The sequence below is a fragment of the Sciurus vulgaris genome (assembly GCF_902686455.1).
Source record: "Sciurus vulgaris genome assembly, chromosome: 1".
Classification (NCBI taxonomy): Eukaryota; Metazoa; Chordata; class Mammalia; order Rodentia; family Sciuridae; genus Sciurus; species Sciurus vulgaris.
In genome coordinates, this window is record NC_136461.1 from 268,600 (window position 1) to 709,442 (window position 440,843).

At 58.5% G+C, this 440,843-nt stretch overlaps 29 protein-coding genes and 2 long non-coding RNA genes across 70 annotated transcripts; 11 read left to right on the forward strand and 20 right to left on the reverse strand.

Moving 5' to 3' along the window:
• Positions 1–10,684: 10,684 nt before the first annotated feature.
• HES4 (hes family bHLH transcription factor 4) lies at positions 10,685–15,517 on the reverse strand. Of its 5 annotated transcripts, XM_079118606.1 has the most exons (5): positions 15,176–15,517; positions 14,999–15,094; positions 14,819–14,906; positions 13,349–14,731; positions 10,734–12,052 (listed from the first exon to the last, which is right to left on the reverse strand). In XM_079118606.1, exons 1-4 carry the CDS (start codon positions 15,290–15,292, stop codon positions 14,346–14,348), a joined length of 687 nt encoding a protein of 228 aa, XP_078974732.1. In that variant the 5' UTR covers positions 15,293–15,517; the 3' UTR covers positions 10,734–12,052; positions 13,349–14,345. The 5 variants fall into 5 exon arrangements, with proteins under 5 accessions (XP_078974731.1, XP_078974728.1, XP_078974730.1 ...); XM_079118605.1 differs by having other exon boundaries at positions 10,685–12,052; positions 13,349–14,686; positions 14,999–15,517; XM_079118604.1 differs by having other exon boundaries at positions 10,721–12,052; positions 14,999–15,517.
• A 10,543-nt stretch (positions 15,518–26,060) lies between these two features.
• Positions 26,061–27,691, forward strand: ISG15 (ISG15 ubiquitin like modifier). Its single transcript, XM_079119260.1, has 2 exons — positions 26,061–26,861; positions 27,152–27,691. The coding sequence occupies exons 1-2, from the start codon at positions 26,859–26,861 to the stop codon at positions 27,641–27,643; spliced, it is 495 nt and encodes a 164-aa protein (XP_078975386.1). The 5' UTR covers positions 26,061–26,858; the 3' UTR covers positions 27,644–27,691.
• Positions 27,692–28,833: 1,142 nt separating this feature from the next.
• On the forward strand, positions 28,834–61,611 carry AGRN (agrin). 3 transcript variants are annotated; one of them, XM_079118988.1, is made up of 37 exons: positions 28,834–29,883; positions 31,870–32,131; positions 42,125–42,172; positions 47,439–47,654; positions 47,732–47,956; positions 48,031–48,255; positions 48,428–48,634; positions 49,559–49,777; positions 49,848–50,042; positions 50,131–50,331; positions 50,412–50,560; positions 50,639–50,744; positions 51,800–51,916; positions 51,991–52,155; positions 52,313–52,456; positions 52,537–52,661; positions 52,739–52,844; positions 52,930–53,262; positions 53,445–53,582; positions 53,989–54,116; positions 54,236–54,350; positions 54,440–54,559; positions 54,654–55,004; positions 55,150–55,348; positions 55,480–55,695; positions 56,102–56,331; positions 56,418–56,552; positions 56,732–56,831; positions 56,913–57,077; positions 57,244–57,355; positions 57,544–57,555; positions 57,773–57,889; positions 58,009–58,201; positions 58,436–58,523; positions 59,701–59,925; positions 60,169–60,272; positions 60,504–61,611. In XM_079118988.1, exons 1-37 carry the CDS (start codon positions 28,849–28,851, stop codon positions 60,659–60,661), a joined length of 6,984 nt encoding a protein of 2,327 aa, XP_078975114.1. In that variant the 5' UTR covers positions 28,834–28,848; the 3' UTR covers positions 60,662–61,611. The 3 variants fall into 3 exon arrangements, with proteins under 3 accessions (XP_078975114.1, XP_078975115.1, XP_078975116.1); XM_079118989.1 differs by lacking the exon at positions 57,544–57,555; XM_079118990.1 differs by lacking the exons at positions 59,701–59,925; positions 60,169–60,272; positions 60,504–61,611 and adding an exon at positions 59,387–59,438.
• Positions 61,612–75,041: 13,430 nt separating this feature from the next.
• On the reverse strand, positions 75,042–78,614 carry RNF223 (ring finger protein 223). Its single transcript, XM_079137855.1, has 2 exons — positions 77,186–78,614; positions 75,042–75,946 (listed from the first exon to the last, which is right to left on the reverse strand). The coding sequence occupies exon 2, from the start codon at positions 75,935–75,937 to the stop codon at positions 75,209–75,211; it is 729 nt and encodes a 242-aa protein (XP_078993981.1). The 5' UTR covers positions 75,938–75,946; positions 77,186–78,614; the 3' UTR covers positions 75,042–75,208.
• A 4,407-nt stretch (positions 78,615–83,021) lies between these two features.
• LOC306641414 (uncharacterized protein C1orf159) lies at positions 83,022–98,957 on the reverse strand. Of its 10 annotated transcripts, none has more exons than XM_079106475.1 (12): positions 98,858–98,954; positions 92,653–92,796; positions 91,831–91,955; positions 91,482–91,578; positions 89,413–89,488; positions 87,584–87,679; positions 87,226–87,291; positions 85,751–85,885; positions 85,023–85,048; positions 84,899–84,929; positions 84,590–84,693; positions 83,022–83,616 (listed from the first exon to the last, which is right to left on the reverse strand). In XM_079106475.1, exons 4-12 carry the CDS (start codon positions 91,551–91,553, stop codon positions 83,458–83,460), a joined length of 765 nt encoding a protein of 254 aa, XP_078962601.1. In that variant the 5' UTR covers positions 91,554–91,578; positions 91,831–91,955; positions 92,653–92,796; positions 98,858–98,954; the 3' UTR covers positions 83,022–83,457. The 10 variants fall into 10 exon arrangements, with proteins under 10 accessions (XP_078962601.1, XP_078962605.1, XP_078962596.1 ...); XM_079106479.1 differs by having other exon boundaries at positions 84,603–84,693; positions 91,482–91,608; XM_079106470.1 differs by having other exon boundaries at positions 91,482–91,608.
• An 8,737-nt stretch (positions 98,958–107,694) lies between these two features.
• On the reverse strand, positions 107,695–113,847 carry LOC306652955. Of its 2 annotated transcripts, none has more exons than XR_013761589.1 (4): positions 113,751–113,847; positions 110,710–110,795; positions 109,561–110,418; positions 107,695–109,457 (listed from the first exon to the last, which is right to left on the reverse strand). It is a non-coding gene; the product is annotated as an uncharacterized lncRNA (long non-coding RNA). The 2 variants fall into 2 exon arrangements; XR_013761590.1 differs by having other exon boundaries at positions 109,561–110,536.
• A 66,944-nt stretch (positions 113,848–180,791) lies between these two features.
• Positions 180,792–201,024, forward strand: TTLL10 (tubulin tyrosine ligase like 10). The gene is given in 16 exon segments (XM_079149313.1): positions 180,792–180,860; positions 181,166–181,247; positions 181,850–182,005; positions 182,168–182,271; positions 182,927–183,009; positions 183,011–183,225; positions 183,358–183,476; positions 183,555–183,684; positions 184,315–184,386; positions 184,660–184,745; positions 185,078–185,249; positions 185,979–186,150; positions 186,503–186,643; positions 199,728–199,844; positions 200,158–200,251; positions 200,534–201,024. Coding segments are annotated over 14 exon segments (2,013 nt in total). The 5' UTR covers positions 180,792–180,860; positions 181,166–181,247; positions 181,850–181,928; the 3' UTR covers positions 200,965–201,024.
• Positions 201,025–205,531: 4,507 nt separating this feature from the next.
• On the reverse strand, positions 205,532–207,908 carry TNFRSF18 (TNF receptor superfamily member 18). Of its 2 annotated transcripts, none has more exons than XM_079154731.1 (5): positions 207,701–207,908; positions 206,908–207,021; positions 206,380–206,467; positions 206,054–206,256; positions 205,532–205,982 (listed from the first exon to the last, which is right to left on the reverse strand). In XM_079154731.1, the coding sequence occupies exons 1-5, from the start codon at positions 207,846–207,848 to the stop codon at positions 205,867–205,869; spliced, it is 669 nt and encodes a 222-aa protein (XP_079010857.1). In that variant the 5' UTR covers positions 207,849–207,908; the 3' UTR covers positions 205,532–205,866. The 2 variants fall into 2 exon arrangements, with proteins under 2 accessions (XP_079010857.1, XP_079010856.1); XM_079154730.1 differs by having other exon boundaries at positions 206,908–207,133; positions 207,692–207,818.
• A 2,513-nt stretch (positions 207,909–210,421) lies between these two features.
• TNFRSF4 (TNF receptor superfamily member 4) lies at positions 210,422–213,712 on the reverse strand. 5 transcript variants are annotated; one of them, XM_079112732.1, is made up of 7 exons: positions 212,950–213,712; positions 212,591–212,842; positions 211,983–212,084; positions 211,560–211,626; positions 210,902–211,098; positions 210,706–210,825; positions 210,422–210,623 (listed from the first exon to the last, which is right to left on the reverse strand). In XM_079112732.1, exons 1-7 carry the CDS (start codon positions 213,221–213,223, stop codon positions 210,553–210,555), a joined length of 1,083 nt encoding a protein of 360 aa, XP_078968858.1. In that variant the 5' UTR covers positions 213,224–213,712; the 3' UTR covers positions 210,422–210,552. The 5 variants fall into 5 exon arrangements, with proteins under 5 accessions (XP_078968858.1, XP_078968854.1, XP_078968857.1 ...); XM_079112728.1 differs by having other exon boundaries at positions 211,560–211,653; XM_079112731.1 differs by lacking the exon at positions 210,902–211,098 and having other exon boundaries at positions 210,422–210,613.
• A 2,331-nt stretch (positions 213,713–216,043) lies between these two features.
• SDF4 (stromal cell derived factor 4) lies at positions 216,044–222,417 on the reverse strand. Its single transcript, XM_079150929.1, has 6 exons — positions 221,998–222,417; positions 221,007–221,143; positions 220,378–220,491; positions 217,854–218,012; positions 217,498–217,673; positions 216,044–216,414 (listed from the first exon to the last, which is right to left on the reverse strand). Exons 1-6 carry the CDS (start codon positions 222,300–222,302, stop codon positions 216,238–216,240), a joined length of 1,068 nt encoding a protein of 355 aa, XP_079007055.1. The 5' UTR covers positions 222,303–222,417; the 3' UTR covers positions 216,044–216,237.
• A 4,585-nt stretch (positions 222,418–227,002) lies between these two features.
• On the forward strand, positions 227,003–228,517 carry B3GALT6 (beta-1,3-galactosyltransferase 6). Its single transcript, XM_079150939.1, has one exon. It carries the CDS (start codon positions 227,055–227,057, stop codon positions 228,024–228,026), a length of 972 nt encoding a protein of 323 aa, XP_079007065.1. The 5' UTR covers positions 227,003–227,054; the 3' UTR covers positions 228,027–228,517.
• Positions 228,518–237,257: 8,740 nt separating this feature from the next.
• C1QTNF12 (C1q and TNF related 12) lies at positions 237,258–241,273 on the reverse strand. The gene is made up of 8 exons (XM_079110464.1): positions 240,972–241,273; positions 239,405–239,521; positions 239,206–239,290; positions 238,965–239,116; positions 238,329–238,437; positions 237,998–238,088; positions 237,816–237,894; positions 237,258–237,568 (listed from the first exon to the last, which is right to left on the reverse strand). Exons 1-8 carry the CDS (start codon positions 241,140–241,142, stop codon positions 237,470–237,472), a joined length of 903 nt encoding a protein of 300 aa, XP_078966590.1. The 5' UTR covers positions 241,143–241,273; the 3' UTR covers positions 237,258–237,469.
• Positions 241,274–244,829: 3,556 nt separating this feature from the next.
• On the reverse strand, positions 244,830–258,761 carry UBE2J2 (ubiquitin conjugating enzyme E2 J2). Of its 2 annotated transcripts, none has more exons than XM_079148311.1 (7): positions 258,584–258,761; positions 254,461–254,591; positions 252,237–252,277; positions 247,093–247,195; positions 246,877–247,015; positions 246,259–246,339; positions 244,830–245,464 (listed from the first exon to the last, which is right to left on the reverse strand). In XM_079148311.1, exons 2-7 carry the CDS (start codon positions 254,589–254,591, stop codon positions 245,180–245,182), a joined length of 780 nt encoding a protein of 259 aa, XP_079004437.1. In that variant the 5' UTR covers positions 258,584–258,761; the 3' UTR covers positions 244,830–245,179. The 2 variants fall into 2 exon arrangements, with proteins under 2 accessions (XP_079004437.1, XP_079004436.1); XM_079148310.1 differs by lacking the exon at positions 258,584–258,761 and adding an exon at positions 258,413–258,573.
• Positions 258,762–263,667: 4,906 nt separating this feature from the next.
• Positions 263,668–268,484, forward strand: SCNN1D (sodium channel epithelial 1 subunit delta). Its single transcript, XM_079128237.1, is given in 14 exon segments — positions 263,668–264,681; positions 264,685–264,775; positions 265,504–265,640; positions 265,682–265,982; positions 266,066–266,122; positions 266,125–266,201; positions 266,277–266,375; positions 266,459–266,524; positions 266,527–266,584; positions 266,675–266,716; positions 266,719–266,752; positions 266,836–267,078; positions 267,161–267,236; positions 267,356–268,484. Coding segments are annotated over 14 exon segments (1,764 nt in total). The 5' UTR covers positions 263,668–264,522; the 3' UTR covers positions 267,680–268,484.
• A 130-nt stretch (positions 268,485–268,614) lies between these two features.
• On the reverse strand, positions 268,615–282,807 carry ACAP3 (ArfGAP with coiled-coil, ankyrin repeat and PH domains 3). Of its 3 annotated transcripts, none has more exons than XM_079149249.1 (23): positions 282,715–282,807; positions 278,462–278,519; positions 277,661–277,780; positions 277,383–277,436; positions 276,283–276,341; positions 275,709–275,892; positions 275,347–275,391; positions 275,175–275,270; positions 275,020–275,094; positions 273,815–273,927; positions 273,663–273,714; positions 273,336–273,436; positions 273,155–273,266; positions 272,746–272,954; positions 272,589–272,658; positions 272,398–272,492; positions 272,118–272,320; positions 271,783–271,890; positions 270,976–271,074; positions 270,661–270,887; positions 270,397–270,506; positions 270,196–270,306; positions 268,615–270,077 (listed from the first exon to the last, which is right to left on the reverse strand). In XM_079149249.1, exons 3-23 carry the CDS (start codon positions 277,757–277,759, stop codon positions 269,930–269,932), a joined length of 2,370 nt encoding a protein of 789 aa, XP_079005375.1. In that variant the 5' UTR covers positions 277,760–277,780; positions 278,462–278,519; positions 282,715–282,807; the 3' UTR covers positions 268,615–269,929. The 3 variants fall into 3 exon arrangements, with proteins under 3 accessions (XP_079005375.1, XP_079005376.1, XP_079005374.1); XM_079149250.1 differs by lacking the exon at positions 282,715–282,807 and adding an exon at positions 282,430–282,684; XM_079149248.1 differs by lacking the exon at positions 282,715–282,807 and adding an exon at positions 282,166–282,321.
• Positions 282,765–285,630, forward strand: PUSL1 (pseudouridine synthase like 1). Of its 3 annotated transcripts, none has more exons than XM_079149354.1 (8): positions 282,765–283,025; positions 283,238–283,295; positions 283,416–283,603; positions 283,750–283,899; positions 283,990–284,160; positions 284,745–284,799; positions 284,870–285,048; positions 285,302–285,630. In XM_079149354.1, exons 1-8 carry the CDS (start codon positions 282,907–282,909, stop codon positions 285,600–285,602), a joined length of 1,221 nt encoding a protein of 406 aa, XP_079005480.1. In that variant the 5' UTR covers positions 282,765–282,906; the 3' UTR covers positions 285,603–285,630. The 3 variants fall into 3 exon arrangements, with proteins under 3 accessions (XP_079005480.1, XP_079005482.1, XP_079005481.1); XM_079149356.1 differs by having other exon boundaries at positions 284,870–284,963; XM_079149355.1 differs by having other exon boundaries at positions 284,745–284,963.
• On the reverse strand, positions 285,612–297,532 carry INTS11 (integrator complex subunit 11). Of its 2 annotated transcripts, none has more exons than XM_079149325.1 (17): positions 297,376–297,532; positions 294,923–295,020; positions 294,452–294,525; positions 293,102–293,330; positions 289,327–289,425; positions 289,216–289,250; positions 288,773–288,911; positions 288,278–288,342; positions 287,667–287,856; positions 287,457–287,540; positions 287,018–287,104; positions 286,772–286,934; positions 286,548–286,655; positions 286,397–286,458; positions 286,182–286,324; positions 285,987–286,116; positions 285,612–285,881 (listed from the first exon to the last, which is right to left on the reverse strand). In XM_079149325.1, exons 1-17 carry the CDS (start codon positions 297,401–297,403, stop codon positions 285,816–285,818), a joined length of 1,800 nt encoding a protein of 599 aa, XP_079005451.1. In that variant the 5' UTR covers positions 297,404–297,532; the 3' UTR covers positions 285,612–285,815. The 2 variants fall into 2 exon arrangements, with proteins under 2 accessions (XP_079005451.1, XP_079005450.1); XM_079149324.1 differs by having other exon boundaries at positions 287,015–287,104.
• A 128-nt stretch (positions 297,533–297,660) lies between these two features.
• On the forward strand, positions 297,661–301,513 carry CPTP (ceramide-1-phosphate transfer protein). Of its 4 annotated transcripts, XM_079149381.1 has the most exons (4): positions 297,714–297,885; positions 298,493–298,660; positions 299,653–299,787; positions 300,013–301,513. In XM_079149381.1, the coding sequence occupies exons 3-4, from the start codon at positions 299,666–299,668 to the stop codon at positions 300,533–300,535; spliced, it is 645 nt and encodes a 214-aa protein (XP_079005507.1). In that variant the 5' UTR covers positions 297,714–297,885; positions 298,493–298,660; positions 299,653–299,665; the 3' UTR covers positions 300,536–301,513. The 4 variants fall into 4 exon arrangements, with proteins under 4 accessions (XP_079005506.1, XP_079005505.1, XP_079005507.1 ...); XM_079149380.1 differs by lacking the exon at positions 298,493–298,660 and having other exon boundaries at positions 297,661–297,885; positions 299,588–299,787; XM_079149379.1 differs by lacking the exon at positions 298,493–298,660 and having other exon boundaries at positions 297,661–297,885.
• A 149-nt stretch (positions 301,514–301,662) lies between these two features.
• Positions 301,663–307,287, forward strand: TAS1R3 (taste 1 receptor member 3). The gene is made up of 6 exons (XM_079149435.1): positions 301,663–303,166; positions 303,267–303,567; positions 303,646–304,449; positions 304,577–304,780; positions 304,904–305,024; positions 305,143–307,287. The coding sequence occupies exons 1-6, from the start codon at positions 302,976–302,978 to the stop codon at positions 306,132–306,134; spliced, it is 2,613 nt and encodes an 870-aa protein (XP_079005561.1). The 5' UTR covers positions 301,663–302,975; the 3' UTR covers positions 306,135–307,287.
• On the reverse strand, positions 306,886–318,259 carry DVL1 (dishevelled segment polarity protein 1). 4 transcript variants are annotated; one of them, XM_079149270.1, is made up of 16 exons: positions 317,812–318,259; positions 312,343–312,412; positions 311,979–312,100; positions 311,662–311,765; positions 311,394–311,532; positions 311,167–311,260; positions 311,033–311,102; positions 310,828–310,967; positions 310,682–310,758; positions 310,536–310,603; positions 310,253–310,405; positions 309,764–309,895; positions 309,483–309,650; positions 309,204–309,410; positions 308,479–308,517; positions 307,839–307,979 (listed from the first exon to the last, which is right to left on the reverse strand). In XM_079149270.1, exons 1-15 carry the CDS (start codon positions 317,979–317,981, stop codon positions 308,507–308,509), a joined length of 1,725 nt encoding a protein of 574 aa, XP_079005396.1. In that variant the 5' UTR covers positions 317,982–318,259; the 3' UTR covers positions 307,839–307,979; positions 308,479–308,506. The 4 variants fall into 4 exon arrangements, with proteins under 4 accessions (XP_079005394.1, XP_079005393.1, XP_079005395.1 ...); XM_079149268.1 differs by lacking the exon at positions 308,479–308,517 and having other exon boundaries at positions 306,886–307,979; positions 310,328–310,405; positions 317,812–318,257; XM_079149267.1 differs by lacking the exon at positions 308,479–308,517 and having other exon boundaries at positions 306,886–307,979; positions 317,812–318,257.
• Positions 318,260–320,677: 2,418 nt separating this feature from the next.
• MXRA8 (matrix remodeling associated 8) lies at positions 320,678–324,757 on the reverse strand. The gene is made up of 9 exons (XM_079149343.1): positions 324,609–324,757; positions 323,557–323,580; positions 323,162–323,464; positions 322,951–323,052; positions 322,411–322,881; positions 321,981–322,308; positions 321,837–321,913; positions 321,684–321,764; positions 320,678–321,480 (listed from the first exon to the last, which is right to left on the reverse strand). Exons 1-9 carry the CDS (start codon positions 324,754–324,756, stop codon positions 321,455–321,457), a joined length of 1,560 nt encoding a protein of 519 aa, XP_079005469.1. The 5' UTR covers position 324,757; the 3' UTR covers positions 320,678–321,454.
• Positions 324,758–336,180: 11,423 nt separating this feature from the next.
• Positions 336,181–337,678, reverse strand: AURKAIP1 (aurora kinase A interacting protein 1). Of its 2 annotated transcripts, XM_079109607.1 has the most exons (4): positions 337,620–337,678; positions 337,145–337,234; positions 336,475–336,920; positions 336,181–336,375 (listed from the first exon to the last, which is right to left on the reverse strand). In XM_079109607.1, the coding sequence occupies exons 2-4, from the start codon at positions 337,194–337,196 to the stop codon at positions 336,274–336,276; spliced, it is 600 nt and encodes a 199-aa protein (XP_078965733.1). In that variant the 5' UTR covers positions 337,197–337,234; positions 337,620–337,678; the 3' UTR covers positions 336,181–336,273. The 2 variants fall into 2 exon arrangements, with proteins under 2 accessions (XP_078965733.1, XP_078965734.1); XM_079109608.1 differs by having other exon boundaries at positions 337,145–337,668.
• A 3,352-nt stretch (positions 337,679–341,030) lies between these two features.
• On the reverse strand, positions 341,031–349,171 carry CCNL2 (cyclin L2). 3 transcript variants are annotated; one of them, XM_079109580.1, is made up of 11 exons: positions 348,850–349,171; positions 348,476–348,550; positions 348,269–348,378; positions 347,434–347,554; positions 346,159–346,223; positions 343,704–343,803; positions 343,411–343,515; positions 343,185–343,326; positions 342,562–342,670; positions 342,391–342,477; positions 341,031–342,262 (listed from the first exon to the last, which is right to left on the reverse strand). In XM_079109580.1, the coding sequence occupies exons 1-11, from the start codon at positions 349,138–349,140 to the stop codon at positions 341,815–341,817; spliced, it is 1,653 nt and encodes a 550-aa protein (XP_078965706.1). In that variant the 5' UTR covers positions 349,141–349,171; the 3' UTR covers positions 341,031–341,814. The 3 variants fall into 3 exon arrangements, with proteins under 3 accessions (XP_078965706.1, XP_078965707.1, XP_078965708.1); XM_079109581.1 differs by having other exon boundaries at positions 341,031–342,169; positions 348,850–349,170; XM_079109582.1 differs by lacking the exons at positions 341,031–342,262; positions 342,391–342,477; positions 342,562–342,670; ... (1 more) ...; positions 343,411–343,515; positions 343,704–343,803 and adding an exon at positions 344,124–345,644.
• Positions 349,172–351,908: 2,737 nt separating this feature from the next.
• MRPL20 (mitochondrial ribosomal protein L20) lies at positions 351,909–358,538 on the reverse strand. Its single transcript, XM_079109634.1, has 4 exons — positions 357,950–358,538; positions 357,765–357,875; positions 353,291–353,368; positions 351,909–352,286 (listed from the first exon to the last, which is right to left on the reverse strand). Exons 1-4 carry the CDS (start codon positions 358,034–358,036, stop codon positions 352,113–352,115), a joined length of 450 nt encoding a protein of 149 aa, XP_078965760.1. The 5' UTR covers positions 358,037–358,538; the 3' UTR covers positions 351,909–352,112.
• Positions 358,539–360,391: 1,853 nt separating this feature from the next.
• Positions 360,392–364,978, reverse strand: ANKRD65 (ankyrin repeat domain 65). Of its 2 annotated transcripts, XM_079141738.1 has the most exons (5): positions 364,514–364,978; positions 364,156–364,370; positions 363,522–364,056; positions 362,864–362,995; positions 360,392–362,605 (listed from the first exon to the last, which is right to left on the reverse strand). In XM_079141738.1, the coding sequence occupies exons 1-5, from the start codon at positions 364,565–364,567 to the stop codon at positions 362,549–362,551; spliced, it is 993 nt and encodes a 330-aa protein (XP_078997864.1). In that variant the 5' UTR covers positions 364,568–364,978; the 3' UTR covers positions 360,392–362,548. The 2 variants fall into 2 exon arrangements, with proteins under 2 accessions (XP_078997864.1, XP_078997863.1); XM_079141737.1 differs by having other exon boundaries at positions 360,392–362,995; positions 364,514–364,962.
• Positions 364,979–366,817: 1,839 nt separating this feature from the next.
• On the forward strand, positions 366,818–370,057 carry TMEM278 (transmembrane protein 278). Its single transcript, XM_079141745.1, has 2 exons — positions 366,818–368,804; positions 369,637–370,057. Exons 1-2 carry the CDS (start codon positions 368,529–368,531, stop codon positions 369,865–369,867), a joined length of 507 nt encoding a protein of 168 aa, XP_078997871.1. The 5' UTR covers positions 366,818–368,528; the 3' UTR covers positions 369,868–370,057.
• A 6,471-nt stretch (positions 370,058–376,528) lies between these two features.
• VWA1 (von Willebrand factor A domain containing 1) lies at positions 376,529–381,190 on the forward strand. Its single transcript, XM_079109820.1, has 4 exons — positions 376,529–376,735; positions 377,816–378,373; positions 379,831–380,109; positions 380,185–381,190. Exons 1-4 carry the CDS (start codon positions 376,663–376,665, stop codon positions 380,520–380,522), a joined length of 1,248 nt encoding a protein of 415 aa, XP_078965946.1. The 5' UTR covers positions 376,529–376,662; the 3' UTR covers positions 380,523–381,190.
• A 3,859-nt stretch (positions 381,191–385,049) lies between these two features.
• Positions 385,050–403,865, forward strand: LOC306643618 (ATPase family AAA domain-containing protein 3A). Of its 3 annotated transcripts, none has more exons than XR_013759013.1 (16): positions 385,050–385,365; positions 388,861–388,937; positions 389,535–389,636; positions 389,946–390,005; positions 390,493–390,562; positions 391,395–391,560; positions 391,809–391,878; positions 393,602–393,757; positions 394,219–394,275; positions 394,487–394,612; positions 394,817–394,941; positions 395,572–395,623; positions 395,916–395,986; positions 397,011–397,125; positions 398,404–398,512; positions 403,347–403,472. XR_013759013.1 is itself a non-coding variant. In XM_079109830.1 (16 exons), the coding sequence occupies exons 1-16, from the start codon at positions 385,161–385,163 to the stop codon at positions 403,512–403,514; spliced, it is 1,782 nt and encodes a 593-aa protein (XP_078965956.1). In that variant the 5' UTR covers positions 385,051–385,160; the 3' UTR covers positions 403,515–403,865. The 3 variants fall into 3 exon arrangements, 2 of the variants coding, with proteins under 2 accessions (XP_078965956.1, XP_078965957.1); XM_079109830.1 differs by having other exon boundaries at positions 385,051–385,365; positions 397,011–397,178; positions 403,347–403,865; XM_079109831.1 differs by lacking the exon at positions 385,050–385,365 and adding an exon at positions 385,468–387,317 and having other exon boundaries at positions 397,011–397,178; positions 403,347–403,865.
• Positions 403,866–404,313: 448 nt separating this feature from the next.
• TMEM240 (transmembrane protein 240) lies at positions 404,314–409,303 on the reverse strand. The gene is made up of 4 exons (XM_079148735.1): positions 409,000–409,303; positions 408,695–408,801; positions 404,728–404,936; positions 404,314–404,656 (listed from the first exon to the last, which is right to left on the reverse strand). Exons 1-4 carry the CDS (start codon positions 409,054–409,056, stop codon positions 404,508–404,510), a joined length of 522 nt encoding a protein of 173 aa, XP_079004861.1. The 5' UTR covers positions 409,057–409,303; the 3' UTR covers positions 404,314–404,507.
• Positions 409,304–410,074: 771 nt separating this feature from the next.
• SSU72 (SSU72 homolog, RNA polymerase II CTD phosphatase) lies at positions 410,075–438,157 on the reverse strand. Its single transcript, XM_079149420.1, has 5 exons — positions 437,800–438,157; positions 429,944–430,087; positions 412,592–412,731; positions 411,826–411,944; positions 410,075–410,491 (listed from the first exon to the last, which is right to left on the reverse strand). The coding sequence occupies exons 1-5, from the start codon at positions 437,877–437,879 to the stop codon at positions 410,390–410,392; spliced, it is 585 nt and encodes a 194-aa protein (XP_079005546.1). The 5' UTR covers positions 437,880–438,157; the 3' UTR covers positions 410,075–410,389.
• A 1,311-nt stretch (positions 438,158–439,468) lies between these two features.
• LOC306638311 lies at positions 439,469–440,317 on the reverse strand. The gene is made up of 2 exons (XR_013757469.1): positions 440,239–440,317; positions 439,469–440,206 (listed from the first exon to the last, which is right to left on the reverse strand). It is a non-coding gene; the product is annotated as an uncharacterized lncRNA (long non-coding RNA).
• Between the last annotated feature and the right edge of the window lie 526 nt (positions 440,318–440,843).

Genomic DNA, 440,843 nt, shown 5'->3' on the forward strand with positions numbered 1-440,843 from the left:
TCTATCTACTGAGCGCATGTGTGTGGGGGTCTGTCTTCTCCCCTGTCCAATGTCAACTGAGCGCATGTGTGTGGGGGTCTGTCTTCTCCCCTGTCCAATGTCAACTGAGCGCATGTGTGTGGGGGTCTGTCTTCTCCCCTGTCCAATGTCAACTGAGCGCATGTGTGTGTGGGGGTCTGTCTTCTCCCCTGTCCAATGTCAACTGAGCGCATGTGTGTGGGGGTCTGTCTTCTCCCCTGTCCAATGTCAACTGAGCGCATGTGTGTGGGGGTCTGTCTTCTCCCCTGTCCAATGTCAACTGAGCGCATGTGTGTGTGGGGGTCTGTCTTCTCCCCTGTCCAATGTCAACTGAGCGCATGTGTGTGGGGGTCTGTCTTCTCCCCTGTCCAATGTCAACTGAGCGCATGTGTGTGGGGGTCTGTCTTCTCCCCTGTCCAATGTCAACTGAGCGCATGTGTGTGGGGGTCTGTCTTCTCCCCTGTCCAATGTCAACTGAGCGCATGTGTGTGGGGGTCTGTCTTCTCCCCTGTCCAATGTCAACTGAGCGCATGTGTGTGGGGGTCTGTCTTCTCCCCTGTCCAATGTCAACTGAGCGCATGTGTGTGGGGGTCTGTCTTCTCCCCTGTCCAATGTCAACTGAGCGCATGTGTGTGGGGGTCTGTCTCTCCCCTGTCCAATGTCAACTGAGCGCATGTGTGTGTGGGGGGTCTGTCTTCTCCCCTGTCCAATGTCAACTGAGCGCATGTGTGTGGGGGTCTGTCTTCTCCCCTGTCCAATGTCAACTGAGCGCATGTGTGTGGGGGTCTGTCTTCTCCCCTGTCCAATGTCAACTGAGCGCATGTGTGTGGGGGTCTGTCTTCTCCCCTGTCCAATGTCAACTGAGCGCATGTGTGTGGGGGTCTGTCTTCTCCCCTGTCCAATGTCAACTGAGCGCATGTGTGTGGGGGTCTGTCTTCCTCCCCTGTCCATGTCAACTGAGCGCATGTGTGTGGGGGTCTGTCTTCTCCCCTGTCCAATGTCAACTGAGCGCATGTGTGTGGGGGTCTGTCTTCTCCCCTGTCCAATGTCAACTGAGCGCATGTGTGTGTGGGGGTCTGTCTCCTCCCCTGTCCAATGTCAACTGAGCGCATGTGTGTGGGGGTCTGTCTTCTCCCCTGTCCAATGTCAACTGAGCGCATGTGTGTGGGGGTCTGTCTCCTCCCCTGTCCAATGTCAACTGAGCGCATGTGTGTGGGGGTCTGTCTTCTCCCCTGTCCAATGTCAACTGAGCGCATGTGTGTGGGGGTCTGTCTCTCCCCTGTCCAATGTCAACTGAGCGCATTTGTGTGTGGGGGTCTGTCTTCTCCCCTGTCCAATGTCAACTGAGCGCATGTGTGTGGGGGTCTGTCTTCTCCCCTGTCCAATGTCAACTGAGCGCATGTGTGTGTGGGGTCTGTCTTCTCCCCTGTCCAATGTCAACTGAGCGCATGTGTGTGGGGGTCTGTCTTCTCCCCTGTCCATGTCAACTGAGCGCATGTGTGTGGGGGTCTGTCTTCTCCCCTGTCCAATGTCAACTGAGCGCATGTGTGTGGGGGTCTGTCTTCTCCCCTGTCCAATGTCAACTGAGCGCATGTGTGTGGGGGTCTGTCTTCTCCCCTGTCCAATGTCAACTGAGCGCATGTGTGTGTGGGGGTCTGTCTTCTCCCCTGTCCAATGTCAACTGAGCGCATGTGTGTGGGGGTCTGTCTTCTCCCCTGTCCATTGTCAACTGAGCGCATGTGTGTGGGGGTCTGTCTTCTCCCCTGTCCAATGTCAACTGAGCGCATGTGTGTGGGGGTCTGTCTTCCTCCCCTGTCCAATGTCAACTGAGCGCATGTGTGTGGGGGTCTGTCTTCTCCCCTGTCCATTGTCAACTGAGCGCATGTGTGTGGGGGTCTGTCTTCTCCCCTGTCCAATGTCAACTGAGCGCATGTGTGTGGGGGTCTGTCTTCTCCCCTGTCCAATGTCAACTGAGCGCATGTGTGTGGGGGTCTGTCTTCTCCCCTGTCCATTGTCAACTGAGCGCATGTGTGTGGGGGTCTGTCTTCTCCCCTGTCCAATGTCAACTGAGCGCATGTGTGTGGGGGTCTGTCTTCTCCCCTGTCCAATGTCAACTGAGCGCATGTGTGTGGGGGTCTGTCTTCTCCCCTGTCCAATGTCAACTGAGCGCATGTGTGTGTGGGGGTCTGTCTTCTCCCCTGTCCAATGTCAACTGAGCGCATGTGTGTGGGGGTCTGTCTTCTCCCCTGTCCAATGTCAACTGAGCGCATGTGTGTGGGGGTCTGTCTTCTCCCCTGTCCAATGTCAACTGAGCGCATGTGTGTGGGGGTCTGTCTTCTCCCCTGTCAATGTCAACTGAGCGCATGTGTGTGGGGGTCTGTCTTCTCCCCTGTCCAATGTCAACTGAGCGCATGTGTGTGGGGGTCTGTCTTCTCCCCTGTCCAATGTCAACTGAGCGCATGTGTGTGGGGGTCTGTCTTCTCCCCTGTCCAATGTCAACTGAGCGCATGTGTGTGGGGGTCTGTCTTCTCCCCTGTCCAATGTCAACTGAGCGCATGTGTGTGGGGGTCTGTCTTCTCCCCTGTCCAATGTCAACTGAGCGCATGTGTGTGGGGGTCTGTCTTCTCCCTGTCCAATGTCAACTGAGCGCATGTGTGTGGGGGTCTGTCTTCTCCCCTGTCCAATGTCAACTGAGCGCATGTGTGTGGGGGTCTGTCTTCTCCCCTGTCCAATGTCAACTGAGCGCATGTGTGTGGGGGTCTGTCTTCTCCCCTGTCCAATGTCAACTGAGCGCATGTGTGTGGGGGTCTGTCTTCTCCCCTGTCCAATGTCAACTGAGCGCATGTGTGTGGGGGTCTGTCTTCTCCCCTGTCCAATGTCAACTGAGCGCATGTGTGTGGGGGTCTGTCTTCTCCCCTGTCCAATGTCAACTGAGCGCATGTGTGTGGGGGTCTGTCTTCTCCCCTGTCCAATGTCAACTGAGCGCATGTGTGTGGGGGTCTGTCTTCTCCCCTGTCCAATGTCAACTGAGCGCATGTGTGTGGGGGTCTGTCTTCTCCCCTGTCCAATGTCAACTGAGCGCATGTGTGTGGGGGTCTGTCTTCTCCCCTGTCCAATGTCAACTGAGCGCATGTGTGTGGGGGTCTGTCTTCTCCCCTGTCCAATGTCAACTGAGCACATGTGTGTGGGGGTCTGTCTTCTCCCCTGTCCAATGTCAACTGAGCGCATGTGTGTGTGGGGGTCTGTCTTCTCCCCTGTCCAATGTCAACTGAGCGCATGTGTGTGGGGGTCTGTCTTCTCCCCTGTCCAATGTCAACTGAGCGCATGTGTGTGGGGGTCTGTCTTCTCCCCTGTCCAATGTCAACTGAGCGCATGTGTGTGGGGGTCTGTCTTCTCCCCTGTCCATTGTCAACTGAGCACATGTGTGTGGGGGGTCTGTCTTCTCCCCTGTCCAATGTCAACTGAGCGCATGTGTGTGTGGGGTCTGTCTTCTCCCCTGTCCAATGTCAACTGAGCGCATGTGTGTGGGGGTCTGTCTTCTCCCCTGTCCAATGTCAACTGAGCGCATGTGTGTGGGGGGTCTGTCTTCTCCCCTGTCCAATGTCAACTGAGCGCATGTGTGTGGGGGTCTGTCTTCTCCCCTGTCCAATGTCAACTGAGCGCATGTGTGTGTGGGGGTCTGTCTTCTCCCCTGTCCAATGTCAACTGAGCGCATGTGTGTGGGGGGTCTGTCTTCTCCCCTGTCCAATGTCAACTGAGCGCATGTGTGTGGGGGTCTGTCTTCTCCCCTGTCCAATGTCAACTGAGCGCATGTGTGTGGGGGTCTGTCTTCTCCCCTGTCCATTGTCAACTGAGCGCATGTGTGTGGGGGTCTGTCTTCCTCCCCTGTCCAATGTCAACTGAGCACATGTGTGTGGGGGTCTGTCTTCTCCCCTGTCCAATGTCAACTGAGCGCATGTGTGTGGGGGTCTGTCTTCTCCCCTGTCCAATGTCAACTGAGCGCATGTGTGTGGGGGTCTGTCTTCTCCCCTGTCCAATGTCAACTGAGCGCATGTGTGTGGGGGTCTGTCTTCTCCCCTGTCCAATGTCAACTGAGCGCATGTGTGTGGGGGTCTGTCTTCTCCCCTGTCCAATGTCAACTGAGCACATGTGTGTGGGGGTCTGTCTTCTCCCCTGTCCAATGTCAACTGAGCGCATGTGTGTGTGGGGGTCTGTCTTCTCCCCTGTCCAATGTCAACTGAGCGCATGTGTGTGGGGGTCTGTCTTCTCCCCTGTCCATTGTCAACTGAGCACATGTGTGTGTGGGGTCTGTCTTCTCCCCTGTCCAATGTCAACTGAGCGCATGTGTGTGGGGGTCTGTCTTCTCCCCTGTCCATTGTCAACTGAGCGCATGTGTGTGTGGGGGTCTGTCTTCTCCCCTGTCCAATTGTCAACTGAGCACATGTGTGTGGGGGTCTGTCTTCTCCCCTGTTCCATGTCAACTGAGCGCATGTGTGTGGGGGTCTGTCTTCTCCCCTGTCCATGTCAACTGAGCACATGTGTGTGGGGGTCTGTCTTCTCCCCTGTCCATTGTCAACTGAGCGCATGTGTGTGGGGGTCTGTCTTCTCCCCTGTCCAATGTCAACTGAGCGCATGTGTGTGTGGGGGTCTGTCTTCTCCCCTGTCCATGTCAACTGAGCGCATGTGTGTGGGGGTCTGTCTTCTCCCCTGTCCAATGTCAACTGAGCGCATGTGTGTGTGGGGGTCTGTCTTCTCCCCTGTCCATTGTCAACTGAGCGCATGTGTGTGTGGGGGTCTGTCTTCTCCCCTGTCCATTGTCAACTGAGCGCATGTGTGTGGGGGTCTGTCTTCTCCCCTGTCCAATGTCAACTGAGCGCATGTGTGTGGGGGTCTGTCTTCTCCCCTGTCCAATGTCAACTGAGCGCATGTGTGTGGGGGGTCTGTCTTCTCCCCTGTCCAATGTCAACTGAGCGCATGTGTGTGTGGGGGTCTGTCTTCTCCCCTGTCAATGTCAACTGAGCGCATGTGTGTGGGGGTCTGTCTTCTCCCCTGTTCCAATGTCAACTGAGCACATGTGTGTGGGGGTCTGTCTTCTCCCCTGTCCAATGTCAACTGAGCGCATGTGTGTGGGGGTCTGTCTTCTCCCCTGTCCAATGTCAACTGAGCGCATGTGTGTGGGGGTCTGTCTTCTCCCCTGTCCAATGTCAACTGAGCGCATGTGTGTGGGGGTCTGTCTTCTCCCCTGTCCAATGTCAACTGAGCGCATGTGTGTGGGGGTCTGTCTTCTCCCCTGTTCAATGTCAACTGAGCGCATGTGTGTGGGGGTCTGTCTTCTCCCCTGTCCAATGTCAACTGAGCGCATGTGTGTGGGGGTCTGTCTTCTCCCCTGTCCAATGTCAACTGAGCGCATGTGTGTGGGGGTCTGTCTTCTCCCCTGTCCAATGTCAAATGAGCGCATGTGTGTGGGGGTCTGTCTTCTCCCCTGTCCAATGTCAACTGAGCGCATGTGTGTGGGGGTCTGTCTTCTCCCCTGTCCAATGTCAACTGAGCACATGTGTGTGGGGTCTGTCTCCTCCCCTGTCCAATGTCAACTGAGCACATGTGTGTGTGGGGTCTGTCTTCTCCCCTGTCCAATGTCAACTGAGCGCATGTGTGTGGGGGTCTGTCTTCTCCCCTGTCCAATGTCAACTGAGCGCATGTGTGTGGGGGTCTGTCTTCTCCCCTGTCCAATGTCAACTGAGCGCATTTGTGTGTGGGGGTCTGTCTTCTCCCCTGTCCAATGTCAACTGAGCGCATGTGTGTGGGGGTCTGTCTTCTCCCCTGTCAATGTCTACTGAGCACATGTGTGTGGGGGTCTGTCTTCTCCCCTGTTCAATGTCAACTGAGCACATGTGTGTGTGGGGGTCTGTCTTCTCCCCTGTCCAATGTCAACTGAGCGCATGTGTGTGGGGGTCTGTCTTCTCCCCTGTCCAATGTCAACTGAGCGCATGTGTGTGGGGGTCTGTCTTCTCCCCTGTCCAATGTCAACTGAGCGCATGTGTGTGGGGGTCTGTCTTCTCCCCTGTCCAATGTCAACTGAGCGCATGTGTGTGTGGGGGTCTGTCTTCTCCCCTGTCCAATGTCAACTGAGCGCATGTGTGTGGGGGTCTGTCTTCTCCCCTGTCCATGTCAACTGAGCGCATGTGTGTGGGGGTCTGTCTTCTCCCCTGTCCAATGTCAACTGAGCGCATGTGTGTGTGGGGGTCTGTCTTCTCCCCTGTCCAATGTCAACTGAGCGCATGTGTGTGGGGGTCTGTCTTCTCCCCTGTCCAATGTCAACTGAGCGCATGTGTGTGGGGGTCTGTCTTCTCCCCTGTCCAATGTCAACTGAGCGCATGTGTGTGGGGGTCTGTCTTCTCCCCTGTCCAATGTCAACTGAGCGCATGTGTGTGGGGGTCTGTCTTCTCCCCTGTCCAATGTCAACTGAGCGCATGTGTGTGGGGGTCTGTCTTCTCCCCTGTCCAATGTCAACTGAGCGCATGTGTGTGGGGGTCTGTCTTCTCCCCTGTCCAATGTCAACTGAGCGCATGTGTGTGTGGGGGTCTGTCTCTCCCCTGTCCAATGTCACTGAGCACATGTGTGTGGGGGTCTGTCTTCTCCCCTGTCCAATGTCAACTGAGCACATGTGTGTGGGGGTCTGTCTTCTCCCCTGTCCAATGTCTACTGAGCACATGTGTGTGGGGGTCTGTCTTCTCCCCTGTCCAATGTCAACTGAGCGCATGTGTGTGGGGGTCTGTCTCTCCCCTGTTCCAATGTCAACTGAGCGCATGTGTGTGGGGGGTCTGTCTCTCCCCTGTCCAATGTCAACTGAGCGCATGTGTGTGGGGGTCTGTCTTCTCCCCTGTCCAATGTCAACTGAGCACATGTGTGTGGGGGGTCTGTCTCCTCCCCTGTCCAATGTCAACTGAGCGCATGTGTGTGGGGGGTCTGTCTTCTCCCCTGTCCATTGTCAACTGAGCGCATGTGTGTGGGGGGGTCTGTCTTCTCCCCTGTCCATTGTCAACTGAGCGCATGTGGTGGGGGTCTGTCTTCTCCCCTGTCCATTGTCTACTGAGCGCATGTGTGTGGGGGTCTGTCTCCTCCCCTGTCCATTGTCAACTGAGCGCATGTGTGTGTGGGGGTCTGTCTTCTCCCCTGTCCATTGTCAACTGAGCGCATGTGTGTGTGGGGGTCTGTCTTCTCCCCTGTCCATTGTCAACTGAGCACATGTGTGTGTGGGGGTCTGTCTTCTCCCCTGTCCATTGTCACTGAGCACATGTGTGTGGGGGGTCTGTCTTCTCCCCTGTCCATTGTCAACTGAGCGCATGTGTGTGGGGGTCTGTCTTCTCCCCTGTCCATTGTCAACTGAGCACATGTGTGTGGGGGGTCTGTCTTCTCCCCTGTCCATTGTCAACTGAGCACATGTGTGTGTGGGGGTCTGTCTTCTCCCCTGTCCAATGTCAACTGAGCGCATGTGTGTGGGGGGTCTGTCTTCTCCCCTGTCCAATGTCAACTGAGCGCATGTGTGTGGGGGTCTGTCTTCTCCCCTGTCCATTGTCAACTGAGCGCATGTGTGTGGGGGTCTGTCTTCTCCCCTGTCCAATGTCAACTGAGCGCATGTGTGTGGGGGTCTGTCTTCTCCCCTGTCCAATGTCAACTGAGCGCATGTGTGTGGGGGGTCTGTCTTCTCCCCTGTCCAATGTCAACTGAGCGCATGTGTGTGGGGGTCTGTCTTCTCCCCTGTCCAATGTCAACTGAGCGCATGTGTGTGGGGGTCTGTCTTCTCCCCTGTCCAATGTCAACTGAGCGCATGTGTGTGGGGGTCTGTCTTCTCCCCTGTCCAATGTCAACTGAGCGCATGTGTGTGGGGGTCTGTCTTCTCCCCTGTCCAATGTCAACTGAGCGCATGTGTGTGGGGGTCTGTCTTCTCCCCTGTCCAATGTCAACTGAGCGCATGTGTGTGGGGGTCTGTCTTCTCCCCTGTCCAATGTCAACTGAGCGCATGTGTGTGGGGGTCTGTCTTCTCCCCTGTCCAATGTCAACTGAGCACATGTGTGTGGGGGTCTGTCTCCTCCCCTGTCCAATGTCAACTGAGCGCATGTGTGTGGGGGTCTGTCTTCTCCCCTGTCCATTGTCAACTGAGCGCATGTGTGTGGGGGTCTGTCTTCTCCCCTGTCCAATGTCAACTGAGCAGCATGTGTGTGGGGGTCTGTCTTCTCCCCTGTCCAATGTCAACTGAGCGCATGTGTGTGGGGGTCTGTCTTCTCCCCTGTCCAATGTCAACTGAGCGCATGTGTGTGGGGGTCTGTCTTCTCCCCTGTCCAATGTCAACTGAGCGCATGTGTGTGGGGGTCTGTCTTCTCCCCTGTCCAATGTCAACTGAGCACATGTGTGTGGGGGTCTGTCTTCTCCCCTGTCCAATGTCAACTGAGCGCATGTGTGTGGGGGTCTGTCTCCTCCCCTGTCCAATGTCAACTGAGCGCATGTGTGTGGGGTCTGTCTCCTCCCCTGTCCAATGTCAACTGAGCACATGTGTGTGGGGGTCTGTCTTCTCCCCTGTCCAATGTCAACTGAGCACATGTGTGTGGGGGTCTGTCTTCTCCCCTGTCCATTGTCAACTGAGTGCATGTGTGTGTGGGGGTCTGTCTTCTCCCCTGTCCAATGTCAACTGAGCGCATGTGTGTGGGGGTGTCTGTCTCCTCCCCTGTCCAAGGTCTACTGAGCGCATGTGCGTGGCGAGGTCTGCCTCCATCTCTCTTCAATGTCAGCTGAGCACATATATCTGGTCGGGTCTATTTCCACCTCTGTCCAATGTTAGCTCAGCGCATGGCTAAGGATGTCTTTCTGGAGGGGAGGCTTCTGCTCTGAGTGCTCTGAAGCGTTTGCTGTCTTCTCTTTTCATTGTTCCTAGGAGAAATCTGATGTCATGTTTCCTTGTTCCTCTGGAGCATGCTTTCTTCTCTAGTTGCCCTTTGTCTTTATTGCTTTTAGTGGGGTGAAGTGAACATTGTTGACGCACATGATACATCTCCTCCACTTAAACTCATTCAGACCGGTCAGAGTTGTGCAGCTCCATCTTGTTGGGTTTCACAGGGGTCCCCTGGCCCAGTTCTAGCCAGCACAGATCCACTTTCCACTGCTGGCAGATCCTAGAGCAGCCATGGAAGTGTGCAAGCACCATGTGGCCTTCATGTGCAGCACCTTCCCTGGCACATTCTCAGGTTCACCCATGCTGCCACGGTGCCAGTGCCTCACTTTTTGATTGTCATGTACTATTCCATGGGAGGAACAGACCATGTTTTATTTATCCATTTGTCAGGCAATTAACATTTGAAAGTCCAAGGTCCTCAGCCCTCCCTACCACCTTGCCCTCTGTCAACCATGTGTTGGTCCAGGTGGAGTCCCCTGCGTGTGTCCATCTGGGGAAGGTTCCCTGTGTGCATCTGGGGAAGGTCCCCTGTGTGTGTCTATATGGGGAAGTCTCCTGTTTGTGCCATCTGGGGAAAGTCCCCTGTGTGTGTCCATCCAGGGAATGTCCCCTGTGTGTCCATCTGAAGAAGGTCCCCTGAATGCCCATCTAGGGAAGGTTCGCTGTGTGCTCATCTGGGGAAGGTCCCCTCTGTGTGTGTCTATCTGAGGAAGGTCCCCTGTGTGCCAGCTGGGCAGGGTCCCCTGTGCATAAGTGCCAGGGCACAGCCACATGCAGTGTCAGCTCTAACATCAGAAACCTCGCTTCTGGCCCTGGTTGAGGAAGACACTTGTCCAGTGAGCTCTGTGGACATCCTCCCACCCGCTGCTTGATAACATCAAACCTTGGCCTGTCAGGAAGTGTCTGACCAGAGCACCAACTCCAAGGGCAGGAAAGTCAGCCAGCTTCTGGGATACTCCTCCACTGGTACCTGGGACAGTCCATGGACCTTCTCCTCCTAAGGCTGAACTAGAGACAGGTGCTGACACTCAACCAGAGGACACCCAGAAGTCCTCCAGGAATTTCCATTCTCCATCAGTTCTTCCTTGTCCACCTCAAGGAAAAGGCTCGGTCTGACCCTGGGAGAGCCAAGGCCAGGGATCCACTGGACCTGGGGCCTTGAGAGAGCATGGGAAGCAGGTCAGGAATTGAGGGTGCTCAGGCCAGTACTGGGTCAGCCCCTGCCCTTGGGTATGTTTGGGACAAGCCACAGTCTGTCAGCTGGGAAGCTGGGAAGCTGGGAGGTCAAGGAAGGACAGTGACTGCAGAGCCCTCCCTCACCATGCCAGACATGGCGCCATGTGGAGGTGATCCAGGCAAGGAACCCCTGGAGAGGGGGAAGCTTTCCTCTCTGCCAGCCTCTGGCTGGGATGCCAGCTGAGGGCAGGATCCCATGTGGCAGTAGGAGGCTGCTGCTGTCTAGGTGCGCCCTCTCTTCCTGTGAGTGTCCAACACTGACCTTTTCCCACCCCTCCACAAAGGCCTCTGGCCCTTAGCTCACATGGGGTCCAGCAAGTGAGCCTGAAGTCACCAGGTAGATGCTGGGATCAGGCAGGATGTCAGAGACATCTCTGAGGTGACCATGGACATGGTCAGCTTTTAAGTTTTTTTTTTTTTAGTTGTCAGTGAATCTTTTATGTATTCATTTATTTATATGCGGTGCTGAGGATCCAACCCAGGGCCTTACACATGCCAGGCAAGCGCTCTACCACTGAGCCACGACCCCAGCCCTGGGCATGATGTTTTAATGATTCTGTCACTGTGGCCCCCATACCCAACTTGGGCAGGACAGTGTAGCCCAATGTGGCACACAGTGCCTGTGCAGAGGGATAGCAGGACCACCCGAGGGGTCAGCTACTCGGGGTAGTGAACACAGTGATCCCAGCAACTAACGTTCGTGCACGCGGGTCACAGGCTCACCTTCATCTGGGGGCCTGTGAGTCCCACCCTCATGCTCTCATTCAGGATGCCCCTTCAGTTATAGCCAGACAGGACCCCCAGTGCTGGCAGGGGCTGGGTCAGCAGGGTGCTGGGCTGTTCTGGCCGGGGTGGGAGTGGGCAGTAGCACCACCTGCGTTCGGCACATCACTATGGCCACAAGGGCTGCTTCTGTTTCATTCCCAGCAACCTCCTCCTCATTCCCAGGACATCTGGAAGCCCTCGGCGGGTTATCCAATCTTTGGGGTCTGTACTGCCCATGCTACTTACGTGTATTCAGTAAATTACATACAATTTATCAGTATTGTTATTTATCACAGAGTAACAAAAATTTAGCAGCACAAAACAACAAAAGCTATGCTCTCACAGCTTCTGTGCACAGAAGCCCAGGTGGCTTGTCACTGTCAAGGTCCTGTCAAAGGATCCATGTCTAAACTCACGTCATTGCTGTTGGCGGGAAGCCACTGGCCCACTGTGGATCTCTGCATGGAACAGACAGCTGGTTTCCCAGAGCAGAGGCAGGAAGGAGCCTGCAGCCTTGTCTTGAGTGAATGCCCCTCCAGGACCCCACACAGGTCAACCTTGGTGCACTGAGGTGTGGCCCATGGAGGCTGCCAACCCGGGGGTTCCAAGGAGCAGAGGGAGATTATCCAGGCACAAGTAGGACTGCGGAACCAGGCAGTCTAGGAGCAGGGATGCTGAGTGAGGGGAGAAGGGGGCTGGCGCTTAGTGGGTCTCATCTCTCCTAAGCCAGACCCGGCCTGGCCCCTGCCCCAACTTCCCATTGCATGGAGTTTAGTGGGCCTGGTCACTAACTTCTGTCACCATGGGGACCAGTTCTTCTCCAGATTTCAAACACCTATGATCTGTTGTCACCGTTCAGTCCCCAAGCCCTGGCACCACAGCAGACAGAGGACCCAGTCAGACAAGGCTGGACACCACACAGGCACACTGCCTGCCGACGGTGCATGTGAATTCAGTGTTTATTGACCCTTGGTCCGCTCCAGGCGCAGGGCTGGAAGGGGGCTGCTGGAGATGAACTGGGGAGGCTGTAACCAGTGCCCCTCCACCCAGAAGAGGGGACTCCATCTATCATTCAGCAGGAAGCCTCTGCAAGACAAGAGCAAGATGCGAATAGCTGGGGGCGGGGAGGGACAAGGAGAGACCCAGGGGCCTCTTCTGAGGCAGGAAATATATGGAAGAGTCAGGAGGACAGGAAGAGACCGCTTGAGAGCAGGAGCACTCTGCATTTTGGGGCCACAGCTTCCACCATGAGGGCAGCCCTGCAGAAAAGCACTTGGTGGGGGGGGCGGTCTACACACAGTGGCAGTAGGAAGCAGGTTTGAGCAATACCCTGGCTAGTGTGCAGAGAGGCTGAGACTCAGAGGGAGGAGACTCGCTGCTCCTGAGCCCCAGCCACCCACAGTTGCCAGGAAGAGGGCAGCCTGGGAGGGCCCAGAACTACACCTCTGGTGTGTCCTGTTGGCGACTCAGCTTCAGTTCAGGCTGTGCTTCCTAGGACCTCCCTGCTGACCCAAGAGGGACCCCAACTCCCACTCTGCCCGCTGTTCACATCGACTGAGGGACTCAGCGTGGGTTGAGGTTGAGCCCACAGCTTCAAGCAGATGCTGAGCAAAAGGGCACAAGTGCGGTTGCAGGAGCACCATGCCCAGACAGCATACTGGAGGAGCCTGCGGCAGGGGGTGGTCTGAGGTACATAGGGAGTGTGAGAGAATTCAGGAAGGGGCTGAGTACAAGGGATAGAGAATAGGAGGGGCTGCCCATCTGGAGTCAGAGAGGTCCCCAAGGGCTAAGTGATCCCCACCACAAAGATTTTTGGCAACAGTGCCCATAACAGACCCAAGAATCAGTAAGGGGCAGGGGTGGCTGCTGCTCCTGCTTCTGGGGAAAGGGGCATAAGAAGCCTCACCTCCCAGGTGGCATCCTGGTTGGCCTTCTCCATCTGGCCACCCCGGTGGGGAGTCCATCCTCTCCCCGCAGTGTGTGGGACCCAGGTCTGAGCAAGCCCTGGCCTTCCCTACCCACACACCTAATCTCACTTCCCAGGAGGGGCCCTGCCCTCCCTGAGCAGCGCCCCCTCCTCCAGTCACCCCTCTGCAGACTCCCCCCAACCTTCCTGCCAGGAGGGCCTCCTTCTCCCTCCACCCAGTTCTGAAAGGAGCAGGGCCCTTGTCCATACACCCAAGGGTGCAGCAGCTGGCCCACATGGTGACCCACTGTTCAGGGACACTGCCCCAGCTCCAGGAAGGCGGGGAGGCAGTCAGAGAGTAGGGGAATGGCTTGGTGGAGACTTGGAGGCTTTTGACAGGTTGCATGGTCCTGTCCAGGGGGCCCATGTGAAACCCGTAGGAAGAGGCAGGATCAACCTGTGGTAGAGAGACTCACCTTCCTGATGGCCCATCCCAGCAGGTGCCAGGCAAATGTCTGATGAATTCAGCCACACTGGGAAGTGGGTCTTGGTGCAGCCTTGCACAGGGCTCTGGAAGACTCTGCAGACCGAGCTTGTGCCGCAGACCCTTCCTCAGGCACCTGGAGCACAGCCCTCAGCGTCAGCTCTGGGGGCAGCAGGACTGTGACTTCAGGAGGTGCACAGGGTGGGTGCCCAGTGTGGCCTGCATTGCTGCCTGGTGTCCTTAGTTGCATCCAAAGGCATATGCTCATGGATTCATGGAAGGAGGGACCCCGTTAGCTCCCATGGGTATGCAGCAAGGCCCAGATTTCCCCAGGAAAGTGCCTCCTGAGTCCAGGCACCAGGTACCCTCTGGGAGCGTCTCCCACACACCCTCTCCTGCTGGGACCCCTATCAGTGCAGGTATGAGGGTGGGCCCGGATGGACGGAGGCGGCTTTTGTGCTGAACCATGTGCTGAAAGGCAGAAGATAGTCACCCCTCACCCTAGCGCAGCCCAAACGGCAGGAAAAAACAGTGTGAAAAGGTGGATCTCTACCTCCCAGGGTCTGGGGAGGAGTTGGGATAAATACCCTTAAAACGTGTCCATTGATGCTGTGCGGCTGCCTTCCAGTACTGATACATTCTGGGAAGCGCCTCCTGGGCACCCTTCAGACTCTGGCCCGAAGGCGGATCGTGGGCTCTAGCACTGACCAAGGCAAACCCAAGGCTCCAGAGACACAGAGGCCACCCACTGGAGGCCCAGGCTGGGGCTGGGGCCAGGAAGGGTCGGAGTCTACAAAAGGGCGCAATCTGGGAATGGGCTGGGCCTAGGAGTGTAGGGGCCTGCAGCTGGGTCTTCCCAGAGGTGGCAGCGAGCCACCAGCAGACAGCCAACCTGGGCGCACTGCTGGACCGAACCAGACTGTTCACAGACAACAAAACAATCCCAAGCCTCTGGAAATAATCTCTGGCACAGTCTGGGCCAAGGCAGCTCATTGCAGCCACGGTCTCCAGGGTCCGTTCCTGCCTTGAGGCCCCACCCTGGGGACGACTGGAGGCGCGGGGGTCAGCCCTGGCGCCAACAACGGTGTGAACGAGGCCCCAGGGCGCAGAAGGGGAAAGGGGCCGTCCAACGACCGCAGCAGTGGGCGGCCAGCGTAAACCTCCGACGCCGGGTCCTCTGCGGCAGCGGGCAGCGAGGCAGGGCGGCGTGAAGACCCCAGCTGGAGCAGGCAGGCCGCCAGGTGGCCGAGCAAGCGGGAGCGCACTTCGGCCCGGACGCCCTCGCAGCCGGCCAGAAAGCGGGTCACCTCGACCAGGCACTCGTTGAAGCCTGCGCGGTACTTGCCCAAGACAGCAGGGTCCGAGCTGAGTGCCGCTGCGGGAGCAGCAGAACGAGCGGTCGCGTCTAGGGCGGTGGCCCTGCGCGCCTCCCGCCCCCAAGGCCCTGCCACCCGCGCCTCACCTGTCACCTGCTGGCGACGCAGGTTTTGCAGATGTGTCACTGTCATCTCCAGGATGTCGGCCTTTTCCAGCTTCGAATGGCGGGAGCTCTGGGGACAGGGACGGGGCGGTGGTCTGCAGCTCGGCCATGGCCCCTTCTGCGGCCGCAGGCCTTGGACTCCCCCTGCCCGCCCCGACTTACATCCTTCCTAACTGCGTCCAGGATGAGCGTCTTGAGCTGAGCTAGGCTCTCGTTGATACGCGCTCGGCGCCGCTTCTCCACGACTGGCTTGGAGGACTGCGGGTCCGACAGCGACTGAGTCCCGCGTTCGGTCGCCCCTCCCCACCACCCGGCCGCCCGCGCCTGGCCGGAACCCACCTTGCGGTGCTCGGCCGCGCTGCGGGGTTTGTCGGGTCTGTCGGGGGTCCGGCTGGCGCTGGCGGGCGCTCCTGCCAGCGGCGAGGCGCTCGGCTTCCCGGGGGCGTCTGCCGGCATCCTGCACCCCGCGCTCCGGGGCCGGGCAGAGCGTTCGCGCCCCCTGGCGGGTTCCGGTCGCGAGCCCGCGAAGCCGGACAGTCGCCGGCTATTTAAGGCAGCGCCGCCGCGGGGCGTGTGAACCGGGTAAGGCGTCCTTTCCCACACCAGCGCCGGCCAATGGGCAAAGCGCCGGCCAGCTCGACCCGGCTGGCGCGCCGCCCCGCCTCCCCAGCTGTCAGTCAAGCGCCGCCAGCCCGGACCCGGGGCAGTGACCAGCCCGCGCTCTGCTGCGGCTGCAGGCTCACCTTCCCGCCGCGCCCTGGCCGCGCAGAAGTCTGAGAGGAAGCTTCACAAGCCCCTCAGCAGGGGAAGCCCGGCCTGCACAACTCCTCCGTCTCCGAATCCGCCTGTGTGCAGCATGAAGTTCCGGCCTGGGACCCGAGGGACGCGGACCGAGCTTCGCGGGGATGAAGAATCAGCGCCAGCCTCTGGGCTGGAGAGGTGACTGGCTGAGGTCGGCAGGCAGACAGGCAGGTGGTGGCATTGGGTGACACCATAAGGCAGTCGGATGTCACCAGTCAGGCAGGACAACATCATGGGACAGGTCCATGGGTAGGCTGGCGGGGTCGTGGGGTCACAGGGTGGTGGCAGAAGCCAGGTGGAACGATGTAATGGTGATGTGCCATTCTTCGGAGGGCAGCGGTTGAAACGTTTGTTGCTTGCTGTTGTTTCATCTTGAATCACTCCGTCTAGGACTCAGGGTCCCCAGCATGCCGTGGCCTGGTAGAGGTCCTGCCTCCATCAGTGGAGGTTCTGAAGTCACTGGAGCCCTGAGGCTGGAGACTCTCCACGTGCTCCCAGTCCAGTGGAGGAGGTCTCCTGCACACCAACAGAATCAAACACACTTTTGGAGAGACAGGAAGTGAGGGGTAGTCTGTGGTAGAGAAGCCCCTCCTTTCACTGCGTAGTCCTAACACCTTCAGGGTGGGGGTCTTCAGAGGAAGGCAGCTCTGCAAGGTCCCAGGTGGAGGGAGTGGCATTCCCGGAGTGTGAAGGGGGCCACGGGAACCAAGCTAAGAGAGCAAGAGTTAGGCAGGGTCAGCAGGGTCCTGGGGGCGCTGGCCCCAGGAGGGGCTGGGGAGCCCGTCCTGGGGACTTAGGCTGAAGCTATCCCTCTGAGGTCAGTCTTAGTCTGTCCCTAGTCTAGACCATGCACCGTCCCTGGCTTCACCCTGAGGAAGCCCTATGGAATCCCAGCACTGAGCAATGGAATCCCAGCACTGAGCACCCTCAGGTCCTTATGGGCACTGAGGTGGGGTAGGAGAGGGTGGGAGGAGAGTGAGCCTATACCCTGTCTACACCCTCTGCACCCTCTGACTGGTTGTCAGTCTCTGAGGTGAGACTGCCCACTCTGCCCTCTGGCCTCAGAGAGGACATGCATATGGGGAGTGGGAGACCTTGGGAAGGGGATCAGCTGGGCCGAAGTCTAAGAAGGTAACCTGCCAAGTCCGGAGAACCTTGGAGTGCTCTTACAATCTTCCTTGCCTACCTGGACCCTCAATTTGGGCTTTGGTACTGGGGAAGACAGTCCTGCTGTTGGAGAGTTGCCAGAATCCAGCCCACTCCCACTCTGGAAAGCACTCCATGGTGACCCCCTCCTCCTGCAGGCAATTTCCCCTGAGGGCCTGAGCTCATTCCATCTTGGGAAGGTGTCTGGTGGGCTCTGGACCTCCCCAACCTGCCATGGAGACCAGGCAGGCAGGCAGGGGACACAGAGTGAAGGAGAGCCCTGAGCGTGAGGTTCTCCCTGGTTGCTCCACACTTCATAACCTCCACTATAAGTTTCCTTTGAACCTTTGGTTTGTCTTCTTTTACCCTAGAGTCCTGGGAAAGGCAAATGAGATCTTACCTCCAAAGCACATTGAGTGTGCCCAGCACACAGTGAGCACTGGATTCTCATCAGCTGCAGCCCTGTTCCTACCCCAGGGAAACCAGCAGGGGGTACGCTGGCCACCCAGCTGAACAGAGGGGGCACTGTGCCTGTACTCACCTCTGCCACGTGCACCACAGTGCCTCTGCCCTGCAGGAGTGCCCCCTCCTTCTGGAGAAGGGGATAACCCTAGGAAGCCCCCTGAGGACTCAGGGGCCTGTGCAAGCAGCCTCTAGGCAAGAGTGCATGAGCACAGCTTTATCACATTCTGTGCCTGCTGTTCATGTGGCTGCTTCTCTCTGAGACTCTGCCCTTGTCCCTCTACTGTCCCCTCACTGCCTCTCAAATCTGGACTTGACCTCTGTGGGATTTTTAGGGTTCCTGGGGCACTGAGCCCCCTGTGAGTAGGGAGGGAGGGTCCTGGGCTGCACAGGATTGTGGTGGTGACTCCCTGGTGTGGCAGACTGGGCTTTCCAAAAGTGCCACTGACCTCTTGCCCCACATACCTTGCAATGTGTCCTGGATGAGACTTCAACGGCCTCCCAGTGAGGACAGGGGCTATGATCCGATGTGACATGTAAGACAGAGGTTTTTGTAAAATATATTTTTAATTGTAGATGGACCTTTGTTTGTTTATATGTGGAGCTGAGAACTTAACCCAGTGCCTCACACATGCTAGGCAAGCACCCTACCACTGAGCCACAAACCCAGCCACTAAGGCTGAATTTTAAAGATGCTGCACACACCCACCTTGCTGCCTTGGGACATTTGCTCTTGGGATCTGGTTGCCATGAGGAAGCCTTCCCTGGCCCCGGGGGGTGTGGTGGGCTTGTGTGTGTTGCAACTGGCCCCCTGTCAGGGGTGTGATGATACAGAAAAAAAATCATTGTGTCCTATACTCTTATTCAAGAATGGACAGCTGTGTCCTGAAGTGCAGTCAGCTCTGTTTGCCTGAAGATCTCATCAGGCCCCACACATGGTTGAGGACTTGGCTCCATTTTGGATGCCAGTCACCAGTCCCAGTGGTCTTACCTGTGCTTCTGACCAGTGGCAATAAGTCAGGGTTCCCACAACCTCCTCCTTGGTTCAATTAATTTGTTCCAGTGTATCGCAGAATGCAGGGAAACACATTCACTGGTTTGTCATAAAGTACATTATAAGCAATGCAAATGAAGAGACAGGAGAAGAAGGTGGAGAAGGGTCTTAGAGATTCCGCCCTTTCCCTGGTCACTGTCCTTGGGAACCTCCAAGTGTTCAGCCATCTGGAAGCTCTCAGAACCCTGTCCTTCGGAGTTTGTTTTGTTTTGTTTGTTTGTTGTGGTATCAGGGACTGAACCCAGGAGCACTTAACCACTGAGCCACATCCCCCAGCCCATTTTTCTGGCACGGGACAAGTTTCACTAAGTTGCTTAGGGCCTCACTAAGTTGCTGAAGCTGGCCTTGAACTTGCGATCCTGCTGCCTCAGCCTCCTCAGTCACTGGGTTTATAGGTGTGCAGCACCATGCACAGCTGTCCTTTGGGTTTCAATGGAGGCTTCTAATGGAAGCAAAATGGTTAAGATTATTGGCCATTGGTGATCAACTCGACCATCATCTGCTCCTCAGAGCCCCATCCTGAAGATGCCCAGGGAGTTACCAGCCAGCACTTGACATACGAAGAGACATCACTTTGAAGTTGCAAGTGTTCTATGACTGGTCTGCCAGGAGACAGCGAAGATCAAGTGTGTACTTCACAGTATCCTAAAGACCTAGCTGACCGCCAAGAGTCATGTGTCTCCACAGGACGCCAGGTGGCCCCAGCTGCAGCTGTGAGTGACCAGCTCACCTCTACTGAGCCAGGCCCCATGCCTGGCAGAGCGAAGGCCCTGCATGCCCATTCCAGTGTCAACTCACAGAACAAGACAGTATTTGGGGGTCATTGGTTATGCAGCATTGGTTATTGGGACAGTGGGGATGGACTGAGTCCTGGATGCAGGAACAGTGATCCTTCCCTCCCTACTTCCTGTTCCAGCAGAGAGCAAATAGGATGCAGAGTCATGGTAGGTGGTCAGACTGTGAACCAGCCAAATAGCTTGCTCAGGGCACAGAGCTGTCAGCGCGGGCACTTAGTCTAGACAGCATCCTGACAGTGGTGATTCAGTCACCTGGATAGCAACTTGAGATGTCAGCTTGGAGGGGACAGTGTGGGCGTCATGGGCAGAAGAAACTGCAGTGTGCTAACTCTGGAGCACAGACATTTGGAGGTTCCTTGCTGTGGTGATTTTCCTGGGCAAGGCTCGTGACAAGTGACCAGGTGACAGGCCAGGTGCCCTCGTGTCCAGTCTCAGGGTGCCCCTCTTAATGGGCCTCGAGTGAGGGCGCTATGTCATTTGGTGGTCTGGAGCATTTGGTTAGCTCGTGGGCCTGGTTTCCCTGACATGAGTTTGACACGCCCATGCACACCTGCGCTTCTGATCAATTTGGTAAGTTCACGGTGGTCATTCTTACGAGCACAATTAACACTTATCAGCTTGGGCGTGATGGCTGTGCTGGGCAGAGGTGGCCGTTTACTTACAGAGACAAGGTGTGCAGTCGTCCACCTCAGCCTCTGTTCTCGAAACGGAGCAGCCTATGGCGCTGCTGCTTTGTTACACCGAGTACTCAGGGTTGGGCACAACCGGCCTGCTGTCCCCACATTGTGGGGACTTGAGCAGGCAGCCTTCCCTCCGTGGTGCAGTCCCCACTCTTGCTGGGCCGCTGCACCTGGCACGGGCAGGTGGGCATCGCCACGTCCTGACAAGGCCCTGCATGGAAGTGGCCCAGTGCAGACCCTGTGCTGTACTGTCGGTCCCCCTTTCCTGCAGACTCTACTCCCAGCTCCCTCTGCTCTCCCAGCCACACCAGTCGCCCTCGGGACTGCACAGCCTTCATGGTGACCCTCTTCCTTGAGGCCCATTGCTCACTTCATGCTGGCCAAGGTCCAACCAGCCTCAGGGTTGGGATCCCCAGTCTCCTCCAGCCTGCGGCCCCTCCTGTCCCCTCCAGTCTGCAAGGTGAGGTCCTAGCAGAGGCTCCAGTTCAGGGAGTTCATGCTGGGCCCTTCTCTCCTGTGAAGCGCACTTGTCTGCAGCCCTGTGGCTGCTGCTGTGGTCCTGCCCGTCTGCTCCACCATGCTCCACACCACCCGCATCAGGCCCAAGCATCACCTAGCTTAACAACTGCCTGCCCATTTTCCTCACACCGGGGGTGGGGGTCTGGGGGAGCCAAAGCTGCCTGAGGCCTCACTCATGAAGTTGCTGGTTGAGGGTCAACTGGACTGAGAAGGTGCCGTGCTGGATGCTCAGGGCTGCATCACTGATGCTCTCCGCCAGCTGCCTGGAATGCGCCCAACCTATCCTGCCTCCCTGGGAGGCTCGGCCTGTAGAGCCATGCTTACAGCTCTTTGAGGAAGAGACCGCGCGCCTGCTGGCGCACGATGCCTCCTCCCCCGCCCTTATGCGGGCTTGGTCCCCGGCGGCGCTTGCGCTGCCGTCCCAGCAATCTCCCGCATGAGGCATTGGACGACGGAGCTCGCGGGAACCACGGGCACCTGGGGGCACCTGGGGGCACCGCTCTACGCCTGCCGCTCTCGCCTCGCTTCCACTCCTAGCGGCGGTGGCTTGCTGTTTTCTCTCTTCTCACGGTGTCAGGCGGAGCTGGTGTTGGCACCAAGGCGTCTACTTGGGGAGAGAGGCAAGCAAGGAAGCAAGCAAGGAAGCACCCTGAGAAAAATAAAGAAGTTGTTCGTTCCCAGTCCGCCTCCGATTCTTTCCCGCGGTCTCGTTGCTGCAGGCGGCAACATCATCCAACATACCAGGAGGATAAAGTGGAGGCCTGGGTTCTAAACCCAATAGTGAAACTTCCAGCACATTCCACTGGTCAAGGCAGGTCAGACCAGATTCAAGGGACCTGCAAAGTGCCGAGCCGTGTCTTTCCACCACTCTGGCTGCAGCTGCGCATGGCAGGAGAGGTGCTACGTGTCGCTCTGGCTTTGGTCGCCCCCACAGCTGTGCCTCAGGGGGCCCTGATCTGCCCAGGCATTACGCCAGTCCTGGCCCACTCCTCCCCTGCTCCTGGTTCACCCTTCAAAGCCTCTGTCTCTCTCCTCCACACCCTATCAAGCTCTCAGCAGATGCGATCCAGGATGTGGGGTCCTAGGTCAGAAGGACGTGGCACCTCCCTTGCCTGGCGCCTGCTCAGACACCCTGGGTGCTGCCTGACACTCTGCTGTGGCTCCCAGAGCCACGAGTCTCCCTGAGCATCTGCTCCTCTCTGCTGGGCGTCCTGGGGCTGAGCCTCTGAGGCTGAGGCCGCTGCACCTCCTTGTGCCACTTGTGCCTCTGCCAAGCCTGGCCCTTGCTGAGGTCCTCCTCCAGGCCTCCTGGTGTCTCCTCTCCTGCCCACCTTGGAACTCACAACCCCCCCTCCCCAGTGTGTCCTGATCAGTGTGTGTGCTGTACATGTAAGTGGTGGACACATCCTCAAGGTCTATCTGCCTGGTTGCACCACCTTTCCCCAAATCTGGTGGTGAAAGCACCTGTCAACACTCGGGCAGCCATCTGATGTCAAATGTGACTTTTAGGGTCAAAGAGAGACCTTCATATAGAGTGAGCACCTGTCCGTTAAGTGTCTTGCTCGTAGACCAGGAAACCAGCAGATTGGAGGCCCCTGAGGACCATCTTCACAGGCCCTGAGCAGGCAGGGCTGCAGGAGTGGGATTGTCCAGGCCTTTTGGGGCAGGAAGACCAGCATTTCCCTAGGACAGAACCCCGTGTGTGGTTCCCACAGCCACCTCACAGGCTCGGTGCGGCGTGGGAGCAGGGACTCCTGCTCAGCACAGCATCAGTGAAGTCCCTCGGGGGCGTCTGGGGATGGAACAGGAGGCCCTGCCCTGCCCTCGAGCTCTGGAACGATGCGCTCACCCTGTAGGCTGTGGACTTCACTGGCATCGCATCCTGGGCAAGGGCTCCTGCTGGGGAGAGCTCTGGCCCCAGGGGAGGGAGAGCCTGATTCTCCTGGTCACCTCCCATCTCGGCACTCCCCATCTGCTGGGTATCCGAGAGCCAGAGGCCAGACTTGTTATTCCATGGCGGGACCTTCAGAGGGCCTGTTTGGCCATAGCCCAAGCCCAGGCTGCCTGTGGCAGTGCCCCCAGTTCTGGGTCTGCATGTGGGTCTGGATTTAGAAGACGGCTGACCTCCTGTCAAGCCACACAGTGCAGGCAGGCAAGTGTCCAGCTCAGGCCCCTGCTCCCGTCAGACCTGCGGCTCCTCCTCCTCTTCCTCCTCCGCCCCCTGGCCTGGTGGGTCTGAACTGCCCCATACCTGTTCCTGACGCTGCTTTTCCCAGATTAGAACAATGGCCCGCTGGTCACAGACCCTGTGTCCACCTCCAGGCTTCTCAACAGACGTCACCCACCTGCCCTAAGGGCCATATCCCCAGCCCAGGTCTTTTACCAAGAACCAGATTCCAGGTGGTTCTGAAGGGCCCACTGTGCCTGCTGCACAGTGTAGACAGAGGTCCCCTTCTTGCCCTGTACTGGGTCCTGCTTTCCCAAGAGGCCCATTGCCATGGCTGCCTCTGGGAGGGGCTGTGGCAGCCCAGGCCTCTGCTCCATGAGGAACCAGGGCTCTGCTCTGGCTGCAGCCACTCAGCATTCCCGGTCTGGTGGAGGGTCTGGTGGGTCTCCTAGAGAGACTGGAAAGGCAGGGCTGCCGTTTAATCGGCCCAACCTGGGAGCCCGACCCTGGTCTTGGCTGACTCATTCCCTGGTCACTGACCACTGGCCCAAAAGAAAGCTCAGTGCTCCTGCCCTGTAGTCCCTGGATCAGGAGGCCTGTGCGGAAGGCCCAGTCCATCCACCCAGAGGCTTTGGGACGAGCTTTGAGCTGTAACTAAAGGCCATGAAGGGATACAGGGTCAGGTGCCTTGAGTCAGCCAGACGTGCTCCAGTATGATGGCCTTGGGTGGTGACTGGTCCGCTGGGGAGGTAGGGAAAAGGGTCTGGATCTGAGGCTGTCAGACTTGCCCTGGATGGGAGAATCTGGTCCCTTGTGCTTCTAGACTGACCCCTCAGTGAGGGCGGGTCCCTGCACTGTCACGAGGAAGGCTCTGTCCCCACTGGAGTGCAGGGACACAGTCTGCATCAGGAACCAGCCCCAGCCCTGGCAAGGCTCACCCCAAGAGGCACGGCAGCATCTCGGCAGAACTGTTCTTAACAGGCGTGAGACCAGCCAGGATCAGGTAGACAAAGAAGCAAAAGCAGACGGGCCAGCCCCACCGTGGCCAGGTCCCCTCGCCTGCTGCACAGACGTGCTTTGCCAAGTGCTTTCCCCACTGCCATGACAGGAACACCTTGGGATGCCAGATCAGATGAGCCTTGAGGGTCTAAGAGCTCATTTGCGGTCAATAAAATACTTCGGTTCATGCTTTCAGACAGGCAGTCGGGAGGGTGCGCTCACACGCGTGTCAAGTCAGAATGGTCTTGAGAACCTCAGATCCAGCACGTTTTTTTTTTTTTATTTATTTTTATTGTAAACAAATGGGACACATGTTGTTTCTGTTTGTACGTGAAGTAACGGCCTATCATTTGCATATTCATACATCTACATAGGTGATGGTGTTTGATTCATTCCATTATTTTTTCCTTCCCCCCACCCCTCCCACCCCCTTTTCCCTCTATACAGTCCCTCCTACCTCCATTCTTGCCCCCCTCCCACCCCCCATTATGTGTCATCATCCGCTTATCAGTGAGATCATTCGTCCTTTGGATTTTTGAGATTGGCTCATCTCACTTAGCATGATATTCTCCAATTTCATCCATTTGCCTGCAAATGCCATAATTTTATCATTCTTTCTGGCTGAGTAATATTCCATTGTGTATATATATATATATACACCACAGTTTCTTTATCCATTCGTCAATTGAAGGACATCTAGGTTGGTTGCACAGTCAGGCTATTGTGAATTGAGCAGCTATGAACATTGATGTGGCTGTATCTCTGTAGTATGCTGGTTTTAAATCCTTTGGGTATAGGCTGAGGAGTGGGACAGGTGGGTCAAATGGTGGGTCCATTCCAAGCTTTCTGAGGAATCTCCACACTGCTTTCCAGAGTGGCTGCACTAATTTGCAGTCCCACCAGCAATGTATGAGTGTACCTTTTTCCCCACATCCTCTCCAACACCTATTGTTGCTTGTATTCTTGATAATCGCCATTCTAATTGGGGTGAGATGGAATCTTAGGGTAGTTTTGATTTGCATTTCTCTTATTACTAAAGATGGCAAACATTTTTTCATATGTTTGTTGATTGCTTGTAGATCTTCTTGAAGTGTCTGTTCATATCCTTGGCCCATTTTGTTGATTGGGTTATTTGTATTCTTGGTGTAGAGTTTTTTGAGTTCTTTATATATTCTGGAAATTAGTCCAGCACATTTTTATAGGTGACAAAATTGGATGGATGAGCTTTCAGTCCTTCACACAGCACCCTCTGCATCGCTGGGGGCAGGTGCAGCACTGAGCAAGCTATAGAGGGAGGAGGGCCGAGCAACAAAATGAGTTGCAGGGCTGCTGAAGGCCACACACGTGGGCAGGAGAAGTACAGGAGGGGCAGCCAGGGAAGACTGCACCCAAGACGTAGGGCTGAGGAAAGACCTGAGCCCCACAACCACTTCCCTATGGACGCCCCTGTGGTCCTCAGCTTTGCATCACTGTGACAAAATACCCGACACAGGCAACTTAAAAAGAGGAAAGGTTTATTTTGGCTCAAGGTTCGGAGGTTTCAGTCCATGACCACTTGGCTCTGCAGCCTTTTAGAAAGCACATCATGGCATAGGTGGAGGAAGCTGCTCACTTCTTGGTGGTCCAGAAGCAGAGAGCAGAGGGGCCAGGTTACCAGTGCCCTTCCAAGGCAGCCCTGTGTCCTACTTCCTCCCACCAGGCCCCACCTCCTAAAGGCTCTACTACCTCCCAGTAGTGCCATGGGCTGGGGACTGAGCCACCAACACATGGCCTTTGGGCCCACTCAAAGTCCAAACCCTGCAGCCTTGTCCTGGACTTTCAATATCCCTCCTCTCACAGTAGGTGGGCTTTTGTGCCTGGTTGTCAGAGCCTGGTTCCTTGTCCTAGTTGAGTAATATTCCACATGTGTACACACCACATTTTCTTTGCCCATTTATCTGTTGACAGACACTTGAGTTGTTACCTGCTATAAATAATGCTGGTGTTCAATTCTTTTGGATATATATATATATTCCCAGGAGTGGAATTGCTGGGTCGTGTGATAGTTGCCTGACGTCTTGAGGACAACTGGCCTGCTCTCCACAGCAGCTTTCATACTCCCAGCAGCAGTGCCAGGACTCCCAGCCCTCCAGGTCCTTGCCAAGGCTCACCACTGTCTGTTCCTGTTGTTCTGCAGGCACTGTACCACTGAGCCACGTCCCCATTTTATTTTTTATTTTGGGCAGGGTCTTGCTAAATTTCCCTGGCTGACCTCCAACTTGCAATCCTCCTGCTTCAGCCTCCTGGATAGCCAAGATTACAGGTGTGCGCACTACCACGTCTGGCTCAGGGTGGTTATGGTTTGCATTTCCCTAAAGACTAATGATTTTGTGTATGTGTGTGTGTGTTGCTGGGGATGGAGCCCAGGGCCTTTTGTATACTAGGTGAGCACTCTGCCACTGAGCTACACCTCCATCAGCCGTTTGCTAGCCGGGAAATTGAGTTGAGCTGTTTGTTCTTCTGTTGAGTTGTAAGAGGTTTTTTTTTGTACCAGGAATTGAACCCAGAGGCACTTCACCACTGAGCCATACTCCCTCTAAATACTTCATTTAGAGACAGGGTCTTGCTGAGTTGTTTGGTTGCTGAGGTTGGCTTTGAACTCATGATCCTCCTACCTCAGCCTCCTGAGCCACTGGGATTATAGGTGTGTGCCACTGCACCTGGCTACAGTAAGAGCTCTTTATATATCCTGGATCCTAGACTCTTATCAGATAAATGACCTGAAATATTTTATCCCAGTTTGTGTGTTGTCTTTTAATTTTCTTGATAGTGTCCAGTAAGTCGTTTTTGTACAAAATGAAATACATCTCTTTCACTAAGAAATAATGTGAACAAACATTGTCCTAAACAAATGGTTACCTCTGGGTAATTTGGATTGTCCCTATCTTAGGGTTTTTTCCATATTAATCAGGGTGAAAATTTCCAAGCTAACTAACTTGCAAACTGATAAATGGAAAGTGAAAGTTTTCGGTCATTACTTCATGTTATTATGACTTTTATGCATCTGGTAGGAAGACTGAAGTGCTGGATATTTAGGGTTTCTGCATGCACACCCATGGTGGAGCCTTGGGAGGCAGGGATGGGGTCCTGGCACATGTCCCCATGTGAACCAGACCCTCCCCGAGCATTTACCTACTCTTCTGTCATTCTGTTTTGTTTCTTCCACTGGTGCTGGGGCACGCATGGGGAAATAGAAACTGAAACTGAAGGCCACCAGCCATTGGTGCAGGCTGTGGGAGGCACTGCCCCCTGACGTCTGAGGCTTGGACTCATAAATGGACCATGGAGCAGCTGGAGGTGAGCAGCAGCAACTCAGGACGGTGCACCTGCGGAGGACCGAGCACTGGAGCCCGCAGCCATGGTGAGACAGATGGGGCTACTCCATCCCACCTCCCTCCCTCCCCTTGCTGGGCTCTCCCAGCAGCAGAGCACTCACTGCCAAGCCCGAGCTCAGCTGGGTTCCCCAATGTGAGGAGAGAAGGGCTCCAGGGTCCCCTGTGTAGGGCTCACAGGCACCCCAGGGCGGAGGGAGGAACGTGGAGGCTGCGGGAGGCTGGCCCTCCTGTGCCTGTTGGGTGGAGGGGGCAGGGCAGTGAGCAGCACCAGGGCCTGTGGCTGGTGTAGAGGTCTAAGCCCGTGTGATGCCTGCAGGGCTGGGACCTGAAGGTGAAGATGCTGGGGGGCGAGGAGTTCCTGGTGCCCCTGAGTGACCCCATGATGCTGGTGGACCTGAAGCAGAAGATTTTCCAGAAGATCGGGGTGCCTGCCTTCCAACAGCACCTGGCCCTGCCCAGTGGCACAGAGCTGCAGGACAGGGTCTCTCTGGTGGGCCAGGGCTTGGGCTCCAGCAGCACAGTCCTACTGATGGTGCAGAACTGTGACGGCCCGGTGAGCATCCTGGTGAGGAACGACAAGGGCCGCAGCAGACCCTACACCGTCCGGCTGACACAGAAGGTGGTGGAGCTCAAGCGCCAGGTGTGCCAGCAGGAGCACGTCCAGGAGGATATGTTCTGGCTGAGCTTCGAGGGGAGGTCCATGGAGGATCAGCAGCCTCTGGGGGAGTATGGCCTCACCTCCCAGTGCACAGTGTTCATGAACCTGCGGCTGCGAGGCGGCAGGGCAGGGCCTGGAGGGCGGAGCTGAGACCCCACCAGGATCAAGTGCTAGGAATAAACGATGACATAAGGAGTGAACTGCCTTCTGCTCTGTCTGCTTGCCCTCCCCTCCCCGTTGATGAGTTGGGGTCGGAGAGGTCTGAGAGAGAGCCAGGTCCACCGTGGTGACCAGGCCTGGGTTGGAAGCCAGGGGACCAGGGTGTCAGAGCCTAGTGGATCTCCACTGTGACTCTTCTCCCAGAAACTGAAGGGAGACATGCCTCTACACCTGCTGGGGGAGGGGGGTCACATCAAGAGAATGACAAAGAGACACATCTGTCAGGGCTGCCTGGCCAGATTCACAATGGCTCCACTTTTACCTCTAGGTGGCCAGACTTAGGGAGGAACAGGCCAGGTCAGGTCAGGTTCCACAGGCCACAGTCCCTTCAGAAGGGGCTCCACAGGACCAGCCCCTCCCAAAGCCCTGGAAGCAGTGAGGGTGGGTCCTAGGACCTGGGTGGGAGGACAAGGGAGCCTCTTACACACCACTGGGGGCTGGATCTGTCCACCTGCACTGTCCTGCCTGCAGTGGGGTGGAGCAAGGGGTGAACAGAGCATGTGCATCCTCTAGGGCCATGCCTAGTGGAGAGGCCAAGTTCAGCAGGTCGTGAGCACCTGGAATTGGTGGTTTACCTGTCCACCAGGAAAGCATGTCCCAGACAGTCCCAGATGGACCAAACTTCACCCCCTTCCTCTGGGAATGCTTCCGTCAGTCTTTTCCTTCTGTACCAACTTACCCAGTGAGTTCCACAGAAGCCAGGATGGGCACCCAGGATCCAGGTATGGTGGGTAGAATGTGCACCTCTCTGGTCCCTGGACCACTACCCTGGTGGCACTCAGACCTCAGCTTTCAAATGCCTCAGGAGGATATGGCTGGAGACCCTGAAGTCCCCTTTTGGGTGCATGGGATGCAGATCCAGGACCCCCCAGGTCCCCCTTTTGCCATGCTGCAACACAGCAAGTGTAAGCACAGACCCTTGAAGCCACCTTTTCCCTGAATCCCCCACCAGGATCAGAGTAGGCTGGAGTCCTCCTTTGGGGGCGTGTCTGCCACCCACCCTCAGTGCCTCTGGCTCAGAAACCTGTGGCTCACACACCCAGTTTTGAGAAGACATAATGGTGTCCTCTCTCTCCATCTTCGGCTAGGCCGGGCTCTAGCTTGGATCCTCTGGGCCTCAGCTTACTCCTGGATCTATGCAGGCTAAACTTAGAGTGGCCCAGGAGTGGCGAGGGGCGAGTCTGGCTCCCGGGTGGGACCACCAGCAGAAGGACAGCAGGGGGCGCCCTGCCCCCTCGCGGCAGGTCGCGAAACGCGGGCGGGAGGTGGGCGGGTCTGCGCGCCGCTTCCGCCAGTCACCGCCCGCACCGGTCCGCCGTTGGGGGGCGCGGCCTTCTGGGGACGCCCCCGCGCGCGAGCGAGCTGGAGTCGGGACCCTGAGAGCGCAGTCCCAGATCCCAGCTGGAGGGACCGCTCCTCCGCCAGAGGAGGGGCAGGCCGCAGGACCGAGGGGCGGCGGGTTCGGGCTCCCGCAGCCCCTCTGGCGGCCCCGTCGTCGCCGCGAGCCCCTTGGGAGTCCCGTCACGTCTCCTTTAGATTATGCATTAACCCGACTTCAGCCGCATTTCCTTGGGGGGACGTCCGCGCGGGCGGGGGGAGGGGCGTCCGCAGGGGCGAGGCACAGCAGAGATCCCCGGGCCCGCCCGCCCCCGGCCTGCTCAAGTCCCCGGCCGGTCCCACAGCCACCCGGCGCGACGCAGCGCTCCCACCCCCGGCCTCCGCCCGGCGCCGCCGTCCCGGTGCTTTGTTCGCGGCCGGCGCGGGTCGCAGGGCGCCGGGCGGGCGGGGCGGGCCCCGTGGGGGAGGGGCAGCGCCGCCCGGCCCCGCCCCCGCCCCGCCCCCGCGCCGCCCGCGCTCCTGCCGCCTCCCGGGGCTGCGTCCCGTCCTGTCCAGTCCGGTCCCCGGCGCGGCGCGGCCCGGCCCGCGCGCTCTCCCGGCCGCCTTCCGCCGTCTTCGGCTGCGCCATGGCCAGCCTGCGGCCGTCTGGCCCGGCTCCGTTGCGGCCACTGCTGCTGCTCCTGGTGGTGGCCGCGCACACCCTGCCCAGCGCCGGCGGGACGTGCCCGGAGCGCGCGCTGGAGCGGCGCGAGGAGGAGGCGAACGTGGTGCTCACCGGCACGGTGGAGGAGATCCTCAACGTGGACCCGGTGCAGCACACGTACTCCTGCAAGGTGGGCCCCGCTGGGACCCCAGCCCCCGGGAGGCCGGGGCCAGGGCCTCTTCCCCGCGATGCCGCCCCGAGGCCCTCCCCTCGCGTGCGGGCCGCCCTGCTGGGACCCCCCTACCCCAGGCCGTGGGAACGAACCCAGACGCACCGCAGCCCCTGCTCGCGCTCCCTTGGCGACCGCCAAGCCTCCGGGTGGGGCGCCAGGTCCCGGAAAACTCTGGAGCGACAGGGAAAGTTCCTGCGGTGTTGCTGCGGTACCGCCCGTGGTGCCCAGGCCCGGTACCGGGTGGTGGCTTCCCCTCCACCCAGAGCCTTCTCCCTTGTCGGAAACAAGTGCACCTCCCCCCAGGGAGGATGTGGGCTGCCGCACCCCCTCCCCACCAGCCAAAGAAAAGGGGTAGAGACGGGGGAGGTGACGCTTTTTGCCGGGAGTGGGGACAAGGGCTCGACCTGCTGTTCCCTGCTCCCCAGAGGCGGATACCAGGGCTAAAGGGGGTTGGAGAGAGAGAGAGGAAGGAGAGAAGAGAGGTGTGCACAGCCTGATTTCCTAACGTAGGGAGCCGGCTGAGGGGTGCTGCGGCCTCGGGTTGTGGGGTGCAGAAGCAGGGAGTGGGCGGGGCCGCCGCTGAACCTCGCGTGCCTGGGCGGGGAGGGGGGCTGGGACAGGTGCTCTGTCCTGCTCCCGGGAATACTGGAACTGCCCTGGCCACAGGGCGGGGAATCTTGTCCCGCTTCTCAGCTGGACCTCAGCTGGGAGCTCCTGGAGTAGGTATGGTGGATTTCCTCCACAAACGGCTAGGGAGGGCTCTGGGAACCCAAGGTTGGTCCTCCCTCGGACCCCCCAAACTACTCTCTGGATCAGAAATCGAATCATTCCTGATTCATGGAGATGGGGAGGGTTGCGGCTTCAGAGTGGCCTGTGCGGGCTACAGCCGGGGTCCCCCCACCCGCCGGGCCCCTCCCCTCACCACTGGGCGCTTTGCCAAGCCCCTGCAGGATTTTCCCGACTTCCTCCCCTGCTCTCGGGTGTGGCTGGGTGGGGGGAGGCGATGAAAGCCCACAGGCCCTCCCCGGCCTGGGTTATCTCCTGCCGGGCCCTCCTGGATGTGTGGAGGTTAGATGAGGCTGTTCCTGGGATTCTGCGGTCCCAAGCTGGCAGGTGGAAAGGCCACCCATTGTCTCACTCCCGTTCCAAGAGCCCTGGCCCCGACAGCTCTGAAAGAAGAGGCCTCTTCCCAGAACTCCTTTCACAGGGAGTACAGGGGTCTGGGGACCTGTTGTGCGGGGCTGCCTTGGGTGGCGGCTGCAGCTGTCCTTCACCCAAGTGTGTCAGAGTGGATGCCCTCAGGGCCCTGGGAGGAGGTGTAGGGTGGGGCTGCCCAATGCTGCCCAAACTTGACTTTGTGGTTCACACGCCTTGGCTTCATTGACTGTGGAGCTGGAGGAGGGGGCTTTCACTTCCTGGGGGGAAAGCGGCAGCCCACCCACAGGGCTGCAAAGTTCCAGGCTGGCCGCTTGCCCTGAAACCGCCCTCCACCCTGGTGGCTGGTCCTGGCTTTGCCCAGAGTGCGTGCAAGTGGGGTAGGCATTGGGGGAGAAGACAAGAGGAAGGATGGGAGGCCAGCACTCTGGGCCGGGTGGGCCCCTTCCCAATTCCAGCTTGAGCTTGGGTGGACGTTTTGGAGTTGGGTATTGACCTTGGTTAGACCTGGGGTAGGAGCTGATTCCTGGGGTGGGCATGGGGCATCTTTTCACAGATGAGGAGTTCCTGTGTCCTGTGTGCCATGGGGGGCAGCACCCACCCAGCACCATGTATACTTCCTGCAGCCTCTGCCCAGGAGCAGTCCGGAGGTCTTTGCCCAGGGCTGGGGTCTACTGTGGATATTCGGCCTAAGCAACTGAGGACAGAGAGGGGGAAGGGCCAGGCCACTGTCTGGCACCCTTCCCCAGTAGGAAGAGACCATTAACGCCTGCCCCTGTGTCTACCCAGGTTCGAGTCTGGAGGTACTTGAAGGGCAAAGATGTGGTGTCCCAGGAGAGCCTGCTGGACGGCGGCAACAAGGTAGTCATTGGCGGCTTTGGAGACCCCCTCATCTGTGACAACCAGGTGTCCACCGGGGACACCAGGATCTTCTTTGTGAACCCAGCACCCCCCTACCTGTGGCCAGCCCATAAGAATGAGCTAATGCTCAACTCTAGCCTCATGCGGATCACCCTGCGGAACCTGGAGGAGGTGGAGTTTTGTGTAGAAGGTGCGTGGGGGGGGGTCCATGTAGGGGTCCCGTTGGAGGGGCAGAGGGGTGACAGGTGTGAGCAGAGGGGCAGGCTTGGTGGGGAGTGGCAGAGCTGCGGCCACTTGTCCTCTGGTGGTGGCCAAGGGAGGGTGGCCAAGAGGGGTTTACTGCGGCTGGAGCACACAGCGTCTTGCTGTCTGGCTGTGTTCCCACCTCATTCCTACTTCCCTGCTCCCTGGCTGCATCTCCAACCATCCAGCTGCCAGAGCCCCAGATCAGAAGCAAGCCCCAGCCCTGCAAAGGGGCCAGCTTCCTCTCCCCTGCCTCCCCTTGGAGGGCTCTCTCCTGGGCCTGGGTGAATGGACACCAGCTATCATGCTCTGGCAGAAGCCCCATGTCTGCCTAGACTGTGCCCCACGTTTGAGCAAAGAGCCCTGTGGCCAGGCTTAGGGGTCGGAGGTCGGGGTCCTATACTGTGTCCCAGAGGCCCACAGTTTCTGGGAAGAGCCTCTCTGTGGGGCAAGTACTTCTGGGGACTGGACAGGTTAGTGCCTGAGCTCCTCCCCACCTGGCCTCTGGGAAATGACCCGTCACATGATGGGCCAGGGAATGTGGTGGGAGAATGTAAGAGCTCCTCGCCTCCACTTCCTGTCTGTTCCCTCTTGGCTGTCTGGAATGGGATATGGGGTGGGGGACACAGAAAAACTTCCTCCCCAGGGCAGTGGCAGGGGTCATGACTTCCAGTCTTCTGAGGTGCTCTGTTGGCTAGTGGGGAAGTCCTACCTCTTGTCTGTCTTTCTGCTTTGATGCTGACTTGGTTCCTGATGGGGGATCTTTGGGACCCTTCCCCCATGCTGTCTTGCCAGGGGCACTGTGAAGGAGGAGGGACTCAGCCCAGAATGGGCAGCCTTGTCTCTCCCCCAGCTGTGATCAGCTGCTCCTGGGCTGCCTCCAGGTCCCCTGGGCTTAGCTGAGAGGTCCAGCCAAGCCGTCCCACTAGGCAAGGACCAGAGAACCTGGTCCTGCCCTGGAAGCCTGTGGGCTGGGCATGGCATTGAAGCAAAGGGGGATGAGTGTGACTGAGGAAGGCCTAGAGAAGGAGGATCCAGGTTTGGGCCACACTTGTCCCCGAGAGATCAACAGAGCAGACCATTAACTCTGTAACTGGGTGGTTCCGGCCTGAGGGTCCATGACTCAGGAACTGAGGACTTGCTGAGGGCTCAGAGGTCGCACAGAGGAAGGGTCCCCGGGCAGAACAGGTTCGGCTTCTGAAGCCTACTTTGCCCATGCCAGATTTTGGTGTTGGGAATGCCCAGGTTGAGCAGAGGGACAGCTGTGAAGGAGGGTCCCCAGGGAGATCCCACCCCACCCCACCCCCTGGGCAGGTGTGGCTTGACCTACAGTGGACCACAGGACTGGCACTCAGGGATCAGTGTAGGACCTAAAATCCAGGTGGGGGCTTACAGATCGGGTCAAGGGGCCAGGGGAGGCCCCAGGGAGAGAAGACAAAATCTGGGTTCCACTGTAAGGTTTTGGGGAGTTTAGAGACCTTGAGCAGGGCTGAGTGCCATAAATCTCTATTTTGGAAGCAGACCACGGTGCCATGGCTGCTGGGACAGGGACCATCCCTCAGTGACCCAGGGTACGACAACGGGGCTCGGCCTCTTCCAGGTTCCCTTCAGGCCCGAGAGACCAGGTTGAAGAGCGTGTCTTGCCCAGCCCTCCCAAGCTGGGTCCATCTGCTGTGCTTCAGGAGATGAGCACCTCAGCCCCTCCCCGCCCTCCTGGAGACAGGGCTACAACCACGCCGACCCCTCCCCACACTGCCCTACCCACACAGGGCACAGGTGGTCTACGTGGCCCCTAGTCTTCAGTAGTCACCCCAGATCTCCAGGGCCCTCTTTGTGTGGGAATTCAGTCCTGGAACATGCCCTCCCCGACCCTGCCTAGACATCGCCCTGAGGGGTCCTGCCGCTAGAGGCTTCCCTTCCTCAGTTTCTCCCCTGGGCCAGCTGGGGACTTCCTGGCCTTGTCCATTCAGCCCCTCCCCCAGCTGCAGCCCCCAGGAAATCTCCTCCTCCCTCCTCTGCCTGGGGAGCCACATTCCTGGCATAGCTGAGACAGGTATGTGCCCCTCCCCCTGTACCACCTTTGGGGGCCCCTCCTGCTCCTTCCGGAAGGTGACCCCACCCCCTGCTTTGTCAGGAAAATGGCTTAGCCTCTCTTGGTGCCAGCTGCCACTTGGGAATCTGCTCAGGGCAGCCCTCTGCCACCTTGTGCTAGCCTGGACACTCCACCACCTCCCACTTCACCTCAGGAAGGGCCTCCTGCTTATTCCTACACACTCAGAGATCCCAGAAGGGACACAGGCCTGACTGGGGGCTGGCAGGGCAGCCTGAGGCCTTCCCTCCCCATTCAAAGCCAGGAGCAGAGAAAGGGAGTGTTGTCTGCCCCTGCCGGGGCCTGGCACAGGGACAGGGCAGGGGGCCAGGGTCGGAGTGAGCCTGGCACCTGCCCAGCCCGGCTCTGCCCAGCCCTGAAGCTGGGGGTCCTGGCAGCCATGTTCCCAGGCCTGGCCTAGCCAGCAGTGTTCCGGCCAAGCCCTTCCTGCCAGGCCAACTGTCCAGGGCCCGCAGGAGGGCAGTCCCAGGGCAGTGGGTGGGGGCATCCTGACCCCCAGGCCGTGTTCCTCTCACTGATCCCCGAGTCTGTGGGGACGCCAGGACCAGCGGCTCTCTCTGCTGGGTATTCCGCTATGTGCCATGTGCTCCCCCACCACATTCCTCTGCTGATGTGGGAGGCAGCTTCTCCCTGCCCCTGCTTCCCTCTTCTAGAATCCAGGTTCTCAGCCTACCCCTTGGCCCCACCTAGTGCCCTCAAGGCCCCTCCCCCAGGCAGGTCCAGGCTGGAGGCCGCTGGCACTGGCAACTGCCTGCCACCCGCAGCCTGCCCTGTGTGGCTGGGGGAGGGGCCGTCTCCTCCCCACCTGGGGTGCTGCTGGTGCTGCCAGTGCATTTCAGTGAGTGGGTCTGTCTTGTCTTTGGCTTCCCTGAGCTTCTGGGGCAGTTCTGGGATGGGTGGAGTATGCCATGGATTCTGTGGGGGTGACCTACCTTACGCAGGGAAAGGAGGGCAGGACTGAGCTGGTGGAAACAGCTCTTGGCTTTTTCCAGACCCACCCCACTTCCTCAATCCCCACCCAGAGAAGAGCCCCCGCCTCCATTCTCCGCAGACTAGAAATGGAAGAGGCTGCTTTGAAGCCACCCTCCCTTTCTCTCCTGGGCTGCCCCAGTGGAGGCTGGAGGGAGTTGGTTCTGTTGGGGCCTGCCTGCACCTTTGTGGGTGAGAGACCTGGGAGGGGGCTGCATTCAAGGTCAGAGGTCACCTGCTCAGGGCACTGGCCCAGGTCAGAGGCCATGTTCCCAGGCCAGGTTGATGTCTGCCCCCCAGCCCCAGAGGCAGAGGAGAGACTGCAGAGGTCAGGATGGGGCTGTTCCCACACTGAAAGGCAAGGGGTCCAGCCACAGGTTGCTCCTGCCAGCTCCCTGCCTCTTCCCACCTGGCTGTTCTCCCTTCAGAAGAGCTGATCCCCCAGCAGATCAAAGCCTACCCCCTTCACCACAGGAGGGTGGGAAACTGCTGTTGAAGCTTGGGGGGGCAACCCCACCCCTGTCTCCACTGTGGGACCCATGCCAGCTGTTCACATCAGAGGTGGGGGTAAGGCCTGGATGGGGTAGGGAGCTGCCCTCCTGGCTCCTCAGCTTCTTCCAGAGGCCCTGCTGGGCTGGGGGTTGCTGCAGTCACCACAGTAGCCCTGCCCCCCAGGCACTTGATTCCCCCCAGGGATGTTTACCTGCAGGAAGGGGGCTGTGCCCCCTGTGTGTCCTGCTCCTGGGCCCCAGGCTGTGGCAGTCTGTGCCTGGGAGCTGGGGAAGGTCTCGGAGGAGCCTCCAGTGGAGAGGGACCCTCCCCTCTTTGGGGCCCCCTCCCTCCAGCACAGATCCTGAGAACTTCCTCTGAGGAAGGCCCCCTGCAGGGGCTGCTAACAGCTGGACCTGGGAAAGGGGAGCTGGCCCCTCCCAGACTTCTTGCACCCCCCATGGAGTAGAGGCGTGGGAGAGGGCGCTGTGTCCACCAGCAGGCTGTTTCCAGCTGTGCCTGTGTGCTGTGTGTGCCTGGGGCCCTTAGCCGCCACGTTCCAAGCTGAGTGCAGTCATTCTGTACACTGTCAGAGCCTGGTTGGCAGTGGTGGTTCCTGATGCCACAGTGTCCCTGGGCTCAGCCTGGGAGGACAGCACTCAAGTGTTGGCCAGTGGGCACCCTCTGCCTGTGTTGAGCAGCCTCTCTTCTCATGCACATGTATCACCTCTGCTTGCTGCTGATTGTTCAGTCTGCCTCTGCCGCGACAAGCTGGGCCTTGTGCCTGTCAGCTGCCCAGCACTTTATCCTGTGGGCTCTGCCCCTGGGAGTAGCTGAGGTGGCCAGATGAAGGGCATGCTTGGTGGGCTGCAGTGAGGACAGTGCCTGACCCTGAGGCTGATGCAGACACGCTCCCTCCCCTGAGGCAGGCCTGAGCTCCCTGTGCTCCCCTTGCCACCCAGGCTGGGCCCTAGGAGAAGCAGTCTGGCCAGTGGGGCATCCTGCCCACAGCATGAGGTCCCAGTGCACTTGGGAGTGAGTGAGCGCTGACACCCAGGGAAAGCAGGGGACAGCAGCTGCCCCCTGTGGCTTGGGTGAGGTGGGAGAAAGGTGCCATGCAGGAAGGGGACAGGGCCAAAAGCCAGCCACCCTGCCAGGACCCCTGGCTGGGAGAGCAAGCCGACCCTCTCCTCCTCCCTGCCCACCTCCTCCACAGCACTGCCCTCCAGAGCCTGTCTCTGCTCTCTGCTTCCTGCACCTTTGGTCCTTTGACCTTCTCCCTGTCCTGCACATCCCAGTGCCCACCTTTTCAGCACCTCCAGGAAAGCCCCTGGAACTCGGCCCTTGGCAGGAGTGGTACCCACCCCCCGTGTCTGGTGCCTCTAGCCCAGCTCAGCACAACTGAACTCTCAAAAGGCATTGATCACATCTGGGTTCCACCTATCTCCACAGTCCCTTTCCTCCTGGAAATGGACAGGGCCTGACTGAATTGGGTTTTGAGCTGCCTGGCAGGGAAGAGGCATGTTTTACAGTACCTGCTCACCTGACACCCCTTAGTTGTTGTGGCAGGGGCGCAGGGTGGGGCTCCCCCTTAGATCTGTGCCTGAGAAGCTGTCCTGACCGTGCCTATTGCTGCTCCCACTGTCCCTGTCCCCCAGACTGCACCACACTAGCCTCCTCCCCTGCAGCTTCTTGAGCAAGTTCCCATCCAGGGCCTTGGCAACTGCCTCTGTCTGAGGCTCTTCTCTGAATCTGTGCAAAAGCCCCCTTCCCATCACTGGTCTGTGTGCAAATACCACCCCTAGAGGCCACGTTACCAGTCTGGGCTTAGTTAGAAACTGCCATGATATAGCTTCCTTGAGGCTGTGCTGGGGACACTGAGCCCTGCCCAGGGACGCAGACTGGCTGGTTAGGGCGGGTTAATGACCAGGTGTGATCAGCTGAGGAGTGAGGGGTGGGGTCCAGCCTGCAGGCTTCCAGGAGTGTCCGCTGACCTGTGAGCCAGCTCTCGATGCCTCTGTCCTTAATTCTCACTCACTCTCACCACCTGAAGAGCACCATGTGTCTGGGGAGGCAAAGGGCACAGACACTTCCTGGCCTCACCTGAGGTTGGCAAGAGGAGCCACTAAAGGCCGGCCTGGGCCCAGCAGCGACATCCTGCTGTGACGTGTCAGTGCCTGCCAAGGGGCAGGGGAGGATGTGGTACAGCCTGAAACACCCCGAGGAGACTGCAGGCTGTGGAGGCACTGCCCGCCCCCGCCAACATAGCCACACACCTGTGCGGTTGGCTGGGCGAAGTTTCCCTTCTGAGCACACAGCCCCAGGAGCCCAGCGGGCAAGGGAGCAAAGGCCTGGCCCTCGTCTGACTGGAGGGCGGACGGTGTGTCCGCAGGTGGCACCTGCACACAGGAGCCGGGTACAGGTCTGACCCACAGCTAGGTTCTGTGGGCTCCCGGCCATCCCACCCCACCTGATCTTTTCCAAAGGAGCCCCACCCACTCCAGAGCAGAGAGAGGGGTCATCTGCATGAGAATAGGCCAGTGAGTTGCCAGTGGGCCGGACTGCCACCCTTTCCAGGGCCCATAGAAATACCTGGAAGTTCCCAGCTAGATCTTAAAAGTGTGCACACCGTGTACCTGGATGAGGGGTGAGGAGGTGTGCTCAGCTAGTATGGGGGGGCCCAGTGTGTGCATGCAGGTGAGGGCGTGTGACCCCAATGCTGCAGACTTGGAGTGTGCCTGCACCCCCAGAGGAATGCTAGTGTGTGCTGCTGTTGCTAGGGTGTGAGCCCAGAGTCTGGGGGGCTGTTTCCTGGCTCAGTATCCTGTTCATTCCCGGGGCATGGGCCTGCGTGGGCTGCTCCGGCTGAATGATTTTGTCTGAAGATCCCAAAATAGCTTCAGTAGCCTGAGCTCCCCTCCCCCGCGGGCCTGGAGCCTCAATGGCTCTTTGTCTCTTGAAGACATTGCACCCCTGCAGGGGGCGCAGACACTGACTGGGACTTAGTGGGGCCCCGGCTGCCGGCCTTGTTCCCCTTCCCACTGGCTGAGCCCAGAGGACCCTGAGCCCCATTCCTGGCCATCTCAGGCCCCCATGTAAGCATCCAGGCCAGGCTGCTGGCATCCCTTCAGTAGCAGATCCCAGGGTCTCTGGGGGAGCCAGACTTTGCCAAGGGCTCCCATTACCACTCAGACCCCCCTGCCCCCAACTCCTCCACCCCATTCCCAGCTTCTTTCCGTGGAACACACCTGGAACATCCTCAGTGTCCCTGGGGCTGGGCCATGGCACTTTCCGGGGGTCCTCCCCAACCCAGCCGTGAGAGGCAAATAGGAAAGCCTGCATGAGGCACCCCGCACCAAGTCTGGGCTCGGCCTTCTGGCTCTGGGCCAAGCCCTGCCCTGGGAGATAAAAAGTCAGACCCTGCCCTGGGCACGGAGTTGACAGCACTGCCTGGACACTATCAGTGTGTCATGGGCAGCGTGAGGGATCCAGAGGTGGTTGGGGCAGGAGCTCCCAGAAGACAGGTGAGGCTGGCCAGGGACTGGAACTTCCTGCCAAGTGTCATAACAACAATGGGTTTCAGGGCCACAAGAGGTGGGAAGGTCCCTAACAGGTGATGAAGCAGGGTGACTCCCGTGTGGGATGTGGCAGTGGAAGGAGTGGGAACAGAGGGACAGGGCAGAAAGTTAAGTGCCAAGAGGCTGCCTAGACTGAGGCCGGCTTCAGGGGCAGCCTGGCCAGGAAACAGTTGGCAGGATGGGGGCTCCACGGGATACTTTTGGGATAGAGGGACCTCCGGGAGGGTCCACATGGAGGCCATGTGGAGGTGGGGCCAGGGGGCAGTGAAGGCAGGGCCCTAGGGCCCAGGAAGGACTCATTCAAGGGCAAGACAGAGGGAGCCCTACAGACAGACCAGGAACCCACAGGAGGTGGGGGTGGTCACTCTTTCTTTCCCAAGGTGGACTGAGATGAGTCAGGGTGAACACAGGTGGCACTGGTAGCTGTGGTAGCAGCAGTTTGTCTGGAAAGAGGACCTGCTGAGGGAACTTAGACCTGCCCGCAGAGCCCGTGGGTATGACTGGGTGGTGCTAAGGGGTGGGGTCACCAGGTTCTGGCAGGGTGCAGTCTGGCCTAGAGGAGGAGGACCCTAGTGCAGAAGGGACATGGCACCGTGAAAACTCGCATGGGGGGTTGTGAGCAGGACCAGTGAAGAGTGAGGGGTGGGTGTGCAGAGATCTTTCCAGGATAGTGAAGGTGTTATTCATGAAGGTGGTCACCCTGGCCTCGGGAGGGTAGACGTGACTGGTCAGGATTGCGTGGGGATCCGGGCTGTGGGACCTCTCTGACACGTGGTGCCCCCAAATTTGGAGGGAGCAGCAGTCGGGGATCCCAGACTGCACCACCAGCCCCTCCTTTCTGGCTCGGAATTCCCAGGGAGGCCGCTGGGGGCGCTCCAGGCCCGCGGGACCGCGCTGGGGGTTCCGACAGCTATTTGCATACGGCTTATTTGCCTGGGGCTCATTTGCATTTTTTTCTCTTCACACTGAAGAGAGTTGGGGTTGCACTGGTGATTTGAGGTGTTTGCTGCCAATTCCTAGGGGAGGGGTGGGCAAGGAGACTTCTGGACACCTCACATCCACCCTGCCTCCACCTTGCACCCTACCTGGGGACCCTTCCCCACAGACACCAGGGTGGAGCTGTCAGAAGGCACATTTGCAGGCACACACAGGCCGAATGCCCGAACCCTAGAACGGGATCCTGCGGGGACTGTCCCCCTACAGATACGTTACACCTTACTGCACCGCTGGGCACCAGCCCAGCCTCTGCCCGCGACTCAGCCCCTGCTCCTACCACGCCCCTGGTCCGTGCCCTTCCCCGAAGAGCTTCCATTCTTATCTCCCTCGCTTCACTCCCCATCCCCCGGCCAGCACCAGCCTCCACACCAGCACCTGGCCTGCCTCAGTTCCTCTTCCGGCCCCTCCCCTGGCCTCGGCCCCTACCTCCTGCCCCTTGCCACCCCTCCCGCGGCCCCTGCCCCCTTTATAGCACCGTCCTGCCCCTGCCTTTACCCCCCACGTCAACGCTGTCCCTTCATCCCTTTTGTGAGTCGCGTCCGCCCATCCTCTGCCCGGAGCTGCGACTCCCTGCGGACGCCGGGGTCCCCCGAGGCATCTTCCTTTGTCTCTGCTCCCCGCCCTCCCTCCGCGGCGCCCCTCGCCCCTCACTCACCGCCCCAGCCTCGGCGAGGGTGAGGGCAGCCGCTGTTGCTGGAGGCGGGCGGGCGCCTCCGCGGCCGGCTCTTTATTCTCTCCGACGCTGTCGCTCCTCCCGCTGCTGCCATCGCGCTCCCGCCTCTGCCAGGCGCGAGCAGCAGGCCCCGCGCCCGCGCCCTGCGCCCGCGGTCCCGCCGGCCTCTGCCTCTCCAGCGGCGCCCGCTCGGCGGACAGCGCCGGCTGGCGGGCGGAAGGGTTGCGGCCGGCAAGGGTGGCCCTGGCCTTCCTCCATCCTTCGTCAGCTTCTGAGTGCACATTTGGGATTTCTACTCCTGGAGAATTCTGCACACATCCAATTATGAGTCTGGAGGACTGGGCAGGGTCTGGCGCGCCCCAGGCTGTGAGTGGGGCTGAACTTTGAGAGCACAGCAGATGCCCACTGCCCCAGGGGACCTAGAATGGGGGCAATAGCCCCGAAGAGGCCTAAGGGCGCTCCGTGAGGACCCACGCCCCAAGAGAGAGGCCAAGCCCCAGGCCATGCCTCCATTGCCGCTGGAGCGGGCCGCTGGGCAGCAGCCTGGCGCCTCACTGGTGGTGCGGTACTTCATGATCCCCTGCAACGTCTGTTTGATCCTGCTGGCCACCTCCACGCTGGGCTTCGCGGTGCTGCTCTTCCTCAACAACTGTACGTGGCGGCTGGGTGGGGCCCAAGTGGCCCTGCTTCTGCTGACCAAATCCTGCTTCCCAGTTGGCAAGGGTACAGGGCAGGCAGGGTCACAATGAGACCAGGGGCCACAACAGCTTAGGTGGGCCACTCTTGGCCTCTTGAGACCTGTCCTTGGGCTTCTGGCCAGCTGACCCCATCCTGAGGAGCAGAAACAACTTTCTGTGGGAGTTAGAAAGAGGCATCTGCACTGGGAATGAGGGCTTGGACTGATTGGTGAATCTGATGACTGGCTGGTTCCCTTTACTGGGGACCCACTTGACAGGTGAAGGGTGTCAGGCCCTGACCATGCAGCTGGAGAGACAGAGGAAGATAAAGGCCTCTGCCTTCTTCCCCAGAGTCGAGCCAGCCTGCAGGGGAAGGGCAGAGTGGGCATGGTGGGCTGTGAGAGGCCCTGCTCAGAGGGCCTTAACTTGGAGATTTGTTTTTTTCCAGACAAACCTGGGACCCACTTCACACCAGCACCTCCCATGCCTCCTGACGGTGAGTGAGCAGTCTGGGTGACTGGAGAAGCTCAGGGTGGCAAGTGGACTGGGCATCCTGGGGTTGGGGCCATTCTGGGTGTTTATACCACGGGTGTCAGATGTCTGGAGAGAGAGGAAGCTGGGCAGGGGAGCCTGGGTTCCTTCTGGGGTGCTCACTGAGTCCAAGACCGAGGGTCTCTGCTCCTGACCAGTGCACAGGCAAGACTAATTTCTCTGGGACTTAGCCTCAAGTTTGGGAGCAAGTCCTGGAACCCCAGGAAGTGAGATGCTGGCAGGTGGTGTGGGCAGGGTGGGGATGGGCAGTGGAGTAGGCCCGTTGCGGGGGCTTCCTCCTTTGTCCTCCCTTCTCCCTCTTCAGGAAGGGGTGGGGCCTGGCAGGGGTTGAGACAGACAGAAGTGCAAAAGGGGAGACTGAGCTGGGGGATGGGGAGGGTCTCAGCATGATTCGGGACGTGAGGAGGGGCCTGAAAGCCTACATCTGTCCCTGGGAGGGACAGTGATGGAGGGCTGGCCGACCTTTTGACCTCCTTGTGGGTTGGGAAGTCCTCCCACAGGGCTGCTGGAGTATGGGCCTCTGTAATTAGGTTAATGTCAGAGGGGAAGAGGAGGCGCTAGTGCTGCAGAGGAACAAGGACCAGGGGTAGCCATGGCTCTGCCCGCCCTGCCTGAGTCTTTAGCAGGCTGCTGTCAGTCCTGCCCCGTCACTGGGTTCTCTGTCCAGGTGCGCAGAGTCACGTGTCCAGAGCTGTCTGACCTGAGCAGGACATGGGTAGGGAGGACAACTAGGAAGAGCCCTGAATGGCCTGGGGTGGAGGTGGGCCCTGGGCTTTCTTCTCAGGATGCACCCCTGGGTTGCGTGAGGCAGGGTTGCCTCCTGAGTCTTGGGCATGGGAAACAGTGGCTAGAGGAGATGGCTTCCCTCCCTCTACCTGCAGCCCTGTGCTGGGAGGTGAGGGCAAGGGGAGTGGAGAGCTTGGGTACCCAGAAGCAGGAGCTGGATTCACGGGTACAGGATGGAGGGCTCTGCTGTCCTTTAGTGGCCATCTGGACCAGGGTCACCTGTGACCAACTTTCCTTTATTCCTGGAGGCTACAGTGTGCTTTCGTGTGTGTGTGTGTGTGTGTGTGTGTGTGTGTGTGTGTGTGTGTGTGTTCCTCTGTGGTGCTGGGGATCAAAGCCAGAGCCTACCATGGAGCCCCAGCCCCAGCTCCACCCTCTTTTTACTTTTCGTTTTGAGACAGGGTATCACTACGTTTCTGAAACTGGCTTTGAACTTGCAGTCCTCCTGCCTTAGCTTCCCGAGTAGCTAGGATTTCAGGCATGACCATCTGTGCTTCCTAATGTGCTGGGCTCCCTGGACTGGGCAGCATTTGTAGTGGGGCAGTAGGAATGGGTGATGGTGGCTGTGGGGTCCCCTTCCTGGCCCTGGGCTCTGCTTGTGTCCCTGACAGCAGTACCCCTCCTCAGAATGCTCCAACCAGACCTGAAGGCCCCTCAGAGCTCCAAGCCCCACCTGGGCTGTGGGAGGGGAGCCTGTGGCCTCTGAGGTGCCTCTTCCTGGAGGATTATAGTCCTTCTCCTGAGACACAGGAACCTTGGGGTTGGGGAAGTGCATTGATATGTGACCTGGTATTTGCAGGAATCGTGGGGTAAGTGGATGTGGGAGCAGTCCATTTGTCTCAGACCACTGTCCCCCTCCTGACCTAGGGCAGGAGGTCGTGACCCAGTCAAGTCCTACCTCTTCCATGAAGGGGCCCATGTCCTTCAGTGGGGTGACTGTGAGGAGGAGGCTGATCTGCACTGGGCTGGGATTGGGCACTGAGTGTCCACAGCCCCTCTCCTGAGTCCCTCCACATAGCTGCCCGCGTGGGTCCCTTGTGCACACCCCAGCCATCACAACACACCTGTGGCCACAAGCAGGGCTCTGGATGTCCGTTCCATCCCCCAAACCCCTGAGACCAGGAGGAGAGTTAAGTATACCAGCTGCATCTGTGGCTATAAAAAGCCCCTTCCACCTCCGCACAGCAGTGAGAGATTGCTCTGGTGGGAAGCTCAGTGGCCAGGGAGAGGCTTCCACTGGGAACTGAGCAGGGCGGGCATGGTGGGGCCCCCAGAGGTGACCCACAAGGGAACCATGTCACCTGCATTTATGAGGGGCAGCAGATTTCTGCGTCCAGCTCTGCCACTACTTAGTAGTGACTTTGTCAGGAGGCCTCTCTGCCTCAGTTTTCTCTTCTGCTGAGTGGGTTTGAGGTGGGTTATTGTGTATGATGACGGAGTATGCCTGGCACACAGGGGGCATGGCTGCTGCGATAGACTCTGCCTGCACCTGTGTGCAGGTATGCCTGTGTGGGTGGGTTGACTCTTAAGTTCTTGAGCCCTTCAGATCTCCTGGTCCCACGGCCAGAGAGACACATAAAGGGCCGTCATGCTGTAGGTATCCACAGGGTGCTAGGGAGCAGCCCCTCGCTCAGCCTAAGGGCTTGAGCATGGGAGGAAGCAGGGCCCATCCTGAAGATGGGGATTCCTGAACTAACTTGAGAAGTTACTTCGCTCTGGCCAGCCAGTGACCACATGTGTGATTCAGCTGCTAGGGGGGCTTTGGTAGGGTCACAAGTTCAAGGCCAGCCTGGAGTCCGCACCAAGACTCTCTCAAAATAAGAAATGTAAAAAGGACTGGGGATCCCAGTCCTCAAAAAAAAAAAGAGAAGTTAACTTTGTCCTGGCAGGGACAGAAATAAGGACCAGCACTGTGTGCTCTGTAGTGTGGCTTCACTGCAAAAACCTTGGTGGGCTGTGGACTGAGGACCAGGCAGGGCTGCCCCCCAGGAACGGCTCTTTCTGGCTGTGAGGTCAGGACCTTGGAGAGATCTGGCTAGACGGGGTACCTGATCCGTAGAAAGGCTAAACCCAGAGCACAGACAGCAGCTGGCTGAGAAACCCAGGGGAAGGGAGGTGACTCAGCCCTTGACCCTGGGGTTCGCCTGTAGACCTTGATCAGCAGGTCCAGCTGAAGCCCAGGCATTATTAGCAAGTGCCTGTTGAAGTCGGCCTGGGAGTCCCAAGGGCCCTGCATTCGAGAGAAGCTCCACCAGGAGGCAGAGGGGATGGGAGCCTGTGGCCTGGCCTGCAGAGGGGCCACCGGGAAGCAGGTCCTATAGTCCCGTTCACAGAAAGGGATACCAAGGCACAGCGAGCTGGGGGCAGGGAAGGCAGGCCAAAGCCCTGTTCTTTCAGCCTTGCAGGGTTGGGTCAGGCAGGGGGAGACTGGGGTGGGCTGTTACCATAGCAGCAGCTGGCTCCAGCTCCCCACCCCTCCTAGGAGATGGGGAGGGGACTTCTGCTTCATTTCTGCAACCTGCCAGGAGGTGACAAGGCCCTGCCACCCATGACTTATTAACGATAATTGAACCAAATTAAACATTTATTAGACAGCTTCAGCCCCTAATGGACCCGCCTCACCCCTGGGTACACTTGCCTGCAGAGCCAGCCTATCCCCAGCCCTAGCAGCGGTCGGGGGTCCTAGGTGGATGGGAGGTGTCGGCATGGTGGAGAAACAGCACACAGAGACACCAGGTGTTTTGAGGCTGAATCCGAATCTTTATTATTCACAAAATCTTTTTGTATGTTTTTTCTTTGGTATTGATTACATTGTTTCATGGTTAATACAATGAAATGTTAAGTAAAAAAAATCTTTAAGAGTATAATTAACTATCTTTTTCAAGAAACATGTTCTTACTGAAAGATGGCTTAAATTAAAAAAAAAAAAAAAAAAAAATTTTTAAGCCCGGTTCCCAGCAAGGTAGAAGGTACCATGCTACATTTAGTTTTCATTTCCTTGAAAGAATACATCATTAAGGATCTATAGAAGTTACCCTTTCCAAGAACTCTAATGTTAGTTATTAACAGTGGAAAGTTTTTGTTATTACTGACAGAAAGTAGAGGATTCAGCTTATAGTTAATGTTTATTCTATTTCATGTACTCAATGGAGGACTAAAACTCTATTTTGATCTTTAAAGAACTAGACATAGGAAGAATGAATACAAATTATACTTATGATTAACCTATGTATTTTTTTATTAAGTGGGAAAAATATCCTTAAACTTAATCATAAACACAAAGAAAGCAATGAAGACCAAAAACCACATCAAAGCTCAGAGGAATATACTCTCATATACCTAAATATAACTTTTAGAGAATTTGTATACTAAAGAAATCACAGGCTCTTTACAAATTTGAGCAAATCATAATTGCCTATTTATGGTTTCATCTAAGTATTAATATTAAACTTTATTGTATGTTATTTTGTGTCCCAGCACCATGAAATCTCCCTAGTGTTCTCTATAATCTGAATCTAAGGATATATTGATTATTAGTAGCAACTGCACATGGAGACATGCCACGCCTATGGCCCCCAAGAGGGAGGATGATCTCTCAACAGAACCGTGTCAAGTGTTGGAGTGGTAGGAAATAGATGCAGCCCAGTCCCAGTGCTGAGCTCAGGGTGGCTGCCTGGAGAGGCCCTAGTGGCTCTGGGTTCAAATGTCCCGTGCTCCCTTCATTTGTACACTCTGGTACAGGGCCTGCCTCTCCCTGGGCCCGCCTGGTGGGCTGCATTGGAGGCTTAGTGGTAGGGTGTGTGCTGGACCCTCTATCTGCAGAACCAGGGCTGCAGCGTCAGTCGAGTGACAGGCCCCGCTGAGCTGAGCGGCGCCTGGGGCTGTGTGGAGCAGCTGCACGGGGGGGGGTGGGGGAGGGCTGGGACCTGGTTCTCCTCAGGGGCGGAGGTGGCAGGGCTCCAGCGTGGGTGACACCCAGGCAGCTCCCAGAAACTCATGGCCTGGGTTGGGGTGACCCTGGGCTGAGAGGTAACAAGAGGGGCTCTGGGGCTGCCGTGGGAGGGGGCTCTGGGCAGTGCGGAGCCTCAGCTGCTTGCTTCAGAGTTGGCCGGGGGCCCTTTCCTGCTGTGTGCTGCAGATCTGCTGAGGTGGAGTGGGAGTGGGTGGCTTGTCCTGTTGTGGGGACAGGAGGCCCCTCTCCCTATCAGAGGCTGTGGAGAATGTTCTCCAAGAGGAAAGGCCCCTGGGCTGGCTGGGGAGCCCTCCAGGGGTTAGGCCCTGTGAACACGCACAGGAGTGTCCGACTCGTAGCCACGCATGGACTTGAACACATTGGACCCACGTGTGGGACGTGCCTGGAGGGCTGCAGCAGTGCCCCAGCCTCGGGCCCTGGCTCCAACCACCCCTCTGGTGCCCAACCCCAGCGTGCAGGGGAATGCTGTGTGGCTTTGGCGCCGTGTGTGAGCCCAGTGCCGAGGATCCAGGCCGGGCCTCCTGCGTGTGCAAGAAGAGCGCCTGCCCTGCTGTCGTGGCGCCAGTGTGTGGTTCCGACGCCTCCACCTACAGCAGTGAGTGCGAGCTGCAGCGTGCCCAGTGCCACCTGCAGCGGCGCATCCGTCTGCTGCGACGGGGGCCCTGTGGTGAGTGAGTGCGCGGGGGGGGTGGGCAGTGCAGGGGCGGCTGGACGGCCAGTGTGACCCCACTCCGCCCTCCACAGGGTCCCGGGACCCCTGCTCCAACGTGACCTGCAGCTTTGGCAGCACCTGCGCACCCTCCGCCGACGGGCAGACCGCCTCCTGCCTGTGTCCCACGACCTGCCGCGGGGCCCCGGAGGGCACCGTGTGTGGCAGCGATGGTGTGGACTATCCCGGGGAGTGCCAGCTGCTGCGCCGGGCATGCGCACGCCAGGAGAACATCTTTAAGAAGTTTGACGGCCCCTGTGGTGAGTGCCTGCCCACATCCGCTCCTCCCCTGGCATGTAGGCAATACCCCTGACTCCTGCCCTTGCACCCCCAGACCCCTGCCAGGGAGCCCTTGCTGACTTGAGCCGCATCTGCCGCGTGAACCCGCGCACTCGGCGCCCCGAGATGCTCCTGCGCCCAGAGAGCTGCCCTCCCCGGGGCTCACCTGTGTGCGGGGACGACGGGGTCACCTATGCAAACGACTGCATCATGGGCCACTCCGGGGCTGCCCGTGGCCTGCTCCTGCAGAGAGTGCGCTCTGGCCAGTGCCAGCCTCAAGGTGGGCTGCTTCCCAGGAGGGTGCCCGGCCACTGTGGCCTGTGAGGCACACCCGTGTTGCCCACCCCCACACGTGTTCCCCCGCATGGGGTCCCCGCGCACTGCTCGTGTCCACGGGGTCCTGCATGAGGGCTCTGGTGTGGGTCTGGCCTCACCTCCTTGCCCACCCCCAGACCAGTGCCCCGAGGCCTGCCAGTTCGGTGCCGTGTGCCTGTCCCGCCGTGGCCGCCCCCGCTGCTCCTGCGACCGCGTCACCTGTGAGGGGGCCTACAGACCTGTGTGCGCCCAGGACGGGCACACGTACGACAATGACTGCTGGCGCCAGCAGGCCGAGTGCCAGCAGCAGCGAGCCATCCCTGCCAGGCACCAGGGCCCGTGTGGTGAGCACCTGCTCGCGGCCGGCGGCCTTGCCCATCGTCACATGCCATCTTCATCCCTGGGCACACACCTCCGGGGCTTGGGCCAGGGTGGGTGCCCTGGGAGGGGGCAGGGGTGGAGGGTGCCTGGAACCCTGGTGTCGGTGGTCAGAGGTGGACCCACTTCTGGCCACGGGAGTCCAGCCCTCGGGGCCTCTCATCTGTCTGTCCCTCCATCTCTGTTCTGCCTCAGGGTGTAGACGGCCTGGGCGGGCAGGAGTGGACACAACAGTGGGGTCCCACACTCTTGGAACATACTGTCACTAGCTCCTTTGGAGGCAGAGTCTTAATTGAGCTTTGAGGGGCAGTGGAGGGTGGAGGCAGCTGGGCCTCCGCCTGCCTCCGTGTTCATCTGGGTCAGTCCTCTGTCCATCTTTCTGGTCTGTCTTTCTGCGTCTGTCTCTTCTCCTTGGTCCTTCCCTCTCGGCTCCTCCTCTTGTGTCTTCCAGCCTGACCTGCTGGCAGGATGAGGTGCCGCGCCTGCCCACCAGGAGCCCACAGCCCGAGGTCTGCCCCTGGCGCGGCTGGGGGGGGGGTGGCTCGCTGCTGCCTGGCCTTGTGGTCCTCAGAGCAAGTGGACAGACACCTCCTCCCCGTGCAGCCCTGGGTGTGACTCTGGGGTGCAGATTCCTCCCAGCCTGGAGAGAGCCCCATGTGCATGGGTGTCCCAGGGCTGCTGGTGGTCGGGGTCAGTGGCCTGCTGTGGGCAGTCCGGAGGCTCCTGTGTCCCCATCTGCCTCTGTCGTGTGTCTGTCCCTTTCTCTGCTACGTCCTGCGCATTCAGCTCTTCCTCGACCACCCCACCCTGGGAGAGGGCCTGCTGCGTGGGGCTGGGGGCTTTGCCCACCTGGGGTGCGGCAGGCGGGCTGAGCGCCCTGTCCTCCCCAGACCAGGCTCCCTCCCCATGCCGCGGGGTGCAGTGTGCATTCGGGGCAGCATGCACCGTGAAGAATGGGGCGGCTGTGTGCGAGTGCCGGCAGGCCTGCTCTGGCGTCTATGACCCTGTGTGTGGCAGCGACGGCATCACCTACGGCAGCACGTGCGCACTGGAGGCCATGGCCTGTGCCCTTGGGCGAGATATCCAGGTGGCCCGCAAAGGACCGTGTGGTCAGTAGTGGACGAGCGGGTCTGGGGGGGTGGGCTTCTTGACACTGTGGTGACAGAACTCCCTCCCCAGACCGATGCGGGCAGTGCCGTTTCGGAGCCCTGTGCGAGGCCGAGACCGGGCGCTGCGTGTGCCCCTCTGAGTGCGTGGCCTCAGCCCAACCCGTGTGTGGTTCTGATGGGCACACATATGCCAGTGAGTGTGAGCTGCACGTCCACGCCTGCACACACCAGATCAGCCTGCATGTGGCGTCAGCCGGACACTGCCGTGAGTGGGGCCGTGGGGGCCAGCAGGCCAGGGTATCATGACGCTCTGGCCAGGGTCTCCTGACCCCTGCTTGGCTCTTGTGCTGCAGAGACCTGTGGAGATGCAGTGTGTGCCTTTGGGGCTGTGTGCTCGGCCGGGCGGTGCGTGTGTCCTCGGTGTGAGCGCCCTCCACTCGGCCCCGTGTGCGGCAGTGACGGTGTCACCTACCGCAGTGCCTGTGAGCTACGGGAGGCCGCCTGCCACCAGCAGAGACAGATCGAGGAGGCCCGGGCCGGGCCCTGTGAGCAGGGTAGGCTCGGGCAGCTGGCGCAGCAGTGGGGTGCCAGCCTCCAGCCAGGTCCCTGTGGGTGACTTGCCCCTGCCCCACAGCTGAGTGTGGCTCAGGAGACTCAGGCTCCGGGGAGGACGGCGAGTGTGAGCAGGAGCGGTGCAGGCAGCGCGGCGGGGTGTGGGACGAGGACTCTGAGGACGGGCCATGCGTCTGCGACTCCAGCTGCCAGGGTGTCCTCAGGAGCCCGGTGAGCCCCTCCCTCCCTCCGCTGTAGGTGGGCAGTGAGGAAGGGGCCAAGGCTGCCACACTGACCCCATCCCTCCAGGTGTGCGGCTCAGATGGGGTCACCTACGACAGTGAGTGTGACCTGAAGAGGGCCAGGTGCGAGTCACGGGAAGAGCTGTACATCGCAGCTCAGGGACCCTGCCGTGGTGAGTGCCCTGCACAGTATGCCACGGCTCGTCCTTGTGGGGCTGTGTGGGTGTGTACGCGTGTTTGAAGGCGTGTGTGGGCACTGGTGTGAGGCACACAGGCATCCACATGTGCCATGGAATGCTTGTGGAACAGGGGTGTTGTTTCAAGGATACGGTGCTGGCATGTCCACGTTTGTGCCCTGTGGGCACGTGTCCAGGTGCTGGCGTGTCCACGTTTGTGCCCTGTGGGCACGTGTCCAGGTGCTGGCGTGTCCACGTTTGTGCCCTGTGGGCACGTGTCCAGGTGCTGACGTGTCCACGTTTGTGCCCTGTGGGCACGTGTCCAGGTGCTGGCGTGTCCACGTTTGTGCCCTGTGGGCACGTGTCCAGGTGCTGGCGTGTCCACGTTTGCACTGTGGGCATATGTCCATCAGTCATCATGTGTGTGCCACACTTGGGAGGCTGCGGCAGGAAGAATATGAGTTTGAGGCCAGCCTGAGTCATGCAGTGAGATCTTGCCTCACAAAAGCAAGGGTGCTCTGAGCACCTACTGCATGTCAGGCCAGGCTTCCATGCAGGAGACAGCAGGGAACCACAGGGCACCCTCTGGGCCCTTTTGCTTTTGTGGGCAGGGACTGACAGTGATCCGTAAACATCACGTCATAAGTTTATGCACATCTGAGCACTCATGGTATGCTCATGCGTGTTCACAGATGTGTGTGCACAGGTGTATGTCATTGTGCATGGTTTTGGAGGAATGTGAGTGTCTTCACATTTGTGTGCTGCGCAGACACGCGTATCTGTATGTTCGCAGCTCTGGTGTGTGTACACGGGGCTGTGTCCATGATTTTTGGGTGCTCTGTTGTGTATGTGGCCCCATGTGTTTCCTGTGTTCTGGGTCCTACATTTTAGGCATGTCCTTGTATTATTATGGTGGCCTCGCCTATGACCTCAACCCCAGATTCCAGGCCCCAGGGGCCTGGTGTCAGGCTGAGTGGTGGTGTGGGGAGGTCGAGGCAGAGGGGCGGGCATATAGCACTGCATCAAGTCTGACCCCAGGCCCTTCCCTGCAGGCCTCACCTTGGCCCCACTGCTGCCTGCAGCCCCTCCTCACTGTGCCCAGGCCCCCTACGGATGCTGCCAGGATAATGTCACTGCTGCCCGGGGCGTGGGCCTGGCCGGCTGCCCTAGTGAGTACCTGGGTACCCTCACCCTTAGTCTGGCACAGCGCTGTGGCTGCACTGACCTGGGCCCTTCCTTGCAGGCACTTGCCAGTGCAACCCGCATGGTTCCTACGGAGGCACCTGTGACCCAGCCACAGGCCAGTGTTCTTGCCGGCCAGGTGTGGGTGGCCTCAAGTGTGACCGATGTGAGCCTGGTTTCTGGAACTTCCGTGGCATTGTGACTGACAGCCGGAGCGGCTGCACTCGTGAGTGACAGGGCCCCAGGGCCCAGGGCTGGCTGACAGTCAAGTACTCCTGCCCGCCCGCCCCCATCACCGTGCTCAGGCCCTGCCTGAGCCGCACCTGGCAGGGCTCCACAGCAGGTAGGACCCTCCAGGTACAGACTCAGGCTCCCCTCCCTAGCCTGCAGCTGTGACCCCTGGGGCGCCGTGCGGGACGACTGTGAGCAGATGACTGGGCTGTGCTCCTGTAAGCCAGGCGTTGCTGGTCCTAAGTGTGGGCAGTGTCCTGATGGCCGTGCCCTGGGCCCCACTGGCTGTGAAGCAGGTAAGGACAAGCTCCAGTGCTGGCCTGGGGTTTGCTGTGCAGGGGGACAGCCTGAGCTGGTGGGTCTCTGCGTCCACCAGCTCCTTCGGCACCAGTGACCTGTGCAGAGATGCGCTGTGAGTTTGGTGCTTCCTGTATAGAAGAGGCAGGTTCTGCCCGCTGCGTCTGCCCAGCCCTCACCTGCCCGGAGGCCAATGCAACCAAGGTGAGCAAGGCGAGGGGTGGAGAGCGTGAGGGGCAGTGGGGGGGGAGCCTGCCTGAGTCTCCCTGCCCGTGCCCCAGGTCTGCGGGTCAGATGGCATCACCTACGGCAGTGAGTGCCAGCTGAAGACCATCGCCTGCCGCCAGGGCTTGGACATCTCCACCCAGAGCCTCGGCCCGTGCCCGGGTAGGGTCTGGGAGCCACCACCCAGCACTGACCAGGAGGGCCTGGCCCTGCCCGACTCCAGCCCCAAGCCTCCCTCTCCTTGCAGAGGCTGTTGCTCCTGGCGCTCGCCCGACATCCAGGTCCACCACAGCCACGGGGCACTTGCCAAGCAAGCCTCTGCTGCCCCCACCCAGCGTCCTCCCTGTGGCTCCCAGCAGCACCCCCCAAAGCCAGCCCACCCCTCCAGCCATGTTACGACCTCGGACTACCGCCAGCATCCCCAAGACCGGCTCTCGGCCCGCGCTGACCATGCCACCCACGGCGTCCTCCACTGCAGCCAGCCTTGCCACGTCTGCCTTCGGGGAGTCCGGCAGCACTGACGGGAGTGGTGATGAGGAACTAAGCGGGGACCAGGAGGCCAGTGGGGGAGGTTCTGGGGGTGAGCAGGGGCTCAGGGACGTAGGTGGGCTTGGGGGTGATCAGGGGCTCGGCGACATGGGTGGGCCTGTGGTGAGCAGAGGCTCTGGGACATGGGGCAGGACTTGGGGTGGGCAGGGGCTTGTTGGGGCAGGGCCCAGAGAGGCTCCCACCTGGGGCTGGACTCAGACTATGCATCCCCAGGACTGGAACTCCCCGTGGACAGCAGTGTGGTGACACATGGGCCACCCATCGAGAGGGCTTCCTGCTACAACTCTCCTTTGGGCTGCTGTTCAGATGGCAAGACACCCTCACTGGATGCAGAGGGCTCCAACTGTCCTGGTGAGTGGGTGGCAGGGCAAGTGGAGCTTGAGGAGCAGCCTGGACGCATCGTGGGTACTGCCCCTACCCACTGGCAGCAGGTCGGTACCAGGGTTCACGGTCTTTGACCTCAACTCGTGTGTACGAGATCTTGGGGATTCAGCACACATGTGCACACGTGTGGTCTCAGCCCTAACACGGGCATGCCCAGGACCCTGTACCTAATCCGTCTCTCTCCTTGCAAGCCAGCCTGGGGCAACTGCTCTGAGGAGTCTGCCTGGTAACTGACGCCAGCCCTGCCCTGGGGTTCCCACTAACCTCATGACCATCTGACTAACACCCACCTGCCCCTGCATCCTGCGTGGCTTGCTACAGGGGCCTGCGCCAGGTGGATGTCAGGCAGGGCCTCACTGCCCCTTCCCCACAGCCACCAAGGCATACCAGGGCGTGCTGGAGCTGGAGGGGGTCGAGGGGCAGGAGCTGTTCTACACACCTGAAATGGCCGACCCCAAGTCAGAGCTGTTTGGGGAGACCGCCAGGAGCATCGAGAGCGCCGTAAGTGGAAGGCATCCTCCCAGGGCAGGCCCAGAGACCAGGGCGGGACCCCACAGTGCAGGGGACCTGTTCAGCGGGTTAAGGCTGTGCCCGTATCCTCACCCACTCCCTGCCCACAGCTGGACGACCTGTTTCGGAACTCAGACGTCAAAAAGGACTTCCGGAGTGTCCACCTGCGGGACCTGGGGCCTGGCAGATCTGTCCGTGCCATTGTGGATGTGCACTTTGATCCCAGTGAGACCCCCCACCCTGAGTCTCTCCCAGGAGGTGATGGGTAGGAGCTGCACAGGGCCAGGCCATGCTCAATACCCACTCCTCCCCAGCCACAGCCTTCAGGGCACCGGATGTGGGCCGGGCCCTGCTCCGCCAGATCCAGGTGTCCAGGCGCCGGGCCCTGGTGGTAAGGAGGCCTCTGCAGGAACACGTGCGATTCATGGACTTCGGTGAGCAGCAGGCCAGGCCTCGGCTTGTCTTTCCCCTCCTCAGCTGCCGCACCCTGCGCTTCTTGCAGGCCCTGATGGCTCCTTATCCCCACAGACTGGTTTCCTGCATTCATGGGGGCCACAACAGGAGCCACCGCTGCTGTGGCCACAGCCAGAGCTACCACTGTGGGCCGACCACCTTCCTCAGTGACCCCTCGGGCCTACCCCAGTCACACGAGCAGGCCCATTGGAAGGACCACAGCACCTCCCCACACACACCGGCCTCCCACCACAGCTCCTGGCCATGTTGCTGGACACTGGCCTTTGTTCCTCAGTCCCCAGCAGCACCCAAGGTCCTGTGACTCTCAGCCCTGCCTGCATGGGGGGACCTGTCAGGACCAGGACTCTGGCAGGGGCTTCACCTGCAGCTGCCCAGCAGGCAGGGGAGGCACCTTCTGTGAGGATGGTAGGCGTCTTTATCCACTTCTCTGGAAGGCCAGGGAGGTTGATGGGAGCAAAGATGGTGGGCGGGGCTAAGCCACCAGCAGGAGGTGGAAGGGGCAGGCAGGGTCCGGGGCACTCTTCCAGCTGGCCCTCCCTGTCCCCTGCAGTGCTACACTCCTCTGTCTCTGTGCCCGCCTTTGGGGGCAGCTCCTTCCTGGCCTTCCCCACTCTCCGTGCATACCACACGCTGCGCCTGGCACTGGAATTCCGGGCGCTGGAGCCTCAGGGTCTGCTGCTTTACAATGGCAACGCGCGGGGCAAGGACTTCCTGGCGCTGGCGCTGCTGGGTGGGCGTGTGCAGCTCAGGTGCGCAGAGGACCGGCCTCCTGCATCTCTGGTGGGCGGGGCCGGGGCATGGGGGAGGAGTTGGTGGGTGGTCCCTAGCCAGCTTGCGTGTGGGGCCTGGCTCCGCTCTGAGCACCTGCTCGGATCTCCAGGTTTGACACAGGCTCTGGACCAGCGGTGCTGACCAGCTCAGTACCTGTGGAACCAGGCCGGTGGCACCGCCTTGAGCTATCACGGCACTGGCGCCAAGGCACGCTCTCTGTGGACGGCGAGGCCCCTGTTCTGGGGGAGAGCCCCAGTGGAACGGATGGCCTCAACCTGGATACCGACCTCTTTGTGGGCGGAGTCCCAGAGGACCAGGCTGACGTGTGAGCAGGAGGATGGGCATCAGACTGGTTCTCTGACCTTGATCTTGACCTTGGACTCCACTCGACCCTTGCTGCTAGTAGATAGCAAATGGGGCGGAAGAATGGGTGTGGATGTGGCCAGGACCCTGAGCTGAGCCCTGCTCCTGGCGGTCCCCTGTCCTTCTGGGTGGTTTCCCTTTGGTACAAGAGTGAGGAGGGCCTGGGCCAGCCCTTATCTCCAGTCCTAACCCTTAACCTCAACCCCACCCTTTGGTCTGTCCCGTTTGTGGGACTGGCTGTTTTGTCAGCATCAGAAAGGTCACGGGATGGAGCAGCTCTGGCCCCTGACCCCAGCTGTGCCCATGTGACCCTGGCCATGAGAGGGAGGCCTCTGCCTGAGCTTGCTCCTGACCCCTCCTGATGGCAGGGCCCGTGAGCGGACCTCTGTTGGCATGGGTCTGAAGGGCTGCATTCGCCTGCTGGATGTCAACAACCAGCGCCTGGAGCTCGGCCTCTGGCAGGGGGTTGTGTCCCGAAGTTCCAGCGTGGGAGAGTGCGGAGAGCACCCCTGCCTGCCCAGCCCCTGCCATGGTGGGGCGCCATGCCAGGCCCTGGAAGCTGGCATGTTCCACTGCCAGTGTCCACCTGGCCGCTTTGGTGAGGGCAGGCGGGGGCCGGGGTGAGGGCTGGGGCCGGCTGTTGGGGCCCTGTGCTTCTTGGGACTCACCTCCATCTCCCTCCAGGCCCAACCTGTGCAGAAGAGAAGAGCCCCTGCCAGCCAAACCCCTGCCACAGTACGGCCTCCTGCCGCGTGCTGCCCACAGGAGGAGCCCAGTGCCAGTGTCCCCCAGGGCGTGGAGGCACCCTCTGCCAGACAGGTAGGAGCACAGGACTGACAGGCAGGGACAGGGACAAGTCAGGGTCAAATGTTCAGCTTCAGCTGTGGCCCAAGCTTGGGGTCCAGTTAGAGTTGGGGTTCAGGGTCATGTGGGTTTGAATTGGGTTACACCAGGCAGTGGGGTTCACAGACTGAGTGAGCCCTGTCCTCCCTCCGCAGTGTCTGAGAGGGATGGTAGTGCCCAGCCCTTCCTGGTGGACTTCAGTGGCTTTTCCTACCTGGAGCTGAGAGGCTTACACACCTTCGAAAGAGACCTGGGGTCAGTAGGGTGGGTGGGGCGGAGGAGGAGAGCCAGCCTATTGCGAAGGGGCAGTGAGACACCCCGGCCCACGTGACCCAGGGAGAAGATGGCTCTGGAGGTGGTGTTCCTGGCCCGAGGCCCCAGCGGCTTGCTCCTGTACAACGGGCAAAAGACAGATGGCAAAGGGGACTTTGTGTCATTGGCCCTGCATGACCAGCACCTGGAATTCCGCTATGACCTGGGCAAAGGGGCTGCGGTCATCAGGTGGGCAAGCATGAGGGCTGTGGGCCCTGCCCTGAACTGCCCATGCTGCCCACAGGGAGGACCTGGAGGCTTGCACTGGATGGGGACAAGGCTGGGGCACATGGCATTGTCACTTGAGCCCTGGGAGGGGGGCCCAGAGCCTGCTCACCCAGCTTCCTCCTCACAGGAGCAAGGAGCCCATAGCCCTAGGCACCTGGACCAGGGTCTTGGTGGAGAGAAATGGCCGCAAGGGTGCCCTGCGTGTGGGTGATGGGCCTCGCGTGCTGGGGGAGTCCCCGGTGAGTATCTGGGGTGTGAGGAGGTGGGTGTCCCCCCACCCTGCCCTGCTGCTCCTCCTCCTTGGCAGCCCCCATGCCAGCTCTTACAAAGCTGTTTTCTCTCATCTGTCCTGTGCCTGGTCTGTCTCCTCTCTGCCCCTGCTCTCTGGCTCTTACTCTGCACCCCCCACCCGCTCTCCGGATGTCAGAAATCCCGCAAGGTATTGTCTGCTGCCCACATGCTCACCGTCTGCACCACCCTAGAGTAGCTGCTCCCACTAAGGCCCACTGTCCACCATCTCTGTGTGATTAACCCTGCCTGCTAGTTAGCTGGGGGCTGGGATGTGGGCGTCAGGCAGTTGGGCAACCTGGTCTGGACTCAGGCCTGCCCCTGCCTCGTGGGCAGGCCATGCCCCCCTCACCCAGTACCCTCTGCAGGTGCCACACACCATGCTCAACCTGAAGGAGCCACTCTACGTCGGGGGTGCCCCCGACTTCAGCAAGCTTGCGCGGGCAGCTGCAGCATACTCTGGCTTCGACGGTGCCATTCAGCTGGTGCGAGGCGTGGGGTGGGGTCCTCCCACCAGGGCTCTCCACGGTGGGGAGGGTGCCTCGTGCTGGCCGCAGGGCCAGGAGCAGGGCCCGGGAAAGGCTCTCACCCCTGTGCCCTGCAGGTCTCCTTGGGAGGCCGCCAGCTGCTGGCCCAGGAGCACGTGCTGCGGTCGGTGGACGTCTCACCCTTTGCAGACCACCCTTGTACCCAGGCCTCAGGCCACCCCTGCCTCCATGGCGCTGCATGTCTCCCGAAGGAAGCTGCCTACACGTGCCTGTGCCCCGCGGGGTTCTCGGGGCTGCACTGCGAGCAGGGTGAGTGAGCACTGGCCTGTGCCCCGCGGGCTTCTCGGGGCTGCACTGCGGGCAGGGTGAGTGAGCGCTGGCCTGTGCCCTGTGGGCTTCTCGGGGCTGCACTGCGGGCAGGGTGAGTGAGCGCTGGCCTGTGCCCCGCGGGCTTCTTGAGGCTGCACTGCGGGCAGGGTGAGCGCCGGCAGCCCAGGGGCTGTGGTCCTGCACCACAGCCCCCCTCACCCTGCCTGTCTCCAGGGCTGGTCGAGAAGGCCGCAGGGGACCTGGAGGCACTGGCCTTCGATGGGAGGACCTACATCGAGTACCTCAACGCTGTAACTGAGAGGTAACGGGCTGCGTGGAGCCCCGCACAAGGGGCACCCTCCACTGTCTGTCTGGTCCTGTCTGCACACACCACACAGGGCAGGACACGGTGCTCTGGCCAGGAGGGAAGCCCCAGTGTCCACCCCTCCTCCCCCCTCCTTCCTTCTCACCTCTTTGTCTCTTTGTTTCCAAGCGAACTGACCAATGAGATCCCAGTGTAAGTAGCCCCTCAGCCCCACCTGCACCTTCCACTCATCCATGCCCCTCTGTGCCCTGACCACTGCCCCGGCACCTGACCCCTGCCCCAGCACAGTCCCAAGCCTCTTCAAGGGCAGAACATCGCTCCATCCAGGAGGGGTCAGGGCCTAGGATGTTGTATGAGGGTCAGCTTCTTCCCTGGGAAATGGGACCCCCTCCCCAGAGGTGTGCCAGGGGCTGGCCTCACCCACCCTGCAGCCGCTGCCCCACTGAGGCCGGCCTGAGTGTGTGCTTGTGTCTGCGTGTGTGTGCAAGCACAGGTTTTTCCATGTGTGCACATGTCTGCGTGCAGAAGTGTAGGGTGTGTTTGTGTGCCTGCCTTGAGTGCACGTGTGTGTGAGCGTGTCTCGTGTGTCCTTGTTTCTGTGCTTGGGTGCTGGGGCACCCGGGCCACTCCAGGCAAGTGGGCCCTGCTTGTCCATCTGTCATCTGCTCTCCTGCCTTGGGCTCTGCATGTGTGTGTTGCACACATGCCACTTCCATGGCCCTCTGGTGGGTACTCAGTGGGCCTAGGCCCAGGGGTGTCCATCACCATGCTTGCTTCTCCCCGTGCTGGAAATGGGACTGGGGCCTGTGGCTGGCCTGTCTGTCCCTGGCTTACTGCTTCCCTCTCTTCCTGCTTCTAAGCCCCGAAACTCCGGATTCCGGGGCCCTAAGCAGGTGAGCTCGTGGCAGTGCCTGAGCGGCAGAGTGGCTGTCACCCTGCGGTGTGCCTACCTGTCATCCTCCGTCTCTGGCCGCCCCTCCCAGTCCTCCATCTGTCTGTCTGTCCTCCCACCATTGGTGTTTTCCTCACCCAGCCAGCTGCCCCCAGGCCCCATCACCAGCCCCCGGCCTCTGCAGTCCAGACTCTGCCCTCCCACCTTCCTCGTTTACCCTGCCACCTTCCTCGTCCACCCTGCCACCTTCCTGGAGGTCTAACCTGCCCCTTTACCCTCCAGCGAAAAAGCACTGCAGACCAACCACTTCGAACTGAGCCTGCGCACGGAGGCCACGCAGGGGCTGGTGCTATGGAGTGGCAAGGCCACTGAGCGGGCAGACTACATGGCACTAGCCATCGTGGATGGACACCTGCAGCTGGCCTATGACCTGGGCTCTCAGCCTGTGGTCCTGCGCTCCACCGTGAGGGTCAACACCAACCGCTGGTTGCGAGTCAGGGCTCACAGGTCAGTGGGGCCCACTGGGAACAGCGGGCAGTGCCTGGGCTGCCTGGCCCAGGTCTCTGCTGGTGGGAGGAGAGGCAGAAGGGACGAGAAGAGGCAGGAGAAGCAGCGTGGCATGGGGCTTACTGCCACCATCCGGTCTCCAGCGTGACTGGGTTGGGCTCAGCCTGTGGCAGCTGTAAGGTGGAGGGATCTGGGGGAGGTGGGGAGGGACCCCTGATAATCTTGGCCCACCTGCATCCTCAGGGAGCAGAGAGAAGGGTCTCTTCAGGTGGGCAATGAGGCCCCTGTGACTGGCTCCTCCCCACTGGGTGCCACACAACTGGACACAGATGGAGCCCTTTGGCTCGGTGAGTGCTTGGGAGAGGCCAGGACAGAGGGCATCAAGGGCCTCAGACTCCATCTGTCTATCTGAGAGCTCTCCTACCTTGGCCCTTGCAGTTCCCAGGCATAGGGCGAGAAGACAAGGTCCTCTGGGTGGAGATGCCCACTGTCCACCTGTTCCCCTGGGCGGTGGTGGCCCTCTGCCCATCAGCATTACCTAGCTACAGCTGTTTGACCTCCTGCTGTCTGTCCTGTAGGGGGCCTGCAGAAGCTGCCTGTGGGCCAGGCCCTGCCAAAGGCCTACGGAACAGGTTTTGTGGGCTGCCTACGGGATGTGGTGGTGGGCCGGCGTCCGCTGCACTTGCTGGAGGATGCCCTTGCCAAGCCAGAGCTGCGGCCCTGTCTGACCTCCTAAACTGACACCAGAGACTCCCACCCACCCTACTGTAATTATTTTCTATTTTTGTAAACGTGTTGGTTTTTGATATGATTTTCTTGCCTGCGTGTTGGCCAGAGAAACCACTGGCCTATCCTCCCTTCCGTCCAGGCAGCTGGACTGCAGAGACAAACTGGTGCCAGTGGGCTTCTGGGGCGGTGTGCAGCTCTGGACATGCCCCTCTCTTGAGGCACCACACCAACCTCTGCACTGTGTCCCTGCGTGTCTGCCCCCCTGGTCCCTTCTGTTCCCTGGTCCACTGGCAGCCCCTACTGCCCCATGTCACCCCTGCCACATTGGACAAAGCCTGTGTCCCAGAGCAAGAGGGGGCTGCTGAGACCTGAGGGGCCCTTCCACTGAGCACACCCTGTGGGACCCTCCTAGGTCCTTCCTAAGCTGCTGTCCTTCCTGTGTGCTTTGGGTGGCCTCACCCAGGCTAGCCTAGACCCCAGGGCCCCCGTGCCAATACTGTGACTTAGAAATGATGTCGCCATTGGTGTCCTACTCGGCCACAGACATGGCCATCCCTCCCCAACTTCAGGCCCCGTGAGCAGCCCCTGAGAGGGAATGGACCACTGTACGTGATGTGGTTGACCTCCATTGCCTGTGTCTTCCTGTAGGGTGATGGATGTCTAGGTCTGGCCACCAAATATGTTCTTGGAGCATTGGTTTTATTTGGTGCCCAAAGCAGAAGAGCTGTTTTTTCTTTCCTGTCCTGACCCCAGAGCATTTAAGGGCTACTCCCAGCTGCCCTCATCAGTGCCAGTGTGAGAAGTGGTCATATTTATCTGAGAATGACCAGGGACTGGCCAGTGTCTGAGCAAGGCCAAAGTGCAGGTGCAGGAGCAGAGGTGGCCACAGAGCCAGAAATGCCTTAAACTGCAACGTCCTGTCCCCTGCTCCCTGCCTGGATGCCCTTCCCAGTCCTCTTGGGAGCAAGACCAGATAACAGTGGTGGGGTAGCAGCCTGGCCATCCCCTGCTGGGGGGGTGCGGGGGCAGCACTGGTGTACCCTTACTAACTCCAGTATGTGTTCATGTCAAGCACCGTGAAATAAAGTCTGGAAACAAAAGAAGGGCCGTGTCTGTCCTCACCAGCTGCCAGCCCCACAGCTCGGCAGCTCCCGGTTTGGTTTCCTGGTGGAGCACAGGCTTGGAACTCCCTTAGGTGGCCCTGCACTGGGAACTGGGACTCCAGGCTCCTTTTGGTCAGAGCCCAGTGTGTGGGTGACAGCTCTGTGGATGGGAGGGCCGCAGACAGCAGTCCAGGAGGCCCCGTGAGGTGGGGCTGGGCAGGGTCACAGGGACTAGTCCAGGTGACCTGGGGGTGTGGGGTGGGGCCGTGGACTTAGTCCAGTGCACATCTGCACACACACCAGCCTCCCTCCATCAGCATAGGACGGGAGGGGCCGAGGGGCCAAGGGGCCTGCTGCCTGCACTGGGTGCAGGTCTTGCTTGGGGAGGCCAGAACCCGAGTGAGTGGGCACAGGAAGGCCTTGGTGAGGGTGTGGTGAGTTGCGTGGCAGGGAGCCATTCAGCTGGCTCAGGTGTGCAGGGCCACCCTTTGGCACTTCTGGGAGACACCGACTGGTGGCCCGAGGAGGGGTTCCTGGCTGATCAGTAGCACCCCTGTATGGTAGGAGCTCCTGCAGAAGTGTAGCAGTCAGCTTCTTGGAGGAAAGAAGGAAGGAGGGGACCATGAGGCCAGATAGGTGGCCCCTCTCAAAGTCATGACTAATTGAAGATAAAAAGTGTACCTTTTTAATCTTGTGTTAATGAGCACACCCTCCCAAACAAAAAGACCTCAACCTCAGACCCAGGGGACCTAGGGAGGCCTCAGGCCTCCTCACTGTCCCCTCACTAACTGGTTCCTTCTGGAATGTTGGCTGCTGCACACCAGGCAGGTCAGATGCTGGGTTGGGGAAGGCAGGTGCTAGGGGTCAGCAAGAGGCAGGGGTGCAGGTGGGGGCTGCCCTAGTTTGGGCTTCAGGGAGGTTGGGAGCATCTGACCTGCTGAAGATATCCACCCTGCTGCAGCACAAGGAGTGGGAGGCACCTGTCTGCCAGGAGTGGCATGTGTAAGTGTCCTGCGGCTGGACAGAAGAACTTGGGGCAGAAAGGAAGCACAGGAGCAGCCAGAGGCCAGGGCGGAGAGGCCTTGGGGGTGGAGCTGTTCGGGCTCCTGGAGGTCTTTAGGCAGGAAATGTTCGGACTAGATGAGGAGGCCTTTCCTGTGACACGGGGTGTTTGGCAGAACCCCACCGCCTGGCCGGGTAGGGTTTGGGTCGTTTGGGGTAGGAAAGACAGGCACTGGTTGGCAGCACTGGCCAGGACCCCTGGTGGTCGCAGGGGCTGCCGCGGGGAGCTCAGGGCCCCTGCGTGGATCAGGAGATGCATTGCCTGCTGCGGCGTGTGCCAAGGTGGAGAGGAGACAGGAAGGGAGGGTGAGGAGCCCAGAAAGGAAGACCAAGAGAGGGAGAGGCTACTGGGAGCACCCTCCAGAGACTGAGGACCCTGTCCTTAAAGGAGTCCCTGAGGGTGACCTGCCCTTCTGAGACCAGGGGTGAGTCAGAGAGGAAGATGTGGCAGCGCTGACCCTGCTTCCTGGGGCAACGGCAGGTGGCACGTGGGAGCAAAGGTTGAAAGCTGGGGTCTGAGAAGTCAAAGACCCCAAGGGAGATGATGTCAGGCCACAATGGAACACTCCTGAAAGGCAGGATGACCCTGCAGCGTGGCGACCAGGCACCCCAGGACACAAGAGGGCCTGAATCCGCCGCTGAGGGTGGTCCTGGGGGGCCAGGAAGTGAGACTGCTGCAGGGGTGCCCAGCAAGGAGGGGAACGACATGGCTGTCCACCTCCCACCTCTGCCCGGGCAGCAGTGACCAGGAAGGGGTGTGGGGTGGGGAGTCTGCTCTGCCCTCCTCTGGCCTCAAGCCTACTCCGAGCAGGAGATTCTTAGACGGAGCAGCTTCCAGCCCCAGCCTGAGCCATAGTAATCATGTTTGCTGAGTGACAAGGCAGCAGGCAGGCCGCGGGCCACTTGGGCACGGAACCTGATGCACCTTCACTCTCTGAGCCTGAAGCCTGTGCGCGACCTCTAAAGTTGGGATACCCTGGGGTACCCTGGGAAACTGGAGTGACTTTATCCGGAGTTCCTGGCCTCCAAGACGGATGGGGCCCTTGGGGACGGGGGCATTTTAATGCAGCCAGGCAGGGCGGTGCCTCTGTCTGCGGACTGGTTAGCCCAAGGGCAAGGTGCCTAGTGCCTTGGGTGGGGCAAGAGTAGTGCAGACCTGACCTTCAGAAGGTGAGCTGCGTCCCGAAACCTCCATGCCAGGAGATGGGCTTCAGCTCCGACCAGCCCTGACCAGGGGGTGCAGGATTCTTGGGACCCAGGACCTCTCTGCTTTCCCAGCCTATCACCCCCAGGCCAGAGGTTGTGACACCTGCCCTCCTTCAGAGCCAAGGCTGTAGGGACACCTGGGTCCTGTCCCCAGGCCTGGCCTTCCCAAGGTTGTGGAAGGAACAGTCTCGCTCCAGGGCTGGCTTGGGTGGAGGTCAGCTGCTCCCTCACCCTGGGGAAGTTGCCCTGCCAGTAACCCAGGTGTGGGGAGCAGCCGTGGCAGGACAGTGGCAGCCTCTTCCTACCTAGTGCAGCAAGCTCTTCTCCGGCTCCTTTATGGTCACCAGAGATGCAGCCTGTTAAGGGGCACCCCCTTTCCTAGGCCTGAAGGCAGGCCTGGAGGTCCATCACCAGCAGCCTGTTCACGACCAGCCCTCCCTCAGGAGACCTTTCGCTCCTCCAGCCTTCCAAGAAGCCCAGCTCTTTGGGGGTGGGGCTCCCTGACCCGCTGGGGGTTCTGAATTGAAGCTCAGGGCTGAACCTGCATGAGAGGTGGACAGGCCACAGGTGGGGCCAGCTTCCTGCCTCCAGCAAAGGGAGGTGGAAGTGTCACTCCTGCACTTGCTGCGGGACCCTGCTCCGGGTGTGCGCACCCTGTAAGTGCAGACCGTAGCTTGCATGTGGGCAGGGCGGGACCTGCAGGCGCAGGTCCACATAGCCCGTTTCCTGGCATCGGCATATCACCCCTGGAGCTGACGCTTGGCGAGGCTCGAGTTCACAGGAGACCTAAGCAACCATCCTCAGATCCGGGTCCTGGGATCTCTGGGTGGGAGCGAGGTATGGGGTGCAGGGAGGACAGGCCTGGCACAGTGATCTCTCTCTGACAGTCTTGGACCCTCGTAGGCAGAGGATACCAGAAGACAGAGCTACCCATGTACCACCCATCTCAGGGCTGGTTGGAATGAGCCTGGGCCCCCGGCCTCATTCCTACTTGTCCTCTGAATACAGGGCTGGTGCTCACAGAAGCCGTGTCAGTCCCATCCGCTGTAACCCAGGTTGGCCTCTGCGCCACCTGCCTCCCCCCACCCCACCTTGTGATGACCATCTGGACTTGCCCTCCTCCGGGCCTGGGCCCCTGCTCACATTCCTCTCAAGCCTGGCAGGCCCCACCAAATCGCAGAGCCAAGCCCGCCCCCTGCCGGCTCCCACCCTACCATTTGTGGGTCAACAGGAACCACTTACCCCCGGCTCAGCACAGCAAGGAAGAACTGGGACAGGCCTGGTTCTGTGTCTATACTGGAATCTGGGAGGGTCTGCACCCCATGAGGACAAGTCTGCCACACCTCCATGAGATCCCCTCCTACCAGTGGCTGAAGAGGAAGCACATCTCGGTTCACTTTGTGCTATGTAGTCAGGACAGATCCTGGCTGGATTTGTCTGAGATCAGGAATGGCTGGGGCCAGGGCAGGGTTGGGATAAAGACCTCCAGGTTCGAGCCAGGAACTGACCCTCATCCCTGGAGCTCTGGCCTGGAACACTTATGCTGGCCTATGTCCCCCACAATCATGGGCAGGCCTGTCTGGGCCCCTGTGTGGTGTATGCAGGTGTGTTAATGAGCTGGGGTGTGTCCCCTGACCCATATTCTTAGAGGGAAACGTCCCAGCGTCTACACCCATGAGGGACATCAAGGCCAAGGCTGTGAAAGGATCCGGACCCACCACGGCCAGTCTGGGTTCGGGCTGGCCTCTTGAGTGTTATTGACTGTCCTTGGGCTCCTGAGCAGCACTGGGCTCTGCTCCGGGCCCCTCGGCAGGCCTGGTGTTGCCGGGTTAGAGCTGAGCCTGTGCCGCACCATGGAGTTGGCCAGCCCCTGAGCAGCACCGAGGGTGAGAAGGCTGAGAGGTGGCACCTGTGGCCTCCCTCCCTCCTCTCCTGCTGGCCTCTGCCCCCTGGCCTGCTGGGCACCCACTCCACAACCAGACCCTGAGCCAGCCTGGGGGTGATGGGGATACTGGAGGGAGCCGCAGGAGCCAGGAGGCCCCGCTGGAGGTTTCCACCTGATCGACTCGTGGCAGCCGGGTGGGAGGACGGGGAACTAAAAGTAGGAGCGAGAGTCCCCAGAAGAAGCAGCAAGGGCCCATCTCCACACTCTGCTGTTGCCCATCTGGGCTGGAGGCCCCGGCTGTGGAGCTCTTGGAGGGCACCTGGGTGCAGGATGTGGTTCGGCATTGGGCAGCCCAAGTGGGGCAGGAAGGCTCCTCTGGTCAGCCCCTCTGCAGTATAGGTGCCGGCGGGCATGTGGGGCCTCCCCCTGCCTTTCTCCTGGTGCCTTGCCTGCAGTCCTGGACTGGCTGCAGAGGTCACCATATGGCATCTCCTCCTGCAGAAAGTCCTCCTTGGTACCCACCCACCGGCCCCCTTGGTAGGAATCACCCCAGGTCTGCCAGCGTGGGAGGGAGGTCAGGCACCAAGCCCAAACTAAGCCCAGGAACCCTTCTTCCATGGGGAGGGTGGCACAGGAATGTGCTCCCTGCTGGACGGCCCGGAACCACCCGCTGAGCTCTTGATCCCTTTGAACCAGGTGTGGGCCTTGGCCATCTGGGTCAGAACAGAGCTGCCTGCCGTGGGCTGACGACTGGGAAGACGCGGGGCCGCAGGTCAGCACGAAGTGTGCAGGCCATCTGTTTCCCACACACGCCACATGCTCCCGGTACTTGCAGAGGGGGTGGTCCCGGAGGCACAGGGGCCGCGGGCGGGCCTCTCGGGCCACCTGGCTGCCCATACCCATGGGGCAGGCCCGCTGGCTGAGGGGCTGCTTTGCAGGACTCTGGGTGCTTCCCAACAGCCCTAGAGGCCAAGGACCATCAGTAAGCAGGTTCCGCTGATGTCCTGAGAACCCAGCCATCTGCTGTGGCTTGGCTGTGGGGTCAGGAGTCGGGCAGTGGCTGGGCTCTGGGCCCCAGGTGGGGAAAGTGAGTGACTGGACACGTTGCGAAGTTGAGGCCAGAGGGTGCTGATGGGTCAGTGCTGGGTTGAGGCCAGGCAGTGGGCATCCCGTGGCACTCTTGACTGAGAGGGGAGGTGGAGAACAGGTCTAGTGCATTATCAGGAGCCGAGTCCTGCTTGGGACGGCTGCGCTGTCTTTCCACATGGAGATGTGGAGGTTCTGTGAGCTTGTAGCTCTGTGCAGAGCTGGGGCTGGAGGATTAGTGGCACGTGGTCAGCTGGGGCCCCACAGTGAGGGGCAGAGCACACAGCGCATGGGCAGGGCCCCAGGAGGAGGGAGGGAAGGGAAGTGTGGACTCCTGGGGAAGAGGCAGGACCTGGGGCCGGAGCTGGGAGGAGCCTGGAAGGAGATCCCAGTAGGGCTATGGAGCAAGCCCAAGGACACTCTGGAGGGAGAGCATGACCAGAGGGTCTGCAGAAGAGGCCTCCCTGCCTTTGCTCTCCTGGTGGATTCTCCTGGTGGTTCACGTTCAGTGGACCAGGCTCTGACCAAGTCTTCACCCCTTTCCAGGAGTCCTGTCCAGAGGGGAGCAGAGGCCTGGGATGTCTAGGCCTACTGCCGTTGGTGGGAGTTTGGGCTCCTCCCTCAGGGAGATGGGAAACCATGATCCGATTTCCTCATAGAAAGATCTGTATAGTCGGGCACAGTGGTGCACACCTGTGATCCCAGTGGCTTGGGAGGCTGAGGTAGGAGGATCGTGAGTTCAAAGCCAGCCTCGGCAATGGTGAGGCACTAAGCAACTCAGTGAGACCCTGTCTCTAAATAAAATACAAAATAGGGCTGGAGGTGTGGCTCAGTGGTTGAGTATCCCTGAGTTCAAGCCCCTGTACAGAAAGAAGGAAGGAAGGAAGGAAGGAAGGAGGGAGGGAGGGAGGGAGGGAGGCCTCTACAGCCGCCCTGAGGAGGGCAGGACTCCCATCTCTGCAGTCCATGGTGGGTGGGCGGGCATGGTCCTCCCACTTTATGCACAGGTCAGGGTTCCCTAACAGGCCACAGGGCTGGAGGTGCTTTGTTGGGGGTCCACTATGGAACTGCAGAGGCAGGAGGAGGCCAGCCTTGCCGCTGCCCGTGGGGCCCTGGGTGTGTCAGGGCCCTGCGCCATCTGTTGGGGGCAGCGCGTGTCCTGGAGCCTTTCTGTGGGGCCAGCTCACAAGGTCAGTGCTGCCGTCACTTTTGCTTTTGAGAGGCCCAGGTGTGGGTGCCAGTTGTGCACTTTCTGAGGCAGCCACGGGACACCGTTGACCCCAGGCCCAGGAACCCTGCCCTTGTGGGGAGACTGGGACTGTCACCCGAGAGAAGGTCAGGGTCTCCTCAGGCCCGTCCTCCTGCAGCTGGGGCTGCAGAAGGGGACGTCCCAGGGAGGCAGGACTGGGGTGGGCAGGCAGGTCTGCTCAGGGAGGGGGTCCATCCCGGAGCCCGGCTCCTCCTTCCTCCATCCTGCTGGCCCTGCTGTCAGTGGCGCCCAGGCGGGGCGCCTCCGCAGGGCCCTCCGGCCTTCTCAACGGCTTCTGCCAGCTGCAGGGCTTTCCGTCCGTCATCCCTGCGGCCCTCTGCCGTCCAGCCGCCTGCCACTGCCAGTCACTGATGTCTTCTCCTTCTCCTGCCCTCACAGTTACACAAGACCATCCATGCACGGAATTCAACCTCAGTTCCCGATCCCCCTTCCCCTCCCATCCTCCTGCCCTCTCCTTCCTCTTCGCTACTGGACTTCCTTCCTCTGCCTACTAATTTGTATTTGGTCCTTTGTGTTATCCTCTCCTTCCCTCCCCCTTTCCTTTATTTTACTCTAGCCTCCATATATGAGAGAAAACATTCAACCTTTGAGTTTCCGAGTTTAGTTAATTTCACTTAGTGTAATATTCTCCATTTCCATCCATTTACTGGCAAATGACATAATTTCATTCTTTTTTATGACTAAGTAGAACTTCATGGTGTGTGTGTGTGTGTATCTCACAATTTCTTAATTCATCCGTCTATTGACAGGCATCTGGGCCAATTTCATAATTCAGCTGTTGTGAGTTGTGCTGCTATAAACATTGATGATCATTCACCTCTTAATTCAGATATGTTTATTTTCTGATCCCAGGCACTTTCAGCCTTGGGACACAGCAGCACACAGAACAGCGCTGTGGAGCTTAATTCTTGAGTAGGAGACATTCAGCAGGCTAATACGTGAGGGCTGAGCCCTGGGCACACACGCCAGGGCAGGGCAGAAGGGCACAGCAGCTGCTGGACCTGTATCAGTCAGGGTGGACACATCCCAGAGCTGGGGCAAAGCTTCCTTCCTACCGCCAGGAAGTGAAGTCCTCCAAGTCCAAGGGGCCGGTGGATGGGGCTGTGCTCTTGCTCGGGGAGTCTGTGGAAGGATGCTTCTGATGGCTTCCCTGCAGATGTGCTGGGCGGGATGCCTCACTCACCCTGTCCCTGCCTCCTTCCTGGTCATGGCCCATCACAAGCTCGGAGCCCAGGGAGGCCCATCGGCATCCGTGGCATTACCTGCAGAGATGAAGCAGAGGTTGGGGCAGGACTGGTCTGCAGCCTCCAACTTGCTGTCCCTATTCCAGGTGGTCTCACCCCAAACCAGTTGGGTGAAGGCAGAGACGCTGCTTCGGTCTCAAGGCCGGCACAGGAGCTTCCTGTGGAGGTCCAGCAAGAAAAGCCTGGGGCTTCACGCTGTCAGGTGGGTGTGCCCAGCCAGCAAGGGCTCTGAACACCCTCAGACCCTCCCAGAGGGCAGTGGTCAGTAGCTGAGGGAAACTGGGCTCTGTGGGGCAGCTGCTATGCCTCTGGGTATGAGGGACACTTAACCAGGCTGATGGGGTGGGCTCAGGAAGGTGAGGCAATGCTGGTCCCTCTGCCTGCCCTCTGGGGGCTGGGTTTTGCTCTCCAGCTCCTGGGCATTGTGTGGGGAGAAGGGACAGGAGAGGAGTTGTGACCAGCAGAGTGGACAGCTGGACCCATGTCTGCCTGAACTGGGAGGGATGGGTCTATGAGGAGGAGTGACAACTGGGGACTCGTTCCCTCCTAAGCCTGAGGCAGCAGGCTCACTTCAGAAAGAAAATGTATTTCCTAGAGCTCCCCAGCTGTAGGTGGCACCTGGGACACTGACCCACGCTCACAGTGGATGGACAGGGACCTGAGTCTGGTTAGGGAGCTCCTGGCTAAGACCATTAGTGGTGGGCTGCCCAGCCTTGGCTCCAGGTCAAGGAACTCGGGCTTGGGGTCCCAAAGCTGGTCCTGGCCAGGGGGTGGGAGGAGGCGGGGACACTGACTGGACAGGAGCTGCGGAGGGGAGGGTCCCAGCCCTGCCTGACTGCTTCCGGCAGGGGGCCAGGACCTCAGTGCAGGAAAAGCCCAGGGACTGTCCTGGAAGCTGCAGGTGGTGATGGGGGTGGGGGTAGTGGGAGCCCGGCCACCCCCGTCACTGCCCTTGCCCCTGCCCTTCCAGGCAGCATGAGGAGGTGGCCCCATCAGGGCCCAGAACCTGTGTGTGATGGCAGCATCCGGCCTGGCTGTGAAGTGAGATCACCAAAATACATGGGAAGAGCCCAGCGCCCGGGAAGGGTCAGTGCCCTCGCTCCCTGCCTTTCTCCAGGAGGCCTGAATGACCACGGCCCCACCTTCTGGCTTGTCAGTAACTGCCCCGAGAGTCTGACTACTCCCTCCTGAAATGGAAGAGCTGCCTGTGTTCTGTGAGCAGCCCTGTTAGAGATGCTGCACAGGCCTTCAGCCGCAGAGGTTAGGAAGGCTTTTAAAAAAGAGGAAAAAGCCCCAACGATAGGATGGGTCCAAGATGACGTCAGACAACCTACGGATGCTGTGAGAAACGGGCTCGGGGCTCAGAACTTGGAGTTCTGTTTTCCGCTGGACCCCAGTTTGGAGTTCTCTCCAAGTGCTGCTGGCTGCGTCTCCACCAGTGTTTCCTGCAGCGTAGGGAGTGGAGAAGTTGGCCGGGCTGGCTGAGCCAGGGTGTCTGCACAAGCCAGCGTGGGGACTGCTTCATGATCACAGCAGGGCCCCAGTGGGGCTCCCCACCCACTGGGCCGCCAGGACCCCACGTCAGCAGAGCAGTGAGCCGTGGCTGGCTGGGTTTGCAAGTGTATGGAAGCGTGAGTCTGCTGAGCGTGGGCTCTCCGCGATGCTGCCCCTGGTCACCCAGGTGCAGTGGCATCCAAACTAAGGGTTTCTACAGCCCTGCCACGCCCCCCCCACCCCGTCTCCAGGGCCCATGGGTGCCCCCCAGGTCCAAGGCACCAGTGCCAGCTGATCTGGGAGGCCTCTCTGCCCCTTCTGGCTGAGGGCAAGACTGCCACCTGGTGGCCACCCTGCACCCTGCTCAGCACACTGTCTTGCCTCCCGGCACTCCTGGGGAGGAGGGGGTCAGAGGGGTTGGCTGGGCTATAGTCCCAGGGCTGCCTGGGCCTGAGGTCTGATGCACGTCTGTCTCAGTCTCCATGTCTGTCTCTGATGTGTTAGCTTCATATGGGTCTCTGCCAGGCCGTGGCTTCCACCCTCACCTATATTTCGCCCCTGGGCCTGGTGGTACCACGGGCACCTGTCTAGTAAGGAGGCTGACAAGCTGCTGATGGAGAGGGGGCATCGGGCAGCTTCCCTGGGGACTGCATGCTCACAGCCCTGACTCAGGAGTCCAACAAGCCACAGGGTACCAACTGCCAGCCACGCATCCCCAGATCGTGATCTGCTTCCAGGAGGGAGGCGGCACGGGTGGGGTGCAACTAGGAAGGGTGGGCTTCACTGCCACCCCCAGACAGATGGGAAATATGTGTGGGAGGTGGGGAGCCGTTCCACGCCTGGGAGACCTGGTGGCCATGGCAGGAAGAGCCCTTAGGTGGAGGTCCAGGCCACCCTGCGGCTGAAGCCCAGGATGCCAGCATGAGTCCTGCAGGACAGAGGGGAGGGGTGAGGCTTCCTGCAACTGCCCTGGGATCTGAATGGCAAAGAGGAAGGAGGGCTCCACAAGGTCCCTCGCACACGGCCCCAGCATCCTCTCCGGGATGAGGGTGCGGGTCCTGGGCAGGCAGGTGCCACCTTGGTGAAGGGTGCTGGGGGCTCTGCTGAGCTCAGCTCGGCCTCTGCCCGGCAGCCCTCAAGGCCTCAAGACTCAGTGCCAAGAGCATGGGGAGTTGCATGCACGTGCCAGGCCTCCGGTGCCCGTGGGAAGACCAGGCGGGTTCTGGGGGGAGTGGAGGTGGTCCCTGCCCACTGCCTACCTCAGACCCCATCCTCCGGGGCTGGGGTGGGGGCCTGAGGGCAGAGGGTTGGGTGGTGGGCATCGAGGGCTCTGCAGAGGGACAGGGCCGCGGCCGAAGCCTGGGTTCTCCCAGACGCTGCAGCAGCAGGCATGCCGGTTCCTGTAGCCCCAGGGAGGGACAGAGGGCAGAGCACAGCCCCAGAACTGCTGCAAGGACACCCCTCCCTAGGCAGGGCTCCACTGTCACAGGCACACAGGGACCACTGGGCAGGGGCACCGGGGGAGGCTGCCATCAGATGTGGCACCCTCTTGCACACCCAGGCCCCGGTCTTGCCCACTTCCTCTCACCACAGGGTCAGCAGGCGAAGAGGCAGGATGGTGCCCTTTGAGCTTCCCACCTCCCCAGGAGACCTGCGTGGCCTCTTTCCCTTCCCAGCCAAAAACACCAGTGTTACCCTGCATGACATGCACGCCAGCAAGCCCGCAGCCAACTGCATCAGTCACCTACATCAGCGTGTGTGGGAGGGAGCAGGCGTGTGACGTCCTGCCCATGAGGCCTGACTGGACACAGGACATCCCAAACCGCATCTGCCTGGTCACTCCAGCTCCATCTTAGGAGCCAGAGCCCTTGCTGGGAGGTCCAGGAAGAGCCGGGTCCAAGGGATGGAGGGCAGAGTGTGAACCCTGGCAGGGTCATCGGAGCAAGGTGGACTGAGCGTGGCTCCTGAGCCCTCCCCTGGCCGTCAGCCTGAGGAACCCTGAGCTACCTGGGCTCTTTTGCACCCTTGCATAAACTTAGGTCTATCCTCTCAAACTTCAGTTGTGACATTCACCCCTTTCAGAGCAACCTAGAGAAGCTAGGCTTGGGAGTGGGCAGAGTACAGTGCCACACGGGGCTGCCTGCCGACCATGGCAGCTGCCTGCTGGGCCCTGGTGCACCAGGAGAACACGCATGTCACTGCCATGACCACCTGAAAGGTGGAGCAAGGCCAGGTAGGGACCCTGAGTCCTACCTGTTCTGTGGGGGCCCGGGCTTGCTTCTTCCACTGGTCAGGGAAACGACTCCTCCTGACTGGGACAGGAAGCTGAGGACACTGGGGCAGAGGCAGGCGAAGGGCCCTGGGACTGCCCACACGCGTGTGCTTGCAGGGCGAGGGTGCGGGGGTCTGTCCCTGGCTGGTGCGGAGAACCTCCTTCAGAACCAGTCTCCTGGCACTGGGCAGAGCCCGGGTGCTGGGGCTCTGCACCCTCCACCCATGCCGCCCTGTCCCGCCTGTGCCCTGGGGTGGGCTAGAAGCCCTGAACCCTCAGAGGACTGCTCAGAGCCTGAGGTAGGCGAGTGCTGGCGGGGGCCTGGAGTCTGCCCCTCAGACTTGCATGCCAGGCCTGGACTCAAGTCATAGGACGGCTTGGAGATCCCAATGTCCTTGGCCTTGTGAGGACTGCAGAGCTGACCGTGAGCACGTGTGGACCTGCGTGTGCCTCAAGTCCAGCCACCCCATGTTGGCCTGTGTGAGCAACAGGGACAGTCCATGCATGACCTGACCGCAACCACCAGTTTAGTGTCCCGCTTACCTGTGTGCCCTGCCACCCCAGGGTGCCAGGCCAGCCCCGTCACCGCCTGGCCCGTGGAGTAAGGCCTGTGGAATGAGAGTCTGCTCATGGGGTCACTGGCACAGCCTCACGTGCCCGCTCTGCCGGGGGTGGGGTGTGGCACCACGTGCGCATGACTGGGTGACAGGGTGTGGCATCTGGCCTGTGTCCGTGGAGGCACCCTCCCTCCTCCCAGCTACCCGTGGCTTCCTGGCACCGTCAGTAATGCTGTTTTTAGTTCTGTCTCTGCTGCGTCTGGGCCAGGGGTGTGTGTGGTCCCCACGGCTGGACCCAGATTTCCCCAGGTCTCCCTGGGCTCTCTGCTCCCATCAGACTCAGAGTCAGACTGAGAACTGCCCAAGCTGGAACAGGCCTGGGCCCTCCTGGTCTCGCTCACCTTGTGGTACAGGATTCCTGCGGCCATGGCAGAGCTGGGTGGGGTGAGGTGGCAGGATGCCCAGCCCCCACGAGGCTCATGGATCAGCTCCAGCAGGCAGGCTGGCTCAGGAGGGCTGAGGACCTGCCAGAGGGACTCAAGTCCGGTCTGCAGGCCACCACTGCTTGCCACCACCTCTGCTTCAGGACACTTGGTTCCCACAGGGGTCCTGGGTTCTGTGACTCTAAACAGCTCTCCTGGTGGGGCTGGGGGGGTGCAGGGTTGGCCATGGTGGGAGATGGGGAAGAGAAGCCTCCTTAGAGCCCCTGGGCTCTGGGCCAGCCTGAGGCTTCCCCCTGATGCCCAGGTGCACCCAGGTGCCCCAGGACTCACCCTATTTCCCTAGGGGAGCCTCAGGTACTGGGACTGGGCCCTAGACCTCAGTCCCACCCATGATCCAGTGGGGAACTGGGACAGAGGCTAGGCTGGGTGGACCGGGGCTTCCTGGAGGGAGAGCTGGCTCAGGGAAGACGCACAGGGTCAGACATCCTGCAAACATGGATACAAAACAGTTTATTTAAAAATGTACCATTAGCAAGCGCAGGAGGGACATCTGGGCAGTTTCCGCAATGGCCTGGGCACAGGGGCTGCCCTGCCTCTGCATTGACCCCCCAACCGGGGGGCCAGCGCTGCCTGGAGAGCACCCTGGGAAAGCTGGTGAACCGGCACCAGGGACAGCGAGCCCTCCATGTGCTGCAGAGTGTGCAGGAGGGCCGGGGGCTGGCCAGCAACGCCTAGGCCCCGTCCATCACCTGTGTGACAGGGGCAGGGGTAGTGTCTGGGGCCTGCAGAGCCTTTGGGCACATTTTGTCCATCCCATGGGGACCTCAGTAGGGTCCTAAGGGACTAATCCCCAGCAGCTGCTGTGTGCCTGACCCCAGTGGGTCAAGGACCTGCCCACGGGGCTGGGATGGCCTGGCCACAGGCGGGTGACCCTAGCTGTTGGCCAGGGGCTCGAGGGAGAAGGCGGCGGCGGCAGTGCTGGAGGCCGTGGGCCGTGGGGGGAGGCAGCGCAGGTTCCCAGTCTTGAGCGCACACTGCACAGGCCAGAGCACCAGACAGAACAGCACCAGCAGCAGGATGGAGACCAAGGCCAGGCGCCGCCAGTCCCTGCAGCGTGTCCAGCAGCGGGCCAGGCGGCTCCATCGTGGGGCCTGGTCGGGGGCAGGCGCAGGTGGGGCAGGTTCAGCGGGCTTGCTCAGGCCCACGTCCACACACACAAAGCTGGGTGCCTCACGGCCGGGCGTGGCCGACAGCGGGCGGCAGCACAGCTTGGTGCCCTCCAGCCACACCGGCTCCTCTCGCTGCAGGTGTGCGGGCATCCTGGCCTGCAGCTGGTGGCTGGTACGCAGTGCAGGGGCCCCAGCGGCGGGCACGGCTGTGGGCTTCCGGCAGAATGGGCAAGGCACGGCCTCACTGCCGGAGCCTGTGGGCTGGGCAGCCGCCAGCCGGGCCAGGCACTCCAGGCAGAAGACGTGGGTGCAGGACAGTTCCTTGGGGGTCTTGAAGACGTTGTCGTAACCCGAGAAGCAGATGGAGCACTCCAGCGGGGAGGCCACCTTCTCTGAGCCAGGCGTGCTGGGCGACCTGGGCGTCGAGGCTGTGGAACCGCGCCGGCAGGGGGCTGGCACCACCGAGCGCCATCCCTGCTGGCCTGTCGACATGGCGCTGGGCTGCGGAACAGAGACCCTGTGAGTGGCTCCTGTTGTCCCCATCCTATAAGGTCAGCCTTGCCCATTACCAGCCCCCAGATTCCAGGGAGGACACTGTCCCCCTGCAGGCACCTCCAAAGTTTCTGTTCCCCCTGGGCTCTTCCACCCAAGCTGCCACCTGCCCTCGCCCACGAGTCACAGGGCTGGGTGTCCAGTGGTTCCCAGGCTGGGTGGGCCAGAGGGGTGCTGGGAGGGAAGCCACGTGTGCATCTCGCAGCTCAGTGGACGCCTCCTGCCCTTGGTCTCTGCAGTTCCTGCAACACCCCAGCTTTGAGGGAGGGGCCCTGGTGGTCAACCCCACCCGGAGCCTGCAGGATGGGCCTGGGCCTTGTGTGCTGCCTGTGGTCAGCTGAATGATGTGAACCTGCGTGCAGGGGGAGCCTGGGTTGGCGGGCACGTGCGGGAGTTGTAGGCGGCCATGTGAGTGGCTTTGGGGTCTCTGGGTATGAGGGCCGCTGAGCGTCTGGTGGGAAGACAGGGAAGGCCTGAGCTCCTGAGGAAGGGCTTTCCTAGCTGCACCCTGGACCTTTTGGGGCCCACTTGTCTGGCTGGTGACGAGGGTCTTGTACCAATGACCAGCCATGACCAGGAAGCTGGGGTGCGACAGGCTTCAGCCACCCTCTCTGTGCCCTGAATGTCAGGTCCCAGCTGCCCTTTGAAGAGGAAGTAGGATGTCAAAGGATCCATGGCCGTTCTCTTCCATGGTCATCTCCACTTCCCTGATGGGCCCAAGAGACCCTGCTGATCAGAGGCCTGCCCCGGAGGCCTGCTTCACCCTGCCTGCTACCCTCCCCAGCCACAGGTCCTGCCTGGAGGACAGGAAAGAGGCAGTGCCTTTCACCTCAAAGGCCGATCCCAGGAGGCCTCACCAGAGGTGGCCCCTAGCCTTCCTGGACCTGACCTAGGCTTCCTGGCCAGTCCCAGGGGTAGGTGGGTGGTGCAGGTGTTGCTAAATTGTCACTGTGATCCTGTGAGTCACCTGACATCACTATGATGTCACGAGGGCCCCAGGATCCTGGCATGTGATGTCACCACATCTCAGGGACAGCAGTGGCCCTGGCAGGGCCTAGAGGACCTCAAAACTGCCCTCCCCTCCCCTTCTCCCACAGAACTGGCTCCTTGGCACCAAGACAACACTCACAGAGGTGCTCTGCCTGGGCCTGTTCAGGTGAAGGGTGAGGACCGGCCAAGCGGCCTTACCTGGCAGCCCGGGGTCAGCGGCTCCTGGACATGGTCTTCTCCACCAACCACAGTGGGGTTCAGAGCCTCTGGGCTCCCCAGCTCCAGCAGTCCTGGCCAGCAGCTCTCCTCCAGTCCTGGCCTGGCCTCTGCTCCACCTGGCAGCTGCTCTTCCTGGGGCCAATGTCCGGCAGCTGTCCTGCGGCACTGGCAGGCACGCCTCAGCTGTCAGGAGTGGGTGATGCGTGTGCTCGTCCCAGCAGGTGGTGTGAGTTCTCAGGCGTGAGCTGTGGGCAGGTGCCTTTATACCTCCAGGGTGGCTGGGGGTGTGGCCCGGGCTTCAGGATTGGCTGGCCTCCCTCTTTACCTGGCAGGACAGGCACAGCCACATGGGGGTCAGAGGTGCTGGGCCTGGGGGTCTGGACTGAGGTGGGTGCAGAAGCAGATCTGTCCACTCTCTTCCAGGTCCTGCTCCTATGGCCTCTGGGTGACCCAAGGCAGGGCCCTCCACGGAACCCGCGAACACCTCCCAGTTGTAGCCGCCTGGCACCCCGGCTGCCACCTGCTCCTCAAAGCCCCACCCACTCGCACCTGTCCCTAGGAGCCTCACACTTAGTGCTCTTCAGCTGCTGACAAGTGTCCCACCCCAGTCCAGCCTCCTGTGTTGGGGTCCAGGAGTGGGGTGAGAGGTCAAGGCCAAGCAGGGCCTGAGCAGCAACCTTGAGAATGGGGTCAGGGCAAGGACGTTAGTGACCAGGCTGGTCACAATAGCTTGTGGGCAAGCACCTATCAGGAGCCCCCCACTGTATACTGTGGGGGGAACCTGGGGCTGAGGGAGCCCCGTGTCCAGCAGGGGAACCCAGAAGATTTCCTGGCTTTGGCCAGTCAGCATGGGGCCCTAGCTAACCACAGGGCAAAGGCCAGGGCTGGTGCCAGTGTGCGCCTGGGGCTGAGGCCAGGGTGGAGGGTGAGGGGACTGCAACAGAGTGGGATGGGTCAAGCAGAGTGGCAGTGACAGACAGCGCCCTTGCCCGCTCGCCAGAGGGCTCACTGTGAGCTGAAGCGTACTGCCCTCCCCCTCCAGCTGACCAGCCTTGGCTCCCTCCAATGGATGTCGGCCCCTCCCCACCCCCTTGGGTTGTGGTCAGGCTCTCCTCCCTGCCCTGAGGCTTCCCTGCCTTCTTGCCAAGCACAGTGGTCAGTTCACCAGTGATCCTGAACTGGCGAGGTGGACCCTGCTACTAGCAGGAGCTCAGGTCCTGAGGTGGGAGCCCACGTACGGGCCTGTGGAGAGGGTACACTGTGAAAGGGCCCCATCCTGCGGGAGGGATGCCCCTGCTCCTCAGGGGCCACTCACCTGCAGGCATCGCTGACCACCTCAGTGGACTGGGCCTCGGAAGCCTTGGCAGTATTGCTCCCAAGAGTCCTGGTTCTAAAGGGCAAGACCCCCAGGGCCGGAGGGAGAGCTGGGGGTGACACCCTATCAGAGGACGGGAATCTGAGCTCAGGAAGAGACCCAAGCTTCCCCACCTACTCCATGAGCAAAGAGAAACCTCAGGGCCAGAGAGGAGGGGGGTCCCAGGAAGGAGGTGGGGTCCAGGGGGCAGGTAGGAGACTAGAGAGGAGGTGGGGTCCCAGAGAGGAGGGGTTCCAGGGAGAAGGTGAGGTCCCAGAGAGGAGGTGGGAGACCAGAGAGGAGGTGGGGTCCCAGGGAGGAGGGAGGAGACCAGAGAGGAGGTGGGGTCCCAGGGAGGAGGGAGGAGACCAGAGAAGAGGTGGGGTCCCAGAGAGGAGGGGTCCCAGGGAGAAGGTGAGGTCCTAGGGAGGAGGTGGGAGACCAGGGAGGAGGTGGGAGACCAGAGAGGAGGTTGGGGTTCCAGGGAGGAGGTGGGAGACCAGAGAAGAGGTGGGGGTCCCAGGGAGGAGGGAGGAGACCAGAGAGGAGGTGGGGTCCCAGGGAGGAGGTTGAGGTCCCAGAGTGGAGGTGGGGTCCCAGGGAGGAGGTGGGAGACCAGAGAGGAGGTGAGGTCCCAGGGAGGAGGTTGGGGTTCCAGGGAGGAGGTGGGAGACCAGAGAGGTGGTGAGGTCCCAGGGAGGAGGTTGGGGTCCCAGGGAGAAGGTGGGAGACCAGAACGGGGTGGGGTCCCAGGGAGGAGGTAGGAGACCAGAGAGGAGGTGGGGTCCCAGGGAGGAGGTGGGAGACCAGGGAGGAGGTGGGAGACCAGAGAGGAGGTGAGGTCCAGAGAGGAGGTTGGGGTTCCAGGGAGGAGGTGGGAGACCAGAGAGGAGGTGAGGTCCCAGGGAGGAGGTTGGGGTTCCAGGGAGGAGGTGGGAGACCAGAGAGGTGGTGAGGTCCCAGGGAGGAGGTTGGGGTCCCAGGGAGAAGGTGGGAGACCAGAACGGGGTGGGGTCCCAGGGAGGAGGTAGGAGACCAGAGAGGAGGTGGGGTCCCAGGGAGGAGGTGGGAGACCAGAGAGGAGGTGAGGTCCAGAGAGGAGGTTGGGGTTCCAGGGAGGAGGTGGGAGACCAGAGAGGAGGTGAGGTCCCAGGGAGGAGGCTGGGGTTCCAGGGAGGAGGTGGGAGACCAGAGAGGTGGTGAGGTCCCAGGGAGGAGGTTGGGGTCCCAGGGAGGAGGTGGGGACCAGAAGGAGGTGGTGACTGGAAAGGGGTTGGCTCCCTGAGGGTCCAGGCTTATGCGGGGATGGGAACTCCTGGGGGCACTGCTGTGGGGCCACTGGAGCCAGTCCTGTGAGCCAGGTGACTCAACATCACATGCCCTCCAGGAAGCAGGCTCCTGTGAATATTGCAACTGAGGTCACCAGGGTCCTCAGGGGACAGTCAGTGCCCAGAGGCGAGTGTGACATCGAGCACCAAGGAATGTGCCAGGCCTCACTTCAGGAAGTGGGGCCAGAGCCCCCATCTTCCCTGCCCAGGCCTGGGGGCGCCCCACCCAGAGCTGACCAGGAGGTTAGGTCCTAGGAGGCTCCCAGTCAGCAGCGAGGGGCCTTGGTGGGCTGTGTGCAGGGCAGTGGGTGGGGGCTCCAGTCCCCCATCAGGAGAAGGCGAACTAGCCAGGGTGGGACGTGTGCACCGGCACCCCGACAGGCTGAGTAAGCAGCAGGAGGCGCGTGGGTACGTGTCGCACACAGGCCTACTTCATTCCTTCTGTCTCCTCTCATCTACTCGCACCCTGGGGGGCTCCCTGGCCAAGACTCTCGCTCATTCTTCCCCATCCTGATGTGGATGGTGGACACAGGAGCTGTCCTCGAGCAGCTGAACCCAGGAGCACCGAGGCCCACCGTCCAGGGCTCTTCTACTTCCAGGGCCGTGGGTGAGGCTGGCCGCCCATTCCTGACATGCTGCTTGGGACCGAGTGGGGAGGCTTTCCAAGCCAGGGCCCACCGGGTGCTGGGCACTCCACTGGCTGCCCACCCTCCCTGAGGCTGTCCCACATGCAAACAGTGGGCTCTGCTGGCTCCAGGGCTGCGGTGCTTTCCTGCAGGCCCAGGTGCATGGACAGAGGCAGAAGCTGGCAAGGGCAGGTAGGCTCTGGGGTGGGAGGTGTACTAGGGTCTACTTTCCCCCACCTTCTGGGGCTGGCCTGAGGCCTGGTCCCCAACGCTCTGGGCAGGAGGCCTGGCCAGCCTTGTCCTTTTTGTACCCTGAAGTGCAAGTGCAGTCCCCAAAGGCCACTTGACGGTACCTGCTCAGAACCCCCATCTGCTGGGCCTGTCTGGTGCCCACTCCTCTGGGGTTCAGAGCCTAGGCCCCAGCTGGCTGTGCACCCGCCACCCTGATGTCGCTCTCCGGTCTGCCTGCTGAGTTCTTGCCCAGCTGATCCTTCCTCGGTCAGTCTGGGCACCCCTCCCCGTGCTGCCCAGTGAACACTGGGTGAGCAGGTAAGGGGATGGGGGTTGCAGGGAAGAATGTGCAGGGCATGGGGCAGAGGAGAGGGCGAGGCCCGGAGAGCACAAGAAGGCCCTGGGCAGGGCTGCTCCAGGTGACCAGGGAGGGAGATGCCCCCGGTGTCCCTTCCTGCCTTCCACCAGAAATCATGTGTGGCTGAGGCTGGGGCTCAGGGGTGAGCCCCTGCCTGGTATGCGAGGCCCTGGGTTCGATCCTCAGCACCACATAAAAATAAAGGTATTGTGTCCAACTACAACTAAAAAACAACAAACTTACAAAAAAAAAACACCCGAAATGAAGAAATCACTTTGAGGTCCCTCCATCTGGCCAGAGCACCTGCCCCCTGCAGGTGCCTCAGGATGGCCTGGTCCTGGGTGCAGAGAGGTGCAGAGGCCGGGCTCCCTCCTGAGGTCCCTGCTGCTCCCCACACTGCCTCCAGGGCAGGATCCCTGGTCCCCAGAACAAAAGGATGGGGGTGAGCCTGGTGGGAGCCTTGTTCCCACGCACTTCTCAGGTGGAGGGGCCTCAGCTGGGCCTTCCTGAGGCCGGGTGGCAGCAGTATGAGGACACAGCCCCCGGTCACGGTCTGTGCAGAGGGGCTGGGGCAGGGCCAGGACTCCTGGCATTCCAAGTGCTGGGGGCTTTGCCCTCCTCTGGGCACTCAGTGCCCAGGGAAGGGGCAGTGGCTGCCGTGCTCCAGCTCAGCTCCTCAGTCAGTCCTGCTGCCAGTCAGCAAATGCCTCTATGCCCACCAGCCCCTCCAAAGAGCCACTGGCCACGGGCTTGAGGAGGGACTGTTGCACTGGGCTCAAGGGGCCAGGACACAGGGGTTTCCCCAAGGGTGAGTTTGGCCCCCAGAATGCTATTTGTAGCCTCATCCTGGGGTCTCTGGGGGTGTGAATGGGGTCTGGCAATGCCCTACCAGGTCTCCTTGGCCCTGTCTGTGTGCCCCTTGCCAGGCCTGGCCGTTCTCTAGAACAGCCTGGAAGAGATGCCCACATCTTCCCATCTTGGGTCCTAAGAAGCCTTGGGTGGGCCTCTCCAACAGGGGACTTTGGAGCAAGCTGTGTCCTGGGGGTACCCTGAAAGCTGACGGGCTGAATTCAGTGGATGGGCCCTTGGCAGAGGCCACACATGGTCCATGATTTGAGGCCCCTGACCAGGAACCAGGTGGTAGCACTCCAGGACCCTGCTGTCTCCCTGTCCCCTGCATATGGCAGCAGGGTGGGTGGCACCAGCCTGGGAGGGGCTGGCACCCACACACATTTAAAAGAACAGATGACCCTTGGACCCTGAGGAGGCATGGAAGGAGAAGCTCTGAATGGTTTACTTGACTCAGCTTCAGATCAGCTCCCCACTTCTGCTGCTAGGCCAGTGGCTGGCCAGCCTCAGGGAGTGAGTCCACCACTCACAGATGAGGAGATGCATCACAGTGCCAAGAGCATGGTTGGGTCCCCCGAAGTGGGCCAGACGTGAGCAGGACACCTGAGGCCTGTGAGAGACCACTAAGTATTGAGCCCAGTACGCAGGAGGTGGTCACCATCAAGCCTCCTCTATAAGAAGATCTGGCTAGTGCCCCCAGCCAGGTTGGCCATGTGCAGGCAGTGTCTGGTGGCCTGGGGCAGCTGGGACAGGACCACCAGGCAAGTACTGCTGGCCATCATGCCCTCCACAGGCCCAGCAAACCTGTGGGGTTTAGATGTAGAGGCCCTGTGGATGGACACTTCACTGTGGGTGCCCAGCCTGGGTATCTGCTGGCCAGTCTGTCATGCCCAGGGGTCAAGGCCTGGGATTGGGATAGCAGTGCCTCAGGGCCTTTTCCACCTGATGAATTTCTGCTTAAAAACAGCAAGACATCAGCAGGCACCAGGGCGTAGCTCTGCAGCTCCTGGGGATGTGGCTGTGGCCTCCCAGCTACCACAGGAGCAGGACAACCTGGAGGCCTGTCCACAGCCACATGCTGCTGCAGCCGTGCTCCTCTTAGAGGGCTGTGTGGGGTCCACTGGGCCTGGTGGTATCGCAGGGGGTCCTGCTGCCATGGACTCTAGAGGGCAGAGCGTCCCCTGGTTTTTCAAGGTGCAGAGCAGTCTAGGGGCCCCCACAGGCCCTAAAAGTTTTGGCTACGTGGATCAAGCTGGGGCCACTAGGACTTTGCTATGTCTCCTGCAGGGCCTGAACCCCACACCTTGCTCCTGAGCCCCCAGTCTCACATCTGCCTGCTCCTGGTTGGTCAAACCAAGCAGTGTGGGTGGAGCAAGAGGACCTCCAGGAACCAGTGGGTGGGTTCCCACTCAGCCTGTCACTCACTGGGAGCCAGGTCCGGCCTGTCCCAAACCCCAGGTGACATGGCCCTTTGTGTGCAGGGCTCATCAAGGGGGCTGCTGGGCTCATTGAAGGGTCCTCTGGCCTCCACTGATGCAGGTGGTGGAGTCTTGGTCAGCTTCCAGGTCAGACATTGCTGACACGGGCCTCCGCTGTGGAGAAGGTAGAAGGGTCCATGGCCCTGTCCAGAGGCCGCTCACGCCTGACGTATCTTGGCTTTCGCACTGAAACGGGGTCAGAGATGAGCTGCGTCAGAGCCAGAGACACAGGTTCGGAGGAGGCAGGGGATGCAGCTGAAGATATGGGGCAGCACGGGGCCTGTTGACCATGACCAGGGAGGAGACAAGACAGTCCTGCCCCTAGAGCTCCCACAGGCTCCCACTTGTGCAAAGAGGCAGTTCCTCCTGCCAGGTACTCCTGGGAGCCCAGTTCAGCTGTTTCCCGTTAGACCTGACTAGCACACCCAGTCCTGGATCAGGGCCCAGCTATCCCTTAAGACTGAGATGCAGACATTATGCAGTTCCAGGGGCTGGATGGTGTCCTGAAAGACAGGACCATGTCCGAAGCCACAGAGCCTGCAAATGTGACCTCAATCAGGAAACAGGTCTGTGCAGACGTGACTCAGACCTCGGATGAGGCTGTCCTGAATCAACCAGGCAGGCCCTGAATCCAATGGCCTGTGTCCTCCCCAGGGGTAGGCAGAGAAAAGAGAGACGTGACATGGCAAAGACAGAGGTGATGCGGCCACAAACTCAGAGACACCTGAGCCCCAGGAGCTGAGGAGGCAGGAGGTCCCTTGATTTCTAACTCCGAGATGCCAGAGCTGTCAGAGGAAAAGCTCCTGCTGTGCAGGCTGCTGGGGTGTGCTCTGCCATGGGGGCAGCCACCGGAAGCACCTGTGTTGTTGCAGATGCTGTGGATGAGGCTGCTTCAGACCTGAGCCAAGTGCTGCTCCAAACAGGGTAGGCTGAGCCTTAGCTAGGACCTGCTCTGCCCCAGAGGAGAGGAAGGCGCCTGTCCCACAAGACCTCTGCTCGGTGGGAAGAATGTGGCCTGGGGAGGGAGGCTGGGTGATTCTGCTGCGGGCTCATGGCTATGACTGTGGGCCAGGGGTGGTTTCTCTGGGCACGTGACCTCTTCTAACAGTGGGTCACAACTGCTTGGGGGTGCCTGGCAGGGCAAGGCCCAGGGGCTGACCTGCTCCCTGTACCTTTCAAGCAGAGCTGGCCTTGAGCAGGGCTGGAGGGGGTACAGGGGAAGGTCAGGCTCTGTGCTGGGTTCTCCTCTCTCAGTCTCAATACCTGAGGAGGAAGGTGGACAGCATACAGCCACAGAGATCGATGGGGACCAGGGATGCCTGCTGAGCGCCTGTCCCTGCCTCATGCAGTGGTCTCCTCAGGACCCCAAGAGGTGTGCATGTGTGTCTAAGGACAAACCTGTAGAGGGTCTGGCATTTGGAAACTGGCCCAGAGATGAGAAACCCCAGGTGATGTCACCTGCCTTTACCTGAGGACTGTGGTGCGGGGATCATCGCAGCCTTGAAAGGAGAGGAAGGCAGAGTGAGATCTCGGGAGCCTGGCATGGGACACGCAGCCCAGGACGCTCAGCTGGGAGGGTGCAGGTTACTTACGACTTCGCCAGGCTGCAGGGCTGGGGCTGCAGGAGAAGACAGCAGCATGTCACCCTGTGGTCAAGCAGCTGCCTGCATCCCCTGAGGTCCAGGGGCAGGCAGAGTCTTCCCAGGATCCAGGATGGGTCTGGTCCCACCTCCAAATCTGCCCAGCAGTGCCCCCAGGCAGTCGCCAGCCTGCTACATTCACGGCCTGCACCTGGTGTAGGCTGCCCAAGCGTCCCCGAAGGAGCCACCTCCCAGACTCCTCCCTCCCACTTTCCCAGAGAACACACAAGCCACACTCCTTGGGTGGCTTCTCTGGCTCCAAAGAGAACAGAATGTGGGGGGCAGAGACCCCTCCATCCTCTGGGTTCCCACAGGTGCCGCAGGTGAGGCAGTGGCCATCAGCCCAAGGTGAGTCCTAGGACCATGCGTGCCTCCACTGGGGTTCCCTGGGCCACCTGGGATGGTCACGCCCAGGGTTCGCTCTGCTTCAGGGGTGGCCTGGAAGGCAGAAATGCTGGGAGGGCAGGAGCGGGAGCTGGGACCCCACAGAGCCGACTCCAAGCCACCTGTCTTGACTAGAGGCCCAAAGACCCTAAGCAGCAGAGGCCCAGCCTTGGACTCTCAGGAACTGAAGCTACAGTAGCCCCCAGAAGGTACCCAAGTGTTGGTGGAGGGTAGGCAGGGAGGGGTCCTTCAGGAACCACCTAGGCCCCTGAGTGCGAGCAGGAGGAGCGAAGTACCTTTGTCTCTCCTGGAGAAGACCCTGGGGAGCTTACTGGAGCGCTTGAGGTAGAAGAACCCAGCCACAGAGAGGATGAGTCCCGCGCTGATGAAGAACGTCCCCAGGAAGAGGGAAGCTGCCACGTGGGGACCCCCTGCAGGCAAACCAGTGGCTCCAGTGGCCAGCCTGAGCTGTGGCATGCCCGGTGCCCAGGGTCCTTGCCCAACCCCAGGCCAATATTCCTGAACACACCTGAGCCCTCACAGAGGCAGCCAGAGCCAGGGAGCAAGGGCTATGTACAGGGGCCCAGCCTTCCCGGGGAGGTGGGAGGTGCTCCAGAAGTCCCAGACCCTGGGTCCCCCTAAACTGTGCAGGGTCAGAGCTTCAACCTCAGGGGTGCTTCTGCCGTGCTTTACCTCTCAGGAGCTGGCAGCTGCTCCTCGCCCACTATGCCTGCTCAGGGCCAAGGACTGTGGACTATCTGTGACCGTGGAATGGAGGACATGCTTTAGGTGCCTGGGGAAGCTACTTTTTCACTGAGGCACAGGTGCCCTTGCCATCCAGCTGGTCCTGTGCTATAGGAGGCCATGAGCTGTCTGAACTGGCCCTTCCCTAAGGGTCACTGCTCTGTGCTGCTGGCTTCCACAGTCTGGGTCAGTGCTGGACCTGAGGCCACCCTGGAGCTCATACATACTTTCCAGCGAGGGGAGGGCCAGGCTCAAATCTCTGGGAAGGGCTGAGTCTCTCAGAACAGAACTCTGAGCCTAGGATCTAGGACCCCGGTGCAGCCCAGGGCTGCCGGATAAGGGTCTGAGATGATGTTCCCTCACAGCAACTCAGTTACCTCAAGCAAAGGAGGAACCTTGCTCTGGAGCTGGGTCCCCTCCCTGACTGTGGTGCCCTTTTGCTGGGTGCTGGGCCCTCTCCCAGCTCCAGCCTGTCCAGGTCATTCCCTCTCACCTGGTTCCACCCTCCTCGGCTGTGCCCGGGCACGCTCCCACTGGCCTGACCGGGTCCTCAACTCCAGTGGACTGCAGGACTGGGAGAGGTGACTACCTAGAGACAGGGGCAGGAACTCCCTGGGGACATTCAGGTGCAGTGGCAGGCATTTCTGGGTGGCCAGTGTGCCTGTAGTCTTAGACGCCTACACCCTGGAAAAGCTGCTTGGGATGGGCAGTCCCCACTCCCCAGGGGAACTGCTGGGGTCTGAGACCACAGGGGCCACGGCAGCCATGGACTGAGGCAAGGACCAGCGAGAATGTGCAGCAGCGAAGGCGTCCACTAACAACAGCCCTGGAGACGGTGGGGACCGTGGCACCCCCTCCACCAACCTATCTCATGGTCAGGTTCCTGCCACAGAGCGCACGGCCATGGCCTGACCTGACCTCCGAGGTACGCTGCTGTGGCCCCTCAGCAGTCAGGGTCTGTGCTTCAATGGCTCTGAGGAGACCCCACCCCCAGGCCTGCTCTGGCCAGGTGAGTGGACAGACTTACCAAAATGCGGCCGTCCAGGCAGCCCTGTGCTCCTGTTCACGGGGAACTGCCCACTCCATGCGGCAACTGTGAAGAGAAGAGAGAGGAGCCCTGCGCCAGGCCCGGGGCCCCAGCAAGGACCCTACAAGCCGGAAGGGGAATCCCAGACCAGACGCCAGAAAGCCTCGCCCCACAGCTGTCCCCGTGGACAGAGCACTCAGGAGAGAGGACTCCGAGGAGCTGTTTGCCAGTGGATATTGGCTCTGGGGCAAGGGGGGGCCCACTCTGTGGGGACGAGGACAGCAACTTGTCCTTGAGTGTCCCCATGTGAGAAGTCCAGGAGCTGGGAGGGCACGGAGGGGGCAGTCTGGAGACATACGGCTTCTGCACTCAGAGCTGTTAGAGCCCGGCAACGTCCCATTCCTGCACCGGATGCAACTGGTGGTCCCGTCCGCGTTCCAGCGCCTGTAGCAGCCTGCTCAGAGGATGGGCATTTCTCAACCAGGCAGAACCCAGGCCGGCTCACCGTCTCCTGGAGCCTTTCTGTATCTCTGACTTTATAAACCAACTGTCACTCAAAAACATGCACAGGAAGTTTGGGCGGAACAAAAGGCTCTGACTCCACAGGAAGTACGTCACTCCCTCTCACCCCAGGTTCCCATGGAGGCTGCATCCTGTCCTCAGCAGACAGTTCAGAGGCTGGTGATGGGAATCTGAGATAAACAGTGCAGTGGCCTCATGCTCTGGAGAACTGGAGGCCAGCCTCCACCCCCTGCCACCACGCTGCTGCCTCAGGCATTGCACACACCCTGGGCCCCACCCTTGCACCCCCCAGGATCTCCCCACAGGATCAAATTTCCATTTCAGACTGTCACCACCTGAAGTCCCACCCTCTCACTGCCCAGGTGCTGGCGCAGCTTAGCTGCCTCCCCGCTGGTCAACGGCATGTGGGCGGCTGTCCTCCAGCTTCCTGTAAGGGCAGCGACTGGGTCTTACCCCTGTACTTCTTCCCAGCATCTGACTCACACTAGGGCTGGAGAGACAGAGGGTCCATAAAGACTGACTGAAAGCTTGCACTGAGCATGGAGCTGTATCTGGGGCTAAACCACAAGCCATTCATCATGAATGCCTCGGTGAGATGACAGAGACACATCACCACCGTGGACAGGCTAACAGCACAGGGCAGCTCCAGTGACTCTGGTCAACACACTGTGCAGGACCCGAGACCAACTGCTTAGTTCTACCTGGGTGGAGGCCACCTGCCCTGATGTGGAATCACAAAACAGGCCTCTGCTTCCTGCAGGAACAGGTCCCTCATGGAGGTGTACTGTGGAGGACCAAGGCCCTTGGTCACTTTCTCTTCTCATGCTCAGAAGCCACACCCTGCCCCCAAGTCTCAGGTGGACCCTACACCAGCCTCAGCCCTCAACCCCAGCCTCCGTATCTTGGCCATGCCCTTCTTCTATGGCATCTGACAGGGTCCTGGGGTGCCTGTGAGCAGCATTTTTCTTTTGTGGGTACCATGGACCCCAGGACAGGGGTGCCAAGGCCTATCCCTTGAAATGAGGGACAGCACTGAGCCACCCCAGCCCCAAGCCCACCACAGCCAGCACCAGCACCTACCCCAACCAGCTGCCTCTCCCATGAAGACCTGCCACAGGATGGACAAGAGAGGTGCTGGCCCAGCATCTTCTCATCTGTGTCCTCCCCTTCTGCTGACTTTCCCACCAGCCCTGATCTCCAGCTTCCAGCTGCCTCCGGACAGTCCCTCCTCTGGCCTCCAGGGCCTTCTGTGGTGCAGGTGCTCACCCAGCGTTCTGACACTGGGCTGCAGTGCCTGTGGTGTTGAGGGGCAGCCTGGCCTCCACTTCCAGATGACAGGGCAGACCGCCTCCTGGGAGGCCAAGAACCTCCAGACATTGCCAGGTGTCCTGGATCATTTGGTAAGGGCAGCTGAGTCCCACTCCCCGACCTGGCCTCCTTGCAGTGCACTCAGCCCTCTGCAGAACAGTTCCCTGCAAGAATTCCCTGCCCCAGCCATGACCACAGGAAGAGGGCTCAGATGGCCCCTTCCACCCCTTGCTGTGGCTCTGCAGCACACAGGCACTCTGTCCTCACTGCTGAGGAGGGGCAGGCAGGGACACATGCCGACCATGGGCTGGTGGCTCGGCTGCTGGTCAGGGGCCTGCTTGCAACAAAGCAGCTCACCTGGGCCACACAGGCCTGTGCCTGGGCATGTGGTGTTGGCGTCCATCACGTCCACACAGCACTCAGGCTGCTGGGCCTGGAGGGGAGACAAGCAGGCAGGTTCTGCAGAGGGTAGCACTGTCGGTCCAGTCCCGTGAGCACGAGATGCCCACAGCTCTGCCTCTTCTAGAGACAGCATTAGGTGCCCACCTTGCCCTCCTGGCCAGAAGCAGGTGAGGACTCACACCTGCCCCTGCAGGAGCCCCACTATGGGCAGCCCCCGGGGAAAACATCAGTGCAGGGCAGAATGAGCCAAAGCCCAAGGAGGCCCAATGCAGCAGGGTGGGGACGGAACTACTGACCAGGCACATCTCAAGAGTGCCCCGTTCTCCCCCATGGCCCTCAAAGGCACTGTCTGAGCTGTGCAGGGCATGTGGTCAGTAAACACTTGATGACCACATGAACTGCTCGGGGCCCCAGCCTATCCAGACATGTTCCATAGTTGTCTCCTCACCCCAAGGGCCAGGCAGGAAGGGCCCTGGGGGCCTCATCTGCATAGCAGCCTGGGGGTGATTGGGCTCAAGACTCACTGTGCATTGGAGAAAGCGCAAAAGCAGGTCTCTCTGACCTCTTCCTGCCCTCTGTCCCTCAGGCAGACCATGAGGTCCCCAAGGGAGAAGTGCCTTACCCATGCCCGAGGAAAGGCAGATACACAAAAAATCTCAACCAACCGGCCTGGCTAGGTCCCGGTTCATGGCCATCAGATCACACCCTCCGTCCAAGCACACTTGGTCAGGGCCATCCCTCTTCCTCAGGCCTGAGCATAATCACACGGACTCTGCCCCATTTCCTTGGGACTCCATTTCCTTAACAAAGGCTCTGTGTAACTAAAACGCACATTTAAATGCTTTCTCTATCCATCTGTCCCTTGTGGTAGGACACATGTCTCAGCCGCAAACCTCGTCTACCAGGGGCAGGAGGGTGTCCAGCCTCACCTAGGGAGACGTCCAGGGCTGTGGGTGTGCGTTCCTGGGACCTCCACTCCCCAGCCCTCAAGACCTCCCTAGGGAGGCTGTCCCTCCTCTGCAGTGTCTCCCTGGTGGGGCAGGGCTGTCCCAGCCTCGCCCTCTCACCTTCGGGGCCACAGGGACATGCCGGGCAGGCACTCCATTGGTATCAGTCACCCCGCAAACTGCAGGGCCAGTTCTACTGACACTGGTATGAGAAAAGAGAGCACCCCTCTAGACGGCAACGGGACAGGTGCTGGGGGCTGGCGCCCAGGGCCTGCCCTGCGTCCTGCTGGAGCTTGGCACCACCAGTGTATACCCACGGGGCGGATGCTTCACTGATGCCCACCTCGATTCCACCCATGCCCCTGGAGTTTGCAGCTCAGTCCCAGAGGCCAGCGGTCCAGGGGAAATGCACTCACGCCCCACCCTGGCGCCCACTCACAGCACACATGCTGAGTGCGGTCTTCACTGACAGACCTCGGGTAGGCGTTTCCCAAGGTGTGACTCTACTGCACTGTTGGGTCTTTGTTTCCTGTGACTCGAGCTTGGTGAATAGTGAGGGGCATCTGAGGTGCATGAGGGTCACAGGGCAGCATCAAGGCCACACAGGAGAGCTGTACCCTCACACTAGCTTTGGCTGGGTCAGCGATGGATGCCCCACCCTCTTGCCACCTGGCCCTGGCTCAGCCCTTCCAGACACCAAAACTCAGCACACTGGAGGGCCACCAGCTTGGGAGAGCCACAATGCCCCGCCTGCCACTGCCCCTCTCCTGAGCAAGCAGCACGTGGGCAGGCAGCTCCAGGCTGCATCTGCAGAGACCCTGTGCTGGCTAAGAAACAAGTAGGTCTGGCAGACGTCCAGAAGGTAGAACAGAAGACAGAACAGCCACCACAGGGGGGCATGTCTGCAGCCCTCTGCAAGGCACAAGACCCTTGGACCTCATCAAGGAGCTCCATCAGCGTCCCTAGGGCTGAGTGCCAAGACCCCTAAGGTCAAAGGGTGAGACCCCATTTAGGGAAGGGGCCCACTGCTTCCCTAGAGGATGGCAAGCCACCTGGACCCGTGACAGGAACACCAACCTCGCTTTCTGTGGATTTGCTGGCAACTCCCACCAGAAGGCCAGCCAGGAGCGTAAAGCGCTGCAGCGCCATGCCAGGAGCCAGAGCACAGAGGGGCCTGGAGAGAGGGCAGTGCGGGGGCGACAAGCTGGAAAAGAGAGGAACATGGCAGGGAGGCGGGGCCGTGGCGGGAAGGGGTGGGGCTGTGGAAGGAGCGGGTCTGAAGGGGGAAGGGCTTCGACACCAGTGGGCGTGGCCGCAGCGTGGAGAAAGGGGCGGGCCCGGCGGCCTGGGTGGGCTGTGGCAGGCAGGGGCAATGCACAGGTCCCTGCCTTTTGAGGCCCGTGGGTGCGGTCCAGGGCACCCTTACCTGCCCCTCCAGAATAAGAGCTGCAGACATCCGCTCCTCACCCAGGTGGTCAGTAGAAAGCTTGGCCAGGGGGCTCAGAGTTCATGGGCCTGACCGTTGTGCTCTGCAGGCCCAGGGTCCAAGGCCTGTGAATCAAGACTAGCAGGTGAGACCTGCTGTTGGTCACAGTAAAGACCACCTCCCAACTTCCCCAGCAAGGTGCGTCCAGAGCTGGTCGGAGGGGTGACCTGATCTCTCTGCAGTGGGTTCACTGGGTTGGTGTCTTGCGAGGTCACCACACCTCTGGTCTCAGGGACCAAATGACCTCTCAAGTCACCCAGATGTTTTCCCTGTGGGCAGCCAGGTACCTGGGGCAGGCAGACTTGGTAGAGTTCAAAAACTTTTAGTCCTAGGTGGAGGGATCCAGGGGCCAAACACATCGCAGACTTCGCCCTAACACTGGGCCCTAACACTTGACACCTGACCACCATGTGGCTTAGTACTCACACCACGTTTGCTTGTTCTGCTTTTTGGTATTGTTGACTGAATATACATGCTTTGCTACTGGGCTGCACCCCCAGGCCTTTCTATTTTTTATTTTAAGACTGAGACTCACTCAGTTGCTGAGGCTGGCCTGGAACTTGGGATTCCCCCTGCCTCAGCCTCCCCAGGTGCTGGGATCCCAGGTCAGCAGGCCTGGCTTCACTTCACATTTCTAACACGAGAGAACAAGGTGGGATCATCACACAGCCTCGAGTGATGTCATCTGTACTACTTAACAAATTTACATCGCAGGGTGATTCTGCCCAGACGCTGCTGGATATGTTTTCACAGGTAAGTCACCTCCAGGAAGACTGTACACTTGCTAAATGCAGCTGCAGGGTGGGAGCAGCATGCCGCAGGGGCACCTCGGCGCCACGGACATCTTTTCACAGCACTTCCTTTCCACGGTCCTCAGGAAGAATGCAAAGATGTTCCCGCTTGAGGCTGCAGAATGAGGGACGACGCTTTCTGACTGGCCCAGAGTGGTGGGTGAGTTCTCCCTTGGGGGTCCTGGGGAGAGGACTGGGGTCCACACAGCCCAGGAAGGGGCTTGTGTCTGACCTACAATTTGCTTTATCCCACATTCATCCAGGTCTGTTGGCAAAGTAACCACACGGCATGGGTGAGAGGCAGCAGTCAGGCCTACAGGACAGTTTACTATGAAGCCAGGTCCAGAGCCCCTCCTGCCTACAGTGATGCTTGCCTTCTAGAAGAGTCCCAGCAATCCCACCATAAAAACACACACTTCATGGTGAGTTTTTTGTCCGTTTAATGTGTGCTCCACAGAGACCATCTCCCCCTGCCCTGCGGAAAACTGGTGTCGGGGAACCTTATGCTCACTCTCTGGGAAAGGTAGCCAGGGTCAGGTCGTCACAAAAGGAACCAGTCAAGACTTCAGTCACACCTGCATCTGCTTAGTCAACTTTATTGGGGTTCAACTGGCACACAACCATGAACACTCACACCAGACTACCTGGGGCATTGGCGACTGACCTGTGTGTGTGGTGCCACACACCAGCAGAGCACCTGGGTCACAGCCCTCCAGGCCCCTCCTCCTGCACACCTTGGCCCAGGTGCCCACTGACAGGCTGTCACTACAAATCCGTTTTCTAGAACTTCTCACAAAGGGATCACAGGCACATAAGCTTTGTGTCTAGCTGCGGTCACATGGCACAAGGGCTTGGAAGCGTCCTGTTGTTCTGCGGTGTCTGTGCCTTTGGGTGGCTAAGTGGTGCTGGACCCCCTCTCCTTCACTGCCCCTGCTCTCCAGGTTGCCTCTCTCTGCCTCCTGTCTTTCCCTGGCCTTGCAGTAAACCCGTTCTAACCACCCCCCTTGCCGTCCTGGACTCTGTGCTGGGGCAACTGCCCTCCCTTTAGGCATCATAACACTGCACAGCCCACCCCTGGCTGAAGCTGCGGGAGGTCAGGCCACACGAACCTGCTTTTGGCAACAGTGTGGGCAGCTCTAGGTCACATGCATATCCAAGCCTGAGAATCAGCTTGTCAGTTTACAGAACAGGCTTGCAGGAGCTCTGACAGGGAGGACGATCGAGCCACGTCCAGCCGTCCACGCCAAACGTGCTCTCCCCATGTCAAGTCACCTCAGCTTCCCACAGCAGGAGTCCACGGTTTTCAGTGAAGAGATTTTCCATACCTTCTATTAGACTTATTAGTAAATATTGTATTTCTTGGTATAATTGTAAACAGAAAAGAATTTCTGAATTCATTTTCCAATAGTTTGCTAATATATAACAGAACAGTTAATTCTACACATGAACTTTTATTTCCAAGATCTTCCTGATTTTATTTACTATTCTCAGCAATTTTTTTAAAAGTATTTCTTAGGGCCTCTATATAACCACATCACTCACAAATGCAGTTTTACTTGTCCTCTATGATCTGATGAAACAACCGTTTTTTACCTTTCTGACCTTACTGCTTGATTCGAGGGATACATCTTTCACTGTGAGAGCAACACCAGTTAGGTCTCCACAGAAGCTCTCACCACACACAAGGCTCCCCTCTATTCCGAGTTTGCTAAGAGGTTTTTTCTTCATCATGAAAGGGTTTTAGACATTCTCAGATGCTTTTTCAACATTCACTGGAGTGCTCATATGCTTTTTCTCCTTTATTAATATGGTCATTACATGATTTATCACTGTCCGATGGTTTCAGCCAACACAATAAGAAATAAATAAAAGCCATAAATATTAGAAAGGCTCAGAAACTTAGTGAGGCCCTGTCTCAAAATAGAAAACAAAAACCGGCTGGGGACATGGTTTAGTGGTTAAGGGCCCTTCAGTTCAATCCCTGGTAAAATAAATAAATAAGTAAGTAAGTAAAGATCTGAAAGGAGAAGTAAAACTGTCCCAATGCAGATGACACAATTGTTCACGTGTGAGCCTAAGGAAATCCCCACTGTAACTCACACCACTCTGTGCTCTAGTTGGTGATTTGTTTCCTACAGAGCTGGAGGGATATGTGAACAATTTCCAGGAGCTCTGCACTTGTATGCTGGGGTTGAACAAAGGAGGAAATGGGTGGCAGCCGGTAGGCACCAGGGTCTCACCCTAGAGCAGCAAGTGCGGAACGGCAGGTTCAAGGTTAGAGGTCAGACATGCACCCAATCAGATCTGTCAGCAAGTTCTGTCCATGGAGGTCCTAGAAGCAAAAGGAGCACCTGGATCCGCCTCTACTTCCTAAGATGAAGGCTCCCTGGAGGAGTGGCTGACCCCAGGGCTGGGGTAGGAAGCACATAAGCATGAGCCCAGAGTGCCTTACAGCACAGGAAGAAAGTGCTCAGAAATAAAAACAGAGCCACAGCAGCCAAACGAAGATGCTCCAACACCAACACTGAGACCACACAGCAGAAGTACATGGCAGGGCCCTGCACCACAGCCAGGCCAGTAACCAGTCAGCGCGTGGTGCGTCCACACTGGCAACAGGGCGTGAACCAGGGCACGGTGCGTCCACACTGGCAACAGTGCGTGAACCAGTCAGCGCGTGGTACGTCCACACTGGCAACAGTGCGTGAACCAGTCAGCGCGCGGTGCGCCCACACTGGCAACAGTGCGTGAACCAGTCAGCGCGCGGTGCGCCCACACTGGCAACAGTGCGTGAACCAGTCAGCGCGCGGTGCGTCCACACTGGCAACAGTGCGTGAACCAGTCAGCGCGCGGTGCGTCCACACTGGCAACAGTGCGTGAACCAGTCAGCGCGTGGTACGTCCACACTGGGAACAGTGCGTGAACCAGGGCACAGTGCGTCCACACTGGCAACAGTGCGTGAACCAGTCAGCGCGTGGTGCGTCCACACTGGCAACAGTGCGTGAACCAGTCAGCGCGCGGTGCGTCCACACTGGCAACAGTGCGTGAACCAGTCAGCGCGCGGTGCGTCCACACTGGCAACAGTGCGTGAACCAGTCAGCGCGGTGTGTCCACACTGGCAACAGTGCGTGAACCAGTCAGCGCGTGGTGCGTCCACACTGGCAACGATGCATGACTGATGGACAAACACGTGAGGAAAGAGATGTGCTTTACAGAGGAACCCCAGACAGCATCCCCAGCTTGGGCTGGACAGGAACTCAGACTCTGAGACTTCAGGGACAGGGGAAAGAAGCAACTGTGCAGCAGATAGCTGCAGACACTGCCTCCACCAGGCCAGGGGTGTTCTGTGGACGTCAGAGATGCCCTGAAGCAACGTGATGCACCTCACCTGATCACCTGTGGTGCTCCTTCAGTCACCACGAGTGACCGGACAGTTCACCATGTCAGTCCACCTGACAAACCCAAACTACGGATGTCCTATGAACACCCCACCAAGCCTCCTCAGAACATAAAAGAGTTCCCCACACAGCGAATGAGACACAGCCAAGCGCGGAGCAGACACAACCAAATGCAAGGTGGGGACGGGACAGCTTGGCAGTGAGGTCAGGTAAGCCTTTATCTCAGGGCAAGTGGGTCTGTTCCAAAATAAAGTCTAAATCTGTCCCCAAATAAAAAAGTAAATATACCATTGATAACATGAATAGGCAGTTCAAAGAATGGGACTCCAGAGGCCAAGGCAGGAGGATCACAAGTTTGAGGCCAGCCTTGGCAATTTAGTAAGGCTCTGCCTCAAAATGTTAAAAATAACTGGAGCACAGCTCAGTGGTAAAGCACCTCTGGGTTCAATCCCCAGCACCAACAAAAAAGGGGAGGGGGGATATTTGCAAGACAAATATGACCTGACAAAAGCCCCGTATATAGAATAGATAAGGGACTGTTACAACTCAGTAATAAGAAATAGGGCCGCGATTCGAATCCCAGGTGCCTCAGAGGAGAAAAAAAAAAAAAAAAAAAAAAAACAGGCTGAAGACTCATCAGACACTTTAGAACAGACATCTGTGCAGGTAATACACGGAAGGAAAATGCAAGCCCCCATCACACCAGGGGAGGTGAATGATGGCCACCAGACTCAGACAGTGGGGACACAGGGCAGCAGGACTGCATCCCCGTCATGGCGCAGCACGCCTGGGCATCTTCCAAGAGAAACAAAAACACATGCCACAAAAATGTGTCCAGAATCACACACATTTTCAGTCACACCAGAAATGCACGCATGCGGCTGGGGGGGGGGGGGGGGGCAGCAGCAGTGGGGTGTGGCTTCATCACACTACAGAAGTGGTCAGGTCGCAAAGGCTTGCTGAGGCAAGGTCCTGGAAGGCCCGGAAGGCACCCCGAGGGATGACAGACAGGTTCTACATCTGACAGCAGTGTGGGTAAGTGAGTAGATGTGCTTGTCAGAACAGATGGAACTGGACACAAGATCTGTGCATCTCGCTGGACATAAATTACAACTGAACGACTAAGTGCAGTTCACTTTCTACTCTGAAAATCTCATTATTGCCAAAAAGCTGAATCTCTACAAGGTGATGAAAGATTTGGTGAGAATTTAAATTGTACCATGTGTCTTTCCCCAAACCTTACTTTCCTTAGAACTGGCTTCAATGAAGCAATCCCTCAGGCCACCATGACTTTAAATAAGTAACACGGGAAGCTAACTGTGTGGATCAAATTAGTTTGGGTCAATTAGTAAGGGACTGGGAATTGGCAGGACAACTCTGTAAACTGGGATCATACAGAGTAAGTGCAGTTCCAGACAGCTCTAGCTGAAAAGGGCATGGGACAGGTGGCCGTCAGCTTGGTTCTCACAGTGCTGACCATGCTGAATGCAGCACAGGTGATCGGTCCCCAGGGCAACCACTTGGGTACTGCTGTCATCTTCACAGCAAGCAAAGAAGCCACGTGAAAGAAGTGCCCAGAACCAAAGAACTTACCCTCCAGATCTGAAATCCTATCTTATGATCTGACAGAAAACAGATGCTGCAAGTCATCTGATGGGCTGTAAGGGAACATTCTGGTTCACTGAGGTGCCTGCGCTTGCAGGGCTGGACCATCTGGGGCCTACCCACACGGCTCCACCCTAAGGATGCCAAGACCTCAACGATATGATTGCGAGAGGTCGTTCTTTAACCAAGCTACCTGATAAATCCAAGTTAGCATGGAGAACCACCATGATGCAGGGAGAGGGGCTGGGAGGTGCCTTTGGCATGAAAGGATGCTTCCTGTGGACCAGATGGCTCAGGTGACAAGCAAGACATTTGCTTACTTGGCTTTCAGGAAGAATATTGGGAACTGGATGTGTGTGTGTCAGGAAAAGACAATCCAGATCTCATTTCCTTCTACGAGCTCCTAAAAATAAAGTAGTCATTAACCCCGGCCCAACACTACAGGTCAGCGGCCCTTAAAGAAATAAAGCGGGAAAATGAGGTGCACTGTGAAACGTCCTCCCCAGCCTGCGCCGCCGCGGCCGGGCCTTCGGGCCGGCACCGGCTGCCAGGTTTCCCCAGCTCAAACCTGGAAGAGCCGGGGCTGGGCGGCAGGGCAGGTGCTTCGCACGTGGGGCCAGGGTTCAACCTCAGCACCACGAAGCCCTACAACACCAACAAAACCGAGAAGCCGCGTCTCCCGCTTCGGCCTTGCCTGTTTACTGCGTCCAGCACTAAGAGACGGCGGGAACCACGAGGCCGAGTCGGACGCCTTCAGATTCGGCAGGACTCTGCAGTTCAGAGTTCAGCCAAAAGATTTTGGGGGCATTTGCCGACACGCGGTAAGAGACGCATCCACACCACTCGGCCCAAGCTGCACGGTGAACGCCGCTCCGGCGCCGTGGCCGCCTCTGCTGGAGACCCGAGTCGCTGACCGCATTCTGGGCGGCCCCGGGACCGAGGGCCACTCCCGCCTCCCCCGAACCCGCGCCCTGCCGGTTCCAGGGCGCCTCCGCGCAGCCCTCCGGCCCTGCGTTCGTCCGCGCGCCCACCGCGCTCCCTCCCGGTTCCCGGGCGAGGCGGAGGCGGACCGCCGGACAGGGGGTCGGTCCGCTGAGCCTCAGGCGACCCGCAACAACCCCCACGTCCCGGCCTTTGTCCATCCAGCCGCCCCTCTGGCCCCTGTCCCTCACTCACCCAGCGCCCCCGAGTTCCTCTTTCGTACCCCCCGCCCTGCGGACAGCAGCGCCGCGCCCCCTGGGACTTGTAGTCTCTCCTCCAACCCGGCCCCGGCGCTGGCGGTTGCGGCTTCCCGTAGAAGACTACAACTCCCGGCGGCCCACGCGAGACCGCCTGCCGGGTGGAGCGGGCTAGAATTCTCGCGAGGCTGAGGGAATGAGCGCGAAGTACCGTGGGAAATGTAGTCCGGACGACTGTGTCGGGAGTTGGAGGAGGACTACAATTCCCCGGGATCCTCGGGTGGCCGTCGTGGGTGTTGCTAGGAGACTTGCCCCCAGCGGCCGTCGCCTCCTGCCTCCGCCTCTGGGGTCCGCCCGCTCTCCGATTCCTGGAGGAAGCCCCGTGGAATCGTGAAGCCAAGGCGGCCAGCCGAGGCGCCACATCCTTGGGACCTTTTCCTGGCTCCGGCGGGCCACCGAGCCGAGCTCCGGGGCACGCAACGGGGCGTGCCGAGGTCCGCGCGTGCAGGCTTTGACTGAACCCTGCCACCTTGCCGCCCACCCCCGCCACGGTGGAGACCTCGGCGGCTTGGCCGCGGCTGCCCGGCGCGCTCCGGCTCCCCGGGGCGGGGTTGTCCCAGCGGGCAGCTCCAGGGAAGGACACGCAGGCCGGGAGTGCCCGAGGGGGTGGAGGACGCGGGCCTGGGCGTGGAGCTGCCGCGCGCGCACGTGCCTCCGCCGCGCTCCCGCACCCCTGCCTTGCGGGAATAGACGGGGTCTCTGAGCTGCTGCCGCGGGTCCTGCGGGCGGGAATTCTCAGCCCACTTGTATTCACTTCCCTGGACGCTACCCAATCCCAGTGGCGCCGGAGACTGGAGACTCCGGGATGGGGGCGCAGTGGTGCCTCCCCTGGCCAGCCCTGACCGCCCCTGACCACGGGGCTCTGGGGCGCAGGACAGTCTGGCCTCCCCGTAGGATGGGAGCGCTGCTGTGAGGTCTCTGACGGCGCCTCACGGGTGCAAATGCTCGCGAAGGCTCTCCCTGCGAAGAATGTGTGTGTGTGCTAGTCGCAGGCCTGGATCACTGTCCCTGCGATGCCCAGGAGAGAGGGACCCTTTCCTAACCTGGGATGGGGAGACGGGTGTTCCAGTGAACCGCGGCTCAGGGGCCACGGGAGGCTGTGCCTGCCCCTCCCAGCTCTCTCAGCCTGCGCCCTCTGTCCCAGCAACCTTTGCCCAGTGGCTGTTCCCTTTGTGGAGGCCACAGCAGGACCTTTATCCCAAGTTTAAATATCTAGATTTTTTAAAAATCTAGATATTTCTGTGGAAATAGAGCTGAGAGGATGTTTTCTAAGCAGGAGTATCGGGCACCAGAGGGACAGTCGTGTTGGTGTCCTCTTTGGACTCCCAGGGTGCCCCTCGGGGCCTGTGTTGCAGCTGTTGACGTCATCTGTCTCCAACTATGATCCTGGAAGCGGCTGCAAGTTCTTTTGGCCCCCGGGCTTGGGCAAGTGTGCCAGAATCACGGGATTCTTTGAGGACTATGGGTTTCAGAACATGCAGCTGCTGATGGTGACAGTGAGACCTGCCTGGGAACAGGGTGGCTCACGTGCACGGCTTGGTTAAGCAGGACTGTCCGGCCAGGCACTGTGGCACATGCCTGTAATCCCAGTGGCTCCCAAGGCTGAGGCAGGAGGATCACGAATTCAAAGCCAGCTTCAGCAATGGTGAGGCGCTAAGCAACTCAGTGAGACCCTGTATCAAAATAAAATACAAAATAGGGCTGGAGGTGTGGCTCAGTGGTTGAGTGCCCCTGAGTTCAATCCCCAGCACCCAAAAAAAAAAAAAAAAAAAAAAAAAAAATGGGGGCGGGGACTGTCCTGGAAAACTGTAGCATTGGTGGATCATGGGAACAACACAGCCCGCAGCCGCAGAAGCCAGGCTACCACAGGGCCTTTGCTGTCTGCAGGGGTTTCTTTGGGCCCTGCGCTTGTCCTGCTGTTTTTTGAGGACCAGAGGACACGAAGCTGCATTTCAGAGATGTGGGTTCTTTTTTTGTTCAATCCCTCCCACCCTGGTTCTCCCATTCCTCCTTGTGACCTTTTGATTATTCATATTTGGTGCTTTCTGCATATGCATAAAGGTGGAATTCTCTGTGGTGTATCTGTATGTGTAATGTACCTCCTGCCACATTCCCTCCCCCTCCCCTCCCTCCTGTCTTCTACTCCACCCATCTTCCCTTTATGGTTTCTAATGCCCCTCCCCTTTCTTTCCCTATTTTGCTCTAGCTTCCACTTGTGAGAGAAAACATCAACCCCAGGGTAGAGCACCCCTGGGTTCAACCCCCCCACACCACTAGAGTTCTTGCTGAGTGTGCGTGTATGGGCAGGGAAGGGCCACATCAGGACGTCTGGGAGGCTAGCTGAACATTGGCAAGGCCAGGTGGACATAAAGTCAGCTATACCTTCTGTCTTGATGTCTCCAATACCCAGCGTCCCTGCAGCCTCTACTTGGGTGCCTAGTTGGTGCCCCACGCTGCACACATCCAAATGGAGCCCCAGTCCTTCGGCTGAGAGTTTTGTTTGTGTTTTCAGTCAAGATGTTGGATTTTATGAAATGCTTTTCCTCCATCTGTTGAAATATGTTATTTCTTTTCCAGTTTGTTCTTCTGGTGAGTTTGTTGATTTTTCCAATGTGACGCTAACATCAGATTCCTAGGGAGAGCCCCATCTGGGCGTGATGTGTTGTCCTTTTGATGTATCGCTTATGCACTTTCCAAAAACTTTCTAAGTAATAATTATTTTGTTAAGAATTTTTGTATCCAGCCAGGTACAGTGGCACATAACCTGTAATCCCAGTACCTCAAGAGGCTGAGGCAGGAGAATGGCAAGTTCAGGCCAGCCTGGGCAACTTAGCAAGACCCTGTCTCAAATTTAAAAAGGGCTGGTTTTATAGCTCAGAGGTGGAGTTCTCCTGGGTTCAATCTTAAGTACTACAAAAAAAGAAAAAGAATTTTAGTGTCTGTCTTCAAGAGTTATTGTTCTAATTTTCTTTTCTCATGATGTCCTTGTCCGGTTCGTTACTAGGGCGATAATGGCTTTGAGGAGTGAACCGCGCAGCCCACCCTCCTCTGCGTCCGAGCCTTCTGGGTGCCTGGCTTTCCTGGTGTCCTGAAGCAGGCTCTCTAGGTTTGCTGCTCCTCCACCACACAAAGCCCTTCTGAGTTCTCTACCGATTCCCACAAGTTCTGGGGCTTTCCTGTCTGCCAGTGGGGACGGCACCTCCCAGCAGGTGTGAGCCGCAGGCCTGGTCCTTTCCTGCGTCTGGCTCTGCTGCGCTCTGGAAGGCCCTGCCGACTCCAGGCCCTCTGTGCTGCTCTCCTCTCTGCTCTGTCCAGTGAACTTTGGCCCCAGTGTTCTCCAGGACCCTCAGCTCCATGCACCTGGGGGTCCTCGCTGCACCCTGGTGGCAGTGAGCAGGTGGTGGGAGGACTGCACTGGCGGTTTTACAGCAGCCGTCCAGCTCCTCGAGGGTGGTGCCTCTGCCTCTAGGTTGGGTCTAGGCGCCTGAGGTGGAGGTCAGCTCTGGCCCCCGTGATGGCATCTTGGCCAGAAGCTGAAGTGTACTCCCACACGCATCCTCCACCACCTCCCAGCCCCAGGCCAGTTCCCGGGGGGAGTACCCTGCAGTGGGTAGTGGTCGCCTCCATTTCCGAGAACACCATGGCTGCACTGGCTCTTTTTCAGTCTCCGGTTTAGCTATTAAATCTTGGTTTACTGCTGTGTGGAACCATGTGGGCTCGCTGTCCTCAAGCCCCTGCCAGGACACCTGGCCTGGTACCAGGGTGCATCATTAGGAGCATGAGTCATGCCTGTGCTGAGCTCAGCGGCCATGCTTGCTCCCTGCTGATGAAGATCCACGTGCTGTGTCTTCACGCCTGGGCTTGGTCTTGGGCACATGTATGTCCTTCCCACCTCTCTGGGTTCCCTCTGGGCGGGGAACTTTAGTTATCCTCCAGGGGTACAAGTCTGTGTCCTCGGGCCAGGTCTTTGGCTTTGCTCCCTCCTAAAGGACTCCAGAGAAAGGGGTGCCAGCCCACCTGGACACGGAGTCTCTGCGCCTGCCCTCTCCAGGGGGTGGGAGGCCACTGAGTGTCCCAGGCCCTGTGCGTGGCCTTCATCTCTGCTGAAGCCTTCAGACCCCAGCCCCACCTGAGGGCTCACTGCGGCCACCTGCCTGGCTGGGGGCCTTTTCTGTCTTTCATTCTGGGAATGGTCTGTCTTCTCCAGCTTTCCGAGGTCACCTCGCTGTGGCTCAGATGCTGGGCCTCTTGAATGACTCATAACGTCCTGTGTCCTTCCTTCGGCCTTCTTGTTATTACGTGTCCTGTGTGACAGTGCTACGTGGTTGGTCCAGGAGAGCCTCTTGCCTGGGCGGGAGAGCTGGCAGTGTGCCTGCCTCCTGCCCACGTGTCCTCAGTTGCTGTGCAGAGCAGGAGCCTGAGGCCAGGGCCAAGTGGCTTGGTGGGGAGCAGGCAGGGCCCAGGCTGGCAGACAGGGCTGGGGTGCCTCGGGCCTCTTTGGGGACCAGGCCACAGCACACTTTTGAGTTCTATTCTGCCTTCTGTGTTTCCTGTGCATGTCGCTCTACCTTTCTAGAACCAGGCAGGAAATTAATAGTGCAATGGCTGCACCAGTAAAGCCGAGTGGACACCTCCCCCACTGCCCTCCCTGTCAGGGTTGGGGACAGGTGCAGGCAGCAACTGTGCCAGGGCTGTGTATCTGGGGCAGTGTACCCACCACCGGGACCACTGGCCACGGCATCTCAGTGTGGGAGGCATGAGACCTAGCCAGGTGCACAGGGCCCATGCCTGGCACCTGGCTGACTGCAGTTGGGGCAGCCAGACCCAGACCAGGGGCCCACTGAGCTGAACCAGAGAAACAAGTTACTGGTGTATGCAGCTGGGTTGAATCGATGCAGCTGCCTCTCTAAACACGCTGACCACAGGACCCGAGGCCAAACCCCTGGGCACTTATCCCTGAGGAACAAAGACTTTCTCCACACAAAGCCCGCTGACTGCTCACAGCAGCTCTGTGCAGGCCAAGCTGCAAGCTGTCACATCACTCTGGCTGGTGCAGCCGCCCTGGGGACAGCACAGCCATCAAAGGGACCACACGGATCAGCACCCTTCAAGTGGGGGACTGTCGTGAGCAGCAAGATGTTTGGCTCCGACAAGTGGATTTTATTCATGCAATGCACACTCAACATCCTTCATAATAGCAAGACTCACTCCCGTGTTCACCTAGAGTCCATCCCCATGGACTTACTCAGTGCAACATCTCCTAGCCAAGAAGTCAGTCAGCAAGACCAGGGGACTCTTCTCAGCCGTAGCCTCTCTCAGCTCCTCGATGTCTTTGGATGTCCCCGGGTGTCCCATAAACTGGAGGCTGGGTGGCAGTCGTCTGGCCTTGGTGACAACGGTCGATCAGCAATTAGTGATGGAGTGGACAGCAGCCAGGCAGTCAAAAGACAGTGAGGCATGGAGTCCTCTGGTCACGTGCTGCTGACAGTTTGCTCCAAAAGTCCAGGATTTTAAGTAGTGATTTCCACCCAGTCGTGCTCTGGTCTTCGTTGGTAAAGACCAGAACACAACTGTGCTAGGAGCCCCCCTCAAACCGTAGGTAAAGGTTCATGTCGGCGTTGTTCAGGAGCGTCATCGTGCCATGCAGCAAGTTTGTCACCAGGCGCCTTTGTTCTAGTTTTACAAGTCCAGGCAAATACCAAATGCAGCTCATTATTACTACATAACACAACTAAAGCAATTCCTAGTATTTCCTTGTCTCGTTACAGTGACAGGTGGAGAAGACATGGTGCTGTTGGTCAGGGATGGAGCCGCAGAGGGAGACCGTCAGGACCAACAGTTGGGGTGGGGACCTGCTGCACATGGTGATGAGAGAATGTGGGCCCTCACTGAACCACAGCAGTGTCCTGGGGCTTGGGTGGGGCCCCAGACTCCCAGACACCTCCACAGGGTCCCTGAGACTGTCACTGGAACTGGCTCGACCTTGGGTCTTTGACTTCTGTCCTTCCTCCTGGGTCAAGGCTGTCTGGACAGAGTTTATAGGCCCTGTAAGACCCTGCATCAGGAGGAAGGGAACACAGCAGAGCTCCCAAGAGCCCCAGGGCCAGTCCAGCACCAGGGCGCCACCCCAGCGGCCCTCTGGGCTCCTTGGAGAGGGCTGCAGAGCTCTGCAGCATCACCTGAGCACTGTGGGCCCCAGGGGCGGGCGTGCCCAGGCCTGCGGCTTCCTGCACACACAGGGACACAATCGCCTGAACTCTGCTCCCGGAGGGTTGTTCTTCCCAGCAGCCTCTGCTCCTTGGCTCCAGGACAGGGCTCTGCCCCTGGGAAGGCACCTCAGGGCCGACCCAGCTGGGCAGAGGCTCTGCAGAGCTCAGTGCCCCACAGGGCACAGGGGCCCTTGCCACTCTACAGCCCAAGTTGCTCCTGGTCAGGCCCTTGTCCACCCCACCTGGAGTGTCCTGCATCTCCCTGCCCACCTCCCTGGGGCAGGTGGAAGTCCTCAGCTCTTCCCAGACGGTTGCAGAGGGGGAAGTTCAGTTACCAGCACAGCATTAACTGCGGTCATTAGAAGGAGGCCTGATGGTTCTGTTTACCTCCCCACCTCCTCCCAGACAGGCCTGCCTCCCTAGGCTTCAAGATGCAGGTCTCAGCATCCTTTGTGCAGCTCCCCTCCAGGGAGGACACAGAGGGAAGCAGGTGGGGATTGTAACCACAGGTCCTCCTGCTGGTCCCCCAGACTCACCCTGTAGGGGACTGTGTCCATCTCTGGTGAGGCCCACAGTCCCAGGGTGGGGCCAGGCCATCTCCAGATGACATCTGCTCTGCAGTGGAGCCAGGGAGCCCCAGAGTCCCAGAGCCCTGGGCACAGGGCGACCTGGCCAGGAGACTTGTTTGTGGGGGGAGGAGTCATGTGGGGTGAAGACCACCTCACAGCTGCCTTTGGGGATGGGGTACTGTCTGTCACCTCAGTCCTCAGCTGGCAAGTGTTGTGGGCCTTAGCCCAGCCCTGCCCTCCTCTGTGGCCTCATTGAGCTTCAAACCCAAGCTAGAGACTCTCGGGGATTTAGGGCCATGGGTCAGCTGTTGGGAAACTGGGCAGATGTGGGTCTCTAGGGGTGATAGATTCCTGAACTTGCCTGCAGATGGCACCCCTCTCTAGCAGGCCTCTGGCAGGACCCAGCCACTTATTCTAAGTGGGTCCCTGCCCCAGGTGGTCAGTGGACCAAGGGAGGATGTGGGACAGAGTGGCCCCAGCCCTTTTCAGTGGGTGCCCTAGGTGCAGCCTAAGGCAGCCTCTTCCCTGGATCACGCTGGGTGGGGGTGTGAGGAAGAGACGCCACCTCAAACCCACCAGGAGCTTCCCTCCCAGAGCCCAACCCAGGAGGGGCCCATACCACCAGCTCTCCAGCCAGACCACGGTTTCCTGGGGTCCTATAACCTCACTGGCACCCCACAGTGCAGGGCCCCCTGATGCCTCCAGTCCACAGCTCAGTGCCAACCCCTTTCTGTTAGTGGTGTGGCAGAGAGGGCCCTTCCCAGATGGCACTGGCTGTGCCCCTCCTGAGCCACCAGCACAGGGCACACCCAGCACCACAGCAGCTCTGCTGTCCTCTGACCTGACCGGGAGCCCCACACGGCCTGCCCTCACCTCCTGCCCTAGGTGAGTGCAGGGCACAGGGCTGTACGCTGGCTCTCCAAGGCAGGTCAGCACCACTGAGCTTTAGTGTTGTGAGGACCTTGTTCAGTGCAATAAGCCACGGACGGACCAAGTGGGTGCAAACTGGAGCTATTTCATGGAAGTCAAGTCAGACACTGAAAAGACCAGTTGAGAATGTCAAGGCTGTTGCCCAGTGAGTCCTGGGCAGGGGCAGGTGTGTGGGAGTGTATCTTCCCTGGAGACTTTTCTCCGCTGTGTACTGTGCACTTCTTTTCTTTTTTGGGGGGGGCAGTTTGCTGGGGATTGAACTCAGGGGCACTCGGCCACTGAGCCACATCCTAGCCCTATTTTGTATTTTATTTAGAGATAGGGCCTCACTGAGTTGCTTAGTGCCTCACCATTACTGAGGCTGGCTTTGAACTCTGGATTCTCCCGCCTCAGCCTCCCAAGCCGCTGGGAATATAGGTGTGCCCCACTGTGCTTGACTTGTACTGTGCATTTCTATGAATTAAGGGAAAACAAAACACATATCTGGTTTTGTACTATTACCCAACCGATCACCAGCTATCAGCAAAAACCGACAGATCCCAAGTGGAACAGTGGCTTCCAGGACTGACCAGAGCAAACAGAATAAGGGGTGAGGACCTGCCCCAGGCGCTGGTGGTCCCCTCCCCATGCCCACAGGGGCCCCAAAGGACAAGCAGGAAAGTGGTGGGCAGTAAGTCATTCAATATGGGGGCCTCTCTCTCTGAGTTCCGCCTGGGGCCAGCTCCAGGGCAGCCAGCAAAGGCCTGTGGGAGAGTGGGGAGGCAGCCTCCCACCAACAGTGTCAGTCAGGCCTGCAGGGCTGTGGCCTCCCACACCTCGCCCACTCCCTATGCAGCTAAGGCAGGGGCACAGGGCGCCACGTGAACTGGGGTGGGGTGACGGATGTGGCTGCTGTTCAGGGCCTTTCCCTGCGTCCTTCACCTGCTGGCGGGACTTCCCTCAGCCCATCCTTCCCATGGGGAATTCAGCTCTGCTTGTGTGGCTGTTCTCAGAGAGGGGCAGCTCCGCCTCTGGAGTCTTTGGGCCTAAGTGCTGGAGCCCAGCCCCAGTGCAGTCGGAGAGTGCCCCTGCCTGTGGCTCAGCCACCAGGTCGCTGTGCACTGTCATAGGATCCTCTGACTTTAGGCCCGGTTAGGACCAACCTGAGCGCTAAGCCCCACCCTGGTCAAATATCTATTGGCAAACAAGGGCTTGCCGGGCGAAGGCCAGGAGGTGCTCACAGCTCAGAGGCAGCCTGCAGCCGTCAATGGGCCCCCAGGGTGTGTGAGTGTGGGAAAGAGGGAGGACCAAGCCAGGAAGCAGGGCGGTGGGTCAGAGGGCTGCAGGAAGGGAACGGGGGTGCTGCAGGCTTGAGAGGACACCGAATGCTGGTGCTGGGGCTGGGCAGGGCAAGGCCTGATGTTCTTACAGGCCGCCAGCCCGGTCTCTGTTTTGAGGGGTGACTGGGGAGCACCTGAGCACAAGCAGCCCTGTTCTGGAAAGATGCTCAAGATGCCAAGGGCAGGACTCCATGAGGCCGAGATGGGGCAGCCTCCAGGCCAGCTGGGCAGAAGTTTCGGCTGCCAGCAGCTCCCCCACCCTTTGGTCATCCCCATGGTGCAGCATGGACATCTCTGCCCAGACGAGCCTGGGAAGCCTGGGTGCCGTGGGCCCAGCAGGCATGTCTGCCCCTCAGGGCTGTGGGGCTGTGTGTGTTGCCCGGGCTCCCCTGGCAGCCCTCCTCTCAGGCCTCACCTACCTGGAGGCCTCAGTGGTCAAGGTGCATCCCACAGAGGCCCAAGCCACAGAGTCTGAGGCTGGAAAGGGACTGCCCAGATCGCATGCAAGCTCTCCCTGTCCCCTCCCCAGGCCTTTGTGTGTCCTAGGGCAAGGGGTCAGCCCAGGCCTGTGGGGGTGTACCCTTGGTCCAGCCTCTGTCCTCCAGCCTTGGGAGTCCATGGCAAGAACACAGGTCCCAAGGTGGGGCCTGGAGTCCAGTGACGTGGGGGTGGAGGGCCGGCAGCACCAGGAAGGATGGGGTCCTGTCCTTTCTAAGGCCAAGCGGGAGCAGCTCCAGCAGAGGTCCGTTTCTAGGGAGGCTGCCCTGTGGGGTCCTGGAGGCTCCCAGAGCAGCATGAAGCACTGGCTTCCATACCCAGAGGCCATAGGCAGCCTAGAGCCACTCTTCAATCACCTGCTGTCAGTCTGGGGCTCATGGGAAGACTGAAGCAGGCCAGGAGCCGGGAGACCCCAGGGAGACATGACTGGGGACCCTCACAGCTCCAGCTGGCAGCAGAGTCTGCTGGCTGTCCTGGAGTGCTGGTCAGCCCATCACTGTCCATGTCCTGCAAGTGCAACTCCCCAGGTTCCAAGGGCTGCTTCTGGCCCGACATGGGCCCAACCTCAGGGCTACCTGTGAGGCAGAGGTGACCGCTGGCCCTGCTCCCCCAGAAGCCAACATGAGCACCCTGTGGCGGCCACATCACATCACATCACACCTGCTAGCCGTTAAGCCATCAGTGAACAGGCGTGACCGGGCAGGAGAAGGCTCCCAGCACAAGGCCTACGTGCAAAGCACACCCTGCACTCACTCTGCCAATGCACAGAACGAGGTCTGCAAGGAGGCAGCGGTGTGTGTCCTCCATGCCAGGGAAGGAGGCTCACAGCCTGCCCGTGGGCGGTGCCGTCTGCTGAGGTCACAGGGATGCGGGCGCCGGACACGGCGCTTCTCCATCCTGACAGCTGCTCCCCTGCATCTGGGGCCCCCTCACTATGCGGCCCCTGCACTTACAGGCAGGTCACCCCACCTGGCTGTCTTGGACCTTTGGACTCTGCCGATCCTGGCCTGACCCTGGTGGCTGCCCCTCAGGCAGATTGGTGGGTGTGTGAGACACACTGTGCACACATACCCATGTGAATGTACACACACACCCGTGTCCCCTGCTGCCACACACCCTGTGGACATGGGCAAGTCCATCCCTGGAGTCTGGACCTTCTCTGCAGCTAAAGGCCTCCAGCTGATGCAGTCCTTCCATCTCCTGGGCTTCTGAAGTCACTGCAAGAAGAGGAGCTGACTCAGCTGGTGGGATGGAGAGCTGGACACAGCTGAGGGCTACCAGGCCTCAGCCCCAAATCAGTCTGTCCAGGGAGCAGCTCCACCTCCGCCCCAGCAGCGGGATCCCCTGCTTGGGGACAGGTCTACACCTCCACACATGATCCCCTCCAGCCTTCTCTGACCTGGCCCTGCTGGCCATTTCACCCTCAGACTCTTCCTGGGCAGCAAGGCTTCTCCAGGCCCTGGCCCTTGGCCCAACTGCTCATTTCTCCCAGGGTGGGGCATCTCACCTGCCCCAGCTCGTGAGCATGCTGTGGCTCCCCCTGCATGCCTGCCCAGCCACTTCCTCACTGGCCCACCCTACTCTCCTCCTTCCTGGGGCCAGGGTCCCCGCTGCTGCCCTGCTGGGAACCACCACCCTCCTTTTCCTGTTCAGTGCACAGGGCACACCACTGACACAACTTCTCCAGGCCTGGCACTCATCCGTCGCTGTGCCAGCCAGATGCCTGCTTCTAACCAACTCTGGGCTGAAGCTCGGGCACCACCTGGCTTGGTGCAGTCCTTCTCTGCCCCTTCGGGTCTGTAATAGGGGCTTGCTGGCACCTCATAGTAGCTTCAGTATTGGAATAAACTTCACTATATTGGCTTGACGCTTGCTTCTCTTGGCGCTGGATGTTTCCCGGGGTGGGTCCCCAGAGGGATTCCCCAGGAAGGTTGGTGAGTGCCAGGGGCCCTAATGCTTTGGGTCTTTAAATATCTGTGGGTCAAAAGGTCAGTGTTTTCCGTCGTGTTTCCCACTGTAAGGACGAGATGCGTTCCCCGCCGCCTGTCATGGCTTCCTGAAATGTGCCTCTCTTCATTCTCTGGTCTCTTTCCTGAGAAGGATGCAGACATTTCTAGGTGCCACGAGAACTTACTCACAACAAAAGCGACTAAAGCAGTCACTTTGAGGATTGCCCCCAGCAGCCCACCAGGTTCCCAGGGCTTCACAATGTCCCAGATGTTTGGGAGAGACCACCCGCCCGCTGTGCCCTCCTGTTGAACCCACCTGCAGGAAGGGGGCATGGGGTCTGGCTCCAGCTCCTCTCTGCAACCCGTCAAATGCACCACTCACTGTGCCAGAATATCTTTGTCCTAGGAAGGCAAGGAAGGTTTGATGGATAAAGACAAATCATCTGATTACCATAATTGATGCAGAAAAAGCTGTTAATAATTTCCAAAACCTATTTATGGTTTTAGAAAAAAGACTTCCAGAAAACCAGGGTGGAAAGGAAGTTTACTCCCACTATTAGGTTTATAACCTGAAACTCCATATCACTGAATGGAGACACCATATGTTGCCCTCGAGGTACCCGCTCCAAGGTGCCCAATCGTGGCTGTTGCTCAGCACAGCCCTGGAGGTGGCAGCCCACCACCAGAAGGGGCCGGGTTCTGCAGAGCAAAGAGAAAAATCACACTATGTGCAGAAAAACAGTGCTCTCTGTAGAAAAGCTGAAGACTCAGCGGGAAAAGCTTCAGGATGAGAGGTCAGCAGGGTGCTGAGCAAAAGACCAGCCCCCAAAGCCAGTGGGAACCCTGAGAGCCTGCCAGCCACACCCACCACAAGGTTCAGGCCCCGCCAGCAGGCTCAGAGAGGGTGGGTGGGTGCAGGGTGGGGAGGGGAGCCAGTGTTTGATGGGGACAGTCTCGGCTTGGGCGGAGGAGAAAGTCTGCAGACGAATGGCAGCTGTCTCCCTAGAAGGGGTCGAGAGGAGGGACAGGGCACACCCACCATCCCAATGACTCAGGGCTGAGGCAACAGGATGGCAAGCTGGAGGCCAGCCTGGGCTACTTAGAGATCCTCTCTCAAAATAAAACCTTTTAAAAAGGACTAAGGGTGTAACTCAATGGTAAAGCACCTCAGGGTTCAATTCCCAGTACTCTCAAAAAAGTCAACATGGTAACTGTCGTTACATTTATGTTTCCACAGTAAAAATATGAACAGTAGTGAAGATTCAGGCACAAAAGGTCACTTGATGTCTGACCTCGCTTATGATGTCCCGAAGACTTGAACCTGTAGAGACACTGGCAGGGGCTGCCAGGGCTGGGCGTATGGGTCTCCTTGGAGTGACAAGCTGTTACGGAGGCAGATAAGGCAGGGCTGAGCAGGGTTGCGCTTGAGGTAAATGCCTGAAGCGTACTTCAGATTGGTTCATTTTATGTCAGGTAAATTTCATCTCGATTTTTTTAAATGATAAAAAACACCTTTAATAGAATGTTATCTACCAAGAGCTTTGAAACCCAAGGTGCCCGAGCCAACGCAGAGGACCAGCCTTTGGGGTGTCAAACACCAGCCAGATACCAGTTCCACCTATCTCACCTGCAGCCTCCACACAATCCCATGCAAAACCATACTTGGAGACTTTTCAGGAACTAAACAAATGTACCCTGAAATTTATGGAAGAAAAAGTCATGGATAGCTAAGTGAATCTCAAAAGAGAGAGAAAAGAGGGAATTGACTCTTCTAGATGCCGGGGTTCCCGCAAAGCAATTGCACAAGCAGGCATTCAGCCCAAGGGGCAGAATCAAACCTGGGCAGAGACAGAGTGACAGCCCCACGGGACAGCAGGACCTGGGTTTGCCAGACAATGTCAGGCTCACCAGGAGAACAAGATGAAGCTGGATCTGCCCGTGTCAGCAGGCTTGAGGCAAGCTGCCCGCAGTGAGGCTCTGGGGTGGTGACCGTGTGGCTTCAGACAGGGCGGGAAGGCATCATACCCAGAGCCCCACGTACACAGACCACAGGTCACGTTGGAACCAAGGCTTTTCTCCAATGAGGGACAATGTGACAGGATGGTGGCCATGCTCAAGTGTGAGCTGGCAGGGCTGTGCAACCCCACAGGACCCACTGAACAGCCTCTTCCAGAAGGCAAGACCCTGCCCCTGCCCGCATGGAGCCGGGCAGGCAAACAATTCCAGAGGCAGGTAGGGCTTCCCTCACTGGCCGAGCTCATGCTTGTGTGGGGCCTGTGCAGGGTGTGGATGGTCAGTGTGACAGGAGCCCTGGCCAGCCCAGGGACGGACCCTTGCAGAGCTGTGCGTGGGGAGAGGGAAGGGATCCAGGGTGTGTGGGGGCCCACAGCACCCACATCCAGGCAGAGTGGGAGCCAGGGGCCCAGGGGCAGGGGCACCCCTCCTGAGGCAAGAAGGACAAGGACCTCATCTTCAGCCTGCTGGGTCCACACCAGCCCCAGCAGAGCAGCCCACTGGCTGCCAGCTCCCTTGAGGTGCACAGGGACCGCTCCTGCGTGGACCTGGCACGGTCCTTACCCAGCAAGCAGAGCCCAGAGGGGTGTGGGGCCTGGGAGACCCTGATGCTGAGGAAGGGACCACGCTGCAGACCCCCAGCCCTGCCTGCCTCCACCCCTGCCCCCAGTATGGGGAGTGTAGCTGCCTCCAGCAGCTCCAAGGAGGTTGAGCCTGTGGCCTGTGTGGCTGGACAGAGTGGCTGAGTGGTGGCCTCCTGAGTCCCTGGCCACCTGGGCAGAAGTCCCTGCACTGTGGGGCCAATGCCACTGAACTGCCCCACTGCTCTTTTGTGATCCTGGTGATCCTGGTGGACCAGGCACCCCCCACAAGGGGACGGGAGTGGCCGTCAGCTTGCCTGTCCTCCAGCAGGCGAGACACATGTTCCCTGTGAGGGAAAAGTCCAGATTCCTAGTTCCCTGGGTGACAATTGCTCAGGGCCAAACTGGCCAGGCTGTTGCCCCTGTCCAGGAGGCCACAGGCCCCTGGGAGCCCCGTGCAGCCTCTGCCTTGTCCAGCCTCAGGGTCCTGAGGTCAGCATTCTACGGCCTCCTATTGGGGCTGAGGCTGGAGGCTAGGAAATAGCCTGCAGTTTATTTAGGCCACAGCCTTGGGTGAGTGGAGCTGACCCCCCAGGGTGGTCTCCCCACTCAGTTGCTGACCCTGAAAGCTGGTTGCAGGTTGCAGGTGGCTTCTGGCTCAGCAATTCATAAATTACGAAGCTCTGGACGTTGCAGGACTGGGCACCGAATTGGGGACCAGGGAGGCTGGGAGACACTGTGTAGGGGAGAAAGGCCAAGCTACCAGAAGCACAAACTTGCTCTGGGCCAGGGGTTATCCCCCTTGTCTGTGGCTTCTGCACAGGGACCGATGTTGTCCTTGAGGGGACAGGTCATGAGCCACATCTGCAAGCCCTGGACTGCTTTCTTTTTCTGTCCTTTTTTGTTCTCTTCTCTTTTCCAAGGCAGGCTTCCTCTTAATACAAGGTCTTTACTTTTAAATGAAAGCTGCTTGGCATTCCTGTGTGGATGGACACTATACACAAACCTGGTTTTTTCTCAGAGCAGAAGTTAAAAATTATTCAACGCAAAATTCCTGGGCTGTGGAGCAGCAGCCGGTTGTACCAGGCAAAGGTTTCCACCACATTCCGCCCGCCAGGCCGTGATAAGACAGCCCGGTTGGATCCACACTGCCAGGCCGGCCACTGCCCTCAGGGACCAGGTAGGACTACGGCTCGTCGGGAGCTGGAGGGGAGTGCCCAGGAGCAGGGTCTCTGCTTCCAAACAGTCTGTGGAAGTTTTTCCTCCTGGCCCCCGTGATGTCCTGGGGAAGGTCATCCAGCCAGTGAGCACGGGCCCAGCCATGTGGGAGGCCGGAGCCCGCAGGAGGGAGTGCCTCCCGGGGGTCTTTCAAGAAGCCGAAGTTTCTGCTGGGTGTTGGGGGCAGGGTGAGGGTTGCGCTATGATTTGGAGACATTTGAAACTTTCCAGGAGGCTGGGCCAGGGCTATGTCTCGGTAACTGAGGGCTGTGACCTGAGGGAAAGTCAGAGGCCCGGGGGCAGCACACGTCCCCCAGAAGCTGGGGTTCTCGGACTTCTGTGATGATTTGTGGGTGTTTTAACCTTCCTGGAGGGAACAGATGACCGTGAAGTCCGTGGGTCCATTTGTGATGTCTACGTGCTGCCCCCCAGAGCCCAGGCGGAAGCCACCCTCTTCCCTTCGTGGTTCTGGGAGTTACCCTGCAGGGTGGGGTCTGGCTCCCAGTTTGCGTTATCAAGGCCACACTCAGGCCTGCGGGGTCCACTACAGCCCTGGTGCCACGGGACCCCGCCTGCCCTCCGCCCAACAACGGCAGCCGGCGGAAGTCGGCTGTGGCAGGAAGCCAGGGAAGGCAGGTGGAGACACACCGTCGGGATAGAGCGGGGGTCCTCAGCAAGGTCCACCATGCCCTCGACCACAGCCCACCCCCAGGCCTCGGAGAGTGCGCACTGCACTGAGCTCATCTCCATAAGGACTGAGCAACGGCCTTCCAGACACCCACAAGCCAGGAGAGGCCTCTGCTTTTGAGAGCGGGCGGCTCTGTGGGCTGTGCCGGCCGGCCCAGTGCCAGGACCCAGGACGGCTCCCCAGTGCGTCCACCAAGCTCACCTCGTTCCACTCGTCTCCCCACACTGTCGCTCCGGCCCAGCGGGGTCTCTGTGCAAGAGCTGTGTGTGTGCGGGTGCAGCTGACCGTGAGTTAACTGCCTGCCTTCCTCCTCGCTGGCTTGGTTTTCTCTGAACTCATTCCTAAATCATATGGGGCTCCCCAGGGCCTTGGTTCCAAGGCCCTGGGTGTTCCTGGGAGGCTGCTCTGGCCAGCTCTGCCCAGGGCCAGTTCCAGGCAGGGCTGTTGTCCGGGAAGTGCCCTGGTCTGCACCCTGGGGACTCCCCATGCCTCCTTCAGGGGACTGGATGTTCCTGCTCCCCGGCTTCTCCTTCCTGGGTAGCTGGAGGCCATCTGTTGGTAGCTCCCCCAGAAAGGGCTCAGGGCCACGTGTGGCTTTGGAGTGTGAGGCTCGGGGCTCAGGCTCGGTGGGGCTGGGCTGGGGTCCAGCGGGGCCCTCTTCCCTCGGCTGCGGCTCCCGGCTCTGCACCGCAGTGGGTCTTGCCCTCTTGTTCCTGGTTCTTGGTGTGAAACCTGGTTGTTTCTCCTGGTCTTGGGGCCTCTTTTATCTGCGCATCTGACAATTCACGTGGGTTGTTTGTTTTTATTCCCTCTGCTAGTCCCAGTGGCTCTCTCCATCTGGAACCTCTGTCCATCCATTCCTGGGAATTTTCTTGAATTATACTTTCAAAGGATTTCCTCCTTTCTACTTTCTCTGTTCCCCTTTCAGTGGTAAATATTGGGATTTGGACCTGCTGCTGGGGTCTGGCCTGGTCTTGGGTCTGAGCATCCTGCAGAGGCCTGCAGTGCCTGGTGGGAGGTGGGTGAGCTCCCCAGGCCTGGCTGGGCAAGTCTGGGGTGTGCCTCAGCGCAAACCACAGCCAGACACACCTGGGGACTCAGGAGCAGTCCACTTCCTCCCGGTCCTGGGGGCCAGAGCAAGGTCGGGTGAGGGCAGGGCTGCTTCTCCAGGGCTCTCCTGGTGGAGATGCTCCTGCCATGTCCTCAATGACCTTTCCTCCATGCCCATCCCTGGCATCTCTGTGGGTCTCCTCTTCACAATGACACAGAGGGACAGGGCCGCAGGGCCTCATTTACCCTGATCCTCTCTTCACAGGCCATTTCCAAACACCCATTCTGAGGTCTGGGGCTCTGGGTGGGGCTGGACACCATGTGGACAGGAGTCCTGGCCTCTCTGTGAGGCTGCCAGGTGACCCATGCACAGTACCGCCCTGGGCTCCATGGAGGCGCCAGCTCTGCCCAGCTGCAGCCCTCCCAGGGGAGTGGGAGGACAGCCAGATCCACTCTCCTTGCGCTTCAGAGTTCACTTCCGCCCTGCTGAACCACTGGGCAGCCTTGAGCCCCGGCTGCACAACTGGCCTCGCCACCTCCAGGGAGGGAGCCCACACTTGCTAGCCGATGCCAGGAACTCGGAGTGACCCCCCGAAGTGGTCCATGGAATGGGAGGCACAGGAGTTCCCAGGCAGCCTGGAGGAGGCAGTTTGGGGGTTGCCTGTGGTGGGGAGGAGGACATCGTAGGAGGCAGAATCTGTTTTGTTCCAGGAACAGGGAAGAAAAAAAAAAAGGTCTGATGAACTTGTGCTTATGGGGTGCACGCAGCTGGTGTTGGGAGGCTGAGTCTTCTCCCAAGAAACAGCCCCGGGTGAACAGCGTCATCAGAACGTCCTGTGCGGTCCCACCACCCTGCACGCCCTGCTCTGTTCCTGCCCAGAGCTTTGCCCCCAGGCCCCATCTGCAGTAGTCAGCACAGTGGGCCTCCTGCGTCACTCCGTCAAACCATCCTTGCTGTGTAGGACACTGCACTGTGGCCTTCAGCAGGCACAGCGGCTTAGAGGGTCCCTGCAGACCCTGGGCATCATGCACCTGGAACACAGAGCTCTGGCTGGGCCCTGGTGGAGACCAACCCCTGTGGTCACAGCCTGTGGGGCTGCAGAACTCCAGGGTCTACCTCAAGTCCCTAGCTCCAGACCACAAAGACAGTGGGGTGGGGCCTGCCAGGCGTCCACTTCAGGTGTCCAGGTCTACATTGGAAGAACAGTTTCCAGGAAGTGCAATCAGAGGTGGTGGGGTTGGTGGCAAGGTGGAGCCCCAGGAGAACTGGCCCTGGTGTGACAACGGGTGGGGAGAGGGTCTGCTGACCAGTGAGGCCTGGCCAGCTCTGCTGGAGGCTGGGAACGGGTCTGTGGCAGGCGCTGACCACAGCTTGGACCCTGAGCTCCCTGCAGCCCACTACTGCTGGAGGAGCTGCGCTCCCTGCTGGCCCTGAAGCCTCGTGTCCACACCCTGGTTGCTCTTGTGGCCACCGCTGTCCTGGACTCCTCCCGTTCACTCGCACACCCGGCCCATCTGCAGCCCTGGCCCTCACTCCTGTTTCTGGGGAGCACTCTCAGACAAGTCTCTGCCTAGCAGTGTGTCTCGGCCTGGGAGGGCTTGTGTCCTTGTTCTGTGTCATCATCACCTGTGGGTAGCCTGGGGTGGACCACAGCAGCCCCCGCCCCGCCCCCCCTTCCAGGTGGGTACGTCACGTCTGCATGAGGCCACAGCCATTCAGGAGGGGAACAGCTATGCCGGGCATGGCTTCGTCGACAGGTTCCTGGAGGTCCAGGAGGGGTGACCAGCCTCCTGGACCCCTCTTGAGCCTCTGACCTCAGTTGGGTTCTCATGGCTTCAGAGAGCTTCAAAACACAAGATTTGGGGTGCCAGTCAGGCCCCTTCTTGATAATCCCACCTTCCAAGGTGGGCATCCTGCTGCAGCCTCTGACCACCCCAGGGCTATGGTCCCCTCAGCTTTCCCTGCCCCTATGACCACTGCTGACCAAGCTGGAGGCTGCAGGGGCATTCTGGGCAGTGGAGTCCTTGGGCCTGGGTGAGACCAGCTCCCTCCCCTTCCTGGTCAGGGCTGGAGAGTCTGGCCACCTCACTCTGCGGGCAGGGGCCTGGGAAAGTCTGGGAGGGATGGCTCAGCAGGGCCTGGTGGCATCTGCCACACACCTCCACACTGCCAGGCTCCTCCCAAGCTGCAGACCTTGGGGCGCAGCGAGAGGGAAGGGCAGCCAGCCAGCAAGGACTCCTCCAGGGCTCCCTGTGCTTTCTGATGGGCAACTGTAGCATGCAGTGTCCCATCCAGAATCACTGCAGTCTGTTGGCAGCTCCCTCTGCATGCACCCTGCACAGGGTCCTGCTGCTCACCGGTCCTGCTGTTGTGGAAACTGGGCTTTGGTTCTCTCTGCCTACAGTGGCCAAAACCTGAGTCAGAAAGCAGGGCCTTTGGGGACAGTTCTGTGGCCTGTGGGAGGTCTGCCTGCCCCTCCTCCTCCTCCTCCACAGAGGGACCTGGGGGGCACACAGGGGCACCAAGGCCGAAAGAAGTGACTCACCAAGGCCTGTTCCAGTGACTCTGTAGGCTGAGGCAGTAGGATTCCAAGTTTAAGGCCAGCCTCAGCCACTCAGTAAGATCTTCCTCAAAATAAAGAATGAAAGAGGCCCCTGGGTTCAGTGGTAAAGTGCCCCTGGGTTCAGTGCCCAGGACCCCGGCCAAGAAAAAGGAGTGAACAGTCCACCAGTCTGAGCACCCTGGGGGCCAAACTGGGAGCGGCCGCAGCCCAGGGCCTGTGGGGTAGGGTGGGCAAGGAGTAGGCAGAGCTCTGAGAAACCAGGTGGAGGCTGAGGATGTGGGGGAACCCTTGGGGTGCAGACACATTGTAGGGGTGGTGAGCAGAGAGTATCAGGCCTGTCCTTGCCTGGGTCCACCCAGGAGCGAGTGCTGGGGTTAGAGGTATCCTCCCCGGAGGGAAGAGAGGTTTTGTGTGCCAGGCATGGCATCGTCCCTCTAGCCCTTCCGCCAAGTGTCCACTGGGGTCAGCCCAACCTGTCATTCTCAGCAAAGGGGCAGAGGTCAGGTGGGTGCTGAGCAGCTGACCAGGACAGGCTGCAGGGAGTGGGCCGTCTTGTGGGCAGGCTGGACCTGGGCCTGGGCTGGACCTCCCCAGTCAGGGGCTGATGAGAGGTCCTAGGCCGAGGGAGGCTGCGGAGGCTTGCTGGGATGGCCCTCTTAAAAACCCGCGGGGAGAGTGAGGTCCGACGCCCTTGAAGTCCTCGGGAAACTCCTCCAGGGTGAGGCAGGAGTGCAGAGCAGCTGCTGGGCTGGGCCTGCGACTGGGCAACCGCCCCACCCGCCGGCGGCCGGCTAGGCTCCTGGGCGGTTCCTTTACCCGCGAACTCCACCTCACCTTCATCTGAGAGGGGTTAATTGGGCGCAGGTGCGATCTCAGGCAAACAAAGGTGCGGCCCCCGCCGCCTGCCCTTCCCGGCACTGCCGAGCCTGGGGGCCGGGTGTAAAAGGGGTCGTCTGGAGGCCGTCAGTCTTCCGACTTGAGATGGGGGGACCCACCGCCAGGACGCGGCCGGGCAGGGACAGCGAGGCTGCCCTCCCCTGGCCCCCGGAGTCCCGCGGGCGCACCTGTTCCCGCCTCCCCGGCCCCGCCCTCTCCTCGGCTTTCCCGAGGACAATGGCGTGGGGGTGCCCGCGGCGCGGCCCCCTCTGCTCTGCTGGGTTCCAGAGCAGCAGGAGCCGAGCGGGCGGGGAGCGGAGCTCGCCAGAGGAAACCCGAGCCCCGCCAGGTGCGCGAGACAAAAGCGGCGCCGCGGGGCCAGTCCGGGGCGGCTCTCCGCGCTCCCCGAGCGGGTGCGCCCAGGGGCCTGCGGTTCTCCCGGGCGCGCCGCGGCCTCGCCTCGCCAAGGGCCCGCGGAGGCCGGCGACCCGGCTGCGCGGGGCCAGGGCGTCTGAGCTCAGGCGGGAGCACGGGGGCGCGGGCGTCGACCCCGGTCTCTTCCCAAAACGCAGGCGCCCACCTGTCGGTTCTTCTCCTCCGTCCTCAGTGCGGGTTTCCGGGAACAGGGTGGCGGCTTTCAAGGCGCTTCGCCGGTGGGAGTGTCCTGGATCCCCGTCCCCCGCCCTGCTTTGGGTCCTGGGCGCCCCACGCTCTCAGGGGTGAGGTCCACAGACCTCCCTAACCCACTGGTGTCCATGGGTCTGGCTCTGGCTGCTGTCGGGTGGATTCTCCTCCCTCTCCGGGAGGGCCTTCTTAAAGAGAGGACTCTGCAGCCCCAGGGTATGGCACAGCCATTCCCTGCCATTGTCACCATGAAGCAAGGTCCTGCCGACAGTGAGAGCCCTGAACTGTGGGAAGGAGGGTTCTGGGATGGCCTCCCTGCCTTCTCAGGCACCAGCCCAGCATCCCCGAAGGACCCCCATTCCCTCTTCACGGGGGCTCCACCTCCAGTTTCTTCTCTCCTGGGCTCTACACACTCTCCTCTCCTGGGGTCTTCTGTGTGTGCCCACATGCACAGATACACATTCACATGTACTCAAACATGGTCACAGCTGTGGGCACACGTATGATCACACATGTGCGCACAACTTGGTAATACATGCTCACACAAATGTTCACGTGTGCATACACAGATGCATGTGCACAGACACATGCTCCTGTGTATGCACATGTGTATATGTGTGGTTGCATGCTTGGTCACATGCACATGTGCACGTGGAGACATGCTCACTAGCATTCACACATGAGCTCACAGTCGTACACATTCAGACAAACACACAAACAAGCATAGCCATGCGCACACAGATGCATGCACCAGCCTTTGCCAGGCGAGTGCCCACAGAGTGCTCTCTGCCCCAGCCTGGGGGCTCCTCTCATTCAGTTCTCGCCCAGTGTCCCACCTCTGTGGGATGCCTAGGCTTCCTGCCTACTGCTGGCCTGGGACAAAGTCCTTGGGGCTTGGGAGAGAGCAGGGCAGACCCACAAGCAGAAGGGCAACTTGGCTTTGCTCTCAGGGAGCGTCCTCTTGACCTGCCACTGATCTCTCCAGGTTGGAGGCTGGATGGGGCCTTTTCACCAAACAGCCTCCGCCTCTTCCAGGGCAGGACTATGCCTGGGAACCCCCAACCACCGGCATCCACTCCTCCAGGAAGCCCTCCCTGCTGCTTCTTTGCTCCCTGAGCTCAGCATGTCAGCAACTGCTCCTCTGGAGGTTGGAGAGGAAAGGGGGCCAGGGCAGAACTTGTAGCAGCTACACAAGGCTGACAGAGGCACTGCAGGCGTGAGCAGGAGGACCCTTCCTGGAGCCTCGATAGGCTCAGCTCACCTGCAGCCAGACTGTGCCTCACTGGTCTGGGTGAGGTTTTCAGGAACCGGAATGTGGTGAATTTTCCAGAAAGTCAGGTATAAACTGAGGCAGTTTAAAAGAAGCCTCCTTTGTCCGGAGAGTTCATTCATTTCTTAGTGCTATTCATTTGTGGGGACACTGTGCAGCTCAGGGTGGAGCACTACCTAGCATCTGGGTTCTGGCCCCAGAACAACAACATCAAGCCATTGATGTAAAATGACTGTTTGTAGACAGTGACATTTTAAAATGTACTTTTTGACAAATAGGCACATGCTAGTTGTCATGTCTGAAATGGCGGGTCCCGGAGAGGTCTGTGTTTTTCTGTTTTTGCTTTTTCTTGTAGTGCTGAGGCTGGAACTCAGGGCCTCACATATGCTAGGTAAGTGCTCCTTCACTGAGCTGCACCCCACCCAGACCTAGGGAAGGGGCAACGGTGACTGAGTCTGCTCCGGTGTACAATGTGGCCCTGTGGCTCAGGAAGCCCATTTGTGCCCGTCAGCCTCGCGCAGCTTCTTTAGCACCCTCCTGAGTGAGGTTGGCCATCGAGGAGCATGGGCTTCCACAGCTCCAGGTCCTGGTGCCAAGTGTGGTGGCGCGAGGTCAAGGACGACGCTCGGAAGGGAGAGTAGACTCAGATGCAGGTGTCCCGACTTAGAATCCAGGTGCTTTGTGTTGAGGTGTACTCCGTTTCTTTCCCCAAGCGGTGCAACCAGAGAACGCCTTTGACCTAAGTTGATGTCCAGAAATGAAACAGGATTTACTGCAGCTGTGCTGAGAAGCTCACGTGGTAGGGACATTTGAACGATCTTGGCCGTCTGTTGCTGCAGTTACTCTGGGCTGCTTCCTGCTTCCTGCCTTACCTGGGAATCAGTCTTAGAAGAGACAAAAGGAAAGGAGAAGGTGGGGGTGTCCCTTACTGTGAGCTCTTGTAAGGCCAGGAATGATCTCTTGGTACAGATGAGCAAGGCTTGGCTAGGAGGGTCTGGGCAGGAAGCCGGTGGAGTGGTCTCCTTCAGCAGCAGTTTCTTTTGGCCCAGTGCTTCTGGGTCCTGCACAGACACCGTGCACAGCCATTTGCCCTCTGGCTTCATCTCTCTGCATGGTGGATATGCTCTTGGTCAGGCCCGGAAGGAGGTGATGGGCACAGGAAGGTCCTAGGGAGCAGTGACACATTCCAGGCATCTACCCTGAACTTGTGAGATGTGCCTCTTATGTGTTGCTCAAGGTTTTTGTTTTGTTTTAATGTATGTTTTAGTTGTAGGTGGACATGATACCTTCGTTGTATTTTTATGTGGAGCTGAGGATCAGACCAGGGCCTCATGCATGCCCAGCAAGCACTCATCACGGAGCCCCAGCCCTGGGTTTGAGTTTTAATCTTGCTTCCGGCATCTTTCCTGATACAGGGCTTTCCAGGAATGCTGGTGGTATCCTCTGTTAGTCTTTGCTTCTGTTTCAAGAAGGCTTCTCCCCCGAGGTTATGAACAGCCTGGGGTTCCTCTAAGCCCTGTGCCTTAGCTCCCCTTTTGAAGCTCCGGGGCCTTGGGGTGCAGAGCTGCTTTGCTCTCCTTGTGGATTTTCTGAATGGCATGTGGCCCGCCTTGGCAAGGGGCTCTGCCTCGCCCCGATTTCCCGTGGCTGTGAGCCCTTCTGCTGTGACCATTCTGCCCGGCCTGCACTGGGTCCCAGATCCCAGCGCCTGATTTCAACCATATGGTTCCCATCGGGCAGGTGTCCCTTCCTGTGGGACCTGCAGGCTCCTCCACAGGACCGCCCACAGGCAGGAGCAGGCTGGACGTTCCCTAGAGCCTCGAGCTGGGTGGGACTGGCATGGGAAAGGGAATCGACTGGGAGGAATGGGCATCTTCACAGTACAGCTTCTGGGCCCCACTCAGGGGGAACTGACCACTCAGGTCCCAGGAGACCTTTCGGTTGGCACCCAGACACTGCTGTCCTGCTGGCTGTCTCTTGGCCTGCTCCACGTGGGCCCAGCCCCTCTGACGGGGAAGCCTCCCCTGTGGGGAGCTTCTCATGACCACTGTGCCTCGGAGCTGCCTGTAAGCTGATTCTCTAAGCTCTGGTCACTCCGTGGGCCCCTGGGAGGGCAACCATGATGCCCCATCACCACGCTTCCTGGGACCTGGGTCCTTTCTAGAGCAGGGGTGGTCACCGTCGTCCTCTGGAGGCAGACTGCTGCTCCAGACTCTGGGCCTGAGGTTGGCTTCTCCTCTGGGCCCCCTGAGAGAAGGAGCACAGAAAGCACTTCTCCTCAGTCCCCTCTGGATGGACGAGGTTTCCTGGACACTGGCCCTCCCCAGGCAGACATTTTCCTTGGAAGACTGGAAGCCCCAGATGAGAGTCAGTAGCCACATACTGAGTGCTGTCCCCCAAGGCCACGTCCATGCCCAGCTGGGCACATGCAGGAGGTCAGGGTGCACTGGTTGTTACTAGATGTCCGCAGCCCTGAGTCGCCCCAGAAGGGTGAGCACCCGAGGCAGTACCCCTGCTCCCCACGCTCCCACACTGCCTGCAGCCTCTGCCATTGGCTGCTCAGAGACGCAGAGTCGGCCAGCTCTGCACACCTCTGTGCTGTGGGCAGGCCCGGCAGTCGCAGATCCTTCCAGCAGCCTCGTGGCTCGTGGTGAGGGTTCCCAGCAGAGCCCAGGCATGTGCCTCACTCCCACTCAGCTCTCAACATGATGTCGCAGACCACAGGCATCTGCTGGACATCCAGGCCCCTCCAAACAGGAGCCCTGGAGGCAGGGCAGATTTGTCTTGCCCTGGTGTCACATAGCAGGGGACACACAGGACACTGAACACCCTGGGCAAACTCATGATGGAAGGTCCTTAAGAGGCTTAAGTCACACCAGCGGTTCACAGCCACTCGGGCAGGGGCTGCTCCCATGCCCAGCAGCGTGGTCCTCCCTCATGGCCTGGGCCTCAGGACCTGGACCTGCGGCCCCGGGGGTCTGAACCAGCTGAGCCCTGCACTGTGCGTAGACCCCTCCCAAGCCGCAGCTCCCTTGCCCCTGGCTGCTCTCTGCCTGCGCCACCCTGCTCCCACTGACCACAGCAGCAGGAAGCACTGGCTGGTGGCCTCCTCTGAAGGGAGGTGGTGGAACACCGTGTCTCCCAGGAGACTCTTCTGCTGGCAGCTTTCCTGTCCCTGGACAGACACTGCCCACACTGGGTCTGGACTCCCTGGCTCCCCCATTCAGGGGCCCCCTTTCTTGCGGCGGCCTTCTCTGCCCCTCGGCGCGCAGGCACATGTCCCCCACCTCTGAGACCCTGCCAGCCCCATGCCCCTGCAGGCATGGCGTTGCTCTGCCTCCCACACCCCACCTCTGTGCAACCTGCAGACTGGCTCCTCCTCCTGCTACACCCCCAGTCCTCAGGCAAGGTCCAGTGACCTCCTCCCACTGGCCTGGCCTCCCTCCTGCTCGCCCACCTCTTCATCTCCTGTCCCACTGTGAGTGGTGCTGGCTGAGGCTCGGTCCTCAAGACTCCTCCTTGTCCATCTACACAGTTACCCTGGACTGTGTCCAGCCCTGCAGGTCAGACGTGCAGCCACCCAGCTAGAATTCCTGAGTGTCATGGTACAGGAGAAGTGCCCTGGTCAGACCAGAGTTGGGCCTGGTGCCACCCCAGGTATCCAGGCACCCAGCCTCTTGTCCCTGGACACATCTGAGAAAAACTGTCCCCATAGCAGGCGGGGAATGGTCTTAGCAGGGTGCTTTCCAGAGGACCTCTCAATGATGTATTGAAATGTCAGCTCTCAGATTCTCACCAGGTGCCCCACTGCTGGAGACCCAGCTCTGCAGGCCCCACAAGTGTGCTGGGTGAGACTGACCTGCTGGGCAGAGGTGTTGAAACTCCTCACTAATCAGCTCGGACAACATCAGGATCGGAGGGCCATGGGCCTGTCAAAGCCCTCCCAGGCCTGCAGGCCCACACCTGGAACCCAGGACACTCTCAGCTATGGGAAGAGGGACATTCTTGGGGGTCCCAGCCCAGAGACAAAAGGCCACTACCACATCATTTCTAGGAAGTGCTGAACAGGTCAGAGGGACAGCTCCCAGTCATGGGTCATGGGGCTAGCACAGCTGCTCAGCAGGTTTCCCGCTAGGCAATGGAACGTTCTGGAACAGAGTGAAGCTGCTCGGCATGGTGGAGCAGTCGGTGCCACTGACTTGCCCCCCTGAGATGGTTTTGCATGAATGTCGTCCCAATTAAAAAACAAACCTCCCTGCAGAACAGTCTCTACCAGACACCCACCCGGCCAGGAAGCCCACACCTGCCCAGAGAGTGCAGGGGCCTCTGACCACAGCCTGGCCCAGGCCTGGTCTTGGGAGTCGCCTCAGTGTCACCCGGAAGGGGCCTTGGCCCCTGGGAACAACTGGAGTGAGCCTCTCTCTTCTGCCTCCCCACCCTCGGTGCCTCTGAAAAACAAGCCTGCTGGAGCTAGGGGCTCCCCGAGCTCAATTAGGCACCAGCGCAGAGAAGGGAGTGAGGCAGCCACTCAGGCCCCAGCTTCTCAGCGACTCTTTCCTGCCTTCAGAGACCAATTACCCGGGCGGAGGCCCAGCGGCCTCATTAAGTCATGCTGCTGTGAGGGAGCCAGGAGTGGCCCCCAGTGTGGCTGGTCCAGGCTCTGGGCAGCTCCCGGCCTTGAGGGGCTGCACCCCAGCCCCACTGGGCCTGGACCTCTGCCCAGGAGCCGAGGGCCTGGGGCTGGCACCAGGGCTACAGGTGGTGGGCTCCCCTCCTGCCAGGTCCACAGCCCGCAGTGACCGTCTTTCTGAGCTGGGTTGCATCAGACACCGCCCTGGGGCCAAGCAGCAGCACCTGGGGCCCGGGAGCCCAAGAAAACAGGGACACTCTCCCCCGCGGGCTTGCCAGGCACGAGGCTCCCAGCGCTAGGCTGGTGCTGCCTGGTTTCCACCGTGAAGCAGCCCCGGGCTGGGGCCTCTGGGCTGGGGCCCTGCTGCCTGCATGGATTCTGGAGGGTCCTGCCTCCCTCCTCTGCACTGCAAGCTGAGTGCTGGTCCCAGCCCAGACCCAGGGCCTGTTCCAGAACATGGTGCCTTGGGGCCTCTTGAAGTTCCGACACAAGAGCTGGAGTCCACAGCCTTTCTGACCCTGCCCTTGCCCTCCGTGCAGGAGGAGCTGAGCCCCCATCTGGTTGCATCTGGGCTCTGCTCTGGTGAGGCCCCAGAACGCCCCAACCTCAGGACACCCTTGCCCTGGCCTCTTGTGCTCAGGGCAGCCATTCCCCCAAGGGCTCCAGGAGGTTAGCAGGGGCCTTGCCACAGGGCCTCCAGGCTCTGCCTCCCTCCTCAGGGTCCCCACCACCCCAACCGTATACCTGCTCCGGGCTGGTGCCCCTGGCTCCTCACAGCCCCTGTCCCCCAGCCACGTCACCCCTGAATCTAACTTGGGCCCTGTGGGGAGAACAGGAAGCAGACATGAGCCACCCAGGCCTGGGAAGGCAGCCCTGCCCAGGGGAGGAAGGTAAGGAGGCCTCCACCAGTGACCTCCTCACTGACCCACACAACCTCATGGCCCACTCAGGCCCAGGCCTCTTGCTGTGCTGGTCCCCAGGGTCCTGAGATGGATGTACCCCCACCCCCCTGTGCCCTTGCAACCCTAGGGGTACCAGGCTGAAGCTGTTTCAGCCGAGTGTGCCAACAAGGGGTGGTGGACCCCAGGACTGAGTGGTGGGGATCGGCTGTGGAGTGTGGAGGGGAGCCTGCAGGACAGATGAGGGGTCCCAGGCTGAGGCTCCTGAGGCCGCAGCTGGATGGAGCAGAGCTCAGGGAGGAGGGGCTGGGGTCAGGCCCAGGAGCCATCAGGGCCAGGTGGCCACTGAGGGCTGCCCTGCCCCTGGGCAGAGGTGGGGACCAGCGTGTGTCCCAGTGTCGTGGAGCCTGTCCTGTTCTCAGCACACCCAGGACACTGAGCTGGCTGTCACCATCCTGTCCACCACAGGCTTAGGAGGCCAGCCGCCAGGGCTGCAGACATCTGACCCAGCAGGGTCAGGGCCACTAGGGAGCCAGACATAAACCAGAGTCCAGGGGCAGGGAGGTCTAGGGCGCCAGAGGGGACCTCATCCACCTGGAGCGCATCCTGCCCTGCTCTGGCCGGGACCGTGGCCTGCTTTCCACAGGCAGGCAGTTTCCTCGCAGCCCAAGCCATCCTGGTGCTATCTGGGGGTGCTGGGGGGCAGGACAGTCCTGTCCCTGGGGGGCTGCTATATGAGTCCTACTGGCTCTGGAGCCCCCAGCCCTCCCCTGAATCTTAGAATTTTCACTCAAATTAGATGCTAATACTGGCTCCAGCTGCTGCTTTGGAACGCAAATCTGTCACCTGCTCGAACGCCATGTCCTGCCAGCGCCTGGGTTTGAGACAGCCAGAGCCAGGGTTGGGCTGGCAAGCCGTGGGGCTCAGCTGCCATGCCAGGAAGCCCACCCCAGACCAGGGTCCCTGCTCCCCTCCAGCATGATGGTGCCCTGGGGCACAGACTCCAGCCCAACCCCAGCTGCAGAGGAGGCTACAGTGTCTGGCCAGATTTGCCCACCGGGGTCTTGGGCTGTGGACTCAGATGGGGGAACTGGGTCTCCTCCAGCTCCACTCAAAGAGGGGCAGCCCCTGCCCCCCTCAGCAAGGGCTCAGTTGAAGCTATTTATTTATTTATTTAGCAGGGAGTTGGTGCACGTCTGTAATCTTAGCAACTCAAGAGGCTGAGGCAAGAGTATGGCAAGTTGAAGACCAGCCTCAACAACTTAGTGAGGCCCTGCCTCAAAATAAAAAACCGAAAAGGGCTGGGGATGCAGCTCAACGGTAGGTGACTTGCCGAGCATGTGTGAGGCCCTGGGCTCACTCCCCAGACCACACCCGGAACACTGGTTAGACGTGCTCTTGCTGTTCCACCCGGGCGCGTCTTCAACTCCTGTGCTCAAGCATGCCCGCCGCGAGGACCACAGACACGCTCCACAGTGCCCAGAAAGAGCCACTGTCACACAAAACCTATGCTGGTCAAATGTGCCGCAGTTCCCACCTCACCTGGGCAAAGAGGAGCAAGTCCTCCAGGCTCCAGTGGTGGGCCCAGGCAGGGCATGAGGCTGAGGCAGGGTCCAACCAGAAGAGGCTGCGTCCCCTCCCCCCGCAGCAGGGAGCTTGCTCCTGGACGCACACAGGCTCCTGCTGTCCTCCGATTGGCTCCTTCAGCTGATGCCCATGTGCCCTCTGTGGTGGGCACCTGGGCTCCTGGTTGCCCCCAGGCGGCACTGAACCCAGCTTGGTGGGACTCACCTTGGGCCGCCCACCAAGCCCATCAGTAAGTCGCACTTGCATTTTGGATGAGGCAGTGGCTGGCCATGAGGCCATGAGCTCACCAGGCGTTGGAGCCCCTGAGAGGTGGGAGGGACACAGGGCTGTGTAGACACTGGGAGCCGCTCTGGACGGGAACCCACAGTGCAGAGGGGAGGGTCGGCCAACCTGGGCAAGTGCTGGGTACAGGGCTAAAGTCCACAGGGGCCTGAGCTCAGGGCCAGCTGGTGGGTAGCACCCAGCTTCCTGTCTCCCTATGTAACTGTGTGACCACGGACTCCTGGGTCACACTGTTTGCAGGGTAAACGCAGATGCTACAGAGGGCTGCCCAGGTCCTGTTCCCAGCCCCTGCTGGAAGGCCCCACCCCAAGGCTCTTTGTGCTTCATCCTGGAGGGCTGAGTCATCTGGTCCTGTCCCCACCTGAGAGGGCCACACCTGTGTCCCCGGAACCCAGGCAGCTCCCTTTCCCCAGCAGATTCAGGCCAGGAGCCCTCAGTCCTGCAGGCTCAGGAGAGCATCCTGGCGTGGTCTGGGTGAGCGGTAAATTTACACGATCCTCACATGGTCCCCAGGGTCCCACCTGTTCTCAGGGCTGGTCTCAGCCGCCCCAGTCCACTCCTTCCTGCCACAGGCTATGAGGTCAGTGTGAAGATGAGGCATAAGAAGTTTCTGTGCCCCTCAGGACATTGGCAGCTCTGCTTGCGTCCCCCTGAGCCCAGCACCTGCTGGACACACCTGGGGTCCTGGTGCACGGCCAGCCACCATGGACCCCAGGCAGAGAAGAACTCCCAGTGGGGCAGCAGCACTTTGCAGCTGAGGGGGACATGGCCAGGTAGCTGCCATTGGCCCTCCCTCTTCTGTGGACTTGGGACTATGTGGGCCCAGGAGGACTGAGCCGTCTAGTCACCCAGTAGTGGTTTGCATCCTGCTCTGTCCTAGTCATGGTGACATCAGGGGACAGAATGGGCAGGGCTGCCCTGGCCTCACCCACTCCCCACAACTGGGAGTGGCCTGTTGACTCGATGTGGATGAGGAAGTGGACCGCGAGGCCAGCAACCTGACTCCCCTGCAGGTGTGGCCAGGAGATGCCACCCCCTGCTTGTCCATGCATGGGTAGGGCCAGTGTCCTCCAAGACCTGGGAAGCCACTGTCCACGGGTCTTGCGGCCTGGATAGACAACTGGAAAGGAAGGCCGCACAGAGAGGGAGGCCAGAGGCACTGAGGTCAGAGGCTGAGTGTCGGAGGCACGGGGCAAGATGGCATAGAGGTCAGGGTTGTAGGCAGCGCACAGCCAGCCGGACTCAGACAGGAAGTAGCCCTCACTCCCCAGCCCCGACTCCCTAGCCACTTCACTGACTCAGGGGCTGTGAGGGAGTTGGGATGTGGGCCCTCCCCACCACCTCCTCCAGGGACCCACTCGGGACCCTGCTGTGCCCACCCAAGGCCTCTTGGCTCTCAAGGCTGCTCCTCTAGGAAAAAGAGATGACTGCCCTGAGGCCCCCTCAGACCCTGGGCATCTTCTCGGGGTCTCAGAGCAGCCTCGTATTCCTCAGGGACCACCCCATGTCCCTATCTGCTCCCAAGTCCCCAGAGTTCCCTCTGGACCTCCAAGAGGCAGGTGAGTGGTGAGAGGAAGCCAGGAGCGGTGAGCCCAGGGCAGTGGGGCTGAGCCCGGGCTGCTGGGGCAGCTCCAAACTCAGGCTCCTCTCAGCTGATTTGCTGAGACGCTCCTGCAGCTGGCTCAGGCCCTCCCTGCCCGGCTCCCTTTCCATGCTGGGCCTGGCGGAAGCAGCGACCCTGAAGATCTGCTTCTGGCTGGTGGCCAGGCTAGTGTTCCCTAGTGCCCACTATGCCAAGGCCCTCAGAGGCGGCTTTAGTCAAGAGTCGGGCCTCACCGTGGTGGGGGGACTTCATCTGCATCTGACACCAGGGAGGGTGCCCCTGCGCATGGGAGAGCCGAGAAGCCCGGCGCCTAGGGCCCAGCTTCAGCACCCAGAGGTTGACCCGAGTCAGCTTGCCTGCCCCTCAGCTGTCTGAGGCAGCGACCATCTGCCTTTCTGCTGTTTTATCCTGCTTGAGATTCACTAGGCTCCCAAAACTGTTTGGATGTCTTTCAACCTTCCTGGGAAACTCTCAGATGGCATCTCTTCTAAATGAATCTCTCAGTGGGCCACAGTAGCACACGCCTGCCACCCCCGCTGAGAGGTCAAGGGCAAGAGGATCACTTGAGCTCAGGCGTGCCAAGCTAACCTGGTGACACAGCAAGACCCCATCTTAAAGAACAAAAGCAGGGAGATGCAGTGGTGCACGCCTATAACCCTGGCTACTCAGGAGGCTGAGGCAGGAGGATCACAATTTTGAGGCCAGTCTGGGCAATTTAGTGAAGGCCTGTCCCAGAATTAAAGAAAAAAAAGGAGGGGTTGGGAATGTAGCTCAGTGGTAGAATACCCCAGGTTCAATCTCCAATATCAGAAGAAAAGAAGAAAAAAACAAATTCTCCATTCTCTCTCCTGCCAACTCCCTGTGTTTTAAAATTCATACTTCATGCTCCCATTATGGTCCACACTACCTTTTCTTTATTTATCTTGGTTGTTCTGGGTGAGCGATTTCTACCCAGCTTCCAGTCCCTGGTTTGCAGCGATTTCCGTCTCCCAGTAGGTCTCTCTCGAGTTCTGAGTGGGGTTGTTGCGCTGGCTGGTTCTGAGTGGGGTTGTTGCGCTGGCTGGTTGTGCAGCTCCTCAATCCGCCCTACACATGGAGAAGCTCTCGCACCTGGGAAGACCAAGCTTGCCCTGCAGTTTCCAGAACAGTTGCTCTCACTGGCTTCTGGTCTGTGAGGCGCTGGCCAGCCGGAGTCGTCTTCCTGAGGGATAGGGCCCAGGAGGCCCTTGTTTGCCTCCTGAGGGTCATCTGTGTGGTGGTCCTTGCACTGGGCAGCTCTCTGCAGGGATACTCTGCTGCCAATGAAGCCCGGTCCTGCTTTGGCCTGTCCTGCTGAGCTCCTGGGCCAGCTCTCCTGGGGGTCCTTGCAGGCCATGGGGCTGGAGCTGGGCAGCAAGGCCTCAGGTGGGGGCTCTGTGGCTTGGTCCCCTCTGGCGTGGACCATGGGCTTCTGTCACACAGCCACACACACTCAGTGGGACCCTGAGGTTGACTGTGTCCCCAGCTCAGAGGCCATCGGAATAGCTGCTCACACCTGATGACCCTAGGATGACCCTAGGAGTGGGTGACGGGCCATTTGCTCCTCTGAGCGGCTCCCCTTGGCTCCTCAGCCCTTCTGAGCTTCTCCTGGGTCTGAGCAGCTCCGGTGACCAGACCCCCGCCAGCTGGGTCTGAGCGGCTCCCCGTGACGAGACCCCCGCCAGCTCCTCAGCTCTTCCAAGTGTCTCCTGGGTGGCGGGACCCTTGGGTTGATTTCGGTGAGGAGTCCGAAGATCTCCCCAGGGCCCCCAATAGGTAGTCAGATGGCTGGGCACCTCCTCTCCTCGGAGTGCCCTGAGACGCGGGCAGGCCAGGTCTGCGGAGATGGACGAAGGTTTTCAGACCGGCTCTGTGTCTCTGCTCGTTTTCTCACAGATTCGGAAGACCACCAGACTGGGTGTGAGGAGCCTGGGCAGACACAGGAGTAAGGTGCTTCAGGCCGAGGGGGTCCAAGCCAAGACTGGACAGACACAGCATTAGCAGAGCCTGCGGGTGTCCTGCTGGGCCCTGTTTGGACTCTGGGGCTGGCCCCAGTGCTTGGTTTCAGGCAGGAAGGTGGGGAAGGGTGGGCCAGAACTTGGCAGGAGGCTGCGGGGGGGTTCCTGGTGGGGCCCCTGGCAGGGGCCGGTCTGCCCTGTGGCACGCTCAGGGGTGGCAGCCTCTCTCAGCATGTGGCCCCAGGAGGCTGCAGGGCTGCAGAGGGCCTCAGGTCACAGGTTTACCTTCCTCGCTGGAGCCCTCCTGCACTGGGTTTGCTGCCACCCACTGGGTTCCTTGGCCCTTGGGGAGAAGCAGGGCTCGAGGGTGGAGAGGAGACCACAAGATGGGTGCAGGAGGGTCCTTGGCTCTGTGGGTGTCCAACTGCAGGGGCCACCTTCCTGCCAGGGCTCACCTGGCAGCTCTCGGCAGGGAGGGGCTGGTATGGGAAGCACCTGCCTGAGGATCAAGGGCAGGAAGCAGGCCCAGGGCGGGCCAGGTGCTGAACCCCACCCCAGGGCCTTCCTGTGAGGGCGGGGCAGGGTCTGTGCTACTGGGCAGCTCAGAGCAGGAGGGGGGCTGGGGTCCCCAAGGAGCCATGCCCACTGTTCCTGGGCAGAGCCTCCAATCCTGCTTGAAACCCCAACTCTGCTGGGCCCTGCAAGACCTTGCCCCCAGGTTTCTAGAAAGGAGGCCTGTTTGTGTCCCACCTAGGTCCACCTAGAACAAGAAGAGATGAAGTTAGCCTGCAGACCCAGCCCCATGGTGGAGGGCTCACAGGGCCCTCCCGCAACAGAGCAGAGAGCCAGGAAACTGGTGACCTGCCTGAGTCAGGCCCCTGGGGCTGGGGGCTGGTCCTAGGGTGGCAGCCGAGTCCAGCCCACATAGGGCTGGAGGGGTGGCCCCCCAGCATTCACCCACACCTGCCAAGGCCACGCATGTGAGCCAGAGAAGCCTGCAGGAAGGTCCTGGCCCTTGTGGAGAAGTCAGAATGCAGGAACCAATGGGTGACTCTCAGCCTGTGCCCCTGGGAGACCAGAGTCGGCCCAGCTGAGGAAAGTCTCAGCCCTGAATGGAGCTCCAGGCCCTCCTCCCTCCCCCAGGCTTCCAGCAAGAAGGTGAGCCCCTGGCACAATGTGGGACCCCTCCGCCAGCCTGTTCTGGGTGCTGGCTGTGGCTGGCAGCCATGCAGGAAGTGGCCTGGACACCAGTACAATGGCCCTTTGTCCTGCTGCCACACCAGGGAGGCCTCAGGCCTGGTCAGGTGGGGGCCTGGGAACTGGGTCCCCAGGCTAACTCTGCCATCAGTCACCAGTGTGAGGGGCTTCTACCACGCCTCCCTAGGCCAGGACCTTCCCAAGAGGAGGCCAGCCGAGACCACACATCCCTTCCTGCTACCATGACCACCCTGCGCCCAGCAGGCAGGCCAGATTGGACAGTGTCTGACTGGCACTGGTTTCCCCACAGGTCCTGATACCCAGGGTAGCTGCTGCCACCAGCTTGGAGGGTTGTGTGGAGTGGCCCAGCAAAGGCACCGTAGCTCTTCCCTTCAGCCTCCAGGACTTCCAGGGCACCCCACATCCACTCAGGTCCTTGATGGTGGGCAGCACAGGGAAGGGCCGTTCTGAGGCCTGAAGCCTGCCTAGAGGAGACCTGGGCCAGGCGACAGTCCCCGGCCTCCCTCCCCCACACTTCCCCCCGCCAGGCACCTTTGCATACAGCAGGTGCTGTTGTAGACCTACTGCTGCCCAGAGTGATGCTCCTCACTCCAGGGCTCAGAGCTGGCCATCTGCAGAGGAGTTCCAGGGTCTGCAGGGCCCAGGTGGGGGCTGGCAAGGCAGTGGGCAGTTGCTGGTTGGGTGGGTGGGCTAGGATACTGGATGGGCCTTTGATGATCACACCCAGACTCATCCTGCAGGAAGTAGAGCAGTAATTGGTCTCCACCTGGTCGGCGGTGCTCAAAGCCGAGTGACATTCAAATGCTTGGGACTCTGCCTTCCCTGGACTAGGTGGCAGTCTGCTCTGGTATTTTCACCCCACTGGGGAATCAAGAACGGTGGTGGAGAAACATGGTGGTCACTGCGGGCAGGAAGCCATGGCCAGCCAGAACCAGGCAGGCCAAGGAGATGGCAAAGTCAAATTTGTTCCCTTGGGACATACATGCCAGGTCACCAGGCGCCTGTGGAGGGCTCAGGCCCCATGCCGACCAAAACGCAGCTTCAGGCCTCTTCCGGTCTCTTCCCCTCAGGGGCAGAGAAATCCTTGCTCAGAGCAGGAGGGACACATGGAGGGGTGCTGCTCTCAAGGCTGGTCAGAGCCTGTCCTGCTGCTGGGGCGGCTTCCTGGTGGAGCTGTTTCATCAAACCTCCGCGACTGGGTGGGATGCGAGCTGGGAACAGGGAGGGTACAGGGCTGGCCCTGTCCCCGGAGGAGGAGATTTGCCTCTCCAGGAACCAGGTCTGGTGCGGTCAGTCACTTTCGCACAGCTTCAGGGGTTGCTCTGCCTCTGGTTCCAGCACCGGGGGGCAGAGGGACACTAGCTCTTTACCACCAAAGGGGCCTCTCAGACCAGCTGCTCCGGCACCCAGGCCCAGTCCCAGTCTCACCTGAGGGCATGTGGTGCGTCCACAGGACACTCATGTGCTCACACCCCACCCCATGCCCGCCTGGGACGAAGAGCAGCCCCCCTGGGCTCCCTCAGGCCAACTCAGCACTGGGCTGCACAGACACTGGCTGAAGCAGCTGACCGGTGCTCGGGCCTTCACAGCTGGGCACGTGGTGAGGCAGGCTCAGGGTCATAGCCCGAAGACACCTGGGGTCTCTGGGATCTAGGGCCGGCTTTGTGCACAGTGTGGTGCTTGTGGGGGATCCTGTGCAGGCAGATGGACGGACAGGTGCGATGGGCATCACAGGCAAAAAAAGGACAAGAAGAGTCCTCGCTGGGCCACTGTGTTCCTTCCAGGAGCCCCTGGGCAACAGCCTTCCCCACCTGGGCAGCCAGCATACCAGCCTCCAGCTCTGTGGGCCCTGAGACCAAGGCCATGTAACAGGAAGTCCCTGCCCTTCAGGCCAAGGCTCAGAACCTGCCCCTGGCCACACCATGCCCTGGGCCCCCGTGCTGCACATCCACTGTCCACCCTTCCTGCCATCACTCTGCAACCTCGAGCAGCTCGACCTCCCACCCTGACCCCCCGGGAACTTTGTCCGGACGGGCTCTGCTGGGCCAGCCCCCTCCTCGGGGCTCCTGGGTCCTGCCCTCCCCAGCCTGGCTCTTCACTTCCCAGGCAGTGGTGGGCACTGTGTGGACAGTCCTGAGGAGACAGGCCCTTGACTGTTCCCCACGGTGTCCTGGCTGCCTGTCCACACCATGTCCCACCCCACAGGACCAGTTTCTGGAATGGACGAGAGGTCCTGCTGTGCAGAGGGCAGGGTCAAGCCTGAGGCAGAGGCTGGGGCAAATAGCCCCCACTGCCCCATGCCAGTGACAGAAGGCCTGGGTTTGGAGTTGGTCGGCAGCCCCCATGTCTCCCCAGATCCCAGGTGCCTGCTGGCCAGCTGAGGGGTGGCACCTCGCTGTGAACCTTGCGTGATGGCAACTCGCCCTCTGGCCATGTCCCTCCCTGGAGGACTGTCTTTGGACCTGAAGGCCAGGCCAGGATGGAACCAACAGGCCTTTCGAAGCTCTGCTCTGCCCTGGGTGCAGGATGAGATCGTGAGCCAGGCCCTGGGGACAGGCTCTCTGTAATGAGGCGTTTCCAACGGAGCTGGCTGTTAGTCATGGAAAACAGCGGCCCCTCGAGATCTCTCCTCTGGCTGGCTAATTGCGAGAACTGTTTGCAGTTTCATTATGTCCTATCCACTGGGAGCCCAGAAACAAACATGCCTAATGGAGTCATGGGGAAATCCCAGAAAGGGGTGGAGGGTCTCCCCCAGACCCTTCTAAGTCCCAGGAAACTGTGCGCCCCCGCCCAAGGGTCCACTGTGAGCCCCCAGAGCCTCGTGGGGGGTCTGGGAGCTGCTGTGGCACTGTGCTCCTCTTTGAGGGGAGGGAGGGCTGCAGCCCAGCGTGGGGTCTGGGTGGCTCCGAGCTACCTGCTCGCGGGGGTGGGGAGCGGGGCTGGGCCGTGGCTCGAGTTGCGAGGAGGCGGGTCCTGGCAGCACCCCCTTGCCACCACCCCCTTGCCACCACAGTAGGAGTGGGGTTCTGGAGGTGGCAGCCCGGGAGCCACCTGCGGCCCAAGGGCCAGGTGGGGAGCTGGTGCCCACGCTGCCCCTGAGGCCAGGGCCTAGGTGATCTGCTACCCACGCTCCTCCACAGCCAGGCCCTGCAGAAGCCTCCCCACCCTGGTTTTTGTTCAGCCCTGCTTGGCGGGCAAGGCAGGGGCAGGAACGCGTGGGCCTGTAGCCCGCCCTGCCTCACACGTCACCGCAGCTGCCTCCTCCGGCCTATGGGAGCCCTGGGGACACACTCCCACACGCATCCTCACCACCTCCCAGCCCCAGGCCAGTTCCCGGGGGAGTACCCTGCAGTGGGTAGTGGTCGCCTCCATTTCCGAGAACACCATGGCTGCACTGGCTCTTTTTCAGTCTCTCGGTTTAGCTATTAAATCTTGGTTTACTGCTGTGTGGAACCATGTGGGCTCGCTGTCCTCAAGCCCCTGCCAGGACACCTGGCCTGGTACCAGGGTGCATCATTAGGATGAGTCATGCCTGTGCTGAGCTCAGCGGCCATGCTTGCTCCCTGCTGATGAAGATCCACGTGCTGTGTCTTCACGCCTGGGCTTGGTCTTGGGCACATGTATGTCCTTCCCACCTCTCTGGGTTCCCTCTGGGCGGGGAACTTTAGTTATCCTCCAGGGGTACAAGTCTGTGTCCTCGGGCCAGGTCTTTGGCTTTGCTCCCTCCTAAAGGACTCCAGAGAAAGGGGTGCCAGCCCACCTGGACACGGAGTCTCTGCGCCTGCCCTCTCCAGGGGGTGGGAGGCCACTGAGTGTCCCAGGCCCTGTGCGTGGCCTTCATCTCTGCTGAAGCCTTCAGACCCCAGCCCCACCTGAGGGCTCACTGCGGCCACCTGCCTGGCTGGGGGCCTTTTCTGTCTTTCATTCTGGGAATGGTCTGTCTTCTCCAGCTTTCCGAGGTCACCTCGCTGTGGCTCAGATGCTGGGCCTCTTGAATGACTCATAACGTCCTGTGTCCTTCCTTCGGCCTTCTTGTTATTACGTGTCCTGTGTGACAGTGCTACGTGGTTGGTCCAGGAGAGCCTCTTGCCTGGGCGGGAGAGCTGGCAGTGTGCCTGCCTCCTGCCCACGTGTCCTCAGTTGCTGTGCAGAGCAGGAGCCTGAGGCCAGGGCCAAGTGGCTTGGTGGGGAGCAGGCAGGGCCCAGGCTGGCAGACAGGGCTGGGGTGCCTCGGGCCTCTTTGGGGACCAGGCCACAGCACACTTTTGAGTTCTATTCTGCCTTCTGTGTTTCCTGTGCATGTCGCTCTACCTTTCTAGAACCAGGCAGGAAATTAATAGTGCAATGGCTGCACCAGTAAAGCCGAGTGGACACCTCCCCCACTGCCCTCCCTGTCAGGGTTGGGGACAGGTGCAGGCAGCAACTGTGCCAGGGCTGTGTATCTGGGGCAGTGTACCCACCACCGGGACCACTGGCCACGGCATCTCAGTGTGGGAGGCATGAGACCTAGCCAGGTGCACAGGGCCCATGCCTGGCACCTGGCTGACTGCAGTTGGGGCAGCCAGACCCAGACCAGGGGCCCACTGAGCTGAACCAGAGAAACAAGTTACTGGTGTATGCAGCTGGGTTGAATCGATGCAGCTGCCTCTCTAAACACGCTGACCACAGGACCCGAGGCCAAACCCCTGGGCACTTATCCCTGAGGAACAAAGACTTTCTCCACACAAAGCCCGCTGACTGCTCACAGCAGCTCTGTGCAGGCCAAGCTGCAAGCTGTCACATCACTCTGGCTGGTGCAGCCGCCCTGGGGACAGCACAGCCATCAAAGGGACCACACGGATCAGCACCCTTCAAGTGGGGGACTGTCGTGAGCAGCAAGATGTTTGGCTCCGACAAGTGGATTTTATTCATGCAATGCACACTCAACATCCTTCATAATAGCAAGACTCACTCCCGTGTTCACCTAGAGTCCATCCCCATGGACTTACTCAGTGCAACATCTCCTAGCCAAGAAGTCAGTCAGCAAGACCAGGGGACTCTTCTCAGCCGTAGCCTCTCTCAGCTCCTCGATGTCTTTGGATGTCCCCGGGTGTCCCATAAACTGGAGGCTGGGTGGCAGTCGTCTGGCCTTGGTGACAACGGTCGATCAGCAATTAGTGATGGAGTGGACAGCAGCCAGGCAGTCAAAAGACAGTGAGGCATGGAGTCCTCTGGTCACGTGCTGCTGACAGTTTGCTCCAAAAGTCCAGGATTTTAAGTAGTGATTTCCACCCAGTCGTGCTCTGGTCTTCGTTGGTAAAGACCAGAACACAACTGTGCTAGGAGCCCCCCTCAAACCGTAGGTAAAGGTTCATGTCGGCGTTGTTCAGGAGCGTCATCGTGCCATGCAGCAAGTTTGTCACCAGGCGCCTTTGTTCTAGTTTTACAAGTCCAGGCAAATACCAAATGCAGCTCATTATTACTACATAACACAACTAAAGCAATTCCTAGTATTTCCTTGTCTCGTTACAGTGACAGGTGGAGAAGACATGGTGCTGTTGGTCAGGGATGGAGCCGCAGAGGGAGACCGTCAGGACCAACAGTTGGGGTGGGGACCTGCTGCACATGGTGATGAGAGAATGTGGGCCCTCACTGAACCACAGCAGTGTCCTGGGGCTTGGGTGGGGCCCCAGACTCCCAGACACCTCCACAGGGTCCCTGAGACTGTCACTGGAACTGGCTCGACCTTGGGTCTTTGACTTCTGTCCTTCCTCCTGGGTCAAGGCTGTCTGGACAGAGTTTATAGGCCCTGTAAGACCCTGCATCAGGAGGAAGGGAACACAGCAGAGCTCCCAAGAGCCCCAGGGCCAGTCCAGCACCAGGGCGCCACCCCAGCGGCCCTCTGGGCTCCTTGGAGAGGGCTGCAGAGCTCTGCAGCATCACCTGAGCACTGTGGGCCCCAGGGGCGGGCGTGCCCAGGCCTGCGGCTTCCTGCACACACAGGGACACAATCGCCTGAACTCTGCTCCCGGAGGGTTGTTCTTCCCAGCAGCCTCTGCTCCTTGGCTCCAGGACAGGGCTCTGCCCCTGGGAAGGCACCTCAGGGCCGACCCAGCTGGGCAGAGGCTCTGCAGAGCTCAGTGCCCCACAGGGCACAGGGGCCCTTGCCACTCTACAGCCCAAGTTGCTCCTGGTCAGGCCCTTGTCCACCCCACCTGGAGTGTCCTGCATCTCCCTGCCCACCTCCCTGGGGCAGGTGGAAGTCCTCAGCTCTTCCCAGACGGTTGCAGAGGGGGAAGTTCAGTTACCAGCACAGCATTAACTGCGGTCATTAGAAGGAGGCCTGATGGTTCTGTTTACCTCCCCACCTCCTCCCAGACAGGCCTGCCTCCCTAGGCTTCAAGATGCAGGTCTCAGCATCCTTTGTGCAGCTCCCCTCCAGGGAGGACACAGAGGGAAGCAGGTGGGGATTGTAACCACAGGTCCTCCTGCTGGTCCCCAGACTCACCCTGTAGGGGACTGTGTCCATCTCTGGTGAGGCCCACAGTCCCAGGGTGGGGCCAGGCCATCTCCAGATGACATCTGCTCTGCAGTGGAGCCAGGGAGCCCCAGAGTCCCAGAGCCCTGGGCACAGGGCGACCTGGCCAGGAGACTTGTTTGTGGGGGGAGGAGTCATGTGGGGTGAAGACCACCTCACAGCTGCCTTTGGGGATGGGGTACTGTCTGTCACCTCAGTCCTCAGCTGGCAAGTGTTGTGGGCCTTAGCCCAGCCCTGCCCTCCTCTGTGGCCTCATTGAGCTTCAAACCCAAGCTAGAGACTCTCGGGGATTTAGGGCCATGGGTCAGCTGTTGGGAAACTGGGCAGATGTGGGTCTCTAGGGTGATAGATTCCTGAACTTGCCTGCAGATGGCACCCCTCTCTAGCAGGCCTCTGGCAGGACCCAGCCACTTATTCTAAGTGGGTCCCTGCCCCAGGTGGTCAGTGGACCAAGGGAGGATGTGGGACAGAGTGGCCCCAGCCCTTTTCAGTGGGTGCCCTAGGTGCAGCCTAAGGCAGCCTCTTCCCTGGATCACGCTGGGTGGGGTGTGAGGAAGAGACGCCACCTCAAACCCACCAGGAGCTTCCCTCCCAGAGCCCAACCCAGGAGGGGCCCATACCACCAGCTCTCCAGCCAGACCACGGTTTCCTGGGTCCTATAACCTCACTGGCAACCCCACAGTGCAGGGCCCCCTGATGCCTCCAGTCCACAGCTCAGTGCCAACCCCTTTCTGTTAGTGGTGTGGCAGAGAGGGCCCTTCCCAGATGGCACTGGCTGTGCCCCTCCTGAGCCACCAGCACAGGGCACACCCAGCACCACAGCAGCTCTGCTGTCCTCTGACCTGACCGGGAGCCCCACACGGCCTGCCCTCACCTCCTGCCCTAGGTGAGTGCAGGGCACAGGGCTGTACGCTGGCTCTCCAAGGCAGGTCAGCACCACTGAGCTTTAGTGTTGTGAGGACCTTGTTCAGTGCAATAAGCCACGGACGGACCAAGTGGGTGCAAACTGGAGCTATTTCATGGAAGTCAAGTCAGACACTGAAAAGACCAGTTGAGAATGTCAAGGCTGTTGCCCAGTGAGTCCTGGGCAGGGCAGGTGTGTGGGAGTGTATCTTCCCTGGAGACTTTTCTCCGCTGTGTACTGTGCACTTCTTTTCTTTTTTGGGGGGGGCAGTTTGCTGGGGATTGAACTCAGGGGCACTCGGCCACTGAGCCACATCCTAGCCCTATTTTGTATTTTATTTAGAGATAGGGCCTCACTGAGTTGCTTAGTGCCTCACCATTACTGAGGCTGGCTTTGAACTCTGGATTCTCCCGCCTCAGCCTCCCAAGCCGCTGGGAATATAGGTGTGCCCCACTGTGCTTGACTTGTACTGTGCATTTCTATGAATTAAGGGAAAACAAAACACATATCTGGTTTTGTACTATTACCCAACCGATCACCAGCTATCAGCAAAAACCGACAGATCCCAAGTGGAACAGTGGCTTCCAGGACTGACCAGAGCAAACAGAATAAGGGGTGAGGACCTGCCCCAGGCGCTGGTGGTCCCCTCCCCATGCCCACAGGGGCCCCAAAGGACAAGCAGGAAAGTGGTGGGCAGTAAGTCATTCAATATGGGGGCCTCTCTCTCTGAGTTCCGCCTGGGGCCAGCTCCAGGGCAGCCAGCAAAGGCCTGTGGGAGAGTGGGGAGGCAGCCTCCCACCAACAGTGTCAGTCAGGCCTGCAGGGCTGTGGCCTCCCACACCTCGCCCACTCCCTATGCAGCTAAGGCAGGGGCACAGGGCGCCACGTGAACTGGGGTGGGGGGGATGTGGCTGCTGTTCAGGGCCTTTCCCTGCGTCCTTCACCTGCTGGCGGGACTTCCCTCAGCCCATCCTTCCCATGGGGAATTCAGCTCTGCTTGTGTGGCTGTTCTCAGAGAGGGGCAGCTCCGCCTCTGGAGTCTTTGGGCCTAAGTGCTGGAGCCCAGCCCCAGTGCAGTCGGAGAGTGCCCCTGCCTGTGGCTCAGCCACCAGGTCGCTGTGCACTGTCATAGGATCCTCTGACTTTAGGCCCGGTTAGGACCAACCTGAGCGCTAAGCCCCACCCTGGTCAAATATCTATTGGCAAACAAGGGCTTGCCGGGCGAAGGCCAGGAGGTGCTCACAGCTCAGAGGCAGCCTGCAGCCGTCAATGGGCCCCCAGGGTGTGTGAGTGTGGGAAAGAGGGAGGACCAAGCCAGGAAGCAGGGCGGTGGGTCAGAGGGCTGCAGGAAGGGAACGGGGGTGCTGCAGGCTTGAGAGGACACCGAATGCTGGTGCTGGGGCTGGGCAGGGCAAGGCCTGATGTTCTTACAGGCCGCCAGCCCGGTCTCTGTTTTGAGGGGTGACTGGGGAGCACCTGAGCACAAGCAGCCCTGTTCTGGAAAGATGCTCAAGATGCCAAGGGCAGGACTCCATGAGGCCGAGATGGGGCAGCCTCCAGGCCAGCTGGGCAGAAGTTTCGGCTGCCAGCAGCTCCCCCACCCTTTGGTCATCCCCATGGTGCAGCATGGACATCTCTGCCCAGACGAGCCTGGGAAGCCTGGGTGCCGTGGGCCCAGCAGGCATGTCTGCCCCTCAGGGCTGTGGGGCTGTGTGTGTTGCCCGGGCTCCCCTGGCAGCCCTCCTCTCAGGCCTCACCTACCTGGAGGCCTCAGTGGTCAAGGTGCATCCCACAGAGGCCCAAGCCACAGAGTCTGAGGCTGGAAAGGGACTGCCCAGATCGCATGCAAGCTCTCCCTGTCCCCTCCCCAGGCCTTTGTGTGTCCTAGGGCAAGGGGTCAGCCCAGGCCTGTGGGGGTGTACCCTTGGTCCAGCCTCTGTCCTCCAGCCTTGGGAGTCCATGGCAAGAACACAGGTCCCAAGGTGGGGCCTGGAAGTCCAGTGACGTGGGGGTGGGGAGGGCCGGCAGCACCAGGAAGGATGGGGTCCTGTCCTTTCTAAGGCCAGCGGGAGCAGCTCCAGCAGAGGTCCGTTTCTAGGGAGGCTGCCCTGTGGGGTCCTGGAGGCTCCCAGAGCAGCATGAAGCACTGGCTTCCATACCCAGAGGCCATAGGCAGCCTAGAGCCACTCTTCAATCACCTGCTGTCAGTCTGGGGCTCATGGGAAGACTGAAGCAGGCCAGGAGCCGGGAGACCCCAGGGAGACATGACTGGGGACCCTCACAGCTGGCAGCAGAGTCTGCTGGCTGTCCTGGAGTGCTGGTCAGCCCATCACTGTCCATGTCCTGCAAGTGCAACTCCCCAGGTTCCAAGGGCTGCTTCTGGCCCGACATGGGCCCAACCTCAGGGCTACCTGTGAGGCAGAGGTGACCGCTGGCCCTGCTCCCCCAGAAGCCAACATGAGCACCCTGTGGCGGCCACATCACATCACATCACACTGCTAGCCGTTAAGCCATCAGTGAACAGGCGTGACCGGGCAGGAGAAGGCTCCCAGCACAAGGCCTACGTGCAAAGCACACCCTGCACTCACTCTGCCAATGCACAGAACGAGGTCTGCAAGGAGGCAGCGGTGTGTGTCCTCCATGCCAGGGAAGGAGGCTCACAGCCTGCCCGTGGGCGGTGCCGTCTGCTGAGGTCACAGGGATGCGGGCGCCGGACACGGCGCTTCTCCATCCTGACAGCTGCTCCCCTGCATCTGGGGCCCCCTCACTATGCGGCCCCTGCACTTACAGGCAGGTCACCCCACCTGGCTGTCTTGGACCTTTGGACTCTGCCGATCCTGGCCTGACCCTGGTGGCTGCCCCTCAGGCAGATTGGTGGGTGTGTGAGACACACTGTGCACACATACCCATGTGAATGTACACACACACCCGTGTCCCCTGCTGCCACACACCCTGTGGACATGGGCAAGTCCATCCCTGGAGTCTGGACCTTCTCTGCAGCTAAAGGCCTCCAGCTGATGCAGTCCTTCCATCTCCTGGGCTTCTGAAGTCACTGCAAGAAGAGGAGCTGACTCAGCTGGTGGGATGGAGAGCTGGACACAGCTGAGGGCTACCAGGCCTCAGCCCAAATCAGTCTGTCCAGGGAGCAGCTCCACCTCCGCCCCAGCAGCGGGATCCCCTGCTTGGGGACAGGTCTACACCTCCACACATGATCCCCTCCAGCCTTCTCTGACCTGGCCCTGCTGGCCATTTCACCCTCAGACTCTTCCTGGGCAGCAAGGCTTCTCCAGGCCCTGGCCCTTGGCCCAACTGCTCATTTCTCCCAGGGTGGGGCATCTCACCTGCCCCAGCTCGTGAGCATGCTGTGGCTCCCCCTGCATGCCTGCCCAGCCACTTCCTCACTGGCCCACCCTACTCTCCTCCTTCCTGGGGCCAGGGTCCCCGCTGCTGCCCTGCTGGGAACCACCACCCTCCTTTTCCTGTTCAGTGCACAGGGCACACCACTGACACAACTTCTCCAGGCCTGGCACTCATCCGTCGCTGTGCCAGCCAGATGCCTGCTTCTAACCAACTCTGGGCTGAAGCTCGGGCACCACCTGGCTTGGTGCAGTCCTTCTCTGCCCCTTCGGGTCTGTAATAGGGCTTGCTGGCACCTCATAGTAGCTTCAGTATTGGAATAAACTTCACTATATTGGCTTGACGCTTGCTTCTCTTGGCGCTGGATGTTTCCCGGGGTGGGTCCCCAGAGGGATTCCCCAGGAAGGTTGGTGAGTGCCAGGGGCCCTAATGCTTTGGGTCTTTAAATATCTGTGGGTCAAAAGGTCAGTGTTTTCCGTCGTGTTTCCCACTGTAAGGACGAGATGCGTTCCCCGCCGCCTGTCATGGCTTCCTGAAATGTGCCTCTCTTCATTCTCTGGTCTCTTTCCTGAGAAGGATGCAGACATTTCTAGGTGCCACGAGAACTTACTCACAACAAAAGCGACTAAAGCAGTCACTTTGAGGATTGCCCCCAGCAGCCCACCAGGTTCCCAGGGCTTCACAATGTCCCAGATTTGGGAGAGACCACCCGCCCGCTGTGCCCTCCTGTTGAACCCACCTGCAGGAAGGGGGCATGGGGTCTGGCTCCAGCTCCTCTCTGCAACCCGTCAAATGCACCACTCACTGTGCCAGAATATCTTTGTCCTAGGAAGGCAAGGAAGGTTTGATGGATAAAGACAAATCATCTGATTACCATAATTGATGCAGAAAAAGCTGTTAATAATTTCCAAAACCTATTTATGGTTTTAGAAAAAAGACTTCCAGAAAACCAGGGTGGAAAGGAAGTTTACTCCCACTATTAGGTTTATAACCTGAAACTCCATATCACTGAATGGAGACACCATATGTTGCCCTCGAGGTACCCGCTCCAAGGTGCCCAATCGTGGCTGTTGCTCAGCACAGCCCTGGAGGTGGCAGCCCACCACCAGAAGGGGCCGGGTTCTGCAGAGCAAAGAGAAAAATCACACTATGTGCAGAAAAACAGCTCTCTGTAGAAAAGCTGAAGACTCAGCGGGAAAAGCTTCAGGATGAGAGGTCAGCAGGGTGCTGAGCAAAAGACCAGCCCCCAAAGCCAGTGGGAACCCTGAGAGCCTGCCAGCCACACCCACCACAAGGTTCAGGCCCCGCCAGCAGGCTCAGAGAGGGTGGGTGGGTGCAGGGTGGGGAGGGGAGCCAGTGTTTGATGGGACAGTCTCGGCTTGGGCGGAGGAGAAAGTCTGCAGACGAATGGCAGCTGTCTCCCTAGAAGGGGTCGAGAGGAGGGACAGGGCACACCCACCATCCCAATGACTCAGGGCTGAGGCAACAGGATGGCAAGCTGGAGGCCAGCCTGGGCTACTTAGAGATCCTCTCTCAAATAAAACCTTTTAAAAAGGACTAAGGGTGTAACTCAATGGTAAAGCACCTCAGGGTTCAATTCCCAGTACTCTCAAAAAAGTCAACATGGTAACTGTCGTTACATTTATGTTTCCACAGTAAAAATATGAACAGTAGTGAAGATTCAGGCACAAAAGGTCACTTGATGTCTGACCTCGCTTATGATGTCCCGAAGACTTGAACCTGTAGAGACACTGGCAGGGGCTGCCAGGGCTGGGCGTATGGGTCTCCTTGGAGTGACAAGCTGTTACGGAGGCAGATAAGGCAGGGCTGAGCAGGGTTGCGCTTGAGGTAAATGCCTGAAGCGTACTTCAGATTGGTTCATTTTATGTCAGGTAAATTTCATCTCGATTTTTTTAAATGATAAAAACACCTTTAATAGAATGTTATCTACCAAGAGCTTTGAAACCCAAGGTGCCCGAGCCAACGCGAGGACCAGCCTTTGGGGTGTCAAACACCAGCCAGATACCAGTTCCACCTATCTCACCTGCAGCCTCCACACAATCCCATGCAAAACCATACTTGGAGACTTTTCAGGAACTAAACAAATGTACCCTGAAATTTATGGAAGAAAAAGTCATGGATAGCTAAGTGAATCTCAAAAGAGAGAGAAAAGAGGGAATTGACTCTTCTAGATGCCGGGGTTCCCGCAAAGCAATTGCACAAGCAGGCATTCAGCCCAAGGGGCAGAATCAAACCTGGGCAGAGACAGAGTGACAGCCCCACGGGACAGCAGGACCTGGGTTTGCCAGACAATGTCAGGCTCACCAGGAGAACAAGATGAAGCTGGATCTGCCCGTATCAGCATGCTTGAGGCAAGCTGCCCGCAGTGAGGCTGGGGTGGTGACCGTGTGGCTTCAGACAGGGCGGGAAGGCATCATACCCAGAGCCCCACGTACACAGACCACAGGTCACGTTGGAACCAAGGCTTTTCTCCAATGAGGGACAATGTGACAGGATGGTGGCCATGCTCAAGTGTGAGCTGGCAGGGCTGTGCAACCCCACAGGACCCACTGAACAGCCTCTTCCAGAAGGCAAGACCCTGCCCCTGCCCGCATGGAGCCGGGCAGGCAAACAATTCCAGAGGCAGGTAGGGCTTCCCTCACTGGCCGAGCTCATGCTTGTGTGGGGCCTGTGCAGGGTGTGGATGGTCAGTGTGACAGGAGCCCTGGCCAGCCCAGGGACGGACCCTTGCAGAGCTGTGCGTGGGGAGAGGGAAGGGATCCAGGGTGTGTGGGGGCCCACAGCACCCACATCCAGGCAGAGTGGGAGCCAGGGGCCCAGGGGCAGGGGCACCCCTCCTGAGGCAAGAAGGACAAGGACCTCATCTTCAGCCTGCTGGGTCCACACCAGCCCCAGCAGAGCAGCCCACTGGCTGCCAGCTCCCTTGAGGTGCACAGGGACCGCTCCTGCGTGGACCTGGCACGGTCCTTACCCAGCAAGCAGAGCCCAGAGGGGTGTGGGGCCTGGGAGACCCTGATGCTGAGGAAGGGACCACGCTGCAGACCCCCAGCCCTGCCTGCCTCCACCCCTGCCCCCAGTATGGGGAGTGTAGCTGCCTCCAGCAGCTCCAAGGAGGTTGAGCCTGTGGCCTGTGTGGCTGGACAGAGTGGCTGAGTGGTGGCCTCCTGAGTCCCTGGCCACCTGGGCAGAAGTCCCTGCACTGTGGGGCCAATGCCACTGAACTGCCCCACTGCTCTTTTGTGATCCTGGTGATCCTGGTGGACCAGGCACCCCCACAAGGGGACGGGAGTGGCCGTCAGCTTGCCTGTCCTCCAGCAGGCGAGACACATGTTCCCTGTGAGGGAAAAGTCCAGATTCCTAGTTCCCTGGGTGACAATTGCTCAGGGCCAAACTGGCCAGGCTGTTGCCCCTGTCCAGGAGGCCACAGGCCCCTGGGAGCCCCGTGCAGCCTCTGCCTTGTCCAGCCTCAGGGTCCTGAGGTCAGCATTCTACGGCCTCCTATTGGGGCTGAGGCTGGAGGCTAGGAAATAGCCTGCAGTTTATTTAGGCCACAGCCTTGGGTGAGTGGAGCTGACCCCCCAGGGTGGTCTCCCCACTCAGTTGCTGACCCTGAAAGCTGGTTGCAGGTTGCAGGTGGCTTCTGGCTCAGCAATTCATAAATTACGAAGCTCTGGACGTTGCAGGACTGGGCACCGAATTGGGGACCAGGGAGGCTGGGAGACACTGTGTAGGGGAGAAAGGCCAAGCTACCAGAAGCAAAACTTGCTCTGGGCCAGGGGTTATCCCCCTTGTCTGTGGCTTCTGCACAGGGACCGATGTTGTCCTTGAGGGGACAGGTCATGAGCCACATCTGCAAGCCCTGGACTGCTTTCTTTTTCTGTCCTTTTTTGTTCTCTTCTCTTTTCCAAGGCAGGCTTCCTCTTAATACAAGGTCTTTACTTTTAAATGAAAGCTGCTTGGCATTCCTGTGTGGATGGACACTATACACAAACCTGGTTTTTTCTCAGAGCAGAAGTTAAAAATTATTCAACGCAAAATTCCTGGGCTGTGGAGCAGCAGCCGGTTGTACCAGGCAAAGGTTTCCACCACATTCCGCCCGCCAGGCCGTGATAAGACAGCCCGGTTGGATCCACACTGCCAGGCCGGCCACTGCCCTCAGGGACCAGGTAGGACTACGGCTCGTCGGGAGCTGGAGGGAGTGCCCAGGAGCAGGGTCTCTGCTTCCAACAGTCTGTGGAAGTTTTTCCTCCTGGCCCCCGTGATGTCCTGGGGAAGGTCATCCAGCCAGTGAGCACGGGCCCAGCCATGTGGGAGGCCGGAGCCCGCAGGAGGGATTGCCTCCCGGGGTCTTTCAAGAAGCCGAAGTTTCTGCTGGGTGTTGGGGGCAGGGTGAGGGTTGCGCTATGATTGGAGACATTTGAAGCTTCCAGGAGGCTGTGGCCAGGGCTATGTCCTCGGTAAACTGAGGGCTGTTGCACCTGAGGGAAAGTCAGAGGCCCGGGGCAGCACAGTCCCCCAGAAGCTGGGGTTCTCGGACTTCTGTGATGATTTGTGGGTGTTTTAACCTTCCTGGAGGGAACAGATGACCGTAAGTCCGTGGGTCCATTGTGATGTCTACGTGCTGCCCCCCAGAGCCAAGGCGGAAGCCACCCTCTTCCCTTCGTGGTTCTGGGAGTTACCCTGCAGGTGGGGTCTGGCTCCCAGTTTGCGTTATCAAGGCCACACTCAGGCCTGCGGGGTCCACTACAGCCCTGGTGCCACGGGACCCCCGCCTGCCCTCCGCCCAACAACGGCAGCCGGCGGAAGTCGGCTGTGGCAGGAAGCCAGGGAAGGCAGGTGGAGACACACCGTCGGGATAGAGCGGGGGTCCTCAGCAAGGTCCACCATGCCCTCGACCACAGCCCACCCCAGGCCTCGTGAGAGTGCGCACTGCACTGAGCTCATCTCCATAAGGATCTGAGCAACGGCCTTCCAGACACCCACAAGCCAGGAGAGGCCTCTGCTTTGAGAGCGGGCGGCTCTGTGGGCTGTGCCGGCCGGCCCAGTGCCAGGACCCAGGACGGCTCCCCAGTGCGTCCACCAAGCTCACCTCGTTCCACTCGTCTCCCCACACTGTCGCTCCGGCCCAGCTGGGGTCTCTGTGCAAGAGCTGTGTGTGTGCGGGTGCATGCTGACCGTGAGTTAACTGCCTGCCTTCCTCCTCGCTGGCTTGGTTTTCTCTGAACTCATTCCTAAAATCATATGGGGCTCCCCAGGGCCTTGGTTCCAATGGCCCTGGGTGTTCCTGGGAGGCTGCTCTGGCCAGCTCTGCCCAGGGCCAGTTCCAGGCAGGGCTGTTGTCCGGGAAGTGCCCTGGTCTGCACCCTGGGGACTCCCATGCCTCCTTCAGGGGACTGGATGTTCCTGCTCCCCCGGCTTCTCCTTCCTGGGTAGCTGGAGGCCATCTGTTGGTAGCTCCCCCAGAAAGGGCTCAGGGCCACGTGTGGCTTTGGAGTGTGAGGCTCGGGGCTCAGGCTCGGTGGGGCTGGGCTGGGGTCCAGCGGGGCCCTCTTCCCTCGGCTGCGGCTCCCGGCTCTGCACCGCAGTGGGTCTTGCCCCTTGTTCCTGGTTCTTGGTGTGAAACCTGGTTGTTTCTCCTGGTCTTGGGGCCTCTTTTAATCTGCGCATCTGACAATTCACGTGGGTTGTTGTGTTTTATTCCCTCTGCTAGTCCCAGTGGCTCTCTCCATCTGGAACCTCTGTCCATCCATTCCTGGGAATTTTCTTGAATTATACTTTCAAAGGATTTCCTCCTTTCTACTTTCTCTGTTCCCCTTTCAGTGGTAAATATTGGGATTTGGACCTGCTGCTGGGTCTGGCCTGGTCTTGGGTCTGAGCATCCTGCAGAGGCCTGCAGTGCCTGGTGGGAGGTGGGTGAGCTCCCCAGGCCTGGCTGGGCAAGTCTGGGGTGTGCCTCAGCGCAAACCACAGCCAGACACACTGGGGACTCAGGAGCAGTCCACTTCCTCCCGGTCCTGGGGGCCAGAGCAAGGTCGGGTGAGGGCAGGGCTGCTTCTCCAGGGCTCTCCTGGTGGAGATGCTCCTGCCATGTCCCTCATGACCTTTCCTCCATGCCCTCCCTGGCATCTCTGTGGGTCTCCTCTTCACAATGACACGAGGGACAGGGCCGCAGGGCCTCATTTACCCTGATCCTCTCTCACAGGCCATTTCCAAACACCATTCTGAGTCTGGGGCTCTGGGTGGGGCTGGACACCATGTGGACAGGAGTCCTGGCCTCTCTGTGAGGCTGCCAGGTGACCCATGCACAGTACCGCCCTGGGCTCCATGGAGGCGCCAGCTCTGCCCAGCTGCAGCCCTCCCAGGGGAGTGGGAGGACAGCCAGATCACTCTCCTTGCGCTTCAGAGTTCACTTCCGCCCTGCTGAACCACTGGGCAGCCTTGAGCCCCGGCTGCACAACTGGCCTCGCCACCTCCAGGGAGGGAGCCCACACTTGCTAGCCGATGCCAGGAACTCGGAGTGACCCCCGAAGTGGTCCATGGAATGGGAGGCACAGGAGTTCCCAGGCAGCCTGGAGGAGGCAGTTTGGGGTTGCCTGTGGTGGGGAGGAGGACATCGTAGGAGGCAGAATCTGTTTTGTTCCAGGAACAGGGAAGAAAAAAAAAAAGGTCTGATGAACTTGTGCTTATGGGGTGCACGCAGCTGGTGTTGGGAGGCTGAGTCTTCTCCCAAGAAACAGCCCCGGGTGAACAGCGTCATCAGAACGTCCTGTGCGGTCCCACCACCCTGCACGCCCTGCTCTGTTCCTGCCCAGAGCTTTGCCCCCAGGCCCCATCTGCAGTAGTCAGCACAGTGGGCCTCCTGCGTCACTCCGTCAAACCATCCTTGCTGTGTAGGACACTGCACTGTGGCCTTCAGCAGGCACAGCGGCTTAGAGGGTCCCTGCAGACCCTGGGCATCATGCACCTGGAACACAGAGCTCTGGCTGGGCCCTGGTGGAGACCAACCCCTGTGGTCACAGCCTGTGGGGCTGCAGAACTCCAGGGTCTACCTCAAGTCCCTAGCTCCAGACCACAAAGACAGTGGGGTGGGGCCTGCCAGGCGTCCACTTCAGGTGTCCAGGTCTACATTGGAAGAACAGTTTCCAGGAAGTGCAATCAGAGGTGGTGGGGTTGGTGGCAAGGTGGAGCCCCAGGAGAACTGGCCCTGGTGTGACAACGGGTGGGGAGAGGGTCTGCTGACCAGTGAGGCCTGGCCAGCTCTGCTGGAGGCTGGGAACGGGTCTGTGGCAGGCGCTGACCACAGCTTGGACCCTGAGCTCCCTGCAGCCCACTACTGCTGGAGGAGCTGCGCTCCCTGCTGGCCCTGAAGCCTCGTGTCCACACCCTGGTTGCTCTTGTGGCCACCGCTGTCCTGGACTCCTCCCGTTCACTCGCACACCCGGCCCATCTGCAGCCCTGGCCCTCACTCCTGTTTCTGGGGAGCACTCTCAGACAAGTCTCTGCCTAGCAGTGTGTCTCGGCCTGGGAGGGCTTGTGTCCTTGTTCTGTGTCATCATCACCTGTGGGTAGCCTGGGGTGGACCACAGCAGCCCCCGCCCCGCCCCCCCTTCCAGGTGGGTACGTCACGTCTGCATGAGGCCACAGCCATTCAGGAGGGGAACAGCTATGCCGGGCATGGCTTCGTCGACAGGTTCCTGGAGGTCCAGGAGGGGTGACCAGCCTCCTGGACCCCTCTTGAGCCTCTGACCTCAGTTGGGTTCTCATGGCTTCAGAGAGCTTCAAAACACAAGATTTGGGGTGCCAGTCAGGCCCCTTCTTGATAATCCCACCTTCCAAGGTGGGCATCCTGCTGCAGCCTCTGACCACCCCAGGGCTATGGTCCCCTCAGCTTTCCCTGCCCCTATGACCACTGCTGACCAAGCTGGAGGCTGCAGGGCATTCTGGGCAGTGGAGTCCTTGGGCCTGGGTGAGACCAGCTCCCTCCCCTTCCTGGTCAGGGCTGGAGAGTCTGGCCACCTCACTCTGCGGGCAGGGGCCTGGAAAGTCTGGAGGGATGGCTCAGCAGGGCCTGGTGGCATCTGCCACACACCTCCACACTGCCAGGCTCCTCCCAAGCTGCAGACCTTGGGGCGCAGCGAGAGGGAAGGGCAGCCAGCCAGCAAGGACTCCTCCAGGGCTCCCTGTGCTTTCTGATGGGCAACTGTAGCATGCAGTGTCCCATCCAGAATCACTGCAGTCTGTTGGCAGCTCCCTCTGCATGCACCCTGCACAGGGTCCTGCTGCTCACCGGTCCTGCTGTTGTGGAAACTGGGCTTTGGTTCTCTCTGCCTACAGTGGCCAAAACCTGAGTCAGAAAGCAGGGCCTTTGGGGACAGTTCTGTGGCCTGTGGGAGGTCTGCCTGCCCCTCCTCCTCCTCCTCCACAGAGGGACCTGGGGGGCACACAGGGGCACCAAGGCCGAAAGAGTGACTCACCAAGGCCTGTTCCAGTGACTCTGTAGGCTGAGGCAGTAGGATTCAAGTTTAAGGCCAGCCTCAGCCACTCAGTAAGATCTTCCTCAAAATAAAGAATGAAAGAGGCCCCTGGGTTCAGTGGTAAAGTGCCCCTGGGTTCAGTGCCCAGGACCCCGGCCAAGAAAAAGGAGTGAACAGTCCACCAGTCTGAGCACCCTGGGGGCCAAACTGGGAGCGGCCGCAGCCCAGGGCCTGTGGGGTAGGGTGGGCAAGGAGTAGGCAGAGCTCTGAGAAACCAGGTGGAGGCTGAGGATGTGGGGGAACCCTTGGGGTGCAGACACATTGTAGGGGTGGTGAGCAGAGAGTATCAGGCCTGTCCTTGCCTGGGTCCACCCAGGAGCGAGTGCTGGGGTTAGAGGTATCCTCCCCGGAGGGAAGAGAGGTTTTGTGTGCCAGGCATGGCATCGTCCTCTAGCCCTTCCGCCAAGTGTCCACTGGGGTCAGCCCAACCTGTCATTCTCAGCAAAGGGCAGAGGTCAGGTGGGTGCTGAGCAGCTGACCAGGACAGGCTGCAGGGAGTGGGCCGTCTTGTGGGCAGGCTGGACCTGGGCCTGGGCTGGACCTCCCCAGTCAGGGGCTGATGAGAGGTCCTAGGCCGAGGGAGGCTGCGGAGGCTTGCTGGGATGGCCCTCTTAAAAACCCGCGGGGAGAGTGAGGTCCGACGCCCTTGAAGTCCTCGGGAAACTCCTCCAGGGTGAGGCAGGAGTGCAGAGCAGCTGCTGGGCTGGGCCTGCGACTGGGCAACCGCCCCACCCGCCGGCGGCCGGCTAGGCTCCTGGGCGGTTCCTTTACCCGCGAACTCCACCTCACCTTCATCTGAGAGGGGTTAATTGGGCGCAGGTGCGATCTCAGGCAAACAAAGGTGCGGCCCCCGCCGCCTGCCCTTCCCGGCACTGCCGAGCCTGGGGGCCGGGTGTAAAAGGGGTCGTCTGGAGGCCGTCAGTCTTCCGACTTGAGATGGGGGGACCCACCGCCGGGACGCGGCCGGGCAGGGACAGCGAGGCTGCCCTCCCCTGGCCCCCGGAGTCCCGCGGGCGCACCTGTTCCCGCCTCCCCGGCCCCGCCCTCTCCTCGGCTTTCCCGAGGACAATGGCGTGGGGGTGCCCGCGGCGCGGCCCCCTCTGCTCTGCTGGGTTCCAGAGCAGCAGGAGCCGAGCGGGCGGGGAGCGGAGCTCGCCAGAGGAAACCCGAGCCCCGCCAGGTGCGCGAGACAAAAGCGGCGCCGCGGGGCCAGTCCGGGGCGGCTCTCCGCGCTCCCCGAGCGGGTGCGCCCAGGGGCCTGCGGTTCTCCCGGGCGCGCCGCGGCCTCGCCTCGCCAAGGGCCCGCGGAGGCCGGCGACCCGGCTGCGCGGGGCCAGGGCGTCTGAGCTCAGGCGGGAGCACGGGGGCGCGGGCGTCGACCCCGGTCTCTTCCCAAAACGCAGGCGCCCACCTGTCGGTTCTTCTCCTCCGTCCTCAGTGCGGGTTTCCGGGAACAGGGTGGCGGCTTTCAAGGCGCTTCGCCGGTGGGAGTGTCCTGGATCCCCGTCCCCCGCCCTGCTTTGGGTCCTGGGCGCCCCACGCTCTCAGGGGTGAGGTCCACAGACCTCCCTAACCCACTGGTGTCCATGGGTCTGGCTCTGGCTGCTGTCGGGTGGATTCTCCTCCCTCTCCGGGAGGGCCTTCTTAAAGAGAGGACTCTGCAGCCCCAGGGTATGGCACAGCCATTCCCTGCCATTGTCACCATGAAGCAAGGTCCTGCCGACAGTGAGAGCCCTGAACTGTGGGAAGGAGGGTTCTGGGATGGCCTCCCTGCCTTCTCAGGCACCAGCCCAGCATCCCCGAAGGACCCCCATTCCCTCTTCACGGGGGCTCCACCTCCAGTTTCTTCTCTCCTGGGCTCTACACACTCTCCTCTCCTGGGGTCTTCTGTGTGTGCCCACATGCACAGATACACATTCACATGTACTCAAACATGGTCACAGCTGTGGGCACACGTATGATCACACATGTGCGCACAACTTGGTAATACATGCTCACACAAATGTTCACGTGTGCATACACAGATGCATGTGCACAGACACATGCTCCTGTGTATGCACATGTGTATATGTGTGGTTGCATGCTTGGTCACATGCACATGTGCACGTGGAGACATGCTCACTAGCATTCACACATGAGCTCACAGTCGTACACATTCAGACAAACACACAAACAAGCATAGCCATGCGCACACAGATGCATGCACCAGCCTTTGCCAGGCGAGTGCCCACAGAGTGCTCTCTGCCCCAGCCTGGGGGCTCCTCTCATTCAGTTCTCGCCCAGTGTCCCACCTCTGTGGGATGCCTAGGCTTCCTGCCTACTGCTGGCCTGGGACAAAGTCCTTGGGGCTTGGGAGAGAGCAGGGCAGACCCACAAGCAGAAGGGCAACTTGGCTTTGCTCTCAGGGAGCGTCCTCTTGACCTGCCACTGATCTCTCCAGGTTGGAGGCTGGATGGGGCCTTTTCACCAAACAGCCTCCGCCTCTTCCAGGGCAGGACTATGCCTGGGAACCCCCAACCACCGGCATCCACTCCTCCAGGAAGCCCTCCCTGCTGCTTCTTTGCTCCCTGAGCTCAGCATGTCAGCAACTGCTCCTCTGGAGGTTGGAGAGGAAAGGGGGCCAGGGCAGAACTTGTAGCAGCTACACAAGGCTGACAGAGGCACTGCAGGCGTGAGCAGGAGGACCCTTCCTGGAGCCTCGATAGGCTCAGCTCACCTGCAGCCAGACTGTGCCTCACTGGTCTGGGTGAGGTTTTCAGGAACCGGAATGTGGTGAATTTTCCAGAAAGTCAGGTATAAACTGAGGCAGTTTAAAAGAAGCCTCCTTTGTCCGGAGAGTTCATTCATTTCTTAGTGCTATTCATTTGTGGGGACACTGTGCAGCTCAGGGTGGAGCACTACCTAGCATCTGGGTTCTGGCCCCAGAACAACAACAACATCAAGCCATTGATGTAAAATGACTGTTTGTAGACAGTGACATTTTAAAATGTACTTTTTGACAAATAGGCACATGCTAGTTGTCATGTCTGAAATGGCGGGTCCCGGAGAGGTCTGTGTTTTTCTGTTTTTGCTTTTTCTTGTAGTGCTGAGGCTGGAACTCAGGGCCTCACATATGCTAGGTAAGTGCTCCTTCACTGAGCTGCACCCCACCCAGACCTAGGGAAGGGGCAACGGTGACTGAGTCTGCTCCGGTGTACAATGTGGCCCTGTGGCTCAGGAAGCCCATTTGTGCCCGTCAGCCTCGCGCAGCTTCTTTAGCACCCTCCTGAGTGAGGTTGGCCATCGAGGAGCATGGGCTTCCACAGCTCCAGGTCCTGGTGCCAAGTGTGGTGGCGCGAGGTCAAGGACGACGCTCGGAAGGGAGAGTAGACTCAGATGCAGGTGTCCCGACTTAGAATCCAGGTGCTTTGTGTTGAGGTGTACTCCGTTTCTTTCCCCAAGCGGTGCAACCAGAGAACGCCTTTGACCTAAGTTGATGTCCAGAAATGAAACAGGATTTACTGCAGCTGTGCTGAGAAGCTCACGTGGTAGGGACATTTGAACGATCTTGGCCGTCTGTTGCTGCAGTTACTCTGGGCTGCTTCCTGCTTCCTGCCTTACCTGGGAATCAGTCTTAGAAGAGACAAAGGAAAGGAGAAGGTGGGGGTGTCCCTTACTGTGAGCTCTTGTAAGGCCAGGAATGATCTCTTGGTACAGATGAGCAAGGCTTGGCTAGGAGGGTCTGGGCAGGAAGCCGGTGGAGTGGTCTCCTTCAGCAGCAGTTTCTTTTGGCCCAGTGCTTCTGGGTCCTGCACAGACACCGTGCACAGCCATTTGCCCCTCTGGCTTCATCTCTCTGCATGGTGGATATGCTCTTGGTCAGGCCCGGAAGGAGGTGATGGGCACAGGAAGGTCCTAGGGAGCAGTGACACATTCCAGGCATCTACCCTGAACTTGTGAGATGTGCCTCTTATGTGTTGCTCAAGGTTTTTGTTTTGTTTTAATGTATGTTTTAGTTGTAGGTGGACATGATACCTTCGTTGTATTTTTATGTGGAGCTGAGGATCAGACCAGGGCCTCATGCATGCCCAGCAAGCACTCATCACGGAGCCCAGCCCTGGGTTTGAGTTTTAATCTTGCTTCCGGCATCTTTCCTGATACAGGGCTTTCCAGGAATGCTGGTGGTATCCTCTGTTAGTCTTTGCTTCTGTTTCAAGAAGGCTTCTCCCCCGAGGTTATGAACAGCCTGGGGTTCCTCTAAGCCCTGTGCCTTAGCTCCCCTTTTGAAGCTCCGGGGCCTTGGGGTGCAGAGCTGCTTTGCTCTCCTTGTGGATTTTCTGAATGGCATGTGGCCCGCCTTGGCAAGGGGCTCTGCCTCGCCCCGATTTCCCGTGGCTGTGAGCCCTTCTGCTGTGACCATTCTGCCCGGCCTGCACTGGGTCCCAGATCCCAGCGCCTGATTTCAACCATATGGTTCCCATCGGGCAGGTGTCCCTTCCTGTGGGACCTGCAGGCTCCTCCACAGGACCGCCCACAGGCAGGAGCAGGCTGGACGTTCCCTAGAGCCTCGAGCTGGGTGGGACTGGCATGGGAAAGGGAATCGACTGGGAGGAATGGGCATCTTCACAGTACAGCTTCTGGGCCCCACTCAGGGGGAACTGACCACTCAGGTCCCAGGAGACCTTTCGGTTGGCACCCAGACACTGCTGTCCTGCTGGCTGTCTCTTGGCCTGCTCCACGTGGGCCCAGCCCCTCTGACGGGGAAGCCTCCCCTGTGGGGAGCTTCTCATGACCACTGTGCCTCGGAGCTGCCTGTAAGCTGATTCTCTAAGCTCTGGTCACTCCGTGGGCCCCTGGGAGGGCAACCATGATGCCCCATCACCACGCTTCCTGGGACCTGGGTCCTTTCTAGAGCAGGGGTGGTCACCGTCGTCCTCTGGAGGCAGACTGCTGCTCCAGACTCTGGGCCTGAGGTTGGCTTCTCCTCTGGGCCCCCTGAGAGAAGGAGCACAGAAAGCACTTCTCCTCAGTCCCCTCTGGATGGACGAGGTTTCCTGGACACTGGCCCTCCCCAGGCAGACATTTTCCTTGGAAGACTGGAAGCCCCAGATGAGAGTCAGTAGCCACATACTGAGTGCTGTCCCCCAAGGCCACGTCCATGCCCAGCTGGGCACATGCAGGAGGTCAGGGTGCACTGGTTGTTACTAGATGTCCGCAGCCCTGAGTCGCCCCAGAAGGGTGAGCACCCGAGGCAGTACCCCTGCTCCCCACGCTCCCACACTGCCTGCAGCCTCTGCCATTGGCTGCTCAGAGACGCAGAGTCGGCCAGCTCTGCACACCTCTGTGCTGTGGGCAGGCCCGGCAGTCGCAGATCCTTCCAGCAGCCTCGTGGCTCGTGGTGAGGGTTCCCAGCAGAGCCCAGGCATGTGCCTCACTCCCACTCAGCTCTCAACATGATGTCGCAGACCACAGGCATCTGCTGGACATCCAGGCCCCTCCAAACAGGAGCCCTGGAGGCAGGGCAGATTTGTCTTGCCCTGGTGTCACATAGCAGGGGACACACAGGACACTGAACACCCTGGGCAAACTCATGATGGAAGGTCCTTAAGAGGCTTAAGTCACACCAGCGGTTCACAGCCACTCGGGCAGGGGCTGCTCCCATGCCCAGCAGCGTGGTCCTCCCTCATGGCCTGGGCCTCAGGACCTGGACCTGCGGCCCCGGGGGTCTGAACCAGCTGAGCCCTGCACTGTGCGTAGACCCCTCCCAAGCCGCAGCTCCCTTGCCCCTGGCTGCTCTCTGCCTGCGCCACCCTGCTCCCACTGACCACAGCAGCAGGAAGCACTGGCTGGTGGCCTCCTCTGAAGGGAGGTGGTGGAACACCGTGTCTCCCAGGAGACTCTTCTGCTGGCAGCTTTCCTGTCCCTGGACAGACACTGCCCACACTGGGTCTGGACTCCCTGGCTCCCCCATTCAGGGGCCCCCTTTCTTGCGGCGGCCTTCTCTGCCCCTCGGCGCGCAGGCACATGTCCCCCACCTCTGAGACCCTGCCAGCCCCATGCCCCTGCAGGCATGGCGTTGCTCTGCCTCCCACACCCCACCTCTGTGCAACCTGCAGACTGGCTCCTCCTCCTGCTACACCCCCAGTCCTCAGGCAAGGTCCAGTGACCTCCTCCCACTGGCCTGGCCTCCCTCCTGCTCGCCCACCTCTTCATCTCCTGTCCCACTGTGAGTGGTGCTGGCTGAGGCTCGGTCCTCAAGACTCCTCCTTGTCCATCTACACAGTTACCCTGGACTGTGTCCAGCCCTGCAGGTCAGACGTGCAGCCACCCAGCTAGAATTCCTGAGTGTCATGGTACAGGAGAAGTGCCCTGGTCAGACCAGAGTTGGGCCTGGTGCCACCCCAGGTATCCAGGCACCCAGCCTCTTGTCCCTGGACACATCTGAGAAAACTGTCCCCATAGCAGGCGGGGAATGGTCTTAGCAGGGTGCTTTCCAGAGGACCTCTCAATGATGTATTGAAATGTCAGCTCTCAGATTCTCACCAGGTGCCCCACTGCTGGAGACCCAGCTCTGCAGGCCCCACAAGTGTGCTGGGTGAGACTGACCTGCTGGGCAGAGGTGTTGAAACTCCTCACTAATCAGCTCGGACAACATCAGGATCGGAGGGCCATGGGCCTGTCAACAGCCCTCCCAGGCCTGCAGGCCCACACCTGGAACCCAGGACACTCTCAGCTATGGGAAGAGGGACATTCTTGGGGGTCCCAGCCCAGAGACAAAAGGCCACTACCACATCATTTCTAGGAAGTGCTGAACAGGTCAGAGGGACAGCTCCCAGTCATGGGTCATGGGGCTAGCACAGCTGCTCAGCAGGTTTCCCGCTAGGCAATGGAACGTTCTGGAACAGAGTGAAGCTGCTCGGCATGGTGGAGCAGTCGGTGCCACTGACTTGCCCCCCTGAGATGGTTTTGCATGAATGTCGTCCCAATTAAAAAACAAACCTCCCTGCAGAACAGTCTCTACCAGACACCCACCCGGCCAGGAAGCCCACACCTGCCCAGAGAGTGCAGGGGCCTCTGACCACAGCCTGGCCCAGGCCTGGTCTTGGGAGTCGCCTCAGTGTCACCCGGAAGGGGCCTTGGCCCCTGGGAACAACTGGAGTGAGCCTCTCTCTTCTGCCTCCCCACCCTCGGTGCCTCTGAAAAACAAGCCTGCTGGAGCTAGGGGCTCCCCGAGCTCAATTAGGCACCAGCGCAGAGAAGGGAGTGAGGCAGCCACTCAGGCCCCAGCTTCTCAGCGACTCTTTCCTGCCTTCAGAGACCAATTACCCGGGCGGAGGCCCAGCGGCCTCATTAAGTCATGCTGCTGTGAGGGAGCCAGGAGTGGCCCCCAGTGTGGCTGGTCCAGGCTCTGGGCAGCTCCCGGCCTTGAGGGGCTGCACCCCAGCCCCACTGGGCCTGGACCTCTGCCCAGGAGCCGAGGGCCTGGGGCTGGCACCAGGGCTACAGGTGGTGGGCTCCCCTCCTGCCAGGTCCACAGCCCGCAGTGACCGTCTTTCTGAGCTGGGTTGCATCAGACACCGCCCTGGGGCCAAGCAGCAGCACCTGGGGCCCGGGAGCCCAAGAAAACAGGGACACTCTCCCCCGCGGGCTTGCCAGGCACGAGGCTCCCAGCGCTAGGCTGGTGCTGCCTGGTTTCCACCGTGAAGCAGCCCCGGGCTGGGGCCTCTGGGCTGGGGCCCTGCTGCCTGCATGGATTCTGGAGGGTCCTGCCTCCCTCCTCTGCACTGCAAGCTGAGTGCTGGTCCCAGCCCAGACCCAGGGCCTGTTCCAGAACATGGTGCCTTGGGGCCTCTTGAAGTTCCGACACAAGAGCTGGAGTCCACAGCCTTTCTGACCCTGCCCCTTGCCCTCCGTGCAGGAGGAGCTGAGCCCCCATCTGGTTGCATCTGGGCTCTGCTCTGGTGAGGCCCCAGAACGCCCCAACCTCAGGACACCCTTGCCCTGGCCTCTTGTGCTCAGGGCAGCCATTCCCCCAAGGGCTCCAGGAGGTTAGCAGGGGCCTTGCCACAGGGCCTCCAGGCTCTGCCTCCCTCCTCAGGGTCCCCACCACCCCAACCGTATACCTGCTCCGGGCTGGTGCCCCTGGCTCCTCACAGCCCCTGTCCCCCAGCCACGTCACCCCTGAATCTAACTTGGGCCCTGTGGGGAGAACAGGAAGCAGACATGAGCCACCCAGGCCTGGGAAGGCAGCCCTGCCCAGGGGAGGAAGGTAAGGAGGCCTCCACCAGTGACCTCCTCACTGACCCACACAACCTCATGGCCCACTCAGGCCCAGGCCTCTTGCTGTGCTGGTCCCCAGGGTCCTGAGATGGATGTACCCCCACCCCCTGTGCCCTTGCAACCCTAGGGGTACCAGGCTGAAGCTGTTTCAGCCGAGTGTGCCAACAAGGGGTGGTGGACCCCAGGACCTGAGTGGTGGGGATCGGCTGTGGAGTGTGGAGGGGAGCCTGCAGGACAGATGAGGGGTCCCAGGCTGAGGCTCCTGAGGCCGCAGCTGGATGGAGCAGAGCTCAGGGAGGAGGGGCTGGGGTCAGGCCCAGGAGCCATCAGGGCCAGGTGGCCACTGAGGGCTGCCCTGCCCCTGGGCAGAGGTGGGGACCAGCGTGTGTCCCAGTGTCGTGGAGCCTGTCCTGTTCTCAGCACACCCAGGACACTGAGCTGGCTGTCACCATCCTGTCCACCACAGGCTTAGGAGGCCAGCCGCCAGGGCTGCAGACATCTGACCCAGCAGGGTCAGGGCCACTAGGGAGCCAGACATAAACCAGAGTCCAGGGGCAGGGAGGTCTAGGGCGCCAGAGGGGACCTCATCCACCTGGAGCGCATCCTGCCCTGCTCTGGCCGGGACCGTGGCCTGCTTTCCACAGGCAGGCAGTTTCCTCGCAGCCCAAGCCCTCCTGGTGCTATCTGGGGGTGCTGGGGGGCAGGACAGTCCTGTCCCTGGGGGGCTGCTATTATGAGTCCTACTGGCTCTGGAGCCCCCAGCCCTCCCCTGAATCTTAGAATTTTCACTCAAATTAGATGCTAATACTGGCTCCAGCTGCTGCTTTGGAACGCAAATCTGTCACCTGCTCGAACGCCATGTCCTGCCAGCGCCTGGATTTGAGACAGCCAGAGCCAGGGTTGGGCTGGCAAGCCGTGGGGCTCAGCTGCCATGCCAGGAAGCCCACCCCAGACCAGGGTCCCTGCTCCCCTCCAGCATGATGGTGCCCTGGGGCACAGACTCCAGCCCAACCCCAGCTGCAGAGGAGGCTACAGTGTCTGGCCAGATTTGCCCACCGGGGTCTTGGGCTGTGGACTCAGATGGGGGAACTGGGTCTCCTCCAGCTCCACTCAAAGAGGGGCAGCCCCTGCCCCCTCAGCAAGGGCTCAGTTGAAGCTATTTATTTATTTATTTAGCCAGGGAGTTGGTGCACGTCTGTAATCTTAGCAACTCAAGAGGCTGAGGCAAGAGTATGGCAAGTTGAAGACCAGCCTCAACAACTTAGTGAGGCCCTGCCTCAAAATAAAAAACCGAAAAGGGCTGGGGATGCAGCTCAACGGTAGGTGACTTGCCGAGCATGTGTGAGGCCCTGGGCTCACTCCCCAGACCACACCCGGAACACTGGTTAGACGTGCTCTTGCTGTTCCACCCGGGCGCGTCTTCAACTCCTGTGCTCAAGCATGCCCGCCGCGAGGACCACAGACACGCTCCACAGTGCCCAGAAAGAGCCACTGTCACACAAAACCTATGCTGGTCAAATGTGCCGCAGTTCCACCTCCACCTGGGCAAAGAGGAGCAAGTCCTCCAGGCTCCAGTGGTGGGCCCAGGCAGGGCATGAGGCTGAGGCAGGGTCCAACCAGAAGAGGCTGCGTCCCCTCCCCCCGCAGCAGGGAGCTTGCTCCTGGACGCACACAGGCTCCTGCTGTCCTCCGATTGGCTCCTTCAGCTGATGCCCATGTGCCCTCTGTGGTGGGCACCTGGGCTCCTGGTTGCCCCCAGGCGGCACTGAACCCAGCTTGGTGGGACTCACCTTGGGCCGCCCACCAAGCCCATCAGTAAGTCGCACTTGCATTTTGGATGAGGCAGTGGCTGGCCATGAGGCCATGAGCTCACCAGGCGTTGGAGCCCCTGAGAGGTGGGAGGGACACAGGGCTGTGTAGACACTGGGAGCCGCTCTGGACGGGAACCCACAGTGCAGAGGGGAGGGTCGGCCAACCTGGGCAAGTGCTGGGTACAGGGCTAAAGTCCACAGGGGCCTGAGCTCAGGGCCAGCTGGTGGGTAGCACCCAGCTTCCTGTCTCCCTATGTAACTGTGTGACCACGGACTCCTGGGTCACACTGTTTGCAGGGTAAACGCAGATGCTACAGAGGGCTGCCCAGGTCCTGTTCCCAGCCCCTGCTGGAAGGCCCCACCCCAAGGCTCTTTGTGCTTCATCCTGGAGGGCTGAGTCATCTGGTCCTGTCCCCACCTGAGAGGGCCACACCTGTGTCCCCGGAACCCAGGCAGCTCCCTTTCCCCAGCAGATTCAGGCCAGGAGCCCTCAGTCCTGCAGGCTCAGGAGAGCATCCTGGCGTGGTCTGGGTGAGCGGTAAATTTACACGATCCTCACATGGTCCCCAGGGTCCCACCTGTTCTCAGGGCTGGTCTCAGCCGCCCAGTCCACTCCTTCCTGCCCACAGGCTATGAGGTCAGTGTGAAGATGAGGCATAAGAAGTTTCTGTGCCCCTCAGGACATTGGCAGCTCTGCTTGCGTCCCCCTGAGCCCAGCACCTGCTGGACACACCTGGGGTCCTGGTGCACGGCCAGCCACCATGGACCCCAGGCAGAGAAGAACTCCCAGTGGGGCAGCAGCACTTTGCAGCTGAGGGGGACATGGCCAGGTAGCTGCCATTGGCCCTCCCTCTTCTGTGGACTTGGGACTATGTGGGCCCAGGAGGACTGAGCCGTCTAGTCACCCAGTAGTGGTTTGCATCCTGCTCTGTCCTAGTCATGGTGACATCAGGGGACAGAATGGGCAGGGCTGCCCTGGCCTCACCCACTCCCCACAACTGGGAGTGGCCTGTTGACTCGATGTGGATGAGGAAGTGGACCGCGAGGCCAGCAACCTGACTCCCCTGCAGGTGTGGCCAGGAGATGCCACCCCCTGCTTGTCCATGCATGGGTAGGGCCAGTGTCCTCCAAGACCTGGGAAGCCACTGTCCACGGGTCTTGCGGCCTGGATAGACAACTGGAAAGGAAGGCCGCACAGAGAGGGAGGCCAGAGGCACTGAGGTCAGAGGCTGAGTGTCGGAGGCACGGGGCAAGATGGCATAGAGGTCAGGGTGTAGGCAGCGCACAGCCAGCCGGACTCAGACAGGAAGTAGCCCTCACTCCCCAGCCCCGACTCCCTAGCCACTTCACTGACTCAGGGGCTGTGAGGGAGTTGGGATGTGGGCCCTCCCCACCACCTCCTCCAGGGACCCACTCGGGACCCTGCTGTGCCCACCCAAGGCCTCTTGGCTCTCAAGGCTGCTCCTCTAGGAAAAAGAGATGACTGCCCTGAGGGCCCCTCAGACCCTGGGCATCTTCTCGGGGTCTCAGAGCAGCCTCGTATTCCTCAGGGACCACCCCATGTCCCTATCTGCTCCCAAGTCCCCAGAGTTCCCTCTGGACCTCCAAGAGGCAGGTGAGTGGTGAGAGGAAGCCAGGAGCGGTGAGCCCAGGGCAGTGGGGCTGAGCCCGGGCTGCTGGGGCAGCTCCAAACTCAGGCTCCTCTCAGCTGATTTGCTGAGACGCTCCTGCAGCTGGCTCAGGCCTCCCTGCCCGGCTCCCTTTCCATGCTGGGCCTGGCGGAGCAGCGACCCTGAAGATCTGCTTCTGGCTGGTGGCCAGGCTAGTGTTCCCTAGTGCCCACTATGCCAAGGCCCTCAGAGGCGGCTTTAGTCAAGAGTCGGGCCTCACCGTGGTGGGGGACTTCATCTGCATCTGACACCAGGGAGGGTGCCCCTGCGCATGGGAGAGCCGAGAAGCCCGGCGCCTAGGGCCCAGCTTCAGCACCCAGAGGTTGACCCGAGTCAGCTTGCCTGCCCCTCAGCTGTCTGAGGCAGCGACCATCTGCCTTTCTGCTGTTTTATCCTGCTTGAGATTCACTAGGCTCCCAAAACTGTTTGGATGTCTTTCAACCTTCCTGGGAAACTCTCAGATGGCATCTCTTCTAAATGAATCTCTCAGTGGGCCACAGTAGCACACGCCTGCCACCCCCGCTGAGAGGTCAAGGCAAGAGGATCACTTGAGCTCAGGCGTGCCAAGCTAACCTGGTGACACAGCAAGACCCCATCTTAAAGAACAAAAGCAGGGAGATGCAGTGGTGCACGCCTATAACCCTGGCTACTCAGGAGGCTGAGGCAGGAGGATCACAATTTTGAGGCCAGTCTGGGCAATTTAGTGAAGGCCTGTCCCAGAATTAAAGAAAAAAAAAGGAGGGGTTGGGAATGTAGCTCAGTGGTAGAATACCCCAGGTTCAATCTCCAATATCAGAAGAAAAGAAGAAAAAAACAAATTCTCCATTCTCTCTCCTGCCAACTCCCTGTGTTTTAAAATTCATACTTCATGCTCCCATTATTGTCCACACTACCTTTTCTTTATTTATCTTGGTTGTTCTGGGTGAGCGATTTCTACCCAGCTTCCAGTCCCCTGGTTTGCAGCGATTTCCGTCTCCCAGTAGGTCTCTCTCGAGTTCTGAGTGGGGTTGTTGCGCTGGCTGGTTCTGAGTGGGGTTGTTGCGCTGGCTGGTTTGTGCAGCTCCTCAATCCGCCCTACACATGGAGAAGCTCTCGCACCTGGGAAGACCAAGCTTGCCCTGCAGTTTCCAGAACAGTTGCTCTCACTGGCTTCTGGTCTGTGAGGCGCTGGCCAGCCGGAGTCTGTCTTCCTGAGGGATAGGGCCCAGGAGGCCTTGTTTGCCTCCTGAGGGTCATCTGTGTGGTGGTCCTTGCACTGGGCAGCTCTCTGCAGGGATACTCTGCTGCCCAATGAAGCCCTGTCCTGCTTTGGCCTGTCCTGCTGAGCTCCTGGGCCAGCTCTCCTGGGGGTCCTTGCAGGCCATGGGGCTGGAGCTGGGCAGCAAGGCCTCAGGTGGGGGCTCTGTGGCTTGGTCCCCTCTGGCGTGGACCATGGGCTTCTGTCACACAGCCACACACACTCAGTGGGACCCTGAGGTTGACTGTGTCCCCAGCTCAGAGGCCATCGGAATAGCTGCTCACACCTGATGACCCTAGGATGACCCTAGGGAGTGGTGACGGGGCCATTTGCTCCTCTGAGCGGCTCCCCTTGGCTCCTCAGCCCTTCTGAGCTTCTCCTGGGTCTGAGCAGCTCCCGGTGACCAGACCCCCGCCAGCTGGGTCTGAGCGGCTCCCCGTGACGAGACCCCCGCCAGCTCCTCAGCTCTTCCAAGTGTCTCCTGGGTGGCGGGACCCTTGGGTTGATTTCGGTGAGGAGTCCGAAGATCTCCCCAGGGCCCCCAATAGGTAGTCAGATGGCTGGGCACCTCCTCTCCTCGGAGTGCCCTGAGACGCGGGCAGGCCAGGTCTGCGGAGATGGACGAAGGTTTTCAGACCGGCTCTGTGTCTTCTGCTCGTTTTTCTCACAGATTCGGAAGACACCAGACTGGGTGTGAGGAGCCTGGGCAGACACAGGAGTAAGGTGCTTCAGGCCGAGGGGGTCCAAGCCAAGACTGGACAGACACAGCATTAGCAGAGCCTGCGGGTGTCCTGCTGGGCCCTGTTTGGACTCTGGGGCTGGCCCCAGTGCTTGGTTTCAGGCAGGAAGGTGGGGAAGGGTGGGCCAGAACTTGGCAGGAGGCTGCGGGGGGTTCCTGGTGGGGCCCCTGGCAGGGGCCGGTCTGCCCTGTGGCACGCTCAGGGGTGGCAGCCTCTCTCAGCATGTGGCCCCAGGAGGCTGCAGGGCTGCAGAGGGCCTCAGGTCACAGGTTTACCTTCCTCGCTGGAGCCCTCCTGCACTGGGTTTGCTGCCACCCACTGGGTTCCTTGGCCCTTGGGGAGAAGCAGGGCTCGAGGGTGGAGAGGAGACCACAAGATGGGTGCAGGAGGGTCCTTGGCTCTGTGGGTGTCCAACTGCAGGGGCCACCCTCCTGCCAGGGCTCACCTGGCAGCTCTCGGCAGGGAGGGGCTGGTATGGGAAGCACCTGCCTGAGGATCAAGGGCAGGAAGCAGGCCCAGGGCGGGCCAGGTGCTGAACCCCACCCCAGGGCCTTCCTGTGAGGGCGGGGCAGGGTCTGTGCTACTGGGCAGCTCAGAGCAGGAGGGGGGCTGGGGTCCCCAAGGAGCCATGCCCACTGTTCCTGGGCAGAGCCTCCAATCCTGCTTGAAACCCCAACTCTGCTGGGCCCTGCAAGACCTTGCCCCCCAGGTTTCTAGAAAGGAGGCCTGTTTGTGTCCCACCTAGGTCCACCTAGAACAAGAAGAGATGAAGTTAGCCTGCAGACCCAGCCCCATGGTGGAGGGCTCACAGGGCCCTCCCGCAACAGAGCAGAGAGCCAGGAACTGGTGACCTGCCTGAGTCAGGCCCCTGGGGCTGGGGGCTGGTCCTAGGGTGGCAGCCGAGTCCAGCCCACATAGGGCTGGAGGGGTGGCCCCCAGCATTCACCCACACCTGCCAAGGCCACGCATGTGAGCCAGAGAAGCCTGCAGGAAGGTTCCTGGCCCTTGTGGAGAAGTCAGAATGCAGGAACCAATGGGTGACTCTCAGCCTGTGCCCCTGGGAGACCAGAGTCGGCCCAGCTGAGGAAAGTCTCAGCCCTGAATGGAGCTCCAGGCCCTCCTCCCTCCCCCAGGCTTCCAGCAAGAAGGTGAGCCCCTGGCACAATGTGGGACCCCTCCGCCAGCCTGTTCTGGGTGCTGGCTGTGGCTGGCAGCCATGCAGGAAGTGGCCTGGACACCAGTACAATGGCCCTTTGTCCTGCTGCCACACCCAGGGAGGCCTCAGGCCTGGTCAGGTGGGGGCCTGGGAACTGGGTCCCCAGGCTAACTCTGCCATCAGTCACCAGTGTGAGGGGCTTCTACCACGCCTCCCTAGGCCAGACCTTCCCAAGAGGAGGCCAGCCGAGACCACACATCCCCTTCCTGCTACCATGACCACCCTGCGCCCAGCAGGCAGGCCAGATTGGACAGTGTCTGACTGGCACTGGTTTCCCACAGGTCCTGATACCCAGGGTAGCTGCTGCCACCAGCTTGGAGGGTTGTGTGGAGTGGCCCAGCAAAGGCACCGTAGCTCTTCCCTTCAGCCTCCAGGACTTCCAGGGCACCCCACATCCACTCAGGTCCTTGATGGTGGGCAGCACAGGAAGGGCCGTTCTGAGGCCTGAAGCCTGCCTAGAGGAGACCTGGGCCAGGCGACAGTCCCCGGCCTCCCTCCCCCACACTTCCCCCCGCCAGGCACCTTTGCATACAGCAGGTGCTGTGTAGACCCTACTGCTGCCCAGAGTGATGCTCCTCACTCCAGGGCTCAGAGCTGGCCATCTGCAGAGGAGTTCCAGGGTCTGCAGGGCCCAGGTGGGGGCTGGCAAGGCAGTGGGCAGTTGCTGGTTGGGTGGGTGGGCTAGGATACTGGATGTGGCCTTTGATGATCACACCCAGACTCATCCTGCAGGGAAGTAGAGCAGTAATTGGTCTCCACCTGGTCGCTGTGCTCAAAGCCGAGTGACATTCAAATGCTTGTGACTCCTGCCTTCCCTGGACTAGGTGGCAGTCTGCTCTGGTCATTTTCACCCCACTGGGGAATCAAGAACGGTGGTGGAGAAACATGGTGGTCACTGCGGGCAGGAAGCCATGGCCAGCCAGAAGAGACCAGGCAGGCCAAGGAGATGGCAAAGTCAAATTTGTTCCCTTGGGACATACATGCCAGGTCACCAGGCGCCTGTGGAGGGCTCAGGCCCCATGCCGACCAAAACGCAGCTTCAGGCCTCTTCCGGTCTCTTCCCCTCAGGGGCAGAGAAATCCTTGCTCAGAGCAGGAGGGACACATGGAGGGGTGCTGCTCTCAAGGCTGGTCAGAGCCTGTCCTGCTGCTGGGGCGGCTTCCTGGTGGAGCTGTTTCATCAAACCTCCGCGACTGGGTGGGATGCGAGCTGGGAACAGGGAGGGTACAGGGCTGGCCCTGTCCCCGGAGGAGGGAGATTTGCCTCTCCAGGAACCAGGTCTGGTGCGGTCAGTCACTTTCGCACAGCTTCAGGGGTTGCTCTGCCTCTGGTTCCAGCACCGGGGGGCAGAGGGACACTAGCTCTTTACCACCAAAGGGGCCTCTCAGACCAGCTGCTCCGGCACCCAGGCCCAGTCCCAGTCTCACCTGAGGGCATGTGGTGCGTCCACAGGACACTCATGTGCTCACACCCCACCCCATGCCCGCCTGGGACGAAGAGCAGCCCCCCTGGGCTCCCTCAGGCCAACTCAGCACTGGGCTGCACAGACACTGGCTGAAGCAGCTGACCGGTGCTCGGGCCTTCACAGCTGGGCACGTGGTGAGGCAGGCTCAGGGTCATAGCCCGAAGACACCTGGGGTCTCTGGGATCTAGGGCCGGCTTTGTGCACAGTGTGGTGCTTGTGGGGGATCCTGTGCAGGCAGATGGACGGACAGGTGCGATGGGCATCACAGGCAAAAAAAGGACAAGAAGAGTCCTCGCTGGGCCACTGTGTTCCTTCCAGGAGCCCCTGGGCAACAGCCTTCCCCACCTGGGCAGCCAGCATACCAGCCTCCAGCTCTGTGGGCCCTGAGACCAAGGCCATGTAACAGGAAGTCCCTGCCCTTCAGGCCAAGGCTCAGAACCTGCCCCTGGCCACACCATGCCCTGGGCCCCCGTGCTGCACATCCACTGTCCACCCTTCCTGCCATCACTCTGCAACCTCGAGCAGCTCGACCTCCCACCCTGACCCCCCGGGAACTTTGTCCGGACGGGCTCTGCTGGGCCAGCCCCCTCCTCGGGGCTCCTGGGTCCTGCCCTCCCCAGCCTGGCTCTTCACTTCCCAGGCAGTGGTGGGCACTGTGTGGACAGTCCTGAGGAGACAGGCCCTTGACTGTTCCCCACGGTGTCCTGGCTGCCTGTCCACACCATGTCCCACCCCACAGGACCAGTTTCTGGAATGGACGAGAGGTCCTGCTGTGCAGAGGGCAGGGTCAAGCCTGAGGCAGAGGCTGGGGCAAATAGCCCCCACTGCCCCATGCCAGTGACAGAAGGCCTGGGTTTGGAGTTGGTCGGCAGCCCCCATGTCTCCCCAGATCCCAGGTGCCTGCTGGCCAGCTGAGGGGTGGCACCTCGCTGTGAACCTTGCGTGATGGCAACTCGCCCTCTGGCCATGTCCCTCCCTGGAGGACTGTCTTTGGACCTGAAGGCCAGGCCAGGATGGAACCAACAGGCCTTTCGAAGCTCTGCTCTGCCCTGGGTGCAGGATGAGATCGTGAGCCAGGCCCTGGGGACAGGCTCTCTGTAATGAGGCGTTTCCAACGGAGCTGGCTGTTAGTCATGGAAAACAGCGGCCCCTCGAGATCTCTCCTCTGGCTGGCTAATTGCGAGAACTGTTTGCAGTTTCATTATGTCCTATCCACTGGGAGCCCAGAAACAAACATGCCTAATGGAGTCATGGGGAAATCCCAGAAAGGGGTGGAGGGTCTCCCCCAGACCCTTCTAAGTCCCAGGAAACTGTGCGCCCCCGCCCAAGGGTCCACTGTGAGCCCCCAGAGCCTCGTGGGGGGTCTGGGAGCTGCTGTGGCACTGTGCTCCTCTTTGAGGGGAGGGAGGGCTGCAGCCCAGCGTGGGGTCTGGGTGGCTCCGAGCTACCTGCTCGCGGGGGTGGGGAGCGGGGCTGGGCCGTGGCTCGAGTTGCGAGGAGGCGGGTCCTGGCAGCACCCCCTTGCCACCACCCCCTTGCCACCACAGTAGGAGTGGGGTTCTGGAGGTGGCAGCCCGGGAGCCACCTGCGGCCCAAGGGCCAGGTGGGGAGCTGGTGCCCACGCTGCCCCTGAGGCCAGGGCCTAGGTGATCTGCTACCCACGCTCCTCCACAGCCAGGCCCTGCAGAAGCCTCCCCACCCTGGTTTTTGTTCAGCCCTGCTTGGCGGGCAAGGCAGGGGCAGGAACGCGTGGGCCTGTAGCCCGCCCTGCCTCACACGTCACCGCAGCTGCCTCCTCCCGGCCTATGGGAGCCCTGGGGACACACCTGTCGGTGTCCAGGAGCAGAGATTGGCCGGCCGGGAGCAGGCACCTGCGTGGGGCGGGGTGAGGAGAGCATGTAAGGCGAGCTGGGCCTGGCCGCCTCTTCCTTTCCCGGCTGCCTCTGGCGCCCACCATTGTTCCTGGCTGCCTACCTGTGCACTCCTGATCTGTTCCCTTTGTGTCTGAGCCTCACCAGAAGGGAGACCGTCCTTCCTGTGCCTCCTGAGCTACAACGCCTGAGGCCGGATCTTGGTTGGGAGAGGCTGGGCCGAAGCCAGGTGTGGGCACAGGCCCTGCGGACCATGGGCTGGCAGGTATATGGGTGACGGGCGCCAGGCTTCTCCGTGTCCTTTCCGAGGTCTGGTTCACACCCCTTGGTCCTGGGCGGGGGCGGGGGGGTGGACAGAGCTGGCTGCTGAGCTGGGGGTGGGAGCAGTTCCAACCGCTCCTCAGCTGAGGAACCTGTCAGGAACCTGTTGGGGCAGGTAAGGGCGGGCAGGCCCCACAGGCCTGTGAGGCCCTCTGCAAGGAGCTCAGCAGCCCTGCGCTGACTTGGACAGAGCAGGGTGACCATGACAGATGGGCCACTCAGAGGGCACGGCCACGTCCAGGCGAGCTCTGGGTGTCAGTGGGCGTGGAGTGGGGCAGGTCCTTCCTTTCCAAGGAGAGGTGGCCCCGTGGACTGCGGTGCGACTGGGCTTCAGGTGCGGAGCCATCTTGAGCTGGTCTGAAGGCCACACCGTTGTCCAGGTGGGTTGCAGCGCCAAGTGTCTCCCAGGGGGTCACATCCCACTGTGACCTGGCATCGGGGCCTTCCAGAGAATTCCTTCTCAAAGTGGTCACTGATGATCAGCGGGAAGGTTGTGGCCCCAGAGGTGGGAGTGGGGAGGTTTGGTCAGGCTTGGGGTCTCTGGGGTTCACGTGTGGCAGGAGTGCAGAGCGACCCTGTGGCTAGGCGGCCAGCTGAGGCCTGTGGGCTGGCAAGTGGGGGTGGCTGGGCTGGTCAGGCCTGGACTGGGCTGTTTCCTGTGCTGGTTGCTGAGGTGCTGCAGAGCCAGGGCCACCGTGTGACAGGGTGGCTTCCCTGGCCCCCACTGTCACTCAGGGTCAGGGCCAAGTCTGTTCTAAAGATGTTTTACTGAAATGCCAGAGGGCACAGTGGCTAGAGAAGCCGTGTAGGTGCCCGAGGACGTCCGCCTGGCAGTGGTGCCTTGTGCTGGTCCTAGCAGGTCAGCCCCTGGCAATGCCAAGCTCAAGAGCCACAGTGCGAGTGGCAGGCGAGGCTGTTCTCTCTGAGGCACGTCACTGCCATCACTGTTCTCGAGCAAAACTTTCAGGGCATAGGAAATGGATGCTTTGATTAACCTGCTGAGGGTTTTAGGCCTTTTTTGCTGAGCATCTGGAAAAATGGTTTGGTTTTGTTTTTCTAGTAACCCAGATACAGTATTAGAGCGATTGGCAGATCACTGAATTAGGCAAAGTAAGTTTTGCATTTATGGAAACACAAAGCAACCCTAAAATACGGATGCAGTCCTGTTGATTCTCGGACATTTTGGTAATTTGCAAATACCTTATTTGCAAAATCGATTTGTCCAGATGTTTTTGGTGTACTTAGGATCAGGTGACCCAGTAAGGAAGCCACCCACCAGGAGCCTGCCCCCTCCCCAGGTGCAGGTGTACAGGGGTAGGTGCCACAAGACCTGGAGAAGGGCCGAGGGATCGTGCCAGCGTGTGGGTGAAATGGCGGCCTTGCCTCTAAGACACGTACGCTGAGGAATAGCCGGAGTGCAGACTCGCCAAGGCTTCCGCACCCCCCACCCCCACAGCCTCTGGCGTCTGTGTCTGGCTGATCCCAGGGCAGGGAGGAGAGGTTGGGTTTCAGGCTTTGTTCTTCCGCAGCCTCGCCATTGATTAAGCAGGTGAACCAGCCTGCTCCTCACCTGCATTCCACCTCCTGCCTGTGCAGGTGGGGCCCCAGAGGAGCCAGGCAGGGCTGGGGGCCCTCCTGGCCTCTTGAGGCTGCCTCCACTTTCCCAGGCTGAGCCTGGTGGAGGTGATGATTAACCAGTCAGGGGCCATGACGCCGGTGGCACTTCCTGGCTTCTGTGACCAGAAGGCGCCAGGCGGCTGGGAAACGTCTATTTTCACTTTTCATTTCTTGACTGGTAGCTTTGGTGAGGCTCGGCCTGGTTCCCGTCACTCCCCTCAGCCCCACACGGGGCAAGCCCGAGTCCCCCATTCCAGTCTTCTCAGAGACCAGAGCGACACCCCACCCTGCTCCGACGGCTCTGGCACCACTGGCGACTTTGTGAGAGGATTTTGCTCCAGGGACGCACAGGTTCTGCACTCAGTAGGACCTCCTGTCCACACACCTGTGGTCACCTGGGTGAGGATGGATGCCAGACACTCCTGATGCAGAGCAAGTGGCCCAAAGCCAGTTCTGGGCCCTGCCGTGTCCCCAGCTCAGAGCTCCCCAGGAAGGACTGGTCCTGACAGCCAAGGGCGCTGGGAACACCACGCTGTGGCCCAAGCCCATGCAAGGGGAGCCCCAGCCTGTCCACCAGGTGCTGGGGAATATGCTGGCCCAGCCAGGAAGGACGGAGTGGACATCTTCCCCGGCCTCACTCAGCCCCACTGCCCCGCTGAGCCTGGCGGCTGGAGGGGGGCTGAGATTTCGCTCCCTCAGAAAGTGTTCCCGCAGCCCAGGAAAAACTGAAATTGTGTTCTTAAAGCACCAACTTTCTGGGGGTCTGTGGGGCAGGCTTGGAAAGGCAGGATGAGCATGCGGCACCCCTGACCCTGGGGCCTGTGGTGGGTCAGGTCCCCTGAAAAACGCTGGCCGTTGGGAGGACAGAGCTGGAGAACTAGGCGGGGGTGGCGAGGCCTTTGCTGGGTCCCTGGAAGCCAGAGTCCCCCCTGTGGGCGGGAGGTGCTGAACACTGGAGAGCCGCCCAGGGGGCAGGGAAGTGACAGGAGGGTGCTGCGGCCGGCCTCCCTCAGGCCCACTGTCCCCAGTATGACTTAGCTCCAAACAGGGCAGTAGGTGAGGCCCTGAGAGCCCCATGCCACACCCGGTCCAGAGATGGCCCGGCCTGCAGGTGCCTGGCTGTGAGGTTCTCATTCCCCCCGAGGCTGTGTCCCCATCGACTCTGCGGTTGGACCCCAGCTTAGAGGCAATAAACCCTGAAGCCTGCCAGGTACAGCCAGGCACTGCCCTCTGCTCCCTGGTGCCTAGCACTGTCCCACCCTCAGAGCAGAAAGGGAGAGACAGATAAACAGACCGACACGCACACACAGACACACACACATGCACACAGACACACACATACACATATATGCACACAGACACATAATGCATGCATGTACACACATACACGCACATGCACAGACACAGACACATATGCACATGCACACACACAGACACACACACAAGCACAGACACATAAGTACACACACTTGCACATAGACATACATGCACATGCATACACACACTTAGAGACGCACATGCATACACACAGACACACATGCACACAGAGACACAGAGATGCACATGCACACAGACGTGCGCACACACACGCACACGCAGGTACAGAGGATGAACATAGGCTCCAGGGGGAGGAGGGCTGTCCTGCCTCTCTGGAGCCACTGTGGTCTGTCCCTTGTCCTGTCCTTTTTCTGGGCCCTTGAGAAGGGCGGGCGGGGGCTGGGCAGAGAATCTGCCGTTGAGACTGTGTCCTGAAGACAGAGGCCCTTTGTCCAGTGGCTGCAAACCCCAGCCTCAGACACACATATGACATGCACACATACCTGGGACCCCAGGGGCTGGATCTGATGTCCAGGCCTTTCTGTGGGGTACTGGGAGGGAGGATCCAGCTGTGACCTGACCCTGACATGGCCTTGCTCGCCTGCTCCATCAGCCCCTGCTCTGCCTCCCATTCCTTGAGGCCATCAACCTCAGGGTGGAACACCTTGCCCCCCGGGCACCCACCATGCCCCAAGCCCAGTGAGCTGGCAGGGCTGGCTGGGCAGGGGAGCCAGCCTCCAGGCAGCCCTCCAGCAGAGCCCAAGAGAGTCCAGGGCTTCTGCCTTGCCCCACGGGGCTGCTCCCCACCACAGTGCCAGAGAGGACATGGCTCTGCCTCAAACTGCTGAGCAGGCTGATGAGTACCCCCATCAAGTTCCTGCTTGACCCCCCACCAGGCGGCCCCCAGACCCATCGGGTGGCCGTGGCCATCTTACTGGGCAGCATTGGATGCTGTCTGATCTCTAATACTGCCTGGTAATGATGACGGCGGAGCCCTGCGCGCAGCAAGGGGGCCGCCTCCCCCCAGCCCCAGGCCTTTCCCCACAGCTTGCCCATCCCATCCTCCTTGGGTGGCTTCTGGGTGGGCAGAAATTTGACCTTGAGGAGGTGTCTTTGAGAGCCCTCCAGGATGAAGGCTGCCCACGGCTGCGCTGGGACGCCCCCGAAGTGTTCCGGGATTAGGACGCTCGGGTATCCAGGCCCCGCCCATGGGGCCTGGGCAGGTGTTGCTGCCACACCTGGCAGGTGTGGACTGGGTGGGGACAAAGGGAGAGCAAAGGCCCAGCCTGGGCCCAGAAGGCCTCACACCAGGAGACACCCAGAGCTGGGAGCTGTGTGCTGACCCGGGAAGGGCCACCAGGTGCAGACCCTTCTCCTTTCCTGCCTCCAGGGCGGGCAGGTCAGCCTTGGTCCCAGGCCAGTAGCCCCAGGTCCCCTCGCCTAGACAGACAGTGTGGTCTCAGTGTCTCAGAACCTCTCTGCTGGCCTGGTCCAGCCCAGATGCAGCCCTGGCCACTCGCTGTACTGGGTCCTCACTGGGCCTCCACCACCGTCCTGCCTGGCCCGTGGGAACCGCATGGCTTTGGGCCAAGGTGCACCTGGGCCTCTGTGGGCATCTTACCGGACAGTGCTGGATTTCTTGGCTCGACTCTAACACTGTCTGGTAACGATGTTCAAAGGTGACCCACCTCGCGCCGAGACAGTCCGAGGATGTACCACCCTGAGCTCCTGAACTCCAGAGAAGGGCTGGGCCAAAGGCTGGGAGGGAGGCCTATAAGCTCTGCAGCTGGCGATCATCAGAGGTCGGCCTCTGTCCAGGATGGGCACCCCTGTTACACTGGGGCTCCTCCATGCCTCCATGGGACACAGGACAGGGCAGCTGCTGCCCTCCCGGGGCAGGCTCTGCCACACCTTCCCGTGTCCCCCGTGGTTGGATTTTGGAGTGAGCTGGGTCCTGGAGAGACCACCAGAGTCCAGATACCGGGCTGGGTGGGGAGATCTTGTGGGCAATGGGCTTTTACCCACATGGGCCCCCTGGGGACCGGGAAAGCAGAGTGGGCTCCAGCGGCTCAACCCCACACAGAGGGCCCTGCAGACGATGTTCCGGCTGTTTCCTGATTAAGGACAAGGAGTCTCCATTCCCTCCCCCTGGCAAGAACAGGAACTTTGTCCAAAATCAAGAGCCAGGATTACCCATTGTTTTATCTTTTTGATCTGAAGCCAGAATTCGGGGCTCAGAACCCACCCAGCATGAGCCCCAGTGGCCTCTCCCTTGGGAGGGGCCGAGGGTCTGCCTCTGCTCTCTCCGTTACCCATTAACCTGACCAGGAGTCATTCGGGAAACTGGCCAGGTGCTGCAGGAGCGCAAGCCTAAGACTGAGGGCAGGTGGCTGGGTCGCTCCCCAGCTGCGCCCACAAACACCCGCCTGGCACTGTGTACAGAAGGGGGCACCCCAAAGTCCTCAGAGCAGCCCTGGGTCCTGGGAGGCTCCAGCCAACCCCAGGGCCAGCCCTCAGGGCTAGCCCTCAGGGCTCTGCTGATGGAGGAGGGTCAGGGGACGGGGCAGGAGCAGCCCCACCTCCCGGGCACTAGGAGCAGCCTGCGCCCTGCCTCTGATGGGCGCCTTACCAGACACGGTTAGATCTGGATGCCTCTGTCTAATACTGTCTGGTGATGCCGTCCATCCAGGGCCCATCACCGCAGGAGGAGCACTGGCCCGGGTGGTGCAGCTGCCCCGGGCTGGGGCTGAGCCCTGGGTGGCGTCCCCACTGCAGGACCCTGGCTGCCTCCTCTGAGCCCAGATGGCTCTGTCGCAGCCACAGTGGGTGTCGGTGTGACGAGTGCCAGGCCCTCACAGCCCCTGTGCCACGCCCACGGCGCAGGCCCCGAAACACTTCTGGCCAGCACCGCAGGGGCCAGGGGGACTCTGAGCCCAAGCTGGCCCTCCATTCCTGCCCATCTGTAACAGGCAGTGGAGGACAGGCAGGAGGAGCCCTGCCCACCCCCAGTGTGCCCAAACCCAGAGCAGGGAGAGGACCCATGGGGCAGGGAGCATCTCCGCACCACCCACCCAGGCAGCCCCTGACCCCTGGAAGGGCCAGAGCAGGCCCTGGAGTCGGGTGCAGGCCACATCTCCCTCCATGGGCTGAGTGGCCCCATGGGCCCACACCTAGGCTTAGGTGGTCAGGGGGTGCTGCCCAGGTGCCAGCCTGGTGATGCGAAGGCAGGTTCTGGGAAGGCTGCAGAGCCCCTGCATTCTCGGCCTGCCCCTAGGCTCCACTCTGCAGCCCCAGATGCAGATCAGGGAGGACGGGGAGCTGCTCCTCACTCAAGATCTGGAAGCAGACCCACGCCCTCTCTGCAGCTGTACCAAAGCCCTCTGTCCCCTGAGAGCATGAAGCAGGCCCTTGGCATGGCTGTCAGGACTCTGAGAAGCCTGCAGGCGCGTGGTGTGCTGTGCAGTGACAAGGTCTTGGCTGAGATAAGAACTCGGAGTGAGGCCCCTCTGGAGTGCAACGACCCACCTATCAGACCCTGTGTGAGCCGCTGACCCCGACCAGGCACTCCAGGACATAGGCTGCACCCAGAACAGCCCAGCCTGGCCAACCTCCTAGCATGTCCTGGTGTCAGGGGACCTCAGTGTCCCCACGGACCTCCTGCTGGTGGAGGGGCCAGTGTCACCTGCCACACAGGGTTACTTCCACCCCAGTAGTACTGTCATGACCCCTTCCCCTTACTCTGGAGACATTGGGAACAACAAAAAAGATCTCTGTATGACAATAAACCATGTGATTGATGAACTTTATCCTGATCACCTCCTTATTTAAACCATAGAGAACAGACCCACAGCTTTGCAAAGGACCAGCTGAACACAGAGCCCTGGGAGAGGCTGCTCAGAGGGCCTGCAGCCTGGCCATGCGGAGGGCGCCCCTCTCCCGCCCCAGCCTCGCCCCTGCTCACGGTCTGTCCTGCCCCTCTGGGCATCTCATTAGAGACACTGGGTGTGGAGGAAAGCCCCCAGCAGGAACCGCAGGGATGCGAGGTGACAGGGCAGAGATTTCCTGAGCCCTTGGTGCCACCCTGTGGGCAGGGCCACTTCCCCCGAACCTGGCTTGGTCTCCATCCAAGAACCTCCCAGGGACAATGGCAGTGGCCTGGCAAGGAGTTGGGATCTCCAGGCGCCTTGAAGCAAGGGGAAGGAGCCACTAGGGGAGTCCCGAGGATCTGTGCTCCCACCAGAAAGGATAGGACTTCAGGAGGAGGATGTGGGGCCCGCCACCCTCAGGGCCCCCACAAGGCAGTCCTTTGTGGTGTGCACCCCAGAAAGTATCCTCCAAAGGTCAGGCTCCCCTCCCAGCCCAGGGGCCCCTGCTCTGGTTGAGGAGTGTCAAGGCTAGTGAGAGTGGGTGAGTCCTTCCCACCCAAGGTCAGCGGCTGCTGGCCACCTGCCCAGACCCAAGGTTGGCGGGGCCAAGGAGCAGGCCCAGGCTTGGGGGGCATTTGCCACTTGGTCCAGGCTTGGTGGAGCGCTCCCTGGCCAGCCTCACTGCAGCTCCCACCAGGCTGACCTAGGTCCACCTAGGACAAGGATCTCCAGGGTGCAGCAGGGCTGACTCCAAGGGCCACAGCAGCTATACGGTCAGGCAGGGTGGGCTGGTCCACCTCAGAAAGTAGCCCCACCCACAGAAACAGGAGGGGGTGGAAAGCCCCAGCTCCATCTCACCCATTCTGAGTAAGGGGTGGAAGCTCTTCAAGCTCAGTCACCCCCCAGCGCCAGGCATCTGGGGGCAGGGCTCTGCCTGTGTTGGGGAGGGAGACTCAAGTGTGAGCAGCAGCACCTGCCGGGCACCTGGAAGGGCCTGGGGTGCTGTGTGAACGACCTGGGCAGCTACAACAACCAACCTGGACTGGGTGCCTGGAAACAGCAGTTCATCCTCTCTCCAAGGCCTCTGGGCTAGCTGCCCTGCGGCCAGGGCTCCCGGGGACCCGCCCGCCTCCTGGGCTCCTGGGGGCTCAGGTGTCTCTGGGCTTGTGGCTGCATCATCACTGTCTCTGCCTCCCCATGAGGAAGATGTGGGCCATTGGATTTAGGGCCCACCTGTTTGATCCAGGACGATGTCACCTGAGATCCAACTTAGTCACATCTGCGCAGATCTTTCTTCCTCAGTGAGGTCACACTTGGAGGCTCCTGGGTTTAGGACATGGTCCAGTCTCTGGGGACAGCCCCTGCAAGGGACTTCTCACAAGGTTCTGAAAGTGGTCATCAGGGGTGCGGGGCCCACATAGCTGGAGGCTCAGTTTGGAAGCAGGGGTCACACCTGTCCCAGGTGCCTCAGCTGGAAGCATGTCACAAACAAACTGGTACCAAGGGCATCTCTGAGCCAGGCATGGGGTCAGATCCTAGGACACTGGGCCTGGGCTAAGGGGCCCCTGAGAAAGCTCAGAGAAGATCCTGGGAGGATTGGGAGGAGGGGGGGAATGGGAGACAGTACCCCAGGCTATCCCCAGGGGAGTGTGCACACAATACCCCCCCCCAACCTCAGCTCCCCAGCCTCTGCCACCACCTTGACCCCTCCAATCCCACCTCACTCCTGCCAGCTTCTCTGCTGGTGGGTCGCCCATCCACTAAAGCCCTTGTTTACCTCTGGGCCCAGCTGGATCACTGTTGCCAGGTAACAGTTGCTGGGAAACAGTTGCCAGGTCACCACTGTTGTATCCCAGCAGAGGGCTCCCGAGACCTGTTGGGCAGGTAAGAGGGACAGGAGGGCCACCAGCCCCGGTCCTGGCTGGGGCTAAGGCTTGGCCCTGCCCTCCTGTGCTCCTCTCCAGTGCCTGCCCAGGAGCAGAGGAAGGAGGAGGGGACCAGACAGAGACGGGTGGACAAGTGTTTGGCCCAGGACCAAGTCTGCCTTCCCAGAACCAATCCCTGGAAGTGCAGCCTCCTGAGATCCACAGGGACAGACTGCATCCCCAGAGTGCTAGGTGCCGGCCCTCTGAGCTACTTCAGCACCTTCTCGAGCCCTGTGGGACCAGCTGTGAGCTGCTGGGTGCTCCTCCCGGACACTGACACGCAGTCCTTCTCCTCAGGTTCAAAAGCCTCTCCTATCTATCACACCAGGGCGCGGTTTCCTGCTTGTCTTTTTATCTGACCAGGTAAAAAGTTGACCTCAAATTTATTTCAGAGTTGTGAGCCTTCTGCCTGGCTCCTCACCCTGGGTTTTCGCTTAGTCTTTGCCAACCATCCTGTGCAGAAGACTCAGGACCATGGCCTGCTCTGTGGACCACTTGCTCCCCATCTTCCCCTAGAACCAGTGAACAAACCCCTCTGGTGTGCAGCCACGTCCCTGGACTGGGGTGGCATCCTCAGAGACCTCGAGCTGCAGTCCCCAGAGGAGGGTGAGTGCTGCTCTCAGCCCTTCCCGCTCCTGATGCACCTACCTGCCCAGTTCCTTTAAAAGGTCTCTCGTCCACGTGAATGACGAGGAGGATAACTCACGGTGTATTTAGCTACAGGTGAAAACAGTAAGTGTGTAATACTGGAAAGGTCAGGTGAAAGTGCAAGGCTTATGGAGAGCAGGCCACACACAGGCCTGCACAGTTCTTCAGGGTGTTCCCCAGGCTGCAGAGAGGAGTCCAGGGGTGGTGGGCAGAGCAAGTCACCCCACTGTCGCTGTGCCCTGTGCAAACTGCTGTCCGCAGGGCCAGGTGGCCTCCCCGGCAGGCCTCTGACAGCGGTGTCTTCTCCCCTCCACCTCCTGAGTTGTCCCAACCCAGCTCTCCTGACACTGTCCCAAAACACACGTACACCCTGCCCCATTTTCTGCAGGCACCCCAGCCTTAACCAAGGAGTCTTCCTGTTCAGCACGGGGTCTCAGGGTGCTCTCGCCACCCGCTCCAGAAGCCCAGTCTCACACCAGGTGCCCAGCAGCCCAGGCCGCTGCACCTCCCCAGCTCTGTGACTGTGGGACTCGGGTCCCTGGGCTTCCCTCTGAATTGTGGCGTCTCCTTTTCCTCTTCGCCATCGCTCTGTGGGGGCAGACACAAAGCCTGCCCAGTCAAGTCACGTGGTCACTGTCCTCGCTGGCTTCCTCCTCTGCCCAGTGGTCTGTGCAGAGCTGGTTTTTCTCCTGGAGATGACCTGCCCCACCTGGGAGCCTCGACTCCCTCCCCAGCCGTGGTGCCTGTGCTGTCCCCCTGACCCGCCCACCTGGGCTGCTGTCCACGGCTCAAGCTCTGTTAAGCTTCACAAAGCCCTCACCTCCCAAACCGGGTTGGTTTTCTCGATGTTGAGGCAGAAGAACCCGCTGAGGAAATGACTAAAAGCTCCCTGACTTGACCCCAAATTGACCACGCACACAAAGCGGGCAGCATCCAGGGATCTGGGGCAGGTGGGGCAGTGACCTGCAGCTGCAGAGGGCCATGAAGGGTAGCAGTATGGGCTGGGAGGCCCCCTCTGGCCCCCCATTCCTCAAGATGGGCACACCCGCCCCAGCGGGCCTGACGGCCAACGTCCTTACAGCCAGCAACAGGGCCGTGTGCAGAGGGGCCAGGACAGTCCCTGCAGCAGAGGACTCAGCCGGCAGAGACAGGGCAAAGAGATGGCCTCACCCCCACTGGCCACCAGGCCCCTCAGCCACCACGGAGATGGGAGCCAGCCGCAAGCAGAAGCCACAGTGTGGGACTCAGGGAGGCGTCCTTCCCCAGGCAGGGCGGGCCTGGCCACCTGCCCCATCCAAGGGCTGAGGCCTCAGGCTGCCCGACGGCCCCGGAGGGGGGCGGGGGCTGCATCTTCCCCACGGGGCACTCACCCCCCTGTCCCCATGCCCGCGCCCCACAGCCGCACCCGCTTCATCCACCGCCGGGGTCCCCCCACCCGGACCCACATCTGCTCCAAGAGACCCAAGCGCCCCAGGATCCGTCGGTGCCGCACTGGGGTGCAGAGTGAGTGCGGGGCCTGCCCGGCTGGCTCCACCCCCTGGCAGCACCTTCCTGGGACAGCGCCCCATCCCAAGGGGGGGTGATCTCAGGATGGGACCAAGTGTGGGAGTCAGGCTGACAGGCAGAGGGCACACTGCTGTCCCCAGCCTGAGGGCTCCAACTGCCCATGTGCTGCCCCCACGGGCAGCCATAGTGGGCACTGCCCCTCACTCCGCCCCAGCAGCTCCCATCTCCCCCAACTGACAATGGCTCCTTGGTCACCCATGACGTCATCATGGACATTGTGACCCCTGCCTCTGGGGACCTCCCTGCACCATGTCTGCTCAAGGCCACAGCCTCAAACCTCAGCCCCTTCCCTGCACAGAGCTCCCACCCGGTTGGTAAGGAGGGTGGGGATGAGGCTCCCTCAGGGCCCTGCCCCAGCCCTGGCCCCCCACCTGAGCTGGGCCTCGAGAGTGGACGCATCCCTCTGGTGTGTGTTGGCCCCAGGGTCCCTGGTCAGGTCTCTGCTGGGCTGAGGTGGGGCCCAGAGAGGCTGGGGAGCACCAGGAGCCCTGGAGTGGCTGGCATGGGGCAGGCAGAGTGGCCCTCAGCAGCACTGGCTGACATGGGGCAGGCAGAGGGGCCCCTCAGCAGCACTGGCCCCACCACTCCCCAGGCTGGGCCCATGACAGACAGATGGGGAGCAGTGGCAAGGAGGGTCTCCTGCCTCAGCTGAGCCAGCCGGACCAAGATGCAGGTGGGCTACCGGCAGCCCCGAGGGGTAGGGAGAGCCCTGTGGTCCAGGAACCCAGGGCCCCTGACCAGCTGCTTGCCTGCAGACCTCCTGGACAACACAGATGCTGCCAAGGCCCCAGCGGCCTCCCCGGAGGGGCTCCCACTGGAGGGGGACAAGCAGACGCCCAGCACCGGCCAGGGCCCCTTCTTCTACATCGGAGGCACCAATGGGGCGTCTATGTGAGTGGGCCTGGGTGGCCCTGTCTGCCCTCACTCCCTTGCCACCAGGTCTGTCCCCACACTGCTGCCTGCAGTCCCCTTGCTGTCCTCTGGGGACCTCTGGCCTGGGGTCACGCTGCCGTCCACCCGCAGAATCAGCGCCTACTGCAGGAGCAAAGGCTGGCAGCGCACCCAGGACAGCCGGCGGGAGGACTACAAGCTGAAGTGGTGTGAGACCAAGTGCCGGGACAGCTACTGCAGCTTCCGGGAAGGTGGGGGGCACCCCAGCTGGGGGTGGGCTCCGGGTCCCCATGGCGCCGCCCACACACCACCCCTTCTTGTCCTGCCAGGTCAGCAGCTGCTCTTCCAGCTCCCCAACAACAAGCTGCTCACCACCAAGATCGGGCTGCTCAGCGCCCTGCGGGAGCATGCTCGCGCACTGAGCAAGGTCAACAAGGTGCCACCGTGCAGCCAGCCCAAGTGAGCCTGCCGGCCCGAGGGGCACTGCCCTGGCCCCAGGGCACACCTGCCTCCATCGCCCACCCACCCCCAGTCCCCGAGCCCACTGCTCTCCCCACGCCCAGGGCTCTCGGGGCTAACCCCCATCTGAGCCATCAGCGGCCCTCTGGTCCTGAGCAGCCTCCCCACAACCTGCCAGCTCTCCACCCCCTGCAGTCCTTATCCACCACCCCTGCCGTCCATCCTTCCTGCCCATTCCCAAGCATCCTCTGGCCATGTACCAGGTCCTCCCTTCAACCCTGCCACACAGTCCAGCCCCTCCATCCAGGCACCGGGCTCCTCTGCTCACTGCCCAGTTCAACACTCATCCCATCTGCCCACCATCTGCCACCCCATCACCTGCCTGTCAAGCAGACAGCTAGCCGTGTCCACCCACCATCTGGTCATCCAGGACTCATCTTAACATCCGCGGGGTGTCCACTTGCCACTCTCTTCTATTGCTCTGTTCTCATGACATCCGTCTGTCCAGCAGACCACCGGCCTGCCCCCGTCCACCTCTGTGACCAGCTGTCCTCCATCTCTCCAGGCCCCCCATTCATTCTCCACTGTGGAGGTGGTCACTCAGGCCAGGGCCTGTGTCCCTCTCTGCAGATGTGGAAAGGACACAGCAGTGACCCTCGAGGAGCTCACATGGACCCATCCAGGATGCCTCGGGCCACAGAGGTAAGTGCACCCAGTTCGGATCCTGGGGCTCGAAGTGGGGTGCCACCAGAAGAGATGAGGGCAGGGTGGCAGGGCAGAGTGGGCAGGGCCTCCAGCCTCTACAGCAGAGAGGCCAGCGGTGTGGGTGTCCGAGGCATGCCCTGGCTAGGCAGAGTGCAAAGGTCCTGCAGGGACACACTAGGTCACCTGGGGACCAGGCAGGCCCCCAGAGCACTGCCAAGCCTGAGGCAGGGAGCAGCCTGCCACGTTCTCTCCACCTCCCTGCTCCCCCAGGGCTCTGAAAATGGAAGACTTTTTCCCAGAGACCTATCGTCTGGATGTCAGGGACGAGAGACAGGCTTTCTTCACGCTGTTTGACGGTGAGAGGCTGCAGACCACCAGGTTCAGGGCGGGAGGGGGCAGCAGCCTGCAGGGAGCAGAGCACATGTGGGGGGGCGTGGAGGAGGCTGGTGGGGGCAAGGCTGGGGAGGGGAGGGCCCCAGCGCTGGAGGAGGCGGGCACGCCGGCTGAGGCATGGGCAGGGCGCGAGGGCAGGGCGGGGCCCCAGGTCTAGTGTCAGGCTGACGGTGGGGTGTGGGGAGCATCCTGGCCAGGTCCGGGGAAGGTGACCGGAGCTGTGGTGTGGTCAGGGCCCCCGCGGCCCGGGCTGGGGGTGGGACGGGGCCGGAGGCTCAGCAGGTGCTCCCTGCAGAAACCCAGGTATGGATCTGCAAGCCCACAGCCTCCAACCAGGGCAAGGGCATCTTTCTGATCAGGAGCCAGGAGGAGGCCGCCGCCCTGCAGGCCAAGGCCCAGAGCATGGAGGACGACCCCCTCTACCGCAAGATGCCCTTCCGGGCACCTCAGGCACGGGTGGTGCAGAGGTGTGGGCATGGGCTCCAGGAGGGCCTGGGTGGGGGCTGGTCCAGACTAGACGGTCCCTGTGAGGGCTGTGGTCGCCATCAGGGCCACAAAGCAGTCCCCAGACACAGGTGCGAGGCCCGGGCAGCTGGGGAGGACTTGGCCGGCTGCCCTCTGCCCCACCTTACAGCCAGCTCCCCCAGCCAGGGCAGCCTCCAGTCTACCAGAGCTGACTGCTGCTCCAGGCAGCTCCAGCCCTCCACTCCACAGGGGCAGGTGACTGGCCTCAAGAAGGTCCCATGGACCTCAGCTCTGCCAGCCTGGACTCAGCTCTGGCCATAGCTGCTGCCTGTCCTCCCCACTGTCCAGTCAGCCCTGCCAGGCACTGTTCTCTGCCTCTGGTCTTGAAGACCTGAGCCCCCCACCCCTTCTGCCCCTAGGCCACTCCTCCTTCACGGCCTCCCGGAGCCCTTCCTCCTGCGGGCCACCCTCCCCTGCCAGGGGCCAATCCGCCCCCACTCCAGGCCCCTTGAGAGAGCCCCACACTGAGGCAGCGGCTGAGGTCAGCACACCAGGCCCTCCCTTATTCCCAACTCCCCTGACCCGTCCAGGCTCAGGAACATCCCCTGCCATGGACACTGCGCAGCCAGAGGCCACAGCCGGGACAGGGAGTGCTGAGGGGAGGTAGGGGGTGAGGGGACACAGGCCAGGCCGGCAGGGCAGCTCAGTCCCAGCGGCCGTACGGGCCCCAGGTACATCCAGAACCCACTGCTGCTGGACGGGAAGAAGTTCGACGTCCGGTCCTACCTGCTCATCGCCTGTGCTATGCCCTACATGGTTTTCTTTGGCCACGGCTATGCCCGCCTCACCCTCAGCCTCTACGACCCCCATTCCAGCGACCTCAGTGGCCACTTGACCAACCAGGTAAGGAGCCCTCGCAGGCGAGAGGGCCTTCCCCGAGGCTTGGGGTGGGCTGCTCGGGAAGGGTGCAGAGGGGCAGCGGCAGCCAGCCCAGGCCCACCTGCCTCGCACCATGGCAGGCCCTGCCGCCCTCAGCACCCAGCGTGGCTCCCACCTGGCGTGCTACGGAAGGGCCTCGTTGGAGGACTGCAGGGCAGGAGACCCCTGTGAGAACCGGGGTCTTGCTGGCTGTGGGAGGTTTGTGAACCCATGTGTTTGCAGGAGGATCTCCATAGGCAGGTCCCTGCAGAGCCTGGGGTAGCAGGGTCTGGGCCTCCTCCATGGAGGCAGCCTCTAACCCGGCTCTTGTCCCCAGTTCATGCAGAAGAAAAGCCCCTTGTATGTGCTGCTCAAGGAGGATACGGTGTGGAGCATGGACCACCTCAACACCTACATCAATGACAAGTTCAGGAAGACCAAGGGCCTCCCCCGAGACTGGGTCTTTACCACCTTCACGGTTCGTCCTCAGTGGTACCCACTCCTGCGAGGGGGCAGGGCGGGGTGCTCGGGCTGGGAGCCATGGACGAGACTGAAGCTGTGTCTGCATGTGTGTTCTGAGTGATGCTTCTCAAAGCTGCCAACAGCTGTAGCCACTGCCCGGTGGCCACCAGCAGCCCGGGCAGAGGAACCCCAACGTGGTCCACTGAAGGGTCCCTGCTGGGCTGGGTGAGGGCAGTAGAGCTCAACCACACACCCACAGTGAGAAAGCTGATACCAGCCACCAGGGGGTCACAGGCCAGAGAGGGCTCTCCTACCTAAGGGTCAGTGGGGCACGTGTCAGTTCTCGGGGTTATTTCCCACTGGGCACTGCGAACGATGCTGACAGTAAGGGCCACAGAGGAGTTGGGCCGGAGGTGGGGTTAGAATAGGCTCCACAGAGGGACCTCTCCTGGTTCAGCCTGAGCTGACCAAAGCTGATCAACTGCTGCCCTTACACCACTCCCGGACAGGGCCCCATGGGCTGTGGAGGCCACCACTGCGAAGGGTCTCCAGGGATTCTCCCCTGCCCCCAAAGAGCACATGACTCAAGTCCACCATTTAAAGGTACACAGTGGACTCCAGCATACCAGGACTGTCCTTATGCCACTATCCCTGCAGAGTGTCCAGCAGTGGGACATGTGTGTGAGCTCCTCCTGGGTGTCCTGCAGTGGGACATGTGTGTGACCTCCCTCCTGCGTGTCCTGCAGTGGGACATGTGTGTGACATCCTCCCGTGTGTCCTGCAGTGGGACGTGAGTGTGACCTCCTCCTGTGTGTCCTGCAGTGTTTCGTGTGACCTCCGCCTGTGTGTCCTGCAGTGGGACACGTGGATGACTCCTCCTGTGTGTCCTGTACTGGGACGTGTGTGTGACCTCCTCCTGTGGGTCCTGCAGTGGGACGTGTGTGTGACTCCTCTTTTGTGTCCTGCAGTGGGACGTGTGTGACCTCCTCCTGTGTGTCCTGCAGTGTGACGTGTGTGTGACCTCCTCCTGTGTGTCCTGCAGTGGGACGTGTGTGACCTCCTCCTGTGTGTCCTGCAGTGGGACGTGTGTGTGACCTCCTCCTGTGTGTCCTGCAGTGGGACGTGTGTGTGACCTCCTCCTCTGTGTCCTGCAGTGGGACGTGTGTGACCTCCTCCTGTGTGTCCTGCAATGGGTCGTGTGTGTGACCTCCCTCCTGTGTGTCCTGCAGTGGGACGTGTGTGACCTCCTCCTGTGTGTCCTGCAGTGGGACGTGTGTGTGACCTCCCACTGTGTGTCCTGCAGTGGGATGTGTGTGTGACCTCCACCTGTGTGTCCTGCAGTGGGACGTGTGTGACCTCCTCCTGTGTGTCCTGCAGTGGGTCGTGTGTGTGACATCCCTCCTGTGTGTCCTGCAGTGAGACGTGTGTGACCTCCTCCTGTGTGTCCTGCAGTGGGACGTGTGTGTGACCTCCTCCTGTGTGTCCTGCAGTGGGACGTGTGTTTGACCTCCCTCCTGATATCCGGCAGAGGGACGTGTGTGTGACCTCCTCCTGTGTATCCTGCAGTGGGTCGTGTGTGTGACCTCCTCCGGTGTGTCCTGCAGTGGGACGTGTGTGACCTCCTCCTGTAGGTCCTGCAGTGGGACGTGTGTGACCTCCTCCTGTAGGTCCTGCAGTGGGACGTGTGTGACCTCCTCCTGTGTCCTGCAGTGGGACATATGTTTGACCTCCCTCCTGATGTCCGGCAGAGGGACGTGTGTGTGATCGCCTCCTGTGTGTCCTGCAGTGTGACGTGTGTGTCACCTCCTCCTGTGTGTCCTGCAGTGTGACGTGTGTGTGACTCCTCCTTTGTGTTCTGCAGTGGGACGTGTGTGTGACCGCCTCCTCTGTGTCCTGCAGTGGGACGTGTGTGTGACTCCTCCTTTGTGTTCTGCAGTGGGACGTGTGTGTGACCGCCTCCTCTGTGTCCTGCAGTGGGACGTGTGTGTGACCTCCTCCTGTGTGTCCTGCAGTGTGACGTGTGTGTGACCTCCTCCTTTGTGTTCTGCAGTGTGACGTGTGTGTGACCTCCTCCTGGGTGTCTTTCAGTGGGACGTGTGACCTCCTCCTGTGTGTCCTGCAGTGCAACGTGTGTGACCTCCTCCTTTGTGTTCTGCATTGGGACATGTGTGTGACCTCCTCCGGTGTGTCCTGCAGTGGGACGTGTGTGTGACCTCCTCCGGTGTGTCCTGCAGTGGGACGTGTGTGTGACCTCCTCCGGTGTGTCCTGCAGTGTGACGTGTGTGTGACCTCCTCCGGTGTGTCCTGCAGTGGGATGTGTGTGTGACCTCTTCCTGTGTGTCCTGCAGTGTGACGTGTGTGTGACCTCCTCCGGTGTGTCCTGCAGTGGGACGTGTGTGACCTCCTCCTTTGTGTTCTGCAGTGGGACGTGTGTGTGACCTCCTCCTGTGTGTCCTGCAGTGGGACGTGTGTGTGACCTCCTCCGGTGTGTCCTGCAGTGTGACGTGTGTGTGACCTCCTCCGGTGTGTCCTGCAGTGGGACGTGTGTGACCTCCTCCTTTGTGTTCTGCAGTGGGACGTGTGTGACCTCCTCCTGTGTGTCCTGCAGTGGGACATGTGTTTGACCTCCCTCCTGATGTCTGGCAGAGGGACGCGTGTGTGACCGCCTCCTCTGTGTCCTGCAGTGGGACGTGTGTGTGACCTCCTCCTTTGTGTTCTGCAGTGGGACGTGTGTGTGACCTCCTCCTTTGTGTTCTGCAGTGGGACGTGTGTGTGACCGCCTCCTCTGTGTCCTGCACTGGGACATGTGTGTGACCTTCTCCTGTGTGTCCTGCAGTGGGACGTGTGTGTGACCTCCTCCTTTGTGTTCTGCAGTGGGACGTGTGTGTGACCTCCTCCTGTGATTCCCACATGGGATGTGTGTGTGACCTCCTCCTGTGTGTCCTGCAGTGGGACATATGTGTGACCTCCTCTTATGTGTCCTGCAGTGGGACATATGTGTGACCTCCTCCTGTGTGTCCTGCAGTGGGACGTGTGTGACCTCCTCCTGTGTGTCCTGCAGTGGGACATGTGTGTGACCTCCCTCCTGTGTGTCCTGCAGTGGGACGTGTGTGACCTCCTCCTGGTGTGTCCTGCAGTGGGACATGTGTGTGACCCTCCTTCTCTGTGTCCTGCAGTGGGATGTGTGACCTCCCTCCTGTGTGTCCTGCAGTGGGACATGTGTGTGTCCTCCCTCCAGGTGTCCTGCAGTGGGACTCCTGTTGGTTCCTCTGGGTCACCCTTTGTGGGCCTGCCCACTGCGTTTACTCCTCCTATGAGTTCCATCATTGGTGGACTACCACTGTCCACTGAGCTTAGGTTACTTGTACTCCAATGCTGCTGATGCGTTTCTCATCTTTCTGAACACACTCGCTCTTTAGAATACTCTAGGAAGGAGCAGTGGGTTTTTGCGTGACGCATTGACCTTAGGCGACAGTCCCACTGTGACCGCGGTGTTTTCTGTTTCTGGCATCCCTTCCAAACTTGGTAGTGTTCTTTCTGTTTTTAACAATTGTGCAGTTGGTGATGGTGGTGGCATCTCATGATGGTGGTGACTCACATTTCCCTAGTGACAATGACGCTGAGAATCCTCCGGTACTGACCAGCCTCCTGCTCCAGGGAAATGTCTTTGGAGTCTCTGTCCAGTCTCCATTGTTCTTTTTTTTATTATTTTAATTTATTTTTATTGTAAACAAACGGGACACGTGTTGTTTCTGTTGTACACGGAGTAACGGCATACCATTTGGGTAACCATACATCTACATAGGTGATGGTGTTTGATTCATTCTGTTATTTCTTCCTTCCCCCCCACCCCTTCCACCCCCTTTTCCCCCTATACAGTCCTTCCTTCCTCCATTCTTGCCCCCCTCCCACCCCCCATTATGTGTCATCATCCACTTATCAGTGAGATCATTTGCCTTTTGGATTTTTGAGATTGGCTTATCTCACTTAGCATGATATTCTCCAATTTCATCCATTTGCCTGCAAATGCCATAATTTTATCATTCTTTCTGGCTGAGTAATATTCCATTGTGTATATATATATATATATATATATACCACAGTTTCTTTATCCATTCGTCAATTGAAGGACATCTAGGTTGGTTGCACAGTCAGGCTATTGTGAATTGAGCAGCTATGAACATTGATGTGGCTGTATCTCTGTAGTATGCTGATTTTAAGTCCTTTGGGTATAGGCTGAGGAGTGGGATAGCTGAGTCAAATGGTGGTTCCATTCCAAGCTTTCTAAGGAATCTCCACACTGCTTTCCAGAGTGGCTGCACTAATTTGCAGCCCCACCAGCAATGTATGAGTGTACCTTTTTCCCCACATCCTCTCCGACACCTGTTGTTGCTTGTGTTCTTGATAATCACCATTCTAATTGGGGTGAGATGGAATCTTAGTGTAGTTTTGATTTGCATTTCTCTTATTACTAAAGATGGCGAACATTTTTTCATATGTTTGTTGATTGCTTGTAGATCTTCTTCTGTGAAGTGTCTGTTCATATCCTTAGCCCATTTGTTGACTGGGTTATTCGTATTCTTGGTGTAGAGTTTTTTGAGTTCTTTATAGATTCTTGAAATTAGTGCTCTATCTGAAGTATGAGTGGCAAAGATATTCTCCCACTCTGTAGGCTCTCTCTTCACATTGCTGATAGTTTCCTTTGCTAAGAGAAAGCTTTTTAGTTTGAATCTATCCCAGTTATTGATTCTTGCTTCTATTTCTTGTGCTATGGGAGTCCTGTTAAGGAAGTCTGATTCTAAGCCAACAAGGTGAAGATTTGGACCTACTTTTTCTTCTATAAGATGCAGGGTCTCTGGTCTGATTTCAAGGTCCTTGATCCATTGTGAGTTGATTTTTGTGCAGGGTGAGAGATAGGGGTTTAGTTTCATTCTGTTGCATATGGATTTCCAGTTTTCCCAGCACCATTTGTTGAAGAGGCTATCTTTTCTCCATTGCATATTTTTGGCATCTTTGTCTAGTATTAGAAAATTGTATTTATTTGGGTTTGTGTCCGTGTCCTCTATTCTGTACCATTGGTCTACCTGTCTATTTTGGTGCCAATACCATGCCATTTTTGTTACTATTGCTTTGTAGGAGAGTTGAAGATCTGGTATTGCAATACACCCTGCATCACTCTTCCTGCTAAGGATTGCTTTAGCTATTCTGGGTTTCTTATTCTTCCAGATGAATTTCATGATTGCTTGCTCTATTTCTGTAAGGTACGTCATTGGGATTTTAATTGGAATTGCAGTGAATCTGTATAGCACTTTTGGTAGTACGGCCATTTTGACAATATTAATTCTGCCTATCCAGGAACATGGGAGATCTTTCTATCTTCTAAGGTCTTCCTCAATTTCTTTCTTCAGTGTTTTGTAGTTTTCATTGTAGAGATCTTTTACCTCTTTGGTTAGATTGATTCCCAAGTATTTTATTTTTTTTTGAGGCTATTGCAAATGGAGTTGTTTTCCTCATTTCCCTTTCAGCTGTTTCATCACTTGCGTATAAAAATGCTTTAGGTTTATGCCTGTTGATTTTATAGCCTGCTGTTTTGCTGAATTCATTGATGAGGTCTAGAAGTTTTCTGGAGGAGGTTTTTGGATCCTCTAAATATAGAATCATGTCATCCGCAAGTAGTGACAGCTTAAGTTCCTCTTTTCCTATTCGTATCCCTTTGATTTCTTTGGTCTGCCTAATTGCTCTGGCTAGAGTTTGAGGACAATGTTGAATAGAAGTGGTGAAAGAGGACCTCCCTGTCTTGTTCCCGTTTTTAAAGGGAATGGTTTCAGTTTTTCTCCATTAAGAATGATGTTGGCCATGGGCTTAGCATAAACAGCCTTTACAATGTTCAGGTATGTTCCTACTATCCCTATGTTTTCTAGTGTTTTGAGCATGAAGGGGTGCTGTATTTTGTCGAACGCTTTTTTGCATTGATTGAAATAACCATATGATTCTTATCCTTAAGTCTATTGACATGATGGATTACGTTGATTGATTTACGGATGTTAAAACATCCTTGCATTCCAGGGATAACCCCACTTGATCGTGGTGCACGATTTTCTTATTATGCTTTTGGATATGGTTTGCCAATATTTTGTTAAGGCTCTTTGCATTTATATTCATCAAGGATATTGGTCTAAAATTTTCTTTCCGTGATGTGTCTTTTCCTGATTTGGGTATGAGGGTGATATTAGCTTCATAGAATGAGTTTGGTAGGGTACCCTCCTTTTCTATTGCCTGGAATACTTTGAGAAGTATTGGAATGAGTTCTTCTTTGAAGATCTCGTAGAACTCGGCTGAGAATCTGTCTGGTCCTGGGCTTTTCTTGGATGGTAGATTTTTAATGGCTTCCTCTATTTCATTGCTTGATATTGATCTGTTTAAATCGTGTATGTCCTCCTGGTTCAGTTTGGGAGGAGCGTACGTCTCTAGAAATTTGTCAATGTCTTCGGTAGATTCTATTTTGTTGGAATACAGATTTTCAAAGTAGCGTCTCATTGTGTTCTGTATCTCAGTGGTGTCTGTCGTGATATTTCCTTTTGCATTATGTATTTTAGTAATTTAAGTCTTCTCTCTCCTTCTCTTTGTTAGTGTGGCTAAGGGTTTGTCTATTTTGTTTACTTTCTCAAAGAACCAACTTTTTGTTTTGTCAATTTTTTGAATTCTTTCTTTTGTTTCAATTTCATTGATTTCAGCTCTGATTTTAATTATTTCCTGTCTTCTACTACTTTTGCTGTTATTCAGTTATTCTCTTTCTAGGGCTTTGAGCTGTAATGTTAGGTCATTTAGTTGTTGACTTTTCATTCTTTTCTGGAATGCGCTCCATGCAATGAATTTTCCTCTTAGTACTGCTTTCATAGTGTCCCAGAGATTTTGATATGCTGTATCATCGTTCTCATTGATCTCTAAGAATTTTTTAATCTCCTCCCTGATGTTTTTTGTTATCCATGTTTCATTCAATAGCATATTATTTAGTCTCAGGTGTTGGAGTAATTTCTGTTTTTTATTTTGTCATTGATTTCTACTCTCAGTCCATTATGATCTGATAGAACACAAGGCAGTATCTCTATTTTTTTGCAATTCCTAAGGGCTGCTTTGTGGCATAACATATGGTCTATTTTTGAGAAGGTTCCGTGTGCTGCTGAGAAGAAAGTGAATCTGCTCGTTGATGAATGGAATATTCTATATATGTCTATTAAGTCTAGGTTATTGATTGTGTTATTGAGTTCTATGGTTTCTTTGGTTGGATTTTGTTTGGAAGATCTATCTAGTGGTGACAGCGGTGTGTTAAAGTCGCCCAGAATTATTGTGCTGTGGTCTATGTGATTCCTGAAATTGAGAAGGATTTGTTTGATGTACAGGGATGCACCATTGTTTGGGGCATAAATATTTAGTATCATCATGTCTTCCTGATTTATGGTTCCCTTAAGCAGTATGAAATGTCCTTCTTTATCCCTTCTGACTAACTTTGGCTTGAAGTCCACTTTATCTGATATAAGGATGGAAACCCCCACTTTTTTACTGAGTCCATGTGCATGGTAGGTTTTTCCCCATCCTTTCACCTTTAGTCTGTGATGTCTTTTTCTATGAGATGAGTCTCTTGCAGGCAGCATATTCTTGGGTCTTTCTTTTTAATCCATTCTGCCAGTCTATGTCTTTTGATTGATGAGTTTAGGCCATTAACATTCAGGGTTATTATTGAGATATGATTTGTATTCCCAGTCATTTGGCTTATTTTTGGTTTTTAAGTTGGCTTGGTTTCTCCTTTGAGTGGTTTTTCTCTAAGGTAGTTCCTCCCTTTGCTGACCTACATTGTTGTTTTTCATTTCCTCCTCATGGAATATTTTGTTGAGAACATTCTGTAGTGCAGGCTTTCTATTTGTAAATTCTTTTAACTTTTGTTTATCATGGAAGGATTTTATTTCATCTTCAAATCTGAAGGTTAGTTTTGCTGGGTATAGGATTCTTGGTTGGCAACCATGTTCTTTCAGAGCTTGAGATATGTTGGTCCAGGCCCTTCTAGCTTTTACAGTGTGGGTTGAGAAGTCGGCTGCTATCCGTATTGGGCTCCCCCTATATGTAATCTGATGCTTTTCTCTCGCGGCCTTCAAAATCCTATCTTTATTTTGAATGTTAGGCATTTTCATTATAATGTGCTTTGGTGTGGATCTGTTGTGATTCTGTGCATTTGGTGTTCTGTAAGCCTCTTGTATTTGATTTTCCATTTCATTCTTCAGGTTTGGGAAATTTTCTGATATTATTTCATTGAATAGGTTGCTCATTCCTTTGGTTTGTAGCTCTGTGCCTTCCTCAATCCCAATAATTCTTAAATTTGGTCTTTTCATTGTGTCCCATAGTTCTTGGAGGTTCTGTTCATGATTTCTGACCATCTTTTCTGTTTGGACAACTTTATTTTCAAGATTAAATATTTTGTCTTCATTGTCTGAGGTTCTGTCTTCCAAGTGGTCTAGTCTTTTGGTGATGCTTTCTATTGATTTTTTTATTTGGTTTATTGTTTCCTTCATTTCAAGGATTTCCATTTGGTTTTTTTTGAGAATCTCTATCTCTTTGTCAAAATGATCTTTTGCTTCCTGCAGGTGCGCTTTCAGCTTATTGGTATTATCATTCATTGCCTGCATTTGCTCTCTTATCTCATGCTTTGCTTCACGAATCATCTTAATCATGTATAATCTGAAGTCCTTTTCTGACATTTCTTCTAACATACTGCCACTGGATTCTATTACTATAGAATCTAGATTTGTTTGGATCATTTTCTTCCCTTGTTTTTTCATGTTGTTCGCGTATCTTCCCCTCTAGCAGTGCAGATCTGGGGTATTGCAGATTTCCCCCTATAGGCTTATAGTGGCCCTACAGGTTTCCAGAACCCTTTCTTTAAGGGGAGATCAATTTTAGCAGTGCCCAAACCAGACACTATGCAATCCTAGACCAAATAGCCCCTATGAGGACATTAACAAAATTGTCATAATAAACAGAATGAGTTCAAATATCATCTTCAGTAAAACAAACAGGTTTGCAATAAGGTCTGCAGTTTATAATGGAGGACAAAGAGGATGCAGAGGGATGTAGAATGTGGCTGTTAATGGGATAAGAAAAGAATATACGGAAGTTCTAGATAATAGAAAGGGTGAGAGTGTAATCAAAAGAAATTGGATGTTAGCATGCAAAAAGGGAGAAAGAGACTCTGAGGGAACAGGTAAACAGAAGGAAAAGAGAGCTAGAAAAGTAAAGAAATAAAATTGTTCCATAAGGAGAAAAAAGAAAATCTACAGTATAACCGTCATATAGTAATGAAACCTCCCAGAGTTCAGTGGCCTGATGCATGAGAGGTACCTGACAATGAGCTCCAAGCCTCCAGCAGGCATCTCAGGATGGGATTTGCCCACCTAAAGATCAGAGCTACGGCTTCCAGGATTATCCAAGATGGCTGCTCTGGCTTCCAAATGTGTTGGCAAATGGGGAGCTGCAGCTCAGGGTGTGGCTGTGGTCAGCAGGAGGTCCTGGAGGCGGGATGCGGTTGGTCAGGCAGGGGTCCTGGAGGTCGGGTGCAATCAGTCGGTCTGGGGTCCCGTGATAGGGTGCAGTCAGTTGGTCTGGGGGTCCTGGCAGCAGGGAGCAGTCAGTCGATGTGAGGGCCCCAGAGGCAGGGAGTGATCAGTTGGGCTGAGGGATCCTGGAGACGGGGCTCAGTCAGTCCGGTCAGGGGTCCTACGGGGCCTGGCTGTTGTCTCAAAATGGCAGCAACCACGTGTAATCAAACCTGCAGGTACTGTAACAGTGAATTTCCAGACGACAGCAGGTGCTCCACTGGTGGTCAGCGGTCAGTTTTCTCTATTGTTCTTTAGATGTTCTGAATACCAGAACTTTATCAGGTACATGATCTGCAAATATTTTCTCTCATTCTGCTGTCCTCACTTTCTTGATAATGTCCTGGATCATAAAAGCTTTTAGTTTTTGCTTTGTTTGGTGCTGGGAATTGAACATGCCAAGCGCACGCTCTACCACTGGGTTACACTAAATAAAAGCCCCAAGGCTTTTATTTTTTAAATATTTATTGTGGTACTACTGAGGATTGAACCCAGGGGCACTGTACTGCTGAGTGACATTCTCAGACTTTTTCATAATTACTTTTATTTTGAGACAGAGTCTCACTAAGTTGCAGAAGCTGGTTCCAAATGGGATTCTTATGCCTCAGCCCCCTGAATTGCTGGATTACAGGTGTGCACCTCAATGCCTGGCCAAAAGTGTTTAATTTTGATGGAACCCAATTTATCAATTTTTTCTTATGGCTATTCATGTTTTTGGTGTCATATCCAAAAACCTATTTCCCAGTTTGGGTGCAACTCAGTGGTAGAGCACTTGCCTAGCACACACGAGGTGCTGTGTTTGATCCCAAAAACCACAATAAACAAGAAATTGTCAAATTTTTTGTTTTCCTCTAAAGGTAATACCATTTACCTTGTACATGCAGGTCCCTGTTGGGCGCTGTGTGAGGTAAGGATCCAGCCTCCTCGGCTGGCCAGTCATCCCAGCAACTCTGTATTGAGCAGATGGTCCCTCCCCCACTGAATGGTCTTGCACACATTGAAAGCCAATTGGCCGGCTGAATACGGGTTTCCTTCTGGACTCGGGTTTCCTTCTGGACTCGGCTCTGTTGATGCACGCACATGACTGTTCCGAGGCCAGCACCACACTTTCCAGTCACTGCAGCTTTGCTGTTAGTCTTGAAATCAGGACATGTGAACCTTTCCGTGTTGGTCTTTTCAAGATTGTTTTGGCTTTCCTGGGATCCCTTGCAATTTCATATGAATTTAAGGATTCCTTTTCCATTCCTGGGAGGGGGATCCATTGAATCGATAGATCACTTTGGGTAGCACTGACATGGGAACAATATTTAGCCTTCCAATCCATGAACTTGGGATGTCTTTCTACATTAGTCTTAGCAATGTTTCACCTTTCAGTGCACAAGACTTCCACCTCCTTCATAAATATTATATTGTTCTTTTGGATGACATTGTGAATGGAATTATTGTCTTAATTTCTTCTTTGGATTGTCAAAAAACTGTTCATGCGTATTGATTTTGTATGCTGCGACTTTGCTGAATTCATGAGCTCTGATTTTGTATGTGGATTTTTAGGATTGATATATATATAGGGTCATGTCACCTGATAATGGAGATAGTCTTATTCTTTCTTTCAAATCTGGATGAATTTTATGTCTTTTCTTGCTGGTACTCCATTGGCCTGAAGAGGTGCCTGTCTTGCTCCTGGGGGTTTCTACGGGTTTTCCCCGGCTCCCTGATCAGGCTGAGTTCCCTCCTCCCCTGTTTGCTGCATGGCTTTATTATGGGAGCTGTTGATTGGTGCCAGTTGCTTTTCCTGCACCACTGAGATGCTCGGGTGTTATTTCCCTTCACTCAGTACTGCACAGTTAACCTTCATGTGCAGTACTGAGTGAAGGGAAAGACAGTCTTTCATTTCTGGGGTGAATCCCACTCAATAATGGGATATAATCATTTAAATATGCTACTTGGTTTTGTTTGCAAATATTTATTGAGAATTTTATGTTTATGCTCATCAGCAATATTGGTCTATAGTTTTTCTTGTCTTTTTCTGGTTTTGATTCAAAGTGTATTAGTCAGCTTTCTGTTTCTAAAACAGACAACTCAGCCTTCTTTTGGCTTACAGTTTTAGAGGTTTCAGTCCATGATCAGTTGGACCTTGCTTTGGGTTGGTTAATTTCAACTAATCTTTGTCTTTGAATATAAAGTGAGTCTCTTATAGACAATTACTGCAGTTTTTTTTTAAATGCATTCTGCCAACTCTTTTAATTTGAAATTTTAACCCATTGTATCATTATAAATAAGGTAGGATTTACTTTTTTTTTTTTTTTTTAATATTGAACCCAGGGGCACTTTACCATTGAGCTACACCCCCAGCCCTTTCTATTTTTTCATTTTGAGACAGGGTCTGGCTCGGTAGCCCAGGCTGACCTCAAACTTGCCATCCTCCTGCCTCAGCCTCCTGAGTCTCTGGGATGACAGGCATGACCACTGTGCCCAGCTTGTTACTTCTTCAAATATTCCTTCTGCTCCTTTCTCTCCTCTCCTTCTGGGACTCCAACCGTGCATGTGTCTGCTTGATGGTGTTGCACACCCAGGTCTCCAAGGCATATTTGTTTTTCATTGTTCTTTCTTTCACTCAAACTGGCTGATTTAAAAAACAAAAAACAAAAAAACTTTTTTTTTTTTTTTTTTTTTTTGAGACAGGGTCTCTCCAAGTTACATAGGCTGGCCTCCACCTCATGGCCTCAGGTGTGGCTGAGCTGCAGGTGCATGCACCACACCCAGCCGCAGTGAGATTTCTACTTGTCTATTCCAGAACTGCTTGCCTCCCTTCTGTGATTGCTCCTTTTGCTGATATTGTTTGGTGAGGCATCCCCTCATGCTGTCCTTCGGTCCTTTCAAGTGAGGTCTTCCGAAGACCCAGCAGACTTATGAAAACAAATCATTGCAATTCTTTGTAAATACAATCTGTTCCACTATATCGAGTAATGGGAGATATTTTCCAAGGCTACCACTGAGCTAGGAAACAGGAAATGAAACTAATGAGGGCAAATCTGAACACTACAAAGCTCTCCATTCTTTAAAAATATTTTTAGCCATAGATGGACACAATACGTTATCTTTTTTAAGCGGTGCTGACAGTAGAACCTAGTGCCTCACACACGCTGGGCAAGCGCTCTACCGCTGAGCCACAACGCATCCCAGAGCCCTCCACGCGTGCCAAGATCTTACACACCCGTATGTGGTCTGTCCTGCTGCAGTGAGCTGTTCCAGGGCACACTTCCTGTTCCCTTCACTCCACACGCAGCACCCGCAGGAGCTCCACGGGTTTGTTGAGTGTTTCTGGCCGAGTCCAGGAGTCAGACGAGAGGCTGAGCAGGTGCGGTACAGGTGGGAGTGTGCAGACAGTTCAGCTGGAGAGAGATCCCCGGGCCCACAGGGGAAAGCCTGTGCTCCCTCCCTCTGCTTTCCTCACAGAAGCGGATGCAGCAGATCATGGCCCACTGCTTCCTGGCAGTCAAGTCAAAGCTGGAGTGTAAGCTGGGGTACTTCGACCTCATCGGCTGTGACTTCCTGATTGATGAGAATTTCAAGGTGCTGTACTGAGTGGATGAGGTTTGATAGGCGGGTGCATGGAGGCACAGTCCATCTGTACACCCTGCCCACACAAGCAGGTCCAGGGGTGGACTCTGCAGCCCACCCTGCCTGTTCCCAGCCCCAGGGTGGTGTGTCCATAAGGCTCAGCTCCTACTCCAGCTGGGGCAGATCTATACCCCCGCCTCAGGGCAACCCTGGACAGGGACCCTCAGATTCATGGGAACCAGGGCTCCAGCCTCCTGCTGGCTAAGTGGCCTGTGAGTGGGCAGGTGAGAGGGTGGGCTGGAATGCTCATCAGTGTCCTGCCCAGGTGTGGCTGCTGGAAATGAATTCCAACCCTGCCCTGCACACCAACTGTGAGGTCCTGAAGGAGGTCATCCCTGGAGTGGTCATGGAGACCTTGGGTGAGCCCCGGGCATCCCCAACCCCACCACCTCTGGAACCCACCCCTGCGGCCCCGTCCTGTGCTGCATCCTACTCTCTCCCAAGCTCAGGCCCCACAAATCCAGCTCTCCAGCAGCCCCAAGGCCCGCACCGTGCCCCAACCTCCCCGCTGAGGTGAGGTCGCCCACACCTCGCCCCGACCTGCTCCCAGCCCCGCGGCCCCTCGCCCCCTCCCCTGCCCCCAGAACCCCAGGCGGGTGCCGGGCGGCCCGCCAAGGCTCCACTCCCCGGCCCTCCTCCAGACCTGGCGCTCGAGACCTTCCAGAAGAGCTTGCGCAGCCAGAGGATGCTGCCCCTGCTGTCGCAGCGCCGCTTCGTGCTCCTGCACAACGGCGAGGCCGACCTGTGGCCGCGCCTGGGCGGCTCGCGCGCCCTGCCCCGCCGGCCGCCGCCGCGGCCCGTCTGCGAGGCGGCGTCCTCCGCGCCCCCCGCGCCGCGCGCCGCGGACCGGCCGGGCGCGCGCAGGCCCGCGCCTCCCCAGGGCACGCCCGGCCGGCCCCTCTCCGCCCCGCGCCGGCCCCGGCCGCCCGGCGGCGCCCAAGGCGAGGAGCCCGCGGCCCCCGACCCCGAGCGGCCGCGCGGGGACGGCGGGGACCCGGCGCGGGAGGCCTGCCCGGAGCCGCCCGAGGAGGCGCGCCCGGAGCGGAGGAGCGCGAGCCACCGCGGATCCTAGAGCTCGGCACCGGCGCCGGCGGCCCCGCGGCCGCGCCCTCTGGGGACCTATAAAGGCTACTTTGTGACAAACGCGGCCCCGCGAGGCGACTCACGCAGGTCCGCCCCTCTGCCCACCTGCCCCCACTCCGTGGCCGCCCTCGGGGCGAGCGGGCAGCCGTGGAAAGGCCCTCGCAGCGCTGGCCTGTCCTCCCTCAAGGCGCGGCCCACCGCTCCTGGTCTCCAACCAGGAGGTGCCCCTCATCCCCCAGGACCCTCCTGCAGCCCTCAGCCTCCACGACCCAGCTCCAGCCTGGCACTGGGACCCGCCACTATGAGGATTCCCCGGAAAGTCTGGGCGGCCACGGACCCTTCAGAACCCCTCTGCATTGCTCCCCGGGGCTGCCCGCGGGCTTGCCCCCACGCTGCCCATGCAGCGTTAACCTGGGCTTTGGACTCCGGCAAGAGCACTCTCCACAGCCCCACAGCCCCCTGTCCCACAGAGGCCCAGGACCTTGGGGTGAGGGGCACAAGGCTGTTGGTAGTTGTCCCAGAAGGATGTGGGCAGCACTGGCCAGGCCCCCGCAATCCTGTGGGTCTGGGGTTTGAGAGAAGTCAGGCACTCTGGGCCTCTAAGGTGTCCAGGCCCTCCACACAGTGGCCCAGCCGGCACCTTATGGTGTAGGAGGCACCCCTCTCTGCATGTTCTGCCCCCACTCCAAGTGGTCATGGCCAGGGAACAAGTCCTGAGCTGCCCCACCGCTGACCTTCCCTTGTCCAACAGCAGCCCCAGCTCCACCCCAGAGAGGGTGGTGGCCTTGTCCCTGCTCTGCACTGGAGCCATGGGAGCACCTGAGGGGACCAGAGAACCTGTCTTGGGGTGCTGGCTCCCCACAGCTTGCAGGCAGGGCAGTCCCGTTTTGGGGATGCAATGTCATGGCACCACTAGAGGGCTCTGTCCACCACGGTTTCTGGCCAGCATACACAGGGACTGGTGCAGTAGGCAGCCAGGGACACAGAAACAGGGGCTCAAAGAGGTAAAGTGAAACACCCCTCCCCTTCACTGGTTGTGGAGACCCTGGGTAAGCCTGCAGGCAGCCCACACCACGACTCTCCCGTCCACCACTGCCTGCCCCATCTTGGGTGCTCCGTCTAACCCTTTCCCAAGTCCAGTCACCCTGCTGCTGTGGCCCAGTCTGAGTCACACCTGCTAGGCAAGCAGCACACAGGTGTTCCTGTGTGAGGGGCCCAGCTCTGGAGCCCACCAAGGCCAGAGAGGGACAAAGACCCTTTGAAGCCACATTTCTGTAGCTCCTGGCTGCTGCACAATCGTATCGCCTTAGGGTCACCTCTTGCTCCTCCTCTGCTCTTGTCACGAACACCCCTGGAGCCTTGGTGCCCCATGGGCTTCTCACCCATCCATGCCCAGCCCAGGCCAGGGATCTGTCCCGTGGTGGCCTCAGTACTGTTACAGAACGCTGCTGGGATCCTCTCCTGCCACCGTGGGCCTGTAGCCTCAGGTGCAGGGCCCTCAAGATGGTAGCAGAGGTGACAGAGCCCTCCGGGAGGTGCTTCCCTGCTGCCTGGGGACATGAGCCTCCACTAGGCCCGTTCTGAGAAGTGCCCACAGGCAGCGCCCTACCCTGTTCCTGATGGAGCCCCTATACAGCCCTGTCCAGCCCCCAAAAGCCATAATTGTATCTCTCAGGCCTGAGAGCCCAAATGTCAGTGAATAAAGGACATTTCCTGAGAGTCCCTGCTGCTCATTTATCCTGCAGGGACAGCCACATCCCACCCCCAGCCAGGGCCTCACCAGCCCCCTCAGCCCACATGCAGTCTTTGAGGTACCCTCAAGCCCAGGACTGCGTGGGGTCCCAGGCAGTGGGCTGCAGAGCAGTGAGCCCTGGCAGTCTGGCAGGCATGAGGTCTCCCGTGTTCTAGTGATGGGAGGGCTGCAGCAGGCAGCCCGGGGCAGGGCTCACAGACTGTTGCAGTGGGTGACCCTCCCACCCACTCCTCTTCCTCCCTCATCCTTTCTCCCTTTCTCCCTCTCGCACTGCCTTTCCCTCCGCCTCTCTTCCAGGGCTAAATCCTGGGGTCCCGGTGGTGGGCAGGGAATTCAGTGTCCTCTACCAGCAGAAGGTATGGGGGTCAGGTGTACCCCAGCTCTGAGCCAGTCCCCCACCCCGGCAGCCTGCAAGGGCTGGCCAAGACAGACCTTCACAGGGCGCAGACAAAAGATCGGCCAGACAAAGATCTGTTGGGGCTGCCTGCATACCCACCTCCAGCCCCTTCCCCTTGGCAAGATCCAGTGGTGGGCAGGGAAAGGCCAGAGCAGTCCTTGTCCTGAATCGACATTTCTGGAAAGCACCCCAAATCCTGGAGCGTCCTGGAAAAATGAGGTGATGGTGGGTGTCTGCCTTCCTGCCCACCCCAAACAGCTACTTCCCGAGGAGGGGGTAGCAGCTGGCTGAGGGGCAGACCCTCACGAGTGAGCCCTCTGTCCTCAGAGCTCAGCCTAGTAGGGAGGAGGGGACAGGAAGATGGTCCAGTCCAGGGACAGCGCCCACCTGGACCGTGAGCCACTGGGGGCAGCCAGGCCCACCTGCCCTCTAAGAGCCCTCCAGCTGCCCTGAGGCCTGAGCTGAGGACAAGGGCTGGTGGCCTGCTCTGTCTAGGAGGAGGTCCCTTCCCCACCTTCGCCTTAAAATCTCTCCAACTGGGAAGGGATCGCATCCTTGGGTTGAGGTCCTACCGGCCTGAGTGCAGATTCAGTGAAGGGAGGGTCTCTTTCAGCCAGGTGAGTGGGTGGAGCTGGGCTGGCAGGCACCCGCTGTGGCCGGAAGCACTTCTGGGAACGGAGATGGCCTCTGGGGCCTTATCTGAAGCTGAACAAAATCCGCCTCCTGGGGGCGGCTGGGGAGAGTTGAGGAAGGGGCGCTGCGGTTTTCCGGAAGAGCTGGAGCGCCTCCTGTGGGAGGGGTTGGCCTGGGCGGCTCCGCGGGGAGCAGGGCTGCCCGACCCCAGCAAGCCTCGCGGGCAGCTGGCCTCTGCCGGGCGGGGGCTCCCAGCACCAGCCTTTCGGCCGCGGCCCCTCCTCGCGCTCCAGCACCCGGGTCTCCAGGCAGCCCGGGCCCTGCCCCACCCACACCCGGCCCTGCCCGGCGCGGGCCTTCAGGAGAGAGGGTCCGCGGCCGCCGGCGGGCTCTGCCCCGCTTCGTGGGTCGCACGCGGGTGGGCCCGCGCGGGACGGGGGCCGCTGGAGCCCGGCGCACCCAAGCCCGGCCTCTGGGTGCGGAATCCCCCTCCGGCGCTGCGTCAGCCGCCAGCCGCGCGCCCCCGCGCTGACGTTTGGCCCCGTCGCCCCCGTGGGGCCGCCCCCCAGGAATTTCCAGCTGAGTCAGCCCCGCGTAACATTGGCGCACCTCGGTGCTTTCTGGGGACGCCCCCAAGGCGTCCTGAGGGGAGTGAGGGCGGGGTCCACGCGGGACCTGCAGGGGTGCCGTGAGCCCCGAGTCACCCCCAGCGCCCCTTCCAGCCGCCCAGGCCTTGCTGGCCCAAGAGCTGACATAGCCTGCTCTGCCTCGCCCCTCTCCTGGGGTGAGGGTGGGCTCCCGGCAGCTCCCAGGGCACAGAGAAGGTGCTGGTAAGACTGCTATGCAGTGCCATCGTAAGTGGGTGACCAGACGCAGATGACCGCTGTCTGCTGTCCACACGTCCCCAGGTGTCCCTGGGCTCTTCACACGTCCCCAGGTGTCCCTGGGCTCTTCACGTTCTGGGTCCTGTTGTCCTCCACCCCACCAGAGGAGGCCTGCCTCGGCCTTCGGGAGCCTGTGTGCTGGGCGGCTGACACCCCAGACTGCAGGTCAGCTCTCCTCTACCTGCTGTGGGCTGAGCCACTGAGGGCAGATGGAGACCAGGGGGTGCTTGGGGTATGCAGATGCCCCGAGGGTGCCACCAAGACTGGTCCCCACTGGCCTGCCACTCCCAGGACAGCCATGCCAAGACATCCCTATCAGATCTCTCCAGTGGCAGCTGCAGCTGGGGCTGCCAGGAGGCTGGGAAGGTGCTCTGCAGGGCGGGACTACAGTGCCATGTCCTAGAGAGAGGGATCCGAGGAGAGGAGAGAGGGCCAGGGTCAAAGCAAGCCCCTTGGAGGCTCCCCCACATCAGAAGTGCTGGCGTGGAAATTGACCAAGTCCTGGGTCCCTGGATGTGGGGCACAGTGAAGCAAGTCAGGTGCTGGAAGTGCAGAAACCAGTCTCCACTGGCTCCCAGAGGGATGGTGTCCCAGAGACCACAGGTCTAGGACATGGCGCCTCAGTGTGGGCCAGACAAGCAGGGGAGGGAGGTGGTTTGGCTAAGGACCAAGAGGGCAGGTGTCCAATATGGAACCCCTGCTCCAGGAAGCCCTGTGGTCCCTGACATGCACTCCCGCCCCCAGCTGGGAGCTCCCAGGACAGGCCTTGGCTGTGCCCCTTCCCTTTGAACCCTGAGAAAAGAACCAGGAGTCGGGGGGACAAAGTGTCTCAAAGCCCAGCCCTGGGCTCCCTGCCCTCCTTCCCATCCCCAGTACACATCCACTCAGGTCACTGGACAAGTGTTTATTGAAAACCACCTTCAGCCAGGTCCCCTGCTGGACACTGCACACCCATGGAGGGACCACAGATCCCCCCACCCACCAGCAGGGCTGGCCAGGGAAGAAGGCAGTCATGGCTGCCTGTCTCTCCCACAGGGCCAGCCATGGCCACCACCCTTCTGCATAGTCTGGGGAACCTGTTACTGTCACCACCCTAGCCCACTTCCACCGTCGAGGGGAGCAGGGCCCGGCCCAGAGCAGATAGACAGCAGAGCCCCGCTTCAGTCTCAGCCTGGGCAAGCTCCTGGGAGGGCTGGCTTGGGTGCGACTCCGAGGATGGTCAGCTCACACCCACTGATCCCCCAGCTCGCCCTTCTCCAGCCGCTCCCCCCGCTCCTCCTCAGGGAACTGGCAGCTGCAGGCATCCTCTGCTGGTGGTGGCACCTCCAGTGGCTGGGTCTCTGTGGGGGGGTCGTAGTCAGCAGGCAGCCTGGGCCCTGCACCCTCTCCCCTCCCCCAGGACACAACTGACCTCGAGGCCACATGTGCTTCCTCCTCAGCTGCCAAATGTGCAGGCTGAGCTGGGCTGTGGTCAGCACGAGGATGCAGGTGGCCACGGCCAGGAGGAGGATGATCAGCTGGCCACGTGGCTCAGCAGGCAGAGGCCCCAGGGTGCACACAGCATTGTGAGTTTTGTTACCACGGAACATAGTGAGAAACCCAAACTGGTCGCAGCTGGAACAGGGACACAGACGTGGTCAGCCTTGGTGCTCTTGGTGTAGGGTCACGGGGTCTCGGTGGGAGGGCCAGGAGAGGATCCCTTGGAGCCCCTTGGCCAAGATCCCACTCAGTACTCACTCTGTCCAAGGTCTGCAGCGGCCCTCCTGGCCATGGGAGAAGGTCCCCACAGCACAGTCCACACATTTGAAGCCAAACTTGAAATTCCCTAGGGACAGACAGTTGCAGACTGCAAGGAGTGCTGGGGCTGGTGAGGAGTTCGGCTAGTGGACGGGTCCACTGGGGTCTGACCACATGTCCTCGATTCACCAGAGGCCTCTAATGCCCGCAGGACCATGTGTGCCAGTTCCAGAGTTGGTGCTATCCATCTCTCCCTGTGCAGATACACAGGGCAGGTTGCAGGACCTGGGCCACAGAGTGAGGGGCTGGAATCCAAACAGCTCCCGGACACCCCCACAGCCCTCAGAGCCAGCCCTGAGGGGCGCGAGCAGGACAGGCCCAGGATACGAGGGCAGGAGCTCTGGCCAAGAAACAGGATGCCCTGGTCCGTCCGCCCGGAGGATGCCCAGCAGACAGCACCCTGATGTCACACTCCCTTGAGCTCTGGTTCTGCCCCACATAGCCAGCAGCGGCCTCCCAGGAGCTCACCTTCAGGCATTGCCCCCTGACCTGGAGGGCAGGGGTGGTGTTTACAGGTCTGGCATCCAGGGTCCCCGCAGTGGTATTCGGGCTGGACACATACACAGTCAAAACAGTTCTCATCTGGGTGGGGGATGAGCCAGCCTCTCAGCATCCAGCTGGAGTCTCCTGCCCCTTGCCAGCCAGGAGCCTGCACTTTGTTCAACTTAGTCTCCACCTCCCAGGTGGCCAGCTCCTCAGCACACATGGCTGGCTGACAGTGGGTGTGACTTAACAGGTCCCCACTGGACGGAAAGTCACCTTCCCATCCTGCACTCTCCCCTCCGGGCCCCAGGGACTGCCTGCATCACTGTCCACCAGCCTTAGAGATGTGGGCAACTCAGAGCTGCCCCTCCCCACCCCAGGCCTGGCAGGTGACGCTCAGGGGTGTTTTCCTGCAGTCTTCATCCTGGCACTGCCCTTCGCCCGCTGTGGCATACCAGAAGCAGCAGACAAGCAGGAAGGGGGTGCCAGGATCCCAAGCTGGGCAGGAAGTGGCCTGGGTGGCAGCCAAGTTCCGACTGACCAACAGGAGCCAGGGAAGCCCTCCTTCCCCTATCAGCCCAGGCCCTACTGGGGCTTCCCTCCCCCTCAGGGCCCCTGGCCCTGTTCCCTGACCTCAGGTCACTGGGCTCAGCTAGAAGCCTCGGCCTCCCTGTGAGATCCCGGGGAGCCAGGGCTCTGGAGCCTCCTGGGCCAGGCAGCGGGGCCAGGGAGCGTCTCCCGCCATCCCACTGCCCGCGCAGCATCTTACCCGTTGTACCCGGGGCGCAGGAGCGGCAGCAGCGCGTGTCTGTCCCAGTCCCTTGCAGCGAGTGGCCAGGACCGCAGCGCTGCCCTCCCGCGGGACTCAGACCCAGACCCAGGGCGCAGAGCAGCACGACCCCGCACAGGGATGCCCGCGGGCCCATCGCACCCCTCGGCGGTCCTGCTCCGCGGATTTTAGGAGGCCCGACCGGCTCGGACACGCCCCGCCCCCGCCCCGTTACCGCCTCCTTGATGCCGCCCGCGCCTCCCCACCTCCCGCTTCCCGGTGGTGTCCCCGCAGGGCCCTTAAAGGCCCCCCAGAGAGGGTGGGAGGAAGCCCTCCATGACCTCTCCAGACCCCCAAAGAACCTCAGCAGGGGCCCCACTGCCGGGGCGCCTGGGAAGCTACGTAGGGAGCTAGAACAAGCCCCGCCGTGCAGTCCACCCAGCCCAGCTGCGGTGGACACGCAAAGGGTGCCCCCATACACGGCTTGTGGGCTGCGCTGTGTGGGTACCCTTTCCTGTGGCTTAAAACCTCCGGGGGGACTGGGGCTGTGGCTCAGTGGTAGAGCACTCGCCTAGCATGTGTGAGGCACTGGGTTTGATCCTCAGCACCACATATAAACAAATAAAGGTCCATCAACTAAAAACATTTAAAAAAATAAATAAATAAAACCTCCAGGGGATCCCCTTTGCCTCTCCCCACCCCAGCGAGCTTACACAGCTTGAGGCTTGAGAACAGGGAGACCTAACTGCTCAACTCTGGTCCTTCCTGCTTCTGCAGCCTCTGACAGCTACTGGCTGCAGGTCTCAAAGGGGCTTCTGATCAGGTGTCCTGGACCTGCCTACATCCTGTGGGCGGTCACCTCCCTAAACCTCCTGCCCAGACCCACCCCAGCATTCCTGGACATTACCACCAACTTTCCTTGTGACAAGTCTCACCTGGGGGGCTAAAAAGACGGAGAAATTCAGGGAGGCTGCTAGTAGAGGCAGGGTTTAGAAACCCTACAGGCTGAGAGAAGTCTTGCTTGAGGTGGAGACCCGAGGCTCACCCTCTACTCTCTCCAGGATGCCTGGATTCGTGAATGAAAGGGACTCCAAGCCAGGCAGGGTGGTGCACACCTATAATCCCAATGACTTAGGAGGCTGAAGAGGAGGACCTCAAATTGGAGGCCAGTCTCAGCAACTTAGTGAGCCAGTGTCTCAAAATAAAATAAATGAAGTGCTGGGGATGTGGTTCAGTGGTAGAGTGCTTGCCTGCCATGTGTGGGGCACTGGGTTTGATCCCAGCACCATCTAAATAAAACAAAAGGATTGGAGATGTGGGGTAAATATAATAAAAGAATTGAAGAGGTAGCTCAGTGGTAGAGTGCTTGCCTAGCAAGTGAGGTCCTAGGTTCCACTCAAAACAGCAAAACAGAAGGTAGCTCCAGAGAGTGAGAGCAGAGAGAGCCAGACTGGAACTGGTCAGAACTGGACCTGTGCAGGTGGCCCTGCCTTGGGCCCTGGCACCTGCCAAGGATGCCCAAGTATGGCCTTCTTGGAGACACAGTGCCTGTCCTGGCCTCTCCCACTCTGGTCTCTGGGTGCTAGGGCTCAGGCCACCCAGAGCGGTGAACCCCTTCTGTGAAGAGCCCAGAGATCTGTGCTCAGCCTGGGTGGGTCTGAGTCCTGCAACAGAATGGAATCCACCAGCCCCTACCTAGACCCCAGATGAAGGTATCGATGGAGGGCCAGTGCAGACTGGACCTTGCTCCCACCCATCTTAAAGACGTAAGAGGTCAGGCAGGTCCACTTGAGCACAGGGTCCCCCCAATCACAGTGAGCACACAGTACCTGGTGGTCTCTGGACACAGGGCATCTGTACAACAGTGCTGTCCCACCTCAGGCTCTGCATGCCTCCCACAGGGCGTGGCAGCTCCTAACACCTACACAACACCACAGCCTCTCTCCTGGCTTGTGGATTTGTGCCTGTGGTCAGCCACACCTGCTGGCCATTTCCCCATGAGACTAGGAGCCTCCTGTGTGGCTTCTGTTGAACGCCGTGCTGCCGATTGATACTCCTGCCCCTGAATGCTGGCTCCAGGCTTCTGTGCAGCTGAGGGCAGCTCTGGGACCTGGCCAAGGCCCCTATAAGTCCCCATTTAGTCCAGAAGCAGCTCAGGGAGGGGTCACAGCCTCTTCTCTGTCCCTCGACATGGAGTTGGCACTGGCCTGTGAACCTGTCTGAACTCTCTTCAGTGGACTGCTTACTCTGCTCTTGGTGGACTTTTGGGCTTTTCCACCTTGGGATGATGTTTACATGAAGTGGACACCCCATTGGATGCCATGGGGACTGGGGCATGGGGACTGTGTCTAGCCGATACCAAGGACTCCCACCAGGGACTCCAAGGCCATCATCCCCCAGGTGTAGGGGTGGGGCTTGAGGGCTGGAGAGCAAGAACAACCCCAGGTTTTCCGCTCCCTCCCTCTTTACAGCGTCCCGCCCAACTCAGCCTAAGGTTCCAGGTTCCCTTGGAGGCTGTGGACTCTGCACAAGCCCCCAGACCCAAGCTCCCAGTACTCCACTAGGACATATTCATACTCCTCCCACCCCCGCACCCCCAAACTGGGGCATGCCACACCCACTCAAGACGGGCCTCTGAGTGGACCCCCATCCCACACCTTGGCCCGAATCCCTTCCCAGCTAGAGGAGGGTGCAGCCACAGCCAGCTGCAGACCACAGTAGCTGGTGTGTTTATTGGGGTGCCGCTGGGCAGGCAGTATGCACAACATACGTAGGAGAGCCCAGAACCAGCCCAGCACCTAGAACGGTGTGGAGGGCACTGGTGGGTGGACTGCCCACAAAGCCCACCCCCAAGATGCTGCTCAAATCTTGGCCAGGGTGGAGTGTGCATCAGCTTGCTCCTCTTGAATGGGGGTCCGGAAGCTGTTTCCCCCTAGGGAGAAGAGGGAGGTGGCTGGAGGTGGGGCATCTCTCCCCTCCAGGAGGGGCCTGGGCTGGTTGCAGTGGGCACTCACCAGGAGGCTTGGGGGCACCGGGTGGCCTCCAGGCCCTTCTGTGCAGGTGTAGGGCCAGCAGGGCAGCCAGGGGGGCCAGGAGGCTTAAGCCCAGGCCCAGGACAGCAGCCAGCGGGAGACCTGCAGGAAAGTCACTGAGTGGGGTCCCCCACCACACTCACCATCCCCTACTCCCCTGCTGGGCAAGGCCCCTTACCCCTGGGGGCCTCTGAGGTGGGTGTGGAGGGCCCTAGAGAAGTCCCAGGCAGGGCTACAGTGGTCGGGGCAGTGGTGGGCCTGGCTGTGGGGCCCTGGGTCTCCCAGGGCAGTGTTCCGGGGGAAGTCCTGTTCTCGCAGAGGGTGTCTGAGCTCCTGCTGCCTGGCTGTAGGGTGCGCTTCCCAGTTGAGGTGCAGCTGGGGACCAGGGAGTTGGGCAGTCAGGCCAGATGGTGGTGGGCTCCACACCGATGACCTCAAGCAGCCTCCACCTCTAGGCCCAAGGCACTGGAGGTACCGCCCTGCCCCCAGGCACACGCCTTGCTGCACCCACCCTTGGTCCCCATGCCCTCCACGCCCTCATCCCAGTCTTCCCCGCCTCCTCCCACCTCTGCATCCCAAACCCACACAGCACCTCCTCCAGCTCCTGGAGTGGGAGCCTGGAGGACGGGGCCTCGTGCACACTCCTGGGGCCTGGGTTGTGGTCCCACAGGCCTCCACTCTTCCCACGGAGACCTCAGGGGCTGCTGTTGGAGGCCAGGCCTCAGGAGCTCCCCAGCCAGGGCATTCTGCTCCCTGACCTGGCCCAACCCGCAGTGGGCCCCTGACAACGCGCCACCCGAGCCCCAGTCCCATGGCCAGCCGTCCATAACACTCACTTGGTCCAGGGCCTGCAGGCCTTGTTGTCGCCTGGGGAGAAGTAGCCAGGAGGGCAGGGGGCACAGTCTGCAGCAAAGACTACACAGGTGAGCCCTGACCCAGGAGGCTCCTGGAGTTGGGGCCTGTGGGGCTGGTGCTCACCCCGCGGGGCAAGTGGGCGGGTGGAAGGCCTCTGGAAGACCCCTGTTGCATTCTGCTCGCTGGCCCTGACCAGGGAGCTGACAGGGAGCCCCACTCTTGATTTGACTCCTGGGGGAGGGATTCCTGGTCCAGCCCCAAGGGGGAGACCCTGGGGGAGCAACTCTGTGATATGGGACATGGCTCTTTCCGATCCTTACCAAGGCCCATGGAGCACCACCTCACCCACACTGGATGTACACAGACCCTCTCCCACCCTAGGCCAGGGCCACCATGAGGCTCACCGACTCCATGCTTAAAGCCATCCAGGGGCTGCGTGCCTGGCCTGCAGCTGCAGACGGTGTCCTGCGTGGGCGTGCACTTCTTCTTGAGCTCACTCCCACTTCCTGGGGGTGCAGGTGGGGGCTGTGGAGGAGGCTGGGCCTGCCCAGGCTGCAGACAGGGCCCCAGGAAGGGTGGCTTGCCTCCACTCAGTGCAGCAAAGGCCGGGACTGAGGAGCTGGTCCAGCCTCATCCCAGGCCCCTATGCAGGCCCTGAAGCCCCAGAGTCTCACGCCTCCCCTCCTGCCACCTCTCCCTGGCCTCTCTGCCCCGCTGAGCCACAAGGCCCTGGTGAGGGCCCTATGGCAGCTCTGGCCTCTTCCCCACCACCCTTCCACCTGTCAGCCTGCGGTGCAGGAGCCGGATGCTGGTGGCTCCTGGGCTTAGGTAAGACTACAGGACCAAGGCACTGGTCGGAACTCCACGTGGCCTCAGGCGCCATGGCCAGAGCTGAGCCTCAGCCTGGGGGGGACCTGGGACGCCTGGGCTGCGCACAGGAGACGCCACTGTGGTCAGGGCTTGTTCCTGCAGCTCGTGGATGCGGTTGGGGGTCTGGGTGGGCGGGGCTTACTCTGGTTGCACTGTGTGCAGGGTTTGCAGGCCTCGTAGTTGACCGCCTCGTTGTAGGAGTCGGGGTCGCAGGGGAGGCACACAGTGTCCCTGGGTCCTTCACAGCGGCTCACCATCCCACTGCCTGCAGCAGACCTCGGCATATTGGCAGGCGGACCCAGGCCAGCCTGTGGGCACTTAGCCAGGCACTCAGCTGGCCGCTCCTCTGGGCTGCACAGACCCGTGCCTCCCTTTTTAGGCCAGGCCAGGTCCTCTGGAGCAGCACCCATGGTGTCACCCCCCCAGTGTGCTCCTCCCAGGACACTGTACCTGTGTCCATGTCACTTCTCCTCTGGGTGTCCCCACCTGGAGGCTACTCACCTGGTTGGCACTCTTGACAGCACCTGTGGCCATTGGGATAGGTGTTTCCAACACAGTTCAGCACGGCCCTGGCTCCAAGCACAAGCCCCAGGAGCAGAAGGGTGGCGGGCCCCCAAGCCCCCACGCACGTCCTCATCTCTGCGTTCACCCGAGTCTGGGGTTTTTCCTTGCAGGATGTGGCTATAAGGGCTGCGGGGGAGGGTGGGGAGGGGCGGGAAGAAAGTGTGTAAGCAGGTGCATGCCTGTTGGTGTGCACATGCGTGTGTCTCTGCATCCTTGCCGGGACAAGTGTTTGTTGATGGCCCAGAACACTGATCACAGGCCACTCACAGGACAGGGCCACACTGGGAGATGGGAACCCCCAGGGCACTCATTCCTGAGCTCAGCCTAGAGTCCATGACACAGAGCAGAATGTGCATGCAGCCACCTGGGCATGTGAAGGGAAGAGCACACACATGTGCACACGTGTGCAACAGGGACACATACATGTGCACATATTTTTTGTGATACTGGGGACTTTACCACCAACTACATCCCCCGTCCTTTTAGTTTCAAGACAGAATCTCACTAAATTGCCAAGGTTGTCCCTGAACTTGCAACCTTTTTACCTCAGCCTCCCAAGTACCTGGGATTACAGGTGTGGGCACTGTCCTTGACAATTTTTTTGCAGTACCGGGAATTAATCCAAGAACCTCATGCATGCTAGGCAAGCACTCTACCACTGAGCTACATCCCCAATCCTTTATTGTTTTTGAGACAGTGTCTCCCCAAGTTGCCCAGACTGACCTTGAATGTGAGCACTTGAACTTCCCTGCCTCAGCCTCCAGAGTCACTGAGATTACAGGCATGGCCACCACACCGAGCACATACTTCCTTTTCTTACATGTGGACACCCTTCTGATATCACTCTTGCCTTGAAGAAAATGGGTTGGGTAAGGACTGGGAGGGCTCCCTGTGTCCCTTCCGTACCTATTAAACTGTGCCATGACAAGATTATCTATTCCCAAATTAACTTTAAAAGTTGCAAGTGGAGTTCCCCACCCCTGCAGGATGAGCGGAGGGGAGGGGCTGGAAATCCCCACCCGCTAACCACACAGGTGAGAGTTGCCGTGGCCTGGCCCACCTGCAGGAAATCCCCAGCCTGGAGGCAGGGCCATGCTGGGACCAGACAGCCACCGCGAGAGGCGGAAGGAGAGACCACCATCCCAAGCTTCTGAGTGCAATGGGGGTCCTGGGGTGGGGAGCTCCGGGCAATGGAGGGAGGAAGGTCCTCCAGCCTTCAAACCTGTGGCTCATCAGCAATGAGAAGCCTGCATTTGCCACACGGTCTCTTTTGAGGGTGAGCTGGGGGGTCTTGATGTGCAGTGCTCCACTCTGAAGCAGCCCTCCTCCCTGCCTGCCCCTCTGGCAAGGCTGGTCTCTGCTGCCTGCAGCTGTGCATGCCTGGCCAAGGGGCTGGCACCTGCCCACAGGTGACCTGAAGTGCACAGAAACCTGGACGCTGGCTGCCCCCTCCGGCAGGTTCGTGTGGGGAAGCAGGATCCCCTGCTTGAAGCACTCCGCGTGGATTGACAGTGGCACTGCCCGTGCGCCCCGAGGCCGTGGGAGGGAAGTCAGGTCTGAAGAGGCCCTGGCAGGAGCTGACTCCACCTGTCCACTGAACTCAGATCCCTGGGGTCTGCAGGGGAGACCACAGGTCTGGGCCAAGGCGCCTGAACACAGCCTTGCGTCCATGAACCAGGGCACAGCACACACCTGTCTCACCCTCCCTTGAGCAGGGTAGTCACAGGGACACCAGAGCAGCTGGGTCACAAGTGGCTGACTCTTGGGTACCAGACTGGAGGTCACCAGGGCCTCAGGACCAGGCACACACACCAGTTCACCTGTGCATCCCGCCTGCCCTGGCTCCCACTGCTGCTGCTGCACTGCCCACACCAGGATGGCAGACCCCACTCCAGGGCCGTGAGCTGAGGGCTCCAGTACCACTGGACGGCACGTGATCGTGTCCCAGAGGGATGGGCACTGCCGTTTGGGAAGATGTGACGGAAGGCAGGGTCGTGGGGACTCTCCTGCTGCCACCCTGGACTGGGCTCCGAAGTCTTTCTTGTCTACCAACCAACCCAGCTGCCAACACACCCTCCTAGCTGTCAGGGTCCCCCCACTGCACTGAAGGGGGTCCTAGCACAACATGCCCAGTCACACAGGATGCAGGGTGGGCCCAGGATGGCAAGGGGCAGGTGGCACACCAGCTGTCCTGAGGCACCCATGCTGCTTTCCTCCACGTGCACTCACCCGAGGGCCTCACCCTGCCAGGCTCTGCGGCTGGCCCCACAAGCCTCCCGCCAGCCCCTGGGCACACTCCCCGCTGACGCCAGCTGCCTCATTCCCTGCAGGCTGCCCTCTTCCACCTTCAGTAGAATCGGCTGTTCAACCAACGCTGGGAACTCCTCCACCCTAACCAAGCCCCAGGCTCACACACTGCTGTCATGCTTTCCACCAAAAGAGTGGAGCTGGGAGGCTCTTCGCCAGCCCTGAGCACAGGTGTAGGCTGGGGACATAGGGTCCTGGCTCGAGAACTGAGGGGAGCGGAGGTGGAGTGCTGGGCTGCATCGACTTTTGCCCAGCATCTCTTCTCTTTGGGGTCCTTTCCCCTCTCTCTACTCGCACGAAGAATCGCTTTCAAATTAAAAAAAAAAAAAAAAAAATGGCGCTGTGAGAAAACCTAGCCTATTTTAAAGTAGATTAACGATCCTTGTGACAGAAATGCCTGCATCTTCTCAGGCTGCAGGCAGGTCCCAGGTGCTTCTGGGCTCCAGGCCCCTAAGTGACCGCCCAGCCTTCCTGACTGCCCAGTACTGCCAGCAGAGCACATTCTAATTTCGTCCTGATCTTGCAGTTTTCAAGGAAATGGTGTGGGGCGCCCACAAGGGGCCCAGGTGCTGATGCGGTCAGCACCGTGGGCAGGACTCAGCACTTCTCAGAAGAGAGATGCAGCGATCGAAGGCCCAGAGGACAGAGCCGTGCTGGGCATGCACAGCTCGGCTCGGCATGAGGACTGGCCACCTCGGCTCGCACGGCGGAGGGACACACAGGCTAGGGGAGCACATTTTTTAATGAAGCTGGGCCACACCATGGCTGGGCAGTGAGCCAGAGCTGTGTCACGGCCAGCAGGAGGGAAGGTTCTGGGCAGCAAGCAGTGGCCCGCGATGGGTCAGGTGGCCACTTCAGGACCACACCAGTCCCCGGCGCCCACACGAGGGGCTGGGAGGCAGACGGCCCGACAGCCACTCAGAACTCCTCGTGCACGTTGCGGGCGTAGTCCACGAGCTTGCTGCCCGTGAAGAACTCGCTGTACTTGAGGACCTCCTCGGGCTCCAGGTGGTGGTTCTGGTTCTCGTCTGCAATGGCGATCATCTGCTTGGCCTCGTTGAGGGCGTTGTACTCGTTCATGGGGTCCATGTAGTTCTGCGGCAAATGCTGGCAGGCTCAGCAGTCTGTTCCCAGCACCCACAGACCTCAGCCCCACGTGGCCCAACCCAGCTCATCCCCACACTTGGGGACCCAGCCATGGAACCACGACAAGGCAGAGTGGCACTTTCTGCCTCAGGGGAGAGGCACGGGGCTTCACCACTGTGACCACTCAAAATGTGGCTCCCCAATTAAAACACCCACTGGCTATAGGATGGGGATGTGGCGTGTTCTGGAATGTTCCAGAAGAGAGATAATGATGGATGGGAAGGACACAGCAGAAGCAGTTGGGAGCCCTGGAACACCTGCCTGGGGCCTGCAACAGGTCACACCAAACAGACTGACTTGGCCACAGGGCAGGGAGGACCCAGCCAGTTGCAGGACCCAGGGCTGATGGGAGGGCTGAACTGCCGCTATGTTCCGCTCCACCACCAGAGACAGAGGGCTCTGGAGTAGAACCCAATGCCTCTGGCACAAGAGGAAACCACCAAGCAGTCACCACACAGGACGGCAGGGACAACACTCCAAGGGGCATGGGCTTGGGTCTGCGCTCCCTCCACACAGCAGAGGGCAGGCCGTGCCCTGTGGCCCCCACACCTGCAGGGCAGCCCACAGGCCTCTTCAGAACTGGGTCCACTGTGTGCTTCCCTCCTGGACCCTTGAGAAAGGAGCCTGCTTTGCACCCTGACACAGGCCAGGGAGCAGTTCAGTGGCAAAGGCTTGCTCGTCCAGAAGGCCAGGGTCCATCCCAGCACCACCAAAAAAAATGGGAAAAGAAAGGAATCCCAACACTTCCCGGACGGCACCACCAAGCCAGGAGCAGGCCAGACGGTGCCTCCCTGGCTTCTCCCGTCTCTGATGTGTCTGGGCAGAAATGCCAACACCCACACTGGACGGGCCCTCTTGGAAAGCCACGTGCCAGGTACTGCCAAGGGCGTGCCACAACCAGCCTCGCCAGGCCCACAGCCCCACAGAGGCAGTCCTTTCCTCAGCAGTCACTGCCGTGGGCTCCCAGGGTACACACAGCCTGTCCCCAGGGCTGCCCGTAGACATGCCCAGGTCCGGTGCACCCCCACTCACCTCCAGCTCCTCCATGGTCACGATGCCATCGTGGTTGGAGTCAATTAGCTCCTCGAACTCTTTCTTCCTATCTTTCACCCAGCTGTCGTCAATGTCCTGGCCCTGCTGGTTCTCGACAGTGCCCACAGGCAGGGAGATGAACTCTGCCAGGGAAAGCTGCTTGTCGCCGTCCTGGTCTGCAGAAACCAGGTGGGGAGGAGGGGACGCTTGCAAGACACGCGGGTGGCAACGAAGCAGACCATGCCACAGATGCTCAGCACCCTAAACCCAGCGGGTGCCTCTTACAGACCTGTTTCGAAACCTGGCCAGGCCTGGCCTGCCCACCCACTCTGACCCAGCCTCAGGATGGGCCTTACCCAAGTCCCGGATGATCTCCTTGACCATGAACTTGAGCATGCCCCGGCTGTGCTCAGGGTGAAGGAATGACAGGAACTCATCCTCCGTCAGCAGCAGGTCCGCAGGCGGGTTGTCTGCCTGATACCAGCGATCTCTGAGGTTCTCCAGGACTTCCTGTGCTGAGAGAGGGAGGACTGTGAGCGCCCTGATACCTGGAATGCTGGCACAGAGGTGCAGAAGGCCTCCAGAGGGCAGCATGCAGGAGACACTGAGCTGGAGGCCCAGGGCCTGGCCCACCCGGGACAGCTGGGCCCAGGAGGTGAAGCACAGGACCCTCTGACGTAGCCCAGGTCCGCTTGGCCCTGAGCCCCGCTTCCCCAGCACACTCCACTGTTTGCTCCTAGACAGAAATGGAAACCACGCAGCCAGGCTGACTCACCCCAGTGGGTCTAGAGGAAAGACGGCGTCACCACCATGTCTACTCACTCCACTGCAACCTCTCCTGGCAGACGTAGTGCTGCAGAAAACCCAGTTTCTAGAAATGACTGAGGTGGCGAGCAGAGCTTCCCAGGGACCCTCCCGGCTGGGCCTGCAAAGACCCTGGGCGCATGATCCTTCTCTCTGAAGCTGCAGCTACCCATGTCTGGGACATCCCCACATGTCCCTGGGCAGAACAGAACACCCTCATCCTCCCAGGACCCACTGTCGTCAGTGACCACAGTTGGTGCCTGCAACAAGGCCTCACCTGGGTTCTGACTCAGCCCGGGGCTCTATCTTAGCTACAGCATCCCCTCCAGAACCCAGAGTCCTCCTGGCCATAGCAGGTGGATCTGGGTGGGTCCCCTTGAGAGGAAGGCATGCAGACACATGGAAGGGCTGGAGCAGTAAAAGGATGTGAAGCCTCCCTCAGAGATGCAGCCCAGGTCAGTGCAGAGGCGCCCGTGGGAGCCACTCAGGGGAGAAGACAAAGACACTAGGCCTCCCAGCTCCTCAGAATCTCCCCAGGTGGGAGCGCCAAGTGAGGAGCCTGAAGCAGGTGGACGGGGAGGAGATCACTGTATGGACTGATGGGCAGGGACTGGGACCTCAGGGGCACATAGGGACTCAAAATGTCATGAACCCTAAAAGTACCTCTACTGAGTTCAGGACAGAAAGGAGCTTCACAGATGCAGAAAGGACGTGTCCACAAGACAGACACACCCAAGCTAAGGGGCCCAGAGATGACCAGCCCCCAAAGGAGTCACCCTGAAGATGAGGTGAAGACAGGGCCAGCACAAACAGCTCCCAACTGCCAGGCAGGCATCACCACCGTGTCTACTCACTCCACTGCAACCTCTCCTGGCAGACGTAGTGCTGCCAGAGCCCCAGGGCCCCCCAAAGGGCATCTGCAGGGACAGCAGAGACAGACAAGCCAAATGTCCAGATCCCAGAGTCTAGACAGAGCTGGGCTGGGCAATGGAGCCTGTCAGCCCAGCAAGGGGGGCTGAGGCAGGAGGCAGCTGCCCCCCCCCCAAAAAAAAAAAAAAAAAAAAAACAGGAGAGAAAAGAGAAAGACAGGAGCAAAGTATTATCATGGCGGGGCCTGAGCACAGAGCCTGCAGGAAGGCTCACGGGCGACCCTGTTGCCCCACCAGGGAGCCACACACCCGAGTCCAAGGGCGGAACACAGGGCCCACACACACCTACTAGCCCCCACAGGGACAGATGGGCCGATGGGACACCATGGGCTTAACCCTAAGCTGAGCCAGACGTGGGCTGAGTGAGTCACCAGCATAACAGAGGTGAGGGTGGAGGGAAGGGCACAGAGCCAGATAGGTACAGTCCCCTCATCCTGCTTCACAGTCCACCAATGGGCAAGTTCAGGAGACAGTCCTCCTGACACCTGGAGCTGGGCCATGCTCCTGCCCCATGGTGTGGCATGGCACCGACACCCAGGCTGAGGATGCCCTGAAGGCCTGCTACCCACACCCCACACCTGAGTGAGTTGGGGTGACCTGGAGGGGTCCAGGAGGCTGCCTGCTCCTCCCCACACTGCTGCTCTGTGAAGGTCTCTGCAGGCCCTGCCTCATCGTCTGCTGGGGTCTTGGCCCAGGCTGTCCTCTCTATGGGAGCCTCCCCTCAGGGGCCAGGTCTCCCTGCCTCCAGAGTACAGGGACAGGTCCTGTCATGTGCCTGTCTTAGATTCTGCCTTGGGGTATGATTAAATCACGGCACCAACATGTGTATGTGCTGCCAGTGTACGCACCCAGGGCACCACCCGCCACTCACCACCCCCCACCCTCACTGCTGGGGCTTCAGGGTGTGCAAAGCTGCTGACCTCTGCACAGCCCTCCCTTTCCCTCTTAAGTTGACCCCACCCACCGTCCAGGGACAGCACAAGCACATGCACAGGGACGCCCCACTCTCCCTACACACCTGGAGCTAGATCCCTGGGCCCAGGCCAGCAATGTCTGCCAGGCGTCCTGCATAGACCTGTGAGCCTGGCCTCACACTTGGTTACACCCACCCAGCATGGTGCACCGCTGCCCAGGACCCAGCACTCACTCTCCTCGTCCACCTTGAGCTCCTCGTGGTTCCTGATTGCATCAGCAACCTCTTTCTCGTTGTGGCCTTTGCTTACCAGAAACTTCACCTTGTATTCATCCCAGGACACATGGCCTGAAAAAACAGGTCTGTGAAGACACTTGGCAGGGAACATTTTGAAAAAGAGACTCTTAGTTATTGTAGGACACCTGAGAGAAATCCTTGGGCCACAATGAGCTGAAGGGCAGAGGACCTGAGCCACCTGCTCCCAGCATCCCCACAAAGCAGTGGTCCAGGGGAGGAGTACCCAGTGTGCAGCCTCAGCACCCTGGCACCTGCCTCTTCACCTGCAAGGCCAGCAGGGGTCTCCATCGCATCGGGCCAACTGAGGCCCAGTCTGGTTGCACACAGGCAGGAGCCCCCAACTCCTAATGGGCTAGATTTCTTTAAAAGGAACACCAGGACCACACTTGCTGCTCACTGTGTGTCCCACATCTTCAGTGAACGTCAGCCACCATGGAAAACCAACTGGCTGACAGCAGCCCTGTGTCCCTTTGGTGCCCCCAACCATGCCTCAGGGGCTCCTGGCTCTGGCTTCCTCTATTTCCTGGTCCCTTGCCTGGAGCCCTATCCACCAGGCCCCAAGATACCATCGCCATCAGGGTCCACAGCCCGGAAGTGCATCTTGTTCTCCTTGACAGCCTCCTGGAAGTGCTCAGCCGTCTTCTCCATGATCCAACGCTGCATCTCCTTGGCACTGATCCTCCGGTCAGTGTTCACATCCACCCTGTGGATGGGAAAATGGAGGGTGAGACTCAGACGTAGCCCCAGAACCCTCGACAGACAAACGAATGGATATCGCTGGCCCTGGAGACTCCAGAAACAGCTGCGCACCTGCCAGGAGGAGCGACCCCTTCTTCCCATGGTGATGCAGGAAAGCACCTAAGGACTTGCTGGGGCTGCTGGGACCCTGGAGAGCTGGGTGGTGTGGTCTGCAGCTCCCACAGATGGCAGAGTCCATCACTAGGAATGGACCCTCCCTCAGGGACAGCAGCAGATGCATCACAGACTCCTGGCTTCCAAACATTCAGGACAGTTCGCCACGCACACTGTACTGTGAGTGGCCACACACACACCTGCACATGTAGACAAAGGGGCAGGACTCAGGGCAAAGACCCGCTGGGGACCTAACACTGTCCAAAGAGGAAAAGACCCAGGGCCTCGGGGATAGGCAACAGGTACGGGAGGAGCAACAGGAGCCATGCGCAAGTTCTGTGACTGTGGCTGCTGCTAGAAGTGCAACCTTCTGTGACCCTCGTCCACCACGCCCTTGACCACAGCAGTGGCCAGCAGAAAAAGCAGGGGTGTGTGTGTGCACACACAGCTGACACATAGGCCCCCAGGAGTCTCCTGGCTCAGAGTCCTCAGAGAGCCCACCTCTGGCCCTCTGAACCTCCTGCTGCCCAGACTTGAGGAACAGCTCGGAGGCCCCAGCTCCACCCTCAGTCAGCACTGCAAACCTTGAGCCCGGGCTTGCAGTGCTGTCTCCCACCGGATATGCTAAGGCGGCCCTGCAACATCTCCCACAATAAGCAGCTGGACTGGACCTTGTGGGCAAGCCTAGCGTGCGTGGGCACTTACTTGGAAAAGATGACCATCAGCTTTCTGCGGCTCCTCCGAGGCTCTGCATCCTCGTCAAACCCATCCACATCCTTCCCCAGGAAGACCTCCTGGTGGAAGTCCTTGTTAAGGTGCCCGTCCATCTCCAGCTTCACCCCATTCAGGTGGTCTGGGGGCAGGATCTCATTCTCCTCCCTGTTGGCTGCCCTCTCCCGAGCAGATGAGCGGTTGGCAGGTCGTGCAGATGCGTCCATCAAAAGGACAACACCCAGGAGCCAGAGGCAGTGTGCAGCCAGGCCACAGAAGGAAGGCTGCCTGAATACCATTGCTGTGGGCCAGAGAGGGCGGACAGCATTCAATGTGTAGACCAGGAACGGGCACAGGGCGCTGTAGAAGGGCCGTGGTTCCAAGCAGAGGCCCAGAGGTTCCAGACCTTCAGAAGCAGCTGATCGTCTAGAAAGAAAACAGACCCACCATTTAGTGAAGCTCTGCACACACTTCAGTGAACACACCCATCTTATAGTCTGAGGCAGAGATCCTGATTCATAGGATCGGGACCACAGGTGGTAGTTCTTCCTCTTTCTTTGCAGTGCTGGGGAATCCAGGACTAGCCAAGCATTCTTGCCACTGAACTACAACCCTAACCTCCTCCCTGCTTTTTAAAGACTCTGGGTTTCAGCCAGGCTCAGTGGCACACACCTGTAATCCCAGTGGCTCAGGAGGCTGAGGCAGGAGGATCATAAGTTCAAAGCCAGCCTCAGTAAAGTATCAAGGCCCTAAGCAACTTAGCAAGTCCCTGTCTCAAAATAAAAAATAAAAAGGGCTGGGGATGTGGCTCAGTGGTTGAGCGCCCCTGATTCAATCCCTGGTACCAAAAAACAATAACAAACAAGACCCTGGATTTCTCGCTGTCTCCTGATCAAAGCTGTCAACTGCCCCATGACCACAGTACCACCTGCCAGTACAGTGTAACTCCAACACATACCTAGGATTCATCACTCACTCTTCAGGTCCTGTTTTGAACCCTCTTAAGCTCCATGACCTTGGCTAAGTCACCTGACCTTTCTGACCTCAGCGTTTCACTACACATTGAGAAGCTTGCCGCCCCCGACTTGGGGTTTTGTGAGGACCGGGGACCCTAAGTGCAGAATGCTGACAGGGTTCAATGCCAGCAAACTCTCCTGCTCACCCAGCAGGGCTCCAGCCCTTCGCACTGTAATGACCCCTGTAATGACCTCTACACATGTGACCCACTACACACATCCCCATTCACATCCACTGGGGAACGGCTGTGGCACCTCCTGCTCTACAGTTATGTGGATCCCAGTGGGGGATCTTATGAAGCTTCTGCCTCCAAGAACTACCAGGCTGTCAGCACACAGCAGACACTCAGCAAGCGCCACCTCTGGGGACACTACAGCAGAAATGCTGCTCTCAAGGTGGCAGGTGGTTGACGGCATGCAGCCTGCCAAGAACCACAAGTTGAGGAGACCTGGGGTCTCCCACGGAGAAACTTGAAAGCCTGTCGTGGGGTTTGCTGGGGGTAAGAATCAAGACAACTTCCTTCTGGTGTTAATTCCACTATCCACTGATATAAAGACACATGTGAGCAAAGAGCTGAATTTTGCTCCTTGAAACAACTAAGTCAGTTCTCAATCCTTCTTTTTCTTCTTCTTCTTTTTCATTATTATTATTATTATTGTTATTATTATTTTGGAACTGAGGATTGAACCACGGAGCTACATCCCCAGCCCTTTTCATTTTATTATTACTATTATTATTATTATTATTATTATTATTTTGGAACTGAGGATTGAACCACGGAGCTACATCCCCAGCCCTTTTCATTGTATTATTATTATTAATATTATTATTATTTTGGAACTGAGGATTGAACCGCCGAGCTACATCCCCAGCCCTTTCCATTGTATTATTATTATTATTTTGGAACTGAGGATTGAACCGCCGAGCTACATCCCCAGCCCTTTTCATTTTATTATTATTATTATTATTATTATTATTATTATTTTGGAACTGAGGATTGAACCGCCGAGCTACATCCCCAGCCCTTTCCATTGTACTATTATTATTATTTTGGAACTGAGGATTGAACCACGGAGCTACATCCCCAGCCCTTTTCATTGTATTATTATTATTATTAATATTATTATTATTTTGGAACTGAGGATTGAACCGCCGAGCTACATCCCCAGCCCTTTCCATTGTATTATTATTATTATTTTGGAACTGAGGATTGAACCGCCGAGCTACATCCCCAGCCCTTTTCATTTTATTATTATTATTATTATTATTATTATTATTATTATTTTGGAACTGAGGATTGAACCGCCGAGCTACATCCCCAGCCCTTTCCATTGTACTATTATTATTATTTTGGAACTGAGGATTGAACCACTGAGCTACATCCCCAGCCCTTTCCATTGTACTATTATTATTATTTTGGAACTGAGGATTGAACCACGGAGCTACATCCCCAGCCCTTTTCATTGTATTATTATTATTATTAATATTATTATTATTTTGGAACTGAGGATTGAACCACGGAGCTACATCCCCAGCCCTTTTCATTGTATTATTATTATTATGATGATTATTATTTTGGAACTGAGGATTGAACCGCCGAGCTACATCCCCAGCCCTTTCCATTGTATTATTATTATTATTTTGGAACTGAGGATTGAACCGCCGAGCTACATCCCCAGCCCTTTTCATTTTATTATTATTATTATTATTATTATTATTATTATTTTGGAACTGAGGATTGAACCGCCGAGCTACATCCCCAGCCCTTTCCATTGTACTATTATTATTATTTTGGAACTGAGGATTGAACCACTGAGCTACATCCCCAGCCCTTTCCATTGTATTATTATTATTATCATTACTATTATTAATATTATTATTATTTTGGAACTGAGGATTGAACCACGGAGCTACATCCCCAGCCCTTTTCATTGTATTATTATTATTATTATTATTATTATTATTATTATTATTATTATTTTGGAACTGAGGATTGAGCCGCCCAGCTACGTCCCCAGCCCTTTTCATTTTATTAATATTATTATTATTATTATTATTATTTTGGAACTGAGGATTGAGCCGCCCAGCTACGTCCCCAGCCCTTTTCATTTTATTAATATTATTATTATTATTATTATTATTTTGGAACTGAGGATTGAGCCGCCGAGCTACATCCCCAGCCCTTTCCATTGTACTATTATTATTATTTTGGAACTGAGGATTGAACCGCCGAGCTACATCCCCAGCCCTTTTCATTTTATTATTATTATTATTATTATTATTATTATTATTTTGGAACTGAGGATTGAACCGCCGAGCTACATCCCCAGCCCTTTCCATTGTACTATTATTATTATTTTGGAACTGAGGATTGAACCACTGAGCTACATCCCCAGCCCTTTCCATTGTATTATTATTATTATCATTATTATTATTAATATTATTATTATTTTGGAACTGAGGATTGAACCACGGAGCTACATCCCCAGCCCTTTTCATTGTATTATTATTATTATTATTATTATTATTATTATTATTATTATTATTATTTTGGAACTGAGGATTGAGCCGCCCAGCTACGTCCCCAGCCCTTTTCATTTTATTAATATTATTATTATTATTATTATTATTTTGGAACTGAGGATTGAGCCGCCCAGCTACGTCCCCAGCCCTTTTCATTTTATTAATATTATTATTATTATTATTATTATTTTGGAACTGAGGATTGAGCCGCCCAGCTACATCCCCAGCCCTTTTCATTTTATTAATATTATTATTATTATTATTATTATTATTTTGGAACTGAGGATTGAGCCGCCCAGCTACGTCCCCAGCCCTTTCCATCGTTTTTGAGACGAGGTAAGGTGCCCAGGCTGCCCTTGAACTGGCTCCTTCTGCCTCAGTCCCCTAGAATGACAGGCCTGGCACCACCACACCCGGCTTGAGCCTATTTATCACGACGGATCACGTGGAAACCGGTAGCCACACGACGTTTTAGAGAAAAGGAACCCGGATGACCACGAGTGCCACGAGCCCACGCGGACCCTGGCTCACAACGGGCCCACTCGCCCGCGCGCCGGGAGCAGGCTGTCACTCGCCCCGCCGCGCGTCACTTCCCCACAAGGAGCCGCGCAGCCACCAGCAGCCGGGAACACCACGGGGAGGCGACAGCCGTCCGGCCGCATCTGTCGACCCCGACCCCCAAACAGCGCATCCGCCTCGGCTCTCGGACAGCTTCCGAGCCGGCACGTCCCGGCCGCTTCGCGGATACCGCGCTGCAGGGCGCCTCCCGGGCCGGGCCCTCGGTCCCGCTCTGCGTGCGGCTGGTGTGGAAGCGAGAGCGGCGCGGGGCGGCGCGGTTCTGGGACGGGCTGCAGCGCACTCACGCCGACCAGAACCCGGAGACCCAGGCGCAGTCTGGGGCTCTGCGCTCGGCTCCAGGCTCCGAGCCCCGCCGCCGGGTGGACGCGCACCGTGGCAGCAGGAGTCGGGGCAGCCAGCCTGGCCTTGGCTTCCTGCGGGCCGGCAGGAGGACGCCGGCTGAGCCGCCTCAGCCCGCGGACCAAGCCCCGGGGCGGACGGCGCGCCTCGACCTCCGGACGCGCCCTCGCCATCCGTGCGCTGCGCCGGCGCAGCCCTCACTCACCGCCTCCTTCCCGCGCCGGTCCCGGAGCGCAGCGGAGCGTTCGCGCCGCCAGCCGCCTCGGCTCAGGCCGCCGCCATCTTTCTTCCGGGAAGAGGCGGGCAAGCCGTCCGGCCCGTGAGGACGCGGGCGCCGCCATCTTACCCCCGGGCGGAAGCACCCGCGCGGCCACTCCAAGGGAGCCAATGAGAAGAGCATGCGGGGGCACGTGATGAGCGGCGGGGTCCCGCCCTCCCCACCCCGGTAGAAAGCCGGACCCAAGCGCCTCCGGACACGCTGCCTCAGGGCGACTTCCGCCTACGGCCTGCCGCCGGGTGTAGGCGCCGAGGGGAGGCCCACGCGCCGCCCGCTCGGCGCCGCGCCTGCGCATTCGGCGCGGCCCCCCGCCGCGATGAGGTTGCTGCGGCGCGCGTGGCGGCGCCGGGCGACACTGGTCCTGGGCGGCCTCGCGCTCTTCAGCGCAGCGTTGCTCTATTTGGCGCGGTGCGCGTCCCAGGGAGCCGCTCCCGATGCCGCCGCCGCGCCCCGCGCCGCCGCCTTCTTGGCCGTACTGGTCGCCAGCGCTCCCCGTGCCGCCGAGCGCCGTACCGCGGTGCGCAGCACGTGGCTGTCAGCGGCGCGGCGCGGTGGCACCGGCGACGTGTGGGCGCGCTTCGCCGTGGGTACCGGCGGCCTGGGCGCCGAGCAGCGGCGCGCCCTGGAGCGCGAGCAGGAGCGGCACGGGGACCTGTTGCTGCTGCCAGCGCTGCGCGACGCCTACGAGAACCTCACCGCCAAGGTGCTGGCCATGCTGGCCTGGCTGGACGAGCACGTGGCCTTCGAGTTCGTTCTCAAGGCAGACGACGACTCCTTCGCTCGGCTGGACGCGCTGCTGGCCGAGCTGCGAGCTCGCGAACCCGCGCGCCGCCGCCGCCTCTACTGGGGTTTCTTCTCGGGCCGCGGGCGCATCAAGCCCGGGGGCCGCTGGCGCGAGGCCGCCTGGCAGCTCTGTGACTACTATCTCCCCTACGCGCTGGGCGGCGGCTACGTGCTCTCGGCGGACCTGGTGCATTACCTGCGCCTCAGCCGCGAGTACCTGCGCGCGTGGCACAGTGAGGACGTGTCTCTGGGCGCCTGGCTGGCTCCGGTGGATGTACAGCGGGAGCACGACCCGCGCTTCGACACCGAGTACAAGTCGCGCGGCTGCAGCAACCAGTACCTGGTGACGCACAAGCAGAGCCCGGAGGACATGCTAGAGAAGCAGCAGACGCTGCTGCGCGAAGGCCGGCTGTGCAAGCGCGAGGTGCAGCTGCGCCTCTCCTATGTCTACGACTGGTCAGCACCACCCTCGCAGTGCTGTCAGCGGAAGGAGGGCATCCCCTGAGCCCCAGGGACGCGGACCAAACCGCCAGGCCCTCGAGAAGTACCTGGCTCATCTGGTGACACTGGAAGCCAGGTGGCAGCAGACAGCACCTAGCCCCCTCCACCCCCACTTCCACCCCCTCGCTGGGCCCAAGTTGTGCACCTTTGTGGCCACACGTGTGGACCCAACCAAGCGCATCTTGTGGTTTTGGAGACTCCTGGAGGTGCCTCCTAATGTGGCTCCTCCTGCCCCTGGACGTGGCCAGCCTAGTCGCTGCCTGGCTTTGGGTAAAGGCAGGAGGAGCCTCCTTGACTGCTGGGGTCTGCAGCTCTCCCAACCTGCTGTCCACCTGGAAGGGGCAGAGAAACTGCCCTGCAGGCCCATGTGTCAGACCCACCTGTGTTGCCATCCAAAGTTGTCACTGTTATTTGGACAGGTTACTCTGGTGTCTAGTGGGCTTTATCTGTCATGTGTGTCTGAGATTTGAATTGGTCTAACATTAACCAGCTTTACTGGCATTGTGATCTGTTTCTGGAATGAGTTCATGGTGAGCATGGCTCCGTGGTTGCCATGGCCTATTGTAAGTGTGGTGTGTCTGTGTAGAAGGGAGCTTTTCATAGACAGTGTGCAGATCTTTTTTTTTTTTTTTTTCTTTCTTTTTTTTTTACTATTTAAGAAAAGATTTTTATTCTGAACTTGGAGTTTGTGGGTTGATCCGTCAACATCTCGAGTGGCTGACTGGGCCACTGTATGTTAAACATAGAAGAATTTTTAAACCGTCCATTTCTCTTAAAAGTCTACACATAAGTCAGTAGTGTGTCTCTTTCTTAACAGACTTTCCTTTTAAGGCTTCCACACAGGCCTTCCGATTCCCAGTTGCTCAGACTCGGCATGATTCTCAGGAATCTGAGTCCTCGGAGTGTTGACCAGACTTTCCAGGTTCGCCTGCTGGTATTCCGACTCAGGGACCACAACACTGGGCATCCCCCATCCCCTTTTTGTGCACCTATGTGATGTGGGAAGTGATTGCTGGGGCTGGGGTATGTATGGCTCATGTTGAAGCACTCACCTAATGTGTGCAAGGCCATGGGTTCCACACAAAAGAGAACACTGGTCACTGCATGAGGTGACACGGATGGGTGACCCGTGCAGCCTGTGCAGGTGGAGCAGCTTCTCGTCTGGGCTGGGTTCTCTGGGTGGCCTAATGGCTTTTGGAGTTCTCAGGCTGTGAATTCAGGTGCAGGATTGGGTTATTTTGTTGAAAGGTAGTGAAGGGAGTCTGTTGCCAGCAATCGTCTTATCTCCTACCCCAGAGCATGAGGCCAGACAGCCCCCAGGCCCTCGAAGCCAGGACAAAGACACGCTGGTACATCACTCCTAGATGGGACTTGAAGAATCAGGGCAGCAGAAGGGCCCTGCCCACCAAAGTGGTGGCAAGTTCCCCAAGGGTGTTGATAACACAGTACCCAGATCCCTGCCTGCCATTCCCATCTGGGGTGTCCTGTCTGGACCCTGGAATCAGTTGAGCACCTAGCCTATCTCTACTACCCAGGTGAGGAGAGGAACCTGGAGAGGCTGCAGATTCCAAGGACCACATGGCCTGGGGCAGAGCCAGGACTCAGCAGGGCTGGCACTCCACTCCACCCACTTCACCAGTTCATGCCCGTCACGCACTCTACTCCACAGGCATCACAGATGTCCCAGGTGGCCTCAGTTCAGGTGTGAACATCTGCACGTGTGCTTGCCAAACGTTCAGGGAATGTTTAAGGAAGATCCCTGAGACCAGGCACTGGCACCGTGGACACCTGCAGGCAGGGTCATGAGCTTTAGGATTCAGACAAACCACGTGGAGTTGCCAGTATGCAGCTGGTTTCGACCTGCAAGGTTGGATGCTTTATATCCAACTTAACACCAAGTTTTAAAGCAGAATGGAGTCTACCCTGGCTGACGTCCCACGTCCTCGTGTCAGAACAGTGTCAGGACTTGGGACCTACGACTGAAGCCTCCCCACGCATTGTGTGGCCACGGCCATCTGCTCTCCTGGTCCTGGAATTGTAGACAGGTCACAGTGGACACTGGATGGGGACGTGGTGTCAAGCCCTGGGAGACACAGGGCCTGAGGTACTCAGACCTGCAAGGTAGGGTGTGCACTTGAGCAGAGGGCACTGGGCCACCTCAGGGTATGCTTGTGGGGGCTCAGGGGACAGCATTCCTTTTCTGCCCCATGTTGGTGTGGAGGCACCTGCAGCTGTCTCTCTCTCCGACTAGCCCGAGGTGACTGCAGGCAGAACCCACATGCAGAGGGGTCCTCCCAAGGCATCCCATCCACCCAGACCTTTTCAGAATAGCCCAAATGAGGCAAAACTGGGAGTAAGGCCTGGAGGAAGCCAGGAGTCCAGTGCAGGAACCTGCACACCCACCCACTTCACCAGTTCACGCTCATCCTGACGCCCAATATCTGTGAAGGGGCCTTGTTTGGAAATAGAGTCTTTGCAGATGTGGTTGGTTAAGATGAAGTCACTGGGGGCCCTGATCCAGTGGAATCGGGTCCTTACAAGAAGAGAAGTCAGGGAGTGGCCACAGCTGGGGCGCTCCCACAAGCAAGGGTTGCCAGGGTACTGGCACGCAGGAGGCAGTGGGAGGCCATGGCCTGGGGGACAGGGCCTGCTGAGCCTTGATTTTTGGTCCTCTGGCCTCCAGAACTGGGCCCTGTTGCTTAAGCTGCCCAGTATGAGGTGCTTTGCCCTCACAAACCAGCACAGTTCATCCCTCCCAGCTCTAGGTGCCCTGTGGGCACTTGCTGGGGACACCTGACCAGGCCAGTCTTCCCCATCTAGGCCCAGCAGGCATGCTGTCCTCAGGCCTCTGTCCTGTCTCTAGCCTTTCCTCTGGCTCTGGCCCATGCCTCTGCTGCCTTCCACTTCTGGCTGGCTGTCCCAGCTCAGAATCTGCAGGTCTGACGGGGGCAGCTAGCACTCCTCCAGCAGCCCCACCTGCCCAGGCACCGTGTCCACATCATGAGATCGGTGGAACCACTGGGTCCAGCTGCCCAGCCCAAGGCCCCAGAGAACAGCTGGTCACAGACAAGCCTTGGTGCCAGGGTGGGCTGCAGAGGAACAGAGAGGAAAGGGCAGCACATTCAAAGCCCTGCTCCCTGGGCTGCTGATAGCCCCCTGAGACCAATTTTCATTTCATTTGCTCTTCGGTGCTTGCTCTCTGGTTCCCGCACCTTGCAGTAGGCTTGACCTGGGCGATTTTTAGCATCCTCAAGCAAATGAAGAACTTTTGAGGGGTCATAGCCCAACCCCCCAGGGGTCTCTGTTCCTGGGACCCTGGAACCCCAGCAGCCCTGCACTCCTGACCCTCAACCATCAACTGGCCTCTGTGGGCACCTGCCCCCTCTCCTTTGGAACTGCTGGCTCACCTCAGCTCTGTCCTCACAAATGTCCTCCTCCCTCAGCTCCCCAAACCAATCACACCACCCAACATCGAAACAATCCTCTGATGCCCCAACTCCTCCCTGTGGCCTGTGCACTGTCCCACATGCCTGGAATTCCTCCAGCACAACTCTGGACCTCCTCACCCCTTCCTCCTCAGGGGTCTTGAGCCTCCCCACAATGGGTGGGCTTACAAGGAGGGTGGCCAAAGCCCAGGGCACTGTGGGGAAAAGTCAGGGAAGGCAGATGTAGAAGAATTCAGAAGGCCAGTTCCCCTGAACTCCCCTCTGCACTGCCAGCCTCAGACCTCTGCACTGGCCTAGCCACCAGTGAGACGTGCAGCATGGCCTCAGCAGCGTCCCCTGAGCTGGGGCTGGGCACCCAGCTCTGATGGGGTCACAGAGGAGGCCCACGGCCAGAGTTGGCCAGCAACACTGTGTAGCCCTGTCCCAGCTCAGATGGCCCTGGAGCCAGATGCTGCGTGAGGCTGCAGCACAACCAGGAGCCATAGAGTGTGGTTGTGGCCATCTCTATTCTCCACAGTGAACACTGCAAGCAGAGCTGACCCTCTGAGTGCAGAAGCCCAAGCAGGGCCCATGTCCAGCTCCATCTCCCACTGTCCTGGGGCCTAACCTAGCCTGTGACCCAAGGGGGAGGTGACCCAAGCCCTAGCCCTCCCCATAGTGGCGTCTGAAGGTCTCAGCTGGCCTGGCCTCCAGTGAGGGGCCCCACATGCCCAGCCACCCACCTCTCATCCCCAGAGGGAGTGACATGATGGATGGCCAATGCCAGCTCAAGTCCCTGTGGGCAGTGACAGAGGATCAAGAACAAGGCTCCCTCCAACCACAGAGGAAGAACCACACACAGCTGTCTGGAAGTGTGTCCAAGAGTCAGGCCTCAGTGCATCCTGCTGCTGAGGGAGCCCTTGGGGCTGATGTGGATCTGTGGGCCTAGAGGCCTTCAGAGAAGGGTATGGTAGGGCTAGAGGTGGACGCCAGCTTGGGGAAATTAGTGGAGCTTGTGGAAACACTTCACTGGGGACAGGAGCTGGCTGGGCCTCCAACCCCAACTTCCTGTTGGCTCTGCCCTGGTAGCCACCTTACACACTAGGTCCAGCAGGGCAGGCTGAGGTTGTGGGTGCAGGCAAAGGCAGGGGCCCTGCCAGGCCAGGCCATGTGTCTGACACTCCAGCTGTTGCAACACTGAGTTATACCCAAAGAACCCATGAGTCACTGCCCCACGGGAGGGGCAGTGCCCTAAATTCTCCCAAAGACCCTTTGTCCCCAAGCCCCCCACACCAGGCCCACCCAAACAACCATCAGACACGCAGGTGGACAGGCATGCCCATGGTGGCACCATGCTGGCAGGCCAGGGGCATGTTTCCTATACCTACACTGCTTCCCAGCCCAAGGGCCAGGCTGCAAGAGACCCCAGACTGCTGGATGCCCAGGCCATGAGATCCTGCCTGGGGCAGTGGCCTGACCTGGGAGCCCAGTCAGTGAACCCTGGGACACTGCTGGCTCACGGTGTTCTGCTCACAGCTCCAGTCCACCAGGGCCTGCTGACCACACCAGTCTGTGGCCAGTGCTCTTCTGGCAGGATAGAGTCCATAAATTGAGGCCAGAATTAAGGACAGGTAGTTAGTGTAGAAATAGGGGATCGGGTCAATTGAGGAAATGAAGCCATAAAGCCATCTGCCTCTGGCAGTTGGAAACTGCCCTGGAAGAATGGAATGTCAAGGATCTCCAGAGCCAATTGATTACCAAATCTACCTGCCTTTATCAAGGACTGCAAGCAAGGGGCTGCTAATTGGTGCCCCCTGGGCCCTTACCTGCCTGAATCACCTTGGCCCTCCCCCTGCCCATGGCTTCTCACTTAATGCAAACCAGGCCTAGTCACATAGGCAGGAAGGAGAGATAAGCAGGGAGAGAACTGGAGAACAAGAGACCTTAACCTATAAAAGATGTAGGTGAGCTCACTCCTTGGGACTTTAGAACATCAGTCATGGCCCCCTTCTTCCTGCTGGGAGAAGTCTGTATTATTAGCTTTAAATAAAACCTGCTTAATACGCTTGCCTTGGCGTGCTTCTCTAGTGTTCAATCTTCAACATTAGAAGGAGCAGAACTCATCACCAGTGAACAGCGGTATCAGATTGACCAGAGGTTCCTGCTGCCACCCAAGGGGCTTCTCCCCAGGACAAGGCACTAGGAGAGGGTGGGAAGCCCCCTCTCTTGACCCTTTCACCAAGCTCCCCGAGCCAGGGAGTGTCAAATGCTAGGGCAGCTCTGACATGAGCCAGCTTGAGGCTCCGGCAGTAACACCTCCCTACCCTGGACCACCAGTCATCTCTGTTCAAGGCACTGGGTCTCCCTGGTACCCAGGACCACCTCTGAGCTCAAGACTCCTCTGAAACCTGCCCAGTGATTGCTGCACAGAGCCTGGTGGTGCAAGCCCTAGTCTCAGAGTGGAGACCTATGGAAACAGAGACCCTCACACTCCACCTGCACAGACATTCAGGGGCACCTGTATAGGGACAATGACACACACCCACGGGTTCCTGATGTCATCCATGTGGACACTCAACTGTCGACATAGGCACCCAGGAGAGTGACTGGAGAGGCACAGGCCATTCTCGGTCCTCTGCCTGGGTGATGTGTCAGACCAAGTGGTCCAGGTCCAGGGCCCTGGCTGATACACCAGTAGGGGACAGGCAGCCCAAGGGCCTCAGGAGCAGACTTTTCAAAGGGCTAGCCTGTTTGCTGCACCCCAAGCCCACACCCAGGGCCCTCCAGAACTGGTCAGCATCGGGTGTCAGCATCTACACGCCCAGCCTCCAGATGGGACCAGGTGCAGATGCGAATGGGGGTTGGCACTGGCAAAGCTGCCTGCATCTGACAGGTGGGCTCAGGGCTGAAGCACAGCCTCCTTGCCCACCCCTCCCCACTCCTGGTTCCAGCCCCAGGGCACCCTTCCACCGTGAGCATAAGGGCCACATTCCTGTTTGTGCTTACACTTGGGACAGCGCACCAAGGGCTGGACAGGCTCTGACCCAACACTGAGGGGTGGGCCTGGATGCCAGGAGGGTCACTCCTGCAGCCAGACTGTGGCCCCAGACCAAGCCAGAGTCTCATCTCAAGGCTGAAGGTACTGGATGAGAAGCTCTCTGGCGATGGACACAGCCCCTCCCAGAACAGTGAGGAGCCCTCAGCTGCCACAGGGTCAGACCAAGGTTCTGGGAAGTCAGGACTAGTGGAGGGTTCAGCAAGGCCACCTAGAGCCTCCCACTGCTCTGGGGCAGGGCCTGGGGTCAAGGGTCAAACTGAGGCCATCCAGCACTGCACTGGCTGCTCTAGTTCTGCTCCGCTCTGCTCTGAGGCTGGGAAGCAGCCAGACACTTGGGCCACACCACAGCACAGCTCCAAGATGGGAGTCTGGGCAGGGAGAAATCATTCCTGAGCTGCAGCACCAAAAGAGCCCCAGCAGTAGCAGCGCCGCTGGCCCACATCCCAGGGGACGCCATGCTCAGACTGGGTGGGCATGGCAGGTGTCTCTTCTCCACCTCCAGGGCACCAGGGCACAGGTGAGACAGCAGAGTGTAAGTGGGAGCTGGGCCACTGGAGTCGATCCATGTTGACAGCGTGATCCATCCAGGGCTGGGGTCTGGACCCTCTTCTGCAGCCACCCACCCCACTCCAGCCACCTACTCCCTTGTTCCAGGCCCCCAGCCATGGGGGCTCTGCTGGAGACAGCACATTCCAGGGGAATTACAGCTAAGTGGCTAATGACCTCCGATTAGGGGCAGGAAGGGGGAGGAAGAGGAGACAGACGGATGCAGGTGGAGCCGGGCGCTGAGAGGGGGGCCCACCTCAGCCTGGCCACCTGCCCAAGCACAGCTCTGCAGTGCTGGCCCCCGCTTCAGTGTCTCCTCATCTCTCATCCCCTTGTCTCTCTGTCTGCCTCCCTCTGTGGGGCCCTGGGTCCCATTCTCTGGGGCTCCCATTTTGGACGTCACAGCCACTGTGGTCAAGAGGACCCACGGCCCAGAGCGGGGCAGTGGGAGAGTTGGCCACTGTGTAGAGGTCAGGGAGACCCCCCCATCAGGTGCAGTCAGGTCCAGGCAACCCACCGTCCTGGGAGGCTGGCCTCTGGCCCCAGCTTGCTCCGCACAGGGTGGGGCTGCTGCTCCCAGCAGAGCAGAGAAGGGAGGGACACAGTTCAGGCTGGGTTGGCAGGAGCCCCTGGTAACCAGATGCACGTGGGGTGTCTACGGCCCAGGGCTCTGCGACTCATGGCACTGCAGCCTGGACACAGGACACACCATGACCAGGCCCCTCCCTAAGGCCTGCTCTGCCTCCTCCCAGGGCCTTAATCCTCAGTGCCTCCATGGGCCTGCTCACGGTACTTTCAGTGTGACCCTTCTCCCTGTGGTCAGTGAGACCCCAGAGTGCCGCCTTGGCCCAGGGAGGCAGGCTGTGCCAGCGAGTGTGTGGACAGCAGTGTGGGGGCGCTCCCAAGTCTGGTTGTCTCGCCTGGGCTCCTGTGACTCAGCAGGACCTCAGGAATTGGGAACTTGGGGCGGGGACAGTCACCTGCCCCAAGCCTGGGCCCACCATGTGCCCCTCCCTTCCCAGCCTCCTTGGTGGGGGACGACACAGGGGTGCTCCACACTGGCCCTTGAAGGCTGTAGGGACATCCCACCAGATCTGGTGGCAACAGCCGCAGTGAAGCAGAGATCCCTCCAGACAGCCCCAGCCCCTGACGCCACCCTGGGGGGACCAGGGAGAGAGGTGGGGACGGGTCAGTGGACAAGCCTGCTCTGCACCGCTTCAATGCCTGGCTGGGTCAGCCTTTCCACTGCAGGGCAGGCCTCAGGGAGGGGCCCTCCTTTGTTCCCCAGATGGGTCAAGGTCCCCAGGGGAGGGGCAAAGCCTTGGGCTCCGACTCTTCCAGACTACTGCTACACCTCGCAACCTGCCCGGAGCCTGCAGACACACCCCTTCGCCTCTGGCTACATCCCACCCTGACTCTGGGAGATGACCCTAGGGGGAGACCCTTCTCGCCCCTCCTTGGGCACCTGATGAGGGCCTGGGTGCTGACCAGAGTGCATCTCGGCAGTTTGGCTCCAGCCTGCAGCCAGGGCATCCTGAGGTCAATTTACATTCTTAGGTCTGAGTTTCCCAGAGCCAAAAAGGGGTGGCCCCAAGCCCACAACCTGAAACCAGGGACTTGTCACCAGCTCCTGCCTCAAGGGCTGCAGCACATGGGCTGCTCTGCCCAGCTCACTCTAGCTACTTCCACAGCCCCTGGTCTCTGGGATGTGGAGGCCATCACTGGGGAAGGTGGTAAGAAGCGGGTGCCTGCCTGCTGGTCCCTCTCCTGTCTCAGACGGGCAACCTTCCCCAGTCCACACAGTGGCTGAGCACACCTGGGCCCACAGGTGTCCTTGGCTTGCACAAGTGGGGCCTGCACATGCACGAACAGTCCCACCCACAGCCTGCACAGGCTTGAATGCTCTCTCCCCACAGGATGCAGCCCCCAGAGTAGCTGCTTGCCCTTCCACAGGCCTCCTCACCAACCAGAGGCTTCCGGGGCCCTGCGGCCAAACAGGTCCAGGGTACCACAGCCTGCTGCCCGCTAAGGTTGCAGAGACCCTGGGAAAGGCTGTCCCAGGCCATGGGCGGGGACCTACACAGACATCTGTCCTGGTCACTCAGCAGGACCTGCCAGGAGACCTGGCTGCTCCTGCGACCGCCCTCCAAAGGCAGGAGAGCCTGGAGGCTGTGTGAGGGGGAGCTCATCAGCCCCTAGTCCACGTTCCATGCTCCAGGGCTGCATGCACACATCATGCAGACCATGGTCACCCGCCCACCTCCACCAACACAGTGACCAGGCAGCACCCCAAGGCAACAGAGGATGGGGCTTTTATTGCTATGACTGTAGAAATCCACTGCGGGTCTTTCCACTTCCTTCCTGGGGCGGGGGGGGGGGGGCACTGATGGATCCTCACACGGTGCTCCTTCTGCACCCTCAGGTACCCAGAAGCAGCCCAGAGAAGCTGGAGCCACTCTGGATGGTGAGGACCACCCCAGAGCCGTTGTCCACGAACACAGAGGCGTACTGCCCAGCCTGCAGGCACCATGGTGGGCATCACTACCTGTGGGTTCTCTGATCCCATGGCCTCCCCCATATAGGAAGAGCACCTGGGGCCGAGGCCCAGCCCAGATGAACAACCATCCACACACCTATGAGCTGGGCCACCAGGCTGTGCCCTCCTAGGCCTCGAGGCCCAGGGTCCTGCATGACTCCCACTGGGCTGTCAGGCCCTGGCCCTGAACCCAGCCACCTGTGACCTGAGTCTGGGTGCCACCCTCACCTGTAGCTGCAGCAGCCCCTGCACCTGTGCCGTGAAGACCCTGCTGTTGCTCTCCAGGCCCGAGATGGCCTCTAGGGACCTAGGCACAGCACCACAGGGTGAGGGTGAAGGCCCAGATACCCTCACAATGCTCGCCTGAGATCCCAGCCCCAAAGGTGGACCCCAGGGACTGGTGGACTCACGTGTGGCGGTGACACAGGGACTCGATGCAGATGAGGACACGCACAGTGTCCCGTGCCCGCAGCCGGGCCCTGCCCTGCAGCTCACTGTGGTCTGTGGAGACAGTGGCAGGAGAGAGGCTTCGAGACACACAGCCTGAGGGCAGAGCCCAAGTGACTGCTGGGGCTGAGGGAAGGGAGTGTGTGGCCCCAGAGCAAGGCAGTGACCTCCTCACAGGCTCAGGGCCCAAAGGGGGCAGGTAGCATATCTGATGGTCCCGCAGTGTCGGGAGTCCACCGTGAGGTATGACCCACCCCGCCCCTCGCTGCACACGCATGGCCCAGTCTGGCTCACCCACGTGCAGGCTGGCCGAAAACTGGAAGATGGCGGAGACTGGAGCTGTGAATCGGCCTGAGGCCAGGCTCAGGCCAGACCCCCGCAGGAAGACACCCTGGGCAGTGGGCTGTAAGGGACAGTGGGTGAGTGGCTGGCTGCAGGGCCTGGACCTTCACCCTGCACACCCCACCAGGGGGAAACACCCGCCACCAACAGTCATTGACCCAGCAGTTCTCGTCGGGGGGGGGGGGGGGGGGGGGGCAGGACAGAGGAGCTGCATCCACACCCACCTGTGTTTCACGGCACAGAATCCAGGTCCCAAAGAGTGGATATGGACCCAAGAACCCCACAGTGGAGGGCTTTCTGCTCCCTGGTCACCCCAGCCCTGCCCGAGTCCTGGTGCAAGGTGGAGTCTGGGCACACTGGGCCTCCTAACCTTGACCAAGGCCATCCCTGCCCACTGCATGGGCTCCCCGAGACCCTCAATGTGTACATGTGCCCAGAAACTGCCCAGTTGTGTCCATGGGCCCGTTCACCTGTAGGGGCCCCACTCCACATCCTCCACATCCTGCCCCATGGACCCCTCTTGGTGCATGAGACGCACAGTGGGTGCCCCAGGTGTCAGAACCAGTCCTGGCCCACATGCCCACTCACGGCCTGGAAGCCCTGCAGTTCTACCAGGGTCTTCTTGTCTACCAGCACCGGGCTCTTCAGCCGGCAGTGAAAGGCCTCAACCATCAGCTGCAGGCCAGACCCGTGGGGCAGTGGCATGTCTGGCCATGATGAGAACTGCCGTTCTGTGGCCTCTGTGGGGAGGAGGGCAACTTGGGTGAGGCCCCTGACGGCCCTGTGGGGGCCTCCTGGGCCTGGAGAGGCGTTGCAGGGTCAGCCTCACCCTTCAGCATGTCCTTGAACTCCTGAAGCAGGGCCGCCGGAGCGACTTCTAGGCCGGGGGGTCCCGGGGGACTCAAGAGGCCTTGCTGGGAGAGGCAGAGAAAGTGAGGGTCCCAGTAGGAGCTAGAGCCACCCTGCCCTGGGCTCGCACCCCCTGGAGGACCCCAGGAGGGCCAGCCGACCGCAGCCCAGGCACTCACCGACTTCTTGTCTCGGCCTCGACATCGCTTCTTGGAGGAATTGTCATCTGGCCGTCGGACAAAGTTCAGCCACGTCTTGTGAGCATCTGAGAACTCAGGCCCTGAGGCCTCCTGTGGCTAAAGAGCCAGGGGGTCAGGGCTAGGCAATGACCACCTGACCCCTCTGGTTCCTGCCCATCCCACTGTGCCCCACAGAGAGCAGGGGACCTCAGGTCATTGGGTGACCGCAGGCACATAAGAAACTGCCTTGGGGGCACAAAGCCAGAAGACCAGTGGGATGCGCCACCCCAGGGACCAGAACCTGACGTCCTGATGGGTGGGACACAGGCAGGACAGGGACAGGGCCTCTGTGGAAGCCCAGGCACGATGCCCAGGCATCTTGGGCCTTTGTGGGAGGGCCCATGACACCTTGGGCCCTGGACATGGTGTGTATGTATGGGGAGGTCAGACAGAAGGCTGTGGGCTGGGAAGAGGGTGGCCAGTGAGGACCAGTCCTGGCTCAGGGAGGATGGGACATGTGTGGACAACCAGGCTAGCAGGAGGGGCATGACCTGAACAGAAGCAGGGCACTGCTGGCCTGGCCAAGAGAAAGCCTGGTCACTCCAGGGGAGCTACACTCAGAAGGCAAGTGAGCCAGGGGTCCTGACCCAGGGCAGGGTCCAGTCCTGAAGTGGGCCCTAGCCCCGACCCCACCAGATAGGTCCTGTCTGCTAACTGGAGTCCCTTCAGGCAGGGTGGGATTCCTCACCCAGGGAGAGAATGCACCCTAATCCTGAAACATCTAGTATTTATTTGTCCCCTCAATGCAAGGACCAAGGACCAAGGTATGGAGCAAGGTCCTGGGGGCTACGTACCGAGTCACATCTGGATCTGGGTCAAGGGCAGAGGCTGTAGGGAGCAGGTGGAAACAAGCCTATCTCCCCAGGAAGAGCAGGGACATCTGGGGAGCTCTCACACAGCCTGGGGACCGCCACAAAGGTCCCTCCTGCTGGTCAGTTCCGAGACTCCCCTGACCTTTCTCTGCAGGAACAGCCCTGGGCAGGCAGATAACTGCCACCAATGACAGCAGGAAGCCCAAGGTTTGTGCACTGAGATCCTCTGCCAGTCCTGGGGACTCCAAGGACAGGGTACTTCACAGGTGGCTGTTGACCACACAGAATCCCCAGGAAACACAGAGGTCTGGGGTCTCCAACCTTAGGAGCTGTGGAGGGTCATGCTCTCTACCCTCACCCCTGCCTGAATTAGCAATTGCAACTAATGTGGGGTTGGCCAAAGGACGGGTCCTGGGGCTGCAAAGATTTAATGGTATCACCCCACAGCCCGGCACCCTGCCCCTTGATTAGTTCCTCTCTTCCCTCAATCCCTCCCCAGGCCCAAGGGGGCTGAGGGGCTGGCTGCTGTGCAGAAGTAGGGCTCCCCAGACTGGGGTTCCAGTCTGGGCTGCAGCGGACCCCACCAAGACAAGGGCAACCTAGAGGCAGAGAGGGTGGGGCAGTCTGGAAGGGCGCCCGATGACCCCAGTCCCTAAGCCGCCCCTGTGCACCACATGCGCCCAGCCTGTGCTTACCTTGGGGGAGCCGGGCAGACCCTCGCTGTCAGACGCGGTGGCGTTCGGGGCCTCGGTGCGCTGGACCAGCTGCCGCTGCCTCCTAGGCTCCCGCCGCGCCCCGACTCCCCTGAGCAACGCAAGCTGTGGCCAGAGGAGGGCCAGGACCATGGCCCAGGCCCAGCGCCGCATGGCTCGATGCGGGCAGTGGCTCAGCACCTCGAGCCCTGGCGGCCAGGCGCTCTCATGGGGGCGGTGGAGCTCTGAGTCCCCGTTCGGGGGCGAGGCCCAGGGGCGCGCCTGGCCGCCGGCAGTGCAAGTCTGCGGGGCAAGTAAGAGCCGGATGACCTCCGTCCCCTCGAGGCCGGCGCCGGCTACCCTCGCGCAGTATCCTCCTGGGCGCGCTCCGCCGCCAAACGGACCCCCACCCCGCAGACCTCCAGGCTCCCGGGGGAGGACTCTCACTGGAACTGTCTGCTCCGCGCCCCGACGGCGGCGGGTGGGGCGGGGCGGGGCGGGGCGGGGCAGGGGGCGGGACCCTCACTGACCACCGCCTCCTGCCCCTAAGGTGCAGGGGCTGTGGAGGACTGGGGCCTGCTCGCCCAGGCTGTCTAGTCCTTTGGAAACAGCCCCACCGTGACTCTCACCCCTTCCCAGGAGGATCCCCATCCCAGCTGAGGGGAGGTTGTTTACATTAACCTCTGGCATCTCTCACACCCACCCCCTCAGGTCATGGCCACGAGTGACCTTGGGTACAGAACCCCAGCCCCTCACCCCTCGCTCCGCCCCCTGCCAAGGGGATAGCTGGCTGGGGGCGCTTCCCCCATAGGAAGGGGAGGAGAGGCCCATAGGAAGGACCCACTGGCCTCAAGGCAGGAGCAGAGCAGAGAGGCTGGTGATCCCGGTTACTCAGCCCACTCCCTCTGTGGGGTGCAGGTCTGACCCTTACTGCTTGCCCGCTGGTGCCAGCAGAGCCCCCACACCTTTCAGAGTTCAGCACAAGGGTGAGACCTTCCCTCCACAGGCCTTTGGCCAGCAAGATTTCCTTCTACCAGATTTCTACCTCCAGGCTGAGGCCGCAGGTCTTCGGGGCCAGGTCATGCCCACAGGCCCTTTGGGCTCAGTGAAGTGAGGGGGACCTCTGAGGCTGGCCCACAAGGAACTGTGGTTCCATCCTAGCATGAGGTGGGCACCCTGGCCCTAGAGGTCCTGGTCCTGGTACCTGCCTAGCACAGAGCACGCCACCCTCCCCAGCTAACTGACCCAGACAAGGTGAAAGTAGACCAGACAGGAGGCCCAGCCTCACAGGCCCCCTGAAGAGCTGTGCAAGGTGGAGCTGGGTGGGGAGGGTGTGAGGGAAGTATCCACCCTCACCCTCTTGCTCTCAGGCAGAAGGGTGACCTCCAGGGACAGCAGAGACCAATTTGGCATCTCTCAAGCACAATGCTGAAGACTCCACCCCTCAGGAAGTAATACCAGCCCTCCTGTCTGCTGATGAACCATTGCCATGATGGGGGGGGGGGGGTGGTTAAAGTGCACACAGCCCACATGCATTCCCACACGCACCCCATCCAGAACCCCAGCACGTGGACCCCTAGATGTGATTCGCACCCAGCATGCTCAGGATCCAGGCTTGGAGTGGGCAAGTACCTCAATCCTGGAGTCCCCACCCAGGGCTGCCAGACCCCTCTTCACAGGTCAGACCCTGCTGTTCTGGGTCATCTGCATCCTGGGGGATTAACCCTTCTGTGCCTGAAGGCAGAGTTAACTGGCACTGGAACTCCAGCTCTGTTGTGCAGGCTGCACATGGGCAGAGGGGAAAGGTTGGGTGGCTAGACACAGGCCTGTGGCAGTAAGGCACCACAGCAGACTTCACTTGGTTCCAGGAGCCTGGAACCAAGGGATGGGCCCCATATAAGTCGCTAGTTCTCTGGCTTCAGCGTCCTATCCCTCAACACTATCTGGCAGGGACCAAAAGATCCTCCCCACTTCATGGGGTCATGTGCACTGTACCCCCTCCCTCCCATGGATCTAGGCTACAGCTTCAAGCTGCCCCAGGAGAGGGGCTCAGCCTCAAACCTAGACTCCCCAAGCCCTAGAGAAACACAGGACTCCCTGCTGGCTGCCCACCAGCTGGATGCAGAGAGAGGGTGCTCCCTCTCACGCTCTGAGCTCTGTGGTGAAATCCCCAACGGCTGGCCTGGGAGAATTTTCCTAGGGGACCAGCAGGAGGCCAGTGGAGGAGCAAAGTGCAAAGTGCTTCTTCCAGTGCCCATGGACAGTAAGCTTTGAGGGGCTCTTCTCTCTTTTGCACCAGGAAGGTCTTCCATGGGTGGCAATCAAGGGCACCCACAGACTCCTTCCAGGAAGGGCAACATGGAAAAGAGGCCAGACACGCCTGGTCCAACAGGACAAAGGTCACCTTTTATTTGAGGCCAGTGCAGGCAACAAGCCATGGGTACCACAGGGTTTGTCTCCATGACTGACCAAGGGCTGTTAAAAGTTGAGATCTCACATAACAGAAAATAACATGTTAGATAAACTCTAAATCTGGTTACATCCAGTCTTCCAAGAGCCCCAGGAAACATCAAGGATTTGGAACCAGTGCCAGTGGTCACAGACGTGCCCTTAAAGCAGGCCATGGACTAGGCCTGGACTGGCTCCCAGCAAAGGAGAGAGTGTGCTTCACCCCCCAGGACCTTGCACAGATAGCTTCTGGACCTCAGTTCCAGCAGGCAGGCCAGGGTCCCAGCAGCACGACATTGCCACCAAGACTCACCTTCAGGTGGCAACACTTACTGTCCCCAGGCCAGGCAGGTATGATCCCACAGACCCCACCTACAGGCCTGAGGCTGCCGAGCAAGGACAGGAGTCTCCACCAACACAGACACAGACAGTATGAAATTCAGGAACAGAGGCATAATGCAAGATTTTTTCTCATAAAGGTGAGTCAAATACACACAAGTGGTAAATCCAGAGCAATTTTAAATAAACTGACCATAAAGCAAGCCAGAGTCAAGCATGCAGGCTGTGCTTCAGCTCTGCCACTTGCCTCTGGAACAAGGCTGGTCTGTGGGCCTCAGTGGGGACCCAGTGGTGAATGGTGGACTGGAGGCCATATCCGCCACTGGACAGCACGGCTGGTTCCATCAATGCCCCTCAGATGTCAGTTTTCCTGAACAGCATGACACATCTTCACAACATTCAGTGCAGCCGGAGTTGTTAGACACAAATGTCAGAAAGGTCAGAGACCACGCCAGCTTCGGCACTAAACCCATGTGTCCTCCCAGAGCAGCGCCCCTTACATGACCTGGAAGAGCCAACATCTGACGTGCTCAACTGGGAAGGACAGCGTGGCCCACCGTTAAGGTACGAGAGAGAACTTGGACCGAGAGAGAACTTGGACCGAGTACGAGGGTTCCATAGTGCACAGAACCCACCCAGAGGGCCACAGGTCTCCACTGAGTGGTGCAGTAGGACAAGCTTCTGCCAACTGGGCATGAAAAATTCAGAGAAAAAGTTCTGCAGACACCCAGAGAGGCTGGTGGTCCAACAGGCCAACCACCCAGCTAGCTGCCCGCCATTCTCAGAGGCTGCTCCAAGTAAAGGGCGACACCTAGTGGCCACAAAGCAAGCAGATTCTTTTACCTGGACAAAAAAATGAAGTACTTTCCAGAAGGAATTTGATTCACTCTAACTGACCACAAACACATTTTTATGATGAGTCAAATCTCTTCTCTCCTGGATCCCCATCCACGCTGTCACTGGCCCGCCGACTGGCTCTACCACTTGGGATAGTGCCACAGCGCAGGCCCTACCCCAGCCTCCAGCCCTTGCTGCTGAGGAGTCCAGAGCTCCACCAAGAACACACGCAGAGTGTTTGATAGGCATTGAGTTTTATATTTTTTAAGTGACCAAATCTAATAAAATGAAAAACAGGTTTACTAAACAGGTCCAAAAGACAATACAGGAGATAAGCTATAAAACCAAACGTGAGCGGCCCTTGTCGACACCAGCCCCAACCCACACCACACCGGGTGAGGAGAGGGGGCTGAGGATCTCGTGTCTCCTCCAAATCACACATTTTGGTTTTTGCTTTCCTTTTAAGGTTTTTAAAAAGAGAAACCCAGGAGTCCGGCGGGCCCACCCTGGCTCAGCAGCGTGTCCAGCCTGCCTGTGTCGAGGTGGCACTTGCATCCGCAGCGACGGGGTCCTGGCTCTGGTGCCTCTCACTCCTGCGCGATGCTCCTCAGCACATACTTGACCGTGTAGGCAAAGGCTGCAAAGCCCACTATGACAAACAAGTTCGCCAGGGCACCGCCCAGGAGTCCATGGTGCCGGTTGGCCTGCTGGAGCCCTGCAAGGTGGGGCCCGGCCCCTGGCGCATGCCCATTGAGAAGCTGGACCCCGTTCTGGCCAAGGTGCATCTCCCCATCTGGAACCACATCTGGCAAGGGCAGAGTCTGCGGCCTGCTACTGAGTTCATCTTGTGCTTTCTGTTTTTGTTTAATTTCCTAAGAGAAAAACATGGGAAACAATGGCTGGTCTGAACAAACCAGTTCTCCAATTCCCAGGAGCCTAGGGCCATCACTGAGAACAAAGCTCTCCATCCTTATGTGCCAGATCCTAACACCCCTATGGCTTCTGGTCCCATTTTACAAGTGAGGGGACCAAGCAGGCTGCTTTCAGCCAGGTCAGAGCCACCAAGGCCTCCACCACTGGGCAGCCAGCTACCTCAGTTCACTCCAATGCCAAGACCAGAGAGTACCCAGCCCCACAAGGCAGAGGAGGCCCAGCCTTCAAAGCAATAAGCAATAGACAAACCTCCTCACCTCTCCTGGCCCACCTGGGGGTGGCCACTCTGACTAGCAAGCTCCATGACATTGTGCGGACAAACCCAAACCCAAACCCAGCCCCAGCCCACCCCTCTCTGGGCTTCTTCTGCCTCTGGAGATCCTGAAGGGGGTCACATCCTGTTGTCCCCAGAGTGTGTGCCTGGAGGCATGTCCAGCAGATGCCTGAGCCCCATAATCCATCTGTGACATCTGCAAGAACACACTGGGGACACATCAGTTCTCTTTGGAAGACACAAATTTGAACACACTTGCACAAAAGGAAAGACAGGATGAGCTCTGCTTCACTTCCCTTTTTCTTTTCTTTTTTTAAAAAATATTTTTAGTCGTACACAGACACAATACCTTTATTTTATCTATTTTTATGTGGTGTGAAGATCGAACCCAGGGCCTCAACATGTGGTAGGCAAGCAACCACTGAGCTACAACTCCAGCTACCCGCCCCACTTTCTTACCTCCACAACTTCAGGGAACAATTCACAAAAGACTTTATCTTTTAAATTAAACACTAGACTCTGTGCTGCCAGTTGTCTTTTCTAGGAAGAGAGAGAAGGGAAATGTCAGTCAGAAAGCTAACTTTAATTCTTTCAAAAGTCTAAAAACAGACTGTTCTGGAGTCAAGGGCTACTCTTCAGGTTGCAGACAGTGCCCAACAGACTGCTCTCCACAAGTCAAGGTCTTAGGTAGGTTTGCGTATCTCCTCATTATAATTAAATAACATTAAACTTGACTCCTATTTTAAACATGGAAATGCAAGCTAACAATGAACACACAATGTACTCCCAGTGCAGAGTCCCCCAGACCCTCTTCTGAAAAGAGCCAGGGTCATAGTGATGCTTAACTGCTTAATATGGACAGAAGAGTCTGAGGGCAGAGGTGGACAGCAAGGCCCAGAGGCCCCATCAGCAAGCACAGAACAGAGCAGTTCCACGAAGAGGCCAGGAATAGGGACACCGTAGAACCGCCTGCTAAGGAAAAGGAGGCTGTGCATCTGAGGAACACAAACAGCCCTAGACAAGAGGGAAGGCCAAGGTGCCACTGGAGGTCCAGGGTGAGGCGCTGCTACACCTCACCGTGAAGTCCGACGTCTCTATGCTGCCCAGGGTGGGGCCCTTCTCCACCATGAAGCTCAGGAGCCCAGTCAGGATGGTAGAGACAGACCAGGCTGGGTTCCATGTGTCTGGGTGGAAATCCGTGATGGAGAGACACAGCCTGCAAGGAAGGTACTCTGTGAGCGGAAATGCACTCCTGTCAGCCCTGCTCAAAGCACTGCAGCCCTGGAAGCTTACCTCGTGTTGCACTTAAACCTTCCATTGGGAGTTATCATGTAAATACTAGGAGGCTTAAAAGGAAATTCTCTGGGAAAAATTAGCTTTCCATGATAATAGCCACCTACATAAAAATAGAAAGGAAAGAGTCTTGTCATCACCCACAGCATGAGGAGGTCTAGCCCCCAACCCCTCTCCACTGGTCTCCACCACACCCAGGCCCCACTGCCCTGTCCCCATCCTGGCTCACAGGTTCAGTCCAACACTGGTGTTCTCCAGTGCCCAGGCTCCCCAGACAGTTCATCAGTCTGACAGAACACCTCACCACATTCCCCATTTCCAGAACACTCCCTGGGAGCTCATGACCACTGTGGGTCCTGCTATGGCGATGGCACGCCCCTCCTCTCCCGGGACCATCCATGCTGTCCCTGAGGCCAGAGACTATTCCAGGTCCCAATCCACCAATTCTCCAGCTCCTGCAGTGTTCATTGTGCCCAGTTCTCCCCACCCAACCACCCAGAGGCTAGCAAACCTACCTAAACAAAACCATACTAGAGATGGGTGTGGTGGTCCAAACTTGTAATCCCAGCTACTTGAGAGGCTGAGGGAGGTCGATCACAAGCTAGAAGTCAGCCTAGGCAACTTAAATGAGACTTTTTTTTTTTTTTTTTCCCCTTTTTGGTACCAGAGATTAAACCCAGGGCACTTAACCACTAAGCCATAACCCCAGCCCTTTTTAATATTTTATTAGAGACAGGGTCTCTCTAAGTTGCTCAGGGCCTCTCGAGGTTGCTGAGGCTGGATTTGAACTCGTGATCCTCCTGCCTCAGCCTCCTGAGTCACTGGGATTACAGGTGTGCACCACTGTGCCTGTGAGACCACATCTTGAGATTTTTTTTAAAAGGGGCTGGCACCCAGCACAGTGGTACACATTTGTCCCAGATACTCAGGAGGTTAAGGCAGGACTGCCTGAGCCCAGGAGTTCTGGACTGCAGTACACTATGTCAATTAGGTGTCCACAATAACTTCAGCACCAATATGGTGCCTAATGGGACCAGGTTATCTGAGGAGAAGCAAGCAGGACCAGGTCAGAAATTAAGATATTAAAAAAAAAAAAAATGGCTGGGGGCTGGGGATGGAGCTCCGTGGCAAAGCCTAGCATGCATGAAAGCCTGGCTCAAGTCGTGCAGGGTGGTGCACACCTGTATCCCAGTGGCTCAGGAGGCTGAGGTAGGATCACAAGTTCAAAGTCAGTCTTAGCAAACAGGTTTTTCACCAAACCCTCTGCCTCCATGCTCCCAAGTCCACCTTGCTCAGGCTTTGGCCCTCACCACAGTCCGCCAAGCCTGACCTCGAGGCTACCCACAGGTCCCGACTAGCATCTGACCAGCTCAGCAGCACATTCTTATCAGGGATCACTACTGACTCTGTCCATGAAGTCCCACCTGGCTTGGTTCCTCTCACATGGGGCTGCCCCTTACAAGACCCTCAATGGCTCCCCAATCAGCTCTCCACCCTGGACCCAGGGACCCCTCCCAAAGCTCCAGACTGGTACATTGACCATCCACATCACACTGCCCCAAATGTACATATCCAAGATAGTATACGTTGCACCCAAATGCCTACTATATCCCTTCAGCTATTCAGATTAAAACCTGGGACCCCTCTGTGCCCTCCATATTGCACCCACTCCATGAGCAACCATCAGCCCCACCTTCAAACAATCCACAGCCATTATGCCAGACAAGCTCTGAATCCCCTGCCTGTGACCCTTCACCATAACCTCAGAAGCCCCAGCCCTATTGTCCCTCCAGGCCTCCCAGCTGCATTCAGGAGTTGGCTGGAGACAGTTGAGCAGAATGTGCACTGGACAGGACTCCCTGGCAACACATGGGAAGTATGCAGGGTGTGTGTAACCACTGGGATTGAGGAGTGCGGGGTTCTTTCCCCTTGCCCAAACTCCCTGCTGCCCTGAGCACAGTCCTGCCTCAACAACCCTTACACCCTGTCCCCAGAGTCACGGGTCTCCTCTGCTCCAGTGCCATGCTGTGTAGGGTGCAGTACCCCACCCCAGACACGAGCTTTACTTCTCTACTCTATGCCTGTCCTCAAAGTGACAAGTGACTGAGCATGGGCCACAGTGCTTCCTCTCTGTATTCTACCCCAGGGCCAGCATTGAAAGGGCACGAGGGAACAGTTGTGGAGCCAACAGTGCAGGGACAATGTGAGCAAGGATCACCTGTGAGGCCAGCTCACCAAACTGGGAGCTCAGCGTACACACGTGCACACTCCACTCAAGAAGATCACAAAAAGAAGCTCAATTGGGAAATGAGCAAAAGCTGTCAACAGCACTTTTCCAAAGAGAAGGCAGGAGCAGCCAACATGCATGTGAACCTCACTCAGCTCAGGGCTGATCAGGAACTGTGGGACAAGACAGCAAGGAAGAGGGTCATTTTTAGCTTATCAAAGGGTGGTGGAGTGGGCACCCTTCTGCCTTGCTGTGTGCACAGACAGGAAAGCCTCCACTGGCTAGTGACCCTGCTTTTTATGTACTGAAGGCAAGAGAACCACACACATGAGCCCTCCTCTGCAGAAGTAAAACGTGGGCAACACCCACCTGCCTTTCAAGGGAAGGGTCAGGTGAATGGCCACCGGGCAAGAACCAGGCAGAGCAGGAACTTGTATGACATGTAACTTAGTGCAAACAACAGCAAGATGCAGGGCAGCACACACACTGAGCTCCTGGCATGGAAGAACATAGAAGTATGCACTTCTCTGTGTATTTTAAACCTCGTAAGATTAAATTGACAGTTTGGTTAACATTTGTGGAAGTCCCAGATTTCATTTTGGGAGTGTAAGGAGGTACCAGAGGGGCACCTTCACTAAACTGGCCAAGGAAGCCAGACCCTCCCTCAGAGATCGAAGTGCAACTCCTCCAGGAGCACACCTGGAGTCTAAGAGCTCCCCCACCACCCCAGCCTGCCCTGCAGAAGCACAGGGAAGCAGTGTACAACCTTCCCTAAGATTCACCAGAAGTGGGCCACAGAGCAGCTTGGTCAAGCCCTGGAGACTGTCCAGAGGCCCCCACCATGCCATCTCTACACTTGTCAACACCCAATGGCGAGGCAGTGAGGCATTGCTTCTGACTCTCCATTTGGCTCCACACTGTCTCTCCCCTCCAGTGCCTGGTCATCACAGATGGAGCAGCAGAGTAGGTCTGGAGACCAGTGGTTCTTTCATCTGACTGTGCTTTTAAAACATTACTTTTAGCAACTCTAGGTCCTTTGCCTTTTCATGTAAATTTTAAGACAAACCTGAGTCTGTCTACAATTCTGTTGGGATTCTGACAGGACTGTATGAAATCCAGATCATGTAGTGAGAATTCTTTAGCAACAGTTCCACAAGGCTATCAGCACAGGTGCACCAGAAACAGGACTGCCACAGAGGAGCCCCTGGGCAAGCAGGGAGGGCCAAAATATCAGGAAGTTAAATCTCAGTGCTAGGAAGGAGGCAGTCAGTGGTGTCAGATACCAGCACAGCCCCAGGCTGTGGCACCTCCGAGGGGCTCCTTAGAGACCCTGTGGGAGTGGTGTGAGCAGAAGGTGAGGCTGCAGCCTCCAAATGACAGCGCAGGTAAGACGGGGCCAGGGGGTCTTAGCACACTGACAGTCTGGGAGAGAGCCCACAGAGAGGTGCACGGGGAGAGGGGACTAGGAATACTAGTGAGGACCCCAGAACTTGGCAGGGCCACAGGACAAGATGGAAGCACAAATGACTGGGGGTTAGGGTAGGCAGGGACCTGGTTGCCCCCAAAGCCCCACCCTCCACACCCTCTCAAGGCTGCCCTCTCCCTGCGGTGTCCAGCTTGTCCACACCAGCAACATCCTTGGCTGGTCCTCTGGAGGGAGTCGGGACTTGTTACAAAATTAGTAAATGTTTGCTATTTATTTGGAAAATATAAAAAAAAAAAAAAAAAAAAAAAAAGGCAAAGAACAAAATAACTTGCAGACCAACATAATCCACTTGCTTGAGATGGCCACTACTCATCCACGTTTTTCTTTCTTTCTTTTTTTTTTGTGGTGCTGGGGATTGAACCCAGGGCCTTGTGCTTGCGAGGCAAGCACTCTACCAACTGAGCTATCTCCCCAGCCCTACTCATTCACTTTTGGTGTACGTTCTTCAAGCCTGTTAGGAATACACACGTACTCCCTAAGTGTTTTCATTTTATCTGGACTAGCTTCCCTGTGAGTATCCCAGTATGGGAGACTCCACATAAGGCCAGCAAAACATCAGCCAAATCACCTTGGAGAGAGTTGTATCTTTCAATTCTCAGCTATCCACAGCTCTCCCTTGACCATCCAAAGCAGCCGTTCTCTTTTCTTTCCTCTTTTGGTGCTGGGATCCAACAAGGGCCTCACTGTTGAGTCACACCCAGTCTAAAGCTGTGCTTCTCAAACTCCTCTCCACTCTTGGTGTCTTATGTGAAACCTCTGTGTGTGACAACAGCCCACTGCTCTGGTCATATGGAGTCAGCCGATGGCTGAGAAGTCGAGGAACTGCCCACCTGGCCAGGGCTCTGCCCCGGGTGTGCCTGTGGAACAGTGTCCATGGGCACATTTCTGACCTGGTCCAAACCTGAGGCTGGCACCATTCTCCTCACAGGCTCCCAGAGACTTGCTGGCTGACAGCTCCTGCCTACTTTGTAAACAACCAAGGACCCTAAATGGTATCTGGTGACCTAACAGGTCAGGCCTGGCAGCAGTTAGGTAGGTCCTGCGTCCTGCCTAAGCCACAAGGGGGGCCCCACTTAGCTCAGAGACTGTTCTGAAGATCAGAAACACCAAAAATGCCCACCACAGACTAGGCCTCTTTGAAGATATTGCCCCTGGTCTTAGAAAAATAGGGTCATGTTTTACTGTTTATCCCAATCTGCTTTTCCCAGCTCCAACTGTGCTAGAGGCTGGCAGAACATGGATACGTATAGACAGTCCCTGGAGATGTAGGCACAACAGCAAAACCAAACTGCATACATACTTCTAGGGCTTGGCAGAATACCAAGACACATTCTGAGTAGATGCACTTTAGCCACTGTACATACAAACTACAAAGACCATCCTCTACAGAAAACAGTGTTCAATGGGTTCATTCAGAACATGCTCACTCACCTTCGTAAGGGGTCATCTCAGGGCCACGGACAACATAGTGCCTAAAAGAGAGGAGAAAATTACTTGGGTCGGGGGACTGCAAATTCTCCAACACCTACATCCCTGCAAGACTGCAGTCACACAAGACCAGCCAGAACCACATTCAGCCAGTCCATCAGTGAACATGCAGGCCGCACACCAACAGCACAGCTCCAGGTCCTCAGCCACTTGTGCTGCAGGCTCTACAGTCACTTTGCAGCCAGAGCTGAGGCTGCACAGATGTCTCTTCCCCAGGACTGGGGACCGAACCCAAAAGAGCACCCAGGGATATTCTACTACCGAGCTATCTCCCCAACTCTGTCTTGAGTCAGTGTCTAAGTTGCTGAGGATGGCCTTGACCTTGCAATCCTCCTGCCTCAGCCTCCTGAGTGGCTGGGATAAGTACACAGCAGAGGCTGTGTGTTCTAAGTTCCATGAAGCACTTCTGCTTCTGTGAGGCAACAAGCAAGCAGTCAGCCAACTAAAATCACTTTAATCTCACAATACATTAAAATGTACTTGAAAACACAAGTAAAAATATGCAATTTACATTTTTTATGTCATTCACATCAACTAGACAGGGTACAGCTGGTGATGTGAGACTGGCCTTATGTGTTGCCCCTTGACAAGAATGATCCTGGAAGAAACAGAAACTACTTCAGCACAGGGCCAAATGTCACCTTATGTATGCCAGGGAACTAGGGACCAACCAGTGGCTTGAAGCTAAGCGCACAACGCACCAGAAACATGGCCTAATTAGTACTGCTCCCAGACACTGTGCTCAATCTGCGAAAACCAGGAAGTGCTGATGAGCACACTTCTCCTTGGACAGAGCCAGCAGTCTACTACACTCAGAGGGCAGAGCCTACGTGCCCACTCATCATAGTCCTTGTCAGGAAAAGCCCAAGTCTTCTCTCAGCAACAGGAGAAACACCCATGGTGCCATGCAAAGCTCTCACAGCAGGCCCAACACTGCTGACCTGGGCGGCTCCCACCACCCCAACTGACAAGAATTGAACCCTGCTCTCCTCCTGGGAGTCCAGAATTTACGTGGGTGCCAGGTAGAGGTGCCTATGTGACTGGCCCCCAGTGAAAGCCTGGGTGCCACATCTCTGAGGAGGCTCCCTGAGGACATTCCACACCTCACTGCCAGAAGTTCAGGGCATCCTGTACGCACACCCAGGGCAACGGATCTGGCTGCCATGTTATGGACTTTTCCCTAGCCACCTCTTCCCTCTGATTCTGCCACCTTTCTACTGTAATAAATCTAAATGATGAGTCCTCCTAGAACATAAAAAATCTAGGTGGTCCTGGGGACCCCTGACCCATAGACTCCACACACAGTAAGGATGTTCCCATGAATCAGGGAAGAGGTAAGTCACAGTGGAATAGCCCCCCACCTGCCAGCTACATCCTGGGAGGAGGGGGGCACTCTGGTGCCACCAGGAGCCCCCCATGCTGAGGGGCTTGCCTTTCCACCAGGAGCCCCATATGCCAGTGCTAGGCCTCTTCTGTGATCCTGGGAGGGGACACCGTACAACCTGCAGAACGCTTCTTTGTAACTCAGTTAAAATCTCTTTTCTTTAGATTGGAAAAAAAGTAAAAAAATATTTTTTGAAGATCAAGACAAAAGATCCAAAGAGAAAATGCTTTTTAACAACTCAGCCTTATGTTTCATGTCTCATAAAACTGCCAGCTGAGCTAGCCACAAGCATTTCAGTAGAGGCGTGTAGTTCCACAACCCCATACTTTTAACACGGCCAAAGAGCTGTGGTGGAATGGATGCTTTCCACAGGCCCTCTGTCAGTTAAGGATCAAGGGCACCTGGAGTGTCAGGGCCCTGTCACAAATACTCCAGGTAAAGCTAAAATCAAAGCACAGGAGACTCTAGAAATACAGGCGCTCTTCTAAGCACTGCCTGCAGGACCTCAAGCACCCTGCACACTCAAAGCCTGTCCTGGGGACCCCAGGAAGGATTCTCTTTCTAGCTCCAGCCCAAACCAAGCAGGACCTTATAGTGTCCCTGACATGCCATCAGCTGGGAAGAAGACCAGAGTGTCCTCAGGCCTCTCAGTGTCTATCAGTCAAGGGTGCAGGAGTGCCTCTCCACAGCCATGACCAGGAGCACCAGGACCCCTAGCTGGGCAAGTGGAGAGCCTGTGTGGAGCAACAGGGTTTAGGGGTGAGCAGTGACGCAGAGTCTTACCATTCAAGAATATTGGAAGGGAGGGGCTCGGCGCAGATGTAAGGCACCGGGTCTTTCTTAATCCGAAGATAGTCCTGCTTCAGTCTCTGGGTTGCTGTCGTTGGGGCTCTCTTGCTGCTGCTGCTGCTCATCTATTAAAAAGAAGCACTCCTGTTCACAGAAAGAAGAGACGCACCCTGGCTCTCCTCACCCTCAGGCGCTTCAGCGATCATGCACCTTGTGCTCCTTCAGGCAGCAAGCTATCCTTCTGGGCCACTAACCCTTATTCTCTTTCCGTCTGTTCCCCAACACACACTACTGAGTACTTAAGAGAGATGCAAAAGACAAGGATAGCCATAAAGGCTCACACCTGTCCTTGAAGAACTTATGTGGACAGATAAGTCATTGAATGGGTTGTGGGCAGGTGTGCTGAAGCCAGCCTGGACCAGCTCCAAAGAGCAACCGGGCACGTCATCCAACTCTACTCAGCAAGGCCTCAATGATGGGAGTATTTACACCAAGGAAAATTGGCAAGCACCACAGACAAGCCCCAAATCCCCACCATGGAAGCCTACTGTCCAACATTTACCACCGGTCACAAGTGATGGCAGCAGGAGAAAAGAGAAGCTCCTAAGACTAGAGAGATGAGGACTCTGAAAAGACTGAGGCGCTCACTGTGTAGAGGGGAAGGCATGGCTAGGGGACAGCTTTGGTCACCATGTCAGACACCTAAGCACAGTAAAACACTGGGAGACAAGACTGCTGGTAAGGTGAGGCAAGGCCAGGTGGCCTGGCTGCCAAGCAGAACCCCCGAAGGGTTTTAAATTCCAGCCTTAGGCAGACTGGATCTTCTGTTGAAAAGGTCACTCCAGGGGCATGCAATGTACAGGACAGCACCTTTGTGCGTAGGGAATGAGGTCACACCATAACAGACTGGATCAGGGACCCTGGGACGACTCAATCATGCTGTTGAGGCTGAGGAAGGGGCAGCAATAGGGGACACAGCACTCCCCACTGACAAAGACATCAGAATAGCTCTTACTCATTCTCTTTTCTATACTGGAGTTTCTTAAGATTAAAGGCCAAAAAATTTTCTGGCTAAAAATAAAGTGTGAAAACCACTGGCCTAAAATATGATAGAGATGCGTGGGGATACCCAAGATGAAGAGAACAGGAAGAAGCAGGAGATGTGTTTGGATAGAACAGGAATGGCTGGAGGTGGGCAGTCAGGATAGCTAGCCATACCTTGTAGCACTGCTCAGACCCACCCCCTGCAGCCTCCTCCCCCACCTGCCACCAACAAACACTCTGCCACTATGTCCCCAACTCATCTCTAAGGAGTGCTTGCTGGTCAAAGGCCTTAATAATGACCCTAGACACCAGTGGACATCAATAACACCCAGTGATCTCCATCCTAGCCTCCCAGGCAGTACAAACCATTAGTCAACACCACCCAGGCTCAGGGACTTGCAGGTGTGGTTCCCCAAGAGGACCGCATGGACCTTCACCCTCTTCAGGGTCTGCTTATGTGTCGTCTTTCCTAGAGACCTCCAGACCTGCACCACCACCACAGACTGTTGTGTCTGCCTGCCCACCTGCTTGGCTCCTCTGTACCCCCAGAGCCTACAGAGGGGTGCTCAGCCAAAGCACCCATCACACTCAGTACAAATGCCCACACCAGCTTCCAAAGGGGGTCCCCAATCCCTATAACCCTTATTCACTTTTCTGTTCCTACTACACTAACCCTGATACTTTTCCTGTCAGTCACAAAGTTTTCCAGTCTCTTCCCATTACAATCCAAGTCAATGATTTCGATCATCCACTCTTCACAAAGGCCCTTTGGGATTCCCCAAGCCAAGCAGACAAACACCAACAGCTCCCCCTGTCAGTCAATCCCTGAAAGTAAAGTAGCCCAGACAGTTCTACCTTACCTACCCACCCATTCATGGCTGCTTCCCAGCCCAGTCTGAATGACTGAAAATACACCTAGGCCCTACCCACTTCACTTGAGACATGGCCCTCAGAAGCCCACTGTTCTACACAAATGTCCCACCCCATCCTTCACTACCAGCCTCCACAACCCACACCACACCAAGCAGAGGCCTTTCAGGCCTCAGCAAAGGGGAGGACAGATTCCATTGCCTGACCCTCCCCAAGAGTGTCAGCACCCAGAGAAGGGCAGATTCCTTCGAGGAAGGGAACGCGTCCACATAGCACTGTTCCCAGGTCCAGACTAGGAAGCCCTAGATCAGAAAGCTCGCTTCACACAAGCACCAACTGAGAAACCTGAGGATCCACAAGCAGGTCCAACGCCAAAGATTTTTTCTTTCTCTTAAATGTTCATTCCTGTGATTAACACTCCACCTTGTGCAAAATAATTCACTGGGTAGTTCATAAACTGTGTCTGGACTTGGCTGAGTGGTCTGTCATACGAAATGAGCAAAGCAGATCCTGCAAAGTTAGTCAAGAGGTAAACTTCTCTCAGACATGCATTTATTTATTCATTTTTGCACTGTGGGGATGAGCTCAGGGTCTTGTGCATGCTAGATAAGTGCTCTACCACTGAGCTCACCTTCAGCCCCATACTTGCTTTTAGATGCATAATTTTTGGTCATATTTATGATTCAACTATTCAGTTTCCCCCAAACTACCCTCCTCTGCTCAACTCGGGACAATGATCTCACATCCCTTCCAGGGGACAGCAGGCAGCTTTGGCTTCCAATTCTCTCTACCCAAATAAGACATGGGTAGGACAGGAAAAAGCCCACAGAGCACTTGAAACATGAAAACACAGTAAGACGTGCACGTGCTTCAGGTTCCCTTTCAATCAAGTTTCCATAGACAAAGGACCCAGGTGTGTTACACAAAGAAAAGAGTGCACACAGTAAAAAACACAAATGTGGCACAAACTGACAGAAAACAGCCTGAATCACCATCAAGGCTGTTGGCTTCTCCAGCCCTATATCACTGTGCCAAGGTGGTGCCTGACCAATATCCGTTTTTCCTGTTCCTTTCTCCTCTACCCATCTCACACTGAGTGCGTGTAACTCAGGTCAGGTCATGGTGTGGCACGACCTTGGTCTGACTGATTAGATGGGCATGTGACACACCCAGGACCAGGACTTGCACAGAAGTGTCTCCTTTTTCAGGACTGCTACACAGGCTGGAAAGCCCAGGGCAGCCTTACCACCACACAAGCACACACCTGTCTGAGAATAGAGCTGCTACAGAGGTCCACAGGGTCAAACTGTACAGACTACTGACTGCAAGTTCCAGGCACCCAGATCTAACATGCCTGATGTCTACAAACTGAACTTTTCCATTAAGTAAACCCTGAAGTCCCTTTCTTCTAAAGCCAGATTACTCCAAGCCTCACTCACCTGGACTGAACAGAGCCCAGTACCGGCGCCTACAAATAAATGTGCATATTGTTCCATACTTACTAGCTGCCCGCCTACTGGGCTGTGTGCAGCCTTCTTGCTCTTTGTCAGTCTTTACCTGCCTCTGACAAAATGTTGGAAACGGAATGAGTTAGACGCACACCTGCTAAGTAGTATTCACTGAAAAGGAGGCCGGAAGGTCATTGGTCGGGATGATGCAGAGGTGGACAGGTAGGCCAGGTACAGGGCAAGCATTCGTCCACGGCCGCAGTCCCACTCTCACGGCCCACCTCCTGCTCTATCACCCCCAGGGCACAAGCTGGGCTCGCTTTCTGTTGGGAGTTATGAAGTAGTTTGGGGTTCTAACTGTTCGGGAGCGAAGCGGCGGCGGGCGCAACGGCAGCCACCTTCCCAACTCACGACTCTCCAGGCAATTCACGAAGATCTATGCTGGCTCCTCCGCAAAGTACCCGCAAGTGTCCCAACCAAAGAGGCCTCTTCGCGGGAGACCCTGACGTGCGTCCAACCAAGTCACCCAACTGGACGGTGTACCACCCCCGGCCCGGAGCCCCGGGCGCCCTGCCGTAACCGACCTCGGCTCTTCACAGGGACGCCTCCGGGCCCGGGCCCCGCGGGCGGCGGGCGCAAACCAGGACGGGCCGTGCGGTGACCCTGAGGTCCCGCGCCCCGCGCCCGGACCTGTGGCCGGCTCCGCCGGGGAGGACGGGCGGCCCGAGGCCACGGCGCGGCCCGCGCGCCCTCACCTCTCCCCGTCGCCGCGGGTGGGCCGCCGCCGCGCTCAGGCTCGCCGTGGTCGAGGCCGGAGCAGGGTGCGGAAGAGAAGGGCCCGCGCCGCAGAGCCGCACCGCGCCGGGACCGAGCCCACCGCACCCGCCGCAGCGCCGTCGCCGCCTCAGCTTCCAAGATGGCCGCTCGAGGGGCGGGCCCTGACCCCGTTTCCGCTTCCGGTACGTGGTTCACCATAGCGACCACTCTAGGCAGCTTGGAGGACGGCGCCAATGTCTCTATGTCACCCTAGCCCCAGGAGGTCGCGTCGCGCTGCTTCAGAGGTGGGACGATGAGCGCGTGCGCACTGGCGGGCAGCGCCTCGGGGTAGGGCCGCGCCCTTTCACCGGACTGGTTTTTCTGGCGCTCTCCTGCCCAGCGACCCCCGGCGCGGATGCTGTCCTGCGGGCGGCCCCGGAAGCAGCGAGTGGCCGCCGGAGCCCCGGGCTCCCACCACGTGCTCCCCTCCGCACAGGCCCAACTGGAGGGGAATCCCTGGACTTCACTGCGACCCCGACCCAGGGTCCTGACTCGTCCAGCCCGACCCCCTGGCGCCGCGCCTTCGGAGCCACTCGGCCAGCCCGCACGGCCTAGTCCCCCCGACCCCTCCCGCGGGTCCCCGGAGGGCCACAGGCCGCCCGCCCGCCGCCCCCTGCCGCGGGGACCGCTGTCCTCGTAAAAATAGCTCCAGTGTTTCCTGCCGGAGCTTCCCACCCAGCCCGTGAATGGGCTCATTATGCCGGTGGACACTGCGCCCAGGCCGAACTTCCGCTCCCACGGCCCCTCCCTGGCCCCGGGGCGCAGCTCGACTGGGGCGGGGGCGGCAGGTGGTGAGTGGTAGAAGGCAGGCGCAGGTAGAAAGGGGGCGAGGCTTAAAGCCCACCTCCCACCCAGACCACGAAACACTCGCTCGCTAGGCCTTATCCGCAGTCCGCACGGGACTTCTGCTGACCTGGACGTAAGGAACAGCAGGTCCGAGAATGTTTTTGCTCAGCAAAAAGATACTTCTGTGATTTATACTTTTTAGGATTCTTTCACAGCACCAGTATGTCACTCTCTCAATCAAACCCTCAATGTGACATCAATGTAGGACTGTTCACATTCACACAGCAGAGTGATGACAACCCAAGTGGAATGATTGAATACAGATTTTTAATCAAAAATGAAGAAGAAAACCAGCCCTAGTGCTAACATGGCTAACATGTCCAGTGATCAACACAGAGGAGGACTGACGAGCTCTTGAATCACGTCCATCTCTGCTGTGGGTTTTGCACAGGTGAAAATGGTTCCTCTACAACACCCACACTGTACCCTGTCTCAGGCTGTACTTCTTGCTTTCTGTCAATCCAATCCTTCTGTGCCTCACTTTGACCAGTACTGAAATTCCTTCAAGTACCCTCACAGCCCAAATTGAGGCCCACTTCCCTTTTGGGACCTTCTTGGATCCCTCGTCCTGGTGACAGTGGGGCTGTTCCTATCCACAGCAGTTGGGGGTCCTGAACATAGGGAAGCTAGTCTGAAAGCAGCTGGTGGGGAATGCCCAGTCCCAAGGAGCTCTCCACACTCACAAACTCCTGCCTCATCCCTGAGTTCCAGGTGCTCAGGGCATTGGAGGCATTTCTCTGCTGAAGTCAGTTTGCTTGGGCATGCTGTGGAAATCATGGCAGAAGTGGGTCCTGCCCGCCTCCTCCCTCCAACATGGAGGTCTGACATGAAGGTGGGGTGGGACAGCTGGTGCTGGTGAGAGGAGGCCTGGGTGACTGTAAGTGAGTGCACAGCCCACCACCCTCCCTTGAGAGGCAGCCGAGGCTTAGGCTGTGTGGGAACTTGGGGCCTGTCCCCAGTTTTCCCCAGAGGAGGCAGCTTCAGGAACAGTCAGCCTGCAGGGCACTAGAACGGTGTGAATCCCACGTCCTCATCCTTCACTCTGACCCTGATTGCCTCTGAGGTTCGACCTTGGGTTAATAAGGTGGCTGACCACTGACACTAATGGTGGAGACCCAGCACCATCAGACCAGCAGCGACCACTGGCAGAGGGCAGGCAGGAGCTGTGCCTAACCAAGTCTGGCCCACTCAGGGCACCTCAGCTGGGGTCTGGGCTGCTGCTGCAGGGCTGGACCTTAGGCTCTGGGTAGAAACTGGAAGGAGCATCCATCAGTATATCAGCCAGCCATGAAGAATCAGCCACGGGAATCCAGCCCACTGCCACTTCTGCTACGCTGCTTAGAAACAGGTCAGCATGGAGCCCCTTTCCCTCCCCGCTGTACTTTGTGGCCTCCACACAAGACTGACTGTCATTTTTAAAGGGTGGAAGTTTAGGTTCAGAGGCCACCCTGCATGAGGGTTCCAGCACGGGCCGTCCCAGGCACAATGTGCATGCCTGCAGAGCCAGCAGCCAGAGCTCAGGGCCAGGGCCACAGGCAACTAGAGGTACTCTTCTGCCTGTTTGCCCCTGTGTAAAATGGGGAGCCACCTTGCCCCCTGGGCACCATGAATGCCAAGAACATTTGGGTGGGGAAGCTGTAGAGGCAGTTCAGAATCCTTCTCCAGCATCAGTCCCCAGCCTCCTGCTCACTGAGCACACCTGGGTCACACTTGGAGAGAGAAGGTGCCAAGACAGGTCCTGCTAAGACCCCCATAGCCTCCCCTCACCTGCTCACCCCTACAACCTTCTGACCAGCAAGACCAGGCTGTCCAGCCTTCTGTTTATAGAGTTGATGGACTTAGCAGTGGGGACAGCTAAGGGGTGGGCAGCAAGGCTGGCAGCCAGAGTCAGCTGGGGCCTCATTCCCCAGGCCACACCTCTGAGAGCAGAAGCCACCCTTCTGCAGCAGCAGGGCCTGGGTTCACCCTTAGGAGGACTTCCTGCCAGCAAGCTCTCTGAGGGGCCTGAGCTGCAGGAAGGGAAAGCTAGTTACTCCTCAGCATCTGGGGCAGGGACCATCCTCACTGTTGATCTCTCTGCAAGAAGATCATGAAGGATTAGGGTCAAGAGAACATCCAGCACAGGACTAGAAGGCCTTGGTCATTTCTAACCAGTAGGGAATGTCTGGCCAGGGTTTGGGGGTCCCAAAGAGCTGGCCCAGACGTGACTCAGGAGGGTATATGCACACACCTGCTCCTCCCAGCAGGAGGCCCGTGCAGACTCTGGGCTCCAGGTTCACCTGCTGGCAGCTGGTGACACCTTGGTGGCTGTTGTCCGGTGGCCTGAGCTCTTGCCTGGCAAGCGCGTTCAGTGTGGGGGCAGAGGAAGGCATGCCCGTGCTCCCAGCCCAGTTCCTCTTCTGTGTTCCCCTCCACAGCCCCTGCAATGATGGGAGACAGGTTGATTCAATGCCAACTGCCCAGAGACAGCCTGGGGCCCTTCACCTTTCCTCTCCTACTGCGGGGAAGCAACTTGGTGACACAGCCCAGGACACAGGCCCAGCCCCTCCAAAGGCTTGGAGCCCAGACTCAGCACTGGCTGCATCAGCTAGTCCCCTCTCAGGCTGGAAGAGGCCACTCAGCCCCAGGCGATACTTGAGGAAACAGGCTCAGAGGTTAGTGACTTGGGCCGGCTCCTCCCCAGCAGGACTTCCCGGGTCGCCCCAGCCCCGGCCTGCCTCCAGAGCCGTGGGGCCAAGGACTTCCGTGCTCCTTGGAGTCAAGGCTCTACCATCTGGACCCAGTGGGAGTGGGGCTCCCTCCCTCATCCAACCCAGGTCCTTCGGGGTGAGGTGTCAGGAACCCAGAGTCTGCCTGGCGAGGTGGTAGCAGGGCTGGAATCCACCCCTCGGACTGGGACCAGGATGAAGGCTGGTTGTTTAGAATGGGGAGACCACTGGTCACCCTGGGGAGATGCAGGGTCCCCAAGTAGAGACGGGGAGGTGGAAGGTCCTGGGGACAGGGCTTCAGCCTTCCCCAGCCACACTGTGCATCCTGCGGTCTCAGCCTGTGCTGTGCTTTCAGCGTGTGGCCTGTCACCTCAGTGTGGCTGGTGGTGAACTCAGCTTGGAGGGGTGGCCCAGCCCCCCCAGAGCCTTCCGCACATCCAGATCCCAGGTGGTTCTCACAGCACCCTGCCGATGGCTGTGCCGCTCGATCCAAGGAACCCCTGTGTTCTGAGAGAGAGCATCCCACCCACTGTCCCTCGGCCACAGACACCTGTGGTCAGGGCTGAGCCAGGTGGGCTGGAGTGAGCAGGCATTCCTCCAGGCCTGGCAGGAGAGTGGGCAGAGGGGAGGGCCCCACTCACCGGGAACCAGAGTCTGAGCGCCAGGGGTGAGCATGGCAGAGGGCACCCCAGGGGTCCCGGCTCAATAGGGACCTCTCCTCTCCCTCCAGAAATGGCTACCCCTCACCCTAGCCAGGGTCAGAAGCCCAGGCCTGCCCTTCATGGCGTGGCTTGAGAAGGACTCACCGGGCAGAGGGACCCACCTCTCTGCCCCCAGAAGTTTCTAGTCCAGAGCAGGTGTGGCTGTCCCTGCTGGCTGAGCCCCTCCCCTGAAGCCCACCCCACACCCAGCAGCATGTAAAAGAGGAGGCTGCCCAGCCAGCCCAGGGCCACGTCCCGCTTAGTGACCCACTGAAGCTGCCGCCACCTCGGTCACACACCACACCGTCAACAGGGAACGGAGGCTCCTGCACAGGAAGACCCCAGCCACGAGGTACTAGGGATGCTTGGCACAGGCTCCACTCGCTGCTGCTTGGCTCCTGGGGGTCAGGGCAGGGTGCCCTTTGGGGCAATCAGGGTAGTCATCTTCTGGGTGGGCGTGGCCTGGAGCAGAGGACACTGCACATGGTGTGGTGCACAGCATTTGCTGAGTAGAAGCCTAAAGAACCCTCCAGACACTGTGGGGACAGCACCTGGAGGACACCTCCAACAGTGTGTGTCCAGGCAGCAACACCCCCACAGGCTGCATGCAGTATGAGCCACACATGTGGCCATACTGTGTGCATGGAGTCAGGCAGGGCAGAGGGGCTGACCTGGTCCTGTCTCTCACACACTCAGACACAAAGGACACGGGCAAAAAGGGTGTGCAGCCATGTGCAGCAGTGTCCTTCGGCCCTGCTGACCGAGGGCTCGTGTGCTGGGCAGGACTCCTGGTAAGTGTGAGCAGACACACGTGAGCGTGGGCACCCGTGCGTGCCTAAGGGCTGTGCCTGAGCTCCTGCACTGCTGGAGGCCTCTGGCATCTGGGAGGGCACTTCTTGTACCCAGGTGACCTCAAGAAATGGCAGCTGGTCCTCCAGCCCCTCTCTGCAGTCTCCCCACCCTCCAGAACAGGGGTTTCTGTTCCCTCTCTGTCGCTCATAACATTCAGACAACCATCCTGCGTACCTGTGAGGGCTTGGCATGACGCTGGGTCACAGGTGAGCAGAACTCCGCACGTGTGGCCACCACGGGTACTCAGTGCTGCAGGGCACATGGGGGCCTCCACCCCTGCTCCAGGGCCCCAGAGCTGGTTGGCTTGCTCTGACTCGCGCATGCCCGGAGCACACTGGAGCAGCCTGCTCGGCCACGCCCAGCAGGGCACAGGCAGGGTTGCAGCAGACACCAGCCCAAGCCTAGGTCCAGCAGGTTGCACCCCAGAAGTGAGAAGTGATTCAGGCCAAGATAAGGACAGTCCTCAGAGTCTGTCAGCTGGACCGTGCCACTGTGGCCAAGGGCCAGGTATTCCCAGGGACAGAGAACAGAAACCCACCAGATCCTGGGTGGGGAGACCTGCCTGGGCTGGGGACTGGTGGGGGCTGCTGGTTGGGTCAGGTGGGAAACCACCTAGGTGGTGGGCAGGGGCCCACTGAGGCTTCCTTCTTGGACACAGGCTGGAACCATGGCCCAAGTGGCCGACAAGGGCCTGGGCCCTGGGAGCACCTCCAGAGTCTGCTGGCCCTGCCAGCATGTGAGGAGGCACACAGGGAGGGCTGCTGGACCCGCATGCTTCCTTGGAGCTACCGGCCTTCTGCGCCAGGGCCACCACCCACAGCACCGTGCGCCTCGTCTGCTTCCGCCAGAACCATCTCAAGACTGCCTCCTGGGGCTGCTGCTCCTGGGCACCCTGGGGTGCTCTGCTGGCAGCTTGGGCTCCTGCTGGAGTAGCACTGGTGCTGCCCAGTCATGGTGGCAGTGCCCGTGCACTCAGAACACAGCTCTGCCCTTCAGTCACCCTGTGCAACACAAACCCGCCCCGGTGAGGGCCTGGGGGGGTTGGCCTGAGGGACCAGCTCCTGACCCTTCACAGCCTGGGCTGCTCCCTGGGCACTGGCTCCTGAAGCCTAGCCATGGGTGGTGCTCTGGCCTGTGCCCAGCCAGGACTTCCAAAGGGACACCCAGGCCCTGGGAGCCCAGGCAGTGTGAGCGTGTGAGCAGGGCTGCAAGCTCAGGGTCCCCCAGGAGTGGGCAGGGACCAAGGGAAAGGGGCTTGAGCATGTGGGAGGGCCAGCCAGGGGTCTGACCTCGGTTCTGCAGCCCTGGGGGCTCCCAGGTCCAGCCTCCCAACTCAGAGTCCCTCACCTGCATCCTGGGGCGGGGAGGGGCTGAGTCCTCATGAGGCCCAGAGACACTGAGGATGCACAGTGCTGACTGTCCCTGACCAGTGATTGGCTCTCACGAGGCTGTCTGACTCAGCGGGCCCCCAGGCCGAGCCCTACCCAGCACCATCTGGAGGCCCTGGATGCTTTTGCCCAGGAGAACTTCTACTCTCTGTACAAGTTCAACTTCAACAAGGGCAGCCAGGACCCTCTGCAAGTGTCTCTGGCCCTGAGACCCCTGTCCGGCTGGACCATGGAATCTGTCTGCAGCTCCTGAGGCACCTGGATGGACAGCACAAAGCGGGCTTCAGACTGGTGAGGGGAGGGGTGCTGGCATGCTGCCTGGGGAGAGCAGGCCTGGGCGTGGGCAGGTGAGGGTTGTGACTCCCAGTGCACCCCGCCTTCCAGTGCAGTGACTGCTTCTACCGCACCTACTTGTCAGGCGTGGTGGCTGCCCGGGAGTGGTACCATTTCCACATGGACACCCTGGCCCTACTGTCCATTGCCTGGGAGGATAGTCAGCAGAGCAATGGTGGCCGCTTCATTTTGTCTGGCCACTATGACAGCAAGGACTGCCAGGCCCGGTGAGCAGGGCAGGGCTAGTGGGCTGCTGCCCTCCGTCCCACCCAGTGGAGGAGGTTCTACACTGGGGTCTGGCTGGCCAGATACCAAGGCTGCCCAGGGCTGGCCACAAACAAGGCAGGCACAGCCCCTTAGCGTGCTGGGTGGGGAGGCAGGCCACAGGCATGGATGGCCTGAGCGCGGCCCCAGGGTCTAGGCACTTCCAGAGGCCCCACCACCCCACCTACGGCAGCTACCACACCTCTAAGAGCGTATGGACTGCACAGCACCCGGGTGTCACCCACGGTGAGTGCCAGTCCCTGGTGGGCATGTGGCTGTGATGGTGCAGGAGGGACAGGGGGACTCACACCTCCCTCTGGCTTCCCCAGGGATCAGCCTGGTCCTCAGGACTGAGCAGCAGCATCACCTCCCTCTGCTGTCCACGGGCACAACCACACACCCTTCTTAGAGCACCTGAGTTTCAGTATCCAGCCAGGGACAGAGACCACCATTGGCTTCCAAGAGGTGGATGGGCTTGGGGAACCCCTGGGCAGGATGGGCGGGGGTGGGGGGCATCAAAACTGAAGTCCCTCCCCACAGGACATGGTGCACCAACTGGGGAGCCCCTATGGCCACTGCACTGATGGCGTGGAGGGCGTGGCCATACCACTGCTGTACAACACCTCCTACACCAGGCAGGTAAGCATGGGCGGGCCGTGGGGTCCAAGCCTTCGGTGGCCCTGTGCAGACAGGGCCTGAGTTCCCATTCCTGCTGCCCTCAGGCCTGCCTGGTGCCCTGCTTCCAGAAGCTGATGGTGGAGACCTGCTCCTGCAGCTGCTACCTCTACCCCTGTATCCCCTGCCCGCCGGGGCTCAGTACTGCAGCCACACCCGGCACCCAGCCTGGGGTGAGCCCCGCCCTCCTCCCCTGGGGAGGGCTGTGGAGGGGCGTTCCGCATGGTCCACCTAATCATTCCACGCCCCCGGCCCCTCTCCAGGTCACTGCTTCTATCGCTTCCACCAGGACCTGGAAACCCACCAGCTCCATGTGTCTCCAGCTGCCCCAGGCCCTGCAGGTGAGTGGGGGATGATGGGCCCAGGGTCAGGGGTCACTGCCCTAGGCTGCTGCAGGGTGTGACCATTGGCCTGTCTCTCCCAGGGAGTCTTCAAACAAGCTGTCCGCAGGGACCTCCAGGTGGCCTTCAGCCAAATCTGCTGTGAGCTGGCAGGGGCATGGTGGGGACGGGCTCAGCAGGTGCCTGGCAGTCCCTGCCTCACGCCTGGCCGTGGTGCCCTCTGGAGAGGGCAGCAGTCGCTGTGCAAACCTTCTCTGTGCAGGACTGGATCCTGGCTGCGTTTGGCAAGTGGGCCTGCAGAGCCGGGGCCACAGCCACAGCTACAGGTGAGCGCACGGCACCCTTCCCTCAGGGGCGTCCTGGCCGAGCCCCTCCTGGGTGAGCCCCTCACACCTGCTCCCACCCCAGGAGCAGTGTGGCCAAGGTGGATATCTTCTATCAGGAACTCAACTACCAAACAGTGGCTGAGGCTCCCGTGTACTCCATGAGTGACCCGGGATCTAGGGTCTGGGCCGCAGGGAGGTGGGCAGTTCTGGCCACTGTGCTCAGAGGTGCACAGGTGCCGGAGGCCCCCACACCCTCCTCACTCCCACCCACCCACAGGTCCCCCAGCTGCTCTCAGCCATGAGCAGCCCCTGGAGCCTCAGTCCAGGAGCTCGGCTCCTCAGTCCTCTCCACCTGGAACTACTGGAGTTGCTGCTGGATGCTGTGGCCCTCACCTGCCTGCTGGGCTTACATTGGCTCTGCCGAGCACGGTGGTCACAGCCTAGAGTCAGCACTGCCTTGGAGTCAGGCCACACTAGGATAGAGGCCAGCCTGAAGCCTAGGGACTGCAGGCATGCTGGCAGAGGGCCAGGGGGACCAGCAGGGTCTCACCTACAAAGATGTTTCCTCAAGCTCTGGAGGGAGTCTTGGCAGAAGAGGTAGGTTCAGCTTCTGTCCCTTGACACTCCTGACACCTGAACTAGCCCTGGGGCGTCTGACCCCTAGGCCTGATCCTGCAGCAATAGTGGGCGCCCCTGGATGTCCAAGATGGGCCAGACTGGCCCCCCCAGGGATTCCTGTTGGGTCCACCCAACAGTTCGCAAAGCTGCACGACTGAGTCCATGGGCATGCAGATACATCAGGGCCTCTCTTTGCCCACCCTTCAGTGGTCCCGGGTCTGGAGCAGGTCCAGCAGGGAGGAGGGGAGATTTGCACCTGTCTAGACTCCTGAGTTTTGAGTGTGATTGTGTCCATGCCTGTGTGTGGGTGTGAGCAGAGGTGACTTTACACGGTGGTGCATCTGTGCATTTCCGTGTGTGTCTGTCTGTACTTCTGTCAACACCTGTGTGTAGGTGTGTGTGCATGTCAGGCAGAGCCTGCCTCAGCTTCAGGGCAGCCTCTGGGTAGGCAGGAAGCAGGACAGGGCCAAGGCAGGGCACCCGGTGACCTCAGTTGCTTTGTAATAAAACCCATGATTCACCTGGTGGCCAGTGTGTGTGTGGCTTTCCTCTTACCCATGCTGGGGTGAGAGGCAGATCTCAGGCTGCACCCCACACCTCCTTGGAGCAGACCACGCAGTCAGCATGGGCACCAGGGACAGACTGCAGGACCAGGTTCAAGCCGTCCTCACTGGCTGGGGACACCCCCCCTGCTCCCACCAGGGGTCACTGGCTAGGCCAGAGGAGGGCAGAGGGGCCAGGGACTGGGGACTGGGAATGGCAGAAGTCCTTGGTCCCCATCAGGCCCCTGGTCTTTGGGGAAGGGACACCGGTGGACCCTGCTCACAGCTGCTGCTCAGGGAGAGCAGAGGACCTGTTCACATCCCCAGCGGAGACAGAGCAGAGCAAGGCGGGTGAGCCAATGAGCAGGCCGTGGGCGCAAGCGGCACAGGTTTATTGACCATGAGCGATTGGAACAGGAGGGGTGGGGTCCTGGCAGCCTAAGGACGGCAGGCGGCAGGGTGGGCAGTGGGCAACTCAAGCAGGGAAGACGGAGCTAATGCTGCTCTTTAGGGTCACAGCCAGCAGGCAGGGGAATCAGGGGCCCCAGTCCAGTGCCCACCTTATTGCCCATGGAGCCTCCCTGGGCAGCATTTGCATAGTGACCAGCAAGAACCCATAGTTGTGGAGGGGCTCAGCCTGTCCTGACGCTCTTTTACAAAAGGGGAATCTGAAGGCATTGGTAGGTCCCCAAATTAGCAAGGGACCCCTGAGCCCATCAAAAGGCCCAGTCCAAGGGGCGAGGCCATGAAGGGGCAGGGCAGAGCTATGGGGGCTTTCCCCCAGCAGCAGGCAGAGCCGGGGTCAGGGTGGTCCTTGAGAGTCCAGAGAAAAAAACGCAGACAAAGTCAGAACAAGGTCGTTGTAGAAAATCCGCTCAGTGGGTAACAAAGAACATTGGGTGCGGTGGAAAGTGCCAGTGGATTTACTGTATGCCCGGCTCTGGGCAAGTACCAGAGACCGTGTCTCTGTAGGAGGCGGGGAGGGTCTGGAGCCAACTGGCACCAGGGGCCTTCGTGGCCAGCCACATGGCCTTGGGACGCCTGCGTCCAGCCTGGGCAGAGGGCCCAGGCCAGAGCCTACCCACCCAGCACCCGAGAAAGCCCAGCCTGGATACTGGGGTCACTAATTGAGGTACTTGGGTTGGTTCCCTGGATGGGCTGCCACTCCTGCTCTGGGAAGGTGCTGGTGGCCAGCCACCAGCCCCAGGCTAGAGGAGGGGCTCTGGGGGGTGAGTAGGAAGGACCCAGCTAGCAGGTCAGTGTTCTGCGGCAGTAAAAGTGAGGGCAGGAGATGACACTGACCCTGAGGGCAGAGGGGGACAAGGTAACACAGGCCTCGAGTGATTTGTGACATTAGCAATCCAGGCCCCTGAAGAAGGGGTCACCTGAAGAGAGAGGGTCCCCAAATGGGGTGAGGGGCACCAGAAGATGCAGCACCCCCCAAAATGTGGGGCTTCAAGACTCAGTGCTGGGGTCCCTCACTCCTGGCTGTGGGGGACCACGGTTGCCCGGAGGAGGGATGAGCAGGCGCATGGGGCTCCAGGAGCACCCGGGCTGTGGGGATGGGCCCATGGACCTGGCAGGCAGGGCTGTGGAGGGGAGGGGGACCAGGATCTTCAGGGGCATGCAGGGTCTGGGCCGGGCGGGCAGGGCCGGGGCTGGGGTCCCGCTGCTGCCCGGCCTGCGCAGCCCTAGCTCTCCTCCAGGTGGAGACTGATGAACTCCTGGATGCACCTGCGGTACTGCAGCTCCGTGGGGCTGCTACCCGCCAGGGGACCCGGCTGACCCGGGGTCGCCTCGGCCTCTCGCATCTCCTCCGCCATGCGCGCTAGACGGAGCCTGGGGGAGCGGCACAGTGTGAGGCGGCCCCCCAGACGACCCCTGCCTCGGACCGAGCCCCCACCCCACGCGACCCCCACCTGGAGCGGAGCCCCCGCCCCCACGGCCCCGCTCTCACAGCGTCACGATGTCCGCGTTAGCCGCCTGCACGGCGATGGTTAGGGGGTCCTGTTGCTCCTGGTCCAAGGCGTGCTGGTCGGCGCCGCGCTTCAGGAACAGGCAGACCTGGCTGGGGGCGGACGGGCGTGTCTAGGCAAGGTGGCGGGGGGGGGGGGGGGGGGGGGGGGGCACACTCGCGCGGGGCGGCGGAGAGACTCACCCGGTGCGGCCCAGGAGCGTGGCGTGGTGCAGGGGCGCTCGGCCCCGGTTGTCTCTTTGGTTCACGTCCGCTCCGTTTTGCAGAAGGAATTCACAGACGATCAAGGAACCCTGGGGAGCCGGGCAGCTCAGGACTGAGCCAAGAAATGGCCCCATGCAGGGCCCCGCGCCCGGATCCTCAGCCCCGTGTGCCTGGCCACGACAAGCCTACACTTCACCCAGGAGAGGATCCACACGTGAGCGTGCGGTCCCGTGCCACACTCACCCCTAGCACGGCCTGCACCAGCGGCGTTTTGCCCTCATCCTCTGTGTCGGCCCAGTTGACCTCTGCCCCATGGGCCAGTGCTGCGGCAAGCGCAGGGAGGTCACTGGTGCGTGCAGCACGGTGTGCCAGTAGTCCGGGGTGCAGCTCACGCACATCTGCCAAGCCCCAAGCCTCAGCCTCAGCCTCAGCCTCCACCTCACCACTGGACTCCTCCGACTCTGCACCCTCTGCAGGGAGGTGGACAGGTCAGGGTCTTCAACCCTGCCAGGTGGGGGCCTACCGGGGCTGCAGCAAGGTGGAGAGATGTGCACCCACCTTCCTCAGTGACACTGTCCACCACTGAACCCACGCCGAAGGCCAGGACGTCTGAACTGCCATCAGAGCTGCCTCCCAGGCCACTGTCGCTGCTCAAACCTGCAGGGCCACAGAGACGGGGGGGCTTGAGCACGGCAAGCCCCTGACTTCTCCCAGAACCCTAGGGGAAGGCTAAAGCCCAGCATGCCCTCCAGGAGACATGGGAAGGGGCAGAACCAGCTTAGCTAGGGAAGAGGAAAGGATAAAAAGCTAAATCAGGCCTCAAAGGAGCCAAGGGTACCCCACACAACCAGGCTTTGAGGTCTTCACCAAGCACTGGAAACCCAGCCTAGACAGCAGGGGAGGACTGGTGCTCCCTCCGCCCCACCGGGGAGCAGCCAGGCCTCAGAGGAGCCTGAGGCTTAGGGCCAGGGCGACAGCGCCCTCTGCTGCCCGCAGTCACCCCCGCATCCCGCCATGCACACAGGCCCTCCAAGCATAACAGTGAAGGCACACAAACTCACACACACTTAGACCCATCGCTCTCAACAGTCCTAGTTTTAGCCTCCAGGTCAGTGACCAAAGTACTCCCAGCCCTTCAAGAGGCTCTTCCAGAAAGCCCTGCTAAAGCCCCTGTTGTCCCCGCGGCCAGCCCAACCTCCATGTGACACTGCCTGGAACACTTGTCCTAGCTGTCCCTGAGCAAATGCCGTTCATACTGTCCGAACTCCAGGGAGCCTTCCCTGGCTACTCTTCTGCTTTCCTGGCTCGGGGTGCCAGCCCCCAAAGGGGGTAGGCAGCAGGGGATGGAGGCCTTCCAGCACTTACTGCGTGGACCGGCCCCAGCAGCCCCTGCGTCGAAGTAGGAGAAGAGGGAATCCAGCTCATCCGGGCAGAAGAGGGAATCCCGGCGGAACTTGCGCTCCAAAGTGCCTGCTGCTGGGGGCGGGGGCACATGTTCAGATGGGGAAACAGAGGCCCAGGATGGGGGGTACCCCAGACTATGTTGGGAGTTGGACAGAGTTCCAAGGTATCCTCTGCAACCCACCTCCAACCACGACACCCAGGGATTGGGGACTCACACCCCTAGGATTGCAAGCAAGCCTGTTTGCAATGCTGCCCAGGTTTATGAACTGGGGTGTGGCTGCTGACAGCCCTCACACCTGAGGACAAAGCAGCCACAGAGGGCGGGACAGGCTCGAGCCGGACCTTGCGGCGGGTGGTAGGGGCACGGGGGGAGCTGTGGGGGCGCTGGCACTTCTGTGCTGGCCAATGCCTTGGGGCATCTCGGGCCAGTGCTGTTGGCGGCTTCTGCAGAAACTTCTTTTCCACATATTTGTCCTTGATCCAGGCCTCCTTGTCCTGCCTGGATCAAGGGCAAACGTGAGTCTGCATTCCCTGGCTAAGGTTCCCCTGGCCAAGCTGGGCTGCATCCCACCTCACCTGGGGCTGCTGGCCGTGGGCTTCCTGCTGCCCAGCCCCTCACATTGGGCCTCATAGATCTGGTTCATGGTGCTGTTTCCAAGCTCACACATCAGCTGGTGAGAGCAGAGTGTGCAGACCTCAGTCCAAGCTCAAAGACCCCCACTCCCACCTACCCCAGTGTCCTAGAGGACTTCAAGAGCACCCCCCACCTTTAGCAGCTCTGGCTCCCAGGAATCCAGTGTCAAGGACCGAACCTTGGAGCAGTGGACACCCAGACTCCTGGACAATAAGGAGACAGGGTTGGGTCAGATTGTAGCCCCACCTGGCTCAGCCCCGCCCCAGCCCGACCAAAGTCAGGGAGGCTACCTGTGGATGCCTGAGCACTCAATGCAGAGTAGCACTCCAAGGTTGATGCTGGCCCAGCGAGGATCGGGCTGGCCACAGTCGCCACACTGGCCATTGCCAGCCACGCTCTGCACCCGCTGCAGCACACTTTCACCCTTGACACCGCGTTCCCGAGAGTCCGTGGCAGAGTCAATACTGCTTGTGGACGGAGATGCTGTGCGGTCCAGCCGCTGGGAACAGTGTGAGGGGCCATTCAGCCCAACTCCCCAGCAGGCCCTCCCCTCCCCAGTGGCCCTCCAGGACAATCCTGCACATGCACATATGTGCACACACACTGCATGCACACACACACACATGCAACCTGCGGGATCTGCCTCAGGGGCTCACGGGCGGGCAAGCCCTTGCAGGTGGAAGGACAGGATGGCACCACCTCACTGTAGCAGCTGTCTGGGCTCTCTCGGTACGCAGAGGCGATGCTGGCCTGCACGGCTTGCACCCAGGCCTGCCTCAGCTTCTCAGAGTCAGCCTGCAGCATGCAGCTCCTGGAGGGAGGGGCCGGTCAGGCTGGGTGGGCGGGGCTACCCCCCCTGCCCTGGGTTGGGCCTCCTCACTTGGTGGGCGACACGACCTCAAAGCAGAACCTCCGCTCGATGTCCTCGCAGGGCTTCACAGAGCACAGGCGGAGGTCGTCCACCACCACGGTCAGCGCATCCTGTGGGTGGCACCACTGTGGTCCATCTGCTCACCCCCACCCTGCACTGACCACCGGTTTTCTCCTTCACCTTAGAGATTCCCAGCAATCTATTTCCAACTCCCTGTTACCTGACCATTCTGGCTTGGTGTCCATCAGTATCCTCAGCTCTATGCCAACCCCAACTAACCCACCCCATAGTCCAGGTGGGGAGGGGTCCGGCTACCAGGACCCCACCCGGGCGCACCTTGAGTTTCTTCTGGTAAACAAGTTGGCTGTTCTGAATGGAGAACCAGCGCCTGGTGAAGTGGATGGGCAGAGGGTCAGGCAGCGCTGGCCCCATGTCCACTCTGCCCTTGGCCCAGCCTGCCCTCTGCCCTGCCCGAGGAAGGCCCTCACCGGTTCCATGTCTTGAAGGCATTGCTGGCTCTCTTGAAGAGGTAGCCCTCCATCACCACGCCGCTGGGTGCATCCACGTCGAATTCCACTTTTGACTCATCATAGGAGAAGTCCTGGGGAGAACAGAGCCAGCCCTCGGGGAGCGGCCACTACCAGAAGACCCCGCCATTCTCCCCAGCTCACCCAGCGCGAAGGATGAGCTGAGGCATATGCTCAGTCAAGAGACCCTCTGCCTGGTACTGCAATTTCCCGACCAGACGAGACTCCCTGCCCAAGACCCCATGGGCAGACCCTGGCATTCACAGCTGGCCTGGAGCACACCAGTACCCTCCCCGCCCCGCTTGCAGGACAAGCGGGCTGCGATCAGGAAGGAAGCCCCCCTGCATCCTGAGTGCCCCGTGCATGTCGCCAGCTGGGCCAGCTCCAGCAGCCTGACAGAGCTCCATTCAGAAGCCCAGAGTCTTGGGTGTCCTGTGTGTCCCTTCGTCCAGCAGGCCAGGCCAGAGGCGATGTCTGGCCACCTGCTCTCAGGCTGAGTGGGGGCAGGAAGGCACAGCTGCCACCACTCCCTCAGGTGGGGGAAGGGGTCGAGCTTCAGCCTGCATCCTGCTGGTGCCAGCAGCCAGCTCACAGGTGGCGGGCGCAGCCCCAGCTCTGCAGTGGTGGGAGGTGTCCTTGGTGCTGAAGTGCCCCAGGCCCAGAGGGCCAGGCTTCCCCCTGCAATCCCCACACCCACATGCCCAAGGGTGGATACTCTCACCTGCAGCAGTGTCTGAGGACCGGAGCCAGAGTGGGTGGGAGGGGGAAAGAGAGCCAGTGAGTGAGGGCCCTCCCACAACCCACCAGCATCCCCAACCCCCAGTCCCACTGCCTTAGGCCCACCACAGTGGCTCCCACCTGCAGCCACCCCCATCTGGGTGATGACCCAAGCCACTGTGCAGCAAGTGAGCCAAGGCCCAGGGGATCAGCAACCCTCAGGAGAGAGGCCTCAGGTCCCTGCTCCAGCCCCTCCTCGCACCTAGCCCATACGCTGAAGCCCCGAGGGATGGGACTCCTCCCTCTGACTGCACATTCCAGAGGGAAGCAGCCCCGGCCTGGCAGAGCGGGCATGGACCTGGTGGGGAGGCCGGGTGTGAAGCTGTGCCTGTGGCCCCAGGTCAGCATTGCAGGAGGGTGCGGCTGAGTGCAGGCCCCTGGAGCCTCACCCGCTGCTGGATGGCCGCGTGCTTGCGCTCCATCTCCCGCTTCTCCACGGCAGAGTCGATCACCAGCTGGTCCAGCTGTGGGGTTGGGGCATCAGAGAGGCAGTGAGCCCCTCCTCTGAGACCCTGGCCTGGGGCCCCACCCCTCCCAGGCTTACCTCAGCTGCCAGCTTCTTCATGTAGGGGTCCAGCTGGTGCAGGAGGCTGTAGCCCTGCTGGAAGAAGCTGTGCTGGGCATGCATGAAGGACAGCATCTGCGGGCACAGGGGCCAGTGAGGCCCAGCTCTCTGCACGGGCTCTGTCACATGTTCCCACTACACAAGCACTCACAGAATCCAAGATCTCAAACTTCTTCTTTGCCTGGAGGACGTTAATCTGCCAGAGGAGGAGCAAACAGGCCAGGTCTCAGGGCCAGGAACCCATAGCTCCACCTGGCCAGAGTCCACTCAGGCTGCCAGTGGTTCAGAGAGCCCCAGGTCATCTTCAGCGTCTCGCCATGCCAGCCTCCTTTTCCCATGGTCCAGAATCCTTGCCCATGTTGGACGCAGGGTCCCATCTGGGCGAAGCTAAGGATTCTCAGCCCTGCCTTCCTGTTCAAGGTCCTCAAGGCCTCGGCCCACTCCGCTCATCCCCACCTCTCACTTGTGCAGGACGGACCCCTCCCTGTTTCAGGAGCCAACATCTCAGCTGACCTGGAGCACATAGTCCAGGGCTAGGTGGCGGAAGCACTTCCGGGTGAGGGTGAGGGCGCCCGTGGCCTCCTCCACCTCATGGGGCCGGTGCCTTGGGGCCTGAGCATTCCGCACCAAGGAGAGCTCCATGTCCTCCCGCACCTTATCAAACTGCTTCTTCGTCTCCTTGAACTTCCGTACATCCCTGAGGGCCAGTGTTGGGTCAAAGGTCAGAGGCTGGAGAAGGGATGTGCTGACCCAACCTCTGACAGCCTTTCCCCTACTCCTGGCTGCTCCTCTGCTGCTGGGCAGAGCCTCCTTTCCTTCTTCCTACCCTGGCCCCCACTAGCCCGCTGCCGCCGGGCGCCTCCCCTCTTCCTGTCCCAGGACCTCCCCGGCCCTTCACCACCTCACTCCAGACTCAGGGATTCAGAGTCAACCAGACATCTCCCCTGGGGTGCCCCCGGCAGCCCAGTCTCATCGGGACTGAGCTGGGCCCTGGGTTCTCCACCCAGTCTCCAGACCTTGGCCAGGAACCCTGGGTCGCGCCCCTGTCCTGGAAATGAGGCACAGCCTTGGGGCTTGGGCCACTCACTCTTTGACAAAGTTGTGCAGCTGCTGTCTCACAGACCGCTGGGCCTGGTCAAACAGAATCTGGGGACAGAGGCAGGGAGGGGCATGTTGGGGGTTTGTCCCCACAGGGCACCCCAGTCAAGGCCCCATCTGTCCCCCCAGTGAGTTCTAGGAGAGTTCCACTCTCCTACCATCCTCTTCAAGGGATGCTGTCCATGCAGCCTGTTCCATGCCAGGAGCTGGCCTCTGGGGGCCAGGGAACAGCCCCCAGCCTGGGTTGGTGCCCAGAGGCGACAGCTGTGACCACCTGCCCCTCTTTCCACCTGGCTCTCAGCCAGTCTAGAGACAAACGCTGTCAGATGGGCTCCTCCTTCAGCTCCACCCACAGTGCCCATGTGGGCAGCACATACTGGCTGCCAGAGGCTGACCACCCTTAGCAGCCTAAGGAGGAGTGGGGTGCAACGGTGAGAGCTGGAGGGGCTTCAGGGTCTCCTCACAGCACTCAGAAGCAAACCCCATGTGGAGGAGGGCTGGGTCAAACCCAGGACAGATGGATGGACAGACGGGGAGTCAGCTGAGCCATCCTGAGCAGGTTTATTTCTGAACTTCCCCTGCAGGGGTGGGGGCCCTTGTTTAGTCTGGTCTCTGGTTCCCAGACCACACCCCCACCATGTGCCTCAGCCTATTCTGTGTGTCTGTCCACATTGGTGCTGGGCCCTGCCCAGACACAGTGAGGGTGAGTCTCGAAGAGAAGGGTCAGCCTGAGATGGAGTATCTTGCCCAGGGGGGAGATCTGGATGAGCTTCACGGTCTCCCTGACCCTGAGACCCCACTGCCTATGGCCCTGGGCTGTGCTACCTCCCCTGCCTCCAGGACCCAGTCTGTCCCTTGCCTGGGACAAGGCAGGACCCCCAGAAGGAGGTCACCCACACCCCACTGACTCACAGACATGAGTAGCCACCACCTACACAGACTGGAGGCGTAGAACATGGCCTCCCTCATGAGTGGGCACCCACTTTGCTCCCTGCAAGCTAGCCAGCTCTGTTCCAGGCTGACCAGGGCCTTTGGGAGCTGGTGGAGGCAGCTGGATGGAGGCTGGGACCTCACACCCACGGGGCTCACCGTGTGGTAGTTGACCATCTCCTGCAGGCTATCTCCAAACCTCTGCAGACATTCCTGGGGAGAGGCAGGAAGGCCACACTGGGATGAAAAAGAGGGCTGAGGCCATGCCCTGGTGCTGGTGGCACCTCACCATGCCCACATGCCCCCCTCCCTGTTCACAGGATACGGAGCTGCACCTGAGCAGAGTGCATACAGCTGCTCTTGGGCCTGGGTACCTTTGAGGGGCTGTCTCCCTGCCCCATCCCCACCTGGAGGTCAAAGACCAGCTGGCACCTCACCGAGATGACGGTGTCACCTTGGCACTGCTGGGACAGGTCACGGACACCACTCACGAAGAGCCTGTTGGTGGTGACATAGGCCTTGCCGGCCTCGATCATGCCACTGCACAGCTTGACCAGCTATGGATGGAACAGGGCAGGAAGGGTGAGGGTCTGGCAGCTTCTCTGAGCTAGCAACACTCAAGCTAGCCCTCAGGCCAGAGAGGACACAGCTCCCAAGGGAGATCGGGTCAGAATTCAACTCAGGGCCCATTAGCACCCGGGACACAGCTACCCGAGTAGCCTGCCTAAGCCTGCTGGCACCCAGGGCCATCCATGGCCTGGGCTCTGGAGTAGCAGGCTGGGCAGGACAGAGGACCCTCAAGCAGGGTGCTAGGGCTGGGTGTGGCGTGGCACTGCAGAGTTAAGAAAGCCAGCATGGGGCTCGTGGCCACTGACGGTCCCGCCTTCCTCCCCTGGCACCGAGTCTGCCCCCTGCTCCCCAACCCAGGCACACTGGGGCACAACCACACAGAAGCTGCCCCATCCAGCAGCCAGCAGAGGCCTGGATGGACACACCTGGGTCGTCCCTTCCAGGGGGTGTGTGGTACGTGCACACTGGGACGTGTGCAGGGAGACAAAGGTGGGGAATGAGGGCAGATCCAGGTCCTGGCATGCTCACGGGTGCTTGCACACTGCTGGGTGTGCATGGACTCCTAAGTCCTGAAAGGCCAGTCCTGCCTCTGAGACACCCTGAGCTGAGGCTGGGATGGGTGGGCAGAGCAACACTGACCCTCCCTGTGCCCTGGGCCTGCCCCTCACCTTGTCCAGTTTGGCCTCAATCTCGACCACATCTGCCTCTACCTCGTCGATGGTGGCCCTGCAACAAGAAGAGGGGCTGGACCAGTCTGCAGCCTGCTGTGCCTGCGGGGGGCAGACCGGGGCTTCGTCTCCCCTTGCACCTCCCCACAGCTCTCCTGTGGAGACAGGCCTCCAGGAAACCAAGGCTGGGAGAGGCAATCACTCTGTCCTGGGGATGGTTGGGACTGGACCTAGGTCCAGCGACTCTGGAGCCATCCAACACCCAGCACCACCCCAGGAAGAGGCCATGTTGGTGGTGGCTGACGCACCAAGGGTCGGGGGGTTGGGGACAGAGGTCAGACAAGGCCTCAACCCCTGAGGACTGCAGGGAGCCACAGAGCCACATGGCAGAGCTCATGGCAGCCTGGGCTAAGCCTTGCCGGCCCCTCTCCTCTCTGGGGTCAGAGTTGGCCTGGACTCCATCTAGATCCCCTGTTCCTCTTCCCACTGCAGGCCACCCTGGCCTGGTACCGGTGGATTCTGGTGCCAGACCAGGAGTGAGCCAGCAGTTGGGGAACATAAGGCCCCAACCTAGCTGAGGAGTGGGGTCCACCAGCTCCTCAATCCCAAAACTCCCATCAGCACAGTCCACCTGGAGGGAGAGGTGGGTCAGGCCTCCTTCAGAGTCCACTTCCATCAGGGCAGCCTGACAATGGGGCTGGCTTGGGGTGGGAAGAGTTAAAGAATGACATCACCGGGAGAAGCCAGGGGAGAATCCCGGAAGCCAGAGGCAGATGGATCAGGCACGTGACACCCCACCCTCTGGGAACAGGAAATAAGGAAATAGGGCCAGAATCCCAGCAGTCCCCCACCCTGCACAGTCAGCCCATCTGACCTGCTTGGATGAGGGACCAGGGGGCACAGGCATAGGCCAGGGGCAAAGGTAGTCTTCCAGGGACAAATCTTGGGCGGGGGTCCCACAGAGGGGAGGCCACACAGGTCTAGCAGCACCTCACCCATTGCTGCCCCCACTACCTGGATGGTCAGAGAGAAGGGCAGTTCCAGGGTTCCCTAAACTTAGGGAATGGACATGTGGGCCACATGGGACATGTCTGGTGTACCCTTAAGTAGGAGCTGGAACTGAAGTGGCCAGGCTGTCCCAGCCAGGAACTATCATAGGTCCTGTCTGCCCATGCTGGCCAGACATCAGCTTCTCAAGAGCAGCCCCCACCCTTCTTGAGAGGCTAAGGGAACCCGAGTCCTAGGGCAGAGAGAGGACAAAGGAAATGGAGCTGCAGCGGCTGCTTGGACCACCTGTGACCTGCATGTGCCACACCAGCCTGCAGGGCGCAGGAAGGATGTCTGGAACTGTTGCCCAGCCCATGCCACCTGGAGGTGTGGCACAGGGAGGTTCAGACCCTGAACCTGAGAGTCCCAGAACAGAGAAGGGAGTGTCTGCCCAGAGGAGTGCTCTGGGACACCCTGGCTCCCCTGAGCAGGCCAGACGACTGGACAGCTTCACCCAGAGCTGCTGCCCTCCACCAGGAGCCTGTGTCTCCAGGAGATGGCAAGGGTCAGGCTGAGCCAAAGCAACAGATGAGCTCACCGGGACGGCTAGGCGCTCAGCAGATACTCAGTAGGAGCTCCTCTTCTCCCTCAGGCCCCCTGCAGCTCAGTGTCTGGGGAGGAGGCCCTTCACCAAAGCCATGACTCAGCGCCTGAAGCCCCACCCAGGGGCAGCCGTGACACCGTGAGGCAGTGCCCATTTCCCCGGCTTCCCAGGACCCCCACCCACAGTGTCCCTGGTCTAGGGGGTGTCCCTGAGGCTGTTACAAGCCCCTTCCCAGGCCAGGAGACCCCAAGCAGGATCCCCCTTCTCAGAATGGGGACCAGGCTCCACATCGCTTGCACATCCTCCCATAGCCCCATACTGCGATTGAATTACCACCTCAGCTACACCTGAAAATGATGGACAGAGGCCCTGCAAACTCCAGTTAAATCACGGCCCACCCCAAATCCACCAAACGAAGCTTCCACAGCCTTAAGACCAAGGTGCAGTAGGCATCTTTAGCCCCAGCCCAGACCCACAGGCAGGTTCCAGGCACCTCCCTGCCACAGACCCACTCCAAGCAGTTCAACTCTGGGCCTTCATCCCACAGGTCCAACAGGCTGGTTGTGGGATAGGAGGCCCAGAGTTGCATGGGGTTCCAGTCCCTCATATGCCCATCCATGACGGGAGGAAGAGCCACAGGCTTCCATGTAAGGGGCCAGGGCAAAGCTGGGTACTTCAGTCTGGACCGAGCCCCAGCAAAGGGGCCCTGGCCGTGACTCCTCTACAGCCTAGGTCCAGGATTCTGGGTGCCTGAGTGGCTCAGATCCCTCCCTCAATCAGTCAGCAACGGAAGATGGGAGAATCCAGAGGATCACCTGCAGTCTCTTTGCCCAGGGCATGGCTGACCCTGACCCTGTCAACCTCATGTTCCTGAGGCCTTTGTTAATGACTCCCTGTGAGGTGGTTTTGCAAGGGGCTGGCTCTACGGAGGCTGAGGCAGGCTCCCAGAGATCCAGCATGCACATGCACGAATGTCCAAGAATCCACTTTGCAGAGGCATGACACATGCTCATGCACAAACATGCAATGCATGCAGTGGCACAATGTACACAGATATGTGCTCCTGGGGATGCGGTGCATACATGTGCATGGACATGTGCCCCTGGTCTTGGAACACACCCATGCAGACTAACATGTCTAGCAGCACAATGAACTCAGTACATGAATCCATACATACAGGTGGCACATGCACACACATGCCTCTACCCATTGACAGTCCAAGTGAATGCACAAAGCATACCAGCCCCATGGTGCAGCTCACCCACACATCCAGGTACATGGTGTGGTACCTCAGAAGGGGCACAGTGGCAAAGCTCACACATGTGCACCCACATACATGCATGTGCAGAGGCATGTGGCCTCAGGAAGGGGCATACTTGCACACTCCACAAGGGAAGTGCTCCATTACTGTTTGCCAAATGTCGTCCAACCAGTGAAACAGATGCACACTTGTGTACCCGTCCATGTACATGTGGTTCACGCAGATGTGCACTCCTGCGTGCCCAGGAATGATGAAAGGTACACAAACCCCCAGTGGATACCAGGCCCTCCCCATCGTCCTGGGCAGCTCCTACCCTCCAGGCCCTGTGGTCACTCAAATCACCCTTCACTCCTACCAAGGGGCCTACCCTAGGCCCTAAACGTAGCTCCAGCTGCCTGTACCCATGCATTGCTCTGGACACATGGACCAAAACAGAGTCCAGGGATGGACACCCAGGACCCAGACAGCCCGGACTGCAGGGGGGCGGGGGGGGGCGGGGGGGGAGAGGACCTCAGTCAGTGCAGGTGGCCACCGCAGGAAGGTGTAGACACAAAGCGGGGGTGGGCAGTCCCGGAGACTGTCGTCCCCACAACTGCCCAGGAGGACAACTGCTGCACGGGGGCCCGGACGCCCACGCTCACGCCCTCCGAGCGAACGCGGTGACCCTCACAGGGGCGTCTTTTGTTCTAGTCCCCGGAGGCGGGGGCGGGCAGGGGCCGCGGCTTTGTCCGGAGTCGGGCCCTCCGCCTTGTCTCCGGCGGCCACCGCGCGGCCACAACGCTGAGCACCGCCGCCCGCACAAAGGCGGCCCGCCGCCCCGCCCGCGCCCGCCTCCCGACGGCCAGGACGCACCTGAAGCGCGGCGAGTCCTTGATGCACTCCTCGAACTCCACCGTCATGGCTGCGATGGCACGGCGCTCACTGGACCGAGGACCGCGGCGCGCCGAGCGGCACCCCCGGCCGCCCGCCCGCGCTCGGCGCCCGCCCGCCCCGGAATGAGGCCGCCGCGCCGCCGCCCCGCCCCGCCTGTCACTGCCGGGGAGCGTCGCCAAAGTCCGCCGCCGCACGCCCTGCCTGTCACAGCCGAGGAGCGTAGCCGAACCCGCCACCGCGCACCACCGATTTCACCTCGGGGGAGTGTCACCAAATGCCCTCCCCGTGTCCACTGCCACAAGGTCGGGGAACTTGATGGGCCGCGACAGTCGGACTTAGGGGACCGTCGTCCAGACCCAGGAACGCGGAGGGCGCGGGCTCCGCCCGCTCCAGCCATCCTGGCCGTTGCGCAACTCGGGGCTTTTGCAAAAACCACATTTTGGGAGGGCTTGACCGCAACCCGGCGGATGGACACGCCCCGGAGGACTGGGCGGGCGGCGGGCGGGAGAGCTTGAATGAGGAGCTAACCAGTTAGTGGAGGCGGTCGGGTGGGAGCGTGCGGGCTACTATGTGGCTGTGAGCACGCCTTCCGGACGCCGTCGCGATCCGGTCCGACCGCTGGTCTGCAGGCCGCACTTTGCACCCGCTCCCTAAGCCTCGCCCCGCCCCCGCCCCGCCCCGCCCCGCCCGGCAACCTGCGGAGAGCGCGCAGGCGCGGGCATGGAGGGCGTGGCCGGCCCGAGGACACATGGGGCGCTTGCCATGGGTCCCGCAGGCGCAGGGGGCTCAGTGCGGGCGCGCTACCTCGTGTACTTCCAGTACTTGGGCACTGGTTTTAAGTACGTATTTCGGCCTTCCCCCCACAATCGCCACTTGGCTAGCAGGAAAGACGGGATCCGACCGGGGTGCGCTCGCGGGAAATAAATCCAGGGTCAGCGGGCAAACGGGGTGGCCCCTATACAGCACGCCCAATTTTCGGGCCCAGGAAATACTCAGGGTGGGCGGGCAGGGATGGCCTGCACCTGGTAACCCGGCTTGCTTCTGTCCGCAGCGGGGTCGCGGCCGTCAGGGGTTCCCAGCGTGCCATCGGGGTGCAAAACTACTTGGAGGTGAGGCCTACCCGGCTGGGAGGGTGGCGACCGCCAGGAGGCCCCTGTGGAAAGCGTGGGTAAATGTCCCCTGCAGCCCTGACCCTAGCCCCGCTGCCTCCAGTGCCTCTGTCGCTGCAGGAAGCCGCAGAGCGACTGAACTCTGTAGAGCCAGTTAGGTTCACCATCTCCAGCCGCACAGATGCTGGAGTGCACGCCCTGAGCAACACGGCGCACCTGGATATCCAGCGCCGCTCGGGCCGGCCGCCCTTCCCCCCGGAAGTGGTGGCCCGCGCCCTGAACACTCATCTGAGGCACCCAGCCATCAGGTGAGCCCCCAACCTGAGTACGATCGTCTTGTGTCCTGCCCTCCTCTGACTCCATCCACCATGGGTGGAGGCTGAAGTTCACTGTCTGGGCAGAACTTGCAGATGAAGGAGCAGGCACTGAGGTATCACCTGGACATGTGCCATAGGGTACTGCAGGTGTTCCGTGTGCCCAGCGACTTTCATGCTCGCCATGCAGCTACCTCCAGAACCTACCTGTACCGCCTGGCAACTGGCTGTCCCCAACCTGACCAGCTACCCGTGTTTGAGCGAAACTTATGCTGGGCTCTCCGAGCAAAGTGAGTATGGATATGAGCAAGCCAGGAGGAGGGGGCTCACAAGGCCCCTTGCTGGACCTCCCTCCTGACTGATTGCCTGGCTTCCTGCAGCTGTCTGGATATACCTGCCATGCAGGAGGCTGCCCAGCATCTCCTGGGGACTCATGACTTCAGTGCCTTCCAGTCGGCTGGCAGCCCAGCTGCTAGCACAGTGCGCACACTGCGCAGAGCCTCTGTATCCCCTGGCCCAGCCAGTCCCTTTGTCCTCCCCCAGGAGAGCAGGTGAGGAAGAGTGCCCTGCACGGTGGTCCTGCCGCAGTGCCAATCGGGAGGCCACCAGGGCTGAATGCAGCTCCAGCACCTCTCCCTTGGCTGAGAGTGAGGGACACAGTACCACCCTCCTCTGGGAACCCCTGCCCTGCTGAAAGCTCTGCCCCAGCCCAGCCTAGGAATGTGTGGACTCCACTGTCCCCAGCAGGCCTCCTGTAGAGGGCAGGGTCAGCTGCTGAATTCTAGAACCTTCCCAGTCAAGGCCAGCCCCAAGGGAGACTTCTGTCTGGTCAGGCAGAAGAGTACCAGGCCTAAGGCATGGGTCTTGGCAACTAAGCGGGCTGTGCCCCCCTCTCAGCATCCCCATCCTGGTGAAGGCCTAGTGTGCTCTGCTGCCTCACATAGGCTGTGACTGTTTTTGATTCCTTCCTATGGGCCTCTTCTGGAAATGGGTGGTCAGCGAGGGCCAGTACTTAGATGAGCCTGAAAGCTGGCAACTAGTCCCCACCCTACCAACACTTATCTGAGGGCACATGGTGGGCTGGGGTAGCAGGGACTGTCCTGTGGCCTGGACATCACAGGCATCTGCATCCTAGGAAGCTGCACTTCTGGACTCTGGAGTTCGAGAGCCAGTCTTTCCTGTACCGACAGGTGGGTTGTTCTGGGTCCTCCTGGGGTGGGCCAAGGCAGACCCCTGTGGCAGCTTCATCATGGGTTGCAGGTGCGGAGGATGACAGCTGTGCTGGTGGCTGTGGGACTGGGGATTCTGACACCCACCCAGGTGAAGATGATTCTGCAGAGCCAAGACCCCCTGGGCAAGCACCAGTCTCACCTTGCCCCAGCCTGTGGGCTGTTTCTGAAGTCAGTGCTGTATGAAGGCCTCAGGGACCTTGGTGAGAGGTAGCACCACCATCAAGGCTGGGCACTCACTGGGGGAGGGGACTCTTGGGGGCAGTCAAAGCCCTCCTGCTGTCTGACAGACAGAAACCCAGGTACCCAATGGGAAAGCCAGAGGAGGGGAGCTGGATTAGCCAAAGGACTCCCAGTTGTAGAGCAGTGGCCAGAGCATGGGATTCAGAGCCCTGTTTCCAGGCCCCTTGAGCAAGATCCTGGAGAGGGAGTGGCTCTGGGCTGACCTGGAGTCTATCCACAGGTCCTGCCTCCTGCACCCATGGGGTCCACAGCATGGAAACAATGACCACCCAGCTGAGATCAGACTGGCTACAGAACCTGAGACCTGGCTGTTGAACCTAGTCTTCTTGACCAATATAGCATGTCCACCCTCCTGCTTCCTTTCAGCTCCCATCTACCCAGAGTCCCTGCCACCCTGGACACCCCACTCTCTACCTTTGAGGAGGCTGGCACAGGTTGGGGTGCAGACAACAGGTGTAAGCACCCAAGGGCTTCTTGTTCTGCTTTTCCAAGAACACCACCCCTATCTTATAGGGGCCTGAGAGCAGGAATAAAAGGTGAGGAGACCCCCAGGCTTGTTTATTGGCAGAGGTGTCCACTCAGGCTGGCCTGTAACTCTGGCCTTATCCCAGAGTAAGTGCAGCTGGCCTAGCCATGGGCTCTGTTCATACAGAGCACCTGGAATCCTCATGGAAGCTCAGTTTCTCCTGCTGGGCAGAGTGAAGGGCAGAGGCGGAGCCTGGGTGGTCAGTGCATCAGCTGGGGGCCTGGGGGAGGCCCTTCTTGAGCAGTGCTGTGAGGAAGCTCCCCAGCTCCTCATCCTACAAGAAAGGTGAGAAAGCAGTCATTCTGCTCCAAGCAGTGCAGGTTGCCAAAGGAGAGAGCCCACCTGTTCTGATAGGGCACCAGTGATTCCCACCACCTACCTGGTAGGTCCAAGAGACCAATAGCACCTTGGTGCCTGGGTCCTCAGAGTGAGCAGCAGCCTGGATGAGGATGGACTCCACCGTCACAGAGCCGTCAGGGAGGTGCTGCACACAGTGGTCCTTCAGGGTGCTGTGAGAGACACAGTGAGACCCTGCCTACTGCAGGTGGGGGCAGGGAGGCAGGACCAGGCGCACCTTTTGAGGTGGCTGTAGACTCTCAGGGCTGTCTCCTGCTCCTTGCGTGTATCCTGCAGGTGCACACGGCAGGTGAAGCGCAGCTGGTGCTCAGCCAGGCCTAGCTCCTTGAGGGCTTGCTCTGAGGATACCAGCCGGAAGCTCTGTGGGGCAGGGAAAGGTCAGAGCAAGTAGGGGTGCTACCCCCACCACCACGCCTCCACCCGCACACTCACACTGTCCTTCATGACCAGGGTGCCATGCAGTAGTCGGGGCTTCTTGGCCTCAGGGAGCAGCCCTGCGGAGAGGGTGGCTGTCAACACAAGTTGCCTACCACCAGCCACCCCTGCCTGGTGCCCCACCTGCCGCCCCACCTGCCCCTCATACCCTGTGCCATCTCCCGCTTCAGCAGTCCCAGGGAGATGCCCACAGGGATGCTGGGGCTCGTAGGCAGCGTCACTGTCTCACCGTTGGCTGGCATGTAGCAGCTGACTCCTAGGAGTGGGGATGGTGCAGAGAGAACCTCAATCCAAGCTGGCCAGCCCTGCTTGCACCAGACCAAGGGGTGGGCCCTGCCTAGTAACCCAATACAGCACCCTGTGGCCACCTACGGAACTCCTGCTCAATCTTCTGCCGGAGGAACTCCATCTTCTTGGCCTCCCCGTGCACCAGCAGCACACGCTCTGGCTCTGCCTGCCCCACCAGCTGCATGATGCCCTTGGCATCGGCATGGGCGCTGAACGACATGTACTCCACTTGCATCTTCACCTCCAGCTGCAGTGCCAAGGTGCACATGTGGTCAGTGCCAGGGGGCCGGCCACCCCCCAAGTCCATGGATGAGGACAGAGACTCACCACCTGTCGTCCTTCCATCTCCAACTTGCGCTGCCCACTGAGAATCTTGTGGCCCACAGTGCCCTGAACACAGTAGCCAGGCATAATGACCTGCAATGCAAAGATAAGGCTCAGCTGCATGGCCACCCAGCCTGTGGACACCAGGGTTTCCACGGGGACACCCCAACCTGAGCTGCTGAAGGAGGCTGCTTCCACCCTGCCAGCTGCAGACCCTAGCGGGTCGGGCCCAGAGCCCACCATCACGACTGCTCAGCTCCCCAGACCTGGGCTGCCTGAGTTGGACACCACCACCCCCACCATCAGTGACCTCAGAACCAGCCTGAAGTCAGGTCTGTGGGTAGCCTGGGGACGGGGTGGGTAAAGAATCATCCGTCTGCCCTCCAGCTTCAGGGAGTTCCTGTGGCCACCTCTGAGGAGCTGACCCTGGGCCCAGAACCCTCACCATGTTCTTCTCATTTCCTGCCCACTTTCGGAAGATCTGCAGAGACTGGCCAGCATGCAGCATCCCTGGCGTGGCAAACACAACCTATGGAATGGATTAGGAGGATGAGGATGGACAAGACTCCTTGCCCAGCCCACCACAGGCCCCAGCTTCTGACTAGGGATCCTCTGTGCCTGACATGGAGGAGGGGCCACCCTGCCAGGGTCTAACCATGGGACCCGGGTTGTCAGCAAATGCTCGGTCGAAGGCTTTGATGTGCTTGAATTCAAACATGTTCCTTTGAACAAAGGTCTTCCGAATCTTCTGGTTGGTCCAGGTGATGAAGAGCTTGTAGTAGTGGTTGGCTTTCTCCGTCAGGCCCGTGGAGAAGTAGATGGGCACTTTCAGGTTCATGCGCTCCCTGTGGGCCCACCAAGCTGGTTAGTGGACACTGCCAGGGTGGCCACAGCTTGGGCAGGGCTGAGGAACTGAGCGCCCAGCTCTCCACCCTGATGGCCACAAGCCTGTGTCCTGTAACACACAGAGTGTCCAGAGCTTGCGTGGCAGGCTTAGGGCTAGACTAGTGACCCTGAGACCAGCCACAGTTGGTGCTGATGACACTGGCCTGCAGGCATGTGGCCAGCTCCGCCCACCAAGACGCTGAGCAGGCCAACATAGCTGGTACCCTCGTCATGGGGGCCCTAACAGTGGTCTGTACTGCCTTGACTTCTTCCAGCCACCTCGTGCCCATAAGCAGCCGTTTCTCCCCTGTATAGACCACATGCCCCCCACTGTCCTCTGGTCACACGCTCCTCCCCAAGAGCAGTCCTTGCTGCACCTACCAGAAGGTCTCCAACAGGATGCAGAGCTCCTGAGCGCGGCCCAGTGCAAACACGGGGATCAGCACCTGAGGCAGGTGAAGCCAACTTCAGGTGGGAGCCCTGGCCATGCGCCCACCCCCAGCACTGTAGGTGACAAGCTGTTCACTGTGCCTACCTTTGTGAGACTGCCCTGGCTGATTTCAGCAGTCATAGCCAGGCACCCTTGAGAGCTGGGGGTCTTGTGTGAACCCCAGGTCCCCACTCTGCCCACAGCCCAGTTCCCAGCCACAGGTGGTGGCAGCAGTGGCCACGGGGATGCTCTGACCAGCCCTTAATGGGGTCTGAAACCTGAGAGCTGCAGTCTCCTAGGGTAGGTTCCTCAGGGTTTTTCTCCTCAGTGCTGAACAAAGAGCACCCCACCCCAAGACCCTGACACACGTCGGGGTGGGTGAGCCAGCCAAAGCATGTGCAGAGCTGGCTGGGGCCGGCCTCTGTCCCAGAGCAGCCTGGAGCTACCTTCCCACCACGCTCCACCGTCTCGTGAACTTTCTTCAGGAAGTCTCGCTCCCGGCAACGCTTAGAGTCTCGGATGGTTGTGGCGTAGGTGGATTCCGTGATGAGCAGGTTGGGGCGGCACTTGTCGATCCAAGCAGCACTACAATGGGTAGGGTGGTTGGTGGTGGCCTGTCCCCAGCCACCCTCCTGCACCACCCTGCCAGCAGCCTGCCCCTCTCCTGTGCCCAGGTGTGCGTCATGGGCAGCACCCTCAGAAGGGCTGGTAGAGGTTCCAGCCTAGATCTCTTCCTGCCTCTGGCCTCCCGAGGCCAGGACTCTCCACACGACATGGGAAACTTGTGGGGGACACCAATGCTCTGACCACTCAGGTGCCCAGCACTACCACCCCACAGGTCTCCAGCTCTGGGTGAACCCCACAAGATGAAGCACATAGGCTTACTTACCCCAAGTGGCGGTCTGGAGTCATGTTATAATCACCCTGGCAAAGAAGGCAACAGTGAGAAGGGCCTCCCAACCCTAGGCAGCCCTGCCAAGCTGCAGGCACCTCCACTGACCGTGTAGACCACAGACTCTGAGCCCACTTTGATCTGGAACATGGCTGCCCCCAGCACGTGACCTGCGTAGTAGGCCTTGATCTCCAGTTCATCATCCACCTGTGGAGGGAGCAGAGGGCTGAGCTTGGGCCTACGGGTGCAGCAGAAGTCAGTGTCTTCCACATCTCCCACCAGCTCCTGTCCCTCATGCATGACATTCAGGTCTCAACCAAAAGCCACCACGCAGAAGGAATGCAAGCTGAAGAGCAATGGAGACAGCAGACTAAAGCATCAAAAGCTACTGGAAGCTGTTCCGGACGACATGGCTTTAGGTGGCCTCTCAGCTCCCAAGACGGGAGCTCTCCACACCACACAGGCAGGCCTGTGGGCCACAATGGCATGCTGACCATTCAGATGCCCAGCAGCACACCACAGGGCTCTGGTGCTGGGGAACACCACAGATGAAGCACACAGGCCTTGCTCTCCAGAGAGAGAAAGAGAGGCAGGACTAAGAACAGAGACAGAGTCCAAGAAACTACAAAAGAGTGGAAATTCTAAAGTCAGGCACTGTGATAACCTAAATGAAGAATTCAATAGGTGAATTTACCAACACATGGGATGTAACCAAGAAAACCAACGGCTAAACTCTGTGGATGGAACAGCATGAAGCACAGGACAGAAGAATGGAGGAGGCAGAAGAGGCAACAGGCAGCTCTGAGACCCCAGGGGCTGAGGAATCAGCACGCAGGCTGTCACACAGCCAGGATCCCGAACAAGAGCAGCAGACAGTGGTGTGCCTGCAGTGTGGGATGAGAGTGCTGGCCTGCAGCTGTGTTCCTCGTGAAGGTGGCCCTACAGGAGTTTCACAGGGACAGGATCACAGCAGCAGTGCAGAGGGGCATCCCTGAGCTGCAAACTGCAGCCCTGTGACCAGAGCCCACAGGGTGACCCCACACAGCCGATCAGACCTTGGTTCTATTAAAATGGGCCTTCAGAACACAGGTCTCTTACCAAGACTGAGAGAGAGAAGGCCCAGAAGGGTGAAAGGAAGCCCAGTCTCTGAAACCCGAGGCCAGCCCCTGCGGTGGTGGGAGACTGCCCACTCCTCACCAGCACATTGGGCCCTGTGCATTGCCAGTAGGTCAGGGTCTGACCACAGCAACGAGAAAACCCAGGCTCAGAGAATGGTGGGGCTAGAGGACACAGCATGGCCTCTGCTCACACTCATCTCATCAGAAGGACCAGAGGACAGCACAGGAGTCGCTGGGATTGTCAAGGCTGCCTCCTTTGGCCTTTGTTTTAGGTGTGAGCCTTGAAAACAAGGGTGCTGCAGAAGGAGCACGTGGTGCAGGAGTTTGCACACCGCCCATCCCAAGTTCCTCAGTGTTCCTTCAGGCACTCTTGGGAACAAGGCTGCCCCTTTGCCAATGAAGTCGCTAACTGCTGTGGAAGGTCGTTTCACTTCCAAGGTCACCATGGGAGTGGACTTCAACACTGGCTTCACTGCAGAAGCTCACAAGGCAGGTCCAGACATGCAGCTGGAGGTGCAGGATGTGAGCTCTGCTGGGCCACTAGTGCCTCCTCGGCCACGATGACTGGCCACCACGCAGGTCAGGGCTCTGCCCACCTGCCCTACAGTGGTGCCTGGGGCACACCTCAGCAGGTGGAAAACACCCCTAGCATGTTTCTTGTTGGCCTGGCCTCACTGGTTTCTGCTGGCCCAGCTGCTGATGCCATGGCACCCATGCCAACCAGCTCCAGCTAGGATCAGAGTGACAGTGAGCAGGTCGCCAGCTGGATGACTGTGCCTGACCCACACCCTTGTGGGCACATCTTACTTTGCAGAAAACGGCAACACAGATTTGCAATGGATGACAGAACTAGTATGTCTATGGGCTGAGAGAGATTCAGCAGTTTCTCGACCACTCCAATACACAAGGGTGCGCCTGGCTCTCCCCAGTCTGAGGAGTGAAGTCTGAACTGTACAGAGAGAAAAAGAAGAGTCCTTCAGGAATGAAGACCGCAGGCTGGGGCTGGGGCTCAGTGGTGGAGCACTTGCCTAGCATGTGCAAGGCACTGAGTCTGATCCTCAGCACCACATAAAAATAAATAAAATATTGTGTCCATCTACAACAAAAAATTTAAAAATAAAGTCATTAAAAAAAAAAAAAGAGGAGGAGGAGGATCAGAAAAAGCAGGAAAGAAAAAGAAAAGAAGGGGGCTGGGGAGATAGCTCAGTCGGTAGAGTGCTTGTCTTGCAAGCACAAGGTCCTGGGTTCGATCCCCAGCACCGCAAAAAAAAAAAAAAAAAGAAAAGAAGAGGGTAAAATAAGTCCATTCACAGACAAATATAAATCAAAGGACTTCACCCATACTGGTGTTCTTTAGGCAGAAGGTAAATTTTTCAGACTAAAAGGTGAAAACTGGCCAGAAACAGTGGTGCGCACCTGTAATCTCAACAACTGAGACAGAAGGATCACCAATTTGAGGCCAGCTTCAATAACTAAGGGAGACCCTGTCTCAAATTTAAAAAAAAAAAAGGGCTGGGGATGTGGCTCAGTGGTTAAGCACCACTGGGTTCCCTGGTTCCAACAAACAAGCAGGGCTGGAGGTGCAGCTTAGGGGTACAGCACTTAGCCTAAGTGAGGCCCTGGGTTTAATCCCCAGCACTGCAGCTAAAAAACAAAGAAAAAGGAGAAACACCAGGTATGGTGGCCACGCCTATAATCCCAGAAGGATCACAGGTTCAAAGCCAGTCTCAGCAACTTAAGAAGGCACTAAGCAAGTCAGCAAGACCCTGTTATTAAATAAAATAAAATAGCAAAAAGTGCTGGGGGACTGGGGCTCTGGCTCACTGGTAAAGCACTCACCTAGCACGCGTGAAACCCTGGGTTCAATCCTCAGTACCACATAAAATAAAGGTACTATGTACACCTACAACTAAAAAAAGAAGTGCTGGGGATGTGGCTCAGTGGTTAAGTACCCCTGGATTCAATGCCAGGTACCAAAAAAAAAGAAAGAAAATGAAATAAGTGTGTTAGATATGGAGTACACCTATATTACCAGCAAAGTAGATTTCAAGGTCGATCGTACCCTTCATGTTGACAAAATGTTCAACCAGAAGGATAAAATGATCCAAAACACCTAGGTGCCTAGTAATGTAGTTTCAAAATATATAAAGCAAAACCCTAATAAAACAGACAAATCCACAGTCTTTGCAAGCAGCTTCGTTAAAGCTGACTCAACACTCATTTGTTTAAAACCCTCACTCCCTCCTTAACCCACACATCTCTTCAAAGTTCAGATGGGGCACCCTGCAGGGCTCGCCTATCCCCAGGTCTGGTCTCTGCCTCCCCACCCAGCAACACACCAGGAAACCAAGTGATGGGCTGGGGGTTTAGCTCAGTGGCAGAGCATTTGCCTACTACCTACAAGGCCCTAAGTTTAATCCCCAATAACACAAAAACAAAACAGACTCAACAACCTGTCTGGCAGACCAAGCCCACCCCTTCTCCCAGTGTGCTCAGACAGCACAAGTGTCCTAGGGCAGAGGGTGGCAGCTGGTATCTTGAATGCCACTGGGCAGAAGCCTCCTGTCAGACATGTGCACTCCCCCCAGCTCCATGCCAAATCTGGGTCACCTGCGCACTGCTGCCTCCTGGTGGCCCTACAGTGCCAGACAGAAGAGCAAGAGCAGGTGGAGTCCAAGGCCACTGCCTCCCAGACTGTATGCAGAGTAGGTTAGGAGGAGCCCCAAGAGGGCACTGTACCGGCCTGGACACCTGGGGACCCTGACCTGAACTGTCTGGTGCAAGTGGACAGCTACCACCTTCTTCATGCAGTCCTTGATCATCTGGGAGGTAAAGAAGTTGGCCTCGCCTTTCTTGTCCACGGCGATCTTACGGTAGTCCTCCAGCAGGATTGGGCAGATGGCCTGGGTGGGGTGGGTCATGTAGATGGGTCCATCATAGCCCACCATCTCACTGAAGTAGGGGAGTGCTCCACAGTGGTCCAGGTGGAAGTGGCTGGGGGGACAGGGCATCAGTTGGCCTGGGATCACCCTCCCCCAGTCACTCCAGTTCTGGGCTCACGGGTCACTCCACTCATTCACTGAAGACACCTTCCTGGTTACTGAAAAGTCGAGGGTGAGCAAACACAAGAACCACTATTTTCCTAAACTGCAGTCTGAACACTTAGGACAGGAAACTAACGTATGATTAAAACACAAAACAGACATAGATAGGCTCACACAGAAACAAAGCAGCTCAGGAGGAAGGCATAATGGGAGGGGAGCTGCAGTCTCTATCATGTGGTCAGGAAGTCCTCCTGGCTAAGGCAGAGGAAGCTGGGACTGCACCAGGGGGAGGATGAGCCCCATGGTAGGAAAGCAGTCCATGATTGTGTCGCAAGCCACAGACATCCAAGCAGCTTTCCAACATAGGATGCTTCAGCCTAAAGGACTCCTCTAGCTACTAGGGGACAGGCCCAGAGTGCTGTGGTCATCTGGCAAGGCCACACAGAGCGGGTGGTGACAGGACAGCAGGTATTGAAGGGCTGGAGCCTGGAAAGGTCTGTAGACTGGATGGAGCCTGCGGGTAAGAGCTGGGAGGAGGGCTGCAAAGGTGCCTCCCCCGAATCCGCCTGTCAGGCTTGGGGGTGACAGGTGGCTGGCTGGACCATGAACCTAGAGCTCAGGTCAGGGTCAGTGTCAGGAACCAGAACCACCAATGGCTTAATGTCCCTGAGATAGCAAAGAAACGGGACCAGGGCTAGAGCTGGGGAGAAGGAGCAAGGAGACGGGTGTGTACCAGTAAAACAGGACAGAACCAGCCAGAGGACCCATCACCACCACAGTCAGGGCCTGAAGAACGGCCTGGATGCAAGTGAAGCACACCACCCAGGCACTTCCCTGCCTCATTCAACTTCCTGGGGCACCTACCAGACTCCAGTCCACAACAACTGGGGACATAGTCAGCAGGGACAATAAGCATGGAGTGCCCCCTGGTTGAAGGGATGACCACAACCCTGAGGGGTGCACCACAAAGGCAGCTTGGGGACAGGACCCCACCACACAGCCGGTGGGCAACACATCACGCCTGCAGCCTCCGTGGGCAGGGAAGGAGGAAGGCCCCTGATGGGTGCTCACCTGATGATCACACAGTCCAGGAAGTCAGTCAGCCGGCCATTTTGGGTGATGTAGGAAAAGTCAGGAAAGCGCCTCTGAGGAGAAGCCATGGGAAAGGTGAGGACACAGCAGGCCACCCCAGTCCCAGGAATGGGGGCATGGAGCTGGCACCCAGGGGTAGCACATACCCAGCAGACAGCTTCAACCACTGGCTGCTCACAGTTGCCTGGAAGGACAAGCTGCTGGCCGAAATCACCACCAACCTCACTACCCAGCACATCCCCAAGCCCAGCCTACAGAACCCAGCAGGGACCAGGGGCTTCACCTCAGCCTGGCCCCACCTGTTAAGCGCTAAATGGGTGCAGCTGGCCAGGTATGCCCAATGCTGCCCACTTGCCCCCTCACCCCAAGGCTCAGGGACCTATCACGTACAGCTACAAGGAGCGAAGGAAAGGTGGACCCTCCCTCTGGGCACCTGCATTCAGGACTCACATCATCATTGAAGCCCATGTGCATCCCACAGTCCAGCATGACATTCTTGCCCGCAATGGAGACCAGGATGCAGCTGCGGCCCACATCCTGCCCGGCTCCTGCTCAAGGGGAAGGGCAGGTGATATGTATGACCATGCCTCCTCCCGCTGCCCCCACTGTTGCCTCCCAGCCTCTGCAGAGCCCTCAATGGGTTGGGGAAACCAGGCCCTAAGGCCATTGCATAGACAGAGGAGATGGGCCAAGAAGACAGCTACCTCCATTTGCAGGCAAGAGAAATGCACAGGGAGGGGACAAAGTGCTGGGCTGCCGGCCCGGGGTCCAAGTGCCCTCCTCCACCAAGCTTCCCCTCAATTCTCAAAGTTGGGGCAATCCTGCTGGGTGCAGTGGCACATGCCTGTAATCCCAGTGGCTCGGGAGGCTAAGGCAGGAGGATTGCAAGTTCAAAGCCAGCCTCAGCAATGGCAAGATGCTAAGCAACTCAGTGAGACCCTGTCTCTAAATAAAATACAAAATAGGGCTGGGGATGTGGCTCAGTGGTCAAGTGCCCTGAGTTCAATCCTCAGTACCCACCCCCAAAAGTTGGGGCAACACAATGGTAGAGTACCAAGCACCAGCTGTGGTCCTAGCTCCAGTAACAGGCAAGCCATTGCTCTGTGGGCCTCATTGTTGCTCCCAAGTTCCAAAGCTTGATGGGGGCCATTCTTAGGCACTCAGCCAAGCTGTAAACCAATGAGATCTTCTCTTCTGGGATTCACTGGGGGGTTCAAGGTGCCTTATGGTGGTACTGCCACAGAAAGATACCCAGGTGACCTCAAGTCAGCCACAGGGAAACGGCCCTGACTGTCCAGCAATAGCCAACAATTGTGGCTGCAACAGGAACATCCCAACCAAGACAGTGGGAACCTGGCCCCTGCCACTGCACCCTAGCTCATGCCAACCATGCTCTCTCACTCTCCTGATATCCAAGAGACCCCACCAGCGTCTTCAGTCCAAGGCCTTGGCCGGATGGGAGCACACCTGACCCCATGTGGCCATCTGTCACCTCCTCTGGGGCCTGGGGGCTACAAATAGAAGGACATAGTCTGAGCTGCAGTGGGGATCTAAGGACAACACCAAATAGTCTGGTTTTCACCTTGAATCCTACAGATCTGCTTCTGCCAGCTACCTGAACCACCCATCTGTCAGCACCATACACATCAAGTTGACCTGGCCATGACACAGCCTGCTGGACTCAGGCAGCCGGCCATGGGTCTTGGGTTCTCTTGCAGATGAGCACCCCAAAAGAGAGGATCCAAGCTGTCTCTTCCCCACTGCAACTCCAGACTTGAAGCCACGTCAGGCCCAGAGACCCTCCAGATAATTGTGGGAGGGAAAAGGTGAGGACCTGAGGTCCCATAAGCACACAGCCACCAAGTACAGGGCCAGGGTTGGTTGTCTGAATCCCAACGTCTAGTTCTTAGTCACTGGCAGTTCTTCCAAAGCTCCGGAACCATGGCAGGAAAGATTCTGGAGAGGACAACTTCCCAGTAGTGGGGAGAGTGGGTAGCAAGATGGAAGGACAGCTCTGCTAGGGCCATGTAGAGAAGTGACCTGGGGAGACTATCAGTATCTGGCCAGGGTGATCTGGAGTCCTGAGAAGGACATACAAATGGAAAGGTGCTCCAGATACTCTGTCCAGGGAAGAAAGCAACTTGTAGGACAGAAAATGGCAGATGTGCACAAAGAAAGCCAGAGACTCAGACAGTTTCTGGGACTCTGGGTTTCAAGTGACTGTTCCAGGATGTTAGGACTTAAGAAAGTAGGACTCTACACTTCTTTTCAAAAAGTTAAGCTACTTTTTTTAATGTTGCAGAGACTGGTAACAGGGTGGAACTGAAGGTTGGTTGGGGATAACAGCACAAGCAGTAGAGGGTGGAGGTGGGCACAGAGCCAGAGAGAGGACTCAGAGGGTGGAGGGAGAGTCAGAGGTGAGGAAGCAGAGGTGGGCAAACAGGGTCTTCAATCAACAGTCCACGTGCAGGAAGAGGTCAGCACGCTGAAGGCAACCACAGCCTGGACATACACCCTGTAGCTGGATTTAAACCCACGGCCTGGCTAGACGAAAAAGCAGCACCTTCTCAGGACCCAGTTTACCTGCTAGCCACCTAAGCCCAGGAGGCCTCATGCTGGTTTCACTGCTAGGAAGCCTGGGTATGGCTGAGCCCCCAAGATGTCACAGCAAGCTCTGGAGCCAGGACCCAACCCCAAAGCCCTTGGACCCCAGGCCAGGAACAGGAGGCCAGGAGGCCCCAGCTCCGACCCGCCCCCCGCCCCGCGCCGCTGGGCACGGAGTCGCACAGCGGGCAGAGCATGGGCAGCCGGCGACCCGGGCAGCCCTGGGCCGAAGGCGGCCGGACCTCAGGGTGTGTGGGGCCAGGGCAAGACGCCACCTGCACTCAGCGACTCCGACTCACCCAAGGGCGTGACTCTTATCTCAGGCATCCTGCGGGGCGGCGGGTCCTCGGCCCCAGATCCTCTGCGCTCCACTTGAGCGGAGGGAAAGCCGGGAACGCGCGACCCAGACGAGCAGCGACGCACTGCGCAGGTGCAACCGCTGCGCCAACTTCCGGTTCTCTCGCCGGAAACGAGAGATATGCGCGGAGTTCTGATCGGGAGAGCGGCAACCAATCAGGTGCACGGGCGGGCAAGGAGGCGGGGCGGGGCGGGCGCGGGGCGGGGCCGCGCTCGCCACACCTGCCCAACCGCAGGCTTGGAGGGGCGCGTCTGGCTCCTAACTGGTGAGACCTGGCGCGCGGGAGGCGGGGCGCGCGAGGAGCCGGCTCCCACGCCGCGCCGCGCCGCGCCGCGCCGAGCAGACCTGCGGCCGCGGTCCGCCCTCCCCACCATCCGGATTGTGCCGCGCCCTGCGTCCCCCAGCCGGAGCAGAGACCCGCCAGCCCGGTGCCAGCAAGACTGAGTCCCAGGTGAGACTTGCAGGCGGTCAGCCTGGCCCCTAAGCCAGGCTTGGCGTGCCGGGGTGGACGTGCTGCCGGACGTCCACCCCGCCCTCCCACCGGGCCCGATCTACTCTGGGGGAGGCTCCGAGGTGCCCTGCACCACCTTCAGGAGCTGGCAGACTGCCTGCTCCCTGCTCCCTGCTCTCGGCTGCACAGCCGCTGCCCTTCCAGTTCCCAGCTCGCCGAGGACAGCTCTGAGAGGCTCCTGGCAGCTCCTTGATGTCTGCTGGCTCGGGTTATGGGCAGGAAGTCCAGGCCCGAAGGATATTGAGTGGCTAAGAAGGAACCCCCGAGGTTTAGAAGGCATCTGCTCGGTGGCCAGCACGTAGGCTCTGAGACAGGAGAGGGGTGTGCCGGAAGACTCAGGGCCTGGACGCCATCTTCCTGAGGCCCAGGTTCCGCAGTCCCCACACCTGCAGATGATGTGAGCCCATCTGCACAGTCTCCACCCCGTACCAAGCAGGCAATCCAACCCGTGGAGCCTGCTGGTTCTCTGCACCCACTGGGTCATGCCAAGGCTAGGGGCACTCTGGGCCGTGGGCAGGAAAAAGAGAATACAGTGTCTTTTCCCCAGAGCTGAAGGACTGAGCCTTAGGATTTGGGGAGTGGAAGCCAAAATCTGTGCGAAAATCCAGGTATCCTGTTCCTGTCAGACTCTCAGCACAGTTGGAGTACTGCAGGTAGGGAGGCCAAACAGGGCTCCCAGCACCAAGGGGCACAGGAATCTCCAGCCCCCAGTGGGGTGAGTGTTCATCCTGGACATAGGTGAGACCCATCAAGCTTCCCCATAGGTTGGCCATGAGCCGCAGGTCCTTGGGGCACCCAGGAAGGTGGGACTGGGATGCTTGGAGACAGCCCCTCCAGGTGTGGGGACTGGGATGTCTGTGGAGTGACTTCAGGGACACAAGCAGAATCCAGAGTCTGTCCCCTCCTGGACACTTTGATCCTAAACCACTTCCAGAATGTTCCCTGGAGTGCTCCTTGGGGGAGGGCCTGTGACAGTCTTCTGAGTATGGTAAGACCTTTGGCCCAGCCACCCTCTGTATGGGATGTGAGTAGCTCCAACAGCAGGAGTGAAGGTGGGTGCCCACCTGTTCAGCAGATGCTGACCCCACAGCCTCAGCTCTGGCCTTAGAGTACAGTTGTGAGCAAGAAAGAAAGATCTGCCAGCTGCCCTCGCACCCTTTCTTGTGATCCCATCTCTGTTTTCCACGGTATTTGTCTCCTGCTCATCTACTGTGTCAGAAATGCCTAATATCTCAGAGTCTCTGTTTTTATTATGATCTAACCTCCCCATCAGAGCATCACCCTCACAGGGGCTTCAGGTGCAACACGTGCTCAGAAGGATTTCCCCAGCCTGTGAGAACCAATAGGGATTCTGTTATATAGAGAAACCAAAACAAACAAGCAGAAAGCCTTGGAAGACAGGTCTGCTGCAAACAGGATGCAGCTAGGGATCCTCGAGTTGGGGGCTGACCTGAGTCAGTGGCGTGAATGACGAGGAGCCATGCCCAGGTCTGTGGCTATGGTCAGTCTGTGTCAGGTCTGTGAGAGAGCCTGTGGCTGCAAGGAGGGAGCTCAGCCTAAGGGAACGGGGGGCCTTGTGGGCAGGCAGTTGCAGGACCCCAGCTATTTCAACTGTTCCTCCATCCTCCCACCTCCCTGGAAGAAATGAGCTACAGAGAGAGCTGACCCAGCCAGAAGACCCACAAGTTCTGTGTGGAACTGTTTTAGTTTGTGTGAGAAAATGGATGGCTTGGAGGCGGAGTTCAACCTGAAGGTTGTGCTGGTCAGCTTCAAGCAGTGTCTCAACGAGGAGGAAGAGGTGCTGCTGGACCACTACATCGCCAGCTGGAAGGGGCTGGTCAGGTGCGTGCACAGGGCACCTCCCTGCAGAGGCTCCTGAGGGAGCAGCTTTCCCTGCCAGAGTCCACACTCCAGGGTGCAGAGCAGGCATGCTGGTGGGCTGTTCTCACCCAGTCTTCTCACCCCTGCCTCTGGGCTGATGTGCCCACAGTCTGAGGGTGGTGTCCCTGGCACAGGCTGGGTGCCCTGGGTCTGGGTGAAGACTCAAGTTCTGTCTTTGCTGTGCAGGTTTCTGAATAGCCTAGGTACCATCTTCTCCTTCATCTCGAAGGACGTGGTCGCCAAGCTGCAGATTATGGAGCGTCTGCGCAGCAGCCCCCAGAGCGAGCACTACACAAGCCTGCAGTCCATGGTGGCCTACGAGGTGGGCAATAAACTGGTGGACCTAGACCGCCGCTCCCGCCACCCCAGCTCAGGCTGCCGGACGGTGTTGCGCCTGCACCGGGCTCTGCACTGGCTGCAGCTGTTCCTGGAAGGCCTGCGCACCAGCCCTGAGAACGCGCGGACCTCCACCCTCTGTACCGACTCCTACAACGCCTCACTGGCCGCCTACCACCCCTGGCTTGTGCGCCAGGCAGTCACTGTGGCCTTCTGCACCCTACCCACACGCAAGGTCTTCCTTGAGGCTATGAACGTGGGGCCCCCTGAGCAGGCTGTGGAGATGCTGGGTGAGGCCCTACCCTTCATCGAGCATGTGTATGATGTCTCCCAGAAGGTCTATGCAGAGCACTCCCTGTTGGACCTGCCCTAGTGGCCACACCCAGGCTGGATGGGCTTCCCCTGCTGCAGAGCTGGACTCGGGCAGCCAGGGCCCATGCTCTCCACAACAAAGCCCTCACCCCTGCAAGCTGAGCTTGTGAGAGCCACCAGCTGACAGGAAAGGCAGGCAGCTGGCCTCGGAGAGGTGGCACAAGCCCTCCCTTGGCCCAGGATGAGAGCCTTCTCAGCCTCAGTTGCAGGCATGCCTGGTCAAGCCCCACTGAGGCTTGGAGAGTGGAGGCTGCATGAGCAACAGCCTGACAGTCGCCCTGCTTCTGTGTGTGGAATCTGTGAAGTGGTGTGAGGACAGAGGTCCCTGGGCACCAAGGTTCTATCCTGCCCCAGCTGGTATGCCCAGCCCACGTGCATCTTTCCCAAGCCTGTCCTAGGCCAGGTCTGGGACACAGCAGGCCCAGCTGCCCCAATCCCTTCATACCCTGGCTGGCTGTGCCCAGGCAGAGAACCTTGGGCAATGGTCTGGGCACTATAGACTCTCCCAGCCCTTTATCTGCCTCCTTGTTAGCCTGTCTGCATGCTGAGCAGAAAGGCCTTCCCTGCCATCTAAACAGCTCCTGCAGGGAGTGCATGAGCTCCCCAAGGGACCCAGCAGGCCATCTCCTGCAGAGGTGCCATTGCAGGCCACCCCTGCATGGCCCAACACCACTGGGTGGAGCCAGGCATTCCCTCTGGCCCTGCCTGCTGCCCATCCCCACAGTGCTCAGGAGGTGGGAGTGCTCAGGCTCGGAGGGGGTTGAACCCCCTTGTCTAGCTGAGAGTTATCAGATGGTCAGACCTAGCCAGCCATCACACAGTGCTCAGGGGCCTGGTTGCTCCCACTCTTTACAGTGACCTGCAGGGACCCTGTCTGCAGTGCAGCAGATGTGCATAAACGCAGCTTCCAGGTGGGCCCGGCCCTTTGGAAAGTGATATGTGTGATATTGTCCAGCATAAATAAACAGTGCTCATGGGACTGGGGCGGCATTCCGGGGTCGGGGGTATTGGGTACACCAGGTGCCTGCTTACTTTGGGGAGGACATGAAGGTACTCTGCAAGGGCATGGAGGAACCTAACCCCACAGACAGGGCTGAGGCATGTGTTCCCCAACCCCAAGAACTCAAGGCTTTTTCAGCCACAAGGACACAAGGCATACCCAGGACAGCAACCAGCTCTGGGACATGGCTTGTGCTTGCTCCTGGAGGCTTTAGCTTGGTCCCCCCACCATGAAGTCCAGGTTATCCCCATTTTACAGGTGAGACATCTGACACCCAGGGTCACCTACACGAGGGGATGGGTAGGAAGGACAGGTCTGAAGGTACATCAGAAGAGAGGTCTTCCCGGTCCAGGGCCAAAAGTAGGTGGGGACTGCTCTCTGGGAGGACAGTAGGTTGGCCAGGAAGAGGATGCATACTGGGCTGGGTCCTCTTGGCACTCCACCCCAAGCTCAGGATCCACTGGGGCCACACACCCTACCCAACTCTGCCCACACCTGCCAGGATCCAGGGTCCACTTGGGACTGGCCAGAGAGCAAGGCTGCAGGTGCAGCTGTGTGTGGGTGTGGTGTGCCCACATGAGCACTGTGGGTTCCTTACTGTGCAGCCGCAGCGAAGAGGCACAGGCCAGGCTCCACCCCCCATAAGTCTGTGCTGGGCCCCCAGCTCTTCCCAGTGCTGGGGGACTGCCCACAAGGGCTCCCCAGACTGTGGCCGATAAGGGGCCCAGGGTGCCTACAGCTGCTCTAGCACATTTGGTTATGACCTTTCCTCCCTTGTTTGCATGAATCTGTCCCCAGAGGGAGGCCCCTACACATCAGCCAAGATGAGTGTACCTGGGCCGGGGTCAACCGAGTGGGCACAGTTGGTAATAGGGTTCCCACAGCTTCCAGGCATCAGATCCCTGTAGAGGAATGGCTGGGCCCTCAAAGGGTCTGCCCTCCACCCCCAGACCCACTTCACACCCCAGCTGTAGGGCAGAGGCCTGGCTGTTCAGCTGTCCTCCCAGCTGGTCTTTAGGCCTGGCGAGGCCACCCCTACAGCCTCCTGACTGCTGGCCATGCTGCTTGAATTTGAAGGGGCTGGAGAGAGCTCCCCAGGGCATGGCACTCCTTGCCTCTCCCAGCCACTTGAGACCCCAGGGCCTTAAACTCCTCCTCTCCCGGCTGGCAGGCTGCTCCAGGAAAGGAGGTCTTGGGGGTCTTGTTACCGCGTCTGCCTGCCAGGTCACTGTTGACCAGAAAGTCCAGTGTGGCTATCACGTTAAGAGTCCGTGTGCACAGACTTTCAGGGCCTGCATGCCAACATTGCTGGGGGCCCCTGGGGGATTGGCACGGGAGCACGGTGCTTTGCTAAACAAATTCTTTCCCTCCCCTTGGGCTCATACCTCTGGGGTTCCTGTCCAGCACACTTATTTGTCCTTGCTGGAAGCGACTGCCTGCCATGCCAGGTTTGGCTGTGCTGGGCCTTGGCCTGGCAGCTCTCCTAGGCCTTGGGACAGGGACCTCCTTGTGCCTGTCACGGCAACTCAGGATGCAAGGGGACTATATTCTGGGTGGGCTCTTCCCCCTGGGGATAGCCGAGGAGGCTGGCCTCCGCCACAGGACGCAGCCCAATGGCATTGTGTGCACCAGGTAGAGAGTGGGCAGCTGGGGCAGGCAGTGGGTGCATGCCAGGTCTGGGGTGCTCCAGCAGGGCTTGAGGTGCAGCCACCGCAGCCCCGTGTGGCTTCAGGTTCTCATCCCTTGGCCTGTTCCTGGCAATGGCCGTGAAGATGGCTGTGGAGGAGATCAACAACAGCTCCACCCTGCTGCCGGGGCTGTACCTGGGCTACGACCTCTTCGACACATGCTCGGAGCCCATGGCCACCATGAAGCCGAGCCTCACGTTCCTGGCAGAAGCAGGCAATGGCAGCATTGCTGCCTACTGCAACTACACGCAGTACCAGCCCCGCGTGCTGGCGGTCATCGGGCCCCATTCGTCAGAGCTGGCCCTCATCACGGGCAAGTTCTTCAGCTTCTTCCTCATGCCACAGGTGGGCCCACCTCTCCTGTGTCCCCCTTGGGTCCTGCCTGAGGGAGCCCTCATGCCAGGGGTCTTTTGGCCACCACAGGTCAGTTACGGTGCCAGCATGGATCGGCTGAGCAACCGAGAGACGTTCCCATCCTTCTTCCGCACGGTGCCCAGCGACCGGGTGCAGCTGGAGGCCATGGTGAAGCTGCTACAGAAATTTGAGTGGAACTGGGTGGCTGCCTTGGGCAGTGACGACGAGTATGGCCGGGAGGGCCTGAGCATCTTCTCGGGCCTGGCCAATGCACAGAACATCTGCATCGCACACGAGGGCCTGGTGCCGCTGCTCAGCGCCGATGCCCTGCAGCTGGGCAAGGTGCTGGACGTGCTGCACCAGGTGAACCAGAGCAACGTGCAGGTGGTGGTGCTGTTTGCCTCCTCCCAGGCTGCCCACGCCCTCTTGCGCTACAGCATTCATCACAGCCTCTCGCCAAAGGTGTGGGTGGCCAGTGAGGCCTGGTTGACCTCAGACCTGGTCATGACACTGCCTGGAATTGCCCAGGTGGGCACTGTGCTTGGCTTTCTGCAGCGGGGCGTCCAGCTGTCTGAGTTCTCGCAGTATGTGGAGACACACCTGGCCTTGGCCTCTGACCCAGCCTTCTGTGCCTCGCTGGATGATAAGCCAGACCTGGAGGAGCACGTGGTAGGGCCGCGCTGCCCCCACTGTGACCACATCACGCTGCGGAACCTGTCAACAGGGCTGCTGCAGAACCTGTCGGCCGGGCAGCTGCACCACCAGATTTTCGCCACCTATGCAGCTGTGTACAGTGTGGCTCAGGCCCTCCACAACACACTGCGGTGCAGCCCCACAAGCTGCCCCACGCAGGAGCCTGTGCGGCCCTGGCAGGTAGGATGCAGCTCCAGGCTCGCTGCTGGCCCCTTGAAGCAGCACTGGGCTATGGGCAGGGTCAAAGCCCATCCTGGCTGGAGGTGGCTCAAGGGTCAGCCCTGCTCCCCCGACATGCACCCCCCAGCTCCTGGAGAACATGTACAACATGAGCTTCCGTGCTCGAGGCCTGGCACTGCAGTTCGATGCCAGTGGAAACGTGGACATGGAGTATGACCTGAAGATGTGGGTGTGGCAGAGGTCGACGCCCAGGCTGCGCACTGTGGGCACCTTCAATGGCAGCCTTTGGCTGCAGCCCTCACAGATGCACTGGCACACACCAGGCAACCAGGTGAGCATGAGGCACATGGGTCCCCACCACAGTGGTGCCCCAGGGCTGGGCCAGACTTGGGGACAGGAGTCCCTGGTCTCAGGACAGCCGTGGGCAGAGCCAGATGCTGTTGCTCCATGCCAGGCGCCCACATCCCAGTGCTCCCGGCAGTGTGAGGAGGGTCAGGTCCGCCGCGTGAAGGGCTTCCACTCCTGCTGCTACGACTGCGTGGACTGCGAGGCAGGCAGCTACCGGCAGAGCCTCGGTGAGCCACCCAGCCACGGTCTGCACAGCTCAGAGCCCAGAAAGGGTGCACAGTGGGGCCTGGCTGGGGAGATGTGACCCCAGCACCAGCCCCCAGGACCCTCTCTCCTCCCCTGCAGATGACTTCGCTTGCACCCGATGTGGCCAGGACCAGTGGTCCCCGGAGCGGAGTACCCGCTGCTTTCCCCGCAGGCCCAGGTTCCTGGCATGGGGGGAGCCGGCTGTGCTCCTGCTGCTCCTGCTGCTCAGCCTGGCACTAAGCCTGGCACTGGCCACTCTAGGGCTCTTCATCTACCATCGGGACAGCCCACTGGTTCAGGCCTCAGGGGGGCCGCTGGCCTGCTTTGGCCTGGCCTGCCTGGGCCTTGTCTGCCTCAGCGTCCTCCTGTTCCCAGGCTGGCCCAGCCCAGCCAGCTGCCTCGCCCAGCAGCCCCTGGCACACCTCCCACTCACTGGCTGCCTGAGCACGCTCTTCCTGCAAGCAGCAGACACCTTTGTGGAGTCAGAACTGCCACCAAGTTGGGCAACCTGGCTGCATGGCCACTTGCAGGGTCCCTGGGCCTGGCTGGTGGTGCTTCTAGCCATCCTGATGGAGGCAGTGCTGTGTGCCTGGTATCTGGTGGCTTTCCCACCGGAGGTGGTGACAGACTGGACGGTGCTGCCCACTGAGGCTCTGGTGCACTGCCACGTGCGCTCCTGGGTGAGCCTGGGCCTGGTGCACATCACCAATGCCTCACTGGCCTTCCTCTGCTTCTTGGGCACCTTCCTGGTGCAGAGCCAGCCTGGCCGCTACAACCAAGCCCGTGGCCTCACCTTTGCCATGCTAGCCTACTTCATCACCTGGGTCTCCTTTGTGCCCCTCCTGACCAACGTTCAGGTGGTCTACCAGCCTGCTGTGCAGATGGGTGCCATCCTCCTCTGTGCCCTGGGCATCCTGGCTGCCTTCCATCTGCCCAAGTGCTACCTGCTTCTGTGGTGGCCCAGGCTCAACACCCCTGAGTTCTTCCTGGGGGCAGGTTCTAGGGATACCAGGGACATGGGCGGGAGTGGGAGTGGGGAGGGGCCTCAAAGAAACGAAGGACCCTCAACCCCACAACCTGATGCCCAGTGAACCCAGCCCTAGTAGAGACCCCCCAAACCCAGCAGCCCCCAGACTGTGCCCCCACAAAGACCCTCCAGCTCTGGCTTCTGACCCCAAATCGTCTGCAGACCCTGACCCCACCATGACACCATGACATGGGACAGGTCCTGTGACCCCACCCCAGGCATCAAGAGGTCAGCTCTGTCCTTGACTCTGCCAACAAAAGCCTGACCAGGTGGCCCACAGAGGGTGCCTTGAGACCTGCAGGCACACTGTGAGCTCAGCAATGCCCTGGTCAGTCACTGGTGGCCAGACAGAGTGCTGCTCGCCTGGCTGTGTCCAGCCTGGGTCCTCTACCCAGCACCCCTACAGGTGTTACAGGAGTAGAAGGTGAGCCTGGGCATGTGACTAGGACAGGATGGGAGGGAGGGCCAGTAGGGCAGAGGGCTCCTCACGGAAGAGGGGGCCTCCTTTCTCCCTGGCCTATCCAAGCCAGCACCGTGGACAGAGCCCAAGTGGTGGGGGGGGAGGGGTCAGCACCATGGCCAGCGCCGGCTGCTGAGACCCCTGGAGCCAGGAGCCAGCACCAAGGACAGAAAACTGCCGCCAGGACCCCCCACTGCCATCCAGCACCAGGGACAGAGCCTCACAGACGCAGAAACTAGAGGACAGCAACTGTCCAGGACCTTGGGTCAGAGACCAGGGTCAGCTCCAGACTCACCCCTTGGGCCCTGAATTCAGAGGCAACCCAGCTAGAGAAGGGACATAGCTCACACATGAGTCCCATAAAATTAAACGCTTTTTAGTGTTTAAAATAGCATTTACACAGAAGCGGCTCTACATGACTGGACGCGAGGCTGACACAGTATCTACAGCGTGGTGAGCGGGGCCAGGTGTGCTGAGACCACGGCACGAGGGCCGAGGGAGTCGCGGTGTGCAGGGTGCCCCGGGCCCCTGACCTGCCCCCACCATTCGCCACACACTTGCAGCCGCAGCCTGTGCTCCCCCCTCGCTAGTCCCAGGAGGGCAGGGGAACATGCAGCAGCCCCAGCTGGGCAGGGAAGGGGGCAGCTGACCAGCCACCCCCCAGAGCGGGCAGGCCACCAATAAATAAATAAGTTAGATCCCACTCTGGGCTCCAATCCTGCCGCTCAAGGTCTCCACCTGGGCTGGTGGGTGAGGAGGGCTTCAGACCCACTTTTACACGGCTCTGGAAGAGTGGGAGCAACACAGAGCCCAAGAGGGCTGCTCATCCCCAAGGGAGGTCATCTCCATGGCAGGGGTCAGAAGGTCCCTGAGGCTCGGGCCGAGGACAGAGACCGTCTCCCCCACAAGGCTCTGCAGACACAAGCTGCTGTGCCACAGGAGACCCCAGACTGCAGTGACGGGGCTGCCCTAAGCCCTCACATCCAGCCTGCTCCCACCACCCTGGCCAGCCACCACCAGTAGGCCCACATAGCTCCTGGTGCACGGGCGGGGCTGAGGCACAGGCCGCCAGTTACATGATATCCACGAAGAACTCACAGGGGTTCCCCATGGCCTTTTGGAAGGACTGGCGACTGCCTGTCAACTCTGGGGGGACAGCAGCCAGCTCCCGGACAGGTGGCCCGCCAGGTGGCCCACCCACCACTGCATAGGCCTTGGTCAGGGGGTGCAGTGGGGGGAGCCCTGGGGCAGCCGCTGAGACCTGGCTGTGGGGGCTGCTGCCCCGGCTGAGCTGGCTGACTGGCCGCTCCCGCCAGCCAGTACCTCCCGACCCACTCAGCACCGTGTGGTCTGACTCGCTGCCACTGCCCCCAGCTCCAGCTGCCCGGCGCTCCTTCTCTCGGCCTGGGGCCCGACGGCTGCTCCGGGTGGACCCACTGCTTTTGCTCCCTGGGGGTGAGAAGGTAGAGGGGGATAACAAGGTCAGTAGCAGGCCTGGCCACTTCCAGGATCCCTGGCTGCTCCCGGCAGACAGGAAGGGGCAGGACTAGGTGGGCCTGAGCAGGTGGAATGTGAGGGGCAGCCATGCAGACACAGGGCAGGGCTGGCCCCACCCCAAGAAGCAGGAGCAGCTGCAGAGGCAAGGGGGCAGTGGCAGGCAGCAGCGACACAGGGCCAGCCCAGTGCCCCGCACCTCACCCCAACACTCCGACCGAGGGCTGGTCTTGCAGCCGAGCAGCTGAGGCACTAGCAGAGACCCCGTGTGCCTGGCAGACACGTCAGCCCTCCTGGGCTCCCACCCGAAGACCTACTGTCCACCCAATCCCAGGGCCCTGGACAGCTAATTGGCTCAGCCCCTGTCCTGGGCTCCCAGGAAGTGGTGGAAACCTGAGGACAAAGGCTGGCCAGGGATACGCCAAGAGGGACGCCGGGGGGGACCCTGGCTTACCGGCCCGAGGGTCCACTCCGCTAGTCCTTCAGTCTAAGGCTTGCTCAGCACAAAGCAAGGGATACATGAGTCACACACCAGCTAGGCACTCACACCCGCCACCAGCGGGGCCTGACCATGGCTGGGTAGGGCTGGATGGCTGCAAGGGCCTGTCCAGGGCTCACGGACACCCAACAGCTTCCCCTGGGCACTGCCACCCTCTGGCCCACCTCTCCTCTCCTGTCCTGATCGGGTGGCTGCCTGGATCTCTCCCCAGACCCTGTAGGCACGGCCACTGGCCTTATGGGTCCCACTTGGCCTCAGGCCTCTGCTCCGGCAAGCCACCTCTCTGGGAACCCCGCCCCCCCCCGCCCTCAGGTCCTGGGGCAGGGTCTTCTGAGGCACTGTCTCCTTGCTGAGCTGCAGGTTCCACAGGGGACACGGTCTGTCCTCCTGTGTGTCCCAGGGCCTGGTGAGTGACCCCTCTCGATGCCCAGGGCCACCCCCACCCCTGCTCCCTTCTCACCACCTCCTAGCCCAGGTCTGCCACACCTGGAACACCAGCCCTGTCCCCGCCAGGCACAAGCTCCCAGGCCGCCAGTGCTTGAGGTCCCCACCTGGACTCAACCCTATCCTGATGGGCTCTGGTTAGGTGCCTGCCCCTGCGGGCACACAGCAAGAGTGCGAGGGCAGCAGCAGCAGGGCAGCCAGCTAGGGGCAGGGCAGAGGCAGGGCCTGGGTCTCACCTTCGCTCTGCTGGCTGCCAGCACTGCCGCTGCCGTAGCCAAAGCCAGGGTCCTGGTAGGCGGGCGGGAAGCAGGGCGGGGGCCCTGGGTACTGGTAGGGATAGCCCTGACCCAGGGGCCAGGGTGCTGCTGGGTGGGGCAGAGGGGCCAGAGTGTCCTGATCGGAGGCTCCACTGGAGCCGCTGTTGAGGGTCAGGGCTGCGAGATCTGGCAGGAGAGAGGGGGCAGGTGAGGGTGGCACAGGGGCCATGGGTGGGCCCACCAGGCAGCCTCACTCACTGCTGCACAGGTCCCCGAAGACGTAGTAGCACTGCTCAGAGAAGGTGACCTTGTTGACCGTGTGCCGCAGGAAGCCGTGCTTCAGCATGCCGCTGGCGTACTTCCTGGCCTCTCGCCGCTCCTTGAAGCCCTCCACGTGGGTGTACAGCCAGTCCACCACGTCCGCCCCTGGCCCCACGCCCGCTGCGTCAGGCCAGGGCACTCTGGGCCGCCTGCCCTGAGGAGGAGTGGACTGGGCCCCTGCCCCCACTGCCAGCTAGGTGGACCCAGCAGGGACTCACCGATGACAGCGTTGGCGATGGTGATCTTGAGCCACATGCGGTCCCGGATCTCCAGTCCCGAGTCCGGCAGCTGCATGACCCGGACGACAGTGCTCATGTCGCTCTGCACCGTCAGGGGCACCTCCTCCAGCTCTGTGGGACACAACTCCCTCAGCCACGGGCAGCTGCCCCGCGGGAGGACCAGGGAGTGGGCAGGGGCCAGGCGGGGCCTTCGTCTCAGCCCCGCAACACTCTCCACAGGTTCTGGGACCACACCTGGGCAAGGCCACCAGCCCTGCAGACCAGAGCAGGGCTCCTCCCCTCCCCAGGGCCACCTCCCTGCAAGCTCAGGAGTTAGTCATGTTATTGGCAGGAAAGCAGAGGGCCACACACGTCCCCCACCCCAGGCAAGGCCCTGGAAGGGCCCCCAGGCAGCAGGCGCTGGGCTCCAGGCTGGCGACCCTGCCCTTCTGCCCTGACTCCCACCCCGGGCTGCGAGCTGCCACTCACGCGGGGCGCCGGGCACGGAGCTGGTTAGTGAGGAGGAGCTGGTGCGCGAGACGGCGCTGGAGCAGGGGCTCGCACCGTAGCGGGGCAGGGCTCCCGTCAGCGCCGCGGTGTGGGACAGCCAGGCGGCAGGGTCGATGGGCCGCACAGGGTCAGCTGACAGCGCCGCAGGGCAGCAGGCGATGGGCGGGCGGACCAGGTCAGGAGGCAGGGCGCAGGGGAGAGGAGAGAGGCCCTTCAGGCTGGCTCCGGAGCCCCGCCCCCCCCGCCCCCCGGGGTCACTCACCCCTCGGGATGGTGAAGTAGCTGCGGGGGGTCGGGTCCCAGCACTTGGCCACTGTGAGGCTGATGGGCCTGCGGGCGGGCGGTCAGGTGGGTGAGGCCCGCACGCCCCTCCCGCCCGCGTGCCCGCGCCCCGGGGAGGCCCCTCACCCCGTCTGGGACACGAGCTCCCGCAGCACCCGCACGGCGTCGTCGTTGCTCATGTTCTCGAAGTTGACGTCATTCACCTGGGGGGCGGGGGAGTTAGGGCAGCGCGGGGCAGGGGGCACGACCCAGCCCCAGCCCCACTCCCGCACCTGCAGCAGCATGTCGCCGGGTTCGATGCGGCCGTCGGCGGCCACGGCCCCGCCCTTCATGATGGAGCCGATGTAGATGCCCCCGTCGCCGCGGTCGTTGCTCTGGCCCACGATGCTGATGCCCAGGAAGTGGTGCCGCTCTGTGGGAGGGGCCGTGAGCAGCTGGCCGCCCCGCCCGCCCCCCCAGCCCAGCGCCAAGCCTCACCCATGTTGAGCGTGACGGTGATGATGTTCAGGGACATGGTGGAGTCGGTGATGCTGCTGAAGGAGGAGGCCTGTGGAGGGACCTGGTGAGCCACTGCAGGGGCCGCGCCCCGCCACCTGCGGCCCAGCACCTACCCGGTCCGCCTGCCGCAGGCGCTGCTTCCGACGCCGGCGCTTGTGCTTCCGGATGAGCCGGGAAGAGGTGCTCTGCTCGGTGGAGCTGCTCAGTCTGGCAGCAGGGGTCAGAGGTCAGGGGTCGGCCACAGGTTCAGCTCCCGCACATGCGCCCAGGCCGTGCACCCAGGCCCTGCGCCCAGCACTGCCACCCAGCACAGGCACAGGCACGCACACCCCCACCGCACCGGCTGGTGTTGTCCTCCTCGTCCGAGTCCATGAAGCTGCTAGATTCCAGCTCACTGCTCAGCACGGTGGATGCACTGTCGGGAGGCAGTCCCAGGTCCCGCCGGCGGTCACCCCTCGGGTGCCCATTGGTCCGGACAGCTGTGGGGGTGGCGGGGTGGGAGTTGAACACAGGGCCCAGGGGTGCCAGGGCCTGAGCAGTCTGTTGGCAGGGCCCTGGGTTATGCCTCAGGGGTCCCAGGAGGATTGTGGCAGACAAAGCCATAGCACCTTCCTCTCGGTTCCGCCTTCGGGCTCGCTCCCGCCGGTGACTGACCATGGACTCTGTGCCGGTCTCATTGTCCATTCCATCACGACTGCTGGCCACATTTGGGCTGCGCAGACAGGAAGTGGGTGGGATGGGGCAGGCCAGGCCACCAGCACCTCAAAAGTCTTCCAGACCCTCCCTGCACCAGGGGGAACTGGCCCAGCAGCTGTCTGTCCCACTCCATGGGCCCTGCCCCAGTGACACCTCCTTCCCTCCGGGAGAGTGGCCCTAGGGTGGCAGGCACCCAGGGGGCAGGGCTTGGTCCAGTGAGGATCCTTACTGGAAGGAGGGTGGCCGGGAGTCTCCAATGCCACCTGTGCGCTCAAGGGCTGGGGGAAGGTCTGTGTGGCAGTCAGTTCCCTGGGACCCCACATCGGAATGAGCACCCTCAGCTAGGACCAACTGTGGAAGGAGAGGGGGACTCAGGACACCTTCCCTCCTCTTGACTGTCCATGCAGCATGCCCAGGTTCAGGCCCTCTGCTAGGAGCCTCACCAGGCCCACACCTCCATCACCCAGCCCCACACCCACCTTCTCCCCCAAGGAAAGCACCAATCTCCACCACGGACACCATCCCTGTGGAATGTCCCCAGGGCAGCTCACAGGCACCCCCAGGGACCTCCAATGGACCAGCCAGGGGCTCACCCAGGAAACCACGCGACCATTGAAGCAGGGAAGCTTGGCATTGTCATCGAAGATCTCCTCCTTCACCACCCTGCTGGCAGATGAGGGCATGAGACCCCACCCCTGGGTCCAACACGGAGACTGGGGTGCCCACCACACCCCAGATGCCTTCGCTGGATGTCCTGCTCAGCATATTCTCCTCTCAGAGAGTCTTGTCACCCTCCATTGGCCCCAGCACCCCAACATTGGAGAGAGTGGCTGTTGACAATTCACAGAGCAAGCCCAGAGCGTGTCTGCACCCCCAGGTCACACTGCCAACCTGGAGCAGGCAAAGGGCTGAGGGAGTGAGGCTCCTAGGAAGGGCCTGGCTTCCCAGCTCCTGTCCTTCCCTGGCCCCATCTCAGACACCTCCCCATGGTGACCCTGGTTCAGCCCCTAGCCCTACACCCTGTCCTGAGTCCCCACAGAAGCCCACCCAGAAGTCTCTCACCACGGCCACATGGCACTCATGGGCCCCTTGGCTCTTTCACATCCCTCACCCCAAACCCACATGTGCCACACAGCTCTGCCTTACAGCCACTCCAGATTACCCCCCGCCAGCCTTGCACTCCTGCCCACTTGGCCCCAGACTCCTCTCCCCACCAGCTTCCCAGCGACCCTCTCTCCAGCTCCCATGGGCTCTGGGCCCATATGATGCACGTAGCGCCTGCCCAGTATCTGCTGGCACTAGAGGCCTTCCCTGCATCCCCCCAGCCCAGGAGCAGGGCCTGGTTCACAGCTGGCCTCAGCAAGGTGCGGGGATGGCCAGGCCCTTGTATAGACTAGGGTGGTCAGAGAAGGCACACAGGCCCTGAGGGCAATCTGCTGCCCTTCTGGGTCATCCCTGGATCATGCCAGGGAGAGAAAACAGACCCATATGCACTAGACCAGCCCCAACTCTCAGGGGCCCATGGTCTCCCCCAATCTGAGGACCAGAGTAACCAGGGACAGAGCTGACCAAGCCCTGGCTATATGCATTGCTCAATGTCCAGGCCTGTCTTAATGCTGCCCCTGGGCAGATGGGCTACAGGAGGGCAGAGGGCACCCAAGCAAGGTTCAGAAGGAGTGCAAACAGGGAGGAAGGCCAGACGACCTGGGTCAGGGTTCAAAGGGCAAAGGTGGCTGGGCAGGGGCTGCAGCCTCCAACGCCCAGCATCCTACCACCTGGCACTCAGCTCTGCCAAGCACAGTGGGCTGCCCACACCCAGGACTCAGCCTAGCAGAGAAACAGGGGCCGGGAGACCACACTGGCCTGGACACCCACCTGGCAGGAAGCAGCCTCCTGGCCTGGTGGGCCTAATGCCAGGACAGGCCTCCCCTGCCTGCCACTCCAGGCCCACTGGCCCCAGGACACCTCCACCCAGCTTGCCCTGGGCAGCAGCAGGTGGCAGGAGGCCCCTGTGGAACTGGCTACTCTCCACCCACCCACCCAGGAAGCAAGGCCTAACCTAGCCACCCACTGGGATGAGGCCCCAAGCCAAGGGGAGAGTGGTTGGCAGTCATGGCCAGCCTGGGAAGGAGGGTACACCCCTCTGTGGTCCTGCTGCTGCCCCCAGAGGCCCCATAAGGCCCCATGCCAATGAGGCAGACACTCACTGGGCAGAGAGAGTCATTTCTCAGGACCCTCTCAATATCCATGTCTCTACTCACTGGCCACAGCCCTCTGAACGGGGAGTCTTCCAGGGAAGGCTGCAACCCCAGTCCTGGCTGGCTCAGGAGGCCTCAAAAGAGGCTGTCAGCTTGGAGAGACCTGGGGCTGCTGAGGGTGGGGCAGGGGAGCCCTTGAGCGCCAGGGGTTCTGCCCACTACAGTCGATGGACAGGGCTCAGCAAGTCCTCCACCTTGCAGCTTGGGAACCTGCCCACAGCTGATGCCAGCAAGGGTCCCCACATCAGCCCAGCAATGGCCCAAGTAGCCCTGAGCAGCCTCTCCCTTCCATGCCCAAGCCCCAGCCCTCTATGACCCAGGGAACAGAAGCAACCCCAGCATCACCGGGCAGGCCGCCGGGTCCCCTGCAGGGCCACTCCCCTCCCAAACCTCCCCAGCCAGGGCCTCCAGGGGAGCAGGGCTACCTCAGTCATGGCTCCTGTCCCACATGGCCAGCAGCCCTGCCCCTCAGGTTCCCCAGTCTGTGCAACCCAAGTCTTGCCTTCTACCTGGACGTGGCTGACCTAGGGCAGGAGAAGAACAGGGCAGGGGCCCAGACAGTATGGAAGTGGTCTCTCAGCAGGGTGTGAGGCTGCACCCAGCAGCCAGCACAGCCTCCCAGGAGCAAAACAGGGTCAGGACTGACGAGAAGCAGAGGCTACTGCCAAGCCTCAACACCCTGGATTCCTTGAGAACCTGGCCTCCTGGTGGCAATGGTCTCAGCTGCCTTGCTGACCCCTGGGGCAGCTGCCCAGAGCACCCCCAACCTAGAATTCCTAAGGAGGTCCTGGTTAACCTCGAATCTGTGGCTGCTGGGTTCCACCTGCTGCTCTGCAACCCACCCAGGGAGGAATCCACTCTAAGGCAGGGTTCTCAGAGCCCAGTACCAACTGGCCAAGAAGAACCCCAGGTCCTTGAGAGGCCACAGCAGACCCCAGGCCAGCCTCCCAGTGGCATGGCTCCAGTGCACTCCCTCCCCACAGAGTAGGCTGGCACAGGGCCAGGGACAGAGCCATCCTGAGCCCTCAAGGAGGCCCCTATGGGTACCCATGAGTCAGGGCCCCAACTCCCACTAGGCCTTGGGGTGCACTGGGCCCTTGTCCCGGGCCTGTGGCCTCACCAGCAACAGGCTCCCACCAAGAGACACCGGGCAAGTGGCACTTCTCCAGGCTGAAGCAACATAGGCCCAAGTGTCCCCACAACTGGGCAGTATACAACTGCCCAGACTTTCAACACCAGGGAGATATAAGAGGCACAGAAAGGCTGAGTCGCTGACTCCAGATGGCACAGCTTAGGAGAGCAAAGTAAGAGACGCTCAGACACTCTGGGTCAGCCCTATGGACCATGAGGAACCCTCAGAACACTTGTGCCCACAGGCAGGTGGCCACGGAATCAAGGGCTCCCACCCCTTACCCTTGCCAGGACCACCACCCCGCCCCCAGTCTCTGGGCCTGGATCACATACCCTTGCTCCTCTGCCTGGGTGCCCACCCTGCACTTCCAATCACTAGATCCAACACAGGACACTTCTATGGGACCCTCCAGAGGTCCTTGCCTCTAAGCCCTGGGTCACTGGGGTGGGGGGAACCTTCACCTGATTGGCCAAAGATACATATGGGGAGTGAGGCCCAGCGCAGGGCAGGCTCTGCTCCTTATTCATGGCCAGGTATGGTCAGCAGAAGCTCAGGGACCCAGGGCTAGCCCACAGCGGATAACACAGTTGAAGCAGGAGACCCAGACCCACCAGGGTACTCCTCACAGCAGCCAGTCTGGGCCTGGCCCTGGGAACACTGCCCAGCACCGTCAGGACTGGCTTTCTCACCCCCAAAGCCAAGCTAGATTCACCTGACATGTAGGGAAACTTCCAGGCTGGTGTTCATTTATGCTGAAGTTTGAGGGACTGGCCAGCCCTTCCCACAGGAAATTTATTCCACTGAATAAATGATTCTGTAGACTAGACAGAGTTTGGAGTCCTGCAGGTAGAACTCGAGAGGAGGGAAGCAGCTGACAGAGGTCTTCCTTTAGGGTCCTAAGAACACCAGGTCATCAGCCAGGAGGCAAAATGAGGCCATCCCATCCGCTCAATGCCATGCCAGCCCAGCCTTAACCTCTGACCTTCCCTCTGAACCCAGTTCTCTTGGGCACCAGAGGTCCCCAGGCTGTGCCTCTAAGTTCTGCCTTCTCTCTGTTCCCACCCCAACCATTCCCAAGCCTTCCCAAACACCCCAAAGAACTTCTTATTCAAGACCCCAATGGACCCACCCCTCCTCAGTGAGGGCACCTAGTCCTCCGGGTCTGCCAGAGGCACAGCTCTGCCAGTGTGCTGTGGGGCACAGCCCCCAGGGGTCAGGAACAGAGTGGGGTCCCTGAGAGATGCACCCCGAGTGGCTCTGAGTGGCAACCTGGGGTAGGGCACACTCCTCATGGCACCCTCCCTAGGGGCATGAGTTTACACAGAAGAACATTGGTGACTTGGATGATTTTTGCTATATTAATAAACTAAGTTAAAAACCGAAGCACCCTTTCACACACCCCATGCTGGAAGCCAGAGACGCCCAGTCCCAGAGGAGTGCAGGGACTGTGGGAGGGTGCTCAGCCGGAGAAGGCAGGTCAGACGTGAGCACCCCAGGCCCTGACCTCAGGCAGCAGGAGCACCCGTGCTGGGGATAGCCAAGGACACATCCTCCCCTCTGCTTCTCCTGGGTGGGGGTAGGGGATTGGGAGGACAAGAGAGTCCAGTTGTCCAAAAGGCTCTCAGGACCCCAGAATCACTGAGTAGCCCAGGTGTGACCTGACCTGGGGCTTCCCAGGGACTGTGCAAGCACAGAATCCAGGAAATGGCCTCAATGTCACAGTCCCAAGACACGGCCATACACAAGGACACTGCTTGCCTGAGGGCGCCTGGCACACCTGCTCGGCCCACGGGGCCTCAGTGATTCCTCCCCCCTCAGCATTGCTGAGGGGAGACTCAGGTTTCTGTGGCTGTGCTGGGTCAGGCCCTACTGGACAGCCACCTCCTGCGCCCAGTCCCAGAGGCCCAGCTCAGCACAAGTGGGAAGTCCCTTCTCCCAGGAAGGCCACCAAGTCTGCTTGCTCCAAGATCCTGGCCCAAGTCAGCAGACAGTCTGGGCTTCTCAAAAGAATGCAAGGAGGGACCCAGACCCAGCAGCCAGGAACCTCAGGGAAGGGTGGGTGGTCCTAATCTCTGCCCTGTCCAGGTGCCCTGGAGGAGGAGCCTGCCCTAAGACTCCAAAAACTTCTGCGCCTCTCAGCAGACTGCTTGGGGTCCCTGTTGCACCCACTCCACATCCCCAGTCCCAACTGGGGGATCCAGTGGGTGCTGCGACCTGTCCTACCCAACTCCTCCAGGCTTGACCCTCCCCTCACCCCAGCCCCCTGACCCCAGGCCTGCCCTGAGCCCTAGTTCCCGCCCCACAGAAAACAGTCCGCATGTCCTGAGCCTGAACAGGACCAAGAAGGGGCTTAGGTTTGGGGTGGACTATCAGGGAACAGGGGGCCAGGTGGCCTGCAGTCAGGAAACCGGGGCCCCCACCTGCCCATCGTCCAGAGTGCTCTGGCTCCCGCTGGCAGTCAGGGCCCGAGGGTCCCCAGCTCGGCACAGACTTTTGAGCACACACACCAAGGGCCACTAAAGTGTTGGAGCAGACCCAGGCCCCGTCCACACCCTGCACGGAGGCGCAGCCGGGCCGCGGGCGCCCAAGCTCGCTGACAGCCCAGACCCCACGCCCTGCCCGACACGGACAGGTGCCCACTCGCGCCCGCCCAGGCCGAGCAACCCACTGACCCGAAGTCCTGGTCCATGGACTTGAAAAAGAATTTGTAGGCGTGCACCGGCCGGTTGCTGAGCACGTTCTTGAAATCGGCCAGCGTGACGCGCTCGGGGGCCACGGGCAGCTTGACCAGATACGGCGTCTCCTCCTCGTCCATGTGGTAGATGATCTTGGTCTCCGCCATGGCGCGGCGGCGGCGCGAGCCCGCGCGGCGCTCAGGGCCCGGCCCGCGGCTCGGACACGGGGCGCGCTCCCCGCCCGCCGGCCCGCGCCCCGCCCGGCCGCGCCGAGGCCCCCGCGCGCCCCCGGCTCCCGCCCGCGCTCCGGCCGCTGCCCCGCGGCCCGCGGCCGCCCATCCGCCGCCGGCCCCGGAGCGGGCGCGACGGACGCAGCACGGAGGGCCGCCGCTGCCCGCCGCCCCCTCGGGCCGCGCCGTTCAAGGACCGCCGGCCGGCCTGAGCGCGCGGCCCGCGGGGGCGCCCGAGAGCCGGCTGACGTCACCGGCCGCCCGCGGCGGGGCGGGCGGGGCTGCGCACGCGCGGGGCGGCGGGGCGGGGCGGGGCGCGCGGGTGGGGCGCGGTGTGCACGCGGGGCGGGCGGAGGGCACGGTGTGCACGCCCGCGCGGGCTCCTGGCTCGCTCGCCCTGGCGCCGCCCGCCCAGCCCACTCGGTGCTCGGGCCCCGAGTCCCCGGCCAGGAGCACGGGGCGCTCCCGACACGCGCGCCGGCCTCAGTCCACGCTCAGTCCTAGGGTCCCGGCACCCAGACGGACGCGCCCCGGGTAAAGGCGGAGGGACCCCCCAGGAAGCCCCGACCTCACCTGCACGTCGGGTCCCCAGCTGTCAGAGGGAGACCCCGCCCCCTGCCACCCCGCGCCCCTGGACCCGAGATGCACTGAGACCAGGGAGAGCGTCGCTGGTAGTGTCCCCGTTTCTCCACCCTCTCCCGAGAATGTCCGGGTCCTGGGTGCCCAGAGTCCAGAGGCGTCTGGTCTCTCTGGCGGGCTGTGGGGCGCACCGCAGGAAGCTGAAGATACTTGGGTCGGGCACCAAGCCAACAGCAATGTGTGCCTGGCGCCAGCCCCAAACTCGTGTGTCCACTTCCGGGTCCCATGGGAGCTCCAGGAAACTCTGGCAAAGTGCATGTGGTGCTCGCGCGGGTGGAGAACTCGCGTGGCCACGGGTGTGCAGAGTTGTCCAGGCTCGATGCCCTGGCAACTGCTAAGCCAGAGGAACTTTGTTCCTCTGTGTAGATTGAGCCAGCCAGCAGTCCTCCACAGGGCAAGGGAGACCCAGTGCATGCCTCAGGCGGTGAAAGGTCCAGCCACTTGCTGCTCTGCAGACCTGGAGGGTCTCCCTGCCCCCAGGAGAAAGATTCCAGGCCACTAGAAGGAGCCCCACGCTGGCCAGAGGTGGGGCGGTCCTAGGCTGCAGCAGGGGTGATGGGGGAAGACATGTGTGATGCCCCTTGTGACCTGGGACTCTCCCATCTGCCTGGTTGTGATCATCCCAGACACAGGACCAACACAAAGAAAGACCCCACCACTGCCTGGGAGACCCACAGGCTGGTCAGAAGTTCCAAGTATAGCCTAGGCCAAGTGTCCGGACCCCTGCAGCTTTAGCTCTGGTGGGGATGACTAGCAGAACTCTGCTGCCCTGCTCACCACCTGGCCTTCACCTGGAGAAGGGCCCTCTCCCCCAGACCTTGGTCTCCTCAAGGGTAACCTGAAGAAGCCAGGCAGGATGGTCTCAGATGGTCTGACCCTGGAGGGTCTCTGCTGGTGCCCAAGGAAAAAGGAAGCCAGTCCCTGCCTGAGAGCCCAGTAGGCCAGACACAAACAGCTGTGGGTCAGGTCAGAGACGCGGGCTAGCTGCCCTCTAGCTCCCACCTGACATTTAGCTCCAGTTTTAGGAGAGGACAGTACCCAGCGCCTGAGGCTGATCCTAAGGCTGATGCCAACATGGTCAGGCTGGGGACCTGCCAGAAGGGGCGAGTGTGGCCACAGCCTGAGCCCCTGCAGGAAGGGCTTGTCCAGGGACAGTATAGCCACTGGTGGGGCCACAGGCTGCTAGGCTGGCAGGGAAGTGCACCTACACACCTTGGCATGTGGGGTCCTTGTAGGTGATTGCCACCCTACTGCCCCCACTATAATTTTTTTTTTTTTTTGTACCAGGGATTGTACCCAGGGCCCAGGGGCACTTAACCACTGAACCATATCCCCAGCCCATTTTTTTGTTTGTTTGTTTAGGCAGGGTCTCCCTAAATTGTTTAGCACCTTGCTAAGTTGCAGAGGCTGGTTTTGAACTTGTGATCCTCCTGCCTCAGCCTCCCAAGCCCCTGGGATTACAGGCAAGTGCAGCTGTGCCTAGCTCTTCCCCCACTATTCTGAGGGCACTGGAGGAGGGGCCTTGGTGGTAAATGAGGTCCGTGTACACTCTTTCTCCCCTCACCTCCACCTATGCTGTGTCAAGAACACGCAGTCAGCTCCTCGCCAGCGGCTGAGCAGGGGGCCAGTGTAAGCCCCTGTTGGCCAGGCCCTGGGGCCCAGCTCTCCTGCCATCTCCTGAACTCTGCAGTGTGGCACCTACATCCTGGTGAAGCCTTCTGTCTGTTTCTGGTCTGCACCTCAGAGCACTGGACTAACATGTGGTCCCTGCTGTCCTCATGTGCTTCCCTCCCGCATCCAGACAGACAGAAGAACTGAAAGCCCTTCACTGTCAGGAGTAAGCAGCAGAACTGGGCCCTTGCTCCTAGGAGGACTCAGACCTGCCGCTTACAGGGATGGACAGGACTATGGCACTGCGAAGAGAGTGAGAACGCTTGACTGGGGGCTCCTGGGGGGATGGACAGATGGTTTTGTAGGCATACCTGGACCAAGTCTAAAAGTCAGATGTGGCCTTTATTGGGTTGTGGCAAATCCCCCAGTAGGACCAAATGTGGCAGCACACAGAACCATCTCCCCGCCCCCCTCTGTCCTCAGTCAAATCAAAAGCCAGACTCCAGCCCAGGGAGGGGCACTGGTCAAGGTCACGAGACACCCAGTGACTGTCAGGTGGGCCATGGAAAAAAGGGGAGAGAAAGCTGGAGAAAGGGGTGGAAGGCAGAGGTGGAGCCAAGGGGTGGCCCCAGTGGCCCAAGCAGCACAGAGGGCTGTCCTCAGTCCCAGCACAGATCAGGCAGCAGCCCAGCAGGGACTCTGGGCAATGCAGTCTGGAAAGGCCCTTGGGGGCTCGGCAGTGGCACAAAGCACCCCTGAAGAAAGGGGTTGTGCCAGCCTCCCAGGCTGACCCCAGCTTCCTAAGCCCCCAGGTCCTGACTGAGCCTCTCTGGGCATCTTCCTGCCCCTAGCAGGGAGAGGCCAGGAGGACCTGAAGCCTTGGTGGACATAGAGGGATCTTGGTTGTGCTGGAAGTGGGAGCAGGGCCACCTGGACAAGGGTGGCCGAAGGGTGGTGGCCACTAGGGACTGTGGCAGAGTCCCTAGGAGAATGACGTGGTTCCTGGAAGAGGGTGTGAGGGCAGCCACTCTGGCCAGTCCAGACCAAGTTCCAGGAAAGCAAGCGGGTCCAGCCGCTGGGAAGGAGCCAGGTGAGCGTGGGAAGGTCAGGAGACATCCTCCAAGGCAGAGCTGCTGGCCAGCCAGGAGCCCAGGCCCCTTTTATTTGCAGTACTCCTTCCTGAACTCTGGAAACCAACCAAACAGCTGCTGTCAACTCTGCCCCTTTCCATGGGAAATTCAGGGCAGGCATTCTCCAGGACTCAGAGCTCCTGAGTAGAGACGGCAGGGGTCTTCTGCCCGTGGGACCTGGAGCCTGCCTTTGGGATCCTGGAGTTGGGTAGACTGGGGTCAGCAGAGGGGCGGCAGGAGCCTCCCCACCAGTGCTCACCTTTGTCCAGGTCGATGCTCTTGGCGGGCAGCGGACTGTGGGCCAGCTCAGCTCTCTCCTTCAGGATGTTGTTCTTGTAATCTGGTGTGGGGAAAGCAGGGTGAGGTCCTCCCAGAGGCGCCCTCCCCGCCCTGGCCGTGGTGTCTGGCCTACCTAGCTGAATGTCCTCACTCCTATAAGGAGCCTGATCCTCTGCGGCCACGGCAAACTCCGCCAAGTTCACATCCTTCCTGGAGGGGCAGCAGGTTAGCGGGTGTGGCCGGCCTGGGCGGGGGCGGGGCGGGAGGCAGCACTCACCCTGCGGACTTGGCCAGCTTCCTGTCGGCGTGCTGGTAGCCTGCCGATGGAGGGAGACGGTGTTGGGGGCAGCCTCGCCCCTCCCCGGCGAAGCCCTCCGCACTTGGGCTCGCCATCCGCGGGGTCACAGCACCCGCGAGCCCCGGGGTCTGGAAGGCTCCAGCCTCACCTCCGCGGCGGCGCTGGCGTGTGGCCAGGACCACAGTGATGAGCAGGAGGATGAAGAGCAGGAGTGTGGCCAGCACGTAGCCCAGCTGCTGGAAGAAGTGGGCCCGGCCCTCGGGGACTATGACGTTGATGACGCTGCGGCCTCGCGCCAGCGTGGGGTCTGCGGGCGGGCGGGCGGGCAGCGTCAGGCGCGGGCCCCAGGAGGAAACGCGGGACGGGCAGGGGGCGCACTGCCTCCCGCTCCCCGGGTCGGCGCGCTCACCTGGGCCGGGGGCGCCGCTGTGACCAGAGCCGTTGCCGGGCGAGGCCCGCGGGGGCGGCTCCGCGGCGGGCTCAGTGACCCTCAGGTGGAAGACCCGGCGCTCGTGCAGACCACAGTAGTGGTGGTGCAGGTGGCAAGAGTAGGTGCCCTCGTCGGCCGGTTCCAGGGGGTCGATCCGCAGCGAGAAGTCGCCGCGCGCGAAGGCGTCGGCACCCACCGCCACGCGGTCGCGCAGGAAGGGCGGCCCGTAGGCGCGGCGCTCGCCAGATGCGTACAGGTCCAGCAGGCGGTCGGCTCGGTCGTGCGGCACCCCTGGCGGCTGCCGGTCCCAGTGCGCCACCTGCTGCGCCTCCTCCAGGTGCCGGTCGGTCCACACGTGCGCGCGGTTCACGCACGTCAGCAGCGCGGGCGCGCCGCGCACCGCGGCCAGCACCTCCTTCTCGCCGTCCCAGTACGCGCGCGCGGCTCGGGCTGCGGAGGGAGGGACCGGTCAGCGGCCGGCGACCGGAGGGGTGGGGGGCGCGCGCGGGGCACACTCACGGTCGTCGGTGACCTCGAGGCGCACGGCCAGGCTCTCGTAGAGGTGGCAGTAGTGGTGGTGCAGGTTGCAGGTATACAGCCCCTCGTCGCCTTCCTCCACTGCTGCTTGCCGCCCGCCCGCCCGGAGAAAACGGCCACATGAGCTCTCGCCGCCACGCCCGCGCCCCAGCAGCCCGCATTCCCTGGGCACCCCGGGGTTCCATCACCGTACCGCGGATGAGCAGTGAGAAGTTGCCGTCCTGGAAAGCGGAGGGCGACAGCAGCAGGCGGCCACGGTCCCGCGGCTCGTATACTCGCTGCTCACCCGCCGAATACATGTCCACAAGTCGGCGCGCTGGACCTCCCGGTCCGCCGCTGAGGTCCCAGTGGACCACACGCTGGCGGTCGTGCAATCGGTCCTGGGTCCACACCATGCGCGGGCTCTGGCAACGCAGCACAGCCTGGGTACCCGCTGCCCAGCTCACTGCCGACTCAGACACCACCGAGCTGCCAGCTGTTGGGGACCCGGAGGGCCCTGATGAAGAAAGGAGAGTCAGCAGGGCTGGGGCCCAAGGGGACTGGTAGGAGTGCCCCCCCACACACACACACCGTAGAGTGGTCACTAACCTGAGGACAGGAGAACAGCAGAGCCTGGAAGGAGAGGAAGAGTAAGACTAGGGAGGAGCACCCTCAGCCCTTGGTACCAGTCACCCCCGCCCCCAGCCTGTGGCCACTTGGTTCCTGGGCCCCCCTGCAGTCCCGGACAAGGTTGTTTCCATGATGCCCGCTGAACTGTGGCTGCAGTGAAGCAGAAGAAGTGGGGACACAGGGTGGGGCTCCTGCAGCTGGACATGGGCAGACCCTCACAAGCCCCCAACCCTCACTGCCACTCTGCCTGGGATTTGGGGACAGCTCCTGCCCTTCGGGAGTGGGGAAGCTGGGCTCCCCAGGGGCTGAGTTGTAGGCCAGGATTTGACCCCTTGATGGTTGGCTCCGGAGTGTGGGCTTGTCATCAGCGGCCACCGCATCACTGCGCTGAGTCCACCCCAAACTCCTCAGCCTGAGGCCTGTGCACATGCTCATGTGGGAGGGCCACACCACTTAAGCCCTGGAGGGTCCTGAAACCTTAGACCCCAGGGAATGCTGCCCCACAACCAGGATTCAGTGGAGCCTGAAGCTGGAGGAGTGGGCATGGGGAAAACGCCCCCATCTGCCACCCCACAGGCCCAAGTTCCTGCTGCAGAGAAGTGGCCGAGCGCCCAGAGCTTCTGAGAGGAATGTGCAGGGTCAGCAGGCCAGCCAGGGCGGGCCAGGGGGCCCTGAAGGGGGCTGGGCAGACCCTGCAAGCCCCAGAGTTCTCAGGCATCCCCTTCAGAAGTGCAGACCTGAGTCACTTAACCTGGAGCCCCACGGTGAGTTGGTGAGTCGGGCTCAGGAGGCCCCACGGAGGCACCCTTGGCCACGGGCTCCCCCCTCTGGGCTCCAGCATCCCCACATCCCACACGGGAACTGTCAGAGGTCTGTCTGAATCCAGACGCCCTCCAGTGAATGCTCTTTTCGAGGCCCCCAGCCCGTCCCCGTCCCTGGCAGGGGCACCTCGGCCCTCCCAGCCCAAGCGCAGACAGGAGGTTCTGCCCAGCACGGGTAGCTGGCACCGGAGCCCCAGCCTCCCGACTCACTCTGCAGAAGCAGGAGTTTCCACAGCAGGGCGCGGGACGGCAGCTCCATGGCGCCAGCCCAGCCCCTCGCCTGGCTTTGTCTCGCTCCAGCTCCAACTCTCCAGAAAAACAGCCGACCCCCTCCCCCGCCAAGCACCCGCCGTGACATCACGGAGTCCTGGGCCGGCGATCTGTGCCCGCCCACTCCCTCTGCTCCGGCCCCTTGGCCTCCACATCCTTGGCTGCTCTGGTGGGGAGGGGCTGCCCTGCAGCCACCCTGCCCTGGAGGGTGGAGTGGAGCCCTGGCCGGTCACTTGCTGGTCAGTCCTGGGGAGGGATAGCAGCCTAGTCCTTGTGGGGGCAATGGGGCCTGAGGGAGGACCCCTGAGGCTATGTGAGTGTCTGACATCTGCGACTTCCTGGGCTGTTGTTCTGGGTGGGGGCCCCTCTGTCCCCACCTCTGATGTTCCCCCACGAGCTCCCCCCACCTGCTGGCCCCTTGTGCCCGATGGCCTTTCTGCCTTTTCCTCTTATCTGAGGAGGAACTTGGCACACTTCTAGAGGCCCTGGTGGGCTCCCTGGGGACAGCATGATGGGCACTGAGGCCCAGTCCTCCTTAGGACCCAGAGGAGCCAGCCAGGGTGGCCCCTGGCACTGAGGCCAGAGGGGTGGGCGACCTGGACAGAGCGTCCTGTCCCTAAAACCAGACTCACCCAGGCTCTGTGCCCCTGGGAGACCCCCCACCCCACAACGAAAGGCACAAATTTGAAGCTCTGGGAAACGTACAAGTCACATAAACAGATGTGAAATGACAGAGCAGGCCCTGTGTACCAAACCCGCTCCTGCTAGTTAAGCAAACCTCAAGACAAAAGGGAAGAAAAGAAGATTCCACGCAACCACAGAACCCCTCCACGCAGCCTGGGCCGCCCCTGTGGATGGAATGCTCCTCACAGGCCCCAAGCCCTGGGGCAGGGTTCCCGGGTCCTCCGATAAGGCTCCCACCCCAGGCTGCCACGAGGGGAGGGGACAAGAGGGGCTGAGGGCGAGGACCTGAGGGTCCCAGCTTCTCCAGGCTGGGTGGGGCCCCTTTCCCCGCCGGGAGTCCGAGTGGGAACTCGCCCCCAGCTCCGCCCCCAGCTCCGCCCCAGCTCCGCCCCCAGCTCCGCCCCCAGCCTTCATTCTGGAAAAACAAGCCCCGCCCTGCGGCCCTCCAGCCCGCCGGCCCCTGTTTTCGTAACTGGTTTCCATTAGTGCTGAAGCCTCTGTGGACATCTCCGCCACTCTCCCTGGGAACAGGACCTCGGCTGCGTGTCTCTCCCAACCCACCTGTCCCAGGCTGTCCCTCTCACGTTCTCTGTCCCCACAGAGGGAGAAGGTGCAGGCCACAGGCAGATGGCTGACCTCTGGGGTCCAGGAGGAGCCCTGGCTCCAATGGGAGTCTGGGGGGAGTTGGAAGGAGACTAGAGGCACTTTGTTCCATCCCCTGCTCAGACCAGGGCACCCTAAATAGCCACAGGGCCCTCCCCATCCCTGCGGGTCCCCTGTCCTCAACCCTGCTTGCTGAAATTTGGGATGCCCTCAAAATGCAGACCCCAGCAATTCAGAGGCAGGTCACAAGCCAGATGCTGATGTCTGGGAGGCCTGACCTTTGAGAGGCTGGGCAGGCACAGCTGACCCTCAACACTCTCCTGCCATCCCGTCCTGTGCTTCAGGCCAGGGAGTGGAGCAGAAGGCCCACTGCTCCCTCCCACCCTCAGCAGGAAACAGCCACAGATGACCACAGAGGCTGGGGAGGGGGCAATCTGGGCTGCCAACCAGTGCCTGTCCCCCCCCAACCGAGGGCCTGGGACCCTCCTGCTCCTTCCTGGGCTGGGCTGTGGAGCCCCTGCAAGCCCCTGGGCTGCCTGCCATGCTGTGGACACACAGCCCACTCTCCACTGGCAACTTCATCTCTGCAGGAAGAGGGCAGGCCAGGACAAAACAAAACCACTGACCTCACCATGCTCTGGCCAGGCCCCCAGCCCAGCCAGACCAGGGCCTGGGCCCAGCAGCTCTTCTGGAGGCGTGGTCAGACAAGGGGATGCACCAGCCCACTGGCGCTAGCTGGGATCCAGGATCCGGCGCTGGCTCCTGTTCCTGGTGACTCGGAGATTCCAAGCAGCCGGCTCATCGGCACATGGGGAAGAAAAGCCACAGGCCCAGAGACAACCAGACCCAACTGTGCACACAGCCGTGCACACCCACTCACGCTCACTCTGGGGCTTGGGAATGGGAACCACTGAGGCACCCTCCCACTGAGCCACACCCCAGCCGTCTGAGGGCATTTCCAGACAGGGTCTCACTCGGTCGCCCAGGCTGGCCTGCAACATGCCATCCTCCTGCTCCGGCCTTCTGAGGGGCCTGGGTTACTCACAGGTCACCCACCAGGCCTCTGCTGATCCACAAGGAACAGGGAGACAGACACGCACACAAACAGAAGGTGCTCACACACAAGTCCACCCTGGGCTGGGTGCAGCTCCTCAGTGGAGCGTGTGCCTGGCCTGCCTGAGGCCCTAGGTTCCGCCCTCAGGACTGCAAAATCAATACCTGTGTGAACAACCAAAAGAAGATAGTTTAAAAAAAAACACTGCACATTTTCTTCATTCAGCAAGCACTTAGCAGGCACCAACTGTATGCCAGGCCTGCCCCAGGCACTGCCCAACACTGCAAAGCATTCAGGCCTGCCCTGCTGGCAGCTGATCATTTCTTCAGATCATTCTGGGTTGTTTTTTTTGTTTGTTTGTTTGTTCTGTTTGGTTTTTTGATACCCAGGATTCAACCGTGGGGCACTTAACCACTGAGCCACATCCCCAGCCCTCTTTCATACTTTATTCTGAGACAGTCTCCCTGAATTACTTAGAGCCTCGCTAAACTGCTGAGGCTGGCTTTGAGCTTGTGATCCTCCTGCCTCAGCCTCCTGAGCCACTAGGATTACAGGTGTGTGACACCACATCTGACTCCCCAACCATTTTTATTTTTTTTTATTTCTTAAAAAAATACTTTCAGTTGTAGATGAATACAATACCTTTATTTTTTTATGTGGTGTAAGGATTGAACCCAATGCCTCACATGTGCAAGGCAAATGCTCTACCACTGAGCCACAACCACAGCCCCTAGTTATCTTTATTTTGAAACAGGATCTCACTGAGTTGCTTAGGGCCTCGCGAAGATGCTGGGGCTGGCTTTGAACTTTCAATCCTCCGCCTCAGCCTCCCAGGAAGCTGGGCCACAGGTGTGCACCAACACTTGTGCCCAGCTCTTCAGATCATTCTGTACACTGAGGCAAGTACCAACAGCAGAATCAAACAAGGCAGACACTCTTTGGCTGGACCGGCCAAGGATGGGCTGCAAGGGCTGACCAGGGCACTTGAGGAGGCTGCCTCCTATAAGGAAACACTGAGATGGTTGGGTTAAAGCCGTCAGGGTTTATGTGGACGTGCAAGGAAAATGGCCCCACCAAGTCCACCTGTGGGCAGAATTCTAAGATGGTGCCCAAGACTCCTGACCCATGGGGCTTGCATCCACCCAGCCCCTTCCTGCGAACATGGGTGGCATAGATCCAGCCCCTCAACTAGTCCGTGGGGCTCCACAATCTGACCCAGGCGCGGATGTCCCAGCACAGCCGCACAGGTACCCAGTGCTGTTCCCTCTGACCTGAGAGCAGCAGGACTCAGTCCAGGGGCTGGCGGGGTGGCCTGCGTCCCCTTTGGGAGCAAGAGCACTCCAGCTGACAGTCAAGGAGAGACTGGACCTCAGCCCCACAGCTGCAGGGACAGGAGCCTTCAGCCTGAGTGACTGGAAGAGGGCCACCAACCCTCAGGGACGAGCTGGCAAGCACCCCAGCAGAGACACAGACCCTTGGCTGAGGGAACCATGCAGTGACTATGTGAATGTTACCAGCAGCAGGAGACTAAATCCGCCCCTGGAATGGACGGGGTAAGCTCACAGAAGGAAAAGCCACCTGTCCTTGAGGACAAGTGATTCCCCAGGTCCACCAGTGCTTGGTCTCCAATTTGGGACTGGCTGCTGGTAGAGGGGCCCAGTGGGTCAAGAAGGCCAGCCTTTCTTTCCTGAGGCCGGGGCTGCGCACCTTCCAGAGGCTCCTGGGGGCTGACCTTGGGGAGTGTGCTTGCAGCATGACTGTGGTCACAGGCTCCATCTGTGCGGCAGAGCAGGCAGGCTGCGTCTGCTGCGCCCAGGATGAAAGGCTGCTTCTCAGGGCACCCTGGTCCCTCAGGGCCCCTGCTGCCCCTTGCTGCTGCCTTCCAGCCTCTCTCCTCCGTGGCACGGGTGGGAGAGTCTCACCCAAGGGAAGCGCTGGAGGAAGGGGTCAGCGGCATGGTGACCACCTGCTGCAGAGCTCAGTCCAGCCATATGCCTATCACATGTAGTCCTCTGACAACCAGGTAGCCTTGACTTGGCCTACAGTGACCTTCCTGACGCCCCCTCCACGTGGAAGCCAGCACCTGGGTCCTCACAGCCCACCTGCAGTGGGGCCCCTCTGCCTCTTCACTCCCAGGCCATCTGCCTGTGGCCTGCCCAGTGACTGACCCTGCTGCCGCCTGGCACCGGACCACAGTGAAAGAGCACAGCAAAGGCTGGGGTGCAGCAGCGGCCCAATGCTCCCGAGTCCTGTGTCACGGCAGCCTCGCGCGCCCTCCGGCTACAGGGGGTTGGAGGAGAACACTTTTTTAAAGGATGTTTTGTTTTAGTTGTAGGTGGACACGATACCTTTGTTTTATTTTTAGGTGGTGCTGAGGATAGAACCCAGGGCCTCACGCGTGCTAGGTGAGCCCTCTGCCACAGAGCCCCAGCCCCAGCCCGAACCTTTGTCTTCATGCTTGTGAGAGGTGGCCTTGGGCGAGGGATGAGGCTTATGGTGGGGGGCTTGCCCGGCCTGTGAGAAGCCCTGGGTTCCATCTCAGTACCACACACACAGCACACAGACCTGTCTCACTGTGCCCAGGTTGGTCTGGAACTCTTGGGCCCAATTGATCCTCTTTCCTCAGTCTCCTTTTTAGGTGGGGCTGTAGGTGTGCTGACTCTAGTTGTGTAGGTTGTTTTTTTGTTTTTTTTTTTTTTTCAGTTATTTTGTTTGTTTGTCTATTTAGTACCAGGGACAAGCCTAGGGGTGCTTAATCATTAAACCACATCCCCAGCCCCTTTTCATTTAATTTTTTAATTTTGAGACAGGGTCTTGCTAAGTAGTTTAGGGCCTCCCTGAGTTGCTGAGGCTGGCATTGAACCTGTGATCTTCAGCCTCCTAAGCCACTGGGATTGCAAGTTCGTGCCACCTGGCTCTGTTTATTTGATTTTATTGTGTTTCATTTGAGAGCTGTTCTTCCTTTACTCTAAAATAACCCTTCTGCTTTTTCACGGGGGGATTGAATCCAGGAATGCTTTCCCACGGAGCCCATCCTTGGCCCTGAGGTCACAGACGTGCTCGTGTCTGTTCTGACTGTCACGAACCCACAGGAGCGTTGAGCCCCAGCGACGAAGCCAGTGTGAGAGCCTGCGGTGGCCTGGGCTCCTGAGCCAGCCTGCCCATGCCTGCCTGAGGAGCTGGCTGACGTCGGCCTGGGTGTGGCTCCGGCAGCTCGGGAAGGCCACGCCCTTCCGACCTCGCTCCCTGTGGCAAGGCTTCCAGGCAGGAGCTCTGCGAGGTGTGGGAGGTGGTCACCAGATGGCAGGACCCCCTGTCGTGTCTGCAGAGGTCCTCACCCCCTCAGCGGGCAGGTGGTCTTGGTGTTGCTGGAGTCCCGTGGGGGCCCCACGGGCAGGCAAGGCGTAAAGGCGTGTCCATTCTGCACGTGGGAAACTGGGCTCAAGTTTTGATAGGCAGAATCAGAAGGCACCCCTGGAGAGACAACTGGTCAGTGTCACTGTCATGCCAGGAGGGAGGGCCACTGTCGTGGGTCTAACATGGACCGATATCTAAACACAGCACAGCAGTGAAGGATCTGGGAGGACCAGGTGAAAAACATCCCTGCATAGGGACAGCCCTGCGGTCAGCAGCTGGAGCAGGGCTGGGGTCAGGGTGGAGGACGGCGCCCCTGGGTCCTGCAAGAGAGCCAGCACTTTGGGGACGGGCTTTCTTTCCTATTCCATGTGCCTTCCTAGTTCAGCAGGAGGGTGCCTCCTAAGAACGTGCCTGTCTTTACATAAGTACTCATGTCAGATAACAAAGTCAAGCTTTGGGCTTTAGTAACTACATTAACGTCTATATAACATGGCGGGTATGGTGGTGCGCGCCTGTGGTCCCAGCAACTCTGGAGGCTAAGGCAGGAGGATAGCAGGTTCAAGGCCAGCCTCAACAACTCAGACCCCTTACCAAAATAAAAATAAAAAGGGCTGTGGATACGGCTCAGTTGTGAAGCGCCCATGGTTTCGATCCCCAGTAACCACCCCTCCAAAACAGAAAACAACAAAACAACCTGTATGTAACAGAATGTACAACCCATCAGTCACTGTCCACGTGGACTGTGAGGCAAATATGCTTTTACAGTGACCCACTCTTTCTGTACTCTTTTGTGAATTTTGGCATCTTTAGAACTTATCCAGGTGTTTGCTGTGAACTTTGCTGTCACTGCATGAGTCCTGCAGCCAGCTGCCCTGGGTGGCCCTCACCAGGTCTTCCTGCCTGTTTCCCAGCAAGACACAGGCAAAACTGTTAGGGTGGCAGGTGGAGCCCAGCTCCTGCGCCCTGGCTCCTCCGTATCATTTTAAGACAAGCCAGCCACATTCCAGACAGGATGGTGGCACTTCTGTCCTAACTGGTAACCACACCCTCCTTCTGACCCAAGCTGGGGAGCCAACTGGCCTTGCTGCTGCCCAGGACCACAGGTCTGTCAGTGAAGTCCTCAGGATACGGCTCACTGCACACAGTCCCAGTCTTGCCTGCTCTTCAGGATGTTGGGGGCCCTCACACACAGACACTGGGTTGTTCCAGAACAAAGCACCAAGCATATGTCAGAATCCAATGAGATGGATGTGGTAGCCAGGCCTGTCATCCCAGTAACTTAGGAGGCTGAGGCAGGAGGATCACAAGTTCCAGGCAAGCCTGGGACTCAGCAAGACGCAGTCTCAAAAAATTATTAGAAAAGGTGTGGAATGCGGGGGAGGCTGGGGATGTGGCTCAGAGGCAGAACACCCTGGGTTTGATCCCCAGTAACACACACACACACACACACACACACACACACAGTATTTGAGCAACAAAGTAGTGTGAAGTAAGCACCCTCAAGTTCATGCTGAGCTGCAGGAGGGGCTTGTGTGTATGTGAAGTCAAGAGTGTGGGGTAACATCACCTGACCACGCAGCCGGGCACAGGAGGGCCAAAGCTGCCTCCGGGGCCAGCTGCCTGCTGTTGCTTGAGATTCTGCTCATCAGGACATCCGCAGGACTTGGTGGGGACTTGTTCCCTGTGGTATTGTCAGGGACAGACCCTGGACTGATGGGTCCCAGACAGCTTCCCTCAAGTGCCGGCTGCTTCTGTCCCTGTGGCCTATGCCCACATGCCCTCCTCCTATCCTGCAGGAGTGTAGACCTGGCTCCCTTCCACTGACGATGCTGCAGGTCCCTTATGGCCAGAGCCCATGGTGTCTGACAGGTCACACGCCTGAATTCAAGAGAGGGGGATGGAGCCTGAGGGGAGCAGCCCGACAGGGCCCCAGAGCACATGGAGGAGGGGCTGCTGCCTGTCTGAGAAGGTGCCCTGAAAGCCCCTGGGGCCACCCACCTGGCAGTGAAATCTAACTGTGCACAGCACTGTCCGAGGCTCACAAGGACAATCCTTTATGAAAGTTGCCAGATACTTTGATTTTCCATAGTTGAAGAAATATGTTTATGTGAGCTTAAATATTTTTTGGGGAAAAAAGGTAACTGGCCTGACTTATTAAACAGACCAGGAAATCGAGGAGAGTAGATTCATTAAGCTTCCATACATAGAAAGCTGTGATACTGTCAGAGTTCCAGGCACCTTGACAAAGTTGGGGAAAAGCCACACGGTTTCTTCATATAGAAATCACAGAACCAGACTGATTGGATCAGGCTTTGTCCCGGTTAAAAGAACTATCTGGCAGGGCATGGTGGCGCACACCTGTGACCCCACAGACCTGGGAGGCTGACACAGGAGGATCACATTTTCAAGGCCAGCCTCAGGTGTGACTCGGGGGTAAGCACTACCTAATGATCAGGCCCTGGGTTCTATCTTCAGCACCACCAGGACTGACTAAATAGACAAAAGTAACCGAGTTCTGAGTCAAACGGGACGCAGCCCTCGATTTCTGTGTCCGTCCCTGCCTGTGATCTGCTGCAGGCAAACAAGTCCTGCAGGAAACGAGCGTCAGACCTGAGGTGGGAGGGGCTCCACTTGATGTGTCCATTACATGCTTCCTCAATGAGCCAGTGCCCGATGAGCATCGAGAGGCAGCACACTGGAAAGAGGACAGCAGGACCCCTTGAAGAGGGGACACCCTGGTGGGACCGGCAGCCCCACAGTGCAAGAGGGAGGGTTTGAGGAGGGGCCCGAGGGTGGGTTAAGGACTAGCCAGAACAGCCAGCCCGGAGCTCCCTGGAGGGGTCTCCGCTGGATGGTGTCCTCACCCCAGGCCTGGCAGCACCCACAGACTGAAGTCCCATGTCCAACAGAAGCAACAGAGCCTGCCAGGGTGGCCACACAGCTGTGGGGCCATGGCCTCCATCCCCACCCCGACTCTGAAGCGACCCAACTGGGGCTCTGCAGCCCACACTGGGGAACAACTGGGTGGGGGTCTCGAACCTCAGACAGGCATCTCCAGCCCTAGGCACAGTTCCAGCATCCTTCCTGAGGGAGTCACGCGGGCCACAACCCGGCCCAGGGAAGTAGCCTTCTGGGCTCTGCTCTGGGAGGAGGACCACTGCCCTCGCCAGCTGCGTGCTCCCCAGGCCACAGTGAGCGAGGCTGGTTGGAGACGCAGGGCTTCTCTCCTCACACCCGTGCCTTGCCCAGCACAGGAACCCAAGTCGGGAGCGCCCCACTGGAGGCTGGAGGGCCAGGACACTGGCCATGCAGGCAGGGGTGGGGCAGTGGATGCCAGGTCCCAGCCCAGGGTCCACGAGGCAGGGCTCCAGGATGTGCTGAGACCACCCTCAGCAGCCCTGGCTGGAACTCAAGCCCTGACTGCCGCTAGGACTGAGACGGAGCCAGCTGATAGCTAGACCAGAGCACATGGGCCGTGTAACAGGCTCCACATCACTGCACCTTGTCTGCCTCTGGTCGGAACAGGGGTGACAACAGGAAGGGGCTGGGAGGCAGGGTTGAGGCCAAATAGGGGAAGAGAGAGCAGCCTTTTGCAGCCTGGGAGCAGCTGCAGAGATAAAAATAAAACCCCCAAATTGTCTGTTGAGGCAGTGGCCAGGACCTAAAGGCTTCCAAGCCACAGGCAGAGCAACCTCTGCAGTCCAGGCCCTACTCAAGGGGACGGGTGGAGAGGAGGTGACTAGAGACACGTGGGCTCTCACCCTTGGCATTGCTGACATTTGGGGCTGGCTCTGTGGTGGGGCATTCTGTCTCAGATTTGGCAGCAGCCCTGGCCTCTGCCCCCAGTGTAACAACCAAAAGTGTCTCCAGATGTGGCCCAGGGCTCAGTTGAGAACCACTGCCCTGGAGCCCCCTCTGGCTGGCACCCTGGGAACTGGGATGGAGGGGCCAGACCTGAGCCACCTGGTCTGCTACTCCCACAGACCACCCTGCCAAGCCCGAGACTTTGGCTCCAGACAGCCCACTCTACACCCCACTTCTCCCACAGCAGGGAAGGGTGGGGTGAGCTTCAGGGCAGTTCCTGTGGCAGGGCTGGCAGGAAATACCGAGAGCAGCTGCTTGGCAGCCCTGGGCACTAGCCAAGATGGCCAGCAGCAGGCAGGAGGCCCAGCTCCAGAAGGGCATGCCCTGCTCCACTGGGGGAGGCTCCACTGCTGACAACCTGGTCCTGAGACCCCAGCCCACTCACTGTGAGGGAAACCTAGACCCAGACAGGGTGCCCATGCGCCCGCTGGGAGGCCCCGTGGGGAGCTTCCCTCCTGCTGTTCTGGTCCTCAGCCTGGTCCTAGGGCCTGCCAGAAGCCAGGCTGCTGCCCCCTTGTGGCCACCAGTGTAGGCAAGCCTGCACCCTGGAAGGCCTCCAGGCTGTGGTCAGCCTCACCCTTTCTTTACACAGCCCCTAAGTCTCTCCTGACAGACAGGGACCTGGACAGGACCCTGCTGTTTGGAAACCTGCTAGCTCCATCTGGCTCCCAGAGAAACGTGGAGCCATCCACACAGCGTACCTTCGACCTCAGAAGCTCCCGGGAACTGTATTCAAGTTACCCTCCCCTCCTCTGAGGCCTGATTTGCAGGGAATTAAGTCCAGGCCTCAGAAATATTTTGGTTTGGGGGGTGGGGGAGGATTGAACCCAGAGGGACTTTACTACTGAGCTACATTCCTACATCCCAGCCCTTTTTTATTTTTTATTCTGAGACAAGGTCTTAGTAAGCTGCTTAGGGTCTAAATTGCTGACGTTGGCCTTGAACCTGTTCTTCCCGCCTGGGCCTCCCAGGTTGCTGGAATTGTGGGTGTGCACCACCACACCTGGTTTCCCAGACATGTTTTTGTGACCAAAAAACAGGAAGCCCTGAGAGTCCTAGCAAGAGATGCCTTGGCCCTGACGTGGTAGCAGGTGGAGGCTGCAGTCTGAGTACACACCGTATTGCTAGCATCTGACGCAGGGGTCAGAGGGCAGGGAGCAAAGCGGATGAGCCCACACACATTTCTGGTGCCCTACCCAGGCTCCCATGCCTGCAGTCCAGCTTCTCCATGGCTTGATGCATAAGTGCAGGGGCTCCTCGGGCCCCCAGCTCTTAGGGGTGACATGTTTCTCTTCACCTGGGGGAACTGAGAATCACGGGGCCCTGTTTCAAGCCAAGGTTCTGGGCTCCTCCAGTTCTGTGAACAGTACCCCTTCCTCACCCCCAACCCTAAACCTTCCAAACTACTCTCCAGGCCCTGCAACCAATCAGCCCCTACCCCCACTGAGAACCCAGGGAAGTGGCAGAGGCTGAGAAGTCAATAACTGGCCAGGTTCCCAGCCAGGTCAAGGCACCTGGAAGACTGACAGCCATGCAGTGCCTGCCCCTGTGGCTGGACGTGGCCTCAGCCAAGCAGAAGGGCTCAGAGCACCCAGGAGTCTGCAGGGCACCACCCGCATCCCTAGGGAAACCAGGGCCTCCTGACTCCACAGCAAGCCCCACCCACAGCTCCATTCATAAAATACATTCCAGCCATCCCTGCCAACCTGCCTCTCAGCACTCCACCACCGGTGTGTGCAGTGCCCCAGTCCTGGGCTGTGTACAGCTTCCCCGTGGCACACATCGACTCAGCAGTCAGGCAAGACAGCGAGGGCCAACCGCAGCACGGACAGATAACTGGCCTCCTTGAGCCCTGGGATTCTCCAATGCAGAGGACAGTGGCCCCCACCTCGAGAGCCCTTGCCAGGCAGAAAGGTCTGGGGCAGCTCAGGATCCCATGCTAGGCAGATGTCCAGGACAAGTGGGGACAGTGGAGTCCTCCCAACATTTATTACAAAGGTCACGTGCAACGACATGGGGGGCAGGGGAGAAAGGCTCCCAGTCTCATTTATTCTTCACGTAGATCTTGGGGGTCTGCCAGCCCTCGGGGGCCTCCTTCAGGCCTGCCTTCAGCCAGATGCGCCTCAGGTCTCTCTCGAACTTGATCTGCAAGGGCAGAGGAAGTCACCACCAGCTGACTTTTGGCAAAGTCATGCACTCTCAGTCACTCACTCCCCCTAGGCCCAAGAAGGTACCCTGACACACCTGTTTCCTTTTCAGGCGTCCTTCCCGGACCTTCCGCCGCAGGAACCGGGTTCTCGTGACCAGCTTGCGGTACTTGTGGTGGTTCATCTTTCGCCGGCGGATCTTCAGCACATTTTTACACTGCATATGAGGCGCATCCCAGATTTCCTCGTGCTCCTGCCTAGCACCCCCCTCCACCTGACTGGGTGGACACTGGAAGGGCTGGGTTGGAGCAGCAGACACTGGAACCCCAGCATCCAGTCTGGGCAAGAGGTAGCGGGCAGTCAGCCAGCTCTCCAGAGGGCTGATGGCCATCTTTCTGGGGACCAGCAACTCCTCAAGCTCCAACTGGGCCCCCTTGCCAGGAAGGGATACAGCCCTACTTTGGCCAGTGGGTTGCAAGGTGTATGGTGGCCGGCAGGCATGGCTGCCCAGCACCCCTGAGACTCGCCAGGGTCGACTGCAACCTGCAAGAAACAATGTGGCGCAGTTACCCTCAGACTACACTAGGCAGGAACACTGCCACCACCCAAGCCTGGAGAGGTGACCTGCACCTTATTCCTAGTCCAACCCCTGTACGTTCTCGGGGAAGCCTACGGCCAGGTCCCTACCTCCAGCTGAGGGTGAGCTGGGCTGCCGTGACAGACGCGTTCCTAACCCAGGCACGTGTCCCAATCCTCAGGGCTCTTACCTGCCCAGGGAAGAGACCTGACCAGCTGAAAAGTCAGGCGCTGCAGGAACATGGTCGGTGGGAGGCGGCGGCCCCAGGTGCTCCAGGGAGCTGGAACACAGGTGGCCGCTGAGGTCAGGCGGGAGCGGCGGGCGGGCCAGGACGCGCGACTCCCGCTTCCCACCACTCCGGGTCCCCCCGGCCCGCAAGGAGGGCATGCCTTCACACGCCGCTCGGCCCTCGGACGCCCAGACTCCTGCTCGAACCCCGCCAGTGGCGGCGCGACTCCAACGGGCCACCGTCCCTCCCTGAGTCTCAGTTCCCGCAGGCTCCCAAGACAACAGCACGGGGCGATCAACGTCCCAACGCACCGAGGAGCAAGGGCCCGCGCGGCTGGAATTGACCACTCTACCGCCGCGCCGGACTTCCGGTCCGCCGCCAAACCCGCTCCTATGCCCGGCTCCCCCTGACGACCTCCCGGCACCCCGCTTCGCACCGACACAAGACCCCGGGACTCAGTGAGCGAAGGCTTCCGGTTCGAAGGGCAGTCCTAACGCATACGTCAGTTCCGCCTCGTCCCTCGCGGAAGGAAACTGCACTCCCAGTCTCCCCCGGGGTGTCTGCGCGCATGCGCCACCTTACGCGGCGCCTCCGGTCCTCCTCGGCGGGCCCAAGACTGCGGCGACGGAAGTGGCTGGGGCCGTTCGGTCGGAGCTCCCTCCGGGGCTGGGGACCAGCTCTGCGCGAGGCGGGGCCGGCGGAACTGGCGGTGACTCGGTTGACAGACTCCTTTCCCTTCCCACATCTAAGAGCTTTTCTAAGGCAGACAAGCTCCGAAACTGTACCCGGGGAGGGAAAAATCAGACGGCACGCCCAAAGCAAACTCTGGGGATCGGCTTTGCTGACCCCCTAAGGCTGCTCAGCGCCTGGCCATCTACCTAAACAGGCCTGCTGGCTAGGATGGACGAGGTCGCACAGGGGACCCCACAAAGGACCTGCAGGGGCGCCTGATGCTCAGAGGCTGGCCTTGCAGCAGGGACATCTAGGGAGTCTTAGCAGGAAGACGCCAAGCAGATCATCCCGACTAAGCAGCGAGTGGCAGGGAGGATAGGCCAGGTGAGGGCAGAAACTGCAGGCTCCAGGCCCGGCTCTGTAACCGAGGTGACCAGGCAACACAGGGTCCTACCTCCCCGAGGAGCTGCCCAGGACTCCCAAGCAGGAAGATTTTGACCACTTTTGGAAGCACAGCATCTCCTAGTAACTGGTCTTGTCACAAAGGGCAGGATGGTGCCCTCAACTCCAGTCCTCAGACTTCCTTCACCTAACTAGGGTCCAGGAAGATGCAGAAAAACCAGGTCTTCATGTTAAGAACAGTCCAGGCAAGGGCAAAAAGCACCTGGGCAGGGGCTGGCAACCTTGGCCTCCAAGCTTGAGGAGACAGGCTGTAGGTAAGAGTACCTCCCCAGGGTCAGAGACTAATATGAGAGACTAGTGCAAGATCTCCAGTCCGAGTCTTCGGGAGCTGGATGGGGCCAGAGCACCCACTCCTGCCATCTCAGGAACCGGCCAAGCTCTAGCTTTCAGGGAGGTGAGCCAAGCTTGTGAGTTCCTGTTCCCCAGCAGACTCCAGGCCAAAAGGGAAGGGTTCAGCTGGAGCAGAGGAGCTGCTTAGTCAGCTTGGCCATGCAGCAGATACAGGGCTGGGACATCCTCAGTCACAGCAAGCACAGGATGTGTTCCCCCCAGCCCACAAAATGCCCTTGCCAGGTCTGCCAGGCTGCTTCCCACAAGAGTGGCAGAACACTTGTAGGGGCATCGGATAGGGATGACGTGAGCAGTTCCTGCCAAGCTCGAGGTGCTGGAATCTGACCAGGGAGATCAATCTTTCATAGAGATTGGAGGAAGAAAGACCGTAATGAAAGAATTGGGGTGTGTGTGCTGTTTTCTCAATTTTTGTGTGTGGCATTGGGTATTGACCCCAGGGCCTCACACATGCTAGGCAAGCACTCTACCGCTGAGCTATGTTGCCAGGTGGCTCTGTGGCCAACATTAAGTTGCCAACACAATTTTCATTGTGGTCTCGTGTCAGGTTTCACTAAGTTGCTCGGGCTTGCCCCAAATTTGCAATCCTCCTGTCTCATTCCTCCATGACAGATGGGATTTCAGGCATGTGCCACCAGGTCCAACTTTAGTTTTGTGTTTGTATTTTTTTAATTGATGGAACTCTAGTCTCAATTACTACATGCATTTCCCAAAGTACCCATTTGCCTCCAGAAAAAAGTTTTTCTTCAGAACTTTTTACAAATTTTGCAGCTCTGACCTAGAGGTTGGAAAGGTATCAAGGGGTATGGCTGAGGGCAGGCCAGGATGGGGCTTATGCTGTAGCCTGAGCTGAGGAGCCCTTAAATCTTGGGCTAAACAAACCATAAGCCAGGCAGGCTGCCTGCTGCCTTGTCACAGCCTGGCAGCAGAGTGCTACAGCCAGCTTATGCCGGATCCCACCATGACAACTAGCTGTACATTTTCAGTTTTATACCTTGCTGTTAACACAGCCATTCTTCAACAAACTTTAACAAAGGGAAATACTCAGGGCATATCACTTCCTAGTTGTTTACTTTTATCTATGATCTTAAGGTCATTTGAGTATTACAAATAGTGATAGAACACTGTATGTAGAGTAGCTATTTCATTGAATAAAATTGTGTTGGCAAGTTAAAATTGGCCACGGAGCCACCTGTTGATCTTTACCAGCATCCCTGGGTCTACCACTGTGCCTGACCACAGTTCCTCAGAGGTGGGATCTGAATAGAAGCAAAGCAGAAGCAGTGGTCTCTTCATCCCATGCTGCATGGATCCCTCATAGGATGAGGGAGATGTTGGTCCCATAGCCTCACTAGGCAGGGCCACCAGGGTGACCCATCCTTGGTGGTCAGAGCCTACACACTGCTGGCTGCCTACAAGATGGACTACTGTGTTCCTAAGGTCCTGGCCGTGAACATGTACCAGTGCAGCTGAGCTGGCCTATGAACTGCTCCACCTGCCCTGGAGAGGGGCAGAGAAACCCCATGAGCTCAGCCTGTTGTAAGGTTTCCAGAGTGCACCCCAAGTTTTTTCCAAGGCCCAGGACTGCCTCTCAGACATGGGGGGCTCAGAGTCCCAGTGGATGATGCATCTTGTGCCCTTGCTACTGAGCCCAGAAGGGGTCCTTGGGCAGCAGCTGAGGACCAGAAGCTTGGAGCTTCCACCAACAAGGCTGTGGCCATCTCTTACAGTTGCAGCACCTAATATGCTCCCTGGAGGGTCAGAATTAGCCCTGAGGGTCAGGTTCATGATATACTGGAGCTGACAGAGCTCAGGAACCACAAGTGGCCACATGCTCACCAGAGAGTGCAGAGCAGCTGCTGTCTGCCGTTGCCAGGCAGTCACAGAGGCCTAGGCTGGCAGGAAAACCACCCCGTCTACCCCTGTTGGAAGGCTGGACTCCATCTATCCTTCCTTTTACATACAGGTGGGGCTGGCTGTCTTTATCCATGGAACCTCAACCTCTCTGCTGCTACCCAATGGGCCCTGGACCCTGCTGTGAAATTGAGGGGCTGATCTAGGAAGGTGACCACTGACAGAAGAGCCAAAACCAGATAAATGACAGGCCCAGATGGGACACAGCACCATCCACCTCAGGGACAGGAAATGGCTCCAGGCCTAACTTTCTCACCTGCACACGGCAAGGCCTGGCTCTGGGAAGAAGGCCCCTCAGATGCCAATTCTGGCTGTCCTGTGCCGAGACGTGCTCCATGGCACTGCAGTACTTTCTTGTCTTTACACCTTCCTCCTACACTTTGCTCCCACACCCAAAGTAGTCTGTCATCTCACTTCAAAGGGCAGACAGTTTCAGGAGGTGCAAGGGAGCTCAGTACAAAAATCTAACACTTTAATGACAGCAGGGATGGTAGCTCAGACGTGCCATAATAGCTCACAAGCAAGCAGAATGATAACCTAAAAAGCCTGTAACATCCCAAGCGTCCTGAGAAGAGAACTGTTTATTCAACCACGTAAAATGCATATATAGGAAACTTCTCTATTTGGGAGCTGGTGGCCAGCACGCAGCATTGCACAGATAAAAATATACGACTTTCAACACAGACCTAAATACCTTCACATTTTAAAAATCAGAATTCTCTACACAAGTTTTAAGCTGGCAGAATTCCAGTTCTGAGTTTTCATACATAGCTTTCCTTGTATTAAACACATGTTTATTTACAATGTGGATAGAGAATAAAGGGCTATTAAGGCCATTTTCTCATTGTGAAACACCGCAAAATATGTACATAAGTACAACCTAATATAGGCAAAGGTTCTAAAAATCATCTTTCTTGGCTTAACGTAATTGAGCATCAGTACGGGAGTGAAGGAACAGCTTGTCGATAGCACCCAGCCACACCAACAGGATGTGTGCCTCTGCTTTCCCCTGGAGCTGCCCATAGGGCTCCAGCTGAGGACAACCTCACCTGGGGACAGGTGTGTGCCATGCCCCAGGTCACCCTAAGGGCACCTCGCCACCCCCTCAAATCCATTTCCAAGTGCATCTCAAGGTCCAGAGTCAAAAAAGTTTTCCAAAAACTATCATGGCCACAGGGCCACTTGAGCCACGTGCGCCCCATGGGAAGGTCCATGACGGCCATGAGGGACCCACCTCACCTCCGATGCCTGCTGTGTCCAGGGTGGTCCCGCTCATAGCGATGGCCTGTGCGCTCATATGACCTTGAACGCTCCCGCCGCTGATCTCTGTAGTAATGACTTTTCTTCTTATATTTTCCAGAATTATCTGCCCGTTCCCGTGAGCGGCTTCGAGATCGAGATGAACTCCGACTCCGGGACTTGTGTGGCTTCTGGGTGGGGTACTTGCAATCCTTGGATTTCCGGGAGCCCCTCACCTCGGAGCCTTTGTAGGGCGCCCCTCGGTGTGCCTGCCTTGGTGGGGAGTCACTCCGGCTTCGAGAGCGGCTCTGTGACTTGGACCCGCCAGATGTAGAGCCGCTGTCGCTTTTTCTGTGAGGAAGGACAGCACACCTGGGACCACACGTGTGACTGCCTGTCCCAGCCAGGCCAGGACACACCCAGAGGGGTTGGCAGAGGCGCGACCTCCAGGTTTAGGGAAACAAGAAACCTCAGGGTAAGAGCCACTGTCTTAAGGGGCAGCCCATCACCTCCTGCCGCCCCGGGGAAAGGCCCACCCTCGATAGGGCTCTAGGCAAGCCCCAGGCACGCACCTCCTCTTAGGAGAAGCAGACCGTGACGGGGACCTCGAGTAGCTCTGCTCACGGCTCCTGCTCCGGCTCTCTCGTGCCTTTGGCAAGCTGCAGACAGGAGTGGAGCAGTTACACACCAGCAGCGTCTCTGCCCCCCACCAGCGGCCACCTGAGCAGCTCTGGGTGTCTCACCCGTTCACAGGGCTGTCGGCCTCAGCTTTCTTCCTGCCCTCCACTTTCCTCTTGGCATTCTTCACAGACAGTGGGGAAGGCTTACTTCCTTTGCCTTCTTTGGGGGATTCTATCAAACCAATTTTAAGTTAAAAACCAAAACAGAAATGTTCCAGGAAGAAACCCATTAGTAGAGCAAGATAAGGCCACTTTTGTGGGGCTGATGGAAACACAAATTCTAACTTTCAACCTGGACTCGGAAGCTAAGCATGTACCAGGAGGATGCAGGTCATTCTTCCTTAGGGACTAGGCAGTAAGCATCACTCTTATCTCTAAGGTCTGACACCATGATCTATGTCACAGATGTAGAATTTTCATCAAATGGGTAAGTGGAGTAAACCAAAGCACTTCAGGCTGCCCATGTTCCTTGCTAATGAAAACAAGACAAAATCCTTTGGGGTCCCATCTCACTGTAGATACCACGGATGGTCGGTCAGGGCTTGCAGCACCTGTGCAGCCGAGACCCAATGCAGGTTCAATTTCCAGGGAAATCTGGAAGGCAGGAGTGCCCCTCAAGATGAAGGCCCAGGAGGCTCACCAGCTCTACCCTCGTGGGCAGCAGAGCCCCGACCTAACATACTCACCCAGCTTGGGGGCAGGTGAGAACCCTGAAGCGCTGTCCAGCACTGGGGCTCCCCCAGGCAGCAGGCCCCTAGCCTGTGCCTTCGCTTCTTCAATAGCATGCTTTCTCTTTTCCACTTCACTTTCCAAAAGTGTCAAGTCGACCTAAAAAGTCATAATTCCTGTATTCAGAACCAGATGCTCCTGGCCAAACACAGATGAACGTTACATAAAAACACCCAAAAGAACCTTTTTCCGTGTATAAAGCTGCAGGATTTTTAAGCAGATTTCTTGAATTTCTTCTTCAGTTGCTCCAAACAAAAGAAACCAGTGCGGACGATTGGGTAAAGGGATCTGTAAACACAAATGCCGTCAGGTCACACTTTTCTCAACAACTTCAAGGTCAACAAAACTCTTAAGGCAACTAGCACAGCAAGGTGCAGCAAGCTGTAGCAAGCAGCTCTAGCACAGATGAGAGCAGCTCAGCAGGTACACCAATGTTACCAAGGGGAGAGCGCCATGCTGAGCAGCAGTGCACTGACCTCTAGCGTCCGGGCAGCGAGGTAGATGCAGGCACAGGCGATGCTCTCGGGCTGGAACCGTACAAAGACATCTGTGCGAAGACTGTCGTTCATGTAGTTCCTAAAACCGAGTACAGCAAGAGTTGTGGCACTAGCAATCCTAGTGCCATCTGCATCACCTAAGGTAGCTACACCTCTACGTAGTCTACTGCTGGGAGTGAGACCTAGGCAGTCCTGTGAATCCCAGGAGTTAATGGAGGAACATTTTAGCTGCTTTTTCTGAATACAGGACAGAAAGAGAAATTACTAGGGGAAAAAAAAGCTGGCTGAATGTCAGAAATACGGGCTGCTATGAACGAGAACCGACTTTAACTTCACTTTTCCCTCAGCTTTTGGCCTGCTATCATGCAAAAGCACATTGCCTCAGAAAGAAAACACTACTTAGTGGTTAAAATGTATTTGATTAAAGAAATCTAAATGCTCAAAATCCATAGTGCAGAGAAACATGCAAACTCAAATGAACGGGCTGAGCACGAAGCCTCGCAGCTGAGACAAGCTGTCCTGCGTTCCTTTCCCGCGGAGAGTGCTCGCGGCCTGGTCCTTCTCCAGATAACCGAGCCACAGCTTCCACGAAGGAGTCCACTTGCAAAAGGGAAAGGCCCTTGGTGCAGTTCAGGTGCATGGGAACGTCATGCAGGAGGCCAGTGCCCGAGGGAGTCCTCTTCTCGGGCTTACCAAAGACCGTTTCCAAACTGTCCCATTTCAACAAGGAGTCTTGAAATGAACATTCATAAAATCAGACAGCAGCAACAAAATACTAAAAAATACTTAAAGTTTCAACACAATAAGTACATTCTTAAAACTTTATTATACTTTAGAAGATATGAAAATACAAAACTTTGCATTTTAAAAAAAGGCTTAAAACTGGCTATATTTTTAATGTTTTCCTTTAGATATATTTCTCAAAAAACTTATAGTCAAACCTCATATTAGTTTTATTAATATTGCAAAAACAAATAATTCCATGAGAAGACAGTTGAAGAAGTCATACATTTACTGCCCAACATGCCCTGATAATGGCACAGTGCACCCTGGTGTCAGGCCACACCCACCTGTGGGTGACCTGAGGGATACTGCCCTCCACCCAATATCTTTCCCCTCAATAAACCCCGGAGAAGGTAACATCCACACCCTTTCAGATGCTAAACAATAAATTCCACAGATGCCTACGAGAGGCGGCTGGTCTGGAGGTGCTTGCTCCAGGGTTCAAGAGGCAGTGTGGCGGCAGTATAGCCGCTGGTCCAGGAGCGACCATGGGTGAAAAGCCCAGAAGTTGGCAAACATTTTGTTTCTAATAAAAAATTTTCAGTATTCAAACAATGACACTATTCCATTAAGTTTTAAGTTCTAAAAAACAAATGAAATCCTCAAAACATATAAACTTATTGCTACATTTGAAATAATTTACAACATTTTGTAAAGAGTCCAAAGAATAATTTAAAGATGCACACCTTTCCTGAAGGGAGTCCAGCTGAGCTGCTGCAAAGAGCAACATCAGGGCCTGGAGAAGTAATGGCACAGTCCCACACCAGCAGCCTCAATTCCCATCGGCCAATTGTCATTTCAGCCCTTACAGCTTCCCACAGATGTTTTAGAGAAAGGTACTGCATCTTTATTGTACAGGTACAGCAGTTTTAAGGGGACAAAGTCCAAGTCAAGAGACAGTTACCAACTCTAATCGATACAATTACCAAAGCACGACAGGATCAACAAGAAGCACAATCGTCAGAGAACCACAAGCAGCAGTCGGCCATGACTATACTATCGTACGCATACCACCAGTCTAGAGCCAGCCTTCGGTGGAGAGCCTGCACTGGGTTGGCTGGAGACGGCCGCTGTCCCTGCACCAAAGCGCTTGGACAGCAGAGGAGAAGTCTTAGTCACTTACCCTCAGAGGCTACCCTTTGATTGAAAGAGTACAGAAAAGAAAAGTCAAAATGGGTTCTCTGCAAAGCACTCACAGCACCAGACAATTCAGTCAGCAATATGACCCTATAGCCTTAATTCTGTGGGGAAAAGGGCCAGAACACCCCAAACACTACAGTGACGCTTCAGGATGCATCTCTAGCCTATGCCTATCAGAACCAGCCCAGAAATTGTTGCAAAACTTTCTCCCCACTTTCTCCCACAGGATGCAGTTCCCAGGAAATTCTCTGTGCCCAGGGGAAGCCCACTGACTGCTCTCCTCAAGGTGGGGAATGCAGGGAATCCAGGGGCAGGGATGGGCCACCTACCGTTACACCAGTGCCTGTCATTTTGGGAGGCTGCCAGGCATTTACACGGCAGATCACTGGGCATGGGGACAACACCAGCCCACAACCAAGTCATGGGACCGACTACCCACTGCCCAAGTGCCTCAAGTAAACATTCCTGCACTGCCCTTGCTGGTCTCATGAGACAAGGAAGGTCAACTCACCATGCAGTCTGGACCAGGTGTTGGTTACGCTCACACTCTAACACCTGAAGGTACATAACGATTATCTGGAAGATATGGGTCAGGCAGTTATTACCAAGAACCTCATGAGTAGGGAACTCAGATCTTGTGGGTGTCCATGCAGCAAAAGAACCTCAAGCTAGATCCCAGGGGTGGGTCCTGGTCACATCCGGCAGACGGCTCAGCTGGAGGGGAGCTCCTGTGGGTGCACCTGCTGCCTGCTTCTGCAGCGGGGCAGCATGCATGCACCTGAGGACCGGCTGCACCCTGTGGCACAGAAGTCCGCGCCTCTCCTACGGCCCACGTTCATTCTCGTCGCCACACCTTTTCTGCCAGCGAGACTGGCCTGCCCTAAGCCACAGGTGATGAGTGTGTCCCAGCAGCAAATATACACAACGGGGCACAAAATACTTCCAGCAAGTAAAAGAAAAGCATTTAAGTCGTTGGTGGATAATTTACCAAGAATTTGAATAAATGTCAGAAAGTCAAAGACGCAAGAGAGAAACTACAGTGAAACTCACCAATGAGAATTGGTAAGACTGAAAGTGTAAGCAGTCATCTTCTTTTTTCCTTTCTTTTTGTTTTTTGGGGGCAGGGGTACCAGGAATTGCTCGACCACTGAGTCAAATCCCCAGGCCCCCCCCGCCTTTTTTTTTTTTAATCTCGAGATAGGGTCTCACTAACTTGCTTAGGGCCTCACTATGTCGCAGAGGCTGGTCTTGAACTTGTCATTCTCCTGCCTCAGCCTCCTGAGTCACTGGGATGACAGGCGTGCGCCATCACAACTGGCAATGGTTATCTTTTTAAACAATGTTTTTTGCTTAGGCATAGCACATGAAATGCCTACAGTGCTTGGAATAAACTTAAAGTACAGCAGCACATTATTAACTACACAATGCATATTGGAAAACTTAAGTTCATCTTGAAGCAAAGGGGTTCAGAATTCTTCCCATTGTCCCATAGAGAATGGGACTTTCTCTAAGGTGTCTTTAGAAACCTAACTTTTGGGAAATAAAAACGTATGCTGACAGATTTCATTTCCACAAGTTCACCACTATTTTTCTGAAAGCCCAAACCTAAAAAATACCATTTCCAAAGATCTTTTAAAAATGTAACTAGAATAGCACAAGAGGGCTAAAGTGTGAAGAATCACTTTGAGGTTACAGCCACGACCTGGAATACTGAGTCAGGGACACATGTCATCTCCGAGGCCTTCAGGCTCAGGGAGTGTAGGGGCAAAAGCCACCTCATACCCACCTTGTGAGGGTGCTTCACGTGGACACAGAAGCCCAGCTCCTTGAGGACTCGTCTTTCTGCCTTTATGATCTGGTTCTTCAAGTTGACATAATCTTGATCTAGGAGAAGAGGCACAGGTTTCCTGCAAGGAGAAAAGATTGTGTGGCCACATAAGGATTAACAAAAGAAGATGTTTCAGAGCTGCAGATGTGGCTCTGTGGTAGAGCACTTGTCTAGCATGTGTGAGGCCATAAATTTGATCCCTAGCACTCCAAAAAAAAAAAAGTCTTTCAGGGTACACTATCACCTCCTTAGAGGGAGAATCTAACATAAACATCGCCACACAGACACTGGCTGCAGACTCCATTCCTTAACTAACGAATTACAGAACAGGCTTCGAACTCCAGGGCCGACCTACTTCTTCCTTCTCTATAACCTGCCCCATCCTGTTTGATAAATAACATTCGGGTAGACAGACAAACACTGCCTGAACGCAACAGGGTCTAAGGATCTCGTTGCACAAATGCTAAGTGCACTTTGTCTGACTCAAGGTTAATAGGTCAGCTGGGAACAGTGGGAGCCAACTGGGAGGCTGAGGAAGATCACAAGTTCAAAACCAGCCTGGGCAGCGGAGTGAGACCCTGGGGATGTAGTTCGGAGGTAGAGCGCCCCTGGGTTCCATCCTGGGATGCTGGCTGTGGGAGGATGGGAGTCCCTGCCCTGGCGCAGCAGCACCACGCGGGAGCCAGCACCTCACAGGCGTGAGCGAGGCCTCCTGCACTCCTGAGGGACCCGGGCGGCCAGCCTCACATCTGGAGCTGCCAGAGGCTTGGACACACTCGGACAGAAGACTCACTTCTTTTCTCGCAGGTGCCGGAGGCGATGGAACACATTGATGACATCCCTGATTCTCCTCGGAGCCTCTTCTATTTTGGACGCCAGGTGCACACAGGCCATAGACACGTGCTGAAAGGAAGCGTGGAGACGCGGGTCGGTGCGGCCGGTGCGCGTCCGCGCCTCCCAGCGCCCCCGGCGGCGGCGCGAGGCGGCAGAGGCGGCCTACCTCCATGGAGTGCTTCACGAAGGACTTGGTGTAGAAGAACCGCTGGAACAACACCTGCCCCGTAGCCATGGCCACCTAGACGGGGAAGCCTCGTCACTTCTGGACGCAGACTCCAGGGCTCCGCGCGCGGGACCCCTCAGCACAGACGCAGACCTTCTCCGGGACCCCAGCGCTCCGCGGTCGCCGGGCTGCCCCTGGGGAGGTTCGCGGCCCGGCTGGGGAGCGCCAGGGGCCTGGGGCGCGGCGCCGGAACCGGGGCCCGCTTCCCGGCGGGGTCGCGGGTCCGGGTCGGCGGCGGCGCGGGCCGTTCCGCCAACAAAGGCCCGGCCCCTCCCGGCCGGCGGTTACCGCGAGGCTCGCGGCCGCGCCCTTACCTGCGGCAGGCGGAGCAGGATGCCGGCCGCCTGGATGAGCTCGCAGCCCACCACGCGGAGGCCGGTCTCCGTGTCGGTGTCCAGGCCGCTCGACATGGACGGCGTGAAGCGGAGCTTGTCGTCGGGCAGCAGGCAGTTCTCCAAGGTGATAAGCACGCCAGAGTACAGCCTGTCCCCGATCAGCACCCCCTGCGACCCGGGCGCGGCGCCCCCCGAGCTCGGGGTGCCGGCCGCGGCCGCGGGGACCGCCGACCCCGGAGCTCCGGCCGCCGCCGCCGCCGCCGCCGCCATTTTGTGCCGCCGACTCCTTTCGGGACCCTTCCCGGCAGGGCGGCTCCTCGCGACACTCACGGCCGCCCCGCCCTGCCCCACGCCATTGGCTGTGATCGGTCGCCGCCTCACGACTATTGGTTGCGTGACCTGTCCGTCAGCATCGCGTCAGGCGTCGACGCCGGAACTCGCGCGGGCGAAGCGGACTCGTTACCCAGGACCCTCCGCGGCGGGGCTCGACCCGGAAGCGAGTCTGTCCTGAGAGGACAGATGCTCCTAGAGGCCAGGGTCTTAGGGCTCGCGCCTCGGGAGCCTGTGGCGTCCAGAAAGTGGCTCTCGGTGGGAGCTGGGGAGGGACGACCCTTCCCCTGCAGTCCCCGGAGCGCGACGCTGTGCGTTGAGCCGGTGCCCGTTAACGCGGGGCGGTTGCCTGGTAGTTAGTGCTCAACCCTGCTGGCTTCAGGTTCGCGATGCATCTGTGGGTCCTGGACCTCACACCTCACAACCTCAGCCCATCAGGAAGTGGCGGGTAACAGGGAACCGGACATGTCGGATTTGATGACCCTACAAAGCGCCCGGAGCAGGTGCACGCCCAGGGTAGCAAGGAAGCGAGCCTGAGGTTCCAGCGGTGGTGGGAAGGGACTTGCTTACTTGACCCTACAGACAGCGTTTGTGAAGCATTTATGTCTTGACTCTATTGATCCTCCAGGCCATCTTGGGTCTGCCTAGAGACGCTGTGGAGCAGCATCAGGTGTGTTAATTACCTGTCGTCACACGGAGATTTTCACCAGGGTTAGGAGACCGGATGGGAGAATGGTGGGGAAGCCCAGAGAGATGCTGGCAAAGCGGGATGGGGGTAGATTGGAGGGTAGGATATTCCTGAGTCGGGTAAATTCACACTTGAGCTGCCTGTGTCTGCTCAGCTCCAAGAGAGGTTCCCAATGGCTCTCGCCCAAGTCCAAGTGTGGACTGTCTTATTCCACAGCTCAAGCAGTGTCAACTGAGACCCAATTTCTCTTCTGCTCTGGGTCAGCTTTGGGCAACATGCTTGCAATCCACCCACGCACTCTACCCCTAAAGCCCGCAGCACCAGAGTGTGTCTGTCCTCTATTGTCTACCGTTGCACACAGTCCAGGCAAGGCAAAGAGCAGACCTTGATCTTCCTTGGTCCTGCTTGGGCTGCTTGCCTACCCTCTGAACCATGACTCCAGCCAGTCAGATCAGGCCCTAATGCAAGGGACAGGGCCGCGGCACCCAAACTTGCACCAGCATGAAAGGAAACCCAAGCTGGAGCAGGGCCACGGTGGTCTGCCACATTCCCATCTTCCTTTACTGGAGTGAAGGGCATAAAGTCAGCTCAGCCACAGTATCAGTCCTTTGTGCCACCACACCCCGTTGCCTATTCAGTACTTGTATACTCACGAATGACACGCATTCAGCACTTGTGCACATGACCAGGTGCCACACTTATGTCTCAGGAAAGACAGAAACTGGCCCTTGGCTTCCAAATACTTAAGGTAGTGTCCATCCTTAAGCTGGGGACAAAGCCCAGGAGAAAGGGCTTCATGGGGGTTCAGGCTGTAATGTGAGCCATATATGTTAGCCCTCAGTGAGGATGGACAAAAGTGGACAGATCAGAGATATCTAGGAGGTAGATGGTCAGGGCTTGACTGGCTCCATATGGGGATGGGGTATAAGGAAGAACATGGAATGACTTCCAGGCAACTGGGTGATATGAGATGAAGAATGGTGTCACTAAAGGGCAATGAGGCTGTACTTAGAGGGAAAGAAAGGAGTGCTTTGGAGCAGGGATATCCCTCCAAGGTCAGCAGTACAAGTGGACCTGAGCCACAGGTGTACACTACCCAAATAAATGTGAGTTCCCAGCAAGCAGCCAGTGATTGGTAAGGGGATTCAAGGGCTTTCCTGGTGCAGAAGGGAAGGGAAGAGAGACAGGGGTGAAACTGTTGGGGTCATGGTGTCTGTTGGAATTGTGGTTCCAGGGAACAGCTTTGGTGAAAGCTCTTGAGTTATGGTGGGAAGTAAGCAGTAGTGAGACCAGAATGGAGACAGAGGAGGGCAGACTAGAGCTAGAGAGAATGTGTGCAGATGAGTTGCTCAAAATGGAGATGACAAAGGCTCTGGGTAGAACCAGGTTCCTGACAAAGGGTTGGGCCTGGCCCTAATCAGCTTAGATACACAGCCCTCACAACAGGGAGGAGTGCACAGATTTCTATGGTGTGGAGCTGGCAATGCTGCTATGATGTGACTCCTGCTAGTGAGTTTGTCAGAAACAAATACCTGTATTTATGGGAGCAGTGTGTGTGCTGTTAAAAGCCCTAACAAGACCATAAGAGTCTGGAAGCATCCCCTTTGAGCCAAGAGTGCTACCTGCTTGCTATATGGATGTCACCCCTGCCCAATCACTACTGGGCTCGGGGAGCATGGAAGGAGACGGTAGCAGGAACAGGCTGGTGTTTGGAATGGCTGAAGAGCTGAGCCATAGGGTCCCTCCTATACCTAAGTTAGAAACCAGTGGAGACTGAGGTCAACCCTGGGCAGATTAGTAGGGACTGGGGAAACTTGGGATAGATCAGGGTACTGTGGAGTCAAAGTTCAGAGACCTGACACAGATCCCCAATTTGCAGAAGGAAGCAGCAAAGTCAGTGGGACTCCTGCTCAGGCTCCTTTCCCACTGCTCCACGTGGTCACTGATGACATGCACACAGGCACCTCAGAGACAGGACACAACCTCAAGGTGTTTGCTAGTTACAAGAAAACACAACAAATCAAAGACTGCAAAAGCTTTATGCCCATGATCTGCATAAGACATTTCTGTGACTGTGTCCCACCCAGAGAAGGCAGGGCCTGTTACTGAAATGGCAATAAACAGAATGACAAATCAAACCCAGACTTCACTCAGTTATCACATAGCTCCTATCGTAGCTACAATCACCAAGGGAAAGTCTTGTCCAAATCCGATGCTGCTGCTCTCAGTGGTGGTGCACCACTCTGGAAAATATGCCCTCAGGTTCCTTCCCATCCCCCAAGGCAGCAGCAAATCCTTCCTGTCGCCTCCTTTGAGCCAAAGCAGCCAAAGATTTGAAAGTCTTCGGTTCATAGATGGCCAGGTCTGCAAGGACTTTCCTGTTAAGCTCCACCTGGCACTGGGAAGAGAAAGAAAAGAAGCCTGTGGTCAGCATCACCGTTTCAGTGGCTTACAGGAACATCCCAGTTGAATCAGGCTGGAAAGTTGGCAGTTCAGAGGCCTATGGTCTGACCCACCCTCCTCCTGTCAGCACTCCTGAGTTTTCTACTTTTCCTGGCCCCAGGGCACAGTCTGCCTGGTGTAAGGCCTGTAAACAGTGGGCAGGGAAGCAGAAGTCTGTCTGCACAGCACAGAAAGGTGCTACAGAATAAATGTGATCAAGGGCAGGGAGGGCTCCAGTACCAGCCCAAGGAACCAAGAATCATGTTTAGAATCAGTAGTCATCACTTGAACAACTAGGACTCCTGGCCAGGGTCACCCATAAGTCAACTCAGCTGGGGTACAGCTCTGTGGCACAGCACCCATGTTCAAGTCCCTGGGTTTGATTCTCAGTACCACAAGAATTTAAAAAAAGGACTGGAGATGATCTCAGAAAGATGACAGAAACCACCAGTGAGCCCAAGAAGCAGAATAAAGGAGACAGCCAGCAGGTGCAGTGGCCATTCCTGTAATCTAAGCTACTCCAGAGGCTTGAGACAGAGGGATGACAAATTCCAGCCAGCCTCAGCAACTTAGTGAGACCCTATCTCAAAAAAGAAACACACACACACACACACACATACACCTGGAAATGTAGCTCAGTGGTAAAGTACCCTGGATTCAATTCTGAGTACCAAAAAAATAAAATGAAAAAAATAGAAGAATGAGTTTTCTACTTTTCCTTAATGAGGAAACACTAGGGCTCACATTTCAGTACCACATGTCCTGTTTCCAACATGGTCTGCTACCAGCTGGGCAAGGGAGAAGCAACTGTGATAAGTCCCTGCCAGAGCTCCACCTTAAGAACAGAAAGCAGTGTGAAGGCACAGGGCTGTGCTGTGGAGATCACTGCCAGGCTGGCTCAAGTCTGAAGGGTGATTCCTGTAGATGCTCAGCCCCTTAGCAGGGCTCTCTCAACTGTACCTTAATTAAGTTGACAATTAATGCTGGGTACTTCAGACCGTGTTCCTGGGAGGCAGCTGTAATTCGATTAATCCAGAGCTGGAATAAGAAAACATTGAGAGGCTTAACATCAACTTCTGAATGTTTCATCCATTTTCACTTCTAGTGAAGGCTCCACTGAACTAAAACATACTTCTAAAAGTCAACTGAGGGCTGGGGTTGTGGCTCAGGGGTAGAGTATTGCCTAGCATGAGTGAAGCACTGGGTTTGATCCTCAGTACCGTGTATAAATAAATGAATAAAATAAAGGTCTATCAACATCTAAAAATATATTTTAAAAAAAGTCAACAGAAGAGTGCATTTTTCTCCAGCAAACAGGTTTGTAGCACAAATAACAGCAAAGGCTGATTTGCTTCACGCATATAAGTTCGATTCTAAATGAAAAGCAGGGAAGTCATGTGTGTGAGACTTCTGTATGCACCAAGAATACAAGGATGAACAATTCTGCAGCAGTGTAGCTGAATTCCTACAGCCAGTGAGATGAATGCCTGCAAAGGCAGGTGTTAAACTCAAGACGCTCCGGGGAGGTGAGCAGAGTGAACAGTCTGAGAGTCCAGAGAGAACCTGGATGGCGAGGAGCAGTGGGGTCTGTGCCAGGCCAAGGAGTGAGCAGGGGAGACCCTGAGAGATGAGCCACACTGACACCTGGCCAGGACCGAGCGTGAAGGACAGTTTCTGGTAACTGGGGTGTGCCTCTGTTCTGACCCCTCAACAAGGTGGTGTGTGGAGGGCTGTCTCTCCTTCAAGCCAGTCTTTACTCAACTGTCTTAAAGCAGTCTGCTAGCTCAGCAGCTCTCAAGTTTGGACCTACGTAGGCTCCCTAGAGATTTAAAGCAAACCACTGGAGCTGGATGTGCTGGCTCACACCTGAAAGCCCAATAACTCAGAAGGTGAAGCAAGAAGATCACAGCCTTGGCAATTTAGCGAGAGCCCCCCCCACCCACCAAAAAAAGACTGGGGATATAGCTCAGTACCTCTAGGTTCAGTAAAAGTACCAAAACCAAAACACTAGAGTGCTAAGCCCACCTTCCAGAGTCTGTGATTCAGCAGGTCTGGGGCAGAACTTGAGGATGTGCACTCCTAACAAGTCTCCAGGTGACACACTAGCTATCCAGGGTCCTCTCTTCAGGACCCTGGCTGTGAAGACCTCTGCCCTCCTCTGGGGCAGCCAGGGGTCCTACCCTTTCCTGTGTACTACACTGCCTGTGTACTCACAGCACTTCATATGCACCCTGGGCCTGACTGGAGTCCCAGGAGCCTGAGGCCCAGAATCTCCTCCCCACAAAGGCACAGTACTAAACGTAAGCAGGGAGTTTATGGTGCTGGGACCACAGTCTATGGCCAATGTCTTTTTTCTTTCAGCAGATACTTTTAGAGGGTCACTGACCTAGCTGGGGGTTACACAGCTCTCAACAAAACAGAAGACCCTCTTCAAAGCTTCTCAGGGTGAGTGGAGCCCAGCAAGAGGCAGCAAAGCAGAACACAAGCAGGTGGGATGCAGAGTCCCCCAGGGTGGAGATGGGAGTAGGGGTGATGTGCGGTGGGGGGAGGAGGAGGAGCAGGAGGGGGACACTGAGCAGGAGGAGGACACTGAGCAGGAGGAGGACACTGAGCAGGAGGGGGACACTGAGCAGGAGGAGGGGGACACTGAGCAGGAGGGGGACACTGAGCAGGAGGGGGACACTGAGCAGGAGGGGGACACTGAGCAGGAGGGGGACACTGAGCAGGAGGAGGACACTGAGCAGGAGGGGGTCACTGAGAAGGAGGGGGTCACTGAGCAGGAGGGGGACACTGAGCAGGAGGGGGACACTGAGCAGGAGGGGGACACTGAGCAGGAGGGGGACACTGAGCAGGAGGGGGACACTGAGCAGGAGGAGGACACTGAGCAGGAGGGGGTCACTGAGAAGGAGGGGGACACTGAGCAGGAGGGGGTCACTGAGAAGGAGGGGGACACTGAGCAGGAGGGGGACACTGAGCAGGAGGGGGACGCTGAGCAGGAGGGGGACACTGAGCAGGAGGAGGACACTGAGCAGGAGGGGGTCACTGAGAAGGAGGGGGTCACTGAGCAGGAGGGGGGACACTGAGCAGGAGGGGGACACTGAGCAGGAGGAGGACACTGAGCAGAGGAGGAGGAGGACACTGAGCAGGAGGGGGACACTGAGCAGAGGAGGAGGAGGACACTGAGCAGGAGGGGGACACTGAGCAGGAGGGGGTCACTAGGCAGGAGGGGGACACTGAGCAGAGGAGGAGGAGGACACTGAGCAGGAGGGGGTCACTGAGCAGGAGGGGGTCACTAGGCAGGAGGGGGACACTGAGCAGAGGAGGAGGAGGACACTGAGCAGAGGAGGAGGACACTGAGCAGGAGGGGGACACTGAGCAGGAGGGGGACACTGTGTAGGAGGGGGACACTGAGCAGGAGAAGGACACTGAGCAGGAGTGGGTCACTGAGCAGGAGGAGGACACTGAGCAGGAGGAGGACACTGAGCAGGAGGGGGACACTGAGCAGGAGGGGGACACTGTGTAGGAGGGGGACACTGAGCAGGAGGACACTGAGCAGGAGTGGGTCACTGAGCAGGAGGAGGACACTGAGCAGGAGGGGGACACTGAGCAGGAGGGGGTCACTAGGCAGGAGGGGGACACTGAGCAGAGCAGGAGGAGGACACTGAGCAGGAGGGGGACACTGAGCAGGAGGGGGACACTGTGTAGGAGGGGGACACTGAGCAGGAGAAGGACACTGAGCAGGAGTGGGTCACTGAGCAGGAGGAGGACACTGAGCAGGAGGAGGACACTGAGCAGGAGGGGGACACTAGGCAGGAGAAGGACACTGAGCAGGAGTGGGTCACTGAGCAGGAGGAGGACACTGAGCAGGAGGAGGACACTGAGCAGGAGGGGGACACTGAGCAGGAGGGGGACACTGAGCAGAGCAGGAGGAGGACACTGAGCAGGAGAAGGACACTGAGCAGGAGGAGGACACTGAGCAGGAGGAGGACACTGAGCAGGAGTGGGTCACTGAGCAGGAGGAGGACACTGAGCAGGAGGAGGACACTGAGCAGGAGGGGGACACTGAGCAGAGCAGGAGGAGGACACTGAGCAGGAGAAGGACACTGAGCAGGAGGAGGACACTGAGCAGGAGGAGGACACTGAGCAGGAGTGGGTCACTGAGCAGGAGGAGGACACTGAGCAGGAGGAGGACACTGAGCAGGAGGGGGACACTGAGCAGGAGGGGGTCACTAGGCAGGAGGGGGACACTGAGCAGGAGGGGGACACTGAGCAGGAGGGGGACACTGAGCAGAGCAGGAGGAGGACACTGAGCAGGAGAAGGACACTGAGCAGGAGGAGGACACTGAGCAGGAGGAGGACACTGAGCAGGAGTGGGTCACTGAGCAGGAGGAGGACACTGAGCAGGAGGAGGACACTGAGCAGGAGGGGGACACTGAGCAGGAGGGGGTCACTAGGCAGGAGGGGGACACTGAGCAGGAGGGGGACACTGAGCAGGAGGGGGACACTGAGCAGAGGAGGAGGAGGACACTGAGCAGGAGGGGGACACTGAGCAGGAGGGGGACACTGAGCAGGAGGGGGACACTGAGCAGAGGAGGAGGAGGACACTGAGCAGGAGGAGGACACTGAGCAGAAGGAGGACACTGAGCAGGAGGGGGTCACTAGGCAGGAGGGGGACACTGAGCAGGAGGAGGACACTAAGCAGGAGAAGGAGGACACTGAGCTGGAGTGGGTCACTGAGCAGGAGGAGGACACTGAGCAGAGGAGGAGGACACTGAGCAGGAGGAGGACACTGAGCAGGAGGGGGACACTGAGCAGGAGGGGGACACTAAGCAGGAGAAGGAGGACACTGAGCTGGAGGAGGAGGACACTGAGCAGGAGGGGGACACTGAGCAGGAGGAGGACACTGAGCAGGAGGGGGACACTGAGCAGGAGAAGGAGGACACTGAGCAGAGGAGGACACTGAGCAGAGGAGGAGGAGGACACTGAGCAGGAGGAGGACACTGAGCAGGAGGGGGTCACTAGGCAGGAGGGGGACACTGAGCAGGAGGAGGACACTAAGCAGGAGAAGGAGGACACTGAGCTGGAGTGGGTCACTGAGCAGGAGGAGGACACTGAGCAGAGGAGGAGGAGGACACTGAGCAGGAGGAGGACACTGAGCAGGAGGGGGTCACTGAGCAGGAGGGGGTCACTGAGCAGGAGGGGGACACTGAGCAGGAGGAGGACACTAAGCAGGAGAAAGAGGACACTAAGCAAGAGGAGGAGGAGGAGGACACTGAGCTGGAGTGGGTCACTGAGCAGGAGGAGGACACTGAGCAGGAGGGGGTCACTGAGCAGGAGGGGGTCACTGAGCAGGAGGGGGACACTGAGCAGGAGAAGGAGGACACTGAGCTGCAGGAGGAGGACACTGAGCAGGAGGAGGGCGGCGCGCGCTCACCATCCGCAGAGTCCGCTTCTTCAGCCTGCGGGCTCGCGTGCATTTCACGAAGGCTCTGGTCACCGCGCGGACGGCCAACCGGTAGCAGCGGTTCTTCCTGCCGCGGAAGTGCTGGGGCGAGGACGGGAAACGCGGTGAGGGCGGCGGCGGGCCCCGCGGCCCACCGCAGCCCGGGGCGCACTTACCCGCGCGTGCTTCAGCACCTCCTGGACCCGAAAGTAGCGGTCGGTGACGCGGTTCCGCAGCCAGAGCCGCGTGGTGAGGAAGACCATGGCGTGCCGCCGCCGCGGGGCTGCCGCCGCCACTTCCGGAAAGGCGGCGCCGAGGACTTCCGGTGCGCCCCGCGCCTTCCGGGGCGCCTCCGGGCTCGCTCTCTGGGTTCCGCGGGGCGCGGCAGTCCCCCAGCCACCGGGGAGCAGCGAGCCAGGGCCTGGCGACGGCCGCCGCGGCCCGCCAGCGGACGCTGCGACCGAAGGGGCGGCCCGCGCCGGCGTGCCACCCGGGCCTTCCGGGTGTGATATTTCGCTCAACAGGAGGCCTCAGGTTCCGTTCGTTTTCCTGCAAACCACGTTTTTTATCGTGGCGAAATCCAGGCTGCGTAAGCCGGGCGCGGTGGGCGTGGGCCGGGGACCACCCGACGGGCGTGGCGACCGGCCGCGGCAGGAGGGGCGCCAGCTCCGGCCGGCCTGGGCAGCTTGGCAAGACGCTGCCTCAAAATGTGAAATCGGAAAGGCCGGGGGTGCATTTGGGTGGCAAAGCGCCCTGGGTCCAGTCCCCAGTGGAAAAATCAAGAGCGAAGTGGGAGTGTGTGACTTCTTTGTCACCTTTTCACATGGACGAGGTTGTAAGATACGGAAAATCACAGGACTTTGCAGGAAACTCACCCTGTGCACCAGCTGTTTACACTTCGCTCCATTTGTCATCCCCGCCGATATATTTAACCCAAAGGGTCATTTACGTTTTGCTTCGTCTTTTAATTATTCTTTTTATAAATATTTACATACTTTGGGGCTTCCCCGCCCCAATCATCTGATAGGAAATTGGAGATATCTAAATACTATGTATTTCCTAAGAAGAAGGACATTCTTTTACTAACCACAGTACAATGATCAAAATCAGAAAATACAACAGTAGTACAGGGCTGTTACCAATGGTCCACAGTTCACGTTGATCAAATATCCTTTGTCCCTTTTCTCCCTGTTTGGGGAGCCAGTCCAGGGTCATGTGTGGCATTTGCTTGTCATGTCTAATTTTTAGTATTGATCTGGAATATTTCTTCAACCTATCTCTTCTTTTCTGATCCTGGGATTCCTGAAGCGAACAGGCTGTTCTGCAGCATTTCTTTTGACCTGAGTCTGCTTCCTGGTGATCTGAAGCAGTCTATATTTTTTGGCAGAACACCATGAAGTCAGTGCATCCTGATTGCTGCCTGGTGTTGGGAGGCTGAGACCCTCTCTGTCCCACTTGGCAATATCTGCTTTGATACTGGCTAATGTTTGGGAGCCTTCTCCACTGTGTCCTCTTTTGTAATTGGAAAGTGCCTTGGGAGGAAATACTTGTCCCAGGCCTTCTGGTAAGCAGATGTGGAGGCAAGTGAGGAATTAGAGGTGTGCTGCCTGATGCCTGTTGAAGGAGTCAAGACTGGGCAGGCTCTGTTGCAGCATCTCGCTGACCCAGTGGTGCTAAAGCAAAGAGCCTGATAGAGAAATCCTGTGTCAGGTGAAAACAGACAGTTCCTGGTACCCATCTGTGCTCGGGGCCTTGCTGAGAAAAGTGTGCCCTCAGCTGAAATGCTCCTGTGGGCTTGCAGCACAGTGGCAGGCACAGTCCTGAGATCTGAGCAGCAGCCCTCCATGGCTGTGCCACTCTGAGATGAGGTAAACTTCCCATCCCTCATCGATCTCGCACCCACTAATCTGAGTATCCACTGGTGATTTTCTAATCCATCATCCATTCCATATTTACTTGGCCTTCTATATCCTTTTGGGGATGTAGTTTTAAGAAGAGTTAAAGGAATCTGCACAAGGGGGTGTGTTTGAGTGAAGAAGGAAGAGACTGAAGACACTGAGCTAGCCTCTGGGAGAAGAGACCCAGTGAGCACAAAGGACCAGAGGCAGGGGTCTGCCTGAGTGGCTGAGGAGGAGAAAAATGCAGTGGCTGGAGCAGTGCACGTGTCCCCAGGGCAGCGCCTGTATGGGGGAGCAAGTAGCAGGCTGGCAGCAAGGCGATGGTCAAAGAGGGCCTGGGAAGTCCTTGAAGCAGCTTTCCCATTCCCCACTCTGCACTGCACACTAAGTTACCTTGGAACTTAGTGGCCCAGATAGTTGTGAATGTCCACCCAGTATCAAAGGGGGAGATACAGATGTTACCCCCAGATGGGAACCACTCAGGAATGCAGTGCAACCAGGCATGGTGGTGCATACGTGCAATCCCAGTGGCTCAGGAGGCTGAGGCAGGTGGATCACACATTCAAAGTCAGCCTTAGCATCTCAGTAACTCAGTGAGACGCTGTCTCTAAACAAAATATTTTTAAAGGGGGGGATTTTTAAAAGGCCCTTGAGTTCCAGAACCAAATCCCCCAAACCAAAAAAAAAAAAAAAAAAAAAAAAAAAAGAGAGAGAAGAGAGAAGAACAAAAAAAGAAAAGATTGCGTTACAAAAAAGGCATGTGAGATATACAAGGTCTTGGGGCCACCTGTGAGGAGTGTGAGGGGTCACCACTGGGTAAACTCCAGGCAAAAGGGGGTCACTGGAGGGTTCTTGAGCAGGGGAATGCTGTCGCCCAATTTGTCAGGTAAGACTGTTGTTGTGAGAGTGGATTGCTTGGAGCCCAGCTGACGCAGGAAGACCAGCTGGACAGGGACTGGCCATCACAACTTCCAGCAAGGGTGGTGGTCTTGGGCCAGAGACACAGGGAGCAGGTAGAGAGCATCCAGGCTCCGGTTGTGCTCCTGGGGCAGAGCAGTGCACGCAGCCCGTGCTGTGGCCTTAGAGCCATCCTGCTCCAGGGGCCCCCAAGTTGACACTCAGCCCCTTCCCACTACTCTGGCCCCTTGGAGATGAAAGTTCTCTCATCCCTCCCACTGCCTCTGCCTGGGCATAACCTGCGGTTACTGCCATTTCTCTTTCCCTCTCACCTGGTATCCAGCTCATTGGTGAGTCCAGTGCACAGATCTTCCCCACCTGCTGGTTCTCTGCCCCCTGTCATCTCTTCTTTCTTTCTCTTTGGGAGGTGGGGTACTGGCGTTCTCTACCACTGAGCCCCATCCCCATCCCTTTTTATTTTTTTATTTTTAAAAATGCCTATTTTATTTATTTATCTATGGTGCTGAGGATTGAACCCAGTGCTTCATGCATGGTAGGCAAGTGCTCCACCACTAAGACACGACCCCAGCCGCCCTTTCTATTTTTTGAGACAGGTCTACATTGTCCAGACTGGCCTCAAACTTGTGATCCTCCTACCTCAGCCTCCCAGTCACTGGGAGTGCAATGTGTGCCACTGTGCCCAGCTATGGTTCCTGCCATCTCTTGCTGCCTCCCTTTTCCTTCCCCGGGTAGAGCCATTCTGCATGGGGCACACACTCCTAATCATCTCCCTAAGGGCTTCCCATCACCCTGGGAGTAAAAATCAACACCTGTACAGTGGCTCAGGAGGCTGAGGGAGGAGGATTTCAAGTCCAAAGCCAGCTTCAACAACATAACGAGGCACTAAGCAAGTCAGCAAGACCCTGTCTCTAAGTAAAATAAAAAAAAAAAAAAAAAAAAAAAAACCAGGTTGGGGATGTGGCTCAGTGGTTGAGTGCCCCTGAGTTCCATCCCCAGTACCAATATAAATACATAACAACTACTTTTTTTTGTTATTTTGAGACAGAGACTCACTGTGTTGCCCTGGCTGGCCTGAAACACCTGAACTCAAGAAATCCACCTGCCTCAGCCTCCCAAGCGCTAGGACTACAGGCTGTTGTACCATGTCCAGCAATACTTAACAACTGTCCCTGTCTGTGTTTTACCCATGGGGGCTCAAGTTTACAGAAATGACTGGGTGAGGACATGGAGAAGCAAGTGCCATTGAAAGAAGATTCTGTCGTTAGTCAGGTTTCCCAGAGGTGGAGGCATACCATGCCCTGCGATGGCATGCAGGGCCACACATGGAAGCACCAGGTTGTGGTCAGGAGATAGGGCAAGCAAGGAAAGGCCAGGACCCTCTCTGGTTTTCCACTGGAGAGGCAGAGCATGATCAACAGCTTAGAACTGGCTAGTCTGGATAACTCCAGTGGACCCTGGTACAGAAGAGCTGACCCTGGGCAATGAGCAGGGACCCAGGCCTGGCTTGTGGGAGGTACCGAGGAGGGGGTCCACAGCAGAGGTGGAGAGGTGGAAGGGAGATGGGAACAGCCGTGCCGTTAGTTTGGTTCTGTGATTAATGGAAGCCAAACAGGAAAATACAAAATCTAAGGAAATGGAACACTCTCATGTACAGGAACAGGTGAGGGGTGCCCTGGTGGACAGACAAAGGGAGACCATCGGTTTGAGTCAGATCTGCTGCTGTGACGCAGTCTTTACCCAAGAGTGTGGAGAAGGCTGGAGCTGAGGGGAAGGGGCATCGAGGTCTGGCCACAGGCCAGGGACCTGCTCTTAGGTGTCTCTCTCCCCTCATCCCCAGGAACCTCTCACCTGAACTTCTCCACCTTGGCAGGTGATCTCAGTCCAGAAGAGAGGAGCTGGGCCCCTCTGGGCTGAGGAGCTTTCTGTGCTGCTGTGTGAGTTACAGAGAGTTGCTTGGGACTACAGGGCTGTGAGCCCTGAGTGCATCTGCTGTTCTCCTTGAAAGGCAGACAGCACCTGGGGAAGGCCCCCATTGGACATCTGAGCCACTTCACCCCACTGTGTCCTCAGAGCAGGACTCGCCCCTCGGCTCAGCAAGAGTTCCATGGTAGGACTGTGGCCATATTCTGCAGCAAAGTGCAGGGGGGTCTTGTGGAGCCAGCCAGCAGTATTGACCTGTGCCCCCCTGTCCAGGAGGTGACCAGCAACCTCCACATGGCCTCCCAGTGCCGCATAGTGCAGGGGTGTGAGACCCAGTGAGTCCTGAGCGTCTACCTCAGTTCCCCAGGCTACCAGGAGCTGGACAGCAGGAAGATGTCCACCAGTGGCAGCCCTGTGGAGTGCAGTTCGGCCGTGCTTGTCCCTGATGCTTGGGTCTGCCCCATAGCCCAGCAGCACTTCAATGTCCTAGAAAGAGGAGGAGAGGGGAGGACATGAGCAGGCCTCGACCCAGGTGGGTGAGGGGCTGGGGCCAGGAGACATTTGCCTGATCCCAGTCTGTTCTGACCTCTTTCCTTTAGTAAATGTGTCAGAACCTCAGACAGCCTGCAGCCCCTTTCCCCGCAAGGCTGAAATCAGATTCCAGAATCTGCAGTGCCTCCTGTCCTCCTCTGGTGCCTGAGAGCTGGCTGGTCTCAAGTGAAGACCAGGTGGTGGATAAATGTTGCTGCCGGCCACCAGAATGAAGTAGCAATGCAAGCCACTGTCCCTGGGTCACCAGGAGATGGCAAGATGATAAAGAGGAGAGGTACAGCCAAGTCCAAGCTCAGCTGATCGCAACCGCTAGGTGCCTCTGTCCTGCTCTCCGCCTCCTCCACCTGTCTGGCCTCTGCGTCCGCCTGGCCCCATGGGCGGTGAAGTGAGTGCGGCCCTGGAGCTTCTTGCCTTGCGCCCCCTCCAGGCATCAGGCCACTGCCGGGGAGGCAGGACTTACCTGTTGGCGGCCCAGGCCCGCCGCCAAGCCGAGCGCCGTGGCCCCGGAACCGTCCGGGGCATCCACCCGCGCCCCGCGGGCCAAGAGGAGGCGCAGCGCCGCCGCGCGCCCGGCCGCAGCTGCCACCCGCAGGGCACCATCCAAGTCCGCGCCCCCGTCCGCCACCAGCAGCTCGAGTACCGGCAGCCGCCCACCAGCGGCCGCCCAGTGCGCTGCGGTCCAGCCAAATGCATCGGTCGCCTCGGGGCCCAGGCCCGGAGCGGCCAGCAGGCGCGCGGTCAGCAACGTGTGGCCCAACGCCGCGGCCCAGTGCAGCGCTGTGAGACCCTTCACCGAGCGTGCAGCCGCCGGGGCCCCTCGTCTCAGCAGCAGCTCGGCCACCCGCGAGTGCCCCTGCCAGGCGGCCTCGTGCAGCGGCGTGTGCCCTGCGCAGTCAGCTGCGTCCACCGCGGCCCCGCGCTGCAGCAAGAGGCGCACCAGGGGCACGTGGCCACGCAGCACGGCCAGGTGGAGAGGGGTCCTTCGGGAGCGGTCCCTGTAGTGAAGTAAGGGTGTCAGGGGCGCTGGCAGTCTGCTGGCCAGATCCTCTCCTGCCCCTCCCCAAGAAGGAACCCTGGACAGGCCCCGGGCTTACCTCTCTTCCACGCTGGCCCCTTGCCTCAGCAACTGAACCACCAAGCCGGCAGGACCGTGCCACACGGCCTGGAGCAGGCGCCCCTGGCTCTGGGGGGCGCCAGGCCCCTCTGTGCTGCCTTCTGGGGCCTCGGAGCTGAGTTCTATCCACCGCAATTCCTGCTCTGCTGCGTCTGCCCAGTCTTGCTTGGTAAGCTCATGCCTGTTGGAGTTCACCTGGGAAGAGCAGACCTGCATTCACCTTGGCGGCTTCTGAATTATGGGCACAGGTGTCCTAGGCCAACATGGAAGCACCCCCCCACCCACACACACCTCCATCATGGACACCCTGCCTTCCTAGGATCTTGACTTCCAGTTACCCCAGAGAGAATTGGTCCAGGGGCTCTGTCCTCTGGCTGGGGGGTCCTCTCCATGCTGATTCTGGCCCAGTCTCAGCCTGGTGACTGTCCTCATAAGATTCCTTCTGCAGGCTGAATTGTGGGGTGTTTCACCTGAGAGGCTGGAGCTGCAGGACAGCAGGAGGCAGGAGGAAGTCCTGCTTCTTCCTGGGCCAGGCTGGTGCCACTGGCACTGTTCACCCAGCAATCTAAGGGGAAACTCTGCCTGCCTGGCTGCAGCCCCTGCCGGGCACCCTTACCCCCTGGTGACTGCCTGGCCTCCCTCAGACCTTCTGCCAGGAACCAATGCCAGGGCAGTTTGGGAAGGGCAAACAGGAACATGCTCCTGGGCGACAGCTCCTCCCCCCACAGCCCCCACAGGAACATAGTCGCTGATGTGCCTGGACTTGCCCCCAGTCACCCTTGGCCCTGCCCCCTGTTCCTATTGGCTTAAAGGACCTGAGGCTGGAACCACCTCTCCTGAGCTGGATCAGGGCTGAGGAAAAGAGGACAGGTGAGGCCCACCACTGACACCTGGACAGAGTGGCATGGGGTAGTAGGGATGTGTCCTCTCCATGCTGATTCTGGCCCAGTCTCAGCCTGCTGACCCTCATAAGACTCCTTCTGCAGGAAGGAGTCAATCCCTGGAGAGCAGATTGAGTTGGGTCAGTGGAAGTCATGGAAGGATGGACACCTGGGCAGAGAGGGTGAAAGCGAGCGGGGGCATTTCTGCCAGAGGGGCTGCTAAGTACCTTGTTTTGGGTGGAAAGTGGTCTTGCCAGAGGTCTTCAGGTGGGCATCTTGACTCTGGGTGTTGGGGCAGGAAGGGTAGGCTGGCCATGTGCCCAGAGCTGGGCAGGGGAGGCTGGGCCTGTGGCCAGGAAGACTGACTCCAGTGGCAGTTACGGAGTGCACGAGAATTGCAAACCACCACGCATACTGAGAAAACTTGAAAGAGAAAAATGGTCCTTTAACGCACAGGCCAGGCAAGCAGTGGCTGGGAGCAGACTAACACCTCAAAGAATTCCAGTACCTGAACTTCGGAACTACAGAGTTTATAAAGGCAAAAACCACAAGAGCAACGGAAGCACACGTAGGTCAGAAAGACCCTTTGAGACGATGTTTTGGTCACGTGAGAGAATTGTTTTGATGACACATTTCAGAGTCATTTGGTTAGACACCAGGGCCACAGTCAGGCACACGGGAAGGTCCTGCTGTAGGGTCAACACAGACACAGCTTCAGGAGGCTGAAAACAGTATAAGCAAGAACTCAGTGGAGTCACATCAGAGCAAAATGGCTTGACTTTGATCCTTTTTCATTTCAGCAGTTTCTGCATCTCTCCCCCGCAGAGATCTGTGCTGGCCAACATGAAGCAGCCCAGCACTAGGGCTGCCCGTTCCCCACCACTGCCCCCAGTGCCCCCAGTCTCCCGAGGATGAGGTGTATGAAGGGTTGCACCCTGGCTCCTCATTACCCCCCTAGTGGGCAGCCCTTCCAGGTGCCCAAGGGAGGGTCTCCAAGCAGAGTGAAGGGCCCCTTCCCACCCCCAGCCCACCTGGATCTTCCCCCATGGACCTCATAAGTCCACTCAGTGGTCACCCCCACACCCTCCCACAAGAGCCCTGGAGCCTGACCATGAAGCTGAAGCAACCTCTGTCTCCAACCCTGTCCTATTTTCTTCTTGCCACTTACCACAACACAAAGGTCTGCTTGTTTAATTTTATTTTGTGGTACCGGGGGATTGAACCCAGGGACGCTTAACCACGGAGCCACATCCACAGCCCTTTTTATTTTTTATTTCAAGTTAGGGTCTCACTAAGTTGCTGAGGCTGGGTTTGAACTTGTGATCCTAGGCAGCTGGGATTACAGGCGCGTGCAGCCATACCCGATGTTTATTTCATTCAGTGGCGGTCTTCCTCTCCTAGAACAGGACAGTCCATGAGGGCACACTCAACAGGCTGGCCAGCAAAGCAGCAGCGAGCTCTGGACTGATGTAAACACCCAAAGCAAGATGAGCTCTGGTCTCAGTCCCCGCATCCCCATGACCCTTTTCTCACAGGAGGATCCTAAGTTGAGGGGACAGCCACACTTGTTGCTGAGGAGCCATCTGCATGCTGCAGCTGTACCTGAGGGATCAGTGGACAGACCCACATCTCATGGTAGCCGGGGAGGTTGTGCCACCCTCCCAGAATGGGCAGGTGGGCCTCATGTGGCTCCCTGGACTGCCTGCCTTCCCAGGCTCTGCCTTGGCCCTGCTGGGCTGGGCTTCCCTCTTTGAAGTCCAGAGCCAAGAGCAGTTCCTGGCACCATGCTGTGGTTTGAATATGTCCTTCGAAAGTGCACGTATTGGAAATTTAGTTCCCAAAGTTGTATGGTGATGGCATTTGCAGCTGGGGTCTTTGCGAGCTAATTAGGGTTAGTTGAGGTCATGAGGGAGGGGCCTCCCTGATAGCATTAGTGGCTTTGTAAGCATAGGAAGAGAGTGGGCTGGGGAAGTGGCTCAGTGGTAAAACATTTTCCTGGCATGTGTGAGGCCCTGGACTCGTATTCTCAGCACTGTGAATAAAAGAGAGAGAGAGGTCTGTGTGTGGGAGACCTGATCTAGCAGGCTTGCTCTGTCATTGCCATGTTATGAAGCAGTATAGGCTCTGGATAGATGCCAGCACCATGCTCCTGGACTTCCCAGCCTCTAGATCTGAGTTAAATAAATACCTTTTCTTTACAAATTACCCGGTCTGTGGTGCTTTGTTATAGCAACGGAAAAATGTCCTTCAACACGCAGCAGTAATTCAACGTTGGTTGAAGGAAGGATGGCCTTGAGGAGAGGGTGAGCTTAGTAGAGAGATGCTCTGCCAGCTGCAGATGTACTCCTCACTGGCAGAGTGTTTGCCCAGCAAGGGTGGTTTTGCAACATTTTCACCCCAAATTCACTACTGGAATATACAAACAGCCACTATCACATCTTGGTGTGTGTGGTGTGCCAGTGGAAACAATTGAGTTCCCTGTGTGTTGGGGCAGGGGAGGCTCAGCTGTTCTGCTGGGGGCATGTCACATGCTATCCGTTGTTGATGTCATGCCCCAACTCTTTCCATGGGTTTGAACGAAGCTGGCTAGCTGGAGAGAGCTGAAAAGTGTCAGAAGAAAAGTTAGAAGTGAAAAGCTGCCTGTGGGAGAATACGTCAGCTAGGTCAGTGTGTGGTCAGTTAAATGCTGTAAAATGCGTAAGACTGTTGACTGTTAGGGTATTTTAGTAATATTGGAGGCAGTCGGTGGGGCTTTCAGCTCGGCTAGAGACACCCTTCTCCGCCTTACAGTAAGAGAACATGTATTCCCATCATCTGAAAATCTGTTATACCCAATTTCAGGATGAACTGGACTCACGCACAAAGGATGCTTGTCATCTTAGCTGGTGTTTATTGAGTATCTACTGTGTGCCAGGTCCCACAATGAGCACTTCCCATGACCTGCCCTACTAAGTAGTTACAGGGGTCTTCTACATCACTGAGGCTGAGGGCCTGGGTTTTGAGATGAGGGACCAGCAGGGAGCCAGGGCCGGGAAGTGGGGTGGGTGTCTGGCCTCTAGGTGGCAGCTGTGACAGGGCAGTTGTTAGAGTCAAGATCTATGAAATGAAGTCATTGTGTAGGGGAGCTGGAAGTGGGGGGTGGGAAGGGCGGGACAGAAGGGAGGAGGGCCCCGGTGCCGGGCTGAGTTGCAGGAACAGCTGGGCAAGGCCTAACCAGAGCACACAGGAGTTGGCTGCAGTCACCTGGCAGAGAGAGGTTCAGCCTGGCAGTGGGGGAAAGAGACAGGGGTGTGGCTCCGGAGACTGGTTATCAGGGCTGGACCTACCTGGGCCAGGGTCCACCATCTGGTTGGTGAAATCTGGATGGGGGTGGAACCTGGGAAGGGTTAAAGGGTCTCTAGTCTGATCCTGGGGAGCTTGGTGTTGCAACCTGACCACAACTCTGAGATCCCAGGTCCACTGCCAGGAGAGCATGAGTGATCAGGAGAGGGAGACAGAAGAGGATGAGGGAGGGGGTACGTCAGACACAGCACCCATGCTGCCCCAAAGGCCTCCTGACTGCCAGGCCTCAACTCTGAGAAACCCAGGGTGGTCTGGTCTGGCCACCCGGGGCCTCAGGACCCTGCTGCTGCCTGTGAGGACCCTGGCTGTGGTCCTGCTCCACCTGCTGCTTCCTGGGACAGTCTTCCTGCTGGTACTACTGCCTGCAGCTGGTATTGTCTACCTGGGATTCCTGTGCCACTCCAGGGTGAGCCTGGGCCCTTTGTGGGAGGGGTCCTTAGGAAGTGGGGTCCTGCAGAGGTTCAGGGACACTGCAACTGATGGCCCTTTCCAGCATCACTCCCTTGCACCCAGAGACACCTGTGCTCCTCCTCCCTGGGAGCCCCACTTCTGACAAGTCTCCCCACTGGCTACAGTCAGAGAGAGCTTCTGTTTGTTCCAGGGGACAGTTCTCTTCCCTCTCCGAGGCTTCCCAGCCTGTCCCGGGAAACATCAGAGCCTGAATAGCAGGATAGTGGTGGGGAGGGGTGTCGGGTTCCAGGAAGAGAAGATGAAATCACTGTCAAATTTCACGAGCCCTTAGTCCCTTCTCACCCTCTCTCGTCCCTTCCCCAGCCCTTCCCAGACCCCTCTGGCCCTGCGCTGGGCTTCACCTACGAAGTGGGCTAGTGGTCCGCATGGGGGGGTGTACGCAGATGGACCCTGTTGTCCCCTTTCTGTAGCATATGATGGGGGAGGGAGAAGTGGTGCTGGTTGGTGACAGCCCGGCAGGGGCTCAGGGTCAGCTGCCAACACAGGGAAGGGCAGATGGGGACAGAAAAACGAAAGTGGGACTGCAGGGGGCGATTCTCTTTCAAGGGTCCACCTGGGTCCCGGATTTCCCATTCAAACCCTCGCACTACCTGGCCCACAGCAGCTCAGTCCTCCACTCCGCCCCGCGGGTCCCGCGGACGCGCGGGGCCCCATCACCGGGTCCTGCCGGGCCCCGCCCCCGCAGGCCCCGCCCCCGCAGGCCCCGCCCACGTCCGCCGGGCCCACGTCCCAGGCCCCGCCCCTCCTGACCCTCCTGCGGTCCGCAGGTCCGCCCCGCGCCCGGCCCCGGCTGCCGAACGCTGCTCTCGGACCGCGGCTCCGCGGCGCTCATCGTGCTGGGCTTCCTCGCGCTGCCGCCGCTGCTCGTGCTCGCCTCGGCCGCCCGCGCCCGCCTGATCCGGCGCCTCCGCCCGCTGCTGCCGCCCCCGGCGGGAGCCCCGGCGTCCGACGAGGAGCGGGGCGTGACGCCGGCGCCCGGGCTCCCGGAGGCCCCCTAAGGCGGCCCCGGGCGGACGAGCGGCGGGCGGGGCCAGGTCCGCCTCGCGGCTCCGTGCTCAGCGCTCGGAGCGGCCGCGGGAGGGACCGGGCTCGGCCGCCCCGCGGCGGCCCCGCCCCACCTCTGCAGCGCCCGCCCCGCTGCGGACGGAGGCACGGAGGAGGAGGCTCGGAGGAGGCTGCCCGGAGGCGGCTCCGACTCGGCTGGCGCTCGGGGCCCGCGCCGCGGCCTGCTCGCCCACTTCCACGTCCGCGGAGGCCCGGGGGTGGCCGGCCGGCTCCGCGCTGTGCAGGCGCGGCCGCCGCGGGAGCCCTGGCCGAAGCACGCGGCGAAGTGAGGAAGAAGGAAGCCGGAGCGCCCCGGGCCGTGGAGACCGCCCTGCGGCTCTCCCAGCGCCTTCCGGGCGGCGTCTCCTGCGGGCCCGGCCCGGCCCCGGCGCTCCACCGCCGCGCTGCTTCCAGCCCGCTTATTTTGAGACTGCCTCGTTAAATTGCTGAGGCCGCTCTCACGCTTGAGATCCTGTCTGCGGATCCATATCTTGTGTCAGTTCTGGAATATTCTTTGCATATTCCATCTGCATGTGTCCCGTCTGCAGTCTGAGCAGTTTCTTCATATCCCTCTTCTAGTTCATTGAGATTCATCATTTCTTTTTTAAAATATTTTTTAGATGTTGCTAGACCTTTATTAATTTATTTGCATGTGGCGCTGAGACTCTAACCCAGTGCCTCACACGTGCTAGGCAAGCGCTCTACCATTAAACCACAACCCCAGTTCTGAAAGTCATCTTTTCTAATCGGCTGATCAACTCATCTATTTATTTTTAACTCACTATCAGATTTAAAAGTTACATTTGGTTGTTTTTAAATTTTTTCTTTTTTTATTTGTCGTTATAGTTTTTATTCCTAGGAATTGAACCCAGGGGCACTTAACCACTGAGCCACATCCCCAGCTCTTTTTAAAATTTTTAAATTCTGAGACAGGGTCTCACTAAGTTGCTTAAGGTCTTGCTAAACTGCGGAGACTGGCTTTGAACTGGGGATCCTCCTGTCTCATCTTTCTGAGTTGCTGGGATTATAGGTGTGTACCACCACCTCCTCTGAAAATCGCTTTTTGTTTTGTTTTTGGTGGTGATGGGGATCCAACTCAGGGCACTCTGCCTGCTAGGCAAGCACTCTACCACTGAGCTACACTCCCAGCCCCTGGTAATTTATAACGTCAGCCCATACCTGTGATGATCTGAGGCCCTAACTTAGGGACACCCTAGTCCCTGCTGAGGGTCCTGGTTTAGCGATCCCCTGTGCATAGCACCCACGCTTTTCCCTGACCAGTATGGCTCTCTGTCTCTGTGTCCAAGGAATTGTTTGCTTTCCCATTAGTTTCCCTTCATCATGGCTTCTGTTCACTATTCTAGTTGTTTTTGTTGGTTTATTTAGTTTTTGTGGTACTGGGGATTGAATCCAGGGGTGATCTACCACTGAACTGCATCCCCAGCCTTTCCTTTCTTTCTTTCTTTCTTTTTTTTTTTTTTTTTTTTTTTTGAGACAGAGTCGTGCTGTGTTGCTCAGACTGGCCTTGAACTTGTGAGCCTCCCAACTGGGCCTCCCAAGCAGCTGGGATACGGGTGCATGCCACTGCATCTGTCTGCTTATTTATGATGTCTAAGTCCAACAGTGTATTAAAAATGTGCGTTTAGCCGGACACGGTGGTGCATGCCTTTAATCCCACCTGTAATCCCAGTGGGTTGGGAGACTGAGACAGGAGGATCCAAAGTTCAAAGCCAGCCTCAGCAATGGCAAAGCACTAAGCAACTTAGTGAGACCCTGTCTCTAAATAAAATACAAAATATGACTGGGGATGTGGCTCAGTGGTTGAGTGCCCCTGAGTTCAATTCCTGGTACCAAAAAAAAAAAGAAGTCTGTTTACTGTCATTCACCCAGAGTCTTGTGGTAGCTGAAAAGCTTTTAAAGGATCCAACACACCATACTGCTGGCAGGGCTCAGCCTGTGACCCAAGTCGGACCCATAGTGGCCTTGAGCAGAGACCAGTGTATGGCTGGACTGGGTCCAGTGGTGTCTTGGGGTTTTCCAACCTTCATCTGTGTCCGGCTTTGATGCCTTTCCTGAGCAGACAGCTGGCTAGTTGCCAGACTGCCTAAAAGAGCTTCCCCTGGGCTGAGGCCGCCTTCCTTCCCCTCCTGCCCAAGCTGGGCAGGCTCTGGCTGCCGCCACCAGGGGCTGAGAATAAGGACTCTCTTGGGATGCCCTTGGCTGAGGATCTGCCTGGCCATACAGTCATCAAAACAACAGCTGGCCTGATGGGGGTGGGGAGGTGAGTGGCAAGTTCAGTCCCCCACACCAGCTGGCTGCTAGCCACTGACCACTGACCTGGCAGGGAGTTCTCCAAAAGGTGTTTCCCAACTTCCCAGGCTCACCCGGAAACCCATGACAGCCTCCAGTTAGCCCTGGGATGTCCAAGGGAGGCCAGCAACTTGCTTTCAAAGGCAACTGGGGGGCTGGGATATAGCCCCCCATCAGTGGTAGGATGCTTGCTGGACACTTGAGAGGTGGAGGCCCAGGGTTCCACTGTGGGGGTCTTAGCCCTGGAGAGCACCGTTGAGCCAGCTGCCAGGCAAGCAAACCTGGGGTGGCCACAGCTGCCTGCCCTGGAGCTGAATGTAGGCCTGAGCTCTTCCTGGCTCTGCCCTCTCTGGGTCCTGTTTTGGAGCCTTAGAGGTCTTCCTGATTCACTACCATCTAAGCAGGTCCTGAGAGGGCATGGGATGAGGGGAAGGGATCTGACCCCCAGCCACAAGGCTTCCCTCTCAGGCCTGAGGGGGACACTGACCTCTTCCTAGCTCTAGTCCGTGAGTCCCATGAATCTCTGTCCCCCAACCTCTGCCCAGCTTGACAACCCCCCTCCTTTGGGGTTGTGGGTGCCCGGCCAGCCCTGCCCCCACCTCCTCTGCTTGCTGCCCAGGATTCCTTTCCCACCTGAGAATCTAGAGCATCCTCACTTCCGGTGTCTCAGCTTCACCCCTCACTGGCTCCAGTCCCTCTGGGCTGGAGAGCCAAGCCACGATGGGCCAGATGAAACCTGTTTGGGAGGACACAGGCTCTTTCCCCCTTGACTGAAGGCCCTGGCTCCAAGAGGGACTTGGGGTGCGCACGTGTGGCTCTGTCCTGTCCTTTGATGAGGGGTGTTGCCCCGCCCCATAGGTGAGGGAAGGGCTCTGCAAGGTCCCCACCTGGTCTGTGGTTGTATATTTCATTCACAAAATGTTTTCAGGCATACCATGCTTGAGGGGCAAGGAGGGTCCATGCTTACCCCACTCCATTCCTCAGCCTCAGCGCTGAGCTCAGTGAGGACCAGGCCCCACCTGGGCATGTGGGCTGAGCACCATGCTGGCAGTACCTGAGCCAGGGTGGGGGCGCCAGGAAGGAGCAGGCAGAGCTGAGGCCCTGCCACGGGGGAGGCTGCCCTCATGGTGTTGACTCTGGCCAGCCTGCCCTCCCTGCTGCCTCCTCCACCTGAGCTCAGGGGTGCTACCTGAGCCTGCCTGACCCTCCCTGGGGATGGAGCAGGGCATGGTGATCGCCTAGAGAAGAGCCTATCAGCCAAGAGGACCAAAGCTGGGGTGGCCCACCTCAGGAAGGGGCATTACTATTTAGCTGGTGGCAAGTTCTGGACACAGGTCTCTCGATCCCACTCCCAGTCCTCCCCTGCTTATGACGGCTCCCTTGGAGCCTGGTGCCAGCTCTCTGCCCTGCCTTGGCACTGCCTTGACACACTCAGAATCCCATCACCTCCCTGCAGCCCTGCCCTTTCTGTCCCCCAGCCCAGGTCCCCTGGCTGGCAGGCATGCCTCCCCAATCCCGGGCCTCCCCAATCCACTGTTCCTCTGCCTGTGCCGCTCTTCCTTAGTGCGGCTCCTGCCTTGGGTCCCCACTGGCCCTCTGCTCTCCCACAGCCCCACCCTCCCCAGGGAGAACACCCTGCATCTCTGCTCCACAGCGCTGCCTGTCCCCTCCTAGTCTGGTGGTGCTGGGCGGGTGGGCCCTGCTTGGTGCAGAGCTGGAGTGCTGAGCACTGTCTGGCTCTCCCCCTCCATGCCTCTTCCCTGCTGCCTTCACTGCAAGGGACCTGAGAGGTGTCAGCTCTGGGCTTGGGGTGAGGCAGGCCCCCCAGCTCCCAGGACTGGTCTGATCTGACCCAGGTGGGCAGGTCAAGTCTAGAGGAAGGTGGGGGACCAGTGGGAAGGAGCTGCGGGGCCCTGCTGCTCTTGGCTGCCCCTTCCCCAGCCCCCTGCTTGCCTTCATGAGGCAGGGTCACAGGACCCAGCATCACCCCACTTCTCTGGCCAGGGCCTGCGGCAGCTGCTCCTGCCACTTCCTGTTTCTGTGTCTCCCGTGGGTGTGTGCGTGGGTTTGTATGTAGATACAAACAACTGACAAACAGCGGCTCAGAGCAATGGGGTGGGGGCCCTGGCCACTCTGCCCTCAGCTGGGGTCAGGGGTGGGGTCAGAGGCACCAGGAGATGCCCTTTTCTCTGGGGTTGAACATGACCACAGTGAGCTGGGGACAAAAGGCCCTTCTTCTCTGCAGAAGCCTAGATTGTGTGGAGGAGGGAGCTTTCTCTAGGACCTCAGTGGGGGCAGGGGCGAGACCCTGCTGAGAGCAGTGTCCCTGGGTTCAGGGAAACTCCTCCACCTGCTTGCAGACAAGTAGCTGGGCCACCGCCTGGAAGTGAGGTGCAGGGACTCCCTGGCCCCGGGCCAAGGCTGTGGAAGCAGGGTGTTCTCAGCCTCACCTGCTGCATCTTCTTCTGGGTCCCCAGGATGCCAGGCCCAGGCAGAGGCTGTACCTGGGGAAGGTGGAGGGCTGGGGGACAGGGCCCTGTTCTGTCTGGCTTGGTCAGTCCTTGCCTCTGCCTATGTCTCTGTTCCCTTTACCAACTGGGCCCTGATGCCTTCAGAGAAGAGGCTTCGGGATCTTTCTATTTGTGCTCCCCCTGGTGTCTGCCTAAAATCCAGCCCTGTCCCTGACCACTGCACCCCTGGCTAACTCCCTCACCTTCTGGGATCCCATCTGTCCACAGCTTTCCTCTGGAGGTAGGGACAGCAGTGGTGGGCAGGGCAGGACACAGGAGTAAAGCTTGCTTTGATGACTGAGCAGGGGAATAGGGCTGATGGAGTGTCCCCAGAGGGTTGGGCAGCAGGAGCGACTGGGTGGAGGCTGGGCCTCCTGTGCCCCTCCACTTCTGATGTCAGGCTGGAGGAGGGCACTGCTTCCTTGAGGCCTGAGTCACAGCAAGAAGACCCGTGCACTTTTCCAGAAGGGACGGAAACTTCCCGTCAGCTCAGCCAGGCAGCTGAGGTGTGACTCTGGGCCTGGGCCGCTGCTGCAAGCAGCTGCCTCCCCACAGGGCGGATGCACCATGGCCCAGCTCCCTGGCCAGCAAGCTAGAGGATGAACTGTCTACCTGGGCGTGCCTCACATCAGTCCTTGGTGCTGCCACCTTGTCTGGTCTCTACTCAGTGTCTGTCTCCACAGCAGTCCTTGTGTGCTAGGGGCTGGGGGGCTGTGTGAGGGCCCCTGGGCGGCATGCCCTGGACTGGGTGAGCCTGCATCTACTGCTCCCCCGACAGGGCCCAGGCGGAAGCACCAAGCAGCCTCTGGTCCGTGCTGAGGCCTGAGGTCTGTGGAGTGGAGCCAACACCCACTGCCAAGATTCCCGGCAAGGGGTGGGGGATGGCGGCGGGGACACAGCTCTCCTTGCTCCTGCAGCCAGCTCCTGGGGCTCAGCTGTGCACTTCCTTTTTTAGGCAAAGCCAAGCTCAGGCCATCCTCATAGTCGCCGCCGAGTCTCACCTGCCAGAAAGGGAGGAAGGAAAACCATTGAGTCCCATCCGTCTTCCCCACCGAGCATCCTCCTGCAGAGAGTGAGAAGGGAGTGGACATCCTGGCAGACAAAACCCTGCCACATGTGTGTCCCTAACCCCAACTCCATGTTTACCCCACAGGAAGGGATCTTAGGAGGGCCGCAGTGGGGCTTCTGCCCAGGGGAGGAGGCCAGCCCTTCCCAGGGAAGACCCTTGCAACCCATCCCCTTTTTGGGCCTAGTCAAGATCACAGGACCGAGCTCTGTCTAGTGGGCCCCTCCAGTCCTGCTAGGGTCTTGTCTGTGGTTCCTGGCACCTCCTTGAATAGAGTGTATGAGGTCAGTAATAGGCCCATTATGGGCACTCTGGACAACAGGAGACAGTTGGTTCAGGCCTTGTCCAGTGTGCCCTTGTCTTCAGGCTCTTGTCCCCACTCTAAGGCCCTTCCAGATCCTGTTGATAAGTCCTTAAGGACACTGACCCCTCAGCCCTGTGGCCAGTATGCAGCCGGCCCGGTCGGGTCTTGGCTTCAGGGACCCTCAGCTCTTTGGGGTCATGGGCAGTGGTGAGCTCCAAAGGGTATGGGTAGAAATGGTGGTGAGGGCGACCCCACAGCCTTACAGCCGGGAGAGGGGAGACTGGAGTGCCTGTGTGCATGCCCACGCGTGCGTGCCTCGGTGGTGCCCGGGTTAGTGCTGCGTGTCGCCGCAAGTCCCGGCGGCTCGTGAGCGCGCCTCTGCGGAGTCCGTGCAGGTCGGTGTCTGGGGTGCGCGCGCGCGGGCGAGTGCGTGCGCCCGAGGCGTGGGCGTGGTCGCGGGCGTGGCCTGCCGGGGGCGGGCCCTCTCCGGCCCGCGCCCGGCGGTCCCCGAGCAAGCCAGCGACAAGCTGCTGCCGAGCGCCCCATCCCGCCGCGCACGATGCTCCCCTGGACGGCGCTCAGCCTGGCCCTGAGCCTGCGACTGGCGCTGGCGCAGAGCGGCGCGGAGCGCGGTGAGTGTGGCGGGGCTGGGGTTCCAACTGCTGACGACCCCTCATTCCCGCTGCCCACGTTTGGCTGCTCGGCTGGTGGGCGGGAGGCTCCAGGAGCTGAGCCGGGAGCAAACCGAGCACTCCAGCCACTTGTGGGGAGCGCGCCCAGATGCTCCAGGCTGCACGACTGAGCCAGCGCGGAGCGGCGAGGCCGGCGTCTGCCCTGCGCCTCCCCGCCGGCAGGTCCACGGGGCCTGGACCTGGAGGGGAGATGTCTGGGGGAAGAGGCCGTCCCGCCTCGGTTTCCCTACTTTCTGAAGGACCTCAGTAGGGGCAGTGGGAGGTTTTGAATTGCCCTGGGGAAACCCCAAGCCGAGGACTAGAGCACCTTGACTCCCCACCCCCCAGCCAGCCCGTGGCTCAGTGGTGGAGGGGCCCTTGTGCACACCCACCCCGCAGGGTGCCGGGAGGGAGGAAGGGGAGGCCCGCCAGGGGCTGGGCGGGCCCTCAGGCTGCTAGGGGGTGTATCCTGTTTTCTGGGTCCAGATGGAGCCGAGGATGGGGGCCAGGGGAGGGGTGACGTCATCTGTAAGTGGGGTCACGATTCCAGCCTGGCCATCTGGGCCGGGGGCTGTGTTCAGACCTCTGCTCTCACCCTCCCCTGCTGCCTTGTGCATGCCCAGAGAGTTGCCTTACCTGGAGGTTGAGCTGGGTGGCTGGACTGCAGCCTCCACAGTGCCTCTCTGAAAGCCAAGCCTGAGGGAGCACACCCCATATTCAGACCTTCCTGGAGGCCAGGGCTTTTGGCTCCACCTGCATTTGATGTCTGCTGAGGTATAGGGGCTTGGAGGGCTAGCACTCCTCCGCACAGGGGACCTGAGCCAGCCCGGGTGCACTAGGTCACATGGCCTGTGTACAGAGCTGGAATGCACTGAGAGTAGGCCTCCTGCTTGGCTCAGCGCTCTTCTCCCTGGGGGTGCCACCCCTAGGTCCTCACCCTTTGAGCACCTGCTCAAGGGAAACCGGGGCCTTGGGGTCTCTGCTCTGGGTGTGGGATGATCTGGGGTCACCATCTGGGGTTGAACCCTCATATTTCCCTAGGTCCCCTTGCATCAGCCCCCCAGGGGGACCTGTTGCTCCTGCTGGACAGCTCGGCCAGTGTGTCACACTACGAGTTCTCTCGAGTCCGGGAGTTTGTGGGGCAGCTGGTGGCACTGCTGCCCCTGGGCCCTGGGGCCCTGCGTGCCAGCCTGGTGCATGTGGGCAGCAGGCCACACACCGAGTTCCCCTTCAACCAGCACAGCTCAAGCCAGGCCGTCCAGGATGCCATCCGTGCTGCAGCCCAGCGAATGGGTGACACCAACACTGGCCTGGCACTGGCCTATGCCCAGGAGCAGCTGTTTGCTGAAGCAGCAGGTGCCCGGACAGGGGTGCCCAAGGTACTGGTGTGGGTGACAGACGGGGCCTCCAGCGACCCCGTGGGCCCCCCAATGCAGGAGCTCAAGGACCTGGGCGTCACCGTCTTCATTGTCAGCACTGGCCGTGGCAACCTCCTGGAGCTGTCTGCCGCTGCCTCAGCCCCTGCTGAGAAGCATCTGCACTTTGTTGATGTGGATGATCTGCACATCATTGCCCAGGAGCTACGGGGCTCCATTCTTGGTAGGTGGGATGAGAGCCTGCAAAACCCAAGCACTTGATGCCCTCCAGGTGGGGATGGGGAGGTAGTTTCTCCATGCACCCTCAGGAACACAGTCCAACTGGGTGCCCCACGTACTCGTACTCTGACACCTGGGCTGTGAAGAGACGGAGCAAACCTTAGTGATCACCTCCAGGTGATCTCCACGGGACTGAGGGCTACTTCTGGTAGGGTATGGGGGCTAAGTGGAAAGGATGAGGAAGAAGGACCTTAAGCTGGGGACGTCAGTGGCAGCATGTGCACTTAGGCATGTCCAGGGGCCACTGGCTCACCAGGCCCACCACACCAAAGAGGGAAGAACCTGGAAGGTCAGGGACTGCCTCCCATAAAGCTCCAGCCCTACCTGTTCTGGGTAAGGACAGCCACAGAAGGGTTTGAGTTGGTTTACATAGGAAGTGCGTTGTCGGCTGCTGGGGAAGAAGCCAGACCAGGAAAATCTGCTGTCGAGGCCCAGCAGCATCCCAGTGGCTTTCTTCTGGATCACCCCTCGGTCAAGCCCCAGAGGGGAAGGGCCGGAGACGGGAGGCTTGGTGGCTGGCTAGGCCTGCTACAGCCACAGAAGAGTGCCACCACCCCAGAGTTCTTACCAAGTCTCTGCCTTTGGGTTAATCATCTACCTAGAGCAGGAAGTTGTTGGTCTACGGGCTGGGAAGGGGTAGAGGGTCCCCCAAGGTCTTTCCCAGGAACATCTGACCCCTAGTGGCCCTTGGCAACTGAGCCTGGAGAGGACAGGAGAAAAGGCTGCCTTCAGAATCAGGGAGTGGGGTGGAGGCTCCTGGGGCAGAGGGCAGAGTCTGAGGGGGATTTAGACAAGCCCCAACACCCAGACGTTGGGAGGAGGAAGGTCAGGATCTGCATGTGCTTCCCCACGGTGTCCCCCACCTGCCCGCTGCTCCAACGGCCATGAAGCATTTGGTGTCACAGGCTCAGCACCCACTCTGGAGTCGGCCTTCACTACATTCTGGGGGATCTGAAGCAGGTCCAACTGTTCCTGCTGTTTTCTTGGCTCCACTGCCCCCAGGCCTCCCCCATGGCCTCCCACCTCATGGCTGTACCCTCTGGTCCCCTTTTGCCTAACTGCCCAACTGACCCCATACCTTGTGCTGGCCCATCAGGCTGGGGTGCTGGTCCTCCATTCTCAGACACCATTGTTGGGGATCTTTTGTCCAGGCCTTGCACCTCTGCCTGCAGGTCTGGGTTGGGGCTAAGGTAGCCAGGGAGGTGTCCATGGGCACTCCTATTTTTCCCAGCGCAGTTTTGCACATCAGAGCATCTGCTGGGCAGAGTCCACAGCCTGAGGCCTGCATCATCTTGGCAGATGCCCCCGCCCTGTCCTACGGGGTCTTCTCTGGATCCTGCAGGCTCCACCCACTGGTGCCGCGGAGGTGTCCTCTCCCCTGACCTCCTGCACCTTCCACAGATGCCATGCATCCACAGCAGCTCTATGCCTCCGAGGTGACGCCCAGCAGCTTCCGCCTGGCCTGGCCGCCCCTGCTGACCGCCGATTCCGGCTACTACGTGCTGGAGCTGATGCCCACCGCAGACCCGAGGGCCCCAAGACGCCAGCAACTGCCTGGTAACGCCACGGACTGGACCTGGGATGGCCTCAGTCCTGACTCGGACTACGACGTGGCGCTGCTGCCCGAGTCCAACGTGCGCCTCCTGAAGCCTCAGCACCTGCGAGTGCATACGCTGCCCGGTGAGCCTCAGTCAGGGTATGGCGGGGGGTTCGCCGGTGGAGCGCCCCTCCTCTGACGGCCCCCTCCCCCCGCAGAGGAGGCCGGTCCCGAGCGCATCATCATCTCGCATGCCAGGCCGCGCAGCCTCCGCGTGAGCTGGACCCCCGTGTTGGGCCCAGCTGCCGCGCTCGGCTACCAAGTGCAGTTCGGGCCACTAAGCGGCGGCGCAGCGCAGCACGTGGAAGTGCCTGCGGGCCGAAACAGCACCACGCTGCAGGGCCTGGCGCCTGGCACCGCCTACCTGGTGACGGTGACCGCCGCCTTCCGCTCCGGTCGCGAGAGGGCGCTGTCCGCCAAGGCCTGCACGCCCATGGGGGAGCGCAGCCGTGCCCCGCGGCCAGCACCCCGGGTGGCAGTGGGTCGTGGCGGGTGAGCCCACCCGCCCGGAGGGGTTCGGAGCTGTGGACCCGAGAGCCCCTCGTCCCGAGCCCGGTGGGAGGGGGTGCCAGCCTCGCTCTTTACCCGCCCCCCAACTCCTCTCCTCGCTGGCCTCGTCCTACTCCCGGCCAGACCCCCGCCCTCGCGTGTTGTCCTGTGCGCAGCATTTGGCAGAGAGGTGGGGAGGGCATCTGCGGGACAGTTGAGAACGTCAGACCCGGGACTGGCCCGGACCCAGGAGGGAGACAGGGGCCAGGGCTCTGGCTTGTGGGAAAAGCCAAGCACTCTGGTGGCAAAGGCTGCACAGTTGGAGGGAGTGCCCAGGGCCACTGAGGTCCTGCATATGGATAGACAGTGGGTGGGGTAGGGGAGGACCAACTAGCATGGGCAGTCTCCAAAGGCCTCTGGAGAAGGAAAGAACAGGAGGCTGATGATGTGGCCTGGTTCTTTGCCAGGACCCTTGGGCTTGGAAGGCAGTGGCCTCCTGTGTACACTGGCCCTGCCTTCCTGCCCAGGACCCCAGCTGGGCCCAGCTAGCAGCCCCTGGGATGCAGAAAGCATCTTTCTGGAGGTACAGACCCAGAACCTAGCACTCAGGACTGTGGGGACAGGGGCTGCCCACCACTGCCTTTGCCAGGCCCCAAGGCCAGCACTCACAGGAGCTTCCTGTGTGGGGGCTGCAGAGCTTCCTGGGGGAGAGGGAACAATGTTGCCCTGGGTGGGTTCACCTCAATTACTATGCAGAGGGTCATGGGCTACCTCCTGTCACCATCTACTATCCTGGAGCTCTGGAGAAGTCACCAAGGGTAGGAAGGACCTGGCTGCTTCTGTAGCCCCCACCGGGCAGGGCCTTTTCTCCCAGAATCACCTGCCCAGGCTCACCTTGCCTCTCTTCCCCACTAATGACCCAGATTCCAAAATACAGTAAATCAGTTGTACGCTGAGCCTACTGTCTCACCAGAATGTTTGCTCCTGTCACAACACTCCAGCCTGGGACAGGGCAGTGTGAGAGGTCCAGTGTGCAGGCGCGTGGTGTTCCTGGAGAGGAGGGGAGTCTGGCCTCCAGTGCCTGGATGTAGATCACCTGGCCTTCTACAGTCCCTTCTGGCCCCTGCTTCTGTGGCCCAGGACCCACAGTTTGGACAGGGGCAGGCTGCTGGAACTCAGGAGGACAGAGGTCCCAGTAGTTCTGCAGGCCATTCTACTGCCCAGTCTCTCACCTGTGGGCACCCTGTGCTGGCACAGCATGTCCCACACTGCACCTACTTTCTTCTACCCTAGTGAGTCCCAGGCTTGAGGGGTGGTTTCTGGACCCCATATGGGTGTGTGTGTTTTCTGAGCACCTGCGTGCTGCCATTTCCCTGTTGTGCATCGTGTGGCCTGAACTGGTGCTTCTTATGACCCATGGGTCCTGGACATGGCCAGTGGCTCCTCACTGACAACTCCAGAGAGCCCACTTACAGCCCCTTCCAGAGTGTCCAGGGACACAAAGGTACATTGGAGGCCATAGGTTTGAGCAGGGTAGGGCAACTGAAGGTCAGCACTAAGGCCACCCATGACACCACATGGCCAGTTGAGTGGGTGTCACTTCAGGGCCCTGTAGGGACAGTGCTGGCTACTCCTGACTCTCCAGCTGCAGGGAGGGGCTGCTTTGAGGCAGAGGACAGTGCAAGGGGTCACCATAAACAGGCAGCTGCTTACATACACATAAACCCTCAGCAGGATAAGCTACACAACTATGGGGAAGCCCAGAGGGGCCCGTGAGCTTTGGGCTCAGCCCTCAATCACTACAGTCCTGGGCCTGCTATCACTGCTCTTACTACCTCCTATGAACCACCACACCTGGGGAGAGCCAGCAGGGCTGGCAGGTCACAGGAACCCTGTTTTGGTAGGTTAGGGTGGGAACCAGTAGCCCAAGGTCCCACCCTGGAATCCTGGGCCATGTTGGGCAGTTTTTCTTTTGGCTGAGCTTGGGCCTGTGTGTGTGGGAGGTCAGGGACAGGAGGGGGTCCACATGCCCGCTGTGGGGGAGGCAGGCCCCCAGGTGGGCTGTGGTGCTTGTGATTGAGGATGGAACCAGCAAGTCCTTTTGGAAACAGAAGAGGAAGAACAGGAGCAGGAAGGGATCAGCTGGCCCCTCACTTTTGAAAGCTAGACTCCCCACAAGAGGACAGGACTGCAGAATGATACTGATGGTCAGCAGCAAACGTGTGCTGGCCACAAAAGGGGCTTTAGGTTTAAGAGGACAGGCTTCTGCACAGGCACTGTCCTTGGAAGACAGCAGGCAGCTGGCAGCTGCAGCCTTGGTGCTGGAAGCCCCAGGGCTGGGTTGCTGGGGGCAACAGGCTGCAGTGTAGTTCTGAGATCTAGTCAGGGGTAGGGGACTCAAACCACGCTAGCTGCACACATTCTAGGAGCAGACTGCTTCCCCACTGCCTCGGTGGCGTCTACTTTGAGAATTAGGCCCCAGCTCCTGCTGACCTGTGCTTCCATCGGGGGCTGCACACCCCGTCTGGATCAGGGCAGGCTGGGGGCCAGGCTGTTAACCTGCATCTTTAACCTCTGCAGCCCCCTGGGTCTTTCATGCTGGAGGACTCTTGTTAAAAGAATCTGTTGGGGAGGTCAGAAGGGATCCCATCAGCAAAACAGCAGAGTGTAAGCAGCACTCACATTGGTCAGTTAAATGAAAATGCTTCAGGTAGAAAGCACAGTCATGATTCTCTCATTAGCTTAGTGTCTTTAGGAAGGGTGTGTCTGTCCTCCCAAATAGTCTAAGATTTTAAGTATCAAAGTGTGCATACATTCTGCATACTTCATCAGAATGGAAAGTGTGGAACCCACTGCTCAGAAGGAGGGGTTGTACCTTTGCTTTTTCTAAGTTTCTCCTTAAAGCAAGCCTGAATTTTTGTTTTGTTTTGTTTTGCTTTAGTACTGGGGATTGAACCCAAGAGTGCTCAAGCACTGAGCCACATCCTCAGTCATTTTTATTTTTTATTTTGAGACAGGGTCTCACTAGGTTGCTTACAGCCTGGCTAAGTTGCTGAGGCTGGCCTTGAACCTGTGATCATCCTGCCTAAGCAGCCCAAGTCACTGGGATTAGAAATGTGCACGACTTGCACTCAGTGCAAGCACCAACATCTTAAGACAGCAATCAACACTTGTTTTTTAAAAGTATGCCAAGTTCAATGAATCTATTAAAATGCAGAGATTTATAAAAGACACAAGCTTGTTAAATGCCTGCCTGACCTGGGGTTTTATTCATTTCCTGTTATCCATCCAAGCCACCTCAGGGGAGCTATGGGAGGTGTGGTTTGCAACTGGTCCAGAAAAATATTGAGGGTGGCCACTGGGGGGCGTGTGGAATTTCCAGGAAACTCGATTTTTGTGTTAATTTGTGTGGGGGAAAAAAATCTTAGAATTTTCAACCTTTTCTTATTTTTATGCAGGAGTAAAACTTTTTAATCTGAGGGGAAATATACTGAAAACATATAATTATGTGAACTCAACCAGTTCCATCAAAGGAAGCCTGGGACCAAGGTACTGACTGTGGACCTTGGCTCCAGAGCAACGCCTGCTCTGTCCATCCTCATCTCTCTCCCTTGCCCCAGTCGGGTCCAGTCTCTGCCCTGAAGCAGACATGTGGTCTAAGCAAGTTCCCAAGGAGCAGTCACTGGTGAGCGACCGAATGCCTAGGAAGACGGGCCCTCTGCTCTAAACGTCTTCTCAAGCCAGGGTACCCTCTGTGGGCTTTGCGGTGGCTGCTCCGCTTTTCCACCTCCAGGCTTGTAAATCACAGACTCACAAAACCAGAGTCCATTGCGGAGGCCGGCGCGCGGGGGGGTGCTGTTCTCTAGGCTCGCCCTTCATCTGAAAGACAGTTGCAGAAGCCTTGCCTGGGATCCACTTCTGTCAACTTATTAAGCGCTTACTGTGTGCGCCGGGCATGGAGGTCTGCAGCGCAAGCCCACGCCTGCAGGGCTCCCGCTCGCCCAGGTGGCTCCCAGTCTCCCAAGGCTGCAGAGCCCTCGCCGCCTCGGTCCGGAAGGCGCTACATTCTCGCGGGCCGCGGGTCACCGAAGGGACGAGCGGAGGGTTCGCAGCACCGGTTCCTTCCTTCGCCGCCTGAGGTCGCGGCCAGGCGCAGGCTCCCCGGCACTGGGTCTCCGCGGCGCCGGGCGCTCGGCGTCCATAGCGGTCCAGGGAAATTCTCTCCCAAGGTAACCCTCCAGCGATCGCCTCCTTGGCCCGGGACTCTCCGAAGCGGTGCTCCGGCCCCGTGCGGCGAGAGCCCCCGCGCCCTTGTTCCTCCGCGGCCGCCCGGCGGGCTCCTCCAGCGCGCACAACAGCCCGAAACCGCACTATTGCTAAGCGGAGCAGACGTTGCCAGCGCGCACGCACACCCGCCCCGACAATTTTGTCCCTGCTTGCTGTCCGTATCGTGGCGTCACGGCCTCGTCTCCCAATCCGAGGGCGACGTGCGGCGCGGCCCCGCGCACTTCCGCTGCCGGGAGGAAGGGGTGTGTGCTGCGCAAGCGCACTGGCCGTGCCGCCGGCCCGCGGCGCGTGGCGGCTTCTCTGAGTCGCGGGAGCCACACTCCGACCGGGGCCCGGCGGCACACAGCGGTCGAGGGTCATGTCGTGGCTCTTCGGCATCAACAAGGGCCCCAAGGGCGAGGGCGCGGGACCGCCGCTGTCCTTGCCTCCCGTACAGCCGGGGGCCGAGGGCGGCGGCGACCGCGGTGCGGGAGACCGGCCGGCGCCCAAGGACAAATGGAGCAACTTCGACCCGACGGGGCTGGAGCGTGCGGCCAAGGCGGCGCGCGAGCTGGAGCACTCGCGTGAGTGCCGAGGGCGCCGGGACGCGGGAGGCCTCGCGGTTGCCAGCCGCTCCAGCCGCTGGGCCCTGTTAGCCCCTCACCGAGCGACTGGATAGCTGTCGGCGGTCCCGAGCCTTCCTGCATGCCGGGGTCCAGGCCCTGACCCCCTCGGGCACCTTCAGCTGTCGCGAGCAGGCCAGGGCAGGACTTCGGCGTGCAGGTGCTAGGTGCCCATCTGTGCCTTGGGCTTTGGGCCCTGCCCGGCGCGTGGGGTCCTTCGCACTTACCGCCTCCACGTGGGACAGGCCAGGGCGTGACCAGATCCGGAGATTGTTGTGCGCAGGGTTGGTGGCACTTAACAGGGAATGCATATTTGAATTGTTCGGTTTCAACAAGAATGTAACAGATTTTGCGTTTATTATTGGCAAACGTTGATATTTAGGAGGGCGCGGGAGCGTCTATAAAACCACAGGCGAGAGGGTATTGGCCCAGATGGTGACTCCCTGATCGAGTTATGAGCAGTGACTGGACCTTCTGGAAGCCCAGGTCTTTCCACACCACCTTTCCTCCTTCGATTTTGATGATTTATACTAAAATGAAGTTTCAAGTGCTCCAGGGTGCTAAATAAACACTGACTGAAGGAATACAGTGGTTCTCAAACTTGTTTAAGCAAGGGGGTCCTTTTATCACCAGAAGATCCTGTAGGGAATCCTTGGTGTGAAGCAGGTATAGGCAGAGCCACCCTGATAAGAAGGTAGGGGGCTTGGCACTTGGTGTCTCAGTCCTCTCTCCTTCTCCAGGAGGCTACAAGCATGTCTTGGGCATTCTTGGGCTAGACCCTGGTCTCTGGGTCTAGCTGGCTCTTATATTCCCAAAGGAATGTTTAAAGCATTCAAATTTGGTTCAGGATGTATCACTTAAGGCCTGACTGGGTAAGTGATCTATTAAAACGATCTGTTAAATTTATTAGGTAGTTGTGATGAGCTGGTTGGAGTGGGGAACAAGCTTCAGTGCATCTCAGACCATAGCAGACTTTTGATCCCTGACCAAGCTCAGCTTAGGGCACCCTGACTACTGGGGAGTTTTGCCCCCTAGTCATACCCAGAATTTCCAAGCTGAATCTAGTTGTTACCCTCCCAACCCCAGACAGTTACCCAGGCCTGTGGGAACAGCCGTGGGTGTGTCTGAGCAAGTAGATCAAATACCTCCTATTCTGTCTACTGCTGCCTCTGTGCATCCCTGCCCTCTGCACCATCCGCCCTGGAATTCCTGTGCCAGGGCATCTTCCGCCTGGGTCCATTGCCTGGGCCTGTACTTGGCCAGGCCCCCTTTTCTGGCCCAGCAGAAGCACCTGTGGCTGTGGCTGCTGCTGCTCCCTTGGTATCTGTTTGCATTTTCCATTTTTTTCTTTATCCCTCTTTCTTTTTTTGTTGTTCTTTTTTATGCAGTACTGGTGATTGAACTCAGGACCTTGCACCCTTTGGACAAGTGCTCTACCACTGAGTTGCATCCCTAGACCTTTTATTTCATTCTGAGGTAGGGCCTTGATAGGTTGTCCAGGTTGGCCTTGAACTTGGTATCCTCCCGCCTCAGCTTCTTGAGCAGCTTGTACTCCCCATTTGTATTCTGACCACCCATCTTGGCCCCACTGATGGCTGGGTTTCTCCCTGGTCATCCTGTTCCCAGCCCTTCCTCCCAGGGCACCTCATGCCTGTCTGCTTGACAGCCCCTCTGCCAGCCACCCTCTTTGGGCACTCCTGGTTACCCATGTTCATCCAGTCCCCTGGGCCTTGCCACAGGGTCTGTTATGTTTTGGCCTGCACCTCCTGTATTGACCCCACTGCCTTCTACAAAGCCAACAGGAGCTGTCCTCAATGGTCCTCTGCACAGTCTGACCACCTTTTCTATTGCTCAAAGCCCAGCCCAGTGCTACCTGGTTCCCATATACTTCTGGGTTCTTTCTTAGATGCCAGGTCAGTATTCGAGCCTAAAGCTGTTTATGTGCCCTAGACCATTTCTCAGATGTCCCACAAGGGTGGGTGCTTGAGTTCTCTGGGAGACAAAGCTGCTGGTGTAGAGCAGTCCAGGTGGTAAGCTACTCAGCCCTGGCTTATGACTCAGGGAGGTCACATGGACACCAGGCCTGTGCTGAAGTTTTCCTGCTTTCTGTTACTTTCCAAGGAGAACTATAATTGCTCCACTGTCAAGGGAGGAAACAGCTTCAAAGAAGTTAACTGAGGGTGGGTATGGCAGTGCATGCCTGTAATCTAATCCCAGCTATGGGAGGAAAAGGCAGGAAGATCGCAAGTTCAAGGCCAGCCTCAGCAATTTAGTGAGACCCTGTCTCACAACAGCAAGTGGTCACATTGAGAGTAAACAGGGCAGCTGGGATTTACGCCCAGCCTTGTTGAGCTGTGACACCTGTGTTTCTGTCTGCTGTGCTGGGACAAGAACCCTGGAGGTTGCTCTCTTGACTTCTCCCAGATGAGTGAGAGTTGTCACCAGGGCTCCTGAGGTCTGCTCAGTGGTCTGTTCAGCACTTGGAACTCACTAGTCGAAGGGGGCAGCATATACTTTCCTGTTGTCTCTTCTCATGGGCAAGTCCTCCATTATCCATCCTGCTCACTGGAAGTCCTTCCTGAACCCTGACAGCCCAGTTTGTGCAAGATTCCATGCTCTGTGCTGATGACTCCAAACAGCCAAGCCCCCACCACATTTGCCTGATGTGTTGGGAGTGCTGTGGCAGTGCCTCATTCCTTCAGTTTTACCTTCAGAGGATGCACTCAGCCACAATACCTGTCGGGCTCTACCTACTGATGTGTTCACAGTGATGTGGGCATGACCTGTACAAGTCACAGCTTATCCTGAAGACTCAGAGCAACTGGAGGCTAAGGCAGGAGAATGGCAAGTTCAAGACCAACGCGGGCAACTGAGAGAGACTCTCAAAAAATAGAGAGGACTGAGGAGAATGCCCTGGGTTTAGTTCCTAGCACCAAAATAAGGAAGTAGGCAGGATGTGGGGTAGTAGGAAGGCAGTGGGCCAGAGAGCAAGCCAAGGTTGCTGTGGCATCGGGGGTTTTCTTGCCTTTGTACGTTTGATAGCAGATTCGTGCTCATAGATATGAGATGCTTAAGAAAAATATGTGACATGAACAGTAAAGGCCACTCTAGCCAAAGCCTGCTCTCTGCCCAATTGGGAAATGCCTGCTGTGTTGGCCTGCCCTGAATGGGTGTGGGGTGCCTTTCTGAGTTAGCTCTACAAAGGTGACAGTCTCCTGGGAATGAGACCAGGGCCTGTGCCAGGCTTTCTCTTGGGGATAAGGCAGCAGCCTTGAAAGCAGGAATGCAAGGCCTGGCCAGGAGTGAGGGCAGGCAGGTGGGGCAGGAGAAGTGGACAGAAGTGTTCAAGCTGAGGCATGCGGTGGCTTCTCAGAAAGCCCCTTGGGATGAGTAGGCGCTTGCCCACTGGCCACAGCCACATCGGTGTCTTGATGACCTCTGTCCTGTACCCCACAGGCCATGCCAAGGAGGCTTTGAATCTTGCACAGATGCAGGAGCAGACGCTGCAACTGGAGCAACAGTCCAAGCTTAAGGTGAGAGGTCCTGAGGATACACACAGGGTTGGCAGGCACAGAGGCCAGCTCGATCGCCCCTTCACGAAGGAAGCAAGAAAGGCCAAGATGGGGCCTGGAGTATGGCTGAGTCCCTGCAGCAGAGCACCTGGAAGAATGGGTGTAAGGCGAGGGACTTCTGGTCTGCCTGAGGGCAGGGGCTCTTGAAGTTCTTAACTCACTTCTGTGTACTTGGTGGGACTTGACGTCACATCATGCACATAAGCGAGAGCAGGCTCTATCTTTGGCCCTGGCTGCTGTGGAGTTGTCACAGTGCAAGCTCACAGGAGGGTGATATGCCCCCATGGGACCCATTTGGTCTGGTCTGGTCTTGCTCACTGGAGGTCTTTCCATACATTTTCTGGTGCTTCTTTGCTGGGTCTGGGTTCCTTCTAGGCCTGAGCTCTGCTGGGGAATTGAGAGTGCACTCGGGTGTTGGTTCAGGCTGCATTTTCTAGAAGCGCACAGACCAGCTGGGTATGCCTGTGCAGCCTCTGCCCCAGAGCCCTGCAGCATGAGGAAGAGGGTCGAGGGAGCCTCCAGCCTCCAGCCAGGTGTCCTGAGTGGCATGTTCTGCAGGAATATGAGGCTGCTGTGGAGCAGCTGAAGAGTGAGCAGATCCGTGTGCAGGCTGAGGAACGGAGGAAGACCCTGAGTGAAGAGACCCGGCAGCACCAGGCTGTAAGGGCACAAGCAGCCACTCCTACAGGAGGCCTGGGGTGACCAGGAGGGGGAGTGGGGTGCATCTTTGGATCTCTGTCACTGGCCAACAAAGGATCCACTGGGTGTCAGCTGTTACCCTGGTAACACCTTGGAATGCCCTGTGCAGACACCCAAAGCCCGAAGATCCCTGCACACTGCCCCACCCCAGCACGTCTGATTGTGAGAGGTGGGCAGCTTACTGAGGCCCCCGTTCCCTGGTCGAGCCTGCACGCAGACTGGCTTATCCAGCCAAGTAAGGTGTGTCCTCAACATTCCCTTCCTCTCCAGAGGGCCCAGTACCAAGACAAGCTGGCCCGGCAGCGCTATGAGGACCAGCTGAAGCAGCAGGTGAGCAGGGCACATCTCCCTGAGGGACCTGCTATCCTGGGAGCCAGCAGTTTTGTGGGTGGTTAGCAGACCACTCCACGGATGGTCCTGGGGACCTTTGTGCAGACACAGGTGCTCAGGGTCTCATGAGCCCATGGAGAGGCGTGGGCACAGATGTGCAAACCCCTGCCTTCCTGTGTGCCTCCACAGCAGAGGTGGGCTTCCCAGCGGCACTGGCAGACTGGGGCATCAGTGAGGGACTGAGTAATCTGGCAGGCCGAAGCCTGGGCGCTGCTCTCCCTCGTGGGCACTACCGCCCTGCTGCTGGTAATCAGTTTCTGAGTCCTGGCAGCTCTGCTGCCCCAGCAGGTGCAGAGTCTGGGTCCATGCTGCATCCAGTTGGAGGCTGAGGCGCCTCAGGTGAACATAAGCTTCTCTGGCTCACAGCAGCTGAGACTTGATGTCATAGCTTTCTGGTTTTAAAAGCTTCTCCTCTCTGGCTTCTCAGCAACTTCTCAATGAGGAGAACTTACGGAAGCAGGAGGAGTCTGTGCAGAAGCAGGAGGCCATGCGACGAGGTAGGGGTCACAGTGGGGGTGGTGGAGGCTGCAGTAAGCAGGGGTCCACTGGTTGGGGAGTGACTATGGGTACCTCAGTCCCCCAGAAGCATCCGAACAGCATGCCAAGATCCCAGTTGAGGCCTGCGTCCCGAGCCGAGCCTGGGGCCGTGCAGCCAAAGCAGCAATCCACATTCTTGTTCTCGTTGGTGCGGGGCTGCTCTCAGCAGGGGCCCCGCAGCCTGGCTACACACCTCCGTGAGGGTGCTCATGCTGGCCGACCCAGCTGGGGAATCATGTTCACCACTCTGTGCAGTCTGCATTTATGAGTGGGCCATGGTGCCAGCCTTGTCCACCCATGTGTCCAGAAGAGAGAATGGCTGTTTCCTGTGGCCATGTGCAGGGAGATCCTGAAGCCACTGTGTGGGCGTCTCTTTGCTGTGGCAGTGGGCATTCTCCTGGTGTCACTCTCAGCGTTGATGAAAGGGCATGTTGCTGTATCACGTGGGTTTGGTGATGCAATGGCCGGTTTCAGCATAAGTTGGCTTGCTTTGTGATCTTTGGAGTTTCACCTTGTTTTCTGAAGCTTGCAGTCCTAAGAAGGGTTGCCTGGGCCAGTGTCTGTTAGGGGACTGCTCTGCTAACCGGGGACTGGCCCAGGGGGGTCTGTTCACTGGGCCAGTGTCTGTTAGGGGACTGCTCTGCTAACCGGGGACTGGCCCAGGGGGGTCTGTTCACTGGGACGCCACACTGTTCCTGGACCACTTGTGCCGAGGTCTTCGTGTTGGCCCACATGGTCTGAGGCAGGCTCGGCCCAGGCTGAACCCTGCTATTCCTACCTTTTCTGGGGCAGCCACTGTGGAGCGGGAGATGGAACTGCGGCACAAGAATGAGATGCTGCGGGTGGAGGCCGAGGCCCGTGCTCGGGCTAAGGCCGAGCGGGAGAACGCAGACATCATCCGTGAGCAGATTCGCTTGAAGGCTGCTGAGCACCGCCAGACCATTCTGGAGTCCATCAGGTGAGGATGCGGCAGGAACCCTGGCTCTGTGGTGCTGGCTTTGGGATACTCTGTCTGTGGCCAACTGCTGGGGTCAGCACGTTGGCAGGGTTTCTCTGCCCCTGTGTTTCAGTCAGTCCTTGTGTGCCAGCCTTGGGACTGGCCTCTGAGAGTCTAGGAATCTGCATGATGGTGTCGCCCTTGACCTTCTCCAGCCATGTATCCAGGTCCTACAATCCTCCCAATCTTGTGGCTGTTCTCCCCCACAGGACAGCTGGCACCCTGTTTGGTGAAGGATTCCGTGCCTTTGTGACAGACTGGGACAAAGTGACAGCCACGGTATGCATTGCATCCCTGGGGCAGGCCTGGCAGGCATCTTCCAGGTGTGTGGGGGCTTCCTGGGGCCCTGTTCCTGCTCACTGGGCGAGGCAGCTGGAGCTCCATGGCCTGCTGGAGCTGGGCGAGGCACGGGCAGCAGCCAGCAGCATGGCCCCTGTTCCTCCTCAGCTGGGGAGATGAGAGGGAGCCTCTAGGAGTGGGACATCTTAAGTGAGTTTGCTGTTTTAGTCTTTCTTTTTTTTTTTCCTTCTAGCAAAATACCCAAAGCTGGGTAACTTATACAGAGGTTTATTCGGCTCCTGATTCTGGAGCTGGAGGATCCAAACAGCATGGTACTGGCATCCTGGCCAGGGCCCACTGGCTGGGACACAGCATGGCAGAGAAGTGGAAAGGGGATCAGCTGGTCATCTGCAGAAGGGGCTGGGCACAGGGGTGGCCTTCCTTTATGATATTCTGTTCTGGAGAGAACTGACAGTCTCTACAAGAGACACTGATCCCTTCCTGACCCTGAGCCCCACGACTTCGTGACCCTCAACTAGGCTCCACCAGCACTGGGGACTGAACCCAGGGTACTTTACCAGTGAGCTGTATCCAGTCCCTTTAAATTCTGATACAGTCTTGCTAAGTTGCTTAGGGCCTTGCTAGGTTGCTGAGGCTGGCCTTGAACTTGTGATGCTGCTGCCTCAGCCTCCCCAGTCACTGGGATTCCAGGTGTGGCCACCACTCCTGGCTTAGCTTCCACTCTTAAAGGTTCTGTCCCTTCCCCTCTGTGTACAGGACTAGGCCTCCAGCATGTGCTCCTGGGGACGAGCATCCGGTCCTAGCAGTACCACGTTTGAGGCTTTGGGCTTCTGACCTACTGGCTGGGGACTGGAGCTTGCTTGCTTGCTTTCCAGCACCCTTGGGAGGACATGACTAGAACTTTAGTTTCTGGCAGCTTTTTTGCAGGGTGGGGTACTAGGCACTTTACCACTAAGCCACATCCCCAGCCTACTTCTAAATTTCATTTTGAGACAGTCTTGCCAAGTTGCCCAGGCTGCTTGGGCACGTGAACCCAAGTCACCTCTAGTTGCTGGTGTGTTCCACATGCCTGGCTCTTCCTGGTAGCTTTTGCAGAGTGAGCCCAGCCACCTCCACGGGGCAGGGGCTCTGATGCAGAGTGGTTGAGATCCAGTGCTTCCTCCTACTATCTCTGTGAGGGCTTTCCATGCAGCAGGGGTTGGGCCATCCGGGTAAGTCCTCAGGGTGCATCCTGGCTGGCACTGTGGGTCCACAGCCATGGCTGTGTGGCTGGCCTCAGCCAGGCCCACTCAGCTGAGCCTTCACAGGTGCAGAGCTGTCTGTTGAGGAAAGAAGCCCCTCTTTTCTTCTGTTACTTGTATTTTTCTCATTTGCAGTGCTGGGGTGGAACCCAGGGTCTCATGTCTGCTAGGCCAGCTCTGCCCAAGCCCAGTGAGGAGGTGTCTTCTTACCGTGTTGTAACGTAAGGGAGCTCCCATTGTGCTGGACTTAAGGTGTGTGTCTCAGCCTGTAGCCTCAGGTTCAGAGGAGTCACAGTGCAAGTTGCAGAGAAAATTGCTCTGAGCAAGGGTGCTAGTGAAAAGCTTCCTAACGGCTTGTCATGCACTTGAGCACCAGCTGGCTATGGGGATGGGGGTGGTCCAGTAGGGCTCACAAGGTGCAGGCTGCTCAAGTGGGTTTGCTGCCTGCTTCTCTGTTCCAGGTGGCTGGGCTGACGCTGTTGGCTGTTGGGGTCTATTCAGCAAAGAATGCCACTGCTGTTGCTGGCCGCTATGTGGAGGCGCGGCTGGGGAAGCCATCGCTGGTGAGGGAGACCTCCCGCATCTCAGTGCTGGACGCTCTGAGGCACCCTGTGCAGGTATGGCTGCAGCAAGCATCTGCCCCCTGGGGCCCTGTGTCCTTGCTAGGCCTCTTCCCGCATCTTCGTTCCCTCCCTTGTACCCAAGCAGTGTGAGGGGGGTGTTCTCCCAGCCCAGACTCACCTTCAGGCCCTGTTGTGTCAGTGTGGTGCTGTCTGCTGGGTGACCTGCCCCCTGGGGCACTGCTGGCTCTGTATAGCCCTGGGCTCCAGTGCCAGTCCTGCTTGAGAAGGAGGCAGCTCTGTGCCTGGCAGCCCGTGGAGTGTCCTGCTCTCTTGGGCCCGTCCTCCACACTGGCTGCACCTGGTCTCCTCCAGTCAAGCGGGGCAGACTAGTAAGAAAGTACGTGTCAGTGAAGGGTCCGCAGATCACCCAAGCTCCACGTCAGAGGCCGTGCGTCCCAGGGTCTGTCTGGCTTTCCAGCTCTCACACGGCTCGTGCTCTCCACCTGACTCTGCAGGTCAGCCGGCGGCTCCTCAGCAGACCCCAGGATGCACTGGAGGGTGTCGTTCTCAGTGTAAGTCCGTCATGGCCACGGCGGGTCTGGGTGGGCTCAGAGCTGGGCCGTGGGCCTCCTGTCGATGCCCTTTGGCTCCTAAATACACCTTGCCAACTAAACCCAGCCTGGATTCGGCTGCCTCTGGAGCTAGTCCAGGCCCTTTGGGGAGTAGGCTGCAGCAGTGTCCATGTGCCTCCACCCCAAGGATGTCTCCAAACTCCCCTGACAGCCAAGCCTGGAGGCACGGGTGCGGGACATCGCCATAGCAACGAGGAACACCAAGAAGAACAAAAGCCTGTACAGGAACGTCCTGATGCACGGGCCACCGGGGACTGGCAAGACACTGTTTGCCAAGGTAAGGGCACCCACTCCGGGGCACCATTGAGGTGAGGGGCCAGCCGGGGGCAGCTGTCCTTTGGTGGCCCCCATTCCCTCAGGACCACGGTGCTGCTCAGCACCAGTGCTTTTTGTGGGGGTAGTCCCCATTGCCAGTGTGGGCTGGTGGAGCTGTGGGCTTCGCAGAGGCGTGGAACCTCTGCCTGTCTCCCCCCTGCTGCAGAAACTCGCGCTGCACTCGGGCATGGACTACGCCATCATGACAGGCGGGGACGTGGCCCCCATGGGGCGGGAGGGTGTCACCGCCATGCACAAGGTCTTCGACTGGGCCAACACCAGCCGACGAGGGTAAGAGTGCGGCCCTTGCACGTGATCCCTGGTCCCCACCCATTGGCCACCTTGGGAAGCTGTTCTAGAAAGCAGCTCTGTTCACCACTCTTCCGGCACTGACTGGTCACTGGTGCCCATTCTCCCCTCGTGTTCTGTCTTCCATGCTCTGCAGGCTACAAGCAGCCTCTAGCCTCAGGATGCCGTGAGGGCTCACCAGAGGGTCCCTCTGAGAGCAGCGGGAACTTGTGGGAGGGTCTGTCTAAAACGGGGGCATGCTGAGGATGTGCTGTTGGTGCTTCCCCTCCACTGATGAGTTTAGAGAAGTGAGGGGTGGACTCGGGTGGGGAGGGGGCTGTCCGACAGTTCCTCCACTGAGGGGTGTGTGTGCCTGTGTGCTGGTGGATGTTCCTACCTGAGGCCATGGTGACCCCTGGCCGCTCAGACCCGAGGCCCTCCACCAGGCCCTGCACAGACTCCCCTGGAAGCTGCAGGCAACCTGCACAGGGCTGAACGCAGAGCATGGGTTCTCCGGGCCCTGCGGTGTGACTCTGCTAGACACGTGTTGGGGGCCTGGTGGGGCAGGGCCTGTGCCTCGGGGCTGTCTTGTGGGCTCACGTGTCCCCTTGTGTGCCGCACTCTTGCTCACAGCCTCCTGCTCTTTGTGGATGAAGCAGATGCCTTTCTTAGGAAGAGAGCCACAGTGAGTTCCCTGGATGCCTCCCTGGCTGTATGAGGGTGCTGGGCACTCTGGACATTCACAGCTGGATCCAGAAGCAAGTTTCTGGTGCTGTGGGTCGGCCAGGACCTTTGAATGTGCCACACACACGTGCCGCTGAGCAGCACCCAGCTCTCTTGGCATTTATGAGCACTGGAAGCTCAGTTCCAGTTTCAGACGGGGTTGAGGCCCAGACTTGCCCTACAGCAGTGGCCCCTGGTGGGTGCGGAACCCCACACTCAGGCTGGTGACCAATGCCAGAACCTTCCATCTGCAGGAGAAGATAAGTGAAGACCTCAGGGCTGCCCTGAATGCCTTCCTGCACAGGACTGGCCAGCACAGCAGCAAGTGAGCCCATGCCCTCCCCCTCCCTGGGCAGAGCACCTTTGGGCACTCACAAGGGAAATGGGGGCACTGCCCAGGCATGCCCAGCTGCTAAGGGGTAGGACCCAGAATCCAGCACATAGTACCTGGGTAGATATCAGGGCTGTTCTTGGCATCCCTGCCTAGGAAGGGCAGAAGGGTTATTGAGAAAGGGTGCCAGGGTCTCTCAGGCAGAGCCAGGTGTTCAGGCCCTTTCCACCCTACCCTGCCAGCTGCCCTGCCAGGCAGTGCCACCAGCATACATCACCCCTCCCACCCTTTGGCTTCCAGCTATCCACATGCCTTTGAGGAAGGCAAAGCTGAGACCCTCATGGTAGTTCGGGTCTCGGGACTGCAAGAAGCTCCCCGGGGGGCATAGGTAGGCACCTTGGACATGAGCTAGGGCAGGTATCCTAGATGGAGCATAGGAACTTGGCCTTCAGTGGGATTCGGGGTCCAAGGTCACCTCCAGGCCTTGAAGAGAGGTCCCACTTAGAGGACCTTCTTTGGGTGCCCCAGAGGTAGGTCAGGTTGGGTGTCAGGGTCTGGCACACTCCTTTCCAAGTTCCCTCATTCTGTCCCCTCACTCACTCGTCACTGAATCTTCTCAGGCTCCTGTTGGCTGTGGCTGCTACCTGAGCCAGGTCCCCCTGAGAGGACAAGGCAAGACCCCCACCCCCAGCCCAGCCAGGCACCTGTGCTGGACATCAGGGCCCTTGGTCCCCAGCACAGTGAGGGTTCTCAGCAAGAGGGAGCGAGCACCCTGTTGGTGCTGCCTGTTAGTCTGGGCCGCGTCCTGGAGAAGCCTGTCCGGGCGAGAGCTGGAACAAGGGACACTGGCGGGGGCCCCAGCTGTGTGGTGGGCCTTGCCGGGGGCTCCCTGGGCTTCTCTGAGTGAAAATGCTAGCAGGGCAGGTGCAGCTCAGCATCAGAGTCCCTGGGTTCCACCCAGCAAGTGCCAAGTGGTTTTGGAGGTTTCCCTGAGGAGCTGGCGGGCTTCTGCCTGCAGGTTCATGCTGGTCCTGGCCAGCAACCAGCCTGAGCAGTTTGACTGGGCCATCAACGACCGCATTGATGAGCTGGTCTGCTTCCACCTGCCGCAGCGCGAGGAGCGGGAGCGCCTGGTGAGAATGTATTTTGACAAGTATGTTCTTAAGCCGGCCACAGAAGGAAAGCAGTAAGTGTCCAGGCCCCTCTTGCCACCCTCTTGCCACCTGCTGTCAGTGGCCACCCCATCCCTCCTCCCTGAGCATGTCCACCAGGACCTACCTCCTGGTGGCATCTCCATTTCCCTGGGGTTTTATGGCCTTTGGTGGGGTCCTGTTCAGACCAGGCATGCTTTGTTGGTTCCCTGGGCCCTGGCATAGGCAGCTCTGTTGTGGGGGTCCTTAGCCCTTTCCTGGAGCCGTTCTGCCTGAGGACAGCCCCTGACCTGCCCACTGTCGACTGTTACATACTGACCTTCTCGTTATTTGAAGCTCCTGGGTCACTTGGGAGCTTTAGGGAAAGTGTCAGGCCCTGGGGGTGAGGAGAAGCCCTGCTCCCTGGGCCTCACTCCAAAGCCTTTGTGCCAGGTGAGGAGGGGGATGGTCATGACGGTCCATGGCTGACCAAGTGGCCCAGCTGTCCAAGTGGTCCAGCTGTCCGTGCATCATGCTGCTTCGGAGAGCTGCTCAGACACGCCCCGGGGCCTTCTGGCAGAGCATGGCTCCCCATGACTGCCAGGTGGTGGGTGCAAGGAGAATCCCCTGGTGGCACGGCTCCCTGCTCCCCTTCCTCTTGCATCCAGGACGTTCCCGTCAGCTGAGGCTGCTCTGCTTTTAGCCGTCTCCGGGGGCCCAGCTCCAGGCCCCTCCATGTCCTGACCTGAATCCCTCCTGCTGCCCCACCACCATCCTCTGTTCTGCAGAGTTTGGTGGACTGGCTGTCCTGGGCTGCCACTGGCCCAGTCCCCCCTGCTGCTGACCCAGGCAGCACAACCTTATTTTTTTCTACCTCTTTCACAATGGCCTTTGGCCAGACTGACGTGTTGGAAACTCGGATGGCGCAGCCCTTCCCTCGCTCTTGAGCTGCCCTTCCGAGCCCCTGCCTGCTCACTCAGCTGACCAGGTGTTGGAGCAGCACCGGCCACTTGGCTGCTGGGTGTGCAGATGTGGGCTGGGTCTGGAGTGGGTGGGAGACGGGGTCCCAGGGGTACAGCTCCCCAGCCCGGCCCCCTAGCAGGTTAGCCAGGAGGGGTGGGGTGTTAGCAGACTCTGACTTGTGTTCAGAGAAGCTGCCAAGGGTGCCCAGGACAGGTCATGGTTCTGGTGCAAGGTGGGTGGCCATGATGCCCGTCTCCCTCGCTCTGTGCTGTGTGCAGCCCTGGCTGGCTGGGCACCACCTGGGACCTCTTCCTTCAGGCGTCTGAAGCTGGCCCAGTTTGACTACAGCAGGAAGTGCTCTGAGGTCGCCCAGCTGACAGAGGGTATGTCGGGCCGCGAGATTGCCCAGCTGGCTGTGGCCTGGCAGGTGAGTGCAACTCCTGGGCTCTGAGGCCTTGGGGGCCCCCCCAGGAGTCCTGCAGCGGGCAGTCTGCCTGGGGAGGGTGTGGCCCTGCTCTGCTCTCCCTCATAAGGGGCTGCTCCCGTGTCCCATCCCCTCTGGGCTGGACTGGAAGGACCGTGTGAACACAGACCACACCATGAAGGGAAGGCCAGGGCACCTGGGCAGTTGTGTGGGAGGCTCTAGGGCAGGAGCCTGCTTTGTGTGAATCCTCTTGGGTGCTCGGCTTCTCAGGACACGGTGGCTGCAGCGGGGGCAGGTGTGTCGTTAGCCCCAACACATCTCTGGTGCAGCAGCACAACCTCAGGCCACCTCTGGCCAGCTGGCGCCCAGTGCCGAGCGCTTCCTGTTTCTGCAGTAGGCTGGCTGGAGACGCCGTCTGCTTGATCAGGACGACGGTCCTGCTGCTGTCTGGCACCTCACAGCCAGGTCCCCACCCTGGCGTGGCCAGCTGAGGGCTGGCCGTGCCCTCGACCTGGGTCTGTTTCTCAGGGGCATGGCAGAGTGGAAGTGCCACTTCGGCTCCCGGTTCTGAGGCCGATGTCCAGGTGCAGCTCCAGAACCTGGGGAGGCTCCCTCACGCCTGCAGGCCACATGCTCATGTCCTCACGTGGTCGTGAGAGCTCTTGGTGTCTCCGGTGGCACTGGCTCCAGGGGATCAGAGGCCCCCACGGCTCCCTTGGGTCATGTGTGGTCATGGTCACTGACCCGAGGAGGTCCGTCTGGCAGAGGGTAAGCTGGTGTGCTGCTGTGGCCAGCACTGCAGGAGCTGCTCACTGCACCGGACGGCTGTCCACAGACCCAGTGCTGGGTCTATATTCACTCGGGTTCACCAGGACCCTGGACCATCCTGAATGGTGCAGGTCAGGGCTCTGCTGGGGCCATTGCTGCCGCGCATGGCTGGAACTTCCTGTCCCCCACGTGGAGGCCACGCCCTCTGGGCCCTCGCTCCCCGGCTGCCAGGCAGCCTGCCCTCCGCGCCCCTGCTCCTCTCCCCACTGGCGGGGCGCTCAGCTGCTGCCCGTGCAGGCCAGCACGTGCCCGTCTGGGCCGGCTTTGCCGCTTGCTGCACTCAACCAGGGATGCTTCACCCCAGGCCCTTCGTCTCTTGACGGTCTTGCCAAGTGACTGAGTGGCCCAGGACTCGGGATCCCCCTGCCTCTGCCTCCTGAGTGGCTGGGATAGCAGGGTGGCCAGTGCCTATTAGGGCGTGGTCCTGTGCACTTCAGGTGTCCAGCGCAGGTTGCCTCAGCCCAGGCCACTGCCCCTCATGTTAGTGGGAGCCCTTCAGAGTGCAGCCTGCTGGTTTCAGGACAGTTGGCCTCTGTGCCCGTGTGCCCGAGCCGCTGCGTCTGTGGACTGGCCGAGTCCTCAGTGTTGGAGAGGGCGTGCATGTTGGGCAGAGCAGGTTTCGCCAACGCCGGTCCCTGGACGGGAGGCTGCAGTACCGCTGCACCCCGGGTGTGGTCACGCTGTGGGCGCCGTCTCTGGGGCCTTGCGTGCCACCGTTAGCAAGGGCAACTGTGCTGTGCTTCTGGTGGCTCTCTGGGTGTTCACCCGTCCACAGTGGTTGGCCTGGGAGCTGAGCCTAGGTGCTTTTCAGTTGTCAGTGGACCTTTTTACTTCATTAATATGTGGTGCTGAGTCTCGAACCCAGCGCCTCGCGCATGCAGGCAAGTGCTCCGCCACTCAGCTGCCGCTGCAGCCCTCCCCCGTGGTTCTGTTCTGTTCTTTTTGTTGCGGGGGGTTGCTGGGGACTGAGCCCAGAGATGCTCTACTGCTAAACCACCTCCCCAGCCCTTTCATCCTTTCATTTGGAGACGGGGTCTCTACATTGCTGAGGCTGGCTTTGAACTTGAGATCCTCCAGGCACAGGTGTGGCCACTGTGCCTGACCCTGTGTTTTTTTCCCCGAGTTTACGACTTTTTGGTACAGACCTGGGATGAGACCACGGCCTGCGGGCACGGGCCAAGCGCTCAGCTGTACCCCAGCGCTGGTTTTGTGCCAGCGTGAGCCGGGGCCGCGGCCTCTTGCCTTCTGTGCGGACACCGTTTTCCCAGCGTCCTTCAGAGGACTCTTCTTTCCCCACCGAGTGGTCTTAGCTGCTCTCAGGTTCTTTGAGGAGGAGGGCATCTCGAGTTCAAGACCTTATCTCAAGAGAAGGCATTCGAACAGCCTGGGGTGCAGGCCCGGGGCAGGGCCCGGGGTTCCGTCCCCAGTCCAGGGTGGGGACCGGACATGCAGGGCTCGTCATGGCCATGGCCCCGGCAGCCTGCGGTCTGTTGGCGGTGGTGGCTCCTTGTGGGTGCGTAGGCTCAGGAGTGCCGCTCCTCCAGCCGTGGGGGTTCGTCTTGTGTTGTTTGGGTGCTGAGGTCTGAACTAGGTTCCTTCCACCGCTGAGCTATGTCCCAGCACTTTTTTTTTAAATTTTGAGGCAGGGTCTTGCCAAGAAGCCCTGGGCCGGCATCAAACTTGAGTCCCCTGGCCTCAGCCTGGGACTGTGCCCTGCACCAGCCTCTTCTGCTCCCTCCTGTGTTGTTCAATCCCACTCAGCAGTGTTTTGCAGTGTTCATGTGAGACTTTGGCCTCTTGATTAATTCCCAAACATTTCATTCTTTTTGAGACTAGTATAAATGGATTTTTTTGGTGTGGTGCTGGGGATTGAACCAAGGGCACTGTGCGTGCATGGCAAGCACTCTACCAACTGAGCTACATCTCCAGCCCAATAAATGGAATTATTTAGTTTCTGAATTTCTCATCCATGTGTGGAAGTGCAGCTGCTGCCGTGTGCTGTGTCCTGCTTTGCTCAATTCCTTGGTCAGTTCCAGGCGTCTGGGTTTTAGAACACCTTTGCCGACGTGCACCTGTGCTGGTGCTGGGCGGGAGCGCTTGGCACTTGCTGGTCTGTGGGGTGGGGGACTCTAGGCTCTGCCTCCTGCGGAGCCTCAGCACGCACGAGCAGGAGCAGATGGCTTCTTTCAGTTCAGCTCACCCTCTTCCTTGCCCAGTTGCTTGGGAAGGGCTCCAGTGCTGTGTGTCGAAGGGGCATGGTGGGCGTCCCTGCCTGGCCCTGACCTTAGGGGACGGCTGTGGGCTTGTGACACGTGATCTTTGTGTTGAAGAGGTTTCCTTCTGTGCCTTGTCTGTGGAGTGTTTTTATTAGGAAAGGGTGTTGAGGTCAGCTGCCCAGGAGGCTGAGGCAGGAGGATGGCAGGTTTTAGCCCCATCTGGGCACCTTGGTGGGGATGTGGCTCAGTGGTGCAGCGGCCTTGGCAACCCCAGGACTGAAGGGAGGAACCAGCCCAGTGCTGCTGTGCGGGCTCTGCGTCGGCCTCTGCCGTGTGCTCAGGCAGCTGCATGCCAGGGACACCCCTGCATCCCACAGCCTGTGCCCGCCAATATGCCACTGCTGCCTACAGTGCCCCTGGGTGTCTGGCTATGGTGTCAGGGTGGCACTGGCTACAGGGGTCAGGCAGTATCCTTCGTCGCCAGCATCTGAGGTGTGGCTGTTCTCCAGCCCTAAGCCTTCTCCTTGCATTTCTTCGTTCCTTCTTCCTATCCTCCTCCACACCGCTGAGCCATGTCCCCAGCCCCTTTTTAAAGTTTTTAATTTAAAGACGGGCTTGCTAAATTGCTGAGCCTGGGTGTGAACATGTGATCCTCCTGCCTCAGCCTCCCAAGTGGCTGGGAACATAGGCGTGGCCACTGCAGCTGGAGTATTTATTCTTTGAGACTGGGGTCTTACTGTGTTGCTCAGGCCGCCTTGAACTCCTGGTCTCAAGGCATCCTCCTGCCTCAGCCTCCTGAGTGCTGGGCTGCAGGCATGTGCTTCTGTGCCCGGATGAGCATGACTCTCGCACTAGTTTTAGCCTCGCAGGACGTCAGCATGGCAACGTGTCTATTGCTGCCCTGTCTCACCACACAGCAGGTTTCTGCCTCTGCCTCCCAGGTACCCTGGGGACATGCGGCCACCACACCCTGCCATGCAGCAGGCCTCACTCTGGGCTGGGCTGGGCTGGTGCCCTGTCCACCCACGCAGGGTCCCATGTGTAGCTTCCCCCTTACCGTCTGCCCTTGGTCAGCGCGAACGAGGAATGACTTCAGTGACTGTGCGCCCCCTCCCCAAACTGGAGTCTGGCTTCAAGTTGGGGTCTGCTCCCACAGCAGGTAGAGGTGTGGCATTGGGCCCTGTGTGCCCTGGTGGCACCATGCATTGTGACCCCACAAGCTCCCGCCAGGCCAGGGTATAGTAGGCGGCTGGCTGGCTGCAGTCCCCTCAGTTGGATCCAGTGCCTGGGAGGACAGCCCAGGCTGTGGATGAGGGTCTCCCCTCAGCTGGCCTGGAGGAGGACCCCCTGCTTGGGGCTGCCCTGTCCTCCCTGCAGGCCTTCTTTCTGGCTTCTCTCCTGTCCTGAGCACAGTGCCTGGGAGGCCCCGCCAGCCCCCTCCGGCCCAACCCTCTGGTGCTTCGGTGCAGTGTCCGCGGGCAGCTGCAGCCTCACTCGAGTGCTGAGACTCCAGGAGGCCCTTGACCCTTGCTGGCTGGACCCCAGGGCTGTCCTCGGCATAGGGAGTTGGGCGTGAGGGTCCACCTGTGTGCCCACAGCCACCCCTGGGTGCTCTGCATTGGTCAGCACGGGTGCCTCCACGTGCCCCTCTGCGTATGGAAAGCCACAGGACCTGGGCGGGGCACAGACACGGTGCCAGGACGCGCAGGGCCCTATGGACACAGGGCCAGGGCCACATGGGGCCTCTGCAGAGCCAGTGGCCCCAGTGCAGACTGCTGGCCTGTTTCCTGCAGGCCATGGCGTATGCCTCGGAGGACGGCGTGCTCACCGAGGCCATGATGGATGCCCGAGTTCAGGACGCCATCCAGCAGCACCAGCAGAAGATGCAGTGGCTGACCTCAGAGGGACCCAGGGCCCAGACTGGCGAGCCCACGCACCTGTGTCCACAGCAGACCAGCTAGGCCTGGACACTTGGCACACCCCGCTGGGAAGTACAGCCAAGTGGCCTGCAGTGCCCTCCTGCCAGGGGTGCTGGCTGGGGAGGGTCATGCCTGCAAGCCAGGCTGCAGACCCAAGGCTGATGGCTGCAGCCATGCCAGCAGGACCGGGGCCTGCGGGGACCAGATGGCCGGGAGGTCGCTGGCCCACCTTGGCCTGGATGCTGCCCTGCCCTGCACGTTTGTGCCAAGAGTTAGCCCAGCCCAACCCGGTGGGGTGGATCCACAGCCAGCCAGCCACTGGCCTGTGGTGCCTAGTGCTCTGAGCCGCTGCCCCTCCAGAATCTAATAAAACTGATGACCCTTGTTGTGTGTCTCATGGCCGACAAGAAGGGTGGGCTGCAGGGTCTTCTCTGCAGCCCTGGGGTCCGAGGTGACGGAAGAGGCAGAGGCTGGAGCTTTCTGGAGTGTTTACTGGCTGGGCAGGATGGCTTCACAGTGAGTGCTAGGGGCGCCTGGGCCCCCATGTGCTGCCGGCCCGTCCCCTGATCCCACCCCGTCGCACGCTCCCTGTGCACATGCTCCCGTGTGCTGACCGCGCGAACCCTGGCGCCTCCCCCTCCAGACCAGACGGACCGACGGACGGATGGACGGACAACACAGTGCACAGGAAACAGCAGCTTTCAATCAGATGTGGCCTGAGGCCAGGCCTGACCCTGGCCAGACCTGACCCTGCCTGTCCCCACTGAGGACCCACCACCCCCGGCCCCCAGCACCTCTAGGACAGAGCCTGCCCTTTGTGTCCTGCCCTGAGGCCCAGCGGCCAGCCCCACCCCAACCCCCCACCCCCTTTATAAAAAGAAGAGACAGCACCTTCCGCTGAACTTGCCCTGCGACCACAGCCCAGCCAGCCACAGGCCAGGACACCCTGGGCCTGAGGCCGCAGTCCCATCTGGCTGGCTGGGCTCCACGGGTTCTGTTTACGTCTGCACAGAGGCCCCGAGTCCTGTGCGCGGCTCACAGGTGCCGCGGGCTGGGGTGGCCGTTGTGGTAGAGTTTCTGCTTCACGTGCACCATGTTCCCAGCCGGCTCCTCGAAGGGCCTGTGTGGCCTCCGGCCCAGGTCCCGCAGGCTGCACAGCTTGGGCAGCCAAGCCCACGAGCCATCTGCAGGGGACAGGGCGGTCAGGCGGCCGGGCTTGGCTGGGGCTTCCCAGCGGTGGGTGGGAGGCACTCACCGTAGCGCCGGCCGGCCCTCCAGGCACGCACGGCGCAGTGCAGGACGCCGTCCATCCACACCAGGAACCAGCTGATGCAGAAGCCCAGCAGCAGCCCCAGCATGAGGTCGATCTCCTGCTTGGTCACATTGTCCGTCACAAAGTAGTTCTCGGAGGCGTCCACCACCGACTGGTCCCCGTCGTACGGGATCACGTAGTGGATGTGGTGCCTGCGGGCGGCAGGGCGGGCTGGCACCTCTCCCGCCAACCCTGGCCTGGCTTCCCCGGGTCCACGCTGGGCAGGCTGGGGGTCCCTGAGGCAGGTGGCGTGACTCCTACGGGCACCTCAGGGAGTCTCTGAAGCAGTCCCCGTGCGCTGGTTGGAAGTCATCAGACCACCCCACCCCAGCCCCAGGTCCCCAGGCAGGAGAACTGTCCAGGTAGGTGGGAGGCCGTGGACCTGACACGAGGAGTGAGGTCCAGGTGGGCTGCAGGCCTGGCTAGGGACGTGCCCTAGCCAGCACCTCCCTCCTTCCCGAGGGCCCGAGGCCTGAGCCACAGCCCACCTGCGACTGTGGGGGTCTGCCGAGGGTCCAGCAGAGCTCAAAGGCCAGTGGCTGCCAGAACTGGCCCTGGCCTGTACACAGGCCTGAGAACGGTCCACACTCGGTGCCATCACATGCGCCATTGGCCTACCCTGGGCTCTGACCTCCGATGTGTGCTTCACCCATGCCCATCACTGCCCACACACTGCCGGCGGGATGGATGGTGTCCCCTCTGCCCAGGCTCCGCCCCTTGATCCAGGCACCCACCATGGCCCTGGTCTCAAACAGGCCACACCATGCCCAAGGAGAGTAGGGCCTGTAGGCCCTCAGGTGGCACTGGACAGCTTCCTCTGGTGGCTCGCCCCACTTCCGGGGGGCCCTCCAGCCCCAGGATTCCCAGGGTGCCCTGCAGGGGAACCGGTCCCTAGGACAACACGCCCTGGCAGCACCACTTTCCACTGTCCTATCAGGGCCCCTCCCTTTGCTCCTGCCCGCCAAGCAAACCTCACGGCCACTCTCCTCCCTGCTGCCCCCACGTCTGCTCCGCGCTCGGCTGCCTGTGCATCTCCACGTGGGATCTACAGACACCTTGAACGCATGCTGAAAATAGCTCCCGGCTCCCCAAACCTGCTTCTCCCTCCTCCCCCAGTGAGCTGCGGGCATCTTCACCTGCAGCAGACCCTGCGGCCCTGCCCAGCAGGCTTCCAGTCTTCCTGCCCAGGCCTGGTCTTCCCTCCTCCCCAACCCAGAGGGACCTTCCCCAAAAGGAAACAGACTCGTCATCTTCCTTAAAAGGGGCCCTTTCCCCCAGGCCAGGGAAGGGGCAGCTCCCAGTCAGGCCCCTCAGAACCTCTCCTGCTCCTGGGGCTCAACCCCCTCATCCACCCTAGCAGGTCCCAATGTGCAGGGCTTGGGCTGCTGGACCATGGTCCACTAGTGAGGAGTGACCATGAGTGACACCTGGCAGCTGTCACTCATCTGATGAGAAGCTCATCCATAATCATCATCTGTCATCATGATGGAAAACCACTGATGGTCAGAGAGAACGTGGTTGAGCCAGTCCCTGGGAGGAAGTGCTTCCTGGCCATTAGGGGCCCTGGGGCACTGAACTGTGAGTCCCCAGCACAGGTGGCTGGCGGGAAACTGCCAGGCGCCCCACAAGCAGGGGTGCCAACCTCTGGGCTGAGACAGCTGCTGGCTTGAGCACCTGCAGCTCCTCCTCCCCGACCCTGGGCCTCCTCCGAACTCCAGGTCCAGTCGTGGCTGGACCAGGGGGGGCTCAGGTCTCCCAGATGAAAGCAGAGGGATGTGCTGTGTGCACACGTGTCTGTGGTATGTACAGACATGTGTCCCGCCTGTGCCATACATGCCACGTGTGCCCACCCCAGGGCCCAATGCATGTCGTGCATACACACCGGCCACATGCACAGAGCACAGCGTGTATACCGTGGACAAGGGCCCCACACCCCACAAGCCCCCATCCATGCACCGACCAAGCACACTCCAGGCACGAGCGCGGTGTGCCACACATGGATGCACATTACTCCACTTACAGGGCCGGCCTCTGTGGGGTGCTGTCCTGTGCACAGATGCGTGTGCACAGGCACTGACATTGCCTGCTGACGTGCGTGCTGCACGGAATTGATTTACATACATGTCCTCTGTATGAAATTCCATGTAGAGGCATGTATGAGACACAAACGTGTATACGCTTATTCTGCACAGTGTACACACAGGTAGAATCTGTTGTGGCAGCACGTGTACATGGTGTATACACGGGTACCCCACATGCAAACCTGTAATCTGCTCACACAGTCGCTGCACCCACACAGAGACACTCCGACATTCCTCTGAGCACACAGCACTGTATATTGTTCAATATACATGTACTTTCCATACATATATATGCTGTCAATATACAAGAGGTCTTTGTATGAATCTACATATCCTGTATGCAGAAATGTGTACAAAGCACATACATGTAGACACACGCACAGAGATGCTCTGTGTGCACAGTGGGGCAGGGGTCTATGCACATACAGGCCTTCCTTCAGCCTCCACTTGGCAGGCGCCTGTCCTACATGGGTCCACGTGTTCTAGAAACTACCTGAGATGCAGACACACGCCCTGCACAAACGCTCTGGAAAGCACCCTCCATCTGCCGAGGCAGCCCTTCAGTGTGCGGTCACAGGCAGGTCCACGCTGGGCACATCCGTCGGCCCATGGGGCTAAGGCGTGCTCCTGGAGCCGAGTGTCTGGCCAGGCGTGCACACTGTGCACCTGGGAGGGTCTCTGCCCCAGCAGGCAGAGCCTGGAGGCAGGGGGCGTGCCCCGTGCCTTTCCTCGACTGTGCACACCAGGTGGGACCCAGGCTTCTCTGGGAACATGTGGCCACCCAGCAACCTCTCCACTGTGCCCAGCACACGCGAGGGCCACGCTCACCCCTCCTCTCCTGCTCTCATGCACTGTCCTGCAACACGCCTATCTGCACCCAGAGGCATGTGACACACTTACGAGAGACATGCACTGCCCTGGCACACACCCCACTGCCCTCACAGGTCCAGAGCCCTGGGACAGCACTGCAAGGAAAGGTGAGGGCCGGTTCTGTGGTTGGAGTCCCATCCTCTCCTGGCTGCATGACCTTGGGCGAGTCCATCCTCTAAAACCTCTGTCCGCTTCCTCGTCTGTCCAGCAGGGACAACAGGCACCGCGGGAGGGCATCTTTGGGATGAGTGCATGCTGTGTGTGCGCTGTGTGTACGCACATGTATATGCACAGACGGTACACACATGCGCGGCTCATGAGAAGATGTTTATTTCGTACATGGACGTACAGACATGCATGGGCAGAAAGACTCCATCACTACACGTGCACAGGAGCAGGGCCACCCAGGGGCGTGTGGCAGGGGCTCACTGTGACCTTGAGCAAGCCCCGGCCGCAGCCCTGCCTCAGTTCCCCCTCCACACGAAGGGCTGTGCCAGCGGCTCCTCAGTGTAGGCCTCCCCACCCTGACCTCCTCCACCTGCCTGCCCTGTTCACAGGGAGGTCCGGAAACACCTGGGCCGTGAGGAGGACGGCTGGACTGGGCTGGGCCGGGCCTCCACGATGGCCACCACACTGGGCTGCTGTAAGTCAGCCTCCAGGCCCTGGACCAGGAGGCCAGTCGCCCATTCCGCCACCCTCTGGCGGCCCTTTCTCTCCAGGCTCTCTACGGGCAGGGGAGGGCTGGAGGGGCCCCGGGTCCTGCAGCTGCCCTGGGCCGCAGCCGGGGCGGAGCTGGCCGGCCGCGGGCTCCCGGCGGCAGCCCCTCCCCCAGCGGCCGGCAGGCCCGGCAGCCCGCACGCTCTGGCGCGGCTCTGCGGCCCAGCTGCGCCGGCCGCCGGGCCCGCGCCCGCGCACATGTGTGATCACGCGTGTCGTGCCCCGCGCCGGGGCGCACTCACCGGCCACAGTTGCAGTGGCAGACGCGGTCCTCGCCCCGCAGGTGCGGGAGGATGTAGTTGTGGAATCGGTCCAGCAGCGCGTTCATGTCCATCAAGCACGCGATGGCCTGGAAGAACCCATGACCGGTCAGCGCGAGGAGTGGGCCGGGCCGGAGGGGCCGGGGAGGGGGCAGCGCCGCGCGGAGGGCGCGCGGGGCGGCGAGGGCGGCGCGGGCCGCGCGGGCGGGTAAACAAGGCGGCGAGGCGGGGGAGGCGCGCGCGCGGGCGGGGCGCAGGGGGCGCGCGCGGGAAGCCCCTCCGCTCACCATCACGATCGACGCCCCCAGAATCATGAAGATCATGGTGTTCGCGCTCATGGACATCGGGCGGGGCCGGGCCGGGCCGGAGCGCCGCCCCCCGGCCCCGGCGCCCCCCCGGCCCCGGCCCGATGCTGAGCCCCTGGCGCCTCCGCAGAGGTCAGCGCCGTCCGCGCGCCGCCGCAGCCCGCGGCCCCGGAGCAGGCGCGGCGCACGGCAGGACGGGCCGCTGGGGTCGCGGCCGCGGCGCGCTGCGCTCCGCCCTCGGCTGCGCGCTCCGCGGTCGGCGCGGCCCCCGCCTCCTGCGCCCCGCGAGAGCTGCCTCCGCCCCGCGCCGCTGTCTCCGCCCCCCGCCCCCGCCGCACGGGAGGGACGCGGGCGCCCGGCGCGTGACGCCGCGGGACCCCGCCGCCCCGCCTCGTCGCGGAGGCCGGTCCTCGGGTCCCCAGGTGAGGGCCGCAGGGCAGGCTGGTCGGCGTCCGGCAGGATAGCGCCACTAGCGGGGTGGGGGATGGCGGCGGCTGGGGAGGACGGCAAGGTCACCAAGGAGCCGGGGAGGTCACCCAAAGCCCTGGCCACACGGCCGGAGGTAGGGGCAGAGTGCGGGAGGCAGGGCGGGAGGATTGGGAGCGGGGGCGGCGGGGAGGCTGCCCCCCGTGTGGCGGCGCGGGTTCTGGGGCTGCCAGTGTCAGGTCCGGAGGCCCTGTGCCCATGGGACTGCTCTGGCTGCCCTTATCGCTGGGGACCAGGCACAGGGTCCCAACCCTTACCCACAGCCCAGCGCAAGGGCAGTCTGACAGCTCAGGAACCCCGTGCCCTGCCCAACACACCGGACGGCCTTTATTTACCTTCTTTCTAGGTCCCAGGGCAGCCAGGAGGGTCACCTGGGAGTAAATCTAATGGGTGCGCAGTCTTGACACTCAGGACGACTGAGCACAGCTGTGTGGGTGGGAACCACAGGGAGGACACCATCCTGCCTGTGTCCTGCCTCCGGCAGCAAGCCCCTGGCCCTCAGGAGGTCCTCCGGCCTCTGCCACCGCCGCCTCCTCTGCAGGAGAGCCTGGCCAGGAATCAGGACAAAGCATTGACAACCAGCAGCATCTATTTATTGGGCAATTCCAAGTTCTTTCCTAGTAAGATACAGCTCGTTGCTTTATTCAGATATTTGTACAATCCAGCAACTGGGGGAGAAGAGGGCAGGGCAGACCAACAGGCACACGCTGGGGCAGCGGGCAGTAACCGTCTTTTTCTCATGGTGAAGAGAAGTGGGGCTTAGCACGGTCTTCAACCTGGCGTTTCCATGTACCTTTTCATCTCATTATGTACAGTTTACACACCGTCCACCAAGAACGCCTGCAAGTGAAGACGTGTTGGGAGGAGCAGCAGTAAGGAGGCTAGCTCAGTAGAAGCAGACGGTGTGCAGGAAGGCCCGGCCACTCTTCTCCTCGAACTCCTGCAGCAGTTCGTCAATCTCATTCTCCATGTCCTCTGTGTGCTGGATCTGGAAAGAGTGTGTCCCTGAGCACAGGGCACCTCCCCTGCCCATGCCTGGAGCCACAGACACCAGCATGTCTCCCCAGGACAGAGCATCCTGACCTTACTCTGCCTAGTGGCACCTGCTGTAAAGGGGCATCTGCACTGAACACCTCAGAACCCCAGGCCAGGAGAAGCACAAAGCAGATTCAGAAGTGGGGCAGGCTTTGGGATCCAGCCTGGTGCTTGGGCATTTGCTTCAGCATCCCAGGTATATTGGACCCTCACCAGCCAGCGAGTCCTCAACTTGGGAGAGAAGGGGGCAAGGAAGGTAGCGCCCCAAAGTTGCTCCGCAGGGAAGCTGGCCATGTTCCAGGTTGGGGTGTCTGCATGGTAGGGTGCTGGGCAGCACTCGCTACACACCTGAGACACCAATAGCCTCCCTCCTGACTGTGAGAATCACAACTGCACCCAGATATTGCCAGAGGTACCCTAGTGGAGAACCCCTGCCCTGAAGTGAGGTGGGCAAGCACCAGAGCACACCTACCCTGGCATGATTGCTGCCACCCCAGTCCCCCTGGTCTCCAGCCTTGGCAGCCATGCAGTGACACTGGAGAAAGACTCAGTGTGACCCAAGTAGAAGTTGCAGACACAGCTTCTGAGGCACACCTCCTCTGCAGCTTGCTTTGCACGTTAGCCAGATTGTAAGAACCACTGCTGGAGCCCCAGCAATCACACTGGATCACAAGACAGCTGGGAGTGGAGACCGTGCCACGCTGAGCATCCAGAGGGCAGGGACACACCCCCAGCCCAGCATCCACCAACCTCCATCTTGGCTAAGCCACCGTTTTCTTAATTTCTGTGTCACAGCCAGCAGACCTTTTAAACAGATCCCAAGGGCACAAGGCTGGACACATGGATCTCCCTCTGGGAAGGTCCTGGGAGAATACCCAGGGGCCTGCCTGATAAATCCAGCAGGTAAAGAGGACACAGAGCTATCTGTTGCAGATGTGCCTTGGGGGGTCCCCAGGCCCACAGAGGGTGCACTTCTGACCCCACTGAGCTTGGAATGCCACTGGTGCTGGGCACGTTAGGAGCTGAGATCCAGCACAGGGGAGAGGTGAGGCACCCCTTCTTCACAAGCTTCTGTCAGATGAACCAGAGCACCAGTGGGCACTTCAGCCAAAGCAGCAAGGGAGGGTCTGTTGTATGCACATCTCTGCATCTCCTAGTATTGGTTGTAATCTGACCCTGAATTGAGCCACACAGCCATGGTTGGCCATGGGAAGCCCCCATCCTGCCCTGGGCAGGAGAGGCCACTTTTCCCCGGTAGCAACAGCTCAGACAGAGGCTGACACTTACACACTGGCAGAGTTCACAGATGAGGAAAGCTCCCAGGGTGGCCTCCTCATGGTTGTCCTGGATGTCCACATTGACCACATGCACTGGCTGGCAGGTCTCCTGCTCTCTGGAGTTCAGATCTGATTGGGACAAAATGACACAGACATCAGAGGTTCCCAACAGGGAGCAGATGGCAGATGTGCCTGTGTGCAGGGCCCTGCCTGCCTGCCCTGATTGGTCTGAACTTGAGGGTTTGGGGAGCACAACTGAGGACAGAGCAGCCAGCCAGGCCTGGGGACTTTCCCCTGAGGAAGAAACTCTCAGGAGAAAGGCCATGATTCAAGGAAATCTCAGCAAACGTCAAATGTAACCCAAGGCCACTTTAGACCTGCTCAGCCTGTCCTTCCATCTGCATGCCAGACAGCTCTTGCTCAGGCCACACAGCCGTCTGGAAGCCACTCACGGGAGGTTTTGCTCTGACAAACTTCATCAGCATAAGGGCCACAAACACCCGACCTTACCCACCTCCATGGTCCTTTGCTTGCTCATCCTGGTTCCACCACCAGAGGGAGAGCTGTGCAGGTCAGTGGGGAAGTGCCCACTGTCCTCTGCTGTCACCCTGGCCAGGGCCTGGCATGCCTTCTGCCAGAGGAGCCTACGAACACCAGCCGAGAGCCCAGGGCACAGCTCCAGTGCAGGCACAGGCGGCCTGGCTGGCAGGCAGGCTACAGGCCCACTCCTGGCCCCTCCCACATCCCTGCAGCAGGACCACAGGCCTCGCGCTCACCTTCCACCACCTGGTCATAGACTCGCTCCTCACAAGTTAGAATCAGGTCAAACAGGTCCTTGCAGTTCTGGAACCTTTCTGGCCGAGGCTTGATTCTCTTATTTCTGTCCAACATGTGCAAAATGCCATTCTGCGTGTAGCTAGGTGCTCGCGTTAAGGAGCTTTAGATGAAAGTGTTACTCTGACCTAGAGACCTGGATGTACCTGGTTAGTCTGTCCTGCCTGCTGTCCCAGGCTTAGCCCTTGCCAGCAGAATACCAGTGTGCTGGACCCGACTCCTTGGGTGGGGGGCAACTCTGTAAAGCCCAAAGCCCAGCAGACCTGCACCTTCCAGCCCCATCATTCTGACTGGACGCTTGGGCAAAGGCTACACCCACCCCCTCCCTGGGAGGCGTTCCTCACTGGGACACTGAGCACCTCTTATGAGCCGTCCTTCAGCATTACTTGCAGTGCCTTGGTAGCTTTCTCCTGCTCTGCACCCACCTTGGTAGAGACCGCAGGGCCTGCTCTCTTCTCAAACTGGAGCCTCAACAGAGAGAGCACAAAACCAGTCCCAGGTGCACTTCAGTTCCTCCAGGAAAGAAAACCTGGAAAACCCACTGATTTTCAAAAAGGAAGCTTCAGCAGCAGAAAGGCCCAAAAACCCTGACAGTGAATCAACAGACGAGATGTCCAGGAGGAAGCAGCTGCAGTCCAAGCAGAGATGGGGACAGTGTGGGAGTTGGCAGCACACCCTGGACCCACCACCACCCCAGGGCCACCGTCCTTAAGGTGGAGCAACCCCAACCCCCAGGGGTGTCTGATTGCAAGGGTCTGCAGGGCAAGGGCTTACCTCCCCCCGTGAACTGTTCTAAGAGCTCCTCTGCACCACTGCAGTTGAGGGCAAGCACCTCATTAATTATTTCAGCAAACTGACTATTCAGAAATTCTAGGGGTTCTGCTGCTGGCAGTGGAACCCAGCACTAGGTGCTCTACCACTGAGCTACATCCCAGCCCCAACTTTAGGAATGCTGAGTGATACATTGAGGTGTCAACTGATTTAAACAAGCCCATAGTTTAAAACATTAGTTCCTACCTCTGGAGGATAAAAGGTTTTTATGAATTATTATTGGTACTGGAGATTGAGCCCAGGGGTGCTCTACCACTGTGCTCTACCCCAAACCCTGATTTCTTATTTTGGCATAGGTCCTGCAGAGGCTGGCCTCAAACTTGTGATCTTTGACTTAGCATCTACTAGAATCACTGGGAATTACGGATGTGCACCACCATGCCTAGCTAAAAACAGCTTTTAGAATCACAAGTGGTTGGATCGTGGTTCTAGCTCAGTGGTATTGCTCTGGCCTAGCTGTGTGAGGCACTGGGTTCAAGTCTCAGCACATGTAAATAAAGGTCCATTGACAACTAAAAAAATATTAAAAAACAAATTTAAGTGGTCAGCCTAAGCAGTTTGACTTCGTGACACTTGACTGTGACCTGCTAGGTGTTCCTGTCATCTTCGGCTGCTCTCCTGGGCTGGGTTGTTGACCTGACTCTACATCTCTCATAGGCAAGACTTTAAAGGTTCTGCGGAAGGAAACCCCTTTAAGAAAGGCCCAGTTTTGTTTGCTGTGTCTTCTAGGACATGGGCAGAAGGGACAGGCCCACAGGAGGGGCACAGGTAAGGCTCAGGTGTTCGGGGGCAGCTCAAGGGTGGCACTGTGCTGCTCCTCTTGAGCCTCCTCCGTGGCCTCAACAGCTCTGCTTGCTTGTCCCAGACAGCGAGGCCATGTATGCTCCTGCAGCTAGTGAGCTGCCCTCATGCAGAGATGGCGGAGGCCTGCTCCTCCGCCAGGTCTGCAAGGTCTCCTACGAGGCCTTCACAGAATTCCTTCCTCCTTTACCTAATTCCAAACTATTTGCACAGGTGAGGAAACTAAGATTCATGTCGAGGAAAAAATGTCTAGTTAAGGGATCAAAGTGGAGGCCTCATTCTTTTAATGGGGAAGTAGGAACTGGCCTCCTACAGCTCTTGGCAAATGAAGAGAGGCAAAGCTGAGGCAGTGTCTGCAAGCTCTGTAGGATGCCTGGGATGACCCTGAGGAACACATTTGCCCAAGTCCACCTGAAGCCCACTTCACGTCCCACAGGAACAGTGCAGGTGAGGAAGGAAAAGGGTGCCAAGCCAGGCCTGGTGGCACATGCCTGTAATTGCAGCAGCTCAGGAGGCTGAGGAAGGAGGATGGTGAGTTCAAAGCCAGCCTCAGCAATTTAGCAAGGCCCTGAGCAACTTAGTGAGACCCTGTCTCTAAATAAAATATAAAAAAGGGCTGTGGATGTGGCTTAGTGGTTAAGTACCCTTGGGTTCAATCCCTGGTATCAATCCATCAGTCAGTCAATAAAAAGAAAGAAAGAAAAGGATGTATAAGGCAAGAGCTGTGTACAACCAGGACAGTCTATTTTTGGAGTAAAGGCTGAGGCCAAAGTGAGGGAGCTCTGACAAGGATGCACAGAGATGCCCACTGCCAAGGAGCACCAGGGAGCACGCCCTGTCAGCTGAAAATCTGGGGAAGGCAAGGTCTGCACAGCTCTCAGGGCAAGTACTGACTTACATAGCCACATGTGATGGCAAAGCACACAGTGCAGGCTCACCACTAACTCACCAAAAGAAGTCAGAGCACACCTGGGAGACAGGCAGGCACCAGGGGCAGGGGACACCAGCATTGCACTCCCCACCACTGGGTCCAGGGTGGGGTCCCAGAGCACTCCAGGGGTGTGGTCACAGGAGGGCCCTGCTTGGCAAGGACATGCTTTGTCTCCACCACACCCATGCCACCCCTGAATAGTTACATTCTGCAAGAAATATCAAGCAGGTCAGTGCCTGACTTGAAGTGAACACCTATGTTCACCTGGGCGCCTGGGTTCTGGAAAGAGAACCCAGGGTCTCATGCACTCAATGTAGGTATACTATCCAAGCTGCACCCCTAGCCCAGGTTGACACACTTTTAAGAAGTAAAACCACACCACCAGGTGGAGAAAATGGGCTCAGACGGCAGACACAGAGGTTGAGGTCAGGGTGGGGTGAAAACAGCTGTAGTAGGCAGGCCACTCTTCCAGTCCCCGTTGCATGTGACCTGGTATCTGTACAGCAGCTGCCACCTACCAAGGCCTTGGCCTCAGTGAGAGCAGAATGGCCCCTGCAAGTGTGGGGCAACTGCTCACCCAGCACAGAGAGGGGAAGCTCCTGACCAAGCCTCAGGGCTCCCAGCAAAACCCTGGATGCTTCAGGAAGGCCGAGGGAAGTCTGATATGCTGTTTGAACCCAGTAGCTCAATCAGATCCTGGAGTGAGGTTCTAAAGGTTGAGAGTTGTTCAGTCTGACCCTCATCTGTTTGCCTGGGAGCCAAAAGGAACCCCTCTCCAGCTCTCCCTGAACAGGCAGCAACTTAACACTGTGCCCTGGCAGCATTCAGAGAAAAGCCTCCCTGGTCTGGGGGAATGGGGGAGGAGGGTTCCCACTGGGTTCATTCTGAGGGTCCCCAAAAGACTAGAATGTTGTCTTGATAACAATGAATTCAGGATCACGTAAAAATTCTCTGGGGCCTTCACCAACAGAGAAACAAGCCCCACTTCCCCGTCCATGCAGAGCATGCACCCTCAACACCTGTGCTCCACAGATACAGCAGCACAGTGTGAAGGAGAGCCAGGGACAGCAAAGGTAGGACTGGAGCTCTTCAGGGACTTTCCTTAAAAAAGAAAAAAAATCAGATCAGAGCCAAAAAGAGCAGCCTTAGGAGAGATTTCTTCAGCCCACAGGTCAGGACTGCTAACATACTACCATCCCTCCCCTGGGTGCTGTGCCCATGGAGCTAAAAGACAGGCTGGCACCTCCTGGGCCCACTTCCAGGATCTCTCAACACTCATCACTGGACAGCTGCTCTTTTCCCGAGTGCACATATCTCAGTTCCACACAAGATAACTTTAAGGTTGACATCAAATTTGACCCTAACCATCAGTTAAGCTAAAGGACTTAGCAATTTACCAAAGGGAAGCTGATTCCCACAGGCACCAACTGCAGGCTCCTCTTGTGCTCAGCAGCAGTTGCAGCCACTCATCCAATGAGAGCAGAGCTGACCACCCCAGCACCCAGGAGAGGCTGACTTTCCCACCTAACCCAAGTGGGGGACATATCTCAGAATGCCTGCTGGGGACAGGCCAGCCCTGCAGCCCCATGTCGTCTCAGAAGAAGAGATCCTCATAATTTGTAGTTAAGAAGCCTGCCCTGGATCTCCCTAGCAGCTGGCACCAGCACACAATCCAAGTTCTCAGGAGGGCCCAGTCACCTGCCAGAGCCTTGGAGGTTTCTCCTGCCATGGCCGCAGTCAGAGCAGAGATCCAGAGAGGAAGGCTAAGGGAGAGCAGAGAGCCAAGAAGGCAGGCAGGAAATCACTGCTCTGCCAGTGTCTCTACCTTCTGTGTTGCTGACCATGCTCCAAACTACCACACCTAATCCAGGATTCTACTTTGTGGAAAATGACAAATCCAGTCGCACATGGACCATGGCTGTGGGTTTGCACAACGAGCCCACTTTGTGCACATGCCTTCCCAACCAGGGACAAGTCAAAGAACCTGCAGTTCTCTCTGAATCCTATCATTTTACTTCTAACTGCAACTTGATTAAGCCAAAAATAAGATACAAAGCAGAATTCCTAAGTGGGAGCCCACTGGGAAGTCCCCTGGGGGAAAGAATTCTCAAAGGCAGAACTCAGAAATGGCAGTCTACTACCCTTAACCGTGTTCTAACAAAACTTGTGGGGCTCAGTGTCAACAGCATCACTCTGACTGGGCCTCATTAAACAGAAACCCACAAACACTAATCTCCAGTCCAGTCCACTGAGAGGGGAGGGCACCCTGTCACAGCTGGAGGACAGGATTTACTCCTGCCTTCTGACTTGAGGGGACCCTGCACCGCACTCCAAGTTATTAAAATGGCCGTATCCCCAAATGGGCTTATGCATGCTACCGGCAGGGCTGGCAACAGGAAGCAAGCACTGTAGCTACGCCACCTTCCAGAACAACAGCTGCAGCGCGGGCTGCAAACACCACCACTGATAGGAACAAGGGTTTATTCAGGTGGGAAAAAAAAATGAAAATTTGAAAGATAAGTCTCAGGCAGCACATTCATTCCAAGTATATGACACACGTCTCTATAAAGTCTCTGTCAGCTGCCCTGTCCCCTGCAGAGGGAAGGGAAAATGGGATCTCACAAGAAAGCAGCAAAGGTACATGGCTGGGTATCACAAAAGCTGATGACAGCCTATCCCCAAATCACAAGAACAGCAAAGCTGAGGAGTTTTTTTGTTTTATTTTGTTTGAAAAAGGGCTCAGGCTGGCTTTGAACTTGTGATCCTCCTGCCTCAGCTGCCTAAGAAGCTGGGATTGTGGGCCGACACCATTGTGCTGGCTAGAAGTTATAGAATCAGTATAGCCTGAATCACTTTCTATACATGTTAGTGCAACCAAATGCTACACTGCTACCCCCACACTCAATTTCCCAAAGCACGTCCTGAGCTGGACACCCTGAGGCAGTGCCCTCTGAAGTGGGATGGCAGCCAAGAGAAGGGCAGCTGTTCCCACCAGGTTCCTCCCCACTGCTAACTGGCCAGAGCCAGCATTTGCAACCAGGATCCTGCTAAACAGACTCCAAGGACCCTACTCCAACGTATCCTGCTTAAACTTTACATGAACAAACAAACTGCTGTGCAAAGACCCGCACCCCAAGCACTCAGGACAGTGGCCTCCTGACAACTGTGCTCCCACCCTGGGCATATGGTTTTCCAAAACAACTGCCAGAGGCAGCAGACTGACACTCAGACCTCCACTGATAAAACACAAGGCAGTCCCTACATTCACTGAGACTCCATCCCAAACTGGAGATTTCGTCTGTTGCCTCAAGAAAAGCTAGCATCAACGTGGTGCACAGCAAACAGCTCCCTGTGGCAGAGGCTTCTCAGGTGCTCTGCTGCTCAGGGTAGACAGGCCCCCTTGCCAAAGTGGGCATGGCATAGCAGTAATAGCTCTAATCATGCTCATATCAAGCTTTTCCACAGCAGGACCTGTGTAAGAGGTCCAGCGGCCCCATGGACCCAGTGAGAGTCAGGAATAGAGAACAGGCAGGAGTCTTGGAGGCATAGACAATGGGGCAAAGAGTAGGAATCAGTTTTAGGTTGTCTTTTTCAGTGGTGCCCACACACCAGCTGAGGAAGGTCTTGGTGTCTACTTTGGAACTTGAACTGTGCCAGGAACACCAGGTATGTCTGTCCACAGCCCCCATCCTGCAGCACCAGGGAAGGAGCATCAGCCTGGAAGTGACCACAGCTTCCCTGAAGTCAACTTGAAGCTTAACTAAGTGGAATGACTATAATATAAAGGCGTTGTAATATACTGTCTAATTACATTAAGATTTAAGCTGCATGCCACCCTATAGTCCTAGCTTCTTAGAGGCTGAGACAGGAGGCCCACTTTAGCCCAGAATGTCAAGGCATGTTTGGGCAACATATTAAGACACAACCTCAAAAAGAAAACAAAGGGCTGGGGACATAGCTCAGTTGGTAGAGTGCTTGCCTTGCTAGCACAAGGCCCTGGGTTCGATCCCCAGCACTGTGGAAAAAAAAAAAAAAAAGAAAACAAAGATTTAATAGATTATTTTTTGGTGCTGGGGATCAAACCCAGGGTGCCATGTGCATGCTAAGCACACATTCTACCACTAAGCTACACCTGTAACCCAGTAACTAGGGAGGCTAAGGTAGGAGGATCACAAGTTGAAGACCAACCTCAGTAATTCAGCAAGACCCTTTGCAATTTAGCAAGACTTTGTCTCAAAATAAAAAATATAAAGGGCTGTGGATGTTGCTCAGTGGTAAAGTGCCTCTGGGTTCAATCCCCAGCACCCTTCCCCCCAAAAAAAGTTCAAAGAAACAAAAAAATTAGGTCTGTGTGGTGGTGCATGCCAGATAATCCCAGCAACTCAGGAGGCTGAGGCAAGAGGACCCAAAAGCATCTACCGGATAAAAATGGCTAAGCACAGTTCAGGAGTGCACCACAACCTCCCTGGCTACCCCAGGAGCAATCCATTGTAGAATGCTGTGTGCACAAAAGCAGGCTGTCTCAAGAAAAGGGGAAAAGCACATCCAGAAGAGCCGTGGTCACTGCAGTCCCCACAGGGACTGCTCCTGCGGACCAGGTGCAATGTGGAGGATACACCAAGTCTGGGGGCTTGAGGGGACAGTCAGGGACTTTAAAGGAGAGCTGATACTGAGGTGGGAGTCCCTCGGCAGACAGCAGATCTGAGCTCAGAACAAGAGGGAGGATGCCAGCCTCCCCAGCCTGTCCTCCAGGTGTGGCCACACTCAAAAGATGGGGTCCCTCTGTACTGGAAGTGCCAAGAACACCAAGAGCATGTCTGGACAAGAGTTTTTCCTGACCAATTTTAAATGTTTATCTTTTTGGAGGTATGAGGAACTCAAAAGTGCTGAATGGGATTGGGATGGCATACGGCTGCCTTCACCTGCACCAGGAAGATGCTCAGGGTTCACTGGCAACTTGCACGGGTGTGCAATGCTGCAGCCATGCCAGGTGGGACTCTCGTGTCCACAAGTGGAACACATGGCTCCAATGTGCACTTGCAGGACAGGCCACTGGCCACTCGAAGCATAATCCAACCCTTCCTGAAGGAGCTGAGAACAGTGTTTCTCAGGGTGCTCAGGACATGCCTTAAAGACATGCCAGGAAATTCCTTATTTCAGAGAACAGTTTTGTGAGGCAATGAAGGTCAATAGCCAATGGGAAGCTCCTGAGGGTGGTGAGTACAGGGCCCAGCTGAATGGGGAAACATGCACACAGGCTGGCAGGACAAAGCCCAGGTGGGTCTTGATGCCTCACAGCTGCTGCTACTGTGTGAGGCCTGGGACCCTTGGCAAGTCACAGGTGGGGTGCAGTCATTCAGAAGAGGGGTGCCCAGTCACTGCCAAGATGATGCAGTTGACACAGGAACTGCACTCCTGCCCACTGTGTAATGTGGACACACCATGCCAAGAGCAGCAGGGCCACATTTAATCACTGGGACATCAGAGCAACCACTCTGGCTCACTGAGTGTCAGCCCTCTTAATCCCAAGCCCAAGCCCTCCCCTGACCACCACAGCTCCTAACAGCTCTGCTGCCCTTCCTCTGAAGCCGATTCCTAAAGGAGCCACACTCCTTCACAGAAAGGCGGGCGCTGTCCTAGGGCCCTGTGCTGACTCCTATCCCCAGCAGGAGGCCTGCCCTGAGCCTGGCCCTTACAGAAGGAGACACAGTTGTGAAGCACTGCCACAGCAAACCACCTGGCCATTCCCCAATGGACAAGCTCCATATGAGAGCCAGCTGTCCTCTTGTGGCCACATGATGGATGAGGACACAGGAATCCACAGACTGCCCACCTCTCACCAGTCATAGAGGAGACGGCAGACACAGAAGCACTCCACACAGGGTCACCCTGGTGCCTTAAACAGCTAAGGCCTCGAGGGCCAGGGTGGAGTTCAGCTGGTCTGTTTCATGGCAGGCACAAAGGACAGTCACAGGACCATGAGGCTAGCGAGCAGGAGTGCTGGCAGGCTCACGCTGCATGGGTTGCAACCCAGCACAGCACCCAGACAGGAAGAAAAAGACCAGTAAGCGGGTGGCTGTGAAAGGGCCCTGACTTCTTGGACAAGTGGGAACCACCACCCACTCTTCATCCCTGGGATACAGGGCTGGGTACACATGGAGGGAGACCACAGATGGTCAAGGGCTTCAGCATCACTAAGCAAACAGCTGTGAGCTCTTGCCCCTTTGAGGGCTGCTACACCGAAAGCTGGGAGCGATGGCTACAGTGTACTGAGAAGTGAATTCATCTTGATGAGCAGCACTCTTCTGTAAGACACAGGCTGTACAGATATAAGCTCGTCAGCTTTAAAAGTCACTGAGCACTTGGCTGCAACTGGTGCTCAACAAGACTCAGAGGCTGTGGCCAGGAGGTTTGCCCATCTATAATGGTCCCATTCCTCCTGTCCCCAGGCACTGAGAAACTGCCAGCATAACAACCCTACACTTGGTGGACAGGTAGTGTGGCAATATTATGCCCAGACAGACAGACAGACAGACACACACACACACACACACACACACACACACTCTCTCTCTCTCTCTCTCTCTACACACTTTCTCTCATAATTTTTTTTTTTTTTTTTTTTTTTTTTTTTTTTTTTAGTGAACACAATAACTTTATTTTTATGTGGTGCTGAGGATTGAACCCCGGGCCTCACACATGCTAGGCAAGCAGGCTACTGCTTAGCCACAACCCCAGCCATGTCCAGACTCTTGAGTGAACCCTAGCAACCACCTTTGGACAATAAGCTCTGTTCAACTTCAGCCCTTCGATCAAACAAGATGAACAGGCAAATATCACTTCTGACCTCACCCTCAACACCTAAGGCCACAGTTTACACTTCAGGCATGAATGCTTTTATAAAACCATGAAGCCAATGTGCAGGCAAAACTTAGATGAGCATTCCTCAAAGAAGTGGTACCTGGCTCACTGAACAGTTGTATCAAACACCATTTCCAAACTTTTTCCATTCCTATGAGGTACAGGGTGTTTAACCCAAGGTTCTTCTACCAAAGAGCTATACCATCAACCCTTTTCTTTTTTCATTTGGAGACCAGGTCTCACTATGTTGCTAAGGCTGGCCTCAAATCCTCCTAACACAAGACTACCGTGGAGCTGCACCACCAAACCTGGCTTCTAAAAACACAGCTACCAACCACAGGAAAAGATGAGAAATGAGTGGGCTGAGGTAGTCAGTGTGCTACCATACCAGCAGATGGGTAAGGGGCCACAGCCAGGACTGTCAAAGGGGAAACCAGAATAGCTCAGTGGCAGGGTAGCTGCAGGGCAGCTCAGTACCAATTGTGTGTGTGTGTGTTGGGTAGGGGGGTCTGCAGGGGGAACACCCAGGAGTCAAGAATCTGGAGACTGCCAGCCAGTACCACCCTGAGCAAACACAAGAGAAAAATGAGCACAGCTTCAAAGAGGAGTTTGGTGAGACCCCTGAAGGCATCTTTTAGAACAGATCCTTGGTCCTAGTGAACAAAGTGAGTGCTGGTGTAGAAGGCTAGAGAGGAAGGAGCACCTGTAACTGCTGTGCCCACCAAGTGTACCCAGGACAAGTCCAAAGCAGTGGAAACTTAGGATCCTGGCAATCTTTTTTTTTTTTTTTTTTTAAGACCTTTTACCTAAAGATAAGAAAATGTACACAGAAAGGTAGGTATACAACTGTTAACCCAGGCCCTAAAAAAATGAATTGAAAGGTTGGCAAATGATAAATGAAGAGCTAAAACCAATATAAATTCCAAAGGTGAGTTTACAAGAGACCCACAGTATCAATCAGAAAAGTGTGTCAGAATGCCAGCTCATGTGCTCAGCCTCTACTTAAAGCACACTGCCCTGACCCAAGAAAGTGCTAGTTGTTCCTGCACTTCAATGTTTAGGGAACAACTGGGTCATGGAATACAAATCATATTGTAACACTCAGAGCCACATCTTTATTTTTTAAGGTAAGTGGCTTTGTAATTCATAAACCAAGTATCTATTAAAAGCTGTAATGACATAAAAAAAACTTATGAAAGAAGCCCCAAGGCACACCTGTAATCCCAGCTACTTGGCAAGAGGATCACAAATCCAAGGCCTGGGCAATGGAGGAAGACCCTATTTTAAAACAAAAAATAAAAAAGGGCTGGGGACGTAGCCCTGTGCTAGAGCACACCTGGATTCAAGCCTCAGCAACACACGCGAGCACGCGCACACACGTTTATAGAAGGCCCTTTTCTGCCATCTTGAGAACATACCACACAGCCTCTTGATGGCCAACAGGACTGCCATGGAGGTAGTAAAGCTGCCCAGTCAGCTCCCCTGCAACCACCCTGCTCCAGAAAGGCCCCGCAGACCCTCTTCCAGCTCCTTGACTTCTTGCTGACTCCGTTCCTGGGTTCAGAAGCACTCCATTCGGCCAGGCTGGCCATTCCTCACCTTTAGAAACAGAAACAACTCATCTCTTCACCAGAGATGCTGCAATTAAGTAAGCTAAACCAATTTTCACTGAGCCAGAGATGGAAAGGCCCTGGAGACAACTTAACTGTGAAAATTGACTCTAGCATAAAAGAAAAATCAAAACCTCCACCACCTGTCAGTGCTCCAGGCTGAAATCCCTCCGTGGGACATCAAGTTCCCACACCCTTGGTACTCAAAACAATTCTAAGGTAGCTAGGCACAGTGGCCACACCTATGATAGCAGTGATTAAGGAGGCTGAGGCAGGACTGCAAGTTCCAGGCCAGATTGGGCAACTCTGCAAGACCCTGTATCAAAATAAAAAATGAAAAGGAGACGTAGTGTACTTGTGAAGTGCCCTGGGTTCAAATCACAGTGCAAAGTTTCAGTACACACCACAGCATGAATGGGCCTTGTGAACATCCAAAGCAGTCAGTCACAAGAGGCTACGTGTTATATGCTTGCTTTACGCAAAATGTTCACAGTAGGCAAATCCAGAGAGAAAGCACATCAGAAGTTGCCAGGGGCTGGGGGCTAGGGCACAATGGGGAGCTTTTGAGGGGCAACGAGAATGTTCTAAAATTAATTTTAGGGGCTAAAGGTATGGCTCGGCAGTGAAGCACACATGTTCAGTATGGGCCAGGTCCTGGGTTTGATCCCCAGCACTGGGGAAGAGGATAGGTCAATTGCAGGAATGATTTCATGACCAAGAATAATAAAACTACAGAGCAGTACACTTTAGACTATGAGTTATATGGTATATGATTCTTTATCAAAGTGAATTGCTGGGCTGGGATGTAGTTCAATGTTAAAAGGCTTGCCTCGTATATACAAAGCTCTGGATTCAATTCCCAGCTACGAAAAAAAAAAAAGAAAAAAAAAAAAGTGAAGTGTTGGACACAGTGGTGTATACCTATAATCCAGTGACTCTGGGAGGCTGAGGCAGGAGGATTGCAAGTACAAGGCCAGCCTCAGAAACTTACGGAGACCCTGTCTCAAAATACAAAAGTTAAAAAAAAAAAAAAAGGGACTACAGATCAGTGTAAAGGGCCCCTAGGCTCAATCCTCAGTACCAAAGAGAGAAAACGCACTGCTGATCTCGTTAAAAACAGTCAGAAAGAAGACGCTGTCCGTTTTCTCCCCCTTAAGAGAGGGACTAGCTGTGTCACCCATGCTGCTGCAAATGATTCGCCCACCTCCGCCCCAGAGCAGCTGGGACTACCCAGGCCTGGCTCAGAATTTGTCCTTTATCTTTGGAAGTCAGGGAAATTTAGATTTCCTATCCGACCCACGTACACATACCACAACCAGACAACTCCCAAAAGGGAAATGGTGACACTACTAACCAACCCAGTCTGGTTTCTCAGAAAGAGAAAAGGAAACCACCAGTTCAGTTTTGGTTAAACAAAGTCCATCCAATGCTGTAAATCCAGCCCAACAAACCTTAGAATTCCTGTGGTCAGGGTTTACAGGTACTGCAGGCAGGCATCAGGTCTCTCAATACTTCAGAATCAGTTCTACTTGTGGAAACCAAATTCCAAACCACCTTTTTATGCTCAAGTGTTTAATAAATTGTGAAGAGATGGGCCCATTTTTAAAATTTTGGCACCAAGGGGCACACGACCACTCAACCACATCCCCAGCCCTATTTTGTATTTAGAGACAGGGTCTCTCTGAGTTGCTTAATACTAAGCTTTGCTGAGCCTGGCTTTGGACTTGCGATGTTCCTGCCTCAGTCTCCTGAGCTGCTGGGATTACAGGTGTGCAGCAGTGCCTGGCCCTTTTTATTTTGAAACAGTCTAAGTTGCTCAGGGCCTCACTAAGTGGCTAAGGTTGGCTCCAAACTCATGACCCTCCTGCCTCAGCCTCCCAAGTCACTAGGATTATTGGCATGTGCCACTACATTCATTCAGTCTCAAATTTCTCATGGGTCAACTTCCAATGGTACAAAAGTGATGTGCTTTCCAGAAGCTACTTTGAGTTTGGGTCTGTCCCTAGCCTGGTCAAGCACAGTCTCAATATCTGGGGCAGGGGCAGCCTCAGATTCCAGCCAGCCTTTTGTCAGGAAAGGACAAAACACTGCAGTGCACTGTTGCTGGATGAGGATGTGCCATGGCTCCAACACCTGCACTTGGGCTTACTGTTTTCTACTTGGATGGGTTGATCAGATCTAACCACACCCTACATCAAGGAGCACCTGTACTTGAATACTAACAGGGGTACTGGCCAAAATCCACTGAAGGATAAAAACACAAAGCCCCTACAGCCTGGGGATGCAGCTCAGGGGTAGAGCACTTGCTAGCAAGTGAGACCCTGTGCTTGCTCCCCAGTACTGCAAAAACAAGCAAATGGTATCTGCATACTTTAACTTACTCAAACTTCAGGAATTCTGTGACGTGGGAACACACGAGGAATTTGAAGTTCTAGCCTCAGCAAAGTCACTAGCCCCTGGTGCAGCCCTGGATTCTAACCTGGTTCCATCTGACTTCCAAGTCCATCCTCCTGTCCCTTGAAAGTTTAAGCACTTCACAAAACTTGCATCCTCCTGCCTCAGCCTTCCGAGTTGCTGGGATCACAGGTGTGGCCACTATGCCCAGCTACCTTAGAGTCATTTTGAGTAAAGGGTCTGGAAACTGGTGTTCCACTGACACCCGTGCACTTCAGCTTGGTGCACTGACTCAGATGGTGGAAGCAGAATGTCATGTTTTATCTTTGGGTCATACCTCAAAAATATCCTCCTAGTTTTCCATTGGAGACAACCACCATCGCTTCTGAAAGATGATAGGTATCCTGCTAGACATGAGTTTTTAGCCTTCATTTGCATGTATCACACTGGCCCCCATTCATATTACTAATCAAATAACACTACCAGGGTGCCACTCTGAGCATCTGACCACCACACAGAGGCTGTCCCGCAGCTGAGCCATTCCCACTGTGGGAAAGGAGCTTACCTAGACACTACTCCTAACCAACCTCCTTCCCTTCAGCTGTGGCCTTCATGTATCAGAAAGGATGCCAATGCGCACCCCAGCTTCATACCAACATTCACAGTGAACTCCATGGCCATGTCCTTCCTCTCCTGGCCACAGGAAGTGCTGGGAGGAGCTTAGAAAAGCATCATCTTGGCCCCTTACTGGCCCCTCCTAGAAAACCAAGATCCCACCCACAAGAAGCCCAAAAAGGTGGCTGTGTCAGAAGGGGCAACTCTCCTACACAAAGTCCCAGAAGCCAGCTGCAGTGGTGCACGTCTATAATCTCAGTGATCTAGGAGGCAGAGGCAAGAGGATCACAAGTTCTAGGTGAGTCTCAGCAACTAAGTGATCAACTTAGCAAGATCCTGTCTTAAAAAAACAAACGAAACAAAAACGTTGAGGATGTAGCTCAGTGGTTAAGCATCCTCACTTCAGCAATCCCAGTACCTCCCCCCAAAAGAAACAGAGTCCCCAAGGCCAATAGTTATTGTCACCGAGTTCCAAAGGTGGCCACAAGCTTCCCCAGCTCTACCCTCCCCCAATGCATCAAAAGCCCACATGTAGGGCTAGGATTGTGGCTCAGTGGTAGAGTAGTTGCCTGGCACGTGTGACACACTGGGTTTGATCCTCAGCACCACATGTAAGTAAATAAAATAAAATAAAATTTAAAAAAAGCAGCCCAAATGTAGCCAGGTGTGGTGGCATACACCTATGATCCCAGTGACTTTGGAAGCCAAGGCAGGAGGATTGCAAATCTGAAGTCAGCCCCAGCAACTTAATGAGACCCTGTCTCAAAACAGGATGGTTGTGATGCAGCTCAACAGTTGAGATCTCTGGGCTCAATCCCTAGCACTGTAGGGAAAGGTAGGCGGGGGTGGGGCACGTGTGCAGCTAACTTCTGAACTAACTGACCTGTGGAGGAGATTCCAGATCCCTCTGTACCACCAGACATGCACCTCTCCCACACCAGGTCTCTCTGCACCTGTGCTCAAGCTAGCCATGGTCCTTGTAAAGTGTGCTAAGTGACAGTCTACCCAAAAACCCAGGCCAGTTGGTTTCTACATGAAAGAGCTACATTTGTAACAATTAAGGGTGTGCAAACGTGTATTACCTGTTTTTATTTCTCTCATTGAGCACCGGAGTTTCAAAAATGAATGGTGCTAACTGAAGACAATTTTCAAAAGCAGACAGTCTCGGGAAAAGATTTAACAGCACACTTGTGTTTAATTTAAGTAATAAAAAACCTTGAGATTGTCCCAGGGTTGAGGGAAGCATCCAAACCCAAAATGAGATTCTCAGAAAGGCGCTTTGTTGTTATGCTTTCTCAATGAGGCTGAGAGAAAAAAAAAAAAAAAAAAAAGGACAGGACAGATGCTCTCACCAAAGTACTTTTGGGAAGAGCCCTTCTGAGACACCTCAGCTACCTCCTCATCCACACACATGGGCAAAGGAAATGGACAGCTCGTTGAAAACCCTGAATGAACCTAATGCAGGTTCCTGGCTCTGAGCAAGAAGCACCAGATGTGCTGAGACCCAGGGGGGTCTGCTGCCTGGAGGCTCCCAGGACCACGCATGCACTCTGTATGCCCCAAATGCTCCACAAGCCAGGTACTGGCAGGGAATACCTATGCCTAACCCAGTATCGCCACCAGCAGCTTTTCAACTAGATGGAGGAGGCGAGAGCAGGGAGGGCAGAAGATACAGTGACTGCCAGGACATACATTCTGCTAGAACTCCTGGGGTCCTCCCAGCTACCTAATTCATCTGTATAGACATTTTCAGTTTATTAAATACTATTACTTTGTTGTTTTTGATATGGGAACCGGTTATGTTGCCAGGTTGGCCCCAAACTCCTACATTCAAGCAATCCTCCTGCCCCAGCCTCCTTAGTAGCTGGGAACACAGGTATGTGCCAGCACATCCAGCTTAACTTTGCAGTTTATTAAATACTCTTAAGAATACCAATGGGAAGATAAAACATTTTCTGTTTGATACTTATATGCATTTCCTTAGAATGTTTTGTTCCATTCTGAGAATTACAAAGCACTCACTGTAACAAAAGAAGGTCCAGGCATCTGGTGGGGGCTGAGATCAAACCCAGCACACATGCTCAGTAGACATTCATCTACTAAGCTGCATCCTCAGCTCTGGGAAATTTTAACTTGGCCTGGAGGTTCACAAGATGCTTGCCTGTTGGGGCTGGGGAGACAGCTCAGTCGGTAGAGTGCTTGCCTTGCAAGCACAAGGCCCTGGGTTCGATCCCCAGCACCCAAAAAAAAAAAAAAAAAAAAGATGCTTGCCTGTGATCCCAGCAGCTCAGGAGGCTGAGGCAGAAGAATCGTGAGTTCAAAGCCAGCCTCAGCCACATATCAAGGTCCTAAAGCAAATCAGTGAGACCCTGTCTCTAAATTAAAAAGGACTAGGGATATGGCTCACTGGTTAAGCACCACTGGGTTCAATCCTTGGTACCAAAAACAAAAAACCCAGGGCACTGCCAGGCACAGTGGCCATGCATGTGAGCTCAGCAGTGATCTCAAGAGGCTGAAGCAGAGGGTGACAAACAAGTTTGAGGTCAGCCTGGGCTACTTAGCTAGACCCTTCTCAAAATAAAAAGTAAAAAGGCCTGGGGAGGTAGTTCATTGTTGAGCACCCTGAGTTCACCCCAGTAGTGCAAAACAACAAAAGTAGGGAAGGGTATACAGGTCAACTTGACATTACATAGCTTGGTGTCAAACTTGTAAAACCCTATTTTAAATTACCTTTCTTTTCACATGAGTCTTAAGTAGCAGATCCAGCATGTTTTGCCTTCCTGAAATGAAGTGCCCTGAGACTATCTGTTGCTAACATACTTTGTTTGGTAGAAAACTTGGCCTTCTTCATCTGGCCCTCCAAGAACCAGAGAGACATTAAACAGCTGGACCACGTGACAGTGCACATGCAGGCATCCCCCTGCAAGGGAGGCAGTTGGGGCCCTGTGGTGTAAGTGCACTAGCACTCTGTGGTCCCGTCTCCCCACGTAGGTGCCTCTGGTTCATATTACATCAGGGCCTCTGCCTGACCATGTCAACATGGGTTTCACATCTGTCTGTGTGTATGCTTCCCATGGCCACTGCCACAAATGGACCTAGCACTGGGAACTGCCAGTGGACAGCAGGTATAGAAAGGGCCCACTTCACCCAAATATCTCCCTGCAGAGAGGAAGTTAGAGCAACACGCCTGTTACCAATCACACCTGCCTGCAGTTGCCCCCTGGGTTCTCTAAGGGCAACCCAAGGGATACAGTTCTTTGTCTTTCCTGAGAAGATCATTGTACATCTGGTCATATGTGGTTTTGAAATCATAGACATTGGGCTTGTCAGGTGCTGGTCCTGGGAGCTTCACATGAGTTCCTGTTCCGAAGGACCGGACACTGAATCCCCGCTTGCTGGAAGACACAAAGCAGAAAGAGCATCATAGTTAGATTCAGACACAAGTTTCCAAAACTGAGTAGTATAAAATGGGAATGAATAGACTAAGCAACTTCATTTGTTGATATTAAAATAAGTTCCTAAAATTGTAACCTAACTTTATTTAAAATGGAGCCAGGTGTGGAAGCACACACCTGTAATTCTAGCAATTCAGGAGGCTAAGGCAGGAAGATCTCAAGATGGATGCAAGTTTCTACAGTTTAGCAATACCCAGTTACAAAGTAAGAACCAAGAATGGGGAAAGTAGTTCAGAGGTACAGCAATCCACATGCAATCCCCAGAGCCCAAAACCAAACAAACAAACAAAAATAAATAAATAAAAATTTAAAATGTTTTTTTAGAACTCTGTGGCAAGTGGGGGCTGGGGTTGTGGCTGAGTTGTAGATGCTTGCTCAGCATGTGTAAGGCACTAGGTTCAATTTTCAGTACTGCATAAAATAAAAATGAAGTCCATTGACAATTCAAAAAATATTAGAAAAAAAAGACTTCTGTAGGCAAGTTACACAAAAAAGCTAGGATAAACCAATCAGAACCCAATCTCCCATTACAGGGCTACATGCAAACACTACAGCTGTTTAAAGCTGTTACTCTTTAGACTAACACCTACACCTTTGAACATTTTAGTTATCTGACCAATGCCATGGCCCTCTTGTAGGATTTAGTTCACAGAATCTGTAACAAACCTGTACAGACTTGACTGCTTGCTGTGAGTACCCCTACCCAAACTGACTTCTCCTAGGAGACTGTCCCTGCAAGTTCCCAGTGCCCTTAATGCTGGCTGAACTTCAGGACCTGAGAACCTAGGAAGAGTCCTATGCAACAAAGAGCATCTCAAGCAAACTAATAATCATAGAAGAAGACACGGACCAAATGAGCTTTATTATTTTTTGGGGGGGAAGGGGTGGGTAGGTAGAGGATTGAACCCATGGGCATTTAACCACCCAGTCACATCCTCCACCCTTTTTAAAATTTTGAGACAGGGCCTAAGTTGCTAAGGCAAACCTCAAACTTGTGATCCTTCTGTCTCAGTCTCCCAAACTGCACCTGCACACACCTGTTACCTATAAAAATCCATCAATACATACTTTCAAAAATAACTTCTGGGGCTAGGGATATAGCTCAGTTGGCAGTGTTTGCTTTGCAAGCACAAGGCCCTGGGTTCAATCCCCAGCACCACAACAAAACAAAACAAAAACTTCTAAGAAAGCAGTTCCCCCAGGGTATGGAGGCATACACCTGTAACCCCAGCTACTCAAGAGGCTATGTGTCTATACCCCAAAACAAAAAATAGAAAGGGCTGGGATCATAGCAGCTCAGTGTCAAAGCTGGGTTCAATCACCACTACGGGGGGCAGGGGGAAGCACTAAAACAAAATTTCCAGTGTTCAGTTCCCCAGTCAAAAGTAAAGCTAGAAAGCAAGGCGGCCAATTGTTGGCTATAGCTGGGAGGGTGAGCCGGCCTGCCAGGACATGTGACAACAGCACACTTGAACACACTCTGCTGAAGGGGCAAGACACCTTTCTCCCTAAGTCTGAAAGTATTTCCTCACCAACTTGGGTAAGTACCAAAATCATTTTCCATCAAAGCACAAACAAGCCCCCTGTCCAGGTGATCCAGACTACAGTTGAGGAAAGGACCCCTCATATAGTCCTGATGGCACCAGCCACCTGCTTGACACTTGGTGGGGGCAGAGGTCAGCAGAGCATATCTCACTTCTAAAGAAACCCAGGCTGCTGAAGCCAAGCTCTCTGGGACTCTAGCTCATCAATTCTGATATACATGCTGCTTTTCTTAAATTTTTTTTATCTTTATTCATTTATTTTTATGTGGTGCCGAGGATTGAACCCAGTGCCTCGCACGTTTGAGGCGAGCACTCTGCCACTGAGCCCCAGCCCCGGCCTCGATACTATTCAACTTAAGTGAAAGCTTCATCCCAACTTCAGGGCTGACAAGATGTGGAAAATGTGCATTGAGGACATGAGGGAACTACTAGTAAAATCAACCCTGGGTCTGCAGGCACATGCTCCGATCTCCTGAGCTGAGCATGTGATGAAGAATAGGACAGGGCTGTGACTCATGGACACAGGTATCCAGGAGCACCCCCTTGGACACTGGTAACCAGACCCCCACCAAGTAGTTTGCCTGTGTTGGCAAGGATTACAATGAGGGTGCTGGGGTTCAGAGCAGCACGTTCCACTCCCTCAGTGACCCCAGTCATGACCCTCCCTGCCTCAGTCCTTTGCCTGGAGTCACTCACACATCTAAACCATGACAATGACCTGGCTATTGCCAAAGACAGGCTTTGTGCTAGGGTTAAGGTTCCACGAGGCAGGGACCTGCATCTCCAGGTCAATAGGGGAAGGACTGGAATTATAAGAATTTCAAATAAGCAGAACACATAAACCCATAACAAGATTACCCTACAACGACCAAAGCCACGGCTGGGCAGAGCCAGGGGTTCAGCACAATGAAGGTCCTGCATTAGAGGAAACACACAAGGGAGCGGGGCACCACAACAGGACTGAGAAGCGTGGACCAGAGCAAGTAGGCTGCAGTGAGCCCAGGGCCTAAATTACCTGGGACAGAACTTACACTGATTGGCTTAATACAGGAGGGCTCATACGGGTCTTGAACAACTCCTGTGACTATGCCTCAAAGCCTGGCACATTACTGACAGGCCCTGAGGTGGAAGATCTTCGTCTTTTGTTAGCAGCTCAAGTTATCTGTAACCATTTGGGGTCTGAGAATGTCAGAGACCACTTTTCTTAAGAGGTCCCTCAGCCACCCTGTACCCACTCTAAAGGGGTCATCATACAGGCTGCGTAAGTTTTTGGTGTTTTTTAAATGTCTGTGGTGCTGGCTTCACACAGGCCAGGCAAGTGCTCTAGGCACTGAGCTACATCCCCAGCCCTTCCCTAATTTAGTCATGGGACAATCTGATCACAGCTGGCCTGGAACTTGCAATCTTCCTGCCTCAGCGTCTCAAGTAGCTGGGATTACAGGCATGCACCACCATGCCTGGCAAAAGTACTAATTATTAAAATGAAGTAGAGACAGGTACTATGGTGTACGCCTTAGTCCCAGCACTTAGGAGGCTGAGACAGAAGGTTCAGTTGAGCCCACAAGTTCCGGACCAGCGTGGACAACATATCAAGACCCCATCTCAAAATAAGGTGGGAGAAGCTGAGCACAGTGGCGCATGTCTGTGATCCCAGCAGCTCTGGAGGTTGAGGCAGAAGGATCGCAAATTTAAAGCCAAGCCCAGCAAGTTAGTGAGACCCTGTCACTAAATAAGATATAAAAAGGACTGGGGATGTGGCTCAGCGGTTGAGTGTCCTCTGGGTTCAATCCCCAGCTTCAAAAAATAAATAAATAAATAAATAAAAATACACAACGCAGGAGACACAGGGGAACATAAGCACGTACTCTGCTCGTTATACAGAGATTGGGCAGGACACCAAGAGCACTTGCAGGCGTGCTCACGGCTCCCCACAAGGCATCATAGTGCAGGGGCCTGGTACAGGGTCTTCCATGTGTAACATTCTACATTTTAATCTATGTCCCTAAAAGTAGATCATCCCCGAAATAGCCTGGCCCAACCTTCCCCTGGCTGATCCTTTTTCCTTTTTTTTTTTGGTACTGGGGATTGACCCAGGTTCACCTACCAGTGAGCTACACCCCCAGAAATTAATTTTTTGAGACAGGGTCTATTTGCCCATGTGGGCCTCAAACTTTTGATCCTCCTGCCTTAGTCTCCTGGATAGCTGGAATCATAGGCATGCCCCCCATGCCTGGCTTTCCTCTGGCCGAAGAGGACTGCTACTGCATTCCCAGTGTCGGGAGCCTGCCATGCTTGCTGCCCTTGCCCCAACTTTTTGAAATGTTGCTTTTAAAAAGGTCTATTTAAAAATAAAGTAAAATGTATTTGTTCTTCCCCAACATAACATGCCCAGTGGCAAAAAGGCTAATTAGCACTGCCTCTCTGAAGCTGCTCACACAGAGCTCTTTTTTCACTGTGACCATCTGTTTCTTACATGAAAGCAGTGAATTCTACAAAAACACTACTGACGACCAACAGCCCTTGTCTGAAGGGCCAACTATTTTGCAAACCATTTTTTTCAGACAAGTATGTTTGATTTGCCAAATAAATGTTTTTATAACTCTCACAGGCAGTCACGGGGGCAGACTCCTATAATCCCAGCAACTCAGTAGGTTGAGGCAAGAGGATTACAAGTTTGAGCCAGCCTGGCCAACTTATCAAGACTAAGTCTCAAAATAAGAATAAAAAAAGGGCTGGGAATGTGTTCAGTAATAGAGCACCCCTTAGTTTACTCTAGCACTGCAGAAAAAAAAAACTGCCATAAAGGGGTGGGGGATGTAGATCAGTGGTAGAGCACCTACAAGGCCCTGGGTCTGATGCCTAGTACCACCAAAAGGGGAGGGAGAGAGGGAGAAGCTATTGTGAAGAACCTGTTTCATCATTATTGCAAAGGTTGAAGGCAAAATAATGCTAAAACGAACATAGCACAGAATCCTAAGAAAATATTCAAATTAGCAGCATGGCCTGCAGTATTTTTTTAATGTCCTGCACTAATTGAATTATTTTCTTGGTACTGGGGATTGAACCCAAGGACACTATATCCCCAGTCTTTTTTTTTTTTTTTTTTTTTTGCAGTACTGGCAACTGAACTCGGGCCCTCATGCATGCCAGGCAAGTGCTCTACCACTGAGCCACATCCCAAACCCACACAATGTTAAAGATTTATTTTACTCTTGGGCTTTCACAAGGTCAAGATGGGAACTAGAAGGCTTCTAACAGATATCCCATGCTGCCCAGTGCAGGGCAACCGTATCCTCAGCACCTCTGCTTAAAGATCACCTCCCAGGTCTGTCCCCAACCCTGCATTTTCTCTGGATGATGATCCCTCTCAGGGTCACCATCAGGGTGAGCCCTAAACATCTGCTACTTCAAATGGCCTAGCAATGCACAATGACTGACCGGAACATGTAGCACTAACCAGGTGTAGAGTTGCCAAACTGTGCTCCTGCTCTGGGCTTATCCAACAAGGCCGAGACAATGGCTGTGGCAGTGCACATCTGGGGGTCTGTGATGCTCACTGCCTTTTCCAAACTTTATGAAATACTACTTCTAGCAAGTCTATTTAAAAACAAAGTGATGGTCAGGCATGATGGCACATGTCTGTGATCCCAGTAACTCACGAGGCAGAGGCAGGAGGATCCCATGGGGGCAACACGATGAGACCCTGTCTCAGAAACAAACAAAAAAGAACTTACTACTCCTATCTAACACATTTTGGTACCTAATTAACCTGACTTCCAACCAGGAACGTTGACACAAACCTGTAATGCCAGTTACTCCAGAAGCTAGGGTGGTGAGAGAACACCCTGGGCAATGCAACAAAAATATCACCTCGAGACAAGGGGCATGGTGGCACACACTTATAGTCTCTGAGACTCAGGAGGATAAAGGAGATTAAAAGTTTGAGGCTAGCTTCAGCAACATAGTGGAACCATCTCAAATTTAAAAAACTTTCAAAAGCTCTTCTAGCTTGTAACAAAAAGCTATCACATAGCTATGTATGGAGGCACATGCCTCTATCTCAGCAATTCAGGAGGCTGAGGCAAGAGGATCACGAGTTTGAATTAGGCCTTAGCAGTTTAGTGAGACCCTATCTCAGTGGTAGAGGACCCTGGATTCAATTCCCAGTACAGGAAAAAAAAAAAGACATTTGTCACTCCAGAAGAAAAAATTGGGGCTGGAGCTGTAGTTCAGTTGGTGGAGTGCTTGCTGGCATGTGAGGCACTGAGTTTGACCCTCAGCACCACATAGAGTAAAAAAAATAAAGTTAAAAAACTGCCTTAAAATAAATAACGGTATTGTATCCATCTACAACATTAAAAAAAAAAAAAAAAGAGCCAGGCGCAGAAGCACACACTTAGCTCAGGAGGCTGAGGTAGGAGCATCCCAAGTTCAAAGTCAGCCTCAACAATTTAGCAAGGCCCTAAGCAACTCAGTGAGATCCTATCTCTAAATAAATTACCAAAAAGGGCTGGCAATGTGGTTCAGTGGTTAAGTGCTCCAAGTTCAGTCCCTGGTACTAAAAAAAAAAAAAGAAAAAAATTGCCTAAATGCATACCGTTGAGAGATCTGTTAACAAATTTAATGGTGGCACAGGATTCCTATGGATTCCTGCAACACGGTTTCGTAACTACCCCTATTGTTCAGTATGAATAAATCCAATATGAAATACTGAAAGCCAATGATGTTCACACTATCAGTGGAAAGCAGATTACACAAGCTATTTCATCTCCCTAAATGTGTGTGTGCACAAAGACACCCAGGAGGAGGTACCCCAAAGTGGTACTAAGTGACCTTCATTCTCTTCATCCTTTTGCTCCATTCTGCATCTACTACTCACCAGGAAACATGAAGGCTGTCAAAGCAGGTAAAAGCACGCATAAAAAACTTACTTCCACCTGATGATTATTCAGAGTGGCTCTTCTGCACCTGGTGCCATTCCAGACTTGAGTGACTGCCTGTGGGAAATCTCAGACTGGCACTTTAACACAGCTGTTAAATCTCACTTCATTAACAAAATTGTTAATGGCTCATCAGCAGAAGGTCTCCCAACCTTGGATCTTTTCCAAGGGTGTGAACTTTGCACTCTTAAGTGTACCAGACGTCTAATGCTATGTTTAACAGAAAAATGTGGTTCATAAATGCAGACTTAGTGGGGCATGGTGCCCCATGCCTGTAATTCCAGATACTTGGGAGGTGGTTAAGGCAGGAGCATCACAAGTTCCAGGTCAGCCTAGGCAACTTAAGAAATCATCTCAAAACCTAATTTACAAAAAGGCTGGGAGATAGTTCACTGGTAGGATGCTTGGCTGGCATGCGTGAGGCCCTGGGTTTGACCCCCAGAACTGGAATATAGGATTTGGATATAACATGTGAAGACCCAGCTCAACGTAATTCTGGCACATTTCTGGCTTCGCATGGATTTGTGAGGTCCAAGGCATACCACCCCCAGAGAGGCACAGGCGAACACCGTGGAGCGGGTGGTAAGCACCAGCAGGACTCAAACTCGGCACCGGCAGGCTGCCCCTGACGCCTTCAGCCTCTCTGAAGGCCTCAGGGCGCTTCCAGTTTTCCGAGGGCACTGGGGACACAGGCTAGAGCGCGACTGGAGGAGGGCGGCGGTTTGCTTTCGGGTTTACGTGCGGCAACTTCGAGGGAAAAGCATTTCAACTGTGCTTCGGGGTCCGAGCTGACACTCACGCCAGACTTCAACTGCGGAGCAAGCGGTCGGTTTTGGCGCTGGGTCCGGGGGCGGACTTCATTAGGCCGCGGGCGGCCCCGGCGCGGGCCAGGCAGCACGCCGGCACCGCGCACAGCGGCGACCGCGACCCTGCCCGCACCGCTCGCCGGCGCGGGGCGTCGCGCAGACCCCGGCCTCGCTCCTCGGCCCTGCCGCCGGCCGGGCGGCACCCGCTTTCCGGGCTCGCCAGGGCGCGGAGGCGCAGGCGGCCGCGAGCGTTCCGGCTCCGCAACGGACGTGCCCGCGACGTCGGGGGCCGCGCGCCGCCCAGCTCGGGCCGGGGCGGGGACCGGGAGGGGGTGCGCTGGCCAGGGCGGAGCCCCCGCTACCTGAGGATGTTGTGCGCCTCCATGCTCCGGTTCTGGTTACTCGAGCACACCACCGCCACCCGCAGCGGCGACGACGGCATGGCGAAGGCCGCACCGTCCGCCGCAGCCGCTCCGGGACTCCCACCCAGCCGCGGGCTTCCGCGCGAGCAAGATGGCGGCGGCCGGAAGTCGGCGACGCCGACGCGCGTGTGGACACCTCCCCGCGGTCCCGCCCCTCGGGCGCGCCGTCCTCCTGGGGGCGCAGCGGCGTGGGCCGCGGGCGGCGTCGGACGCCGGGCCTAAGCCGAGCGTGTTCCGAGCGTGCGCAGCGGAGGCCCGCGCGCCACACAGACACTGCCTGGCGGCCGGCCGCTCGCGTCTGATGTCACACGCCCGCGCCGGCGCTGATAGTGACGCGCGAGGCGCCAGCCGCGCCCGTGACGTCAGCGGCTCTCGCCGCAGTCGCCTGGAGTGACGCTGAGGCGCCGAGCCGCTCCTGCCTCCCTGCAGCCGCCTCGCCACCAGGCCCCTGGAGCTCGTGCGTCCTCGCTGTCGCTCTCGTGGTGTCCCCTCCGCCCTCGCGAGAACCTGGGCCTTCGCCGTCCCCCCTTCCCCAGGCTTGGGGCTCAGCCTCACCGCGCTCCCCTCCGAAGTGTTAGGGAGGCTCGCCTGTCATCCCAGCTCCTCGGGAAGCCGAGACAGGAGGGTCGCTTGAGACCAGGAGTTTGGGATCAGTCTGAGCACCATGGCGAGACCCCTGTTGTGGGAAGGAAAAGGCCCGGTGGGAGGACAGACAGCCTCGGTCCCAGCATGGGGCTTGTTTGCGGACGCCGTGAGCTTGCGGGAGACGGGGGGTCGGGTGTCAGTGGAAGCAGGCTTGCCGGTGTCCTGCTGCGCCCGCGCTCGGCGACTTGGTGGTGGTCTGCGTGGAAGCGCCGCGGATCGCGAGGGCCCGGCGTGGCGATGGTCCGCCGTGGACTCGCACGCGGATGCGATCAGCGAGCGCCTGGAGGACGGCGCCACGGGCAAACCGTAGATCCCAGGGGGCTGCAGGAAGAGCCGCGGGCGGGCTGCGGAGCGCCGTGAGACCGCGCGAAACGGTGGAAACCGGCTCTGCTGCAGAGCATGCGGAGGGACTCGTCCCCCGTGCTGGGGAACCAACCACCATAAAGAAGTTCCCGTAATTGCTCTTGGTGTTTGGGGATGAAAGTGGTTGAGAACCAGGTGTTCCAATTCTTTTTTTTTTTTTTTTTTTGTACTAGGGAATGAACCCAAGGGCACTTTACCCAACTCTCATGTTTTATTTTGAGATAGGGTCTCACTAAGTTTCTGAGGCTGGCCTTCATCTTTCCATTCGCCTGCCACACCCTTCCCAGTCACTGGGATTACAGGCTTGTGCCTTCACACCAGTAAGGTGTTAAAAGATATTTTTTTGATTTTTTTAGTTGTAGATGGACACAATACCTTTTACATTTATGTGGTGCTGAGGATCAAACACAGTGCCTCACACATACTAGGCAAGTGCTGTACCACTGAGCTACAATTGCAGGTGTTAAAAATCTTTCAGGACCTCCAGGGCACAGTTGAGGAATGATACAAGGAAGTATATGTTTTGCAAGACTTGGAGTTTGAACGGTGAATTGGGGCATCTTCCCCACCTTTGCCATATTTGAATATTTTTAATGTAGACTGTAAAGACTAAAGCATATATAGCAGTCGTTTATGGGTGGGAATACCTGCAGACGAACCAGGGAACTCACCTGGATCCCAGCTGGCCAGATTCTGCTGCCCATTTTTGGGAAATAAGCAAATGATGTTTCAAAAAAATCATTTGCTGATTATGCAGGTGGGCAGCCGAATCCTGACTGAGCTGAGGAGTAGAAGGAGGATGAAGGGTGCTTTAAATGCCTCTATACTTTCAAATTCTCAGCTTTATTATGTGTATATTTTTTGCACTTATGGCAGATAACAGCTGCTAACGTTTTGTGGGGGAGAAACCTCAGTGACTTCCTCAGTGTGCTCAGGACACATTAACCTGAATTCAAAGACTCTGGTCTGACAGTTACAACCTCTCCTACCTCACTCACCACATCTCTTCCTACTGATGTGGAAATTAATGGCTCAGTGGCAAAAACTAAGTGTCCCCCATCTTCTCTGCTTACACTTCTCCCACCCCCACGTCAATCACTGGCTGAGGCAGCACAGATGTCCCTTTCTTTTGGAATGTCTCCTCTGCCACCCCTCTGCACTATCCTCTCTCCACTCCCAATACCACCTTTAACTTCCTCAGTGTCTTGAAATGTTCTCTTTGGCGCTCTGTTGTCCCAGCCCCACCCATTCACAGACCCTGAGCTCCCCCTGTCATGGCTTGGGTGCCTTAAGTCTGGTATGTTTAGGACTGTCGTCCCTGTGGAGGGCTGGCTACTGGCTCCTGGAGCAGACCCAAGGTGGGTGTCACACAGCCCTGTGCAGCGTGTGCTCACGCTTCCAAGACAGGCAGAGGTGGATGTTTTCTTGCATCTGTTTGAGGTCTTGGTGTAAAAAACAAATGGAAGTAGACGTACAATCAGTTGACCATTGGATTCCCAGGGCCCCAGCACAAACAAGCCCCAGTCTTCCCTTTAGGCTACTCCATGACCCACGACATATGGCCTTCCCCCATGACCATGAAATGTCAATAAAGAGGAAGACACAGGAGGGGTTGCTGGGCTAGGTGCCACACGCCTAAAATGCCCAGCAACTCAGAAAGCGGAGGCAGGAGGATTGCAAGTTCAAAGCCCTCTGGGTAATTTAGCAAGACCCTTTCAAAACAGAAAAAGGACTGGGGGCATAACTCAGTGGTAGAATACCCTTGGGTTCAATCCCCAGTACTGCAAAACAACACACACACAAGGGGCTGCCGATGAAGGTACTTTGGCATGTTTGACAAATCCAACAGTTGGTTCCCCTTAAGGATGGTGGGTGGTGAGAGCCGACCTGGAGCTGGCCATGGTGGCACATACCTGTGATCCCAGAGACTCGGGCGCTAAGCTGTGAGGATCACAGGTTCCAGGTTGGCCTGGACA

What these genes read in the sequence shown, in the direction of transcription:
- HES4 (XM_079118602.1), bottom strand. Translation starts at nt 15,292, where the DNA reads ATGCCGGCAGACGCCCCCGGGAAGCCGAGCGCCTCGCCGCTGGCAGGA. An exon ending in TGGACGCAGTTAGGAAGGAT is followed by an intron (nt 14,907 to 14,998) that starts GTAAGTCGGGGC and finishes CCCTGTCCCCAG; the next exon opens with AGCTCCCGCCATTCGAAGCT.
- AGRN (XM_079118988.1), top strand. Translation starts at nt 28,849, where the DNA reads ATGCAGGCTAAACTTAGAGTGGCCCAGGAGTGGCGAGGGGCGAGTCTG. An exon ending in TGGCCAGTGCCAGCCTCAAG is followed by an intron (nt 48,256 to 48,427) that starts GTGGGCTGCTTC and finishes GCCCACCCCCAG; the next exon opens with ACCAGTGCCCCGAGGCCTGC. An exon ending in AGGCACCCTCTGCCAGACAG is followed by an intron (nt 56,553 to 56,731) that starts GTAGGAGCACAG and finishes CTCCCTCCGCAG; the next exon opens with TGTCTGAGAGGGATGGTAGT.
- RNF223 (XM_079137855.1), bottom strand. Translation starts at nt 75,937, where the DNA reads ATGTCGACAGGCCAGCAGGGATGGCGCTCGGTGGTGCCAGCCCCCTGC.
- LOC306641414 (XM_079106475.1), bottom strand. Translation starts at nt 91,553, where the DNA reads ATGGCGCTGCAGCGCTTTACGCTCCTGGCTGGCCTTCTGGTGGGAGTT. An exon ending in CAGCTCTGAGTGCAGAAGCC is followed by an intron (nt 87,292 to 87,583) that starts GTATGTCTCCAG and finishes TTCTCTTCACAG; the next exon opens with TTGCCGCATGGAGTGGGCAG. An exon ending in CTTCTCCAGGAGAGACAAAG is followed by an intron (nt 85,049 to 85,750) that starts GTACTTCGCTCC and finishes CTTCTCCTGCAG; the next exon opens with CCCCAGCCCTGCAGCCTGGC.
- TNFRSF18 (XM_079154731.1), bottom strand. Translation starts at nt 207,848, where the DNA reads ATGGGCCCGCGGGCATCCCTGTGCGGGGTCGTGCTGCTCTGCGCCCTG. An exon ending in TCAGGGGGCAATGCCTGAAG is followed by an intron (nt 206,468 to 206,907) that starts GTGAGCTCCTGG and finishes GTCTGTCCCTAG; the next exon opens with GGAATTTCAAGTTTGGCTTC. An exon ending in CGCTGCAGACCTTGGACAGA is followed by an intron (nt 206,257 to 206,379) that starts GTGAGTACTGAG and finishes TCCCTGTTCCAG; the next exon opens with CTGCGACCAGTTTGGGTTTC.
- TNFRSF4 (XM_079112728.1), bottom strand. Translation starts at nt 213,223, where the DNA reads ATGCAGAGACACACGCATGTGCACACCAACAGGCATGCACCTGCTTAC. An exon ending in CTGTCAAGAGTGCCAACCAG is followed by an intron (nt 212,843 to 212,949) that starts GTGAGTAGCCTC and finishes GTGCTGCTCCAG; the next exon opens with AGGACCTGGCCTGGCCTAAA. An exon ending in GCCTGCAGGCCCTGGACCAA is followed by an intron (nt 211,099 to 211,559) that starts GTGAGTGTTATG and finishes CCTGGTCCCCAG; the next exon opens with CTGCACCTCAACTGGGAAGC.
- SDF4 (XM_079150929.1), bottom strand. Translation starts at nt 222,302, where the DNA reads ATGGTATTCAGGCAGCCTTCCTTCTGTGGCCTGGCTGCACACTGCCTC. An exon ending in CTGATGGTCATCTTTTCCAA is followed by an intron (nt 221,144 to 221,997) that starts GTAAGTGCCCAC and finishes TCCCATCCACAG; the next exon opens with GGTGGATGTGAACACTGACC. An exon ending in GGAGATCATCCGGGACTTGG is followed by an intron (nt 217,674 to 217,853) that starts GTAAGGCCCATC and finishes TGGTTTCTGCAG; the next exon opens with ACCAGGACGGCGACAAGCAG.
- B3GALT6 (XM_079150939.1), top strand. Translation starts at nt 227,055, where the DNA reads ATGAGGTTGCTGCGGCGCGCGTGGCGGCGCCGGGCGACACTGGTCCTG.
- C1QTNF12 (XM_079110464.1), bottom strand. Translation starts at nt 241,142, where the DNA reads ATGCGGCGCTGGGCCTGGGCCATGGTCCTGGCCCTCCTCTGGCCACAG. An exon ending in TTCGGCCAGCCTGCACGTGG is followed by an intron (nt 238,089 to 238,328) that starts GTGAGCCAGACT and finishes CTGTCTCCACAG; the next exon opens with ACCACAGTGAGCTGCAGGGC. An exon ending in TCCCTGTGTCACCGCCACAC is followed by an intron (nt 237,895 to 237,997) that starts GTGAGTCCACCA and finishes TGCTGTGCCTAG; the next exon opens with GTCCCTAGAGGCCATCTCGG.
- UBE2J2 (XM_079148311.1), bottom strand. Translation starts at nt 254,591, where the DNA reads ATGAGCAGCAGCAGCAGCAAGAGAGCCCCAACGACAGCAACCCAGAGA. An exon ending in CCTTCCAATATTCTTGAATG is followed by an intron (nt 252,278 to 254,460) that starts GTAAGACTCTGC and finishes CCTCTCTTTTAG; the next exon opens with GCACTATGTTGTCCGTGGCC. An exon ending in TGAGATGACCCCTTACGAAG is followed by an intron (nt 247,196 to 252,236) that starts GTGAGTGAGCAT and finishes ATTTTTATGTAG; the next exon opens with GTGGCTATTATCATGGAAAG.
- ACAP3 (XM_079149248.1), bottom strand. Translation starts at nt 282,212, where the DNA reads ATGACGGTGGAGTTCGAGGAGTGCATCAAGGACTCGCCGCGCTTCAG. An exon ending in ACGCGGCCATCCAGCAGCGG is followed by an intron (nt 273,928 to 275,019) that starts GTGAGGCTCCAG and finishes TGTTCTCCCCAG; the next exon opens with GACTTCTCCTATGATGAGTC. An exon ending in CAGACAGCTGCTACAGTGAG is followed by an intron (nt 272,955 to 273,154) that starts GTGGTGCCATCC and finishes CACTGTTCCCAG; the next exon opens with CGGCTGGACCGCACAGCATC.
- PUSL1 (XM_079149354.1), top strand. Translation starts at nt 282,907, where the DNA reads ATGGAGGGCGTGGCCGGCCCGAGGACACATGGGGCGCTTGCCATGGGT. An exon ending in TACTTGGGCACTGGTTTTAA is followed by an intron (nt 283,026 to 283,237) that starts GTACGTATTTCG and finishes TTCTGTCCGCAG; the next exon opens with CGGGGTCGCGGCCGTCAGGG. An exon ending in TGCTGGGCTCTCCGAGCAAA is followed by an intron (nt 283,900 to 283,989) that starts GTGAGTATGGAT and finishes GGCTTCCTGCAG; the next exon opens with CTGTCTGGATATACCTGCCA.
- INTS11 (XM_079149324.1), bottom strand. Translation starts at nt 297,403, where the DNA reads ATGCCTGAGATAAGAGTCACGCCCTTGG. An exon ending in GAAGCGGGAGATGGCACAGG is followed by an intron (nt 286,459 to 286,547) that starts GTATGAGGGGCA and finishes CCCTCTCCGCAG; the next exon opens with GGCTGCTCCCTGAGGCCAAG. An exon ending in CCCTGGTCATGAAGGACAGT is followed by an intron (nt 286,325 to 286,396) that starts GTGAGTGTGCGG and finishes CCTGCCCCACAG; the next exon opens with AGCTTCCGGCTGGTATCCTC.
- CPTP (XM_079149378.1), top strand. Translation starts at nt 298,428, where the DNA reads ATGCCAAGGCTAGGGGCACTCTGGGCCGTGGGCAGGAAAAAGAGAATA. An exon ending in AATCTCCAGCCCCCAGTGGG is followed by an intron (nt 298,661 to 299,652) that starts GTGAGTGTTCAT and finishes GAACTGTTTTAG; the next exon opens with TTTGTGTGAGAAAATGGATG. An exon ending in AGCTGGAAGGGGCTGGTCAG is followed by an intron (nt 299,788 to 300,012) that starts GTGCGTGCACAG and finishes TTTGCTGTGCAG; the next exon opens with GTTTCTGAATAGCCTAGGTA.
- TAS1R3 (XM_079149435.1), top strand. Translation starts at nt 302,976, where the DNA reads ATGCCAGGTTTGGCTGTGCTGGGCCTTGGCCTGGCAGCTCTCCTAGGC. An exon ending in AATGGCATTGTGTGCACCAG is followed by an intron (nt 303,167 to 303,266) that starts GTAGAGAGTGGG and finishes GTGTGGCTTCAG; the next exon opens with GTTCTCATCCCTTGGCCTGT. An exon ending in GGCACACACCAGGCAACCAG is followed by an intron (nt 304,781 to 304,903) that starts GTGAGCATGAGG and finishes GCTCCATGCCAG; the next exon opens with GCGCCCACATCCCAGTGCTC.
- DVL1 (XM_079149267.1), bottom strand. Translation starts at nt 317,981, where the DNA reads ATGGCGGAGACCAAGATCATCTACCACATGGACGAGGAGGAGACGCCG. An exon ending in GCCTGCGGCAGGCGGACCGG is followed by an intron (nt 311,103 to 311,166) that starts GTAGGTGCTGGG and finishes GTCCCTCCACAG; the next exon opens with GCCTCCTCCTTCAGCAGCAT. An exon ending in CTACTTCACCATCCCGAGGG is followed by an intron (nt 310,406 to 310,535) that starts GTGAGTGACCCC and finishes CGGCGCTGTCAG; the next exon opens with CTGACCCTGTGCGGCCCATC.
- MXRA8 (XM_079149343.1), bottom strand. Translation starts at nt 324,756, where the DNA reads ATGTCACGGCGGGTGCTTGGCGGGGGAGGGGGTCGGCTGTTTTTCTGG. An exon ending in TGCTGTTCTCCTGTCCTCAG is followed by an intron (nt 323,465 to 323,556) that starts GTTAGTGACCAC and finishes TTTCTTCATCAG; the next exon opens with GGCCCTCCGGGTCCCCAACA. An exon ending in CTTCTCACTGCTCATCCGCG is followed by an intron (nt 323,053 to 323,161) that starts GTACGGTGATGG and finishes GGCGGCAAGCAG; the next exon opens with CAGTGGAGGAAGGCGACGAG.
- AURKAIP1 (XM_079109607.1), bottom strand. Translation starts at nt 337,196, where the DNA reads ATGTTCCTGCAGCGCCTGACTTTTCAGCTGGTCAGGTCTCTTCCCTGG. An exon ending in CAGGTCTCTTCCCTGGGCAG is followed by an intron (nt 336,921 to 337,144) that starts GTAAGAGCCCTG and finishes TGTTTCTTGCAG; the next exon opens with GTTGCAGTCGACCCTGGCGA. An exon ending in GACGCCTGAAAAGGAAACAG is followed by an intron (nt 336,376 to 336,474) that starts GTGTGTCAGGGT and finishes CTGCCCTTGCAG; the next exon opens with ATCAAGTTCGAGAGAGACCT.
- CCNL2 (XM_079109580.1), bottom strand. Translation starts at nt 349,140, where the DNA reads ATGGCGGCGGCGGCGGCGGCGGCGGCCGGAGCTCCGGGGTCGGCGGTC. An exon ending in TCCTGCTCCGCCTGCCGCAG is followed by an intron (nt 348,551 to 348,849) that starts GTAAGGGCGCGG and finishes TTCCCCGTCTAG; the next exon opens with GTGGCCATGGCTACGGGGCA. An exon ending in CGGCACCTGCGAGAAAAGAA is followed by an intron (nt 347,555 to 348,268) that starts GTGAGTCTTCTG and finishes TTCTCCTTGCAG; the next exon opens with GAAACCTGTGCCTCTTCTCC.
- MRPL20 (XM_079109634.1), bottom strand. Translation starts at nt 358,036, where the DNA reads ATGGTCTTCCTCACCACGCGGCTCTGGCTGCGGAACCGCGTCACCGAC. An exon ending in AGGTGCTGAAGCACGCGCGG is followed by an intron (nt 357,876 to 357,949) that starts GTAAGTGCGCCC and finishes TCCTCGCCCCAG; the next exon opens with CACTTCCGCGGCAGGAAGAA. An exon ending in TAATTGTCAACTTAATTAAG is followed by an intron (nt 352,287 to 353,290) that starts GTACAGTTGAGA and finishes TTCTCTTCCCAG; the next exon opens with TGCCAGGTGGAGCTTAACAG.
- ANKRD65 (XM_079141737.1), bottom strand. Translation starts at nt 364,567, where the DNA reads ATGGAGAGGACCCCCCAGCCAGAGGACAGAGCCCCTGGACCAATTCTC. An exon ending in GGGGCCAGCGTGGAAGAGAG is followed by an intron (nt 364,057 to 364,155) that starts GTAAGCCCGGGG and finishes ACTTCACTACAG; the next exon opens with GGACCGCTCCCGAAGGACCC. An exon ending in CGGGCCTGGGCCGCCAACAG is followed by an intron (nt 362,996 to 363,521) that starts GTAAGTCCTGCC and finishes TCCTCTTTCTAG; the next exon opens with GACATTGAAGTGCTGCTGGG.
- TMEM278 (XM_079141745.1), top strand. Translation starts at nt 368,529, where the DNA reads ATGAGTGATCAGGAGAGGGAGACAGAAGAGGATGAGGGAGGGGGTACG. An exon ending in GATTCCTGTGCCACTCCAGG is followed by an intron (nt 368,805 to 369,636) that starts GTGAGCCTGGGC and finishes TGCGGTCCGCAG; the next exon opens with GTCCGCCCCGCGCCCGGCCC.
- VWA1 (XM_079109820.1), top strand. Translation starts at nt 376,663, where the DNA reads ATGCTCCCCTGGACGGCGCTCAGCCTGGCCCTGAGCCTGCGACTGGCG. An exon ending in GCTACGGGGCTCCATTCTTG is followed by an intron (nt 378,374 to 379,830) that starts GTAGGTGGGATG and finishes CACCTTCCACAG; the next exon opens with ATGCCATGCATCCACAGCAG. An exon ending in GCGAGTGCATACGCTGCCCG is followed by an intron (nt 380,110 to 380,184) that starts GTGAGCCTCAGT and finishes CTCCCCCCGCAG; the next exon opens with AGGAGGCCGGTCCCGAGCGC.
- LOC306643618 (XM_079109830.1), top strand. Translation starts at nt 385,161, where the DNA reads ATGTCGTGGCTCTTCGGCATCAACAAGGGCCCCAAGGGCGAGGGCGCG. An exon ending in GCGCGAGCTGGAGCACTCGC is followed by an intron (nt 385,366 to 388,860) that starts GTGAGTGCCGAG and finishes TGTACCCCACAG; the next exon opens with GCCATGCCAAGGAGGCTTTG. An exon ending in AGGACCAGCTGAAGCAGCAG is followed by an intron (nt 390,006 to 390,492) that starts GTGAGCAGGGCA and finishes CTGGCTTCTCAG; the next exon opens with CAACTTCTCAATGAGGAGAA.
- TMEM240 (XM_079148735.1), bottom strand. Translation starts at nt 409,056, where the DNA reads ATGTCCATGAGCGCGAACACCATGATCTTCATGATTCTGGGGGCGTCG. An exon ending in TGGGGGCGTCGATCGTGATG is followed by an intron (nt 408,802 to 408,999) that starts GTGAGCGGAGGG and finishes GGGTTCTTCCAG; the next exon opens with GCCATCGCGTGCTTGATGGA. An exon ending in GAGGGCCGGCCGGCGCTACG is followed by an intron (nt 404,657 to 404,727) that starts GTGAGTGCCTCC and finishes TGTCCCCTGCAG; the next exon opens with ATGGCTCGTGGGCTTGGCTG.
- SSU72 (XM_079149420.1), bottom strand. Translation starts at nt 437,879, where the DNA reads ATGCCGTCGTCGCCGCTGCGGGTGGCGGTGGTGTGCTCGAGTAACCAG. An exon ending in CTCAGGAAAGACAAAGAACT is followed by an intron (nt 412,732 to 429,943) that starts GTATCCCTTGGG and finishes GCGAGCACCTAG; the next exon opens with CTACACGCAGAATGGCATTT. An exon ending in TCTGTGAACTCTGCCAGTGT is followed by an intron (nt 410,492 to 411,825) that starts GTAAGTGTCAGC and finishes CACTCTTTCCAG; the next exon opens with ATCCAGCACACAGAGGACAT.